The 535610-nt window shown below is 40.1% G+C and overlaps 24 protein-coding genes, 3 long non-coding RNA genes and 28 other non-coding genes across 76 annotated transcripts; 33 read left to right on the top strand and 22 right to left on the bottom strand.

Moving 5' to 3' along the window:
• Nucleotides 1-1797: 1797 nt before the first annotated feature.
• Nucleotides 1798-20882, top strand: LOC116329797 (integrin beta-3). The gene is made up of 15 exons (XM_031751886.2): nt 1798-2017; nt 2989-3074; nt 3745-3949; nt 4088-4340; nt 6807-6969; nt 7202-7363; nt 7465-7560; nt 9191-9280; nt 9723-9857; nt 12652-13096; nt 16691-16913; nt 16993-17093; nt 17239-17358; nt 19826-19992; nt 20533-20882. The coding sequence occupies exons 1-15, from the start codon at nt 1945-1947 to the stop codon at nt 20599-20601; spliced, it is 2388 nt and encodes a 795-aa protein (XP_031607746.1). The 5' UTR covers nt 1798-1944; the 3' UTR covers nt 20602-20882.
• On the bottom strand, nt 18398-28230 carry LOC120441422. Its single transcript, XR_005614067.1, has 2 exons — nt 27982-28230; nt 18398-19556 (listed from the first exon to the last, which is right to left on the bottom strand). It is a non-coding gene; the product is annotated as an uncharacterized LOC120441422 (long non-coding RNA).
• On the top strand, nt 25111-37522 carry LOC116329807 (serine/threonine-protein kinase tousled-like 2). 2 transcript variants are annotated; one of them, XM_039616336.1, is made up of 21 exons: nt 25111-25615; nt 26704-26798; nt 29049-29120; nt 29912-29981; nt 30202-30239; nt 30434-30526; nt 31324-31431; nt 31890-31982; nt 32346-32456; nt 32695-32831; nt 32931-33083; nt 33427-33493; nt 33613-33710; nt 33801-33882; nt 34090-34181; nt 34314-34403; nt 34949-35118; nt 35259-35397; nt 35992-36103; nt 36195-36302; nt 36491-37522. In XM_039616336.1, exons 2-21 carry the CDS (start codon nt 26706-26708, stop codon nt 36668-36670), a joined length of 2106 nt encoding a protein of 701 aa, XP_039472270.1. In that variant the 5' UTR covers nt 25111-25615; nt 26704-26705; the 3' UTR covers nt 36671-37522. The 2 variants fall into 2 exon arrangements, with proteins under 2 accessions (XP_039472270.1, XP_031607759.1); XM_031751899.2 differs by having other exon boundaries at nt 25113-25649.
• Nucleotides 37523-37630: 108 nt separating this feature from the next.
• On the bottom strand, nt 37631-42894 carry becn1 (beclin 1, autophagy related). Its single transcript, XM_031751930.2, has 12 exons — nt 42789-42894; nt 42388-42520; nt 42240-42304; nt 41454-41512; nt 41275-41365; nt 40965-41101; nt 40670-40864; nt 40436-40582; nt 40137-40286; nt 39113-39173; nt 38876-39018; nt 37631-38396 (listed from the first exon to the last, which is right to left on the bottom strand). Exons 2-12 carry the CDS (start codon nt 42512-42514, stop codon nt 38228-38230), a joined length of 1344 nt encoding a protein of 447 aa, XP_031607790.1. The 5' UTR covers nt 42515-42520; nt 42789-42894; the 3' UTR covers nt 37631-38227.
• A 2128-nt stretch (nt 42895-45022) lies between these two features.
• On the top strand, nt 45023-69968 carry LOC116329847 (breast cancer type 1 susceptibility protein homolog). Of its 4 annotated transcripts, XM_031751952.2 has the most exons (22): nt 45023-45097; nt 46467-46555; nt 46681-46734; nt 46817-46897; nt 46975-47063; nt 47153-47189; nt 47281-47405; nt 47674-48009; nt 48136-50232; nt 50407-50483; nt 51797-51932; nt 52333-52390; nt 55140-55243; nt 55511-55713; nt 55804-55891; nt 58134-58211; nt 58390-58430; nt 58970-59053; nt 62808-62865; nt 64766-64839; nt 65645-65705; nt 69730-69968. In XM_031751952.2, exons 2-22 carry the CDS (start codon nt 46482-46484, stop codon nt 69822-69824), a joined length of 4050 nt encoding a protein of 1349 aa, XP_031607812.1. In that variant the 5' UTR covers nt 45023-45097; nt 46467-46481; the 3' UTR covers nt 69825-69968. The 4 variants fall into 4 exon arrangements, with proteins under 4 accessions (XP_031607812.1, XP_031607811.1, XP_031607810.1 ...); XM_031751951.2 differs by having other exon boundaries at nt 47674-50232; nt 50410-50483; XM_031751950.2 differs by having other exon boundaries at nt 47674-50232.
• A 12348-nt stretch (nt 69969-82316) lies between these two features.
• On the bottom strand, nt 82317-117049 carry LOC116329814 (rho-related GTP-binding protein RhoN-like). Its single transcript, XM_031751909.2, has 5 exons — nt 116616-117049; nt 115215-115302; nt 92471-92580; nt 88501-88635; nt 82317-83371 (listed from the first exon to the last, which is right to left on the bottom strand). The coding sequence occupies exons 1-5, from the start codon at nt 116718-116720 to the stop codon at nt 83117-83119; spliced, it is 693 nt and encodes a 230-aa protein (XP_031607769.1). The 5' UTR covers nt 116721-117049; the 3' UTR covers nt 82317-83116.
• A 3643-nt stretch (nt 117050-120692) lies between these two features.
• LOC116329811 (synaptic vesicle membrane protein VAT-1 homolog) lies at nt 120693-138996 on the top strand. The gene is made up of 6 exons (XM_031751904.2): nt 120693-121398; nt 126755-126962; nt 130487-130657; nt 130795-130884; nt 133167-133405; nt 135258-138996. The coding sequence occupies exons 1-6, from the start codon at nt 120916-120918 to the stop codon at nt 135438-135440; spliced, it is 1374 nt and encodes a 457-aa protein (XP_031607764.1). The 5' UTR covers nt 120693-120915; the 3' UTR covers nt 135441-138996.
• Nucleotides 138997-139311: 315 nt separating this feature from the next.
• Nucleotides 139312-147120, bottom strand: LOC120441477. The gene is made up of 3 exons (XR_005614135.1): nt 147000-147120; nt 142607-142712; nt 139312-139498 (listed from the first exon to the last, which is right to left on the bottom strand). It is a non-coding gene; the product is annotated as an uncharacterized LOC120441477 (long non-coding RNA).
• On the top strand, nt 145209-149989 carry LOC116329803 (probable phosphatase phospho1). Its single transcript, XM_039616713.1, has 2 exons — nt 145209-145359; nt 146985-149989. The coding sequence occupies exons 1-2, from the start codon at nt 145347-145349 to the stop codon at nt 147770-147772; spliced, it is 801 nt and encodes a 266-aa protein (XP_039472647.1). The 5' UTR covers nt 145209-145346; the 3' UTR covers nt 147773-149989.
• Nucleotides 149990-157030: 7041 nt separating this feature from the next.
• Nucleotides 157031-168304, top strand: LOC116329827 (gap junction gamma-1 protein-like). Of its 4 annotated transcripts, none has more exons than XM_031751924.2 (4): nt 157031-157149; nt 157249-157311; nt 158072-158152; nt 165747-168304. In XM_031751924.2, the coding sequence occupies exon 4, from the start codon at nt 165799-165801 to the stop codon at nt 167176-167178; it is 1380 nt and encodes a 459-aa protein (XP_031607784.2). In that variant the 5' UTR covers nt 157031-157149; nt 157249-157311; nt 158072-158152; nt 165747-165798; the 3' UTR covers nt 167179-168304. The 4 variants fall into 4 exon arrangements, with proteins under 4 accessions (XP_031607784.2, XP_039472644.1, XP_039472643.1 ...); XM_039616709.1 differs by having other exon boundaries at nt 157080-157149; nt 157228-157311; XM_039616710.1 differs by lacking the exon at nt 158072-158152.
• Nucleotides 168305-169172: 868 nt separating this feature from the next.
• dbf4b (DBF4 zinc finger B) lies at nt 169173-178249 on the top strand. Its single transcript, XM_031751947.2, has 12 exons — nt 169173-169313; nt 172322-172516; nt 172967-173146; nt 173374-173424; nt 173523-173592; nt 173980-174044; nt 174231-174270; nt 174366-174411; nt 175258-175389; nt 175580-175721; nt 175855-175982; nt 176068-178249. The coding sequence occupies exons 2-12, from the start codon at nt 172361-172363 to the stop codon at nt 177506-177508; spliced, it is 2451 nt and encodes an 816-aa protein (XP_031607807.1). The 5' UTR covers nt 169173-169313; nt 172322-172360; the 3' UTR covers nt 177509-178249.
• A 546-nt stretch (nt 178250-178795) lies between these two features.
• On the top strand, nt 178796-204859 carry adam11 (ADAM metallopeptidase domain 11). 3 transcript variants are annotated; one of them, XR_005614014.1, is made up of 27 exons: nt 178796-179168; nt 179317-179468; nt 183940-184016; nt 184437-184503; nt 191340-191422; nt 191778-191835; nt 194562-194625; nt 195263-195402; nt 196452-196526; nt 196636-196707; nt 198880-199046; nt 199124-199208; nt 199301-199391; nt 199723-199774; nt 199905-200004; nt 200164-200235; nt 200370-200462; nt 200857-200937; nt 201022-201072; nt 201165-201228; nt 201407-201512; nt 201625-201744; nt 201941-202109; nt 202226-202340; nt 202862-202952; nt 203031-203142; nt 203788-204859. XR_005614014.1 is itself a non-coding variant. In XM_031751936.2 (26 exons), the coding sequence occupies exons 1-26, from the start codon at nt 179111-179113 to the stop codon at nt 203828-203830; spliced, it is 2346 nt and encodes a 781-aa protein (XP_031607796.1). In that variant the 5' UTR covers nt 178796-179110; the 3' UTR covers nt 203831-204859. The 3 variants fall into 3 exon arrangements, 2 of the variants coding, with proteins under 2 accessions (XP_031607796.1, XP_039471932.1); XM_031751936.2 differs by lacking the exon at nt 203031-203142; XM_039615998.1 differs by having other exon boundaries at nt 203031-204859.
• Nucleotides 204860-204947: 88 nt separating this feature from the next.
• LOC116329829 (cartilage-associated protein-like) lies at nt 204948-210475 on the bottom strand. Its single transcript, XM_031751927.2, has 7 exons — nt 209642-210475; nt 209074-209223; nt 208335-208506; nt 208003-208131; nt 207761-207906; nt 207591-207674; nt 204948-207384 (listed from the first exon to the last, which is right to left on the bottom strand). Exons 1-7 carry the CDS (start codon nt 210098-210100, stop codon nt 207238-207240), a joined length of 1287 nt encoding a protein of 428 aa, XP_031607787.2. The 5' UTR covers nt 210101-210475; the 3' UTR covers nt 204948-207237.
• A 1582-nt stretch (nt 210476-212057) lies between these two features.
• fkbp10b (FKBP prolyl isomerase 10b) lies at nt 212058-217612 on the top strand. Its single transcript, XM_031751910.2, has 10 exons — nt 212058-212254; nt 212513-212658; nt 213702-213891; nt 214095-214240; nt 214603-214792; nt 214930-215075; nt 215392-215581; nt 215692-215834; nt 215942-216105; nt 217149-217612. The coding sequence occupies exons 1-10, from the start codon at nt 212058-212060 to the stop codon at nt 217341-217343; spliced, it is 1707 nt and encodes a 568-aa protein (XP_031607770.1). The 3' UTR covers nt 217344-217612.
• A 153-nt stretch (nt 217613-217765) lies between these two features.
• On the bottom strand, nt 217766-227753 carry LOC116329816 (7-methylguanosine phosphate-specific 5'-nucleotidase-like). Its single transcript, XM_031751911.2, has 10 exons — nt 227566-227753; nt 224383-224457; nt 224055-224153; nt 223395-223464; nt 223232-223278; nt 222997-223082; nt 222762-222851; nt 222231-222393; nt 219463-219663; nt 217766-219377 (listed from the first exon to the last, which is right to left on the bottom strand). The coding sequence occupies exons 1-10, from the start codon at nt 227566-227568 to the stop codon at nt 219258-219260; spliced, it is 954 nt and encodes a 317-aa protein (XP_031607771.1). The 5' UTR covers nt 227569-227753; the 3' UTR covers nt 217766-219257.
• A 1058-nt stretch (nt 227754-228811) lies between these two features.
• klhl11 (kelch-like family member 11) lies at nt 228812-233899 on the bottom strand. The gene is made up of 2 exons (XM_031751888.2): nt 233211-233899; nt 228812-231506 (listed from the first exon to the last, which is right to left on the bottom strand). Exons 1-2 carry the CDS (start codon nt 233768-233770, stop codon nt 229922-229924), a joined length of 2145 nt encoding a protein of 714 aa, XP_031607748.1. The 5' UTR covers nt 233771-233899; the 3' UTR covers nt 228812-229921.
• On the top strand, nt 231944-232026 carry trnal-cag. The gene has a single exon. It is a non-coding gene; the product is annotated as a tRNA-Leu (tRNA).
• A 2157-nt stretch (nt 233900-236056) lies between the features above and the next one.
• aclyb (ATP citrate lyase b) lies at nt 236057-253043 on the bottom strand. Of its 4 annotated transcripts, XM_031751896.2 has the most exons (30): nt 252888-253043; nt 251128-251309; nt 250450-250572; nt 249582-249644; nt 247968-248158; nt 247320-247399; nt 247041-247171; nt 246729-246847; nt 246404-246540; nt 246050-246111; nt 245477-245594; nt 245211-245365; nt 244652-244745; nt 244370-244426; nt 243717-243746; nt 242621-242762; nt 241703-241871; nt 241518-241622; nt 241133-241329; nt 240922-241003; nt 240721-240831; nt 240498-240625; nt 240315-240408; nt 240014-240168; nt 239775-239925; nt 239459-239602; nt 239189-239302; nt 238339-238421; nt 237381-237457; nt 236057-237297 (listed from the first exon to the last, which is right to left on the bottom strand). In XM_031751896.2, the coding sequence occupies exons 2-30, from the start codon at nt 251284-251286 to the stop codon at nt 237203-237205; spliced, it is 3366 nt and encodes a 1121-aa protein (XP_031607756.1). In that variant the 5' UTR covers nt 251287-251309; nt 252888-253043; the 3' UTR covers nt 236057-237202. The 4 variants fall into 4 exon arrangements, with proteins under 4 accessions (XP_031607756.1, XP_039472417.1, XP_031607757.1 ...); XM_039616483.1 differs by lacking the exon at nt 243717-243746; XM_031751897.2 differs by lacking the exon at nt 244370-244426.
• Nucleotides 253044-254329: 1286 nt separating this feature from the next.
• On the bottom strand, nt 254330-264793 carry LOC116329812 (dnaJ homolog subfamily C member 7-like). Its single transcript, XM_031751906.2, has 14 exons — nt 264693-264793; nt 261631-261719; nt 261099-261223; nt 260876-260989; nt 260675-260749; nt 259451-259569; nt 259217-259370; nt 258387-258551; nt 258158-258249; nt 257990-258063; nt 257752-257898; nt 257306-257461; nt 255075-255149; nt 254330-254983 (listed from the first exon to the last, which is right to left on the bottom strand). The coding sequence occupies exons 1-14, from the start codon at nt 264761-264763 to the stop codon at nt 254946-254948; spliced, it is 1494 nt and encodes a 497-aa protein (XP_031607766.1). The 5' UTR covers nt 264764-264793; the 3' UTR covers nt 254330-254945.
• A 1244-nt stretch (nt 264794-266037) lies between these two features.
• Nucleotides 266038-346117, bottom strand: LOC116329830 (zinc finger protein 385B-like). Of its 2 annotated transcripts, XM_031751928.2 has the most exons (9): nt 346007-346117; nt 307294-307569; nt 277973-278127; nt 275806-275913; nt 271806-271989; nt 268741-269112; nt 268426-268634; nt 268143-268241; nt 266038-267894 (listed from the first exon to the last, which is right to left on the bottom strand). In XM_031751928.2, exons 1-9 carry the CDS (start codon nt 346047-346049, stop codon nt 267664-267666), a joined length of 1677 nt encoding a protein of 558 aa, XP_031607788.2. In that variant the 5' UTR covers nt 346050-346117; the 3' UTR covers nt 266038-267663. The 2 variants fall into 2 exon arrangements, with proteins under 2 accessions (XP_031607788.2, XP_039471948.1); XM_039616014.1 differs by lacking the exons at nt 307294-307569; nt 346007-346117 and adding an exon at nt 297618-297958.
• Nucleotides 346118-358284: 12167 nt separating this feature from the next.
• Nucleotides 358285-365460, bottom strand: LOC116329813 (ras-related protein Rab-5C-like). Of its 2 annotated transcripts, none has more exons than XM_031751908.2 (6): nt 365314-365460; nt 364175-364474; nt 363210-363361; nt 360083-360205; nt 359885-359978; nt 358285-359713 (listed from the first exon to the last, which is right to left on the bottom strand). In XM_031751908.2, exons 2-6 carry the CDS (start codon nt 364344-364346, stop codon nt 359586-359588), a joined length of 669 nt encoding a protein of 222 aa, XP_031607768.1. In that variant the 5' UTR covers nt 364347-364474; nt 365314-365460; the 3' UTR covers nt 358285-359585. The 2 variants fall into 2 exon arrangements, with proteins under 2 accessions (XP_031607768.1, XP_031607767.1); XM_031751907.2 differs by having other exon boundaries at nt 365286-365459.
• Nucleotides 365461-367902: 2442 nt separating this feature from the next.
• Nucleotides 367903-367974, bottom strand: trnaq-uug. Its single transcript has one exon. It is a non-coding gene; the product is annotated as a tRNA-Gln (tRNA).
• A 3747-nt stretch (nt 367975-371721) lies between these two features.
• On the bottom strand, nt 371722-371793 carry trnaq-uug. The gene has a single exon. It is a non-coding gene; the product is annotated as a tRNA-Gln (tRNA).
• A 2241-nt stretch (nt 371794-374034) lies between these two features.
• Nucleotides 374035-374862, bottom strand: LOC116329817 (short neurotoxin 3-like). The gene is made up of 4 exons (XM_031751913.2): nt 374766-374862; nt 374596-374678; nt 374324-374434; nt 374035-374213 (listed from the first exon to the last, which is right to left on the bottom strand). Exons 2-4 carry the CDS (start codon nt 374642-374644, stop codon nt 374107-374109), a joined length of 267 nt encoding a protein of 88 aa, XP_031607773.1. The 5' UTR covers nt 374645-374678; nt 374766-374862; the 3' UTR covers nt 374035-374106.
• An 829-nt stretch (nt 374863-375691) lies between these two features.
• trnaq-uug lies at nt 375692-375763 on the bottom strand. Its single transcript has one exon. It is a non-coding gene; the product is annotated as a tRNA-Gln (tRNA).
• Nucleotides 375764-377972: 2209 nt separating this feature from the next.
• LOC120441378 lies at nt 377973-378671 on the bottom strand. Of its 2 annotated transcripts, XR_005614034.1 has the most exons (4): nt 378575-378671; nt 378405-378487; nt 378072-378198; nt 377973-377984 (listed from the first exon to the last, which is right to left on the bottom strand). It is a non-coding gene; the product is annotated as an uncharacterized LOC120441378 (long non-coding RNA). The 2 variants fall into 2 exon arrangements; XR_005614033.1 differs by lacking the exon at nt 377973-377984 and having other exon boundaries at nt 378135-378242; nt 378575-378635.
• Nucleotides 378672-380029: 1358 nt separating this feature from the next.
• Nucleotides 380030-428191, bottom strand: kcnh4b (potassium voltage-gated channel, subfamily H (eag-related), member 4b). The gene is given in 17 exon segments (XM_039616756.1): nt 380030-382250; nt 383120-383196; nt 392136-392230; nt 392875-393257; nt 394614-394652; nt 397953-398167; nt 398276-398525; nt 398815-399014; nt 399869-400063; nt 400735-400936; nt 401187-401344; nt 402740-402980; nt 412163-412171; nt 414222-414334; nt 414763-414894; nt 417203-417436; nt 428078-428191. Coding segments are annotated over 17 exon segments (3657 nt in total). The 5' UTR covers nt 428154-428191; the 3' UTR covers nt 380030-381212.
• Nucleotides 428192-432264: 4073 nt separating this feature from the next.
• On the bottom strand, nt 432265-441493 carry ghdc (GH3 domain containing). Of its 4 annotated transcripts, XM_039616757.1 has the most exons (13): nt 441202-441493; nt 440903-440951; nt 439902-440136; nt 438732-439007; nt 436915-437111; nt 436636-436830; nt 436442-436561; nt 435753-436050; nt 435443-435632; nt 433383-433454; nt 433152-433285; nt 432952-433040; nt 432265-432843 (listed from the first exon to the last, which is right to left on the bottom strand). In XM_039616757.1, the coding sequence occupies exons 3-13, from the start codon at nt 439990-439992 to the stop codon at nt 432622-432624; spliced, it is 1884 nt and encodes a 627-aa protein (XP_039472691.1). In that variant the 5' UTR covers nt 439993-440136; nt 440903-440951; nt 441202-441493; the 3' UTR covers nt 432265-432621. The 4 variants fall into 4 exon arrangements, with proteins under 4 accessions (XP_039472691.1, XP_031607809.2, XP_039472692.1 ...); XM_031751949.2 differs by lacking the exon at nt 440903-440951; XM_039616758.1 differs by lacking the exon at nt 441202-441493 and having other exon boundaries at nt 440903-441089.
• A 4220-nt stretch (nt 441494-445713) lies between these two features.
• trnal-cag lies at nt 445714-445796 on the top strand. The gene has a single exon. It is a non-coding gene; the product is annotated as a tRNA-Leu (tRNA).
• Nucleotides 445797-448701: 2905 nt separating this feature from the next.
• Nucleotides 448702-448783, top strand: trnal-cag. Its single transcript has one exon. It is a non-coding gene; the product is annotated as a tRNA-Leu (tRNA).
• Nucleotides 448784-449886: 1103 nt separating this feature from the next.
• Nucleotides 449887-449968, top strand: trnal-cag. The gene has a single exon. It is a non-coding gene; the product is annotated as a tRNA-Leu (tRNA).
• A 2901-nt stretch (nt 449969-452869) lies between these two features.
• Nucleotides 452870-452952, top strand: trnal-cag. The gene has a single exon. It is a non-coding gene; the product is annotated as a tRNA-Leu (tRNA).
• A 1102-nt stretch (nt 452953-454054) lies between these two features.
• On the top strand, nt 454055-454137 carry trnal-cag. The gene has a single exon. It is a non-coding gene; the product is annotated as a tRNA-Leu (tRNA).
• A 1105-nt stretch (nt 454138-455242) lies between these two features.
• trnal-cag lies at nt 455243-455325 on the top strand. The gene has a single exon. It is a non-coding gene; the product is annotated as a tRNA-Leu (tRNA).
• A 4093-nt stretch (nt 455326-459418) lies between these two features.
• On the top strand, nt 459419-459502 carry trnal-cag. Its single transcript has one exon. It is a non-coding gene; the product is annotated as a tRNA-Leu (tRNA).
• A 2902-nt stretch (nt 459503-462404) lies between these two features.
• Nucleotides 462405-462486, top strand: trnal-cag. The gene has a single exon. It is a non-coding gene; the product is annotated as a tRNA-Leu (tRNA).
• A 1104-nt stretch (nt 462487-463590) lies between these two features.
• trnal-cag lies at nt 463591-463671 on the top strand. The gene has a single exon. It is a non-coding gene; the product is annotated as a tRNA-Leu (tRNA).
• Nucleotides 463672-466577: 2906 nt separating this feature from the next.
• Nucleotides 466578-466658, top strand: trnac-gca. Its single transcript is given in 2 exon segments — nt 466578-466620; nt 466624-466658. It is a non-coding gene; the product is annotated as a tRNA-Cys (tRNA).
• A 2899-nt stretch (nt 466659-469557) lies between these two features.
• On the top strand, nt 469558-469642 carry trnal-cag. Its single transcript has one exon. It is a non-coding gene; the product is annotated as a tRNA-Leu (tRNA).
• A 1102-nt stretch (nt 469643-470744) lies between these two features.
• trnal-cag lies at nt 470745-470827 on the top strand. Its single transcript has one exon. It is a non-coding gene; the product is annotated as a tRNA-Leu (tRNA).
• A 4092-nt stretch (nt 470828-474919) lies between these two features.
• trnal-cag lies at nt 474920-475004 on the top strand. The gene has a single exon. It is a non-coding gene; the product is annotated as a tRNA-Leu (tRNA).
• Nucleotides 475005-476108: 1104 nt separating this feature from the next.
• trnal-cag lies at nt 476109-476191 on the top strand. Its single transcript has one exon. It is a non-coding gene; the product is annotated as a tRNA-Leu (tRNA).
• Nucleotides 476192-477293: 1102 nt separating this feature from the next.
• trnal-cag lies at nt 477294-477376 on the top strand. Its single transcript has one exon. It is a non-coding gene; the product is annotated as a tRNA-Leu (tRNA).
• Nucleotides 477377-480274: 2898 nt separating this feature from the next.
• On the top strand, nt 480275-480359 carry trnal-cag. The gene has a single exon. It is a non-coding gene; the product is annotated as a tRNA-Leu (tRNA).
• A 1104-nt stretch (nt 480360-481463) lies between these two features.
• On the top strand, nt 481464-481545 carry trnal-cag. Its single transcript has one exon. It is a non-coding gene; the product is annotated as a tRNA-Leu (tRNA).
• A 1105-nt stretch (nt 481546-482650) lies between these two features.
• Nucleotides 482651-482733, top strand: trnal-cag. The gene is given in 2 exon segments: nt 482651-482688; nt 482699-482733. It is a non-coding gene; the product is annotated as a tRNA-Leu (tRNA).
• A 1104-nt stretch (nt 482734-483837) lies between these two features.
• Nucleotides 483838-483919, top strand: trnal-cag. Its single transcript has one exon. It is a non-coding gene; the product is annotated as a tRNA-Leu (tRNA).
• Nucleotides 483920-485021: 1102 nt separating this feature from the next.
• Nucleotides 485022-485104, top strand: trnal-cag. Its single transcript is given in 2 exon segments — nt 485022-485059; nt 485070-485104. It is a non-coding gene; the product is annotated as a tRNA-Leu (tRNA).
• A 5114-nt stretch (nt 485105-490218) lies between these two features.
• Nucleotides 490219-490299, top strand: trnac-gca. Its single transcript is given in 2 exon segments — nt 490219-490261; nt 490265-490299. It is a non-coding gene; the product is annotated as a tRNA-Cys (tRNA).
• A 1104-nt stretch (nt 490300-491403) lies between these two features.
• Nucleotides 491404-491486, top strand: trnal-cag. Its single transcript has one exon. It is a non-coding gene; the product is annotated as a tRNA-Leu (tRNA).
• A 1640-nt stretch (nt 491487-493126) lies between these two features.
• trnaq-uug lies at nt 493127-493198 on the bottom strand. Its single transcript has one exon. It is a non-coding gene; the product is annotated as a tRNA-Gln (tRNA).
• Nucleotides 493199-493840: 642 nt separating this feature from the next.
• Nucleotides 493841-493912, bottom strand: trnaq-uug. The gene has a single exon. It is a non-coding gene; the product is annotated as a tRNA-Gln (tRNA).
• A 1267-nt stretch (nt 493913-495179) lies between these two features.
• LOC116327513 (FERM domain-containing protein 6-like) lies at nt 495180-499685 on the bottom strand. 3 transcript variants are annotated; one of them, XM_039616651.1, is made up of 13 exons: nt 499575-499685; nt 499231-499321; nt 498489-498568; nt 497914-497972; nt 497533-497758; nt 497292-497447; nt 496986-497051; nt 496812-496880; nt 496514-496688; nt 496178-496330; nt 495750-495881; nt 495634-495656; nt 495180-495550 (listed from the first exon to the last, which is right to left on the bottom strand). In XM_039616651.1, the coding sequence occupies exons 1-13, from the start codon at nt 499662-499664 to the stop codon at nt 495509-495511; spliced, it is 1362 nt and encodes a 453-aa protein (XP_039472585.1). In that variant the 5' UTR covers nt 499665-499685; the 3' UTR covers nt 495180-495508. The 3 variants fall into 3 exon arrangements, with proteins under 3 accessions (XP_039472585.1, XP_039472584.1, XP_039472586.1); XM_039616650.1 differs by lacking the exon at nt 495634-495656 and having other exon boundaries at nt 495180-495594; XM_039616652.1 differs by lacking the exon at nt 495634-495656.
• Nucleotides 499686-500372: 687 nt separating this feature from the next.
• On the bottom strand, nt 500373-518622 carry gpam (glycerol-3-phosphate acyltransferase, mitochondrial). 2 transcript variants are annotated; one of them, XM_031749055.2, is made up of 21 exons: nt 518349-518622; nt 515371-515508; nt 515092-515211; nt 514491-514564; nt 513590-513703; nt 513268-513417; nt 513071-513170; nt 511664-511800; nt 511216-511315; nt 509725-509937; nt 509382-509495; nt 509196-509281; nt 506867-506979; nt 505842-505912; nt 505105-505372; nt 504742-504899; nt 504251-504328; nt 503965-504102; nt 503646-503835; nt 503310-503368; nt 500373-503223 (listed from the first exon to the last, which is right to left on the bottom strand). In XM_031749055.2, exons 2-21 carry the CDS (start codon nt 515452-515454, stop codon nt 503107-503109), a joined length of 2484 nt encoding a protein of 827 aa, XP_031604915.1. In that variant the 5' UTR covers nt 515455-515508; nt 518349-518622; the 3' UTR covers nt 500373-503106. The 2 variants fall into 2 exon arrangements, with proteins under 2 accessions (XP_031604915.1, XP_039472284.1); XM_039616350.1 differs by lacking the exon at nt 518349-518622 and adding an exon at nt 518059-518300.
• Nucleotides 518623-518973: 351 nt separating this feature from the next.
• On the top strand, nt 518974-521238 carry LOC116327471 (60S ribosomal protein L19). Its single transcript, XM_031749066.2, has 6 exons — nt 518974-519063; nt 520061-520167; nt 520253-520375; nt 520576-520696; nt 520792-520902; nt 520992-521238. Exons 1-6 carry the CDS (start codon nt 519059-519061, stop codon nt 521116-521118), a joined length of 594 nt encoding a protein of 197 aa, XP_031604926.1. The 5' UTR covers nt 518974-519058; the 3' UTR covers nt 521119-521238.
• Nucleotides 521239-535610: the final 14372 nt, after the last annotated feature.

Here is a 535610-nt window from a genome sequence, read left to right as displayed (position 1 = left end):
TGGAGAAAAAAGGGAGCTTTTTCCTCCCAGAATGTTGTGCAACTGCTTGTAGAAGCTTGAAAAAAAATTGAGAGGGAAAAGCAAACGTGAGGCCAAGAGAAGAAGTAGCATATGGAAAATTGAGCAACAGGAGGCTCGGGAGGAGGAAGGAAAAAGGTAACAAAGACAAAGAGAGGAAGAACCCGATAAGGATGGAGGGAAAAGCAGGAGAGAAAAAGATGTGGCTGAGTGACGGTGTGAATGGACAAAAGTGGATGAAGGCAAAATGTGCTTTTCTGTTTAAGGCTTTTACATTTGCATGTGGCAGCAGTGGCTTTCTAATAAACAAGCTCAAGTGAATGAGACCAGTCCTCACTGTCTCTGCCAGCGATTGTATTTCTGCGGCTCCACTGTTTACATATGTTATGCCTCAAAGCTCTGATCCCGCTCGCCAGTCTCGTTCACATCACCCTGCCAGACCAAGTGTGCTCAGCTGTAACTTTCATTTGAGTCAAACAATCCAGCAAAAATCATCCCTCATCTAACCAGACACATCTGTCATTGCCACTTTTTATAACATCAGGAAAACAAAATCTCAGTTTTTCAGTCCAGAAGTCAAAACATCCATAAAGTCATCGAAGTCAAGCGTGAAGTTTTACCTTGAGTGATTTTATAAACAACTGGGAATAGATAGGACTATTTGGGTTTTCTGATTTTAACAAAACCCGCAAACAGTCCCAGTTTTCCTTTCCTAAAGATCTTTGCATCCCAACAAATTCAGTTCAGTGTTCATAACCAGTCTTACTGCTAAAAGCCCAAATCTGACACTGCAGCTGCAAAATTGCATTTGTCTGACACAGCGCATAGATGCATCATTGACTCATTCAGACGCTTTCGGTGGCTCTAAAAAACACATATTGCAAGACTGACATCTGCTGGACATAGCTGGTACTACACAGGGTACCGTTATAGTATTTCAACATCAGACTAAAAATTGTAAGCTCCAGTTAAGTTTAAAATACCTTAGTTGAAGGAGCCGGCTGACGCATTAATACCAGCAAACCTGGCATGTGCATAAAGATCTGTCTTTCCTCATAAAAGCCTTTAAGAGCATACATGAGGGAGAACTCTTCAGTTCATTCAAAATTAGTGCTTCTTAGGACTTTAAAGGGAGAAGCAGAAAATAAATAATTTCGCTATGTGCCCATCAGTCAGTGTTTAGCTTCATTAGTTTTAAATGAATGGCTATTTTTTTTTCCAGAACAAACTAAATTCTTCTAATTTTGTTGTCTTTAAGTCGCCAAAAAACATTTGTATTACTCACTTATGAAACAGTGGATATTTCTTTCAGTCCTGCACCCTGCAGCGCAATTGTTCAGACCTGCCAAAAAGGAGCACTGTTTTATATACTGACACGACTTTTCAGTCCTTACAGCTATTGTCCACTAGTGGGCAGCGTGCACTCGGTGTCCCTGACGTTCACGGGCATTACTCGGTAAATCCTAATTAAAAACTTATGTTTAATATTTCCCACTGTGTTAAAAAAAAACAAAAACAAACAAACTTCATTTAAGCAGAAACCGATTTTTTTTTTACGTTAAATAATAACATTTAGGCTTTAGATATATTTAATTTATTGGGTTTTTTCTACGAAACTTAATTTATTAACAGTGTTTCAAAAACGTACTCCATTAATCTGACATATCAGATGACGAAACCTGCCCTCCGCCAACAGAAAACTTCCTAAAGTCGCAATTTTGGATGCTGCGCTTTCCCCGCCCACTATATTTAGTAGTATAATAATGAGAGCTCAGCATGGGGAGTAGAGGGGTGGCTTTGAGACATTTGACTCTATTTGGAGTTGTCTGGATTACAGAGGGTTGTATTTTTTTCTTGCTCGTTTCTCCTCATACACACACCTCAGCTGACTGGCGCGCTGTGTCCTCTCAGAGAGCCCTCAGCACCATGAGCGCTCTCCAGACGCAGAGGATGTTGTGCGTGTGGGTTTTGTTCTTTGCGGGAATAGCAGCAGTTTGTGGTGAGTTTAGCTGTTTTCTGTCTCTTCCTTCCTTTAAGGAATTCTGCTAAGACTTTAAAAAGTGATCATCTGCCAAAAAGTGATTGCCGGTATTTGCCAGAAATGATTACTGGTATTTAAACTGCTGCAATCCATCAAACGTGCCTCTTGTGAATGATATCAAGTTATTTGAGCCGGAAAGGTAGAAGCTGCAATCAGTTTTTGGCAAATTCTTTATTTATCCGGATAAAAGCCTCATTTTTCAAGAGAGACCTGACCAAGAGGGCAGCAGAAAATATAACAGCTATAACATAACAGTTCTATTAAGGTATTTTAAGTGGCACAAACGACTGGATTGAACATAACGTATAACACAGAGTGGGTACATACATGCAGTCTCATGAGCATGCTTAAAAAACAGATCTTCATAAACCCTCTTGGTCACTGTTTCCTAGCATGTAGGAATGCAGAAGTTTACAGTTTACATTTTTTTGAGTTGATCTTTAAAATTGTTTTCTTCATATGTTGGTGCAGTATTGAAGACTATATCAGTGAAATATAGTCCTATATTCAAGACAACACAGATGCCTGTGCTAGCTTTAGTGAAAACAAAGTTCTTGCCACATGCAGCTGATAATTTACCAAACTTATCTTAAACCACAATTCACCTTGTAGCTGCAGTTTGCGGTTCAATGCCTTGTTTTATCACTGCATAGCACATGAACATGTCTGAGACTGGTTTTACTTGGTAATATATTGCTAGTTTAAGAGTGTTCTTAACCCTCTGTTTGATTGACACGTTTTCTTTGAGCTTCATCTTTCTGATGAAAAATGACCCAAAATTCTGTTCTCAAACCAAAAAGTTGAAATCTCTCATAAAAAACAAGAGAATTCACACCCACGTAAAGCAGATGATCCCAAATGTTCCTCTTAGTGAAAGGAACCAATCAGTATCAGTTAAATCAATCTAGTGCTTCTTCTCCTGGTTCCAGGTTCAAATGTCTGCACCTCCAGAGGAGCCAGCACATGCAAGCAGTGTCTGGATGTGCACCCCAGCTGTGCGTGGTGCTCCAAAGAGGTGGGGTCCCTTTTTTTTCCCCCCACTTCACTTCATTTACAAGCTGAGCTTTCTGCCAACCAGACTGGTACACGGTGGTACAGATCTCTTCATCAGCCAGCTATAATCTGGTTTGGAAGAACACTCTCAGTGGTCTCTGTGGTGAAGCCACTTCTAGTCTTTGACTCCATGCACATTCTAAAATATTTGGGTTTGGATTTGTGAACAAGACAACATGTCTCTTTCAAAGTTAGAAGGACAGAAAATGAAGGGTTTTAACTGCTTCACTGACTCTGAGTGGGATGCTTATGTGAGTCTAGGGACTCAGAACTCAGTGACTGACATCTTGTTAGTGTACGAGGATGCAGTCATATTTTCTGGTTCAAACCAATGGGTGCAGTGATTTAATATAGTGAAATTAAGTATAGGAGTCAACATACTTTTTCAGGATGACTTCAGCCTCTACAAGAGAGGAACTGGCTGAACTTCTTTAGGGTACAAGTTTATTAAAGTACTAAAAGGAAACCTAAGATTAGGCCATTGTAGACTCCCGGTCCTCCCTGTTGCACTTTAGCCTTTAAATCAGTCAGATATGCTCTGCTTTCTTGAATTTAATTACAACTAGAAATTAATCTACATTCAGATCAACGAGTCTGTTTTTCTCTTTAAAATGTCCTACGTCTTTTTTCAGGACTTTGGCCAAGGAGTTGCTGGCCTGTCCCGCTGTGATTTGAAAAGTAATCTGTTGGCAGCGGGCTGTACCACATCAGCTCTGGAGTTTCCAACCAGCAAACTGCAGGTGATCGAGGACCGGCCCCTCAGCAACAAGGCAGCGGGAGCGACACAAGACGTCACCCAGATAAAGCCTCAGAAAATACACATCACCCTCAGGCCGAGTGAGCACCTACATATAAGGATATATGGTTTTTTACACAGTTTCACAGGAAATGAGTGAAACTGTTCTCTCTGAGGGAATGAGAAGAACAGTCAAATCAGGAAGCAGTGTTTAACTATTTCTAAATCTCATTTTCTAGATGATGCTAAGCGTTTCACAGTGAAGGTGCGGCAGGTGGAGGACTACCCCGTAGATCTCTACTACTTAATGGATCTCTCCTACTCCATGAATGATGATCTCACCCGCCTGAGGACGCTCGGCAAAGGCCTGGCGGAGGCCATGAACCGCACCACCAGCAACCTGCGCATGGGCTTTGGAGCTTTTGTGGACAAGCCGCTCTCGCCTTACATGTATATTTCACCAAAAGAGGCTGTAAAGAACCCCTGCTACAGGTAAATCTAAGATATAATCCTAGGTTTAAACCAGATCAGTCTGCAGTTTATTATGCTGGTGTTGTTTCTCCATAATGTGTTTTCACGCTTCATATGTCACCACCGGTGTTGATTTCAGTGGTTTCAGTATTTACGTCTGCGTGTGTTAAGTACCTGCATTACGCAGATGATGTCAGTCTTGTGAAGACATATTTAAACACAGCGTTGCTCAGCAATAACGCGAGCAGTCTCGGAGTCTCAGCACTTGTTAAAGGCTCACAGTGGCTCCTAAGTGCTTGGTCAGCTCCTGTGAATCAGCCACAGGTAATCTACTCAGGGAGGAAGAGCATCCCAGTGCTATAACTGCAGCCAGAGGCTCCTGTGACGTTGATTTGATGGTTCCAGGGTCATTTGCTTTCCCGCTCATGTAAAGTGAGACCCAGACTGTAGGAATGTTTTGATAAAAGATAAGAAAAGTGAAGAATTTGTAGTAGGCTGCAGCAGAAAGAGAGAGCGAGAGGAGGGTACGTTCACAGTAAAGAGTTTTTTATATGAATTATGAACAAGGAGAAATCTCTTAAAGGTTTTTTTGTTTTTCCTTTTGCCTATGCCATTTGATGGCTTTCGGATGACATTGTAGAATAGAATAGAATTCAACTTTATTGTCATTGCACATGTCACAAGTACAAGGCAACGAAATGCATCCATCCAGAAGTGCTTTAGCCATAATATAGATATATTACTCTGTACTCTGGTTGTTGGTCAAAAACTGACATGCATGAGACCAACAGTGCCCAGACTTTACCGCTCACAACTCTAGACTTATATGTTTCACCTAACAACTAAAAGATTACCAGTTTAGCATCCACAGTTTTCAAGATATCATTTTCAAATTTTGTGTGATGGTAGATATCAATAAAAGCTGAAGATGATTTAATTTTGGTGAAAATCTTGTCAAGGTCACAGCAAATGTCAAAATCAATAAAAAAAATACTGAGAACTGTACAACACACATTTTGTTGTTTCAATTACGACGCCCTACAACGTCACAATGATCATACACTGCATGACTGCACATGCATCTTAAAATCTCAAGTTTTTGGAGCTTATAGATGCCAGCAAATTCTGCTCCTATTGTATGGGTAAAGATAAATACACCATTTTAGTATGTAATGGTTCAAGGTCATAGCTCATAGGTCAAAGGTCAGGGTCACACAGATTAGGAAAAAGCTTTAGTTTCCACTGGATCGTCTCCAGACTATTAGTCATTGTAGCACATAAGCAGTCTCTATATCTGAGCTCTTTAAAGCATTTTTTTCAATGCAACATTATAGGACTTCACAATGACAGAAAACGATTTCCATATTAACAATGCTGACATCAGCATATAGCATCAAAGTTTTAGTGTAGGCCTTGCCCTTCGGGGGGACTTGAACTCTTAACCGCTCTTGTTTATGTATATATTACTTAACATTAAAATACCAGTGATGTCGAAAATTTGAAAATATAGTTAGCTGGTTTGTAAAGGATAACTAACCAAGAAGACATTTGCAGGTGTGGAATTGAAGAAATTATGTTACAGCTATAATATAACCTGCATCATTAACTTTGCATTAACAATCTAACTTACAGCATTGATGCTGCATTAAGATGTTCATTAAAACCTGTTGGTCTCACATTAACCTTTTATTACAGGAGCAGCCATAATAATGTTGTGTGTACACACAACATTAAGGTTAAAACAGCATACACGCTTACAAAACACATATAATACATATAATCTAGGAACAGGCCTGAGCAGAGGCCCGAACGCATTCAGCTTCTTGTTGTAACCTGTTACATAGGAGTTTGCTTAGTAACAGATGACTGAAGATGTATCAGAGAGGATGTCATGTCCACGGGGACCTGGAGGGCCTGAAATCATCGTCGTATTTGGAAAGAAGATGCTAGAAAGAGGAACGTCTGTGTCTGACTTTAGTTCTAAAAATTGATTATTGTCTGTACAAGATGCAAATGATGTTCTTAGAAATACAAAAATATGTTATAGAACGCAAGAGGGGGCGTCAAACCCCGACGTTATAAAAACCTTTCTCTGTGTATTTTGGGAGAAGAACCCCCCAGATGTGATGCTGTGTGCTTCTTCCCACGCGTGTGTTCAATAAACTCATCTGTTTGATTGCATCCTTCTGGGCCTCTGGTATTTTGGTTTGGTTCTCAATATCTCGAATCAGGACACAGGTCAACTGCACTTTGTAAAGATTTTGCATTCAATTTCATAACAAAATTGTAGTTGTTCTAATTGAATGACCTCTGGACATGTTTGCTTACTAAGCATGCTTCTTGCATACATATTATATTGTACATAAACATTGTTCTTGAGGGTGGTGATGGGTGGAGATGTCATCAGTTATTGGAGTTGACACCACTTTTGGATGAACCCTGATGCTCTCTGTCAAAGTAAACATTTAATTTCTCTTTACTTGGCAGCATTAATACCACCTGTCTGCCACAGTTTGGCTACAAACATGTCTTGTCTCTGACGGAGGAAGTGGGCCGCTTCACGGAGGAGGTGAAGAAGCAGATGGTGTCCAGAAACCGAGATGCCCCGGAGGGAGGCTTTGATGCCATCATCCAGGCTGCTGTGTGCAAGGTGGAGAGGCAGACTGCACGAGCACACACGTTTCCCCATCTCACAGACATAACTTGAGATTTGGTTTGGGATTCTTTTACTCCTCCGTCACGCACACCTAAGCTCAGAAATATTTAAAGGCTGGGCGGTAAAATTAAGTTAATCAGAAGGAGATTTGCTGTTTGAAAAGAACTGAAAAATTCTTTATTGTTTACTTTCCTCCTTTTCTGTTACCTGGTTTGATGGGAACCAGGAGCAGATCGGCTGGCGTCCAGATGCTTCCCACCTTCTGATCTTCACCTCAGACGCAAAGACTCACGTGGCTCTGGATGGTCGTCTGGCTGGAATCGTGCAGCCCAACGATGGACGATGCCACCTGAACTCTGATAATATGTACAGCAAGTCTACGACCATGGTTAGCGCATATTAAAGCCGGGTATTTGTGTGCACAGACGGCAATGAAGGGAAACCACGGAAGCAGCATGTGCTAACTTCATTGTCCTTTTGTTACCACAGGATTATCCATCTCTTGCTCTGATCACGGAGAAGATGTCAGAGAACAACATCAACCTCATCTTTGCAGTCACCAACCCTGTGGTTACCCTTTACCAGGTGAGGAGCTCTGCAGTGGACACGGTTCCCTTCTGTTACAACATAATTGCTCAAAAAACTAAAAATGCAAACATAAACTAAGCATTTTTTAAAAATGAAAACAAATATGAAAGAGTGTTTTCAGAGAGGTCCACTGAACCTCATTGGTTTGTTAAAAAAAAAAGAAAAATTCTTGGATGCTGCATTGGAAATCACTGTTTGCACACTACTCAGACACCGAAGGAGACAAAGTCAGTTTTTCCAAAACTGGAAACACTACTACATCCAACTGTTGTCAAACAGTATTTTATACATAGTTTTGGCTACTGGATGGAAACTATTGCATGTTGAGCCAAGTAGCTTTTATGAATACAGCACATTTAAAAACAACATGAGCTGACCCACAGAACTTCCCAGTAAAGTTAGTATTAGCAGGAAATTACAGGTGAAGACATGGAATCAGTCATAGAGGCTAAAAACAGAACTAAAAAATAAAACAACAAAATATCATAATTACATAAAATTATTCCAAACTGATAAATGAAAGAAAAATGTGACTGTAAAGTCACAAAAAGAAGACTGGGTACATGCGACTTTCATGCACTAATAGCACACGTCACATTTATATCATGCATTTTGGATGTTTCAGTTTTCACACATTTGATGTAACTCGTAACTGTAAACGTCTCTAAAATGATTGTGAGAAACCACGGAAGCTAGCGGAAACAGTGGCTTAATCTCTCTAAATAAACACTATTGGTTTTTCTTTTTGTACTTGCTCTGCCATTTACTGTCTCAGAAAACAACAGAAAAAACATACAAATATTTTAGTATTAGTTTTACTTGCGATATAAATTACTGTTTATAATTTTCAGTAGCATGGTAGCACGGTGGTTAGCACTGTTGTCTCACATGAAGAAGGTCCACCATCTGGCTGGAGCCTTTCTGTGTGGAGTCTGTGGGTCTTCTTTGGATACTCTGGCTTCCTCCCACAGCTCAAAGACATAGGCTGGCTGTAGCTTAGTAGGTAAAGCAACCTATTATTACTACTACGACCAAATATTGGGAAGGTCGGTGGTTTGATCCCTGGCTACTCTAGTCTACATGCCACAGGGTCAGGGTTTAGTATCTTGGGCAAAATACTGAACCTTGAGTTGTTTTCTGATGGGTTCATCAGAGTTTGAATGGGTGTAAATGTTAGATAGAAAGCACTTAGGCACTTACCATTTATGTGCAGTTGGTGGGGTTTGGTTAAATGGTGATTCTAAAATTGCCCAAAGGTGTGAATGTGAATGTGAATAGTTGTCTGTCTCTTTGTGTTATCCCTGCGACAGACTGTGCAGGGTTTACCCCACCTATAGCACCCTGTGGTAAGCCTACCACAACCATGAATGGGACAACAAGATGGATGGATAATATAACAGCGATCCATTGGAAGAAATTAACTAATGAAAATGTAGTAAAATATCATCTTGACAGTAATGATTTAATATCAAATAATTAGCTATCTTTATTCGGTGGGTATTGGATGGTTGCATTCTATGTTTGCAACTAATGAGATGCAGATGACATTAGCAGCAATCGATAAATGATTAAAAGACTCCCTGATGATGCAGGATTAGAACAGTCTCTCTGTCTGTGTGCGTTGTAGAACTACAGTGAGCTGATTCCTGGCACCACAGTGGGAACTCTGTCCAATGACTCGGGAAATGTTATTCAGCTCATATTAAAGGCGTACAAAGTGAGTACAACACACACGCACATGCAGACACACACGTTCACACATCCTTGGCGAGACAGTCTTTGAGGGGATGACATGTGCTTGTTGACACACACCCACAGCATGTGAGTCATACGCAGCGTAGAGCCAGAGTCTCAGGAGAAATTCCCCCGTGGCTGAAGTGTGAAGCTGACCAAATGTAGGAGGTTCTTGGCTGGGTTTCATTATTTATGTTGAACGTGAGTTTATTACGCAGGACGGCAGGTGAATGAGCTGAAAAGTAATTCTAGCTGTTTGCACTGCAATATACACTCAAGTCGTTAGAGAAGTCAGTAAGATGTCGTGTATAATTTGCTATGAGTTAATTGTTTGACTCATATTTAAGCGAAGGAAATGACCCGTCTTGAAAACCACCTCCTATGTGTGCGTGTTTGTGTTTCCTGCTTTTTTCTGTTGTCGTCAGAAAATTCGTTCCAAGGTGGAACTGGAGCTGCAAGGCGTCCCAGAGGAACTGTCTCTTTCCTTCAACGCCACCTGCCTGAATGGAGAGGTCATTCCTGGCCTCAAATCCTGCTCTGGGCTCAAAATAGGAGATACGGTTAGTTCTTCTAGACTTTGCACTGCAACTACAAGGTTTGGCTTCATATTACAGAGACGTGGCTGTACATCTATCTGTGGTCAGTATAGCAAAATCACCACAGTGTGAGTTGGAGTGGAGTTCCCACTTTCATATTTTTACTTTTGGACTCTTATAAGGCAGCTCTGGTCTTTACCACGTTCTAAATCATTAGATGAACAGCAACACATGATTAATGAACAAAAACAGAAGTTGTGTGTAAAAAACTAAGCACGCCCTATGATTCATTAGTTTGTATCATCATGACCACCTCCTTAACTGAGATTTTCAAGCCTTCATTCATGTAGAGCTTTGTTAAGGTCCCCCCCCCCACAGCATTTCTAAGCCATACTGCCATGTTCTGTTTAGAGAGGCCTGGAGAAAGAGGTTTTTTCCTGGAAAAAGTTCCAAACACGTCATACTTGGTCAGTCTTTTTCTAATTTTACTGTCACAAACTTTAACATTTAACATGCTAACAGAGGCCTGTAGAGTCTGAGTTGGGTTTTTTACAGTGTCTCTGAGTACTGGACGTTCCAACGGTCCATTCCTGGGGAGATTGGTAAATACTTGAATGTTTGCTATTTATAAATCATCTTTCTCATTGTAGAATAATGGATTATACATTTTTTGGACATCACACACAACTGAATGTGCCAGACCAACAAACTACACAAACCACTGATGATCAATATATTAAATTCAATTCAGTTTTACTTATATGGCACCAAATTACAACAACAGTCACCTCAAGACACCTTATACTGTAAGGCTCTGCGATAATACAAAAAAAAATCAGAGCTCCCAACAATCATATGACCCCCTATGAGCGAGAGCTTTGGCGACAGTGGGAAGGAAAAACTCCCTTTTAACAGGAAGAAACCTCCAGTACAGGCAGCGCGGCCATCTGCCAAAATCAAAATGAATTTGACCTGGCTGTTATTTACCCTCTTGCTATGGAAACAGTAAGGGCGTACATGTCTGTGATGGTTCTCCAGCTCATTGTAGTCTAAGGAGCTTGGAAAGAAAAGCGTCTGGACTTCTTTAAGTTGCTTGAAGACGTTTCACCTCTCATCCGAGAAGCTTCTTCAGTTCTAAGGTCAAATGGTGGAGGGTCCCAGATTTAAGCCCTATGGGAGTGTCCCCCATGGGGCGCCCTAATGATTCTCTACCTAATGACACAAGCCAAGGTGTGAAAACAGGTATAGGTCACAATCAGCCAAGGTTTCAGGTGAACTCATTGTGAAACCTAGCCCCACCCTAACATGTGATTTCCTGAGGTCAGAAGGCCGAGGATGTGAGTGGGCGTCAGCCCGCACATGGGCGTACATGGTTTTGCATACACTGCTTCTCCATTTTGGTTTAGTTTTTGCCACATAACTAATAACACAGTGTTATATTTCATGTGTTGCTGTTCATCCGAACTTGTATTCAAATCATTTTAGGACCTGCTAAGGACTTTATATTGTGTTCTCATATGTAAAATCTTAGAATTGAAAGAGGGTGAACTTTTTCACATTACTGTAAACAGTAATACTCATGATCTACTAATAATACTATAACACTTATGATGTTTATCAACAGTTATATAAAATAGTTAAAATAAATGCAACTGGGTGGACCTTGTTTAGGTGGTCAGCATGACTTAGTAATGGCTGGCCCCTGCTTGTTAAGTGATATTTTGACTAAATGGAGTATTACATATAAAGCTAGTTATATATTCAGATCAATAGTGCACTTTTTCTACAATGTAGTCACAACATGAGTAACCAAAGACAGGTGGCCCAAAAAAGTTACCCACATAAAAGAAGATTTAGGATTAATAAGGTAGATTCTGAATTACCACAGAAAGGGGAGAAAGGCAGTAATCTGACTGTGATCTTTATCTACAATCATAACCTCTGTCACACCCAGTTGACTGTACATGGTTGTTTCCTTGCTTTATTTGTTTCAGATAAGGAGGTACAGTGATCGTGATTGTTTACATACTGTACTGGCCACACTCAGGAAAACATCCTTCATGACACTAATTAACTTACTCTCAGTGTGGGGGTTTTTTTGTTACCGTAATGTTTTTTTATAGGAGGACACAGTCGCCTAAACGCATTTAGTTTTTTCAAGGAATATTCTAACAATTCATGTTTAAAAGATTCTGCTTATACTCAAAATATAACCCATCTCGAGAGACCATTGTTCCCTATAAACAAAAATAACACATTAGTTCCATATGGGTCTTTTTTTGGTATGTTTCCATTTCCCTTATTTCTGCTATCTGAGTCGGATTTTCCCTTTTTCTCATAGTGTCAAGGAGTAAACGATGGAAAAATGGATGACAGAGTCTCTAACTTTATTTTTTATTCTTCGTGTTTTTTTGTCTTAAGATCCTTTTTTTAATAGTTCTCTTTGTTAGTTTTTGCATTTTTCTTTATCTAAGCATCTATGGCTATTTTTCTTTGTCTTTCCTCACTCCAGGTGACATTTTCTGGCCTCTACACATTTCTTTCTCTTTACCTCAGCTCCTATTATTATTTCCATATATGGCCATCTCTCCAGATGTAGTAACTCCCCACATTTACCAGATCTGGCATGCAGTGCTGAACAATTACTTTGACTAAATACATTTGGAGGCATTCCTTGTGTTACATCTGCTTTGTGCTGTTTTCTCTGACAGTGATTAGATAATGCTGAGTCTGGATGCCATTAAAAAAAAAAGAAGAAACGAGTAAAAATGAGTATAAGCGTCTCCTTTTTTCTTTTCACTTCTGCGCTCTTTGGCAGGTCTCTTTCAGTGTGGAGGCTCGTGCTCGTGGTTGCCCACCCAAAAAAAAGAAAACCTTTATCATCAAACCTGTGGGCTTCAAGGACGCCCTCTCCATCACCGTCACCTTTGAGTGCGACTGCAAGTGCCAGGCCAAAGCCCAGCCTGATAGCCCCAAATGTACCAACGGCAATGGCACTTTTGAGTGTGGCATGTGCCTGTGCCACCAAGGTCGCTTAGGACCACATTGCGAATGTGCCGAAGGTGATTACAACCCCATGGCGCAGGATCGCTGCAGTGGACCTGCAGGATCCGGAGGACCTCAGTCTGCTATCTGCAGTGGCCGTGGAGACTGCGTGTGTGGCCAGTGTGTGTGCCACAGCAGTGACTTTGGGAAAGTGTGGGGAAAGCTGTGTGAGTGCGATGACTTCAACTGCCTGCGCTACAAGGGAGAACTCTGCTCGGGTAAGGCCTCATGAGTTACAGTAAGAAAGACATGCAGGATTCTTGTGTATTTACTTTGCTTTAGGATTTTAAATGAATGAGTATTAATCAGTGATGTGCTTAATGGTCAACAGTTTAGTCAACAGCTCAGGAGGTAGAGCAGGTCATCTACTGATTGGAAGGTTGGTGGTTCGATCCCTGGCTCCTCCAGTCTGCATGTCAAGTATCCTTGGGCAAGATACTAACCCCAAGTTGCTCTCTGATGCATCCATTGGAGTATGAATGTGTGTGAATGTACTTAGAAAGCACTATGTATAGAGGAATGAGTGTGATTGGGTGAATGTGGCATGTTGTATAGAGCGCTTTGAGTGCTCCGGGAGAGTAGAAAAGCAATACATAAGAATCAGACCATTTACAAAAAAATATTAGGACAGTCTAATATAGTCTGTTATTCCCAATAAATATTGAATTTCCTGCTGTAGATACCTTTAGTTATCTTTAATTATTAACCAGTATTTGCTTTTTAAAGGAAGACTAAAAATGGGAGTAGCTCTGTTCAAGGATTAACTTTAAAATGGTACACTGGGGTTTAGTGAGGGCAGCAACTAGTGCAGGAGAGATTGTATGTGCTGTACTTTTTTTCTATTATTATTTTTGGCCGGCCATAGTGGTCTGTGAAGTTGCTGGCAAACAACTGAGATATACCCAGCCAAGAGATAGCCCAACCTTAGCTGTTCCCCCCCCACCCCGAAAGCTGTAGTAGGTCAAAATGACCCACTGACTTCTATCTTGATTTTTCTGTATGCTTGTGGTAGTTTCGTAGAATGCGCGCAGTTTTGTAGCTGAGGTCGTTTGTCCCTTTCACCACACTGACTTGCCACCCACCTCATCTGGGAAGAATTATATACAGTAAAAACTCTCCCCTCTGGATATGGGCTACATTCACAATAAACATCTGGTTTGGTGTATGTGCACTACGTGTGAGTGTTAGCTCAGGTTATATGTTTGTGTCATCCAAACCTTTTGTACTAAAGAATTTGAAGGGATTCATGAACACACAACAAAACATCCTGATGGTGATTTTCTTCTACACGAGAGACTTTGTGTCTTTGTTGTGGTTGAGATTTTCAAGCAGTGGAGTGAGTTTATCACTTTACTTTTTATTACTTTCAATGTTTTAGTGTTTTTAAATAAAAACCATGCTGCTGAGTCAAAACCATGAAAGTATCAGAATGACATCACATGCTGTCATGTAAAAAAATACCTACATGTTCAAGGAAAACTATTATGCATATGAGATCAGTGGGGGTGCTGGCAAGACATGTTGGCTCATGTTAGAATTGAGTTAATGGTTAAAAAAAAAGTTTATTGCTTTCTTAGAAGTTTGATGAAATGATCAATCTCATGTCATTAATGCGGTGCTTGCATTTTGTTAATTCCAAACCCCATTTATGAGAACCCAATTAATAAAAATCCAAAATGTAATCAAGTTTAGCCACTTTTCCTTAAACTGAACCCAACATTTAATTGTCATTAATGTCTTTAATATTTAATTTGAATGCTTTGATAGAAGCTGTAAGCTGTTTTTATGACTGTCTGTTGCAGTCTTGTAACAGAAACAAAGTAAGAATAAAGTTTTCTTTGTTTTTTTTTTAACTTTCTTGCTATATTGTTCGCAGCTAGCTTAGCATAAACACTGAACGCAGGGGGAAATGTTAGCCAATTGCAGAGATCACAAATACTCCTTCCAACACTTCTAAAACTTACCTAATAAAATGTTTTATTTTTCCCATTTTCAATTTGTGCCAAAAGAAAATTAAAAACAACAGCTGCAAGGATAACCAGGCTAGCTGTATTTCTTTGCTTTTTGCTAACGAGCAAGCTAAGCTAAGTAAGCTAATTGACCCTGAACTCTATACTTGGTGAACAGCGTTCACAGTGTTACTGTTCTTCACAGAGTTTTAAATTTGTTACATTACATTTTTATACATTCAGTTTAGTTTAATTTAGTTTCCAGTGTGGGTTTGATCAGTTTCCTTTTAGTTTAGTTCATTGTTTGTTTGTTTGTTTTTGTTTTGTTTTTAATGATATGACAGCTATTTTGATACAAATGCAGCTTTTCATATCACGTAGACATAGTGTCATTAAACTTATGCACTAGTACCTCCTGATGCTATTTAGGTTGAATTTATTTGCTAAGCAGCTTGTATTAGGTAGTTTTTAGGTAGAGCTCATATGCCACTAAACTATCCATCCCCATCTCGGCCGGTCTCACAAAGAAATGTTTTCCTGTGCACCCCAAAGTCCATAGAGTAACATGAAAATACCTTTATTCTTACTCATTGGCTGGTGTGGTGTAATGATGCTAAATATAAACTCATGTTTGGCCAAGAGGGAGAGTACTGGAAATGTTCAGAGACTATGTGTGTGCAGAACGTAGTCTTCTGTTGTCTTGAAATATCTTATTCAGTGTGTGGACCATTATTTTTTCTTCCACAGAATGATCTAATTAAAAGCTAGCAGTCCTGTGGCCATGTGATAATGACAGTTTATCCATGGATCATCCTTTATCCAGTTAGACTGTGCCAAGCAGCTTCCTGTGTCATTGTTTATCTGGGCATTGTTTTTTGTGGTGGAAAGCCACAATGTTTTTGCCCCGTCACTCTTACTGGCATGTACACTCACATTCACACAGAGTTTCGTGGAATAACAACAAGACAATGTGTACAAATTTGCTCAGATATGCGCTTCATCACGCAGCCAAAAATAAAAGCAATGCAGTCACCACAGACAAACAGTGAAATAGGTTTTTAACCTCTAGCAGTTTAATAGTCCGCTTCTGGTTTCCAGTGTTTATAGTGTAAAGTCATGAACTTACAGGACCACTGAATGTCTGCAAGAAATAATTCTTATTTTGAACTAGCTACAATTAAAAAGTCTTCTAATTGTTGGGGTTTTGCTGGATTATTGTGGCATCTTTGCCTGTTGTTGTGATTTAGTGCTAATTAAATAAAATGTAATTGATTTAAACCTTTAAATTTAATTTAAGTTAGATTTCTGGCTGTTATTATTGCCATGAAATGCTAGCTTGACTTCAGCATGGCTGTTATGGATGCTGTGTTTGAAGTGTTTGAAGGCAAAGCAACATGGTACATTTTTTCAGGGTACAGAGAAGAGCCCATAAATGGGGAAAAAAAGAATTGTATGACACAGGTTTGTGGTCAATTCAGTCATAACCACTTAACAAGCAGTGGCCAGCCATTACTAACTCATGCTGACCACCTAAACAAGGTCCACCCAATTGCATTTATTTTACATTTGTGAGTTTGTAAAGGTACCTTTTGCCCAGCAGATTATAAGATGGTGCGTAATATTTATTTCTTTAATAATAAAGCCATGAAAATAATGAGCATGCGTATAAGCTTTTGTCAAAACTTGGAACAAAATAAATAAGTTTGTGTAAGACAGTGTGTAAACTATATGATGCCAAATGATTGAAGTTACAACCATTCCAGATGCCAAAAGCGTCCTTCTTCCCCAACTCGTGCCGCGCCCTCTTTTTCACATAAAATTTCTTGTCACATTGTCCTCCTCTTGTTTTTTGTTTATTCTCAGGGCACGGTGTCTGTAACTGTGGCTTCTGCCAGTGCGCACCAGACTGGCAGGGTGAGAACTGTAACTGCTCCAGACGTACAGACACTTGTATGTCCAGCGTGGGCCTCCTGTGCAGCGGGAGGGGTCAGTGCGTGTGCGGAGCCTGCGAGTGCACGCAACCAGGTGCCTACGGAGCCACGTGTGACAAGTGTCCCACCTGCCCCGACGCCTGCACCATGAAGAAGTGAGTTTACATACAGAGATATTCAATTTAGCTCCTTAAAATCAGCTGATGGCCCAGTTGATATTTTACATTTTAACAGGGAGTGTGTGGAGTGTAAGCACTTCAAGAGGGGCAAACTGATTGAGGACAAAACCTGCTCTCGAATCTGCAAGGATGAGATTGTTCTTGTGGATGAATTAGGTGAGATGTTTGTGGATTACAAAACTTGTATTTTGGCACTGCTGGTTAATGTTAATAATAATTCCATAAATGCACAAGGTGGAACAATCCATTAAAGGGGTCATTTTGTGTAACTTGTAATGTAACGTCAACATTTTTCACACAGAGCTCCATGACACAAATGCGGTGAATTGCACTTACAAAGATGAGAACGACTGCGTGGAGCGTTTTCAGTATTATGAAGATGCCAGTGGCAAATCCATCCTCTTCATTGTCAAAGAGCCAGGTAAGAAACCTCAACAATGATAAGAGATACAAAGATTGATGTTTATTTGGCCCATGCTGTTTTCTGATTGTTTGTAAAGTTGAAACTTTACAATGTTACCCACACTGTAGTAAATTACACGATCTTCTCTTATTAAAACAACTGAAAATAAAGTGCTCTGCTGCTGGATGTACGAATAATTAAATAAAATGAACTGCTGCACACCCACCTTTATCTGACACATATGACTTTACAAAACTAAAGCAGCAAGAGATTTAGAGAACATCACATCACTTTCCAGCATGTTTATAACTTCACCAAATAACAGGACATTCACCTTTTTCTCCTTTGCTCTTTTGCTCATACCGAGGCTGCTGGCTTGTGGCTGGCCTGTGATTGGCTCTGAGCTCTGGCCAGGCCTAGCCTGCGCCACTGTGTACGTGTTGTGCGTGCATGAAAGAGAAGAGTAATCCGATTCCATTCCCTAGCTTGTCAATAGATTCATCTCTACTGTTAATTGCTAATTTAATGTCATTTAATATTAGGGGTTAGAAATATGAATCTGTTGCCTTTTGTGTGCTGAATTTGCTACCAGATGTAATCAACACAAATGCTGAATAGATGAGGATAAACCTACAACAACAAACTTTCACCATCATCTGCTTTTTCTTCACCCAAGTACAAGCTGTCACTTCCCCGATGCCTGCTCTCTCACTTGTTAAGTGGCCAAATAGAAAAAGTGTGGGGCAGTAAAATAGCTTTCTGCCCTCAGAGAAAATCTGTACTTGGGTCTACCTTTAATGAATGTGTGTGTTTAATTTAAGCACAACTGGGTATCAGAGAAATACACCACAACTTGCCTTGAACACGGGGCACCCTGCCGTGTCAAAGAGGGCTGTAAATAGCTGCCCAGCTCCTCCGGGAACATGCTGACTATACATATCTTAGAGAGAATGCCCTCTCGTGCTCTCCTCTTGAGGATATGGAAGAAAATAAGTAAGCAAAAGAGCAGCGAAGGAAATGTGAAGCTGTATCACTCACCCTTCAGAGCTGACTAAGCTTTTTTTTTTTTTTTTTTTTTTAAATTCAAGACATAAGAAAAAGTCGGTAAATCACATTAATCAATAATGTCAGCCAAGACATTTCCATGTAGACTTTGATGGGCTATGAGCATTAAAGGGTCAGCTGAAGAGCAGGAAGTAAAGCTAATTTAGAATGATAGAAGGAGGAAGATGAGAGCAGCTTTGATGTTGGCCGTAAAAGTTCACTATCGTTGCTTCGGTTGCACAACACTGCTTTTCACATGCATGTAACCAGATGCTACACAGATATACCGACATTATGAGGAACCCATAGAGCATTACAGCTCTAGGAGCATTCTTCCTGTTAAACACCTTGGCATCTTTCGCCTCATCATTTGGTTGTCCGATGTATACAAGCGTACCACATTTATTCACTGCAGCACCATAACACTTTTTTAATGACAAAAGCTTAAGAAAAAACTTTAAATATGTCATTTTTTTATGCCGAGAACTCTAAATTTAGAATCGTATGGGGGTGGTTGAATAATATTTTGATTACCTCATATCTGTCATCACATTTTGGCTCGAATATTTTTCAGTTCATCAGCTTTTTTGATTGCGTCACATCCACTTTAATTGACCAAGTAGACCGCAGTGGAAAAATAAAGATCTAGAAGTTTCTCATGTGAAATAACTCATACTGCAGGCCTTTTGCAGACCTTTTTTGGAGCAACAATGCACTCTGGGGACTAATTAAGCCTCAAAACTTGTAGCCAAAACATTAGTGAACTACTGTAAGAGATATTGAGAGATATAAAAGACACGTTTGCTCCTCAAATTCCCAAACCTTACAAGCAACTTAAATTTTCACAGTCCCTCTAGTTGACTGTAAAACATACTTGGGGGAATTATTGAAGAGAAATTAGTCATGGGGACAAGGCTAGCAAATGTGATGAGTTGTTCCACTTTTGGAGTGGTTCATGTCCGTGACTCTTTGAAGGAGCGTAATGCCCGTCATTGTGCAAATGAGAGTACTGGAGAGTTTTGCCAGACCACAGTGAGGGAGGAGAGGATTGTGGCCTTGCTGTAAGAGGTTACCGTTTTCCCCTTTGGCCCATCTTCCACTCTTCTCTCTGGTCTTTAACAGCCTGTCCAGCACTGTTATGCTTCCCTTGTTCTCTTCCAGCACTTGAAAACCTGATGGCAATTAGAAAACTGTCAGTCATGCTAAAAAGAACCATGCTATTAAGCTTAAAGCTGTACATCTGCCTATATAACAGGTGTTATTACTCCTGACTCTGAAAACTCACTGCAGTTAGTAGAGGACTGCGTTGCGATATTAGCGAGATTAAATCAATAAGAGTGAAAACAAGAAACAGAGATGAAACACGGTTATAAAATCATTTCCTCTGGCCTGACCTCTGGCTTATCTGCTCATTCCTTTATCACTTCCTCCTTCTGTTTAGACTGCCCCAAGGGTCCAGACATTTTGGTGGTGCTTCTGTCAGTGGCAGGAGCCATTTTATTCCTGGGCTTGGCCGCTCTGCTTATCTGGAAGCTGCTGGTTACCATCCACGACAGACGGGAGTTTGCCAAATTTGAGGAAGAACGCGCTCGTGCCAAGTGGGAAACAGTGAGTGAACGGACTCTGAAGTAGTGAATTTGGAAACTGCAAGTGCAGCATTTGTTTAATATTATCATAGAAAGCACTGAGGATTCAATGCAGTCTTTGCACACACACAAGTATGCAAACATGCCTGCACCTTCCTATACACACACACTCACACACACAAAAAAAGCCCACACACGCAGTGTCTTGCTCCCGTTTTCTGAAGATGTTTTTTATTATTTCTGTTACACGCTGTTACTACCAGCAGAACAAAAAAGCAGCCAACGGAAGGGCTGGGTTTAAATTAGCCAGCGCTAATCAGCCTTTACTGGTAATAAGCCTGTTTGTGGCCTAAAGAACACAGCTAAATCCCACAGGCCTCAAACCACAAGGAATCACAGTAGGTTTAAGTTGCTCACAAGTAACACAAAACCACACACTCAAGTTAGCATGTCTGCTTAAATGGTGACATGAAATAGCTGTTTTAAATGTGGACTTTTCTATTGTGTCATTACCATAAACCGCCCCTTGACTCGTATCTCCTTGTGTGTGTTTGACTAACAGGGGCACAATCCTCTTTACAAGGGAGCGACATCAACCTTTACGAACATCACATACAGAGGAAAAGACTGACGCTACTGAACAAAGATGGAGAATAAAGGATGGAAATAATGCACTTCGACAATCCTCTCTGAGAAGGCAGCGAATCATGTGCAGGCCTCTACTGTCACGCAATAACTAATAATTATTTGCTTGTAAATATGTAGAAATCATTCCGTGGAGACATTTTATCAGGGATTTGACACGAAACACCCGCCTGTACTACGATGTTAGATAAGGTGTTTGTTGTTTTGTTTTGAATGAGAATTGTTTTGTTGTGCAGCCCATAATAAAGGTTTAGTTCTCCAACAGTAGCTTTTTGTCCATCTGTTGAGAGCGAGAGTGGAATCAAGAGCACAAAATTTAACGAGAAGCACGAAGAGAGCGCAAACTTTCACCGAGGCACTCGTAAGAGAAGTTTTGTGTTTTGTACAAATTAATTTTGTTATCTTTGTTCTTTTTAATCCTACTTTAAGTAGTTTGCAGTTTATAACACATTTTGGGGTCAATATGACAACGTCAAATGTCAAATGTAAAAGTGAGGTCAGATGTGACAGGATATTTGGACGCAGATGTTAATGTGATATTTAGAAACCCCATATACCAGGATTGTCTCCTAAATGTTGCCAATGTAAAAAAAAGACAGCAGAATTTTAAGTAAATTCATTTTATGAAAGTCTCGTCTTATTTGACCTTGAAGAAGTCAAATAAGATCAGAAATCCTGATATATCATCATATGTCATTTCCTATATACCTATATGTTGTCAATACAGGCAACGGCAGTAAGAAACGTAGTTTTAAATAGCTCTATATAGCATTATTACCATGTCAGAAGTCAAAAAGAGGTTTAAGTCTTTAGATATGGTACTCTCTATATGTTGACAATAAACACCACACTTGTAAGAATCATAGTTTCTAAGTTATAAAACATTTTGTCAATTTTCGACCATCAAATCATTACGTTGACAAATTTTAATGGACTGTTAACTTGACCCAACCCTACACCCCTACAAAGCTTTATCAGAATTCATTCATAACTTTTCTAGCCATTGTCTTTACAGAAAAAAAGATGTGAACGCAAGCGCTACCAACAACATAACCTTTTTGGCAGAGGCAAAAAGTATATATTTAAGATTTGATAAGTGCTATATACTTCCCAGTGTAATAGTAGTCAGGCATCCAAAGATAACATCAACATTAACATTGAATAAAAAAAAAACTTGGCAGCAAAGGAAATGTTGTGCTTATTAAAATAAAACCAAAAGGATCCACATGACTGCATATGTGGCAAAATGGTAAAAATTATATTTTAAAAAAGTAATATGGGTGAACTCAGTTCATATAAGCCAGTGTAGGACATAACTATTCACAGAATTTCCTGTTTGTGACACCCAGTGGGAAACCACAAAGATAAACTGCCATCATGTGGTTTGGACTAAAGTGAACATTTCTAGTGCGTACAGTGTTAATATAATTTTCTTTTAAGATATGAAACATGATTTTTAGTCATTCTTTGTAATGCACTGGATGTTATAAACACATAATTTGAGACATTAAAGTTAAAGCATGGCGTTTAAAGAAAACGGAAGTCGTCAACTATAGGTCAGTGGGGCTTGTGTGCTCACAGCACTCGTGATTATTGTATTTACGATATCCATTCTCATTAATATTGTAATATTGATTCAAAAGTAGAAAAAACTGTCTGAAACCACGCTTTGAGAACAAGTAAAGGTAGAACACTGACTAATTCCTGCTGTGTTTATGTTGTAAATGTTAAAAATGTGATGAACGAAACTGAGAAAAACACATAAAACAGACAATCAGAGATCTGCTTTTCTGCAAAATACATTTGATTTACAGTCGATCGTGTAAGCCTTTAATTAGTCTTTATTAAAATATTGTCCATAAGCCCATTTTGCTGTACACTCAGTCTGTGCATGCATCAGCTTAAAAGGATATTTTCTTTTTTTCATGATAATAATTATGATAAACCTATTATCATAATTATTAGTGTAACTAAGTCATCCTCAACTGTCTCTTGACTGTGCAGGGTTTTTGGAATGCAGCGCACTACTCGCATCTCCTGGACTTAAACTGCAGGTTTAATTTGCTCGTTTGTGTGCACAGTGCACTTCATCTGCTCAACAGAACACAATATGGAGACAGAGAGAAAGAGAATAGGTAAAAACATGTCCCAGCTGACTGGCTCTGACAAAGCCTGTAAAGCTATTTAGCTCCACCAAGTGGAAGAAAGAGGAAACAACCTGTGAGGTGGTTTAAAAAAGATTAATTGAACGAAACTAATTCACATGTACAGATATGACGTCAAGCTGGCCTTTTTAACTTTAAGCCTCCATTAGAGTACATCCTACAGCACAGACTGTAGATAAAAGATGGATGTATACACCACCATGTCACCTGTTGTCTTTGGACTATGCATTTAAGGAAACACTGGTTTAAATCAAACCACAAGTTTGGTTTAAACTGCAACTTAAAATAGAGTAAAGCTAATGAAAAAACAAAAGCCCCTCAGTGTTCACATTAGTGTTTATATCTTTTTCTTGGGAGTGTCTGGACCCACTGCATGTGGATTCCTGACCCTGGGGTGACATAAACAGCCATCAATATAATTCTCTTTTGATTGGTGAGATGTTTCCAAAAAGTCTGCACAACTCAGCACTAACTGACTTATACCTACTGACAAAATACACAATTCAAAGGTGGTCATTGACCAATTACACAACTGAAATGGATCAATGACATTGGTCATTCCGAAGAATTATTTTGAAAATCTTCTGAAGCAGCAGAGATTTACAGGAAAAAAGGAAGTAAAACTACCTTCACCCTTTGTGCTTCAATGGGAATTAAGAACGTAGCAGTACCAATAGTAGAAGTAGTAGTATTAGCAAATATGATCACCGCTATAAAATAAGAGGTTTGTGGAGTTTAAAGGTATGTTAGCACAATGGTAAATGCCCTGTATTTGTTCGCTTTACTAGTCCCTAAGGACCCCAAAGCGCTTTACACATCCAGTCATCCACCCATTCACACACAGGTGATGGCAAGCTACATTGTAGCCACAGCCACCCTGGGGCGCACTGACAGAGGCAAGGCTGCCGGACACTGGCGCCACCAGACCCTCTGACCACCACCAGTAGGCAACGGGTGAAGTGTCTTGCCCAAGAACACAATGACCGAGACTGTCCAAGCCGGGGCTCGAACCGGCAACCTTCCGATTATAAGGTGAACTCCCAACTCTTGAGCCACGATCACAATTTTCTCAGGAGTGGATATCCAACCAAAGGTTAGACCATGCCATGCTCAGTGACATTACCAAAAACCCAAGAGATACACCTCGGACTCTACAGGCTTAAATGTTAAAGTTCATGAAAGCGGGAAAAAAACGTTCTTGAAAGCACAATTAGAAAAAGACTCATCAAGTATTGCTCTTTTGGAAGTGCTGTTAGGGAAAAGTATCTTCTATCTAAAAAGATCATGCCAGCACAGCTTAGGTTTGCAAAGTAGCATCTGAACAAACCACCAGACTTCTGGAACAATGTCCACAAGACCATAATGGAAATGTTTGGTCATGATGCACAGCACCACATTTGGTGAAAACCAAACACAACATATCAGCACAAACACTTCATACCATGTGGGAGCACAGTGATGGAAGGGTGATGATTTGGGATTGTTTTGCAGTAGAAGGGTCTGGATACTTTAGAATCATTGAGTCAACCATTAACTCTTCCATAAACCAATCTATTCTAGAGTCAAATGTGAGGCCATCTGTCAAACAGTTAAAACCTTGTTGAAATTGGACAATGATCAATTGCACAGCTGCAAATCTGCAACAGAATGACAGAAAAAGAAAAGAATGAAGGTGTTGCAATGAACCAAAGTCCAGACCTCAACCTGACTAAATGCTGTGGTGGGTTGTGTAAACAGAAGTCCAGAAACCTGAAGGAATTGAAGCAACATTGCAAAAGAAAACATTTACTTCTGCTAAATTCTACAAGCTATAAACTACAAGCAATCATAGGGTGTACTTCATTTGTTCAACTGATTGTAAAGCTTCACGAGAAAACTCGTTTTCACACCGCTGTTTTATGTGAAAAGTAAAAAAATAATTAGCTGAGCATAAAATATTTGAATACATAAGGTAAGTTCATGGAAGTAGCTTACATAGCAGTGATGATAAGGAATTAAGCTCACACAAATACAGTGTTAAACATTTACTAACATTTTTTTTTTTTAAAATACAGATTTCTTTGGTGTCATTTAATTTGTGGTGATTTGATGCATCTGTTTATTCTAAGAATCCATGCACAGTTCAGGCAAACGACTAAATGCATTAAATTATTCTGTAAGCTAACAAAAATATGTTGTACATGCAGGACCTAGTTTGACTTTATTGGTTGAAATCCAGATTTAAAAAGCAGCTCTCAGGGAAGCTTTTTAGGGCCCCCTGTGGTGTGGAGACCTGGGAAGTTAACGATTTCACCCGGTTGTAATCCAACCTTGACTACAGTACTGAGTCCGTTTTGGGGGAGCGTACATTATGTGGTAAACCGGCGCACTGGAAGCATCACTGTAAAAGGTCTCCTGGGAGCTCACTGCGGCCTTGCTGCGGGAGGTTATGATCTTTTCTTAAGCATTAAAATAATGGACTGTAACGAGATGACTCCTCCCGGTGCAAGCATCGCTCTGTAACGATAAAAGGAAGACCGAGTGAAGCAGAAATGTGACAGCACTTGTCAGGAGACTTCAGAGCACTGACAGCTCCCGGTTTGCCCGTGCAGGGGCACCAACACGGACGAGGAAACCCCGAGGATCACGGCCCTCCTGTCCGGATGACACCGACAGGAGCCAGCCACACTGGTCTTTATAGCTAGCATTAGCTAAGCTAACAAATGTCTTCCCTGATTTCTTAATAATTGTAAATGGATAACTTAATACAGACAACTTTATTTGAGATGCGGGGAGCTCGGGGGTGTTAAGGAGTTTGCTGTCGCCGGTTGGACGGATAACATCCTTTCTGGGGTGGTGAGTGCTGTGAAAACTGCAAAAGGTTCTCCAGGTGAGACTTCTACTGTAGCTGGCGTTTGCTCGATTCATCACTTGACCCTAGCTAGTCAAATTGAGCTGTGTAGTAGGTAGGTTCAAATCCTACATTTTATCGGCAACGATTGAGTCGTTCAGCCGATTGGCATATGATAAGCTGACAGTTGATGGGAGCGTATCGCTTTTGTGTTGTTGTTACCAGGATTTTGATTAGCACCGTTAGCTTTAGCTAAGTTTGGCATTCCTCGTCCACTCGATCGGTCAACAGTATCGAAACGGTTTTTTCACCAACTTTTATCAAGGTTTTGCTGAAAGGCTGCTCGAATTGGAGAGCTATGAGCCCATGGGATTGCTTTTGGTGTTGAGATTGAGCTAGATAGTATTTCTGTTTAGGTAACTTATGCTTTCTAGGATTGTTTTGATATACAAGTGAACGGGCTTGCTGGGCTGCCTGCTCAGAAATGAATATCATTATTTTATTATTATATTCTTTGGTGGTTTTTGAGCTATGACACGTCCCATATGTGCTCTCAGATTTAATTTTCTTTTTCTATTTTTTTGTTTTTGTTTTTTTAAAAACCTGTTTCTTGAAATTAATTTCAGAGTGTCACTTTAAGCAAATTTGCCCTGGTGTTTGTGTTTTGAGGAAAGGTTCTCTTTGAACAGCAGGCTGTCACGTTTACTGATCAAATAAATGCCTAGGTTACCATGCAAATGTGACAAAAGGTGTTACATTTTCCCAGTCAGACCTCAAGCTTGTTGGATCACTTCCCCAAATCAGAAGGAATGATATACATTGAATTGTGTGACACTAACTCAAACCAGGTCTTCCACATAAGTTAAATATTTGTGGCTCAGGAGGTAGAGCAGGTCGTCCACCAATCAGGAGGTTAGTAGTTCAATTCCTGGTTCGTCCAACGTGAAATGTGGAATGTTAGATTAAAAGTGCCTAGTTAAAAACAACTTGTGTGAATGAGACTTGTAATAAGAGAGTGCTTTGAGTGCCCAAATTAACTAGAAAATTGCTATACAAGTACCAGTCCATTTACTGTTTATGTCTTACTTTCTAGGCATGATGGAAGGACTTCATAGCCAGGCTATCAGCCTGGATCCACGAAGGCAGGAGCTACTTGAGGCTCGGTTCACTGGAGTCGGTGTGGCCAAGGTTGGAACATTTTAACATTGTAATGGTTGTTTTGTTGCTTAAAATGACAACAGTTGCAGGTACAGGTCATTTCTGCAGATGCTGGACTTGATGCATGTTGTTTTTGCTAAATTTTGCAATTCTTGCTGAATTAATTCCTGGAATTCATCCCACAACCCCACTGTGAGTGCAATTGGTTAGCACTCCTGTGTTAGTCTTTCAGATGAGGAATGCTTAGAAGTCCTCTCTGTTTACAGTGTGCCCTGTGTTCAGGAGGTTTCTTCAGTGCTGTGATCTGTTTTCATGAGCTAAAGGTACAACAAGACAAGCTCTGTTTTGGCTGACACAGGAGCTGGTCGGCAGCTCTTTGTTTCAGTGGAGGATAGTGACGCTTAAATGGCACAGCAGCTGAAGCTCACAGTGTTGGCTGTGCTTTGCTGTATCCTGCTGTTGAACTGGGTATTAATAAGCGAGGGTGCACATCTGAGAAAATGGCAGCTCCTAAGAAAGCAGCCTTTTTCTTTTTTTCTTTTTTTCTTTTTTTTTTGACCTATATTTTGCTCTTAAATTTATTCTCAGGACTGCTTGCTGTGGTATAGGAGGATAAATGATGTAAGGCTGTGGGTATGATACCAGTGGTATACAGTGGATATAAAAAGTTTAGACATCCCTGTTAAAATGCCAGGTTTTTGTGTTGTTAAAAGTGATACCACCACCCACCTTTACCTTACTTAACTCAACTGAAAAACAAACATTACGGGAAAAATATATAAAACGTCATATACTAAGTGTGTATATATGCTTCGGGTGATTTTCGTGTTGAAAGGGGAAATTCGTCTTCATGTACAGCTTTCTGGCAGATGCCTTAAGGTTTTAAAAGCATGATACTGCCGCCACCATGCTTCAACATGGATATGGCATTATGCCACTTATTTATTTGTGTTGTTGGTTTTTAGGTTTGTTTTGTTGTTTTTCTTTCCTCTTTTTTGGTTTGGGGCTTTCAGTATGTATGTGTGGCCAGTCTCCTCAGATCAATGTCAATTTTCCACCCTTCTTAATTTTAAACTTGATGATTTAGCAAATTGTAGCTGGTCTTGGATATTTTTCTTTGTCAGAAATGGCTTCCGTCTTGCAACCCTACCCCATAGTCCCGACATATGGAGAATACGGGATATTGTTGTCACATGCAGTACACAACCTGTACCGTCAGAATTTCCTGCAGCTCCTTCAGTGTTGCTGTAGGGCTCTTGGCAGCCTCCCGGACCAGTTTCCATCTTGTCTTTTCATCACTGTTGTCCCATATTTCTGCCTTTTTTGATGACTGGCTTCACTGTGTTCCATGCTATATCCAATGCTGTGGACATTTATTTTTTTTTTTATCTTATTTTTATAAACCTTTCTCTTGACGGATGCCTTTCAGTGATAACATCTCTTTGATGCTTGGCTTTTGCTCTATTTTGCAACGGAGTAAATGTTGGGAAAATCCTACTAGGGCAGCTGAACTTTATTTGGGGTTAATCAGGGTTTCTTTAATCAATGGCAGCTGTGTACCCAAGAAGATTGATTGCTGTGATTAAATCAAAAGGTGCTTTAAAAAAGTATTAATTTAAGAGTGTGGACACTAATTCTGGTTATTGTGCTTTTGTTTTTTGCTTTGTTTTTTCAATTAAATTTCACAGGTTATAGGTCACATTAAAGTTTGGAAATGAATGGATGGATATATTTTAACATTATAGATATCCACTGTATGTCTTTGCGTGCTATTTAGGACGTTGCAGTCAAACTGTAGATGTTAATATAAAGGAATGAGAGGAGTCGTCTGCTATAGTTGTGACCTTGAAAAGCATTAAGCTAGCAGGCCTTAAAAAGCATTAGCCTCCTGCCCCAGAAAGCCTGCTGTTTCTTCTTAGTCTCATCAGGCTGTGCAGAGTCTGGCCTTTAATGACCCCAACCAATTCAGCCAACTGGAAGTCAAGTGAAGATTAACAGGGTGATGTGTGTAATGCGCACTCACAAGGGTCATAGTGTGACAGTTGTGAGTTCTGCCATAGTGGTTGGTGTTTTATTTTTTGATAATACTGCATTGTAGAAATCTGCAATGAAATGAATTGGGGAGTAATGCTGACAGACTCTAAACAGGCCACAGGCGTCTTTTGCTGTATCTCATGCATGCAGATCATTTAAATATCCCGTATAACACATTTTCAGTTCTGTCCATAAGAGTAGTTAATGATTAACCAATCGGGTCTTTGTCTCTCTTCTTTGCTGTAGAGTTCGGCCAACAGCGAATCATCCAACCAGTCTTTGTGCAGTGCAGGATCACTCAGTGACAAGGAACTGGAGGTTGGTTTTTGATGTTTGTGTGTGCAGCTCGCAGGTTTTCAGTATTAGCTGTTTCAGATTAGTTATGTATTTTGTGTAGTACATGCAGTAGTGTATGGAAACACTGTGTGTGTGTGTGTGTGTGTGTGTGTGTGTGTGTGTGTGTGTGTGTGTGTGTGTGTGTGTGTGTGTGTGTGTGTGTGTGTGTGTGTGTGTGTGTGTGTGTGTGTGTGTGTGTGTGTGTGTGTGTGTGTGTGAGAATAATTTATCAATCTTTTTTTTGTTTTTACACTTTAATTAAATAGTAACAGAATTTAATATTTAAAGTGTTTAAAAGAAATTGAGAGAAAACCAATAATTAACCCAGAGAAAGAGGAAAAATGCTTTTGTAAATTTTAGTTTATGCTTATGGATAAATGGGGAACCTAGCTGGCTTAAAGAAGCCCACACAAACATGGGAAAACATGTAAAGCCCTCAGAGAAAGACTCATTATCCAGACTTAATCCTGAACCTTCTTGCTGTGACGCAATGAGGCATAGCAATAAGCCAGCATACCACCTCATAGGCAAATTTTAAAACCTGGTATGACTATAATATGACTGGAAGTGCTACATCAAAGTTTACTAAATACTAAACTCGGATAAAAAAAAAAAAAAAAACTGCTGTTAATGTTATTACATTTTTTTTTTTTCAAAAGTTTATTTTAACTAAGAGACTCAAACTTAAAGCTCCAAGACTTACATTTATACAGTTTCTTTGCTGTTAATGTGGTTAATTAATAAATTCTAAGCTACTTTTCTGTGTTTGTCAGACACCAGAGAAGAAGCCCAATGACAGAAGCAGGAAGAGGAAAGGAGACACCTATGACAACAACAGCCAAGGCAAGTCCACATACATGCTTATGTGTTTAAAGCAGAAATGCCTCTCGGTATTCAGAAATGATCAGCTGCTCAACTTTAAAGTGTTGCACCACTTAAATAATTAGTGTAATTAGTAGTGTTAAATAATTGTTTAAAAAAAAAAAACTGGAGTCTTAAAATACAAAGTTATAAGAGTCACATTTATGTTTCCTTTACTATAAAAGGCTGTTTTTGTTTACAGGAAAGGGAAGAGGGCAAAAAATGAGCGATTATTGCGATGTGAGTACAAACTGAGAGGACCTAAGATGCTTTAGATTTATTGAATGCATTGTTTCATTGATGCTCATTGTTTTCAGTTCTGAAGCTTTCCTCTTTCATACTCTTGTCCTGGTTATATCAGTACTGCCCTTCATTGATCCTTTGGTAAATAACCACTCTGTCCTCTTTGTTTCTTCTCTTTTCCCTGTGGTCAGTTTGCTGGTAGCAGCGGCTCTGGCACCAGTCCTGCTCGGAGCATCCCTATGCTGGTGCGCTCGTCTCCTCAACATTCACTGTCTAATCCTATGGTGAGCACAGCATTCGTCTCTGTTGTCAAAGTCAGTCGATAGTTGTGAGTTTTCTTCTTTTCTGAGAGGACTAACTGGCATGTCTTTGGTTTGTCTGCATCATTACAGCCAGTGGAAACACCAAAGGGTGATTTCTAGTGAAATGGGAGCTAACTTTTCTAGTGCTGGTGTCATGCCTTCAGATGTTGTTCAGTTTTGGGCTCAACTGGCTGGGATGTAAAGCAGGGAACAGTCCTGAAGATCAGTGTTTACATTATATGAAACATTTGCTTGCACTAAATGTGTAAGCTTCTTTGATGGCTGCATTATATATTTGATAACTTGATTACATGCCGTAACTTTCCCCCAGCAACTAGCAGCTCCGTAAGCAGTAATTTATGGCGTTGGGGCTCTAAATGAACAGGAGCGATAATTGACTTCCTGTGGCATCCTAGTCAGATGCCTGAACCACCTCGAATGGCTCCTTTCAATGTGGATTAGCAGCGTGTCTGCTCCACGGCCACAATCTGCCAGAGTAGAGCTTTTCTGGATCAGGAGCATATCCAAATGCATGCTTCGCTAGCATTTAGTCCCATTATATCTCCAAGGAAAGTTGTAATAAAACTACTATGGACTGTCAAAATATTTCTTTCTCATTCAGAACTATCCTTCTTTTTTCTTTCTTTTTTTTTTTTTTTTTTAATGAAATTCTCTCCACATTATATTTTCCTTTTAATGCCTTTGAGCTTCTTTATAAACTGTTTATGCTGTCTATGAATCCAAGTCTGATATTTTCTTTCTTTCACTGTGAAATACAGCTTCAGCACAACAGTCCTTCGTCCACAGGATCAGCCCACACAGACTCTTCATCTTGCAGCTCTGTTAAAACAGCCCCCACACACTCCTATTCCCACAAAGCCATCCAGGTAACTGAGACTGACCCAAATCACTGCTTGACACCTTGACTTTTCTTCTTCTTCTTTTTTTTTTTTTTTTTTTTTTTTTCCCTTCATTATAGTCTCAGTCATGTTGAAGCATCTCCCTGGTTTAAGTGTTTTGTAAAGTCTGACAAAATTTGTAAGGTTGCAACACTGCACATCTTGTTATGCCATAAGAAAAAAAAAGTACAGTACAGTTGGGATGTGGATGCTAGAATTAAAAGGGCATTAAAGGTCTCACACTGCTGGTTTTCTGACATAATAGTTGCAACACATCCGGCTGTTCTTGTAAATTACACTAATTGGCCTGATTTAAAGGTCAGCACTTAGAAGTCACTTCTAATATTTGCGATACCAGTGGCTGATTTTGATTTAAATTTAAAGTGATGGACTCCTTTGTTAGTGAGGGGTGTGTGTGCTTGCTACCTTTTGATCTCCTTCCTCAGTCGGACCTGACAATCCTGAAACTGACAGCATTGGAGAAGAGCAAGAACTCTGACCTGGAGAAGAAGGAAGGGAGGATAGATGACCTGTTGAGGGTAAAATCAGCAGTTACTCAAATGTTTCTCTTAACAGATAGCTTGGACCATTGAAAATACAACTGTGAGACAAGTCATTATTGTCCAAATCGGTTTCTTTGAAGAGGCACAGACATGCATAGATGTTTTATTTGGCTAACAATGACAAATCTCTCAGTAATTAACCTTCCCCAGCCCGCTTATAGCTCATCACGCTCGTTAGCTTTTAAATGCCACTGGTTTGCTGACATTTACACCACTTTCATTCAAGCTACAAACTGAAATGCTGGCAGTTTTTCCCCATCATGTCAGTTTAATAAAGCGGCCTTGAATCCTTGCTGTAATGAGAATTGGTTGTCAGAGTGATGATGCGTGTTTTGGCAGGCGAACTGTGACTTGAGGCGGCAGGTGGACGAGCAGCAGAAGATGCTGGAGCGCTACAAGGAGAGACTAAACAAGTGTGTGACCATGAGCAAGAAGCTGCTAATTGAGAGGGTCGGTGTGAATATGAATTTGCACAAGTATGTTTGCCTGATTTGGGACACCTCTGTAGTACAATGTGAAAACCAAAGAAGTCAGTTTATGCATGTAAGCATTGCCGTCATGTAACTTTTGAAAGACTTCATGGTGATTTAAGGTGGAACTGAATAGTAATATTTGATACTTTATATCTAGGTTGTTTTTTTTGTGCCTGCACTGTTTTACTCATTTATTTCTTTATTTGTGTTTGAAGTCAAGACAGGAGAAGATGGCATGCAGAGACAAGAGCATGCAGGACCGTCTACGCCTGGGCCACTTCACCACCGTACGCCACGGAGCTTCCTTCACCGAGCAGTGGACAGATGGATATGCCTTCCAGAATCTCATCAAGTCAGAACGCAAATGGGCACAAGCGTACATTTAAATTGTTATTTTTTTTCTATTCTGCATACAGAAATGCTTACGCCAGATTGTCCCTGCATGTTGTAGGCAGCAAGAGCGAATCAACTCTCAGCGGGAGGACATTGAGAGGCAGAGGAAGCTGCTGGGGAAGAGGAAACCTCCCTCCATGGCCCAAACGCCTCCACCCAACCTGGAGCACAACAAACGAAAAAGCAGAAGCAACGGCCAAGAGAATGAAACGTACGGTTACACGGAGCAAATCACTTTATTGTTTAACAATTAGTGGATTAATAAGCTTCTAGCCTGAATATAATGAGGTTTACCGGTCTGTGGGGGGCCAGTCATGCAGTTTTGTGGTGAGTGGTATTGATGGCTGTCAGTAAGCCGTTAACCTCGACCAGCATTGGGTGAAAAAAATTTAGTAAGAGGTCAAATGCTGCATATTTAACTCTGTAGATCACAATTACTTAGACATTTAACATATTTTCTTCAGTAAAATCTCACATTTTCTTTGCTTTCTGTTTTTAATATCTTGTTTATTTCTTATTTAATTATGCATTTCTGGCTCTCTGATCTCTCACAGGTTGTCACTGGCAGAGTATCGCGAGCAAGAGGAGATCTTCAAACTTCGAATCGGTCATCTTAAAAAGGTGCCAATGTTTCTTTTCACTTTTCTTGTTGTTTTTCCCACTTTTTTTTTTTTTTTCCTCCTTTGGAGTCACCCTTTCAAACGATGAGGTAGGTGATAAATCTCTGCACTTGTATGCAGGAAGAAGCAGAGATCCATGCAGAGCTGGACCAGTTGGAGCGTGTGAGAAATCTGCACATTCGGGAGCTTAAGAGAATCCATAATGAGGACAACTCACAGTGCGTATCATCCCAGTTTAACATGCCCTACTCAAGCTCTGTGGTGTCTTTTTAAAGCAACAAATACTTTAACGACGTGTTACTTTGTAGATTTAAAGACCACCCCACACTGAATGACCGATATCTGCTGTTACAACTACTTGGAAGAGGTGGCTTTAGTGAAGTTTTTAAGGTAAGCCGGTGCTATTTACTTGGTTTCCATTCCTCGTGAATACCTTTTTTGTTCCTCCTTTGTTTTCTAAACTTTGAGTGACGTACAGGAAGATAAGACTTGCAACACTTCTGTATGCAGTAAACAGCTACTGTAGAGAATTCAATGGGAAATTCAGGCCAGTAGTAAACTGCTTTGTATTGATGTGAAATGTACCTTTTTTTACAGGCTTTTGATTTCACAGAGCAGAGGTACGTGGCCATTAAAATCCATCAACTCAACAAGAACTGGAGGGAAGAGAAGAAGGAAAACTACCACAAGTGAGTCTGCCGCTCTGTAAATGTGCTCTCTACGTGTTATTGTGTGATCGAAAATATTTCTGATTTATTTTTTTTAAATTTATACTCAAGTGATTAATTCGGACTCATTCATTTTTTTTTTTTCCATTGCAGACACGCCTGTAGAGAATACAGAATCCACAAAGAACTCGATCATCCTAGAATAGTGAAACTTTACGACTATTTCTCGCTCAACACAGACTCGTAAGTGCTTCATTTCACATAAAGCTCACGATGTGGCACTAATGCGATGATTATCTGTAAGTGTTCGTTATTCGGTAGTGTTCAGTGGCAAAAACTTCAATTTTAATTTTCTCATCTGTAGTTATTATGGACGTTTAGGAGCTTGGGTTTCAGTTGGAAGTTTGTTCTGTGTAGTTTTTAGTCTGTGGCAGTGGCTATGGAGGTGATGAGAGCCTTAGGTGACAACATTTAAGAATTACTTATTATTTTTAACAATGTTACTAATTTTTTTTCATAGTAAATGCTAGAAAATGTTAAAACTGCTATGTTTGATGAAAAGAAATGGAAAGCAGAAGCTTTGAATATTTGAAAGCTTCTATAGATTTCCAGTAATAATAATGTGGCTGATGCACATGATCTTTTTTTGTTCATGTTTTTTGTAAATTTGGTAAGTGTTGCTGATATTATCAGTTTTTATCACATCAGGCATCTTAGGATGTGTTTGAACGTGTAGGTGATCATTGACGCCTTCGCAGTTAACCCATGTGTTATCTAATCTGGTGCAGGTTCTGCACAGTACTCGAGTACTGTGAAGGCAATGACCTGGATTTCTACTTGAAGCAGAACAAATCGATGACGGAGAAGGAGGGCCGCTCCATCGTCATGCAGCTCGTCAATGCCCTCAAGTACCTCAATCAGATTCGGCCACCCATCATACACTACGACCTCAAGCCTGGTAGTCTCACTGAGTTTTATGGGCAACACACAAATGTGTTTTCTATTCTAATTCAGTTAAACATAAAACATCTCTGGCTATGTTTACAGTGTAGGACTCGTGATGCTTGTGAACCCTCATTTTATGTGTTCTGTCACCAGGGAACATCCTGTTGGTCAACGGCACAGCTTGCGGGGAGATAAAGATCACCGATTTTGGTCTGTCTAAGATCATGGACGATGACAGCTACAACTCTGCAGATGGCATGGAGCTGACCTCGCAGGGAGCAGGGACCTACTGGTACACACAGACACTTTGCACTGCATTTAGTCACCAAGCAACCAGTATGACTACGCAAGCAGATGTGTAACGGTTTCACAGTAATGCTGCTAACTCAATTTTAATTCTTTATTCAGCAGCACGGTGGTTAGCACTGTTGCCGCACAGCAAGAAGGTCTTGAGTTCAATTTCACCATCATGCCGGGGTCTTTCCGTGTGGAGTTTGCATGTTCTCCCCGTGTTTGCGTGGGTTCCCTCCGGGTACTCCGGCTTCCTCCCACCGTCCAAAGACATGCAGCTTGTGGGGATAGGTTAATTGGATAATCCAAATTGCCACTAGGTGTAAATGTGTGGGTGAATGTGAGTGCGAATGGTTGTCTGTCCCTGTGTGTTAGCCCTGTGACAGACTGGCGACCTGTCCAGGGTGTACCCCGCCTCTCACCCTATGACAGCTGGGATAGGTTCCAGCGCCCCCCGCGACCCTGAAAAGGATAAGCGGAAGCGAATGGATGGATGGATGGATATTCAGCAAGCAGTTTGAGAATAAAGAGAGATCAGAGAAAAAAAAATTTTTTTTTCTCCATGATTTGTTATTTTTGTTTGTCTTGCTTGCAGGTATCTACCACCTGAGTGCTTTGTAGTGGGCAAGGAGCCCCCTAAAATATCCAACAAAGTGGACGTTTGGTCAGTAGGGGTCATCTTCTACCAGAGCTTGTATGGACGCAAGGTAACCACTGACCTATATTACAATAGTTTTCAGGATTGTTTTCTTTTTGAATAAATGAACTCAACAAGTGTGTAACTTGATCTTTTTCAAGCCGTTTGGTCATAACCAGTCGCAGCAGGATATCCTACAAGAAAACACGATACTAAAAGCCACCGAGGTGCAGTTTCCCCCCAAACCTGCGGTCACCACAGAAGCAAAGGTCTGGTATTCATTTCTTTTAAACTGCAACAAATTGACCTGTTGGCATAACTATTTCTAAAGTGTATTACACATGGTGCTTTAACAGAACAGCAGTTAGCTTAAGGATTTTTTTTTTTTTTTTTTTTTTTTTTATTAAAGTGTGTTCAGCTATAATGAGTCACTTTTTGTCACGGTTTCCCTTCACAGGCCTTCATTCGACGGTGCCTGGCTTACCACAAAGAGGACAGGGTGGATGTGCTGCAGTTGGCCAGTGACCCCTTCCTCATGCCCCACATCCGAAAAGCCCTGGGCAGCAGCACACCTCCAGCACCTCCCATTCCTTCCACCTCCAGCTGCTACAGCAGCAGTGCCTCCAATTCAAGCTAGCTGAAAGAAACTGGAGCAAAACCCCAAAGCCACGTGGAGACGTTACACCCTTGATGGAGCTTCTCCTTTGCTCTCGTCATGGCGAGAAAGCAGAGCGCATGATGGGAATGAGGCATCTTAAAAGAGTGAATGGAACCAAAATAATCTATGGTGTGGCGTTGTAGTAGAATATGTGCCCACCACTGTTTTTCAAGTGGTGTAAATGTGCCAGCCTCTGGCTGTGGGCTCAGTAGAACCCAAAGAATTGCCCATATGCATGCACTAACAAAACTTTGGCTCATTTCAAGAGGCTTTTTTACATGACGAATATATGAAGCACCTGAAAAATTGCACAACTGTGACAGGCTCAGAGGTATGCTATGTGTGGAAAATCTCTTGCCTATACTCGTAAAAGGTTTTGAAGAGGAAGCATAAATTAAGTGTCACCCCATACTGCTTGAAATACATCGTCTATCAAAGTATTTTCAGATTAATAGTTGTCCGTTTTAAATGTGTTCTGATAGAATTGAACCTGGAACTTTTTTTTAGGAAGGGCTCCGAGTGACTGATGACCAAAGTTCGAGGCCTGTTGTGATGACACGGCTTCTTTAAAAGGTCATAAATGACTTGACACAGAAGAGGGCTGACTCTAGAAGACTGACTTGTTTGACCAATTTGAAATATTTTACTTGATAACTGGAATTCAGCTTATTTTAATTGTTAAGTCCATATTTTTCCATGAGATTCACCCCCACCTCTAACGCTGTTAAACTTGAATGGTGTGTGGGTGGTGACTGAGTGATTGTTGTGATGCGAGGTAAGATTAAACTGAACTGATGAAACCATTAAAAAAACAAAAGAATATTTGGTTAACTGTGTGGTGTCTCGCTTCATTTTGGGAAATTGTGTGTAACCTTTTTTTAGATTAAGTTCAAACATGAATGCGATTTAATATATGCAATCTAAAAAAAGCTCCAGATATTTTCTTCCAAACCGAGTTTTATTAAGTCAATTCCATTATTAAACATTTGGTACAGAGTATGAACACAAGGCTGAAGCATCAGTGCACCTCCAGCAGTTATGTGTATGATAAATCTGGTAATTGCATTCAATGTTAATGAAATACTGACTTGTTGAATAATCAAATACTAAAATCTACTCCAACTATTACACATAGCCTTTAAATTTTAAAAGGTGAGGGGCAACAGGAAGTGGACAATACATCAAACTTGGAAATATTGAAAGCATATCCTAGTATTAATAAAGCAGGCAAGAACTAAATGAAACATCGTCCTGCTTTATTTGAGGGGGATATCTACAACTGTATTAATTTTTTTTTTTTTTTTTTTTTTTTTAAGTGAACCAACAATTTTAAATCTCCCTGTTGCAGCAAAATAGACTTTAATGGATTCTCTGTAACTTGTAAAAAAAGGGTTCGATATCACTCAAAGCTTTTTGCTGTATAGTGCAGACTTAACCATTCTTTTCCTTTGGCTAAAGTATCCAAATATATATCGCATGATATTCCTTCAACAGATGTAAATGTGACTAATCAAATATTGACACTGTCTAGCTGTTTTATCTGTTGTAGAACTGTGAGGTAACCCAAGCCAGTCCCCACTTCAGATTGGTTAACATAAACTTGAGCGCTTTCGTCCACTGCTCCTCAGAGTTAAACTGAGTTTTGATGGAGTAGGAGCCTCCGCTGCCACCCGTGTCTTCGATCTTGCCCTTCTCCACATCCATTCTGAGGTATGAGGGAGAAAAAAAAGTTAAAGTCAGACTAGTTTCTAAGTTTATAAATATAACACTGAATCTGAAATTAAATCAAAAACCTGAAAAGTGTAACATTCCTGATCCACAAATTTAATATGTTCACAGAGGCTAAAATGCTTATTGCACCGGAGCATCCAAAGTTTTCCTGATTTGCTTACATTGAACCAAAGGCCACATGTCTGTATTCACAGTACAGAGTTTAAATTTATGAAGGATCAGTCTGTTAAAGAATGAATATGATTTGGGATATTCCAACCTTGATGTGCTCGCAGGGAACAACTAAAGTGTAGATTTTCACGTTGGTTCTGACTGTGGGGTCGAGGCTTACCTAAACTTGCTTACTTGACTCAGATGCTAATAATAAAGGTTCACTTGCGTAGAATAGGGCTGACATTGGACCAGAATTTACATTCAAACTGTAACAATACACGCATAATGCTGATATCTGACCTGTAGGGGAGGCAGAAGCCAGTGTCTCCTTTTTCCACCTCCTCTTTGAACTGTTGGACACAGTCCAGGAAGGCCACCATGGCATGATCGAACTTATTGTCCCAGAAGAACCTCAGTCCACCTGAGCAGTACAGTGGGAGCTCCTGAAAACACAATGGTAGACAAAGAAAGGGCAGAATAAGAACCTGGACAACTGTTTAAATAAGCACAGGAGAGCTGGGTGTGAGAATGCACTACCTTTGACTTATCCGTCAGTGACTCCAAGTATGAGTGGTTTCCATATGGGACAAGACGATATCTGAGGGGACAAAGAAGAGTTTGAGCTAGTTTATTGCACTTCAGACTAACAGAAGATTAACTGGAAACAGCACTAAATTTTAGTGATTCGAGGCTAGGATTCATTAAGGTTACAGAACTAAGACATTTAAACAGACAATGAGAACAGCAAATTACAGGAAAATCAGTATCATTCCAGGACAAAATAATAGCGAATAATTTAATCTTGTCAACTAAAACATGATTTGCAAACATTATTGAGATAATGTTAATCTGTAAGAAATCAAGTAAATGATGTAATAAAGCTATGTAGGCATGTAGATATGGTAAAGAAAACCTGGTGAAGTTCAAGCTGAGCATCAGAATTAGAAAGAAAAGTGATTTAAGAGACTTTAAACATGATGTGCTTCTTGGTGTCAGACAGCCTAGTCTGACTATTTCAGAAACTGCTGATCTACTGAGATTTTTCCCAGACAACCATGTCTATGGTTGGTTTTAAAAAGACAAAATTAAAAATTCATCCCATCCCTCCGTCTCCCTCTCTCTCTGAAGCTGCTGCTGCACTGTCCTTGAGGTGTTTGGTATATCCTTTTCAACAGTCCACTGTTGCTGACTATGTCCACAGTCTACCCAGTTACTGACAGCTGCTTCCATCAGCATAAAGCTCCACGTCAAAACCTCAAATCATCTTAAACATAACAATGAGTTCACTGTACACAAATGACCTCCACAGTCACCAGATCGTAATCCAAGATCATCTAAGAAGACTTCCATCATGTAGCCTACAAGCAACAGCAACCGTGTGACGCTGTCATGTCAATATGGAGCAAAATATCCAATGAATGTTACCGGTACCTTGTTGAATCTATGCCACAAAAATTCTGAAGGCAAAGGAGGCTCCAACATTATACTGACAATGTGTACCTAATAAAGGGGCTGGCTCAACAGCAAATGGTGAAGAAAGCAAGTTAAATTAAGCGTGTACCTCTGAAAGCGCAGCCCCATTTTGTTGGCGAGAGCGTGCAGCAGAAGCACCGTCTGTCCCCAGGCTGCATTGATCTCGTTCCACTCCACCGGGACACTGGGGAGTCGGCCCAGGCGGAAGTTGTTGATGGTACCAAACTGGCCGCTGTGCCTGGAAAAAGAGGAGAAACGAGTCGGATTCTCAGCCAACACGCTCATCTCATAGTCTGTGTTAAAGATTTGAAAGTCAACAATGATTTAGGGACCTAAATTATTTCTTAGCATACACAACAATGTGTTTGCCACCGTGTGTTTGTGTACCAAATGTGAAATGTAGCATTGAAAACGTTGGTCTTTTTCAGGCGGTCTAGCTGAATCTGGCAGTAGCGCATCTGGTTATCAACACTCTTGAGCTCATCATCCAGCTCTAGCTGCTGCCGTTTAAACTCGCTGTACTCCTTCTGGTATCTTTAGAAACAGGAAGACAGAGGCGTTAGGTACTGTATCATTTAAAATACACCCATCACCTGTCTACACCACTGCTAGCTCACTCACTGTAGCTCCTCTGTGTCGAGCTGCTGAGCTTGGATCCTGCTCTGGGCCATGTCCTGGGCCACAGTAGCCCTCTGCTCCTCCACAGCCTCCAGCTCCTGAACCAGTTTTTCCTCCTCCTCTTTGAGCTGCTGTAGCTCTGCCAACAGGGTCTCCTCATCCTCCACCTGCAGGTGCGATAGCAGCTCCAGACACTGCCTAGAAATACATTCACAAACATTTGGAATCAGCACTTTAAGTGGTTCTCAGAACTGGGCAGCTGCTTAGACTGGATCCTCATTCTTGTGCACCAGCTCACTTGTAATTCTGGCATTCGTTCTCTGTGATGTTGAGCTGCGTGTCTAGCTGGTCCAGCAGAGTGTCGGTACATTCCTCGCACAGTGGATGGTCCACATCTGTCTGGCCCGACATGATGTCAAACAGGTCACTAGTTACCTTGGTGGGATATATTCAGAGGCAAAGCTTATTTGGTTTTGTCACACAGATAACACACCGTGAAATCAATGCATGAACATAAATCACGGCACCCACACGCTGTGGGGATGTCTCCAAGTAGCCTGACATAACTGAACTTAAATTTCTTTACTCTCTGACAGTAAAAGTATCACCTTCAGTCTACGACTAAGGTTTTCCATGGTGCCGCCATCAGATGCGTCTCCAATGAGTGTGAAGCTGTTGGCGCTCTCTGTTGACATCATTCTGAGGAAAAGCACGCCATTCAAGGTTAAGCAATTCTGTCAGCTTTGTTGGACATGCAAGTTAAAAAAAAAAAGAGTTGGGTGCTCACCGTGCAGGAGGGATGTATTTTCTCGAAACTCCATCCTGCTTGTTTTCAACAAACGTTTCCTGTGAAGAGATTCCAAGTCTAAGAGTCAAACGCATTTTCCAACAGCATATTTTCACATAAAACTGAAATAATTATTTGTTTTTCGTCTTTGAAAACCAAGAGTGACAGGGCCAGAATAGCACTTAATACTGTTATAACAAACAGCACCACCAGATACATCTGTATCTGTAACTGAGGGAATACAGATGAGGGAACACAATACTAAAAGCAATCACACTATTCAATAGTATATCCTCTACACACAGTAAACAGCTATGAGACTCTCAAGTGCATTTATAAGTTATTCCAGGAGAGACAGAGAGCTAATACAGCCTTTATACACTGCGCAAAAAAAAAATTAAAGGAAAACTTTGAAAACACATCAGATTTCAATGGAGGAAAATAACTGGATATAATCATGCCACATCTTTTTATGGAAATGAAAATTATGTGGTATCCTTCAGAGGCCTGATTTCAAAGACACATGAACATCAAACTGAAAAAAAGTAGCATGAGCTAGTCCATTTTGCTTAAATTTATTTGCAGCAACTCTTAATGGTACTCAGTTTATATAGTCCCCATCTGCTCTTATGTATGCCTGACGAAGTTGGACCGTGCTCCTCCCACAAATAGATCAGAAAGTCTGAAGATTCATTGGCTTGATGCTATACTTTGATTAAAAATCATTTACTTTTTCTTTTTGATAATGTATTACAAAGAGCAGTTTCCAGCTCGGCATTAACCTACCTCTGGCGCCGTCTCCCCTCCGCTGTTGTCAGACTGTTTGCTGGGGGTCACTGAGACTATTGGAGCTGACGAGGAAGAGGAGGAAAGAGGTCATACATAGGGCAACAAATGGAGCAGGTTCAACATCAAATCCGGCGGTTAAACATACCAATGAGCTCCTGGATGGTGACCCGATCGAGAACATTGAAGGATGTGTCCAGTTTCAGCGGCTGGGAGCAGCGCTGACACACAAAGCTCACCTGCATGGTCGTGCTCGACGTTTTGGAGCCCTCCATCGCTGGCTAAAAAACAAAACAAAAAACACGTTAATAAGTAACACAACGTTTTATTTTAAATGAACGACTATCTACTCATGTAGGAACACTTCGACTAGTGACGAAGGTTAATAGCAGCGCATAAACACTTGTCTAGTCACCGTTTACTTGCTAGCTAGTTAGCTGTTTGGCTAAACTCTTGCTAACAGCAGGTTGGGTACAGCCAAACCGTAAGCTTGGCAGGTAGCTTTTGTGTAGCATACAACCAGGGTGTATAAGCACAAAAGAGACTCACTGTCGTGTGTGATAATTAAACGCTACAGCATTATAATCCCAATGCTGCGTCCTAAAGGGACTCCATCCCGCCTCCACTTCCTTATTGTTGTTTACGGCGGTTTTTGACGTCATGTTAAAAGTTAGTCACGTGAGAAAGCAAGAGCCCTTGTGTTACTGTGATTTATTATTAGTAAACGTATTAATACTAAGATAAGATATACTGTATAAGTCCCGTCGTTGCTATATTCACATTATTACAGCTGTAATGTTTTATTGTTTATTATTTCGCATTTATTGCTGGACAGAGTAGAATAAATAGATATAGATAGATAAAAAATGATAATAGATAGATGCAGCTTGAGCAATCCCAAGAATACTATACAACAACAGAAAAATGTACACTATACAAAACAGAAGTACAATTTTAACCACAAACACATACACATAGAGAGAGGGGGGGGGAGTTGAATATTACTGATTGAATACCATTGCACATTTATTTATCAGTCCCCAATGTGTGTATGTGTGTATTAACATATGCAAGTATACATGTGGTCTAACGGTGGCTGGGAGGAAAGATCTTTACACACTGTGGATGCAGGAGCCTGTCACTGGTTTACTCCAAAGATAGTTCATAATTAATACATAATTCTGTAATTCTTGATATAATATATCATTCTTATATTGCAGTTTTATTACATCTCTGATCTGATGCTTTGTGGTCACAAACTAATATCTGATTAAGACATTTCATTGCCACTGCAAATGTTTGATTTGATTGCTGCCTTCTGCCAAAAAAATGGGATCCTATATATGCAGATAAAAGGAGGCAGACCCCCGCTGTAACCAATTTTCATCAAGGTTGTATAGATACACCAAAGCAAATCTACTTTATTAACATTGCGTGTGCATGGTAATTTCATTAACACTATCAATTGTTATTTAACATAACGTGTGCTTTTAGCATTACTAAAAAATTTACATGTCAATACTGGTAAATTTAAAAAAAGCAAATCAAATTATATCACCCAGTGAAAATACATGAATGAGGGATAAAAAGCTGCTGCTTTTAGCCACCTGCTGAGAAACAATTCTGCTCAGGTAATTTAACTGATTGTCATCTACCCCTCTTTTACACAACAATATATTATATAGCATTTAAGAGACTGTTTTTCAAAGCCAAAGCATGCAAGTTACAAACACTTTGTTTTTCAATGGAAACTTCTTTTGGCCACAATAGATAACCTGACTCCTGATTCCTCATCCTGTCCCTAGCATTCTCTAATTTTCATCCAACATCTGTCCAGAGCGTACCTTCTCCTCTCTAGACTCTCTTCCACCTGCTCCCTGCTCTCAATACAGATCACAATGTAAAGTGATCCCCCATCTTTAATCCATCTGTCACTCTTCATCACTGTCTCGCTGTCCTCACACACGTCCTGCATCACACACACATACTTCTCAGCTACTCCCGGCTTCCTCGTGCAGTATCAGTTTTTTACTTGGCAAACTATCATATGCCTTCTTTAGGTACACAAATCCTCAGTGCAGCTCCTTCTGACCTTTAGGTACTTGTCCATCAGTACTCTCAAAATAAACATTGCATCTGTAGTGCTCTTTCTCAGCATGAAGCCATACCGCTGCTCACTGATCGTCAGCTGTCCTCTTAACCTAGCTTCAACAATTCTTTCCCAGAGCTTCAGTGTATGGATCATCAGCTACAACTCTGCACACCATTCTTGTTCTTGAAAATTGGGATTAGTACGTAACTCCAGACACTTCCCATTCTCTTAGATAGCTCCATACTTCTACAGCTATGCCATCAGGACAAATGCCTTTCTACTCATCATGCCGCCCTTACTTCTACTTACTAATACTCTTCGCTTCATAATTCATTAGCTGTCCTTGACCTATCCTCCCTTTTCTTTTTCTTTCTCTTATCATCTCTTCAAAGTACACCTTCCATCTTCTCAGCACGCTCTCTTCACTGGTTAGCACATGTCCATCTCTATCTTCAATCACTTAACCTGCTGCACATCCTTTCCAGCTCTTTGTCTAGCCAACCGATATAAGGCCTTTTTTCCTTCCTTAGTGACCAGCCTCACATTTATTTGCCTTGAATACTGTCCCAACAGTCCAGGAGTCTGGAAAACTGTGAAACACAGCTGTGTGCGTGTGTGTTTGTGTGGTTTACTCCCCAATCAAATAGGGGGCGCTGTTACATTAAATGCAAAACATCTTTTCAATCAAAGCAGAAGAAGACGGTAGTTGCGGGAAAACTGAAGCGGGTGATTCTCACGTTGGAGGCTCCAAACTGTAAGAAAACAGGTAGTTTGAGGAATATTTATGAATATGTACAGTTATTTACCTGCACGATCTGTTTCTTCTCATCAGATGTTAGTCTGTCGGGGTGTTTTCGTCGATTGTCTGAGTCTCAGAAGTTTCAGAACAGAGCTAGTTATGTAAGTTACGCCCCCAAAACAAAGACAGCTAGCCAGCCTGATGTTGAGATTTAACTACTTTAAGCGGCCGTTTCCGTGTACGAACATTAAACGGTGTTTTATAAAGTTGCCAATATATGTAATAAGTGTTGACACCCAGGGCTTTTGACTGACTTCACAATGCCGCTTCATTGCGTGGTCGCTGTTTTCAACGTAATGATGCTTAAATACCAGCTGAAGTTGTAATTTCAGCAAGCAGGCTACTTAAAAGGTCTCCCTTTTTGTGTATAATTGAAGCACTTATGCCATTTATATAATAACTTATTCAAATAATAAGAAAATAGTTGTGCGGTTTCCACTGAGCCCAGTACAAATAAAACATCGCGTCTCAGACAACATGATTTTCTGCAACATAACCGAATCTATCATCCTATTGTCCAGATATCTGCCAAGCTAACAGTGCATGCTGTGTGTACAGTGAGCAAAGTACACGCAATGAATAGTTAAACATTCAGTCAACAATAGGTTGTAAAGGTAGGCTCCATGCATTCATGCCAAGCAGGTTGGACTTTATTTGCAGGACCATCCGAGTCATCAGTGGAACTCTTTGGACTTCATCTCATTCAGAATGACTCAGACAAATTCCTTGCACATGCATAGAAGCTTGAACGTGCTACCCCAGTACTGAAGCCACTTCACTGGCTCCCAGTTGAATACAGCATTACCTCCCAGTACATCTCTGACTTGCTCATTGTCTGTAACCCTCTGGTAAACAGGTGCATATCTTTTAACTGTTCCCAGAATTAGATCTAAGTGTGCTGAAGGTGCATTCAGTTACTGTTTTCCTGTTCTTGGAACAAGCTGCCTGCTGATCTCAGGTCATTTACAAGTGAGGTCGAAATCTTTAAATTTTCACAGCCCTACAGTTAATAATTGTGTGTGTTCATTTGTATTTTATTTCTTTTTTCAAAGTTTTGTTTTGCTTTTTATTGTATGAAGACATCGTAGAGCTACATAGAAACGTTTATGGTAAGCACATTGATTTACGTGTGATGAAATGTGCCATCCATCAATTCGCGGCGGGGGCTGGGCCCCATCCCAGCTGCCACAGGGCGAGCGGCAGGGTACACCCTGCATGAGAATGCCCCTGACACAGGGATAAATGCTATATAAATACAACTGACACTGACCTTGATATTAATGTGTTATAGATGCTGATCACAGTAATGCATACACAGTTTTTTTTAATCTTTTAGTCTTTTAGAATCACCATGAAAACCCCAACAGCCTCAGATGTCAAGAAAGGGATTTCAGCGCTTTGGGAGACTCTGCAGTGTCCCATTTGGTGAGCATTAGTTAGAATAAGAGCCTGTGTTAATGATATAAAATCATTCTTCTTCTTTTGTAATATTTATTTATTTTTTACAAGATTTAGATTGTTATTTCACTTAGGTGTTCTTTTGCCTATAGCTTGGATTTAATGACTGCTCCGGTATCTACTAAGTGTGACCATCAATTCTGCAAGTAAGTGTCTTCTTAACTGAAAACCTTCTGTTAAATATGCACAGGCTTCATGCTTATGACTTTAGCTCTCTTTTTCTACCAGATTTTGCATGATGAAACTTTTGGACAAATCCAAACAAAACAAAGCCAACTGTCCCGTGTGTAAAAGCACAGTCACCAAAAGGTTGGAAAGAATATATATGATGATGGTTTAACATGTATTATAATACGTGAAAGCTGTAATTGGTTTTCTGCTTGCAGGAGCTTACAGGAGAGCCCCGGGTTTCAGAAACTTGTAGCTGGTTTGCAGGACATGATCCAAGCATATGAGCATGACACCGGCACAAACTGTAAGGTTATATGACAGACTTTATAAAATGATGTTATGGAATTGGCTTGCATTACGTCACCTGTTAACATTACATCTATACATTTTCAGACTTCACTGGAACATCCCAGCAAGGGCGACATGCAGGGTAGGAACAATTAAGATTTATTTTTCATAGTAACGCTCATTTATTGACTCAGTCTGCTCAGATACAGCGTTGTGTATTTTCTTCTATCCAGTGTCACAGGTGCAGAAACTACTAAAGGAACTCTGACATCTGGAGATGCATGTGGCACTGACATTGACAATGTACAAAATGCAGACTGTAGTGATCTTTCAGAATCCCACTCCTCAACCATTGCAGGTGAAATCTTCCTCAAATCAACTGTCATATTACTCACGTTACTGGCAGTGCTTTGGTATAGAATACACTACTGAGGTGTATATTTGCTGCCCACAGTGTGAAATCAGCATTTCCACCACCTTTTTCCTTGGGTTGGGAACAAAATATGTGCAAAGTCTTTACAGAGGACAGAGTAGAGTAAAGGGATGGATGTGAAGTGAATATGACTTAATCAAAGCTTGCCAATGCACGTGATTTTCTTATACTATTTTTTTTTTTTCTGTAACAGCCCAGAATGGATTTGCAAGACTCATGGGGCTTGACGATTCTGCTCCTTTGACGACAGAAAATGAAGCTCTGGATAGCGGGCTCGGTGATGCTCCACTAACTTCTGACAAGAAAATGTCCAGCCCCACAGACAACGGGGAACCAGTGCAAGCTGAAATGTCAGATGTTGTGGAGAATACTTCAAAAACGCGTAAGAATAGAGGCAAAAGGAGCCGGGAGAATGCCTCCCTTTATTCATCATTCATTCCAGATGAAAACGAAGACCAACCCCTAAGAAAGTCCTCGAGGAAGAAGCAGAAAAAAGATGTGGAGCCCGACAAGATCCTTGACCATAAACGTAAGAAAAGTTTAGAGAAAGTTGCAGAGTGGCTCATGAAAGTTCCAGCTGAAGGAAGTCTTGAGTTAGAAAAACCAGACGAAAACTCTGATGACTCTGACAGCTGTTCCTCCTCTTCGACAATAGATATCAGGCAATGCAACAGTGAGCTGAATCCAAAGAAAGAAGATCGGGCCAAAGCCCTCGAAGAGCAGGTGTTTGGGGCTGTCTACAGACGAAGGGTGAACAGGAACATCTCTCCTCTGCTTAAGGTTTTTACAGAGCCATCAATAGCTGAAGAAATATTGACCTGTGAAGATGCTTCCAGTGTTAGAGAGGAAAACAGTTTTGCTTCTTTTGTAAAAACAAACGAAAGTAACGTGGAGGATGAGCAGCAAATGACAGAAGAAATAAATGACGGCAGTGGCATTTGTAAATCAGCAGAACAGATGGAGATCGGGACAGAAATTGATACGGGCATGCATGTGGACGAGTTAAACAACTTTGCAGAAAGTCACCAAAACAAAGGTGGAGATGACGTTTCCAGTGTTGTGCCTGATAATGTAGAACAACAACTGGGGAGGAAGACGAGGAAAAGGACGTGCAACGTTCTGCAACAGGTAGACAGCGACTTAAAAGAGCAAGCTCGGGCAAAATCAGAGGGTGGTGAGCAAAAGAAAACTGACAAAAGGAAAGGTAAAAACACAAGATCTGTAAAAGGCAAGCCCTCCAGAGTGGCGAAACCCCTCGTCCTGGTTGGAGTTCAAAATGGAGAAACCAGCCCTGTTATTAGAGCGAGAGCAGAAGAAGTTCAGGTTCAAATTGAGAATTACCCTAGCAGCGAGGACCAAGTAACTCCTGTCATTAAGAGCAGTAGGAGAAGCAGAAGACTTCAGCTGTTTGCTGAGGAAGTCCAGGAGGGACACAAGCAAGCGAGCGAGAAAGCGAAGGCAACTGAAAGAAACAGCAGCATGGCAAAGCAGCCGGAACATGCTAATGGTGAAGCGCTTGATGATGTAAATAAGGTGGCAAAGTCAGCTAAAAGAAATGGATGTGTTTATAATGAAGACATAGGAGAGATTGAAAACATGGAGTCTGCTGAGAGAACATCGAATCTGAGGCCAAGAGAAGCTGTTAAAGAGTTAAATGCTGCCTCAGGCTCTGCTCAGCTAGATGATGCAGCTGTGGTAGGGCCAACGCTTGAAAGTGACAATCAAAACAGTATTCAGTCACAGGCCTCGGTTCACAAAACTAAATGTATCGAAACAGAAAACGAGGAGGACAGGAACGACAGTGAGCTCGACACGGAGCAACTTCTCAAGAGCTTCAAAGCAACTAAAAGGAAATCTTTCTATCTTGGAAGTCCAGACGTGAAAAGCAGCCCCGGTTCAGACAAAGACGCCATCAAAGAACCAGAGAAGAAGCATGAAGGTTGTTCTGGTGTTGAAACTGCAGAAAAGGCTTTAGGAGACTCCGGCAAGTCCTCTTATGACTTCATCTCTCCTTCCAACTCACCGGTCCAGCCGAGTATAACTGTTTCTGAGAAACCGGATCCGGCAGCAGTGGAAGCCTCGATCTCTGAACAAAACTGTTCAGGTCGCTTCAGGAGTAGTCCTAGCAGTGGACTGAGTCCTAACAAAGAGTCAAAACGTGATGCAGAAAGTCCTCCTCTTTCTGTGGTCCCTCAGGTCGTAGATTCTGGTCTCCGCTTCACAGCCGTTGAACGTGAGGAGCTAAAGGATGCCTCTCAAAACACAGAGAGTCGGGCTGACTGTGAGGATGTGAGGGGGATAGAACATGACGCACCTGCCACTTTAAAGTGTTCCTCAGTCAACACAGCTGAACATAGGGCAGTTCCAGAGTCTTCTTTGACCCCTGATGACCTTATAGCTTCACCGGTCCAAACTATCCACAAAGCAGAGATTAACAGCAACGACAGTGGAGAGGTCAGCGTCAACTCCTCCATCAATAGGAAGCCGAGGACGAAGAGAAAGGCTCAGAGACTGGAGCCTTCATCCGAGTCCGATAGCAGTGGATCCAAAGAAGAATTACCCACTCTGACACAAATCTTTGGAACATCAGCTCGTCCCTCTGCTCGGAATCAGAATCAGAGCGACTCCGGTGAAGACGACAGATGTGAGGGAACAGCTGATGCAGCAGATCGGTTACCACCTGCATGCCCCAGCCCCGACTGCGTTGATTCCAGTCAAGCATCTGTGGACTTGTTCGGCACGCCAGAAGAATGTAAGACGATTCTCTTTAACTGAAATCGTTTTTTTAAGTTTTAATTTCTTTTAGGCTTGTATCAAAGTAGCCTTTAAGCCAGTGCACATGTGTGTGTGCTTGCTGTGTGGTTTCCTGCTTCAAGAATTTAAACATCTTTCCATTATAAGTGAAAAAGCTCCTATTCTCTCCCAGCAGGTGACGTTCCGGTAAATGACACCAGTGTTACCATGGAATCGTCACAGTTTTCAAGCGAAGTCCTTGTTACACAGGTAAACAAACAGGCCCAGAATATCTTAAAATTCTCTCCACAGCATGCACGAAGGAGATCTGGATCTCGATTATGTTCTGATAGTTTTTTCTCTTTTAAGACATCAAAAACACTTTGTGAAGATCTGGTTAAAAAAAGCAGTTTTGCTGTGTGTCACAATGGAAATTAAAAGAAAGTCCTCCCAAAAAGTGGAGATTTAGATCTGGATCTACATCAGCTCTACACGTAGACTTCTAAGTTGAGCCACGCTCCACCTCTGGTAGAAATTTCTTGCCAGTCAGTTCATTTTTTTGACTAACAACCAAACAAACACGAAAACCAAACCGATCGCATAAACTCTTTGTCAGAGGTACATATACAATATTTACATTGCATTCCTTTCACTGGTTTCATATATATCTGCATGAACGTGCCAGATGTTAAAAAGAAAGGATGTAAAATTAAAGTATATGAAACTTGTGATTCTGATCAAAGTGAGATTTGACATTATTTTAAACACTCTGATCTCTTCCGCTTGTTCAGCATTTACCTGGCTTCGTTGTGCTTTCAGCGATGCACCGTCACGTTACGTCCCATAGAGGGCAGCCACCACATTTTCCCCGCACCAAACTGTCAGCCGCCTGGATGACAGACTACCTCGCTCAGTGAAAAATGTCCCCCTCAGCAGCTTTCTAAATTGCATTTCATTTACGTTAGAGGAAATGCCGCCTAGAAGATGATTCTTGTTTTCTACCCCATCCATCTTCCAGCGCTCTCACTTTTATCTGTCGACTGGATTTGACTGGGGAGTTCAAGTTTGACGCCCTGGGGTTTAGAAGGGGGGGGGCCTCAGGATTACGCACATCAGAGAATACAGAGCTTTGCTGTTGTTTAGCAGTGCGTCTTTTTTACATAATCAATGCACTTGCTGTGTAAACTCACAGGAGGAAATTAAAATAACAAAAGCACAGCGTAGTGAAGCAAAGCACCCGCTTTTAGAAACGGGGCCTGGTGGTAAAAGCTTTCACCACCTGCTTTCTCCTTCATGAAAACATTTTACAGTCATCAATAGATTCTCACTGGCTCAAAAGCCACCAATGCCCTTTAATTGATGTGAATGACTGCGCGTGGGTCCCTCGTCTCTGACTGACAGTTGTCACTTATTTTCATACATCAGTGCAATACATCAAATATGCCGCCAGCGTGTGTCCCTTTATTTCATGCAGTAAAATGCTGCATTGCAGATTTCTGTTTTCTTCTTATTACCCCTCTGTGCGTCACTTAATTGTAATTATGAGCTGATATGCTTTACCTCCCCCCCTTTTTCTTTTTTAGCAAAAGATAGAAATGCAGAAGGAGCTGGTGAGGCTGGAGAAGCTGATGGCCCTGGTCTCAGAGGTGCTTCAGGAGAAAGAGAGCAGTCCTTCCAAAGAAATCCCCCCACAAACCCATCAGAGCACCAGAGACATGGGTAAGAAGATAATAAGCATCTGCTTATTTTCAGAGATGAAAAGATTAGTTCATAAAAAAGATGAGTAGATAATTATGTGTTTACAGCATCTGAAGGAAAAATATCCAAAACTGATTAATTCCAGACTCTCAAAAGGCAAATACATATGAAGACTGAGTGAGTTTCCCCTGGTAGTAAACTAAATATATTTGAGGTTTGGTGAGATGAAGATGGGCATTTTTCACAATTTTTCTGACGTTTATTGGCCAAAACATGCTGGACAATTTGTGAAGGAAATATTCTGTAGATAAATTGAAACTGAATGAACACAAAAATCTGAAGTATGCCCGAAATAAAGTCTTTTTTCTGTCTTTTGAAGTATTGAAAGTCATAAAATGTAATATCAATATTGTGTTTGCAGGCCCAGACGCTCACAGACAGCTTCCTCGTGACCAGGACGCAGGGCACGCTGCAGACAGGCAAGTAAAGGATTGTAAAGATAGACTTGCTCAGTGCTGCTGCATAGAAATATCTAAACCCACAATCAGTTTTACTCCCTCCTCACAAGATCTCCTTGATCTAAACAAACAGATGGGCAAAAAGTTGTAACATAAGTCACAATAGCATTGAAAAAAGTCAGTGTTTCTGATTTATTTTGCTCAGTTTCTTTTACCTATGGAAAAAAAAAACTTAAACTTATTCCTTGAAACAATAGACATGATGCAAAAACCACAAATAAACACTATTTTAACCCCTGTCCACCATGACCTCATGAAAGCTGAAAGACATTAAGTCTGTCTTTACAGGAAATACAGGAAATGATTAGAGGAACAGATAATATCACAGCTAAATGACTTTTAGAAAGTTAGAAACCAGTTCCACATGTTAACTGTTTGTTTTCCTGAGTTCCTGGTTTCTTAATCCGTTGTATTCACCTGGTAATTAAAAACAGCCGAGGCTTTAGACTGTCTGATTTTATACCAGTCATTTGTGTGAGTGTAAGTACCTTTGTGTTATAAGTTAATGTCAAAGCAACATTTTGACGTGTCTTTGTGTCTGAGCAGCTCCTGCAACTTTTTGCTGGCAAGTGAAAAAGGATAACTGCATAAATAAATAAAAAATAAAACACTGTCTGTGAAAGACACAGGAGGAGTTATGAGTCATAGCATCAGAAGGTTTTCTTTGCTTGCTCAGCAGCCTAATTAACCAATCATCTCGCCTAATGTTGGCCTCCAGTCATGTGACAATCTTCGAACTCAAACCTGACTTCAGTAATTAGTGTAATTAAATACATCCGCCTCACCGCGCTGCAGTCTTTCCTTAGAGGGTTCTACATATTGTTTATAGATTTTAAAAGGAGCCATATTTCAATACATCTATATTAGCCAGTACAATAACTGGAGTAAGTAGCATGTAATTGGTCTCTTTCAGTCTGTAACTGAAGGAGAAATTGGCAAGTGTGTGTGTGTGTGCGGGCACGTGTACGTGTGTGTTGGTGGTTCTCAGAGGGTGATGCATCTCAAGAGGACAGGCAGATAATCTCACTAATGAACCCAGAATCTGCTTATGCTGTGGAGAATAAAAAAGTCATTACTGACTGCATCTTATATGTCATTTAGAGCACTTAGCGGGAAACTTGCATTGCCACAGTAATTTATCTCTTGCGCCTGATTGCGCACACAAACACAGACACACACACACACACATACACACATACAACCTCTCGACTCCCAGAGTTCTACGTGCTGTCCTTTGGGCGAGAGAGTGGGAGAAATGGCGGATGAGAGCACGGAGGGGTTTGGTTATACAAGTTCTAAATTAAAAAGCACATATTCCAGAACTGCAGTAGTGAAATTGGAAAGATTAGTTGGCACTGCAGTCTAAGTTTTCAGTGAGCTGCTACAGGTAATTTAAACGCAGGCACTCTGCCAGAGACTTTGAGTGAAGAAATAAACCCAAAAGAAAACAAAGGAAGGAAACTTTACCAGCTTTATTCATTTTGGAGAATAAAAGCATAGCTCTGCTGAAAACTATATAAGAATGCGTCACTGATATCAACTTTCTTTCCTTGTGAAGTCCTGGATCAACATTTACGCTGTAGCGTGCAGTTGAGTTGGGAATCCTGGGGTAACTGATGATATTATAATACATCATCCATGATATAGTGATACTGTCTGCTCAATACATTGCAAGGCAGCCATCTATGAAATATCACAATATCTGTGTAACTGAAGGAGAAGAGTTCAGTTTTAATGATATGTCAGTTCTGTTACTTAGCTCTGCCCCGCTTCTCACCATTTCCCTCCCATTAGCTCTTTTATTTATTAAATTTTTTCTTAACTGCATGTTTTTTTTAACTTTACGTCATGTCATCCTGATTCATTTGGTAAGATTCACCATCAGCAGACATGAATAGTGACTCTGCTCATTTAAACGGGCTTGGGTATCCATTTAGAGCGCCTGCATGCTTTAATAAAAATACCGATATTTGCTGCCATCATAGTCTCATCACATGAGGAAAATATTGATATTTTGTCCCAGCCCTGCTCTGCAAACTTAAAGTGCTGCTAGAAATTAGAACTGGAGTGTTATTCGAAGGGGAACAGGCACTCGAGACGTGTGGTACTAATTCAGTTTTGTGCAAAAGTCTTGAGCTGCTTCAGATTTCTTTATGTGTATATGTAGTATGTGTATTATATTATAGGAGATGGGGAAAAAGTGAAGTGATTTATAGAAACATATGAAAACACACAGGGAAATACAGTATTATCGGGGAACAACTGTACAAATTCAGAAGGTGATTGTGCAGCAATTTGTTATCTGTTACATTTGAATTTGTAACAATTTCAAATGTAGCGATTTGTTACACCTTCTGTGATGCACCGATTGAAATCAAAACTTTGACGATCGGTGCATCCTAAATATGCAGTGATCCACAGATCCAACAGTGTGTAACAATCATCTTCTGGATACGAAACTGGATACAAAAACTAAATGCAAAATGAATGGAAAAAGTAGCAACCAGGGTCCAAAGAAAAATGTTCATAGACTTTTACAAAGTCTGGAAAAGTACTGCTTAAGACCACTTAAAATATTACAATGAAATTGGCTCTCTGGAAGCGAAATACAAAGAACCTTTGCACAGTACTGTACATGCAGGTCAAAAATCCAGGAAATGTAAAGTTAAAACCAATGCATTCCAAGCTTACAGACATGACTGTTTTGCAGGAAAGATGTTCCAGAAGCGGGACCGTACCTAAACCCAGAACCATCTGATTCCAAAGGTGTTCCCGAACCCAACCCGTCAGAGCCTGTAGGTGATACACAGATGGGTAAGGCTGCTTGTAGTGTTGGATCGATATGAAGTGAGCTGTAGAAACATGTTTTTTCAGATAGCTTCATTCTTCTACTTTCTCATGAAATATCACATGAACATAAAGGAGCAATTTGACATTACTGCACTTTTTTTTATGAGTCAGTTTGATTTAGCCTGACTGTGGTTGATAAGGTTAATCTCTGATGAAGGATAACCAAAAGTGGTGAAAGAGGAATGGGTCAGGTCAGGTGACTGTGTGTCCTGTGTTTTTTCTCTCCATTAGCGCAGAAGTCTGCACATAAAGGGGTCGGTGTCAAAGGCACTGGAGTCTCCAAAACACCTTCTTCAACTTCAGCAGCTAAGACTCAGAAGGACAGCAGTTCACTGTCCGACGGGCAAGAAGACAAAGAAAATAACAGCCCTCCAAAAGACGCATGCAGAGCTAAGCTGGTGCTTGTGTCATCCGGATTGGGCCCAAATGAGCAGGTGACCTTTCAGACAATCAGTCAGTGTGTTTGTTTTTTAAACTGAGTCAGTTTTAGAATAAATAAACTGATATGACGCTATTGCCAACAGATTATGGTGAAAAAGTTTGCCAAGAGAGTTGGTGCCCGTGTGGTTTCCCAGGTAACACCAGAAGTGACTCATGTCATTATGCGTACAGGTAAGTACAGTCACATGCTCTCCTTTTAGAGTCAAAGGGAGCCACTGGACAAATTGGCTTGATAGGCAACAGAGCAATTAAATCCTCATTACTTTAGTTGTTTCTAGCTCTTGTGTTTGTTTTTTTTCTCTAAAAGAACATTTGCAATTTGAAAAGTACATTTTCTTTCTACGTGTAGTTACAGCTTGTTTCATGCGTCTTTTAAAGCGCTCCTCGGAGATAAGCTCTCTGTTTCTCTCCACCCCACACGCTCTCTCCTCCATTTAGCCGCTTGTTGCTAATTACCCTCTCTGATAGATTATTTTTAATTTCAAAGCTCGCTGTCTCCAAAGCACCATATTAACTGTCACATTTTAAGAAGTCCTTTTTTTTTTTTTTCTTTTAATGGCAGCGGTTTCCTGGGCAACTAAAAATAGGAATCGTAGGCCTCTTGATCTTTATGGTTAAATTTTGGGAAAGGAGCAGGAGGTCTCATATTACTGCCATTAGCAGAAAATAAGTTTAAAGTCTTTAAAATGCATTTCTCAGAAGAACTGGCAGAAATGGGCATTTTTGACTCTTACCTGGATTAAAAAGTTTTTGTCTGCCTCTTTCACGGGTTTGAAAAGAGAAGAAAAAATGCAGATTGATTTCCTTTAAATCATCAGATTGAGCCAGAGTGGGACATTTTTTCCTGTGCATGCACTGACACGAATGTATTGACTTATAAATCACCTGTTAGACCCTCTGACTTCTGATCAGTCTTGGCTTCCTCTTGTTGTTAGGTCTCATGATTTATGCCATTTAATAGCAATTATGTAACCGTATTCTCTACTGAGAAAAGTGTGTTTAAGTCATTTTGCACACATCAAGTTGGGCATTTCAGTTGTGCTGTGTGTGCAGTCTACTGTGAATCTGCCTCTGAGTACACCGACTTTACCTCGTTCCCAGTTCAGACTGGGAACATCTCGTCTCGCCACTTAACCAGACTCCGCTGAACTAAAACCTAACTGTTGATGTTTTGGAGCTGTTGTGAAGGTACACTTAGCTTGAAAGTGCTACTTCAAACTTGAAGTGAGCTCTTTGTGTGCCTGAAAGACACTTATTATCACCCAGACGCAATTTGAATTTCACTGTGATGTTGTTCTTGTCCTTTTCACTCGTAAATCTGAAATATTAGAAGAAATGGCTCCTTGCAATCTCGTGAGCGGAGCCACATGGGCACTGACACTAGTTGGAGAGCAGCTGGATTGCATCAGGCTTTATCCTTTTTGTGGCAACAGAAAGAACAGAGGAAAGGAGAGAAATGTTAGAATTAACTGATTGCTTATTAAAAAGTAGTTAAATAACTCATAACTTGAAACGCAAAGTATTGTAAGTCTATTGAGTTGCACTGCAACACTGCTACTGATTACATTTGCTTTGAGGTAAAAACTCTTGTGTGATTGCATCTATAGGGCATCAGTTAATCTTATTTTTTAATGAAAAAGAATGACTATACTTTGTTTACAACACTTTACCAGGATTTCCATATTAAATTTAAATGTAATAATGATAATACTGCAAATGATAACATATTAAAAAAGTAATTTCTGGCAAGAGTGAGCAGAAGTTATAACCATATATTGTCCTTTGTTTTGCAACAGAAACCTTTTAGCGTTGCGTCCAAGAGCACAGACGGTTTTTCATCCACATATAATAACCTTTATACTCACTGGTCAATTTATTAGGTACAACCCGCTGGTTCTTGAGTCAACCTCCTTCTGTCTTCTTAACTGCCTTAACTCTTCATGGGATAGATTGGTTGGCAGCACATGTATGATGTGAATCTCCCGTTTCATCACATGCCATATTGCTTTATTTGATTACAATCTAGTTAGTGTGGGGGGCCTTTTGATCACAGTGAACTGCCATGTTCAAGGAACCACTGTGAGATTATTTAAGCTTTGATACATGGCACATTATACAGCTAGAAACAGCCATCAGAAGATGGATAGACCGTGGTCATAAAGATATGGACATGTCAGCAAGGCTCAGCCAGTGTTCAAATGATGCTCAGTTGGTAGTAAGGAGCCAGCTGAGCATCTCTAGCCCCTCGTATAGCCCCCTGGATTCATACGTACCAAGTTTGTGACTTGTAGGCCTCAAAAGAATCTTGGTCAATTTTACAGTGTATGAGGTGTGTTTGTACAATCACCTCATGAAAGAGCTCTCGTATTTTGCATCTCTTTTCATGTGTCTGCTCTTTTTCTCTCTCTGCCAGATGAACAGCTGGTATGTGAGCGCACACTGAAATACTTCCTGGGAATTGCAGGCAGGAAGTGGGTGTTGAGTTTCCAGTGTAAGTATAACTTAACTTTACTAATAAGTTAAGAATAATTAGTCTAAATTTTAATTAAAAAAAACAGCATGGCATGAAAAGGTAGGCTGGAATAAAAGGGTGTTTTACACAGTAAAGTTTTTGTGTGTCAGATAATAAGCTCGCAATTTTTTGCTCTTTTTTTTTTTTCTCTCTGCAGGGATTTCTGAGTGCTTCAAACAAAAGAAAGTCTTAGATGAGGTACGCTCGCCCGCATGTTCGTTGAATCAGCGCAGCGGTGGCTTACAGTCACATCTGTGTTTGTCCCGATGTTGAATTAAGGCCACATGATGAATCTCTGGCTGTGGCTTGTTGTGATATACCACCATAAATGATTAGCCATCCATTTGTTTTAGCAAGCCCTATGTCTGCTTCTTTGATAGGCCAGTGTAATCCAGCCAGGCTACATTTAGTATCGGTATTTCAAGTTACTTTATCCATCACTGGGGCAGTTTAAGGAAAAAAAAGCATTATATCATGAACACAGAAATGCACTCTTTACGATTAAAAGTTGATTGCTGTCACATTGAAGAATGCTCAGTGTACTCATAAGAGCATACCTGACTCTGGGAAGAAATTAATTACTCTTAACAGACTCTGTGCTTAAATTTAGTCCTGAGATTGAATAATCACTTGGCTGATTTAAAATGAAAATAAAAAATAATCAAGGCGAAAAGTTTGAGGCTAACTGTGAGCTTCATGTATGCCTGATGGAGTCTTTTTGCTTTCTTCTTAACCAGAGTCCGTTTGAGGTGAGAGGGGATGTGGTGAACGGGCCCAACCACCAGGGCCCCTCAAGAGCTCGGACCACTGAAGACAGTAATGTGAGTGCTTTATTAACTGAAGGGGACTGATAAATATACTCATATAGTAAAAATATAAATTGATCATAAACCTTCATAGATCAAGTGTGGCATGTATTGTCAACAAACAATAATAACTCATGTCCAGTTATTTACAATTCAATACAAAAGACAACAATATGAATATTCATACATTTGTTATACTGTTTGGTGCGTTTTTCAGGAGGTTGAGTCAGTGAGTTGTGCTCCTTTGCAGTGCAAGCACCCTCGTCCAGCAGTCTTTGCATATTATTTGTCACTTGTTGTGTTGTTTGGAGTGTTTCCACACAATGGATGATGATCTGCTTTGAGGGACAAGCTCTTCGTTTCAGCTGTGCCAGACATCCAAATTTGTTTTTAATGGACTATTATGTGTTGTAAAGCAGTCTTTTAATGTAGTGCTACTTTCTATCCAGAAAACCTTCGTCTCCAGGGGAACAGCTGTGATTGGCATATACAGGCACATCATCAGGCAGTGATCTGGCGGTGCTTTGCATTCGATTGATGGAGCAATATCAGTTGATCGTCTTGATTTAGTTGTGGAAAGCTAAAATTGTGATCAAGATTAAAATTCAATTAATTGTGCAGCCCTATGCCACATAAAATTAATATTATAGCTTTAAAACAGATGTTTTAGCTTGAGGCTTAAAACAAATCTAAAAATGCTCCTAACGAAACTTTGGTAAGAGCGGTACGGCTACAAAAGGTACAGTTAAAGAGGTGCATAACAAAGATTTCTGGAAGATTTCACAAAATCACCTCAAGTCGCTTTATATTCTAAGGTAAAGAACCTACAAGAATAGAGCAATAAACCCAACAATCAGATGATTCCCTGTGAATCCCACTTGGAAACAGTGGGAAGAAAAAACTCAATTTTAACAGGAAAAAATATCCAGCAGAACCAGGCTCTGGGAGGAGCAGCCACCTGCTGTGATCCAGTTAGGGTGAGGGGAGGGAGACACACTATGGAAGAGAACCAGATTGAAGTCCCCCAGCAGCTTAGACTTGCAGTTTAACTAAGGGTCACCTGATCCAGCACTAACTGTAATCTTTATTAAAAATCCAAGTTTTAAGGCTAATCTTAAAAGTGGAGAGGCCGTCTGTCTCTCAAATCCAAACTAGGAGCTGGTTCCACAGAAGAGGGGCCTGAAACCTTAAAGCTCTGCCTCCCATTCTACTTTTTAATATCCTAGGACCCACAAGTAAACCAGCAGCCTGAGAGCGAAGTGCTGTCTTGGGGTAATACAGTACTATGAGGTCTGCAAGATAAGATGGGGCCTGATTAGTTAAGCCCATGTACATGAGGGGAAGGATTTTAAATTTGATTCTGGATTTAACAGGGAGCCAGTAAAGAGGCGAAATGCGCGCTGTCTTTCTAGTCCCTGTTAGTCTCTCTGTTAGTCTCTAGCTGATGCATTTTGGAACAACTAAAGAGTCTTTGGGGAGCTTTTAGGGCAGCCCGATTATAATGAGTTACAGTAGTTCAGCCTAGAAGTAATAAATACATGAATGAAGTCTTTCAGCATCACACTGGGACACGATTTTCTTTTTTTGTATACTTTATTAATCCCCTGTAGGGAAATTTCTCTCTGCATTTAACCCATTCACTCAGTGAAGCAATGGGCAGCCTCCAATCCAGCGCCTGGGGAGCAGTGTGTAGGGACAGTACCTTGCCAGGGGTACCTCAGGGGAGCTATTCAGTGGATTTGAACCCCCAACCTTCCGATCATGGGGCAAACACTCTACCTACTGAGTTATCTCCTCCCCTATTTCTATTTTCTAATGTTTGCACAAATGCAAGTAACCAGTTCTGCATATTTGTTTAATGTGCACACTGAAGGACATATCATTGTTAAAAATGACTCTGAGATTCCTCACAGTGTTACTGGAGGTCAAAGTAATGCCGTCTAGAAAAGGTATATGGCTAGATACCAGATTACTACAATTGTTAGGGACGATGTACAATAACCTCAGTTTTATCTGAATTTGAAAGCACAAACTTAGAGGTCATCCAGGCTTTTATGTCTTTAAGACACACACTGCAGTCTGGCTTCATGGTTAAATAAAGCTGGGTATCATCTACATAGCATTGAAAATCTAAGCTATACCTTCTAATGTACCGCCTAACTATATAAATGCACTTTTTCCCGTCATGGACTTTTTTTCTTTTTTTTTTTCATTGCCACGCACCACAGGATTCGTGGCTCTGCCACATTTATATTGGTCCTCCCTAAATCTGCCTATAAAATACTCAAAGCTTCATTAGTTATACACCCACTAAGATGCACATCTTCTTCATGTGTTCAGTTCATTGGCCCACCAATGCCTTTCCATTCTATCAGTCTGTTTTACTGTAGCTTAGAGATTTTGGAGCATGTCAACATGTTGACTGGATGAAGCAAATTTGTTTTAGAACGCAACAATTATTTAGAAAAACAAAGCAAAAACAGCAAATCAGCGCATTAACTGCTGCTGTTATCGGCAGTTACCACTGCCATCGTATTTTTGTAAAAGCACAGTGTTAGTCCACAAAGAATAGTCTGTGATTCAGAGAGGAAAATCAAATAAAATGTCCCAATTACAAGCGGCACTTGAACTTGTTTCCTCGTGTTGCACCAGCCTCTTAGCTCAGACCCTGTTGTGAGGAGCTAATTGTAATTTTCCCCTTGGTGTAAGGCCAGCAGGACCACTACTGTTGCCACTGAGGGGGAAAATTAGAAATGGCTAGATGTCATGTTGGCCGTATCACTGCCTTTGAAGAACCTCTGCTAATTGAATTAGCTAGTAATTTCAGGCTTATTTAAGTGGCTTGTGCGCCGTGCCGGCAATTTGATGGAGCCAGGCAGATTGTCCTGTTCATATTCACTTTCTGTCACCTGCACTAGTGTGACAAACGGACTAACAGATGAAATGGAGAGTCGGGGAGTCTGTCACCAGAACGCTCTGGAAATCAGTCAAAGAAACAGTGTGTGTGTCTGTGTGTGCTTGTTATCACACTCTAATACCTCCTGAAGGACATTAGCTGTTGTCTAAATTAAAAATCTGTAACAGAAACACTTTTTCATCTCACCGAGCACCTCTGGCTAATGATGATTATGGACGTACAGGGAAGCATGAGAAATTAGTATTTCTCTCCCCTGTCGCTCGGACATTTATCTTTCAAACACTTCCATCCTGCCAAACGCTGTAGATGAGGCCGTGCCATGAGTTTCCTTTCAGTGGTTATCATAGTTCAAGGAAACAAGTTTACATTCCCGTTTCAACCAAGCGTATTGACCCTGAGTGTGATAAAACGGTGTCCCTGGCGTCGAGCCTCTCGTTTTTCTTTGCCTCCTTTAAGTGTGATATTACCTCGGTGAAGGTAGCTTTATTTGCACTGTTCTCTTTTACTCATCACTTCATTTACTGTATTACAGTGAGGGCAAAAAATCAACGAGGTCTCAAGGCTTTATTTTACCCAGTAAGTGAGAAATAGATGTTGTAAATTGCAGGATATGCTTGGAGAGGTGTTTCAGCTCTACCACTGTAACCCTTTACACAGGTGAAGAGTTCAGAAACGCACTCAGCTGTAATGGTAATAGCAGTGTTGGCTGCTCTCATCCAGTGTTGTTGAGCATTGTTTGAAGGTTAAATCCACTGGGTAAATGTCCTCTTTACTTGCTTCACTCTACATATTTATGAAAACATTTTAAAGTAGCTTTTTTATTCTAACTTTAAGTCTGCCTTTTGTTTTCAGCTGCTCATGAAGGGCTTCAGCATCTGCTTCCAGGGGCCTTTTACAGACATGACTACAGGTAAGAAACATGATGTGGCACGAGATCTCCAGAAAGAATGCTTACTGTGTACTGCAGTTAAGTTAGGGCTAAAATGGAACATGCAAACCAGACGTTGTTATAATATTTATCTCTAACCCTGTTAGAGATGCGCCAGAGTGGCCAAAACGTACAATACTGTGCAGAAGTGTCAAACTACCCCTCATTAGTTGCTGCCAAAGAGCACGGTGGAGGCTTTGTCATGGTTTGGGTCCACCGGTGTTGAAAATCTTGTCAAAACTGATGGAGCTACGAATTCTGGCAGCTTTTGATCCGTCATGCAATACCATCTGGAAAACATCTGATTAGGAACTACTTTATTTTTCAGTATTACAGTGATCTTAAACACACTTCCAATGAAGTAAAAAACACACAATATAACACTGACTCATGGATTTTACGTGCTTTGCAGAGAAGTTGAATTTTCATTGTGCATTGAACCTGCATTTTTTTTCTTTTGCACATTAAAATTTATGCAAACTTTAACTTTGCATAAACTTAACATCTCCACTTTTCTATTTCTATTTTCTGTTTCCGGTTGATTCAGGAACAAAGCTCTAAAACACCACAGGGCGTGCAACACCCACATGGTGTTTCAAATTACTGGCTGCAAAAACAAAGATTTTAAAACTTTCTTTTTTTATAGTTGACTGAAAACCTCAGGTGGTGTTTTATTGCATTGTTTCCATCTTGCTGTTTGCACTGTTGTTTTCTCAATCAAGAAATACTGTTCTCGACCACCCTTATTCCATCTTATTGATGCCTGCAAGACTCTGATAGACACACGGGAGAAAGAAGACAATAAGGAGAGGGACAGTTAAAGTAGCTCACACAGCTTTTGACTGACACTGAGAATAGCTTGAAACCTGTGCTGTTTTTAACCTCTGTCATTTCAGCACTGGAGAACAATGACAAGTGATTCCAGCGTGTGGGTGGGTTGAATACGTACTTAGGAGTCGTGTGCGATGTTTTTGGTGTGGTTTTGTCACATTGCACAGCAGTTGCTATGGAGTCTGGAAATTATTTCTGAACAGAAAGTGGAAATAAGCTTTCAACCATGGACAAAGGCGTCTGCAAGACTCCTTTTCCAGAATGGTCTTGCAGTTTCTGTAAGAGGTTTGTAACTTTGGTGCCAAGGATTTAAACTGTTTATGACCTCCCAACAAAAGGTTATAAGCAGTTTGGTTGCCCTTCATACAACATAATTCTTGGCTCTTCCCTTTCAACATGGTTGGATGGAGAGAGATCATGGGTGAAGGTCTCAGGGGGGTCCTCGTTACTTAAAACCCCTGAAGGCAGCATTCTTCACTTTCCTTCTTCCTGGGGCTCTAAAAGTGCTCCTGCCGCATCCTCCCCGCTGCTTGCTGGATCGATGAAGCTTTGCTAATGGGTTGACATCTGCTAGCTAGCGTGAGTCGTTTAAAAGACTTTCTTTTTTCTTTTTTAACATGGCACAAACACGGAGCTGGAGCTGTTTTCTTCTGGGATTTCATGCATTATTTAACCACTCGGGTTGATACATATTGATGTTATCTAGAGCTCGCAGAAGACGCTCATCAGTGTTTTCCTGACATGAATGAACGTACCCAGGAAGAGAAGCTGTTGATTTATCTTTTTGATGGCACTTGTGGTATTTCCTGTGAGCTGCTGGAATATAAACACAGTTTTCTGAATGAAGTTAAATGTGTGTTGACCGAGTGAACTGCACAAATGAATCTGGAGCAGCGAGTGAACCGCTGACCTGTATTTGTCCATCTGATCAAAGTAAAGCTTAGCTTGAAATGGGTCTGCTGTGTGTCTCCTTGGGGTTAGAGGCAGTAAAAGTAGATCTGATCATCTTTCATTTTCCTGAAATACAGACATTTTTGTGTGTTTCCGATAGATGACATGGAGTGGATGGTGGAGCTCTGTGGAGCTGCTGTAGTGAAAGATCCACTTCTACTCGATGGTAAACAGGTAAGAGTGTCTAGCCGCTCCCACTTGAAAAAATAATAAACTTCACAAAGATCCACTGCTGTTCTACATTCATGCTTTTCTCTCTTATTTCAAAATGTATCTTAAGATTGGTTTAAAACTAGATCTAGGATGACTTACACTTTATATTGTAAGGTAAGATGCTACAATAATAAAGAAACAAACCCCAACAACCAGACGACCCCCTATGAGCAACCACTTGGCAAAAGTGGGAAGGATAAACTCCCTTTTAACAGGAAGAAAGCTCCAACAGAACCAGGCTCGGGAAAGGGGCAGCCATCTGCCACAACTGGTTCGGGGTGAGGGGAGGGAGAAGGCAAAAAATTCCTGTATATGAAATTTCAGCTTTAATGCCTCTGTTTCACTTACGATCCCCGTGATGCGCTCCATTACGGGTACAAGTTAGGCAGCATTCAGTAAAGTGGATGCCTCCCAGAGCAACTCTTTGTCTCACAAAGCTGCATTAGTGCCTCTTATTTGTCTCCTGGGTTTAATTTCATTTTTGAAAATGACACATTAATGTTGAATTGTTCAGCAGAAGTGACACTAATTATGGTTAAAAAGGCAACATTTATTATTACTGACAGTCAGAGATGCAGTAATCACAGTCACTGCTTAATCAGCCGTGAGTCATTTAGAAAGTTTCAGACAAGATCGATCGACAGGCAAGGATAAAAATACTGCGCTTTTCCATTTTGACTGATTGTAAGTACTAAACTGTTTGTTCTATTTGTGCTTCGTTTTATGATGAGAAATGGTTATTTTTTCTACTCCTTTTGTTCCACAGAAGTCCCGGCAGCTCGTCATTGTACAGCCTAAACCAGAGTCATCATCTTCAACTTACAGCAGTGAGTCTTGGCTGAAAATAACATTTAATTTTCACCTTTTTATTAATTTATTTTTTTAATATCTGATCACAAACAAACTGATAACCCACTTTATTTTAACCTAATTGGCTTCTCTCTGTCTCTCTCACAAGCACATAGTCTATTACATGCTTCCACACGCAGAGCTCGTGAAGACAGAGATTAGACTGACCCCCGTAGCAGGGGTTACATATTCATGCACAGCCTCACCGAGGGGTTCGGGCTACCACAGAGACAGACAAGAATTGTGTGTGACACACAGTGTACTAATATAGTTTTGTGTTATTATATAAGATGAGATTTCATAAGTCTTGATATGGTGCAACAAAGAAGTGACACCAAGTGATGACACATTTTGTAGGCAAATAATGGATGGAAAAGATTTTCACGTTACAAGATGAGTTTGTGCCAAGGAGTCAGTTGTTGTTGTTTTTTTAATATTATGCTCAAGTGCTAAAAAGAAAAAGAGAGAAACACTTTTCTTAATGAAAAGAACAAAACCTTTTGAATTAATCATTATTATCACAAAGTTTTATTTATTGATTTATTGAAAGTTGGCTTTTCTTTGTAACTAGTATTTAGCATTCCAGTTAATTTAGCTGATGATTTAGTCTCTGCAGTGTATTACAACAGTGTGCAAAGAGCTTGTTGGGTTTGAAATGGTTGTGAAACGGCTATCGTAAGTTCACAATACCTTCTTACATTCACAGTCCACCTGCGTAACTTCGTAGATTTGAAACAGAAATTAGTGACAAATTGCGACGTAGTTGCAGCCGGACAGATGGAAACCAGTGGATCAAAGTCCCATTCCAGACATATCACAAATCATCAGGGCAAATTGACTCTGATTGATTACAACATGATGGCAATCTAGCTGCATTTTTTAAAAAAGAAAAAAAGAAATAGCAGTTGTTTGCAAACCTTCATCAATCAATCCGCAGTTGTAGGAGACAGATTTCCTTGCACTAAACGACCTATATAATTGGCTTGTGATCGAAAACGGTCAACCAGTTGGTTGCCGCTACTCGAAATCGGCTGCGGATGTGAAAAAGTGTAATGCAGTCATTTGGGAACCAGCTGTTTGTTGATTACTTATAATCTATTGTGACCAAGTTACTGTAGATTTTACCAGTGAACTTTTGTTTGTTTCAAAATAAAAGTATTTTATTCAGTTAACCGAACATTAACTAAAGATTTAATCTGATTGTAGAGACACAAAGGACGATGATGTCTAGTTAGCCAGTGCTAGCCAGTACACATTACTAAGGTCTATTCATTATCTTGTATTTGGCTGTGCTGAAAATACAAAAAACAAAAATAAAAAAACGTGTTACTATGATTGAACTATGATAAAGTTAGGCATAATTCATCTTTTCTTAAGTAATTTGTATGTTTTAAAATTGTCTGCAATGACCACTTCCTTTTAAATTTTTATTATTGCTGTTACATTACTGATGATTGCCAAAAGGGTTAGGCTTTAAAAATAACCCATGAAAGCACCACAGAGACAGAGCGTAAACGACACCCACTACAGGAGGAAATAGTTGGTGTCGTCACAAGCATAAAAACATTAGCTCTCTGAATGATGTACGTTACACTGTAATACAAGTTTCATACTTTCAAAAAGCTTTAATTTAATTTATGTGGATATAGTACCCTAATACTAACTAACACTATTAGTCTCTCACACTGTTCCGGTCTTAAGCATCCTCATGCCCTGCTGAAAAGCTCAGTTTGGGGGAATTTTGCAGCTTTTAAAAACTTTTTTTGTTTACCCGCATGGTGGTGGATCTTACTGCAGGTTTGCCATCCCCAAAATATCTTCAATTTAACAGCGATGCTATCCTATTCAGTCTTCCAAAGAAATTTAGAAGTTAAATCAATTTATTACATTGGTGACTGGGTATGAGATTATCTAAGGGTGAGGTTTTGTATATAAACTCACTGTAATGAACGAATATTCCCCACAAGCACAGACATCTGGGGCTGCTGTGCATGTCAGTGCACCTGTCTGTCCATCAGTGCGTGGTTTCGAATGCATTTTTCCCGTAAGGACCAATTGGAGAGCGACAGAACGGTGAAAATGGCAGATGCTGCCAACCAAAATGAGACAGGTCCCCAACAAGAGCGAGGAGAGTGACTTTTCAGGGAAGCATGTGTGAAGGGAGTTGAGCAGCAGAGAAATGGCCAAGAGTAAATGTCAGATTGCAGCGTGGGGAATGTCAAAACAAGTTGGCCACAGAACAGAGGGGCTGATGTTGCATGAGGAGAGCTGACAGTTTGAAAGAGAAGGGGAGCAAGTAACACCCCGTCTCCCTCCTCATGGCATCCTAATTTGCACTGCTACATATTTAATGTAGCTTTTTCTCTTCCATGTCCTCTGGCACCTATAGAGCAGGTAAACGAGCAGTTCCTCCACTCGTTCCCCGCTATGTATCGTCCTCTATCCTCTGCTTGGGCACCACTGATTGAAATCACAGCCTTTCTCAGTCGCCCATCCTCTATAATTCATGGGTGTAAAGGCAGCATTTATAGACATGTGTTATAAAAGACCTTATCTGGGGATGTAAGTACAGAACATTGACTTAAGGACTGTTATTTTGTTTTGTCAGATTTCTGAGAATCAGATTTGGGGAGGGGGGCGGGGGTTATTTTAAGGGATTTTGAATGCGGCAGAGTTGTTAGTCCCAGGTCGGTTAGTGCGAGTGTTTCGGTATTTCAGTCGCTGCTGATCTACTGGAAGTTTCCCACACGCCATTTCTAGGAATTACAGAGAATGGTTAAAAAAACAGAAAATGTCCAGTCTTTGGAGAAAAATCCCCTGTTGATATCAGATCATAGGAGAATGGCCAAACTGGTTATAATCAAAGTGTGCAGAAGAGCATCTCTCATCGTGTAAAACTTTGAAGCAGATAGTCTACAGAAGCAGAAGACCGCACCAGGTGCAATTCCTGTCAGCCAAGAGCAAAAAACTGAGGCTATATTTTACACTAACTCACCAGAATTACGTAATAGTAGACTAGAAAAACGCTACCTCGCATAATACCAACCGAGCATCATTTAAGCCCAAATAATCTCAAACTGGTTTCTTGAACATAAGTGAGTTCACTGTACTCAGATGGCCACAGTCACCAGATCTCAGTCCGAAGGAGCAGCACTGGAATCTGGGAGAATGGGAGATTCACATCACGGACATGCAGTTCATAAATCAGCGGCAACTGTGTGATGCTGTCATGTCAATTTGGACCAACATTTCTGAGGAATGTTTCCAGCACCTTGTTGAATCTTTGCTATGAAGAATTTAGGCAGTTATGAAGGTAACCCAGTACTAGCAAGATGTATCTAATAAAGTGGTCACTAAGTGTATGTTTTCACTAAAGGACTACAGCTGTTAGGGTTTGTGTGCTGGAACCTAACCCCTTACATATTGTGGATACAATTTAAAAACTTGAGCTACACACAGATAAGTGCATCATCATCCTCTCATAAATGCTTAACAATTATTCCCCAGCTGAAAATAGTCCCAGATAAATGCAGTGTTATTTTTTCCTAATAGTGAATGTGGCATCTTTCAACAAATGAAATTATATATTCATGTTTGATTTTTTTTTTTTTTTCTAGATCCATATTTTCAGTAGTAGCAGCTGGTTTGGGACTTAGCCACTGAAAGGCTAGGGTAGTCAGAAAGGACTGGGAGCTGGACTATTACACTGCAGGAAGATCTTTTCATGGCGTTTGCTGAAAATGGAGACAATGTAGAGTAATACAAGCCTCATGCATTAAAATATGAATACTGATTCTCCTTCAGCTGTTAGCTCTTACTGTTATTAGAGCATTAACCATACAGATGTAAAAGTTGGAGACATTATAAGCTCTCAAAGGCTTTTTGTTGGAATTTCACCTGCTCTAACCCTACACCTACACCACACTCATGTCCTGTTTCATATCATGTTCACACTTTCAATACTTTATCTTTAGAAGGCATTAACATCTGTCCTCTCTGCAGGTCTTTCCAAACAAGCTACTGTTGTAACCCGTGGTTGGTTGTTGGATACAGTTGCAACCTACACCCTTCAAAATTACAGCAACTACAGAACATAACCCAAGGAACCCAGAGATCTTCCCACGGCTTCACAATGACCTCTTATGGGGAATTTTACTGTTCCATTTTTTGTTTTTCCAAAATATCCACCTGTTATACATATTTCTGTGTGTCTCATTATATGATGTATATAAAGTACTCAACTAAAGAGGCCTGAATTGTGTTTTTCTTCTGGTTTTAAAGCACAAATGTCAGTGCTGTCTATGAGGACTATACAATGCCTGTTCAGTTTTCCTGAACATGGTTTGCAAACTGCAACATGTTCTGCATTATTGAACAGCCACTGTGTGGGAATAAAATGGCACAAAAGATTTACTGTACCGGGTCAGATAAGGGCAGGAAATATTTTGTTTCATTTTCCTTTTTAAATCTTATCAACAGTCTAAAATATTTAGTAACATAAAAAAGACTAAAGTTCTAATATTTGCCACGATACAGTAATCTGAAGAAGCACTTAAAGAAAATAGATGCCTGCTTTGTGTAACTGAGTTTCAAACTTGTAGTGTCAGCGTTTTGTGAAGGAATATAGACGCCCCAACTTGGCTTGTTAACTTTAATTAAATTTTATTGCTTATAAAAAAGGATAAACCAAACATTTTACAGATGACTTCATGAGCCTACTTTCTTCTCTATTTCTTTTTTTCTTTCTTTTGTTTAGGATTTGGCCTCTGGATACCACACGGTAGATTTTGAAAACTTTAAGAGGTCTTACAAAAATGTGGTGTTTTTATACACGGTACCCTGTTTTTTGAGGATTTTTATTTGGATTGACAAGCAGTTTATGACCTGGTGAGGCCTGCTTCCTTGTTATTTCATGAACAAATGAAGCATACAGAATACCTGAAGTTGTTGGACTTTGAACGATGTAGTTTTTAAAAACTTTTCACTGTAATTTTACACGGAAAGCCCAGAGGAATGTCACTGCAAGTGATGGAGGGCATCACTGGGGTGAAAAGATGACGTAACGCCACCACAGAGAGGCAAAAACTTCAGGAGTGCCAAACCAATAATCTGGTACATTCTTAAAAGAATTAATACACTGACCAACTCTGCAACAACAAGAAGCCTGAAAAACCACAGAAGATAACTCAAGTGCATTATTGTAGAGTTCTTTCTTTGGCAATTTCTAACCAAGTCAAGAACACTTTGAACAAGTAGGCGTGTTGTTGTGAAAGTCTACAATCAAGAGAGACCTTCGTGAATGTTAATAGAAAGGGTTTACAACAAGGAGCAAACCACTCATTACACTCAAGAACAGGAAGGAGAGATTTGACAGAAAACATCTTAAAAAAAACCCTACACGCTTCAGATTAATGACAAAAATGAACTTGTACAGAATGAACAAAGTATGAGGGGAAAAGAGGAAGATGATGAGTCGAAGCGTACCAGATCATCTGTCAAACATGATGGAGCCAAGGTGATGGCATGTGCATATATAGCTGCCAGCAGAACTGGGTCACTGGTGTTTATTGATCATGTGAGTGCTATTGGGAGTAGCAGGATGAATTATAAAGTGCACAGGGCTCTACTCTCTGCTCAGATTCAGCCAAACGCTGCAAAACTGATCAGCCTGCACCTCACAGAGCGAATGTCTAACGATCCAAAGCATGCTGCAAAAAGAACCCAAGAGGTTGTGAAGGGAAAGAAATGGGAAATTCTTTATTGGTCATGTCAGCCACCTGAACTCAACCCAAAACAGAGCTTTACAGTTATTAAATACAAAACTGAAGGCAGAGAGGCCCACAAACAAGCAACAAGTGAAGGTGGCTGCTGTAAAGGCCCGACGGAGCTCAGAAAATATTCATCCCGTTATTAAAAACAGTTCTGATATTCATGTAACTAGTTTGTTCATTAGTTCTGAGCCTCTGAAAACAGGGACTGTAATGTAACAGTCAATGCTACACTTTTGTTAAAGCCCTTGAATTAAAGTTGAAGGTCCCGACTTTAATCACATCTTAATTGCTCGATTTAAAATCCCCTCTGGTGGTGTACAGAGGCAAACATCTTATGGACCAGTATGTCTATGCTTTAACAAGGACGTGTGAGGAAAGTAATAAGTGACAGGGGACACAAGTTACATATGCTTGCGCTTTTAAAATATTAGTAAAAAATCTCGGGCTGCCTGGGATGTGAGAGAAATACCAAGAGAAGTAGTAAACATAATAGAAGGTGAATGAAATTAAATACAGGCATGTTGATGTAGTTTATATAATTTCAGCTCTGTAGGCCACCAAATTAGACTTAAACATTCAGGATGAAATTCAAAAGCAAACTTTCAGCTTTAATTCAAGGAGTTGAATAGCTGCATAAACTGTTGAGGAATTTACTGGCTAATTAATTCCCATTATATATAGATATATGCAGTCCGTGTGAAAAGCATAGCACCCTAATATTGCACTTGTACCACTAGCTCACAGTTAATCAGGATGCGTTGGTGGTCTTAACTGTGGCAACTGTAATCGATGTAACAACAAACCAGAGCTCATGCCTGATGAAAAATGTAATCAACGTGAAAATAGGCATGCGAGTTTAAAGGTCAGAGATATAACAAATAACCCATTCAGCTCCTGCAGCCACACTCAACTTTTTGAGCTGGAAACAATTATGCCTCAAGGACATGAGTCTGCTTGAACGGCTACACAATATAACAAGCCCGTATAGATGTTTGCTTAAAGGTCAAAGTGGTGGTGATTGTACCTTCCTATGTTTTCTTAATAATAGGTGTTTTTGGGCTCAAAAGTCTGTAATAACATGAACTTCACAGGTCTGAAATGCATATCCACATCCACAGCCCACATCATTTTCAGCACTGCGTTCTTTAACTTGAATTGAATTTATATTCCATTAATAACAAATGATCCGAGAAAAGGATATTTATGTCAACGTCTGCATTGCGAATTTGTGACTTTCGTTTGGTTGCAGAATGAATAAAAATACTGAATTCCTTGACATTCATCGCTATGACAACAACAGATATCAAAAACCAGGTGGCTGAAAATAGAAAAGGAGCCTGCGTGAAACAATAATGTCAGCTTGTTTGCTCTGAGGCCTTTTAAATGCCAGATGTGTGGTGCCAGACGCCAGCGTGCCAGGACGCTGCTTTCCTCCAGTCAGCTGATTTTTCAGTGCAGAGCTGCAGCCGAGCGTACATTCAGCTCAGTTTCCCTGTGTGGGACCTGGGGTTACAGCACGGCACACGGCAGACGCTCACACAATGCGACACTGTTTACCTCCATTGTGTGTACAGCTGGCTGAATAACTGCAGCATTAGTGTCTTGTCAGTTTAATAGACAGACAAAGGGGCAGTGGCACTTAGAAAAGCTAATCCTCTTTATCGACTGCCAGGTGACAAAAAGTAGATTTTCCAGTATCATGTCAGCAGTAAACTGAACCCATGACTAACTGAAAATGTAAATGAGACTTCTGTACAGTCTAGTTTAGTTTTTTGCTTTAATTCAAGCCTCTAGCATTTTTAAAAACAATACTAAGAATGTACAGTCATGCTTACGTCTCTGTGAGGCCGCATGAGGACATAGAAGTGTACGGAGCATAAAACTGTCTGCAAATTAAATTTAGACCTGCTATTAAAATTCATTTTGAAAGGAGCATAAATACCTTCTCCCAACTTAATAGTACATTTTCTGATAAAATTATAAAGTGCTTCACATTTTACTTAAAAACCAGCACACGTCTCCCAACATATTGTACATGTGTCCATGGAACAAAGCAGGAAGAACAGGGGCCAAGCATGCTGCGCAAGACTGAATAATACATTTAAAAAGGAGGTAACAAGAGTGGAAATATTAGATTTTTGCACATTTTTGTAAGTTATTGGCTGATTTTATACAGTGATGGTATTAAAAAGAAAGGACACCCTCTTTATATTCTAAGGATGTCACGGTTCGTGTCCCCTCTGTTCAGTCTAGTCTGTGTCTGTTGTGTGCTTCCTGTTTTATTTTGATAGTCCCTGTCCTGTTTGCAGTGTGTCTGGTTTTGCTTCCCCTTGTCTTGTTAGTTCTGATTTCTCCCACCTGTGTTTCCCTCATGTCTCCTATTCCCTGATTGCTCCAGTGTGTATTTAAGCCCTGTGTTTTCCTTGCTCTGTGTCATGTTGTACCCTCACCATGCTGTCTTCACCTCTGTGTCATGATAGGTTTCCAGTTCTTTGTTTATAGTTTAGTTTTCTAGTTTCCCCAGTTTCTTAGGTAGTGCTTTGAGTTTCTTGTTTTGTTTCCTTGCATTAATGAAGAGTTTTTCCAGCAAGAAAACCTGCGCTTTAAGTTTAACTTTTCATTTCTGAGTCCTGCATTTGGGTCCCTCATCCTGCCTGCTGCACAGCACCCGACATGACAAAGGATATAATAATAATTAGGTCTTGAAATGATTGAAATACAACCTTAGATGAATTACACAACAGGACAGTTATTCTGTGACATTATTTATTTAAGAAAACTAAACTAAGATGTGGAAGCAGTGTGCGAGTACACCTTTACTGGTTACATAGGAATTAAGAAGTAAGTGGCAGTTAATTACTGCTAATTAAATGCAATTGATTAACTGTTCATCAGCAAGTATGAGCACATCTATAAAAGTGTGCGTTAACACAAAAATAAGAAGTTTATGTTTTGTTTTTTATCAGGAATCTAGATTAGATTAAAAAAAAAAATATTCTAGATTGAAAGAAACAAACTAAATGAGCTTGTGAGATTCAAAATGCAAATTCTGGTTAAAAACATTACCAAAATCTTAGTGGTGGACTTTACCCTTCTGGCGAGTGGGCCACCATCCAATCATAAAGGCCACGGTGTTCCCAGCGTTGAGATGGATAAAATTTTGAGGCATCATTAGTGACAGAAACATTCATGGTGTTTGGCAAAGACTGATTGCACTCCGACTGCAGTCACCATGTCAGGCCAGAGATTTAAATCAAGGCCCCAATAGTGGCCCAACAGACAAGAAGGCATCGAAGTGCAAGACTTAAAAAAAAAAAAAAAAGCAAAACCTTTAGTTGAACATTAGCATAATTTGAAAAATTCTAAACTTTTGAATAAGAACTGGACGAGCAGGTGCTGAGGTTACTATAGTACAGGAATTAAATAGTATGTAGTAGCATGCAGTTCTGTGCTCAAGCCTCTTTAACAGTGAATTATGGATGCATGGGTGAATAGGTGTTTGTGTAAAAAGTAGGTTGCTTTACGGATGCATCCAGTTGTCGAGTCTTAATGCATCACTGTAGTTCAGGGTATCCCGCTGTGAAAGATATTCCTATTTCACAGGGGAAATTAGCACGAAACAATCTGCCTGACCATCTGGAATATTTCTGTGTGCTTATTTGTTTGTGAAACTGCACATCTGTGTGCATGTGTGCAAACATGTACAAGCTGACTTCCATTTGCTTCCAACACCTGAGGGCAATAACTTACCTCCCAGCCAATTTGGCATAAGCGCAGACATCGTTCCTGCTTTTTGTATTGTTATTTTTTATCTATTTATGTTTTTTTAAAGTGGCAAGAGATCATGTGGTCGCGTGAGATTGTTCTGTTCACGAACACTGTCATGAAAGAAACAACAGCAGAACCACCACAACAACTTAGATTAACGCTCTCCGATGTTACACTCACCCACCAATAGCATATTAGCTGATTTTAACAAGAAAAATCAAATTAAGAAGATTTACTCAAGCTTTTATTCAAATGAGCCAATACACTAAAATTAACCTCTGACACAGACGTTGTTTCCCCGAGTAAAAAGACGGCGATCTCTAATGTGAATGTAACGCACCCAGTCATGCTTCCCTGTCAGGATCGACTTTAATTCACCTGCTTTAGTAATTCAGATGTTCATGTGCACATTACATGCGCTCCCATGTCAGTCAAGCTGCTGTGAATAACGAGCGCACTTGTCCGTGATGGTCCTGTCTGCTTTTGCACTTTGCCGCTGTGATCCTCATTAACCTCTTGGCCCAAAGGCTCCGAGAGCATTTAAACAGTATTTTGGTCCGACCCCCTTGGCTGCAGCACAAACACTGTCTCCTTAAAGCTGGGTCACAAACTGGAAGTCAATAAAGCTTCATAGTAATCATCAATGAAATTTTTTATTACTATAAATTTAAGGAATATTTATAGCATATTTATTTAAACAGTAGTAAATAATTATTTTATAGTTAACTGTGAAATAACTTACTGGAAATAAGGTTGGACCCTCTTTTGCCTGCAGCACTGTCTTAATTCTTAATGCCATGGATTCATTAAGGTGCTGTAAACATTCCTCAGAGATTTTGTTCCAGTCTGTGGTCATGAAGGTATAGAGATGGTCAGCGTAGTACTGACGTAGGATGTGGTGTTCACATGATCCTCAGTTGGAATTAAGGAGCCCAAAGTGTGCCAAGCAAATATCCCTCATATCACTATATCACCACAACTGCCTCAAACCATTGATGCAAGGCAGGATGGATCCATGCTTTAATGTGCTTTACATTAAATTCTTGTTTTTCTCTTCTGTTGTCCAATTTTGGTGAGCCCATGTGACCTGTACCCTCAGTTCTTATCTAAAAGGAGTGCCATCGAGTGCGGTCTTCTGCTGCTGTTACCCATGTGGTTCAATGCGTTGCATGTTCAGAGATGCTCTTCTGCATATCTTGGTTGTAACAAATCGTTGTTTGAATGTCTGTTGCAGGTCAAAGGAGTCTGGCCATCCTCTGACTTCTGACAAGATGACGTTGTCATACAGAAAAGTGACAGTTTTTCTTTTGCAAACCATTCTCTGTAAATCCTAGAAATGGTTGTTTGGGAAATCACAGTAGATCTGAAACACTCAGACCAGCCCGTCTGTCACCGATCACTTTTATTGCTCATCCAGTTTAATTTTAATGATCTATGTCTACATGACTTTTGTATTAACTGGCCACCATGTGATTGGCTCATTTGATATTTGCATATTTTCATAATGAACAGCTGAACAGGTATACCTAATGCTCTGGTCAGTGAGTTTAGTAATATTCATGATAGCATAGCTGATAAGAGCAAAGAACATTTCCATGCTGGTGACACTGGCGCACAACTTGCTATACATTAATGATTAAGAAAGGTTATTGTTGTTTTGCAATAAAGCCTTTTATTATTTACCAGTGAGACGATCCTCCTTCCTGCACAAGCTGTCCTTTGGCAATGGTCCCTGGCAGGTCTCCTTCATTACTTGTCCAAATAGAAATCTCTCCTCTTTGCTTTGGGTTAAAAGGATATTTTTGGTATCTAAATCTAACCAGACAGCTTGTAAAAGTTATGATAATCAAGCAGCAAAAACAAAAGTAAATATCTTAACAGGCTCTGTGAACATTATTTGGATTCTTTTTACAAACCAAGTGTGTATAATTTTATTGACATACCTAAAATGTAATTAACTACCAATTAACCATTTATTAATGATGCCTTTGTGAGTCTGTACTGTAATCCTGCTCCCTGCATGTATTGCGTTGCATGTCTGTGTGCTTTTACAAAGTCGTCGCCTTCATTGTTACTCAGAGCCAGAGACGCAAAGATGCAGCCTTTCCGCTCGTGGACACGGGGCACATATATTTTTAATCTGCTCAATTTTACATACTGTTTAAATGACTCCTGCATTTTTAATGAATCCGGCTGACACGACAGTCATTACCCTGGTGTTGTTATTGCTTTGCCTTATATTAGGTAGCTGATGCTTGTTGCCAGCCTTGTGGTCTTAAAAGCAGAGATTTGAGTAAAACTCAACTTATAATAGAGCAGCCCTGTCGGCCACATCCCACCCTCGGAGCATTAGGGTGCAGTTTTATGGCTACTGACACTGTGCAGGCAGGAAGGACATTAAAGATGCAAAAGGGTTGAGCCTCGGTGGTCAGTGATCAGTGCTACTTTATAGCAGAATTAAAATGAAAAATGGACCCCCTGCAGAGTGTGTTTGTATCAAGATAATGGTGCATATAATAATAAAGCAGGAGAAGCAATTCACCCGACCAGTTTCCCGTCTCGCTCAAAAGTGTACGAAAAAACTTTCCCATGAAACCATAATGGATTTTACATGTCACAGTTTTCATAACTGTATAAAAACATTTCCCATGACCGCGTGGGACTTCTTTTATATGTGGCTAATTTACTCCACAAGGGACTTGTGTAATGCAAGCCGTCTCAAAACCTAGAGGCTGTTGGTAGAGTTCATTTTTACCTCAGTGTAACACTTTCAGTTGATAAATGCCTTTTGATTAGGCGGTTAGATTGGAAACAGCAGGGCTCTGAATACTGAGGACTGAGAACCACTTGTCTAATTGTAATCATCCTCCTACCTGAGAGCTGTAATTCAATCACACTGACGCCAGAACCCCTAAACATAATTGAGAAAGTTACTTTTTATCTTGCATGCAACAGGGCGAGTGCCTACTAGCTCAGCCGTCACTAGAACAACAGGCTAAAAGAGAATTTTCTCCTTGGGGAAGAAGACATAAATGAATAATTTCTGTTATTCTGAAGATGATTCTGCACATTTCATGCATGAGCTACAGATTTGTAAAGCATGAGCTTCTCGTATACAGACTTTAACCACTGGGATGCTGTTTTATTGAATGTGCTGTTTCATCAAAAACAGTGCATGCAGTGGTGGGATACACATTTAGGTCTCATAAGCAGGCCACTCTTGTTCTCTTATCACACAGCTTCCATTTGTATCGCCTTAGATTAGAAGAAAATGCTGCTTTTTGTCCTTTTCCATTCAGGTTGGGGTGCAGAACAGATGCTTGCTTAGCTGATATTTTCACCCGAGTCAGGAATCTTTAGCCAGGTTAGCAGCGTGGTTTCCCAGCGGATAAAGCATGCTGACCTTAGTGATCTCATGACTTTTTCTGTTTTGTCTAATGGCAAAAAGAGTTTTTTTTTTTATTTCTGTTTTTTTAGTAAAATATCAGAGAGTGTTTTGCAGCTATTTGGATGTAAGCCGAAGCATTACACAAATTAAAATCTTCAGCTGATAATGGTCTTACATAAAAACACTGCATAAGCATGTACTCCATTGTAATAGGTTGTATAAACCCTAGATTCAAGTTCAAGTATGGTTGAAGTATCTTGGGATTTCATTTAAAAGTGATGGGAAGGTGTTCTGTGAGTTTAACCTGTGGACTGGCATCAACGATAATGCAGGAGTTGGACCAGATGAAGCTTTTGATTTATCATCTACATTCCAACCTGTAGTCATGAGATCCAGGTAATGACTGAAAGAATGAGAATACATGCAGCTGAACTAGGGTGGGCCTCATAGACAGAGGAGATAGAGGAGTTCTGACATCCGGAGGGATCTTGAAGTAGAGCCATTCCTCTTTCTTTTGGAAAAAAAAGGAGCAGCATGAGGTGATTCGGACATCTGGTTCAGATGCCTCCTGTGCTCCTCCCTTTGGAGGCTTTCTGGGCAGCGTCAAAGGGGAGGAGACCCCCAAGGCACAACCAAAACCCTCTGGAGAGATGTTGTATTTTGTCTGGCCTGGAAATGCCTTGAGATTCCCCAGGAGGAACTGGAAAGTATCTCCAGGAAGTAGTGGTACACCGAAAGGATTTAAAGGAACAAGGTGTTTAAAAAAAATGAGTAGAAAATATTTATTCTTAAATCTAGGAAGTTAAAAAAAAATTCTGAAAAATAAATAGCCAAGTAAAGATAGTTGAAAATTCGCTTAAGCATAGTAACAAAGTATTTGCATTTTGTTATTTCCCACCTCTGGGAATGTTACAGAGCCAGGTGAGGCTGCAAGGACAAGAGAGATGACTGTTTGCTAAATATGTTTACTCACTTCAGCCAAGAGGTTGGAAAGCCTATTACGTGACGTCTTTCACACTGAGTGCAGCATCAAAGAAACAGCAGCAAAGGCTGACACAGTGCCTGAGGCTGCAGGCGGCTCTAACCTGCAGGTTTGGTCTCTTAACTTGATTTTACTGACCCTTGAGGGGTGCTTTCGCTGGCGTAGTCGAAATTATAATCTAATTAGTTCCTGTTTTCTCATGGTCCTTCTATTATAAAAGAAACGACTCGCTTTTTACGCTATTATTCTAACAAGCCTTCCATCCGAGTCTCGGTCATAGCGGCAGCACTAACCAGACGCCGCTAGCTCTTCTGCAAGGACACTGAAGCATTCCCAAGCCAGTCAAGAGACATAATCTTCCCAGCATGTCCTGGGATTGCCTCAGGGTCTTCTCCTGGTATGCTCATACACATCACCTGTGAGATGTCCAGGAGGAAATCTAATCAGATTACTAGAATCACCGTAATTGGGCCCTTTTTAATTTGGAGGAGCAGCATGTTCAGCTCTCTTCACGACACAAAAGCTGGTAAAACATCAATATCATTGCAGGTACTGCTCCAACCTCCCCTCACTCATGAATAGGACCTCAAGACGTTTGAACTCCAACATGTGATGGTGAACTCCTCACTAACCTGGAGAAAGAGCTCCACCCTTTTCAGGCTGAAACCCATGGCCTCATTTTTGGAAGTGCTAATTCTGATGTCAGCCACTTTGCACTCCCAGCACGAGCTGATCAGCATTTGCTGAAGCCAGCAAGCTTTCATCCTCCACACAAAGCAAAGAAGTAATACAGAGGCCACCAAACTGGGAACTCAATGCTGCCTTTTTGCTATCCCTAGAAAATCTGTCCATATAAGTTATGTAAAGAGTCAGTGATAAAGGGCAGCCCTGGCAGAGTCCAGCCACCACAGGACAATACTGCATGAAACTACTACTACTATAACTATACCAGTATTGTAACTATATTTACATATGTACTCTATTTAGAATTACATCGTATTAGTGAGAATCATTATACAAGAGTTTACTGAGCAGATTTTCTTCTCTCCATTTGTTGGTGTGGACATCGTCTCCCCCCGACTGGGTGTTTGCCCCGGCCTGGCCTCTAGCATGTGGAGTGACCTAACGCTCCCTGCGTGGCAACATGGCAGTGATGCCGCAAAATGTCACTTTGCTGTACTCACACAGGCAGAGAGTTGCTGTGGGGCCTTATCCATGGTGGCGGGAAACAAAATGGAACAAAAGTAACAGTTAAAGGTCAGACTACAAGGCTCATAAAAGCAGCAAAACCAACTGCATTATTTTTTCTCTCTTTACATCCAGGAAATACAGTGTATTCATGTTACATATATATTTCAACTTTTTGTATAAGCGTGTGCAAAATAGCCACTGAATTTCAGACTAATGTAGGTTTCTAATACCTGCTGCCATTAAGGAGCCAGCAATTAGACTACTGATATTTTATTTAGTGTACAAACACCAAGATTTTCATTATTAATGCCTCTTTTAGTCAAGACCTTCTTAAAACCACTCCAGTAACTGTTTCAAATGAAACGTGTTTGAGAAAACACACGTGGTTATTCACTGATCTGCACTCACAAGTCACAAACATGGACAAACATTGATGAGACCATGTTTTTTTCTCTATACCTTGGAGTGAGAAGGTGACTTTTATCTAAATGTGGAGGTCAGAGCCATTGCTTTAACATGATTTAACAATATGCAATTGGAAATGTGAGTTGTCCGTTTCTGTTAGCTCTGCAAACTGGATGATTGGTCCACTAGTTTGATCCAGACTGCAATATCTCACAAGTACCTTTCGGTAGCTTGCTGGGACCCGGAGAGGAGGTAGTAGAAAGTAGCAGAGCACGCAACAGACTGGTTAGGAGAGACCGGAGTGAAAAAGGATCATAAGGAGCGTTTGAGTTGCACGTGTGTGATAAAAGTGTGCAAAGGGCTGGGACAACCCACGACCGAGTCGCCCACACCATTTGAACGGTTACCCAAGAAATTTCCTGCTGACATCAAAAAGTCATAGGTGGTCTTTCTGTAGATGTGCAGCACTACTGTACAGCTGTGGCTCAGGTGGCAGAGGTTCAGCTACCATTCGGAAAATCCACATGCTGAAGTATCCTTGAACCCAGAGTTGCCCCCGATACATCCTTCAGAGCGCGAGTGCATGTGAAGCGCTTAAGCATAAATAAAAGAATGAATCTATTTGTGATTGTGTGGGAATGAGACCTGCAGTAGAAAAAGCTTTGAATTCTTAACAGAGTCGAAAGGAGCTAGTCCATTTACATGACAGGTCACCGACATACAGGTGAGTCAGCATGTTCACATTTAACTGAAAGCACTGCTGTGCTGAAGTACAGCTTCCCAGAGCTGCTGCAACGATCACAGACTCATGATCACAGAAATGTAGGATTTGCAGGTTTTGTGGGTCTGCGCTGCTCCGAAGCATTGTGTGTACTTTTTGTCTCATTTATTATTTTCACCTTTTTCAAATCTAAAGCCACATCTTTGCAGGCAGAATGAGACATATTTTCTTGTCTGGACAAGAAAATGTCTTGAAACTGAAGTGCAAACAGAGAATAAATTAGAATAAGTTAAAGATTTCCTACTTATTACTTTTGACGAGCATCCAGGAGATAAATATGTCACATTAAAGATCTTCCAACACTTAGCAGAGACGATTTTTTTTTATTTCATTATCACATGTACAACATAATATTCATCTCAACGCCCTCTGTGACGTTCCTTTCCAGTGTTGATTATTTGAACAATAGTAATTACACAGCACAACAATATTATGTGGTGAGTGATTATTTCGTTTTTCAATATTAAAAGCACTTGTGGTTTAAGAAAATTAGTGTCATCTCAGCCCACGAGTCCAGATTTTCATTTTTAATTTGTTATGCGCAGCGGGGAGAGCAGAGTTCATTCCCTGACATTTACAGACTTCTCAGAACGGTTTGCGTGCATCGTATTGTGCTTCATTTGCTTAAACACTTGAAGACAGAGGAGCATTTCAAAACAGGAAACAACAATAATAGAGGTCAACACCAGCACGGTTACCGCTGCTTCCTGCAAGACGATCTTTCGAATATATATTTTTTTCCTTTTCATCTCCCTATGCACTATTTTCTGTCTTATTTTTAATTTATCTGTTTTTTTTGTCCACTTGTTCAGGTGCAAGCGTTAAAGAAAATTGCTTTTGCTGCTACAATGTCCTCCCCTGATGAGCGCACAGCCACAAAGAAAAGTAAGAAGCAGAGCTTTGCTAAAAATGGACAAACAACCCTTCAAAGACCTCCTCAGGATAGCGTTCGCTCTCGTTTTTATCACATCGTCCTTTATGCAGTGCAAAGAATCTGACAACAATTCACCAATAAGTTAAGTTCATGTGTGGCATGGTCCGTCAGCACACACACGCACACTCTCACACACACACACAGATCAGGCAGCAGGTAGGTTCTGGTCCTACATGAGCACACAGCTTTTGGCTCGGTCCTTTCTAATGGCAGGCGGACGCTCGTGAATCTCAGTCCGAGGTGGCTGCTGGGAAACCCGCTTGAGGCCGTGACGTGATCCGGCGTGTTTGAGCTGAGGCCGATGAATGTTAGACACAGATGCCACGGTGGTGACGTGAAATACATCGCGGACGCTGTTCTCCGAATACTTTGAGGTGCACTCTGCATAGGCCACGGCGCCAATCTGCCTCGCCAAAGTGGTTCCCTAAAAACACAGAATGTGAGTTAGTCAGGATTAAAAATGAAAAGCCAAGACTTAAAATTTCTGTTTTGACCACTTGAACGTTGCAAAACAAGATGTAAACACACAACTGACATATTATTACTTCTTAATGAGCTGTAGTGTTACCACATATTAAGTTCCATCTAATATTCAGCCTCCTTCTCGTTTGATTTTAGTCTCTAGAGGGAAATTCGTGGCTATAGCAGCTCTATACTACAGCGCCTTCAATAGTTAGTTCCTAGCTCTCTATCTGCCTTTAAAAAAAATTGTATGCAGTTGTTTTTATTTTTTTCACTGAAAACATTTTCTGCCTCCTGCTGCTTTTCCAAAAAAGGTTCATAAGAGTGCTAAAAGCTAAACCAAGCTGTGGGTCAGAAAACCAGAACAATGAGTTAATAGTATAACACTTCACCCTGCAGAGGCGAGCTGTAGCCGGCTAATCATTCTTACTGGGTTCGTGTCTGAGTGGCTCCAACCTGAGTGCAATCACACATGAAGTATTTACTACATATGACTGACAATATTGCACCATCACAAGGAACAACACAGCAATTGCTTCATGTCACTTTTTCTAGTAAATAAAACTAAGATGAGGTTTTAGTTTTAATCTAGAATCCTTTTGAGTCTTTTAAGTCTGCATCTCTGTTAATACGTCTCTGTTAGTTTTATTCTGATGAGCTTTTGCAGGTTGTGTCTTGTATTTCGTTTTACTTCCTTTATTACTTTCAGCTGTCTTTTTACCCTGTGTGTCCACTCAACCCAGTTACCTTCTGTATCTATTTAAAGCCTCAGTTTGTCTTAAGTTCCTTGTTGTGCCATACTGCGTTCTAGCTTTGTTTGTGCCTTGTGTGTTTCCTTGCAGTGTTATCTTGTGTTTATTTTATAAAGGCTTGCTTTTTGTGTTTACTTCCATCTGTCTACGAGCATGCCTTTTGGTCCCTTCTGCATACATTTCATGATAACATTTCAATGTGAGACACACAGTTTGCAAATGGTATAAAGTAAACCTATGGATATATACACAGCAGGATGGCAAGTACAGGTTTATGATTTGTCATTTTAGATGTGTGGGGCTGTTTTCGCTCATTCTGCATTTACTTAATGTCAGTCAGTCACAGCAGAGGGAAAATAGCACGGTGGTTTCGAGATGATTGTACTGATTTCCCCACCCCACACACACACACACACACACACACACACACACACACACACACACACACACACACACACACACACACACACACACACACACACACACACACACACACACACACTTTGAGACCAAGTGCCAAACTGCGGCAGACCACAGTCACCAAACAACTGCAGTTCGACTTGGACTGACAGCATTCATTCTCCAACAGATTGCAAATCTTCGCCAAATAACTGCCATCTAATTTATAACATCCTACAAACAGTTCGAGTCAGTTCGCGACAATCTGCAACGCGTCTCTTTGAAATATGGGGCTCAACTCAACTGGCTGCCAACTGGTTATATTCCTTTATAACAGTAATATTGCTTATGGCACTTTACAGTTAAATCACCATCCTGCAGGAACTACATCACCATTTATTATAAACTTTTACTCTGATTGTAAGTAATTTATTTAAATTTCTGCTTAATGTGACTTCCCGTGCCTACATCAGGTTTGGAATTTTTAAAGCAGATTGATTTGTGTCAAGTTGCAGACTGATAGCAGGCTGAGTCAGTCTTATTGCAGTTTTTCTGTCACCTTAATGCACTAAAGACTGCAAGTGTTTGTTGATGTTATTCCCATCTTCTTAAGAAACCATCTTAAAGGCAACAGCTGCAGTAATTTTATTCGTGCTACCATTTCCAACCACTCTTTGCCCTAGTGTGACTCTAACACTAAGCATTTTTATATATGGCCTTCAAACCTGAACATGCACAGATGCTACCAGGCAGACATATATGCGAGACATATTAAACAGACCCACCAATAAACAGGCTTTACCCTTTAAGCTCCCCGAGAGCAACATTTTTTAAATTGTCCTGAGAATTCACAGCGAGCGAGTGTGCATCATGTGACTACCACGCGCAATCTCAACTCAATCACCATCCCTCACCTAAACCGAATTGAGTTTTTTGAGTACTGCGTAAAGATCTGACCTTAACAGTGGCCTGCTGTGTTCGCATGCGTCTCAACTTCATTCTCTGAATATCATACAGAGTTCCTGTGGGACAATGGCTTGAGAGAAGAATAGTTTGCAAGCAGATTCTAAGGTTTGGTGCACACGCTTCAAGGCAAAAAACAGCCTTCACAATACATCCAGTCACTTGTTTCTGTTACTATAAAAATGTTGTGTAGTGTAGCTTTAAAATACAGCTTAGTTTGTGTTTGTTTGTCATCCAAAAGCAACTGACTCACCTAAAGAGCTGCTGAGAGCTAGTACTTAGAGCTAAAAACATACAGAACTTTGTGTGTGGATGAGAAAGGGGTCATGTAGTGGAAATTATGCTTTATTTTATTTATTTATTCTTAGATGTCCTTAAACCACATTGAACCACTAGAATTCTGTGGAAAGCCTTGTGTAACCCAGTGAAATAAAATAAAGCACAACATTTTTAAAAGCCACTCATTACTCTGAGTGCAAACACAGTGGACATTTTTAAAAGCGTTCTCTAAATATTTGTTATTGTAAGCATTTGTCACATGCTGCTAGACAATCCCTTCCCTGCTTCTGTGGATGGCAGAACACTGCACTTGGTCGTGCGCACTAACACCTCCCTCTTAATAAAAGCCTGCAACCTCTGAGGTCTGATAGCTGATTGCTAGCCAGGGCATACGGAGAATATCATCCACACTATGAAATATTCAAAGCCTTTCTTTGCAGTTGCAAAAACATTATTCCCTATAAGGTTTAGCCCCATTTCACATCTGGACAGCTTCGGCTTCATATGTAGTACTATTTTGCTCACCTGTTTTCCAGCAGTGCTTTCTAGTGATTTAGGTAGCAAAACAAAACATTTTCATTCTGTCATCCTGAGTTTGAGTCACATTATTTCTTTATTTTTTGATCATGCAACTTCCTTGGAAAATGTACAACAAATGAAAGCGTAGGTGTTCAGCCTTTGGTGCTACTGATAAACCATATTGAAGCAGTATCTAGCTGCCATATGGGGCAACATTACTTCTACTCGTGTGAAAAATATTAAAGGCTCGAGCTGTATTATTTTGGAATACTAGAAACGCTCCAGCACTTCAAGTGTTTATTTTGACACCCTTAAGCCAATTGCAGCAACAGTGACACAGTTGGTTTGCAGTTTGTTCTGCTGACTGCGCTCTCCCCTGGGGTTCACATCAGCTGGTCAAGTGGGTGAAACGTAAAGTTCCCGGCTTGTTTCAGTCTGTTTACAGTGCAGCTCTTTGAATAGGGCTCATTAAGAAACCGCACTTTCACGAATTACTTAGGCAACCAAAAACCTGTCCCCTACACCTGTCGGACCACATTTTTTATCAGTTGTTTCACTCTAGAAGTTGTCAGCACAGATATAAAATCAGCAACATTAAGGACCATCATAAGGCCTTTAATTATAGGACCATATCAAATGTAATGTTTATTACAACCAATAAATATGGATTAACCATACTTGATCCATCCCTTCATCCTTTTTCTACCACTTATCCAGGTCTGGGTCCTGGCTGCAGACTAATCTTGGCCCACTGTACCATCATCCTCTAGGTCTGCACTAGAGTCCCCTCCCAAGTCAGACCCAGAGACCTAGGACATGCATGAAACGCTTCATCTGTGTGGGATCTACAGTAGGATTGTCCTTTCCAATGTGGAAGAAAGCTTAAATGAGAGCACCGACCCTGACGGTGAACCTGGACACCCTGCAGACGAAGCTCTTTCTGCCCCTTTGTTTTATTCCTTCAGCCACTAGAAACGGTTCAGGGCCATAGCAATAAGGGCAGGAACATAAAATAAATGGTAAATGAATAGCTTCAATCACAAAAATCACTAATTTATAGCAGTGGATGGGGCTTGCATGCCCAACTCAGCCCATGAGCAATATTGTCTGGGGCAACGTGCCTCCAACAGGTTCTCCTGAGGCAAATGGGATCTGGTTGAGGGGCTGTTGTCCAAACCCCCCCCCCCCCAAAACATCAGAATGTCCTATAGTGAGTGTCTAAAGGCAAGCAACAGATGGCTGGGCCACATTGAACTGCCCTCTTGAGTGCCCACCACTTGAATCCAGTGTTTTGTGCAGCAGGCATCACTTGGAGGCCTTGAAAAACCAATCCTCATTTGGCGTACAATCACATTACTCAGCCTTTGTTTTTCCACTGTTATCTGGTTACTCTGTATTAACACTTGTGGTCAAATGATTACGTATGGATGTAAATAATTCAATGTAAATGTATTAAAAGACATGTTAAATGAGCTGCATAGCTGCAGTAACGTCTTAAAAAAATATGTAGATGTTTCGGTCCAATAAGAAGCTTCTATGAATTTTGAGCCAAAGCAAAATATATATAACAAGAAACGAATCTGAGATTGTGATGAACCAATTTTGATGTCATTATTGACAGGACAATACAGGTCGTTACCTTTGCTTTGTCAGAGATGAGGGAAAATATTAATTTGTTGACAAAAGGCTGCCAAGGAGAGCAAATTCACATTTACATGAAAATAAGCTATTAAAATTCATGCGTGCCGCTGCTCATTGCTCCAAGACACAAACAAAACAATCGTATTATCGCACATCCTGCTGTTTGTCTTCTTCTTCCTTCAGTTCCAGCTCCTTTATAGTCGTTGTGCTTTCACATTTTTGGAAGTTATGATCTGACGCAAGTCTCATTCTTCAAATGCACTTTCAAAAATGTTTGCCCGTGTGCACAAGGGAGGAAAGTAATAGGTGCCGTTTGTCTGTACGGATACCATAGAATTTCTACTACGGGCGAATAAATGTCACTGCAGCTGAAAACTGCAATGTATACGTCATGCATATTCTTAAAGTTATAATTTTCTTAAAAAAGCAACTGTTCACGGGCAGCATTTCTGCAGCACTGCCAGGGTACAGAAAAAGGCAAGCAGCTAATTTCCATTCAAATTTTAGAGGCGAGCGGTGGTTTCTGTGAACTCCTCACCTGCTCATGTGTGACAGGAATGAGTCTGTGTTTGGAAAGCTCTCTCATGACGTTGAGGTCCGTCCTCATGTCCAACTTGCAGCCGACAAGCACCACTTTGGCATTGGGGCAGAACTCCTGTGTTTCACCTTGCCACTGTGTATCAGAGAGACAAACATATATCAGTGCACATGACCTTAATTATGCTACAGTACGAAAGTATCTGAATACTTGAGCACTATGTTCATAGTTGCATCTCATTTGAAAACCTTGGACATTAACTTCTTACTAATATGTTCCTCTGGGAAGCCTTTCATAAGATTTTAGGACCTGGTTGAAGCGAGCACATTGTTGATGTCAGTAAATAAGGTTTGGAAATAAGGCTGGGTGAGTTTCAGGTAAGATTTATTTGCAGGCTTGTCAAGTCCTTTCCGTCTGAACTGGAGAAAAGGAGAAAAAAAATCTTCCTCAAACTATTTCCAAAGCACATTTTTCTCTAAATTACCATTTTTAAATTGTAGCTTTAAGAGCTCCATAATTGGAATGAAGGGGCCTAGTTCACAGCTTAAAAAATGCCCGTGTATGCAGACATGTGGGAACAGTCTACAATTATTAAAATCCTCATAAATGAGGCACTGAATTGAGATTTATTTGACTTGGGAGCAGTTCCTTTCCATCAGGTCATAAATTCTTATCTCCTGCCTTGAGAGGGCCTTAATCCCACCTGCAAATCTGCTGTCCAGCAGTTTAACTTCTCACTGTGCTGCAGTGATATTCAATTAGTTTATCTGTGCAGTCTCTTTGCAGATTAACAGACTGCAGATTAATGGCATTCAAAATGTGGAACTGACAGGCTGATCATATAAAAACTGTAAAAGACATTAACACTAAAATCTAAAATAAAATAATAATAATAATAAAATGAATTTCTAAAAATAACTTAATAATAGAGATAAACTATCTCAATTAGTTTGTTTCTATTCCGGGTTATTTACCTGATACCTTTCTTCATATTTGATGGAAAGTACAAATATTTGTTAGTTTTAAGATTCTGGTTCTGACTTTTAGAGCTCTTCATGGAAAAGCACCAGCTCGTACCATTTGTTTGTAACGTTTGGATTCCTGGATTTTTGGTATGACCAAATAATATTTTGAGGATTATATGTATTCTCTCTTCTTGAAGGACATTCAAAGCTTTACAAAGCCAACACAGGGGCCATAGACACTCAATATTTACCTCCTCTGTACATATTGACAAACAAATATTTCAAAATTGGATTCATCATGTAGGCCTGATGCTACTGACTTTCAGTCCAGTGTAATGTAGCATACCTCTAACTTTCTAAGTTTCCCTTCCTTAATAATGGCTTCTTTACAGCCACCCTTCCACTGAGACCATTTCTGATGAGGCTTCAGTGAACAGTAGACGGATCATCTGAAGGTGTAGAAGCATCTCTCATGCCATACTGCAACATGCCACGTTTTTGGCTAAATCAAACTTATTGGTGCAAATATGTTATTTTATGCCTGACAAAACGTTTTGTAGATTCAATGAATAAAACAGGAACAAATTATGTGTTTTTGTGACAGGCCACTAGTAAAGTGCCTAAAGATATCATTTAAAATTGGTTCTTTGCTTTTCTGCGGTATGTAGATACAACACTGTGGTTCACCCTTTGAGTTTTTATAGCTTTAAAATAAAATCCTCTGAAAAAGTTTCGTTACACGGCCTGAACTGAAAATGAATAAAAAAGCAGGCAAAGTCCAAAGAAAAACTTTGAAAGCCCAGAGAACTACAACTCACAATCACTTTAAACATTTCAAGAAAGTTTGGCTCACTGGAAGCAAAATATTAAGAAATGAGGAGTCCAGACTTTTGCACATTACTTTATAACACTACATCATCAAAAATGTGTAAATCTTAAAGTTGAAGGCTGGAGCAACACCCACACAATCACCAGCATTTTCTGGCTTACCGTACCATCAAAATGAAACACTGGCACTGTTGTTCATTGCTCTGAAACTGGAATTTATATCACTCCATGTCTTAAATGTTCCATCGTTTATTTGAAAACTGCCCTCAACAAATCAAAGGATAGAAGAGGGGGAATAAAAAGGGAAATGCTCATGGACATAAATGCTGTATAAAGACCGAGACAGACAATACTCATTACAGGCCAAAAACATGACTCAAGCTATTAAACTCTCTCTCTGTCTATCGCTCTCTTTCTCTCCGAGACTCCTTTCATTATCTCCTCACACCATGGCAGAGGCGACCGCTTTGAGCACTGTTGCTCCATTTGTTCTCCCTTACAAAGAGATCTTTTCTCCTGGATGCCTGCGTCGCTGCTGTTACGGGCTCTAGCGCGCCGTTGTGCAGAGTGAGCTGTTGCCTTTCAATAGGACCCTGTGCCAAACCGCATGCAACTGGTGAACAGCAGCAATTTAGATGAGTCACAAAGGGCCCATGGGAAGAGCGGCTTATTGTCTGTGTTAATGTTAAGAATTGGTAAGCAGCACAAAGAGGCAGAATGCGAGCTGTTGGAGCCGAGGCGCTGGTTTATCAAAAAAGAAATACGGAGGTTGTTTTTCTACTTTCCTCACTGTGTGCAAACCAAGAACGTGCACATACCACAGCAGTCAGGCAGAGGTGAACCCATTATGCTCATTTTTGCCTGTTTGATCCACAGTTCAAATTAATTATCTCTTCATCATGTCTTATAGTGGACCTAGGTGCATCTGAGTTCATGCGTTTTCTAACACAAGCTGTTTTAGCTACGTTCTCTTAAGCCAACTTCTTTTTTTTGTTGTTGTTGGAGCTTCTGTGCTCACAGATGGAGCTGTGTGCCTCAGATAGAAGAAGTATTAAAAAAAACAATTTCTTCACCATCAATAAAGCAGGAAAAATGAATCCCCTGAAAGCCGGAATCTTCTTAAAACACGAGAAAAAGGGTTTAATTGATTCTGTTTGGAAGACACATTCCTCTCGTCCGTGCCATTATTCATAATGACTTCATCAATACCAGACGAAAACGCATATCTGCCAATGCCGAGCGAATTCTCACGTCTACAGGGGGTCCACTTGAGAACCAACTTCAACTTTGACCTTATCAAATGACCTTAGTAATCGCGGTGAATGTGCCGCTCTTACAATGCATGCACGGGATGCCAAAGTGACATGTCGAGCGGTCACTCTATCCAAAGTTTAGAAACAAAGCTTATCCTCTGCCACGATCTTATGCACCTAATTAAATTTGTATGGCAGTCTGCCGCCATGTCTTGTTTCTGTGCAGTTTGCTTTGCTTTAAGTGTATTTTCCATTTGCAAGCTTTCAGTCTCAAATAAGTGCACAGCACTTTTTGTTCTGCCATCTCTGAGAACCTTCCGCCTAAGCAATTTTTGCAACCTCTAATTTTCCTTTTACAACGACTATTCTCTCAAAGTAATGCTCTGCTACATGAACACTACTTGACTCTTTATCGCTTCCCCCTTTTCCCTTCTGTACCATTTGTTCGTGCTCTCTCTCTCTTTTTTTCCTTCAGAATCTCACGTCATTCCCAATATCCCCATTAATCTCTGTATCTCATGTGTTGGCTTGTCCGTGTATGCCTCTCACCAAGCATTACCCAACCTTAAATGTTATCCCAGTCTCCACCTCTACAGCTGGCAATGTTTTCTCATCGTTTCCTTTCATTCCCCTGTCGTAGATCGAAGGATCAGGTTATCAGTGAACGAACACATGGTGGCCTTAACTTGAACACAGACGTGATGGTGAAAGCTGGAAGCTGTATATCTCTGGATGATGACGTAGATCTAGTCACTCTATAAAGGAATCGATTTCCAGTATAAAGAGAAGAGATGACTCCTTCAACCTGCATATTTAATGTGAGATGGCTGCTTTACCTACACTGGCCGAATTAGAGACAAAATGCACTTAAAATTAAAAAAAAAAAAGAGGACAAATTCACACATCTAACAATGTGACACTGACCTTTTTCAGTACGCTGTCCAGCGTCTCCGGTCGACTGATGTCAAAACAGATGAGCACAGCATCTGAGTCAGGATAAGCTAACGGCCGCACATTGTCATAGTAAGCTGAACCTGCGGGGAGAAAATATACACAGACATGAACGGCACTTCCAGATGGATTATATGTAATTTAGTTACTTTCCGAAGAGTTTACTTTTTTTTTTTTTTTATCATCACAAGGAGAGTCATTACGGAGCACATTTAGTGGTAATCACTATGATTAAATGTAATTACCATGAGCTTACCCACTCTGCAGATGACTACAAGTGGGTGTGATTCATTGCTTTCGCAACACAGGGGCCACAGGTCTGCCTCTGACCATCTTGAATAAGTCAAAGGGATCGACGTGTGACAGCGATATAATGAACGACTCGAACAAAGCGTCACCTGGTATGTTTTTATGGAGTGGCGTGCGTTTTTTTGGGGTGGGGCCCAGACTGAACTGAGCGTTGTGACCTGGGCAAGGGGACACATTCCTATCCAGAGAGAAAGGCACGGTCTCCCTCGCCGTCATTGTCTTCAGCACTCGGTGCTTTTGTCACCGTGCACAGAGCTTTGGCAACGTAACAAAAAAACGCATTGACAGAAAATTCCCACAGAACCCGACAGAATCCTCTGCAACACAAGTGTCAAAGCACAGAAATCAATTTGGCTTGTTTTAAGTTATTTTTAAAAATAGCCCAACTTTTAAATTGAAAAGTAATGAAGCTTGTGGGATTTAATTCATGTTACAAGTTTACAACTTGAGGTCTTTGGTTAATTTTTAAATTCTCTCTTGGTGATGGAAATAATTTTCTTTTACTTTGAATAATTAAATGTGTGTTATGACTCATTCTGTACTCAAATGACTGAAAAATATTGGCCTGTTAGCCAACTATACGCAGTACTGGGAAAGAAATATATTTCACTTATGAAGGAGGTGGTCAGTAAAACAAGACAAACTTTAACCAATCAAATCAAACATTTATCAAGCCTTAGACGCGGTAAAAACTGTACATTTCATTTAACAACCTGCCTCACATTGCTCTGTATTCTTATCTATATCGCAAGCAACAACATCACACTGCAGTGGATTAGTGAAAGATTTAATATTACCCACCCAACACACACATATGACAAAAGGAATTAAAAAATAAGTCAAGTATATGGAGGGCTGGAGCAGGCAGCTAGCAAGACAACTAAAGGATAATAACCAGACGAGAGAAGACATCACAGGTAAAAAAATGCCTTAAAAAAATGATTTTTTAAAATAAACACCTGATGCCATTCCTGACACAACCCCCCAACTGGATTTGTGTGTCCTTTAGTGATCAAACTTTGGTGATGTTTTGCTTATCAGGCTAATGTGTAAACCACCACGCTAGAAATGAAGATCCAAAGGTCTCTTGATGATCTAAGGCTGTGAGCGTGCTCTTATTGGAAAAAATGGTTCTTCTATGTACCTTGGGGCCAGATCCAGACGAGCTTTGAAAGTGATCATTAAAATTTGAAAATCAATTGTAAAAATGCACAGGAAGTGGAGCTAAGCCAGCGTAGGGGAGATGTGATGCAGTCTGCAGAAACCAGTAAGAAGCAGAGCTGCTGAATTCTGAACCAGCTGGAAACAAGAGAGTAGCTTCTCATTAATGCCAGAGAGGCAACGGTCCAGTCTTGAGAAAATAAATGCTGGCAGTGAGTGCTGTTTGATTTAGTGCTATTAGAATACCTTACCTGCATAAAAAACTCAAAGTCAGAAGAATTTTAAAAAGTTTGGGGACCCTGTTTGAACTATTTATAACCTACCGTTGCTCATTATAATTTTAGGTGAGCAGATGTGCTCCGTTTGTGGGTTGTTTATTGAAAATTTTACAATGGATCCAACCTTTTACTTGTTAGAAATAAATCCTTGGGGCGGGGGCAGCCTCATGTTAGCTTACGGATTTTAGTAATTCAATTATAGGATTAAAATCTTATCATAATAGCTGATAAAACATAAAACTAAGACATTTCAAATTCTGATTACACAGCATCTTCACACCTGGAGGCACAGGACTGCAAAAAAAGAAAAAAGTAGACACATTTACCCTCATTAGTGTTGCGCCGTCAGAATTTGGCCCCAAAGCAAAAATGTGTTCGCGCACGTGTGTTGCTGTGGTCAAAAATGTCAAACTAAAGGGCACAACCATTTTCTCCCTTGTCTCTTTGACTAATTCCTGCCCCCAGCTTTCACACATACCACACACACCCACTTTCGCCTTTTGTGCTTTAGCATTTTGCAGGTGCAGGATACGTCTTTAACGTCCACAGAAAATGAGGATGATTAATGGAAGCAGGGCTGAAGAAAGAGAGGGAGCATGGAAGTGCATCTGACAGTTCCCATAAACCACCGAACGGCCTCCTCAGACTCCCTTCGCACGCGTAGTAGCTGAGATGGCTGTTCTTCAGCTGCATCAGATGGCAGTCATAAAGTTCAAAAGTTTGAGTCTTTCTCTCTGCAGTTGGTCCTCTGCATTTTTACATATTTCTTATTTGATTATGACACAGTTTTCTCCTTTAGGTTTGTGGCAGAAATATAGGTCACAGAGAAAACTGAAGAGAAGCAAAAAAAAACACAGGCATGCAAGTTTAAACTTTCTATATGAAATATTGCTCGCTCATTCTGGGCAGTAGGATGAGATGTTGTAAAAGAAGTCATTTGCAGAGATGCACAGTAAGCACTTCCTCTTACACCAGGTCTATATAGGCTACAACTGTGCAGAGTAATGTGTTTTGTTCAGGTACCATCATTGAGACTCATGCCGACTTGCAAAATGCCAAAGGATGTACAATTCTGACTCCAAAGTAGTTGGGATGTTAATGAAAATAAAACAAAATGCAGTGAACCTCCTGCGAATCAGGGCTTCTGAAAGTTCAGACAAGCAAGTGCCAGTTTAGAGGGGGGAAAAGTGTGTATTTAGAAATGTGTTCAAACGGTGGTGGTTTATGTTTTACACTTTAAACTGTTTTATTTACTTAAATCATATTCAAGGCATTTGTTTTTTAACACTGTAATATCGGTCTTTGTACAGGCAAGCAGTCGGGCCTTTATATATATCATTTGTCTCTAAGTTTTCCTGTTAAAGTTTCTGTTTCTGTCTAGTTTTCTCATCAGAACTTAGCTTAATGTAGTTTTAATTCGATTTTATTGGTCACTTTTCTGCTGCACTGCAACATGTGAGCATCACATTAGAGCTAATATAGTTTTTTATTTTTATTTCATTTTGGCTTTTGACTTTTTGTTCATTTTTTTAAGGTGGTTCCCAGAGTGGATTTTCTTGTTTTAGTTTATTTTTTATTAGTTTACGTGTTATTTTGTTTTTTTAATCATTATACGATAAAAAACACACAGCGTTTTAAAAACAGTTAAATCACAGTCATGTAGACACCCAGAGCCTCAATAAACATGTCCATCAGTGCTTCATCAGACAAAACTAAATACATTTTTTTCACATCTAGTTTTAGTTTGTAGTTAGTTTTAATTAACTGCAATAACCTTGCATCACATACTTGTTATAGCAGTCAGTCCTTTGTGATTCCTGATTAGGAGTGTCATTTCTGCATTAAAACTTCTAAAAACATCCTGTCCAGTTCTACATATTTCATTACCTTGTGCATTCGCATCCTGCCAAATATTTCCAACAAACGTTCAAACTCAGAGAAATCATTTTTGTCGGTGTAATGATCTGTTTCATTTCAGTCGCCTGGAGTCACATCCTGTCAGTTCAACTCTGTACAACAAAACTGAACACAGCTACACAAGTATTACATGCCGCCGGGCTTATCAAATCCTTATATTATTTTCTGGCTCTGATTTTTTTAACAGCTGCAAAACCATTACAACAAATTCATAGACGCTGACCTTTTGCAAACCTGAAACGCATCCAACTTGCTTCTCTACTCCGTTTCTACACCGTGCTCTGACTCAGAGATAATAAAACTGTTGCGTTGCTGAAAATCTGTGTACGTTTTAATCTCCCATAGAAAGAAAATTGAATTGGAATTATTAAGCAAATCGAGAAAGATTGCTACTGGCATCATTAAAATCCTTTCAATCCATAATAGTAGGATAAACTAATGGTAAGGCAGCAGTAAGCATGATATTTGTGGCCATTTCTTGTATATGAAATAACATAATATGACTACATTTATCATGGCTGAACATTATTTGCAGTTTAAATTTGGAAGCCTCAAACCATTCCTGAACCTTTTTTGCTTTGTGGCCATGAAGGGATGTCCAATGTCTGCAATAATGTTTAGGTAGGCGGTACACAACAATTAACATACACATGGATGGCAGGACTTAAGGTTTCCAAACAGAACATTGTGCGTAGCATCAGACTGCCTCCACTGGCTTGCCTCCTTCCCATGTTTCTCAGGTAAGCAACTAACATGCACCCGGCCATCCATGTGTAAAAGAAAACAAAACTCATCACACCAGGCCACCGTTTTCCATTGCTCCATTGTCCAATTCTGATGCTCACGTGCCCACTGTTGGTGTTTTCTGCAGTGGACAGGGATCAGCATGGGCACCTATGTCTGGTTTGCAGCTATGCAGCCCCATGTGCAACAAACTGCAATAGACTCTGCATTCTGACACCTTTTTATCAGAGCGAGCATGAACTGTTTTGTCAGTCTGAGCCACAGTAGCTGGTCTGTTGGATCGGAACGCCCTGATGCTAGTTCCACTGTTCTTTCCTTTCTTGGAGATGGTCTGACCCACTCGTCTAGCCATCACAATCTGGCCCTTCTCAGACCTGCACAAAACCTTCCACTTGCCCATTTTACCTCCTTCTAACACATCAACTCCAAGGACATGATGTTGACTTGCTCCCTAATATATCCCACTCACTAACGGGTGCCATGATGAAGAGATAATCAGCGTTATTCATATCACCTGTCAGTGTTATACCGGATCGGTTTATATTTCTCATAGTTTTTATGATATTTATAATATACTTTAAATCAGGAAATCTTTCACACTTTCTCTGTCCCTCATAAATCTTGCACTGGCATAATCTAGGATAATGGCAGCGCTTACTTGACTCATCATCAAAAGAACAAGTCCACGCTGACACACACACACACACACACACACACACACACACACACACACACACACACACACACACACACACACACACACACACACACAGGAAGCTTCAAGGTTCCATGAAGTCAGCTAATCCATGTTCAGCACTCGAGCAGAGGCTAATGTGTATTGATCTGAGCTTTTCTGACGCTCTCTGGGACTTGTAGTATGATGCCCCTCATGGGGAGTTTCCTGCTGTTGTAGCAAGATCAGTCCATCTGTCTCTGAGTAAAACCCTCTGATCAAACTCATAAAAGACACATGCGACGCCTCAGGGGTATTGCATGAATTTAGCGATCTCAAAGAAATGATGTTACTGTCATTTAGAGCATTCAGAGTACACTGACTTCAGCCATCACGCAGAACAAGATTTGGATGCTTAATTGCATTTACAGCTAAGTAGAGTTTGCAGATGTAGCTTGGAACTGAAATGTGCTACCAGACGCACTTTCCACAAATGGAAAACTCTGGGATGTAAACAATCTACAGAAAATAAATGTCAGTACATTTCAGATGTTTGGCTGATGTATAATGTTTGGTACAGTGATGCAAAGCAGTCTGGGAAACAGCAGCACCATGCTGTGACTCCACATGAGGTTTTCATGCTTTGATGTTTGGTGCTTACAAAAATCTGCATTTCCTTTTTTCCTCTTTGTTTGTAACTCATGCGCATTTACTCTCCAAGCACTCGTGTAATTTTATGTAATCCACTTGTGTTCCACCTTTGGCTGTTCTCTCCGTTTCGAGATGTTTGTCCTTCAAAAAAAATCTTCTGATGCTGCTTGAATTTTACATTTTAGGAAGGTTTCTCAGTCAAACTCTACAAAACGCTTTGAAAAAGTGCGCACAAGCTGCCATAGGGTCTAGTGGTCACTACACAGAGCTGTGAGACTCTTTAAAACAAGATTCTTTATTTGCGTCACACCCTGATGTTTAATAAATATTGAAACATTGGCTATTAATTGATGATGGGAACTCCAACGAGATGCATCACACTGGCCTGGGAAGGTGATGTAGGGCTACAGCTGCATATATGTTTTTCCAATTTTGAAGAACTGAAAGTGACATATTAAAATAACTAATCACTAATGTCTTCTGATCCAGTTCAACTCCATACAGGACACACTCACCAGCCAACAGATTAGTTACACCTGCAAATAATTAGCCAGCTAATCATATACATGATCAAGAGAACCTGCTGAAGTTCAAACCCAGCATCAGAAGCCCACGCGGTCTGGTCTGACTGTTTCAGAAACTGCTGATCTGCTAGAGTTTTCTCACACTAAGGGTTTACAAAGAATACAGGTTGATGCCAGAGGTTGGAAGAGACTGGCGAGGCTGCTTTAAGCTGATGGGAAAGCAACTGGAACTACAATTACCACTTGTTACAACCAAAAAGTTTGCAGAAGAGCATCTCTGAACACATAACAAATAAACCTTGAAACAGATGGGATACAGCGTCATACAGTTCACATGGGCTCACCAAAACTGGACAACAGAAGATTCAAAAAACATTGCCTGGTCTCATTTGAATGGTAGGGTTAGAATTTGATGTAAAGCACATGAAAGCATGGATCCATCCTGCCTTGCATCAGTGGCTCACGCTAGTGGTGGTGGAGTAGATGGGAGCTATATAGGGGGATGCTCCATGTAAAAACCTCAGATAATCTCAAAAAAAGATCTGAATTCAGAGGTGCAGCCACCAAATCTGCAGCAGCTGAGCGATGCTGTCATGTCAAAACAAGCCAAAATCTCAGAGGAATGTTTCCACGTTGTCGATTGAAGAATTAAGTCAGTTCTAAAGGCAAAAGCAGAGACCAGCCCAGTACTAGCAAACTGTACCTAATAAAGTGGCTGTTGAGTATAAATCAATAAAAAAAAAAAGCTCACACTACAAAAGCTGCAAGGAGAAGAGTTTTGTGTGGAAAAAGCTTTTCCATCATTTCAACACTTCTTCCTAACTAATTGTTTCACATCGCTGTAAACTGATGAGGGAAGCGCGTAGTAAACAAGAACGTTTGTCATACGCACGGTGCCAGTGTGCTGCTCTAAAGAAAAATGGTAGAAAAGAAAATCTTTACCTCACCGAAAATGTTTCTCACCAACAGTTCCAGTGCAGCACCCCATCCTCTGAATGGCCTTATCGGTAAAATCCTCCCTGATATTTGATCAGTCCTTGTAATCTTTCTCAATTATTCCGTTTGTTTTTTGTTTAATTCATCAGCCACCTGCACGTTTTAGAGAAGTTCACTTTTTATGAAGCAGAATTCCTCGATGAGCAGCCTTAAACGATCCCCGACGGGCAGGTTTCTTAATTAAGAAAATAAGGAAGGAATATTATCTATTTTATGTTTAATATGGCAAATCTTGTTAGTGATTTTTTATATATGTGCTCCAGAGATATCTCCTTTTTTATATTTTGTCTGAACTTGTAAAAACTCATTATTAAACCTCCTGTGCTGTTTTGGGTAATGTCTTGGGTTAGTCAAGCTCAAAGCTGTAAAGCGGCTGATAAGAGACAATCAGACTCGTCGTAGCCTTTTGTATGCATAGCGCTGCATGATTCAGAAGAAACAGACACACATACATACACACACACCTTTTGAGATGTTAGCACAGAAAATCATTATTAATCCCCTCTTATGGCACTTTTTCCTGCCAACTTTCATCACAGCGCAGAAATGTTCATTAATATTAAAATCCTGTTTGTCCTAGTCATGCCCTTCTGAAGAAATAGTTTGGGTTTTCATTCCTGAAATACATCCAGACGGAAAACAGCACAAGAAATGAATGCTATTGATTAATGCATTCATCTGCTGCGCCTCGAACATATAAATAATGCCCCCTGCAGTGGCTGAGCATTAGTGCTACGTACTCATGCTGTGTGAAATATGCAGACAATATGGAATCAGCCTGTAAGTTCGGTTGAGCACCAGGCAGCGATAGAGTCCACTCTGTATGCATGCTCCATGAGGCTGATCACTCGGCGTACATTCGTAAACACTCTGAGACACCGTGCGGAGCAGACAGTCTGCTGCTTTGTCTGCTGCTCTGTAAAAAACAAAAGCATCATCATTTTAACATAAAAGTTTTATTCATTTTCCTCTGTGATCCCTCTCTGTCTGCCACTTAAACAAAGCGAGTTACAAAGCTATTGAGCTACAAAGACTTTTCTAGACACATTAGAGCGTTTTAATGTTTCTAATCTAAGGGCAGTGGAGCAAACAAAGCCAAAATCAAAACAAATGCTTGATGTCTAACATCATCTCCGAGCACCCTAATGATGTCATCAGGGTTATCTAGACTTGGAGATAACAGTATCCTTGTGCTAAAGTCACACTAAGGAAAACAGCGGTTGGAGACTGCAGCACTAACAAAATTATTGCGACTGTGGCAAATGGAACCGTGAACTCGTTGCCTTTGAACTGGTTGCTTTGAAGACGGGAACCACGGGGCATCAAGACGACGATAAAACAGCAATAAGACGGATTCGCTGAACAGTTTGCATTTCAACAGGGTCAAGGTGACAATTACTTGCAATCTGTTTGTGATAATATGGCGATTAACTGCTAAATGGTGAAAACTCCAAATCTGTTGCTGTTTGCATACACAGAAATTTACATTCACAATTTAACTACTTACATTTAAAGTCCTGTGAGATCTGAAACAAAGTCAGAAACTGCTCTACAAATACTGACGTAGTTACTGCAGGATTGCAATTTCGCTGCAAAACTTCAAAGGCTCTCAGCAATCTTGCTTTTACATAGGAATAAAACCAGAATATAACAGGTGGCAACCAGTTGACTCCCCTTTGCAGATGTGTTGCCTGTGCGCTCATCAGCGCAGACTGACAGACTTGTACGCATTTATCAAGGAGATGGTGATTATTTGCAAACCTTTACATTCGCCAATCACTGCAGTCAGTCTGAGTTAAACTGCAACTGTTTGGGGACAAGTTGCTACCCAATCAGGAGACCTGTGTAACTATCTTGCAATCAAAAGTGACTGAAAGATCTATTCTCCAGCAGGTTGTGTACCTTTTTATTCCTAATGTGACTGAGCCATTAAAGCTTGTGTTATAAATTCATCACATAAGGGATTGAGGGAAAGGCCTATGCTCCATCCATCAAGTATTCTGAACTTGTTAAGTGATGATATATCGTATCAGTCTTCTAAGCCCTTGGACTCTGCTTGTTTGTGTTTGGGAAGTGAAGCACCTGAAAATGTCTAATTACATCATACTCAATCGCACATCCCCTGACCTATTAGGTCAAAGTCAAGTACCGTTTATAAACAGATGGAATTTTCTCAGTTGCTATGGAGACAGCACAGGGGTCATCATACTACCTTTGTATGGAACTTTGATCACGCGATAACAGATGGTCATGTATGGGCAGGATGATGGCAGCTGAGCCATGACAAGTGTAAATCCATCGACTGATGGCTGCCATTAGAGAATTAAAAATTTCATGTTACAGAGTTTTTCTATTTATTCTTAATAGCTGATATAAATCAATTAAAGCCTTGACCTCGTCACGCACCACATTTAAGATAACTGGAACTCTTATTTTGATAGGAAAAAACGAGGAGAAGGCTAGAACTGCTCCTAAGGTAAGCCGTTCTCTTCTGTACTGAGAATAATCCATTTTAGGTGTACATGAATCAGAGATTCATGTAACCAGAGTACACCGTGCTTGTTGTTATGCATACCTCTCTGCTTGAATACTGAACAATAATAGCCTGAGAAGCAGCGTGGAGGACTGAGTGAAGCTGGTCCTGGCAGTCGCAGGCACAGACAGACACATTTTGCACAATGTGGTTGTCAGCAATGTGACAACAGATTTGGATTTTCTTTACCACACTCATGCTGGAGTATTTGATCTGTCTGTTATTTTGCTGAACGCTGAAGTGGGACCAGCTCTATTGGAAAATCTTCAGATTATGAGCCATCAGGAACAAGATTACATTGTCTCTGTTTATACCCTTTACCCAAGCCTAGCTAAAGTTTTTCATTTAGAGCGTTGCCAAGTAGCAGCTGTAACCTGGCTGGATTTCGCTGAAAACTTGTATGTGGTGTTATTTTTCTAACTCAACAGGCATAGAGGGAGAGCGCTGCCACTGAGCGTACTTTGCCTGAAATCAGCAGTAATCCAGCAGGAGTCTTTTAAATTAATGACAGAGGGAACAGACTGGCATCTGGGCCTCAACCAGCCCAACTGTATGTGACTCCATGCACCGCATTCTACATTTAAACTTAAAGTATAAAAACCTCCGTTATTCACCGCTTGTCTGGACCAGACCTTTTGAATGTAGTTTAAATATCACAAATTTGCATGATCTAGTAAAGTGGGTAAAACACATTTGCTTAAGCTCTTAAAGTGTTTCGCCTAAATTTGAGTTAATTAAAAAACAGAAGCACAGTTTTCTTCTGTGCAGAGCTGAAATGTCATCAAGTGGTAACTAAACGCAGCGTTTACACGACTACACATTTTTGTGCTTGTCGGTAATTATTTTTAATGTGCCATGACATTTAAGAAGTTGGAGGTACGACAACCAATCATTTAATCAACCGACAGAAAATGATTTTGATCATTAATTATTATTTGGGTCAAAAAGTAAATCTTTTCAAATGTAAATCTTATGTTATAGCAAATAACAATTAAAGGTAAATTTGGCATTTGAGTTGGTACATTTATAGTCTTCTGACGTGATCTACTGAGAATGAACCGATTGTGTGCGCCTAATTGTTGGTTGCAGCTCGGCTAAAAGTTATTGCCGGCACAATTTCCACTATAAAGATTGTCATGAACTTAATTACCCAATCAGGAGCACCAATTTGCAATAGTTGGGCCAAGAGTGTATTTGTTAGAAGCAATGAAAAGTAGCTGAAACAGCAAGCCCCTTCTAGTCTGAGGGACACAGTGTGAATGCAAACCTGAGCTCAGTAAGAGAAAGCTGAACCATCAACATTTTCAGGATCACTCTTCCTACCCTGACACCGTCCCTCTGTGTAGGTTATGTGCGTTTTAAATCTGATTAATTAACAGTTCATTTCATTTTTCTGTGGCGCATCTCCATCAGCTGCTCCATCGTTCTCATTGATTTAGCCCTGTCTTCTGTGTGGACGCATTCACTTCATTACTTTGTATTTCAGGGATTTTACTTTACCTTAACGTGAATACAGAAAACAGAAAACCAGGCTCACTCATGCTTGTACTTTAATTATGGTGAATCACATGCAGTAGAAACAAGGTCAAAACCATCCACCACCTCCTGCTGCAGGAGTAATGGCTGAGGTGCTGGGGGGCTGAAGTGAGTGGTCAAAGCTGCATCGTGCATTATAGATAAGGGATAGAGAGGGTCTTAAGTGGATATACCCCTTGAGTGGCCTGTGTGTCTAAACAAAGTGTGTAATAAAATCTTTTCAGTGAGTAGTGAAGGATCCAAGATGCAGACACAGAGGCAGGTGGAGGGTTAAGTAAAGGCGAGCCCTTTATTGAGCTGATATATTTAACAACATGATTCAAACGCAGAACTTAAGGGAAAACTGTAAACTATAAACTCGTTAAGGAACTGAGATTCTAGGAGCCGAAGACCAGGAACCAGACTAACACCGGGAAACTGAACAATTCACTCTGACAAAGGACAAGAGGAGACTGAGACATCACACACACACACACACACATACACACACACACACACACACACACACACACACACACACACACACACACACACACACACACACACACACACACACACACACACACACACACACACACACACACACACACACACACACACACACACACACAGAGGAGGGTGATTAGGGGGAGTGGAGACACATGGGAAACAAAGTAGGAGCAAATCATTAATAAAAAGGGAACACTGGACAACACACTATCACAATAAAACAGGAAACATAACCAATACTGAGCCTGTGACTAGATACGAGGACTTGACACTGCGACAGAAGCTACACAAAGACCAGACAGATACTGGGGCCTGACTGGGGGAACAAAGGGATCACAAAAGATAATAACTAAATATTACAAAATCAAGAAAAGGAACCAGAATATAACAGAGAATACGAAAGATAACATAAATGCTAAAGGAAGTTAGCAATAGAGCTACAGTCACAGATAATTTTCTTCTCATGGTTTAACTTTTTGCTATGTTGGAGCACGTTTAACCAGTTCCAAGGACTTCTATTTTACTCTGACCTTTTATTATCATTCTACTTATCTGGATTAACCAGTAAATTTTGCTTTTCTTTTGCAGTCTCCCACACAATGTCACGTGAAAAGGCCTGTGCTGCTGGAATGTGTTATATCAGGTTAAAAGCAAATATTTTAAACACACTGTCAGACAAGGTGCTACATGAGTGATATGCCCAGTTGCCATGACATTGCCATGATGTTGCCATGGTAGTTACATTAGCTAAAACTGATGCAACTCATGTATTGAAGTGACCAGCAGTACTTCACTCCATTTATATCAACGACACAGGCTAACACCTGTTAGCTTCCAGACCCGTGATAAGCAAAAATAATGAATTGTAAACAAAAATGAAAATGTATCATGAAAAACAAAAAGAAACAAACAGTCCCTTCATAGATTATTCATAAAAAGGAAATACTGAGAGAATATATAACTAGATCAAGCAGCTTCTGCTCTACAAAAAAAAATAAAAAATTAAATTCTCTTCCACCAATGCCCTATTGTGCAATTTTATAAAAGGTGAACCATAGAAGAAACAAAAATGAAAGGCTTCCTTCTTTTCTCAGCTCTCCAACAAATATCATGATATAAAGATTGGTAGTTTTTGCACAGTCTCGCTAACACAGACAAACAAACCTCTGCCTCAGTTCCTGTTTTGGCAGAGGAGTCATGGCGAAGGTTTAAAAAGAAAAAAAAAGAAAAGAGAGATGACAACCAATTATTAGAAAGTACATCTGCACTGCATAATTTCCCATTTTAAGCACAAATTGCTGGCAGAGGAATAAAGCCATATAATTAAAAATGAGAAAGAGCTGCTGTAACAGGCATGCAGTATATTCTATATGCCACTTGCCATATGCAGTAGTGCGTGAAAAATGTCTCCGTAAGTCTTCACATTGTGCTGGGTGGTAAATGTCATGTTGTGTTACCTGATGTTTTAAATGAATGATGATGTCTGCTGTGCTCAAGTTCATTCAAAAGTCTTAGACAGACTGCTGAGTTACACACTACCGGTACTAGCTGAGAAACAGACTCCGTGTCCCTGGGGAATGGGAGTAGAGACGCATCTAGGCCACTCATTTTCAATGCACCCTTGGTCTTCTAATGGGCTGCATGAGCAGAGGAGAATGAGACCAGGTTGGCTGGAGCACAAGCTCACACCATGAAAACCTACTGACACTCTTTAGTCCTCACTCAGCATATACCGTCTCCCATCCACGACTCCGAGCACTTAGCCCTCCACCGGGACTCTACATTCCTCCATCCCTTCACTGTCCCTATTTATATATTTTCCCACTTGTGTAATCTCTTTCAGCACTTACTCATACCCTTACTCACACACATCACCATACACACCCCTGCACATGTTCAGTAGGAAAGAAAAAAACAACAGCACTTGGACTAAAAACCCAGTTCCCTGCTATCCACACTTCTATCCAAAAAGCCTCTGAAATGCTTCGACACATCAGACCATTTTCTCTGCTCCGTCCTGTCATGGAGCCAGTGCCACTCGTTTGCTCAGACGCTCGCTTAAAGCACATCTGGGTGCCGCTTTCAAGGAGCCAACATGTAATTGGGGTCATAAAAGGAGCTTATAAATGATGGATTGTTGAGGAAATCTCTGCCACAGACTCTGCTGACCTGGGATAGATTGGAAGGTTGGATTCAACGGGGCAAACAGTATTTTCACTGCATGTGTGTTTAAGTATCTGTGTGTGTTTTAACATGTCGGGGCATGTCCCTGTTGGCTCGAGGAAGTTAGGAAAGTTCCAGTGAGCAGGAAGCTAACTTGAAATAGAATTCAAAACAGTGCATTCCTTCACTGTTCACTCGCTATAGGTGTGATAATGCAGGTTGAGCCGGTTGTTTTATTAACTCATACCTCACATGTTCACACAGTCACCTGTAAAACCCAGGTGATCTGAACACCTTTGTTGTTGTGGCAGGTGCATCATGCAGAGTTGAGTCATTTCAGCGTCATGTAGCCCCGGGGGGGATAAGGTAGGAATTCAGCTACACGTCATTTCTTTGCATCGACAGAAACACGCACAAGCCAAACAGTCACATTTCATTATGTGACCACACTCTGCGTGTGTGAAATATGTTGCTGAAACAAAGCACTCTGCCATTTTTTTTAGCTACTCGATAGGAGCAGGAACCAAAACAGCTGCGCATTTATACTTCAGGTTGACATTAAAGTAACATTTTCATTTATTTAGAGTCATGTTTCTGAATGTAACGCCACGATCCACTTTCCTTTGAGCTATGTCGGGCTCCTCATTTCCTGAGGAAAACACTTGGCTCCATTATGTTTACCAGCTTGTTGCCCAGTGCCATTTTGTTCTGAGCAAGTAATTTAAGGTGCGTTTTAAAGATATTTTTTTATTTATATCTTAAAAGAGCAACACGTTGCAACAGGAAATGCTGCTGATGACAGCGATCAGATCTAAAGGTAACTTTTAGGGCTGAAAAATGAAACATTGGCTGTTTGTTCCGCTCATTTTCAGTCCAGTCAATGAACCCGACTTTTTGAGAGGATTGTTTAACACTCACCTATGAATCATTCAGGGATGAACGAGTGTGTGCACATAACAAACAACCTAGAAAAAAACTGTTTTAAATGAATGTTTATGCACTTTGTTACTAGCTGACTGATCCATTTCACTGAAGCCTCATCAGAATTGGTCTCAGAGGACTGGTGGCTGTCAGGAGGTTACGACAAGGACAAAAGCTTGAGGTATGTCAAACTATATTAGAACTTGACCAAAAATCAATGAATCATAATTTAAAACCATCAAGTTCAGGAGGGAGGTCCAACAGTGAGTGTCTACAGCCATCTTTAATTGACGTTGGGAGATCCGTCAAGGTTTGGAGCTGCATTTCAGACAACGGTGTTGGAGATCTTTTCAAAATTGGTGGAATTACGAACACAGAAAAGTGCCATCAGATTTTGATCCACCGTGCATTACCATCTGGAAAGCATTTGATTGGCAAAATCTTCATTTTTCATCTCAAACACACTGTCATTGCTGAAAAAAGCATATTTGTATAGCAAAAAACACAAAGTGGAACACTATCTGTCATCTTAACAGAGAACAGCCAACATCCAAAGAAGAGCTTTGGGTGTCTTTCTTGAAGTCTGGAGAACTATTCCTGAAGACTACTTTGAGTGGAGAGATGGTGGCAGATGGCTGCCCCTCCCTGAGCTTTGTTCTGCCAGAGGTTTCCTTCGTTAAAAGGGAGTTTTTCCTCCCTTCTGTCGCCAAAGCGCTTGCTCACAGGCAGTTATCTGATTGTCTGGGTTTTCTCTACATTATTGTAGCAGCTGTTGCAGTGATTTGGAGTGAGTCATTAAAATTAAATTGAACTGAACTGAAATTACAAAAAGAGATTTCAATTTGTTGAGAAGAACAAAGGTGGTCATACCAAATTTTTACTTTCGGTACTTGACTTTCAAGCTTTAGATTACTCCATGTTTTCACATTTTTTCAACACATTGCTGCACCTATTTTCTTATTTTCCAACAAAATATAAAGAAAGACTTTATCACAAAACTTTAGCTCTAGTTGGTAACTTAGCCTTCCACCCTCTGATCTAAATATGGTCAGTTTTGGGGTTAAAAAACAAGACAGCTACAGCCAAAATCCTAAAATCAAGGCTTCAGAGGAAGACTTCTGTAACTGACAGATGCCGAGATTAAAAGTAGAATCTAATGTGTCTTTGTCACTGGGAGTAAACCTGCTCACATACATGTAGTTATGTTAGCTTTTCCTAATATCATACTCTCCCAAATACAATAGTTAAAAAAATAATGTTAGAAGGTGAACCAGGACAAAGTTCCATTTAATGTGAAGTTTAATATAATAAAACCATGATTTATTTTTACCTAAGTATCCAGGGAAAAGTCATTTTAGGGCATATTCATAATTAATACCATACAATTAGCTAAGAATGTAAATGCCATCCCTGGAGTCTATGTATTAATCTGATTTATGACCTTTTTAAGCCTCGCACTCAAAGATCGGTTGATATCTGAGTAAAACAGATGCTCGTGAAATCTGAATTCCTTTCGGCTCAAGTTAGAAAAATGTTTGACTTGAACAAAGCCACACAGGACAATCAGTGCAGCAAAATAAAATCACGCTGGGAGCCAGTGGAAAACATTTAATTAGCTCCCACATACAGTTAGGTCCACAAGTATTTTAGGCAATGATGCACTTTTTGTAATTTTGCCTCTGCGCACCATTACAGTGGGTTTCAAAGCAATCAGTCACGACTGAAGTACAGACTTTTAGCTTCAGTTCAAGCTGTTTAAAAAAATATTGTGATATCTGTTCAGGGATTACAGCCATTTTTATATTCAGAGGCTCAAAGGTAATGGACTGACAAGCAGTTTCATGGTCAGGTGAGGCCTGCTCCCTTCTTATTCCATGGCATATGAAGCAAATAAAATATCTGTGGTTAATTTTGCTTTTGTACGCTGTTCACTGGAACTTTCAATACAAGGTCCAAAGAGATTTTAATGCAAATCGAGGAGACCATCATCATTGATTTTCCATCATTTCAATCATTATGGGGTACTTCTGTGTGGACATTGTGTTCAACAGCAGTGCAAAATCTGATTCTTCTGATCTGTTGGACATCTCTCAAACATCTTCCACGCCGCTTGTGATGCTAGTTTGATTTTGTTTAAGCAGTTCACATCTTCAAATGCATCCAATATAATTAAGTTGTTGTTCATAACAGACTTCATTAATAGGAGGGGTCGTTATCTCACTCAGTCGAGCGCTACTCATTCCGCAGCTCTAATTTGCCTCTGCTTCACCTTTGCCCTTTTTTATAGCGACATTTTTCCATGTCAATCTTCTTTCACCATCTCGCAAAAAATCCATACCATGTCACTTCAGCCTTCTTTGTTTCAGTTGCAGACAGCTGCCAAGTCTGCACATTTGCAGTAAGTGCAAATGTGCACATGCTGTGAGAGGTTTGACTCTCATTTGTAAATGAATACAATGTTCCATAAGCACATTTGAGATCATTCCATATCTGAAAGACAGAACCAAGCCCAGTGCAGGTTGTTGCTGGAATTCACGACAGTATCCAACATCCAAACTGAAGACATTCCTGAGCTCATTGTTGGCAAGCCATCCTTGGCGCTACAGGATTTTTTGGTTTTTTGTTTTCTTGCTCTTTTACTTCCTCATCCCTGTAAAAACCATTGTCTTGGTTTTACAGTAGGACATTTGTATTCCAAAGCAGCTATAGCTTTCATTGTTTCAGGCTAAAAAATACTATATATATGTACAAAGTATAAAACCCGTCAGAGAGACAGCAAAAATATCAGGATTGGTCAAATCAGCAATCTGCTACTTTTCTTTAAAAAAAAAAAAAAAGACACTGCACCTGCTCAGCCTGAAAGAACTCAGAAGAACACTAAAGTGGAGGATTACAGAATGTATACAGATGGATACAGATGATGCATGTATGGGGCCCGTGTAGCTACTGCTTATTGATGATGTGACTACTGATAGTAGTAGCAGGTTGAATTCTGTAGTGTACAGGGCTATTGAGCAAAATGCAGGGTTTGAGACTTCATACAGTCACTGACTGCAAAGGATTTTCATCCAGGTATAAAAAAACAATCCTTATATTTAGAATTGTCTTAGTCTGTAATTTTGAGCCTTAATAATGACCCTAAATTTAAAAAAAATCATCAAGAAATTAAAATCAAAAATGCCCATCCACTGTTTGGGTTTATTGTGATAAAGATTATGCCATTGTCCATATATCTATGGACCTAACTGTGCATTCTGACTAGGGGTTATTTGTTGCTGCTTCCAGGATGCTTAGCTTCAGTACAGTATAGAACCAAATCTTTTCTTTGTGTTGCTGCGTATAAAGACAGATTACAGTGAGCCATATGCCGGAATCTGGAAGAAAGGAGTATGGGAAATGAGAAAAGGAGTGAGTGAAAAGTGAGGAAGAGATAAAGATGGATAGAGAGACAGACAAAGAAAACGCAAGGTAAGCTAATCAAGTGCAAGAGTGCTGAGAGGGCACTGCCCCAATACAGTGGGACTCCTGACCTTGACTTGTTGGAAACAGAGAAAGAGAAGGAGCCGGGTGGGAGGCTGGCAGCCTGAGGGGATATTAGGAAGAATCGATGAAATTAAAGAGAGGAGGAGAAAACTGCAGAGAAGGGCAAATCTAGACATATAAACTGTTATGGCAAAATTAGGTCAGCTGGGATCAGATTTTTAAGGACTTTTATTTGTTTTTTATTTGAAGAGTAACAAGTTCTTGCTACACAACTGCTGTGTCATCATAATCAATAATGCTTGCAATTTTAGACTACTTTTATTTTCTAGGGTTTTTTTTTTTTTTTTTTTTTTTTAATTGTGATCTGATGACTCCATGGGATTCATTGTCCATTAAACATTGCAGAGGCTTTTTATGAAGATGAATTAGAATGAAAGCCCATACCAATCACCCAAAGCATTAAAAATACCTACCTAATATTGGGTAGCCACGCCTGCTGCTAACAAAAACATCTCCGATCTATCATGGTATGGGCACAAAACCTTTGGGGGTAATCTTATGTTGTCTGGCAAAGGGGCAGCAAATCCTTTGGGTAATGTATGTAATGGGTGGGGGCCTCTGAGAATTAAGTTTATTCTGTAGAGGCTCAATCTGTGATTGACTTTGACAGAGCTGGACAGCTTATTTGCATTCATCCCATGTTGCATAAACTAGACAGCATTGCTGTGGGAGTCACTGTTGATTGGTTAGATAAATACTAAAGTATCCTAACCAGTTCAAAACAGGTTTATTTATAAATCACATTCACAACAACAGTCAATCCAAGCCTCTACTGTAAGGTAAAGATCCTACAGTATTAGGCATAAAGCACAAACAATCAATCGATCCCCAATATGAGCAATCACTTTGGAATGGTGGGAAGGAAAAACTCCCTCTTAACAGGAAGAGCCCTCCGGCAGAATGAGACTCGGGGAGAGGCAGCCATCTGCCACAACTGGTTTTAGTAGGTGGTAGGGGTGGGGTGGGGGCGAGGGTTGAAAGAGCAAAGGGAGACAGGATAAAACACAGACTAAGGAAGAGAGAAGACAAAAATTTAATGAAATATATGGGGAGTAAAAAGAGGTGAGTGGAGAGGAAGTGCTCAGTGTATTGCATGAAGTCCCACAGCAGTCTGAGCCTGTAGCAGCATAACTAATAGATGGTTCCTGGTCACCTGATCAAGCCCCAGCTATAAGCCTTATCAAAGAGTATGCTTTATTCTGATCTTAAACGTAGATAGGGTGTCTGTCTCTTGAGTTGGTTCCACAGGAGCTGAAATCTGCTTTTAGAAATTCTAGAAACCACAAGTAAGCCTGCAGTCGGCGAGCAAAGTGCTCTGTTGGGATAATATAATACTATGGCATCATTAAGATATGATGGGGCTCAATAAGCGGAGTTTGGAGGCCCAGTCTTGAATCGCGATTGTGATGAAAATAGTCAGTGTTATTTATTTAATGCATGGCCAATGGAAGTCTCATTGCACCGTTTTGGATTAACTGGAGATTTTTTTTTCAACATCTTTATGATAATGAGTTACAATAGTCCAGCCAACAGGACTACAGGACAATGAATGAGTTTCTGTGTCATGATGAGCAGACATAGCAGGTATAGTGTATTCTAACCACAATACACTCAATGCACTTCTTTTTCATTGATTTAGTTTTGTGATGGCATACCAACTCCAGCCTTTGGCACTGACACTCTTGTTTTGATGGAAATGGTGCAGGACCATTTAGAAAATAGTCTCTTTTTTTACTGGAACGGCATTGCCATTTATCTGAGCTTGATCTCAACTTGGTCTCACCTGCAGCGCCACATGACTGAAGACAGAAACAGAGCAACATGACAATGACTGAAAGACTGAGGAAGCGTAAGGAGCCAGTGGGCAATAAATTCAGAGTAAAGTTTAAATTGGCAGAAAAAAAAAAAGGAGTTTAACCTACAAGGAAGGGAGTTTAAACTACAAGCATGTTTGGATGTAGCAGAGGGAAGCAGGAGGTGGGTTGTGTGGCAAGATGAAGAATGAAAGAGACAGGGGGCAAGTGTTCGGTCACACAGCAAGTGCCTGATTAATTAAATCCACTGTTTGTTTCTGCACAATAAGCGGGCAGCTCAGAGACCGCTTCTGGCACCTTGCCTAATACACTCTCCTATCTGTGAGGCTCTACAACAACTCAACATGATCCTTCTCTTCTTATCTCCTCCCCTGTTTTCCACGCTGGAGTTCAAGCTTCATAGCTTAAAATGTGTGATGAGTTTGTGCTCTTATATATTTGAAACGTCTGGTGCTCTGAAGCTTGGGAGGTTTTTTATATTTAGTGTTTCATCCACAACTTCAATTTCATTGAGTCAGTTCACCTGCAGTTAAACAAACTGCACACACTGCCATGCCACATGTCACAAACACACATATCAGCTAAAGCATGTTCTTTATCAAATCACAAAAATCTGTGATTGCATAAAGTAAGCAGGAGCAAAAGTTTAAAAGTCAAGGGTATTGCAGCAGTGTATATACAGAAACTTCCATGTAAGCACACCAGGTTTAGTAACCCCCCGTTCAGCTATTAGTAAAACACAGCAGGTACCAGAGGGAATTGTGGTGTTACTGATGTAGTTGCCAATGCACCTGTCTCCTGACACAAACCCAGAATAGCTGGCAGGGATGCTGCAAGGCAACACACATGTCTCCTCCTCACTTAAAGAGAGCTGGAAGAAGCCACCTAAGGTCAGAGTTGGATCAGCTACCGTAAACCCCTACTGCTCAATATGGGTGCCATTTCTTTGTATAATAAAAGTTCTCTCGTCTGATTCTTATCAAGGCATCTAATGAGCACACAGAATATTCCTGTAACCACTGGTGCTTGCAGAATTGGCTCCTTTTTATAGCTTTTAGTACCATTTATCAGTTATAATAAAGCTTTGTTTAAAAACTTCTACTAAAATCAGATAGTATTGCTTTATAAATCCATTTCAGTTAGACATGCAACATTTTGGGGTGCACGAATATAAAGAAAAATCCCTCTGACTTGAGTAAATCCTTCTGTAAACCCTCCTAAAGTGATCCACATTAAAATCTAATTCCTCTTTTTCTTTCACAGTAGCACAAATAAGCAGATTTTTTTGTATTGTATATGTTTATGGAGTTTTTTGACAAAAGCTGAACATGTGGCCCTTCTTTCACCTCACACCTCATAAACTCATTCACAACTGGGAGCGTCATGTCCGCTCAGATTCCAATAATGTGTCACAATAACAATTCTGAACGGCACCTGCTTCGCACAAAAAGGTGAATTACATTTCTTTCCGAGGCGGAGTAAATTACTGTTTAAGTGTTTCAGTGAGGGAAAGGTGTGTGCGTGAACCAGCCGGTAATTTCTCAGGGTGTTGTTTAAACACCGCAGAGCGGCCTCACCCACCGCAAAGCAGACTCGGCAGCTGCAGCAGCTCTTAATCTCCAGCTTGCCTAGCTGGTCTCCCTGTCTGCACGGGTGGAGGTTAATGGAGCACTTTGCAGTAAAGCTGCTCTCACGCTGTGTGAGAACAAGTTTTGGGGAGTTTTGTAAGTAGAAATGAAACATGAAGGGGTCTAAAGGATAAAAAGGGACAGAGTTAATGCACATCTGGAGACCCATAGAGGCCCTCCATCTGATCATCTCTCCAAAGTGAAGTCTTGAAAAGATATAATGACTTTGGAAATCAAAAAATGTTCAGTGAACACATTTAAGAGTTTGTGCAACAGCTTCGCAAGCTCTCAGCGCTACAAGTGGACAGAGAACACTTGTTATCTCAAATAAACTGGTGCCATGTTGCATGAATTCAGTGAAGATGCCAAAATCCTCATCAAAATCACGTATGCAGGCAATTAATTTGCATTTTCATGTGTTGATTAGCTGTGGTTGTTACTCAGAGTAGGTATGTGTTGAATAACAAGCTGTTCAGAGGCCCCGCATAACACTTAGGCTGCTGCTGAAAGTGTCAGATTAGCTCTGAAGTAGGACTGAAGTTATATAAATACACACACGTTATGTTTCTGCATCCCAGGCTAGATTAATTCATTTTGAAATTAAAAAAAAAAACAGTCAGTACTCTCAACAGATTATCCTGACACATTGTGGTTGCTCATGTTTTTGGCCCACAGCCTGGAAGTTGCGGAACACTCCAAGGAGTCAGCTGTCTGCCGATCTGGAGCTCCTCGCTCAGTAACCTCATCACGGCTTGATGATGCGGCACACCTTTCATCACTCTGGTGTGATAATCTTGAGTTGAAAGGAGAACATAAAGAGATGATTGGGAATCTCACCTGATGTGTCCCACATGTTGAGCTCGATCCTCTGCTTCTCAATCTCGAAGCTAGCCGTGTAATTCTCAAACACCGTGGGAACGTAATTCTGAAACGAGAGGCGTGTGGTGGCTAAAATTAGATCAAAGCTTGGAGGAGATGATATGCCCACTGTAAAAAAGAAAGATGGTGTGATTTTCATGACACAAAACAGTCAGATTCCTAATTAATTCAAATAGCTGCTGTGGGGATGGTAAGTGCAGTTGTGAATGTCAAGAGGCGAGAGATGTGTGTGTGTGTGTGTGTGTGTGTGTGTGTGTGTGTGTGTGTGTGTGTGTGTGTGTGTGTGTGGAAAGTAGATGAGTCCAATGCTTTGCTTTGACCTATTTGCAAGTTCTGAACTTTAGTTCAAAAAGCTTTGATAAATCCCAACAGTTCAAGAGTTTGACAGAATGCATTTCTTACATCACATAAAAATTCTCTTCCTTTGGAGCACAAGTTCTTTCTTCCTCACTAAACACATTTCCTGTTGTTGTTAGTGTGTTAAGTCTGCATTCCTTTCTAGTTTTGCTGAAAATATATGCTTCGGGGTTTATCCATCCACAATCTGTAAGTTTTTTGTCATAAACTGAGTTCTTAAAAAGCTTTTTTATATATATATATATATATAACTTTTTTACTTACTTCAGATGTCGTAGCCTATTGGTTACATGATTTTAATTACACAAAGTATAGAAGACAGAGTACTACTTCTAAGAGATAAACTATTACTTGTGCTAACTTATTGCCTCTATTCGGTTTTCGGTCACCACTATAAAACATTACACACTCCTGGGTTTAATATCTCGTGTCTCACAACGTATAAACGCACAATCTAGCTCCCAGGCGGTTATTCAGCGGGTTGTTGGTCGGCTGCTGTTCTGGTCAAACCTGCAAAGTCCCACATCAACAGACGGACACGGTGCGCAAAAGCGCACGTAGGCCAAAGATTCAGTGATAACTGGCCACTGAATTCTAATTATGTTATTAATTTACATGGTGCTGTTGCATCCCTTTAAATAAGGCTTAACACAAACCCCGGTAAAATCCTGACATGATGAAATGATACACAACGAGAACACCATAATGTTTCTTTAAAAAAAAAAAAAAAAAAAAGAACATCCATTTACAGTTTCGAGTTTTAACTTCCATGATATTTTTCAAAGAGAGCGGCACAAATACATTATAATAAATGTTTACAGGCCACACATTTAACTCGGTATCAATCAGCTCCCACAATGATCCACAATGTCAAGCCTTCTTGAAGCGATCTCACTCTACGTGAAAACACTGCCGCGTGGTTTCAGGGACTTTACGCACCTGTGCCGTCGCACCATTCAGGGCTGCTGTGCGTATTTCTATTTCTAATAAATGCTGACTTACCTCTGGGTACGAGTCTTTGGCAAAAACGTGAAGGAGAGCCGTCTTGCCACACTTGCTGTCCCCGACAACCACAATCTTACAGCGAAGTAATCCCTTGCTCTCCATGGTTTCCCCTCTTTAAATCACTGAGTGCTTCTGTGTCGCTACCTCCTTGTCATTTAGCTCCCAGCAAATAATAATGTCGAAGAGCAGCTTTAAATGTTTATTTTTTTCCCACAGATGGAATAAAACACTCCGGATAAAGAAAAAAAAACAAAACAAAACAAAAGAAAACTTCAACTCCACAGTCTGGTGTAGTTTCGGCTACATGCTCTGCGCGCTGCTGCGCTCCACTGCTTCTTCCAGTCAAGTGAGGCGCACAGCTGATGCTTTCGGTCAAAGTCACGTCCTTAAAATGCAGATTCCTGTTTGGCTTTTCAAATTTAAAGCCTACGTGGTGTCGGCTATGTAAACAACAATAACGCTCAGTCTATTCCATCCGCGTCATGCTAGAAAAGTAGCTGCTTAGCAGAGCAGCAGCTTAACCCTGCGAGCAGCTGCTGTTATTGCGCTAATACAGCCGGGCTAACAGTCTATTATTTTGAATGAAAACTTGCAGCTGTTCACATCTTTCTATAACAGACTCTGCCCAGCTTGACATAGCCCCCCCCCGACCCCCCCCTATATCCACCCAGGTGGGTTTATATATCTCTGTTCAAAACAACTGAATATCTGCTGAATTTTTAAAAAGCCAGTTTAGTGACGTCTACTTTATATATATGATTACAGGCAGAATAAGCGTGGCCCATTTCTCAGATTTACTTTACAAGTCTTCACAGTTTAGTGACAGTTTTTAACACTGCTGCTGATAGAAGGATTCTGGTGTGACTCCCCCGCATGACTAATCTGCGCTTTTGTATATAAACACAGGATGCCAGCTTCATTCTGAACTTTGTTACCAGGGATAAGATCTGTGTGATCTGCCTCAGCGCGTTAGACCTTCTAAAGAACATTTGCAGCCTGTTAGCTCCATCTTCTGGCCAAAAAAGAGAGAAGAGAAAGAGAAAAAATAGCTTGTTTTCCAGTATTTTACTAAATCCCACAGCCAATGTGCGCTTGCCTGCTTTTGCTAAAACAACAGAAAGAAAGTAAACTGTCAAATTGTCCTTGGAAAACTAAAAATGTTGCCTCGTCAAGAGTTTAATGTGACATGTAAAAGGAAACCATATCTTCTGAATTTATTAACAGTATGTTTGATAGTCTCAGCAGATACAAGTTTATTTTGTGCAAAGACAATGTGAAGAGAGTAAAAAGACACTTAAAGCGGCCGTCCTAATTTTCGATTTTGAGGAAAAAGATATGCATGAGCTCTTCTTTTAAATTGTCTGTCTTCACAAAAATGATCAAATGGACATGTAAACATGATCAAAAGGTGAATGACGGGGGAAAGAAAGAAAACATTAAATCTCCAAAAGTTGATTCTGTTCATCTGGACGTAGCTACGTCCAGATGAACAGAATCAACTTTTACCTGGATGATGGAGCATGCATCAAGACAAAAATATTAAGTTGTTATGGGGATCTGACTTGTTTTATGCAGGTACTCATGATGGGTTTTGGACTCACTACAGAACAGTGAACTGTTAACTGAGATGGTTTGGACATGTGCAGAGGAGAGATGGTGGATATACTGGACAAAGCATGCTGATCATGGAGATCCCAGGCTGGCGGAAAAGAGAAAGACCTCAGAGAAGATTCATGGATCTTGTGAAAGAGGACATGCAGAGGATTGGTGTGACAGAGAGGATGCTCCGGATAGGATGAGATGGATGCAAATGATCTGCTGTGACAACCCCTAAAGGGAGCAGCTGGAAGATGAAGAAGAAGAAGAGACTGATTACTTTAGCTTCAGCAAAGCTGAAAAGGCAGTTAAACTATAGTAGTTAACAGCTTTTTAAGCAGTGGGGGGGGTAAAACCGAAGCACAGAACATCTGAGAGCATCTGAGAGTGCTAACTTCCCCTCACATCAAAGTTAGCAACCACAGTTCTTTGTGTTTTCAGTTAACATCATATTTGCACCAGCCGTGTGGTGTGAGGCTATGTACAAGGCCAGAGGTCTCAGCTAGAAAAGACCCAGTGTGAAAGCTGCAGTGAAGTCATTAAATACTTGCTTTTCACAAAATGCACAATAACACACAGCCTGCTGATGCCAGTATTAACCTTGTGCACAGGAGTGTAAATAGTGAGGCGTTGAGATAAAGTTGAGATAAAATACTTTCACTGTTTTGTTAAAGAAACTGTACATGTGAGGGTTTTATTTACAGATTTTATTTAATCTGTAAACCGTAAAAACCAGCATGCCCAGAGAGATTAAGGGTTGTAATTTTAATCACTTTCTTCAAGTCATCTCATCTGTTTTCATCTATTGCTTTAAGAAGCTGCTCAAAAATACTTTAACAAGAACATGTCCCTGAACTTGATAAAGAGTTGAGAAAATTGATGCTTTTTATTTGTCTGACCCACTGGAGATCAAACTGTGAAAAAAGTGAAAAAAGTGAGAAGTGAAATGAATCAAAAAGTGAAATGAATCTGACTCAGCCCCCTCCCCCAGATTTTATTTACCAGATGTCTATAGTATGTGGTGTGAAGGCTGTACCCTACCTTATGTCTATATAGATATATAATGCAAAGTGTTCGGTTTGACTTTTCTGCCTCTTTAAAAGGCAACTCTAATCTTTCTCACCATGCCCTCACTTCCTGTCTGAACCAACTGCAGCATGCAGGAGTGTGTGTGTGAGTGTGCACAAAGTATGTGTGTCTGTGTGTGTGTGTCTGGAGAGGGGGGATACATGTCAGGTGACTGAGATAAGTCACTGCAATATCGCAAATAAGAGGATCGGACCTTTAAATTCACTTGAGTATATCCTACAATTATCTAACAAAGGGGAGAGCTGTGGCTTTAAATACATTACAATGATATTTATTCTACAGTAAGGCTTTTTTTCATGTATAACTTCAAATGTTACCAGCTTACGGGGCATATAGGTTCCTATAGCTTTCAAATTCAGCTAAATAATGAATTTAAAAGTAATTTGTACTGCCAAAACATTTGACTTATATTTGAGAACATAATTTATTCACATTTATTAAGTCCTGACTATTACGTGATCTTAATAATCCCACTTCTCTTTCTAGGGCTCCAGTGTCCGGGCTTTGACGCTCTCCACGGCTCTCTGGCTCTCATCTCTAAGCTTTTTGCCAACAACACATATTGGTCACTTTTTAAGCTCTGTCAAGTAAGCCACCTGGAGGCAGAAGTGAACCGGAAGTTACTTTGATGATGTACTATAAAAAATAAACTCCAGAGAGAAGAAAAGAAAAAAGAAAAACACCTCATGATCATGTCCACAGCGAATATTTAGCACATCTGAAATTAGACACATTGCAGAAACATGATTATAAAGATCACTTTTATACTTAGGCTTGTAGCTGGTTATGCAGATTTTTAAAAGTGAAGCGATCTCTGCCAAATTTGGGTTTACGTTAAGAAATATAAAAATGCTTAAATGTGGAGCTCAGTGGATGTAAAGAGCAGCTGTCTTTTATATGTTATAGCTTTGTCTATTAACGCCTCTGAGTACCCGAAAAAGTGTTGTGTACATCCAATGTTGTTATGCCTTTTGTGTTTAAAGTCCTCATGCAGGAAAACGCGGATATTATTAGAAATGAATTGTTTATTTTTATGTTACTTAGTCGGAAAATCTTCATGTTCAGCATTTTCATCCCATGAAAAATACTGGACATGAATGCATTGCCTGATGAAGTTGTTTTATTTAGACTTTTTAAAATCAGACTTTAGACTTTTTAAAATCAGTTCTCGGCAGGTCTTCATGGGTGCCATCATTTTTCTCCTTTTTTTAACCTGCACAACCTGAAACAAACTAATCTAAATCTTTCTGGATTGCTGAATTCAATTTTATCTGCCACATCAAAAACGAGAAAAGAACAGAAAAGAAAAAGAAAACGTTTTGGTAAATTGGCATCCGTATTTTATTGTGAAAATCACTCCGGGAACTTGTATAAAATACGCCACTCTTGACTCTGGGCACTTGTTGATCTAGGCGCATACACAGGAAACCGCGCACATCTTACTGAGGACTTGACTCTGCAGGAAACAGCCGCTCGTTTCACATTTTTATACTAGAAAATTTGCACTAAACCGATTTTTTTTTTTCGTTCTTGGAGTGTTTGGAAAGAAACGCTCAAACAGGCGCAACTGTCGAACTGAAAAGCTTTAAAGCGCACTTAGAAAGTGGTTATCATGTCTGGCGAAGAGGATCCAACTCAGCAGCAGCAGCCTGAGCAGGAGAAAAAGCCCGATGAGCCTCCCTCAGCTGCTTCGGATGCACCTCAGCAGGAGTCAGGCAGCAGCAGCCCTGCAGCAGAACCACCAGCAGCTGCAGCAGAACCACCACCACCAGCTGCAGCAGAACCAGCAGCTGCAGCAGAACCACCAGCAGCTGCAGCAGAACCAGCCGCTGAGGAGAAGCCGCTCTCCTTCCGCGCTCTGGTTCTCACGGGACATGGGGGCTACGACAAAGTCAAGCTGCAGGTGAAGACGATGGCCAAGCCGAAACTGAAGGCAGGAGAGGTCCTGGTGCGCGTCAAGGCATGCGGGCTGAACTTCGCCGAGCTGCTGGGCAGGCAGGGGCTGTACGAGCTGCTGCCTTCCCCGCCCGTCACGATGGGAATGGAGGGCTCCGGGGTCATTGAAGCAGTCGGGGAGGATGTGAATGACAGGAAAGTGAGTAAAGGCCTGCTAAATGCTTTCCCCACACCCACAAAATTCCACTGTGGTCATGAAAGAGCGTCAGATCAGCGGCTGCGCAGCTGCCAAGCAAACTATCCAAGCCTTTAATTTTTCTGCATTTCTTGCCAGTGCGTGACGCGCGTAATCTTTTCCAAACGCCAACCCAGAGCGCTGCTGTCATCAGTTTCCACGTTTCTTTAGTGAAAGCCGTGAACTGAAATTTCTTTTAATAGCTGTTAATTTAAGTTCCTCTCAAATCTCAGAAGGCTCAATCAGATTTATAGCTGACGTGAGTTTAGACTGGCTGTTTCCTTTCTCAAGCAGCGACAATTGAATAAACAACCTTAATCGTAGTGTGTTTGTCTGAGCAGCTGCTGGAAAGTGTGACACTTATGAAAACTGACCGTGTTTGATTGACAGTCTGTCCTTGACGCGTTTTTAACATTTCCTCCCCTGCACAAAAGAAGCTACGTGTATTTTTCTTCTCTGATGAAAAGGCGCATTTCTAAACCAAGTGTGTGTGTGTGCCTGCTTTTAAATTCTTGAAACTGATGGAAACTCGTCAGCTGTAACACCTGATGTTGGCAATTATACTCGATTATATTTAGAGAGCTGCTGATTTTAGCCTCTTTGAACCTTGCACGCGCCTCACAGCTACATTATGGCACAGTTTAAACACATACTCGAGTAAAAAAGATCTTTCAGTGGCCAAAGGTCGTTGCTTTTATGCACTGCGTTTGGTTTTACAGTGGTATGTGTAAGATAAAGCCAAAGTGACTCATAGCAAGTAACATTCATGGATTTATATGCCACAGCCTTTTGCAGAAGTTCTGTAATTTTTCACTTGTTGGCTCAGATTTGTTTGCACAGAAATTAAAAGAGGAAGGTTTTTTTTTTCCATCTAACAGGAGTTTCTTGTGTTCTGTGTGCACTAATAGAAGGTGGAAAGCACTGCACATGACTGACGGCACTTTTTAGCCAGCCTACTGGGTTCAGTAGGTGCATTATTTGGTTTGTATGCAAGTCTTGGCAATGGATGACTTCCAGGCAGAAGTTGGGGATGAATGTTGATCTTGACCTTCAATTTTTTTTTTTGAATGTTGACATCAAAAACAAAGAAACTGCTTGTTGTAAGATCTGCATGAGTTGAAGTGAAATGAGACCTTCCTGGGAGTTTTGCACAGTAAATCAGTGCCCCAGTTTATGCTTGTTATGTATTGACATCATGTTGAAGTCATAAAGCTTGTGTCATACAGGGAGGTCTCATAACTCGGATTGTTGTCTAACAAGAATTATCACTGCATTTGCAGGCTCTTTGAACACCAAGTAAGATGGTAGATTAGGTTTTCTATGGATTCCAGCACCATCATCGAGTCTGTTTAAAGGTCAGATGCCTTATTGATTCTATTATTCGAGCCCGATACCTGTTCAGTGACAGAAAAAGCAGCTCTGCACATGTTTTTATCTTCAGATCTGTGTAGAAAGAGTCTTGCATGTATCTGGCTCAGGTGCACAAAAGATTTACTGCTGTGTGTTTGACTTGATTGTTTTGCAGAAAAAACACGACAGTGCCAATAAAAGGTAATCATAGACTTGGATGAAATCTATTCCAGTGGTTTAAACAATTTGGAACTCATCCCTGTAAATTAGTAGCGCAATATTGCAAAGGGACCTTATTATGTAAAATCCACTTTCATTATTGTTTCTGTATCTGGGGCGTTAAAGATCATCTTCATTTGAATAAAATGGTAAGATATGAGTGTTAAGATGTATGCTGTAGTCTAAAGAAGGCCTAACAGTGAGGTTACTTCTGTTTGTGTACAAAGAACTTGAATATTCTTCCCACCAGATCCAGCTTTTCTTTCTTTATTCGTGCAGTTAATTGCATGATGGCTTCATTAAATGTGTGTTTTCTAAGAAACACTGAAGCTCCTCCCAATCCTGAAGTGTCGGCATGGAATTTCCCCCCTCCTCCTCCTTCTCCCCCTTCTTCTTCACCACTTACTGCTCTCCTCCTCTCTTTCCATTCCCTCCATTTTTGTGGATCATATAGAGGGAGAGGTTCATTCCAACACTTCCTTTTTGGAAGGAAACGTCAAAACACAAGACACCACAAAGCACCAGGCGCAGCAGTGCAGGAAGCAGTGAGAAATCCCAACAGGAATTTAAAGGTTAACATGTGAGATAGTTGGTTAAGGTTAATGTAAGGGTGTGGGTGGGACTGCAGTGCAGACAATAACAAAAAGGGGTGCCAGAGTGTTTTCAGAGACTGATACTGAGAAAGGCTGGAGCGAGGCTCCTCCAGATGAGAGCGCTTCAGGGTGTGGCTGTTTCATAAGAAGACAGACTAGATTTGTTATGCAGCCTCTCTTGTCTTTCCAGTTTCCATTTGTTAGTGATGCTAAAATAAAAGCACAATATATACAATTGTGCCCCACACCTTTACTGCTATTTCAGGAAGATGGGAGCGACAGTTTTTGTTACAGTGTTCCAGCTGACTGCCTGGGAAAGGATGCAAGATGCCACCTGTTTGACAAATATGGGCTTTAATTGACTTGATGTGCGAGGCCATGATGTGTAGCAGAAAGCTATGTGTTTAGGTCGGCACAGTGCATGCTTTCTGGTCTGGTGCATGTGGTGCAAATGTTAAGCTATCGATGCACTTAACTGCATTTTCTTTCCAAGGCATTTAATCAGTCCTAGGAGTATTTGCATGCTATACTACTGTAAACTTTTAGATTACGTAAATACTGGAGGGAGTTAGGAACCATTTCACTAAACTTTCTTAGTGTAAGGCACACATTTTCCATTTTCAAGTAGATTTTGCAGAATTTTTTTTTAATTTAGTTTTTGGTTTAGAGCACGTGTTAGTCTTGAACTTAAAAAAACAAAACAATCTGTATGATTGGCTGCTGTAAAATGCACACAAACAGTCAGAATAGTATGCAGTCGTTTGAAAGACTAACTACTGCTTCCATAAGATTTACAGGCTCAGCAGCAGCCAGGTGCTGCTAATCAAATTCACTTCATTAACTGAGCTCTGCATGTTTAAAAATATACAAAAACAGTTTTTGGCAATTTGCTGGTCTGAGCATTCAGGTGCATGTTAGCACAATGCCACAATTCTTTTCAAAAGTGGAGGTCCCAGCAAACTCACCAAGGTCACGTTTACCATGCTTGAAAAACTGGGAGTGGGCTGCATCTCAGACTCTACCAGCCTCAGTTAGCACGGTAATTGTTAAACTTGATGACAGTATAATTATGAAAAAGACTGAGCAAGTGTGGCTTGTTCAGCACAGCTGAGATTTGCAAAGACTTCTGGGGTAATGCCTTTTGTACAGACAAGACCAAGGGGTTTTGGGTGTAATCCACAGCGACACATTTAGTGACCAACAATCACAGCATATCACCATAAACACCTCATACAACTGTCAAGCATCGTGGTAGAGGTGATGATTTGGGCTTGTTGCTTGCAGTCATTTAGACAACCACAAATTTCTCTGTATACCAAAATATTCTAGTCAAATGTGAAGCTATGAGAGTCAAAGCTTGGCCCAAATCGAGTCGTGCAACATGACGATCTCAAGAATTGCAGCAAATCTGCAACAAACTGGCTGAAAGAGGAAAAGAGTCGAGGTTTTACAATGACTGCAACCTGACTGAAAGTCATACAGCAAATGACCACGTCAAGCTACGGCTGATAGCTGTGGTTCTACAAGCTACTGAGTCAGTGGGGTTTGCTTACTTCTCCCCTGATATGAAAAGTTTTGAATTAAGAGGATGTACTTTTGTCTTCACACGACTCTGAATTATGGATGAAGATCTGTTCTTTCTCTGGGCTACTGAGATGCTTTAGTGGCAAAGACAGATTTTGATGCACTATTATTGAGCTGCAGAAAACCAGGCGTGGCGCTAGTTTTTGTCAAGACTGACTCAAATGAGCAGCAGGTTTTCACTGTCCCATTTCCACTCTGTAGTCTCTGCAGTGACTTCACTTTATGTCAACCTTCCAAGAAATGAACTCAGCCCTTTAAGAAAAGGAAAAAAATTTGAGTTGATCCTGCAAGTTTTTAATGTTTCACAAGTCCAGGGGTTGAGAAATCGAGCGTGTCATCTGAGGTGGAAGTTAAGGTTCTTACAATAACTCGCCAAAAATTGAGGCACACACATACCAAATGTGGACGTGTATGCATATGTGTGTGTTTACTGCGTTTGCGAGCGTAAATATTTGTGTGTGTCATCTGTCTATTGTAATGGGCTGTGTGCAGCAGGAAGTGGGTGTGACTCAGAGCTCTTGAAGCTGTTTTAGCAGGAAACTGTGCAGCATTCATGATCAGATCAGGCTGCTTTCCTGCACCCCTCACATTTTTGGAATGTTTCGCAACGTTGGTCATATGCCTCTTTGAATTTAGGAACGCCATTAAATATGAACAGCATTTCCCATAAGCCCCCATTTCTGATGTCCCCATGACCAGAGAATGAATGTGAAAATGTCGTTTTGTTTAATGGTTTTAGTTTGTTTGAGAGGGTGCTGTGAGTTTCACTGAGGCACAGAAGTTTGTGGACTCAAAGACAATAATGTAGTGAGAATGTGTTTTGGAAAGGATGCATGAAATATAAATCTCTAATAATCACAAGACTGACTTGGGGTTTTTTTCCATTAGAAGTGGAGAGGGGGAAAAAAAGCCAATGTCCAAAGAAAAACTTGGAAAGACCTTCAGAAACCCTGGAGAACTATTGCTCGAGACCACAAAATGACAAAGTCCTCGAGAGAAAAATGAAAAGAAATAAAGGGTGGCTCAAGATTTTTGCACAGCACTGTATGAGAAACGGAGCAAATACGATTCTTTTCCCAGTCTGTTTTTCTTTTCAGAAACGATGCCTATTCAAGTTACAGGCGCTCTGTTTCCCTACTTTTGGTCCTACAGACTTTGTCTGTTATTGTTCAGCCTTTGAGATATTAGTCTGAGGTTTCTTCCCCCACAGTGGAAATATGCAGTTGTTTTCTACTTTCTACAAAGATCAATAGAACACCAGGTTTCAAAATGTGGGGCACTGAGCTGCTGAAAGTGGGGCATAGATGACCACAGGAGGAAAACTAATCAGAGTGAAACTAAGCTGAATGACAGGAAAGTTTAAAAAGCACGCATTTAACTTCCCCACTTTTGTTTTTTAAGATTAGCGTCAGGTGTAATTGGAGTTTACTGCATTATAATTTTGCTAAATCAAACTTTTAAGCTTCCTGTATTAAGTTGATATGAAGAAATGCATCATTCCACAGCTGTGAACGTCTGTGTTTTAGTTTGACCTCACACCACCTTCTCCCTGTCCCCCTCCTTCCTTCCCTCAGGTTGGCGATCGTGTCATCGCATTGGCCCGCAGCGGCATGTGGCAGGAAGTAGTTGTCGTGAGCGCTGACCGCACCTTCCTTATGCCCGAGGAGATGAGTTTTGAGGAAGGTGCTGCTTTAACTATTAACTACATGACCGCCTACATGATGCTGTTTGAGATGGCCAATCTTAGGCCCGGCAAAAGTGTTCTTATACACATGGCAGCAGGTAAGACTCATGGAGACACCTGAAAATAATTTCCAAATAAACTAAGTTTTTTTTTCTTCTTCGTTTCTGTGAGATTGCACAGCAACAGAGACACTATAAATGAGTATAAATGCTGAGAATCGTGATGTCCACTCGTGCAGGCGACACCATAGGGTCCACACGGTGCAGAAGTATAAATTGCACATTACGTGGCGAGGAGCTGAAACAGCGGTTGCACCCTGGTATAAGATGATAAACACTGTTTTGATGTGTATCCTAAAATTATCAAATGACCCAGTTTTTGTGTCATATCAAATCATTACTCAGTTAATTGAAGAGGTTAACTGATTATTTTTATAATCGTACGTGTAGCCTTAGTGTGAAAATTAGTTTGAGGAATAGATAATGAAGGATCTCCTCAGACTAGCTCAGTGGCATCCCCAATGTTGTGCGACACTCTCGTCATCAGCTAATTAGAAGGTGTAACAAACCTTCTGTCAGTCTCCTGGGCAACGTGTAAAGAGTCGCACAGCACGCTCCCTCCAGGCTGCTAATCAGCTCTTTGAATGCAGCTGCATTTCTGTGCTGAAAGATTATCAGCTAAAAGACTTAAAGTCAGAGGTGACGAAGTGTGTTATGTCAAAACATCTTCATACAAAACTGGATTATTATCACAAATGGTTGCTTGGGCAACACTTCTCAAATGCAAATTTTTTACACAAAACCATCTTTAATGAGTGTGCATGTCCAGGAGTAGTAAACAAAGGCCTTTCTTAGCTGTATGTCAGTTATAGGGTCAGCTGGTGTGACATTTCACTTCTGCCTTTGATCAAATAGAGATCACCACACTCTTATTAGGAAAACTAAAAGTTTGCAGTGCATGTGCAGTTGACACCTTCAGCTATGAGGCTGTGATGACTGCACATTTTTCACATCGTTACTGAAAATATCTTGAACTTGTGAAACAGCTGCACTTGACAATATAACTGTGATAGTTATGAGCATATGGTATAATCCAGTTAGAGCTGAGAGGTTTGAGGAAGTGTTTGTTTAACTTTGCACTTTAGTCAGTTTGAATTCAAAGATTTAACGTTGTATTGTCACAGCAGCACAAATATCTCAGTGTTTGACCCCCCCTACACTCGGAGTCTAAGAATACAGGACAGTTACTGTGATGCTCGGTTGCTCTTCTGCTCCTCTGCATCCTCCCTCTCAAAGCCTGCTCATCACTGTTGAGTGGGTGGATGGGTGTCAGCTGACCTGTATGAATCATGAGGCCAGGGTAAAGATGAGGGCAGAAAGGATTACTGGTGAACCTGCAGGCCCAGGTGGTCATCATCTTCAAAAGCCTTTCACTGTTAAGTGGAAATGGGCCACAGAGATCAGAAAGCACTGCTTTTGTTCACCTGTCTTCTGAGGTTTCCCCCCTCTAAGTCGCATCTCTAAATTACAGTCTCTGTGGAATTGGGTGTGATGTGGAGAGCGAGAGGACATTTGAGGAAAAGGGTGAGGTGATGACTCAGTAATAGTCTGACCAGCTCCGATTTAATACCGGCCCATGCTGGTGTATTTCCTACCAAATCATAAATAATGTTGCTCCTAAACAATCACTGACCAATCAGTGTTGTGATGGCTTAGCTTTATCATACCGTACAGGACATGGATTGTTTATAAATGTCACTGCCATCTTTTAAAGCTGGAATTAAATAAGCATAGAGTGGGTTTGACTGTGAAATCAATGAAGGGTGAATACTCATGAGGTTGTCAGTCACATGATGACTCCACCTTAAAGCATTGCCTTTATTGCCAATTTAAATCTAATGAGGATCATAATTTAATTAAGAAGTAAATCAGTGATAATATTTTGATAAGACACATAAACTCAACTATAAAATATTTACTTGGGTAATTTTCCCACCTATTTGTTTCTCATCACCTCTTCGCTCAAGAGTTGTCCTCAGTATGATGTGAATCAACCACCAGTTACTAGGGGAAAAAATGTGTATTTCCCAACTGGTTGAAAACCAGTCTGAGGGGTCACTGACCAGTCTGTAGGCCTGTGGAACTGGGGTTTTAATAATCATTTTCCCATTAACTTCATCAACCTCTAGCAACCACTTGGGAAATGCTTTTTCACTGAAGCAGTGATTTTACTTTAGAAACGTGAACCGGTAGAAATGCACGCTGCAGCCTGACTGCTTGGTGAAGTTCAGGGTCTGGCTGCCGGGCTGGGGTCAGCATTCGGTCAACCCAACTTCACTCTGGGTTCTTGGCTAGCTTAGCGTTAGCATGCTCGCATTGAGCTGAAGTTGTTGTCATAATGGCATAATACAGTCGTTTCACAAGTTATATCCATATCCACGCTGCAGACTGCGTCACTATTTTCCTCCTCTACGAACTGAAATCAGCTGATTGTAGTGCAAGCAAAGGTCTGTAGGCCTTTATTCCCTTGACCCTACAATGTCGCAGATTTTTCATAGGCCCAAAATGGTGCACAAGTTAACATTAAGGTCACGTCTCTGGCTGCAAAGAGTGAGACGGTACTGAGATTTTGCAGTGTATCTCTCCCTCCTGACCATTTAAAAGAATGCCTATTTAAAGCACTTGTGCTTTGACTTCAGACTCGGAAGCTCCGTTCAACATTTGTTTACAGTCAGGTAAAAATACTAAAGCTCTTCTGGTAGAGAGAAGTCTTATGAAGAGGATCAAGGCCTGGAAAAGGTTGTGATGAATGAGAGGGCCTAATGCAAAACAGACACCCAGGAGATTCTGGTTGGTGTCCTGTGTGAGACAAAGTCTGTAATTTTTGAAGTGTAACTTTTTTCTTTTCTTCTTTTTCAAATATATTTTTTTTTTTTTAGTTACACTTTGGTTAGTTTAAGGACAACCTAATTGAGTCAAAATGGACGCAAAACATTAAACAGGTGTCAGAAACGCTCCCATGTGTGACCTTTACCCTTAGATTGCAAAGCCATGACATCATTTATCAGCTCCAGTCATGGTCCTGGAGCAGCATTACTTATGCTGCTGTAGAAACGACACCTACATATTGATGTCAGATCTGGCTCTTAACCACTTAGCATTTTATTTACAGTGCGTACATGACATTTAAGCCAAAACGTGTAAAAGGTCAAAACACGTTATACAACAGATGCAGAACTTTGCACATGTGACGAATGAAATGCACCTGTCTTCTCATGGTTGTATCTTTTTATCAAATGCAAATATTAACTGATTACACAAATTCAGATGGGCAAAGTTGATATCTCGTAAAATGTTTTGTCTCAATCATTAGTCATTATATTTTTAAAAAGCTCACTACAGTTGCTTGGTAACAGTATCGTCATTGTAATTTCCCCTTAAAATGTATTTACTAGGAGCCCGGTTGAGTGCTAACTCAACATTCAAAGCAAGCATAGTTTGAATGTTTGAGAAAATCGCTGAGTGGTTCAGAGAGAGACCGCACACAACCTCTTGTGCTGAAAGTGAAACACCTGCTGCTCCTGTTCTCATGCCTGTCTTTGCTGCTGTCTGCACATCTGTAGGTGGTGTGGGTATTGCTGCTACCCAGCTGTGTCAAACTGTGCAGGATGTGACTGTTTTTGGCACGGCATCAGCTTCCAAACATGAGACTATTACCCAAGGCGGGGTAACTCACCCCATCGACTACCGCACCAAAGACTACGTGGAGGAAATCCGCAAAATCAGCCCGAAGGGTAAAACAAATATACTCTTGTTCTACTACTGCACAAATGAAAAACCTTGCCTCTCATATTTTCGTTGTGTTGAACATTGTAAGTGTCTAGATAACAGAAGATGACAAAGCTTTTCCCTTTTATTTCTGTCTCTGCAGGTGTGGACATCGTCCTCGACCCCCTTGGTGGCTCTGACACCCAAAAAGGCTATAGTTTGTTGAAGCCCCTGGGCATGATTATAGTCTTTGGTAAGACGCACAAACAAAAAATGCATTGTGTAGACATCCTTTGGGGGGTCTTTGGTTTATTTCACTTGGTTTATTTAAACTGTCATGGTGTTTTAAGTAATTTATTTATTTTTAAAATGAGACCTGATTAGTTTAGCGAAGTAGCTTAGGTTTCATTTTGTATTTTAAATGAGTGTATAATTTGTTTTTCCTCCTACACGCGCTGTCATTGTAATGTCGGCTTCATTTTTAATTTTTTTTTCCTTTTACACAATGAATACCAAGCTGTTCAAGGCTGAAGGCTAAAGCTGTATCCAAGTTCCATAACATGCAGCAGCTTCAAAAGCAGGAAAATGAAAACTGTTGCACCTCGATACAGTGCTTAAAGGCAATGGATCATCTCTCTAAAAGATCTTTAAGATGCAGTATGATGGGGCATGATCATACAGGACTTTATAAATAAATTTCAGATTTAATAGGGAGCCAGTGAAGAGAAGCTAATATCTTAAAAGGCATTCATACATGTCCTTCCTGAGCCAGGTTATGCTGGAGGTCTTTTCCTGTTTAAAAAGGAACTCTTCCTCCTCACTGTTGCCAAGTGCCTCCTCATAGGAGATCATCTGATTGTTGGGGTTTTCTCTCTAATATTGTACTTTCCTTACACTGTAAACTGAGTCTTGTGAATTAGTGCAGTATAAATAAAATTGAGGTGAACAGCCTTGTTGGTAGTAGAGTCTAAAATGCAGCAACACCTGTGGTTTCTCTGACATGGGATCAGCAGGTTTGGAGCCAGCTCTGAGTTGATGCTCAGCAGATGTAAACATTAATTAAGGTAGCAGACCCCATAGGCGTGGGGTGAGTCCACCGTTGTGAAAACATGAGGATGTTTTTCACATGTAATCTGCTCCTCTAACTGCCGGAATAAATGGCTCAATCTTGAAAGGTCGCTGTGCCGCTTTTCTCCTTATGAATGGAACATCAGAGGTTCAGGATTTGGTCAGATGAGAGCATTTCAACCTAGGACTGTAATCCCATGTTTTCAAAGCAAGTCTGTGGTGATTCACCACTGTTGCTTAGCAAGATGGTAGCTTTGCACAGCAGAATTCCCTGTACTTACCATGATTCAGTGTTAATTGACCCATCTGTTGAATGCATAGACAATTATAACATGATAAAGGTTTTAAATTATGACTTTAAGATTTGTTTTGTTTTAATTAAACTGAACTGAAAAGCTTTGCTTTGACATGTATTCGAGATATGACCGAACTGGGGACAAGATGAAGCTGGGTTCAAACTCACAAAGACACGGGCATTAAACTGTTTGCCTTCTCTTGTGGGGTAGTTTGTTCCTGATGCATCTTCTCCACTGACATCATGCACGTGATTAATGGCGAGTCTGTCTCATGCAACTTACAAGAAAAATTCAAGAATTCTATTTCTCCTGTATTGGCTTCCCTTCATTGGCTCCCTGTTAAATCCAGAATTCAAAATCCTGCTCCTCACATAAGGTCTTATATAATCATGCCCCATCTTATCTGAATGACCTTATAGTACCATATCACCCCATTAGATCACTTCGCTCTCACACTGCAGGCCTACTTGTTGTTCCTAGAGTATTTAAAAGTAGAATGGGAGGCAGAGCCTTCAGTTTTCAGGCCGCTCATCTGTGGAACCAGCTTCCAGTTTGGATTCAGGAGACAGACACTATCTCTACTTTTAAGATTAGGCTTAAAACTTTTCTTTTTGCTAAAGCACATAGTTAGGGCTGGATCAGGTGACCCTGAATCCTCCCTTAGTTATGCTGCAATAGGTGTAAGCTGCTGGGGGATTCCCATGATGCATTGAATATTTCTTCTTCTTCTTCTTGTCCTGTCTTCCTCCTCTCACTGCAACCAGTTGCAGCAGATGGCCCCGCCCCTCCCTGAGCCTGGTTCTGCCGGAGGTTTCTTCCTGTTAAAAGGGAGTTTTTCCTTCCCAGTGTCGCCAAAGTGCTTGCTCATAGGGGGTCGTATGATTGTTGAGTTTTTCCTCTGTATGTATTATTGTACGACCTACCCTTCAATATGAAGTGCCTTGAGGCGACTGTTGTTGTGATTTGGCGCTGCATAAATAAAACTTAATTGAAATCAGAGTTGATGCTCAAACATTTATTTGCAACGCGCTAAAGTTAAATGAGGTCATGATAAGGTTGTGAGACGACTATTGTGAAGTTTTGTTTTGTTTTTTTTTTGTTGTTTGTTTTTTTTGTTTGTTTTTTGTCTGCCTGTTTTTAATGTGCCCTTTATCACTGTTCGACATTGCAGGTGCAGCCAATTGTGTGACGGGCCAGAGGAAGAACCTGCTGGCCATGGCAAAGACCTGGTATAACCAGCTCTCTCTGAACACCATGAAACTGATGCAGTCCAACAAAGCTGTCAGCGGCTTCCACCTGGGATACATCACTGATGAGCAGCTCTTCGGCAGGACTATGTCTACGCTGCTTGAGCTCTACAAGCAGGGAAAGATCAAGCCCCGCATCGACTCCAGCTATCACTTTGAGGAGGTAAGTCTGATCGGGTTTGCGGTCTAAAACAATTGTCTAATAAAACAGTTCCTAGATTTTGAAGATGCTTGTTGGAACTGTTTCTGTATTTACTTCACTGCATATTGATGAAGTATACATTGACATTTATCTTGCTCTCGAATGAGCAAGAGCCTTCCACTGGATAATTATCGTAGTGATTGATGCATTTCAGCTGGTAGTAAGTTATTTATTAAGTGATCCCATGCGCAGCTTCTCATTTCTTAAAGAATCAGGGCCAAGTTTTAGACTAATCCTCGGCATTGCTCCAGTTTTAGACGGGTCAAATTATTGCCCTGCATCAAACAAAGAAAACATCTGGAGTTTGCTGAAACTCCAGATGGCTTAAGGGATAACAAAAACATTATTAAAATCTAGAAGAGTAGTGAGAAATTATCTTTGAGGAAGAAATGTTGGCAGGGATGGGTGGAGTGCAGGCAAAGAATCTTGAATGGTTGTGATCAGAGATTTCAACAGGAAAGCTCACAGCTGTGTTTGCTAGTCAAGAGAAGAGCACCTTCCACATGCACAAGACAGTTCAAGGGATTGGGACTAAGCATGTAGCCTTAAGAAAAATCAGGTAGGCTAGCTGGGGGATAGAAGCTTTAGTTTGCTAGAGAGGACACTGGAACAACTGAAAGGGTTTGTGGTCTGATTCTGATTCACCCTGTTCCCCAGTGATGGGTGTGTCAGGGTAAGAAGATGGGTGAATAAAGTGATGCTTAGTGCCTACCATATGAGCATGCAGGGTCAGTCTTGTGAACTGGTGGTACTTCAGTTAGTCTGGTCTGCATTCAGTGCTCTCAGTTATTTTTTTTATTTTTTTTTTTATTTTTTTTTTATTTTTTTTTTTAAAAGGTTGTCTGACTGCTTGAATTCACTGAATGGCCAGGTTTTCCCATCAGTCCCATCTTTTTCTCCCTTGATGATACAGACATGTTCCGAGATGACAATGAGAGAGCAGTTTGGGGAACATTACATGTCAATTTCACCCCACTGGGAATCTTTGGGATGTGTTGGCGAAGACTCTGCTGCATCATCAAATCAAGATCTTGGCAACAAATGAATGCCACCCTGGATAGAAATAAATGTGACTTTGAATAGCCTCATCGAAACCTCATCAAACCCTAAAGGCGGGTGAATTAAATATTAGCCTGTGACTTATTTGGCTGGGCAGTGGCTAATCCAGCAAGGGGCAGACTTTGTTCACCTTTCAATTAAAGCTGCTCAAATCAAGTGGGGGACTTAAATCTTCCACAGTGATCAGTCTTTTGTTGCTATGTATAGTGTCAATTTCTTTTGCTTTTTATTGCCTTTTCACTCATCAGCTGCACTTCCTGACCCACCATAGCTTCAGTTCTCTAATATGTAGGTTAGTTTTCCAGTACCAAATTTAGCAAGCAGGAAATGAATGTAGGGAAGCAGATAGTTGTAAAAGGTGAAAGTTTCCTTCTAGAAATAGTGGACACAAAACATGGCAGAAGCAAAGCAACCTGTACATGTTAGTGTGTGGGGGGGGCTCCGTGTCTCCTTGTCTCCTTGATGTGTAAATATGCATCCATTAGCTGAAAATGATAAGATTTTTGTAAGGTAACTGCAAGTCATTGTTGTGCCATATGTGGCCAAGTTGGTATGAGTCTGTCTTTTTTTTTTTCTCATCCCGTTAAACATTCAAACAAGAACTTTCTGTTGTTGCCCAGAGAGAAACTTAACAGCAGATTGTGTTTATCAGGGTTTTAGTGACTCGCGAATAGTTTTTGGATGCATTTAAATGACTGATGCACTCAGTTTACTGCCCAATGTGAACATCTGTTCTTCTCCTGTCTCTTCTCAGGTGACTGAAGCCATGAAGCGCATGCACGAACGCCAAAATATTGGGAAAGTCATCCTTCTTCCTGAACCCAAGAAGGAGGAAGAGAAGCCAAAGTCCAATGCTGAGGCTGGGGAAAATGTGGAAAAAAATGATGCTGCCATCAGCGAGAAGAAAGAAGAGGAAGTTAAAGCAGAAAAGGATTGAGTAAGAGTGTTTATTTCGAGGGTTTCCTTTTTTGTTCGGTTGTTTAAGGAAAAAAAGAAAGGCGGGGTGGAGGAAAAAAGCAAGATGTCATGAATTCTTTGTCAGTATTTTTGGAAATGTTGATGGATTTTTGTTGTGCAATATGGTTATACTGTGGTGTCTTTGTCTGGAACACTTGTTTGTAACTTTTAAATAAAATGTCACTGCATTCTGATACATCACCTGAAGAAAAATGTGTTCTGATTACGGACTGTTGTTAAAATTCACAGTTGGCAAAAGAAGACAGCATTTATTTGTGTTTGTGTTTTTTGGTTTCCTATGACAACAGCTCAGTCCCAGCTCTAACATAACACTGGTGATAACAACATACCAGGGCTGGTGCTTATAAAACTGAACACTGACTAATCACTTTGAAAAGTAGGACTGAGGAGCTTTGCTTAAAAACAAAAAATTGCATTTTTAGCAGTGTTTAAATGTGACTGCGCTGCCTTCAGACTACAATCGTGTCTACCCCAGCATCCAATCTGCCCATGGCGCCTTTTCAAAATTGGCACACCAATGAACCAACATCACAACTTGCATTATAAAGATTGTCCAGCTTTGTACTGCATATACAGTTAAGGTCATTTGGGCAAGATGTTAATTTTTTATTTTTTTTTCTGTACATCACCATGGTGGATTTTAAATCAAACAATCAACACTTGACTGAAGTGCAGACTTGCAGCATAAATTTAAGGGGTTTAACAAAAATTTGCATTAACATTTTAGGACTTATAGGGTTTGGTTTGGTTTTTAAATAGACACTAGTGGGCTGGGTCCAGTGGGACAAAGTTGTCTCATGTTTGACAGAATTTTTTTTTTTTTTTTTTTTTAAATCATTGAAAAAATTCTGTGATCATGGACTTCAGCTGTCTTCTGTGGCCTTTTGGGGCTTTTGGTGTTCTTGACCTGATCAGCACGTAGTTTTAGAAATGATCATATTGTTGATCTGACCATTCCTAAAGGTTTTGCTACCTCACTGATGGGTTTTATGTTTTTCTAGCCTAATCTTTCTGAGGTTCATATTTAACATTACAATGAAAAGCTATACGTTACAAATTCAACACTTCAGATATTCTGTCTACTTCATTTGTCGTTAATGACAAGTGAACCGCTCTCACCTCGCCATGTTGTCAAATTAATTTTGAGGCTCTGAAAAGGTCTAATTTCTAAACAATTCATCTAAAATATTTGTCAAATCCCTTTAATCAAAGCTGAAAGTCTGCACCTCAATTGTTTGGTTTTTACACTCTCCTGTCTCTACACAGGCAAAAATTAAGTGTCTAGCTCCGCACAGGCTGGATTATGCATGAAAATGATCTTCAATCATACATACAGTGTCGGCGTGTGTCATTTTGGGTATTATTCAGGGTGAAAACTGAGTTAAATAAGGATAGTGTTTCCATTCAAAGTAAGTGGTGTGCTTGCATGTTCTGAGAATTTTGTGATCACCCTAAAAGAATTTCCATTAAAAGATTGGCAAGTTTATTAAAAAAAAAAAAAAATTTGTAATTCATGATTTTGATCATTCACTTTTACACTGTCCTCCAAATTTCCCACATTTCTTATTAATTTTGAAGCTGGTGCAGGGAAAAATGACCAAAATTATGTTATGATGCATTTGAGGCTTCATGTGTCATGCAGAAAGACCTTCCACCTAAATATAGTTTTTTTTTTTTTTTTTTAAGTATATTAATCCTGATCATTAATTATGTGAATTAATAACAATAATCAATTATTTCCTGCTTAATACGAATAACACTTGTGATTATTGCCCTACTAATGTGTGTAATGATGAGATGCCATCTCTTTTTTGTTTGTTTTTTTTCACTTACTCTCCAGTGACAAATGTTGTTACACGGATCTTTGTTTAAGGAAGGCATGTGTCGGTGTGTTATTGTGTCGCTTTTGCAGTTTCCTCACTTATTTGTGCCAAATCTGAAACCAGCTTTCACCACTGCTGTCAAGCCAACTGTGAATAACAATTAGAGGGACTTCCCTGCCTTGGCAGTCACTCGTGTTTTCTTCCAAAGAATGTCCCACTGAAACGGTTCGCCAAACCGTTTCAAGGCAGGTTTCTTTCCTCCGTTTTCTCCTGTGCTTTAGCTGCGTTCTTAAATCCTTCACTGCCATCGTTAAAATTAAAGTTTACAGGATTACAGCGTGTGTTACTTAGCAATTCCTTGTCTCTGCAGGGGTTTTGCACTCTAAAGTTTACTTTTATTTTCCTCGCAGTGATGCATTTTACTTTTTCTCGTTTTTGGTCATCGCTTGCATATCTGCTCCTTTGAATGGATGACCTAAGTGGCGTTGGGGCTCAGTAGTGCAGATGTTTTGTCCAGATGTGGGTGTAATTCAATGCTCGAAGCAGAGGATGCAAAAGTGGAGCACAAGAGGAAGAGTTTTCCCTCCGTCCACACCATCCCAGCGCCTCACATTCCTCTCTCCACCCTCTCAGTGCTGCTTTGTGTCTTTCTGTCTCTAGAGCTTAACTCTCAAACTGCACCTCCCTTTCCAGCAGAGCCTGTTTCGGTTTCTGAAGAGCACTTGTAACAAAGTTTCACAGATAGTGTTTTATGTTATTTACATTTGTGACATTTCTTTAGGCGACTTGGACTAGTATTGTTGAGTTTGGCCAGCTTTCCTTCTCTTAGTTTGAAATAAGATGTGATGTGGATTTTTGAGTGGGATCTGGAGTCTTTGTGATTCTGTGACGTTTCCAGCGGGAGTTCACGTAGAAGTCTTTTAGGCTTTGTTCATTTGAATCATTTGTGAACCCACAAGCCCAGTGTTTCCCTACATGACAGATGAATGTTAACGACCTGGCGATATACCAACATTGAATAAACAAATGTTAGTCAGGTGATTTATTTTAGCCCTCTAATTCCTCTCTGCAAGCCGCTTTACTAAAATGAATGTGATTGGAGACATGAACGGGTTTGAGCCAGTGTATAGTGGCCGTCCTGTCATGTTCTCTGTAATTGTTGGTTATGCGTAAACTTATGCAGAATTAATGTGTGCAGTGAACGACACCTAGTGGTCACTGAGTTGCAGCTCTCCACAATGTTGCCTACTAAGAAGCTGTACTATATTATCAAATGTGTCATATTAATATCAAAGAAATAAACAGGGATTCATCCACAAAAATGCTCATTTTCACAGACAGCTCCAATTAAAGTGGATTTGCGTTAGTTTGACAGATGGTTCATACATCAACATCCAAAGAGGTACTGTCTGTTTAAAAATAAATAAAAGCTCATGTAAATTCTGGCTGCATTAAAAATTTCAGTTCAACCATTGAAAGTCATTCTTATTATTATCCTAAACCATGTGTAATATCTATCAGCATCTAATCTGCAGTGTAATTATTTCCATTGCTTGTGTGCCAGTGTTGTTCCAAAACTATTTAATGTGTTACTGTTTCCTTTTTCCCCTTTTTATACACATTTCAAACACACTTCTTCTGTGTTCATATGGCACTAACATGTCTGTATTATTAAAGCATTATCACATCTTGTGACTGAGTTGACTCTATAATCATATGACTTCTACCTGTAGACTGATGTTGAATCACTAGGTTTGACGATGAAATCGCCCTGCACGACAGCTGATCACAGCTTCCGTACTGTGCTGCTGTTTTTATTTTTTATTTCCATCCGTTGCCCGCAAAGTTGAATTGTGAATTTTGATTTTTAAGCATATATGGCAACCAGCAGGGGTCCCTGTATGTACATGTTTAAGAGGCTGATCGCTGTTTCCAGCTCGCTAATGGAAGGGATCATTGTGTTGTTTTTACAGATCATTGCTCATTTATGACACATCACACATTAATACAGAGCAGAAAGAAATTTATTTGCAGTAATGTTTTGATCTCTGGTAAGTTTAGAATGAAACTGAAGGGCAGTGTATGAAGAAACATATTTGCTTTTCTTTATCCTGAATACTTTTGTAACCTTTGATTTAGCTTCATTTACTCACCAAGAAGCCAGTGTGTGGATATCCCTCATCCGCCATGGATTCTGTAAAGCAGCAGTGATAATTATGAGCTAAACATACAAGTTGTAAATGTCTTAATTATCAGAAACACTCAGAGAATGTGTTTTATTTTATTTTATTATGGCACTGAAAGATTATTTATTGGCAACTTTATTTTTGGTTTGTTTAGCTGTTGCTGACTTGTTGTGGACTACTGGCCAGAAAAAATCTATCCAAAGAGCTCCCTTCTTTGGGCATCAGCCTACATGACACTTACGGGAAACCCACTTATTCTTATGGAAATTTGCATAAATTAAAACATTAGACTATTACTGCTTACTTCAGGGTTTTTTTTTATTTGATAAACCTATGAAAATTAATAAAATGATTTCACAGAAAAAGAAATTTCTCAGGTATAAATGGTACTTACAGTGGCTTGCAAAAGTATTCGGCCCCCTTGAACTTTTCCACATTTTGTCACATTACAGCCACAAACATGAATCAATGTTATTGGAATTCCACGTGAAAGACCAATACAAAGTGGTGTACACGTGAGAAGTGGAACGAAAATCATACATGATTCCAAACAATTTTTGCAAATAAATAACTGAAAAGTGGGGTGTGCGTAATTATTCAGCCCCCTGATTCAATACTTTGTAGAACCACCTTTTGCTGCAATTCCAGCTGCCAGTCTTTTAGGGTATGTCTCTACCAGCTTTGCACATCTACAGACTGAAATCCTTGCCCGTTCTTCTTTGCAAAACAGCTCCAGCTCAGTCAGATTAGATGGACAGCGTTTGTGAACAGCAGTTTTCAGATCTTGCCTTGCCTTGACTTTGACTGGGCCATTCTAACACATGGATATGTTTTGTTTTAAACCATTGCATTGTTGCCCTGGCTTTATGTTTAGGGTCGTTGTCCTGCTGGAAGGTGAACCTCCGCCCCAGTCTCAAGTCTTTTGCAGACTCCAAGAGGTTTTCTTCCAAGATTGCCCTGTATTTGGCTCCATCCATCTTCCCATCAACTCTGACCAGCTTCCCTGTCCCTGCTGAAGAGAAGCACCCCCAGAGCATGATGCTGCCACCACCATATTTGACAGTGGGGATGGTGTGTTCAGAGTGATGTGCAGTGTTAGTTTTCCGCCACACATAGCGTTTTGCATTTTGGCCAAAAAGTTCCATTTAGGTCTAATCTGACCAGAGCACCTTCTTCCACATGTTTGCTGTGTCCCCCACATGGCTTGTGGCAAACTGCAAACGGGACTTCTTATGGTTTTCTGTTAACAATGGCTTTCTTCTTGCCACTCTTCCATAAAGGCCAACTTTGTGCAGTGTGCGACTAATAGTTGTCCTATGGACAGATTCCCCACCTGAGCTGTAGATCTCTGCAGCTCGTCCAGAGTCACCATGGGCCTCTTGGCTGCATTTCTGATCAGCGCTCTCCTTGTTCGGCCTGTGAGTTTAGGTGGACGGCCTTGTCTTGGTAGGTTTACAGTTGTGCCATACTCCTTCCATTTCTGAATGATGGCTTGAACAGTGCTCCGTGGGATGTTCAAGGCTTGGGAAATCTTTTTGTAGCCTAAGCCTGCTTTAAATTTCTCAATAACGTTATCCCTGACCTGTCTGGTGTCTAAATCCAATCGAGAATCTGTGGCAAGATCTGAAACCTGCTGTTCACAAACGCTGTCCATCTAATCTGACTGAGCTGGAGCTGTTTTGCAAAGAAGAATGGGCAAGAATTTCAGTCACTATGTGCAAAGCTGGTAGAGACATACCCTAAAAGACTGGCAGCTGGAATTGCAGCAAAAGGTGGTTCTACAAAGTATTGACTCAGGGGGCTGAATAATTACGCACACCCCACTTTGCAGTTATTTATTTGTAAAAAATGTTTGGAATCATGTATGATTTTCGATCCACTTTTCAAGTGTACACCACTTTATTGGTCTTTCATGTGGAATTCCAATAAAATTGATTCATGTTTGTGGTTGTAATGTGACAAAATGTGGAAAAGTTCAAGGGGGGCGAATACTTTTGCAAGCCACTGTATATAAACCCAAAATACTAAAATTACATTAATGATATTCTACAGTAGGACAGAAAATAACATCAACAGGATTGAGAAAGTAAGTAGCAGCCAGCGCTGCTATTCAAATGAACTTTAATTAACCGATCGCCACCTTGTCTGTAAAAGCAGACGTTTTGACAGTTTGTCGTTCTGCAGCATTCAGGTGTCTTAACACAACAAAAATGTCACAGCTTTCCCAGGAGTGGGTGTTCCAGCAAATTTACCCCAAGGTCAAACAATGGAATACTTAGAAAACTTTCAAGAACTGTATTTAAAACCATTCAGGGATGGGGTGACATGTCAAAGTTAGACAAACAGTCAAATTAAGAAAAAGTCTGAACAGGTATGGCTTGTTTGGAGCAATTACTCTTCGAAACATGGTTTAGATTCGTATAGTTGTGTCTGCACAAAACACGAGACCTGGAACAATGTCACATGGACATGTTAGTCTCTGCAAAACCATATTTGGTAAAAACCATACCTCCAACACCTCATACCAACTGTCAAGCACGGGGGTGGAGGGGTAATGATCTGGGCTTGTTTTGCAGCTACGGGACCCGAACGCCTAATCTAGAGTAATCTAGAGTCAAATGTGAGGCCGTTTCACAGCTAAAGCGTGGCCCGAAATAGGCCATGCAACATATCAAAGAGCACAGAAGCAAATTTGCAACGGAATGGCCCATTAAAGTCTAGATCTCAGCCCAACTGAAATCTTGTGAAGGGTCGTTAAAAGACCCTTCACAAGTGTGTGAAAACCTCAATGACCTAAAGCTATGCTGTAAAATGGGCCAAAAGTCATATAGAAAATGTTTATAACAAGCTACTGCTGCCAAAGACACAAGTTAACCTTTTTTTTTCATGAAGTCCTATTAAAACCTTCTTTTTCATGTGACTGTACATACAAAGCTTTAAACTACAAGTTATTCCAGTAGCCATTCGAAAAATTGGATGTAGGCAAAATTTATCTAGGCTTATAGAAGAAGCATTCACACACATGCAGAGGAATGAAATGAAGATGTATGTTTTAGGATTTATGAATGTCAAACCTCTTAACCTTTAGCTGTTAGCTGTGTATAACAATCTCATACTTGTGACTGCTGCTGATACAGGAATGCCTCTGTATATTTTTAGAGGGATATTTCCACCATCAGGCAAAGGGACAGCTTGAGTTTTTTCCGACCTGCAACACATCGCCTGCGAAGTAAAAGGGAAAAAAGGTGTTCATTTATCCGACTTGTAGGTCAGCTAATATTACTGTTGATAAACTGAAATGTACTTTAAACCCGGTAGGCCGTATACAGCTCTGTAAATTATGACACTGAACTATGGAGTCCAGTTACAGGGTGTGCCAAGGCCAGACCCAGAAACAGCATGGGGACAGCTGCTATAAACACACAGCACATTACAGAACAAAAGATCACTGTTAAGTAAACCGTGACAGGGGACGTAGTTCAGCATTCCCCTGACACTATTTTCAATGACAAGGTGGAGAAAAAAAATATTTTTGTACAATGAAATGTTGTAAAAAGTTTTCTGTGTGCAAAAGCAAGTTCAGTAAAACTTCTCTTGCTACTTTCAATTACTCACATTTATAGAAACGCAAGTGTGAGTGGTGGCCTGTCTCTCTGTCTCTTGAGAGATGGACAGCTGGGACAGGCCCAGCCCAAGTGCTGCTCTGAACTGGATCAGCAGAAGTGAGTGAATGGATGGATGCTTTAGCAAAGTTTAAGGACAATGACTGAAAGTATTATCTGGTAAATATCTTTGTCAGCTTGATCAGAAATTACTTGATCAGTGGTGCAGGACATGTTAACCAAGTTGGTAATTAATTATATATATTAAATATCTTTTTTTCTTTCTTTAAAAAAAAATTAAACTAAAATCATTTTAAAAATGTTTCAAAATTGAGCACAGTCACTGTAAAAACACAAATTATAAAATTAAGCATATGTTGCCTTTATATGCATTTTCCCATGGGAAACTGTATTAAGTGCATTTTAAAAGCTTCTTAAGCTCCGATAACTCCATGTGCTGAACTTAACATGTCATTAACCCACGTGTGTTGCCACATAAGCCAAGGTGTGAAAAATGGTCATTAACAACATCACACCTGAGGGGTGAAACCTCTGAGACATTGTTCTATCCCATCATATGTTTTAAGAGCATTCTTTACATGTGTATTCCTTTTTTTGTCCCTTCAGCCTCATAGGGAACGTTTATGCTCTCGTGGGTGGTCTACCACCTACTCTCTGACCTACTCTTTGGCCTACTCTTTAACCTACAATACCCACTCCAATGGGAATCAAATAAGTATCTATTTTTCTTGGTGAACGTGATGTTTTCATCCACTCAGCTCATGTGTTCATGTGTTCATGAAACCTCTACCTCTTGCGTTTTGATTTTTAACCAAGTGTCATCTTGAATAAACCAGTAGGTGTTTCTTCATTTGAGCTTTACTTTGTGTCACTCAAAGGTCAACATCTTTGAGTGACACAACCTTTGTTGTATTTCAAATATGTGGTGGTAAGGCAGAAGTCTAACAGTAAATCGGATTGGGGTGAAACTCTTACAACTACCATGACCTGGATTACTGAGAAGCTACGCAGACATTTCACATTTTTTTTTATAATTTCCTGTCTATTTAAAGGTTGCGTTTCATGCTTTAACCTCCTAGGACCTGGCGTCCACATATGTGGACATCACATTTTGTGTTATTTAGACCAAAATACTCAATTTTGCTCTACAAGGGCCTGATATCCACTTACAATGACATTATACTGCTACTGTTCTATCAAAATTTTAAACGAATATCCTCATATGTGGCTCTCATTTTTCTTAAAAACAAAAATAAGGTAAAAAAAAAAATAAAAAATCTGGTAATTCTTTGTTTTTACATTAATCGGGCCGCAATCAGCCCAAATATCAAAGAGAAATTAAAAATGCCCTGGAAGTGTTCAGGTCTTAGGAGGTTAAAGTAAGAATGTATTATGAAGTACTTGGATGAGATAAAATGGGATGATTTTCAGTAGATTCACCACACATGAGATTTAAGCTACTACTAAATTTACAATAACTGTTGTATTTGCAAAAATGTACAATTTTAGTTCAACTTTGTAGAGGACAAAAAAGTAATACCTGGGCACATTCGGCATGGTATCAGCTCACTACTTTAACAGAGTACTAAGAATGTTTTAAGTTATGAAAACACACTGTCCTTCATGATAATAATTAATAATATATGAGGTATTTGCCAGTTAGTTAGTTAGTGAGCAATTAAGTACCCATGAGAAACTGAGACTCATGTAAGGAGGCACAACAATAAGCTGAAGTCAGTTCTGTCTGTTCTCTTCTTATATCCTCCTATAAGTCTATGAGAAACAATCCTAGTTTCCCCTGTGGTTCTGAGGGAAAATTACTTTCCCACCCCTGCTCTAAAATTTATTTTATAAGAAGAAGAAAAAATCTATCATAGAAATGGTGTCACTGGACTACTTTATTTTTGCCAGTATTTTATTTTTGCCATATTTTTTGCCATTATTTACCAGCTACTTTGAATCATCTTATTATTATTGTTGTATTTGTTTACATAACCGTAACAGCGTACTATACATTTAATATAGGTTCACCAAGTACACTTATGCTACTCGCTGAAGCTTTTACTTTGGAAGGTCATTGCGGAAATCACGTGTTTACATCGGCTCGCTTGACGTAACGGCTTTAAACGGGAATACCCTCGATCCGCTGTGGAGTCTCCTTTAAAAAATCTTACCGCGTCACTGGGATGCGGTTCCTGGAGCCGGACACCTAGCCGACCATCCCCGCTTATATATGCCCTCCACCGGTAGGCCGTTTTCCTCTCTGTGTTATTTTTCTTCTTCTTTCATTTTTAACGTGTGTCACATTTAAATGGTTACATTAGCCTTTTATTCTGCTCCGTTCATGCAATGACCGGCTAATGACTTTCAGAGGTACCTCTCATACAGAAATAGTTCGCCGGGGTTAAAATTAAATAGCTTAGTGTGTAAATGCGTGCTATTAATAACGCAGTGGCTGCTGGGGAGATCAGGCTTGTGCTCACTTGGCACATGTGTGCACCAAAGCTGCAGGTTGCATATCATTTTTGGTTCCTGGAGCCAGCTGGTTTGTTGTACTTACATGTTATGCAAATATTATGAATCGATCAAGTCAGGTCTTGTTGTTTTACTTTCTGTATGCACCCAATGCCCTCTGTCACAGTCACAGGTACGGCTAGATTGCAGTACTGGTTTAATAACATGCTTATAAAATCAGCCTGGCCTCTAGGGCGTATTCGTTAGCCATCACACTGTTATTAAGTTGTTGCTTTGAATTTGTAGTAATTGTTTTTTTAAATTATTACTTAAATATATAGTCCAATATTTTTCAGTAAGCATGCTTAATTGTCAGTCGGAGTTGGCATGTATGAAGCATTTATATGTTGTAGCAATAGCTGAATTAAGCCAGTATGTCTTTATTAAACAATATCAAATCATTTCTTTTCTCTGATCTCCCACTTTTAATGTTTCCTACCTTGGCGGGAAAATGCTCACGTGAATTTAATAATGGCTCATTTTCACACACACGCACACCCGACAAGTGGAATGCAGCCCACTGTTAACACCTTTGCTTTTCGTTTCTGCTATGAGGCGTCTAAAGATTAATTGCCATATCAGCAAATATGACATATTTATGTCAAGTTTTAAAACTTGGCATGCAAACTAAGAGGAGATTACAGAAAAAATTGTTATAGCTTTACATTTTTCAAAATATACACTCCTGTTCATCTTCAATTCAGAGGAATCATCGCTCTTTTTATAAAAACGTCTACATTTTACAGTAACTACTCCAGTAGATTTAACATCCCAACAAACGTCTGTGACATAATCAGCCCTCTCTTCGCTGGAGTTACAACAGGCCTGTAAAAGGGGAAGTCTTGTGCTATATATCAGCTATGTAAACAAGAGACTGGCACTGCTGGAAGCTGTGGCCTCTAAGTTTAAATAAATGATTTTAAAAGGACTGAAGGAATGTCTGTGTGGAAAGCGATTTAGATAAAGAGTTTAACAATTTGCCCTTCTTTGGGGTTGTTGTTTTTTTCATTTCTTTCATTAATTGTAATGAACATCCTGTTTATGAGGTACTTTTGTTTCATTTAAACTCCCTTCCTTTACTCCTGTAAACACACATTTCCCCTTCAGCTCATAGCCTCATTAAGAGTCTTAATGCATGTTGTTGTTTTCCTCGCCTGGTCTGGTGCTTCAGTTGAATTTAACCCTGAACTCTCTGTGATTTAAACTCTGATTGATGGCTTTTTTGGCTTCTTGCCATTAAAGTTTTACACCAGGATGCTATAAAACAGTGTGCTTCAGAATCTGCTGTCCTTGACGGTGAGAAAAAAGGGCTCTCTGTTTCATTCCTTCCACCTCTGCTTTTTTTCCCCCCCCCCAGAAAGAAATCACTCACCAAAGATGACAGCTCCGTTAACGCCTGCCGCACCACAGGATCAACGCTTTTTGGTGTTGTTTGACTTCGACGAGACCATCATTTGCGAAAGCAGCGACGATGCTGTGGTGCGTACTCTGCCAGACAAAGAGCTCCCTGCCTGGCTGAAAAACAGTTACAGGGAGGGGCACTACAATGAACACTCGCAGAAGATTTTGGCCTACATGGCTGAGCAGGGCGTGTCTAAAGACTCCATTCATTCAGCAGTGGAGAAGATCCCACCAAATCAAGGCCTCATGAATCTCTTCCAGTATCTGCAGAGCCACCAGCAGGACTTTGAGCTTGTGGTGGTCTCCGATGCTAACATGTATTTTATTGAAACCTGGCTTAGGCATGCTGGGGTGCGTGACCTTTTCAGAAAGATTTTCACAAACCCGTCCAGTTTTAATGAGGCTGGTCAGCTTGTGCTCCTCCCTTTCCACTCGCACTCATGCCCCCGTTGTCCTGATAACATGTGCAAGCAAGTGATCCTTCGGGAGTATTTGGCGGAGCGGCAAAAGGAGCGTGGCGGCGTTCCCTTTCAGAGGGTCTTCTATATTGGAGATGGGGCCAATGACACCTGCCCTTCTCTGGCTTTGGGGCCCCGGGACACGGCTTTCCCCAGGAGAGACTTTCCAATGCACAGGCTGCTAAAGGAGTTTCAGCAGTCTGCCAAGGTCAAAGCAAACATTGTACCTTGGGTCAGTGGCGAAGACATAGTAGACTGCCTGAAGAAAATAGTGGAGGAGAGATGAGAACTGCATGTCTATACTTGTGGAAGAAGGTCTGTGAGAGGGGAACGAGTGCAATAAAGGTGCACCAACACTAGTCCACCTGGCAGGCAGGTTATGCATGATTTTAGCCGAGCAACAACCAGACCATCCTACAGATGTACTTAAACAACACGCACATAATTTAAAAAAAAAAAAAAATATATTTTTTAAAAACAACTTTATTTTATTTTTATTCTTTAACTTTGTGCACTCCTAATTGAAAATGATCAAATGTGGGAGTAAGAGGTTCTAAATAGCAAATTCCTTTTTGTACCAGGCCAGGTGTTTCCCCTTGTTTCCACTCTCTATGCTACGATAAGCTAACCAGCAAATGGTTAACTCATAATGCTAACGGTTTTTAAATATAATGTTTGACAAAACACAGTTAAACTGCTTTAATTCTAGCCTCATGCAAAAGGCTATTTCGTCCCAATTACTCTGGTATTAATCATGTATGCCGCATTCTAACTCGCGTGGTAGTCAAATTCAATTAGAAAGCAATAGCAAGGCTATTTGATCAATAATAGATATGCAGTATTCATTATGCACTTTGTTCTCCTTATCAAGTCTGATAAATGGGAGAGAACATCGTAACCAAAGTGTTGTGCGTGCTCTGAAGTTGCCGTTTATGAAGCAACCATCCCCTTCAGTATAGGTGTAGTTTACATTTTTGAGCAATGCTAACTCTGACAGTTTGTTTCTCATCTTAACTGTATGAGATTTCATTCATGTGGAGATTTAAACTGTTTCTCTGTTGTCACGCTTTCTTTAAAAACACTCCATCCACGTCCACGTAAGTAGGGCCAGGCGTTATGAAACTATCTGGGACATAAGACCATGTTGTGTAGCCAAGAACAAGGTTAGAGAAGAGATAAGAGATAAGAGATAAGATGACATACGCCAGTACCTGTGCACTCCACACCTCCCATTACTGATACTTAATCTGGGCTTGATTGCACAACAGTAATTTACACCAGGCATGCCGTAGACACACGGCTGCCGGTCGGCCTAACGTTATTCCCTGTCCCTCTGAAACAATGGAAGAAAGCCTAATGCACAGTACCAATTTTAGCACGGTTAATGGAATGGAATCATACCATATTAAAAACGTCCAGTGATTATTTTTACTGATAAGATGTTTTCATTTTGGGTCAGGATAAAGAAGTTCTTCTTTACATTTGAATGCTTTCCCAGTTGATGATGATTTTCAGTATATCTGCATAATTACCTCAGCATGCAAATTCATTTCTGCCTCACTAAACTTGCAACAGGGGAAAAATATATACTTAGTATTGTTTGGTATTGACTATGAAGAGTTAATTAATGCATTGAAGGGTATTCTTTTCTTCTTTTTTTGTTTACAGCAATACTTTACATCTGTTGAGTCTTGAATCCCTTGTAAGACTGGTTTCAGCGTTAGCAAAGCTAATATTGAACTATGTGAGGTTAATGCTGTCTGTCTTTACCGAGAAGAATCTGATACTCAAGAGTTCTGTTTCCTGGTTGAATAAAGTCCATGTTTATCAAGGGAAATGTGGGTGCTAATGAAAAGAAGTAAAATAATAAAGTAGTGTGTGTAACTGGTGACATTTTTTTTAGCCTTAAAAAATGATAAATTGTTGTGTAAGTGCTGGAAATTTACTTTAAGGGGTGTTTTTTAATTTCTCAGGGAAGGGAGACTTAAACAAGCAACATCATATAGCAGGATTTGTTTCTTTTGTACTGTTATATTTCAACTGAACATGTTGTACTTGTAAACTTTTGTAGATGTTCATGAGATTCACTGAGCTCTAAACCTAATTCTTATCCATTGCTGTGTTACAAATACGCTGTTGGAGTTCCTCTGTATCGTACTGTAATTGTAGAGATCACGGTTTAAGACTGTAAAAATGTTAGTTTACTTTAAATCTGTGTACCTGTAAAACTAAAATAGACTTTTGTGCAATAACTAAATGCTCTATACAGAGAGGTTGTAATGAAAGAAAAACTTGACGTATGATATTTTCATGTGCTTAACCAACCACAGATCACTTCAGTTGTTTTTTAGACAACCATGCTTATATTACAACAACGAGGGGAAAAAGAAAAGTACGTATTGCTAGGACTCGATTTTGCGGTTTGTTGAATATTTGTTATATCAAAAGTCCTATTATGCATGTAATGTGTCATATTAACAGGAATATAAAGCCATTATCTGATCATGTGTTTTGCTGTCTGCTTTATATCTGTGACACAAAATCAACACCCCGTAAAGATGAGTTCTAGTTTATAACAGCACATGTAAAAACACCACAGAGCTTGAGCACAGCAGATCTTTTTACAGTATAAAAAATATACTGGAGAAAATAACAGTTATAATTCATCTCAAGCTGAAATGGCCTTTGAGAAGAGGTATATTTTCAATTGTATACCAGTCAGCAACTGCAATCATGATATTAGTGTTAGTGTTTTTCATATTTCAACAAATTGCAGTTTTCTAGTCAGGATGTAATAAAACCATGAACGATCTCCTCAAGGTCATTGATAGAAACCCATGCTTTAAATGTAGGTAGAAGTCTAAACTGAAAAGATGACTTTAACAGCTGGTTTGATTTTTAAGTCAAGTTTAAGAAAAGAATCAAAAATAACCAAGCTGAGGTTTAAGGTTTTCAAGGAAAGGCAAACAAACCGGTTAGGGCTTAAAGTGAAACAGCACTAACCAATATTGTAAGACATAAAAACGTGACACACACAAAACCCATCAAGTCGACCTAAATTCTTTAGCAGAGAATGCACGCGGAATGTGTGTGTTATTATTGCGCAAAGTAGCATTATTTCTAAGAGGCGAGATCTTATCAGTAAAAAATTTTCAGAAGCTGTCACAAAGCACATATACTTGGAAAAACAGGAGTAGGGAGGTTAAGTACACAAGTGATTGTACTGAAGATGATTAGACTCCAGTTCCTCTAAAAAGCCATTCCTGTTTAATACATAGATGTAAAAATGATTTAAACATGATCATTTTTATGACAACTGAGCACTTATATTTAAAAATAATTACTAAAATATGAATTAAATTCTAAACTAAAATCTAAACCTAAAAGTTTATTTTATAGCTGCTAATAGTTGTAGCAGTCCCTGAAGCCTCTTCCAGTTAAAAGGGAGTTTTTCCTCCCCACTGTCACCAACTGCTTGCTTATAGAGGATGATCAGATTCGTGTTTATCTCTAATCATGTAGGATCTTTACATTACAGTTTACAAAGGGGCAACGTTTGTGACTTGGCACTATACAAATTTAAAGGAATTGAACTAATTTGTGTTTTATGGAAGCCTATTTCTGCCACAGATTAAAAAAGGAATGTTTTGTTGCCACCTGTAAGTCAAAATTTCTGATTATATAGAGCATCTCCAAAGCCAAAACTTTTGTGTGTTTTTCCCGGCCTGCATTGATGAGTATCTGTTAAAAGTGGTCCAATTCAACAGACAGGAACACCAGAATGCACTATGGGAAGAAGGCAAGATGCTTTGTTGGGAAGCCTTGGATCCTGCCATCCATGTGGATGTTACTTTGACACGTACCACCTACCTAACCTCTGTGTTGCAGACCATATACACCCTTTCATGGAAATGGTATTCTCTGATGGCTGTGGCCTCTTTTAAACAGGGTAATGCAAAGTTGGGCACGTGGTCAAAATGTTGTGCCTGATCGGTTGAACTTGGACTTTATAATTTGGATCCTCATTGGAAGAGAGCATCAAGCCAAGAAAAATACTTTAATAAAAGACTGTTTTGTCCATAGCTGTTCCCAAATGACGATAAATTCAAAAATTAAATTATGTTGTGAGAAAAACTCAGTTTCTTGAAAACAGTGAATTTAGATTAAGTCAAGATTGCATTTACAAAGAGAAGAAGCATTAAATTTTCTTTTCTTTATGTTTTTTAGCAACCAGACCAGTAAAGTCTGGGTTTAGTTTGGGATGGTACGAGTCTGTAATTGTTACTTGTTGATGTTGTTGGTTGGAAGTTTATGTTTAGGGAGAGATGACGTCAAGGCTGTGTTGACGAAGTTAAAAGATGAGGGAGTGACGTGGGGGAGAGAGCAGTGAGCATCTCAGAGGCACAGAACATCTAATCTTCCTTCTCAAAGGAGATGATATGTTTATTTATCATGAGGCGCAAGAGGAGGAAAGAATAATACCACTTTTGTAGCAGAAGCACAAGAGGCAGAGATGAAATGTTAAAAAATTAATCGATTCATTATTGTGTGTGAAAATGAGAAAAAGGGTTAAACCGTAAAGTTTCTGGGACATCTTTATAATAAAAGCACTATTTGGATAACATGTTTATCCAGTTTAAAGGCTGTTGGGTTAATTAGTGTTTAGAAACTTAGACTGAGAAACTTCTCAGTAGATCTCCAGTAAATCCAAGTGTGTGTCTTTGTGACACACTCACTGAGCATTTTACAGACAACATCAAACAATGCTGTTGTATTGGATTTAACTCGTAGCACGTTAAATCCTTACAGAGGTTGATCATGCTACTGTATGCTACTGTACCATGAACTACACATCTTTTACAGTCAATTTGAGAAATACTGTACAGGCAATGAAAATCTGTGAGTGACTTTTTTCTGCAAAACTAAAAGAAATCATTAAGAATGTCTGAAGTTAAACTTGTACTAAACTAAACTTTTAGAGATTTAAATTGTATAATTTAAATGGTGTGTCCCAGCCTAGGGAATTTTGACTTCTTCAGAGGTGATTGGACTATTTCTTGTCAAGGGCAGGTTCCCAGGATCACATATGAAAAGGCACCTTTTCACCAGAAGATGGCGCCAAGTTATTGTATCGCTATTAAATCAGCTCAAGAGTGCCCTCCAGTGTGAATGTGACTTTGGCAAGTCCTTACATTATCCCAATTATTTAAGCCAACACAGATTAATAAGAAAACAAAGTGACATCAATGGAAGCAGGGTTCCTCTGGCGCAAACAGCAGTGCTGATGTGAATTCGTGAAACATGGCTCACAGGATATGACAGTAAAGGCTCTAGGCTGCAGTGATGGAGATGGCGTATGAGGCGCTCCATGTCACCATGTTAGTTTAAGATGATGCTGAAGTCTGCCAAGTAATTCGTTGATTCAGCTTTCTTGCTTGTATGGCCTGTTTTGTTCATATTTAATCTGCTGTAACCTTGTTGCTGCCTTTTAACCAATGCTTCTTCTCTTGTCTCTCTACGCTCCATTCTTCTTCTGTGGATTGACTTCTGTCAGATTAGATAAAGACGAGTCTGTGTGATCAATCTTTTTATCCACTCTCTTGGACATTGTTCTCCCCACATCTGATTTCTTCTCTCTGATTTATCCTGTCACTGCGTCCCTCGGGTGATTCCGTGTCATTGTTGTTGTCTACCATCATATTTTCTGTTGTCAGTCCAGGACCCCAATGATAATGACACAACAAAAAGATGACTGTACAGAACACTTGTAGCCCTCACTATCGCTGCCTATATGTTGTTCTGCAGTTCCTTTTTCTGTATGATCTATCCATCACACTTTGAAAAACATGTCTGCCAGCTCTGGGATTTCCAACTCTCAGCACAAATGATCCTACCAGAATTGATTCTTCAATTGAGGTCATATTGAGCCGGTATTAAGGAGAGAGGACATGTATTGTCTGTACAGTCAAATAAACAAAAGACAGCCTGTAGTCCAACCCCATTTTCGATGACCTCCAGAGGTAAATAAATGGATAGAAAACACAATTAGCATCAGTTTGAGGAGAATGATGACAAATCGTATTTGAGGATCTCAAACTGGTCAATGACAGCCTCCTGTTGTAGCACCATACATCAGCCCTTCCTCCCACCACTAAGAGATGACACTCAACTGTTGAAGTGCTTTAAACGGCCAGTGCTGCCAGATGATTGCGTTTATGAATAACCTCATTGATTGTTCTCCATTCAATTACTCCCTCAGAGGTGAGAGATAACTCAGTTAAGGGGCTCCGGCCTTGTAAGAGGTCACTCTGAATTAGGATGTGAGCTTTCTATGCCAAAGTGCTATCAGGCTGATTTGGCTTGTAAGCATTTTGACTGCTCTGCGTTTGATTCTTCTAGTGATAGTTTAAGAGAACACTGGGAGCCAAAAAGTCATGCTAATAGCATTAGGCAGTGGCCCTCCCTAAAAAGAAAGTTAGCAACAGAAAGAAATGAAAAGGAGTGGGAACTGTGGGCCGTCTAAGCTGACGTTTATCTAACATCCTTGAGATGAGCTGTAGAGATAAAAACAAGAGTCCTTCATTGTAGACCGTCAGCCACAGAGAAAACAATGCCTGAATTGTGTCTGCATGTCCTTGAAGATCCTAAAAATCACAAAATAATCTTCCCTGCACTGAGAAGATTTCATTTCTGAGTTATCTGCTGAATGTGTGCCAGTGTGAGAGGAGCTGACAAGAAGCCAGGCAGTGTTTGCGATATTATAAGTGTACTTTCATAGCAGCAATTGAAATATCCTATTTTGTAATCTATAGTTTCCACCCTGGACTCCCTCACTGCAACTTCACAGCACCCCTAATTACAGCTTAACCGTCCCCCATCTTTCAAACCTCCTCTTACTTTGTAATCTGATCATAGTGTCACCTTACCAAAGGTATAGATGCCATTACACACCTATTTTTCAAGTATGGGTGGTCTTCTCTTCCAGAAGTGCAGCAAACAGACCTTTATGTGTGAAATACATTCAGTGGCTCTTTAAGGAAGCTTTTATCCTGTGTAACCAAAGCCCAACGGACGAAGTTGAAACAAACAGTGGGTGTCTGTTCAGTCTCAGGCTGCACCATATACAGCATGTGTCTGAAAACACTTGCCTTTGCCCTTTTCATGAAGCCCTGGCTCATGACTTCATTTGTGCAGCAAGAAGAGAAGGATGAACCTTCTCCACATATCGGTGGAGGTTACAGATATGTTAACAGCACATTTTTCACATTCATTCCCATTCATTGTTGAACTGAATATTTCGCTCCTAATCCATCAAGCGCATTAAAAACGAGTAAAGTCCTTCATCGCTGCATGATCTTCTATGAGAAGAAAAAGACAAAGATGAGCGAAAAATACTTATAACCCTATAAAAACATGACAAAAACAAAGGACTGAGACTGTGATGTTTATAATGTCAGCAGAACTTGCAGTTGTTCCTTTAGTACTTGTAAGATATAAAAGGTAACATAAGTATGGTTGAGCAGGGTTACCAGATTCCTACAAACAACAAGTAAGAAATCCAAGGTGGGATGGTCTCAGATTTTGATATTTAGTAGTTAAATACATCCAAACTGTGGGCAAGGGTCTGGCACTGATCATGTCTTGTATTTGCATTTTCAGACTTGAAGCTAAAAATGTGTTTTTGTAGTCTTATGTTATAGTCTTTGCACACTTGCTTATTCCCTTTTCCATTCTGATTACTGTTAAAACTATTATTTCAACTGCTGATCTGTCTGATCATCACCTGTGGGTTTCAACTGATGCATTCAAATATCAGCACGTCTTTTTTTCTAGCTGCATGTTTCTTACATTTACTTTTATAAACATGGGACAGATGGGACAAGGGATAGAAAATGGTTTGCAGCACGTCACCATGGCTTTTGAGTGCTGAGTATTTGCCTCCTTCATGATTTCTTAGATTTAGCAAATAAACAAATTTTAATACTACACAAAGATAACCAGAGTAAATACTAAATACAGTTTTTAAATAATAATTTAAATTGTTAAGATAAAATTAAAAAAAACCCCGATCCAAACTCGCCCCTATGTGAAAGAGTAATTACCCTCCAAACCTAACAACTAGTCATGCTATCCTTGGCAGTAAGAACTGCCATCAATAACTGGCAATGAGTCTTTCACATCGCTGTAAAGGAATTTTGGCCTACTCGTCTTTGCAGAAATGTAAATTCAGCCAGACTGGAGGGTTTTCCAGCATACACAGCCTGTCTAAGGTCATAATCAAAGTACAGACTTTGACTAAATCACTCCAAAACTTTCATTCTGTTTTTTGAATCATTCAGATCATTGTCCTGTTGCGTATCCTGAGTGCTCTTGAGCTTCAGGGCACAAACTAATGGCCAGAGATTATCCTTCCGGATATCCTGGAGGAGAGTAGAATTCATGGCTCTATCAATTACATCACGCATTCCAAAAAATGTAGTTAATTACAGCTAATTTGTAATTTAACAAGGGATTAATTCTTCACTTTACATCTTCATTTACTCAGTTTTTTTCTCTTCTTCTGCTTTTTTCAGCTGCTCCTAATAAAAGAGTGGCCACAACAGATCATCCGCCTCCATCTCCCCCTATCCCTAGCATCCTATTCTGTCACACCAATCCTCTGCATGTCCTTCTTAACTACATTCATGAACGTCCTCTGTGGGCTTCCTCTTTTCCTCCTGCCTGGCACCTCGGTCTACAATATCCTTTGTCTAATATAGCCACTATCCTTCCTCTGCCCATGTCCTCCCACATCTTAACCTCTGTTCCTCTAATGTATTCATTTCTAATCTTGTCCATCCTGGTCACTCCTAGTGAAAATGTTAACACCTTCAGCTGCCTCTTGCCCTTTTGTCAGTGCCACTGTCTCCACACCATACATTGTAGCAGGTCTCTCCACCATTTTGAAAGCTTTTCCTGTCACTAATCAACCCTTGCATTCATCTCCACCCACTCCCTGCACTCACTTCTTCACTTCTCTTGTTCATTATATAGCTGACCCTAGATATTTGACCTCATCCACCTTCACTACATTTACGCCTCACATCTTCATCTTTCCACTTATCTCCCTCTCATTCACACACACGTATTCTGTCTTCCCTCTACTGACTCCCATTCTCCTTCTCTCCCCTGCATATCTGTCCTGGTACACATACATCTAATTCCGATTCTCACTTCCGATCTTCCTGTTTGATTTGGCCGAGATCTGACATCAGATGCCCATCCTGACTGGGGGAAAATAAAAGGCTACACAATACAGCACTTAAAATCAGAGCCAGTGATCATCCAGCTAATTTATGTAGACAGAAAAAGGCAATGTGTCCCTATACTTGGGCAGAAACGTGTAAATAAAAATGGTAATGACACTGTCAGGCTTTAAAGGCAGATAAACCAGAACCCTGGCATTTAACTGTCATCTTTTTGATTTTTACAGAAGAATCAAGAAGGAAAATTGCCTTATGATGCATCACATACTCTCTCTCTCTCTTACACACACACACACACACACACACACATGCCCAGAAACCCCTCCTTCCCGCTTTAGCCAGTTTGCCTTCCTCTGCTACAACCAAGCTCCCTCCGTCTTTGGTTCAGCCTGCTGGAGCTACTTTTACATTTAAAACAGTAAGAGCTAAACTCACCCTCAGCTTTTATGTGAATGGAGATGATTATTAACCACTGTGGTCTAATTTTGTGGTGAAGACTGTATTTCTCTACATACAGGGAGTACCACATCTTGCTGGTTGATGATTCAAATGCTCATCCAGCAAAAGTCCGCCAGAAAAGGTGAGGTGGCTACAATAAATGATGAGTAACTGTGAAAATTGTTTTGAGGGAAATATTGCTAAAAGATTGGACTGAATCAGTAGGGCACTAGAAAGACCATGAGACTTGACTTTCTCATGTTTTTTCTTACAATTTTGTTGTGTTTTGATTAAGAAGCTATAATGTTAGATTAGCCTGTTTAGCAAGTTACTCAGGTTTGCTAGCAAGTTCGGTTACCTGGTTGCAGAGTCAGTTAGCCGATTATTTTGCAGGTTATTACACTACTGTAATTTCACAAATGTTGTTTATAATAATTCATATATTTAAAAAGTGTGTACAATATATTTGGTCAACACTGCCCCCCCCAAAAAAAGAAAACTCTATGTGAAATTTTGACATCTTATTTTAGCATTAGCATAAAGTTAGCATAAATCCCTTAAACTCCTGTTAGGAATATTTTATTTTAGTCTGTATGCAGCAAAAATGTTTTATTTTTCCTGAATAACTTTTTTTTTTCTAACATGTGGATCTTCTGCAGCAACTAAGAACCAAATTAGTAGTTGGAAGAGGAGAGCTGTGTGGGTCTAAATATTACTATTTTAATTTTAATTCTTTTGTTTAATGAAAGACAGTTTCGTTCTCTGGCTAGGCAAGGCACAGTTATAGGAGCTAAAAACTAAACAGATATGTGAAAATATTTTTTAAAAAGACTAAAAACCTGTCAGGTTTCCTTTAACTACATAGTTTTAAAAATATATATATATTTCTATTTATTTTACAGGCACATGGGGTTTGAAGTCTCTCTGAGTTCTGGTTGGGATAACAGGAAGGATCGAAAGGAATCAAAGCACAAAGCAAGAGGGTAATAAGATTCATCACAATACCGAGAATGGCTTTTTTAATTAATTTGATCCTGTGCTCTAAGGCTGTTTAAATTACTCAACCAAGTAAAATACTAAAATCCTAGATCATACTTTGGATGATATGACGGCTGAGTGATATGACATAAAGATCATTCATAAGTCGAAGCAAACATTTGAGACACTACAAGCTTTTTTATTTTATTTTATTTTTTTAAACCGACTGATCCTAATGCTCCATGTGGTTTCTCAGCTTAGCGGCATTTTAGTTTTTAAGAAACTAACAAAAACATTTTAGAGTTTTTTTCATCTTTTAAAATTAAAACAATTTTACTGTTCAAGCTGTTTTTTACTCAGACTCGTAACAAAATGTGCAAAACGGCAGCTGCTGCTGCTTCAGGAATTTCTTAATCATCTGTTCACATGAACTAATGCCACATACACAGTTGTAACCTTAATGTAACATCTGAGTGAATGTGGCCAGGCTTTTGAGCACTGCAGGTACACAAGCATGAGTTTATGAATGAAATTAATTATGTATGCAATGTTACACAATATCAACATAAGAGATATACTTTTATTCTTTATCTTTTTTGAAAATATACAACCCTACGTTGTCCCCTCACAGTTAATTATGTGAATAGGCAAATGTGAGTATAACCACAAATGCTCAGCATATATTTAAGACAGAGGGTCTGTGTTACCTTATTTATATAAGGTATTTTATATATTTCTCCATTAATTTTCATCAGTTTATCCAATTTTGGGACTTTTCCCACTCGTAAAAAAAACAGTTAAAATATCTTTTTTATCACAGTCCTGCTCATTTTCCTTGGTGGAAGTCCAAACCTCTTTACTCGGCCTCAAAATTTTTAATAAGTATGAGAACGCCTGCATAGATAATAACATGTCGTAAATTTTGAATGTTAAGAGAAATATTGCTACGCCTATTACACAAGGTATTTCCAGCTGCATTGCAGGAATATATAACCATAATGTACCTGTCTTGACTTTTTCCAGGTAGGCAAAAAAACTCTTTAAGCTAGAGGCTCGTGTCCACATCAAACTGTGCTCCTCATGTTGCGTCATAGTGAGTGTTTTGACATCTTTGAGTGGATGGCTCATAAAGTGACCCTGAAAATACCCTGTGGGCTTTGCATCTTAAATGCAAGGTACAGAGATAAGAGATGCTGAGGGTTTAATTTAGTTTAACTACACCGCTGTTGTTTTCCTTGGGACAGCTACGTGTTCATTATTTTATTTATGTACGTTAGCTCAGACATGTTGTCACAGTTTTCTTCTTTTTTATTCCATCCTCATTAGCGTTGGTGTAGTGCCCCGACAAACCTGCCTCTTGCTTCTTTGATCTTATGATTTCTTGTTTGTTGTTGACTTATTCGCTCTGGGACACAGCGTGGAAGCAATTCCCATTCTTCTGTCTAAATGCCAGGGCAAGGGGTTGTTAGTTACATTTAAGATAATGCCTGGTTTGAGTCCAGGCAGGGAGCATGGGATGCATGCTTTCCCTCCTTTAATTCAGCTTTCTACTGTGTATATAACGTGTATCTCATCAAGAAGAAACGTGCTCCAAAAATAAGAGCAGTCTCAGCAATCTACAAACTTTTAACAGTTCCCTTTTAAGTTAATAGCTGTTGACTGTTTCATGCTCAGCGTTAGATTTTGGGTTGAGCATCACTTTTACAGCTTTGAAGGAAACCACTAACCTTCACATCCACAGCTTGAAGCCTTCTTAGATAGGCATGTACAACCCCAGTTCTTTTACTAGCTGTGTAGGAAGCAGGAGGCGGCGGGTCTGGGTCTGGGAGACATCTGGGGAAAGCTTTCAGTGTGGCACTATAAGTAACAAGGGGCGTGGAGCTGTACATTTAGGGACTAGGTGGCTTTACATGAAGACATAACTGTGAGGTTTATTTTCTTGTCCTCCCACCATAGAATTAAGAGATTTTATGGAAGCAAAAAAGTGTTGACAGCAGGCTCTGGTCTGGTGCATATGTGTTTAACAAATGTGGATGGCGTGTTTATCACAAAATCTGGCCATAATCACAGAAAGGTAATTATCTAAACAGATGTTCATTCACACCTTTCTTTAAGTGTGAAAATGCGCCTCTGTTTTTTATTTTGAAATAAATATTTTAGGATTGGAGGATTGCTGATCATCAGACCCAAATATGCTCCTTAAAAATCTTTTGCTGAGGAAATTTTTATCAAGACTAGTGGGAATAAAGCTTAAATATAAAGACCCAGGTTCTCTGTTCAGAGTAGGGCTGTGCTGAGTTTGTATTACTCTGTTTGACGAGAATCTACAGTTTCCTTATGATTTTGATCATGTAATATACTGAAATGTCTATTGTGCTTGAGTGTTTGATTTAGTGCAGAAAAACACATGGATTTGATGCAAAATGCAAATAATATTGGGAACTTCTCATCAAAACTGAACTCTCAAGCTTAAAATATTCAGAATATTTGGAGTTATTTTTGCTTCATTCTTTGCCTTGATTAAAGAGGATCAGTCAAAACTATTGTATATGTACCTTGCTATGCTTAAGTGAGACGTGTGCCTACATTAATTACATTAGGTTGTTGTTTTTATGTTTAAATTTGCTGTACACTGCATGCGTATCCTGGCTGATGATGAGTTAAAAAACGAGCAACGTGAAGGATTGTCCCAGTTTCAGGCCGTCGGTAAGGTTCGTGTTTGGGTAGTGGTGATACTGTGCTACTGGGCCTCCAAATGGTACATTACACAACATGGCCAGATGTGCAGGTTTGGAGGGCACGTGACTCTTAATGAGACATTCAGAACTTCTTTTCTTCACGGAGTGAGACATTAGGAAGGAAGAATATTGAGTCTTGTGTTTGCAGCGGGACGTTTTTTTAATGTGTCATACTTACTGAATGTGACAGTGTGTCACTATGTTTATTATTACTTAGCGTTAGTGGGAAAATTCTTCTGGCATGGAATCAGTATGTGTGTGTGTGTATAGAGCCCTGCATTTGTATAATATGTGGTGTATATTATGTCACATTTTATCTGGGCTGTTGAAGTGACACATTCTGAAAATAAGGAAAACCTCTAGTGGCCATTACATGTTTAATTGTTTCAGTTATCAGCATATTTGTGAGTGAATTGCTGTGTCATTCAGTGTACAATGATATAAAACAGCCAAAAGCTTTGGCAGCTTTCTAAAAAAAATAGTCTTAATTAATAATCTTTTCTGAGAACTACCTGTAACAAATACCATGTCAGAATCCGTTTCTAAGATTATATTAACATCAAACCTAAAAGCTGATTAAAAATTTGAAGAACTATGTACAGTTGAAATTGACATGGCTCGTCATAATAAATTCTTGGAAGTTTTTACCCCTCAGTTGAGGCTGCTGGGGTATTGTTTATATTCAGTTACACACATGCAAAATACACTGACATTCAGAGATTCAAAGGATTATAGCATAATCAATCAATTATTACATATTCAAATTGTAACATGTAATAGTCACTTGCAACGTGGTGTCCAGAAGATTAGAGATTAACGATGTAGTTGATTTAATTCTCCTTGCCTGTTTATTTTTTGTATTAAGGTTACGTGAATATAAGCTGTAGCGTAACCCTTTCGATTTGTCACTTGATTTATTTATTTTTTTTATAATTTATTTTCTTGTGATATAAATGAACCAAATAAAGATAAAGCTTTAAAGAATTGCTTTTTTGATGAATGCTCTATTCAGTGTGGCAAAATAATTTATTCCGTATAGGCAGTTCCAGCACAACCTCAGTCATGTTCCTGTGTCACGTCAGTCTCTGTCTCCTCTTGTCATGTACAGTTACAAGTAGTAGTGAAGGAGCTAGATTGTTTGAATACAAACTATTCTTAGGAAGCCTCTAAAGTCAGGCACATCACATGCACAGATTGCCCCACAGAAGTCTAGACCTTTAAAACTTTACTTACTTTAGACGTCTGCAGCCCTAGGTTTTAGCAGATGGGTGTCTTCGGCGTAGAGGTTTTTTGGGGTTAGGTAGAGTATTTAGTAGTAGTGCACAAGAGAATTCAAGTGTTCTTCTCCTTTTCTTCTCTTTACCACATGTCCTGGAGTTAGATGGCGTCCCCGAGCCTGGTTTAATCAGACATGTCTTCCTGTAACAGGAAGCTCTTCCTCACTGTTGTCACCAGGTGCTTACTCACAGGGGACTGTCTGATCTATTGTGTTTTCTCTCTAATATTGTAGGCTCTTTACTTCACGATAGAAACCACTTTGAGACAAAGTTTGTATTGCTGGCATTATATAAACAAAACTGAAATTAATTTAATTGAAAATACAATTTTATATTTATATTAAAACCTTTTAAAAAAACTGCCTTTGGTATTTACGAGTTGCACTGTCAGTTTTGTGACTGAAAGGCGTGGACACAGGTATTTTTGTGGCTGGCTTTATTGCAGCCTTCCAGAAATTTTAGGAGGAAAATATTTAAATGACTCACACAAACAGGATTTACTAAGGTTTGCGGCACACAGTTTACTATAAATTGCACCAACTTTAACACAAAAAAAGGCCTGTCTTAGTTTTTTTGCCTTATGTGGTTGTGATAGTTGCCGGTGGGGGTTTTGAAAGTGGAGATGTTATCAGAACTAGCGGGTAATTGGCAATTGTGGATGACTCAAAGCTGTGAGCACGGCGCCAAAATTTTGGCTCTCTGCTGTAGCTCTTCACTGAGTTTAGAGCCGAGTCCCACATATTTCTGGTCTTCAGTAATACTGGTATATTAATGTAGCAGAACTGAACTGAACTGAACTTGACGTGGGGTATTGGAGGGAGGGACGAGAAAAATCTCAATAAAAGATGCATACAAGGATATAACTTGCATCTTCATAGGCAGCCGGGTTACAAGTGACCAAGTCACCGTGAGCACAGATGTTTTTTTCAGGCTGTTAGTCTCACTTCTACACAGAGATCAGTGCACATGTCTGTGTATTTTATCTCTGCAGTGCGCACACAAAGAATAACTTTGTTGTAGTCATTTTTCTTGCCTTCCTTTTTTCCCCCCCTTCCCTTTAGAGCTTCTCTTTAGATCTTGGAATTCAGTTGCCTCTCATTGACTGAAATCTCATGAAATGTCATGCTACTTCCAAACTTCTTATCTAAATCCCATGCAACAGGTCTGCCTGTTTTTGACTCACTAATTTGCACTACTCTCATTCAATTGCCAATCACCATTGAAATGAACTGACTGTGTTCTTTTTCTGTACCCATCAACACATTTTTTTAATTGCAATATCATGCTGATATGTACTGCTTAGTACATTTGGGCCTCAACAGCTTACATTAATATGATAAAATGGTGCCATTATTGAACATCAGTGAATGGCTTTACTTTGGCTAAACTTAAATGTAAATTATCATTGGATTAGGGATAAAAGGTTAATGCACATATACTTGATTTTCAGCACTTACGCCAACATTAATTTCTAGCAATTAGATTTAAGAAAATGATAAGTCAGTGTTTTTATCCATTTCTAGCACCATATTTAAAAAACTTCTTTGCTTACTTTGAATGCTTGCTTGACTAAGCAGCACTTACTGCTCTGTGATCCACACAGTGCTGTCATGATTTGTCTGGCCGGACTCAAATGCAGGACTCAGGAATGAAAGTGCGGTGAGTTTATTTACAGTGCTGGTGTAGATAGTGCTATATACAAAGTCTTTTTGAAGTGCTCGGTTTAAGAGTCCAATATGTACAAAATCTAATGGAAGGAAGGTTCTGTGAATCAAAGTCCCCGAACAGAATCTCCTAACTCCACCAAGTAACAAACACTCTCGGAACTCCGCTGGGACGTCCTAAGCACATAAAGAAGCACATTAGAGGTCTTCGGCCAGTTCACAGAGCCTTACAAAGAGACAAGATGAAGACTACAACAGTTAGATAACACTCAGGTGAATACTGAAGGTCAGGTCCTACCTTAAATAGCAAACAGATGAATGGCAGTTTTCTGTGTGAGAACAGCATTTTTATATGAACGCAAGCATCTTTTTCTGCATTGTGTTATATATTTCATGCAGCTAGTAATATCAGATAGCCAATATATCAATCAGACTTTAATGTGGAGTGCATCCATTACCATATTAGGGAAATAAATATATTGTATATTGTTGTAAATTAACAAATCAACGTTGAATGGCTTTTAGTTTTTAAGGTGTAATTTAAAGTATGATGGCAATTACAGTTAGGCGTTCCATCTGCTTCATTACTCTTCCCTTTGTGTACTAATACTGAGGATGTGTTTGGACATGAGCTACAAGGCACAGCTATCATTGAAGGATGAAAGTGTTGTTATTGTGAAGAAATACACTATTTGATTACCATGTATAGGAAAGACAAAGTACTTCCCTGTGATTTATTTCGAATCAGGAGGTAGGTGTGCATTCTGCAGAACAGCTAAGTGCTCATACCCATCTGTGCAAACAAATGGAGCTAAACAAAACACATAGTGAGTACAGTACAAGAGTGTGTGGCGTCTTTATTTGTAGAATAAAAGCTGAGCTATTCATTCTGTGTGTCAGGAAAAAGAGAGACAAATTGAAAGATATACAAAAATGGAAAGAGTAAGAAATCATTTTTTTTCCTACTCTGTTTTATCAGATTCTGGCAAGAAGAGCTCTGTGCTGAACTTTTGTTTGTCTTCAAATGGAAAATAATATGTCAAAGGAAGGAAAAAGTGTGTTAGTTGTGTACATTTGTAAGCCTGGAGGGCATGTCAAGAGCAATGTGTCAAGTCCCGTTTCTCAGAGTATCATTTTCTCCTTCAGGTGGATGTACAGCAATGAGTTAAACAAATTTGCTTGCAGTATACAAAGTTTTGGAACTTTTTGTTGCTGTCACTTTTTGTTTGTTGTTGGAGCTTTTTTTGTTTCAGGAAGCTCATTTTATCTTTAATGCACATATTGTGGTTGTATTATGTCAGCAGCACCGTGGTTGACTATATGTTTTCACATAGAAGGAAAAAGCTAAATTGCAGTAAAGATTATAAGGAATGTGTAATAAACCTTTGTGGCCTTATTCAGGCCAAAGTGTAATATATATATATATATATATGGCATGCACCAGTGTTTAATTTTCTTAGCAATTCCACCTCCCTTTAGAAGATCCCTGTAATGGCTTTTCATGTGACTTGCAGCACTAATGAAAAATGCCATGTTAACTAACTGATAAATCTTTAAGACATGTGAGAAGACAGTGTGCCATCACTCCCTAAACCATGTTTGATAGAAGTAGAAGTAATGATGCTCCTTTTTAGTTTAAGACATAGAAAAGACAGGGAGAAGGATTAAAAAGGGAGCAAACGAGACACACTGGAGCACAGGCCAGCAGGGGAATGGGGGCAGCCATACTCGGTTATGGTAGAAGCAGCGATTCCTGGAGGGAGTAAACCTTTAGTTTCTTCTTTTGTCTCTGACTTCATTTGTTACCCTTGGCAGCTCGAAAAGAGATGACATAACCACCTCAGTGTTCAATGAATCAATGTAGATATTTGCCTTTTAAGTTTGCATGCATGACCCAAAGTTTTCCTTCTCTCTCCACAGGGAGTAAGAGGACGTGTATGTTGCCTCTTGCTGTAGTTTCTCCACCACTACCATGAGCTGGAGTTTTCTGACTCGCCTGCTGGAAGAAATCCACAACCATTCTACATTTGTGGGCAAGATCTGGCTCACTGCTCTCATTGTTTTCCGCATTGTGCTAACAGCCGTAGGAGGAGAGTCAATCTACTACGATGAGCAAAGCAAGTTTGTCTGCAACTCAGCCCAGCCAGGCTGTGAGAACGTATGCTACGACGCCTTCGCTCCACTCTCACACGTCCGCTTCTGGGTCTTTCAAATTATCCTGGTGGCCACCCCTTCAGTTATGTACCTGGGCTACGCTGTCAACAAAATTGCTCGGGCAGAGGAGAAGGCAGAAAGTGGGGGAGTGAATGGATTTTCCCAGAAGAAACCCAAGAAGCACTATCTTGCAGGCAGAAAGCAGCACAGGGGCATTGAAGAGGCTGAGGATGACAATGAGGAAGACCCGATGATCTATGAAGTGGCGGAGGTGGAGAACGATGATGGTGAAGCAGAAAAGGGAAGCAGCTGTGATAGAAAAGTAAAAGCCAAAGTGCGCCATGATGGGCGTCATCGTATCAAAGAGGATGGATTGATGCGCGTTTACGTCTTCCAACTCCTGCTGCGCTCCTTGCTGGAGGTTGCTTTCCTCTGTGGTCAGTACGCCCTTTATGGCTTTTCCGTTCCTGCCACCTACGTATGCAAAGACCAGCCCTGTCCTCATAAGGTGGACTGCTTTGTGTCGCGACCAACTGAGAAGACAATCTTTCTCCTCATCATGTACACAGTCTCCCTGCTCTGTCTAGCACTCAATATATGGGAGATGCTTCACCTGGGCATAGGTACCATGTATGAGATAATACACTCCCGCAAGACAGAGCTCTCCAATGAGGAGCTCTACGGGCTGGCAAGAGGACAAGGCCCTCTTAACGAGGTGAGATTGAGTGAGGAAGACTACAGCTCTTACCCATTTTCTTGGAATGCACCAGCGCCTCCACCTGGGTACAACATCGCCATCAAACCTCCTCTAGTAGGTACAGGGAACCACAACCAACCACTACCCATCACTGTTCTCACTAATGCCAAGCTGGCATGTCAGCAGAATCACGTGAACATTCCCCAAGAGGAGCGTCAACAGAACGGCATTAATGATGAAAACAAGTGCAGAGCTGGGAAGGGAGATGCACCCAGGGCTGTTCATAAGGACAGCGGTAGACCTCAGAAAATCCTGGAGGGTGATAATCAGACCTACATCCAGCTGCAGAGCCACACTAACAACCGCAGCAAGCCCCACCGTGAACGTAAACACCGGCAGACCAACAGACATGCCTCCAGCAGGGCAGATACAGACAGAGGTAGCAGCGGCACCAGCAGTAGCAGCAAATATGGAGTCATTAAGGGTTCAGAGTGGATTTGAAACACGACTATGTAAAACAGCGTAGCTATTTAGCTCAGTTCAGTAAAGAAGCTTTGTATAGCAGGAAAATAGAGTGGGGGAAAGTATCAGAAATAATATCTTGAATACCTTTCGCGCTAAGATTCTGGTGCCCTGTTTTTATTTACCTTGATTAAGCAGAGACTTTAATGCTGCAATTGAAAGTGCCTTACTTAAACCATCTAAAAGCAGCTTCATTCAAACTGAGCAACCCTTTATGTTACAGAATTAAAGTTTTTTTTTTCATTGCCATCTACAGTTAAATATTTGAATGGTTTTGCTAATGAATATTCAAAATTGTTCTTCTTTTTCAGTTTCTTTTTGATGTAGATTGTTTTCCCACAAGCAAGAAAAAGGCTGTTTTCACATATGCACTGCAGCCCTAAACCGTATGAATCATTAGACATCGTCTTTAACATGCCAGTTCTCTAGTACAAAATGCATGATGTTTAATTGTGCAAAATCAAGAATAGAGAAGCTAATATCCTGCTGAGTTCACAGCTAATGAGTGGCCATCCTGTTTTCTGTCTCCTGCACGCTATAGTCAGGCAGTGCCCTCCTCACCACCACAGGGAGTATTTCCGGTAGTCTAAATGCAGCTGACTGGAATGTCCTGCTGTCTGTTTTATGTGCGTTAAAACAACAATGTCCTGGTCTAATTCTGCTGAATTTTTTTAGAAGTTGTGTTTGAAAACAGCTGACAAAAAAAATAACAGACAGCATGTTTCAGCTGGTAATTTCACCATATTTTCTTTTGGTAATTTAAAAGCATTCCCACTATTTTTTGAGAAAGAAAAGAGAAGTTTTCATTATTGTTTCGAGAGGCAAACTAAAAAAAAAGTCATAAATAATATAGTACAGGTAGTACCTTTTTTTAACATACTTTATTTTCTCAACCATTCATCCAGTAGTATACATAAAAAAGAACGAGTGTATCAAGCCTTTTATATGCTTCATTCTTTTCTTTCTTTTATCAATCTTTTACTTTGATTTCCATATTTTCAGTCTGAAAGGCCATTTGTCATTTGTTGTTACAGTGTTTAGTTTTGTTAAAAAATATTTTTAGGAACAAAAAGTGCATGTTTTGAATAAAGAGTTTGTATTTGTCTCATAATCTTTGTCTTGTTTTCAATGATTTGATTGTCAGGCTAGAATGAAAATTATATTATTAATTTAATTCTGAATATTTGAGCATGTGGGTAATTTACACTGGTAGTCAGCTTAAGCTTACATTGCCCTCTGCTGGGCACAAAGAGGGAATAATTTAATAGATCTATGTCTCTTTCAGTGGGATCCCTGTAGATAAAACTTACCAAAATTTTTCTGTCTGTATTTTAAATTTGTCAAATATTGGAAGTTTTATTGAAAGAAAAGCTTATCACTGAGAAACCTAATATATTTTTTGGTGAAATTCTTAATTTATGGCTCCTTTAAACTAGCATGACAAGTAACATAGTCAAAAAATGAATCTTGGGGATTTTCTCTGGAAATGTGTTTGACCAAAGACTGTAGTTTTCTGCAGTCATTGTGTTTGACCCGCTGAATTAAAAGTATAGGGAGGGTAAAATTAACAATGCTGATAATCAGTTGCAATACGTGTCAGATGAAGCATCAACTAAACAGCTAAGATGCTTTTTATGAGTTTTTATTTTCTGTTTTCTTGAATTTCATAAGTTATTTGTCTTATTTTCCTTTTCAAATGCTAAAATTGATAACCAGGGTGTTTTTGTGTTGGGTTCAGGATACTGTCGGAACCGGTGACTGCAAGAACCTTACCATTAACTCATAATATATTTAATAGATATTAAAAGGCATATTTGAAAATGAAAGCCAAGGCTCACGTTTGAGACAACAGGTTATGTGGAGGGCAGCGTCAGGAGCAAACAGTCTTTTCTTTTTTGACGTCAGTGCTAAGTTAAAATGGGATGGCGTTTTAACTTTTGATTTCACACTGAACAGCACCTGAAGGCAACGTCAGACCGGATGTTACGCCGAGTTCATGTCCGCACGTCCTCCAGTGTTTTTGAAAAAGCGGCGGTTACAGCTTCGCCAGCTTGTTGAAGTGATAGCAGCTTTTTTTGTTTATCGCTTCTCTCCAGAACAGGAACAAAACACAAGTAAGCCGTGTTTCTTTTGTTTATTCGTCACAAAGAAGCAGAAGATAGGTTAAATTTAGCCGACATTGAATGGTTTCTCTCTGTTGTTAGAGAAAGCTAGCCTCGCTCAAGACGGCTAAAGCTAACTAGCAGAGTAGCTAGGCTGAAACTTGAACTGCGCAGTTGCGTTTTGGTGGTAATCTTACGTGACCGAAATTCAAATTGCTGCACTTTAACCCTCTGGTCTCTATCCTGGCCATTTGTGGCCACTTCACTTTTCTTTTTTCAACCATTTTTGTTCTGTTAATGCAAATAGAATGAAACTTCCCAAAGGTGTGTATTTTTTTCAGATTTTTTAATTTTCAACATCAGCTCCTTAATAATGTCAATAATATTCACTATACACTAAATTGCTCCTCTTGGTTCTATCGTGGCCATTTGTGGCCAATTGAAACCCATTATAACCACCTTTTTTGATTCCTTGTTATTGACAGTACTATTTCATGCTTTTTAGGTAAAATTGCTTTCATTCTAAACTCAACACATGAAAATTGTAGTTTTTAATGTTTTTTACCAAATTACATCATTTACCCATTTTTGGCCAAGCAAGCAATTTCATGTAATATTCTGAGTTTCTAGTAGCGGCCTTTGCTGGCCTACCACACTCCTATGCCAAAATAATGAAACAATTTTGACATAGGTTTGATCTTAAGGATCTAATAGTTTGTGTTTGTGCATGACATTGCAGTACAAACATGTATTTGCAAGATAGACTGGAATAAATTCAAACATTACATAGGCTGCAGTGAATTTCTGTGGATGCAGGATATTGAGCTTTGAGGTTCCCAGTCAAACTTAGCTTTGAAGCACATGTTAAAAGCACTTTTACTCTTGTATTTTTCATCAAAAGATACCATACCCAAAATATCAACTCTAGAAACAAAAAAAACCCCAATCACAGGACATTTTGCAGAGTTCAAACCTGCAGCTGCAGCGCAAACAACAACAAACACTATTTGTAAACGTGTCCTGGAGTTTATGCAGGTGCAGACACAGCTACTGCTGTAAGTAAGTCTAACAGCTTCCAGATCATTTATTCTGGCAATATGGCAATTAGATCATCACTGCTTCAAGCACTGCCTATATGATCTGGTCAGAGAGCAAGGACAGCAAGCAGTCCTCTGCCCTTGAAGAAAATACATCTGCCCAAGATGAAGAAACCTCCTCTCCAGAAGATGAGGGGACAATCTCCAAAGAGGCTGACTGCATCACCACTGATGTTGAGTTCTAGCCAGTGCCCGAATCCTCTTCTTTGGGGAGGATTGGGGTTGGGGGCATGGAGGAGGAGCCCCCCAAAAAAAAAAAGAACATAGGAGCATTTTCTGAGACAGAGGAGCCGGCGACTCAGTGGATCCGCCATGAAAGGAAAACCATGTGGCTCCCACTACTGAAGAGAGACTGCACCACAATCCAGTACCCACTAGGGGTCACCCTAGTCCTGCATTAGCAGCCTGAGATCTACTTTTGACTTTTTTATAACAAAGGAGATCTTTTAGCTGCTGTGCACCCTTACAAACCTGCACGGGAGGCCAAGGTGTGAGGATTGGAGGATTATAGATGAAGTGGAGATAAAACCTACACCAGAATAAAGCAATACATAGCACGTTGGATGAAAACACTGGAAGTTCTCAGGAAGTAAAAGGCATGGGGTTCAGACTTTGGTCATTAAATTGCCTTTCTGGCCACTAACACACCATGTGTGACATTGCTTTTGGCCATTCATTCCCCCACCACCCCCCCCCCAAAAAAAGAAAGAATAAATAAATAAATAAATGAAGTAGAAATAAATCATTGTAACGGTTACTGTTACTGACCTGCAATGATGATAAAAAACATATTAGGTTTCACCATTTATATGCTAAAAGATGTACTTTATGAACTTTATTACTATTTTTACTATAATAATACATAATCTGACTGGTATTCAAAGGGTATAATATCAGAATTTGAATTATATTTTGGTTTTTATGACTAGAAGCGGTGCTAATTTAAAAAATCAAGTCAATGAAAGTAGAAAAATGCTTTAATATATATGAATTTTATAGCATTTTGTAAATGTAAACAGGGGGTGGCCATTTTTGGCCACGAACAAGCTGAGAGGGAGTTTTTTGGTTTTTCTGTCACTGCACAAAAAAACAAAGATGCATAAATGTCATTGATGCTGTTAATTATTGCTATGCATCTAACCTTCATCATGGTTAGCAAATAAATCAGATGGCATGTATTATTTAGAAAAAAAACTGGGATTTTATGATTTTGTCTATTTATGAGTTGTTATGATTATATGCTCTAACTGGTATTTAAAGGGTTAAATTTCAGAATTTTAATGAAATTTTGATTTTCATGAACAGCCCTGATGCTAATCTAAAAAATCATGTAAAAAAAACTGGACATTTTTATTAATATATATGAATTTTATAGCATTTTGTAAATGTAAACAGGGGGTGGCCATTTTTGGCCACGAACAAGCTGAGAGGGAGTTTTTATGTTTTTGTTCTCCCAGCACAAAAATAACAATGCATTATAATCAATGTTGATGTGAATCAATTATATGCCCCAGACTCTACTATTAATAATACAAGAAATTTCAGTAGCAATGCAATTATATAAAATTGTGAGATTTGAGGTTGTCGTCCAGCTGGTGCAGTGGACAAACAAACTGGTGTTTAAAGGGTTAAAAAATAAAAAAGTAATAATTATTTTATATTTATGGAAAGAACTGAAGTTACTTAAAAGCTTTATGCAGAAAAAAATGGCAAAAAACCAAAAATAATAAAAATTACAGACCTAATCTGTAGGTGGCCACTTTTGGCCACGAACAAGCTGAAAGTGTGGTGATTTTGAACAAGACCTGAGGGTTAACCATTGTTTTGTAAACATAGTTGCTAGAAAGCGAATTTATACGCTTGCCGGTTATGTAACTTAAAAGCTTATTTGGATCTTGACAGATGTTCCTTTAATTTTTGTAGGGTCCTGGTGCTTGTGACAGCCTTTACTGCACCAGGATCATGCAACCGCAGCAGTATTCAAAAGAACGTGGATATGGGCTTCTGGGGAAGCTGTGTCTTGGGGCGAAAAAGCTGGAGGGAAAGACCTTCTACCTGGACAATGTGAAGAAACAGCCAACAGTCCTGCTTTTGGAATCCATATCTCTTTTTGGAGGGGTAAGCATATGTTAAGATAGCCTGCCAGTGGAACCTTCTTTTACTTAAAAGGCTGTTGTTTAAAGGCTTTCGCATTGTATTTAAATTATATCTTCAAAAGTGTCTGTAAGAAGTGAGAAACTGCATTTTTGACATAGATGACAAAAGCACCAATCTTGAGACTTTTAAACCTTTGAATAATGGATTTAGTCTTGAAATCTGTACCATACAACCCTAATAACGATTATATTGATCTTCCTCGCTGACCTGAACTTTTCTTTTTTATCTCATTGGCTGTACTCGTGTGTCTGTTTTCTTTAGAAAACAAAGTCTTCTTACTGTTGATAAACACTTGATAAGTTCAAATGGCCAGTGAACACTTACAGTACATCCACTGGACTGAAGTTAGATTTTGGATTCAGCAGAAACTCACATGGATATTGTTTTAATTTTTTTTTTTTTCTTTTGAAGAGGGTTGAGAGTTTTCTACACAAGGATGTAAACTTTGTTGTGACTGGAAACAAAGAAGGCCTGGACGAGAAGAGTATTGTTTCCAAGGGTGGGACAAGCCAATCAGCCCAACAACTGATTAAGCAGCGGGACAATGGCCTCATCAACGATAAGCAGCGACCTGGAACTCCCAGGCCAATGGTACTGTAGCTCCTTTTATCACTTTCTGTCAGGCTTTTGATTAATTATCAAATACCACAAATGCATTTTGGCACATGTTTAACTGCCCATTACTGCCCTGAAACCTGGAAAGCTACTCTGACAAGATTGTGACTAACACAAGATCACTAAAAAGATCAAACTCATTAGGCATTAGTGTAAGTTAAAATGAACTATACTGTATAACTGCACTGCATTTGTGTCTATAGGCTTGCGGCAGTCGAGGGAAAGCGCTGCTCGAAAAAGCCATTCGCAACAATGTAAGTCAATGAAGACAAAATTCTCTTTATAAGTACTGATGATGTATTTTCATATCTTAATTCTTCACTGTCTCTTTTCTGATGAATCTGCCTTGTAGGAACGACTGAAGGGAATCAGTGTTTTGTCCAGTGCTCGATCATGGGGAGTCAAGATTTTGCATGTGGATGGTATCCTTTTGACTAAATTTAGTGGAATTTCACAACAAGCCATGATTAACATGCAGTGTGCCTATGCTCACAGCAGATGGCATTGTGTGATGCTCATGTTTTCTTGTATGCTGCTATTTAAATGCGGCTTTTAATTGAAGTTGTCTGCTGTGTACCAGTTCGTGGCTATTTATCTTGTCCAGGGAACAATCAGAAACTTGGCAAAGCGCTAAAAAAAATCCAGACTGTTCCTAAAGTGGCTGGACTTGAACTGCTGTGTTATTTTCAGTACTCAAAAGTATCTTTTTAGGAGAGATATCTTTGTACTTTGTTTTAAACTCAGTGCCCAGATTAAAAGACATTATTTGTGTTTTGCACATTGAAAGTTGTTCCTTAACGTGTTATCAGATGTCCTCCGTTATCTGAAACATTTAACTCGAGAGAGCTTCAGTACTAAACACAAGAGGGCAGAGGTAAGGTGTTTGAGCTGTTTATCTTTTCACATCATTTGACAGATTTCCTGTTGTAGCGGTTTTTAGATTTTAGGCTGGAAAATGGTAACGATAATGAGCAAACACATGATGGAGACCAATTCAAACTGAATGAAGTAAAAGATGTTGATGTTGGTTTCATATTGATGACTTTTATTTTTACTGCAGAAGACTGGCACTAAAAATCAATGCTCTCCTGCTGTCAAGGGTAAGTCTGTGGTTATGTTTTGATTCTATTTCCTCACAACATTTTTACTTTGGCTAATTTATTTGTCCTTTCCTTCTCAAATCTGCTCTCAACAGCTTTGGCCTTGAGATCCCCTTATCTTAAAATTGAGGACTTGAGCAGGTGAGTTCCCTCTTTTGTGCAGTTCATTTTATATTTAAGGAAGAGAAAGTTTCTCTTTCCTTTAGAAATCAGTCACACCTTGTTTTAGAATAGCTTAAAATAACAAGATACTGCTTTAAGTTAATTTTTTTTTTCTTCCCCAAATTAAATCCTAGTCAGTAAAGACAGACAAGTTGGGATTTAGCAAGGCAAAGGAAGAAGGTTTTTCTTTTCCCCCCCCAAGGCCTGCAAAGCCTCATTTAATGGTTCGGTGTCAGATTCAAGCCTTTTTTAGAGGGTTAAGCATAATGACAGTGAAGCAGCAGTGGGGGGCAGTGATCCATCCCATTGTTTCTGCCCGTCTTGCCCCAGTGGGTGCTGGTTCTGGAGGTGTGCATTTCAGCCCAGATGAATTTCTTAATTGAAATTGTAAAGTCTCATCATGTAATGTGACGAGCTCCCTTCCCACTGAGGCAGCTCCCCAGGAGGCCAGAGCTCAATTGGATACGATTTCTATTTGATGAGGCTTTGCAAGCTCCACTGCCCCTTCCTGCAGGGGATCTCTGTGTGCTAACAGAGCCCATCATTTGCGCTCTCATTTCAGTTAATTGATGTGATCTGGCTAATGTGTATGGGCCATTGCTATGACATTGAACTCATGGCATCTGGACTGCTAGATACAGTCGATCGCAAATAAATTTTTGTGGTTAATATAGCTTCAGAATGCTTCAGCTATAAAATTACTGTATTACTGAGTCAGTCTTCAGATTCTCAGTATTGTAATGTTGAAACATTGATACAGACATTTTTATTTGTTTTTTCATTTTTTCTATTGGTCCTCCCTCTGTTATTCTGCCATGTAAACAGGAAATACAAGCCTTTGCACATGCAGTCTATGACCTTCCCAGATCTGTACTACGCTGGTCGATTCAGTCCCTTTGAATGTCCTCCTCCTCCTCGGTTTGAAAGGAAGACAGACATGGAGGAAACCAAAACAAGGTTTGTTCACATGTGGTTGGCTAACAGTTTGACTAATACTGATTATTATGTCTTACAAACTGCTTGATTATTTTTCATTTTTGAATAAATGGTTGAAATGATGGTGGAAATAAATTGCACTCCATGAAGAAAGTGTTATTCTGTAAAAAGTATTTTGAGGATTCATAATATTTGTATTTCTCTTATTTAGGGTCAAGAAAGTTGAAAGTAACATTCAAGAAAAATCCCAAAGTAAATCCCCACTCAGTTGTAACCCTTCACCTTGGCGACCACGCAAAAAGGACAATTCTTACTGTGAATGCTGCCAACAACCATTCACAAATCTGGAAGAGGTAGGAATTTTTTTTATTTTTATTTTTTTTTTAATAATTATTATTTAAATCAAATAGAAGTTGGTTCCTTTGGGTGATTTTGTTAATTTTCATGCTGTGGGCTTTTTGTTTTTTGTTTTTTTTGTCCTTGAAGCACTTGCAGTCCGATCAGCACCGCACATTTGTGCTGAATCCTTCGAATTACAGCTTGGTGGATCAGCTTGTGGTTGAAATGCTTCCAGAATTTGATCCCAGTCCACCCCAGCAAGAAGAACTGAGCAGGTCAGCTTGGATTATGATATATTTTGATATAGATTATATATTTTGTTTTCTGTTTTCAACTGTGATCGTCTGTGTCCTTTACTAGACCTCCAGCTCCTCTGCCTATCCATGATGTCTGTGAACTGGAGCCTCTTTCTGATGCCGAGACGGAGCATGCTGTTCAGGCCCTGCGGAGACGAGGTTCATCATTAAATACTCACCTTTCCAGCCCTACCAGGGGTCCTCTTTCCTGCCCAGGCCCTGCCAGTCCATCACCAGGAGTTCAGTTTACCGTCCCAAATCCAGGCACTCAGCCTGCTGACGCTCAGTCTTTCAATCATGTGACAGACTGCCAGCTGCCTGATATGCATCCTCAGGCTTTGAGTCCAGTCATGCCTGTATTAAAACCTGAAGTAGAAGCCCAGGATTCAGTCACTCAACTGCCTGAAATTCAACGTCTCTCTCCGTGTCCCCTCTCTGACCCTTTCTCCCTGCCTCCAGTCCTCAGCCCCCAAGTCCCCTATTCCTACATTATAAATCCTCAGAGTCCTTACTCAGACCCCCCTGTTCTCAGTCCTCAACCATACATCACAGAGGAGCCTGTGGAAGGACAAACTGAGGATGATGTGTTTACATTTGACTCAGCATTCACAGATGTTCTCCCCACCCCACCACTTACCTCTGGGGCTGTGACCACTGCAGGAAGAGCAAAAACGGACAACCTTGTTGAGTTCGCTGGACTTGTGTGTTCTAACAGAGATTTGGAGTGCACCACGCGATCTTCAGGTAGATCTCGTTCCCTTCCTCGTCAGTCAGAAATCGCAGTAAACCTCAAAAAGCGCTGTCGATCTGCCAGCCCTGAATGTAGCAACAGTAAAAGGATGAGGACAACAAAGACTGGTAACGGTGATAGCTGGACAGGACAAAATATTAAACCAGCAAAACTACAAAGTGACAATACAGCAAAGACTGAATGCGCTTTACTCTTGGACAAGCTCTGTTATGAAATCTCTCAGTCTTGTCTCAGTTCTACTGTCTCTTCAACATTTACTACTGTGGATATGTTTGGTTTAAAACAGACTTGTAGTACGTTTTGTTGTCCGAGTGCACAGAATTTAACCCGATCCTCTGTCAAAATTGACCCAGCTGCCACTCAACCAGTCGACTTCCACACTGATAAATGTCACAGTGGGTTTTCCAGTCAAGAATCTCAGCGTTCAGTATCTCACTCTACCTCAATCTGTATCGAGCCAGGCCTCATCCCAGACCTGGCGAAGCTCTCTCCATCATCCTCAGAGTCAGACTGGGACTGTGACCTGCTGTCTCAGCTGGGCCTGACCTCAGCTACACCTCTGGCATCCACTGAGCAGAACTGTGAACTCGACAAGGAACTACTCCACAGGCCGTGTCCCTGGATGCACGACACGAGCTACGAGTCACACCTGCATGCTGTCCTTAAGCCATCAACCCCATCTGCCTCAATGTGTGGGGAAGAAAGAGACCCTTTTAGCAGGACTGTGGTACAGATTGTAGAGGTTCAGCACTGACAGTTATTTTCTTGACTTTTTTTTGTGAAAGATGGGAAGCACAAAAGCCCTTTGTACACTGAATAAATATTTAAAATTAGGGCTTAATTTCAGATTTAATTGTCTTCTGCATTAGATGCTGGTTAATTTATCCTATATCTTCCCAAGAATTTGAATCCTGTTGATGATCATGTTCCTCTTGAACCCTCATTGTGCATAGTCCCCTTAATAGTATTGTGTGTTGTGCTGACTGCAGTCGCTCAGGCAGCTCTGTTCGGGAACTCGTGGCGATACTGAGAATTTAATGAGGCCTTTCTGAAAGGGGGCATTATTCAATTACTGTGAGTGCTGCGCCTGGATCAGGTCCCACATATGCTGGTGTTGATGGTCAAACAGACGAGGCGTTCACAGGGTGGAGGACTGACGAACTGTGAGCCAAACCACCTGATTAATGTCAAAAAGCTCTTTCTGCATTTTGAAGGTGGGCCAGAGGACTGACTTTGTCAAGGAGAAACAAGTTAGGTTTATTAGATATATAGTATGAGGTCATCTACCAATAAATACCATTTTTGGACATCTTTGATATGATCAAATGGTCTATGAAGTCCAGAACTCACTGCTGCTTCTAAACATGAAAAAAAGGTCACAATGTGACAAAGGGAATGCCACATGATTTTTGCATATGGAAGTCTGTCAGTTGTCTCTGGGAATGTGAATTGAAACCTTGTACAGTGTTTTTGAATAAATGTTTTTATTCATAAATATCCCCCCTCTGTGTGCTTTAAAAAACGTTTTTTTTTCCAAGTGTGGTGAAGACTTTATAAATGCTGACTGTATGTAAAACTTAAATAAGAAGTGAAGGATGAAGCAAGGGCAGCAGCAGGTCGATGTGTCCTGTGTGACTCATCAGACCAGCTGACATGAACAATATTTGATATGTTCTCCTCATCCCAGTTTTCACCCAACCGATAAGTGAATCATATTATTGCGTATATATAATTCAAATATATTCATTTACATAATTCTTTCGGGATAATAGCTTTAATTCAATATTAATTATAAGAAAATGTATTTATTCTAATCGACAGGGCAAAGAAAATACACTTAGCTTATCTGCATTATAAATAATAAACCACTGTTTGAAATGCATTAGATGGATGGCATGCATTTGAAGTCCTTAAAATAATGCCTGAGTCTGGAGGATGATATCAGGTGTTTCCCCTCGGGCTCCCGGGCCCGAGTGTTGGATCCATTAAAGAGTGTGGGTGGTCCCGTCACGCCCCACGTGCTGCTTGTTTCCTCGCGCAGCCTCACTCAGTAACGAAGCCGGCAGACAGGTGTGTGAAGCCGAGCAACTCAGGGCGACACGGACACACAAACACCATGTTACCCCAGCCTAGAGGAGGAGCCCCTTCAAGGTGTCTGTAACTCGCCGCAGGCGGACAGGGAGTGAGAAATGCGGGCGTACAGTGTGAAGGCACCAAGCTGCTGTGTTTGTCTTCACTGTCAACAACAACAACAACAACAACAACAACAAGAGTCCTGCTGCAGCTCCGCTCACGGCTGGTGTCGGTTCATTTAACGGCGCTGCGCGGAGGAAATCACTGGGACTATGTGAGCATCATGCTCGCGGTGAGATGCCTGCTGTTCGCTGCAGTCTACGCACGGTACGCCGAGACAGGTAAGAGGCTCCCACGCTTCAAACACAGAGCCAAATACTCGCGATTTAATAAATAAGTGGGGACAACAAGAAGCTCACGGCCAGTTGTTGATTCTGGTAAGTAAAACATAAATGACCTTTTCGCCCCGCCTGTGCGTGTCCTCTGCAGCTCTGAGAGAATGGGGGAGTCCGGAGGGAAGGCTGCCGCCCGCGGAGGAGGTCGTTCAGCCCAAGCGACTCCTGCAGCAGATCCACACTGAGGAGGAGCTCCTGCACAGCCGGCTGGACACCCGGGTCAAGAACCACCCAGCCGGTGAGCAGGTGAGCTTTGCCTGCTTTTGTTACCGCCTTTTTTTTTCTTTTTTTTTTTGTGGTTTTTACACCTGTTGTCCAAACCATCAGATCTGAACACATCATTTATCGTCATTAGATTTCCATAAATATCGGTTTCTACATTTTTCCCCACACGGAGATCAGATTAAGACAAGACTGACATCAAGAGTAGACCTTGTAGACCCCCGACCAAGATGTTTTCTAACACTGTGTTTAGTCAGACATGCAGCAGGAACAATTTCATCAGTGATGCAGAAAATCGTAAAAGTGTAGAGTAGAAAGTTTGTCTGTTCACTGCTCTTAGCAGACTGAAACCATTTTCATTTGAATTTTTCAGAGGTTTAGTGTTAGTTTTGCTGATGTGGGTCATCTTCATGATATGTAACCAGGTTGTATTGATTTCAGATTAGTTTACTGTGCATAAAGCTGGACACTGAAAGTGTAAATGAACCTTTGCTTGCTGTTTGCTACAGAGAAAAGATGGAAACTGTGTAATAAATCTGCTCTCTGTCAAGCTTGTTTTTCCCCTCTATGCCTTCTCTCCTGAAGTCATCTGTCTGTCACATTTACACCATTCTTTAACACCCCCCAACCCACACACACACACACCACACACCAGACCATAAAAAGGCAGATAAAACACATCCCACCCCCTCAACTTCAGCCTTTTGCTCCTTTCGGCCTCATCAGATTATATTTCACACCTCTACCTGTCCTCTTTTGTTACCTTTGCTATAAATGCTGTCAGTCAGCGGCTGGCAGGTCAGTGGATATGACACGGGTTTGACCTTGATGTGCCCCCTGTGGTCAGCGTGTTGTCTCGTGATCTCTTTCTGCTGATACCGGAGGTGCCCTTAGACTTGAATTTAGATATGAGATGCGATCAGCAGGCTTATTTTACACTGTGCTAGCTGCTGATCGCTGCACGGTGATTGTTTTATGTGATTTTTGCATCACAAGGATTTAAAGTTGGCCTGTTACCTGTTACCAGCTTCATATTTTCAGTCTTGGGCTCTACCAAAGTAGCTTCGCATGATTCTCAGTTCAAAATAATCTTTATTTAACTTATACCAGGCAGTTGTGCAGCCCTTTAGTTCATCAACTGTCTGAATCGTGCAGGTGTAGCTCCACACTTTGAGCTGGTTGCCCTTCTCAAATAGAAGGTTTGAACACCAGGTGGATGGGGCTGCTATGTTTAGAGCAGTGTGAAGTCTGACCTTTTGTCTCTTACCTGCACACACATTGATGTGAGTATTTAAAGTTTTGGTCATATACACAGCATAAAAAAAACAAAAACAAGGAAAAGCTTTGCAGGCTCCCCTTAATGTTGCTGTAAAATTGCCCTCAGCTTTAAATTTGTAATTATGGACTGGAAAAAAGATTTGAGTCAGGGATTTCTCCCAGTTTAGAAAAACGCCTTGAAGTTAATGCTGGCGTTCAGATCAAGTGGCTGGTTTAAAACTTACGATAGGGTGGTTTTCAATTGTGGATACAAAATTTAGCTACAATTGCTGTATGTTATTTCCTCTGCTTCCCTGTCTGCTACTGTCCTACCAATAAAAGCCAAAAATAAGTCTTAAAAGTGCTGATCGCACTTGTGACCTGATGCTCTGAGTTTGACTTTGGACAATGTGGGCCTTACTAATGAAAAACTCTTATTTGATCTGTGAGTCATAGCTATGAAATCCAGTTCTCATATCCAGTGAAAGTATGAGAATATTTTTAATGGGTAAAGCTCCACTTAAAGTAACAGTACACAGTCATGATAATGTCAGTTCTAAGGACATATTATAACCATAATATAACCAGTTCTTAAAGCTTTTAGAATACAGCTTGAGGTCAGTACCGACACGACATAGTATTTATGTAAAAAAGACTAAGCCAAAATGGAGAAGCGGTGTGTGGAAAGACAAGGTGCACCTCAGGATTCAGTGACTGTAGAAGCACCTTTACATGCAATAACTTGACTGACCTAACTTTACAATGGTAGGTCAGCCCATTGAAGTTCAGGCATTCATTTAAGGTCGTGCTTGAGGTCTGGATCTCTGTAACACCTTCAGTGTTGGTATCTTTCACCATTCTATTGTAGATTTGTTGCTGTGCTTGGGGTCATTGTCATTTGATGCAATTTCAGTCAAGTTTTAGCTGCCAGACTGATGACCTCATATTTGACTCCAGAATATTTTGGTATATGGAGGAGTTGACGGTCGAATCATTGCCTCGCGTCCAAGCTCAAATCATCACCCCTCCACCACTGTGCTTATGGTATGTGGTGTTAGTGTTGATATGCTGTGATGGGTTTTGTGCATTACGGCCAAACGTCTCCACTCTGGTCTAATCTCTGCAAAGGAGAGTCTTCCAGAAGTTTTTTGGTTTGTTCAGATGCAGCTGTAAATAATAATAAATAAATACATGGTGTTATATGCTTTTTTTTGTGTAGTTCATCTGAGGTTGTAGCTACTGAATTTTTAGACCTGCTAAGTTATTTTTGTTATTTTTTTGTTATTCCCTTGTACGTAAAACCTTTTTAGCGTGACTGTATAGTCTGGTGCAAGTTTTTTAAAACTGTGGGTCCATTTGTATCTGTGGACAACAATGTAACGTGTGGAACTAAATTGCAGTGTGGGCTGAATTATGATCAAAATTTAAATAAGAAAAATATAATAGTGAGAGTGCTAATGGAGCATTTGTATTGCTGCTCACAACCCCCGTTGTGGTCTTTTATTGTATGGTATATGGACCCAGTGGAGGTTTAGATTGATACTAAGTGGTTTGCTGAGAGTGCAGGGTATTACTAATGAGACCTGCCTTGCCGCTGGCCAGTGAGTACTGACGGGAGCTACCACAGAACTCTCTTTTAATATGGATTGGGCTCACCTTGGAGCAAGGTTAGACGGAGACAATGAGCCCTCAGCACAGAATTTTATCCAAAAGCCGCTGGGTGGATAAGATGTCTCTCCTCTGGGGAAACATTCCTAAAAAAGGATATTCGTATTGTAATTTTGCTGCTTATATTTTTTCTGCCACCTATAGCTTCTGCTGCATATCCGCTCTACTTAGAAGGATAATCCTTTTATTGTAAGCAAGTTTTAGTCTCTATCCAGGGTCTAAGAAATAAGGTATCATCTTTCGTTTGAAATGTAAAACCCTCCGAGGTGAATTTGTGAAACAGCAAAAAGTGTCTGCGTTAGATTTTTGACCATCTTTTTAAAGTTAAAAAGAAGAAAAAGGCCCATACTGCACACTAAATTTGACATCAGCACACGTTACAAAAAGATCAGCAAATGTAGCGGTCAGCTAATTAGTTTCTTGTAATTATACAATACAGTGGGGGTTTGTTTTTTTTTCTTTTTTTCCCCAGAATAATGTGGCAGTGACAGTGTCCACTGACGTAGTGATGAAACCACAGGGAAGATGGCTTCAGCATCTTTTAGCTTGACTTTTGTGTTTTGGTTCATTTCCCCTGCTTGCTTGGCCTCATTTTCAGTCGACTCTTTAAAAGTCAGACAAAGTTAGCAACTAAGTGGTGAATAAAACAAGCCTTAATATCTACAGAGACAAGTGTTTTGCTGCGGGCTTGGTAAAAGCTGGATTTGCTCAAAGGAAGGGAGCATGTAATCTGTTCTGTTTGTCTGACTTGTCTGTTTGTTAGCAGTCTAGCGTCCACAGTTTTCAAGATGTCGTTCAAAATTTTATGTGACGGTAAATACAAAACAGCTGATTTAATTTTGGTGAAAATTGGGTCTAGGTCACACCGAATGTGAAAATCAGTAAAAACTTTATATTAACTATCCCAAAGAGTTGATTCTGTTCATCTGGACGTAATATTTTCAGTGGGAGAAACTCACTGAAAAATGTTTCGTCACTCATCCAAGTGACTTATTCAGTCTTATCTGACTGCAGGTTTCCCCAGCCTTAGAAAGAGTATATTTGCTTAATGAATGAAACTAGCAACACTGGTGAACAGTGGTTTGTGAGGTCAGTTTCTTGTTCATTAATATGCAAATTGTCATGACCATTGATTACAACAACCCCTCAAAGAGCATTGATCAATGGCCATGAGTATTGTGGCCACTGTGTTAGAACATCACAGTGGAACTATAACAGACTGATGTTGTTACATTGTAATAAAACCAGGCTGACGTTAGCGTGTTGTTCTAAAATCATCATAAAATATCAGTTTTATTATGTTAGTATCTGTTGATATAAAATTAAAGGGGGGGGGGGGTATACAGGGCAGCACAAATTGTGTACAGAGTATTATGTGTGTATGTTGAGAGTGATGAAATTAAGATCAAATGTTTGCAGCGTTTCAGACTGTTTCTCTTTAAGGCACCATAAATGAGAAATGATTTTAAATTCAGTTATTAACTGCAGCCGTTATTTTCTTTACAGTATTTATGCCTTCTATGGTGCTCACACACTCCTTCCTTCTTCCCCTTCCCTCACTCTCTTTTAGCCCATCCATTTGGCCCAGAGCAGCTTCTTGGTGAAAGCCTTTGGTACATCCTTCATACTCGACCTGGAGCTCAACCAGTAAGTCACCGCACACCTGCAAAGCTTACCTCAGGTCCATTAAACATCACTTTAAGTGGTTCACCACAATTACTGACATAACTATGTTCTCGCACATCATATTACACGAACTGGGTGCTGGCTAAACATTGATAAATAACAGATGATGTGGCCATATTCAGACCCAGACGAGCAATACACTGAAGTAAAGTGTCCTAATATTATATTGAGGTTTAAGTCACAACAAGTCACATCACACCCCTTTTAATACTTTTGTCTTTTTCATGACGCTGATTTTATTTATTTCTATGAAAGGACCAGTAAGCAAAAGTCGAAACCCTTGTAAAAGAGATTAATTACTTTAGTACTAGGTGCTTTTTTTAGTATTTCTATTTACTTTTTGTTTTTGCTCCTAATATTTTTCCAATCTTCACATTCCAGCAATCTGCTGTCTACAGACTATGTCGAGCGTCACTTTGAGGAAGACGGCCAGCTGTCACAGAATATGGTAGGTTTACAGAAACAGTTTTAACACTGTGGCAAGTGTTCCTAATTAATCTAATAATAGTCATGGTTAACACCTGCCCTGAAGGGAAAAAAAAAAAAAAAGGACAGTCCAAGGACTTCGAGGTGGGGTTATTTGATGGCTCCAAAATGGCACTAGGTGAGAATGTGAGCATGAATCTTTTCTGTCTTTGTGTTGGCCATGTGACTGACTGCCTAGTGTCAGCTGCGACTGACTTCAACCTCCTGCAACCTAGCAAACTAACATCCTGCTGACAGTGGCTTTGACAGTAAACGCTCTCACATCAAACGATTGAGGCTGAAAATGATTTTTGTGTGGCTGTTTGTAGAAACATTATGGTTCTCCATCCCAGTTTGGAGTATTCCACCTGAATTAAACCAAGCAGAATCAGTAATTGAGTGAAACAAAAACGTTATTTTTGTGTCCTGTCCAGAAATGCCTAAAAAGCATGTTTTTGAACGTCTAGAAATAGGTGTAAATGACTGCAAAATATGTGCTAGCCCAGATGTGTTGCTCCATAACAACTCTTCAGGTTATCAGGTCCACACATTATCCTGGACCTGTGGAAAGGTGTCCAAAAACACCTTTCTGGCTACAGCTGCATGAGCCCTGATGGTTAGATTGTTGACATGGCCCTCTCTGTCATGAATTATAAATTTGAGCAAAATGGCCTTTAATGAATCCAAGATGGGCAGACAGCTTGACTCTCGACAGCCTCTGCGAGACGGTGTCTCTCTGTCTGTATCCTCTCTGCCAAAGAACCACCTGACCAATCGTAGACGGTTGCCATGGAAACCAGCAGACAGCAGCAGTACCAGTGTGGGCCTACTTTGTGTCATGAGGGGAATTCAAATCATGTGCATTTCCAGAAAGGACTAAATCAGATTTTACAGCCACCTTCTGCCCTGACCTTTGGATAATCCGGGCACAGACATTACATTTGAAGATTATTTCAACCGGTTAAAATCAAAGAAATAAAAAGGCCAAATAATTAAATAGTGCAGGAAGGAGGCATAAAGATTTATCAATGGTCTCAATATGAAACACTATTCACCAATCAAAATGAATCAAGATCATTAAATTAACCACAAAGGCAGACCAATGTCTCTCTTACTTTGATGTCATTTATCAGCTTTTAAATGACTCAATATTCAATAACTAAATTTATGTCATATTCTAAGTGTTTGGGTTTTTTTAAGATTCAATTTATAATTTTGATTTTGAATTCATTAAAAATAATAATATTAATAACTGAGTTTTGGTAATGTGGCTGACCCCAAAGATATAAAGTCTGACAGACCCTACATATTTAGAAAGGATACTTTTTACCATTTTTTTCCCTACTAACTATGTTAAAATTACAACCCTTATAATAATAATAATAATAATAATAAGCCAATTTGAGCACGGAATGAGAGAAATGGAGAATTACTGCACTAATTTGATTAAAAGTGGCCCGATAATAGATCCCTGGGGAACACCGTAAAATAATCACATTAGAATGGCAGTGTTTGAATGTTGTGCTAATTTAATCTAGAAATACACTTTGATTAAAAACAGGTTTAATGCCATTTATTGTTATTGAAAAGCCCATAAAAGAGTTATGAATATGGTAAAAAAAATTATTAGTTATTATTTTTTTATATTTTTTCTTATTTTGTCCAGCGGCTCCACCATTTTTTTGCTACCCTTTATAAATTATAATACACAAGGCAGGATTATTATTATTATTATTATTAGTAGTAGTAGTATAGTAGTAGTAGTAGTAGTAGTAGTAGTAGTAGTCGTCTGGTCTGTAGTAATAAATGCAGTAGAAGTGAAATGTTAAAAAAAAATCTAAAATGTTAATTTAATTAGTACTCTGGTAAGATTAATTTGTTCACTAGATTTCTATGTCTTAACTGCTTCATTTTCTTGCCTACAAGCTGCACTAAGAACATTCATGCAGGCCCCTCCCCTTTCCATCTGCTCTATACTGATTTATATAGTTTTATAGGGAAGCCAGTAAATTGCCTGTCTTTGTGTGTCGCCTTTTTCTCATTGGCCCCTGTGGATCCTGGTTATTCTGCTGAGCTGGTGACGGTCCATTCAGATGTAATCTCAGTGACACACAGCTAACAGAGAAATTAAATTGTGAATAACGATGGTTGGAATTGACATGAGCTGCATTTTTGAGTTATAACATTGCCAGCAGATTTTTTTTTAAATAAAACTTATTATCAACCATTACAAAAGGTTTTTTTCCTTGTGTTGGGTTAGTGTGTTCACCTGAAAACAAATGGGTTGTCAATGGGAAATTTCATTTAACTTCACTATGATATGTGCTGTTTTACTCTAATTGTCGTAATGAAACGGTGATATAATTGCCAGACTGATTAATGCACAATGGGTTACGGCAGACTATCAGCTAGCAACACTGCATGTGAAATGAACCCTGAAGACTGATGAATTAGCTTCTCTGAAACACAGAGAAATGGGGAGTCTTTTAGATTGATTTACATTCCTTCTTCTTAAGTCTGTTTAATGTTTCTCCTAATACTGTAAAATTGTCTCTTCTTGCCAGCACCAGATGCTTATCGCATCTGGAGGAAATAGTTTTTCCTCATTATTTTAAATACTCTAAAACGTAATGCTTCTGTTCTTTCCAGTCCTCTTTTCCACTTTACATTAGTACCTATTATTTCATACCCCGCCACCCACCCACTGCTCTCAGACTCTGAACAATGCTGAGTCCAGACATCAAGCACTCCAGCTTTTCTAATTCTGTTACAGCTGATTATGTCAAGTTCAGTATGGCTGTTTCTGCAGGACGTGACTGTCTCAATTTGTGAGTGCAAGCAGTTTTTTTTTTTTCCTTTTCTTTTTTCATTCATACAATTTCTCCGTTTTAATGTCATACTTCACTTGTCGCTGTCCTTCCAGCACTAATGAAATTTCAGCATGGTTTAAATGGAAGAGTGAGTGGACATCATGTGAAGTGCAACTCTGAAAAGCATACTCAGTCCCTGACAGTCAGTGTGTGCCTGCTGTGTCAGGCAATTTGATTTCCTCCATTTAGTCTCGTAATCCTACCTTTTATTTATTTATTAACTTGCTAAGTGCTGTGAGTTGCCTCACTATTCGGTATGAATGATGAATGTTCTTTCAGTCCTCGACAGACTAGAACTGGTGCTGCATGTAAATAAGCTTCATAAAAATAACGGGACTTACTCTAATGTCTGGAAGGAAGCACTATGTTTAATTTATTGTTGTTAGCTTTGAGCTGATCTCTGAAATTATATATCAGTGTAAAAGTTTAATGTTGATTTTCACAGCCTTAATTTTGGATATAAATCTATATAGCAAGCTGCTGTTCCTTATTAGCCTATTATTGCCAGTCGGCATTTCTCATGTTTCCTTTTAGCCCTACCATGATGTTTACATGTGAGTGAAATGCCCAAGGTGCACTCAGTACGTGCCCATGCTAGTATTATTTGGCCTCTTCGTGCTGTTGGCTTACAAATGAAAATGATTCAATGATTTTTATGGTGTTGTAAATATGGGAGGAGTTAGGCCACATGAGAAACTGTGGCTGTTGTGAAGGCCCTCTCTAATAAGCTGGATTCACTTTTGCTCAATATTAAAATTAATTATTTGCCTTTTTTAAGCTTATTGGTGCAGTCCCAGTCTTTCATGGGGCAGTTGTAGTGATCTGCATGAGGAACTGTGACTGTTGTGGAGGGCTGCATCAATAATCTGAACTCAATCTGAATAAGAGTCCCAGCAATGTAGAATCACCTGCTGACTATACCCTATTAAATGCATTGTGGACCCACCCTAGACATGTTCTTTCCTTTAAATTTTATTTATATATAGTGTTTCTATGCTTTCATGAAGACGACGCTGAGATAGTTTAGTTACGTTGCAGAACTTTTCTAAGCTAATTAATGTCTTTTCTGAATCCTTGAATAAATCGGGTCAGAACACTGTGAGATTACAACTTTTTACATGGAGACATCATCTTAGTTTAATCACACATAACTGTTGGGCTTTAAGAGTTAGCAGTTTCCATTGCTTCTTTAGTTTAATTGAATCAGAATAAAATACCAGCACAGACTAAATGGCCCCTGCCAGACAGCATTCTGCTCCAAGAGAGCGAGCCTCATATAAAGCTGTCATCAACAGTAGCCTGACTGTGTGTGCAGATGTACCTGTGAAGATTTAATCCACCTTCGAGAAGATCAGCTGAAATGACCTTGCAGTGAAAGTAATACTCAGTGTCAGTTAAAATACATTACACATTGCCCTTTGTCTTTGAAAAGTAACAAGGATGTCATGTGTCTGAGAGATAACTTGGACGCGACAGGATCTCTCTGAGCTTTCAGCTTTGAGCTGGAGCTCAGAATAAAGGTCGGCCAAGCATAAAGAACAGCAGCTCCAAGTTGCCCCTTTTCTTTTTGATCTGTCGGCCGTGCTGGATGACAGCAGGATCGGGTAGCAGACATGACTTATTGGGGTTCATTACAAACACCTGAAACTGACTCTCTCGCAGTCACACACATGCATACGCGCGCACACACACACACACCTGAGTTCCAAGTATTTGCAAACAAGACACCAAACTTTAATTTCCATTGTGTCTGTTAAAGCATGCATGATTATTATTAGAGAAATTCTTTGCTCCTTCAACTTTTAGCTCGCACATTTAAAAGCATGCACGTGTCACTTGACTGACAGTAGCCAGTCTCCTCTCAGATTGTCGTAATCCGATCATTCGTGTACAGCGAGACGCAGATTACAAACACTACGTTCAAAACATGATCGTTCAGTTGGAGCCTTTTAGGTGATTATGAATAATCAGGTGGAGTTATCTGGCAGTGAGGTGTACAGGTTGCTCCTTCCAGTGGTTCTGCCAACTTGGCTGTGGATTGAGACAGTCACTCATTATCAGAGCTAATTTTATCCTTTAGTAGAGGGGCATACAAGCAGTTCATCAGCCTTTAGAACCTTTTTTATTTTGTAGCTCTTGTAAATTCTGTCTGTAGTTTTTTGGGGGATTTTTCCAGATGAATCAAGAAAATTAAGTGGTGTCAGCTGACTGATAGATGGTGTGTAATGTATAGGTCTATCAGGCAGACTGTCTGGAGAAACACTTTAAAGTTGCATGTTTAAATATGTAGGATCCAGTGACTGAAAGTCAGATATCTCTGCTTCTGTTGTGTTAATATAACCTTTTTTTTTCCATCTCTCTTGCAAGCTCCAAATTGGTTAGTTTATTAAATCATTGCATTCTTTACAATGGGGGGAAAAAAGGTTTTTAGGGTCAATCCAAAATAGCTTTTTTATAATTATTTTTAGCAGAAAAAATGTATACACATGATTTAAAATGACAAGTTCATTAATTATCTTTCCAGAGTTGCCTTTCAAAGCAGCTCCATGAAGGGACTGCTTTTCTCCTCATTAAAATACCCTCAGCTGTATCCCCTGCTACTGTCCCTTCCTTTAAACTTTCTTCTCATTGGCTGCCCCTTGCAAACAGAAGGTTTGGAGGTGGGGCTGCTGTGCTCACAACCACAGCACATGTCCAGGACCTCTGCAATCACTGACATTATACGGAGCCAAAAAGAGAAAAAAATACTTTCATAGTTAAATTTGACTCGGCTAGCTTAGCACAAAGTCAGCTTAAAACTTAAATAATCAGTAATAAAAGCATGTTTTCACAGCGTAACCTTTATTAAGACTTGTGCCTGATGTACTGAACAATATTCACTTCCATATTCATGGCGGCTGTGGCTCAGGTGGTGCAGCGGGTTGTTTGACAATCAGCGAATTGATCCCCAGCTCCTCCGGTCTATGTGTCAAACTATCCTTGGGCAGGATACTGAACCCCGAGTTGCCCCTGATGCATCCATGAAGAGTGAATGTGAGATAAAGTGCTTAAGCATTCATATAAGCACTGTATGAATATATGTGTGCTTGGTGTGAATAAGACTTGTAGTAGGAAGTGCTTTGAGTGCTTAAATTGAGTACAAAGGTGCTATATAAGTACCAGTCCATTTACCATTAGCAAAGTGCTAAGTCATGATACTCCTGAACAGAAGGACTTCATCATTTTGTGATCAACAAGATTAATTTGTTCTGGATAGGATGGCTTGTATGTCTTAAGTCTTCTTGGTGGATTTTAATTCTCATTATTTTCTACATTACAGCCACAAAATGACAGAAAAACATATCACTTTCTTTCTGTATTTTACACATTACAGTAATCTGTGAAATGTAATGGATCAAGAGGCATGTGAACTAGTACATCATTGATGTTGTGCCTGTCTAATATGCCCATGTCAGGTGTCTGTGTGAGTGATGGATACAGTTTGAGTTTCTGTGTACTTCCCAGCTGATGGACCTGAGCAGTTCCTTGAAAATGAACAGATGTGTTTTATAACTTCAATGGGTTCATCCTTGACTTTAATGAATTTTGTGCTTCAGAAAGCTGTAGTTGTTGCTATCTTCCAGTGAATTAGGAAATTCTGATGCATACCCACTCACTCGCACACTGCCCTTCCCTTGCTGAAACTCTACTCAGCTGTAGCTGCTGCAGCAGGTGTAGGTTTTCCCAGACACCAAATCATACAGTAGTCACTGATCTCCTTCAGACGACCCTCCTGGTTGATCATAGGCCTCACGCTGACAGAAAATACCTATGTATATATGGGCCAAAAGATCAGTAGCATTGAGGGCTTTGCAGACAGTGTTGGTTTCATTTTCTGAAATTTGACATGTACATGTTACTGGATGATGACAGTATCGGTGTCTCACTGTTACCTCTTGTTTGGTTTCAGGGAGGGGAGCACTGCTTCTACCACGGGCGAATACGAGGGGTGCCAGGGTCCTGGGCTGCTTTGTCCACCTGCCACGGCCTGCAGTGAGTCCAACACTGTGGGGCTACATTAATGAGAACCCAAGCATTGTTTTTAATTGCTCAAAATAAAACCCTATTGCACACAGACCAGTATACTGTGCAAAAGTCTTGAGCCACATTTCTTTATATTTGCTTCCAATGAGCCAGACTTTCTATGCCAAATTATGCACGAAACACCCTGAAAATCAGTGGAAATTAATCTAATTAAAGACTAAAGGATCATTTATGTTTAAAATAAAATAAATAATTCTCACCTTCCCCCGATCCACCTTTCTATTTGTTTTCTAATAAATAGAAACACATTTTAGAAAAGAAGTGGTGAAGCAATTATCATACATGATAATTTTGTTTTATTTAGGGGGATGTTTTCTGACGGGAACTTCTCTTACGGGATCGAACCTCTTGGCACTGGAGCGGTAAGTAACTTCCGGCGGCACCATGAGCAGGCAGCGGCTGATAGCGCTCCGGCAAATTCAGTGGGGTTTTTTTTGTTTTGTTTTGTTTTGGGTTTGTTTTTTTTGTTTTTTTTACAGTGTTTTGTGTATTGTTGTGTTTCGCACCTTAATTTTAAAGCATATATTTATTCCTTTTACCTTTACCTTAGTCTTAAAGTGTATATTTATTTCTTACTCTTCTTATATTTATTGCTGTCTTTTGCATTGAATGGAAATAGAGCCTCATCGTCTCATCTCTCTATTTACTGTACTGTATATAGCAGAGATGACAATAAAGTTTACTTTGACTTTTACTTGACTTGAAGTGAAGAGTTAATGATGAGTAGTTGGACTTGTTAACCACGCGTTCATTTGTTTCGTTCATGACCCCCATTTCTTAAGATAGGGAGCCGTTCCTCTGATTTTGTTGTGTTCGTGTGCTTTAAGTCACAACGTGACAACAAAATGAGCGCTGCAAAGATCTGTGTTGTATTTTATTGCACAGTGTTTCCACCTGACTTGGTATGCAGATTTCTGCACTACTAGTCAGATTTTTATTACCTGTCATCTAAATATTTATTTTCATCTGCCATATTTTTATGTATGACACGTATAACTTTCCAAATTGTTGTTCCAGATTTTCCACTCTGAGACAGTTTTTTCAGATTACTCTGACACCATGTGAAAATACAATGAGTTCATATTTTTCTTTCACTTTTATTTATTTATTTAAGCAGGCCACATGTAATAGACTCTGTTTCAGTAGTAGGTCTTTGAATCATGTTTGGGAGCTGCTTTGTCAGGTCTCCCTTTCTCACAGTATCTCCACTCTCCATAACTTACCGTCAGTGTTACTCTATCTCTGAGTTTCTGTGTGGAAAGTATTGAATATACACACAATCCACCACCACGGAAGCATTTCCAGTGTCTGAAAAGAGGCAGGTGAGCGAAGGAAAAGTTGACAAAAAGAAAGTTTTGGCCCTTTACAAATATTCAGATTTTGATCTTAAAAGAGTTGCATTTAAAATAAATGGAGATTCAACAGAGTGACTGACGTAAGTGGGATAAAAGTGTTTAGAGAGGAAGAGGCTGAGCCTTTTTTTTTTTTTTTTTTTTTTTCCATTAAGGCTCACAGTGATCGCAGTACAGCTCAATTACATAGACTGGAGAGATGAATCAATAGCCTCTCAGCTCATCTTCAAACTCCCTCACTCTCTTCCTCTCTCCTCAGCTCTCTCTCAGATGGGTCATTTTCATAAAGTATTTATCCCCAGCTCAAGTGTACCACTGTGTCCAGTGGAGTTGCTGCCATTATGACAGCCCCGTGATTGATTAAATATGCATCAGCACTTTCTACTTTTTTTCTCCACACAGAAGCTTTAAGTTCACAATGAGAAGTCCATTCAGGTTTTGTATGATTTAAGCATATGTTTTTCTAAACTATATTTAATACTTCAGCAGCATTAAGATCCATTAAATGAATGCTTTCTGCAGTTTCACGTCTATCGATCAAATCCCAGTACAGGTTTTCAAGGCTCAGATTTCCACTTAACCTGCTGCTGGTTCACTTTGAATTTTTTTTTTAAACATTTTTTTTTTAACATTAAAAATTATGACATATAAATCCCAAGATAAGTGACATATACACATAAGCACAGGTCCTCTGAGTACCTGATTGAAGGCCAGTTACTCCCTGGTCATAAAAGACCATGTTTACTTCTGTGCAGCATCCCATAAACATCTGGAAACTGAGGAGAGCAGTTGCTGGAGTTTTGGAAGAGTAATGAGATGAAGTTTTTGCCTGACATGGGATTCTAGCTGCTCAGCAGTTAGGCCTTGTACTGCAAAGCCATGCTGTTTTAATGGAGAATGTGATTTAGTATTGTCTTACTGAAATATGCAAGACAGTCACTGAAACAGACGTCATTTGGATGGGAGCATATGTTGCTCTAAACCCTGTATATATCTTTTTAGGTGTACAAGCTGCCAAATCCATAGGCACTAATGCACTCCTATAGCATCAGAGATGCAGGCTTTTGAACTGAGCACTAATAACAACTAGCTCCTCTTTAGTCCTGAGGACTGTGTTAATATGCATTTGTGGATGGCACAATGAACTGTGCTCACAATTATTTCTGGAAGAGTTCCTGAGCCCATGCAGTGATTTCTTTAACTGACTCATTCCTGTTTTTAATGCAGTGCTGGTTGAGGGTATGAAGATCACAGGCATCCAGGACTAATTTTGGGGTGGGAAACTTCCCCACAGAGATTTCTCCAGATTTTTAGAATCATTTAATGATTTAGTATCATTTACTTCTGCACCTTTTGTTTCTATGTCTCCTCTTTTTTGAGACCAGTTGGCTCTGCAAAGAAGATTCAGGCAGTTTTTCAGCCCTCAATAATATTTCTTAAAAAAATGGATTTTGCTGATTAGTGAAAAAAGTAAACTAGACAAAATAAGAAAAAGACTGGCTGCTTGTGTGTGGTCATAAAAATCAATATCGTGTTAAACCACCGGTTTAATCTTTCAATCTAAGTTTATTCTAAGTTTTTTTTTAAATGTAAAATCTTGATCTATAAAGTGTAATCGTGGAATAACAGTCATTTATTGGCTTCCCTTGCTGCATTTCAGCTACAGAAAAAAATTGACATCCATTAAATTGTTTCCATCTTCCTCTCCCTCTGTGTTCTTCCCTGTCGCCCTCCAGGAGCACAATGACCACGTTGTGTTTCGAATGCCTAACACTGACATTTTTCCACCTCCCTGTCCAGGTAAGTCCACTCGTTTTTTTTCTCGTACAATAATTTCCAAATGTCAGTATTCTTCATATAAGCTCTCATTGGTTTAATGATACAGAATTTCACCAGAAATTCACTATGAGGAGCTGTTAGTGGTGTGAAAAAGATACATTTAAAAATCTGGATCTTATTTTGATGAAACCCTGATAGGATGCAGTTTGTTACTAAAACTCAAAGGCTGGTGCTATTCCTTGTTTGGAGATGACACTTTTGTCCTTGACAGTTATCTAATGCAGTCAAATGTTCTGTAATGCAAACCCCTGTTTGGTTCTGCTTCTTCACTCCCTTCACGTTCAGAGTCCTCAGGTTGTCCATCTGTCCTCCACGCCCTTCCTAAACATCTCATTTGGCTGCGTTCCTTCTCCACCTCTCCCATTTGTCCCTTACTCTTCCTCTCTGGAGTCACCTCCCCACTCATTCCTGTTCCTCTGTGCCTCTTCACCCCTAACTCTCTCCATTTGTGCTCATGCGCTCCCCTTTTTTCTCCCTACCACGGGCTCTGATATTGATTCCTCCTGCAGATCACTGAACTAAAATACATGGTTGCATCCATCACTGGAATGATAACAGCCACTTTTCCCTCTCAGTGGTGTCTGCTTGTGTGTTGCAGGATGCTCCATGAACAGCACAGAGGCTAAGATGCAGTCACGCAGGCAAAGCGAAGAGGATGGCGAGCTAAGCGATGAAGTCAGCTGGTCTACCGAAGAAAAGCCGATACTCACAGAAGGTCTTCGACGCTCAAGAAGACAAGTCAGTTTTCCTTCAAGCTCTGATTCTTTCTCTGCACACACACCTCCAAACACACAGTTGGCCTGCTGGGATCATGTTGGCAGCAGCAATGCTGAGAGAGTGACCAACAAAGAATCATCAGTGAGGAGAAATTAATATTTTACAAATAAGTCAGATGATGATATGACTCATTTTTAATTCTGATTAAAAACAGTCCTAGAAAATAGGAAAAAAATTTCTCAGGCAACACCTCTGGAATAAATTTGAACTCTGTTTAGACTCTACTTGTATAAAGAAGTGAAGGTGTGAAGTTGAAGAGATGTCTGTCTGGGCAACAGCCTTTATGGTTCCTCATTAATTTTACCTTCACAGGGTGAATGTTTGACTTTGCACAGATGTCTGTATGCATCCTTCAGGCTAGCACAGAGCAGACTTAAAAACAAGTATAATAATGCGTTTTTTGCCTGTAACTTTTCATCTTTCAACATTATCCAAAGTACTACAAATTAAAAAATGACCTTCAGTGGCAGCAAACCCCATTTTTACCTGTGATCAATGGGCTCTTTCATGAGTGCAAAGCTGGTTTCAGTTGAGATAAGTCAGTCTCGTGCTCTCTGGACTAATCACAGTATAATAAAGTTAGAATCAAAATGTGATGACAGTTGTTCGATCAACATACTGTACTTAGGTCTGAGTATTTTAAAAAAAACAAAAAACTAAGAAAACCCACCTGAGCACATTTATTTTTCAGAGCCATTTTTTTCTTTCTATCAAACATCTAAAGCAACCACATGCTCAAGCTGCAGTCGATCTTTTCAGGCACAAGTAACTAAAATCTGCTTATGAATGAATGATCTCCACGTTGTTTTGCCTTCTCAAGGACAAACTCTAGAGTTTCATCAGTGTCAGCATGTGTGCACGCATGCAGTGTGAGTAATAGTTCCACCTGCTGGTTTTGTGGTGTGTGTGTGTGTGTGTTGTGGTGTTCTGTCTGTTTATCTTGTATCAAGGTTATAGTGACAGCATGCTCAAACGTCTGGCTCTGTGGATTTTATTTTGCCTTCTTCCAGGTGAGGCGAGGCCAACGCACCGTCCAGACTGAGACCAAGTACATCGAGCTGATGGTGGTCAACGATTATGAACTGGTATCTGTGAACCCGGCAGCTCCCACAAGTTCTCTTTTACCTTGTTTGAGTAACAGGAGTGATGATAATTGATTGTGAGTCTCGCAGTAACATGGTCTTATCTTTTTAGTTTGTGCAGTTACGCCGGTCGACCACGCAGACGAAGATTTTTTCTAAATCGGTGGTGAACATGGCAGATTTGGTGAGGAGTTTATTTTTATATTTTTAATAAGAATAGTTTTAAGCCCTGCAGCAGATAACACCCTTGATGTTCAGTGCTTAAAGGACGGGCATAGATGGTATAAATGTAACAAGACTCTGTAAGATTTTAAATGTGTTTAAGTTCTTTATGTTTTGATTGTTTTCTCTTTAAGCATGGCTCCCCTCATATTGAATCAGGGGCTCTCAAGCTTTCTTTATGGCTGCTGCCACATTTCAGAGGCTTTTCTGGCAGATGAAACATTTCTAAGTTGGACAGCTGCCCTTTTGTATTTGGGAAAGTCCTACAAGCCATTTTACTGTGACTTTGTTTTTAAGCCATCTCCATTATTATTATTTTTATTATTTTCTCAAATGCAATAGGTTTTCTTTGTATCTGACCTTTTTGAGAGGAATGTTTAACACTCACCCATAAATCATTCAAGCATAAAAAATAGCACCTTAATCAAGGGATGAACCAGTGTTGTGTCTACACACATGACAGCTTGGCAAACAACCAAAGAGGTGTCTTAAATGGTGTCTTTAGGCATGTTGTTACTAGCAGTCTGTTGCAAAAGCACATAATTTGTTCCAATTTCTTTAGTTTAATCTATTAAAAATGTCAAAAATAACAGTTTGACAAACATAAAATAGTATTTTTGCACCAACAAGGTGATTCTCAAAGAGCTGTCAACTGAAAACTTTGATTGACAGTGGCCTAAATTCTTAGGATAACAATGATCCCAAACACACTGTCAGTGCAGTAAAAGCATACCTGGATAGAAAAAGCACACAACCGAGCACCATCAGTCATGGACTGACCTCCACAGAGCCGGGCCTCAACATTATTTAAGCAATATGGGAATTTTTTTGACAGAATAGAACAAAAAGCAGCCAACATCCAAAGAGGAGCTTTTTTTTTTCCTCAATGAGCCTGGTGAACTATTTCTGAAGGCTACTTAAAGAAATCACAGGAAAGGTTGACTAGTAGAGTTCAACCTGTGTTGAAGAGTTAAGATAACCATATTCACTCTCAAACTTTATTTTTACCTTTTATACTATTTTTGCATGTATGTTTGCACATGTTTCAATAAATGGCCCATTTATTTCCCGTTTTCCTGTCAAAATATGAAGAAATGAGGGCTGAGCCAAGACTTTTGCAGAGTATTGCACATCAAACAGAAGTGAAAATGTTGCATGTTTAGATTTTAAGTAAGACAAATGGTGCTTACAGTGGAGGATGAATTATTTTGGAGATGTTTATTATGAACAGAGTAAAGCGATGAATCTTTACAGTCAGAAACCTCACTCTGAGCCTTTTGTATCATTTATATAATAACCTTTTTTCTGCAGTGTGTGGAATGGAGCTGATTGCATATGATTATCCTCTAAAACAGCCAAATGAAGAGCAAAAAAATCCCTCCATGCTTTTGTCCTCAGCATGTGAAACCCTTCACTGGCTGGGGACAGTGATGGTTTCTGTGGCAACCAGCTGTTGCCTTCCTTCTCCATCACTGAAGTAGATGGATACAACTGTCTCCGTTATATGCAATATTGCACAATTTAAATCATTGTTATTCATAAATATGAATTAATATATCACATTTAAGCTTAACAGATTGTGTCCAAAGATTTGAGATGGAATTATCTGGAGTTTACCAGCTCTGACAGGGATTTTTAGGTAGGCAGCAAAAGGTTACATTGGAAACGTTGCCAGGATGAGTGAAAGATGCTCAGGTTTACATGTTACGGTCTAGCTGAAGCATCTTTAACCAGCTGCACTGGGAATATTAGTGATTTGCATATTCCTCCAATATGTATGAATACTCCTACTTAAACCATGAAAAATTTGGCTTTGACAAAAGATTTTATATGGAAATTTAATTTACACTGCTTCATGAAGCTGTCATTAAAAAAAATAGACAGAACCATCTAAGACGAGCTATTTTTCTTCAATCTGAGTTTTCTGTTGTAGCTTTTTAGTCTTTCTTGTTTTAACGCTGTAGACTGAGCCGTTGTATTCTATTATAAAAGAAGGAACTAGTCCAGTCTTATCCCACAGCACCCTCTTCCTTTCAGAGGGGTCTACTGCAACTATTCACAGAAATTGGGCACTTAAATGATTGATTACACACCAGGTGAAGATGCGCAATCATGTGCTGATTATCTCTTTTAGATCTACAAGGAGCAGCTCAACACTCGCATCGTCCTGGTAGCTATGGAAACCTGGTCATCTGAAAACAGGGTGGCTGTCGGCGATGACCCGTTGCTCACCCTGCGTGACTTCATGAAGTACAGGAAGGAGAGCATCAAGGAGCGCGTTGATGCTGTGCATCTCTTCTCGTGAGTCTTCGTTTTCTCCTCCTCATCCTCCTCCGGCTTGCTCTCCTTCTTTCCTAACAGTCTTGTCTTTACCACAGAGGGAGGACGTTCATGAGCAGCCGCAGCGAGGCAGCCTACATTGGGGGCATCTGCTCGCTGACTCGGGGTGGAGGGATCAATGAGGTGACATCTGTGCTCTCTACTGTCTACTAAACTTCTAAATATTGATATTTGTGAGGATAATTATTGGTGTGTTTGATTGTGTGTTTCTTCAGTTTGGCAGTGTGGGTCCTATGGCCATCACATTGTCTCAGAGTCTTGGTCAGAACATCGGCATGCTAAGGAACAAGGAGCGAACAGCTGCTGGTAAAACTCGGTGTAGAGATGAACTAAAGCCTTGCACAAGACTTAAAGGGAGACCAAGACTCACATTTGAGATTAGAATACTTTGGCATACAGAGGAGATCATGTTAGACTTAGAGACTGCAAGATAATCAGATCCTGTGGCTTTAAAACGAGCCCAAATCATCATCCCTCCACCACCACAAGAAATCTAAACTAATAAACAGCACTCATTTCATTTGCCCGCTGAGCCTATTCTTATACATTTATCCCTGAGCAAACACATCATCTCACTGTTTCAGGTATAACAAGCACATCCTCAGTTTCAGCACAGGCTTGTTTTGCTTTTCTCCAGGTGACTGCAGGTGTCCAGATCCGTGGCTGGGCTGTATCATGGAGGATACAGGGTAACAATAAATTAACCTTTCTGTACATTTAGTAAGAATTCTGAGCTAAAACAGATGTTTTATGATTTTCAAGAGATGTTTCAGTTAATCGATGAATTGCTAAATATTTTCTGTTTCTTGTGTTAATCAGCTACTACCTGCCAAGGAAGTTCTCTCGCTGCAGTATAGATGAGTATCTGCGTTTCCTCCAGCAGGGAGGAGGCAGCTGCCTCTTCAACAAGCCCACAAAGGTGAGAGACAGTCAGTTACTATCAGAGGCTCTTAAGGTCAGAATTAATCTCTTTTATAGGGATACAAATATAAGAAAAACTCTCATTTCTTGCTATAGACTGAATGGATTCACAGTGTGCCTTTTAGAAATGTGTTTTTACCGCCTGTTTCCCGCGTAGCTCCTAGACCCATCAGAGTGTGGCAATGGGTATGTAGAGCTTGGAGAGGAATGTGACTGTGGATCACTGGTGGTGAGCATAAACTAATTAATTCAATGATGGTTTAACTAGTTTTGTCTTTATACTGTGTTAGATTGTAAGTGTAGATATTAGTTGTATGAGTTTGGGATGTGAGGACCTAAAAGAAAACCCTCTCTGCCCTGCAGGAGTGCGCCCTGAGTGGAGCTAACTGCTGCAAGAAGTGCACTCTTACCCATAATGCCATGTGCAGCAATGGGCTCTGTTGCAGGGACTGTAAGGTAAGCTGTTTTAATGCATCAAACCATAATTCTTTCCATCTCCGAGATCCCTGTGCTGATACCTTAGACTCTGAGAATATAAGGTTGCATTTCCGTCAGACTGATTGGAAAGGCTCCGATGATGCAAACTGATATAAAATCTTGGTAGAGGTGCAGCCAATGTTGCTGGTTCATTAACAGAGGACCGTTATTTCCTCCATAACTGAGGCAAAATTAAACATTTAAATGGAGCTCGACTTCTGTGGGGTGAGGGCTGACAGAGCTCAAAGCCGTAGACCAGCCTTGGACTTGGAGGAGCTAACTGGATAGCATAGATTGACTGTGTCCATCTCATTTTCCATGCACCATTCCTCCACATGTCTCACATTTGTGTTCTCCTCTGCTCCTGATGCAGTATGAGCTGAGAGGGGTGACGTGCCGCAGTGCTGTGAATGACTGTGACATTCCTGAGACCTGCACAGGAGACTCGAGCCAGGTGAAAAAGAGCACCCTGCAGTGAAATTCAGAGATCTAACACAACAGTGACGATAAAAGGCAGATGATGTTATTTCTCTTCCAGTGTCCCCATAATGTCCACAAACTGGATGGCTACACGTGTGAAGATGGCCAAGTAAAGTTCAATTACAGTTATATTTAATAGCACATTCTTCCCTCCTTCTCTTATCTGCTCTGCATCTTTAATTCCTCTCTTTTCCCTGCCAGGGTCGCTGTTATGGAGGTCGCTGCAAGACCAGAGATAGCCAGTGCAAGACTCTGTGGGGCTTCAGTAGGTTTGGATTTGATATTGAGCTTTATTTCTTGATTTATTTTTTTTATTGCCTTTTAATGGCTATTCATGCTAACGCTTTTCTTTGGCCATAACCTCTGTCTTTACATCTTCTAAATAAGTTAATTGTAACACTCACTGTAAGGTTTTTTAATAAATGTTTGTTCTCTTTTCCCAGACTCAGCTGACAGATTTTGCTATGAAAAGCTGAACTCTGAGGGCACGGAGAGAGGAAACTGTGGTCCACACTCCAGTGGCCAGGGATGGGTGCCGTGCAATAAACAGTCAGTGAATATAACTTTCTGTGTATAACAAAAGAACTGTCATCTATAATTAGATTATCTGGAATATTTTTAAACTTTTATTGTTCCATCTTCTCTCGGTTTCCTGCATCAGGGACGTTCTGTGTGGTTTGCTGCTTTGCACCAATCTGACAGACAGACCGAGATTTGGCGAGCTGCAGGGAAAGGTCACCAGCCTGACCATCCACCATCAGAGCAGATACCTGGACTGCAGGTGAGGCAGCCTGATGAAATTCAAACCCTCGGCATGAAAAAGTGTCAGTTTCATCTATTTGTTTTTCCTATTTTAGTTCTTTGTCTTGTCAGTAGTGGATGAATGCACTCAGAAAGTTAGCCTTTTGGAAAAGATTGCACATGAAGACATTATTGTATTAGGTAAGCATGATTTGACATAACTGTCTGACCCACAGGGGTGGTCACGCAGTGCTGGATGATGGCTTGGATCTGGGCTATGTGGAAGATGGGACACCATGTGGGCCGAACATGATGTGTTTGGAGCGTCGCTGCCTCCCCGTTACCACCTTCAACCTCAGCACCTGCCCTGGATCCTCATCCTTGCATATCTGCTCCCACCACGGGGTGAGTCCACAACCGCCATCTGTCCCACCTTGGAGCTTCCTTTGTTTCAAATTTGGACTTTAGAACTTTATCTCATTTATAAAGCTTTGACTGTCTTCGTCCTCTGTGTCCTGCAGACGTGCAGTAACGAGGTGAAGTGTATCTGTGATCCAGACTACACCGGGAAGGACTGCAGCGTGTTTGACCCGATCCCAACCCCCACCTCGCCAGATGGCCCAGAGAAGTATAAAGGTAACCTCACAGAGCAGTTTAGTCCTTTCGTCAGACAGACTCTGTACCGCCAGCTCTGCTAAAGTAACGGAGCTCATTTGCTTTTTGATCATCTAATCATTTGCAAAAGTCGGTTTCGTATCTGAAGTCCCCCCTTAAGTTCATACCTATTTGTACTGTTTAATATGATGTGCTTTTTGTAATATTTAGTTGTTTAATAATTTATTGAAAAGATGCGACAATTAATTAAAAAAACATTATTAATAAATAATTACAGTGCATTTGCTTTCTCTTCAACAACAAACTGCAGCTACAGTGAATCCAGCAGAGCTTAACAACATGTGGTGGCAAATAAGGAGACAGAACAAAGAAAAAAAAATCAAAATTAGACTTTTATTTAACTTTTTTAAAATAAACAAACATAAAAATTAAACTTTGGTTGTTGTTGTACTATGATTTTCTAAAGTTTAATTTTTGATCTACCCAAAAAGTCACTTATTGGTTCTCAGCACTCCTACATGCCTCTTCCGTCACTCCCACAGGTCCCAGTGGTACCAATATCATCATAGGCTCGGTTGCTGGGGCTATTCTGCTGGCGGCGATAATCCTGGGGGGAACTGGTTGGGGATTCAAGTAAGAGCTCTGGCATGCCTCCGTCTGTGTGTGCCTGCCCTATTCCTTCTGTCAGCTGACATAGATGCCTGCCTGCAGCTCGCTGCTGAACGCTCCTCTGCTTACTGCCTGATCCATACTCGCCACAAGAGAGCATGTGGGTTTCTTCTTAAAGCGGGTGGATGTGCAGTAGATGGTTCACCATCTGCGGGTATGTCGAGGAATTTGGCACGAATGAAAGCATTTCAGTAGCTTGCTGGCTTGTTTTGTTTACATAAAATCTTCCCTGAAACTTGCATCATGGCATGAGATGATGATGATGATTAGAATTTGACTCCTCTTTGAAGAAGAGTAACAAAATTAGGGTTGGGATTGTTATGTATTGTAATGACTCTAGTGATGTTAGGAGTGCTTTGCTGGATTGGTGAGGCTCTCCTTGAAGTTTTCTCTAGCATACTGGTGCACATATTAGAATCCCTTCTTAGAAAGCACGTCTCTCCATAGTTCAGTGTGCACAGCTGGATTTGACTCCCGGTCGTCTTTCTTCTGCCTGCTTTATCCGCTTTGTCTTGTCTCATGCTAGCTTTGCCGTGGCACGCTGCAGTATGCTGAGGAACGGATGCGTTCGTCATAATCTTTTGCCTTCATCTCATAACTATAGCTTGTATCTACCCGGACAGATCCTGCACCGGCAGGCAGTAGAGTTTACTTTGTTGATAGCAAAAGATGAAGATGTGAGATTTCAAGTAAATGCCAGTTTTTCTGCACTGCATGTTTTTTTTATCACACTGCTGCTTGAACACCAAAGTTGATAATATTGCTGTCCCTGTTTATCTTTTTCCTGCATAACTTCCAGAAATATCCGGAAAGGAAGGTACGATCCCACCTTTCAGAGCTGATCCCAAAGCTGGGACATCATTAAATCACTGATGATTATATCACTGTATTGCCACGTGTTTTGTAACAATCATCTGATCTTTTTCTAAGGACTCTCACTTGTATCTGTTACTTGCTTCTTTAAGCTTATTTTTCCTCATTTTTGATCTTTTTTTTTTTAATTAATGTGTATTTGTATAGAGACAATGGCATAAAGCAATGCCACATACTACAGTCTTTATATAGCCTGTGCATACTGCAGTACCCATTCATAAAATATACAAACTCCTATTCACTGTGTTATCCTAGTTTGCTTCATTTTTATTTGTGCTGCGTGCCGCTTCAGAGTTGGTTGCCATTCCTAGAATATAGCTTCTGTGTTGATTTGTATCATTTCATTAATAAAAAAGTTCACTTTTTATTAATGAAGTTTTTTTAAATTATTTTGATCTTCTGTCTGCTTTAGTGATTAGTAAACAGAAAATTAATTGGCAGCTGTTTTTAAACTAGTCATTAAAGCAGTTTTTCAAGCAGATAAACATTTGCTGATTGCTTCTCCTCAGTTTTTGCCTTTGTGTCATTTACATTGTAGAAAACTGAAAGGCTCGTCTTTGGCTTTTCAGTTTGGGACTCAATCTTTCTTCTTCTCCCACCTCTTTATCTTCCTTATCCTCTCCTCTTGTTTTTTTTTTCTCCACCCCATTCTTCTTCTCTTTCCAGATCTAAGGGAGTTTGAGTCATATCTCTCTGCTGTCCTATCTTCCTTACACTGTGTGCAGTCCACTCTGAGGAGACAAAACAAAGATGTCTTCCATTACTGGCCCTCAGATTTTTCCTGTTTCCTATGTTGTTACTCAAGCCACCTGGAAAAATAAATCAGGAGTGTGGAAGCTCTGAGGGCACTCCTACAGACCATAAAGTCTGGCTGTAGCTGTCTGAGTCACTTTTGCTGCCGTCACCTCCTCCTGTTTCATTTTGCCACATCTTTGTTTCTTTATGTCTGGGACACACACAGAAGCTTTTTTTTCCTTTTTTTTTTTTTTTCGCTTCGACAGGTCACAGCAGGTCTTCTGCTGTACTGACTGTTAAAACGCTTCACCCCTTTAAATGATTTCACAGAAGGTAGGCCATGCACCTCGCTCAGTCTTGACTTGTTTAATGAAGTCTTGTATTAGAGAACAGTTACATATTTAACCTCGTGGAGAGCACAACCACCTCCTCTCAGAAGTGTGACTTTAGCTGTAATAGAAGTGTAAAAACATCAGGCTGCTGACATTTTGTCGTCTAGATGAGGGTTTTGTTTTGTAGACCTTTACATTCCAGAGTAATAGCCATAATTTCTCCCCTTATGCTGCTTTCCTAATCCTAAATCAATGCTTTTACATAATAATTGCTATTGTATGAACATGTAGTTCCAACCTGCGAGGGATGGTGTTGGATGGCCAGCTGCACATGTATGCACCCAATGTTTCATCCCGCTGTATGATCCTGTAATCTGCATACAAACTATACTGTATGCATACATGTATGCTGAACATGGGTGCTGTTTGTATATAATGTACCGACCCCTTTAGACAGCAGTGACTCACTGCCGCTCTGAATGGAAGCACAAGCCTGAAGAGAGAAGACTCTTCCCTCCTGAAACTGCTTGTTTTTGATGATGTAATCAGCGAGAAGAGATGCAAATCTTTGCATGTTAGGGGAAATCTGCTCAGAAATGTCACTGGCTGTCACTCAGGCTATGGCCGTGTGTTTTATACATGCCGGTATTAGATTTTCACGCTGAAAAATGATAACGAGACAACACAGATTTCTCGCAGGATCTCCCTCAAGTCCAGAAATGTACAGGAATTATTAATTTGGCTTCTGAGGGTTGGCTGATTAAGCTTTATCTCTAAATGGTTACAGGTTCTATACTTCTGACTGAACAGATCCACATAATCACCAGTATATAAGTGATTAAAAAATGGAGTATCAGAAATTTGACTTGCCAGTGTTTTTAAAAATGCAGCTTTTATGTGCATCGCATTCTCCGTTTATCCTCTCTGGACATCAGAGTGTGTCGATCAGGTTTAGAGGCTCATACTCCTGTGATTGTCACACAAAGCTGTATTTTATCAATAATAGCATTAAGAGTTGTTGGCACAGGTGCCAGAAGAAATTATCCGAGTTACACTGCCAGCCAACCTACAGGAGCGTTAAAGGAGTGTTGATACGTTGAATTGAAGTCCATCATACAAGGATCTCTAGTGAAGGTTCCTGCCTCCTGAAAATAACTTTAATAAATTGTTGTATAAATTGTTTTGTAGACAAGAAAAAGACTTTTAACAGTATGTAACGTCACATGTGCTCAATCTTTGTCACCACAGGCTTCATTTAAAGGGTTAACATATCTGTTTAATTACAGTTGGACTCTTTCACCCGTAAACACTGTAAAAACATGAAAAAATCTCTAGGACAAGTCTGTCCTTGAGAGTGTGCTGGAAGCTCAGGTCACACCATGTTTACTGTAGCTGTGATCGCACGCTGTAGTTTGACTTATTAAAAGGACTTTGGCACTACTCACTATTAAAAGCCAACATTGTCTAGTTTTAGGTAACCTGTCTTTCAGTGTAAATACTCGTATTACTGTATATTACAATCCATAATAAAACCTACCTGTACTCGAGTGACTCTGATCCACTGCATGAGTGTCTGCTGCTATAAATCCAGATATAATTAAACTTTTTTGTTTCTGATTGTTTGTGTTACATTAATGGCAGATTACGTTTACAGCTAAACAATTTTAATACAATGTTACTGACTTGCTTAATATACTGTATTATACTGTACTGAATCTGGCTTGAAAGTATTTGATCATTTGTAAATATTTGGTTGGCGATCTGTGCAACGCTGGCTAACTTGCTACTTCAGTTTCATGTTCATAATTCATAATGACACGGCTTGTTGTGACACCTGCAATATTACTAGTTTTAAAGTCTAATTACAGTGAGCAGCCACTTTATTAGGTACTGCTAGCACAGGGTTGGGTCTCTTTTTACCTTCAGGACTGCTTATGCTTAATTCTTTGTGGCTCCATGCTTTTACGTTGTTCATGACAAATTATGACCCCACTGTCTGAATGTCACAGCAGGAACCCGGACTGTGGGAATCATCAGACTACAATAGTTTTCCAGTCTAGCTTCTGTAGTCCAATTCTGGTGATCCTGTGTGAACTGTAGCCTCAGTTTCCTGTTCTTAGATGACAGGAGTGGCAGTGTGTTGCACATTCAGAGACACTCTTCTGCATACCTTGGTTGTAACAAGTGGTTATTTATAGTCCTAAGACCTTGTTCATGCCTGAGGCCAGAGCAGAATGACCAGAAAACGACCTCTCTCTGGATTTCCTTTTTTCTTGTTCAGACTATTCTCTGTAAACTCCAGAAAATCTTCAGATGTCTGACTCGCCAGCATCCCCTTTGCCCTTCAGTTGCTTCCAGTTTGCGTAAATTGACTCCTCATAATCTCCAATACCTTCAAACTCAGCATCAGGAGAGTCTGGGGCCGAGCGTGCAGCCTCCTCTGATCCTAGAAAGTCCTGGAAGAACGATCCAGATCGCAATTACATTACACAGTGCTAAAACATGTGGCCATAAAACTTCTCCCTGAGTGTTCAATAAACATCAAATTGATTATACTGGATTATATTGGATAATCAATGTTTTTAAGGGATTTCATTCAGCATTTCAGGCAATCTAAGCTCTTATGTGGCCAAAGAATGAGCTGTTTTTGTATAAAACTCACCTCATCAGACAGACCTAAGTATGTTTCTGCAAATGCCAACATCTTTTTTTGCATTATTGTCTGGTTGAAGTGTTTGAAAGCTTCCTGTTAAGACAAAGATTGGTGGCATGATTATTATAGAGCGATATTCAACTTTATTCTGCAACAAACTTTCCCAGTTTTCATCTTACCATCCTGGGGGTAAAGTGGTTGGACTGAAGCCCCCACTGTTGACTGTAGGCTTTATAATATAGCAGGTTCTGCTTCATGACTGGGTCCTCGGGCTCGAACAGGAAGTAGCTGTACGCACAGGGCACGGCACTGCGGCCATCGTTCACTGTGCAGAAAATACACAGACCACAAACACTCAGAGGTTCAACAGCAGAAAGTGTTGAGAAAGAATATTCAGAATCTGTGATGATGCTGGACTTACACTTATAATAGGCATACTGGAGGTAGTGGTAAACAGTGGGCACAAATTTCACTACAAAATAACCCCCAATATTCGGTGTCAGGTTTTCTTCACACCTCAGTTTGCACCTTAATGTGTCAATGTAGGCATCTGTTAACAAGCAGAAAGTATTCAGATTACATGAAACCAGAAGTGTGCAGAAAAACGGAAGAAACACTGGATCCAGAATCATTTCTGATTCTAAAATCACAACTTTTACATTTAGATTTATTTTTAAAGAAGATTTTAGTGTCATTTAGATGCTCATTAGAGTATATTGATAATCTGGACATTTTTAAATATGACACACCAACCTGCTATGACTGCATAGAAGTCTCTGTCTGGTAAGAGTTGAGTGATCCCTTCACATTCGGCCTGACACAGGTCATATTCCTGGAAGTAGAGCCACAGAGCTTCCTCCAACTCTTGAACACTGCTGCTGTAGTCGCCCAAACCCACAAGTTTCACTCCTCTCAGAAACGACGTCTGGAAAGAAAATTAGAAACCATTAGCTGGCAAATCGTAAATACGGCGCCTTTTACACTTTGAGCAGTTCAGTCTCATTTAAGTATTTCATTGTTTTCTGATTTGTATGTGGTAGCCCCAATAACGCATGAATGCATAAGTCTAGGAAGCTTTATACAAACTTTCCACCCACTCGTTCTTGCAGATAACTTGTGAGGTAGTTTCTTGCAGGATAGCATGTTTAAGATCTCATGTTTGGGTCAGGAGTCTGTGTGAGCCACCACAAAAGCTTTGGCTTGCGTTTCTGTTTTTCTTTCCAAGTGGAGTTTGGATCTGCTTTGGGGCATTGAAACTGAAAACATAATGACTTTTCCATCAGGACAGTTTTTGGACTGACTCAATCAATGTAGTAAATACAGTCGGTGTTTAGTAGAATCCATTTTTTGCTTTATCTAAACAATTTCCAAACTGATTTTGACTTAAGCAGATGTTGCTTTGCAGACTTCATACTTTTTTTCTTTTTCTTTTTTTAAAGATTGCAGGTGAGGCTTTTCCAGACGTAAAAAACAATGGCTGAGCGCCTCTCACCTCGTAGGGTCGTTCTTCGTGGTCGATGAGGTAGCCGCTCAGGTCATACTTGCTCTTGTATTCCTCCATCAGCTGCTGCATTTGCTGGTCCTCAGGGTTCCTCTGGAGGAAGGTGTGGGCGCATGGTACCGCCCTCTGCAGGTCATTCAGCTGTGCACACAAATTACTTTGGATGTTGTGAAATAGCGCACGGAGGTGTGTGTTTTGTTTGTTTGTTTGTTTTTTCTATCGCACAAACTAAAAATCACCGCAAAAATCGCTGCTGGAGTGAGAATTACTTATTTTTGTCCGACATTTGAAAGTCAAGAGAGTTTATTTGGAGGTATATTACACATGGTCCAAGATAACATGACAGATGTTGCAGGCCTACGTTTAAAGTTTTCTGCTCTATTGCGCGTCCAAGTGAAATCAACCTATTATTTTTCTTTAATTTGTCATTAGTCTACACGGAGAATGTATATATTGATCCAAACCAATCTGAAGTATTAAAAAAAACATAGTAGTTTAACACATTGCAAATACCTTTAACGAAATGGGTGTGGTGAATTTATTGGAGGTTGTGTCTGACCTGTGAGTGAGCAAAGTGCAGGTATCTGTAGGGAGATCTTCTGCTGAAATCCTCCAGGATCTCTCGGCCGGGAGGAGGCAGCTGGAACGCGGGGAAAAGCGCCCTGCACTTCTTCTGACAGGTCGCCTTCATCATAAAGTTCCAGTAGACGCGGAGATCCGGGTATCCAGCAAAAGACTCGTCGTCATGCTTGCTCGTGTTACAGTGGCTCGCGCAGTGTCTCACGCTGTCCTTCAGAAGCCGGTGCAAACGCAGGCTTAATTCCAAGTACTGGATCGATTCCGTCCAGTTTCCCGCTGCGTAATAATCCAGCGCCTTCCCGTACGCAGCGGTGAGAGACATGAGGTCCTCTCTGGAAAACTTTCTGAAATTGTAGTTTTCAAATTGTGCCTCTGTCATAAAAACAAAGGTCACACAAAGCAGTGTTACCAGCGAGTCTACTTTTGTAGATGTCACCATGGTGAGATTACATCCCTGTCCTTCGTCTTCTGTCTTCTCCTGCTTTACCGTTTGCTGTGTGGTGGTGGTCTGCTGAACCGCTTAGGGGTGTGTGGGAATTCTTGGATTGGGCCTTTCAGCCGCGGCTGTCTCAAGTTTCTCAGTGTAGGCCCACAGCTGTCCCTTTAGTAGCCGCGATTCTTTATTTGGCACAAAACCGTGCGTAAAAGGGATTTCCAGTGTGCACTCGGCGCCTGTCATACCCAAAAGCGTTCGTCTGCCAAAAAATCCCTTCCAGGATTGATTGTCAGTATTTAAACTGTTGTAAATGACTTATTGGCCTATAATCTGTCAAACATGTCTCTTAAGAACGATATCGAGCCATTTTCAGTCGGAAAGATCATTCCGATCACGATGTAGAAGCTGCAATCGGTTTTTGGCGCAGTGACGTTTATATAGCCTTTATTTATCCAGGTAAAAATTGTCTTTGATGTTAAAAACGATCTTTTCCAAGAGAGGTCTGGCCAAGAGGGCAGAAGAAATTGCAACAAATACAACATCACAGTTCTAGAAAATAATTTTAGGTAGCCGAAAAGGACTTAATTGATTATAATGTAGGTACGGATGCGTCATAGATCCTGTTGACAACAATCTATTTAACAACACAAGTCAAGATATAATACAGACAAAAAACCACAGAAACACCTAAATCATTTCCATCGATCACTCTGTGTCGTACCAAGGTGACTTTATTCATCAGTCATTCATTTTAGTTCCATTTAATAAATTCAAATTTAAGTAATATCACGCAATAAGCACTACATATAATCTCTAACAGATTTATACAAATAACAGAGCTCTTCATATCCAAATGTTAGCAATCGGCACTCGGTGACTGATCTACAGAATCTGATTGGTCGGCTTTGTAACAGCTCGTGGATGATTTGCTCTCAGGAGCTGAACGTTGCAGAAGTTAATCTCGTTGTTGGGGATCATGTGACTGTTTTATTTTTGTTCCAAATCTTCTCAAACTGGCTTATTCGGTTAAAACTGAGAATATAGCTCGTTTTCATTTGTACAGATAACTACACGTGGCATCTTTTTTGTTTTCAAAACACAAATGCTATATTGTTTGTGTTTCTTTGAGATTTTTTGACAACGTAAAGGAAGTGAGCACCACATGAGTTGGACCGATCCAGAACTTCACGGCATTAATGAAAAGCTGAAACATTTGAGGCTCTCGGGCTACTTTACGGCTCAGAGAGGCGGTTCGGTCTGCCCGCATCTGTGTGCAGCGGTGCTGAGGAGTCAAGGCACACTAGAAGAACAGGCGCCGGTAATTTCAAAATAAAAAGCAAACGTTACATTTTCAGGTATCCAGACGCACTGACAGACTTCAAAGTGGTTATATGCTGAAAAGATGACATTTTGTGCATTAGAAACAATTTTTAAGCAAAGGCCAGAATGAGGACGTTTAGAACAATTTTCAAAGCCAGTATTTGGTTAAACTAAAAACCAATGTGAGGAAAAAACATTCAGTGGGTAGCGATTGAAGTGATTTGTATTTTAAAAAGCACGTGATGACCGGGGACTTATGCACTCTTATGTTTATCATTACTGCTTCTTACTTTGTGTTTTTCCCAGTAAAACCTCTATTATAAGGCTATATCTTATTTTGAAGGAGTTCATGCTTTTTTTTTCTTTTCTTATTGTGGTAAGTTTGACGGAGGGGCTTGCCTCTCCCAGCTCGCACATTCCTTCCACTATGGTAAGAAAAAAAGTTTGTACAGCGACCTGGAGGTTGTCCACGTTTACAGCATTCAGACACCGCTGCCCAGCTCCACATCTGCAGCCCGGCCCCTCTGCGCTGTGAAGAGCGCACTCGAACGCAGGGCTTAAACTGATTTAATTTTTATGCTTTTAATTTTTATTTTTTGGTATTTTTATTTGAAATCCATTTTAAGTTATTCTGCAAACAATGTTTTCCTTTTGCATTGCCTTTTTTCTTCTCATCTCCGGCTCTTTCGTGGAGTGTAACCCCAGTCCTGTGCTTGGAGATGTAGTCGTGGACAGATACTTCATCCCCAAAGACTGCGCCAGAGAAGTGAAAAGCGGAGATTACGTGCGCTATCACTATAACGCAACATTTGTCGATGGAAAAACTTTTGATTCGAGGTGAGTGGGTCCACATTACGTTATAATTTACGTTTTTACTTCATTGTCGGCTGCAGAGGCCCTAAAAAATCCCCAAAATGCAAAGGCTGGCTGTAGCAGCAAAATGATATTTAGAAATGTCAAAAATACCGAGATAATGATTTACAAGTTCAAGCAAGTTTGCAGATTCCGTTAATGTGGCTCTACGTGCACATTCCGCAGAGGCAGCCCTCTCTGAGTTCTTGACCCACTTATGACGTTCCTTTGTTTCCTTCACAGCCATCAGAAAGGAGCAGCTAAAGTCGGCCTGATCGGGGAGGGTCGGCTCATTGCTGGGATGGACAAAGGTCTGCAGGGCATGTGTGTGAATGAGCGCAGGAAAATCACAGTCCCGCCACAGCTGGCCTATGGAAACACCGGTGCAGGTGAGTGCAGAGGTCATGTGTGAACATTATTAGGCACTAATTTGCAAAGGACGTTTTTATCAATAGATTATTGATACCCATTGACTTGTACAGCGCAAAAACGCCCCAACTCAAGAAGAAGACAGCAACCCACAGCAGACAGGGGTAGACACGTACAACAATTTGGACTGCAATATGGTTGTGTGATGATTAAAGAGTTTGCAGCTCTGAATCTAGAGAAAACAATGTACTGCATAGATGATAATGATTTGGGCTTGTTTAGTTAGATCTTTTTTAAATGTTTTTATAGCACACAAGAGTTTCCACTCTAACCAACAGCTCATATCCAGGATTTCAACTTGGCTCCGTAGCAGCTACTTTGTGGCTCTTCTGTTTTAGAGTGTGCATAAATAGCCTATAGTTTTCCTGGCTACCCTTAGTGGGCTGTTTGTATTTCAGATGCCATGCATGTGTGATTCAAATCTACAAACAAACTTTTGTAATCACGTTTTCACAAACTGGCAGTTGTCCAGCATAGAAATGCTTTCGGGTTTCTGCAGACAGGCCTGTTGCTTGTTTAGCAGGCTTACGAACTTTTTCCTCCTTAAAGAAGACATTTTGCAACCCATTATACTATTATAATAGTTTCTGTGTATTGTTTTTTAGTTTTTTAAGGGTAGCTGCATAGGCAGAGACCACCCTACAAACATTTTGAGCTAGAGCTAGGAGAGGATTATTCCTGGTAGGCTTTCAAAGGGTAAAGAGTTGAAGTGACCTAATACCATCATCAAGTGTTGAAATGCAAACTTAATGGCACTCAAAATGTATCTAAACAAGAGTTATTCTTCTGTATTTGTAGTCGTTAAAAAGTGCCGGAAACTAAATTACCAACATCCCATTTCATCTGTAATGTATCACTTATGGAAATGCATGTAAAATCAATGCTTGTGTGGATTTTGGAGCACAGTGTGAAAGCCTTAGTGACCATAAGTTATTTGTTTGTTTTGCTTCCATCCATATCTGTCTGCGGCTTCCACCTAACTGTCATCAAACCTTATTTTCAGGTGACGTTGTTCCTCCAGACGCCACCCTCGTGTTTGACATCCACCTGCTGGATCTGTGGAACAAGGCCGACCTGGTTGTAACTACAACCATCACCACTCCGAAAGACTGCAAGCGCTCCGTGATGCGTACTGACTTTGTGCGTTACCATTTCAACGGCACTCTGCTCGACGGCACCATCTTTGACTCCAGGTGAATTCTGATTGTGGTGACTGTTTTCTGGAGAAGATAAGATGTTTATTAACTCTTTCTTCAAACCAGCATGAGTTGAATGGGACCAATATTTTTAGGCAATTTTATCCCTAAGTCTAAGTCATGTCTGTACTGTGTCATCCAGGTATGTTGTCTGTGTGAAGTTGTGTGTTTGACTTTGCGCTTGTATGAGCCCCACGCAGCTACACCAGGAAACAGACACACAACACCCTAGTAGGTGAGGGTTGGATGATCAAGGGCATGGACGAGGGCCTGCTGGGCATGTGTGTGGGAGAGATCAGAAAAATCGTCGTCCCGCCATTCAAAGCCTACGGAGAAAAGGGATCAGGTGAGGAACTCCGAATTTTATAAAGAGATTGAAATGTTGATTCAAGAAGGGTCCAACCTGTGGCTGATCAATGTATTTGTGAAAGGAAATCATTTTTACAAACTCAATAAGTCAAATAATTGAGACGGTAACATTAAAGCCGAGGTAGGCAACGTGATTTTGGTGCTTAAGGACGCTTCAAAACACTCTGTGAAACCAGAAGTTTGTATCACAAACCTTTTTCTTCTTTCTGGGTGGTTTGCAGCTTTGAATCAATCAATTAAAAAGTTTCACCTAAATGAAACTCTTCTCTATATCCAACCACTTGCATGTTGCAATCAGTAGATGTGACATCCAAAATTCTCCACTTTTCTGTTTGCCAGGTAACGAGATTCCCCCTCAGGCGACTCTGGTGTTCGACGTCCTGCTGGTGGACATCCACAACCCGAAGGATAACATCACTGTTGAGAACCAGTTGGTGCCGGAGTCATGCGCTCGCAGGTCCGTGGTCGGGGATTACATTCGGTACCACTATAACGGCACCTTCCTGAACGGAGTCACCTTTGATACCAGGTCAGCTCATGCTCTGCTGATTTGGCTGGAGCTTAGTTTTCATTTTATATGTGAAATAATACTGCTGTCCCATCCCTGCCAATACAGCTTAAGGCTTAAACATAAACTTGCATTTTTGGCCTTTTTATTGTCCCCAGCTACCAGAGGAACAGCACTTACAACACCTACATCGGGATGGGGTACGTAATAATGGGGATGGATCAGGGCCTGCTGGGAATCTGCATTGGGGAGAAGAGGAGGATCACTATTCCTCCACACCTGGCATATGGAGAGAACGGAGCAGGTGAGTCAGTGTAAAGTGTCCCAGCTTCAGGGAAGTTCTCTCCTCCAGAAAATAAAACCAACTCAGACTGACAGAAATCTTATTATGTCTTAAGGGTGTCAATGCAGTGCATAATAAAAATGTAAAATGGCAGTGTTAAGCTACTACGTAATACCTAATAAATCCTATCCTGGCTTATATATAGATTATAGTATGACACAAAAACTAGAAAACCATAACAAATCACATCATTGGCTAATGGGCCGTCATAGTTGATGTGCATTTTTCATTAAATGAAACTAAATAAATAAATAAAACCTCTGTATGGTCTAACCAGGTGATGTGATCCCTCCTTCTGCTGTGCTCGTCTTTGACGTCCACGTCATCGACTTCCACAACCCCAACGACACGGTGGCTATCCAGGTCATCCACAGACCCGAAGTGTGTAACGAGACCACAGAAGCGAACGACCTCGTCCGCTACCACTACAACTGCTCCCTCATGGACGGCACGCTGCTCTTTTCCTCGTGGGTCACACAAATACGCACATCCTCATCTCTTTTAACACTGATTCAAATTTGAAATCAGCATAATTCATCATCTTTTTGTTTTGTCTCCTAACTGACCTCGTCCTCAGACACGACTATGGCAGCCTTCAGGACGTGGAACTGGGCTCAGACAAAGTGATCGACGGGCTGGATCAGGGCCTGCAGGGCATGTGTGTGGGAGAGAGGAGGGTGATAACGGTGCCACCTCACCTCGGCCACGGGGAAAGGGGAGGTGAGATTTCTGCTGTATGGCTGACGCTTGTTTATGGCCATAGCACCAATAAAAGTTGCCATCTTACAGAAGTAATGTTGACAGTTGTGTTTTTAACTTTCTGCCAGCTGCTGGTGTGCCGAGCAGCGCCGTGTTGGTCTTTGACATAGAGCTGCTGAGCTTTGAGAAGGGCGTGCCGCCTGGTTACCTGTTTGTGTGGCTGGAGGACACTCCTGCAGACCTGTTTGAAGCCTTGGACATGAACAAGAATGCAGAGGTGCCACAGGAGGAGGTACGTAGACAACTGTCATTTCACATAGTAGGATTTAAAAAAAGGCAGTGAGGAAAAGCAACATAAGTAGTCCAAGTAACCGATGGATTTTTTAATATGTCTACTGACATCATGTCTGTGTTCCTCCTTTATAATCACACTATTATTTAACATTAGCTTAATTCATGCTTGTCAACTCTGTTCTATGTTTTTTTTAGTCTGCAGGCTCACTGAACACGATATGATAAGTATTTACTGAATTTTGTTTACGCAAACTACAGTGTTGTGAAAAATTATTCGACCCCCTTATTGATTTCTTAGTTTTTTGCATAGTTGTCACACTAACATGTTTGAGATCTATCAAACAAATTTTAGCATTAGACAAAGACGCCCCAAGTAAATAGAAAATGCCGTTTTTAAAAGTTGAACTTATTTATTAGGGGGGAAAAAATGTCCAAATCTACCTGATCCTAGTGAAAAAGCAATTTCCTAAACCTAATAACTGGTTTTGCCGCCCCCGACTGCAAGAACTGCAGTTTATCAGCTGGTGATAACCTCTGTATATGGCAAGACGCAAGCAAGCCAGTTTAGCCTGCACTTACTAGCCTGTATAAGCCTGCATTTCTGTTTCCCACACTATACAATTAGCTACTGTTAATGTTTTATGTATCAAAATACTGATTCTTTCACTTTGTAAGACTTATTTTACTTTTTTCCCCTTTGAGTTCATAATTTTTCTTAATGATGAGTGACAACACACAAAAATCCAAGAGGAAAAAGTAGCATATCTCACTGAAATGTACCTAACTTGCTTTACTTTAGTGCCATCTGGAGGTGAGACTAAGAACAACACTGATCTTTTTTTTTTTTTTTGTACAGTACCTATCATATTAATTTTAAATAATTATTATTTATGTTTGATACTCCATTTTTGAAGTTGATATGAATTAAAAAAGCACGTATGGCGACTCTTAATGAAACACAGGGTTTTTCTTTGGCGTTAGAACAGGCGAGTGAACACTGACTAATTCGTGACTGATGGTTCTCGATCTCTTTAACTTTAGTTTGCGGAGTTCATCAAGCTGCAGGTGACAGAGGGCAAAGGTCGCATAAAGCCCGGGCTGACCATGGAGCAGGTCGTCACCGACATGTTCCAAAACCAGGACCGAAATAAAGACGGCGTGATCACAGCCAACGAGCTGAAACTTAAAGTGGACGAGGACAAAGAGCGGGAACAGGCAAGGCACGAGGAGTTGTGATGAGGACAAAAGTGTTTGGTTCTCTCTCAGGGATAAACCTCCAACAAAAACACAACAACCAAGAATCGGGCAACAAGAGACTTTTTTCCCCACACAGAGTCATGGTTTAGTGGTTTCAAGTTTTGAAATGACAAAAAAGAAGTGCAGAAGATCTTTTTCGCTATCATTTTTTGTGTGTGTTACAATTGTCTGTTTGATTGCTGTAAACAAACAAGCACCTTTATTTGTCCCTGAACACCACATTCATTAAAATGTTTGTAGAAAAACCATTTTCTTTTTTCTTACAATCTGTGTGTTTCTTTCCTCTCTGTGATCTCGCATCTCTGCATTCTGCACCAGATAATAGATACAACTATAATGAGAATCTTTGAAACAGACAAGAAAACAGTAAAAACATTGTTTGAAAAGCACCAGCATATGTGTTAAGACTAAAATGCACTGATTTAGTTTCAATTTCTTGCAAACTATTGTTAACAATTTAAAAATATTAGTTATTAGACACCTCTAATAGAAAGAAATGCTACAGCAGGACTGATTCACAACATAAAACTGCATTTGTTATCATTGTTATTATTAGACTTACAGGGTCTTATTATTGCTTTAGTTAATAAGCATAGAAAATCAAGAGGAAATCTTTTTTTCTTTGGATTTAAGAAAAAAAATATACAGTACATTTAAATATAAACGCTTGCTAGTCCATGTACATCTTCATATCTTTGAGCACGATGCGTTTGGGAAAGCTCAACAAACTAACTCCATTTAACATACAGTAACAGCCCGTTGTGAAGTACTACCATAGAATAGCAGGATTAATGTGTCTGCATCCACTGTCACAGATCCAAAACGTTTAAAACAAAAAGAGGTAAAAGGCTGATCGCTGCACTGTCATAGCGGCATGCTATGAAGAAACTCATGTGCACAGTATGTTTAGAACTTCAAGTACTCACAGCGTACACAAAGGTAACACACAGTACACATAAAACACAGCTTCTTCCTAAAAAAACAAATAAATCACAGGGTAATTATTAGGATTGAAAAACTTGTTATCACCAAAGTATCACACAGGCCGCCTGGACTTATTTTGTAACTTCAGGTGTAAAATTTAAAAAAAAAAAAGTCTCATCTTTCAGGAATCATTTGAATTTTCTATATCCCAGTTTTCTATACCCCAACATGACTGAGGAATTGCGGTAATGTGAAGTGCTGTCTGCGTTCAGACAGCAGTACCTTGTGAATGTGTTGTGCTACCATGACATACCAAATATCCCAGTGAAATCCGTCTTCTTTCTGGAACAGTCTGAATTTTGTCTCTAGCACAAATGGTTACAAAGTTACTGTCATTTAAAGAACACTTGTAAAACGGGCCGGCAGGCTAATGGTTCAGACTGATTTTTTTTTTCTTTTTGTTGTTGTTTTTACCCGCAGGGCAGCCTGCAAATAAAAACAGGATGTGCCGATAAAGCGGATCGTTTGGGTCCTGTGGGTTATGGAGTTAGCACCTCAGTGGATTGGGATCTTGGGTGTTTGTAGGCTTGTTTCTTGAGAGGAGTGTGTAGTGGAGTGCATAGTCCTGCTCTGAGAATGGGGAGTGCTGTGTTATTAATTTCACCTGTCTGTGGTTTTACTGTTCTGGCAGCTCGGTGAGTTATGCTGAGGTAACAAGTGGCCAGTTAGATGCAACACTAGAAACAGTTTGAAACAAAGCCCAGCCCGTGCCTGTGAAACAGAATAGTACGTTTTTAAACATCTGCACCGCATTACAGTGAACTCAGGTCCAGAGTGTGATTTGATGTTCAAATATCCAGTCATGAGGTCAGTGAGGCTGTGAGATTGTCCAGCATGCGACAGCGTGAATGCAGTAAATGAGGTAATCTGTGCATTTTTGACATTAAGTCTGGCTCCTCCTTGTGCATCTTACTTGTTGTCTCTCGATGAGGTAATGTACCTGAGGATGGCGTTTGGGACGTCCATCGTCTCGTCCTTCACCAGGACGATGTCAAAAGAGTTGATGTAAGACTCCTTCCTCTCCTCCACCTGAAACACCAAACAGAGAAGTGAGCTTTTAAAACTGATCCATGTCGAAGTAACAAATCCCAGGACAGCACTACACCAGTCTGACCTGGTCGTTGAGGAACCCAACGGTGAGGACGTTCTGGGGCTCAGAGACTCCGTCGGCCATGGTCAGATCTCCCAGTGAGTCTCCCAGCAGCAGCACGTTGGGTCGACCCTGCAGCTCTCTGAGTCCGGCTGCATGTGACAGAGCGCCTTCTCTCTTGTTAAAGGTGTGAATCAGTTGACCTTTGAAGGCTTGCAGCATCCCCTTAATAGGAAGAAATGCTGCGTTACAATAAGGTAAGTAAGCTATCACACATCTATTCAAAAGGCCAATACAACGAAGATGCATGACAGCTCATGACAAGAGTTACAGAGCTCTAGCTAGATCCCACTTCAGCAAGCATTTAGCAAAAGGCAGAGCGAAACCTGAACATGCTGGACACATACAGATAACCATTCACATATTCATACCTCCTAGTATTCAAAACACCCTATGACCTAACATGAAACAACAGCACTCTGACAGAACATGCCAAACTATAATAAATAAATACAATAAATAGATTTACCCCCCATTTCTGGACTAAATGTATTGATTACATGTAACAGTTCAGAAATATGACACATTTTTCAGTAAAAAGTAAGAAACAGTAGAAAGGATCCTTTCTAAAAAGCTGTAACAGTTTCTTTCCTTGTAAGGAAAATTTGTACAAAAAACAAAAGAAAAACTGACAATTCCTTTCAAAAAACTACGTGGCAGGTGGTTCAACTAACCAGGTGTGTATTGTCACACCTCTCAAACATATCCAACTGCAAACTTACTTGCCAGTAATTCCTCGTGGGATGCTGGTTAGTCTAAACTGACTGGTTTGGCTGGAAGCTTAAAGCTTTTAAACCTGGCAAAATGATTATTTTTTTTAAGATTGTGATCCAGGCTTTTACATCCATTGTGCTGAACCAGTCAATCAAACTGCATGCAGTTCAAGGTGTTTCACAGACGACTGACAAACTGATGATGAGACTTTACAAGATGATGAGACTTTACAAGATGTGACAGAACTCAGCTAATGTGCAATAATAAGCAATTATAAGAGCATAGATTTAAGAAAATAATTCTTCTCTTGCTCTCGGCGAAGGCGGTCGCACTTTTTTTCCTCCTCCTCTACTCTCCCTTAGCTTCCCTGCTTAGCCTCTTGTGTCCTTGTCTAGTCTCGTGTTTTTTTGTATTACTTTTCCCTGGAACACTCTCTCACAGTCTGTTCTCTAAAACCTAAAAGAGGAATTATGGATTTGATCAATTGGTCCCTGAATGCAATTGACACCCCTTTCTCAACGAGAAGTCTGGGCTCGGGTGAGCCTGACTGCTGAAGATATCTACCTATTCGGAACCATGATAACAGGGTTCTTGCTGATCGGAGCTGGCTTGGCCCTGGCTTATCGAAGAATTAAGGAAGCGGAACCGGCTGTTCAAACCCCCACAAGGCTGCCCGCTGGGATTGAAACGATGGGACGAGGCGTGAGTTTCTCAAAATGGGCTCATTGAGTGCAGCACGGATAAGATCTTGGAGAACCGCACGGCTGCCGTGAATACTCAGAACAAGACCTCTGAGTGCAAACTGGATTACATCTGGAGGGGCTCGCTCGGAATAACACCTCTGAGCGCAAATTGGATCACATCTTGGAGAAGCTCACTGCGGTCGTGAGTTCTCAGAATCGGCTCTTTGAGCACAAGAATGACAACATCACGGAGCGTAAGTTTGATAACATCATGGAGAAGCTCACGGCTCTCCAACGGGAGTTTGAGTGACCAGTGTTGGACTGTTAGAACAGCTTTGAAATTCATATGAGTTGTTCGCAGTAAAGTTAAAACCACCATCACTTCATGCGGATACCCCTTCAGCGCCAGCTGCGGTCTCAAGGCTGGAGCTGAACAACAACACCCTGATAACAACTGTGTTGTGACTGTTCTTCCCATTCTATGCAAGGCCACCTGGGTTGGCTGGAAGACTGTTTACTTAGCCTGGCAGGGCGAAGGACACTGTCTCAGCTGAACTCTGGACACATACACACACACACACACACAGACATATATACACATGCAGATATACACTCATCCCCCCTCCCCCCTCCAAACGCCTTCGACGCTTATTCCCTTCCGATGCTGACGGTGGATCATGGAGACCAGCGCATAGGCTGCAGGCCCGGATGTACTGCCCACATTGGCTGTCTCTCACCCTTTACCCACCCCTGCTGCTTGTCATGTGTTTCTTTGGTGTATTAAGAGTTTTTTTCATGTGCTATGTGCAGAGGTGTTTTTTTCTGTTCTCAAACTGATCTCCTGTTGGAGCTCAGTCTGGGGAGTTATTTTTTCTCCTTATCTTTCCTCATGTTGTGCTTTTCCATGTTATACCCCTCTGACCTGTCTTCCCCATGTGATGTTTGTGTAATGTATGTATGGTCGGATGGGTAAGATGGCGCTGGCACGGCTGGCAGCCTTAACCCAATTTCCCTCGGGATGAATAAAGTATGATCAATCAATCAATCAATCAATAATAAATCTTATATTTCCTGCATGCCTATTAGTGCATGGTTATTAATGTTTATTAGAGAAGTTAAAAGGAAAACAATGTGCATGAAAGTTTTTGTTAAATATAAAGACAAGTTTGTTCTTCTCAGTTAGCCGTGAATCATGTTTTGTGTTAAAAAAAAAACATGGACTTGTGCACTAGTATGTATGTAATATATTAGTAATTATGTGACGTAAAATTACAAATTTGCACAGTCATGTCCATCACATGAAACGTGTGTGAGGCTGAGTGTGGTTAAACTCACAGTGTGGTCAAAGTCCATGTAGTTGGAGATGATGTGGACATTTGGATGGAAGACATGGTTCTGTCGAATCACCTCCTCCAAGACATCACCGACCCCGGCGGAGAGGATCAGCAGAGGGACCTGGTGCTCAGCCAGATGGTCAAAAAATACTTTGTACCCTTCCCTTAAGACAGAAACACACCAAACATGACTAAATTAGACCATGAAACATGAAGAAACACCACAGAGGTTAAATAGAAATGGTTCATATAATCTTTACAGTGTTAAACATTGCTTTTGAAAGTATCTGAAACCCAAACACGGCTGATGTTACTGGTTCCCACCTCCTTTTTAATAAGTATTTTGGCCTCTAAATGAATGTTTTCATTGCAGAGCAGCTGTAATTTATCAGCTTTGTTGTGACAGTGTAATAAATTGATTTATATAGACATCATCTGCCTCGAAGATTATTTTAAATAACAAAACACTTCATAACTGTAAACAGATTCTTCTCTGTAGAAACCAGCTCTGTGTAATTTGAGCTGTGCGTACCTGAGCATGGCGCTGGATTCCTTCACAGCCCGGGCCAGCATGTCTTTTCTGATCTTCTGCTGAATCAGCAGCTCGTGGACTTTTGTCCACCTTTAGAGAGCAGAATAAATACAAGATATCAACCATTTAACAACATACGTCAGTGTGTATATAAATTACAGTTCACTATTCTTCAGTATGCTCTGAAGATCCACTGGAATCAAATGAGTTAATATCTGACGCATTTATTTCTTACCACTCGACCATGAGAGGAAGTTTCTCCTCAGCACTCCGGCTAGCATCGATCTCTATGGGATAATAAGTGTTTAACAGCTCCCTCATCTACAGCAGAACAGCAACAGAACACTCATTAATATTATATACAATCCACATGGCAACAAACACACTGTTCGTCTTAAAGTTAACTGAAATCATGGATGAACAACACTGACAAAAGTGTAATTAACCCCATGTGTTTGTAAAGCTCTTACCTTTTTAGTGCATTCTTCATTAATCAGCAGCCGGTTATCCAAGATGTCTAAAAAGAAGACACAAACAAAAACCACACAGGTATAACTTGCATTATCCATCCAGTAATTTGTATATACATCCTGGAATACATCATGGGAACACTTTAAGTGTCTTTGTGCTCACTGTGAGTGGTGGGAACTCGCTTGCCGTTGTGAGCGAATCTGGTCAGTGTCATGTCAAAGTCTGAGATTACCTGTGAAAACAGCAGACACATGAATGTACAGTTACAGTAGCTCCATATGCTTTTAGGGAATCACTGTAATTTTGCCTCTGTACACCATTATACAGGATTTTAAAATCAAACAATTAAGATGTGATTGAAGTGCAGACCTTCAGCTTTGAGGTATTGCATTAACTGTTTAAGATTTACAGCCATTTTCAGACATAATTCCCCATTTTCAGAGGATCAGTAGTAATTAATTAGTAGTAAGACAATTGGCAGGCAAGCAGCTTCGTGGCCAGGTGAGACCTGTTCCCTCATTATTAAAGGATCTCGAGTTGATTCCAAGTGTTGAACCAAAATAAACCTATGAGTGGGATAGCAAAAGCTTTAGAAGTCTACAATCTGGTACGTTCACTTTTTAAGAAAAACTTCATAACATCTCGTAAAGTCAAGAATGCCTACAGCATAGTGCAAAAGTCTATGATTTTAGCAGTGAAGGCTTTTTGATTCTGTAAGACTCTTGTAGTGAGTTTGCAATCTTCACATAAGAAATCAAAACTCTTCAAATGAGCATCTACAAATGTGTGTTTGTGTGTATAACCTGCACTCAGCACACTTACCTGCAGGTTCCCTGCACCTGCTCGCTGCATGCAGTGGATTGTTTCCTCCACTCTGCTGCGTTCCCTCATCAGCACCGAGCACTTGGCCAGCTCCGGGATCTGAACAGAAAAGACTCTGGACTTACAATATATGCTGATTATAAATTAACCTTTTTTTTTCCTGCAATGCGGACCCATTTGTGAGGCATTACTGTTTAGTTCAGTGAAAACTCAACACCCACACACAGGAGGTTATTTATGATAAAAACAAAAACAAAAGAAAACTCTATTTACTGTGCTCCGTATAATTTCAGCCATCACATGGTAATTTTCAGAGAAGCTTCCTCACCTCGGTTTTTGTCAGCTGGTGCCAAATTGCCAGAACGGTCCGCACTGGCGTATAGATCCAGGGAACGTGATATATCTGCAAGCAGAGCCATAAGAGGTTAATTTTATCTAAAACACCTAGTGAGTTACTTTGTTTACGGTTTTGGATAAGACACAGTGTTTAATTTCTGGAAAAGTCAATCAGTTTATAGTGAACCCAACATAGCAACTGGGTAGCGTAGTAGTAAGACTACATGCCTTTGGAGCAGGAGTTGCAAGTTTGATTTCCGCCTGGGGTGTCTGTATCCAGTAAGACCCCACAGACATGAGTGAAAGATAAACATGATAGATATTGATGAGGTACAACACACATGCTATGGCAAGGGGGAGCCAGGATGACAGGTCAGGGGGGAGAGAAAACTCTACAATTTAAAAGTTTTTTTTTTTTTTTTTTTTTTTTTAAAGGCCCAACTTCATAGATAGTATATAAGATACAACAACTTCAAGCCAATAGGATCGCTTCACTCCACCAGGATATATGGAATGTCATTCGGAGAAGTGTAGTAGGATGATAATGAAGAGTTACAAGTATCTGGGGATCTCACAGACGATAGCTGCAACCACTAAGTACCTGCAGAGGGTTATCAGGTACCCTGCTGGGATAATAAGCTGGCCAAAGGAGGAGAGTAGAAGCCAGTGAAATCATGACCCGGAAGTGCCCCCAAGTTGAGCACAGTGGACAGTGTATATATCTCACACAATTAAGAGTAATGAAAAAGGTATTAGTAATTTGCTCCATGGGAGTACCCTTGCAAGGTTAAGTTGTTTTGCCCACATGGTACCTCTTTCAATATTTTATTCTTGGACATGAATTATCAGACACCTTCAGGGCTACAGGGTCCCAAAAACTGACTCCTAAAAATTGAATGACTCTTTTATCATTAATTGTGAGATGTTCAAGATTAGGCATGGCCTCAGATTTAAATAAATAAACAAACATGCTGAAAGTCAGTCCAAGGTAAAGTGTTTGATATGTGAAGCTAAAATTTCACAGCAGTCCAAACTTTGGACCGTGCAACCTTTAGACAACACTGAGATGATCGAGGAGGAAATGTGAGGTGGAAACACCCCTTCGTTCTTAGTCATGCTTCCCACCATCATAGCGCTATTTACTAAACAAACTTGTATTGGAAAGTTGTCATTCAGGCATATTCATAACAAGTGAACAGTGGCTGCAAGCTGATTTAACTGAGCAGCCCTCAGTTTTAGTAGTCGATAAAACTCCTGTTTCCCTTTCAAGCAGCTCATACACACTTACAGTGGCTTGCAAAAGTATTCGGCCCCCTTGAACTTTCCCACATTTTGTCACATTACAGCCACAAACATGAATCAATTTTATTGGAATTCCACGTGAAAGGCCAATACAAAGTGGTGCACACGTGAGAAGAGGAACGAAAATCATACATGATTCCAAACATTTTTTACAAATAAATAACTGCAAAGTGGGGTGTGCGTAATTATTCAGCCCCCTGAGTCAATACTTTGTAGAACCACCTTTTGTTGCAATTACAGCTGCCAGTCTTTTAGGGTATGTCTCTACCAGCTTTGCACATCTAGAGACTGAAATCCTTGCCCATTCTTCTTTGCAAAACAGCTCCACAACTGCCCTGTGACGGCCTCAGAGGTTGTCTAAGAGAATATTGGGAGCAACAACACCATGAAGTCCAAAGAACACACCAGACAGGTCAGGGATAAAGTTATTGAGAAATTTAAAGCAGGCTTAGGCTACAAAAAGATTTCCCAAGCCTTGAACATCCCACGGAGCACTGTTCAAACGATCATTCAGAAATGGAAGGAGTATGGCACAACTGTAAACCTACCAAGACAAGGCCGTCCACCTAAACTCACAGGCCGAACAAGGAGAGCGCTGATCAGAAATGCAGCCAAGAGGCCCATGGTGACTCTGGACGAGCTGCAGAGATCTACAGCTCAGGTGGGGAATCTGTCCATAGGACAACTATTAGTCGTGCACTGCACAAAGTTGGCCTTTATGGAAGAGTGGCAAGAAGAAAGCCATTGTTAACAGAAAACCATAAGAAGTCCGTTTGCAGTTTGCCACAAGCCATGTGGGGACACAGCAAACATGTGGAAGAAGGTGCTCTGGTCAGATGAGACCAAAATGGAACTTTTTGGCCAAAATGCAAAACACTATGTGTGGCGGAAAACTAACACTGCACATCACTCTGAACACACCATCCCCACTGTCAAATATGGTGGTGGCAGCATCATGCTCTGGGGGTGCTTCTCTTCAGCAGGGACCGGGAAGCTGGTCAGAGTTGATGGGAAGATGGATGGAGCCAAATACAGGGCAATCTTGGAAGAAAACCTCTTGGATCTGCAAAAGACTTGAGACTGGGGAGGAGGTTCACCTTCCAGCAGGACAACGACCCTAAACATAAAGCCAGGGCAACAATGGAATGGTTTAAAACAAAACTTATCCATGTGTTAGAATGGCCCAGTCAAAGTCCAGATCTAAATCCAATCGAGAATCTGTGGCAAGATCTGAAAACTGCTGTTCACAAACGCTGTCCATCTAATCTGACTGAGCTGGAGCTGTTTTGCAAAGAAGAATGGGCAAGGATTTCAGTCTCTAGATGTGCAAAGCTGGTAGAGACATACCCTAAAAGACTGGCAGCTGGAATTGCAACAAAAGGTGGTTCTACAAAGTATTGACTCAGGGGGCTGAATAATTACGCACACCCCACTTTTCAGTTATTTATTTGTAAAAAATGTTTGGAATCATGTATGATTTTTGTTCCACTTCTCACGTGTACATCACTTTGTATTGGTCTTTCATGTGGAATTCCAATAACATTGATTCATGTTTGTGGCTGTAATGTGACAAAATGTGGAAAAGTTCAAGGGGGCCGAATACTTTTGCAAGCCACTGTATGTACCTATTTTCTTTCAAAATAAAAGCATAAATTGGGCCTAAGTACTGGTTTTCAAACTGCACTTCAGTCTGTTGTTACAGCTCATAAACAGCCTGCTGACAATGCCGTACAAATATGAGCTGCATCTGAATGAATAGACTTCTTTTATGCTGCCAGCAAAAACATGTTATCCTAACACAACCGGTTAAACTTTAACAGCCGATTCAGCGACTACCGACGCGATTACGTAACCGCGGACAGTTACAACTTACCATCTTCTCACGGAGAGCTCGGGCGTCAGCGACGTTTTAACGACTGTTCAGAGGGACCGTTAAGAGCACATTGTGTTAAAAACGTCTGAATATCTATGTGCAAACATTTCATAATCAAATTATATGCAGTTTACACTCCGCTGCTGCTTTCAATTGTTTACATTTCTGCTTGTCACAGACATAGAGCTCCCCCGCGTCTACACCACACTAACCAAGGTTCCGACATACATTTGTTCCTACTTGATGGTGAGGAAATACTGAGGGGAGCTGTCACAGTACTAGAATTTCACTAGACGAATATCGAGGCCAAGTTATTAATGGTAGAGATACTGTGATGATAGAAGAAAAAATCTTTATATTTTGCTAGGAAAATGGGAAACATGTTAGCGATTTATTTATTGAACCATCTGCTAACACTCATGGAAATGCAGTATATAAGGCAAAAAAAAGTAAGAAAATAAAATAAATACAATGGTATGACCGCCTTTATTCTTCTACACAGCCTGAACTGTCTTAGTCAAGCTTTTCCGTAATTTCTTTAAGCAGACATCTGTTGTTTGCTAAGTTATCTGCTATGTGCAGACACATCATTGTTTCATCCACTGACTTAGGAACGTTTTTCATAGATCACAGGTTCATAGATCAATACTAAACAAATAAAGCATTCCTCTGGAAATGGTCAGGTTCAAGAGCTGGACTGAAAACGAGTAAATAAAATAAAAATAAAAAATCAGCCACCAGCCAGAGAAAAGATCTTCTGAAAGACCTGAGAAGCAAAATATAAAAAAATGAGGGGTGCCTCAAGACTTTTGCTTTACATTTTAAAAAGGTGCAAAATTCTACAATCAAAGAACTCACATTTGATCGCAGGGACTGGATATTAAGAGTTCCTGAAGTGTAAATATAGTTCACTTATAAGAAAAAAAGACTTGAAAGTACATGACAAGTATTTGAGCACTGATCCGTATTTAGAACATTTGGAGATCTTCAGAGTAAAAGTGTGCCGTTTTTAGACATTTTACACATGGCTGCATGAAAGCTAAATGTGTCACATTTGATCTAAAATTTACCAAACTGGTACAAAAATCTGAACAGCTTCAAAAATACTGAATGAGTTTCTCTTTATTCACTACACTCAGCATGGTATGTTTGAGGGGGTCGCTAAGCTCAAAGGAACGCTCTTCAGCGGTAAAGCTAACATTCAAGGTCCTTTAATGCAGTAAGAACAATGAATCAAGGGCGTCACTAAGGAACAGGTCTTATTTTTATTGGCACAGTGAGGAAATGATAACCATTCACAAAAACGACACATCGTCTTGCTGGTTTAGTGTATTAAGCACATTTAAAAATCTTTCCACAGTGCAATGTCCATACGTGCTTTCATTCACCGAGACAAAAACACTAAACAGATTCTGCCAGAAGCGCAAATGCAGAGCAAACACCAAACAAGTCCATTAAAACCCACAAACCAAACATTTTCACAAAGTTACTGCTTTCAATGGCTGATTCTGTTAGCGGTTGTCCTTGCGATGTGAAATGGGAAAGCGTCTTATTTAAAAACAAAAACAAATACTTGGATTATCATTGTGGTATTTAGACCATCTTTCCAGAAATTGTGTATATGAAATACAGGGTTTTGTTCTTTTGACCAGCTTAAAATAAATCACACACACACATCCAAAGTCAAGCTGTCGCACAGCGTGTGCTTTTTGTCAACATTCAGTCCTTACTACGAAATTGTGATTGTCTGTTTAGGCACAGAGTATACGATCATCACTATTCCAATGCATACTGTACAAAAAAACCCCTCAATGATGACAACGGAAAGGAAAGCAAACAGTTAAAGCAGCGGATACTTCTTTTCTAAGTTAGCTATTGAAATAGTTTTTGTAATTGATGATTTCCTCCTAACATACATCACAATAAATAGACATCGTTTACTTTGCCAAGTATGCTTCCTGACACAAAGTTTTCTCACGACATAGTTTTGTTTTTCTTTTGCACACACAGGAAACATTGACATCCTTTATCTAAGATGCTAACAAAGGCCGCGGTTTAAAAAGCTGAGCTGTGATTTTTTTTTCGCAAACAAAACCAACAGCAGTCACAGTCTTATTTGCTGGCATGATAAAAAGTAAGGCATAAGCTAAAGAAACATGTAAGGCCAAAAATGTTTAGCTTCCTTCACTGCAATACCGCTTCAGGTAAAAGTGGCGCAGACATTTCACCTCAATTAAGGCAAAAAAAAAATAAAAAAAATAAAATAAAATAAAAAATTGAAACAAAGTCTTGAGATAACAGCAAGGCATTTATCAGCAGATGAAGTGCTAATGACTTAAAGCAGAATATCTGATTCTTAACATTCAATCTGAGACTGCATTTGCCTCCGCAGGCTGAGGGTGCGCCGATGGAGCTGCTGCATCTGTTGCATGCGGTCTCGCTGGCGAGCCAGGTTGTGGGGGACGGGGTAACGCTGGGAGCCATAGAGGTACTGGTACGGGATGCGAACGTGGCAGGCCGCCGCTCGGCAGCGTGGCTGGGGCAAGGGCGGCAGCAGCATCCAGCGCTTCCTCTTGGCGCAGTAACGGTAGGCCTCCTTGCGGTACTGCTTTTCTACGTGGTTGCTGTTCTTCCACCCGCCGATGATGAAGATGTCTTCACCCAGGTAGCAAATGGCAGCGCCCTCCAGGCTGAGGACCTCTGACGGGAGGCTGTCGAGGATATCCTCTGAGATGTTTCTGCTTATTTTCTGCTGGGCGGCCTCATGTGTTACCGTGTAGTTCTTTGGGCAACAGGAAGCTGTGTGATAGAAGTTGCTGGATGCAACAGCCATTTGAAAACTACAATAGGTATCAATAAGTGGTAACGAGTCTACTTCCTGCCACTTGCAGCTTTCTGTATCGTAGCAGGTGGTCACCGTGCTCAGCCCATCATCGCTGTCTATATCTACGGGGGTCCTGGCCATCACGTACACATAGCGATCCTCCACGCTCACTGTTTTTACATCTCGCAGGATCTTTGGCGCTGGCTCCAGATTGAGCCACATGTCCTGCTCGGGTTCATAAATGGAGACATCTTTGAAACCTGGACTGAAGTTGCCATGGCCGCCGATGACGTAGAGTGTGTCTCTGATGCACGTGAGGCCAAACGAGTGCTTGCGTGTGGTCAGGCTGCTCACCGACTCCCAGCAGTTGAGGTTGGGATTGTAGCGCTCCACCGTCTTGGCGAAGCTGGGCTCCATGGAGCCCGCCACATAAAGGTGATTCTCGGTGACAGCGATAGCATGTCCATCGAGGTGGTTGTGGATGTGCGGCAAACTGACCCAGCGATCCTCAGCAACAAAGTAGCCCACACACTCGCTCAAATAATCTCCTCCTTCCGAAACACCACCCACTACCATGATCACATCCATGTTCTGACCGTATCGAGGCTGGATCGTCGCCTCGTAGGAGTCACCGAGATCTGAATCGGCCTTCTTGGGGCTCTCGTAACGAACAGCGTGGACCTCGAGCGCACTGGACACCAGCTCCAGACAAGCTGCACTGTTTGCCACTAAGGGCTCCTTCCTCACGACACGCGTCAGGTAAGTAGGAGCAATCTGTGCCAGCCTTAAAAGTCTGAACAGGTCCTCAAAATGCTTCTCTCGCTCCTCTGGGTTGTGGTGGATCCATTTCACGATTGCCTCAAACAACTCCTGCTCAGACTCCACGGTGATTTCTGCATCACACAGCCAGTCTCGCACCAAGTGAAAGGGCAGTGTGAAGAATTCCTCGTTGTGGATGACTTTGTGAAAGTTTCTCCTGATCGTCTCGGCGGCTCTCTGAGCGAGCTGGTTCAGCGTGTACATGTGTGCAAGGCTGTGAACGGCTACGCAGTTGGACATGCTCAACTTCCTCATCAGGAACTCTCCGCAGAAGGTCTTCAGCTGGCCCAGCAGAAACCTGACAGAGTGAGATATCAAAGTTACAGCATATGAAAAATGTTATATTTCCTTGCCACATTAACTTATTATTAATCTCTGGCTCTCTTCCACAATGTGTCTTTTATCCCGTCTTCCTCCCACCACCCCCAACCGGTCGTAGCAGATAGTTGCCCGTTCCTGAGCCTGGTTCTGCTGGAGGTTTCCAGTGCTTACTTAAAGAGGATCCTTTGATTGTTGTGGTTTTCTCTGTATTATTTTAGGCTCTTTACCTTACAATACAAAGTGCCTCGAGGCGATTGTTGTTTGGATTTGGTATATAAATAAAACTGAATTGAATTTCATTGAATTAATTAAAAAATACTGACTCTCTATGTAAAGTATTTTATGACGGTATAAAAATTTGCACAGGCAATAAAATCTGCGGGTAAAAGCACTGAAGGAGAACAACTCTTGTGTGTCAGGATGGCCGAGCGGTCTAAGGCGCTGCGTTCAGGTCGCAGTCTCCTCTGGAGGCGTGGGTTCAAATCCCACTCCTGGCAAGCAACTGTAACAATCAAAGATTAATGGTTTAAGTCCTGACTTGTGCTGGAAGCACTTTAAGTAGAAAGGTGTAGTCTAATTACTCTACGCACTAATGGATCAAACCACACCTGCAACTTTAAACTCAATCTTCATGCGTGTGCAGTTTTGTGAATGTATCTTCAATTGTTTTTGTTAGACAGCAATATGACAACCTGCTCAAACAGCCTCACTGAGACAGACTCCCAGGATGAAATCAATACCACGATACACTGTTCTATTCAGCTGTCCAGTAAGCTATAACACAGTGCCAAGAAACCACTATAAACCACATCAGGACCTTGAAACTGAAGCAGATAACAAAATTAAGCCAATAGTTCTTTTACAATGATGATTTTTGTAATCTGAATGTTAAAAATTGTTGTTGTTTTTTTTTTTACATTATTCGTGGATATAATAGCTCTAATGAATAGTAAACAATAATATCAAAGATGTAACCATGCAAGCTGTCACACCCTTACAGGTCCAACGACATAGGAGTTGTCAACCATGCAACTTCTAAACACTTAACCCTGATAATAACAGTAATAATATGTCCACACCCGAAGGCCAAAAAACAGTGCAAGAGGTGGTTGTGTGGACCACATCTACTATAAAGAGATAAGCGGGTTTCATGCTTTTCCTCTTAATGAAACAGAATTTAATTTGGCATTTATTACTGAGCAAAATGCCAAAAACACATCCAGCTTTACGACAATGATTGTTACTAATTTGCTTGACCCTCTGTTATAACAAACTGCTGTATATATCCGCTTATTGGTTGTACAAAACAAATTTAAATATATCAGTTTGATCCTTGTTTTGTTTTTTTATTTTTTAGGGAAAATTTCAAATCAATCCATCCATCCATTAATCCATTTTCTTCCGCTTTTCTAATCCAGGGTCGCAGTTTGTGGAGCCTATTAAAAGGGAAATAATCCTCAGATACTCCCCTGTTGATGAGAACTGGGTCGTTGTTTGCCCCCTCGCTGGACGTCTGTTTTTAATATGACCCAGCTAACTGCACTTTGCTGACTAATTCTTGTAATGACAACATACAAAGTCACGCCACCTGGTGTGACTTACATACTTCCGCATATAAGCAAAGTGAAATCCACAATTTGAATCACCTGCGGAATAATTTCAAAATAAATGAATAAATCACCTGTCTGCAAGTTCCAACACTTCATGCACATTGGCAGTGGTCACCCTGACTTCTCCCGTGTACATGAACTGTACCACACTTTCCACAGTGTCTGGGTCGGGTCTCGTACCCGAGCTCCACTCCTTTAGCTCCACTTGCCCGGATAGGGACTCTGAAAACTGTCCCGACAGCAGCAGCATGAAGTACTGCGACGCCGCGGATAAAACGGAGCGGTGCGCGGATACCGTCTGGACCCCGGGCACGACTCCCGAGCTGAAGATCAGGGTCACGTCGCAGAACAGCCCGGCTTTCCTCTGCTCGTTCTGCCGCCGGGAGAGCTCCGAGCAGTAGGCCGAACAGGTGAACTCCTCGGCCTCCTCAGGTTCGCCGTCACCTGTTAGCGCTCCCTGCACCGCCCCGCCGCCGGTGCTGCCGCTGCGGCCACGCTCCTCCGTATCCTCCATTGCCGCTGCCATACCGCACGGGGTGAAACTCAGAGGCAAATGACAGCTCCGAACTATCTTCGGGAATAATTCACAGGTGTACCCAACACATGTAAACAAGCATTCGGAGACTGACATGCATGCGCTGCGTTCAGAGGCTTGGTGAGAAAACAGGAGCGCTCACTTCCGTCTTCAGGAATATTCCAAAGGTGCGGTGATTTTTAGCTGGCTGTCAGGGAGAGGTCCTCAGATTCAAGCTAACATATCCACATCTCTGACGCAAACAGTGCAATATGTGACGTATTTAATTGATGTGGCGTTATAACGTATTGAAGGGTCTTTATTTATTTTTATTTTTTAAGAGAAGTTTACCTTTGTTTAAGGCTGTTGCGCGCATGCGTGTTGCCCGTTATCCGTCTGCCGGTGATGTGCACTTTGGCATCTTGTGATGAGGTAACATCAGGTTCGTAACTGTATAACGCTTTAAACTGGCAATAATAATTCATAACACCTGAGTTAGGCTATACATGGATGATAAAATAATTAAACTGAGTGTTTCAACGTGAGCAACAACAAAACCAGGTTATTATAGTTAACGAGATGGTGGAAAAACATCGTGGTTAACTAAAAGTAAAACTAGTCTTTGGGGTTGGGGATAACTGAATCGTTTCTGTGAAGCTGGAAAGCTAAGTAAAGTCAAATAAAAATACAGAGGAAATTTCCTCAGTTTTAGTATCTGTTAGATTGATTCTAAATTGTAGCACAACCTGCCTGATGGAAGTGTTTGAGATTTTGCAAAATCTTGCCTCTGACATATGCATATACACTAATAATTAAAAGGTCTAAAACTAACACTGAAACTAATAAAAACTGAACATTTTCAAACAACGAAAACTAAACTAAAATATGAAAATACACTCTGGAAACTAACTGACACTAAACTGAAATTAAATCTAAAAAGTCCAAATGAAAAAACAAACAAACAAACCTACAGTCACTGCAGAAAAAACAAGTGTCTGTGTACACAAAAGTAAAATTGTCTCTTTTTTTTCATTTAGTTGACCTAAGTCATAAAGACAAACATATCTAATTAAACTAATAGAGTGAATTCTGTATGTGCCCCTCCCTTCAAAATAAAAGCCCACACAGTCTGCTTACTGAGAAAGTGTTATTGCCTCAAGGAAAAATTAACTGGTGCAAATTATTCCTGGGTCTTAGAAACAAATTATTTACAAAAGGATGGAAATTCCGGATTATTTCCATCACTTTCCCTCAGAGAGATCATAACATGCAGCAGTGACAGAAGTGAAAAAGAATCCAAGGGTAACGGCAAAAACACACCTTTGCAGTGACCATGGCAAAAATGAGAGGAACACAAATCATTAATCAACTGTGAATTTATAAAATATATATATTTTCCCCTCTTGCCTTGTGAAAGGTCTTTATCCTGGTGGGTGGATTGTCTGAGGGGTGTCTCTGCACCTGGGGTCTCATCTGGTGTGATAGACCCCAGCCTCTATGGATCTTATGCTCAGAGCTTGTTCATGCTCTGCCATGATTAGTGCCTCTGTGCTGTCTTTCAGTCCAGCCACTTCCACTATCTGCCGGTGGTACATAAGGTGCAGGGGCCTGTCCTTCCATGATGGTTTCTCTTCCTGGACTTCTTTCTTGGGTTTCTGCCGCCTGAGGTATTCACTAAGCACATGGTTGCTTGTGGCCATCTTCTTGATGTATTCATGGATGTTCGTTGTCTCATCCTGGACAGTGGTTCTGACACTCACTAGTCCCTGGCTTCCTTCTTTCCACTTACTGTACAGTCTCAGGGTGCTGGATTTGGGGTGAAACCCTCCATGCATGGTCAGTACATTTCCTGTCTTGATGTCCGTGGCTTCCATTTCCTCCTTTGGCCAGCTTATCCAATCACCATATAAGCTGGCCAAAGGAGCTGACTCCTCAGGACTTGCCTTACTCTTTGCAGGTATTTGGAGCTTCATGATTTCCAGTTGCCTGTGGGATTCCCAGGTACCTGTAGCCATCCTCAATGTCTGTAATGCTGCCCTCTCGTTAGCATTCGACTACACTTCGAGTCTGAATGCCATCCCAATATATCCATCTTTCTCTATATATCTATATGTGAATACACATTTACATCCAAGTTACCTTTTTATTGATATACTGTGGTATGACCTGAAGAATGAAGTTTTAAAATCCAGAACAGCAAACAATTCCTCATCAGTAGCTCAGGATACAGCTGATGGACAGTGATGCTGGTAAAGGCGGGTGTTTAGTTTTTTGCTATGTATTTAAATGTAACTACAGTCCATGTTAGAGAAATGTTCAGAATTACGTTTAAGGATTTTCCATTCAAGAGGAAAGTAAACTTACAGACTCGTGATGCTGTTAAAGACATCAAAGACGACAAAATAAAAGAAAAACAATAAGTTCTTTATTTTACTACTTTATGACAGCATATTACAAAACAAAAAAAGCTTTTTTCACATTTAAATAAAAACAGATTAAGCACAGCAGACATTACAGTGGGCTGTTACAGAGTGTTTTGAGTTTTTACTGGAAGTTGGAGAACATCCGGATTATGTGCTGTAAGTTTCCAAAGTAAAGCAAACTACTTTCATGGTCCCTCACCAAAAGATGCTTTCCAGACTCACAGGGCTCATTCATGAAGCATTTGTTCGCCTCTTTTTGATGCGTCTACAGCTTCCTTTTTTCTACAGTTATTAGAATACTAACAAACTGATGAACTCAACTATAACCCGGGCTGGTTTCATGAAAGGCAAATGGTGGAGAGACTCCTAACTCGTGTCTAATTCCTCTCATTTCCATGATGATGCATCCTTTTCATTACATTTGTAACATCTACCACTGCATCTTGCTTTTTTTAAATTAAATAAACAAAAACAATAAATTCCCTAAAATAACTTTGGTTTAATTTTGTGGTGAGATTGACTTTTTTTTTTTGTTAGGAGTGAATCATGGTGAAGGAGTTTAAAAGGGATCTAGTGTTTAAACTAAGATGCAGTACTCAGAAAACCAGAAAGCACATTTAAGCACCCTTTTCTTGTGGTCTAAACCAGGCAGATTAAGTATTTTAAAAAATGCTTAGCAGCCATTAACAGAGGTTACTATGCAGACTATGCATTGCAGGATTAAGGACTGAAATTTTGCTTGAATCTTGCTCCTGTACCCACTAAGCATAACCATCTCTCAATTTTGACTCCGTACCAAGTGATTTTGTGCTCCTGCAGCCAGGATTTGCATTGGTGTGGCTCTTTGTTAAAAACTAAACAAGTTACATCTCAGACTTTTGAAATTAGTTCTCAAAAACTAAGCCTAGAAATATACTTCCCCTTTTTCCTCCATAAAAACTAGATTGAAAACTTCTACCCAGGTCCCTCAGACAAACAGTACTTCCCACTTTCCAAAGTAACCCCGCCCAGTTCCACCCCCTCAGCAGCTGCTATCATAACTAGAGAGGAGATACAAGTTACATGAGATGTGTAATACCGCCTGACATCATCATCTGGAAGTGATTTCCATTCTGTGACGAGGGAATTACATGGACATGTGTTCAGGGAGCACGTAGGAGATGTCATCCCACGGGTGGCGGTACAGACCCTGTTTCAGCCTCTTCTGATCCAGGTAATGGCCTAACAAAGCAAACTCAGGTTAGAGACTCTGTTTTAAAGGTTGTCACAGTGAATATCATGGCTCCATTTTAAAGGGAACTCACCAATGAAGCCCATGCTACGGCCGAGGACAAAGATCCCATTTAGTGCACCGATCTCCACAAACTCGTCAGCCTCGTCTCTGGAGACAGTTCAACATTCATGTGAGAAACAATACTGGACAGTGTCCCCTCGACACACAGCAACAGTGCAGACACTGCATCTCAGCCATCCGAATTCTCCACAAGCCATCGAACATGCACTTTTGGTTAAATCTAAATAATGTAGCTGTAATCATACCAAAGTGTTTATTATGGTTTCTGTTAACAACTACAGGCTTCCTGGTAACACCCAGTGATAATATTGACACAATATTTCGTAGTATTCTTCACTTTTTACTCATTACATTTCGTTTATACTACCTTAGAGTGCTAATCTAAAAGAGCAGGAATACTAACATCAGGTGGCCCCTGTAGTGGTGTCTCTATTTATTCATCCATTTGTCTGATTTTCCTACTGTTCTGTTTCTCCCACTGCATATTCATTTTGACAAATTTAACAAGTGTAATACTTGAATCATCCCTGGCCATGTGTTTACATGCTCAGATAACACTTTTGCATAATTCCATCTAAGGAAGGGAAAGATGGCAAGAGGGAGGGAATGAAAGGAGGAGGAGGAGAGGGAGATAAGAAAAGAGAGGAACAAAAGGGAAATGAAGGGGAAGAGGAAGAAAGAAGGGAAAGGAAATTTTTTTTTTTTAAAAAGTGCATATTCATGCACATTTTGTCTGCCCCTTTTATTATTGGCTTCTGTTTATTTATACAGTATTTCTCTTTTTTGTTATGCTGTAATTTAAAAAACAAACAAACAAACAAAAAAAAAAAAAAAAAAAAAAAAAAAAAACAGCAACAGGAAATATTTATTTATATTTAAGAGATATTGGTGATAAGATCCATCCAATCAAAGCACATGCACCAAAGCTTACTGAAGTAACAGCTCACGATGCAATCTCATATTCTTACCGTGTGAAGCCTCCACAAGTCCTAAGCATGTCCACGAAGGCAACACCAATAAATCCATCTACATTTAGGATCAGGTTGGGTTTCTGGGGAAAAAAATAAATCAAAATCAAAATGCTTGCATGTTATTTTAACATGAAATTGAGGAAAGGACTTACTGTCCAAAGCTGCAGAGAGCACGCAGCCTATTCTAGATATTATCAATCTTTTTATTGGATCTAATAGTGGCTCGGAGGTTATCCCTATTGCCTCACAAAGAAGGTTCAGGACCTTCTGCTATGGCGTTTGTATGTCACAGGTTTTCTCTGGTAGCTGCAGCTTCACCCACAAAATATAAAAAAAAAAAAAAAAAAAAGTTATTTCTCTCCATCTTGGCAGAGTTGAAAAGCTCAACAGTTGAATTTCCTGTTTAAATTGAGTTAAAAAATATAACAAAGTTTTCATTGGGTGTGGGTTCTGACACACATCCCTGAATAAAAGCACAAATTAGAAGAAAAAGTGTTAAATGAGATTAAAAAAAACCTGATTAATGTTTAATATTATTTATAGGACTATAAAATCCAGGTCTTCGTTCCGGTTACATTCCACTGTCAATCATGGAATCTGCAGGTGTGGTCAGAAAACTGAGAATAATTGCTTGCCTGCTGTAAAAATAAATAAAAATCTTCTGTTCAAAGTGTTTAACCAAATTATTTGACAACGAAGCCCCATCTCTGAATCCTGAAGGTCAATGCAGTCATCAGGTTGTTTAGATGTAGCAGCTTTCTGTTGCCATTTCATTTTCATTTCATCATTTCACTGTTTTGCTTGTACACACAAGTTTCCATCGTCTACTTCACTCTGTGTAAAATACCTTAGAGGTGGTGATCTTTTCTACATCGAGGGCGTAGTCAAGCAGCTGGGTGGAAGGGAAATTCTGCTTCACAAAGTCCTTCAGAATCTGCACTCGCATGTCTGGGTTGTTGATCTGAAACCGAAACCCCACTTAAAACAATGGCTGCGTGTCTATCTTAATCAAACTCAGAAGAAGCAGTTAATGAATATGAGTCAAAACACTGATAAATAAGAGGCCTCATTTACAGATTAGAGCGCTGTTTACTGTATAAAGTCGAGTGTTGCTTACCGATTTCACCCTGTGGCCGATACCCATAATCAGCTTGCCATCCTTCTTCATCTTGTTGACAAACTCCATGGGGATCATGCCGCTGTCAAATGCCTTGCTGAACTGCTTTGCAGCCGCATCCAGAGCACCTCCGAAACGGTCCCCCTGAATTTTAGGAATAAATTGCGTTTCAATTCCAAAACATTATGGCCGGTTTGTCAGAAATCATGCTGTTAGCTGAGCAGCTCATAAAATACAAGATAGATTTGGGGAAAAAAAAAAAAAACAACAAAAGATGACATGATCAATGACTGATCAATATGTGAGCAGTACTGACGATGGTGAGCAGGCCGGATGTGAGGCTTGAGATAAGGTCTTTGCCCGCACGAGCACAGACAATCGTGTTGTGAGCGCCGGAGACTGCAGGCCCATGATCGGCAGTCACCATCAGGCACATTTCAATGAACTGGCAGGCGTAGCGTGGTAACCTAAACAAAAAAAAAAAACAAAAAAAAAAAAGTGTGAAATTGATCCTACATTCTTAAAAACTAACAGTGTTCTTGACGTCATACTGACCTGCGCTGGAACCAGAGCAGTCCTAGCACTCCTCCTATACCAATCTCTTCTCTGAAGACCTCAGTGATGGACATGCCAGCATAGATGAGCTCCTGGCCTCGCTCATCACAGATGCTTGTCATGAATGAGGCTGGCTTACGAATCAGGCCCAACTCCTGGAAAAAGCCCCAAAATTCCACAAATAACCATTATATCCAATGTTTCTTTGCTTCTACTGTTCGCTTATAATAAAAATGTATTGCTATACATGATTTACATTATTAGCTGTAAGTTTACAAAAGGACTATTATAAAGTTCTCACCCGGGCCCAGGAATAATCCATAGGTACTGTTGGGGGAGGAACCTCCTGGGCAGGAACGATGGTACCATTGGCCACCAATTCATCATACACAGTCCTGTTTCACCACAAACACAATAACAGTGAGGAACAGACAAGCCTGGCAGTTCCAAACTTTGGGAAATTAGCATGAAAAGTATTTCTCACTTGATGACGTCACCCAGCTCATCAAAGCTCTTCGGTACATAAGCTCCAGCATCCCTCAGAGCCTGGTTCTTGGCCACAGCTGTCTCTGAAGCCTGGTTGGCACAAGCTCCTGCATGGCCGAACTGAACCTGAAGATGGCAGTAAAACATATTACTGGAAAAATTGAACTTCCAGGTAAGAGCAGCAATAAAATCCAAAGCCAGCATTTCCAGAGCCAACTGACCTCTGAGGCAAACATGGTGGCGCAGGTTCCAATGCACCAGCAGACCACAGGTTTTGTTATCCTGCCTTCCTTGATGCCCTGACAGATCTTGTACTCCTCTGTTCCACCAATCTGTGTCAAAGTAAAGGACATATTTAAAACAGGATTCTATTTGATACAAGTAGCACAGACCAAACAATTTAGATATTAAATGCTTCCCACCTCTCCCAGTACAACAATCATCTTAATTCCTGGAGTGTCCTGATAACGTAGGACGTGGTCCATGAAGGTCGAGCCTGGATATCTGGACAGAGAGAAGTAAGCATTCATTTCTGGAACTAGAATTTTTTTTTGTCAAGTATTTATTTATGTATTTTTTTTTTAAATGAAAAAAATTCTCTCAAGTAAATGATCTGCAATTAAGTTTTTGTACCTGTCTCCTCCGATGGCCACCCCTTCATAGACACCGTCTGTAGTGCGTGAGATGATGTTGTTCAGCTCATTGGACATGCCCCCAGAGCGCGACACATACGCCACACTTCCGGGACGGTAAAGTTTAGAAGCCAGGATGTTGTCCAGCATGCCGCCTGTGTTGCCAATCTTAAAACAGCCCGGCTTGATGCCACCAACCTAATTGACAAGAATAATCGGCATTTAATTCCACCATGTTTACCTGAAAGATTTAATAGCTCTTTTAGCTAGGCTATTAAATACCACACTACACTGTAGTCATCATCACAGTCTATAAATTTATAGCTGTGTTAATAATGAGTGTAAATGTTTTCAACAAAGATGTTCAGGGGGATGAAGCTCTGTACCGTGGCAGGGCCGATGATGGTGACTCCTTTCTCGTCGGCCATCTTTATCATCTTCCTAGTCAGAGCTTCAGGGATGCCCTCGGCTATGATGGCGATGGTGTGAATCTGAAAACAATTAAATAAACTGTGCTCACTTTGAAAAAGTTAAGTGGAAGCTCAACACACTGTACAGTCGATCTTCATACCTGTGGGTACTGCATGGCTTCCACTGTGCTGTCAAAGGCAGAGCGCAGCGAAGCAAAGCTGATCAGGACGTCTACCTCGGGGTGCTTCTTCATGGCATCGGCCATGTTCTTATAGACCGGCAGCAGGATCTCTTTGTGGCCCCAGTAGAACTTCTGCTTGTGATCTCCGCTGAGCAACAAAAAGAAACATATCGGCAAAGTATGAAGAACTTTTTTCGAAACACAGCAGTAACTCCATTCAGTACAACTAATGAATACTTTGCAACTGCAAAATGAATTCCTGTCAGTTCCTTAAACCCTGTCCATTAAAGGCTTATAATCATTTGTGTTTGGGGTTTCCGATTGAAAACAGAAGTTTAACTCAAATTCAGCTCAATTGATAAGTCTGGTTTTTGGTTGCTGCATCACTGTGAATCACTTACTATATGGACACCCCTAAAGGTGAGGAAAGGCGAAGCCCATACAGCACAGATCAGACAATGCCGACAGACAAAACTGACGAAGTCTGACAGATCAGAAGGAAGAGCTGGGTTGAAAGTGGGTTGCAAAGTGGCTTACAGATAGAGGAACACTGGGCAGAATTAAGCAGCTTAAGATGTTCTACAGGAATTTGCGACTTGGAAAAGGTTATAAGCCTTTATTGTATGTGTACACGACTTACAATCTGCCTAAGCTGACAATATGCTTTTAGAAAAAGGCTCATATTTTACAAATATGACAAAGATAAAAACAGAAACAACTAAACACCAGCAAGAGTAGATTTAGAGATTTCGAGCAGAGAGAGAGAAAAAAAATAAAATAAATAAAATCACTTGATTTGTGCAGTTAACTCTATTTAGGACAGTTTTTTTTCAGTATTCTACAGTCACACTCTTCTAATTTAATTCAGACGGAAATATGGGAAATAGCGCAACCTACGTGAAGGGGTAGACCATGGCTGCCACAGAGGGTGCTTCCCGGGAGCATACGTAGTCAAAGTCCAGCATGCCTTGCACGGCACGTGTCTGCATGCCCCAAACAATGGTCTTGGTGTTTTTTCTGAAGAGTGTGGTTGCTTTAGCTGAGAGGAAAAAAAAAAAATACACAGAGACGAGTCAGAAGTGGAAACTGAACTAAAACCCATTCACAGTTGAAGAGGGAATTCTGGCTCAGGGAAACAGCAGGAATGGGAATGGTAAGAATCAGAATAAAGACAGGATTCACTGAGGACAGATGGACCAGGAAGAGAAAAATACCACCCCACACAGGATCTGCACGATTTATTTTGTCCGCTTTCTCCAAGCCACAGTGTTAAAAACATTAATTTGCAATGTCACATCATTAAAAATTAAGACATTTGTATGAAAAGAATATGAGAATATGGACACCACATGTGCAGCTGCCATTTTTACCCCCGGATAAGAAAAATCAACCTTCGCTTCCTCCATTGCTGGGAGTATACAGCCATCATTTTTAAAGTGAAGTATTTGACAAAAGACTTTTTCTGAGTGCCATCTGTGGTATGTCTTATATTTCCATGTGGCAACAAACTGTCTGACAGATCCTTGACTGCCGATAAAGATCAAATTTTTTGTAATGATAACATTACATAGAAAGGTTCAGAGCATCTGAAAAATTTGAAAAAGAAAAATCTTAAAAGCAGAGATCACATTAGTGCATGTGCTTTAAAACTCTTACTGTTTAGTAAAAATACATTCTCACAAGCTTATTCCAGTCCTCCCAAGTCTCTCTTTCTCTCTGCCTTCTGTCGTTACATCTCCGAGCTGTGCAGAATATTTTAAATACAGAACTGATTCTTGTGCCTGCATCTTGAACTGAAGAATTTCTACTAACAGTTATAGCTCAAGATTTTTTCCTTCAGGTGTTGTTATACGTTTTTTAAAATAATGATTATGAGGCAGTGTCAAACGAGTAAGCCATAAGAGTGTAAAGAAGAAGATAAACATTAGAGGGGAAAGCAGAGGGACAAAGGACGGAGAGGGCAGGAAAACAGGTTTTTCACACCCTTCCATACCTCCGCTGCAGCCTGAAGAGGCTTGAGCTTCTGTGACACCCACAGGACGGAAACACAAAATACAACAAAAAACAGGCACAAACACAAGAAGAGAACAAAAATTGAGTCCGACTTTGCTGCAAGTTATTCACTCAACACACTTCACCGCATTTTTGCAACCATGTGTCGTCACTGAAAACACTGCATTAGAAGCACAGCAGAGGAAGAGACCATGCAGAGCTCAGCTGCTATGGAGCATGCCTTTACTGTACTGCTGTAAAAGGCAATATAAACAGTTTAGTTAAGTAATCAAAACTTCATGTTTGCATGGCTGCTTTTGACTTTAACACTACTAATCCTAAAGAACACAAAATCCAGTGTGAAGAGAAGAGGCCTTAGAAAAAAACAATAATATGCTTAATTTAAACTTAATTTATATAGTATTTATTACAAACCATACTTATTCATTATAAAAAGATAAAAAAGCATATTCAAAAGTATGCACAGCATTCATAAGAATATGATGCCCCGATGTGATGTGAACATACGCACTTCATATACACCAAGATTAGAAAGGTGAGCAGTAAACAAGGGGGGGGGAAAAAAAAGTTCAAACCAGTGATGAATGTGTAGGAAGCCCAGAGCAGTGAGGCCATGGCACACCTATCACTTACCTTTCCAATCGCCTGTGACCACATTCTTCAGAGGCCACAGTATAGAATGGAGCGAGTCTTAGAGAAACAAGCATGAAAAGGGCGGATGTAAGTTTGTGCGAAATAAGAAAAGGAGGAAAAGAGAAGGAAGATACATTGCAGAATATTGGTCATGGTATTTCAGCAGGAAAGGAGAAGCCAGGATGAGAGGGAAAAAAAATAAAATAAAAAGCAGAAGTGCATGAGTAAATATGGGATCTTGCTGATAAGAAGCAGTTCAGCATGAATGACTGTGTTTGTTACCTGTTGGAAGCCCTGCTTTAGACTTCTTGGCTGGGCAGGTATCAGTGGGCGACTTGGGCTCAGAGAATGAAGCCGTCCTTGTTGTAGCTGGAGTCTGGCAAAGAAAAGAGAAACATTTACGTGACAGGCTGACAGAGGTTACCAAAGAGCATGCATAGCATAGTTAGAAACAGTGGCTTCACCCCCAACGACAACATAAGTTCATACAGCTAACAAAGACACACGCACACTATGAAACTATAGAGGCGCTAAACGAGCTTAAACTGTGTTTAAACAAGTCACACTCAATTGTATAAAAAGTAAATAAATCCGATTTAGGTTACACCCTTTTGCTAGTCATGACCCTGCATTATGGAGACACCTACAGTATAAATGCATGTCATTTTAAGCAATAACCCTTTTCTTCTCCTTTCTCAAACACTGAAATGTACTTGTGTGAACCACTTACTGTTTAGCTAACTTATAACAAAACCCCATCTAACATCTAATTTGTTTAAGAGAGTGGGCACTGACTGACACACCATCCTATATTGACCCAAGAGTAAGTGAATAATTATACCACTGCACTGTTGCTAGCATTGAGGAGAAAGTTGGCTGTATGGGCGTCCATCGGGGGCTGGTTAGGGATTGGTCGGTGGCCCAGTGCCATCCCAACAATTGCAGTCATATGGGTTTCAGTTCCAAACACATGAATGGGGATCCCTGTGGTCTTCCCTGCATAGAAGAAAACGCTCCTTAGTATAGATCCAAGGAGTCGACTTTGATGTATACTTTAAGTCATTTATTTCACGAGTTAGCCCCGATTATTAGTCCAGTCTTACTCACCTACTTCCCCCATCACCCTGAGTCCCTCTTGGTAGTTCGGACCGCCACGTCGAACAAAAATGGTGACCTCGTGTTCCTTCAGAGGGCCTTGGTAATCTTTAATGGCCCTGACAATGCCCTGAGGAGAGACAAGCAGATCAGCTTTGTGATGCACAAAAAGTACAAGTATATCAACCAGTAAGAGTGCAATTTTATTGAGACCATTTAATAATTAATAATTAATAATAAAGCCTTAGTATGGCTCTCTACTCTGACCTGCCTTCAGATTTTGAAGTAATGGGAGAAAACATGTTAAGGCAGGTTAGGCTAACACTGCCTTAACATGTTTTCTGGACATAAATTAGGAACCAATCTAGTTGGTGTATTGCATGTATGAGCAGCTATGGGTATAAATGTTTTGATATTAAACATAACACGCATCTCTGCTAATTCAGGACTTGCTGAAAATACAGTGACATCTTTCAAAGTTTAAGAAATTAAATATTGTGTATAAGCTGTTTTTTCTCTTTAAACGTTACAGTGATTCTTTATTACTGTGCAGAAGATTTTCAGGTAAATATCAGTGCGTTTCACCTTGAATGTGGCTGCTACGTTGGTGAAGTTCGCAATGCTTCCTCCAATGATCAGCACTTTCCCTGTAGGATAAGGAAACGTGTTACGAAATGCTCATGACTGAAATTCAACACCCGAGTAACATACATGAAGTCTATTGCCAGCAACTCCCCACATAGTGAACAGTGTGTCACACTGAAGCTGCACAATTAGCTCACACAGCAGAGGAAGGATCCACCAAGTATTCCTACACTTCAAGGACACAGCAAACAAACGCAGGCTTTATCTGACAGTTGTAGCCTCCTCCTCCCACCAGCCTTTCACACCGTCCAGGAAAATAAGCAAAAAATGTAATCAAGTCCAGGCTTCACCCACCTAGAGGATGTTTTTCACGTGTCATGAGAGACAAGATGGTTTTTGCGTAGTCGTAGGTCTGCTGTTCACTGGGTGCGCCTGAGTACTCGCCATAATTAGCCAGCTCGTCCACCCCACCCAGATCGCAGATGGTGTCGCTGAAGAAGAGAAATGATGCGATTCTATCAGCTGTAATTAACCTTAAAAGATATTAAGCTGGCAACAGAAAAGTCAAGCTGGGGTTTCGTAGAAAGCAAAACTTCAGTCTAATCAGCTTTGAAATTTCAAGCCATAAAGGCAAAGAAGTGGTATAGAGTTCAAATTTATGCTGTATGTGATGGACTACCTGTAGACAACAGAGGCACCTCCTCCGGCCACCATGGTCCAGATCCTGCCTCGGGGGTTCAGCAGAGTCAGCTTCAGACTGGCACCACTCTTTGCATCCAGATCAGCTATGTAGGCCTCCTACAAGTAACAAGACAGAGTGGTGAAAACTGTGGTCAGTAAGTGCACAAGGATGGAGAAATGGACTGACCAATCATTGTACGCATGAGTAGATCTAACTTAAGGTCACATTTTAAATCAAATCAGTGAAAATTAAAGGATCCAGAGAACTATAAACAAACAGCTTGTCCAATTACAGCTCTTCAAATCTCACCTCAGGGTACGCCTCTCTGCCGAAGGGTGGAGGAAACTCAAGGTCCCCCCATTTAGCCTTGCAGATATAATCCGCTGTGGCATCAATCTTGGCTGCCATGTCAAGGACATATACTCCATCTTGAGTGACGACTGTGAAAAGGCAGAATTTTTGAGCTAATTTGTACATTTTCCACCAATGAATTACTAACATAGCATGGTAGCAATCTAAATTTTTCTATTTAATCAGCATTTTTGTTTCTGCAATTCATAATGAGCTGAGTGAAAATAAGAGTTTTACCCAGAGGGTTGATTTCAAGGTAGGTAAAGTAGAGGTCCTCATACAAGTTGAAGAGGCCGACTATAAAACTGGCCAAAACACTGAGGAGGGAAACAAAATTAGACTTAATCAGCACATAAGAGAACTTTTGTGAAGCTTTGTGTCTCACTAGGCAAGAACAAAATGGTAGTAGAGTATCGCTAAACAGCCACACTGAATACTGAGAGCGTATCTTTGTTTCTTTCTAGTTTGTATTGTTTAAAAGAGATAAGAGTATTTACACTGCTAAGTTTACATAAAAGAAGCTAAACATTAGTCAAGGTCAAAACAGCAAAGGATAAAAGATTTTGTGAATACAGAGAGCCTCTTTGGTTAAGAAAGAAATTAAAAAGCAACAAGAAGGTGCAAAACTAAATATACACACAGTTATTCCTGTATTATTTTTCATTCAGTCTCTGGCTAATCACATCTCTGCTCAAATGTCTCTCTACTGTGTTTTAACAGAGTGCCTGATCACTAACTACTACTACTGTGAACTGCTAAGAGACCCAATTAGGTTCAAAGCACAAAATGACTCAGATTCAAATGTCACCATTTGTTTTATATTTAAATAATGAAATATAAAGGTCTTTAAATAATAAAGACAATTTTAGAAAAAGGTTTCCGTACTCCTTCTTGTCGTCGGGAACTTGTGTGAGCAGCTGCTCTTTGACTTGGTCCTCCGTGAGCTTGCCATCCACTGGAACCATCAGCTTCTGGGCCTTGGCGTCCACGTCACCCACCTCCACTCCTCCCTCGTGGTGGAAAAGCACGTGGTCGCCCTCACGTGTGGCATAGATGCATACGTAAAACTCTTCCTCCTGAGTGAGTAAACAGCGAGTTCAGCCACATGCAAGGACACGCAAATACGTCTTTACTGATTTTGTTTGGAAATGCTGCGCAATATTTACATAAGGCCAACAAGCGGTTTCAACATTCAGTTCTCTGCGAGAAATTATTAAGAAAATCAACAAACTAATCAAATGCACACTGACCTACAGACAGAACACACATAACCTGGAGCTTGTTCTCACTTATAAGGTCCTAGATCGACTGGGTCAACCAGGAAGTACTGATCCTGGTTAAGTCATTCTACTCCTTTTAATTTTTCTAAGAGGATTTGATGAGAATGGCAGAGTTTGAGGAACTAATTCTTGTAGATTGGTTTATTATTTATTACCAATTACCAACAACAACAACAACTTGACTTTCCACTGCACTAAAGTTTTATCAGACTTGGGTTTTATCAATTATTACTAAATATTTAAAGAAGCACAGCACACCAAGGAAAATCAAATAATACTCTCTAAAGTAGGTATGGAGGGTTTTCTTACAGACCAATTTTTTAAAAGGCCACAAGGTAATTTAATTAATCCTCTGGGGGGAGGATGATCCGGGTCAGACATGACCCCAGCTGATGATCTGCCAACGTCGTCAGCAGCAGCTCATCAGCTGATTTGTATAAGAATTTGATTCCCCTCTTTCAGTCCGACAGGATGCAGCAGTGTGCTTCATTTAAAGTAAAGGAAGCTCATTTTCACAAATTCTTCTCACATCAGAGGTCCTGTGATGCAATACTTTCATTCTGTTCAGAATTCTTTGAGGGCAGCTGCAGGAAATATCACATTGGCTCTTAATAAAAGGTGCAAAGTATACGTGTACTTTAGGCGACTGTTTTTTGGTTCATAGCCTATGACAGAAGTTTAAGGCTACCTCTACGAAAGTGTAAAGGGATACTAAAAGTTACCATTACGCAATAATTTAAACTAAAAATAACGGTATAAATCAACATGCTGATCACAACAAGCTCCTCTTTTAAAAATGAAGCAATCGCTGATGGACTGATAGGCTGTGTATGAGTGTCTGTATTTAGTAAATTACGACTTACTTTTGAGCTCAACTATATATTGCTGTGACAACCTGGTTTGAACAGGGAAATTCAGAATGACACCAAATCTTAATTAAAAATAAAACATTTATGTAAATACAGGATCTGTCCTGCTGACAACACACAAGACAAGACGAGAAGGGACTAGCTGTGAAGCTGAGACCATAGAAACCATAGACCATTGAGCAAATTCAAGTTACAAGAGGAGAAATAACCACTGATGACACAAATTGAACTGTTCGACAAAACTTCTCTAAGCTCCTCAGAGCTTAGAGAGTGTTAGCAGTGCATTGTGAATTTTGAATCGAAATCTTTAAAAATCTCAAGATGAAAGACAGATTACTGGCATACATTACCTGTGTGTGTGGGACAAATGGCTCAATGAGGAAGTTCTTCAGCACACCCTTTGCCTTTCCCACCTATTCAAGAAAAACACCTGGTCACAAACCACTACACACCACACTGAGAGGAAAACTACATGTATTATATATTCAAGTGAAAGTGAAACTTTAAGAATAACATAAAAATGTAAATTGACCTGTCATTTACTAGGTCTTGTCATCGTTACAAACTACCTTCAAAGTTCTAGTTCATCCATTTCACATTCAAATAGCTTATTAAGAGTACACAGAAGGGCAAATAATATCAAATAAAAACAGGCAGCAGTAGGGCAACTGAGGCAAAATCCTCCACGTGCTTCTCATATCAAAATGAGGCTCCTTTGTGGTGTTTAAGAGGCCAAATATAGTATTAATACTGCAGTTTCTGTGGGGATTACTTTTTTAAATGTTGATTTATTTAAAGACTTGCCAGCTCTGGCTGTTCAAGACGGATAAATAACATCTAGGTTCAGAGTAACTTTACTGTATGACGACAATGCAGCAAGTTTATTTAGACACACAGAGCAGAAAAAAAAACAAAAAAAACAAGGATGCTTGATCACCTCACAAAAATGTTGAGCTAACTTTTGCTCAACGACAGCCCTGTATTTGTCAAGCAAATTCATCCTCACACATGGTTCTAGTTGATGATGTTTTAAACATGAACAACACATCAGTCATGTTTTACTTGGCAACAGTCACTGCATTCGAATGAAATTCCTCCTAAGAAAATGATGCAATGTGTTTCTCGTGGTTCTAACTACTGCAGCATGTGTGCTTTATTGCCACAAAGACAGTCATGGCTGTGTTTTATGCTCACTAAGATAGAATACAGTTAACTCACAGTGGTCTCCTTCATTAGGTGGTCTTTGAGCCACTCCTGGACACCCTGCAGGTCCATGTTGATGCCTACTAGGCCGAGCTTCCCGCGCCGCTTTATCAGTTGATCTGGCTTCACCACCAGCCTCTTTTGGGATGAGCAAATAGAAGAAACAGGACACACATGGTCTTTTTTTGGTATGATAGTATGGTATGACTATGGTAGAAACAATAAAGATGGGTGGGGTTTCCCAGCCCTGCTGTGAGAGAGCCAATCAACTGCCGAAACAGGAAACACGTGAGCCAGACATGTTGTTGCACTGACACATGGGCACAGCAAAGGTTCAGAGACATTTCAGATCTGTCCAGTCTGTCACCACAGATACTATAAAAGATTGATGTGGCATAACCCACTGGTTGGGGTGGAAGTCCTGTTTTGAAACACTGAGGACTAAGGTTAGTACTTTAAATCTTTTGTAATCTGTGATAGCAAAATGTCTAAAACCTGCATTGTTTTTAATGTGTCCCTGGTGACAATTAAAGGCAGTGCAAAATGGCTTCACCTTTCAGACCTGTAAGCTGTGTGCATCTTTTATACAGTCTATGCAAATCACTCTGATTGTTATAGTACAGAACATGTAGGTAAATGAACTTTTGAAGGTTGTAATCAGGCTTCACGAGCTGGACAAACAAACAGTCTTACCTCTGTCAGCAGCCATGAATGGTCCTGTGTGAGGCGGGCCCAGTCAGTCTCAGCTGTTACACTAGCATAACGGAAACGGTTCTGCACGGCCGCCGAGGTGCAGATGTTCTTATACAACAGCTCTTTCCCTGTCTGCTCTGAGATGGCCTTCGCCGACATGGCAGCGCTGGATAGAGCAGGACCTTGGGGAAGGACGAAAACTGATAAGTTTGGACTCCATTCCCAGTAAAGTTAAAAATTAAAACAATGCACAGGTGCATTTTGATGGATACCAAAAGTGCATTGTTTAGGTAAAACTCGCAAAGGGACATTTAACCAAATATTGGTAGGGGTGTATGTCGATAAAGTCAATAAAGATGTATACTGTGCAACAATTCCACTGTGGAAAAAGAGCAGTTAAAATAAACCATTAAAAGCCCATGACACCATGACCTTCATGCCCATGATGAGTGTCAAATTCTGTATGTACACATCTAAAAAGACTTATTTTGCAGATTAAGTGCAGCTTAACACAAAAGTAGAGAACCAAGTTATTAGAAAACCAAAAACATAAATAAACCAAATACTAAACAAGCTCTCAGTCAAACTTGTTTCTCAATCTTACAGTAAATACGTGACGGATTATCACAACAGCCTGCACTGATGGCCTTGTCATTCCTGTTTTAAACATCCCAAGAAGTTGTTGGGCGTGCTCAACCAACTTTGCCTCACCACAAACATACACAATCATGAATATTTAGGCGACTGTTTTTTTGGTTCATAGCCTAAAGTTCAGTATAATAAGATGCAGCACACTATGGTGTGTAAAAAAGAAATGCATTAAAAAGGCTAAAAATTGTACATTTACCAAGTCAACCACCAACCAAGCAAAGTTGTAATGAGCAGTAATGAGCCTTGATTACGTGGATCTTATCGCCTCTACCTCCGTGTCACTGATAACATTTTATGGTGGTTTATATTTGAGCTTCTGGTAACCTAAGGAGGGGCAGCGCTTAGAGAAATCAAGAAATCTAACAGCTTCATCACAGCAGGCTATCCTTCCACTTTTAGAGACAGATGTCCAGAATTTACCCAGATTAATTCACGGGTCTGTTGTATTATATGAAGCTACCTTGCCGTGCAATTAGTTGTGCTGTCCAAGCTTGTGGGATGAAGAAGCTGGACCTAATGGCAGCTGTTAGAGTGGCAACCAAGGGGGGTTGGGTGCTGCTTCAGACACAGCTGTTGTCAGACGAATTCAGGGGTTAGCATCACTTATCCTATGAATGAAGCTCCTATAGCAGCCACCACACCCACTCCTGAACCAGCCAGCCAGGCAAGTCTGACAACAACTTTAGCTATCTCACTCTGGGTAAATAGAGAAACAACTTCCGGGAGAGAAGAAATAAATACAGCACGAAAACCTTCACGATAAGGAATAAAACTGGAGGATGCTCCCTCTCTGCGGATGATGCAAGGATAAGCTAGCTTGCTTTTATCACTGAAAAAGTAAAGTACATCACTTCAGATATGCTGTTTTCAAGAATAAAATTGGGCAAAACAATTTCAATAAAGACCATACTTGTTCTTGCTCTGCCGAGCTAGCACTTGGCTGCAGTTTTGGCAGACAGCCCTCACATCATCTCACATCCGCTACCCTGAAGACTAACACTACAGCTAACTGCTGTAGCCTCGCATTGGTGCGGACACTTGCCAGTTAAAGGCTACAGAGAAAAGCTGGCTAACGCTGGAGTAGAAAGTAGCTGAGTGAAAGCTGTTACCTTGTCAGTGACAATCACACCTTCTAGAAGGATCGTGTCCAGGCCAAAAAATGACAAAGCTAAACAGCCAGCTCTTATTATACCGGAGTCAACTGCTGCCAGTCCCTGCCACCTCACTCCGCTCCTGTCGAACCATAATCTGGCGACCGATTACACGCCTGTACGAGTGCCTGATTGGCTTAAAACAGGTCACGTGGTGACGTCAGTCACGACCACGGCATTGTTAAAAAAAAAAAAAATTAAAAAAAATTGGCCAACCTAGAAAATTTTATTGACCCCCCCCCCCCTTTTTTAAACACAACTCTTATTTTAGGTCCTGCACTACAAATAATTATAGTAAAAAAAAAAACAACTGAATTTGCCAAAGTTTATAAATATTGATTTTAAAGGGAAGTCTGAAATCAATAAAGGTGAAAAGCACGTTGGTTAAAATTTACAAAGAAAACCCAAAAGGGGGTTTTATTCAAGTCATTCTATAGCTGGTTATTTGATTTAAAATGTGCCGAGGAGCTTTCAACGAGCTTGAATGTCTCAATTTTTATAGATCATTATAAAAAGAAGTCACTGTGAAACCTATAAAAGGAAGAGGAACTTTCTTAACACCCCTCCTTTTTTCAGAGCTTCACTTCAGCACTCAGTAAAACCAGAGTTGTAAACAAAGTCATTTTCCCAGTGAAATATTATTCATATGCAGTGTGATATGAATCTGTAAGTGATCAAAGAGATTACTTAAACCTGCTGGACAAGTTAAAGTCCTGCATGCACCCAGATATCCTGTCTTTTAAAAGTAATCATCAGGAACAAAGTCAAAGACAACTCATTACAGTAAAAGACAAGCCTTTATTTTATCAGTTACAAAAAAAAAAAAAAAAAAAAAAAAAAAAAAAAAGGAAGAAAAAAAAAAAAAGGTCTTGTTAATACCGTAGCAAGTTTTTAAACGTAATGTACACATCAGTGACAGAACAGTTAACAGTGGAAGCTATCAGTGCCCCTTTAAACAGGTGGAACAAGTAGGGGAAGGGTTGTACTGATGAATGGATGAATGACAGCAAGGTGTGACTGATGACATGGGTCCAAGATGAAAAGATTTTCCTCCAGATTATCATAAAACCAAAAAATTGCTATACAAGTGTAACCTCTGCCTTTTTTTAAACTAGAATGTGGATTTCTTTAGGACGCTTCACTGATTCTGGTAAGGCACCACTTGAATTTGAATGGGGCAGTGTAACATGTGGATGACGTTTGTGAAGTTGCTTTGAAAACAAAAACAAAGTGTGGATGTATTCCTATGTGGGTCCATTTCAGACAGGTGAAAAATGAGTGAAAAGGATGGGGTCGAAAACATTTACAAACAAAGGAAGACAAACATCACTGGGATTTTGCTGCATACACTTTAGGATATACAGTACAATAAATATAAATAGACTCGGGGAAGACTGAAGGACAATGTGTGGACACATGTTTTACATTCGAGTCAAATATACAATGAAGAATGGAGAGGAAATAAAAACCCTGCAACTGGATTCTGTATTTGGCAAGAGAGCCGGTAAAATCTGGACGCACACTCATAAGAGAACGGCGTTGTCATTAACAGGCTGTCCTGAGGTCAGATTTGTCACTGAACTTCCACAGAACATCAGCTCTTCCACTAGAGATGTGCAGTCCAAGGAGAACTTTAAACATGTATGCATCGTTACAGCTTCTCAAAATAATCAAGACATGATGGCCAGTATGTCCTCACTGTTGATCCCCTTCATAGAGACTGAGGCAGTTTAACAACATGAAATTTCATAGAACATAAATATCAATTTTGGCAATAGAGACAAGCTCTGCCCAGCTGATGCAAGCTGCATCTAAAAGACTTTTTAAAGACTTCATCAATGTTTGAATCCTTCTCAAAGGCTGAGCATCAATGCAAGGGAGTTAATTTAGGAATGTATGCGGTATTTAAAAAGAAGATTTTTTTAAAATGAGATTTTAGCAAGACACTCAGAAGTATGAGCATCATGAGGTGACTGTGGGTCCGACTTGACTTTGTCCAGTGTATGCTCCACTGCTTTAGCCAAACTGGAAAAAGAAATTTCCAGGTCCAGAGTCTGTAATAAATCACAAAACAAATATTCAGTTAGTGTTAAATAAACCTATATTATGTATATATAAAAACCATGGAGTGAAGAGGAAACGTACCTGGGCTGGAATCGAAAGTGAATCCTCCACTGTGGCCGCCAAAGAAAGCCCTGAAGATGTTGTTTGCATCAAAATCTGTAGAAACAGGAAGTAGAGCAAGGTTAACACGGAGGATAAAAGGAAGCCAAAGATGGGAAAAGAATGGAAATACAGGAAGGAGAACAATTTATGTGATATATTGCACATATAATTTAAAGAGAAACAGGAACTACAAGCATTTGTTTTATTTGTTTTTTTTAAGTACAGGTCCCATCTGTAACAGATGACTGGACTTAAATGTACGGCTTCATACTGGCAAACCAGTATTAGAACAGTACAGATATTTGTCGATTTAAAAATCAGATATATCAGCCAATATTTTTCCTTTTCAGACACACAATGCAAAAAAAAAAAAAATTCCCAAACATCTACTTGTTTAGTTCTACTTTGATCAGCTGGTTGTTGCTCTTGTGAAGTTGCAAAGCGCCCTCTGGTGAACAAACTGTGCAACATCAACACTCGTAACCTGGTCAAAGGGTTTCTTCCATCCCAGCTGTTATACATGTGATACCAGCTGATCAGCAATTAGCCAGTATCAGCCGGTAATTTCAGCCTGCTGATAAATCGGGTGAGCTCTAACTGGTGTACGTCACAGTATGGAAATCTTCTGAAACTTTACAGCCAACTTTTCTGGACAAAACGCAATGCAACATTGTTGCCTCCTATGTTAGTTTTGTTTTATGTCCATATATTGAAAACAACTTTTGAATCAAATTAGTAGCTTTAAAAATGTGTCCTTTCTAAAGGCAGATTTTGCACATCGTTTTTACTGGACTTTGTCTCCACAGCAGTATATAGACACCAACATGCATCGCAAATTTTATTTCCTGCAGGCAGACAGGTGACTTCAGAAGATTTTACCTCTAAAGCATGATCAATTACAATTAAAACCACAGGGTGACACTGAAAAGACCAAAACATGCTGCCACTAATCACATAAAGTGATGTTCTAAGATGAGACTTAGAAACAGCGGAACCTATTAGAAGTAGAAGATATATATAATAACTGTGTTTGTAAAATTTGATTCATAATTTCTATGTGGATTAGCACGTACATGTTGCATTTGTCTGCATTTTGGCTATAAATGTATCTTATTTCCTGTTCTGGAGGAGAAAAGGTTGAAAATTTTTGCGTGAGTCGGACCAATCAGCTTTACTGCTGCTTTGCAGCTGATTTCAGTGACTTAATCACTGCTGACAGCTGCGGCTTCTTATAAACTGGCGATGGAGAGTATGTCATTCACTTCCAATAACAACGGCCAACAAAGCCAAAGTGACGCCTCCGCCAGCACTCCACCGTCTCCACACATCTTCTCACACATTTTACACCATTTTTTAAATTATTTAAATATTTTGTTTATTTTAGTAGAGAAACAAGGTTTTTATGATAAAAATTAGTAGTAAAACTTTAACAATAAACTTAACAATTTTATTTTGTAGCCTATATCGTAGTTTCTCTTAGGCACACAGATATTAGTTTTGAGATACAAAGTTTTTGTTCTTTTTAGCCATATCACTCAGTCCCATTTCCTAAAGGCAGACTGACACTTAATTTTGTAGGGACTGTCATGCGATGCCACATTATAAAAGGCCTTTTTACACAGCAGACATTTTAGCTGACATTGCAGAAAATGGTTAGTAATGTATGAAAATTTGTCCATGTTCTGTTAAAGTGTCCCATTAGGTCTTGACAGTTTGACAGCAAGTCAGGGACACGAATGGGGTAATGGACAGGGGTTTCTAGAAACTAAATTATGGAAATTAAATTGCACTTTGTACTTTTTTTTTTGTGTTGACATGTCTCAGTGTTTAATTTAAATGAGACCCCCAAAAAGTCTTGGAACTTTCTCATGTAAAACTGGGTAATAATCATATGTGAAGTCTATAGAAAAGCCAAAACCCTTAAAAAGGTTTTTGCCCTTTTTCAAATGTACACACGACCGTTGTTCAGACAATCATGATCTCCCGGGTTTCCTACTAGGTCTAAAAGGTCTATTGGTCTTATTAATTACCCAAGTACAAACAAATGCCCTATAATAAATGACAAAGCCATTGCTATTTCCCACTATGACAGGTCAAAATGTCTTCTGGGTTACTCTTTTCTTTAGAAGCACCCGTTTCCCAACTCAGTGGCGAACTCTTTGAGAGAAATGTGAAAAGCTGATAGGAGCACAGAGGGAATATAAATGTACCTCCGCCATCAAAACAGCCGTCATCCTCCAGGTCGTGCCCGTTGTCATAGCGGACCTTCTTCTTCGGGTCGGAGAGGACAGTGAAGGCCTCACCCACTTCTTTGAATTTCTTTTCCTCCTCCTTTTGCACCTCTGGTGTTGCTGAACTGTGACGGTCTGCAAGACAATTTCAATAGTTGTCTACAATAAAGCCTCGAGATAAGTGAGACTCAACTGTTAAGTGATGTTGTAGCTCAGCTGGCTCATGATCCCAACACAATTCATGGTCATTGTAATGTGTAAAGTACAGAGAAAAAGTGATGCGTTGTCTTGTCATTGGTTGGCCTTGACCTACTGTGTCAGATTTAAGTGCACACTGCACTTAAATCTGACCAATACTCTAGGCAGAGCCCTGATTACTGTGAGCTGTACTAGTGTGAACTGTGTGGAAAGACTAGGACAGCTACCTGGGTGATGCATGAGGGCTCGTTTGCGGTACGCTTTCTTGATCTCGTCCTCAGTGGCATTCTTCCCGACCCCGAGCACCTTGTAGTAATCTTTCCTTTTGCTCTTCTTCAGCTCCATCTGTGCCTTCTTCAGCATTTGCTTGTGATCTGGAGGGAAAGAGAAATGCAAGCCATGTGAGAAAAACTGAACATTAAATTCAATTAATCAGAGCTTACGAAAACAAGAAAAGCAGCTCACCTGAGGTTTTCTCTGTCTGATAAACCTTTTCATAGTCCCGTACAGCCTCTTCATATTGCTCTGTGTCCATGTAACTACAGGTAACGCAAGGTCAGACACAAACTTCACAATGCTGAACAGCGAAACACACAAAGCATGGAGAACTGACTCAGAATGCCTGCAACATACCACTGAGCTCTTCTTAAATACGCCTTGATGTAAGTGTCATCTAGTTTGATTGCACTGGTACAGTCTTCAATGGCTTGATCAACTTTCTTCAGCTGTTGACGAAGAGATAATGACAGTGAGCTGACAGGATACAAAGAACCAGAAGACCCAGAATACTACGATTACTAATATTAAGCAAATTATGGCTAACAATGAGAGGAAACTGTGGTATAATGAAACAAGCTTTTACCTTTGCTCCTGCTGTGGCTCTGTTGCAGTAGAGTTTAGCGTTGGTCTTAATGTTGTTGGGGTCTATCGCGAGTGCCTCGGTGTAGAGCTGATAGGCAGCTTCATAGTTGTTGTTCTTAAATGCCTGGTTTCCTTCCTCCTTCTTAGCTTTTAATGCTTTGGCATTCTGGTGAGCAAACAAGGCACCGATACTTTTCAGTCCTTTTATTTTAAAGGATTTTTAAGAATGCTAATCTATTTGTACTTTCAATGTTTTTTTCAAAACATATTGTGTGCAAACTTGAAGTCTAAAAACATCTCAGATCATTTTTCATCCTTTAAAAGCTGATACTTTACTGTGTACCCTTGGTCTTCTGCCGTGCCAAGGTTGCTTATCTTTTCACAAATCACTGCAAAATAATCACCTGAAGTATCTGTTGTGTCAACAACATATGTGCTTGTACACATACACAAAGAAATACGGGGACCCATTTAGAAGGACCTTGAAAAAGGTCACAAGGTGTTTTACCTTAAAGCAAAGCTCCTTGAATTTAATCATTCATCTTCTTTTGATCATCTGCCTCCATCTCACCCTATGACTAGCATCCTACTCTGTCACATCAACCATCTGGTTGTCCCCCTTAACTACAATCACGAGCCTCCACTGAGGTCTTCCCTTTTTCCTCCTGCCTGGCAACATCCTTTATCCGATATACCTCCTCTGCACAAGTCCAGACCCTCTCAGCTTGCCTCTCTAACTTTGTCTTGTATTCTTAGTTTGCAACTGTGGAACTTCAATACAAAAAGAACTTGCAAACATTATTAATAATGCCACCTGTAGCTTGATCTTACCCTGCAGGCCAGTCGGGCTTTTTCATGGTCAGGTGCCATTCTCAGAGCCTGGACAAAGAACTGCACCGCTTTATCGATGCAGTCCTCATAATAAAGACACAGGCCTCGAACATACAGCGCGTCTGCATTTGTGGAATCCATTCGCAGGATGTCACTGTAAAGAAAAGGCTGGCTTTAAAGAATGGCATAAAGAAGTGGAATAAAAAATTATGACTGTCCATCAGCTGCTCTTACCTTGCTACAGACTGAGCTTCTGGATAGCGTCCAAGCAGAGCGAGACATTCTGCTTTGAGGATTTTGAAGCGGTGGCAGGCAGAAGCCAAAGCTAAGGCCCGGTCCATGCAGAACACCACCTGAATCAGGGCCACAACCAAATACTACACAGTTATACCCTCATATTACATTCAGAAACTGGAAAAAAATGAAATATTTGGAGCTTTGTGAACTAACTAACAATCCATGCATCCATTGGATAGGTCACCATCCATCACAGCACGCAGTGACTGTTGTCTTTGTAATAAGGCTGCCCGATTATAGCAAATTTAAAAAAAAAAAAAAAAAACAACAAAAAAAAAAAAAACACGCAATTTCTTTTGTTCCATATCTGATTTAATTACCTGAAGACACAAGTTATTCAACTTTAAGACTGAGGGATTTTCTCTAACTTTAAAATTTAGATGAAAAAAAAAAATCAAATACATGAATAAAAACAAAGCGATGTGGAGGTGGTGGAGGACGCAGGTTCATCCGGTCGGAGTTAGGCTCTGACTCTGAGATTGGGCACTATAGCACATCTCGCAAGCGCAACTGCCGGTCCCTGCCGGCTTGCCACCACCGCGGGATTTCTGCAGTGGAGATGGGAACGTAGAGAGGGGCCAGGCGGCAGCAGACTTGCATGCCTCAGTGACCAGCAAGGTAGCTAGCCGGAGCCGCCAGCCAATTGTCGCATTCCACCGATATCGGTCCGCATGTGACACTGAGTAATCTAGAGACAGAGGCAACTGTTAATACTTCCACAGGTTCACCTCAGAAACTGTGACAATTGTGTTTCTTCTACAAAGATTTTGTTGCTTGAAGGCTCTCTGTTAGCCATATTGTACTCAACAGCGAGTGAGTTTGAGCATTTAGGGAGAGCTGAAAGCTTACTGCTGAAAAGGAAAGCATTTACACAAGCGCGCACACACACACAGAAACAAACAAACAAAGGCTTTGCGATGAAAGCCCATTTTCTTGTTTTCATAATCATTTAATGTCAAAATTGTACTTTTGATTAAAATATGAGTAATAGCAAAGTCCAACATGTAAACACTAAAATTTAATCTAATCAAACAGACTTGACAAAATCCTTTTCCAGTATATTTATGCATTGGTGACAACCACACACTCATACAGTGGCAAACAAAACCCAATTTATACTTTACAAGAATGCTAAAAAACAAGAGGAAGTGCATAAATTACCTTTCTGAAATCCCGCTTTTCAAAGCCAAAATCTGCCATCCGCTGATATTCCAACAGTGCTGCTGCGTTCTTTTTCTAAAATTAATAAAAACAACAATAATTACTAACAGATGGATTCACTCAAATATTTAGCTCAGCATGTGATCCTAGTCAATGCTTGTTTTTATATAGTAATTAAATAAAATGATAAAAGCTTCCCACCTCCTGCTGAGCCTCTCTATTGCTCGGCTCCAGTTCCAAAACCTTCTGAAAGCAGCGATTGGCCGCCATTGCATTTCCCAAAGACAGGTGGCACTTGCCCTCACGTAGATGCCCCTACGAGATGGAACAGACATTTCTCAGAACATCATTACCGTGCACTGTATCATGTGCAAAGCAGACAATACATGTGATGTTCTATATGTGAGAAGCAGTTCAAACTCACCTTCATGAAACAGTCATCCAGACGCACAGCCTGCTGGGAATCTTCCAGAGCCTCCCGAAAGCGGCAGAGCATCATGAGGGTGGCCGCCCTGTTCCCATAATAACTGGCATTTTTAGGGCATGCATCTTCAGATTTAAAAAAAAAAAAAAAAAAAAAATCATTTATGTGACAAAAATAAAATGATACAGCTGCATATCAGAGACCAACATCTGGGCTTGCCAACACTGACAACTGTAGTGTTTCAGCGTCATCAGAAAATAAAAATAAGAAGGTAAACTCTGACTTCCCTATTTTTTGTTTTTCTTTTGTCCCAACTTAGATGATTACAGGCTGGTGTGCAGCTGAATCAGCCACTGCCAAACTAAAATCATGTGCCAACAATCAGTGCATGACTGTACCGCAGGCCTTTATTGGGACTGTTCACTGGCAGCATTTCTCAACAGCAAAGTATGAAGAAATGTCGAGTGGGCGTCGTTGGGTGTTTAGAATCAACAATGTGACAACTTAAAATCAAGCTACAGAGTATACTCACCAATGGCCTTGGTGTAATAGTTGAAAGCCTGAGAGTAATCCTTCTTGCTGTAGTATGCATTGCCTTGTTCTTTGAAACTTTCAGCCAGACTAGAGAGTGGAGAAAAAGACAAAATTAATTAAAACTACTCAATAAACCACTTAATTTCCCCCTGAAGGTGGCATACAGGAAACATTTAAACTACTGTCCCCCCCGAACCCCCCTATAAACCTTTTTATGTTGTAGTTTCCACTGATGGCTGAAATTCCTGACTGTAACTGAATGAATGACCTTGACTGTAAAACAGTGATACTTCTTCTAGTACCAGTTCTCACTTTTCAGGGAATTTCCAGCCTGCGAAGTGTCCACAAGGACTCGACTGTGCTTCACCTAGAACTAGGACAGCAGAGCTGGGTACATACAGTCCTGACTACTGATAGCTCAAGTACTAAACATAGCCATGAAATTCACCTGCTGCAGTCTTTTCATAAGTGCCAAGTGTTAAAGGAGAACTCATCACTGATTCCCATGTATGATTTCATGTAGCAGTTTTTATGTAGCCCAAAATGCACCCAGGTACAATAAAAGTACTTTTATGATACAGTAAATGTGGGTGCTGTTGCGACATTTGTTAGCCACGCCTAAGAAACGCAGACACAAAAAAACCCAACAAGCAACAAACTCAAGCAAACATTAAACCACTTTAACTGAGATGAAACAAGTCCAGGTGACTCACCAGTGGATCAACCACAAATCACACATAGCTGAATGAACTAGGTTTGATGAGAAATCAGGAACTAATAATTACTTTCAAACAGCCTGCTATAGTTATTATATTATTTTTAAGTTAGGGGTTAGGGTTTAGTCTTTTTTTTAAGTGATAGACTCTGCAGTTTGTTGTTTCACTTAAAGTGAACAAACACAAATGAGAATTCTTATTTGGTGTAAATTCAAAATAAAATCAATTATCTGTATTCTATTCTTCATTTAGAAAAAGGAAATCATTATATTTTTAAAAAGTAATGCAAAGCCATTAAATGTCTTCATGAAATATAAAAAATTCTATAGAGGCATGTGATGTGTTAATGCCAGGATCCCACCAAACCAGAGTTATGTTTAAGTTCTACCTGTGGTGTTTCTGTCTTTTTGTGAAAACCTGCATGCCTTAACTGTGAACAACAGTCCAACATAGGGATGGATACTAATAAAACCATATAGATGTTTATAGAACCTACGTTTTAAATGGATTTCCCGATTTATTCCTGGACAATGGTCTGTATACAAAGAAAACATAAAAGTTGTATTATGTCTGAGTCTACACAGTGTAGAAAAAGCTTGAATTCTCTCTGTGAGTTTGATGTCACAGTTTTGCAATTGTGAGAAAAAAAGCTTGGAGGCATACAACAACAATGGAATAATTTGATCCATTTCAAATGAGTTATGGATTTTTGCAGTTTAAGAGTGAAAATGGAATCAACTCAAAATTTTAAATTAAGTGAATAAATCTGGTGTCCAACTCCAAATCGCTCAACCTAAACTGTCCCTGCGATGTACTCATTTCGATTCCTGTACATTCGCATCATTCTCAGTGAAAATCTTGCCATCTTTAAGTCTGCCTCCTTTCGTTTTGTTAGTGCCACCGCCTCCAAACCACACATCATCACAGTCTCACTACCATCTTCCAAACCTTGCCTTACTGCCAGTCTTGCTATTTTGTTGCCACTGCTCCACCCCTCCAGCACTCTCTTTTTCACCGCTCCAAAATATTTTGGTTACTTTGATCCCTGATTTTGAAATTCCAAATAATTAATTATAGATTTCTGAAAAAGACACGATGCACAACATTTTTTTAGTTATTTTTTTTGTTTAACTTTTTTAGCCACAAGAGTCATAAATGATTTTCCAAGGATTACTTGCCCAATCAGTTTGCTTCCTATCAAACTTTAACATTAGGATAATTCTACTAAAGCAAAATTAGGCTTTGGGGAGTGACTCTGCTCATTAATAAGCCTGCAAATCATTAAGGCAATCAGGTGGCATTACTATGTTCGATATAAAGTCCACGGAGCTTCCTGTTGCGACCATTTAATAACAATAATGCGTTACATGTTTTATTTAAAGAAACCCAACTTAAAAATAGGTCAAAAATATTTCTATTACAATCCTGAAAATAAGTGAAGTCACATTTTACATTTACGGTACGATTAATCCAGGTCTCACTCAATCCTACATTTTAATCTTTCAAGTCCATCGTTATGTAAGCCTGACAAGGTATAACACCTAACAGTCCTTTTATTATCCCACGCAGGTGCGTTACGGTGTATTTAAGATGAAGTGTAACAAAGGCCGCATGCACGAAAGGAGACCAATAAAAAAAAATGTTTGCGTGCAAAGCGCGCGTTGATGACTCGTTTCCGATGCGATTCACCCGGGTGAGCTGAAGGTGCGAGGCGCTCATGCTCGATTCCCTTTAGGTGCAGAACCTTCGGCATAGTCTCGTTACTGTTTGAATACAGTAAAATGGCATGAAACCTCTCGGGAAAGTATTGAAAACAAGTAATCACTTCATATTTAGGTTATGAAGGCTTTTGCTGATCATACCTTACAGTCTCTTATGGAAGTTTCTCGAACATGAAAGCTGGAACTGGTAGTGTGCAATAAATAAGATGCTTTCTTAAGGATGAGACTTAAACACATGTTGACATACAGCTCAATGACGCCCAAAGGGGTTAAGCACACGTGAATTATCGGATACCTCATATTGACCATGGCAAAGCACGCCAGTTCAACTGGTTTTGTTTGTTCTCTTAACGAACAATATGGCGAGCTGCCCGGCTGGCTAATTTGAGTTCATAATTTTATTTTTAATGTAAATTCCCCAAACAATAACAAAGCAAATCCCCGAGATTTCTAAAAAGCAAAATTTAAGAACGCTGTCGAGTTAAGCTAGCACGGTTAGCTTTGCTCCGGGGTGACCGCACTGATGTTTCCGAGCTCTGTCAGCTAAACGGCTAATATCACTCGGGTTATTTTCACTCCACACACGCATCACAGTGAAACCCGACGAGTAGGTATACTTTTACCGTTCAAGGTCCTCCTGGTTGCAGATTTGCGGCTCTGTTTCTACCGGCACGTCGATGTCAACAGCTGCCATTTTTTCTGGAAAATACTGCTGTGAATTGACGTAATTTCCGGAAACGGCTATTTGTGTCAAGAAAAAAAATAGGTCACCATAAAAAGAAAAGAAAACAGTAAAATGTACAACGCGCAAGTTTTATTAGTTCCTATAGCGGGATATGTGTCTGTAGTAGTAGTACAATGCTGTCCATTTATTTCATGAACAAAATGTTATAGATTTATGAGAATTCGGTGCGATTGGTGGTTTGGACTTTTATTTTGAAGGATGTATATAGGCACGTCCTATTCTAGGTTTCATAACTTCATTATTTGCTTCCCTGCTGTTATCAGTGTTATTTCTCTTATTTGTGTTTACAGTATATACACATCACTACACACTTTCCAGGAGTAGGCTCGTTAATATTGCTAGGAAGTGCGGAAAAAACATTCATACATATCAGTGTGTCTAAATTTAAGTTATTTTCTGGCAATACTAAAAGTAAAATCTTCTTTTTATGTTACTAAAAGTTAAAAAAAGGAATTAACCAGTAATATGATGCTGTTAGCTTTAAACCTTCAAATCATCTATATACCTTCATTTGTATTTTACTTTATTTATTCATTTATTTCTTTGTGTTCACCTGGGAGCATGCCACTCCTCCTGCTCCTACTCAGAATGCTTTCCAGGATTTTCCAGATAAAATAACCAACAACTGTACATGTGGATATGGATATGGATTTTGCTATCTAATACATTTACTTATGAAAGTGCTCAATATGCAAACAATAGCATTTACTCCAGACTATAAGGTCTAGGTAACAAGAATGACTGTAAGTACCGCACCAGTAATCACATGTCGTTTCTGAATATTATATGCCATATTATAAAAATCCCGATATCCAGAGTTCTTTATAATCATTTTTAAACCAATCTCTGTACTTTCAAAAAAAGGTACCAACATCTGTGCACTCTTAGGTTACACTATTTTACACTTTTTTGCCAACCACTAGAGGGCACTAAGCTATTAAAATACAGGCACAAGGACAGATCAACTCCGACTTAATCTGGTAAAAATATTTCAAATCCTCAGTCGTCAATAATTCACCACGTGTAATTTCTTCTATAACCTGTAGACTCATGTCATATGATGGATTCATTTTGTTTGATTATAAATACAATAATTCTGAACCCCGTTTTGTATCAATCAACTGTGTTATTTTATAACATGCATCCAATATGAAATATGAAGAAGAAAAAGACACTTGTTTCCCTGTAAAGAAAACACAAACACAATGGTGTAAAAACCAGGGCTGTTTATAAGTTCATATAGAATACAGTATCAACATTTTTTTTTACCACATCATAATTTACATTATTGCAATTGATGCACAGTTACACTAGTCATTAATTGTACTGGGTGACACTTAAAAATACATATTGCTTAGGGTGATTCAGCACAGCCATGTAGGATAGAGATTTCTATAATGAGAGGACACCGTTTTTCTTTTTTAAATACACTCTACAAATAATAATTATAATATAATGTTAAAGACACTTTAAAAACTTGTGGATAAAGCCTTTTGATATGATGAATAACACACATCCATCCATCTGTTCATATTGCACAAACAGCATCAAGCTGTTACAGTTTTTTAATTCACTGGGAATACTTGAAGTCCCCTTCTTTAGCTTTTTTTAAGGCAGCATAAAAAAACAGATAAGTTGCTAGATATAAGGAGTGTGTTGTTCAATGGATTGTATTTATCAAGATTTCTAATTTTGATTTTTGATTATTACAAATACACTGCACTATTGTTAAAACAAAACACTCTTATATCTTAATACAACTACATTATAGTGTGTTTTAAACCATTTATGTTTAAATAGTGCTTATACCTGCTACCGTAATTCTGGGGACTTTAATGCCTATGAATCCATCTAAAATTCTCCTAAAAACACATACAGAGTTTTTGATTACCGAGTTCCAATTTAGGGAGCCAACCTATGATTGAGGGTCGCACAGTAAAGACGGACGTGTCAAACACTTGTAACACTTATGTGTATATTCAGAGGATGGTGGTTAACTGGTTTAGAACTTTTAAACCATTGGTATTTGTCAGTGTTATGAAGATTTATTCTTCTATATTCCCTTGATCCTTTGCTCTGATGTATAATGGTAAGACATGGATGGTATAGTAGTGCACACTTTCCATGTAAAATGCTTTCAAGCACAGCACTCTTACAACCTTCAGTATCAAATAAATTATAAAAAAAAAAAGGCATTTTGTATTTGTTGATGGCTGTAAAAATGTAACATTTGTCGGGATTCGTTGTCGTCATTGTCGTCGTCTCAGCCTGACAAAGTTACAGATCTGCACTTTTGTTGTAATATGTTGGCATATGGAAATCACCAGTTTTCCTGGGAGTTTCAGATTTAGTTATGAAAACTTAAGCAAAGATAAAGTGTTTTTCTTGTTCTCCCAGAGTACAACTTCCCAAAATGAAAGAATTTTTTTGGCAACAAACACTGTGTAACACTTAAACACCCTAGTGTAGTTAGTAGTTTCTTATTATTTTATAAATAAAACTAGAGGATGCTTATTCTTATGGCTTCCAGAGGGGTCCAGACCCCGGGGAACATGCACTCAACAGTTTGCTGACAGGAGACAGCTGAGCTATGGTCCTTCCATTTTTAAGTATGAGACGCTGGTCAGTCAGCGCCGAAATCTCAATCCACACCAGGGGATTGTGCCTTTTGCTCTTATGACTTGCCAAACTTGACATAATATGTTGTCCCCACTTTATCTGTGTAGTGTCCTTGTCATTCAGAGGGGGCTGTGATTTGTTCTCAGAAGACCAGTTAATCTCTTCTGCCAGTTCAGTTTTGGCTAGGTTAGGTCAGCTCTGCTGTTGGTCCTTCAGCATCATGCTCCCTGCTAGTAAGGAGAGAAGATGATAGGAGCATGTGTGGCCCTCAGCGGTCCTGGGGCAGGCCTGAAGAGTGTGGGGCTGATCAGCGGACCCTGGATTATGGCTGTAGGGCCCGGCGGCAGCCGTAGTGCCAATGGTCCAGACGCCATGGTGCACAGGGCAGCTGGATTAAGGGGGCTGGTCAGGAAGCCCGGTGGCAGGGCCTTGGATAGCTGCTTCTGTAGGGCCAGTTTAGTCTGAAATCAAAGACAAGAAAAAGTGTTCAGTCTGAACAAGCATCTGTAAGGCTGTACTTACACACAGTGATGCTCAGAGTTAAATGCACATGTCAGCATTGTTGCAACTTAATTTGCATCTGACAAGTTTGTGTATGTTTTGTTTGTGCTGTAAGTGATCTTGAATGGCCATCTGTGATTTAGACAAAAATAAAAGTGGACAAGTGTGTGTGTGTGTGTGTGTGTCTGTGTGAGAGACAAATTCTCACCGCTAAGACAGCACTGGGCTGTAGTTTATTATAGGGGGTGAATTTCGCCTTGACAGGCTTCCCAGCCAAACGCTCTTTGTGTCTCCTGCTGTTCATGTGCTAAAAAAAGGACAGAAAGGAAGGAATAAAGTCATTTTGTCAAGACAGCTCACACAAACTCCCAAAGATTTACCTTGTAGACTAGAAAGAGTAGTCATCCTGCATTTTTAGCTTTTGTACATTGACAGGTGCTTTATGCAGCAGTAAAATTAGCAAAGTAAAATAGTAGGATAAGTATTCGTACCTGTTTCAGCTGTGACTCTGAGTTGACAGACACTTGGCACAGTTCACAGTGAAAAGGCTGATTGTTTACACCAACTGGTCTTGCTGGTCTGGCTTTGCTGCCCATTCGCTGCTTAAGTCGACAGGCTGGTCTGGATGATGATGTCATCTTGACCCTACGTTGTGGCTGGCTGGTGTTCTGACCATCCAGCATCTGCTTGTGCTTAGAGCCTGATTCAATCAGTCCAATCAGACCGGAAGAACAGATGTTAAATAATAATATTAATAAAGAATAAAAAGATTGAAAGGGCAAAAAACAAATTGATAAACTACCTACCGCTACAATGAGCCTCCAGCTGGGAGCTGGAATTGACCGTCACTTTGCATGTAGGGCAGTGGAGATGTTTTTTGTTGCTCTTGGACTCTTTAACCTCTTCCACCTTCACTGCTTCCTCCTCGCCTCCTGTGGAGCTTCCCTGAGGCTCAGACTGTGGTGCTGAACTGGTGGCCGGGCTGCACCCTTCCACGTGTGGACTGTTTGAGGGTAGGTCAGAAGACTGAGAGCCAGAGGAGACTTGGGGGGACAGGTGAGGAGAGGCTAGCAACGAGCAGTCCGTGGATGAAGATTGTGAAGAGGGAGTGGCAGCCAGTGAGCTCCCTTTGCTGATTTCGGTTTGCTGCTGTTCAGAAGTGGACGACGTGACTGGGCCTGTTAACACATCAAGTCGTGTCAAGGCTTATTTTTATAGCACATTTTAAACAACTTTAGTTCACCAAAGTGCTGCACAGGTTATACAAAATGAACATAAACATAAGAAGAAAACCTTTCATCATGGGTATACTGACCAAACTAGCATTTTCAAGGAAATACTAGAATCTAATTTGCTTTCCAGTGGAGAGTCATTAATTACGAGGCTACAGCTGCCTAATGTGGCAAAAACAATCCGTTGAGAGCAGTCAAGGTACCACGATAAGGTGACTGAAGGGGAAGTTAAGAATGGCAAAGGGGTGAATATTATTATGTAGATTCACCCCTTCATTTTGCATTAATGATGCAGATGGAAGTATAGTAGCATTTTGACTAAATATAATTCCCTGACTTATGTCACATTATCAAAATTAATATTTGGCCAAACTGCCAGGCGACAACCACTGATCTTGTTATGAGAATACAAATGTGAGCTCTGCAACTATCCAGCAAACTGCTGTAGGACTACCGTAGATTTTGTACACCCCAAAATTCAGTATACAAACATGAAAAACTAGAAATACTGGGACTGATTCTTATATTCAAGTCCTTTTCAGTGAAAGCATCACATAAGTGTTCCCAAAGGCCTTAAGGTTGCATGCAAATGAAAATAATACTGGTTTAGACTGCAAGCATAATGTATTTTATAGAGAAAAATGTAATACAAGGTTCTTCATTACTCTGCAGCACATCTTTTGTTGTTTGGCACTAATACTTTCCTATAGAGTCCATAAAGCTGTAAACTGAGATGTAGAAAGGATAAATGAGGGGTCAATCCCCTTTTTGATCCCTGAAGTCAAAATGTTTCAAAGAGCTGCACTGCTATCACGCAGGGTCAGGTGATCACTCTCTCATCTCTGTTGGTTTCTCATTATGACCATCAATTTTACATAGAAGTAGCAAAATAATTATAAGATAATAACACGTATTATAATGTTAAATTAAACTTGATGTTAATTTAATGTTAATCTGATTTTAAACAGACAGTTAACAGAAAGTCCAGACTTTTTTCTGGGGGTATGAAAAATACTGTATATTAACCACTAATTACAAAGAATGCAAATGCTAAGACATATTTTTATTGTAACATAAGGGACTGAATGCAGCAGATTAAGCCACAGACTGAGACCAGTCTGTAAATGTATCACTAAAATCCTATTTTTATGAGTGTTTCATGCTAAGACTCACTGTTTTTAAATTTCAAATACATTTTAGATGTTTTGTAAATTTATTTATGCATTTATGGCCACACCTCGTGTAATTTTTAAACTTACAGAATTATTTGAGTTACATGAAACATGATTTCTTCACAGTCAAAGTATGAATAATGCATTTTCTTGACTTAAGTTATTTCTTTAGAAAAGAACCAGGCCCTGACCTCCCTGTGCAACTTTTTCTTTGTTCTCATCCTTTCATATAATCCTGCTATTATACTTATATTACACTCATCTCTCTTTAATTTTCATATCTTTTCTGCTTTTTTTCCCTGCCATCTCAATCATTCTTTCTTTGTCCCCGCGTCTCGCTGTCATTCGTTCGCTCTCTCTGCCGAAGCTCCCTCTGTCACCATCAATCAACAACCATGGCAACCACCGAATGTAACAAGCTTATCATTATGTGGTTAGAGGGAAATTGATAGGCGCTGGAAGAAAATGGAAGAGAGAGGATCAGTAATGAAAAGGAAAACCAGACAGAGGAGAGAAAAGAAGATGGTGAGTTTTTAGTCGGGAAGAATGAGAAGTTGAGTGACTAATGACTAGAAAGAAGTAAAAAAGCAAATAGCAAAGTCATTACTCTTTGCTGTTAATGCAACTATACAGCCAATAGCTATAAAATTAACAGTATGGAAAGGACATGGTTCAGTAACAGTAAGCACTAATGTCCCCATATTTTTTCTGGGGATTTGTGGTCTGTGGATTTCATTGAAGAAATAATTGAAAAATTAACAGGGAAAAAAAAAGATTAATTGGTAATGATTTCTGCTGCCCTTCTCATTGAAGAACTCCAAGCTCTACTGAAGCACAAATAAGTTAATTAATCAGATCAGAACCCATTTTCAGTGCAAAAATATGAAAATTTTAAAAAACTATTTTCTAAAACACACATTTCAATTCTACCATCTATGCAGTAAATCTTAAAAAAAAAAAAAAGCAGCTGGAAAGAATGAAACCCCTGCTATGCTGTTCTTTGCTACATCCATTAGCCAACACTGCTTGCTACATCTAGACCATTGTTTGATTTTGAAAAGAATACTCGTGGGCAAATATTACCCGTACTTCTGACCGATTTTCCATAATTTCACTGTTTGACATGTCCAAAGTGACAGCACCTCATTAAATAACAGGAATAAGGAACTTGGATGTGGGACTCGTATCACTGTTGAATAAAACCCAAAATCTGACAGTAACACTACCACATCTCTCTGTAGATGGAATCTCTGCTGAGGTGCTTTAAGGCTCCTCATCTTGCCGAATGTCTTAGCTTGATGGGAGTAATTACCTGTCTGACGGATCCAATGATAGTAGGACAGGTAATAGCTGGTAATTAACCAGCTGAGTGGCAGCTACCAAGCCTTAGTGCTTACGTCTCCCCAATTACATCTAATTACTCAGAGGGTGGCAAGAGGACTGGCTTTAAAAAAGAAAAATGTATACCTGTTTTGTCTTTCGATTGCGAGTCTGTTGGCCCAGTTACTCCTCCCATCACGCCCTTGTCCCTATCTCTGTCTTTGCCTGATATTGATTGACTCTGTCCGTTCTTCTGCCGATTCCTCTGGGTCTCCAAGGCCTTTAGCTTGCGAGCATGCTTGTGACCTTTGTAGTGGGCCTCTGCCTGGGTCTAGCAATCACACATACACACACACAGACGCGCACAAACACACAGAGGAATGTGCACACAAGGGCAAAACAAGCAAAAGGGAAAGTCAGCGTACAGTATATGCACAGAATGACTGATTAAATTAGTGAAGGACAGCACGAAATCAGTAAACTGTAATATTTCCATCTGTTCCACTGCTTCGACTTCACATGCTCCCATAAATTTAGGGGAAAAAATATGCGTTTAAGCATTTGACTCGGAGGGAGAATCACATCACCATTTTGATAATCATCATTGTCATGATGATGCACAAATGAGCATCAGTTGGACTAATGGCATCTCATGAGCATCCTCGAAGCTCACTGGCTCATCTTTCCACTGATTCGTTCTGACACAAAATGGCCCGTGTCCGTTACACTGTGACACAAAATGACCTCTGTGCCTCCCTCTGTAAGAGAAAACACATTTGTGGCAACGAGACAGCAGACGCATGCAGATACGTGCGATCCCCATATGACTCTGGATATCTGTAGACAAAGCTCTACGGAAGAAGATCTGCTTCCAGCTTCATGTCAGAGTATACCAACAGTGAAAACAGTCGAAGCAGGATTAAAAAAAACTTGTATGTCCAAACAACATTAAATTTTAGTATTTAATATACAGGAATTATCTTTAGCATTATCTTTAGAAACAAAATAAAGGGAAAAAAAAAACATTTTGCTTATGATTTAATTAATAAATACACAAAATGTTATATAGGTGTCCTGCTGAATATTTACGTGACATCTTTTATAACCAAACCATCTCCATGACAACTGATTTGCAAACTTTATTTTTTTGAACAAAGAGACAAAAGGAATTACTTCTATCTTATTTATTTATGAATATAACTGTGAGTCATTTACATAGATTGTGAAATACATACAGTATATGACGGTAAATTACCAAAGATTAGTTGGCAAAAAGTTCAAATATAGCTTCAGGTGCTTAACTAAACAATCTAACACATCAAGAATACAGAACAAGCAGAACTCAAAGGATAAGTTGGTGACAGCCGATACTTTTCTTGACATGTCAAATTAAAAACATGTAATTTAATTTAGCCCTTTGATAGATTGGGACGTGTCTAGGGTGTACCTGCCTTTGGTCACATGACAGGTGGGACAGGCTCACCCCTTCATCCCCCCGGCCAACAACCTTGAACTGAATAAGTGGAGGAAAATGAATGGAATAATTATGTGATTTAATTATTACCTCTTCCCCCGATAAAGATGGCATTTGACGACCTCCCATTTTCCCATGTGTTGACACTTGAGTATATATCAATAAAGACATAGTTTGACCACAGTTAGAATAGTTTCTTGGGTTTTTCCAAGGGTAGCTGCATAGGCAGGGACCACCCTCACTAACTTCTGATGCAAACGGAGTCATTTTGTTCCTTAAGCAGGCCTGAAATATAACAGAAACCTCTCAGTTCAGAGAAGAGCTTCAAGGGTTACTTCTAGTAGGCTTTCAAGAGGTTAAATGTCTCCATTTGCCATTTTCCTCATGCAGCATAATAGTTACATGATTCATACTTAATTCTTATAATTATACTGCATAAGAATAAACTAAAAGTTGGTATTTAGATGAGTAAATGATAGTATGAGACATAAAATCCTTTTTTCTCTCTGTATGTATGCATTCCATGTATGCTAAACACAACATACCTAATACAACAAATAAAAATAGGCTCTATAAAATAAAAGCTGTTTAAGTAACCTTTTCTAAAAAGGACAGATCTATTTTTAAAGGGTCTAAATCAAATTGCATGGATCAGTGCAAAGGTATTGGAGTTAAATAACCTGTAATGGTTTTGTTCTTTTCATGGCATTGATTTATATAACAATAAGAAAAATATGATGACATAACCACACTTATCCTTTAAGAGCACATATTTTTTTGCAACCCCGGTGCCTTTCTGTATATGAAAGACACAAGTGCACTTCCTAAAGAACGGAGAATCAGTGAGACAAGACTTCAAGTATCTGGCTTCACACAAGGCTGTTAGATAATTTGTAATTGCTCAAATTATCCATACCAGGTTTCCAGGCACACACTGTAAATCCCTTGCTAATGCACATTCAAATTCATAGTGTGCAGACATGATCTTTAGGTGAGCACAGACTGTGCATAGAGTGGCGGGGTAGAGGTCTCCCTGTCAACACTTTGCATAAAGCTTGGACTCCTACACAAACAGAGAGGGTGGCACCATGGGTCAAAGTGTGTGGTTGGGAATGGAGGGCTGAGCAAAGGGTATACAAGCCCTTTGGCTACGTTGAATGTCAGTGCACACCAACCATTCAGCGTGATTTTCCACTGAGTCAGGCGGACGACTCTGCTGTCATCTGCATACTGCCATACTATCTGGCATGCCAGTGTAGTATGAGTTCACCATGTTCCACCATAGCATCATTGAAAGAAAAACGCATGGAATAAGAATCCCAGGACTGCAAGACCAAGATCCTCAGTTACAGACACCTGAAGGAGACCGATGACCTTCATTCAAGCTGCTTTATGCATTTGTCACATCAGTGAAGCTCTTTACACACAACAAGGAACTGTCCACGGAGCAGAAAAATTAGGTCATATCATATATGATCTGCTGATCTGTCAGACCTTCATGCTTTTTAGTGACTTCAGCAGCTTTAAAGGAATAATCTGGAATTTTTACACCAATCCCAAGGTTTTACTTTCACAGTCATCCTTATTTGACTTCATACTGGACAAACTGCTTGAGCTTCCCATTAGGGATACATTCACATCCTCATTAGTGCTAAAAAGCTACTCTACTAGCAAGATGTTACCATGAAATGTGTGGAAAAGAAGAAAATAGCAACCATAAGACACTGAATTCTCTCCACAAACTTCCGGGAAAGCTCTCTAGCATTTGAATACAACGCCATGTCCACAAGCCACCTTTAAGCCTCTTTGTTAACTAAAAAAGGTCATTGTATGAAAAAAACAATATGAAACCAAAACAATGGGCTAAAAGATGCTAAGATGCATACAGGTAATGAAAAGCAACAAAGCTTAGCAGATGTTATCAATTTACTGCAACATCTAATCAGTAAAACAATAGAAATTCAACTGCAAGTAAAAATAATATTTAAACCAGCATAACTGGGTGTGGCTAAATCCCATTTTCCGATGGCAAGTTGAAGCTGTGTGTCCAGCATGAAAAGTAGGATGTAAAACTGCAAAAATTTATTCAACTATAACTTGTTTATGCACTGCACAAACAATGAGCATAAAAAGTGCGACACAGCTATTCTGGACTTTCTCTTTAATCGTGAAATGCAAATTCCTGCTGGACTGTGCTGCCCCCTGTTGGGACCCGGTACCTGCCTGCAACCTGGCATCCAACTCCTGGGTCAACCAGCACTCTCAGCACAGCTGCAGGTAACACAAAGGGAGGAGAGAGCCTGTTAGCTAGAAAACAGACTCCATCACTGTGCACCCAAAAGTAAAGAGCAGAGACAGAAAAAGGAGATTAGGAAGCAAGAGTAGTAGGATAATCAGCCTGGACCAGTGTCCTGCTTCTTTAAGTTTCACAAAGAAAGCAGAGTCATTCTTATTCTCCCAGTTACCTCTTAACAATATAAATGCAAATATGTACAAATGAACTCCATAGGCATTGGAGTCAAATGAATATGAATAAAATGTGATAAGGAATAAAAGGCAATAGAACTAGCAGACTGGTTTCCTTTAAATGATGATTACAGGTTAAGGTTGCATTCTAGATGCTAACAAACTTTCCTTTGTGACATCGAGGAAAAGTAGAGTTACAGCACTTACAGTAGAGTTGAAGCGCAGGTGGCAGATGTTACAGGAGATGATGGGTTTTTTCTTGGGTGGAGTCATGCCAAAAGTGTGGTTGATCACTGCCTTCTGCACTGGGTCCATCTATAAGGTGAAACATACACATATACACCAAAGTATTGAATTTTATAATCCAGGACCTGAGATGTTGTTTTGTATGTGCAATAATTAAATATAAATAAATATGCTTTAGCATATTTTCTTCAAAAGGTGCCGTTCCTAATGACCTTGTTTGCAAAATGGAGCATTTTTATTTGTTAAAATGTGTTGCTTTAACAAGGATTTGAATCTGCACAGATGTACAAAATAACTACCCACATTTCTTCCTTTGTATTTCAGATTAATTATGAATCAGTGCTGATTTTGCTGATTACTTTGATTAAATAAGATTGTAAATTTTTGCTTAGAGTCCTCCTGTGATTGAAAAAGTTACTGTGCCGCGTGTGATAAACGTAGATTTCTGCGACAAAGAGCTGTAAGTCTGTTTTTAACATTCTGTGTAAATTTATCTAAAGACAGCAAACTGTGTATATTTTTCTAAATACGAGCTGAATATAAGCATGTTTTTAATCCCCACAGTAAAGCTGTGATATTCCGGCCATATTTTTAGCGTTAGTTGTCAGAGATGCATATTTATCCAGCCTCCCACCTGCCTGATACATTTAGCACTTTCCTCAGACTTTACTCATTACAGGTTTAAGCTGTGACTATAAAAGCCGCCCAAAAAAACATGTGTTTTATGTGCCAGACAGAGGTGTTATATTTGGAATTTCTAATGTATGTTTATGATTGCAAGTAATTAAAAATGAAGTATAATGTGGCTATGCAGTTAGAATTCTGAGTTATGCTTGATGATTTGACCTAATGATGACATGAGCTTTCATATAACTGTTTAAACTGTTAAAACATGTTAAGTATTTCACATAAAAATGATAACATATGTAAATTAAAAATCATTCAAATGTATTTGTTCATCTTAATTTTGGTGCTTTTCCCCTGTATGCTGACATCACAAGTGGTTGTCCTGAGTTTCTAAATTTTTGCAGACTTTTACTTAAAGTATAAAAGTCATATTCAGACCTTTTGGAAAATACACTTTTTCACTTTCTTGTGAATAATTAGATAAAAAGTTCATCCTTTTTATTTGTCTACAGCAAAGACCACCTAAAGCTAGATCCAAAAAAGAAAAAACATTTGCTGTAGTGGCTCTGTACACATGATTTCAGTGTGGCTGAAGTGCAGACTCGAACCTTTATTTCAAGGGGGTTTTACAAAAATTTAGCATTAACTTTTTATAAATAGTCCAACATTTTCAGAACCTTAAAAATAATCTTACAATTGCCCATCAAGCAGTTTCATACTCAGGTGAGGGCTGTCCCCTTGTTATTTAGTAACAAATAAAACAAACAGAATATCTGAAGTTGACTCAAATTTGTATTTTATAGCTTTAAATAATCATTTTTAATATAAGGCTCAAATTGATATCAGTGTAAATAAGGGAGGCCATCATCATCATTAGGCTGAAGAACCAAAATCAGAAAGACCACAGAAGACAGCAAAAATGCAAGAATGGAAATACAGAGAATTTACAGCAAGGTGCAGAGCACTGGTCGGATTAGACTTATTCCAAAATTCTCTAAAAGAGCCTGCACAGTTGTGAAAATGATTTTTTCGGTCATATAAAATCAAAATTAACTTGCACCTTGTAGAAACTCACAGTGATGAGAAGAGAAAAGCATTTGATGATGTCCAGGGGTTCTAGACTTCATGCAGTCATTAACTGCAGGGATTATCATTTAAGTATTACAAATAATCTTTATATTTAAATATTAGTTTATTGAGTCGATTCCTAAAAATGATTTAAATTTTTTTTGTTAAGCTCCTTGAGCTAAAGCTTAAAGCCTGCACTTCAGTGGCATCTTGATTTAAAATCCACTGTGGTGGTGTGCAGGCACCTTTAGGCAAGATAAGCATATGTCCAACACAGTCTACAACATCATAAAATATAATGTGCAAACTGTGACTGATGACTGTTTCTATAACAAATGCATGGTAAATGATAAACCTAAAGATGTAAACGGTTAAGGAGCCAAAGTTACAGTACATGATACATGTACGAGAGAAAAGCAGAATGGGTTCTTACCGTGTTAAAATTGGGGAAGAGGCTAAGCGGCGAGGAGCCGTTGACCCTGAGCGGCAAGAAGTGCTCCAGCTGGGCATGAGTCTGCTGCTGAAGGGATCGACCTGGCATGGGCAGGGAGCCCAGGAGAGGGTGGACTTGGTTCTGGGATAGTGCTCCTAAAGCAGGGATGATTAAATCAGAATAAATTCTGAAAAGACACAAATTTCTATTTCAGCCTTTTTCATTTTAGGCCCCCAAAGCTGGACATATTTCTACACAAACTAGGACAAAGAGTGATTTTAGCACATATCTGAGACCGAGACGCTTATCCACAGTGAACGATTCACTCGGTAAAGCTTTAACGACTTTAGTAATAGTGGGGGACAAATGACGAGATGCTTTGTGTGGCCTTTTCCTGCTTTACAAGTCTATAGTTTATCCTGACAAATGTCTTTGCCCTTTAGTATCTGTGATTGTCTCGGTTCTTCGTCTGAACCAGAAAACAGCTCAGTCAACATACAGAGAAAAAGAATCGCAATGAGGTTTGATGTACATGTTCACCATTTTTCTATCTTATGCATACATTACTTTACATCTCACTGGAATTTCACCAGCACATTCAGCTTTAAAATCTCCTTCCACATGACCTCTTGTCTCAACACACTTAACTGTAGTTGGCCTAAATGCTTTAAGACTGCTCATGCTTTAAAGAGCAACATGGCAGTGACCTTTGTCTAGCCCCAGAGTAACATTAGTGTGTTCGCATTAAAAGCCACAGTTTCTTACATAAGCATGGTGATTACAGATCGTTTGTAGTGGCTGTGTATGGAAAGTCCTGAGGTTGTTCAGCTAAAAAGGTCATGTGTAAAATATTAGAATGTAATATAAAACTGGCTTCAGAACTTTGTTACACAAACTTTACCCTGTGATGAAAATAAAGCATCTTATTGACAAAGAGGTTTAAAAAAGACAAAATAAAAACACAATATTTTTATATATAGCGTAAGAAAAAAGGTGAGCTTTGCCTCTGCAGGACTGAAAATGATCAACCTGCATGACTGAGGATGGAGGATTAAGAGAAATTACTAATTATGGATTTAGAGAAGATAAAGTAAAATATAATGTACATTAGGCTTATCTCCAGCACATGATGATAACGCATATTAAGCATTACTTTCTTGAATGACAGAGAATCTGGAAGAAAAGAATTAAATAGATGGCAATTATATAAAATGTAATGTAAGTGACTGTTGTGACATAACGCCAAAACAAACTTCCTTAAAACTTCTTATTCATAAACACCTAAACATTTTCTCTAAATAGATGCAATCATAACGTTGGAGTTTAATGATGTTATATTTCAGTAAAAGCTTAGCAACCAGAAGGCAATTTTCCTCAATTTTCTGCTTCTTTTAACTCTGGATTTCAGGATTTATCTCTGGGGATGAGGCGGTTTGAAAGTCCTTGAGCATTAGCATGCTTTTACTAATCTGGTCCTATTTTCTAAAGTATTTGAGAAGAGCAGAGAAACCAAAGGGGAGACTGGAAAGAGACGAGAAAAAAACAAACTGGAGAATGATATGTGAAAAGAAATGATATGACCAATACTGCAGAAGGAAGCTTTTAGTGGGCATGTAAAGAGAGTATAGGGAGTGATTTATTGTTCTGCACAGGTGCCCGAGTGTTTAATGAAGACGGCAGAAAATAAAGAAGCAGTGGACACCACAGCCTATCTTATTTTATCATTGCCTGCCACTGCAAAAGCCTCAGGGCACCTTCTTCTTACTGTGAAAATGTTAAAGTAAAGAAACCTGCCAGAATTTGTTTGGACATAATTAGATACTTTATAGGAAAGTAATGAAGGCTATAAACATGTGAAAGAGTGAAGTTCATGCTTGCACATACACTGCATGCTGCAGGGAGGTCTCATGAACCAATCCTTGAGGCCCAAGATGATACTATAATTCTAATAATGCATTGAACTTGTTCTGTGGTACCGTGGAAGCAGTAGTTTCTATGAAGACTGGACAGTAACAGAAGCATGACAACATGGGCCAGCTAGTGTTGCACACAATAGGATCTGCAAATGTAAAAAAAATATTAAGACTTCATGGAAATCTTTTGTGCGCTGGATAATCGGTGCCTAGTTAAAGACGGCCCAATCTCAACTAAATCGTTCTCAGATCATGTCAATTTGGCAATCCCTGTTTTGCTCACCATACAGACTTTTGACCTTTTTCAGCCAAAGCCAGCTCAAACACGACTGTCCACTCAAACTCAGACTTCAAACAGATCACAGAAACCACAAAGTTTCCAGTCCCCAAACAAACCAAACAAAACTATCAGAATATTTGTTTGCAAATTTCGATGGCTGGTGGGTGTTGCAACAATGCAACAATACTCCAATAATGACAATAATTCTTGCTTATGTCGGTGCGTTGTACCACCTATCAAATTAAAAAGTCAGCTGCTCACAGTGACAATGTGAACACTGTCTTTGTTCATGATCTTAGCAGAGCATGAAATGATGCGCATATTTGTACCCATTTGATAAACTGCGTTCACACAGAAGGCAATCCAGTCATCACATCCTGCTTTGAAGGTGATGGTTGGCTGCTAGTGAAGAATCATATGGCTCATTAAATAATACTAATGTATTTACTGCCCTGTCACATGTCAATCAATATTGTCCTTCATTCTCATTGGTAGTTGCTTCAATTGTTTGCCTTAAAATTGAGAAAATCTCAACTTTTTCCCCCTCTTGAAGCATCGAACTGATATTATTATCATAATAACAAATAAATTTAAAAATGGGGCAGCACCGTCGCCTTACAGCATAAATATCCTGGGTTTGAATCCACCATCTGGCCAGTTACTCTGACTTCCACAGTCCAAAGACACACAGTTAGATAAATTTATGATTAATCTGAAAATTGCCCATAGGTGTAAATGTGAATGGCTTCGCTGTGTTAGCCCTGTGTTAGGCTGGCGACTGACTAGGGTGGACCCCGCCTGGATGAAGTTGAAATGAAAATGATAACTACATCGGTTAAAGACTAAATTCCCACATCTTATCAGCAACTGACCGGCGCTACTGAGGTACTCAGATGCTTATGCAATATCAAGCTGGACAGAAACACAACTAAACAAACTGAAACTGATAAACATAAAGAGAAGTGAACACAATAAACTCAGTAAAGATGCAGAGAATAGCAAGTCTTGGCTACCAAATGACTTCACGTCTTGAGACAAATATAGAGGTGCAGCACAAATTAGCACTAAATTAGCAATAAATAAGAAAATCAACAATAAGCCAACCAATGAACATACTACTGGACAACAACCACCAACCACACCCTCTGTTTATTTGATGCTTTGCAGCTACTCCACTGCGCCAGGTACTTATTTGAATTAGAATTTGAAATGAAGAGTGATTAGAGCTGATTGTCACTATTTATTTGATCCTGCATTTTCAATGTGCTAATCTCCCTGAATATCATGCATGCATAAAACACACATGCTTTTGTTTTCTAATTCCAAATTCATTTACATGCTCCACCAGGACTCTTTGTGTCACTGGTGTCAATAAAGTGATTTGAACTGAATTAACACCGTATTGAGAGTGAATGACAAAGTAGCAACAAATGAGAGAGCGAAAGAAGAACAGAAACAGGCAATCACAGGCAGAGGACAGACCCTTTTCCCCCCCTCCAGTAGGCTGATGTGCTTAATCTCCCTGTCAGTATGACTTTTGGGGACAACGATTCCCTCTCCTACACAAATCTGTAATTGATCTTATTAATCTCCTATGCATATATTCACAAAACACATCAGGGCGAGACGTTTAATTAACTGCGTTTGGTGCTGAAGAAGCTAGAAACTGCCATCAGCTGTGAGAATCTGTACAACATCTGCCGACAAGAAGAACTTGCTTTTGACGGGACCTGTCTTTTTCAAAATTACCCATCTCATTTACGTCCAGAGAGCATCTCAAAAGATTCACTCTGGCAGACTGGACAAAACAAACTAATGCCATGGTCACATTGTTTCATCCAGTCATAATGGGAATGTGTTAACCAGCATGACTCTGTAAGCGTTAAGGAATAAAACGCTGTAACTTTAAAATTACAACCCTAAACTCGTGAACCCAATTACTGTGTAATTAGGTCGGGCAGAGAAGAATTTAGTTTATGAACCATTTCTAATAACTACAGTAAAAGCATCATTACCAGTGACTATGTTTACATTGGCACTAATATGCTATTAATATTCATATAACCCATACTTGATACAGAATAAGTCTTTTGATATGTAATCAGCATTTCTTCCAGTTTGCTTTTTTTTTTTTTTTTTTTTTTTTTTTTAACCCTATCAGCTCTGTGTTGTACATAAACCAGGTAGCCAGACATGAGATCGACCCCAAAGCCTGCACTTCTGGTATGAAGAACATTCAACTTATTAACAGATTTTAAGATGTGCAGTTATTGCACTGATGACCTTGCTGCATAACTCAGTTCTGCTCACACAATGCAACAATCTGGAGCTTAATCTGAAAGAGACAAAGGAACTGGTTGTGAGGATGAGGTGGACCAGAACACCAGTAACACCTATTTCCATTCATGGGGTCTGTGTGGAGACAGTAGAGGATTACAAATACCTCAGTGTTCACATGGGCAATAAACTGGACTTCATAAAAATGACAGAAGCCCTGTACAAGCAGGGGCAGAGTGGTCTCTACTTTCTGAGGCTGCTGAGATGCTTTATAATCTGCCAGCTCCTGAGGATCTGCGGGAGTCTCTGGTGGCCAGTATTTCAATGCTGTGGTGTGCTGGAGCAGCAGACTAAGGGCAGCAGACACCAACAGACTCGACAAACTCAACAAAAGGCCAGTGACATACTGGGGGTGGAGCGTGCAGACAATATTGGAAAACCCTTCACAACATCTCCATGCTGTGCTGTGATCAGCCACAAGAGCACATACAGCATGAAGCCACAGGATACCTGTAGCTGTCAAACTCTAAAAGTCCTCCAGTCATGATTACAGACTCACACCTGAATTATTTACATTATCTTGTATGTGTTGCATATAAAATTGTTTAACTGTATTGAATTTTTGAGTTTTTATTTCAAAACATTACAGTTGATATTTTTCTCTCTTTCATATTTATATTACAGTTTCTAACATATTTTTTTCTATCTGTCATATTTAAATTTTTGGGGTGAGGCTGTAATGTAGCAATTTCTCCTTGGGATTAACAAAATATTCAGATTTTAACATATTCTGATTTGCAGGAATCTTTCTTTTCACTGTTTCTGTGTTCATACACCACTTTGCTTTAAATCATTTGTTATTATTAAATTCTGGCTCCACAGTGTGTCCTTCGTCCCGCCTCCACCTCTTCACCTTCAACGGGTCATAGCAGATAGCCGCCCCCTCCCTGAGCCTGGTTCTCCTGGAGGTCTCTTCCTGTTAAAAAGGGAGTTTTTCCTTCCCACTGTCACCTAGTGCTTGCTCATTGGGGGGTCGTCTGATTGTTGAGGTTTTCTCTCTATTACTATTACAAAATACTGTTACTGTTACAATATAAATCTTGATATGACTGATTTGGTCCTATATAAATAAATTAAATTGAATTGTTTGATAGAATGGAAGAGGGTGGTACTGTCTGCCTGGACAAACACCAAAGGAAAGCTTTTAAAAGATTTTACATAAGCCAAAAAATGTTGTTCACGCCAACACATGATTAAATTATTTTATCACACCTATGAGTAAGGGGAATACACTCTTATACTTGATCATGGATGTACTGAGTAAAATTGAATTCATTCAAATGAAAGCTGATCAGCAGCATGTATGCAGACAAGCTTTATGAGCTTCCCCTGTGTATTTTCCTCATGCTTTTGCAATTCCAGGCATAAAGAGGACCATAGAGGATTGGCATCTTATTGGCCATGAGCATCGGGAACATGCAAAGCAGAAAACAAATGAGCCGTCTTCGTGTTTACACATGAATGGGGTGAAATAAAGTGACGAAATTGCTCTTCTCAGCTTTTCAAATGTTACTGGAACATTTGGGTCAAATTTGATAACTAACTTGCTTCATTTGCAACACTCAAAAAAACATTTTCCCTCATTTAAACCCTTTTCTTATAATTGTGGTTAGTTAAAATGCTTCTTGGGTGAGTGCATATCATCTAATGACAGCAGCAGTTGTTGCATCAAACAGCCCAGCACTGTTCTTGGGAGTCGGGCAGCATCTTGGTATGCATTTCTCCTTTCCCTAAATTAAATCCTTAAATGAAGGGCCTCACTCCTATAGCCTTGCACACACATACACTGCAGCATGTGGAGAAATTCAAAGCTCAACACTGACACAAGTATTGTTCACTCCTTTCTTGATACTATAAATGTAAATCCACCTTTCAAAATGAACCAATCCCTGCTCGCTAATCAGCATTCATGTTCTTTTTCTATGCAGGAAAGCTAAAAGTGTAGGTCACAGCAGCTAACCAACCCATACTGAGACAGGATAAAAGATTATGAGCTGAAGAAATTACAGCATGGTAAGAAAGAAAATGAGGAAAAGCTTAATCTCTATTATTTCCAAGATTAGTCTCTGGGTGACTCAATATCACAGCAATCACAGAGGGGGGGAAATGGCATCTTTTCATGAAGGGTGGAGGAAAAGGGGGGAGGGGGTGAGAGACTTCCATAGCGGCAAATCACAGTAAAAGCATCAGAGGAAAGGCTTCTTTTGCTCTTTTCATGGCAAACGCATTTCCTGGGATTATCTGTCTGAGCCAGACTCTCTGTGTTCACTCTGAACCAACATGGTGGAGTGCAGGCACGCTCTCATTCCTGACACCAAAAAAACATCCCTTCTCTGCATGCCATTAATGGTTTGTGACATTAACGACTGAATTAGGGCTGTTTCCTAATTTAGCAACATTTAATTCAAAAAGCACAGATTTCTTTTTTTTACCACTCTCAAACTACATTTAATGGATTATGGAGGCTTGTAGACTGTTTTCATCTGATTTGGTTTGGGAGACCAGAGTCATTGTTGTGAGCTGAATCTAAAGAGGTATGAAAACTGGAATAAACTGATGAAAATTTGGTCCCTGTTAATAAACTTGAACTGTCCTGACGTCAACTTGCAGGTATGAGCTTAAAGTCATCTTCACCCCTTAAATTAATGGGGTCACGATGAATCAGATTAGCTTTCTTGGTGATCTTTATTATTTCTAAGTTGGATAAATGTGGTTTATAGTAAGCAGCTGTGGTATTTAAACAATTATCAAGTACTATGCATGTCAAAAATGTAAACATTTTAAAAGCTAAACAGAACAGTCGTTTTTCTTAGCTCTTAAAATCTCACTCAATCCTTTCATTTATCTGAAAATTCATTTGGAGATATTTTTGAACTGAGCAGTGTCGTGGTTTTTAGGAATTTGTTGTTGTTCTCATTTTTATTCTTATTATTGTAAGATCTCCTCCCTCCTAATTTCTTTGAGTTTCCTTTGTCCATTTTCCCCTCGGTGTTTGTGTCTCTGCTGGATCATTTTGTGTTTTCTTGCAGTAAACACTTTCTTTGTGTAGCTTTATTCTTTGTATGTCCTGTCCTAGTATTGGAATAGTCTTTTTTGTTTGAAGAGTATGGCCAACTACCTAAGTCTATAGGAAAATGAACCCACTGCTCTTTCAATCTATGTTTGAATTTAAGGTCTCAGTTGCTAGTTTTTACAAATTATAGAGTTATAGATTATTGAATAAAACACAATATTATTTTTGTTAATTATGACCCCAATTAGAGCCAAAATGGAGGAAAACTGAAATTTAGAGTGGGGCTTCCTAGAATTCACTACCATATGAGAGTGCAGTCTCACTTAGTTTCTCAGATAAATCCACCTCTTGGTTTGCACTTCCAGTTTTCAAAACACCAAAATTTTGAAAACAAATTGTTGTTTTTTTCACTAGTTTTGCATTTAGGGTCAGGGTCACTACAGGTAGCATGAAGTGACCTCTACAGGCTAAGCAACAGCACCCTGACTGCATTAGGAATTGGTATGAAATTGTTGGGCCCATTGTCGAACCTTCCCCTGGTGCAGTGTGTCCCATGCTCGCCTGACCTAAATCCACCTAAATCCACCTAAATCAACCTCTGGGACTTTATGTTTCGCTTTGTCCAACACCAGCAGGTTGCATCTCAGGCTTTTCAGGCATACATACAAGCACGTGGGGGCCATACAAACTAATAAGTACCATTGTGAGTAGCCTGGCACATCATTTTTTCACTATGGTTTTTGGGGTGTCTTTGAATTCAGCCCGCTGTAGGATGATAATTTTTATTTCTGTTATCTTTTTGTTCCTAACACATCATCCATATTAACATAGTTGTGTCTGTAAACAGAAAAAAATAGAGAGAATTTTTTTTAAAAAGGTGAGCTTGAAATTTTATCTCATCTTTATTCTCTTTAAAAAAAAAAAGAAAAAAATGGCTACACATTTCTGACTCATATTCCTTTATTAATGAGTTAGTGTGTTTTAAAAAAATACATGTTTTGAACGCCTAGGCTGAGGCGCGTTCAGGTCCACTTTCTAAAATGGGACAAGCAGCCAGTTTCTGCTGAACATCTGTTATTTGTCTGTTTTAAATTGTTACATCTGTGTCTTTTGGCCTAATCTCGCCTGCAATTTACACGTTTCCTCATTTTTTTCCAAAAGCTGTTCCAGACATCGGTACCTCGCCACATCATAAATCTGAATTATCCGAGTTAAATTTTAACACGCTGTTGAGCAGGATGACAGGCGCACTACTTAATGTGCTTCAGTTAATAATTTTAAATAATATAAAATTTTATTATTTAGGACATTAAGCATTTTAAAACACTTTGTACGTTGTTATGCAGAGTGTTTGATATCATAACTTGAGCATCTGCAAACATAATAAATTAAAATGAATGTAGTTAAAATACTTTTATGGTGACCACCATCTCCTGTATAACACAATATAATTGAGCATAATTAACTATCTCACTCTGGCCCCGTTTATACATCTAATCTAACATTACAGTCACGGCTGTGCAGTATATTCTATATGGTGGGATCTTAAAATCAGACTCTTCCTATATCTAACATTAATCTTTGAGTTAACTCTGTCATTACATTAGTTTAATCAAAAAGGCAGGATTAGGAATGTGTAGCTAAAAAGGAGAAAAAAAGTATCCTCTGTTGATAGATTTGCTGTTAAGCCTGCAAAACATATTGTCAAATAATGAAAATTGAATGGTATGTTTTCCAGTCCATAATGGCACGAAGCACACAGCTTTTCTGAGTCATAAAACAGAAGTGGTTAGTGCACTGCGCTTTTGCAGTAATGATGATGCCATTCGTTGCTTACACAACGGGGAGAGAGCTCGGTATTTATGATGAGCTCTGGAGGATGAATTAGCATCCATTAGGACTGCCATTGACAGCTCCGTTAAGCTCTCGCCGCTGGAAACAAAAAGTGGAAAGTGAAGGCCTAATTTCCATGATGGCTTGAAATACTGCCCCCGCCATGCTCTGTGTGGTTTTTAAATAAATCATCTTTATTGTGACAAAGTACATTTAGGCCACAACTGGCAGCCAACAGGCAAGTTCTCCTGCTGGCTGTCGACGTCTATTTAAAGTCATACAGACGCAGCTGGCAGAGCCAGCGGCTTCATGTGAGTTTCTACCTGCAGGGCACCATCCAACCCAGATCAGGCTCCCCGTGGTAATCTGTCCTACTTTCACCTAAACCACTGTGGGCCCATTTTCACCCCAGGGTCCATAAACTCTTATTGAATTTGTTCAAGGTGAAATCCAGGACTAGTGTCCTCTGGTCAAAGGAAAATCACAGGATACCGTTGTGGACACAAGCTTCAACAGCATGTAAAATCCACATGTGGAAAAGAAAAAAGAAAAAGAAATCTCTCATGTCTCCATAACCTTTTTATTCTTTTTAATCCACAAAGCAGCAAATCAGCAAGCAAATTTCATCAAATACAACTTAACAGAAGCTGATTCACTTCTTGAGTTTTTTTTGCATCTTATCTGGTCTAATGTTAATACTACAGCAACATATTAGAAATCAGGGTCTCTGGTGAATTATGGGTAATATTTTGAGTATTACAGGTTTGATTTTTGGTGACAGATTATTTGAATTGCTATCTTTACGTCACAGACTTTGTTTAAATGATGTATTCTCCAAAATAACCACAAAAGATAAACAGGCACCAGGAGATAAAGCTAATCTACAGGGAAATTAACGTGATTGCACTATCAGGGCTGCTCAGTGTGTTTTGTTTCCTTCACTGACCCTCTGCCCTTTACAATGCATTCTGCACATCATTATCAAATAAACTGCCACCATCTGCTTGAATTGAGATAAGCTTCCGTCCAATCACACCAGCTGAACAGCAGTTAGCAAATGTGTAGCACATACTTATTGATATTTAAAGCCTGTGCGCAGCTTTATCCGCCTCATGAACTTAGTAATTAGCAGCTTTCTATCTCGATGCTCCTCTCTGAGCTGCAGTAAATGTGGGTGTCTGCCTGATGGAGTGAGTCTGAAGGCTGGTGCCTTAGTGGCTTCAGAGAGGACAATCTAACCTCGAGAGATCTTCATCAAGGTTGCATTAAAGACGGCAGCTGAATTTATTACAGATCTATTGTAATACTTTTTACGGTTTTGCTGTTTACTTTAGTTAAAAGGAAATAGGTTTACAACAATGCTGCAAAGTTAACAGTCACAGAAAATGAATCCCTGCACCTTAACAGTCTTTGTCTAGTCACAGCTTGATAACTGCAGCAGACACGATTTGGCTTTCTTCAGTTGGCAACCTAAAGGTTGATGTATTTTCTTTAGCCTTTCCAAAACACAAAAGCAAAAGCAAATCTGCTTACTTGAAAATCTGGCTAACAAGCTAAAAACAAATGCTCATAACACACATTTACAGCACTTCTTTAGTATTTCACCACTTTGCGAAAGACTGATCCATATGTAATGCTACACATAAGAACAGCTGAAAAATGAGAGAGATGTGAAAACTACCTGCCAAAGGTTTTACAAAGCCACCATTTTATGATTTTTACTGAAATTTAATTAGCTCAGGTCCAGTGAATAAATGGACTGGTTCTTATATAGCACTTTTCTACTCTATTTGAGCTCTCAAAGCACTTCATACAACACGCCTCATTCACCCATTCATACAGCACTTTTTCTATCTAACATTCACATCAGGGGGAATCTATGATTCAGCATGTTGTCCAAAGATACTTGGTCAACAGACTAGACTAGAGGAACCAGAGATTGAGCCGACAACCTTCTGAACAGTAGATGACCTTCTCTACCTCCTGAGCTAAAGCCCAGTAACACTAAACAACACACATGTACAGTGGCTAAGGTAAAAAATATAAACATTTTATGAAGTTTAGCTTAAGAAACTGGTCACCTGACAGCTTTCTTGCAGCAGTCAAGCATAGAATTAGTTCATTGTCGTGGTCCATGAGATCAGTTAATACCCTTTAAACAAATCTCATATGGGGTCCACTATTCATATTGCTTTGACTTGCAGACAGCTTTGCTACCCGTCTCCAATCCAGCCCCTCCTTTTATGTTGTACCCAACTTTATTAATAGGATATCTATGAAGGGGAGTTGCGGCCTATCCCTATGGAGGTTGCATGGCTGCTTCTCAGCTCAACTTCAAGCTTCAAAACAATGTGATGCATATTTTTGTGTACACTTCACTGCAGTTGACCTAATCATGCACAAATTGTACCAGTTTATGACATGAATTCAGATAGAGAGCATCTTAATTTGCAGTCAACCTTTTTTTGTGGGCAATGTCATTTCTCCTGGCAGCTGCATATTTTAGCAGGTTTTGCATTTCGCTGCTTGATTTCCAAGGCACGTTGTCAGAACTGGAGACACAATATTTTCATTCCTGTCAGCATTTCAGCAAAATACCAAAACGTTAATCCATTTTGCTGACAAAATGCCTGGAGTGTGTGTGTGTATGTGTGTTCACTTGCTACTGTGCGCTCATGTGTGCTGTATCTTTAAATGAAGTGTTTAAAAAAAACCCCAATCATTTGACAGACAAACAGAAAATGTCTTCAGACAGCAACCAGACATGAGCAGTAGCCAGTGGGTGGTAGAAAAGGTTGTTCTAGTTTCACACCCAAGCAGTAGTTTAAAAACAATTAAAATATCTTTCCTTAGAGTTTATGTAGGTCTCAGACAAAGGCATAGCCACATGATACCAACTGCTGTGTTGAGGGCACGGAAGGTGCATTAATGCAAATGTCCTTAAGAGTCACGGACAGCAGAGAAGAAAACAGAGTGCATTATTATTTAGCTTCAGAGTGCTGGATAACTCTGAGACCAACTGTCTGCATTTCAGACTTTGCCAGTAAATGAAAACCAAACAGTTGTGATACAGTACCACTAATCAACTGTCCTTGTTGGAGCATGAATATCCACCACAAATTAAATTTAAAAAGGCCTTAAATTTTAAATATTGCATTCAGAATTTCATTAATATTTCCAAGCTATAGCAAATATCAAATTATGCAAATCAGCTACAAAATTAGACCCATCACTTGGTGAAGTGAATAACCCAATGTTCTGCTGGGAAATAAATTGGGTCCATGGGAACATACCACCCACGTAAACATGAATGTAGACCAATAGGACCAGCACACGGCCTGAGCAAAAACTGCTCAGGACTAGGACCGCTATTGCTCAACAATTTGAGTAGGAAACCAACAGGCAACGGCAGCGGTCCCCAACCTTTTTTGCGCCACAGACTGGTTTAATGTCAGACAGTATTTTCATTGACCAGCCTTTAAGGTGTTGTGGATAAATACAACAAAATAAAATGACACAACCAAGACAAAAACTGTGGTATTTTGTAAATATAATAATAAACGTGAATACACTGTGTAATTGTGTAACTTTATTAGCAGCGTCCTCCTGAAATGCACCAACAACATTGAGAGTAGCATCCTCCTCTCTGCCCCTTAATGCTCTCTGGTTGCTATAGTAACGCTTAAATATTTCTTTCAAAATAAGATACACAACTACAACACTACAAAAGACCAGGGAAACCAAGTTAACGATAAAACCAACCACCCTGAAAAGCATAAATTTCACACCCGAGCCTCAACTCTCGCGGCCCAATACCGGTCCGTGGCCCAGTGGTTGGGGACCACTGGGCTACGGCAGGGGGGCCTCAGTTTGAGCCCCATTGAGACCATTTCTGGTGTTGGAGTAGGCCCAGCTGTTACACTACCAATCATGTCATGTCAGACAGTACCAGGCACCCTCAGATAACCTGTGTCTGTTCATCAGGGCAGTATAACCAAAATGTAGAACTCATGAAATTTCACTCATTATTGATCACAAAAAAAATCTACATTTTGTAAATACTTCTATTGAAATATTTAAATATAACCCAATAAATGCAGATAAAAATAAAAGAGTAAACCCAGGAAAACAGATGTTTTGTCAACAGATGTTTTGTCTGTTGACTGTCTGAAGACGGGCATTAAGCAGTAATCTGTGGTTGGTGTAGTTCCAATAAAAATTACGTAGGTAAGCAGTAATCGGTTCCAGTGAATTTTCAATAAAGCTGACAGCAATAAAAAATGTTCCTTAGATTACACAAGAATAGGCTCAAATCAAAAGAACACGATTAATCACTCTCAAACCTCTCTGATGTATTGGTAGCCAACGGTTAGAAAACAGTTCCTGCGTCACTCTCATGCTATTTCTGATGACACACACACACTATGGGATTTAAATGTCACTTTTAATCTAAGTGTAATTATTTGAAAAAATTAAAAAAAAATATGATTTTACTTGAATCACAGGAGTCACGCAGCAGGTGATGTAATGCAGTAGAAGAGGCCTTCAGGAGTCCTGTGATGTGTGTCACACACGTCCCCTTCTCACAGCCTGGTCGCAGAAGCAGATATCCTGAGGGTGCATGACTTTTTGGCAAATCCAGAATATGACAGAAATCCGTGGCATGTGCCTAAGCCATTAAAATGCCTTAATGCAGTTGGTCTTGGCATGCAGCTCCATTCCCAGGATACATCTGGAAAAAATTGCCCTCCTGATGATGCAGGATGTGAGTCACCCTAAGCTTCTTCATGTACAGCTACAAGTCTAATATGATATGAAGGAGGAAATTAATGTGTAATTCATCATCATTTAAAAGCTTTTCCCCAATGCTTCTATAATAATTGTGCTATTATCAAGATGCTTAATACAGATTTGTACATATAGCCTATCAAATTAACATTAATCAGCCCTCATAGATAATCATTCAAACATAAAGTGCCTCACTCAGAAAAACCACAAATCACATTTTATCGATGTGATCAGTTACAAAATTATATATACAGGGAGACCTACAATTTAAAATCAGCCATCATTCAACCTCTCAACATGCCTTTTACAACACCTCACCGACTGCACAATAGGTCTCGGAGACTGAATGCTCCAAGAATCAAGAACTATACTTAAAAAAAAGGTCCTCACAAGACTTAATATAAAGTTAAATAAATCTTTTGATTTACATTAGATTTGGTGAAGGAAACAGTGCAATGCTTTCACAAGTGAACATGTGAGTGTCTGCAATCCTGCAATCATTACCAGTCTGGCTAATCAAACTCACACTGTCAGCAAACCACAATGACTGATTGGGGCTGTCAGTCACTTTGATGCGTGCCAGTTTTTTACTGCACCAGCCTGTGATTTAGCTAACCCAGTATCACGACAAAGCGTGTAATAAACATGCCGATCCACCGTGTCCGTTTCATGCTTTGCCTCTCCAAAATGTGGAATGTACATGCATGCAGAAGTTGACATACACTTAGAAAACATTTAATCTGTGCAACACACAGATTCCAATTTAACCCTGAAAAAATTAGGATGAATACTATGCTGTATTCCTCTTGAACCAAATTTAACCGACTCAAACAAGGTCAGGCAACAGAAAACGAAGAAGATTAGTGACAGGTGTCCTAATGAAAATATCCTCCACATCATCACACCACCACCGCCCTGAACTGTTGATACAAAGCAGGAATGATCAAATCCTTTCTTGTTAATGCCCAATTGTGACACTACCATCTGAATAACGCAACAGAAATCAACACTCAGACAAGGCAGTGTTTCTCAAATCTTCTATTTTCCAATTTTGGTGAGCCCATGTGAATTATAGCCTCCGTTTACTGTTCTCAGCTGACAGGAGTGGCACAGACGTGCTTTTCTTCTGTTGCTGTAGCTCATCTGATTCAATGTTCAACGTGTTGTGCATTCAGAGATGCTCTTCTGCACACCTCGCTTGTAACGAGCGGTTCTTCGAGTTAAGGCTGCCCTTTTATCAGCTCAAGTAGTCTAGCCATTGTCCTCTGACCTCTGGCATTGAGAAGGCATTTTTACCCAGAGAACCGCAGCTCAATGGATATTTCCTCTTGCAGCAGTCTCCATAAACCCGAGAGAGGTTTGTGTAGGAACATCCCAGTAGATCAACAGATACTGAGACACTCAAACCAACAACCATGCCAAATTCCAAACTCCATGCCAAACCATGCCAGTTTGAACTTTCATGTGCTTTATATGATTTGGCAGAGTTTTTTCACACACATAAAAGTAAAATCAAAGAAATCAAAATATAAAAATCAAGCTTTTATGCTCTAAACAGTGCTTCAAATACTGCTGTGAATCAGCTACAGCAAATTAAAATGCTCTCGATGGCAAAAGGTATCAAGTCAGTACAGTAGACTAATGAAATTTGTTCTCTAAGACCATCTATACTGCAGTTAAAACCTTACTGTTCCATACTCATTACCCTTCGATTATAATAATAGGTCATTATCACTGCTGGATTCTGAATATGTCCCCCAACAGGAAAATTAATGATCCCTTTAAACTGACTCATGAACGCAGAGCTTTGCAAACATACCGAGAAACTTTTTCCTGTAACATAAAGAAACACTGACTAGCTTATTTTGAATCTCGCCACCCACACAGAACACAGATTAATGTCTCGTAGCTAATATGATGCGCCGTAAAATCACGCTTAATTTGCATGAATGGGAATTTCTCTGTTCCAGTGATTAAAAGGAAAAGTGAAGTGAGAAACTTCTTAGCTGTGCAGACGTAGAGCAGTCCAATTTGCATCGTGGTAGCTTGTAGCCAAACTACTCTACACATAAAAAACGTTATTAATAAACATATTTAACCACTTTAAATGAGATGATAATAAAATATCAGAGCTAACCGGGCTTAAAGAATGTCTAACCTATCTCTCCACCCTCTATGACTACAAGGCTATGGCTGAACCCCTGCGGTTTGCATCATTCACCATCTGAATGTGGCAGGCAATATTGCGAGTGTCAAATTATGCAACTTCTACAATACTTCAAATACCGTCTGACTTCTTATAAAGCTCAGACATGAAGGTGGGTGCTACACTTTTAGCCTTGATTCCAAATTTCCTTGAGGGTAGAGCACAGTACGTCCGGCTGCAGAGGTGCCCTTCTGACAGCACAGTGAGCAGCACCGCAGGGGCCTGCTTTAACGCCCTTCCTTTTCACTGTGTGTGTGTCGAGCATCAAGGAATGATCACAGTTGTTATATTTGCAGTAATTCTGTGAAGACACAGCAATTGTGGGCTATATAAAGTTAAGCTGGGAGGAGACGTACTTGGAGACAGACACTGCTTCAAAAAGAAGCAGAATCGACTCCATTTACTGATAAAGTTAAAGGTCCTTCAACAGCCTGTGGCACAGTGGGGTTGTGAGCATGGTCTTTTTGTCTTGCATCAGCAGGGTAAAGATAGCTAACCCCAGACTTAAACTGATTAGGATCCCAAGTTCTGTTCTGGGAGCTGGTGGAGGTGAGTCTAATGGGAAGATGCTCGAGAAACTTTTCAGCACATGCAGCAAAACAGTCATTGCTCTCAGGTGCAGACTAAACACCACAGGGACTCTTTTCTCACTTTGATTATTGTGTTCCTCCACTTTATGTAGGGGACAAACCTAATAATACAATAGCTTCACTGTCACAGGACTACTTTCTGGCAGTGCAATAGTATAAACTGGTATGTGCACCCCTAATTCCACCAAAGATTTATCAGCATTTTTATTGCATGACCTGAGTAGCTCATTAGTTGATTGTCTTATGTTTTCTACTATAAGAAGTATGTGAACAACTGCATTATATGGTATGACACAAGGACCAGTGTTATTGCACTGGATTGTTGCAGAGTGATACCATAAGTAGACTATATAGGCCATAACTTACCCTTTTAATTCAGGTGTTTTCAGCCACATTACCACAGTTGTATAAAATAAAGAAGCTAGCCATGAAACCTGCCTTTGCAAACACTTCTGTAAAGATCTCACTGAAGTTGAGTGCGGTACTGTAATAGATGCCACAGCTGCAACAAGTGAGATCATGACATTTCTTCCCTCTTAGATATTCCACAGTCAACTTTAAGTGGTATTATGACTAAACTATTGTTTAGAACCACAGGAAACCCACTCTGGTATTTACATCAGCACAAAACTTGTGCACCTGGACTTCCATGGCTCAACAGTTCCTGCAGTTGTAATCTGTAAGTGGCCCAGTACTTTTGTCCATATAGTGTATGTCAATCCTGCCTAAGAGATATCAATAAAATCTGATTGTGTGAAAATATTACTCAGTTTAGCATTTATGATATGATGTGCACTAAATAACCAAATATTGAATTGTACATATTAGCTATAGAGCTCACACTATGTTTTTTTCCATGAACGTTTTAAACATGAGGTTGTATCAGTCAGATGGTGGATCTTCTAAATTCATAACCATAGTCAGGGTGAATCTTGCTGGATGTATCAATACAATCGTCTTTATTTAAAAGGTAAAAAGTTTAATTCTTTTTTACTCATTGCATTTGTATATTTATTACATAAGTTATATTGCAATGATAAAATGATTATTCTATATTCTATATATATTCTAATACTCTCAGAGAAAAGTAATAATCATGAAATTGAAAGCTGAGAAAAATTCAAAAATTTTATTCTAGGATTTTGTATCAGACTGTGACGTAATGGTGCACAGAGATCAGATTTACACATACAGGATGTCACTGCGAGCTCAAATCTGAGCTTTTGACAAGTGGTGGAGAGGCAAGGACAGATGCAGTATGGCCACCAGGCAAAACTCTTATAGTTATCGTCTCTTCAGCTGTTTCCCTTTGATCTCTTTAATCTGCTGTTTAAAGGAGAAAGAGCCTAAAGCAGCCACATAGACATGCTCTGCATTTTCATCCACGCAGCTGTGTGTATCCATAAGCTGCAGAAATTCCAAAATACGTGGATACACATAATTTTAAATGTAGCCTTCCTGGTAATTCTATTGGCTAAAGAATTATGTCTCATCCTGATAAGAAAGCTATTATAAACACAAAAAAGCAGGAAATGAGTTATGTGCTACTTGTGAGAAAATAGTGCAAACTCCCTCAAACTGCCCCAAAATAACCCAGAGAAAAGTAGTAAGGGGTACAGATGGAGGAGGTGGAGCTGGATGGCTCAGAGGGCATTGTCAATTGGGGTGAATGGTGCACCTGTTGTGCATGGGCTAATCACTTCCTCTCTCTTTATTTTAGCAGAATGCTGGGGTATGAAGGGACAGTAACAGGAGTGCACAACACGGCGGAGGGAGAATTCGGCGTGGAGAAAGGGGACTGCTAAGAAAGCTTGTGCAGAGCTGGGCTTGTAAAGTGGCAGCTTTGTGAATGTGCTGCAAGTGTGTGCGTTAAAATAAACTGTTTGTGAAGGACTGTGTTGGCATTCTGTGCTGCAGGGAAACCCACCAATGAGTGAGCCTCGTGTCGCAGACAGACTTGCAAATCAATTTAGTTTTAACTGAAATAATAAACTCTAAGGTAGATTAAAAAATAAACACATTTATTTAGAGGTCAAATAAAACATGAGTTCCTCTGTCTACTTAAAAATCAGATGGTAAATCAGCTGGACTTTAACGTCATACCAAACTAATCCTGAATTCAAATACTTTAAATGCAATAAATTTGATGCCTTATCTAAAAAGAACATACAAAAAAAAAAAAAAAAACCCAAACACAAATGACTAAAAATCCCCACACTGCCTTTATCTTTAACAGGCTCCAATTATGCAAGCTAATCTGGGCATATTTCCCTGGGGACGCAAAGACATAATTGCCAGCAATCTGCACCGTGATATCAGCAATGTTCTTGTGTGGCTTTAAAATGACTTGACACATCTGGGAACGGCAGGTTTGTATTGGTCTGAACTCCACACTTGGCTCCATCAAAAGGGGTCAATTATGAAAACAAACAGGCCGGGGACTCATTTTGGATGCAGAGGAACTGAATGAGGGCAGATGGTAGGCAGGAGACCGAGCCTGCCCTTGAGCTGTGATGTGAAGTCATTGTTGTAAAACACACATTGACAGCGGAGCGCTCGCATGCATTTAGGCAAATGGAGGCACAAAAAAACATCACATTAAAAAAAAAAAAAAAAAGATAAGTCCTCAGCTACTTTCCCACAAATTAGCAGTATTGGCACGAATATTAAAAGTAACAGCCTTACCTAACAGCATCTCCACGTGTTTTAAGCTTCCTCTGTTTGCCACTCTCTTCTGCTCTTGACTCAGGCTTCTCCTGCTGGCTGATCTTCCATCACAGAAGTTGTCCAAAGAAACCCAACAAAGTCGCAGATAATTTTCTCCGTCTCTTTACTGTATCTTTATTCTCTCCACTTTGATTGTGACGGTCCTTTCTCAGTCAGTGACACGTCTTGGCTATGATCCAAAGTGCCGCAGCGAAAGCACGGCACATGTGTGCTTCAATTAAAAGTGTCATGCTCTGCTGATCGTGCTGCCCTTTATGAGACGAAAGGAGAGACAGCGCGAGGCAGATTGAGGAGCGGAGGAGAAAGAAAGGAGGCTGAGAGTGTCTGAAGAGCAAGTGTGTATTCTTCTATTAGTATGAGTATGTAAGGGAGAGCGAAAGAGGGGAGAGAGAGAGAGAGAGAGAGAGAGAGAGAGAGATGGGGGAGCTGGGAGAGGACTGGCTGTTAACAACATGAACTTCCCACATCTCCCCCCTTTCCCCGCTTCTTCTTCTTCTTCTCAGCAGCATTTTCTATTCAAGGTTCACACCTGCATGCTCCCTTAAGGACACTCAAAGACAGTTTCCTTCCTGGCATTACTTGACAACAATAGGCGTCATTTATCATTGGTCCTTTTCAGTCTGCTTAAAATGCAGCCCTGCTATGTTGTTCTTAAGTTACCATTGTGGGTAAAATATTTAAAAAATGTGCATCCATATCCAGATGATACAATGTTTATGTGCAGAGTGCAGTCCTGTTTATCAGAGTAAATTAGTCCTCCACTCTAGCTTTACATTTCCAAGAGGTTGTATGTGGAGAGGATTCAATTAAACACAGAGTCACTCACGCAGCACCAACTCATTATTTTTTCACCGCTACTAAGGCATGACTGATATGATCACAATCATAATTAAACAGCCAAGCTCAAACATGCTTCAGAAGTATTCAAACCACCTTGTGTTACAATTTTCTACTTTTTAAAAAAAGTGTTTTTAATCAGCTTTTACACATGTATCTACTGCATCTGATACTATAACGTTGCGCCAGAGCAGGGTTGTCAAACATAAGGCCTGAGGACCACAATTGAGCCAGCAAAGACGCCAATCTGGGCCGTTGGACTCCTTTGAAAAATATGAAGGACGGCATATATTTTGGACTTTCAACTGCATTTGAACAAGTTTGCAGCTTTTCCTAATGATACAGACCTCCCCCATAGCCACTCATACTAAACCAATGTAATTAAGTGATGACGGAAAAGTTGCTGTTGTTTTATTTTCACTGTTGAATAGATAGTAGATTTACATTTATTTCAGAGCAAAAGAAAAAAAGGGAGGTTTCTGTGAATTAACAAAAAGTTTCTGTTTTATAATAACAGAGCACTAAGGGCAACCACAAGCCAGAGCTTTTTCTGTAATTTTACGCATTTATTTCTTACAACTTCAGCCCAAAGAGTCATGCTAACAGGTTTCTTTAATTTACTACAGCAGCATTTGTTTTTATAATGTACAAAAACTGTGACGTCCTGCTGAAATTACACTTCTTTTCTTACATAATATCTCATGGAGTAAATGTGAAGTTAATTTTTTTACACTGACAGAAAGGGGAGTTTTATTGGTTGATCACACTTAAGATAAAGGTGGGCTGACAGGACGCTGATTCACAACACTACACAAACAGCTACGAAGCTAAATCTAAAAATCGAATCTAATCTAAAATTGACACATCAACATTTGCTAACATTAGCCACCACATGCTACTTCGTTTGACTTACCATAACAAATACTATTGCAGCGAACACCCTGGCGAACTGAGATAAGCCATGTTTAACTGCTTTACAAATAAAGTTATTAATTTGAAAGAGAGAAAAAAAATTAAGCATGAGTTTCTGCAAATTTCTTCAGAAAATTGAGACGGGGTAAAAGAAGATATGAGGGTTAATAAATTGTGGCCATGCAAATATACTGTATTTCAATATAATTATGCAAAGGTATAATTCATTTGCATATTTTGATCCATTACAAAAAACACCCCAGTTTTCCAAAACGACTTAAAACTCTGCTTCAGAAGTCGAGATGCTCACTTAGCATATTGATGGTGCAGCTCTTTCCCCACTCAGCGCTGATTTAAACTATTTGAGATTCAGTGTTTATTTTAATGAGCAGGTGGGATAGATTATTGCTCAACGAATAGCTGGCTAATTTTCCTGCCTAATCTTCTGATGATTACTCTATTGACACACTGTGGAGCAGAGCTGAATCCAGCGCTGCTCTGTCATGCTCCACTGCGATTCTTATAGCTTGAATAAAGCACTTTATATGCTTTCTTTGCGATATTTACCTCAAATGGTTCTTTTGAGTTGCACTGTATCAGCCACAGCCCAATCTTGGCGTTACCACTGTCGACACTGAATAGTGGTTTTCGTTCTCCGGTTAAATCTGCCTTTCGTCTAGCTGAGCTTATTTTTATCTCCTATTCTATTTCACACTTCTAAAGTCTGTTTATGTCTGCATAATACGTCCTGTCTCTACTTGAACTTGTCCTCAAGTGCCTTTTCTTTCATTACATCTCTTAATGATATTGCAACTTTTACTACACCAACCTATATAGTACCTCTGCAGCAATAAATGAAAAAATACTTGTAACAGCACCTTTGAATATGGCACAGCAAATTCCATCCCACTCTAGGTACCTATAACAGCTTTCAATAGGCTGTAAGAACTATCCATGTTGCTGGGATGTCTTACTGTGTTTTTAGATATTAATCCCTCTTTAGAGAGTATGCATTAGCCTTAAGTTTGGCCGCTGAGTGATTTAAGTTGGACAGAGGGACGTCGTTTCAGTGAAAATCTGACTCCACTGAATGTTTGCAGAAGCAACACAATGGCTTGTACACACTGCATTGTTATTCATTCAGCAGTCACTACAATCACTTCAGATAAACACGATTATTCTCACAGTCTCTAGCCTGAAACTGTGGCCTCCAGTGTTACACAAGTGTTAACACACACACATTTCCATCACCTCAGTGACTTGCATTCATTTCCTATAGACTTACTCTAAACCTGACCATAACCACTACCTGTCTACCCACAACTATATCTAGCCTTGAATCAAATCTTCAGCCTTAAGGTTAATGAAAACATTACGATGTCCTGCTTTTTGTCTCTGGGCCATCACAATGTGAGTGTGTGAACAGATCTATGTCCCCACAACATGAGTATTACAACCACACACACAGAGCTTGTGTCTGCCCCGTGTGCTCCTTGCTGGCTCCTTGTCCACTCAAATAAGTGCGGCGTGGAAGCACAACACTGACAAATCCTGACAGTTTTACACTTGATTTCAGGCTGCAGCATTCAAATGAAAGTGCAGGGAGAGGCCCTCGAGCACAATGATCGTATGTCGGCTACGCGCATTATGCTTTCAGCTCGCCATGGACCTACTGAACATTGGCTGTGCATGCCTCTATTTATGGTCTCAGTGTGTGTGACTGACGTGCCATGTTACTTATGGAAATCATAGACTTGGAAAGGGTTTTGGGGGAAGCAGGAGAGAGAAACAAAAGGTTTAGGAAACATCAAAGCTCACCACATACACAGTTGTAATTTCTATAATACCATTTAATTACTAGCTTATATTTATTTATCAATCCAAGCTATCTGAAATAGTGACAGTTGTTGAAATAACACAAATTCAGCATGCCTTATATTGATTTTCATTTATTCAGATATATTCACTGACTATTCAACACATGCATAAAAATGACTCATGCATTTGCAAATACACCAATCTACTACCATCTAGAATATCAAACAGGAAACTACTCACTTGTTTTATTCGGGTTTGGAACCTCAAAGCTATTGGGAATACTGTAAAACAGGTGTCTCCTCTAACACTATCAGTCCCTGAGGGTTGTGATGCTTCATCTGCCAGACACCGAGTCAAAAACCAAGCCAAAATGCCCCCTTCCCCTGCTGCCTGTCCAGGCTTTCACAGCGTGGCGAATAGTAGCTTATGACAGATCAAGTGACATCTGAAAAAAATGGCTGCATTTGCTCAACAGCCTCTTTTGTAAGAAATGAGGTCAAACAGCGAAAAACTGCAGGTGATAAATGTCCTAATTCAAAGCTTGTTTCAGCAGACTGTGTGTAGTAAATGTAGACGACACTCCCTGTATTTATTGTGACGGTGTGTCTAACGTATGTTGGTATACAATAACCGGAATAATTCAACCTTCAGAAAAGCATTAAGCCAAGTCAATCCCCAGTGGAGCCCCGTCTGAGAAAATTAGAGATTTTCCATTAGTGAGGGGAAATTTTGCTCAAGGAAGACAAAAAGCTTCATCTTTCCTTTCACTGGCTAAATTGTTATAAACGGTGCAGGAAATGTTGGAGGTCACGTCTCTGAAAAACTCTGAAAATCATTTTTTTTCTTTGCTTTAAACAAATATACTTAAAAAGCTTTTTAATAAAGAAGACTAGACATCCATGTACAGTTTGAGAAGTTAACTTTTTAGCAAAAGGTGTAATTTGGCTTACACACAGACATTTATATACAGGTAATATATGTGCCAGTGCACATACATTTTTTTTATGTGTTTTTCTTTTAGATTTCTGACTTAGAGTGTCTTTGGGGTTTGTTTTCAGGACTAGAGTTCATTTAATCCAGCCCAAATCAGTTGTTGATATTGTAAACTTGTAGCTTCTTCCTGTGATTTGGTTTCTTTTAACAGAGAAAACTCCAAACAGCAGAACCAAAATGCATCATTGTAAATCATGTCTCTGAGGTGGGACAACAAAAGTAAATACAAGAAGAAGGTGCTGTGCTCCAGTCTAGTGGATAAGATGGAGTGTTTACTCCTAACAGCTGCTAGTGGCTACAGTTTGATACGCTACAATATTCCAGAAACACCACATAGTTGATTCAGATCAGGGTTGGATCAAGTTGTCATCATAAACAAAGTCAAAGGTTCTCAGTGTGGTTGTTTTGGTCTGTACCTGACTGTTCCTCCCTATATCTACAACTATAAATATGAGGCAGATAAACTGAACATGGTTTGAATTCTTTTATTCTTGTTTTTCTCAACAAAAATAAAATGACAAAAAATGACAATGGGGACAAAATGGGAGAAACTTTTTGAACAACCAAAGTGATCAAGCACCAAACTCTGTGAGCTGTGTGTGAAAGCAATAAAGCAGAATAATTCATGTCGAAATTTTAAAGAGCAGTTTAAACGCTGTTTTGTACCATTTACCTCTAAACACAGACAAACCTTTGTAGCAGAAATGCTTCCTTCCACATCTTAAATGCACAAATCAATTTTCTATTCAATTTCAGGATGTTCTGTCTATGCTGCATGGTTTTTTTCTTTAAATATCCAACAGTGCACAATCCCTGGATGACAGGATGTAAAGTCAGGACTCACATGCTGCATCTAAAGTGTTTTGGGGAACCTTTGCTGATTCGTCCCCACAGCTGGCTTGAAAATATGCAAACAGAAACTGAACGCCCTTGGTCCTTTATGGCAACATCGTGGTGGGGGACAGACAGATCTGATATAACAAGATCAATGCTCTGCAGTGCCTTTCCTCAGTTTTGTTGGTGTATTTAACAGATATGATGCATAAGTAGTAATAACTAATAGCACAAGATTTACAGTTTTCTCTTCTTTCACATTTAACCTGACCTGGTAAGACTGTCACGTCATCTCGAATTGACCATTGTGCACATTTTTGCTTGAGGCCGACATGTAAATTGCTGTCAGATTAACATAATGAGCTTGTCTGAAGGGACTTATATCTCACACAGCACACACGTTATATCGGAAATCCTAAAACGATAACCTTGAATTGAGTCCACTGTTGTCCTGTAGTTCAGTGTGGAGTGTAGCAATTGGAAAGTGCTTTGCTCTGTTCCCTTTTCAAACGGCCCCCAGTGAGAAACACCCTATTAAAATCTCTTTTCATTTGAGCAAATCGCTTCATGAAGCTAAATAAAGGCAAAGACAGTTCAGCTGCGGGAAGGGAACGCGTATTATTAGGTTGGTTTCATTGCAGTGCAGACCGAATTATAGTAACAGTCACCTTAATTGACTCAGATCGTCCTCTTTTTCTCCTCTTTTCTGCGGGAAAGGCAACAGAGAGAATGGCTTCCTGACACAGGTGTGTGAGAGAGATCATACAAATCCCTTTATGGGGTTGAATTTTTAACTGGTTCACTAATTTTTCACTATTCTTTTTTGCTATTATTTTTAAGGTATGTGCATGTGCCATGCTTATTTTATAGTTATTCTGATGCAAGTAAAACTCAAATTATCAGTTGTTTCATCCACAAAATATCAACTATTCTTATGATGGATTTTTGTGTTTGTTATTGTTCATATATTTTGCTTTTAGCATTTTAAATACAAACATTTTTAGCTCTTCCTTGTCTTCTGAGAATACATTAAATATAACTTGGTTCACTGGACATTGCAAAGCAGTTGGAGACGTTGCCTTTTGAATACAGATTGCATTTTTTAATGGTTTTCAGACATTTTATTGACCATACAATATCAATTATCTGAGGGAAAATTGGCAATGGAACACGTTAATTGCTATATTTTTAATCTGCAGGATCTTTTAATGGTTTAAGTTGAAACTTTGTCCTATATAAACAGTTTCATAAATAATTTTAGGTGGAGAAACTGTTCGCTGTTTACTGCTCAATTCACAGCAGCTCAAACAAAATGAGGTCAGATGCTGTAGGGTTCGTTTAAGTCGTTCAAACATGGCAGGTGTGAAATCAGCCTGTGCCCCTTTTGAAAAATCGAGAGGGCCTCTACCCGGAGGGACTGATGAGTGACTCTCATCTTATCCATCAATTAGTGGATGAGATGGCGGATGGTTGTGACAAAACGACAAACCACATCTAATAGTGCACCGCAAACAAGCCTCTTGTTCACGTTTTAAAATAGTTGATTTATCGTTACAGGAAAAGCACAAAACATTTACCAATAATGACTCAGCATTCATCACCTGTCCTAGTAAACCATATCAGTGAGTCAGCACCAAAGTTAAACGTATCTTTAATCTGCAAATCCCAAAAATTCTACACTGTGCAAAACTATCCACTGGGCCAAATTTGAATCCTTCATAAGTTTTGGCCAGACAGACATCCCTGTTTGATAATCCAACAAAGCAACCACTTCACCAGATACATGTTGTGTAGCTAAACCTTAGCAAGTAAGATGATGTTGAATGAATGAGTTGAGTTGCAGTTCTTCAGTGTTAGCAGGAGGGTGAGCATTAGGCAACATTAGCCAGACGAAAGAGAGCTCAGAATCAGATCTGATTCCAAAAAATGAACTGAACACCCTGCTGATGTTAAGTCCATTTTCCCCTGATAGCTGCTTGGCCAGTTGGGCTTCTTTAGGCCTCAGTCACAAATGCATACTATGACTGGCAATATCCTGGCAACCTCTGGTTGTCTGGAAAAAGTGTCACATAAACTCGAAATGGGAAATATTCGCCTTCCAAGTAAAAGTTGTGCCTTCCCATTGTAACCAACATGCCCAACTTTTACTTTGAAAGTTAACAGTCTCTGTTGCTGGTTTGCATCGCACTCTTCACACTTTCACTGCCACCTTGTGAGTCGTTTGCAAGTGTTGCAAACAAACTGATATTTTCCATCAGAAAACATAGCAAACAACTGCAAGGTTTTTAGCTTAGCACCTTTGTGACCAATATCACCCAGCAACCTCCAAAAATGACTTGCAGGCCAGTCCTGGAATAAACACTTTTACCTACCAACCAGTGTTTGGCGGATGATCACTAACCAGTCTCTAGGTCTGTGAGACTGGGGCCTTTAATAAAACTGACTTTGCTAGTAATGAATTTTTGCTAGATAAGATGCTTGATACCCAGCTTAGCAGCAAGCTGGCTAACCTTAGTTTACGTTCTTACTGCAGTTGTCCCTACAAAAGATATACCTAAAGTCACAACATTTCATTGTTTATTGTCCTTATGTGCAGCCTGTGTGTTCTGAACCAGTCATTTGTTGACAATAATGATTAGTGCACTCAGTTTTTAAGCTAATATTACACAGTGTTGGTCAACTCTGGGAGCAGAAGACAAACACTGAGGAAAGGCACTTGTCCCAAGTCCTTATCATACGAGTCACGTCAGAGGCTGTTAGGCAACCAAGTTGGAGGTTTAACTGATTCCTGAGTGAATCAGGAAATAAAAGTTTGTTTCTGGACACTGGAAAGTAAAGAAAAAGAAACTACAGAAAATAGAAGAGGCCAAGAAATGTTTCATAATCACCTTTTGCACTGGATCAGTCACACACTCTTAAGTATGAATGATGACCTGCAGAGGCTATTATCCGATATAGAAAAAGTCAATAGCGTTCTGATGGAACAATGGATATAATTTTTTTAAATTTAATATTCTGTATTAGACTGGTACAGCTAAATGTGTGTGACATGCCACCAGCCAGAACGAGTCTCATAAATCAACATATAAAAGCGTCATTTTATTGGCCAGTTGTTCATTAGAGGCTGGGTGCTGATTGATCAAGCTGGTCAGCGCAGCAGAGTGACACAGGTGTTGGTGAGTGAAAGTGATTAATGGCCCTTCATCAAAACAGGTGTGGAGAAAATACTTGGAAACGGTGGGGAGCTCCACTGGAATAAGAAAATATATTTCTCAATGCAAAGCACCTCCTCATGGTTTGCAGATGTGAACATTAACCACAAAGCACCAAACAGAGCAACCCTTATGGGAAAGATGCTGAACATCCAAGTAGCTCGAAACCTCATAATTAGCAATGAACTGCAAAAGAAAGAAAACTATATCAAACTTATTATGCCAGGAGATGCAACAGTATCGTGTTAGCAGATACTTTCAAAGAAAAACAATGCATAAGACTCAGAAACTAAGCCGCATCTTATTTCCTGTTAGTCAAACACACTACACTGGGAGATCTGATTGAAAGAAAAGAATCACTGGAAATACAACAGCCTCGCAGTAAAAATTGATTAAAAACACGATTTATTTTAGTGTTTTTGTTTAACAGTTGGTGATTAAAGTGTAATAAATTTGAGATAGTTTGTCATGCAGGTGGATAAACATGAAGATATGAGATTTTCACTCAGTTATTCACAGTTTTGGCAGAGTCTACATACTAGTCCTCTTTAATCAAAATTTTAAATAAAGCACATTTCAACCTGTCATTGAAAAAAAAGCTCAAGTGTAACTGAAACTGTTGATGGCTCTGTCCTATTTAGGTGCTCCAGTTCCAGGGCTGTGGTTTTCTGCATGATGTCCCACTGGCATGGCTTGCTGGGACCATTAAACGTAATAAAGTCATCATTCATTTCATTAGCCGAACCTGTGCCTTCTCTTCTATGACAAAGTTAGAATCTCTGTTGTGGTCTATTGCTGTGGAGACAACCTGCGTGAGCTGCATGAGCCCATTTTGAAGCTAAACACTGAAATGCTGATGTATAAAAGTCTGAGCTAACTTTTAAACTGAAAGGGCTGGGCCCTTACAATTTACCATTCAAATACTCAGCTGGGTAGACATTTGCTTTTCAAATGTGAAATTTAAATATTCTGTAATGGCCTCAAAAAGGACATATCAGTGTTTTCTTGGAGTCTTGGATCTTTCCTACCTGCACTGACAGCTTTTGCCAGTCGGCGGAGTCTTCTCTGATGAGTCTTCCCTCTGTAGTGGATCTGTGCCTGGGCACTGGAGTTCAGCTGTATGTTGCACACCTGACACACAGTGGCACTGCCGCTGCCCTGTCGCCGCTCCCGTTTGGCCTTGAGCCCAGCCCCCACCCTCCTCTCTTCTTCCTCTTCCTCCTCTTCTTCCTCCTCCTGTCCCTCCTGGCTCTTCAGAGGAGGGCTGCTCTCCATCCAGTCACTGGTTTTTGGACGCTTCATATCTGGCCATAGAATAAATATTTGAGGTAATTAATCAAAAGAGGTAATGACTTATATAAATTAGAACCAATTGTCTGAATGTGAAATGCTTAAATACATTGTTTTTTTATGTGTATGTTGTACAAGCCTCCACAGGGGGGCAACAGAGCAGCGTGACTTCATCAGAGGAGATGACTACTGATCTTTTTCAGTTTTATGCAATTTTATGTGCACTGCTATTGTACTGGTTGATTCTTAAATGCACAAAGAGATTTTTCCAGCTTACAAAGGACACTTTTCACGTGGACTTATCTACATCTTTTGTACAATTTGTCAATATGAACAGATGCATGTGTTAAAAATCTTTGACATCCCATTAAAGGACTCAAAACACTCTGTAGATAAGTATCTTGTTCCAACATCTCTCTATTTATCAGATAATAAAAGCAGATTCCCAGGGGAAACACAAAGCGACATGCTGCTTTGTGAGAGCACGCAGCCCTAATACCTGTAATGGCTGAGCGATTATGACAGACTGACAGCATAAATCAAGCTGCAGCTAAACATAAGCCGTGCTATGAATGTGGAAATGTCACCCAAAGCCTGAGTGAATTCTTTGTTTTGCCTCTGTTCATATGTTAATGGCATCAATTAAGCCCTCGTGATGTCAGGCATTTTATCCCCCGCCTTGCCTGAATCTACCCCACCCCCCAAGGCCGCTACCATTTGTAATAAAAATGGTAGCAGCCCCTCTAAAAATTCAACTTGACAACATGAAAGTGGAATGGAAATGCGTTGAGTGGAAGTCATCAGTTTCCAACCAGCAACATGGACTTCAAAGCTGCAGCCCATCACCGCAATTATTTGAATAAAAGTGTGACAACGGGCTGGTGCACGAGTAACTGGTGAAGACGGTGACTAGAATAAAGTGTCTCAAAACACGATTAAAACATAGAAAGCGTTACACTCCGTGCCATTACAATCGCTAAACGGCACGCACAGACTGATTTAAAAAAAGGGAACATGTAGAACAGGAATGCTGTGTGATTTCTGGTCGGGCTGTTAAAGTGTTTTATTTCACTCCTCACAACAAAATATGCATTTATATGTATATTTTACACAGTTTGTTATGCAAAACTGTTTCAAACACTCTGACCCTCTGAAGTCAGTCTGAATCTTGATTTAGACTTCTGAGGGAAATTTTCATCCTAACTGACGTGGTAATCGGAAACAGCTCTATTCATCATAGGGTTGATGAAGGACATACATATATAACAAACTATAGAATAAATCTATCTGCTCTTGTCTGCTGGTGATGTAATGGAGAAATTAATCAGAGAAATGCTTCCTTTCTTCTTAATGTCTGCTTTTATGATACAGTATCTACTTACAGTGACTATAACGTAGCCAAACGTAGTTTTTTTGCTCTTGTTTATACAGCAGCAGCACTTTGCATAGGTTAAGTATATACCTCCCAACTCTGCAACTCTGGTGGAGGACTTAAGTTATTCCAAAAAAAAAGAGCATAAAACATGAATATAAACTAAACGAAGATTATTTTTTAGTAAAAATGATGAACTATTCTGTTCTGAGTGCTGCTGGATAAGTGCTCAGACTCTTGTTTTCACCTTGAAAGTCAGCACTGATATGACGACAATAGGCAGAGTCATTCAGAGGGAGGGTTGCACCAGCTAACTCACTGTAAGGGCCTTTTATTTACCAAACCAGGAATTAAAAGGAAAGTAAAAGCACCGGAAGTCAGTTTACTACTTCTTTAGGCTCAACTAACCACAGTGCTTAGATTACTTCAAAAAAAGATCATAGCATAAACAATACAGAGGTAATATTTTTAATAATAAAGAACGAAAACATGATAATGATTATTCTTATTCTTGCTGCTTTCATATTTTAAGTGTTAAACTATGTATTTCAAAATAAGTCCTGGCTTTGCTGAATCATTCAGTAATTGTGTTTTACGCTGGTTTTACTCTACTCGCCTGCAAAAGGGAAGGACATTTCAAATTGAAAAAGGTATGTGCATAAATTAAAACAGAGGGACTGAGAACAACCCCTTCATAGTATTTTTAGAGCAATTTGAATAATAATTCACCAGTGTGCTGACAGGACCAGACTCCTGCCAAAAAGCAGCAGGCCAATCAGACCTCCTGCTGCTGCTTGATGGGCTAAAAAGCCATAAAATACAGAGATGCAAAGAAAAAAAAACATCCTGCATAATTGGCACAGCCAAATATTTAAATTTCGCACTTTCAGTCCTTTAATTTTATATCCAGAAATTTAGGTGGGGACTAAAATTGAACTGTACAAAGTGAGACACTAGAATGACTCTTCCCCCAAAAAAGTGGTTTTTAAAATGGAAACTCTACATATATATTTTATTTAATTATTCTTAATCAGCTATTTAAATGGCTATTTGTTTATAACACTAAATGCATCACTTTAAAAATGTCATGATGTGGTACTTGTTGTTTGCTTTCACCTAACCTCAGGTACATAGGTGCTGTTCTCTGCCTGTCTGAGGTACAACATGTCTCTACTCTGTTCTGAGTGCTGCTGGATAAGCGCTCAGACTTTTGTTTCACCTTGAAAGTCAGTACTGATATGACGACAATTGCTGCACCAGCTAAGTCACTTTAATGGTTTTGCTTTGACAAATACAGGAATTAAAAGGAAAAGGCAAGCGCCAGAAGTCAGTTTGCTACTTCTTTAGGCTGCTGAGCTAACCACAGCACATTTACAATGGCACACTTAGTGTCAGTAATGATTAATCCATCCATCCATCCATCCTCATCCGCTTTATCCGAAGTCGGGTCGCGGGGGCAGCAGCCTAAGCAGAGAAGCCCAGACCTCCCTCTCCCCAGCCACCTCCTCCAGCTCATCCGGGGAACACCAAAGGCGTTCCCAGCCAGCCAGCCGAGATATAATCTCTCCAGCGCGTCCTGGGTCTGCCCCTGGGCCTCCTCCCGGTGGGACATGCCCGAACACCTCACCCAGGAGGCGCCCAGGGGCATCCTTGTCAGATGCCCGAACCACCTCAACTGGCTCCTTTCGATGTGGAGGAGCAGCGGCTCTACTCTGAGCCCCTCCCGGATGGCCGAACTTCTCACCCTATCTCTAAGGAGAGGCCAGCCACCCCGGAGGAAGCTCATTTCTGCCGCTTGTATCCGCGATCTCGTTCTTTTCGGTCACTACCCACAGCTCGTGGCCATAGGTGAGGGTCGGGGACGTAGATCGACCGGTAAATTGAGAGCTTCGCTTTTACACTCAGCTCCCTCTTCACCACGACGGACCGGTGCAGCGTCCGCATCACTGCAGCCGCAGCACCAATCCGTCTGTCGATCTCCGGCTCCCTTCTCCCATCACTCGCGAACAAGACCCCGAGATACTTAAACTCCTCCACTTGGGGCAGGAACTCATCCCCGACCGGAGTGGGCATTCCACCCTTTTCCGGCTGAGAACCATGGCCTCAGATTTGGAGGTGCTGATCCTCATTCCCGCTGCTTCACACTCGGCTGCGAACCGTTCCAGTGCGAGCTGGAGGCCCCCACCTGATGAAGCCATCAGAACCACATCATCCATAAAAAGCAGAGGCGAGATTCTGAGGCCACCAAGTGAAAGCCCTCCGCCACTTGGCTGCGCCTAGAAATCCTGTCCATAAAAATTATGAACAGAATCGGTGATAAAGGGCAGCCCTGGCGGAGCCCATCACCCACCGGAAGCGAGTCCGACTTATTGCCGGCAATGCGAACCAAACTCTTACAACGGTTGTATAGGGATCGAATGGCCCGTAGCAGTGGGCCAGACACCCCATACTCCCGCAACACCTCCCACAGGACACCCGAGGGACACGGTCGAATGCCTTCTCCAAGTCCACAAAACACATGTAGACTGGTTGGGCAAACTCCCATGCACCCTCAAGTATCCTCGAGAGGATAAAGAGCTGGTCCAGTGTTCCGCGACCAGGACGAAAACCGCATTGTTCCTCCTGTATCCGAGGTTCGACTAACGGACGAACTCTCCTTTCCAGCACCCTGGCATAGACTTTCCCAGGAGGCTGAGGAGTGTGATCCCCTGTAGTTGGAACACACCCTCCGGTCTCCCCTCTTAAAGATGGGGACCACCACCCGGTCTGCCAGTCCAGGGTACTGCCCCTGATCTCCACGCAAAATTGTAGAGGCGTGTCAACCAGGACAGCCCTACAACGTCCAGAGCCTTCAGGAACTCGGGCGGACCTCATCAACACCAGGGGCTCTGCCACCGAGGAGTTGTTTAACTGCCTCAGTGACCTCGACCCCAGAAATTGGCGGGTCATTCCCTCATCCCCAGACTCTGCTTCCTCCTCGGAAGGCGTGTCAGTGGGATTAAGGAGGTCCTCAGTATTCCTTCCACCGTCTGACAATTTTCTCAGTCGGCGTCAGCAGCGCACCGCCAGCACTATACACAGTGCAGGTAGAGCACCGCTTTCCCCTCCTGAGACGCCTGACGGTTTGCCAGAATCTCTTCGAGGCAGTCCGAAAGTCTTTTTCCATGGCCTCTCCGAACTCCTCCCACACCCGAGTTTTTGCTTCAGCCACTGCCCGAGCCGCATTCCGTTTGGCCTGTCGATACCTGTCAGCTGCCTCTGGAGTCCCACAGGCTAACCAAGCCCGATAGGACTCCTTCTTCAGCCTGGTGGCTCCCTTCACCTCTGGTGATTAATTAATTAATGAGTCGTCTAAAAACAAACGACATTTAAGGTGGACTTTTGTCTCAAACATTTTTCATACTCCTTCCTAATTAATACAAAATACAAAAAGTCATACAAAAGATTAATAAATTACAGTCCCCTAGAGGTTCATTTACCAAAAAGCTGAATAGGAATGCTATTCAAACTGCCGGTTTAAAGTACTGACACATATTTATTCCAAGTTGAGCACTGCTCAGATGCTCGTGTTTGCTAATGTCTAATAGTGTACACTGATGCCACTAGTCTGTGTTTTTACCCTCCAGGACCCTGGAACTACATTAGCAGTTCCACTTACTCAACTTGATGTGGTCAGCTGGACTTAGCACCAACAGCCCCATTAAAACAAACAACTTTGAGCAGGTTGCCTGCCGGCCAGCAGCTGCTGGTTCCTGCTGGCACTTGAGTTTGGGCTGCTCTGCCTGTCTGGCACCAGAGATGGCAGCTACAAACAGCCCAGTCTTCTGCTGGGGACTAAATGGCTGAAGTGACCAGTGCTCCACAGCAAAAGCTGTGGCACCTGCAGCTGAAAGTGGCAACCCAACACAAGAACTTTGAGCTGCTATTTACCATAAAATACTAATTTCTGGCAATGTGGTTAAGCTCTACCACAGATGTAACTTGGAATGGGACAATCGGGACAAAATCCCAGAGTATCAGATGACCCCCTCATACAGAATGTACGTCTGATGTGTTACATTAAATCGGAGAAGTCCAACTTTATTTTCCTTATGAATTGAGTGTTAAGTGCAAAAATTGGTGCAAAAAAAGGCACCTCTTGAAAAGTTGTGATTGCAAAAGGCATGTTTCCATACATTACTTGTACTTTCTGACGGTCAACAGTGCAACAGTTAATTTATCAGAAAGTATCGGTGAATGACATTTTAAATTATTTTTAGAAAACATAGCAAGGAGAGAAAAGATGCAGTGCTGTCAGTGAAATTGCAGAGTGCACGAAAGATGACGTTCTGTAGTAGCAGGACTGAAACATTGTTACAGCTTCTATACTGTAAATATGACTACTGCCATATATGTGTGTGTGACACATATAGAAGCTGGTTGGAAATGAGTGTTGGAAGAAGAATTCTGTAAATTGTTCATTCAACAGTGTGGTTGTTTGTTTTTATACAGTTTCATCCAGTCAATCTTTGAGCACCTGTGGTTAGCGGGCTCCTTTAGCCAGGATTAATCTGTTTTAGCCCTTTGACTGCCTGCTCAACCATTTGGTTTAGCATATTTTGAGAGACTATATATAATGAACTGGAGCACTTAGCTTAACTCAACCTTATTGAGCCATCTCTACCACTTGGTTGAGTTATGTTATCCTAAAAAAAAACACTAGATGGCACTGTGTCAGGATATAGCAGGCCTCATCTGCCACCCTCCAACCAGGAAATCAGAAAGCAAAAAATCACTCTGGACACATGGACTGTTTTGGCTAAAAGTTTTGAAGGTAAGTACATTTTTCTGCAGTATAAACATGTCAGAGTCTTTACTGAACATGATTATGTCATTTGATACCAGAAAATAGCTGTAATAAATCCATAATATTTTTTTAAAAACATGCTCAACCAAACGGTTGATTTGTCAATTGATGGTAAGAGTAGCAAAACTTATCTAATGTTTAGAACTGTTGTTTTAACATATGAAATTGACTATTTACTATTGAATATAAATAATTTAATGAAGTTTAATGAATGCTTGAAGTTCTAAAACATTAGAGATTCGATATAAGGCTTGCAGGGTTTTCACTGGCTCTGAAAAAGAAGATGCAATTCTTCTAGGAAGGCTTAAACAGTCTTTACGGGGTCCAAGTAATCCTCAAGGAGGTCTGACAAGTTGTGACAGTTTTTGAGAAGGGACCACAGGTTTTGAGAAGATTTAGGGAGTCCTGTGGCAGGTCCTTGAGGAGGTTCTGTATGTTAGAAGGAGGCCCTTGATGAGAAATCTTGATAAGAGAAAACAGGAACCACCAAGGAGTACCGGAACGATAAAGAGACCATCCTGATTCTTGAGGTGCTTCTGCTGGTCCTTGATATGAACCTGAAGAAGCTTGGTAGTTCTTACTGGGGTCCCAGAAGTTCTTGGTAGGTAGTGGTCCTTGACCACGCAGGCGACATCTGTGGCAGCTTCAGTGGGTCATTGCTAATGTTCCAGTGATTCAAGCTGCTCTTGTATGTTGAGGGCATAATAAATGTCCAGCACCTAGACACCTCATTGGGTGTCAAGTGCATTGGCACTGTTCGACCAAATCGCACAGGTGGAGCCACTTTGATGACAGACAAAGAGCTGATGAAGAGAGGGCGTGGAGCTTTTGACTACAGGTCTGCTGAAGGTGTGATCGCAGTTAAATGGTTTGACAACAAATGTGTGAACCTGCTAAGTAATGCTTCTGGGATCATGCCACCTTCAACTGTCAAACGCTGGAGCAAAGAGTCCAAAGCGAAAGTTATGATCCCATGCCCATCACTCATCCCTGCATACAATGAGCATATGGGAGGGATAGATCTCTCTGACATGCTGGTACACCTGTACAAGACCCCAGTCAAGTCTACAAGATGGTACCTGTTACTCTTTGGTTACATGCTTGATCTGTCCATTGCAAATTCCTGGCTGGTCTACAAGAGGGAATGTGGACAACTAAACCAGAAACCAATCACACTCAAAAGATTGAAACAAGTCAACAAGCCAGCATCCAAAGTTGGCCGACCATCATCCAGCTCTCCACCACCACCAAAGAAACGATACACCCCAAGACCCTCACAACCACAGCCAGATGTGCGATATGACTGCTTTGGGCATTGGCCACTTCACTGTGACAAGCGAGGCCGATGCAATTACTGTCCAAAGGGCGTCTCAAGATGGAAATGCCAAAAATGCAATGTTTTCTTGTGCTTGAATGCCAGTCAGGAATGCTTTGCAGTGTACCACCAGAAGATCTAATCATCAAGGGGTATTGGTGAAGTTGCATGAACGGCAAAAGAAAAGAGCCAGAACTGTTTCAGTGTGTTCTCAAATTTTTCCAGTGCAAAATGGTAATGGTATATAATATACCACCAGAATTTCCTGGAAAATAAAATAAAAAATGTTAGTGCTGTTCCAACACTACAGTGAAAAGTTTATGTTAACAACAGGTCAAAAGTGAATATGTATGTTTATGAATTTTCGGTAATTGCAGATCAAGTTTTTGATCAAATTTACAATATTTTTGTGTTTTATACATTTTGTGGTTTGTTATTATAACGGCCACTGTTGAAATGGAATCCAACAATGTTTGATGTTTTACTACCACAATAAAGTGGGTCAAATACAAAATTGGGTAGTTATTGTTTTGCAAAATGAGTATAACCTTTACTTTTTTCTACTAGTTATGTCTGTAGAACTTTATGTAGTTGTACCATAGTAAGACATCTCAACCGTTTGGTAGAGGGTAATATTTAAAAAACTATAAGGTGTGTATGATTTTTTTTTTTTGATTGTGATCATTATTGACCTAAAGGAATAGAAAATATAGACAAATAATTTTTTCATTGCATTTTTCTTGGTGAGGCAGTCAAAGGGTTAGGCTTGTGGTAGTTATGCTAGCTAAAGATGAAGACGAGCGTTTATAGCATAACGTCAAATAAATATGTATCTTCCCCCAACCTCTGACCGCAATTGTTGTCTGTAGTTCTGGTCAAAAGCTGGGATGATGATATTGGTATTGATTATTGTTATATGATATTATCTCTTCCACTTGTCTGTGTGTTAGAGAGAGACAGAGAAAAAGAGAGAATCTTAGATGGTAAACCCAAAAAAATTTCTGCCTCGGGTTCTGTCACAGAGTTGTTACACCTGTGGGCCCTACAGTGTATTTCAGTCACTAAATGGCCTGATTAGATACATGTGGTAGCTATTATTACAACATCATGTATAAATGATTCATTTTACATTTGAATCACCTTTCACTTTAAGTCCTTCATGATTCATGACAGAATAAATAATTGGGACAACTGATTTAAAAATCTATTGTATAGAAAATTTACAAACTCAGCAGACTACCTTTAAAAATTCTTATCTGATTAGTGAATTAATAAAGACTTTAATAGTTGGTCTTAGAATAGAAAGCAGAATAGCTTGCCTCCAACAGGGATACGATTGTTGCATTCATTTCTATGACATTACAACATTAATTAATGTCAGAGCACACTGTAAAAAAAAATCCTAATATAAAAGTATTTTACTGTGTATTTTACAGTTTTGTTCTGTTCTTCTAGAATATCATTAAATTTACATAAAAAGACTGTGATTTCACATTTCAAATGTAAATTAACGTAAAATCACTGTAATGTAATAAAACATAATTTTCTTGTTTTTTAAATGTATTTGTCTGTGCATATGCATATTTAGATTGTTAAAATACATGCACAAATGTATCATGATTTCACAAATATGCGTCCGTTATTTGAAAGATTGAACTGGTAAATTCAAATGTAATGCTATGGAAAAATATATAAAATGATTCTCATAAACTTTTTTTACATCAAATAATAATAATTATTATTGCTATTTAGGGCGATCGTGGCTCAAGAGTTGGCAGTTTGCCTTGTAATCAGAAGGTTGCCGGTTTGAGCCCCGGCTCGGACACTCTCGGTTGTTGTGTCCTTGGTCAAGACTCTTCACCTACTGGTGATGGCCAGAGCGGCCGATGGTGCGATATGGCAGCCTCGCCTCTGTCAGTCTGTCCCAGGGCATGCAATCCATTATTATTTAAACCAACTGTTAACTGTATATTTCTGTACATTTAAGTATTATTATTCATATTGCCACATTCATTGACCTTGTTTATAGGTAATTTCATTGTTTAATCACATTAACATGTTCCTAATTTAATGTTTAAAAGCACTTGAAAAAGGCAAAATCCCATGTAAAATTAGGGCAACAAACTGAATTGTCATTACTGAAAATAGTTGTATTTTTATGAGAAAGTTATTTTCTGTTATTTTATGGTATTATTTTGGCGCCCCAGCTGCCGGAATATTACTGTTTTACTAGGATTTTTTTTTTTTAACAGTGCACTAAACAACATTGCATCACATCACTTTCCATAGTATTTACTCTAAAAAGAATAAAAGACATTTATGATGTGCTATGATATGATTTAGCGAAACTCCACTACTGCTAAAAGATTAAAACTTCTGAGCCAAAACAAGTTGGATATCCTGCCCTTTCATGATGGAGCTGTAAAAAGGATGCAAAGTTCACTGTCCTGTAGATGTTCATTTGGATCCACTACATACTTTCTAATAGACACAATACATATAATCTAAGTTATGTTGACATTTACTTAAAAAAAACCACACTATGGCTGAGACCCTGTGATTTAAGAACAGACTTAAATGAGTGGGAGGTGTGATGATAAAAGTCAACGTAACATTGTAAATAGAACTCCTAAAGAAATTTCTTTTCCATAGGCCATATTCATTAGGCTTCTTAACATATTTTTAAGCACTTGGACAGTTGGAGCTGACTTCCCGGTAGTATTATCCTTACAGGAGAAGCTACTGATAAGTCCCAGGGAGCCAATAGCATCATCTTAGAGTATCACTATACCCTGAGAGGAGTTTAAGCACCCGAAACTTAGTCCTTTTATCTATGATCATAGTATCTGTTATCCTTTTAGCAGTGTAAACTATCTCCCCCAGCAGCTCTTTACATACCAGCACTCATCAGCTTGCTTGGTTGTTGTTCCAGGATGAGGATTTAATAGAAGCCAAGAATACACACCGATCAGCCACACCATTAAAAACGAAACAATAAAACGGCTATCGGACCTGCCAGGGCGTGGATACAGGACCTCTGGGGGTGTCCTGTGGTGTCTGGCACCAGGATATTGGCAGCAGGTCCAGAGGGTTTCCAGTGGTCTCTGTGAAATGTGGGGTCAGATCTCATGGCTGCTTGGTCAGGTTGGAGTCTGGGAAGTTTGGAGGTCAGGTCAGTGGTTTGTGCACTTTGTTCCCTGAACCACTCCCAAGTACTTTTTGACGCATGGAAGGGAGCACCATCCTCTTTGGGGGGAACACTGCATTATAATGGGATGTTAAATGTTATCCATCTCACCTGTCAGTGGTTTTAATGTTGTGGCTGATCATAAGAGCCATTTTATACTCTTAAGTTGATGCTAAATAGCTGCAAGCTGCAGTTTGAGGTTATTAGGACCTCAAATGTCCCTGAGGTTAAAAAAAGGGCCTTCATTTTTTTTGTCTGTTCTAACCATTTGAAATAGCCTGAAAGAGGGAAATAAATGAAGTAACTGTTGGTAACCAAGGCTATTGTATTTTCTCTTAGACTGTATTCTCCTGATTTTTAATTTTAGCTTTCTCAATACTGAGAGTAAATATTTCCATTTATCATCACCTGTTTCACCATCTGTGTCTTCATTTTTTCAGATCCACAAAAGTACATACACAGGCTCACATATATACATATATACAGTTAAGCCCATAATTATTCATACCCCTGCCAAATATTGACTTAAAGTTACTTTTGTTCAACAAGCTAGTTCTTTTTTGAGCAGAAATGACACAGGTGTCTCCCCAAAGATAATAAGACGATGTACAAGAGGCATCATTGTGGAAAAAAATATTTCTCAGGTTTTATTTATATTTTAGCAAAAAGTATCATGTCCAGAATTATTCATACCCTTCTCAATAATCAATAGAAAAAAGCCTTTATTGGCTATTACAGCAATCAAACGCTTCCTATAATTGCAGACCAGCTTTCTGCATGTCTCCACAGGCATTTTTGCCCATTCATCTTTAGCAATGAGCTCCAAATCTTTCAGGTTGGAGGGTCTTCTTGCCATCACCCTGATCTTTAGCTCCCTCCACAGATTCTCAATTGGATTCAAGTCAGGACTCTGGCTAGGCCACTGCAAAACGTTACTGGTGTTGTCTGCTAACCATTTCTTCACCATGTTTGCTGTATGTTTTGGGTTATTGTCATGCTAAAATGTCCACTGGTTCCCAAGGCCAAGTTTTTCTGCAGACTGCCTGATGTTGTTGTTGAGAATCTTCATGTATTGCTCTTTTTCATGGTGCTGTTTACTGTGATTAGGTTCCCTGGTCCATTGGCTAAAAAAACACCCCCAAAGCATTAGGTTCCCACCACCATGTTTGACAGTGGGGATGGTGTTCTTTGGGTTGAAGGCTTCTCCATTTTTATGCCAAATGATCACAATGATGCCAACATCATTGTGACCAAATAATTCAATTTTGTTTCATCTGACCATAACACTGAAGACCAGAAACCTTCTTCTTTGTCCAGATGAGCATTTGCAAAGGCCAAATGAGCTTTTGCATGCCTTAGAAGTGACTGGAGAAGTGGCGTTTTCCTTGGTCTGCATCCGTGGAACCCAACAGTGTCCATTGGACTGTCTGGCTTGAGACATTGCCACCAGCAGAGCCCAGATTCACCAGAATGGCCTTGGTGGTGATCCTTGGATTCTTTTTCACCTCTCTCACTATTCTCCTGGCCAGCACAGGTGTCACTTTTGGCTTCCGACAACGTCCTCTGAGATTTTCCACAGTGCGGAACATCTTGTATTTTTTAATAATACTTTGCACTGTGGCCACTGGAACTTGAAAACATTTGGATATGGCCTTGTAGCCCATTCCTCACTTGTGAGCAGCCACAATGCACAGCTGCAGGTCCTCACTGAGTTCCTTTGTCTTAGCCATGAATGTCCACAGACCACCTGCAGAGAGCTGCTGTTTTTCACCTGTTGAGTTGATTAAAACAGCTATTTCCAATTAATCAGGGTAATTAGGATGCTTTAGAACAGCTTTGACTATTTGGAATGGTATGGAACTTTGGATTTTCCCAGAGACTGTGACAGTTTGTAAAGGGTATGAATAATTCTGGACATGATACTTTTTGCTCAAATGTAAATAAAAGCTGAGAAATATTTTTTTTCCACAATGATGCGTCTTGTACATCATCTTATTATCTTTTGTGAGACGCCTGTGTCATTTCCAGTCAAAAAATAACTTGCTAGTTGAATAAAAGTAACTTTAAGTCAAAATTTGCCAGGGGTATGAATAATTTTGGGCTTAACTGTACATCCACACTAATATTTGGTTACATGTCCCTTCTTGGTAGACACCATCAACTTTCTGGGACAATTATAGCTGAATATTTGACCACTCTTCTTGTCACAAGGTCATTTTAATTGGCTGGTTTTCTGGCAAGGGCGAATAGTCCACAGATTTCAAAAGGGCTGAGATGAGGGCTTTGGCAAGGTTATTCCAGAAGCTTAATGGGCTATTTCTAAACATCTGTTCAAATAACGTTATGAAAATACAAGTTATTTGGATGTGGCACCATTTTGCTAAGCTATGAAAGAAGACACAAACTGTCACCCTCAGATGAGAGGAACCTGGTTAGGATGTTCAGAAACAACCCAGGAACCACCAAAGCTCAAGATGGTGATAAACTGGAAACTGCTGGAACACCAGCGTTACTGTTCACAGTAAAATGCGTTATACTTTGCCATGGACCAAGAGGATGCTGACCAATAAAAAAGCCTCAGCTCCAAAATCGACACCTTCAAGCTCGACTGAAATTTACACCTGCCCACATGGACAAGCCAAACACCTTTTGGATAAAAGTTTTATTGTCAGACAAGACAAACTTTGAGATGCTGTTGCCACAATGGGATGAGCTATGTTTGAGTTAAGCTGAGGCTTTCAAACCTGAGAGTAGTGTGCCAGCTGTCAATCATGGTGGTGGTACCATCATGCTCTGAGACTGTTTTGTTGCCAATGACACTGGTACACTGCACAAATCTGATGGAATAATGAAGGAGGAGGACTACCTCTACATTCTTCACCTTTACCTAAAATCAAAAGCTAAATGGTTAAAAATTGGACACAGCTGGGTGTTTTAACAGGACAATGGGTGACGCATGGGTGTATGTAAACCTCTGACTGAATAAGCAGTTAAGAATATTAATGGATGAATGTTTTATTCGTTTGACCCTGACTTAATGTGGCCATCCGGAACAACTTTGCTTGGCTAACTTATTTAAATAAAGGATTAAAAACATAATCTCAAATATTAAATACTACACTGCTGTCATGCCTGACTGTTGTTAAAGAATTCCACCTAATGACTTCTGTCACCACTCAATCAATAGACCACATATAAAAAATAGTTCCCCTGCATCCCTTTGTGTAACACTCGTGCTTAGTGTCTTTGTTTTATGGCCTGAGACAGCTGCATGGAAATGACCTGTCAGGTTCATAAACTACTCCATCAAGGGACTCACTTGTAGCTGCAATGTAATGTTCTCCACATGGGTGCCTACATAAACGAGGAATCATTCATTTCAACCTGACATGTAAATGGCTCTCTACAAGTCCCTGGTTGAAGCTCTTATTTGTGACACATCCAAAAGAGTCCTAAAAGTATATGTAACACCCAATTTTAGTGTATTTGACTTATTTTTTATGGAAAATGACCTGTTGTTTTCTTCCTAAAGATGGGATCTATGTGGGATATTAAAGGCTTTAGGGTAACTGAGTCTGAGAGTCTGAGAAGTTTAAAACATTATTTCCATCTCTAAAAGAAGGCCAAGTGTTTGCTTTGAAATCACAGGCAGTTTAGTATCAATGCTTCTGAAAGGTTAAAGGGACTTTGTGGGGTGTTACACAGAGCCTAAAAGCTAACAGCAGCATTTGTACAAACTCCGGCCAGGTGGATCCCGAGCTGACAGACTGCTATAAAACTGGCAACCTGTTAAGCCTGTTTCCCTCAAGCTGCTCTCTGCATCTGTATGATGTGCTGTCTTGCCTTGATGTGCTGTTGTTTCACACCAGGGGTGAACATGTTTATCACTGAGCTCTGACAAATGAGGGCTTTTCAGTTAGCTTGCAGAGAACAATTTTTCATTTTGACTAATGTTTAATTTTTTTAATTTTTCAGTTGTGTGCATCAGCTTGTGGGTTATAACAGCATGTTTTCCCAGTGGGTCATTGTATAGCGTGGCAATTCTCTCCATAAAGCTGCACTTAATTCCCTGCAATTATGCTGTATATCTATTACATTATAAAGGCTATGTGGTGATATGCTTTTATTCCTCGACTGTATCCTCCACATATCTGTCTATATACAGTTAAATCTATAATAATCACATAGAACTACAAGGTGGCCTAGGAATATCTTCCAGGGAACTAAGTCCCCTATTTAGACTGGCCTTTAAACATTAAGACAGAACAAATGCAACACCCCTCCAGGCAGCTAATCCTCCTGAACTTCTGAACTTCTGGGCACTCTTTCTAGTCTGCGATCAAGGAAACTTCTTGGAATAAGCAACCTAACCCAGATGTGTTGAGAGGTGGACAAAGGCCTTTAGCTATTTTACGCAAGGCAGCTGTGAAAGGGATGTTTTGGCGCACGCATATGCTCTTTAAAAATGGCATTAAACCAGACACTGATGCCAAGATGACTTCTCTCACTGCAGCACCTGTCACTGTTCCATTACATCAACAGCAGACGACAGCAGACCAAGCACTTGGCCTGCAATGGAAAAATTGGACCGTGGCGGAATATGATGTTTCTAATAATCACTACATACGATATATCTGATGAGAGAATCATTTTCAGGGGTGTGTACTGTACCATGTAAAACCTCCAGAGGCTATAGTACACATCTTTCACATAACTTACTTCTACCATCAGACACATTTTTTCAGTCCTGACACTCAGAATAAATATTAAGCAAATGAATAACAGAGGGACTACAATTACAGTTGTGTCGCTAGGCAACCATGCTCATCCTGTGTGAATATGACTTTGAACCGTTTCCACACAAAGTGCAGGTCAATTATGCTGTAATTTGTGCTGAAAAGGCCAAAAAAAAAAAATTGGTAAAAACCCACATTCTGCAGAAAAGCACATGAAAAAGCAACACAGTAAATTCTTCAGAGAGCTGGAGGTAGGAATGGGATTTGGACGCATTTTCGTGAATCTGAATCCAGTTTGGAACTGGTATCAGCTGGACTGAATCAAGAGGTCATAACAAAATGAATAAGAATCAAAAACAAATGCAACCACGAACACCAAAGTGTTGGAAAGCAGCAGGATTTTCCTGTTGAATGTATTTAAATAAATTGGTAGAAATGTTCATGTAACATACGCTTAAATAGCATGGATAATACAACATTGTGAGGCTGTCAATTATTTATTCTTGCAAACCACAGACACATCTATTAACAGAAGTCTGGTTTTTATTTGCTCAAAGAGGTATGTAGTGATTTTACTTTGCTATGATAGCTCTAGTGAGCTACACTTAAGGATGACTGAGCTACCATATCTTTGCATACCTTACAGCAAAATGTACCTTTGAGACTGAGGATGAAAGATTTAGAGAGGACTTTGTGAACAAGGAGTGAGGAACCAAATGTAACCCACACTCAGAATCCAGCTGGAGTCAGAGGGGAGCTGTTGATGGCATGTAATCTATTGATCACTGTGCTGAATCTGGATACATCAGATTACAAAACAACATTACCTCAGCTTTGGTACAATGGGAACATTTTATGATTGGTCACCACTTTCAGCCAGTTTTCCCTTACATCTTACAACTCTGACACTGACACTGAAAGTCCATCTTCTGGTTCCAGTTTGTGTCCCAAGAGGTAAAGAGAAAACTGAGATACTGAGTCAAAATAGGGGATCAGTATTTTAATCCAATGCTGTTGAAGTCTGTGGAAGGAAGCTGTCAACTGTTTTTTTTAAGCTGAACCTCAAAACCTAAATTCAGGAACCAGTGCAGTCTCTTCAGAATTGCATTTATATAATACTAACTGTTTAACAGAGGAATGAAACTGTTAACTGTATTGTGGTCCTTGTGTGGTAATAGCTTTGGACTATGGGCATTAAAGGTGCGTTAAAGGACATGATGCTGAGGACCAGGATTTGCTTACTGTCTAGACAGACTAAAGGGAAGTTATCATGCTGATTTTCAGCTCTGTGTATTCATTGTAGGATTCTAATAGAGTACCTTTCAATGACTGATGGTTCAAACTACTTATTTTACTTACGTTGTCCCTTAGTTCACCTGCCTGAAGCGAGTAGTTTTAGCTCGATTACCCCTCCCTCTAAGTCAATATTTGTATTTATTTTTAAATATTAAACCAATTCCCCCAATCTAATCTTAACCAACTGCTGTGAGACCAAGGTAGGGAGAGTAAGTTTAAAAAAAAAAGGTATTTTAAATTTTGTTTATGGTAAGTAGATGAAGACTAAGGCTGAACTTACTGACCTCAGTATGATGGTAAAGTAAGGGATCTAATAAAGTATAACTACTTGTAGTCAGTATATCAGTTTATGTCAAAGCTGAACCAATTACAAGTCAACTAACAAATTAGTTAAGGTTTGCAATTAGCTTAATAAGTAGAATAAAAGTTAAAAAGGTTAATAAAATGATACATTTATCATAAAATATAACAAACCTTGACAATGAGGTCTTTATTAAGAAAGGAGTCTAAAGATATACATGACTCACCTGCGAGACTCAATAAAGTTTAAACGCAGTGAAGTTACACAAACACAGACACACCACTGAAAAAACCCACTGTGGGCATCGCACACACAGAAACACCAGCACAGTGTACACACCATTTACCATATGTATGTATGTATGTATGTATGTATGTATGTATGTATGTATGTATGTATGTATGTATGTATGTATGCATGCCATACAGACACAACTGTGTTGGCTTACATAATCCCAGAGCATGAGTGGTATGTGTCAGATCTCTGTGACAAGGTCATTTGCAAATGTTCCACTCATATAATGCAATGATTCACTCTGTTAGGTAAGTGAGTGGGAGCTGTTAGTAGGATGCATATTTTTAGTCTCTACATTTCCCTTTAGACTCAGCTGGTACTGGGAACTTGGGACGCTGATGATGAGCACGTGCATATTGCTGTACGCAACATTAAAACTGTAAAATATAATGTTCTACTGGGGACAACTATGATGTAATAAAACTGGAACAGATCTGTTGTCACACTTAAACCAAAATGAAGCAATAATACAGGAAGATACTTACTAAGACTCAGGTTAAGTGTAATTGACAGTTTTGTTCCCCCAAAATTTTGATGCAACACAAAATATTTTAGTGTACCGCATGTGAAGTCTGATTATTAACAAAACATATAAAAATGTTTCAAAGTTTTTTGGTTTCTAATCCTGGCTGGTACCTTTCTATGTTTCTGTATCTTCACATGCTTTCCCTGCGCATGTGGGTTCTCAGCTATGGTTTTCCCACAGTCCAAAGACATGAATTTTAGGTTAATGGGTGATTCTAAATTGGCCATAGATGTGAATGCTAACGCAACAGAACTGCAGCCTGTCCGACATAGGGTTGCGCAAAAAAACAAAACAAAAAAAATATTGGATACTTATTTAAAATTTAATTGATACCAACAGTGGTATCTTTGCTTCCAACAACTTCACACAGTACTGCTGCAGATAGACAGGTACACTGCCCCTCCCCTCTCTGTTAAGCTGGGCATACACTGTGCGATTTTTGGCCCATTTTGAGCCGATTTTTCAGTCGTGCGACCGTTTTGGGGATCGGCCCGAGTTTCGCCTTAATCTATGTCGTGCATCGTGTAGTATACATGAGGTAACGAGAAGCGATTAACACCTCACGACCAGCTCCCGATCATCAATCGTATGGTCGCAAGAAAATCAAACTTGTTTGAAATCCTCTCGGCCCTCGTGAGGGTGTCAACGCAGCCTCTCACACTGTGCATGCGCAAACAGAAATGGAAGTAGAAAGACGGAGTGGCATGGCTGTGCAGCGTGTGATCTGGACACAAGTGATGGAGGCACAACTTGTAGAACTTTGGCAAGCTCATCCGAGCCTTTTCGATGTGGCCTCACAAAATTATCACGACCACAACAACTGTGAGAAGAGTTGGATGGACATTGCTGCTCAATTGCAGCCGCCTGGTCAATGTTTTTCATTAGCAATTTAGCAAAGTTGTTGTTGGTGGTGTGTGTGTCTGTGTCAGTTAAAGACAGAGAGGGAGAGACAGATTATGTGTTATAAGCTTCATGCAGCTTCAGCAGAAAGCCAGCATCATCATTAAAGACCCCTCACACCCTGGACACTCACTTTTTTCCCCCCTTCCCTCTGGTAAACGCTACAGGTCCATCAGGTCGAAGACAAACAGACTCAACAGAAGTTTTTACCCACAGGCTGTCAAACATGCCCTACCTCCACCCTGATTGGAGGATAACTGCACTGCCAACACTCATGGACATTACACCTTATTTATAAATCGTATTTCTGTTTATACTTCAATGCAAACAACACCCCTACCTCTTTAAACTGTATTTATTATAACATTATTTAGTATAGTTCCAACAGCACCCCCCCACTCAATGTGCAATATCACTGATCACACTGCACCTCTCAATGCACCTGCTAGTTAGATGGCATGTATGTGTATGTATATAGATGTAAGTGTGTATGTGGAAATATGTGTGTGTATGCATGTACGGATGCAAATATGTATATATACATATATGTATGTATGTGCGTGTATGTTTGCAGGTGTATGTATAACTTGTACATATCTTTCTTGTGTAAATGTAAATTTGTCATTGTGTAAATACTTACGCTATTGTGTACTTCACACACATGGAGAGATGCCAAACTGCCTTTCACTGTTCTTGTAACAGTGACAATAAAAAGCTATTCTATTCTATTCTATTCTATGTTATGGACGCACAGTGTGAGCACTCAGGTCGCATCAGAGCATCGGGCTGTATAGTGTGAGACCCTGGATCGTGACTTATGAACTTCTCACCCCTGCGATTCAATCGTACAGTTTGAGCAGGAGCTGAATAAGGCCACTAAAAAAAATTGCACAGCTTTAGCTGAACACAGCCCCTCCCCTCACTAGCAGCTAAACACAGCCGCGCACCCCCACTACCAGCTGAACAGCAGAATAACAAACTTGCCCAAGCGTCTAAAGGACTGACGCTCCACTCTTAAGAGCAATTATGAGCAGTCAGTAAAGCTCCCGTTTCAACATTTTAGTATTAAAAAGGTTATCATAAGTGCTGTAATGTGGCTTGCACACACATTATTATTAGTTATTTAACTATTAGCAATTATCTGATAATCACATTAGCCATATGCTGTTATGAAGGTAGTGGGCAGCAGCTAATAATGAAATTATAATGTCAGTGCAGAAGCTAAGCAGCATACACTGCCATCAGTCTTGCTCATCTGTAATGTTAGACAATGTTTAACAGTATGACATTTTTCCCCCCCTCATAGTCCCAGATTGAAACTGAGAACAGTCTATCAGCACCATTTTCCACTGCGATATCAAAATAGCATTAAGTATTTTTCTGGGTATCAATAGAGTGTGAAATAATAGTAATGGAATAAAGCCTGGACCACCGTTTACACTGTCTGTTGCCCTGTGACAGCTGGTATAGGTGCTAGCCACTCCATGACCCTGAATTGGATAAGGGGAAGAAATCTGATGGATGGGTAAGTATTTTTGAAGTGTGAAGTATTAATGAATATAACAGCATCATTAGATGTAGTGAAACTATAAAGTCAGAGAGAATTAAATTAAAACAAATAAAAACACGTGCTTCTCTAAGGCTGCTTTGCCAGATTCCCAACAAATGTACGTGTTTGGCATCGATCTTGTACACACCTCACAGCAAGGACCACACACACATACACACGCGCGCACAAGCTACTGTCTGTGGTGCGAGATTAGGTTCAATGTTAAACAAAGAGGCAGAGCAGGTTTCTGACATGCCAGCTCTTTAATTAGACCACTGGTATCTGAGGATATACTCACACACTCACACACACACACACACACACACACAGACACACACAAACTTGCACTCAGCCATGTTTGCATAATTTTAGAGGACATTACACTGACTTACAAAAGGTTCACCAAAAACCAATCCACAATGCACCATTTACCTTATTCTAACCTTTGTTGCAAGTCTGCAAAAAAACTTAATGATTAATGATGACTTCCTTCAAGGAAGGTGGGTCCCCACAGTGTAAATATAAATGGATTTATTTCCCCACAAGATAAGAATCATACACACACACACACTCTCACACACACACACAGACACACACAGATACACTTGTTATGTGCTAAATGTAATCAGAGTTGTCTGTCTGTCTAGTGTTTCTCACAGTGAAACAGTGCCATGAAGAGATATGAGCCAATCAGCTGTCACCTTCACTGATGTGTTCAGAGGCTCCAAGTGACTAGACAGCCCGGCATGCCATCTCTTTAGCCAAGTATTGCACCGCATTTGAAAACATGGCCAATTCAACTAACCCAACAGATTTAATACATCTCAAATTCATAAGATGGTCACACAACAAAAATGTATAAACTTTAAATCATTATCATCCACATACTGTAATATATTACATTTCATCTCAGCATTGCACACTGTTACTGGTTTAATAACACAAAGCCAACAGATCAGGAGATATTTCTTCATGGAGAATTTAAAAAACACAAGCTTTTTTCTTTAAAAACCCCCGAAACAAAACATGATTTTATACAAACAGAACTAATGCTGGGCAGAAAATGTTGAAAATTGTACTTCATTTATTTTTATCAACAAAATTATAGCAGTGTGTTATGGTCCCAGGCCTTGTTGCAGGGTTTGCTGTGTGTGGGAGTACTTTGTGTTGTGGTTTCCTGTCTATACAGGAAATTGTAGGAAATGCAGAAGACCGGCCAGTGTTCTCCAGAGCCATTTAAATCGTGCCTTTTGATGCTTCATCTCTGTGTCACAGCATCCCCATTTGTTTTTGTTTTTTAGTTATCATAATTTGTTTCTGACATACCCTTGCCAACTCATCCATGCACCACTTTACACCACTGATACAGATTTACAAAAATAACTTACTATAAAAATAATATTTGGTAATCTTTATTGAGTCGGTGGCGTGACTCTATGATCAATGATCATTGGTCTTTGATCAGTGGGGTTTGATCAGTGGTTGTTGATCAATGGTCATGTCAATTTGCATATTAATGATCAAGGAGGTGACCTCACAGCCCATTGTTCATTCAGTGGGCTAGTTTCAGTCATTATGCAAATGTATCGTTTAGAAAGCTGGGGCAACCTGCAGTCAGCTGAGACTGAAGAAGTCACTTGGATGAGTGACAAAACGTTTCTGCCACTGAAAACGCTACATCCAGATGAACACAATCAACCCTTTGGGCGTGACTCTATTGTTTCTTGAAATCTACGAATCGGTCGTATCACCCAGTATATTGCAGTAGCATCTAGAGAACACTAAAAAGTGTTTAGATCTGGGGTCAGTACTTATTTTTCCACTGTTGAAATGTTCTCCTTGAGTGGACTCTGACTCATGAAATTTACTAAAATGTTTACGGTTAGTGAAAGTAATAAGTCACTGATAAACTGGGGCATAAAGGACAGATAGAGACTTGGTATAAAAAAAGTTTCGAAGCCTCGAGCTGAATATTTTTATCATCTCCATTCTGGCATTTTGAAACTGGACAGGATGAGTTACATATGTATCTGACTGAGGAACACGGCACACCATATGGTATTGGCCGCCCCAAAGCATACCCTATTTTAAGCACTTTTCTTTAAAAAAACAAAAACAAAAAAAAACAACAAGATTTGAAACTAACAATCAACACCACAAAATCTTCAGGGAAATAGTTATTGGGTCACACATCAACTGAGCTGTGAGGTCATTTTCTATACAGTCACAATAGGAGCTGCCCCCTGCTCGTCCTTAGAAAGCATGCAGATTTGCAAAGAACATAAATGACTAGGACTACAAAAGTAGAGTCATCAGGCCTTCAGTCTCCTCTCCTAATTCAAAGTAACTCACAAGCTGTGGCAAATCCTTGATCGTGCAGCTCTTTTAAAAAAAAATCTGTTTGGATTGAATATCTGCAATAGTAGCAGATATAGCAATGGTATCCACATTCTCTGTAAAAATGCTGCTGATATAAAAACCCTTTTGGATCTTTTGCACAGAGCTGTTGAAGACAAACCATACAGGTTCCAGAGCATAACTGTGAAAAAAAAGAAGAAAAGAAATAGCTGTAGTAGCTTGGAAATGTCTTTAGCTTTTTCTGTGCCGTAAACCATTAAATTAAGATAATATGGTATGGTTTTAGTATTGGATTACAAAGTGAAATTGCGGTTTTGGGTATGTGAGAAGTTATGCAATAGGCAATACAAAATGCATCCAGTGGTGTAATGGACCGATGAGGAATTTGCAAAACAGGATAAATGCCTTCTAATCATTTTTTTTTCTTTTCTCACAAGATGTAACCAATCTCTACACTTATTGGTTACTTGTTCAGTCAGAAGGACGACACACATCCTCATCTGTAGCCAATTTAGCTTCTCAATCACCTAAATCGTGCATTATTTACCCACCAGAAAAGTGGATGGACACCCCACATGCTTAGCCTAATCATATCATACTTCTGCCTGTTTTAACTTCCATACAGGACGGATTTGATTGATGAGGTGTAGGCAGCTGTCTATGCAGTGACATAGACACTATGTGCTGTCTATGCAGCACATAGTGCATGTCAACACTTTACTAAAGAATAGTGCGAGGTAGCAGGTGTCCCTCTGTGACCTGTGAACTTTAGAGAAGTAGCTCACTGGAAAGCAAAGATCCTGTTCTCAGTATGGTAGAACAAGATTTGGAAGTCTGTTATTACTGACTTTTTGGTTATTTGATATATAACATATCCATCATAAAAATGTAACTGTTTTAAACATTAATAATTTTTGAATAATGCACTGTTTAAATTTTCAGCATTTTGCCAATTTTCTTAAATATGTTTACCTTGTGGGAGGGAAACAGAAGCAATGTAAATATAATCCACATCTTGGCACAAACTCTTAAAGATTTTCATAATCGGAGGGACCCAGTGCCCATGCCTATTACAATAAATCCCCGTCCTTGCACTTAATCTTCCTTCAGCCTTGACACATCCACACAAAGATCATTTGTGCTCTGTGCAAATACTGCTGAGGCAGGCCACAGCCAGGAATGACAAAATGTAATCTCTGTCGCCCAGGTGGAGTCTCTCAAACTGAAGTGCTTACCAGTACGTGGCCAGGCAGTCAGTGTGTGTGTGTGTGTGTGTGTGTGTGTGTGTGTGTGTGTGTGTGTGTGTATTTCCTGTCATATGGAGAAAAGGTGACGGGCCAGAGAACCCAATTAGCACAGAAAATGTTGTATTCTTTTCCATGTGCCCTACTATATTTCACAGTTACAGTGTTTTGTCCTCAAGGTAGTACACAAGTTTATTGCATCTTTCAATACATTTACTATTAACTTGAATGCAGACTCTACATCTTTCTTCAATCACCACCTACAAGATATCTGCCCTTTGAACAGATCAACAGGTTATAAAGATGTGTCATAAAGACATGACAGTAGCTATCTTAGGCCCCAGTGGCACGACCCATGAGGCCAGTTGCCAACCACTTGGCAACCACTGGCCAAACGACCAGTAAAGTAACAACTGTGCCTTTTGCAGCATGTTGGTTTCAGCATTAAGGGATGAATTTTACTTTCAAGGCAAATATTGTACATTTCTATCCACCTTTTCAAGTGTCAACACTCAGCCAGTAGTTGGCAAGTGTTTGCAGACAAGTCAGGATCTTTCATGCAAACTCCAGGCGAGTGTGCCAATCTGCTAACAAACAAATCAATGACAGTGTAGTACCATCTTTGCAACTAACTGCACATCTCCAGGCATCAACCACTTGCAAACTGGTTGGGTTTGCACATTCCTAGTGACCACAGGTTGCCATGCTGTCCCCAACTTGGGTCTAGGCCTGTGTGACCGAGGCCTAAGCTAATTAGTCGAGCTTGTAAAGGGAAAACAGGTCAAGGTGTTCATTGAAAAAAAGACAGTGGAGAGGCATCGGCTGTGGGTACCACTGAGTTTTTCCTTTATTCTTCTCTCCTTTTAGTCTGTTCATCTTAGATTTTAGACAGAGTTAATGTCAACACTAGTAATACTTCCAGGAAACATAATTGACACAGTGATGATGTGTTCCTGGCCAAATATGGATAAGAGAACAAATGGGATGCTGTTCCCATCAATAGTGATCCAGCACATGTACATTTATTTTATGATTTTACTAGTTAAATTCCTGATAGCAGCAAAGTGTTAAACTATTGCGAGTCATTTTCCTACTTTATTGTTGCCTTTTTGGTGCATTCAGACCCCAAATGTGTTCAGTGTTTTGTGTATTATTTTGTTTTATCCATTAATGGCTTTTGAAGTTACATTTGAGTATATGGATCTGACTAAAAACTAACTAGAAATATATATGTAAAGCAAAATGTTACAGCTTAACCATATAATGCAACCCAGTGTATAAAGCATTAGTATTACTTTGTTGCAGGGATTTAACAGGTCATTTATTGCCACATCTGCATGAAAGGTTAAAAATGTTTTTGGTACATACATAATCATGAGTGGGCATAATGGATATAAAAATCTCATTGACATGTTTCGTAAGCATTCAGGTATTCTATGAAAAAGCAGCAGAGGACATGGGATTAAGTTAAGGACAAAGAATGGTGCAGTGAGAGGAGAGGAGAGGAGAGGAGAGGAGAGGAGAGGAGAGGAGAGGAGAGGACATGTGAAACCCTAAATGGGAGGTCAAACAAACAGAGCTATTTAAATAAAAATAAGGGCAGCAGACAGTAAATGACACAGACTATAATGGGAAGTAAATCATGAGTAAAAGCAGGGTAAGCCAAATGGGAAAACCGTGATGTTGTGGGAACTTATGAATAACTTTTTTTTTTAAATCTGGGGGAGGGACCGCTCTTCAACCAAGGGCAACAGCAATTGTGGGCATCTGTCATCGGCCATCTGGGAGAGCCCTAAGGCTACTGTAGGCACCAAAGCAAATGTGACCTGAGCACGAAGGCAGAGTACAGAAAACGCAGTCGCACTGCAAACAGGGATTTTTTTATAAAAAGTACAAAATTACAACTTGGTAACAATCCAATGAGTCAAAACATTTGATGCAAAAATATGTTGCAGCATTCAAATCATGATGAAAACGTACTAAGTAAATTAAACAATTCAAGAGGTGTTTTTAAAATACTGTTTATGGTTGTTTAGTTTCTGAGAGGAACAGCTTTCATGAAGAGAGTTGGATGTAAGACTTGATAACACGCTCTTTACTTTGGACAGGGAACAGAAGAAACATGAAGTCCTTTTTATCTTATAAAGTGTAAGAATTAAAATTCTATATCTCAGTTTTGACTGAAAAAGTTAAACGCAGACCTAATAATAATTACATTTAATGTATAGGGTAATAAGTGTACAGGTGAGACGATGTTATTGTTCTTCTCATTCTCAATAGAAACAATATAGAATATTCCTGTAACCCTTTAAAGCCAAATGCGTCATATTTGATGATATTTGTATCCCATTTTGTGAGTTTTTGAGACTTCTGCACCTGAAAAAGCAAAATGATTTGAATAATACATTTTTAAAGAACACACCAGATGTAGCAAATATAGTACAAATTCACATTAATTGCAGGTTCACTAAACACAGCATTTTCTAACAATTATAATTTTCTGGGAATTATTTCATGGTTCCGACTTTAAAGGGTTAAACTATTTTGTTTGTTTGGCCCAGATATAATAAATAATAAGCATCTTTTTCTAAGACTGGATGAACTCAAAAAGAATCTTTAAAATGCTTCAAGTTAAAATTTGATGCTAAATTAAAATAATTTTGATGAGTTGACATTTACTAACTAACATGTCACCATATATTTAACCACTTATTTTTGGCAGATTGAGAGGCATCCAGTAAAATGTGGAGAGGAACTGCTGATTATAAAGAGATAGATTAGTTTGGACAACTGTGTTAGATGTGGGCTGTTGGAAGGGATTGGCCTGCAGTCAACTGTAAATCCGCCTCTTCCTTCCCTTCACACTCAAAACAAGACTTGACCTAAATTCTCGTTAACAGTTTTAGATATGTTTAACCATGGGCACCTACTGCACGATGCCAACAAAGTGGGAATTTATAAAGAATTGTTGGAAGATATTAATGGAATGCCGACATCACTGTGTTTTTTTCTGCATAACACTTGGCTAACTTGCTTAGCAGTGCAGCCAAGACGAATGTATCTCCGATATAAAAAAACTGCACGCTTACTTACTGCAAGTGAATCCAAAAAATTTTATGAGCTCTTATTTTATATGAAATGTGTGAGATCAGCATCATAAGTACTGTACTTGACTAAAGATGCTGTGGATGTTTTATAATATACATGTTAAAAATCCTGCAGATCAGGACTGACGGGCGACACTTTGCCTCAACGTATCTTTTACCTTCGTTATTAAGCTCAGGATACACAGAGGGATGTTTCAGATCCCAGTTGCTGAGTTTTGGAGCAGCCAATGGCAAGCTGCTGCAGTTCTGCCTGATTTAAGGGAGTTATTCGGGAGGCTCAGAGAATAAAATGTCTGTGGCCAGTTTCAGCTGGTAGCCTTTTTGTTTTTTCTGACTCCAGCAAATGTTTTTGGAGTCTAAAATTAAAAGCATTTTCTATAACCTGTGCAGTCTTCATGGAGGAGGAGGAAATGTCTTCAATCATTTAAAGGTTTCGGTGTCTGATACGCTGTCTTCAAAGATTCAATCTGCCTTCAGGCTTTACAACACTCTGTCCTACAAGTGTATCTAGTCTTTAAGTAACCGTTTCACCTTTAACTTAGATTTCCAACTTAGCTCAACTCCTCCAGGAATCGGTTTGGCATGCCAAATGTGTGTTTTGATCTGTAGGTTGAGGCTGGCTGGATTATTACTTTCACAATTTAAATTCTGAAAATAAACTAGGATAGAGGCGTAGGATTAAAAGTAACAAAAACCGACTTGGGGAAAAGCGAAATGAAATTAACTTTTCACAAGTTTACATTTGGAAAAGACCCCTGAACAGTTTTCACTTTGTGTTCCAGGCAGTTCTCACAACAATGGTAATGCAGGCCAAAGCTCCGACTAAGAACATTTAAAATCATAGACACATGCACCTTATTTCTATCTTTTTATCTTTGGCTCCAAGTTACACACTCAGTGCTTTTAGAACTTGAGCAAACACTAAAAAAATGCTTATGCTAACTGATCGCCTGCCAAGCAAATAAAATACTTCCATTCGTAGGAGTGACATATGCTTTCCATGTGGAGTGAGAGCAGAGGGTGGGAGGAGGGATGTATGGATGACTAATGAGGATGACTAAGAGCTGTTTTCAGGGTGGTTTTCCATTTCATTTGTCTAGCCCATGTCTGGCCCATAAGTTGATAAATATATATTGCGTGGAGTTGATCGTGAGACCCCTGTGTAACAACTCCTGATTCAAAATATACAGGAGATATTTAAAATGCACACATAAGCACTTATGGTTCACAAGGAATTGTCTCTACAATCATCTCATATTGTAAATTCAAACTATTATTAAATAGCATGTATGTTATAACTTACAAAAAAATGAACATAAAATAAGATGAAAAATCCAAGTGCTAATCAAATGTGCAGCAGTTGGCACAGAAGTAGCAAATTAGAGCTTATAATATAAATAATTTGGAATATCAGAGATTCTATAAGACAAAGCAAAGATGGTGGTTGAAAATACTTTTTAAAACCTTCTTTTAGGGTAAAAATCACCAAACGTTTCAAGTGGCTTTTATCAGATTTGACTGGTGAATCCATAACCACCATCAAAATAAATGAACAAAATAGCTACCTGCATAAATAACTATCCAGCCACACTTTAGGTTAAATACCTTGAGTCATTAGCTAGAATGGATGATGTAAATCTAAACGCAGCAGGCAGGAATTGAGCGGTGTTTAATTTCTAGAGCCCACTGTCCAATGTTGACAGATGACTGCAGATAAGATCACTGTTCCCTTTCTGCTCTAACCATCCATCCTTACTATCTGTGTTGACTCATGCTGGAAGCCTGACAGACCAAATTGGATTGACTTTTAATTAGAAGCACTCCCTAGGTAAAATGGGTTTGATTCGCTGAATGATCCTGTTATCCCATTAATGCTGTCTGGTTAGGAAACCCATCTAGACTTGTTCATTCTGACAAATAAACCAGCTAGTTAAATCTAGTTTTAATCACATTCGCTTAATAGGTTGATACAATATAGCAAACACAATGTCATTCGTGGCTTTCATTGCTGAATAAGTCAATAATTGTGCTTACCAGAGAATTATGATTACTAGAATAATCTAGATTTAAAACTGTGGCAGTTCCGCCCCAGGGCTTAGCCCTGAATGTTCTGATATCATCCGCAGATTTCACCTGCTGACAAAAAGTATTGGATCACACCTCTTAATATTTGAATTCACGTGTTTTGATCCCAGCTACCTAGCCATGCAGTCTGTCTTAACAAACATGGGTGGACCTAAAGAGCTCAATGAATACGAGTGGGGTAGCGTAGGATGTGACTGTTGCAACATAGGAAAAAATAATACCTTATGATCAACTGTAAATGGTATTATTACAGAACTGAAGAGTTTAAGACACAAAGCAATGCAGCTAAGTGGGAGACCACATAAAGCTACAGCTTGCCAAGTGCTGAGAGGCATCGTGCGTGAAAGTCACCAGCTCTCTGCTGACTCAGTAACTGCAGCACCTCCTCTGGCATTAACATCAGCATAAAAACTGTGCCAAGAACTTCATGGCATGTGTTTCCATGGCATATAGCAGCTCCTGTAGTTGTTATCTGCACCCGGCTTAGTATTTTGTTCATATAATGTGATGAGCCCAGTAGGGGAAATCTACTCAAAGCGAAACAAACCATACAGAAAAACAAAAAGAATACATAGGAGCTAAGAACAAGTCACTGTTTTGGATTTACATGTAATTGTAATGCCATCATTCCAGATGACAGTTATGTGCAGAACCCTTTGCACCATTAGATCTCACTTTTCTCACTTTATAGCACTTTAAAAGTCTCACAAGATTTGGTCTAAAAAAATGATGTTTACGAAAAGTCTAAGAGGCATAACCCAGTGGAGGTACAGGTGTTACCTACTTCTAAAACCACATGAAATAATGCTGAAGTATTTATGAAACATTGCATTTTTGCTCAGTCCTAACTAGGAGACCACACTGAGTAGGTTTGCTTGATGTTATTTTCATTAATGTAACAAAAGAAAAAACACCACAGTTGCATTGTCAAGCGTACACTCTTAAATCTACTCATTTGGCTAACTTTTTCAGGCGTATATGTGTCACTGAAAAGGCAGGTAATTTTGGTGGTTTAATGCATCCAGTCTGTGTCTCCTTCAGAGTATGCTGTTTGTGTTGTATTTGTTAAGACTGAGCACCCAACACGCTACCTATTAGTTGCTACTTTATTAATTATAGGGGATAATTCAAGCCAAATTACAGATTTTTTTCATAAATGACTCTGAACTGATCACTGGAACCAAATAATTTTTAAAAAACTGCCTTGACCATGTAACTGTGACCACTTACATTATGAAACATGTTCATCAGCTGTTACTCTGAAATATTCATCTGTCACCTGAGCTAAATTCTCCACATGAGATGGAGCAGTAGAGTGCAAAGCATTCTTCCTCTACTATTCACTCCATAAAACCTGTAAACAAGAGTAATTTATCATCATGAAATTGAGTCACATGAGCCTAATGATCATAACTTAGTAGACATAACAGCCCAAGAGCTTCGCTATCAACTCTCTATGATTCAGTCATGATTGAAACCAGACAGCCCGAGCAGCAGAGCCATGCCATAATGGCTCTTTCAATTAACGGCCATTTAATTTTGGCTGCTTGAGTGGTCTTTTGTGCACAGTAGCAATAGCCGTTGGAGAGAATATAACACGGCATTTAATAGAGGAACAAAGAGCAAAATTATTTCAGTATAAGAAGCTGCATGACAAGTCAGGTGAGAAGCAAAAGCCCTTTGATCTCAGGAGAAACAGCAAAGACCGAAAATGTTTCAAATGGATGAGGTGCTACCTCCTTGGCAAAAAATGTAGAAAATTTCATCAGCTTTATTTTCTGACTGAATCTACTACAACTACAAGAGTTTTAAGGTTGGGGCATTTTCTCATTAACACGATTATTCAAAGCCTATATTTTGTCAGGCTGTATAGAGCAGAGGTTGTCCTCGTGCATTCCTATAGAAAGGATAAATGTACCAACTAGATTAAAACACGTCAAGATGGACTGCGTTGAGGATCTGGACAGGCCAAAGCTCAAACAACGGTGGCAGTTTTCCATATCTGCTTTTTTTCTTTATTGTGTTTTGCTTAGTTTAGTCATTCAATACAAATAGATTGAGAGATACAACATGGTTTAAACCCTGACTTGTATAGTCCACATATAGATATAGCTAGATAAAGCCTTCATAAATGTGTTGGTATGAGTGAAGGTGGTTTGTATTGTAAAAGCACTCTAAGTAATTAGTAAGACTAGAAAAGCACCATAAAAAACGATTCAATTTACCATAAAATTGAGTCTGATTGAGTGCTACAAGGTTGTACAGAGTGTTTACTCTTGCATCTAAGCCTACCAATATTGGCCTTGTAATGCCAAGAGGAGTGTTGGATCAAGTCATGTCCCCCTGTGCATGTAAGAGGGGGGCTGTAACATTATCAGCAGGAGGGCTCCAAGTGCTCTGGCCAGGACTAGCTTCCCTACTATCAGCAGCTTTAATTGCACTTACAGTAACATAACGATTCGTTGTCAGCTCATCTAACATTGTCTTCACTCTGTCCATTCACTGCCACATACAAACACACACAGTGTAAAACAGCACCGGGGGAGTGCAGAGAACGTATGACAGCAAAAATGTAGTCGATTCTGAGCTGAACTGTAAAGAATCTTAGGCATGACAATACCTAAAATCAAGCTGTTTGGTCAGATGGTGCCTTTAGTAATTATCCCAGCTTACAGTGCAGTGACAAAAACACAGACACACATAAAGTGTGATGTAAGTAAGAAACACAAAAGGAGAAAAATGCATTTCCTGCTTATTCTTTAAGTTCAATTTCCCACACTGGTAACTGGGGTTTAGTTATGAGAACTACAGTATAGGAAGACAAGGCAACGACATTGCTCTGCATGTAGGAATAGTCAGTAACATTTGTGCTTCATCAACAAATGTGCTCCCCCACAAGGACACACACCAACACATAAACTCAAGGTTTGTTTCATGTTGTCATTCAATTCAGACCAGAACTTGGGAACATTGGGAACATTGGGAATTAGCTCTGCAAAAAACAACACATGTGAATGATTTGTGTGGCACAGGCCAACTGTGCCACAGCTAATTCCAGTAAACCTGAAAACTACCCAATCAATACACTGTCTGAAACTTCAAATCTCAGGTCTAACCTGCAACTGCAACATAACACAGCTAGCTGCAGTTAGATTAAATATACATTTTTGTCATTTACTGTTAATTCAACAGATTATTAATTCTGAATTAGACCATGACACTAAAAACTGGACTATACCAATATCGGTACTGAAAACGAAAAATCTGACTTTTGTTGTGATTTAGCTTTATATAAATAAAATGTAACCAAAATCCACACAGTTTTAGTAAAAAAGTCAACTGAAGGCCATATCCTGACGAATTTTATGTGACGATCGGCAACATGACCAAGCGAAACCTTTTTATGGATTAAACGGTGCAAAATTATTCAAACACGGAGACCAGTCTTTCTCGCGAATGACCTTCAGCCCATTATGAAGAATAATTTCTCTGTCATCACACACATATATGGGCGTAAACACCCACATATACACAAAGCACACACACACACACAAAGAAAAGCGTTTTCGCACAGCTTCCTGCTGTGCTGAATCTGTACCTGCAATGCAGCCACAGGGGAATGGAGAGGTAATGGGCCGTGCGAAAATCCAACTTCCCACACAGCCCTTAATATGTCTGTGCATCCCTCTGTCCAGATGAAGGGGGACTCGAGGAGCTACTATCCATCTGAGCTGGTGTAACATTTGGCTCCGTTTGCGTCTAGAAACACATGTTTGTGTTTTTAAATGGAAATAAAAGGTGCATGTGGAGGCAAAATTGCTCAAAGAACATTTTTCAAGCACTGCGGCAGCAGCGTGCTTGCTTTCAAAAACAAGGAGGGGACGCTAAGAAATCACTATTCACACTTTCTGTATACATCTTGCCCTGTGATTACATGACACGATGACAGGAGGCATTTTTGTTAAAAACTAGCTTGCTCCATGTGAGCAAGAGGAAAGTTTGCACCTTGTTTTTCAGTGAATGTTTCTGACAGCGTTTAAATTTTTTTAAACACCAGGGAAGCAGATGATCCAGCCACAGGCAAGAAAATGCATACCATAGTATACATGTGGTAATGCTCTATATGAGCTGCAAACAATTTAAGATGTAACCAACCAACCATTTGACTTCATCGTAAGCACAGGGTTTATCTTTTTTCAGCTTTCAGTTTATCACAAGAGTATTGACCACCTTGTTGTCATAATGTACCTTCTATCGATCATTTGTGGGTGTTTTGACATTTTGTACAAGCTCTGAAGGACTGCATTTTCACTCAGATAGAAATTTGTTATTGGGGTTCGCTCGACAATCGGGGAGGTGGCTCTGCCCTGTCTTCACCTCTGAGCAGCCAAATAAAGATCACTGTTATCAGTCCAGGGGCAGGTTTAAGCTGCCAGCCTGTGAAGGAGACTGTCATCTGATTTGTAATGACACAGCCAAAGAGCCATTACGTCTTTGATGGGAGATTTAAGCAGAAATCCATTTCGGAGGGTCTGAGGAAAAGCAGGCTTGGATGGGAGGGGGGTTGGGGGTTGGGAAGAGCAATCTATTGTGAGTCTATTGTGATAAGGTGTAGACTGCACCTGCAATTTGCTAGTGGAAGCTTCGTTTTGACGATAACTGTGGTTAGTTATTTCGGCGACAGTCCATTTCAAATTATTACCGATGCTTTACAGAGGTTTTTTTTTCCATCCGATTAGTCACACCGAATGAAGACAGAAGTGTTTTGTTTAAACATTTGCAGTCCTTTTTCATGCTGCTATCGGACATCTGCAGGGAGAATGTGTGTTAACACCACAAGCAGCCGCTGCAACAATGAAATCAAGGGCAGAAAATGGCTGCCACACGGCTGAGAGACTTTGGCGATGTGGACTGCATACAGCTCTTTTCTCCACATTACTACTCCCCGTTTTAATTTTCTTACGCAATTCCAAACAAAAGCAGCAAAAACTATATGATGCTAATACAATACTAACCTTTCAATTTGATGTATACTCCCTTTAATTATAAACATCCTTAAGATGTAGTTCACAGAAAAAAACTGCTTTAAAAAAACAGTTGTTTAATTTAGTTATTATTAACAGTTTTTCATTTTTTCTTTTTTTTTCTTTTCTAAGCATTACTGAGAAAATTTGAAAAGATTATTAACAAAATCAATCATTATTTGCACCTCTTCTGAACAAAATCATAATGTAATGGTGACATTGCATTCTACTTTTTATTAATGACTTATTTAATTAGACTAATATTAAGGTTCTGTTTGTTTATTTAAATATTTTACAAGATTTGGACAATGTACAGAGTAGGCTTATCGAAAAAACTTGTTACTGTGATAGTAATTGGTAATAATTAGTAGTAATAAATAAAAATACTATCTCATTAGGTATTGACTTACAGCAGTATTGATACCAACAGTCCTGTCTTCTTGTCCTCCAGTTGACACACAGCTTCATACGACACCTCTCTGCATTGCACCCATGCAGTCAGTTATGACCGCAGCCTGCCAGCTACACTAGTTAGCAATAGCTGACAACTTAGCACGCCAACCTTTCATCCATTTGATGAAGCTTCTGTCTTGAAATAGTCAACATGCTAACACTGAGGCTTCAGAATGCTCACTCCACAATCAGTGAATGATGTCATCCATGTTTTATACTGTCTATGGCTGAAACGTGTTGAAATTAAAATTCTCTTCAGCACTGCCGATTTAACCTTTGTCTGTTTGTTATTATTTAGGTTTTTTTTTTTTTTATCTTAATGTTTATTGTCAAAATAAGAAAATGTGCTTGTTTCTTATTTATTTAGCCCTAATTATTTAGTTTCATTGGGGAAAAATTGTCAAAAGCACTAAAATAATTTAATATATATATAAAAAAAAATATGAGTCATATTCTTACCGCATTATCCTTACAAGGAGTATGGTGACATGTTAATAATATCAACACAATACTCCTAACTTTTTTTTCTCTGAAAAGCTCTTTTATATATATACTACACACTATATATTTACTTTATACTATAATTACAGTATTGGAAAATATTCTGTGTTGACTGTGATGTTTCTCAGTCCAGACTGTGGAATTACACATCACCCTATTCTGACAGTACCTCTGTTGTAGCTACTCACCAGTCATTTTTATATGCTTTAATGCATTTCATTAGAGTGGTCGAGGAACTGTTTCATGTTGATGCTAGTGTCTTCTCCTACTTTATTTGCATTTTAACTCTCAGGCTCCAGAGGCTCTTCAAATAAAGGCAGCGAGCTCTGCCTGTCAGTTGGCTGTCAAAGCCATTAGTCATAAAACACATTAGGAATGCCACACCCCATGGCAGCTGTATAGTATTCAGGAGTACCAATGGGATATCTCATCAATCTCTGTTTACAGCACAGGGAAAAACACTGTTCATTTTACCACCCTGACTCAAAAGACCCGAGAGTGGCGTCTCCCTGCATTAAAAAAATCTTCTGTCACACCAACGGGAAGAAAAAAGAAAAGCAATATTGCCAACATATCAACAAAGAATGATTTGTGGATGAGTGTTCAATCTTTGTTGGACTTTATCAGCAGGAGCCATGAGTCCATTGACAGCTAAGGGCTGGAGATCAAGCTGCTCCCATCCCAATCTCGTTCCACATGATTATTCTCAATTTCACAGCTGATGGTTTTTACTGAGACAGATGGCGCCGGCCAAATGCCAAAGTACAGAAGAGAAAGCTCCGAGGTAGGAGAAAAAGTTAAAGAAGGGGGTAGGGAGATAAGCTGGTCACTCAACTTCATCACCAATGTTTGGAATGGTAGTAATCTGTGAATGTGACCTTTCTCCACGGTGCAGGACGATGAGAGATGTGGTGTCTCGGTAGATGCTCTTGGGTTTGAATATACAGACAGGCTGCTAATCTGAACTTGAAGAAGCGAGGGGGAAACATGCACTAGTGATGAGGTGCCAGTGCAGGTAGAGGCCAAAGAAATGAAGATTCTGTGGGAATCTAAAAAATCTTTACCCCATCTATTAAATTCATAGAGCTGCATTTGTCCCTAGTTGCACATGTTTTTTGTTAAAATTAGCTTATAATGAGCTCAATTATTTATTAATAGCTCTTTATTATTATTTCAATTAAGCAATTAAGATCCAAAACTCCAAATTATTGAGTTTACCATCATATAAGACAAACAAAAGGTGAATTAAAGGGCAGCTCTTCTCTCCAAGCTTACCACATTTATTGTGAAAAACACTTTTCCCCTCTTCCACAAATAGCTTTTGCATTGGGAGGCCTTGCACCATAATATGTTGAATTGTCTTAAAAGCTGCTAACTTACCAAACCTCTCATTACCTTTGCTCCTCATTACTGAAATTACCTTTATGATGATTTCAGACGTTCTTCCTTTCTAAAAGAAATCGAATAACAATTACCCGTTTGCCTTTCTGTACTGTAAGTACTGCTTGTCGTTAGAAACTTCTGCCAGTCCATTTCCCACATGTATATTTAACATAATGTGCACTGAGTTTGTCTCTGGATGAACTAACCTATGTACAAATTTAGCTAAATGACTGCTTTCATGCTGAGACTGGAGAGAGTGAGTCTGGCCCAGCTGTATACACACCTAAGAACCCAACAGAATCACACTTGGTGTTAAAAAAAAAAAGTTAAAAAAGAAAAAATAAACTCCACCAGCCTCACACCGGAGGAGTGCTAGTGAAAATTACAGCATCACTCAGGGGAGCGGGCAGTTGAAGGTGTGGGATTTGATGAATCAAGGACCTTTTGTTCACAGCGAAAATGACTGGCTTCCATGCAGTTGGAAAGAGCATCTCCTCGCCAGAGCTTGGCAGGGAGGCAGCGTCATTTGGAGCCATTTATGTTTGAAGCTGACGCAGAGGGGGACGGAGGCGAGCAAGGTCACCGAAAGAGGATGCAGAACGTGATGATGTGGCCAGTGCTGGGTGTTTAAGTGTGTCTACTCTGCTTGAATTGAGCAGCAGCTGAGTAGCAGCTGAGTATGCCAGGGCCGCACTCACGGTAATGATGGAGTGAGACGCTCACATCTATAGGAAGACTGAAGTGAACCTCAAGCAGCACAGCTGAGGTTTCCTGACACTAAATGACACGATGAGCACACACACGTGTGAGTATAGAGCCAGCTACAAGTTTATCATTTGATTAGACCCTAAATTTGACAGGGATTACTCCCCAAAAAAATCACCTGTTTTTGGTGTCGGCTGCAGCTGAATATTCGCCACTTGTGATAATACTTTGAATTAAAAAAAATAGAAATGGCATTTTGAAAACTATTTTTTTTGTATTTCACACAACAAAAAATGAGTCCACTGATTGAGAAAACGACGAGTAATCAGTGAGTTCAATTTTCGTCTTGGGAATACAATACAACACATGTATTTTCCAGAACCTTTCATCCACAGTGATTTGCGTTTTTGCCCCCTCCACATATACTAACAGATGGAGATTTTAGATTTGGGGTTCAGTCTTATTCAAAGATGATTGAGCCAGGACCACCTGCACTACACCTGCTAGTACTAAAAGAAAAAAGTTTGAAAAGAGAAAGCATATTTGGGTTAGCTCCAAATATAGTATAGGCATAGGGCATAGGAAGAAGAGACACATATGGGGTTGACTCTTTTTTCTTTCATATATATCTTCATTAAATGTTAAAATTATTCCACAGAATAGTGGCCGACATCCTTAAGGGTCTGCACACACACAACTACAGTATGAAACACACACACAGGGATTCAGGGATGTGCACTGAGACACTCGAAATGCCTAAAAAAATCCCTGAGCTCCAGGGTTTAAATAACTTCATTCACAAACCCAGGTATGCCTCTGACCTCCATCAACACCACCAGATATGTGTCAGGATATTATTTCTTCTTAAATATGACTAAGGCAACTACTATAACCAACGACGATTAATACATGTGATATTTGTGCCTCCAAAACACTCAGATTTTAAAAGTTAGAACATTTTTTTTTTTGGTCAAATATTAGCACTTTTTCATACACACCGACAAACCAGACACAAAACTGGAACCCTTATCCACCAGGAAAAGAAATAAAATATCGACATGTTTTTTAAATTGATATACAATGTTTTAACTACTACTTCTTACTTACTTTAATTTAAAATAGAAAAAAATAGTAAATGCATTTCTATCAAACGCAAAAGAAAGACACTGTAGAAAGATTTAGTCGATCCGAAAGCGCAGTCCGCAGGTGTCCAAAGCGACGTTCACACACAAACAGCCTCGGAATACAACATTTAAAAAACATTCCTACCTTTGTAAGACGGTTGCACAGCTCCTGTGTCCCTACAGTCCATTTCCAGCTGTCACAGATTACAGCGCGAGCTCAGCTGCAGGCGTTTCAGTCCCGCGAGCGAGTCCAGAAAAGATAAAACCACGAGGGTAATGCGCGCGCGCTGTGGCACCGCCGCCTGCGCGACAGAGATACCGAATCACTGCGCGCGAGGATGTGAGGGAGAGGAAAAAAGGGCCAAATGAAATCAGTCGGTGTGAAAACAGGGTTGGAGCAGCAGTGGCAATGAACTGTTTGAAATGTAAAATGTTAATAAGAGCGGGCTACTCTTATTACTATATGAAGCAACCCAAAGAATTTCAATATAAGTGTAGAGCGTTTTTTTTTTCCAGAAATTTCTACTTATTCTACTCTGTGATTGATTAGCTTAACTGATTGACTGATAACTGATTTTATTTAATAGGGCCTTATTCAAACAAACTCAATATAGCCATCTTTTTTACACAACCACTACAAAAACTTTCCTCAAGTTGTCCTACAAGAGACAAAATCAAGAATAAATCAAATGTAAACATAAACATGAGCAAATACATGTGCACAACTGTAACTCTTACGTCAGACAGCCGTAAGAGAAGGTACACCATAGTAATACACTATACACTTGATGTTTAATGTGTCATCATAGGACAATTAGACAACCCTTACATTATAGCAGTATACAGCTACATAACAGAACTTGGGGCCAACAGCTGTATTTGTATTGTTTTATTATTTAACATAGCCTACAGAAGTCTGGCAACCTGTCCAGTGATTGTGATTAATAGTGTACTGAGAGAGAAGAGCTTATAGGGGGCATATCCTGAGCTTTTAGTTGGATTTATGAATCATATCAGAGTGGTAGAAATAGTTGGTTATGTTCATTAATTGTATTTACATGAATAAGCACCTTCTTTATATATAAAATGTAAATAAAATAGTCTCATACATGTGGCCTACATCATAGTGTGTAGTCAAAAATGTAACTTTTAAATCGTGACAGAGACTTTGCTCTATGAAAGTGGAAATAACAGCAGACAATAAAATTAATGAAATGTCTCATTATAGTATTTTATTTTCTGCATTGCAAATTGCTTTTTCAAGTTAATTTGTTTTATTTTCACAGAGGTGTGACTGTCATACAGAAGTGCACTCACCAGAGTAGAGGTTTCTGGCACAATTTCATCTACTTCCAATGTAGTATTTGGAGAAGAGTGAACGTCTAAAGGGGTTAAAGTTCCAGCAAGACTTATAGCGAGAGGAATAGCTTTATTGCTTGACCAATGCATTTTGGCCTGTAGCCTTCATCAGGATCATGAAGAAGCATCTATCAGCATTAGTCCATTCAAGACAGTGCTTGAAATGCAATAAATGCTGGAGTAAAAAGATAAATAAATAAAAAACAATCAAATATGTGCGGTGTAGATATTACCAAGCCACAGAAATTTCTAATTGGGTAGAAAATAATTTTCTATGAAAAGAATACAAAAATATCCATAGATATCCAAGAGTGGAGGACCAGCAAAAATGGGCTGGGCGGTCATATGATGTAAGGCTAACTGGGGAGTGATCAAGGTAAAACCTGAGTGGGGTCAAAAACATCTAACATTCTAACAATTAAAAACTAATTCATTAAAAATCTTTATACAAAGCAGATATTTATGTGTCATAAAGACGTTCAGCAAAATTGTTTAGTACTTACTGGACAACTTCATTTCCATGAGGATTTCCCTCATGAAACATGAAAACTGAAAGCAGCCATGCTTTATGTATAAATAAAAGATCTTATATCATCATTGAGGACATTGAAAAAAAAGATGCATTTTCAATACACAAAAAGATTTACCATATCCGAATATACTGCGCTCAAAAGCAGCACGTTAAAACACGACTATATCCTATTGTATTGCATTGGAATTTGCAACATGCAACCAAGCATGCTTTGGAGATCATGCTAACCCTCAATCCTGTGTCATCTATATGTAGAGCAGAAAAGAAGGTCAAAGTTCAAGGCTGCAATGAATGAGTATGTCTTACTCTCCAACCAGTCGTGACAGATGGCTGCACCTCCCTGAGTGCGGTTCCCCTGGGGTTTCTTCCTGTAAAAATGGAGTTTTTCCTTCCCACAGTTGCTAAGTGCTTGCTTATATGGGGTCTCCTGATTGTTGGGGTTTTCTTACCTTACAGTATAAAGTTAATGCCAGTAGAAACTACCATAAAGACTGCTTTTGTGATTTGGCACAACATAAATAAAAGACAAATCAATTAAATGTTGTGCATTTTACCTAAAGGCAGCTTCAGTATGATGAAATTAAAAGAGAAAAGTCATATTTTGCAACACTGAGACACCTGCTGGTGTTTTTACAGCCTTGAAACAACGATAATGTATTTCCATAAACACGTCTATTAAAAAACCTGCTACCACATAATGGCCACTTATAATAAGATTAAATGTTTGAGGGGTCAAAGGAAAAACTTGTAACACTCTGACATGTCAAATCATCACTACCTCTGTGTGCAGCAGGGCCTATCACCAGGCATCATCCCCCAATCTTACCCCCTGTAGACCCTTTCATTAACATAGTTGGGCTTTGTTCAAAAGCAGATGCCTGCAGATGAATTTGAGCATACAGTGACACAGGCACATGCCTGCGTGCGCTGTGGCCGTCCTCGTTGTGTGCGTTCGGATCAGCTGTCAGCTGGACGGTGATGGATACATGCTGGAAACATACTTGGAGTTCGAGGTATGTCCTTCTCACTGAAGTCCTTTGACGCCCTGCTTGACCCCAGCGCAAGTCAGCCGCTCTAAAAATAAAGGAGCACATGTGCTTGATGCACATAGAAGCAGAGACAAGGGTGTAAGATATCATGCTTCTCGTGTCTTCATATCTGCGTGCAAATACAAAGGAAAACAACACACAGCCTCCTGTTGGATTACAAGAAAGTTATATTCAGGTCCTCGATTTCCATGAAGCTCAAGCCCAATCAACATGCTCCCAGCATCAAAGTTAATGCCAGTGCTCAGCTCCATCATTATCTTGAGTGCTTTTATTAAAGGACATTTTTATTCTGCTGCGTCCAGAATCACCGAGAAAAACCGGTCACAAGTCGGAGCCACATGTTTTGGCTGAACCTGGTCACCATGGCAATGCGTTTAAAAAGAAAAACTCGACTTTGTCTTTTGACTTTAAAGTCTCATTGAAATATTGGAATTGACAGACGCGAGTAGTTGGTTTAAAAAAGATGGGAGGGAAAATGCGATTGAAAAGAATGGCATCATTGTGAAGGCTGGAGTCACATAAAGGCTGCAGTTCACAGTGTAACCCTCAGCGGTGAGGAGTATTTGAGCGTGACAACAATATCCACCCTCTGACTCAATTTGACACTCAGCAGGTCTAGTTATTAATCCAATACTGCAGCTGCAGCAAGTAGCATTTTGATCATTTTTCCAACCACGTAAGTGATTTTTTTGTCTTTGCATGTGACTTACTGAATGAGAAATGTTCACAAAGAGGTAAAATATGAATTCGTGTCAGTTGTTGGTCTGAAGCAAGCTATAAATTTAAACTAAAAAAGAACTATTCTTGCTTTTCGCTGTATGTGACAAATGTGAGACAAATGAAAAAGACATAAGTCTTCTTAAATGACTTTTTATGAGATCGTCACTGCTGATATTTTAGAAAAGTATGAAAGAATCCATCAAGCTTTCAAATAGATTAATGGCCTATTTGAATGTGTGTTTGGGGGGGGGGGAATAAAACTATGACCCACAAAAGTAAGGAGAGTGGGTATTGAGTTTACTTCGAGCTGCAGGGTAGCCAATATTATCCAAACTTAGAATTATTATGTACGATTCCCCCATGTGGTTTTTGCTCTCTTGATTTAAAATCTTATCTTAATCTTTTTATTTATTTATTTATTTTGTAGATTTATACTAAGCTGGTCATTTCAAACTTGGCTTCAGTGTAAAGCTACTTCAAATACAGTATATATTTACTTTTTTTTAAAAACTGTACATCAGAAGAAATTGATTTAATTCACTTGATTAGAAACATTTCTTTGACTTTGACTTACTGTATTTTGTTCTTTTACTTTGAAAACCTCCTATGCAGGCATTAAAGACATGTATGTCCCAGTGCTAATTTGATAGGCATGGCTTCACTCCTCTCCCACATCATACATAAACATTTTCAGGGAGAGGAGGGAGCATTTAAACTGAGAATGAAAGATGATGAAATCCTTTTAGAAAAGAGTCCAATGAAAATTAGATCAGGGTGCATTCTGGGTAAGATTTGCTCCTCAAGTGTACATCCTTGTACACACTGCCCTCGTCCCTGAAGTCCACTTGAGTCTCGATGGTGATGATTTACTGAAGGAGTACAAAAGAGAAGACAAGATATTCACTGCTGGAGTAATTCAAAAGTTAGTATGTTGATTTTCTGGTTAATAGAAGCACCACAGACAATGTTGTGAAGTTTCGAAGGTCTCAGTATAGAAATGTGAACCAAGAATATGTGCATCAATATGATTTTATACCTTTTTCCTTTGTCCTCGTGATCCTTGGAGAATTGTGAGGATGATCTCTCCTCCATCAGTTACATTGCTGTATTAAAAGGAAATAATTACTCTTAAGGCTATTTAGCCATGTATTACTAATTTAGATTAGTGATGTCATCCATTGATTTCAAGATTATTATTATTTTTTTAAGTAAGAATAAGAATAAGAATAACTTTATTTATCCCGAGGGAAATTCTTTTGTCATGTACATGCTCAAAGCAGCAGGAGAGACAGAGGAACAGATAAATAAGATGATATACAATATATACAATAAGAATAGTAGTATACAGTAATGTACAGTAGTAGGATAGTGCAAGACATGGTATCAAATAACTCTAATGAAGTAATATAAATGACTGTATCCTGGAGAATAAATAACTTAACTACCAGTGCAGGCGATTCTAGAAAGTGACATAGTATTGTGCAATAGAATAAAGGGAGTAGCAGCGTATGATGGGGGGATGAAACAAATATTCAATATTCAATAAGGTACAGTTGGATAATATTGCACGGTCTGAAAAGGAACAGAATAACATTGGTAATAGTCTCAGGAAAATCACCTACAGAGTGAGGAAGAGTTATACAGTCTTATTGCCACTGGCACAAAGGATTTACTGTGGCGGTCAGTTCTGCATATTGGGGCAATGAGTCTTTTGCTGCGTTTGCTCCGATGGTCCATCATGGGGGCGTGCATGGGGTGACAGGGGTTGTCCATGATAGAAAGAAGCTTTTTTAGCATTCTCCTCTCAGACACCTCCTCCAGGTTCTCAAGTCTGACACCCTGGACAGAACCAGCCTTTTTAATCAGTTTGTTCAGCCTGTTGGCATCAGCTGTCTTCACCCCACTTCCCCAGCACACAGCTGCAAAGAACACAACGCTCTCCAACACCGAGTGATAGAACATGGTCAGCATTTTCCTACCAACATTGAAGGACCTGAGTCGCCTCAGTAGGAAAAGCCGACTCTGCCCTTTTTTGAAGATAGCATTGGTGTTCTTGGTCCAGTCCAGTTTACAGTCCAAGTGTACCCCCAGGTACCGGTAGTCCTCAACTATCTCCACATCAGCCCCTCTGATGGTGACAGGGGTAGGAGGAGGAGCATGCTTCCTAAAGTCCATAATCAGTTCTTTTGTCTTTGTGATGTTAAGTTGTAGGTGGTTTAGCTCACACCACTCGATAAAGCTGTCCACCACACTCCTGTACTCCTCCTCCTGTCCATCCCTGATACAGCCCACAATGGCAGAGTCATCAGAGAATTTCTGCAGATGACATGACTGAGACTTGTACCTGAAGTCAGATGTGTAGAGGGTGAAGAGGAAGGGTGATAGTACCGTCCCCTGCGGCGCCCCTGTGCTGCTCAGGATGTTATCTGAGCGGCAGCTCTTCAGTTGGACATGCTGTGGTCGACTTGTTAAATAGTCCGTAATCCAACCTACCAGTGGGGCGTCCACCTGCATTTCCGTGAGCTTATTCCCCAGCAGTGATGGTCTGATCGTGTTAAAAGCACTAGAGAAGTCAAAGAACATGACCCTCACAGTGCTCCCAACAATGTCCAGATGAGAATAAGCCTGGTCCAGCAGGTAGATGATGGCATCCTCCACGCCGATACAAGGTTGATAAGCACACTGCAGGGGGTCCAGCCGGGGCTCCACGAGCAGACGCAGATGTTTCAGGATGAGCCTCTCTAGCGTCTTCATGACATGTGAGGTCAGAGCCACTGGCCTGTAGTCACCGAGGGTCAACGGGTTGATCTTTTTAGGGACAGGAACCAGGCAGGATGTCTTCCAGAGTGATGGGACTCTCTGCATTTCAAGACTCATGTTGAAGATCTGTTGTAGAATTCCAGACAGCTGGGAAGCACAGAACCTGAGGGCCCTGGGACTGACACCGTCAGGGCCAGCAGCTTTGCTGGAGTGGAGTCTGCCCAATTCTCTTTTGACGTCATCTGCTGAGAGGGACAGGGTTAGACAGTCTGAGGGGGCAGGTGAGGGGGGAGGAGAAAGGAGAAGATGGGAAGAGCTGGGTGTGGAGACAGGAGACGCAGGGCAGTCAAACCTATTGAAGTGCAGATTTAGGTTGTTAGCACTTCCGACGTCCCCATCCATCCCATCACCTCTCTTTTGTCTCAGGCCAGTGATAGCCCGCATTCCATTCCACACCTCCCTGGTGTTGTTTTCCTGCAGTTTGTTTTCCAGCCTCCTTCTGTAGGACTCTTTACCCTCTGCAATCTTGGCTTTCAGCTCCTTCTGCACCAGTTTCAGCTGATCTCTGTCACCGTTTCTGAAAGCTCTATTTTTCTTGTTCAGGGTTGCTTTGATGTCTTTGGTAACCCAGGGCTTATTGTTGGGGAAGCACAGAATGTTTTTTTTGGGAACCACAGTGTCAACACAGAAGTTGATATAGTCTGTAACACAGACTATATATGACCATAATGGAGGAAAAGGTAAAATCGACTAGCTGTTAGCTAATGCTATTACGCACTAGTCATGATTTACTGTTAACTTAAAAGGAAAGTAATCATTAATATTGATATTAATATTGTTACTATTGTTGGTTAAGATTTATATCAATATTGATTAATGTTAAGACTTTGTTTTTTGAGGCTAGCAGATGTTAATGTTAATATTAAACTATAAGGATACGCACTACTATCTTATTGTTGATTTTTTTTGTTTTGTTTTTTGCTGTTTTTTTTGGTATGGGTTTTGTATTTTTCGTATGGGTAAATTCATTTTCTTTGTAACATATTCATTTTTATATTATTGGGAGGGAGTGGGGGGTATTCAGGTACTCATCCCATTTATGGTTTTTTTGTATGCTATAAAAAAGAAAAAGGAAAAGATTATTACTTCTATATGTACTTATGTGTTTTATGACAGTTTGGTATTGAAAAATAAAAGAATCCAAAAGCTAAAAAAAACAAAAAACAAAAAAAAAAACAACTTAAAAGGAAAGTTGATTCTGGCTTGTCATAGTCAGAATCATTGAACCAAAGAGTCCCCTCATCTCCGTTCACTCCAACTGACCCTTTTTTTTCCTTTTTTGTAACCACAATGGCGGCTCAACATGCTAGCCACCAAAGATATACTAGCATTGAAGTTTGAGATGAATTTTTAAAAGCATGTACATTTATTTTTACTGTTTATTTATTTATTTAGGTAGTTAATTGCCCACTCCTGCTTTAAGCTGTTTTAGATTATATATATTAAATTTTACCCACGTGCCATGCAAACCTGAACTAACCACTATAAATTTAGGTCTCTTAAAGTCAATTTGAATGCTTGAGTAATATAAAAATTCCACACTGTTCCGAATTGTTTTAATTTTTATTTTATTCTTATTTTTTACATTATTAAAATTGCTGGGCATTTTAACACTGGACTCTATGAGGACTTACTCCATTTTGGAGCCAGCAGAGAAGTGGCCATTAGAGGAAGTTTCAGATTTTTCACTCCCACACTGGCTTCGTTTTTCAGCCCTGGAGGTCGTCCCTTGGCTGAAGCTACAGCCAGCATGCCATTAGCAAAGCTTAGCATAATGACTGCAACCAGGGTGAAACAGCTAACCTGGTTCTATCCACATGGAACAAAATCAATCTAAACCACCAGCCCGAACTCACAAAATAGCACTGTATATCTGGATTATTTTAGCCATACAAAGAAATAAAGCACTTTACATTTACAGTTTACTTTTTGATTGGGAACCATTGGGGAGACACAGCTCCTAGTTGATAAGGAATCAAACGCCCAACTGAAATTGGTGTAAGCAGTTCAGTAATCTGAAAATATATGGGTGTTACTGAGAAAATGTGAATGTTCAGCATGTTAAATAATGCAACATTAAGATCATTTAAAAATCATCCTATTATAGGACATTTTCTGTGCTTTCCTAAGTCATCTCCTCACTAGCATCCTTTCCAGTGGGAACACAGCTAGATGCTCCATTTTAGATAAGGCACAATTATTGTAGCACATCACACGCACAATCACTATCAGCTAAAATCTCAAACCTCACCACAGAATGCAGTCCAGATACCACATCCCCGTGCCCTTGGTATTTAATGACATTTCTTTCTGTCCACGGAGATAGAGGGGATCCATCAGAGTGAATCTTTTCTGTATTTTTTTTAAGCTGGGCTCTGCTATAGATTTGGGGCACTGTTTTTTTATTTAAAAAAATGGGGGAAAAAACCTACCAAAAAATGTTGTTATGACAACCACACCTTTTTGGACACATTACCTGTTTTCATTTGTTGTGCAAACATAACAGATATGGGGGGGGGATTTATTTTCAGGGCACATATCCTTTATTCTGTGAATCTCCTCCTATAAACACAGTCAATTTCAGCCCAGCTCTCACGCCATTATGATTCACAGAGGCCGAGCATGAAATTAGTTTCTTTTTTGACAGACACATCTTGACTGACAGCTCAACAAATGAGAAATCATTTACTGTGAACAGAGCAGACGCCTGCTTTTGGCAGAAATGCTGCCTGTCTCTGAGGCGAGTGCACGACTGCGTGTGTGTGTGTGTGTGTGCACATGAGCTGGAAAGTACATTTTATGTACTGTTCTCACTGGCATCAAAACCACAATAGCAGGTCAGGGAACAAAAAAGACACTTTACAATACAAATCTTTACATAGCTGTAGTTTAACGTTGTGTGAGAGGACAACAAAGATACCATCGTCACAATTTCTGTGCTGACAGGAGGATATTTAGAAGATAATTAGAAGTGAAAAGGTGACAGCAGAAAAAAGGCAGGAGTTATTAAAATACATTTTAATCATAGATAATTAGCTACTAAGCATACAGACCAACAAAGTCAACTGCTAGCCAGTGCCCTCAAAATATTTTCATGAGAAAGGATGCATTTTATTATCATTATACACCTATTCTGGCTTCACTTGTTGTTTTTAAATCCTGAAATGGTCTTGCCCCACCTTACCTCTGAGTTGCTTTACCCCTACGATCCTGTCCGAGTTACCTTTGCATGTTAGACAGTCACCTACATTGTCCATTTTAAAAAGTCATTTTAAAACTCAATTATACTGCCTTCGACCCAGCATGAGATATTGTTCTGACTTGCGTTTATTGCATTATAGTTGTTTTTTTTCTTTTTATTCCATTATACTTGTTTTTATTGGTGCTTTTACTTACCATTGTTTACAGTGTATTTACTGATTTTTGTGTACAGCACTTTTTTTTTTTATCTCCTTTAACTGTTTTTAAAGTGCTTCATAAAGAAAGTTGGTACGGTAAAGCTGAATTGGTAGACTGCTATTGTTTAATGGATTGAGCAGGTAACCCAAATGCTGAATTTGGGTTGGTTCAAATGTGTCCTGGACCATTTCCTGTGTGTCATTCCTCCTCACTCTCCCCCTACTTCCCTGCCCTCTTTCTAGTGTGCTATCAAAATAAAAGCTTTGAATTAAAGAATCCAAACTCTACAGCAAAACAAAAAAAAAAAAATGTGTTGTGCTCAGTTACCAGTAAGTGAACACATTATTTCAGTCAATGCTTTAGTATATACTGGCTCCTTGGCATAAAATAAAAATAAAAATGTAAAGATTTATTTTATCAGATATCATAGTGTCATATGTTCTGACCTGCTTGTTCCATTTACTGTATCTATATTTTGCTAATAGTTTTAAAACCTCAAAGAGCACTAGGCACCCCCTGTTAAAGGTCAGAAATCATAACAACAAAGTGAACTGCAGCATTAACCCAGAGCTTTGAAATGAGCTTTGGAGTAATGAGGTGAACACAGATAAAGCAGACCAATACTGTGCTCTTCCTCTGCAGGACAGACTTTTCCTCACTTTGCCATTAATGGCTCTTTGCATGGCCGATCTATATACTGTATAATATGCATACAAATGCACACAATGGCAAATTTCTCCACCTTGTGAACAGCAGGTAAGAGTTCATCCTTTCCTTCATGTAAACATAGTAGCTCTGCAAGAAATATTACTTTAATATTGAATGGATTTTAACAATAGTTCTTTAATCCTGACTGATTGTTTAAAGATAGTTGAGCTTTTTTTTAAGTGCAATGCTGCCATCTAGTGTTCAGAAATCTTTACTATGCCATGTCTGTGGTGAAGTTTTTAAAGGTGTATTTTTTAGACCTCTAATCATTTTTAAAACTCTCTTTGCATTGCAAAATGTGGCCCATGAGGGGGTTTATATATTTGTTTTGAAACCTGAAAAAGTATACTGCATATGCTTTTTTAAAACCTTATTCCAACCTGGATTAAATAAATGTTTCACCTCGAAATTCTACATACAGTAACCCATAATTACAAAACAGAAAAAGTTTGCTTGAGATTCTTGTAAATTTGTTAAAAAAAGCTCCTTTCTGTTGCTTGTATCTGCGATCTCGTTCTTTTGGTCACTACCCAAAGCTCGTGACCATTGGTGAGGGTAGGGATGTAGATTGACCGGTAAATTGAGAGCTTCACTTTTACGCTCAGCTCTGCATCTGCATCACTGCAGATGCAGCACCAATCTGTCTGTCAATCTCCTCCTCCCTTCTCGCTCACTCGTGAAGAAGACCTAGATACTTAAACTCTTCCACTTGGGTGAGTAACTGGTCTCTGACCCAGAGTGGGCACTCCACTCCACTCAAGGACATTGACAGAGTGGTCGCGAAGCCACTCCTTTGTTATCTTGGCTGCTTGCTTAGGGTCAGTGTCGTGTAGGAAGTTGAACAATCACCCTAGTTCGAGGTCCGGTCTGTGTGGCAAGTTATCATCAAGGATGTCTTTGTGCATTGCTGCATTTATCTTTCCCTCAACTCTGACTCATCTATCGCTTCCTGCTGGCAAAGAACATCCCACAAGATGATGCTTCCACCAACAGGCTTCACTGTAGGGAAAGTATTGGCCAATGGATGAGCTGTGCCTGGTTTCTTCGAGACATGACGCTTGGGATTCAGGTCAAAGAGTTCAGTCTTTCTTTCAACATACCAGAGAATTTTGTTTCTCATGGTCTGAGAGTCCTTCAGCTGCCTTTTGGCAAACCCCAGGTGCGCTCTTTCATCTCACTTGTTTACCATGCAGGCCTGATTGGTGGAGTGCTTCAGAACTGGTTGTACTTCTGGAAGGTCCTCCTGTCTTCATAGAGCAACACTTCTTCGATTTACAGATGATGGAGGCAACTGTGGTCTTTGGGACCTTCAGTTCTGCATAGGTTTTTCTGTACCCTTGCCCACCGAATCTGTTCCTTGATAAAATCCTCTCTTGGAGGTCTACTGACAATTCCTTGGACTTCATGTCTTGGTTTGTGCTCTGATATGCACTGTCTGCTATGGGAGGTCATATAGACAGGTATAGGCCTTTCCAAACTATGTCAAACCAACTTTATTTTTAATACATGTGCAAGAATCTCAATCAAACTTTTTTCACTTTGTTATATGGTATAATCTGTGTAGGAGTTTTGAGGTAAAAAAAATACATTTATTCCACTTTTGGAATAAGGATGTAACAAAAATTAAGGCAAATGTGGAACACGTGAAACGCTGTGAATACTTTTCACTGTAACTCCAGCACAATTGATCCATTTTATTAACCACTTGTGCTATTCAGGTCACACGGCACAAAGTATTGGGAGAAAAAAAACTAAACAAAAGACAAAAAAAACCAACAACTTACAGGCCGGTCTGTATGTGGGAAAAAAAAAAGTACACTCCAAAACAACTCAAAACAAAGTGAATCTTGTATGTTATTTATTTCATTTCAGATTTACAAGTTATTTCACATTTCTTTAAAAAAAGGCTAGCAACTCTCCGGTGTTACAGTTAGCAATAAAACAATGCAAGAAAACAACTGCATTTATGGTACAGCCTCTTCAGAAGTGTAGCCCCTCCAACCACGACCACCCTCAGCAAGCAAAGTCTTGAGCTTTTCTTATAACAGTCTTACCCAACTCCCTATTAAGAATAACCAAAGCCACCTCTACACCTGGCATTACAACGTGATCTGCAACTAGATAATTTAATGATGGTAAAGTATAAGGAATGCAGGTGTAATTTTATGCACTGTGATCGGTATGTAATCAGACAATCCAGGCCACATTTAGAGGTGCTTGGCTTGCACTCTGATTAGATCTGTTAGTGTAAATGCAGTCAGTGCAGCCTAACAACATTAAGTTAAAAACAAATCATCTACCCAACAAGTTCTGCCTCTTCCTGCTCGCATCATTAAACTGAAATGTTAAGCAGAACCTTCAAAGTCTTCTATCTCCTCTTTCCAGAAATGGATAATATTAATTTCTGGACACAGAGATGGCCAACTTGCAAAGATAAAAGATCCATCTTTTTTTTTTTTAACTTGTGAACTAACCAACCAACCCGACTAACCTGCATATAGAGACAACGTCAGGACACGGTCAAATGATTTTATACAAGGGCTAACTGCTAACTCCAAATGTCACCTGTCACTATCAAGATAACTTACACATGCTAATGTCAGGTGAAAATGGGACCTTATGCTGCATTAAGAAAAAAGATTAAATCGCTCTACCATTTGTAATTTAAGGATTAATATTTTTGGGTCCTTTTTTTTAAAATCCACTGAATATAGGCAAATGACAGGAGTAGAAAACGTGTGTGCATATATAAATATACATATTCTACACACACACAGACACACACACACACACAGATATACATTCACTCCAACAATTCCAACAACCTCAGCATCATGCTTCAAATTCATTTATAACAGCGTTCGATCATCAGAGAGATGCTAAAGATCAACAGGGAGGCGGACAGACACAGAAGGAAAAGACAGAGAAGTAGTGAGGGATCTTGGGAATTCCCTCTAGCTTATGATTTGCTTTACAAAAGTTCCTTTAATCAAACGGGATGCAGATAATCTCATCTGTAATCTCAGTGTGGAAGTGGCGAGTGGTTCTGCCCTCTCCTGCCTCTCTGGCTTTTTGCTACATGCTGTCCTTAAAATGATGTTCAGGGCTCGTTCACCAAGTTCGTTTTTTCTTGCTTCCTAGTTGCCGCCGCAGCACCGGCTGCTGCTGCTGCCCTGAGGGTTAGTTTGTTCTAGATCTACTCCTGTCCTTGTCCGCCCACCTTGTCCAGCTGTACCCTGGGGCTCGCTCTTCGGTAGCTTCTTTGCTACGGGGACAGGGGAACAGATATTTCAAAATAAAGCTACGAAACACCAAAACAGCACCAAAAGGTGACAATAAACCAACACACTTTTTTTTTTTAATCTATCACGTATGTTAGGTTAATTGGTGATTCCAAATTGGTCAACTGGAATATGTGACTAAATGCATTACTTACCTATAGCCATGAAAATTTCATTGACATTCATAGCAGTCTTGGCTGAGGTCTCCATAAAAAGCAGACTGTTGTCATCGGCATAGGCTTGTGCCTCCTGAGAACATGATTTAGATATAAAAGTTAATCAACAAATTCAAATGAAGCCTCTAAACATCAGATTCTTTGCTTATATGAAGTCCTCTATATGCATCTTTATACCTGAAACTCGACAGCTCTCTTGTTTGCGATGTCCGCTTTGTTGCCAGCCAGAGCGATCACTATGTTGGGACTGGCCTGCCTCTGAAGCTCCTTCACCCAATTTTTCGCACGATCAAAAGTGTCCTGAAAAACCAACAAACTTAATTTGCATTTCCCCAAAGTATTTAGCACTATAGCTATCTTTAATGTTGGTCAAACATGTTTTCTTTTTTTAAATTTCATACTAGCATAGCTGATGTGACCTCAAAAAGCCCACAAGCCCATGAACACACACGAACACACACACGCGTATGTTTAAAATTAACTTACACTGAGTCAAAGCACACCCTCTGTCATGTACGTTAAAATAATCTTAAATATTAGGTAAATACAACTGCAGGTGAGAAACAACACACAACATGTTACACAGAGTTATTATTTATTTAATGAAAATTTAACTAAAATGCAGAAGCAGTGTGTAAAAAAATTAAGCACACCTCATTTTCTGTATGATGCTATCAGTCTTTCACATCACTGTGGAGGAATTCTGGCCCACTCTTCATTGCTTTGTTTATGCAATGCTTTTTAAGCTCCTACCACAGCATTCAATGAGGTTGAAGTCTGGACTTTGACTGGGCCATCGAGGCATCTGAGTTCTTTTCTTTTTCCAGACATCACTATTATAGATCTGCTGTTGTGCTTGGAATCATTGTCCTGTTCCATGACCCAATTTTAGCTATTTTTTAACTGTCAGACAGATGGCCTCACATATGACTCTAGAATAATTTGGTATACAGATGAGATCATAGTTGAATAAAGAACCGCAAGGTGTCCAGCTCCTGTGGCTGCCAAAAGCCCAAATCACCACCCCTCCTCCCCTGTGCTCTCACTTGGTATGAGATGTTTCTGCTGATATGCTGTGTTTTGTTTTCACAAAAGTGGTGCTGTGCATTATGGACAAGCATCTCCACTTTGGTTTTATCTATTCAAAGGACGTTGTTCCACATATCTTGTGGTTTGTTCAGTGCATTGTGAATTTGCTGGAAGATTAGAAACTGTGTTTAATGTTTTCCACATGTGAGTATTAATTTTACTGAGAATAATAAATTTCATTTGTTTGCAAATGACATTATGACCCTTTAAAATCATCGCTGATGTCTTTCCTCCTTGGCATTGTAAACACACACCCGAATGCTCCAGACCAGAAAATTGAAAAGCATCTGCTTTTACAGACGTGCTCACAATTACTAATGATCAACTAAAGTGCTGCTATTTACACTCTTAATTCCTATGGAAACAGTGAGGATGTACTTAGTTTTTCACACATTGCTTTTTAATTTTGGCTTGGTTTTAGTCAAATGAATGTATCATGTTTTGCTCTTTATCTGAGGTTATATCTAAATCATTTTAGAACCTGCTGAGGACCAGATGATTTTTTTAAATTTGTAAAACCTTAGACTTGAAAGACAGTGTTGCTTTCTTTTTCATATGACTGCATAATTACAGGTTAATTGCAAAAAAACAAACAAAAATAAGTGAGAATCTTGAATCCTTCAGTAAAAGCCAAAACACACTTTAACAATTGTAACTGTTTTTTCAGTGATTGTTTCAAAATGATCACTGATTATCAGCATATTTTGCATTCTTCCACTTTTGGGAGAAACAAAACAATCAAACAAATGAAATAAACCTACACCCCTCACATTTTTGCAATTATTACCTAAACCACTGGCAACAAAAATGAGTAAACCCCTAAGTGAAAATGTCCAAACTGTGCCCAAAGTGTCAATATATTGTGTGGCCACCATTATTTTCCAACACTGCCTTAACTCTATTGAGCGTGGAGTTCACTAGAGCTTCACAGGTTGCCACGGGAATCCTCTTCCACTCCTTCATAATGAGATCATGGAGCAGAGACCTTGCGCTCCTCCACTTTCCATTAGAGGATGCCCCACAGATGCTCAATAGGGTTTAAATCTGGAGACATGCTTGGTCAGTCAAGCAGCTTTACCCTCAGTTTATTTAACAAGGCAGTGGTCTTTTTGGAGGTGTGTTTCGGTTTGTTATCATGTTGGAATACTGCCCTGTGGGACAGTTTCTGAAGGGAGGGGATCATGCTCTGCTTCAGTATGTCACAGGACATGTTGGCATTCAGGGTTCCCTCAATTATGCGTTCCTCAGTGCCAGCAGCACCGATGCAGCCCCAAACAATGACACTCCCACCACCATGCTTAACTGTAGGCAAGACAAACTTGTCTTTGTACTCCTCACCTGGTTGCCGCCACACCCCCTTGACACCATGAACCGAATAAGTTTATCTTGGTCTTATCCATGTCCTTAGTCTACTTGTCTTCAGCAAACTGTTTGCCGACTTTCTTATGCATTATCTTTAGAAGAAGAAGAAGCGTCCTTCTGGGAGGACATCCATTTGATGCAGCGTGAGGCGTATGGTCTAAGCACTGACAGGCCTCAATGCCTTCAACTTCTTCAGCAATTCTGGCAGCACTCATACATCTATTTTCAAAAGACCTCTGGGTATGACGTTGAGCACGTGCACTCAACTTCTTTGATCGACCATGACGAGGCTTGTTATGAGTGGAACCTGTCCTATTAAACTGATGTATGGTCTTGGGCACCGTGCTGCAGCTCAGTTTCAGGGTGTTGGCAATATTCTTATAGCCTAGGCCATCTTTATGTAGAGTAACAATTCTTTTTTCAGATGCCCAGACAGTTCTTTACCATGAGGTGCCTAATAAACTTTCAGTGACCAGTATGAGAGAGTGTGAGAGCAATAACACCAAATTCAACACACCTGTTTCCCATTTACACCTGAGACCTTGTGAAACTAATGAGTCACATGACACCAGGGAGGGAAAATGGCTAATTGGGCACAATTTGGACATTTTCACTTAGGGGTGTACTCACTTTTGTTGCCAGTGGTTTAGGCAATAATGGCTGTGTGTTGAGTCATTTAGAGGGGACAGCAAGTTTTCACTGTTGTATAAGCTGTACACTGACTACATTGTATCAAAGTGTCATATCTTCAGTGTTGTCCCATGAAAAGATATAACAAAATATTTACAAAAATTGGAGGGGTGTACTCAGTTTTCTGAGATACTGTAACTGTTACCCTGTGCGTGAAACCTACTGTGTTGGTAATGTCATAGACCACGATGGCTGCTTGAGCCCCTCTGTAGTACATTGGAGCCAGACTGTGGTAGCGCTCCTGACCTGCTGTGTCCCAGATCTCAAACTTCACAGTGGTGTCATCAAGACAGACCGTCTGAGTGAGGAAAGCGGCTGCAGAGAGAATGAAAACGAAAACAATAAATAAATGAAACACTCGATCTTCCTAGAAGACTATCCTGTTCACATCTGATCTGAAGATAAGTTAGGAGGCATTGCATCACTTCAGATTAGCTTAGGCACAAATTCATATAATTCTAAATGCCACATCTATAGATGTATGACCTCTGTGTAGGATAACACGCCACATCACAAGACTCGTATCATCTCAAACTGGTTTCTTCAACGATCAGTTCACTGTACTTAAATGGTCATCACAGTCACAAATCTGAATTCAACAGGGCACCTTCTGGATGTGGCTGAACAGGGGTTTGCATCATATATATGCAGCTGACAAATATGCATCACCTGTGTGATACGATCATGTCAATATGGACCAAAATCTCAGAGTAATGTTTTCGGCACTAGTAGAATTTATGTCATGAAGAACTAAGACAGTTCTGAAGGTAAAAGGAGGCCCAACTTGGTACTAGCAAGATGTGCCTAACATACTGACCAGTGAATGGATGTACTTTATGTGAACAGCTTTTATTTTGATGAAACATTTGCCAAATTTCAGCAATGTTATTTAAGGAAAGCTCTTCTACAAATGCTTGTTTTTAAATGACATTTAACATTTGGGAATACTTGAGAGGAATATGAAAGGCACATTTGCCCCTGTGAGTTATCAAACCTGATACAGCACTAAGATTCCTAAATTTCAAACAATATTCACTTAACATGCAAACAGCAATATAATCTACCTAGAGAAACACCTACAGCGTCCAAACAAAATCAGTTTCCTTCATTTAGAAACGTGTTTCTCACCTCCAATGGTGCTCTCCTGGAATTCGTGGAACTGCCCTTTGACAAAGCGCAGCACTAAGCTCGACTTCCCCACCGCTGACTCCCCCAGCAGGACCAGCTTGAACTGGCAGATTTTATTTGCTGCTGCAGCACCATTAGGCCTGTTCGGTCCTCCACCACCACGTCCAGCCATTGACAGAGACTGTTAGGGAACAAACTAAATACTCGGAGTTTGGGATGGGTTGGAAGTCCACGCGCCGATTGTGAGCGAGGTCAGAAATCACACTCCGGGTGGCAAAAACAGCGGTGATCCAGGCAAGCCTGAAACATTTTTTTAAAAATAAATTGAACCTTATTTGTGTGCAAATTTTAGGAATACATATCTATAAGTGACTGACTTTTACGTTAGCTTGTAGATAACACTTGTTTTCTCATACCTCTGCTCGACTAACGTTTGTTTATCCCCGATTATAGCGTAGAAACAACGCAGTATTCATCATATAAGTTATTATTAATTATGTTATAAAGCCTGTCAGTTCTTCTATCAGACAATACCGAACTGACACAAAAGATTCACATCAGTCGCTGTCATGATAAGTCCATAACCATAGATCTACATGCAGGCTGCTTCACTTTTTTAACTGCTAAAAGTACAGCTGAGCAGGTCTCCGCCACAGTTATCTGAAATTATTTGTTAGCAACAGCAAATGTTGTTTGGTTAAAAAAAAACAAAAAACACTTAAATGATAAAATGGAAAAGGACACCACATACAGCCTTGAACTCTCAAACACTGATATCGATATCGGCCTGAAAGACCAAGTCTGGGCATGTTAGTAACAGCTGACGAGTTAAGCTAAAACAACCTAGAAATAGCTGTTTTTAATGCTGTCTCACAAGCTGAAATGCTTCGGTAGTCAACAGGACACTAACAAATACTTTAAGTGTGCGTATTTGTAGTTACAAGTCCATAAGCACCGGGTGAACCCGCTGGTCGTTTAACTTTGACCGTCTAAACGGACAAAAACACCATCAGTCAGACAGTTAGCTCCGAAGCTAAAGCTCGTCTGTATTAACGACGATCAAATCAGTTCATAATGCTAATCGGCTAACAGGAAGTTTTGGGTTTCTTACCGACAACGAAAAACAAGATTCGCTGTACCGTGTGTAGAGTGACTTATAACGATGTTATTTCTCGTTAACAGCGTTTTCTCCCCTTCCACTAAAAGACTTCCAGCTTCTGTGGAATATATGCTTCCGCCTTCAGTAACAAAAACACTTCCTGGATTCGCTTGTCATGTGAAGAGATGTCACAGCCAATCAAATACGGGGATTGCAGAACGTCAGCAGGAGCTAGCTCAGTCCTGTACTATTTTTAAAATGATCAACGACAGAAACACTTGCAATGGCTTTTAGAGGAAGATTATTTCGCAATGATGGGTAATTTGCAACAAAGGTTTAAATTCAAAAACTCATAATCCGAAAAAGACTTGATCCAACTTTCCATGTCATAATTGACTTAAAAAAATAAAATAAAATTAGAAATAAAATTAGATTTTATGCGATTTAAAAGACACGTGTGTAGCCAAGGAATTCGTTAATTCTATTTATATTTTCAGAGATATTTACACAATTAACCAAGTATTTTCTTCTTTCCTAATAACTGGTTGTGCCACCCTTGGCAGCACAAATTGCAATCAAGCTTTTGCAATAACTGGCAATGATTCTTTCACAACTCCGTAGAGAAATTTTGTCCAACTCTGCTTTGCAGAATTGTTTTAATTCAGCCACACTGGCGGTTTCTTGAGCATGAATGGCCTTTAAAGTCATGCCAAATCATTTCAGTCGGATTCATGTCCAGACTTTGACTCAGTCACTCCAAAACCTTTCTCACATTTTGAGAAACAAAAACATTTTTCCTGTGACACTTTAGTAACAAAGATCATCTCTATGCAGAAAGAACACATGGTTAAATGCCACATGGTGGTGCAATTGGAAAGCAAATAACATTTGGAGGGATCTGGAACACACTCAAAGATACAACAGTATTTTGTTTTGCAGAAAATTTAAGTTATTGTCTGATTTTGCTTTCTTTTCTCTCCTGAATTATAGTTGTATTACAATAAAGTGAAGTAATCTATTCTAAGGAAGACCAGACTAACAAAGGATTTGCAGTTATTGAAAGTCATCAGAAAAATGAAAAAATGGCCATAACAGAGTGTAAATGTATAATTAGTTGATTTTATTGTGAAAATTCTATAACACAATATATGAGATTGGATTATTTATTCACTGGAAAATATTATGTATGATAGCTATTTATCTGTTGCACAGATCAGTTGAGCAGCAAGTGGCAGATGATACACCGGGCTGATTCATTATCCTGCAGTCATTTGACTTCATGCAACCTTTGAAATATCTGGGAGCTGTGGAAACAAGGAAAACAAGGTGGTATGAAATCATCTGTTGTAACTGACTTAAATTTTGTCCTTTTTTTCCTGCACACTAAACCAAATGAGGGTTTTGACTTACTAGATCCTGCATAAATGATGGCACTGGTGCAGACATTGTTAAAGCCATGGCAGGTCTCCATAGAGTTTGGGCAGTGCCGTAGACCTCCACAGTAACACTTCAGAGCTTCACCTGGAAAAAGAAACAAATCAGGTTTAATCACTGTAGCAAAGCATTTTCACAGCCAATAATTTAAATACAGTAAATAGAACAGTAGCAGAGTCTCCCAAATGTGCCTCATTGACAGATATGGAAAATGATGCATGTATAAAACAGACTGCAGCTTAACTCACTCTGGCTGATGACCAGCAAAACCAAAACAGCAACAATCACAGTCTTCATGTCTTAACGATGCCTCGCCTCACTGCACCAATCTCTGTATGAAAAAAGGGAATAAATGTGAGAAGATCAAACTCTTTAAGCTCCTCCATAATCCACATATCGAAGGACAAACACATCTCACCTGATGAATGATCCTTCTGGAGAGTGATTCCTGAAATGTGTGTCAGCTGGGTTTCCATCCTCCTTTTTTATTTGTTGTTGTTGTGCAATTGATGCAAATCTAGTGTATCATTAACTCAAAACTTCATGTGGGTTTTTGCACAAACACAGAGAAAAATATCAAGATCAGACTGTTATGCTGCAAAAACACACCGTGACACCACTTGACTCATCAAGAGAATGTGCAAATATATTTGCACACCAATTGTTCTGTTTGTATAAGCAACATATGCAGCGCAAAGTAAGAACATGATGTGAGGACACGTATAAAGCGCAATCAGCCAATTTGGACCAACACTACAAATGAATAAATAAATAAATAGGTGAGCAAATTGTAACAGGCTATAAAGAACATGATAAAACCTCTTCAAATACAAAGAATTGTTTAGTTTGAAGATTTGTTATTGATCTTGGAAATACCAGAGTGCAATCATAAGGGACATTTTCAGATCAGTGTGTCCCTGCAGTTTTCCAGTAAGCAATCAATTAGAGAAGCTGTTTTACAACATAAACAAACAGATGAAAAACGTCTGAAAAACAAATCTTTCAATCTTTGAATACTAATAAAATAACAAAAAAGTGTTTTAGCTACATAAACCAAAAGGGTCTCAGCATACATAAAGAGGTGTGCAAAAGTCTCAAGTCACATCTCTGTTTATGTTTTGTCAGGAAAATGTGAAATAAATGCAAACATACATGGAAATCCAGTACGCATTTACAAAGACATTAATTTGACATGAGGTTCCACTGAGATTTGAACTCAGATCACTGGATTCAAAGTCCAGAGTGCTAACCATTACACCATGGAACCACTTCTCAAATGATGGTGTCACTGAAAAACCAGAGCTTCTATTTACTGAGTATTGGCATAATATAAAATTAAAAATAGAAGAAATGTCAAGTCACCCCTCATTACTTTATGTTTTCTTGGAAAATTGGAATTTGGTGCAGCGATTTATTGAATCATCTTAAAAGATAAATTAAAATGTAGCATTTCAGGGAAAAACAGAGTTTGTACAATTCTAACAAGCTTGAAAATCAATATTTGGTATGATCACCTTTATTCTTTAACACATTCTGAACTCTTTTAGGCAAGCGTTCTTGTAATTTCTTTAAATAGTCTAGCTCTCCAGGCTTCTTGAAGGACATTCAAAGTTCTTCTTTGGATGTTGGCTGCCCTTTGTTCTTTTCTCTGTTAAAATGATCCCAAACTGCTTCAAAAATATTGAGCTGCAGACTCTGGGGAGCCCAATCAATGACTGACAGTGTTACACTGCTTGTTTGTTTTTTTAATTGATGCTTTTACTGCATTGGCAGTGTATTTGGGATCACTGTCATGCTGAAAATTGTCAATCAGATGTTTTCCAGATAGTAGTGCATGATAGAGTCACATCTGACAATACCGTTTCCAACACCACTGGCTGAATTGCAGCCACAAACCATGACAGAGTCTCGACTGAGTTTCAAAGGTTTAAAGATTGCTGTAGACACTCTCACTGCCACACCTCTCCCCTGACCTCCTCTGGACATAGTGATGATGATTTGAACCAAAAATTTCTAATTTGGATTCATCTGGATCTTTTGATTTTCAGTCCAGTTCTTATGTAACGTGGCACACCTCAACCTGTTCTTCCTGTTTGCCTTGGTTAAGAAAGGCTTTTTGACAGCCAACCATCCACTGGGACCAATTCTGACAAGGTCTCAGCAAACAGTAGATGGATCAACTGAAGGGCCAGATGTATGTGTCAGGTCTGCTGGATTCTTTCCTACTTCTTAATGTCCTTCAGATACTGTTCACTTGCTGTAGATATTTTTAGGCCTGCCACTTGTTCTTTCTTCTCCATTTGTCCAATTTCCCTCTATTTTAAGGACACATTGGACACCGTGCTGAGATATGTCACGTTTCCAGCTGATAGCTCTTTGGGATTTGCTTTGTTGATGGCAAAATTCTAGTTATCTCCAAAAGTTGAATCTGTTCATCTGGACGTAGCGTTTTGTGGGAGAAATGTTTCGTCACTCGTCACTCATTCTAGTTAGTTTGCATTAACTTTGACATTTTTCATTGATTCTACTAAAGAAATGGGAAGAAATTCTATGTTTGTGTGACCGGCTGCTGGTAACAACATGCATAAAGATACAATTTAAAATGGATTCTTTGGTAAGTTGTCTGTTAGGTATACTGCCTTTTTATGATTCATAGGTCAGCGTTAAGGACAAGCTTACTTCTGGTCTTGTCTGTTCTTTGCAATTTCTATCCCACTTAACTCATAATGTAATTTCTGTCAAGTAATGAAACCAATTTAAAAAATCCTCTAGTGTTGGCTAATTAAATACAGACCTGTGTCTTTACTTTTACCATATTTCTTACACATAAGACTAATTCAGGAATATAACATACTGTGCATGAGGTATAGTATTGGGGTCAGTACATCATACCAACTCATTTTGTTGCACTGTAAATATCAGATCCCATCTTTTACATCAGTGTTTTTTTTCTGTATGCATTTATTAAAAATATATATACAAACATCTGTAAACAGTCTCTTTGTGTTTGTGTCGTTTATTTCTGTTTTGATCATTTTCTTTGTTTAGTCATTTCAGCCTTTCAGAGGGCTGCAGATTATTTAATTTTCTAACACCCATGTAATAACGCTTTGATGCATTTTCCCAATGAATGAATAACAAAAGGATATTAATAATAATCTAAATATAGCTTCCCGTTTCTGGCTAAAGCACAACCTTTTGACTGACTGACAATTTTAATTCACATTTTAATGTCCTCAGTATTTCATTTTTTTTTTGGTTAGGTTCCTATAACAGCTTTTTGTATGTAAAATCTGAAATTATTACTTTAACAAACCACTGACAAACCATATTTCTTGATGAGCACCTCTGTAAATTGGCCATAACAAACCTAGTTAGTGTTCAGTAAATAACTAATAGTTCAAAAACATTAATGTAATGAAGTGATGTTGTCATTTAAGAAAACAACCCCAATTAATTCTCTAGAGAATAGAAAATTATTAAAATAAGAACTGATATAAAAGCCAAAGATGAAATAAACTGCTCTTTATTATGAGAACACCAGAATGCACACTACATGACAGTAAACGTGTTTACAGGCATTTATCTGTTGCACAGATCAGTTGAGCAGCAAGTGGCAGATGATACACCGGGCTGATTCATTATCCTGCAGTCATTTGACTTCATGCAACCTTTGAAATATCTGGGAGCTGTGGAAACAAGGAAAACAAGGTGGTATGAAATCATCTGTTGTAACTGATTTAATTTTGTTCTTTTTTTTTTTTCTGCACACTAAACCAAATGAGGGTTTTGACTTACTAGATCCTGCATAAATGATGGCACTGGTGCAGACATTGTTAAAGCCATGGCAGGTCTCCACAGAGTTTGGGCAGTGCCGCAGACCTCCACAGTAACACTTCAGAGCTTCACCTGGAAAAAGAAACAAATCAGGTTTAATCACTGTAGCAAAGCATTTTCACAGCCAATAATTTAAATACAGTAAATAGAACAGTAGCAGAGTCTCCCAAATGTGCCTCATTGACAGATATGGAAAATGATGCATGTATAAAACAGACTGCAGCTTAACTCACTCTGGCTGATGACCAGCAAAACCAAAACAGCAACAATCACAGTCTTCATGTCTTAACGATGCCTCGCCTCACTGCACCAATCTCTGTATGAAAAAAGGGAATAAATGTGAGAAGATCAAACTCTTTAAGCTCCTCCATAATCCACATATCGAAGGACAAACACATCTCACCTGATGAATGATCCTTCTGGAGAGTGATTCCTGAAATGTGTGTCAGCTGGGTTTCCATCCTCCTTTTTATTTGTTGTTGTTGTGCAATTGATGCAAATCTAGTGTATCATTAACTCAAAACTTCATGTGGGTTTTGCACAAACACAGAGAAAAATATCAAGATCAGACTGTTATGCTGCAAAAACACACCGTGACACCACTTGACTCATCAAGAGAATGTGCAAATATATTTGCACACCAATTGTTCTGTTTGTTTAAGCAACATATGCAGCGCAAAGTAACAACATGATGTGAGGACACGTATAAAGCGCAATCAGCCAATTTGGACCAACACTACAAATGAATAAATAAATAAATAGGTGAGCAAATTGTAACAGGCTATAAAGAACATGATAAAACCTCTTCAAATACAAAGAATTGTTTAGTTTGAAGATTTGTTATTGATCTTGGAAATACCAGAGTGCAATCATAAGGGACATTTTCAGATCAGTGTGTCCCTGCAGTTTTCAGTAAGCAATCAATTAGAGAAGCTGTTTTACAACATAAACAAACAGATGAAAAACGTCTGAAAAACAAATCTTTCAATCTTTGAATACTAATAAAATAACAAAAAAGTGTTTTAGCTACATAAACCAAAAGGGTCTCAGCATACATAAAGAGGTGTGCAAAAGTCTCAAGTCACATCTCTGTTTATGTTTTGTCAGGAAAATGTGAAATAAATGCAAACATACATGGAAATCCAGTACGCATTTACAAAGACATTAATTTGACATGAGGTTCCACTGAGATTTGAACTCAGATCACTGGATTCAAAGTCCAGAGTGCTAACCATTACACCATGGAACCACTTCTCAAAGGATGGGGTCACTGAAAAACCAGAGCTTCTATTTACTGAGTATTGGCATAATATAAAATTAAAAATAGAAGAAATGTCAAGTCACCCCTCATTATTTTATGTTTTCTTGGAAAATTGGAATAAGGTGCAGCGATTTATTGAATCATCTTAAAAGATAAATTAAAATGTAGCATTTCAGGGAAAAACAGAGTTTGTACAATTCTAACAAGCTTGAAAATCAATATTTGGTATGATCACCTTTATTCTTTAACACATTCTGAACTCTTTTAGGCAAGCGTTCTTGTAATTTCTTTAAATAGTCTAGCTCTCCAGGCTTCTTGAAGGACATTCAAAGTTCTTCTTTGGATGTTGGCTGCCCTTTGTTCTTTTCTCTGTTAAAATGATCCCAAACTGCTTCAAAAATATTGAGCTGCAGACTCTGGGGAGCCCAATCAATGACTGACAGTGTTACACTGCTTGTTTGTTTTTTTAATTGATGCTTTTACTGCATTGGCAGTGTATTTGGGATCACTGTCGTGCTGAAAATTGTCAATCCGATGTTTTCCAGATAGTAGTGCATGATAGAGTCACATCTGACAATACCGTTTTCAACACCACTGGCTGAATTGCAGCCACAAACCATGACAGAGTCTCGACTGAGTTTCAAAGGTTTAAAGATTGCTGTAGACACTCTCACTGCCACACCTCTCCCCTGACCTCCTCTGGACATAGTGATGATGATTTGAACCAAAAATTTCTAATTTGGATTCATCTGGATCTTTTGATTTTCAGTCCAGTTCTTATGTAACGTGGCACACCTCAACCTGTTCTTCCTGTTTGCCTTGGTTAAGAAAGGCTTTTGACAGCCAACCATCCACTGGGACCAATTCTGACAAGGTCTCAGCAAACAGTAGATGGATCAACTGAAGGGCCAGATGTATGTGTCAGGTCTGCTGGATTCTTTCCTACTTCTTAATGTCCTTCAGATACTGTTCACTTGCTGTAGATATTTTTTAGGCCTGCCACTTGTTCTTTCTTCTCCATTTGTCCAATTTCCCTCTATTTTAAGGACACATTGGACACCGTGCTGAGATATGTCACGTTTCCAGCTGATAGCTCTTTGGGATTTGCTTTGTTGATGGCAAAATTCTAGTTATCTCCAAAAGTTGAATCTGTTCATCTGGACGTAGCGTTTTGTGGGAGAAATGTTTCGTCACTCGTCACTCATTCTAGTTAGTTTGCATTAACTTTGACATTTTTCATTGATTCTACTAAAGAAATGGGAAGAAATTCTATGTTTGTGTGACCGGCTGCTGGTAACAACATGCATAAAGATACAATTTAAAATGGATTCTTTGGTAAGTTGTCTGTTAGGTATACTGCCTTTTTATGATTCATAGGTCAGCGTTAAGGACAAGCTTACTTCTGGTCTTGTCTGTTCTTTGCAATTTCTATCCCACTTAACTCATAATGTAATTTCTGTCAAGTAATGAAACCAATTTAAAAATCCTCTAGTGTTGGCTAATTAAATACAGACCTGTGTCTTTACTTTTACCATATTTCTTACACATAAGACTAATTCAGGAATATAACATACTGTGCATGAGGTATAGTATTGGGGTCAGTACATCATACCAACTCATTTTGTTGCACTGTAAATATCAGATCCCATCTTTTACATCAGTGTTTTTTTCTGTATGCATTTATTAAAATATATATACAAACATCTGTAAACAGTCTCTTTGTGTTTGTGTCGTTTATTTCTGTTTTGATCATTTTCTTTGTTTAGTCATTTCAGCCTTTCAGAGGGCTGCAGATTATTTAATTTTCTAACACCCATGTAATAACGCTTTGATGCATTTTCCCAATGAATGAATAACAAAAGGATATTAATAATAATCTAAATATAGCTTCCGTTTCTGGCTAAAGCACAACCTTTTGACTGACTGACAATTTTAATTCACATTTTAATGTCCTCAGTATTTCATTTTTTTTTTTTGGTTAGGTTCCTATAACAGCTTTTTGTATGTAAAATCTGAAATTATTACTTTAACAAACCACTGACAAACCATATTTCTTGATGAGCACCTCTGTAAATTGGCCATAACAAACCTAGTTAGTGTTCAGTAAATAACTAATAGTTCAAAAACATTAATGTAATGAAGTGATGTTGTCATTTAAGAAAACAACCCCAATTAATTCTCTAGAGAATAGAAAATTATTAAAATAAGAACTGATATAAAAGCCAAAGATGAAATAAACTGCTCTTTATTATGAGAACACCAGAATGCACACTACATGACAGTAAACGTGTTTACAGGCATTTATCTGTTGCACAGATCAGTTGAGCAGCAAGTGGCAGATGATACACCGGGCTGATTCATTATCCTGCAGTCATTTGACTTCATGCAACCTTTGAAATATCTGGGAGCTGTGGAAACAAGGAAAACAAGGTGGTATGAAATCATCTGTTGTAACTGATTTAATTTTTTGTTCTTTTTTTTTTTCTGCACACTAAACCAAATGAGGGTTTTGACTTACTAGATCCTGCATAAATGATGGCACTGGTGCAGACATTGTTAAAGCCATGGCAGGTCTCCACAGAGTTTGGGCAGTGCCGCAGACCTCCACAGTAACACTTCAGAGCTTCACCTGGAAAAAGAAACAAATCAGGTTTAATCACTGTAGCAAAGCATTTTCACAGCCAATAATTTAAATACAGTAAATAGAACAGTAGCAGAGTCTCCCAAATGTGCCTCATTGACAGATATGGAAAATGATGCATGTATAAAACAGACTGCAGCTTAACTCACTCTGGCTGATGACCAGCAAAACCAAAACAGCAACAATCACAGTCTTCATGTCTTCACGATGCCTCGCCTCACTGCACCAATCTCTGTATGAAAAAAGGGAATAAATGTGAGAAGATCAAACTCTTTAAGCTCCTCCATAATCCACATATCGAAGGACAAACACATCCCACCTGATGAATGATCCTTCTGGAGAGTGATTCCTGAAATGTGTGTCAGCTGGGTTTCCATCCTCCTTTTTTATTTGGTCTTGTTGTGCAATTGATGCAAATCTAGTGTATCATTAACTCAAAACTTCATGTGGGTTTTTGCACAAACACAGAGAAAAATATCAAGATCAGACTGTGATGCTGCAAAAACACACTGTGACACCACTTGACTCATCAAGAGAATGTGCAAATATATTTGCACACCAATTGTTCTGTTTGTATAAGCAACATATGCAGCGCAAAGTAAGAACATGATGTGAGGACACGTATAAAGCGCAATCAGCCAATTTGGACCAACACTACAAATGAATAAATAAATAAATAGGTGAGCAAATTGTAACAGGCTATAAAGAACATGATAAAACCTCTTCAAATACAGAGAATTGTTTAGTTTGAAGATTTGTTATTGATCTTGGAAATACCAGAGTGCAATCATAAGGGACATTTTCAGATCAGTGTGTCCCTGAAGATTTCCAGTAAGCAATCAATTAGAGAAGCTGTTTTACAACATAAACAAACAGATGAAAAACGTCTGAAAAATGAATCTTTCAATCTTTGAATACTAATTAAAAAAACTGAAAAATAACAAAAAAGTGTTTTAAAAATAATCATAAAGTGTTAATGTAGAACTTGGAAGAGGTGAAACAAAAAAACCATAACCTTTTAAAACACGATTTTGATTTTGGCAAAGTTGAAAACTGCCAAATAAGCCCATGGAGTCTTTGTAACAAGACAATCAGCATAAACCAAAAGGGTCTCAGCATGCATACAGAGCTGTGCAAAAGTCTCAAGTCACCCCTCTTTGTTTATGTTTTGTCAGGAAAATGTGAAATAAATGCAGACATATATGGAAACCCAGTATGCATTTACAAAGACATTAATTTGACATGAGGTTCCACTGAGATTTGAACTCAGATCACTGGATTCAAAGTCCAGAGTGCTAACCATTACACCATGGAACCACTTCTCAAAGGATGGTGTCACTGAAAAACCAGAGCTTCTATTTACTGAGTATTGGCATAATATAAAATTAAAAATAGAAGAAATGTCAAGTCACCCCTCATTACTTTATGTTTTCTTGGAAAATTGGAATTTGGTGCAACGATTTATTGAAACATCTTAAAAGATAAATTAAAATGTAGCATTTCAGGGAAAAACAGAGTTTGTACAATTCTAACAAGCTTGAAAATCAATATTTGGTATGATCACCTTTATTCTTTAACACATTCTGAACTCTTTTAGGCAAGCGTTCTTGTAATTTCTTTAAATAGTCTAGCTCTCCAGGCTTCTTGAAGGACATTCAAAGTTCTTCTTTGGATGTTGGCTGCCCTTTGTTCTTTTCTCTGTTAAAATGATCCCAAACTGCTTCAAAAATATTGAGCTGCAGACTCTGGGGAGCCCAATCAATGACTGACAGTGTTACACTGCTTGTTTGTTTTTTAATTGATGCTTTTACTGCATTGGCAGTGTATTTGGGATCACTGTCATGCTGAAAATTGTCAATCAGATGTTTTCCAGATAGTAGTGCATGATAGATTCACATCTGACAATACCGTTTCCAACACCACTGGCTGAATTGCAGCCACAAACCATGACAGAGTCTCGACTGAGTTTCAAAGGTTTAAAGATTGCTGTAGACACTCTCACTGCCACACCTCTCCCTGACCTCCTCTGGACATAGTGATGATGATTTGAACCAAAAATTTCTAATTTGAATTCATCTGGATCTTTTGATTTTCAGTCCAGTTCTTATGTAACGTGGCACACCTCAACCTGTTCTTCCTGTTTGCCTTGGTTAAGAAAGGCTTTTTGACAGCCAACCATCCACTGGGACCAATTCTGACAAGGTCTCAGCAAACAGTAGATGGATCAACTGAAGGGCCAGATGTATGTGTCAGGTCTGCTGGATTCTTTCCTACTTCTTAATGTCCTTCAGATACTGTTCACCTGCTGTAGATATTTTTTAGGCCTGCCACTTGTTCTTTCTTCTCCATTTGTCCAATTTCCCTCTATTTTAAGAACACACTGGACACCGTGCTGAGATATGTCCCGTTTTCAGCTGATAGCTCTTTGGGATTTGCTTTGTTGATGGCAAAATTCGAGTTAATTTGCATTAACTTTGACATTTTTTATGGATTCTACTAAATAAATGGGAACAATATATATGTTTGTGTGACAGGCTGCTGGTAACAACATGCAATTTTAATTCACATTTTAATGTCCTCAGTGTTTCAATTTTTTGGTTAGGTTCCTATAACAGCTTTTTGTATGTAAAATCTGAAATTATTACTTTAACAAACCACTGACAAACCATATTTCTTGATGAGCACCTCTGTAAATTGGCCATAACAAACCTAGTTTGTGTTCAGTAAATAACTAATAGTTCAAAAACATTAATGTAATGAAGTGAAGTTGTCATTTAAGAAAAAACCCCACAATTAATTCTCTAGAGAATAGAAAATTATTAAAATAAGAACTGATATAAAAGCCAAAGATGAAATAAACTGCTCTTTATTATGAGAACACCAGAATGCACACTACATGACAGTGAACGTGTTTACAGGCATTTATCTGTTGCACAGATCAGTTGAGCAGCAATGGATAGATAATACATCAGGCCGAGTCACTGTCCTGCAGACATTTGACTTCATGCAACTTTTGGAATATCTGGGAGCTGTGGAAACAAGGAAAACATGGTGGTATGAAATCATCTATTGTAACTTTTTAAACTTTTTTTCTGTATTTTTTCTGCACAGTAAACCAAATGAGGGTTTTGACTTACTAGATTCTGCATGAAGGAAGACAGTGCTGCAGACATTGTTAAAGCCATGGCAGAACTGCACAGAGCTTGGGCAGTGCCGCAGACCTCCACAGTAACACTTCAGGGCTTCACCTAAAAAAAAAAGAAACCAACTGGGTTTGATAGTAGAGCATTCACGAAGCTGCAATCTTATCTCTAAAATCTAAAAAAAACCAACCAAACCCCAAAACAATATCTAATTCAAAGCGAACAGTTGCAGAGCTTCTCAAGCCTCACTTGTTTCATGGGCAGATGTCTGATATAGAAAATAGCTTTTAAACAGGCTGCAGCTTAACTCACTCTGGCTGATGACCAGCAAAACCAAAACAGCAACAATCACAGTCTTCATGTCTTCATGATGCCTCGCCTCACTGCACCAATCTCTGTATGAAAAAAGGGAATAAATGTGAGAAGATCAAACTCTTTAAGCTCCTCCATAATCCACATATCGAAGGACAAACACATCCCACCTGATGAATGATCCTTCTGGAGAGTGATTCCTGAAATGTGTGTCAGCTGGGTTTCCATCCTCCTTTTTTATTTGTTGTTGTTGTGCAATTGATGCAAATCCAGTGTATCATTAACTCAAAACTTCATCTTTGCACAAACACAGAGAGAAAGATCAAGATCAGACTGTGATGCTAGAGAAAAGAAACAAATCAGGTTTAATCACTGTAGCAAAGCATTTTCACAGCCAATAATTTAAATACAGTAAATAGAACAGTAGCAGAGTCTCCCAAATATGCCTCATTGACAGATATGGAAAATAATGCATATATATAACAGGCTGCAGCTTAACTCACTCTGGCTGATGACCAGCAAAACCAAAACAGCAACAATCACAGTCTTCATGTCTTAACGATGCCTCGCCTCACTGCACCAATCTCTGTATGAAAAAAGGGAATAAATGTGAGAAGATCAAACTCTTTAAGCTCCTCCATAATCCACACAATGAAAGACAAACACATCCCACCTGATGAATGATCCTTCTGGAGAGTGATTCCTCAAATGTGTGTCAGCTGGGTTTCCATCCTCCTTTTTTATTTGGTCTTGTTGTGCAATTGATGCAAATCTAGTGTATCATTAACTCAAAACTTCATGTGGGTTTTTGCACAAACACAGAGAAAAATATCAAGATCAGACTGTGATGCTGCAAAAACACACCGTGACACCACTTGACTCATCAAGAGAATGTGCAAATATATTTGCACACCAATTGTTCTGTTTGTATAAGCAACATATGCAGCGCAAAGTAACAACATGATGTGAGGACACGTATAAAGCACAATCAACCAATTCTTCTGACCTGTTGTGTAATATTTGCATTGCTTTTGCATGGTCAGTGTAATATTACCTTGAACACCTGGAACACCCACATGGTGGGTCCTAGGAAAACACACACTGACACAACTTACAGGGAATGCACAATATCCTGTTGAAGGAATTGCATTATATTCTGATGTTTTCCAACAGATTTTCCAGTTAAACAACCTTTGCTTCTGTTAGAAAGTGTAAATAATGAGTTAATAATGAACCAAATTTACATAAAAATGTAGATATGAAGAGTTACTCTTCCAATCAGCAAAGAAGATCATTTTTTCGCTTATTTTCTTGTCTGGGAAGTTTCATCAACAGCTTCTTTTGAAAAACACAATTATTGTACATTCACTTATATAATCAGATTGAGTGGCGAGTAAGGACGAGGATAAATCAGCGCTCACCAAAAACCCGTTGCATTCAAAGGCCCTAATGAGACGCAGAGCAGCTGCAAATCCTCTTCTTTTAAGAAAGCACGGTGCTGACTTTGTGTTCTTCTGTGGTCATCTGAAATTTTATTCAACTTGTAGACACATTCATGTTTCTAAAAAAACAAGTTTTTTCCTCTTTAATCCTTTCTTCAAAGTTATCAAAAATGAAGCCGTTTATTTCAAAGCTGAATTGCTGCAGCCCTCTCGTTTCTCATTTTGTTAAACTCGAGGTTGCAAATTTAACTTAATTATTAAGAAATAATCAGACCAGACAATCATCAAATTTCCAGAGTAATAATAAAGTAAACTAAACAAATACAGTGATGTTTATTAATTGTGAGTTTTGGTCTTTTTCAGGCATCAGTACTAATCACCTAAAAACTAAACAGGAAACATTTGATGAAAACCGCAAAAACACGACCTGTCTTGGCATATAAAAGTCTTTATACTGATATATGTATGCAATACCATGAGATTTGAAAACCACAAATAACCTGTCAAATAACAGCAAAGCATCGTAATCCAAATCCAAGAAAATTCAGAGCTTTGCCTCAGTAAAAAATAATCCAGTTTCTGTCTTTTTCTTTTTTCTCAAGCTTTGACACAAATAACCGGTAACTGCATTTTCTCCTTAAATAATTCCAAAGCAATTTTCCTTCCAAAAGCCAAGCTTATGCCGGTCTCCTGACTGCTGATGGCTTATTGCAACTAAGCAGTCATATATAGCACACAGTATGCTGGTTATTCTGACATGTTTTCTGTCTCTGAAATATCATTTGCATAAACAGTGGTAAGTGTGACACAACAGCAAAGGACACAGTTGCACATTTTCTGCATATTTATTTTGTCAGCCAGAGAGAAATCATTCAAAAGTTCCTGAATACTCTGAATATTTTATAAGTGTCATAAGTTCATCTTTTTGTCCCTCGGAGGCATTTTTATTTCGTAAATTAAGACTAGTTTAAATATTTTATGGGACCCGCTTTATTTTTTTTCTTTGAAGCTAAATCTTTTTATTTATGTTTAAATTATGAGCAGCTATGGTGTGTTTATTGTAAATGCTTGAGGAAGATTTTCTTTTGCATTGTTTTGCTCTATTTAACGCTTTAGTGAGGAAAAATAGGAAATTTTGACGTTTTAAGACTGCTTTAAAAGGAGATACTAACATAATTATAACTGAAATCATAAGAAAGTACTGTGTACTGGTTGGTGGAGTTTAAATATTAGATACTTATTGTCCAAATATTCACAAAACAACCCAGAAGGCTGAACTGAGAAAGACATTCAATTAAAAACAATAAACAATCTACGCCGTGTGATGCACATACTCTACTTTCTACATGCAAAGTGAGGCATGTTTCATTTTTGTTCCTCTGTATTCTTAAAACAGCAAATCATCCTGACCTGTCTGCACGTAAATACAGCGCCTGTGTACACAATCAACTGGTTGTCATGTAGAATGCTTACACATTAATTTGGAAACCTTTTCCGTAGGAAAAAGAATAAATTACTTTACCATGCAAGGAGGTAACAGGTATTATCAACTGCAAGTTGCTCTGAAGATGTTGGAAAAAATATACAATATATATACTGGAACCCACTGTCGTGAGCTTTCTTCTTTTTTAGACACACTTCAGTAAAGCCAAAATGAAGCACAAAATACATGCTTTTGCATAGAAATAGTGTAAATTGCGTGGTGTTTGAGTAATAAGGGCGCATGGGAAGTAAAAGGTGGGGAAACAGAGCACACATCGACAGTCTCTGCCAGAGTCTCAGAAAACACTGTTGCATGAAGAAGTTGGATGTTAGAAATTTCATGTTGGGTTCTGCTTTGTTCCAGTCTGCTGCTGAGATGTGGAAATATTAATCCGTGAGGTCCAGGCACCACGACTGCTCTGTGCTCTGAGTCTGAACGCCGATGCTGGACCTTCGTGAAGATGCACTTCCACTGTCCCTGCTTTCCAAAGAGCCTGTGTTCCCCAGTAGGCATTCCAGACTGGTGTGCTCCACCGCAGATGGGTCACCTAGTGGGAGATGGGGCTCGATAACATCAGATTGTAATGATCCTGAATCCACAGAACTCCCAAAAGGCTGGCATGGTAATGTGGGTGGAGAGGAAGAGACAGGGTGGAGAGAGGAGTTTGAATCCTTAATTTGGAAGATTGAGGTATCCTGGATCAGAGGGTGAGACGGCGGGGTGGACATCAGGACACACATGGCCTCATTTGAGGCTTTTAAAGGATTAAGGTTGGCGTAAGAACTGGGCGATGTGTCCAGCAGGCTGTGTGTGGACATTCCTGTAGGGACACTGGACAAAAGGCGAGAGTATTCATCATTATCACTGGGAGGCTGCAGGCACAAAGTGGGCTGGGACTGACTGATGGTAGTTGAGCTAGCACCGAGGGGTCTGTTGTCTTCATGTCCAGCATGAGGTGGAAGGCCTGGACTTCCTCCATGGAAGCCTGGGCTGATGCTAAGAAGTGATGGGCTGGTCCACAGATGTGCAGTCATGCTCTCAGAGCTATGACACGGGACAGATTTAGGAGAAGATTTTGGAGAGAGTGTCGGACAGGGGTTAGCAGGCGGACTACAGGAGTGAGGCCGCTGATGGCTCTCTGTTGGGGTTTCAGCAGTTCCACTGCAGCTCCAGTGGCCAGCAGCTGGGGCACTTTGGTGGGAATAGTGGCTCCCGGGAACGTTATGGAGGTGGAAGGTTGAACCATGACTAAAAGGCATGCCGCTGTTGGAGGCTCTGGGAGAGTTGGACGCCATTTGGACACCACACGGATGGGAGGGGAAAGAGGCATTGTAGTGATGAAAAGATACGTGAGCCTGGAGGATGTGCATCATGTGGTGCAGGCTCTTGGTGAGCTCAGAGACTTCCTGGTTTAACGTGCCCATCTGTGTAGAGAGCACTTACAGTTTACATATGACATTTAAAGACTTGCAACATATTCAATGTAGGTAAATTTTCAAGGGAAACATTAAGGTAACAAATGATAAGGTTCTATCGCTGCTTAATTAATGAATTAATCAGCTTCTCTCTTTAAAGTTTACTCTCAGGCTGATGTCAAGCTATAACTTTCTGATGACCTTCCAAGGACTATAAAAAAGTTGAAATCTTCTCTTGAAGAGATGTCTTCTAAAGCACTTGTGAAATCAAGGAAGAAGAGCAGGTAAGTGACCCTAGCAGAGAATAAAGCAGACAGAAAGCTAAGGATGTACAAAATGGAGATGGGGGCCAGAAGGGCCACAAGTAGAGAGAGGTTGTCAACTATTTTTTAAATTGCCGAGTCAGCACTACCAGCCATCCTCTGCATTGCAGAAGTGCCCTGCTGATTAATTAATATTGACTTCAGACAGCACCCATCTGGATACTCCTGCTGCACCTGCTTTCGCTCCATTTACATTCAGATTAAGAGAGCAGGGGGAGACTGAGGTATAGGCCGGTATCAAGTCCGCTTCATCTCACTTTATATTTTTCCTTTACATACACCAAGCAGACCGATAGTAGATGAGATGCTACAAATTTATCTGTGTGACAAAAAAAGTAAAGCTTGTGATTCTATAATTTTTGCTTTTTACATACAACATAAAATAAGATGGATTTTGTTTCTTAATTATTCCTGTGTTTCATATTAAGTCACTACCAAAGACAGAATGAGCACTGAGCAAACTGCTCTGGATCTGGATCTGTGAGAATTCACACTCAGGGCTACATTATCCTCGGTGCTATCAATTTTAATTTGGGCTAAGGGGCTGTAGCTCACCTGAAGGTTGAGTTGACTGATGCTCTGCCTGACCTCCTCCGTCTCCAGGAGCAGAGCAGGATTATTTTGTGTGGTGTCTGGGGAAACGAGGAGAAGAAAAATAGGAGGAGTTTTAGCTCCCAGGAGGATTGATCAATTTTAATATAAAGCAAAATTATGTTGCATGACCCCAGTATGTGCCGATGGAAGTTACACATGCATATGTAATGTTTAAATTTCTCTATAAATAGAACATCATCCAAATTTCACTTAAAATCCCCAAAATAGAAATATATTTTTTTACGATGGACAAAAATAAGTGATCCTTCGCTTTGAGTGGCTGGTGTGACCCTCTGACTCCCAGGAGTCATTGCAATTCAATGCTTTTGGTAACTTTTGATGGAGGAAATTTAAGCTTCTCTTTCATCCACAAAACATAGTTTTAAATAGCTTTGTGGTGCAGACAGACAGTCCCGTTCTCTTTATTTGCAGTCCTGCATGCACACCGTTGTTGTTCACTGTTCTCTTGATAGTGGGCTCGTAAACATGAACATCATTATTAGAAGGGACTTCAGCTACTTAGATGTTACCCATGGTTTCTTTGTGAGCATTCTCTATCTGTACACACGACAAAGATCTCGACTCGACTGACCAGTCGCTCCTCGTTTTTCCCATGTCGAGACTGAAACACTGGGGAGGACACAGCTCTAAATCTCTTTTTAAAAAATACTAAAGGGGAGCCAAGTCATGATTGTCATCCTACTGACTGAAAGAACCTCACTCTAATTTCACGTGCAAATTTCCAATTATTCTTAGAGGTTCACACACTTTCCCGTTAGATACCAACAGGTATCTAACGCTTCCTTCTTCTTCCTAAAAAAAAGAGACCAAGTGATTTTTTTTCATTTAATTTAGTCCTTCTTTTCTTCTTTTATGACTTGCAAGAAAAAGGATGATATTTTAGGTTATAGTTTTACACTAATACAGAAAATTCACAAACTGTACATGCATTAAAATTCTGGTAACTGTCTGAGGTGAGTGGGATGTGTTAGTTGTAACAGCAGTTTTGTGAGGTGTATAGAGAGTTTAATGTGCTGTTCTGCTGGAGTGCATAATGCAACACATATTTGGAAAACCTTTTTATATTATGCAATCTAATACAGCTGCACATTGCATTGTGTTATATAGTGCTTAACTTTATCCTGGTTTTGCAGTCTTTGTAGAAAGTGCTTTGGCTTTTATCGAGAATAGAAATATTTTACTGCTATTATTTGTTGCTATTTTATAATCGTCATTACCATTTCATGTGATGTTGCATTCAGATGCATTCAGATGTTCAAATATATTGGTATTATATTAGTTTTTATTACAGGTTCAGTTATAATTTATATTACAGGGGTTATCATAATCAAATATTAACAGGTTTATTACAGGTTGTTCTAAAATTTAAAGGTTTTCGAATGTTTTATATTCTTACATATAGTCTTCCGTGGGTGAGAAAACTGAGTTGCAGGCTGACAGGAAACGGCGTGCTTTTTGCAAAAGTGAAACCAAAACCAGAGTCTGGGTTTGTATAATGAGTTTATACATTTTACATAGAAGTTAAGATCATCACAACACAGGATGGCCTTAGCCTGGTTGCCTACGTGAGGTCAACTAAGGTGCAGAGAGCAGATGCACACTCTGTGCACGCGCAGAGACATACACACACACACTGTTAGGGTGTAGGTGAAAGTTGACTGATGAAGCAGTAGATGCACGATGCGAGAGCTGAGCTGGCTTACGGAAACCACCGGGAGAAGATGGAAGCCAGTGTACTTTTAATTGTGCCTTAAGTTGTCAAATAGAACATTTGTGGTTTTGAAGCTGATGTATGTGATGACGCAATGAGGGGGCGTCACTAAATATACTCTGATGCATATAAAACTGTATTTTGATGTTAGGAGGATGAGATTGTGGGGCTGTCTGCTTACAGAGTCCGCTCATTCTCCCACGCGTGTCATTTCATTAAAATCATCGTCTTTACCCTTTGGACCAGTGTGGTTACTTGCATTCCTCCTGTGTGTCCTTCCCTATATTTTTGAACCTTAACATTGGGGGGCTTCGTCCGAGGGGGAAGTGAGACAGGATGGAGAAAGGTCCGAGGCGCCAGGCGCTCAGGCATTGGTCAGTGGTCAAAGTGAGTGACAAGCCGGCATATAACAAAAGGTAGGCACCACCTGTTGATCTTATGAACCAAAGTGTGTCGAATTGGGCTGTGTAAATTGAAAGTCTACTCACTGAAACTACTGGTAGATGTCTGCTTTGATTTTGGTGAAAAGTTGAAGGTTGAAGTAACGATAATGAAATGGAAGTTTATAAGTGACAGTACTGAGTAATGAGAATAAAGGAATGAAAAGAGAATTAAAGCAGTTGGACTGCGAAGTGAACTTTAGAAGGATAGGAATTTGGTCATTGTGTGGGTTCAAGTCCCATTGGTTATGCAACCCTTAAGAACTTTCTCGGAGGTGACGCTCCCTGCTGGATAGAGAAATCTATCCTTCACCTAGCGATGACTAGGGATAGTTTCGGGCAACATCCGAAGAGGACTGGGGAATCTCTAAAACTGTTGAGGGTTGTCCTCAATCTTAATCCTGTGTTGGGTGTAGATTGTTGTTTCAAATTATTCTAAATTTTTCTAGAACGACAGCGGCGTCTGTTAAGAAGCGCATAGCCCGGACGTTGCGATCCCTCCTCGATGCGGACGCGCATTGTTGACCTACCGGCGCAGTAGGGTTAGCTCGGTTTGGCTTGACCGTGGGGTACAGGGCATCCTGAGATAAGCTAGGGTTCAAGTCCCCTATTCTTGCGCTTTTTGGCTACGATAAATTTGGTTAGGGCATTAGCAATCGGGCCACCGTCAGGGACGGAATACTGGCTAAAATTGGTCGCAAAAAAGTCAGGGACTTTTATCGGTCGGACCGTTATGGATAAATTTGTCGAAATTTATAGGATTTAAGAGGCCTAAAAGAAATCTGTGCAGTTGTAATTAATAAGACGTCTGTAATATAAAATATGAGATCTATGAGTAGGATCAGTCTCTGTGTCAGTCATGCACAGCCGGATGTGCACTGATTGTGTGTGTAAATGCAAATGAGCAGCAGTGACGCGCAGAGAGGGTGGTTTCAGTTTTCGAGAGGACTGAGAGCTTTTTGCTAAATGCCTGTATATAAGAGGTTGGTTTTGCTTATTATGAGAGTATGAATACAGTTTGAATATATTAGTGTGGATGTATAGTAAATGACTGAATTTTGATAGATGTATATTTCGTGAGCCATAAATGTTGGTGTGTTTTATTTTTCAGTTATGTGTGTGTGGGAGAAGAAGGGTGTGAGACGATGAGAGGTTTCAGTTTTCTTTTTCTTTTTCTTTTGACTTGCTCTTTCTGATCATGGAAGGCATGTTTAAAATACTCGTATGAAAGCGTATTTTGTGTGATTTTAACCGTGTGAATGCTGTCAGTATTTGATTTGAGTGACTCTGCATGATTTGTCTGAGTGAGTGGAAAATGGCAGTTTGAGAGAGAAAAGGCAGTGTGTGAGACGATTACTGAATGACTAAAGAGGTTAGAACTTTTAAAGGTGTGTATGGAATAAAGGAGTGTGAAATATATTTCTTGTGTGAGGAAAAGTAGGATGTTTTAAAGTTTGAAAGTGCTTTTAATTCAAGAAATCCATGAGAGATGTTATGACAGGTTGAGTGTATTTTTTCCGATTGAAAATACATAAGTATATGTACTTGGGAAACCCAGTTAAGAGATTATTGGGTGACTGATGCTATAAAACTGACCTAAAGAATGGTCCTGTCCGTGGAGAAGTGTTAGTTGTCCTGATGTTTGGAAGAGCTCTATTTAAAAGTGTGTGTGAGAGGAAGGTGTGTGTGTGTGACTGATGATGTCAGGGGAGCACCCAGAGAAAGAGACAGAGTTAAATTCTAAGAAGATGAAGCGGATGCATGTTTTAAGAAAAAGTAATAAGGTAATAAAATTATATTAATTACAGGTTTTAGAAAAGAGACAGACTGAGAGAAATAAATACAGGAACTAACAATTACATTAATGAATTGAAAACGCACGTACACAAACTGTTACATGTGAAATTATTGTTGGAAAGTTTAATAAAGAAAGCAGTTTACACTCCTTTAATTTCCAGAACCAGTGTGTCCCCTAGATCTGATAACACCCTTGCCCAGTTGGCTCCTGTAGTAGGCGGGCATGGAAGGCTGGACAGCCCATGACGGGTAAGATCCCACCTCGAAACCCTGGGACAACCTAAGGCAAGGCGCAGTCACGATTGCTCGAACCTAAGTCCCGGAGTGACCTTGGAGTCACTGGAGGAGACGGGATTTAACAGGTAAGGCCACTGGGCACAGACGAAGGGGAAATGTCATTAACAAGGACCAGTGATGAGCCAAAGAGAGAAAACACACCCTGTCAAAGGAGTTTGAAACACTGCAAAAGAAACATTTACAAGATCACAAAGATCATAAAGAAACATTTATAGAAATCACACATACAAACAGAAAATGCACTAACCTTACACAGACAAGCTCATGAAGAGTAATGTATGGATAGTGATTAAAACTTGGCTAAGAACACAAACATATGTAATTAAATCAGCCTGGTAATTTCATGAGGGTTAAAATGGTGTGAATGTTGGAGAAAATACACTTAAAACACACTTGGATAAAATAGAGTTGTGGAATAACTCAAACGAAGCTGTATGACAAGGGAGTGAGTTATGGAAAAAAACAAAAACAAAAGAGGAGTGATTACTTAGGAGTGCTCTTGCACTGATTGATCAAAGTAAGTGATTAGTATAGAAAGAAAATGAAAATAATTCAATAATGTGATAAGGTTTAAACATGTATTCCTCTTGTTAAGTTGGCTGTTGAGCTGTGGGTTTATGCAAATTAGCTGGAGTGAGTGAGTGACAAAGACACTTCCTGTGTGCGTGTGTGTCGGAGGCTTTCTGTTCAGTTCAAGAGAGATCGGGGCTGTTGAAGAGTATTGGGAGAAATATATAATGGTAAAGTATCAGGATATTTGATTACGGTGGTCAGGTCTGTTCAGAGGGGCAGATTTGGACAGGAAATTTATAATTTAAGGATGATATGTGGTTGAAATTGGTTTTTATCTTGTGCTGAATGAAAACGGTCTTTGATCTTTTGACGAGGTTTTCGGTGTGTTGAACGGGTGAAATTTAAGATTGTTTCAGATTTTTGAGGCTGTTGTTTTATTTCCAGAGGGGGTGTTTAATTAAGACATGGATATGTCTGAGAGGGGCCCCAAAAATTTTTTTGTAGTAGTAAGTGCACTCAGGAAAAAACCTGTCAGGTGATTTTGTTTTGTACTTTGATGAGCTAATAATCAGCTCTCTTTTTCATTTTTGTTCTAAGCAGGCCTGGAAGAGAGTGAACGGACGGCGCTGACAAAGTTACCAAGTACGAAAATCAGGTGGGCAGTACGGATTATAATTGATTACAATCAGAGACTGATCGGCGGCGAGTCTCTGTCTAAAAATGGATTGATCGATTCAATCCAGTCAAAAGTATAGAGAACTATTTTCCTAAAAAGGAAAACGAAATAAAACAAATGATTGAACTGATTTTGCTGATGTGGAGCATCTGATGACGTGCGCGGAAGGCTGCAGATCAGCAAAAAATATCATGTGTGAATGCATGGGAGTGAATGTGAGTGGTTGGACCAAGGGGGGAAATAAATAAAAGGTTGACAAACAGGAGAAGTGGAAGACTTAAATCTGGGGATGCTGATGTTCCTTTGGGTGAATTTCTGCTTTGTTGATTTGGGTTAGACCATGTTATTACATTATAGAATGCTAAATGCTAAAAGGGAAACATTGTTTGGTGTAACTTAAGTTACCATGAACTGAGGTAACTCAGGATTAATAACTGTTTTGTTTAAGGTTATTTTTGTCATGACACAGACTGGATCATAGAGGGAGAGTATGAAATGTAAAGTACAGGTTTTGTTTCCAGGAAGTTCCAAGGATCCAGAGTTCGATGGAGCAACGAGTTGGAGAAGATTTGACATGATGATAAAATTGATTTTGTTCCTTAAACACAGGTTTTCAGGGCTGGAGCAAAATACCGGAGAGGACAATTGCTGAGCTGTTCTGAGAAATGAAATGACTAACCTTTTTTCCTTTTAATTGGTTAAGCTTGGGTGGAGCATTTTGAGTTTTTTGCCACATGAGATGTGTCAAAAAAGAGAGGGATGTAAGATTTAATTTGTTTAATTTGAAATGGGTTTTAGTATGATTTTATAACTAGGGGGGTTGTTTGATAATCTAGATATAGTAAAACTGAGGACTTGTTAAAAGAAAGGAGTAAAATGAACTGAATTCTGTTTAGAAGATAAATTGCTGGGGTTAATAAGAAGTTGTACACCAAACTTAAAGGGGAAACTGTGGGAATAAAGGATATGCTTTGGGGGAAAATAGTGAACATTTTATGAGTAGAAAATGTGGGATTTCTTTTTTATTTTTAGGGTAGAGGAGAGCTTTTTATGAGGATGTTAAGAGTGGTATGGACTCGAATGAATAATATTGGAGATTATATATGTAGAAATGATTTTTCATACACATTGCATTTTTGTGCCTTTGACGGAGTTGTGGCTCAGAGAGTCGTCTCTTGAGGGTCATAAACTTTTGGTTAACGTTATGATTAGCCAATCTACTGTGAGAATGACCTGAGTTATTGAAGGATTGCACACGCTTACAGACATATAGAGTTCATTAAGACCTGACAGTATTGATTCCAGGCAAAAGGCCTGAAGTCCATTTAGCATTTAACTGAATAGGAGTTTCGTTTGTAACTAAATTGGGTAACATGAAAATATGGAGATAACACATGCAGTTCTAAATTAGTCCTCTTATATAAAATGCAGTTACAGGATAACAAATACTTGTTGAAGGGATCAAGTTTTTGCTTTAAACCAGGTCCAAGGGGAAAAGCTTATGTATTTTGGTTAAAACTGATAAAATATAATGACTGATAAAATATAATTAGAATGTACCATTACATTAAAAGCAGCAAAATGAAATAAAATGATAGATTCAAACAGGTTATCACCTAGGAAATGGGAGTTCAAAATACAGTTAGAGTTCAGCTTTTTAGCTATGATGAAGTTTATTTAGGAGCAATTAACTATGTGTTTACATGTAATGATTAAAGTGGTTGTTTTTATCCTTTTAGTAGAATAAGCCGTTATAATGATTTTATGATGATTTTGCTTGTGAGAGGTGACTTTAGATGAAAGGTAGGCCCTTGCAGCAGTGGCAGTTTTGTGCACAGGATGTTGATGATCAGATAAGGAGCAAAGAGGAAGCATATGCAGAGACGTGCTTCCTTCGATTCTCTTGAAGGCAGTGCTTGAAGAGTTTTACAAATGCTGAGTACGGTTGACTAAGATTTGAAAATAAAAGTCAAAAACCAAATATGAAATTAGGTTCATGTTTTGAGAACAATCGAGGAACAGAGTAACTTAGAGCATAGTAGGGAGAAAGTGTTTTCTATCCTTTACAGGAGAAGATTTCCACGAGAGAGGGACCAAGGACAACCTGACTTTACCCATGGAGTGTTCTTAGGGGAGCTGGCATTTCTAGAGAGGGTCAGAGTAATGTTATAAGTGTATGGTGACCCTTTTTAAGGGTCACCAAGAGAGGGAGTATCGAGAATAGAAATATTTTACTGCTATTATTTGTTGCTATTTTATAATCGTCATTACCATTTCATGTGATGTTGCATTCAGATGCATTCAGATGTTCAAATATATTGGTATTATATTAGTTTTTATTACAGGTTCAGTTATAATTTATATTACAGGGGTTATCATAATCAAATATTAACAGGTTTATTACAGGTTGTTCTAAAATTTAAAGGTTTTCGAATGTTTTATATTCTTACATATAGTCTTCCGTGGGTGAGAAAACTGAGTTGCAGGCTGACAGGAAACGGCGTGCTTTTGCAAAAGTGAAACCAAAACCAGAGTCTGGGTTTGTATAATGAGTTTATACATTTTACATAGAAGTTAAGATCATCACAACACAGGATGGCCTTAGCCTGGTTGCCTACGTGAGGTCAACTAAGGTGCAGAGAGCAGATGCACACTCTGTGCACGCAAGAGACATACACACACACACTGTTGGGGTGTAGGTGAAAGTTGACTGATGAAGCAGTAGATGCACGATGCGAGAGCTGAGCTGGCTTACGGAAACCACCGGGAGAAGATGGAAGCCAGTGTACTTTTAATTGTGCCTTAAGTTGTCAAATAGAACATTTGTGGTTTTGAAGCTGATGTATGTGATGACGCAATGAGGGGGCGTCACTAAATATACTCTGATGCATATAAAACTGTATTTTGATGTTAGGAGGATGAGATTGTGGGGCTGTCTGCTTACAGAGTCCGCTCATTCTCCCACGCGTGTCATTTCATTAAAATCATCGTCTTTACCCTTTGGACCAGTGTGGTTACTTGCATTCCTCCTGTGTGTCCTTCCCTATATTTTTGAACCTTAACACTTTCTATTTAACCTTGGTCTAGTATGATAGTGTCCACATGCAAGCAGATGATGATAGGCAGACAGGAGTAACTGTCTGCAATCAAAACAGAAACTGGAGATCACCAGAGAGGAGCTAAAGAGATGCAAGTTGCAAGACTATGCTACCAAAGCACTCCCTTTAATAAGCAAATTAGCTGAATCTCTACTGAACTGAAACTGATAGTAATCCTAGGAGGAAAGCAACCATGCGTGGAGATTGAGGTCAGATGGCCAGAGCCCTGCTTTGACCTCAGTTGTCCTTTAACATGTTCTCTGACTCTGTGGACACCTGGCTGTCATTTCATTCTGCTGCGCTCTCATATTCCCCCTAAAGCAGGCAGACCTGCCTCGTGTTATCCACTATTTGAACTCCTGAGTTTACCTCCAGCCATCTGGCACCCAGGTGACCCTAGCAGCTCGTGGGTGGTTTGACTTACCTTGGGTGCTGCTGCTCTCTGAGCTGGCATTAGGCCCGCTGTGCTCCACGTTGAAATGGAACGTACTCCCGTTGTCTTCGATGCCATCTACAACCCTGGCGAGAGGGGAGAAGAGGAGGGAGACCGGAGTTAATGTAACAGTAGAGCTTTTTCAATTATCACTGGAGCCAAGAGACGACCGAGCGATGTGCCATGAGAGCTGCTGCTGGCAGACGCCCATGTGGGTTTGAACATGAAGACAGCAGCACAAGTCTGGAGGGGCGGACACCTGAGCTCTGTGAACCAGCACTTACCCATACCTAGAACTTACTGGGTGACTTAGGGATGCATTATGAATACAGATAGCTGGATCAGGAGTATAAGGTGTGATGGTTATGAAATGCGGTAACATCTGTTGAAATATGCAATGCAAATACACTCCATCTGCAGCTTTCTGCTCAGTCCATTACTGCAAAGCCTCATTCAGATGCTCTTGGAGATACTATGACTGTATTAAAATCAAGGTGACTATATAAACATTCAAGAAATCAGTGTGAAATTGTTTTGAAGTAGAAGAAAAAATTTATGCTCCTTATGTATCATCAAAACACACATAGAACAGTCATAAAGTACTTTAGTTAGTATTATAGTTACCGAGTAAATATTATTATTAAACTGCATTGAATTGTATGACATTAATATAGCCTTCGTGTTTTTACTTATTTTGTGCTTGAGGACTGAAATTAAATATGACTAATACCTGGGACTAAGATCCGGTGGCCCAAAACAAGTGACAGTTGGAATGAGCAGCTTTGTAGGCTTTTGCTCAGCTCCTGACTCTCCCTCAGCTGCGGTTGAGGCCGTGCTCGGGACTAAGACAGGAGTCGTGTGCTCTTTTTTCGAAGGTGGCTGAGGGGAGCTCTGTCCGAGGAAGCCGCGGCTAAGGTTTGGCGAACGGCAGCGTCGCAGGGCGTTGAACTGCCGCAACTCGTCCCCCAGCAGGTTCCCCAGGGAGGTGCGGCGAACGGGGCTGGTGAAGTTGGGCAGCAGGAGGTTGCGGCGGGAGCGGGTGGCTGGAGACAGGTGGAAGGAGTCGTCAGGATCATCAGTCTTGGTTTCCACAATAGAAGGAAGCCTGGATTCCTGCACAAAAAGTACAGTATGGAGAGTTAGCAACTGAACTGTACACTCTCAAAATAGTGAGATAAAAACAGTAAAGTGATGGTAGTTAGCTCTGCTTGTTAGCAAGATCAGTAAGAAGACCTATTTGCTTTTGGATGGTGTATTTGGATTTGCATTATAATTTTAACTGAAATGGGACTTTGTCTTGATTTAGTTAAATGGTTAACTCTTTGAGTCACATCTGGATCTGGATACATGAATTTTTTCGAAGGCTTCTTAACTAATGAAAGATTATAGGAGCTTACTTTTGCAACTGGAAAAAAAAAATCTGCTACTTGTGAGTCAAAATTTCAGTTTATTTTCTAAAATTTTTGAGTCAATAATTTGACCTTATAGGTAGGTTTAGGGGTTAGGGTAAGGGTCATGGTCTGGGCTACAGATGGTGTTAGAAAATAACTAAAAATTGACAAAAATCTTGAAATTTCAAATTACCAGATTTTGAGATAATAATTAGAAATTTTAACAGGCGAATGGGGAAAAAAAACTTTTTCAGTCCCATAAGAATTTTCTTTCTCAGTGAGAGGAAAAAAAGCTTCTACTGTATGTAATATAGATAAAAATGTGCATATCTTGGAAATTTCATCTTAAATTAAAGCAAGAATAAATTCAGATCCAGACTTAAGATTCAGCTCTTATATTTATCTATTTATGCATAACAAACACCAAAGAAGACTTTTTGTTTTATCTTTTTTAATGAAAAAATAAAAAAGAACTAAAACATATCTTAAAAACTGTTCTGTTCAAACTATCTGTCAACTTTAAAACATCTAATATGGTTTAAAGTTGCCGATGGGGACAATTATGTATTTACAGCTGATAGTATGTCCATCATTAATTTAATAAGGTTAGAAATGTGCCGTAGTCGACACACTTCTGCCAACAGAACTGTATTACACAGCCGTTTAAAACAGACAAAGTGAGCACTGTAAATAGTATTTTAATGATACAGCAATAAAGCAGACTGATAAGTTCAGTACACAGTAAGCAAAATAGCTCATAAGAGTTCCCATTAAAGGAGCTATTGACCCAGTTAGTGAGCCAGCTTGAGAGACTGAGCTGCTTTCATGTAGGGGAAGTCCTTACTCAAGTCCCCCTACAGTACTCACTAGCATTACAGTAAGTTCCAGAAAAAAAGGGTGGATGAAATCTCAAAAATACACAGCACAGGTAATGGCAACAGCTGTTCCAAGGCCCTGCCAGCTGTAGATTAAAATTCAATACCAATTGTTGTATATTTATTATAACTTACAGGTATGGTAAGGAAATCTGAAAATGTGAAACCTGACTAGAAGGATACTGAATTTGCACTGAACTCACGTGTGGAAGCCTCGGTGACTTTGAAAATCTTCGGAGGCCCTGCGTTGACAAAAAAGAAAGACACAAGAAAGAAAGAAAGGCATAATACATTAATTTATTCATTCAGCCTACTGTGTATCAAACCCTGAACATTTTAGATTAACTGTTGCAGTGAAATCCCAAAAAATGAATACATCTCACTGATTACTTTTCTGTAGCAAAAGTGTCTAAATTCAAATTTGTTAGTCTCTCTTTCATCCACTGGTGCCACTAATTAAATGAACTTGGCCAGCGATGCAGCCATTGCCACATGAGCTGAATTACACGCTCAATCTTCTTTCTACGCTCGATTGCGCCGGGATTCCAGGGGAAGTTTGTCTTTCCCTGGTGTGTGTGTGTGTGTGTGTGTGTGTGTGTGTGTGTGTGTGTGTCTATGGCTAGAAATTTTTAGCAACTTAGCAATCACCAGCTGGGTGGCAAATAAAGCTGTGGTAGCGTGAGTCCTTCCCTTGTGTGTGAAAAATGTGCTTCTGAAAACATGGCTAATGTGACAGCACAAGCCACAGCCTGCCACTCTAGCAACATCATGCCAGCAATGCACTTTGATGAGGGAAACCAGCGAGGATGTGAATTAAATTTAATCTTTCGTTGATGCACAATGCTGAGGTTAAAAAAAGAAAAAAAGTGGTGCTATGTGGGAGGCGAAGTGAAAACGTGCATGAATCTGTTGAAAACAGGGGCAAACACTCCTCATAAGGAAACTAACCCTGGAGCAACATGGGATGATTAACCAGCCAGTGAGAAACATTGGTTCCAACTTACATTAAATGAACATCCAAGTCAATTAAAGGAGCACTAATGCAACAAGTGTCCCACATAGCAAAGTAGGTTTGCAGGGACAGGGGATTCTGGGAATTTCATTCACAAGCATGCTATCTTGCACAAAAAGGGATGGAAGCAGCAAATTATCCCTGACTGACTTATAAAATTACACACCGTATCTGTTTGTCAAGTAAGTAGAGAGGGTTTTGCATAGTAGAGAGCTTTTCTTTTTACTTCTAGAGTCTAGAAAATCTAAAACTGAATCTACTGGGTCCAACAAGTTGAAACAGAGTTATCCAGAAAACCCAAATAGAGCTGTCTATGAGCTCTCACAGTGGAAGATTGCACTTCCAGAGACATTAATGTGGTCTGTGGACGGGTCATCTGAGATAGTAGTTGTCTCTGTGCTCTGCACTCTCCAGGTTGGTATTGTCATGCTAAAAACTCAAAGTTTGTGCCTAATAACTAATATTATTTTTGTATACTGTCATCACTGCTTAGCAGCGGGTACCTTTGTCAACTTTGTTAAACTGTTTTTGTCAATTTGAGGCTCCAAAGGGAGCCACATCCCCATAACTCAGACCGACCGGCTTGTTCTTCACACGCCATGACTACAGACTACTTAACCCTCCCTGTGGCGACATGGTCATTATAGCCCAACAAATTTTGACACTCTGCTGGATCCCCGGTGGTGGAGTGACCTTCCCACTCTGCCCAGGACAGCGCAGTCATCCCTGATCTTTCAAAGCTCACCTCCCTTAAGAAATAAGCATCACTCCTGGGTCTTAGACCCCAATTACAACAAACCATTTAACCTGACCTTAAACCCGACAACTCTGACACATCATTACTTTTACTGTTAATGTTTTGAAAGTAAGTCTGCCATTGGGTGTTGAGTCAGTAGACTGTGCAGCATTTTTAAGGCTTTTTTGCTATGAGGTGAAGCAAGATCCAGGCTGGACAAATAACTGATGAGCTTTAAGTAACTAAAGTAACTACGCAGTGTAATCCTCCATAAAGCCAGTGAGAGATGCAGGTTCACCACAAGTGCTTTGGAGTGATTTATGTAATAGCAAACTTATAATTATACCAGTATAGTGTTCTTTGCATAATTGGCTGATTATTACAATTTCAGTGTATCTGACTTGCAGTTGATGTTTTTAGTTTCTCCAGCTGAGACACTCAGCTTGGTTTGCTGAGTAAAAAACTGTTACATTTTCTCCCCAAAACTGCTAAAAATAATTTCACAGACAGCGCAGCAACAAAAGCTGAAATTAAATTATAGAATTGACAGAAAAAGAAAAGTCTTTTTCCATCTGGCATTCTGCTTTTTCTCCATTTACAGAAGATAAAGTAGTCCCTTGTGGATACCTTATATTGTAATAAGGATTCCTACAATCTGTTTCTTTGGCACTGTTTCACTGCAACTGACTGATTACTGTGCAGTCAGTATATAATACTGAAGTTACTCTCAGGAGTTAAAGGACTTCCCTTCCTAGAGGAATTCCCATCTTAAAAAGACCCACTGTGAGGATGCCGATGATACCAGTACAACTGTGAGTGTGTGTGTGTGTGTTTGTGTCTGTGTGTGTGTGTGTGTGTGTGTGTGTGGTCTGGCAATCAGGTAGCAAAATAATTCCTTCATCCTTGCAGGGGGGTGGCTGTCCCCTGGCTTTGTGTTTGAGCAAAAACCCTGAGCAGATGGCGTGAGAGAAGTGCTAGTACTCACGATCAGCCATGCTTCAGAGAAGCCTGTCTAATTTAGAAAAACATAACTTTACTAATGTTTAAACACATACACGGTTTCTGCATAACTAAACATTCATTCTTAGGTCACAGGTACTGCTGCTATATATATATATATACCTATATATGCAATGGTTACTTAAAGGTGGCCTTTTGCTCTTTGATGTCGCCTCATGGAACAAGTCTACCAAACACAATCAGTCTGCTTTGAAGTGCTCATTAATACAATTAAAGTTGTTTTCCCTGAGCTTGACTGACAAAAAGACATCCGCTAATTAACACAACCAGCACAGATGCCTATCGCGTCCCAAACTAAACAAATCAACCTAAGAAAAAAGAGAAAAAGAAATGATTAAAACCAACGAGAAAAGCCAGATTCGAAAAAGAGGAATGCTTGGAGCAAAAAACATAATGCTTGAGAGGGGGAGGTTGCGGATGTCCTTGGAGATCTTTGTCAGTTTTGTCAGTCACACATGAAAAACTAAATCAGTTTTGTTTGTAGAGTTCAACTAAATATCCAATGAAGCCAATTACTTTTTTCTCTAAGGTTAAAATCGTTCAATGCTTAAGTTTGGATTGTTAAAACGATTACAGAATAGCAGCTGAAGATATGGACCCATGTGGATTGGCAATGGCAGCATTTGCTACTTGCTAGTTCCAACTTGTAGCTGCTTTTATCTTCATTAATGTCATAATTCTTCATGGCATAGAATGACATAAGAATTTAGGCATGCTGGTTTTTCAGGTTTGAAGGCGCCGAATCAACACCAGTATTTTGTGTGTATTTGGTACCTCGTCCTGGCTGCCTTCACGGAGGTTATAGGTGAGGTTGTTGTGGATGTCGGAGGTAAACACGCTGCCATACTCGGGGTACAGTTCCAGCACCTCCTTCAGGCCACGCACACTGATGTACTGGAGATCGCAGTAGGTAAGCGCCTTCACATCAGCATTGGTTTTGATTACCTGGTCTGTTCCAGGCAGGTCCGAGCCAATCAAGTCTCCTTTCCCTAAAATCCAAAAGATGATAAATTCCCTGTTACACTTTAAAGTACAAAAAATATAAAATAAATACAAAAAACATGATGCCAAAAATGCAGTCTGACAACAATACAGACCTAATATAGCCAACACCATGCCATCCTTCAGCACCTCTAGAGAGCCAGAGCAGACGAAGTAGTTGGCATGCAGCGCATCACCCTGACGGATGAGGTACTCTCCCGGGACACAGAATGAGGTTTTTATATGAAGAGAGAGTGAGCGCAGGCAGCCGCGGCTGGCCCCCTTAAAGACCGGCAGCTGGAGGATGTCCTTATTCAGATGCATGGCGATATCGGCCCGCAGCTCATCAGGGAAGTCATGCAGGAGCTGGGGATTTGTGACAGATGTAATGAGGTGTGACACTGATAAGTAATTAGTGAATGGACTGTGTTGCCACCAGTCACCCTCTTTTGAATTTCAATAGGATATCAATTGATGGAGTACAGGGAACCATGTGCTGCGCACAAACAATTACAGCTTCAAAGGGCTGGCATTGAATTTTAGAGCAGAGTTCATTGTTCAATTGCCATCGAAAACGGTGCGGTGAAGTTCCTTGAAGGCAGATAACAGCATGTACAAAGATATTACATGACAGCAACAAGAAAGGGACTCCTACCTCGTTGGCATCTATACCATTGTTGACAGACCATGTGGTCTGGAAGTACTCCAGCATGCGCTGTTTAAGCTGCTGGGACAGACGGTGGACACGAATAAAGTCCTTCAGGTCCTTCATACGTGTGTGGTAGAGAGAGCGGCGCGAGTACATACGCTGGATGATGGCGGTAACATTACCAAAGACCAGTGCATGCATCAGTGCTGTAATAAGGACAGAAACAAAGGTGTAAATATAAAGGTGGGATGTGTAAATATGTAACATATTACAATTTCAAATCCTATTTTGAAGTGTGGGCCCAAAGATATTCTTAAATTCTTAAGTTTTACCTCCTGATTAAAAAAAAAAGGTTAACAATATTAAATAAATACCAAAGAAATGAAAGATTTAAGTCTATTGTTCCTTTATAAAATTTTTGTTTTTTAACATATTGAAATACATTAAGTGGATAAAAGTACTGGGCTACCTACACATTACACCTACAGGAGTTTCTTGGTCATGGACACCCATGCAATGAAGCTCCCGAGTCACAGTTTTGTGCTGATGTTAATGCCAGAGGAGGAGGTTTGCAGAGCATTGGTGACTTTTACACATCTAATATTCCATGATCCCCATTCTTTCACACACTTGTAAAGGCAGACTGCATGACTACATGCTTGATTTTATACACCTGTTGCAATGAGACTGAAAAAACTGAATTCAAGGATAAAAACATGTGGTTCAATACTTTGTTTTTTTCTCATAAAGTGTATATTATATGGCTCACTGCCCAGTCATGATCTACTTTTGATCCACAAAGAGGCCACAAGTTACAATTTGGCTTTCATCATCGATCAGAAGAGCAGTAAAACAAACACTTATCTATCTTCTGACATGCTGCACCAATAATTGCCATTTCAGCTGTTTCTGGGATATGAAGACGACAGCAAGCTGTGTCTTAAAGGCCAGCCAAACCATTCAACTCGATTCCTGCTGAATTTGTTGTACTCGCATGCCAAACAGAAGCAGCGTTATGCCAGGACGCCAGAGGGAGAATGTACCCCAGTGTCAGACGTACCGCCGATGAGCATGATGCAGATGGAGAAGATCTTCTCAGCATCGGTGTTGGCACAGACATTGCCAAAGCCCACACTGGTCAGGCTGCTGAGGGTAAAATAGAGGGCAGCGATGTAGGAGCTGTGCACTGTTGGGCCGCCCACTGTGCTGTTAACGTAGGGCGTCTCCAGACGTTTGCCCAGCTCATGGAGCCACCCTTGAAAGAGGAGGTTAGAGAGTAGCGTTGAGAGAGCAACGTCCAGAAGTTTAACCTCTTGTTATTTTTATATGGATGGTAGTGGCAAGATCGGAGTGCAATGTGAGAGAAATACAGAAATGTATGTTTGTGCCTGCATGTGGGTGTCTTTCTGTGTATTAGAAAGAGATGATCAGCAGCGTCAGGAGCCAGGTATGTTGGTTTGGAACAGGCTAGAATTAGACCTACTCCTCCAGGGATAAATAGTGCTAAGCCTTAATTAGCAGCTGTGACTTCACCTCCCTTCAGCCAAAATGTACATACAAAAGCATGCATCATTCATTGACACATCAGTGTGCTGCTTGCTACCAGCCATTTTTTTGTAAAAGCTTTTGATCTGGTTTCAGGCTGTTCTTATTAGAGCAGCAGAGTACTGTCTCACCACAGAGCAGAGCTAGACACCCAATAAGTAAGCAATTACTATTTATAGCATAGTAGGGACAAAACAAATGCCTACTCAGTTTTTGCAGGAAACAGCCGACTTACACACCTATTAAAACTGAATCAAATCAGAACAGGCTTTGCTTATGTTATGAGAAAATGGTGAAAAATGTCTTAATGTCTCGCCCTTGCTAGATGAAACACCAAAAATTCAAGAGATCGGACTTCAGCAAGGCCACAACTAGACTCACCTATGTCCCAATTCTCATTGGTCTCTAGTTCTTTGCGTCCAATCATGTACCAGATGCAGGCCATCCAGTGAGCCAGCAGGGCAAACACAGACATCAGTAAGGTCAGCACCATGGCGCTGTACTGGGAGTAGCGGTCAAGCTTCTGGAGCAGACGAAGGAGGCGCAGGAGACGTACCGTCTTAAGCAGGTGGACCAAGGAGGTCTGAGGCAAATATGGGAGGAGGGGTGACAGAGAAAAGGAGAGAAAGGAAAGAGAGTAGAAAGCTAAATATCAACACTCAAACACTTTCTATTGTTTGTGAAATGTAGTACATATGGTTTACTTGTCACAGAGGCAGCCATGCTGCAACAACAGGGCAGCAAGTTATCAGTTTGATGGTAATGCTGACAGCCACAGATGGATGCGGAGACAAAAAAGAAGGCTGGACATATGACTGTCCAGTAGTACTCACCACTGTGATATTGAATGCGTACAGCAGGTCAAAGGGCAGGGCAGCCACCAGATCCACAAAGAACCAGGTGGTGGCGTAGTGGATGCAAATAGAGCGTGGCTCATACACCACCTGGCCTGACTGGCTCACATAGGTGGTGCGAAAGTTCATGATGATGTCTGAAAATATGTAATTATATTAAAAATAAAAAATAAGCAGGCCTGAATATACACAGATACAATAACACACCATGTCTCAAAACGAATCATCACAAACTGATTTCTTGAACATGTGCTCAAATGGCCTCCACAGTCCTAAGATCTCAATCCAACAGAGCACCTTTTGAACCTGGTGGAACAAATATGCAGTAACTGTGTGATCCTATCGTGTCAATGTTGAGTGAAATCTCTCAGGAATATCTACAGTTCCTTGTTTAATCTATGCCACAAAGAATTAAGGCAGGTCTAAATGAAACGGTGGGAAAATTATTAAACATCTGGGATGCTTCATAGTTAATTTACAATTTCAGGGTCTGTTTGCAAGAAACATATAACCTTGACGTCACCACATGGCAAGCATGTAACATGCAAGCTATTTGAATTAGCAACACCTCAGTTGTCCTACAAACTATGTATTTTTACTGAGATGAAAGCTCATCGTTGGATGCACATTTTATTTTTCATTGAATATTTAGCATTTATGGAAACACAATAAATAATTAAAAAAACACATACATTAAAAAGCATTAAAAAGATGTTTCATTACACCGTGTTCCTGGAGCGAATTGAGCCCCTTTCATGCCCCTTTCAGCTTTAATGTGGAATTCATTAATTATTCATTTAACTAGAAACGGGTAGACTCTAAGTAAGTGAGCTTTCAGAAACAAGCAATCTCATGCCTGTTTGTGCCAAGTTGATGGCATCAGGAATCTGACATAAACTCCAAACCCATGCTCAGAGGAGCGTGTTGCAAGTCAGCCACCTTAATTTATCCCTTGGGTGCTTTATTGAACTAAGAGGAGTCCCTCAAAGAGACCAAGTACATCCTGATGGGACTCCTAAACCCAGGTAACCTGAATAAGAGGGGACATTTCTAAGAAAAGGCTGCTTGGATTGTTCTGGTTTCCATGGTGCCATAGACGGCACAAATGGATAGATGTTGGAGTAAAACCTTACGCCAGCATGTTGAAAAATGCTTTCAAAACAGCAAAATGTGACCATGTTTTATCTTGAGCAGAGATACGGGGACATATTTGGAATACTGATAAAGTCTATTTTTGACAAACCAGTGTTGTGGACCAATATTTGTTGTGTCACATCAATTTTGCATTGGGTAAATGTTGAAAAACAGTGTGAAGAATACCTGAAAGACTTTAAAACATGTTAGTTATTTTTAATAAAGAATATTTCTTTGTTTTCCTGGAACAAAAGGAGAGTAAATAATAACAAAACAACAAAAAGGACAAAAACCCATCAATACTGACATTAGATATTACACTGGAAGCTCTCTAGAGTTTCATAATTGATATGTTTTTAATCTAATCATCGTTCCCAATAACTTCTTTAAAAACTCACCTATAATAAAAAGCATTTCCACTGCAATGTCACTGACAATAGTGGAGCGTGCAGCTGTGATGGCATCATCGTGTGGCGTGAAGCTGACATTGTAGGGCACGGTGACAGCCACGTAGAAGGTAGCCAGCAGAATGAGCCAGTCCCACAGCGCTTTCGAAACACTGTAGTGGAGCAGGATGAAGCGTGACTTCTGCACCGCTGCCACCTTGTACTCCGGTATCGCAGGCTTGTCCATCATGCTCTGTAAACAAACAGGTGAATAAAGTTTCAAACTTTAAGCACAACCTTTAATATTCCAGCAAACATGTACGATAAAGGGAAACCACAGCCTCTTGAATTTGAAGCTTTACTTGATAAATAACCAAAACACACAAAGTGCACTTGAGGAGCTGCATAAATGAATAACTGGATAACCAGATGGTCACGAGGTGGAGTATTGTGATGGACACCATGGTGCCAAGATTTAGCAGAAACAGACAATATAAATGTCAACACCCTCTCTTGTGCGCTGACCGCTGATGATTCACTGTGGTAGGCAACTCAAGTGAAACAGATATGGTAATGCTGCTGGTTATCTCTTCTCCTGTACCCAGTGATAAGACCTCTACAATGTCTGGGCAGTAACAACACAGTGAGTGTCTATAATTTCACACGTGGCTCGGCTTCACTCTTCCAAATGTCATTCATGCTTCAAATCTCAGGTATCCAAGTGTCGTGGTAGTTATGTTGTTTTAAGGAAAAACGCGGCATACCACTAGATTGACCGTGCATTGCAGTTATCGTTGTGAAAATCCAGTGGTGAAAAGTATTGCAGATGAAATGGGAAGCCATTCAAAGCATAATGAGACTGCAACTCTCCAAATGGGGCCATGCACTTGCCACATAATAGCCTTAACCGTGTTTGGGAGACATGAGGAGAAGCTATTACCTATGACAGCAGTGAGAGGGAAAAGGAAAGGCGAGATAAATGAGCAGTAATCCCATCTAAAAACAGTGTGAGCACTTTGGGAACAGGTGAACCCAAAAACAAGAAGCTGGTTAATTAAGGCTTAACGTGAGATTTCGTGTATTGGCCCTGATGCTGCCTGGGCGCCTCAGAGGAAAATGACAGATTCTATTTGAGTAATTGGAAGACAACAGACAACCTTTACTTAAAAAAAAAGGAGAAACAGCAGAGAGATGACATACTCCAGTGTTTCCAAGGAAAAAAAGGATGATCCAAGTGTTCCCTCTGAAACCACGTATTAAACGATTGTACAAAAGATTGTATTATCACACTATCAGTGGGTTTTCTGGTCTCTGTCTAAATCCTTTTCTATCATCAACAGCTGTGTCCACGCTGATGACAGTTCAAGCAATGTCAGCGAAACCCTGACTGTTTCCTTTTTTTCTTTTTTTTTCATTTGCCTTACATCACAGAGGTCGCAAAGCCCACCAGACTTTTGGTTCTCGATGCAGGGAGTTGAGCCACATCGCAGTGATTAGGAAAGAAAAGCCTAGCACTTGCAGGCACGCATGGGAGTGCATGTCACACAGCTACAGCTGGTCTTCACACATCATTAACTCAAACTGTAGCCGTTGGGGCTACTGTTCCAACTACATCTCCCAGCAGTCTTTGGGCTTAGGAGATACACATGGCTTAATACGTGACCCCCCTCACCCTCAACCACAAACTACTACATAGCAAACTTAGTGTTGAAATGTCCACAAACATAATTCAAATGTCACAACAGGGCATTATACTGTCTAGATTATGCATTCTGATTGAGTCTGAACTTATTGTGCAAATCCTGGATAACTGCACGTAATGGACTTTGCAATATCATGTTCAGCTCGGCAAAATCAGCAATCAAGGTGTCGTCTGCTTAACTGTGTAACAACAAGAGACTGGAGATAAACATTCACAGTGAGTGAGTGAGTGTAGAGCAGAAATAATAAGTAAAAAAAGAAAGAGAGAAAGTAAGATGTGAAAGCTCAGGTCAACTTTTCTGTTTGCTTCACAACTTCATGAGCCTCCAGACGGCACTATTTTTCCAATTATGTGAAAAGCGGCAACATCTCTCCCCTGGGACGTGGAGCTGCCTGAAATTGAGTCTGATTTGCTTGTCAGTGTGCCTCAGTTTTATTACACACTACTTAGTACGTGGAAATGTGCTTCTAATATAACAGATTTGTAAACTTTCTGTTTCAAAATCATAAATCTTTAAGCATCAAGTTGCCACCTCTGCTTTGGTTTTCTGGCTGTGGTCCCATTTAAAGATTTGGAGTGTGTTTACATGTGTTTGAGCAAAGCTACGAATCCTTGCCTGACAGGTCGATGAGCTACAAATAGAGATCTAGTCAAAATAGATATGGCTGGCTTGATGTGGAGGCAGAGCACACCATTGTTAGCTAACAGCTACTAAGATACAGACAGTGAAGGAGGAAAAAAAAGAAAATATATTAATAGTCAGAGTAAAGCAGTGGAGGAAGGATATTGATTCTTTACTTAAGAAGAAACATCAATATCACAATAAGTAAGCCCTGCATTCAAAATATGAAAAGTATCAACATGCCTTAAGGATCAACAGTACCATACGCAGAAATACAGGACTGTGCAAAAGTCTTGACCCACTCCTCATTTCTTTACACTTTGTTTGGTGAAATGTGCAAACACACATGGAATTATTATTATTAGTTATTCTTCTACACAGACTCAACTCTCTTAGTCAAGCTTTCTTGTAATTCCTTTAAGTAGTCTTCAGGAATAGATCTCCAGGCTTCTTGAAGGACATTCAAAGCTCTTCTCTGGATGCTGGCGACCTTTTGTTCTGTTCTCTATCAAGATGATCTCACACTGCTTCAATAATATTGAGGACTGAACTCTGGGGAGGCCAATCCATGACCGATTGTGTTCCTGTGTGTGTGTTTTTCAATCCAGCTATGCTTTTACTGCATTGGCAGTGTGTTTGGGATGTGGGTTTTTTGCATTCATCATTTCATCAGTGTTGATAAGGTCCCACTGGCTGAAATGCAGACCCAAACCATGACAGAGTCTCAACTGTGTATTAAAGATGGTTCCTTTACTTTCCTGAAGTCCTTTGAACCAAAAATTTCACATTTGGATCCATTACTCTATAAGAGCTGTTGTTTACTTCTAGTATAATTTAGCACACCTCAGTCTTTTCTCCTCATTTCTCTTCCTTAAGAATGGCTTTTTTGATTAAGCCTTAGTGAATAGTAGATGGATTAACTGAAGTCCTGGCACTTGTCCGGTTTCCTCATGTATGCTGAAAAACGCCAACTCTTTTGGCTAATAGCTAATCTTGATAGAGCAGAAAAACTGTTTTATGCCTGTGCTACATTTGGTCCTTTTCTTTTTTTTTTTTTTTTTTTTTTTCTTCTTTTAACCTGTCCCGTTTGGTTCTTTTGCCATCAGAATTATTGTCTAAAGGCGAAGAAAGATGCCCAACGGATTTACTTTACCAAATGGACCATCCCAGCCTTGCCGTAATGGTCCATTTGATTCAGCTTTTATTGTTTATTTTATTTTCACTTGCTGAATACGGGACAGACTTGACTGGTGGAAAGAAAGGGGAGAAAGAAAGAGGGAAAGAAAAGAAAAAAAAAAAAAAAAAAACCTGAGAAGAGGGACGGGAAAAAGGGCAAAAACAAAACCAACAGAATAAGCAGACAAAAAATACATATATCGATCACCTGGATCACCTGTTGAGAAAGAAAGAAGAAAGCAAGCAGAAGAAAACGAGAGTAATAAACAAGATCACAATGATATATGGGAATATGACAGTAAATACTAAATATTAAACATTATTGTGCAGCACGTGAGATCGACAGCGCACAGTGTGCTTTGAGGTAGGAGCCAAAAAGGGTGTAGTTTGTGTGTGTGACCACCCGTGTGTGCACCTGTGAGCATGAACGCGCGCTTGTTTTAAAAGGTTCCTTCATGTAATGATCTGCTAGAGGGTGTGGGGGCCACTGCCCCGTCCTCCAGGGCATGAAGCAGGTATGGAGGAGATCAAAACTCCAGACATCCAGAGGCCCCCAGAACACAAGAGACCAAGGAAGACCAACAGAGGGGCAGCCGCGCCACTATACCAGAACTCTGGGGAGGCCAATCCATGACCGATTGTGTTCCTGTGTGTGTGTTTTTCAATCCAGCTATGCTTTTACTGCATTGGCAGTGTGTTTGGGATGTGGGTTTTTTGCATTCATCATTTCATCAGTGTTGATAAGATCCCACTGGCTGAAATGCAGACCCAAACCATGACAGAGTCTCAACTGTGTATTAAAGATGGTTCCTTTACTTTCCTGAAGTCCTTTGAACCAAAAATTTCACATTTGGATCCATTACTCTATAAGAGCTGTTGTTTACTTCTAGTATAATTTAGCACACCTCAGTCTTTTCTCCTCATTTCTCTTCCTTAAGAATGGCTTTTTTGATTAAGCCTTAGTGAATAGTAGATGGATTAACTGAAGTCCTGGCACTTGTCCGGTTTCCTCATGTATGCTGAAAAACGCCAACTCTTTTGGCTAATAGCTAATCTTGATAGAGCAGAAAAACTGTTTTATGCCTGTGCTACATTTGGTCCTTTTCATAGATTTGACTAAACAAATTAAAATGAAATTTTTTAAATGTGTTTTCTAATAAAGTGCCTAAGAATTCAATTTAAAATTGTTTGTTTGCTAAGTTGTTTGTTAGCTGTACTCACAACACTGGTGTATCCCTCGGTTTCGGTGCCTTTTTGATGCTTGAATGAGCTAAAGGTCAATGTTAACATTACTTTGAAAATGGTCCAGTACAAGAACTGGGCTGAAAATTAGTGAAAAAGGAGCCAATATTAAAAAAAATCTTATTATTATTAGACTTTATTAGTATTATAAATCACATTTTTCTGTTATTTCAGCTGTTGTATCATTCTAACACTGGACTATTGACCTTCAAACTGTTGCTAACCTCACAGAAAATGGAAGTGTTTGAGTTAAGTGTACATACTCAAAATGTAAGCATTACATATAAAAAACGTTTTAAAAGCACAGTTCAGTATGTAAGCTGCACTAGCAAAGAAGGGCGACACAATTTAAGTAGAAGAAAATGGGAGTATATGCAGAAAGACAGCAGGATCTAGAGGGATGAAGCCAAAACGAGATGAGGTTAGAGCATGGGTTAGACTGACAGATGGAGAGGAAGGGGAAATGCAGAGAACGGTGGTTAAAGCTAAAAAAGAAGGGGGAGTAGGATGGGTGATGGTTTGGGGTAAGACGTGAATAGACAGGCACTGTAATTTCCTCATAAACAGCAGTTTATGAATTTAACAGATAAACACAAAGCAATGTCTCACATGTTTGCTGTAGACATCAGGCTCGTGTAGCATTTGATCCACTTATTCAATATAAATGAATCGATGTAGTTCACACGGCTATGTTATGTTGACTTTTTCAAGAAAAACTGGTTTCAGTTTCTTCATTTTTTCAAATTTTTTCTTTTATAGTGAATTAACTGCCCTTATGTACAGTTGCACATATGTAGAGTTAATGTACTCATCAGTGGTTATCTTTCCCACCTTTTCCTTTTTTTCCCTTTTAGCACATATTCAAATGTAGCTGAGGCCAAAAACACCGCCTCCCAAAAATATATATAAAAACTATATTTAATATAGATAGATAGATAGATAGATAGATAGATAGATAGATAGATAGATAGATAGATAGATAGATAGATAGATAGATAGATAGGAAACAGGACTGTAAAAAAAAAATCCAGTATGTATTAAATAATCTTCTGTATTGTTTTTTTCATATATTTTTCTCTCATTCTCAAATGTACGTAAAAAAAAAAAAATAAGTACAAAATTACAAAAAGAAAAAAGAAACAAACAAAAAATTTGACAGCACTTGGGTTTTAAAATTAAGCATTGCCAAACACTAAAATAACTGCATGAACAAAACAGAAAGCAGCATCCAGAATATTCCATCCAATCACTTCTTAAGTTGTTATTTGTTCATTTTGCCATTCAGAGAAGCACATTCACTTATTAAAATGATAGTTAATGTGCAGCAGTGTTATGTAAATGTACAGGCGAGTGCATTAACAGGTCTCTAAAATGAACAGCAGTGCCTACAAAATTGTAGTTATAAAGTCTGTTTGTGCAACCAGTCAATTAATAAAACTTACATGCAAATACAATATGTGCCAAACAGCGCAAAACCCAAATAAAATTAACTGAACATGCACTCAATGCTGAGATGAAAAAAGTCTGCTCATGCAAATAAACAAGTGGACACATTTCATCTTGTCTGTTGCATACTGCTTTGAAAATAATCCCTTTACAAACCGCTTTTTTGCTTTGTTTTTGACACTGGTGATGTCTGCAAGATAAAAGTGACTGAAAGACTCGCACAGACACCATCCAATGAGCTGTCGGAGAAACACAAAACAATAGCCTAAAGAAATAAAATGTCGCTTTTATTCTAAACAGCAGATGTTTCTGCTTTGCATCAACACATGCTCGTTGCCTCCGCGTTTATAAGACTGCATCATCACATGTTGGCTCAGAAAGATATGATGCTGCTGGAAATTGCCTTTTTATGCAACTATCAGTCCCTAAGGTCACGAATAAATTAGGCAAGAGCACTGGCTTGTGTGGGATTTTATTGTGCACTGAAGTCACATTTTAACTCAAAAGTTTAAAAAAAGTAAACTAAAATTCACCCTCTGTCTTTGGCTTTGCTGTGGATTTTGATCGTGTTGCATTCACTGGTCTGCTGATGTGCTACTTTTCATACACACCTGTCTTCCCTTCGCTGCAATAGGAGTTACATATCAGATCGTGAGCTATCGATTGTTTCTCTGCAACTATTTTGTCCCTAGCGAAGATGCCCTTGGCTCGGTGTTCATAGGAAAAGAATAATCTAATCTCTCTGGGAATTTGCTCAACACTTTAAAACGATTATTCTGGTAGTAGAGGTGGAGTAGGGGAATAACGGAGGTTTGTAAAAAGTGTGTGCATGTGTGAGAAGGGGAGGACATGAGAGACAGAAATGTGTTGACTTTGTATTAATATTCCTGAGAAATGGTTTAAAAATACATCCTTGAGCGAGCGAGAGAGCTGGCATAGAATCTGAATGTTGATTTTATGGTCATATGTTCCTCTTTTCCTATGTTTGGATGTTTTTGTGAAATGTGTGTGCACTTTCAAATGTGTGTGTGTGTGTGATCAGTGCGCGTATGGTGTCAGCACTGGCATCTGTAAGTAGGTGGAAAAGGAGTGCGGCAGGAGGCTTGGCAGATGGCGGGAGGTGTAGCACACTGATTCCAATGAAGGCACCCGCAGGTCAGGTTTGAAAGCAGCAGTCGAGTTTTTGATTTTGGAAGTATTAACAAGATGCGGGTCAGCTGCATACAGCAGAGTGCTATCACTTCGTTTTTTCCTATTTTTCTTAAAGCCTGCAGTTTTGGTGCTGTTTCAACTGAGTGTAAACATGCTTGATTTCTCAATTAAATACCAATGTGACCCTTTCAAAGTGCTGGCATTGTCTTATCCACGCTCTGATTGGTCATAATGATTTAAAAGTCGACACTACTACCTGCAATGTGAAGTAAATGTCTCGTCTCCTGGGTTCTTAGTGACAGTTTATTTTATTTTCTAACATAAATGAGCTTAAAGTAGTGAGTTATTCTGACTTTTACTGTAACTTCTTATATTTGAGCAGTATATACCTGCAAAATTATGTGCAATGAAATTAAAAAAGGGCATTTCTGTGTGAGATTCTTGTTTTTTTTTAAAGTTGTCCGTGTGTCACTGCTGTGAGACCTTAAAATTCAGTGTCAGGTGAGCGACATAGTGTAAAAATGGCAGAAACACTTTAAAAATAATGATATTCAGCTGTAAAATTTTACTGGGCCACTCAATTTCTGGACTAAAATTAACAAGTGCTTTGGTTTCAGGCACTTAACAGCTAAATGATCCTCTAAAAACACACACCACTTTTTATTCAAAAAATGTATTTTGAATGTTTTCTGCCTGAACCAGTCGCAGATGTCTCACAGGTTCACTTGAAAAAAACACAAAACCTTTATCCCTGAAAAGTTTTGAATTGCTTTTAGTCCCTTGTGATCAAACACATATTTGAAGGACAGGTTTGAGTGCAGACTCGGTCAGTAACCGAACCTCTGCGGGGAATGAGTGGGATTATCTCAAAATGGTGCTCTGTCAGAAAAACTGCTCCCGTTTGGATCTGAGGGCAAAACAGAAGCTTGTTCTCATGAATATCACAGCGTGGAGCGAGGCATGACTTTTTATTCAAGCCTATAAAAGCCTTTTTTATGTAGAAATAATAACCACAGCTAAAGGTCTCTAAAGGCCCTTGAAACACACACACACACACACGGGAAAAAAAGATAGACAAAATAGTGGTATTCCTATCTAAAAAGGGCTGGCAAAACATTTGATATCCAAATTATCCAAAATATCCTAAAACAGAAAACAGGGAATTTATTTAGTTACATTAACATATCAGCCAGGTTACTCTTCTAAACCATTTACATTCTATTTAAATTTATAGATTACATTCATGGCCTAGTTGCAGTTTCAGTGAATGCATGGTGGTGTATAGCAGCCTCCACAGACTTGAAATAAAAAATGGATGTAGGCGCTGTGAAATCACTAAAAATTAAGCTAACGAAGCAAATTTAAGCGTCCTTTAATCCTTATTTGTTTAGACTGAGAATTGAACAAGTAATATATTTGGGATGTACATGCTTAATGAAAATCAGAGAACATTAATAATTTGTTGTTTTTTTAACTTTAAGTTACATATAAAAATTTGAATTCAACCTCTCACTGTTGTTGACATGGCCTGTTTTGTCATACAGAAAGATAGTGTTTGGCCCACATTTAGTTTATTGGGATCTGGCCAACCAAACTCTGACTGGGGGGATTTTTTTTATCCAGCTGAATTAGGCTGTGCCACATTGATTGACAGGTGTCATGAACAGGCAGCTGAAGCCCACAGCGATCTGCTGGGCCTTATTCTGGATCCTGTTGGAGCATTTTTAATGGACTATCTGATAATATTATGGCTTGTTGTCCAACAAATTTGTGCAATACGTAGCCCTCATTTGTGGGTATGTACAGTATGTCTGTGCAGTGCACCTGTATAGTTTGTGAATGCAGCTTTCTAACCTAGCTTGGCTGGCTAACTTGGTGAGCACACACCCATATTGAGGTTTTGCAGTCAAGGGACATTAACATGTTGACCATTTTGGACGTGACAATCATGGTGACAATGAAAGAATCAAGTGAATAAGGCCTCAGTCACACAGCCCTAGTGACCAGTCAGTGATCGCCATATTTCTAACCGCTAATGTTGGCAGATAATATTTCTAACTGTAGTTTCCTGGAAGTGATGGACTAATCTACAAACTACTGGCAGCTACTGTCAGTGTTGCCAACTCCTCACTAAGGGAAATCGCTATTGGCTGTCCTAAAAGTCGCTAGAAGTTGCTAAATGATGTCATCGCTTAATTTGGTCATGCCTCTGTAATTGTAACAGACGCTGTAGGAGAGAGAAATAACATTGTGGAAGTGACATAAAGTCACTAAAAAACACCCTAAACACATTTAGTATATATTTAGAACTACAAATTAAATTTCTTTTAGGGAGTATTGTTTTTTTTAATGTCACAATTCCAACCCTCCTCCTTTATCCGGACTTGTGACTGGCAAAAGTGACCCAAAATAGGCACTTTGGCAGAGTTACTTTTTTGTTTGTGTATGTGTGTCTTTTTAAGTAGTTTTAAACCTTGAGAGCCACAAAAAGTAGGCTAAAAGTAAAAGAAGAACATGTTAATGTTGTTAACAAATTACATTAACAATCAAAATGGACATAGCAAGCCTCACCAGACAGCTTCAGTCGAAATCGGATGCACAAGATGGAGTCAAGGGTCTGCAAGGACATCCGAATTCTAAGTTAGCAATGATTGGAATGATGTATGCTTGTAAGAGTGATACGTGCTTTCACGTCAAAAAATTGTCATAAGTCTCCAAAATCACCAGAAAAAGTCACCAGATTTGTCACTAGTCACTTTTTAGAAAATAAGTCACTAAGGGGGTCTGAAAACTCGCTAAATATAGTGACAAAATCACTAAGTTGGCAACACTGGCTACTGTAGGTGGAGTATAAGTGTGAAAAGTATGACACAAACTGGAACCAGGGAAATTAAAAGTTGTGGCTTTTGCTAAGCTTGTTAGCATCTTAGACATAATAGCTATCTTGCTAACCAGTGCTGTCTAACTGATAAACCATCAAAGATTTTCAACATGCAGATATTTTTTTGAATATTTTTAATTAATTATTTATTTCCAGTATTGTATAAAGCTGTCTAAATATATGAAGCTTATACTCTGTTGATTACTTAACCTTTATGTAATTGTTATGTAGATATTTTTAATTTTTTAAAGCTTTGAGGAACAGAGAAGATATAAAGTGCCTTTCCTGATGCTGCTTTCAACTGACAGATTATTTTGAATAAAGAAACCAAAGTTTTTTTTCAAAAAAAGGTGTAAATTCACATAGAATTGTTTAATTTTGTCCACTTGATATTATGAGAAATAAAAGGAAGGAAAAAAAACTGACATTTTTTCCAGTTTAATCATGACACTGAAAGTGATTTGTGGCAACGTGAAACCTTTCAAAGTGAATTATATCTGGTGACGTGAAGCAAAAATGAGTGTAAGTAACTGCTGGTGATGTGAAGAGGACGGGATGCGCAACAAACTTTCAGGTGAGCGACTAAAAAGACTACAGGTGAGAATACAATTGACTGTGCATTGCTAGAACCTGCTAATAAATAAATTAGAGGGTCAGCTACCCAACTTTAGGTAGTTAAATAAATCTGAAAATAACTTTCCCAGGACTCTGTATGATACTTTAGTGTTACACAGAGCAGCCTTATTTGAAGCTGAGAGTAGAGGTTATTTATGAGAACAGCCCTTTGCCATAATAACTTATAACCCAAAGGTTTGGGAGGTGTCGGCATGTTTTTTTTTAAAATGATTAGAAAGATGCATTCAGCTTACTCTATGACCAATAGCCCCTCACCAGCAGTGAGAGCCATCTTACAAGCAACCACAGTTGCCGCACTGACCTTGCTCTTTGTCCATTTAAATCCACCAAACAACAGCTTGCATACAAAAAAGTAGGATTAAAACAGCACCAAAAATAGCAAAGTCATAAGTTTAATTTTTAACAGAGCTAAGCCACACTCTTAGAATCTGGGCCAAGACTTCCCTTATAATGTCCTCTTAAAATCTCATGTTTTAGATATCAGAATTAATAATTTAAACTCAGGTGTGATGGTGCTGCATGTCTAAGCAACTTCTGTTTATCTTTATAGATGACATGCAGGGAAAAATAGAAAAAAACCCCGTCATATCCAGTCAAATATGAGTGATAGAGGTATACTCACTCCGCCCAGGTTGACCTCTCCTTTGCCTCCACTGGAGAATTGGCTGGTCAGCTGGTACAGCATGGTGTGTCCACGCTTCCTGGCCTCACTGAAGTGAGAATTGCTCTTCCTCCTGTGCATCTTGTCCTCTGAAACTGTCACACAGAGTCAGATAAGTCACAAGGCTGTAAACGTTGTTGTGAGATGGCGATATATGAGAAAAAAAACAGTAGCATCCAACTCAATACCTGAAGTTTTTTCTCTGGTGTAGCTACACAGCTAAGACACAAAAACACAAGCGCCACCAGGCATTGGTATTTGTGGCAGACTGTGTTCAGGTTCCACTTGAAGACACATTGCGGCCCGAATCAAACTCCCAATTGAAAACAACTCTCTGAGTTCAATGAACAACTGCCAGCCCAAACAAAACTGCTGTGTAGGATGTGACAGTGATGAACAGGAACATACAGAGAAAATGAAAGCTAGGGGCCCGAGCACGACCCACTCGTAAATCATGCTCTTAGTAAGCAAATAAAAGCAGTTTTTCCTCCCCATATAAACAAACCTTTCAACTTACATTCCTTCTTGCTGTTGAGGTGGCCCTTTTCGTAGGTGTCAGTGATGTCTTTGAATGAGAAGAGAAAGAGAACCATTTCGCCCTTTTCGTTTTTTATGGGCACAATGTCCAACAGACACCAGAAGGCCACACCTGCAACAGAAGCAGAAATGATCATTTAGTAATAGTTTTCCTTCCACTTTATTCGGAGAATGGAGACAAATGTTCATCCTGTGCTGTGCAGACCTTTAAAGAAAAGCTGATGTTGCATAAAAAAGGGCTTTGAATAATATGATGGCATATTAATTAAAAAAAAACCTGTTTGTACCTCCAAATAGCCTTAATGAAACAATGTGCCCACTGGAGAAAAGAGATGCAAGAGATGGAAGAGGTACACCTTTTAGTTGGAGAGTTTGTTTTGGCTGTTTGTCTTTTATTCCTCTTTCCTGCTTCCTTCTTTTTTCTGCTCCACCCTCTCTCCTTCCTTTACTCTCCAGCATCCTCGGGTCCCTGCTTCCCTTTTATTTATTTTTTGGGGGGATAGTTGTCCTGTTTATTGAAGCTTTGCTTGTTTAGTTTTCTTTCTCTTTATTGATTTAATGTCGTACAGCCTATTGTGTAGCTGACACAGACTCCTTCCACCTTTTGATGACTTTAATCCAGACCAGATATCAGTTTGAGTCCCATTGGTAAACTGAAAGGTGTTGGCATACTCTTCATATGTTGTATTCCCTGAGATTAGTTGAGCTGTTTTTTGCTGGTTGTCTTTAGTTTGTGGCATTTGTGTGGTTAGACTCTCTGTGGACTTTCTCTTTGTACTTGTTTTCAGTCTCAGTGAGGCTCACAACTGATTGTTTTCTGTGTATTTGGGGCCTTATTTTTTCACTGTGTCCTTGGTTTTTATTTATTTATTTTGGACCGTGTGCATTCTTCCTGTCTTTCTTTAAAATCTCTTTATGGCTCATCACAGTGGTATTTTTCTATATTTGTGATCCCTTTGTATCCTTTTGGTTGTTTTGTGGTGATTCTTTGGTTGATTTGAATTTAATTGAGCCAAACCTTTGTGGTCTAGAGGTCCTGATTGGCAATCAAATTCACGTGGGGTCTTGTGCACCCCATCGCCTCTGTTAATGTATCTCCTTAATGGCATCAGTTTCTCAAGCCAAGGTTGTGCAATTTCACACATCACGTCACCATCGCTGAACTGCGGCTACTTGTCATATCCTTGGCATATGGCATAGCCTTTCTATAAATATGCCCCAAATTAGATGTGGACAGTGATCTGCAGGATAGAACACAAAGTGAAAGAGAAAGTTAGAGGGTTGGATATAACAAGTAAGAGAGGGAAGGAACAGCACAGATCCAAGACCCCACCAGAAACCAGTATGCTCATTAGCAGACTCTGTAGAAATTGTGCTCTGCCACCAAACAGATGTTTCACATCTTCTTCAGTGTCTCTAGTGTGCTTGTTCATGTGTCAAGCACAGACAGGGAGGAAAGAAAGGGGAAGAAAACATTGTAGATGGTGGTGTTTTACTGCAAGCCTGTCGGTATAACTACAACAGGCAGCAAGCCATTTGTGAGTGTTCGTGCTTGCAAATTGTACAAACTAGAGTGTACGTGTAGTGAATTCCTTCGGTGACAGACTTCTTTATATACTCTACCAGTCGTGAACATTTGCCAAGTGAGATTCTAGCTTTAAAACTGCATTTTCCTTTTTAACTTTCACAGTCTTTGTTCTAGCTTTCTGCTTTTTTGGTGTCTATTTTTTATTAACTGTGGTGGATTAAAAATCAGTTTTAGCAGTATTGCCTTACTTTTACTAGCTTTACTCTAAAAAATAAGAGAATAAAAAGATTAAAAGCAGTCGTGTTTTTGTTAAAGTCCTGATTTGACAGTCCAACTGTATAATAAGCAGTTCACACACCCTGAGGAAGCAGGTTTGAGCCTCTGTCGAATGAGTATAATCCTGCTTGCCAATCAAGGAGGCTTAAACAGTGTTGTATGTTCTCTCCTAATGCATGACATCATATTCAGAGCCAGAAGGATTAGCCAGAAGTTAGAAGGAAGGAGGTAATTCAAGACACTACGTACAGTACCTTATCCTGCATTAGGAAAGCGCATTTAGCTGTGGAAATAGGGTACACTACTCCTCTCAGAACCTCTTACTCTCCCCTAATCTTATTGTTTTGTATTAATTATAATGAAAATTGAGGAACACCAACTCTCTAAAAAGCACGTAGGGCACTGCTTAACCGCTCTTTTAAATTCTGCATTCATAATTCAACCAGAACATTCAGCTCTCATCTAAAAATAAATCCACTCTTCATAATGTTGAGGGAAAAAAAACATTTTTCATTTTGATCAGGCTGCAGGTTGATCAAACCAAAATAATATAGTTAATAATATTGGAGCAGCTGGGATCTACTTTATCTCTACAGCCTCGGCGGTATGCACCCACCGTTCTTCTTGTAAAAGTGGACCTCAGCCTGGTACTCTTCTCGGCTCTCCAGGGCCTTCTCCATCTGTTGGGCCACTTGCTCGCTGGTGTCGGCCCCGTACAGGAAGTGGCAGCTGCAGTTCTTCTGCATCACCTCAGTTCTTGTAAAGCCCGTCAATTCGCAGAAGCCATCTGAGCAGTACACAATAGGGTACCCACGGTGACCCTGGGCATTACCCAGCAGGAAATTACTGTCTGTGATGGGGAACATGAGAAGGTAAAGATGTGTTAGAAGTATAGAAGCAGAGGCAGATTTTTTTTTTTTGACATGCGTTTGTGAAACGGAGAGGTTTTTGATATGAATGTCAGTAACAAGCAAGGTCGAGCTTCATGCATCATGTTTAGCCTGGTGTTTAATACATTATCTCTTCTTCACACTGGGAATCAAAGTCCAGTTAGTTCTTTGAATTTACGTCAAAGCTTTTCAAAGAAAACATGAATCAGAGTTTAGTGTGGATTCAATTTCAGCCGAAATTAATTTCCCCAGGCCTTCATCAGTGCATTTCGGATCTTTGATGGTGGTTATTAGGAATGTTGAATGATACTGAAAGAAACTGGCATTATGCACTGCAGACAGTATGACATAAAACAGTCGACTGGGGTTTATGAGCACCACAAAGGTTAGTGACCGATTTTCCCACTGGGCTTTAGGCTTACCGCTAATTTGAGGATATGAACCGAGAAGAGTCTTGACTCTTCAATTTAAAAATCGAGTGGATAATAGAGAGATGGAGGAAAATGGAAATGTGCCAGTGGAATATAAACATAAATATGAAGTATGACTGGAGAAAGAAAGCAAATGCTTTAAGAATGACCAATATAAAGCCACACTCAATTTCACCTTTTCAATTTCATCCCATAACGTGCCAGAGTGAATGACTCAGTTTAATTTGACTGAACAGGTTCATTCACCTGTTTGTTCTATGTTTGACTGATGTGAGGCCACATTTATGGAGCTGCAGATTAGAAAATACAGTGTACTTCAGTGAAAGCTGCAGAAAGTCTAAGCATGTAAATGCGACATTGACGTGGTGGAATATTTGCTTTAGTTTACATGTGGATTGCATGGTGTGGTTATTGCCTCTGCAGTTGTTTAATTCTGCAACAAAACAGCTTTGCTTTGGTTCCATTTCAGCACCACGGACAGCTCTTGTTTAGTTATGTCTGCAGGACATAAAGACACAAAACGCGTTTGCCGGTCTGAGATCTTATCCCAGTAACTCAAGGCTGTAGTATTCAAAGACTCTACCTTTGTTCTGCATATCTACATATGTTAATCATGATGACAGGATAGAGTTTGATGTCACATGTTCCCTCGCTTGCTACAAGCATGTGACCTTGCTGCAGTGAGGGTCCTTTGTTTGGCAAACATTGTGGCTATGTGTCTACCAGAATGACTTGTGCGAAGAATACTGTAATGCAACACAGTGTGAGAAATCCAGATTTTCCAAATGCAATACATAGAAGCATACTCATTGTTGTGAAGATAAAAAAAAAAGTAACCATATTATATAATGTTTATTTAATCTGGATAATGTTGGGTATTTTCAGTCACTGAGCTGATATTATCACTTTGTTTTCCTGATTTGTTTCCTCTTTAGGACACACAGTCAAACCCATATTTCAGTCTCTTTTCACAACTTCGCAACAAAGAGGAGAAAACAATCATCAGTCTCCAGTTTTTGTGTCCTTACAAATGCTCAGCGAGTGTCAAACAACCACCAGCTTACACTAGATTTGTGACTCCTCACCTACAGGCTTCCAGGCAGAATGTGGTGATTGAAACATAGTCTGGTAGAAAATGACTTTTGCAGACAAAATAAACAGCCTGAGGCTGGAAGCGTTAACAGATACTGTAGCTGAACCTGTCAGCACAAAAAGTATGGCTTTACTACTTTAGATTGCATTATGTTGTTCATAAGCAGTAGATACAGCATGGATCTCATAGAATAGATGCTTCAGATGTTAGAAAACACACTACTCTGATTTTAAGGGTATGGAAAAATATCTGTGGTTTGAAATCTGCTTTACTGAAAAGGTCATTCATCTTTATACTGAATTTGCTGTATTAATCTAGGAAGTATTTATGCATATTTGCTCATTATTTCTTTGAACAAGTCACTATTGAGGCCTCACCAAAGTAACTGACTTGTCTCTGCCGTCAAATTGAAAACATCAGACCACAGATTTTGTGCACAGAGAACAAGAGGCAGCACACAGACAGACAGACCAATAGACTGCTCTGTATGCTCACGATTTCACAGAGAGAAAGACTAAGAAGGAGTATTAAACAGCTGCTGCTGCACTTTCCACAATCTAGCACTTTAATTGGCCGGGCTGAACAGAAAGCAGTCCACAGGGGCTGTCTTTTCTGAGCGGTGACAACCTTTCTTGGGTGTGCAGCGAGCAGCAACTAAACTGTCACTGTGGAATTATAGAAGGAGACAGGCATTAGTCTGATCCATCAGGAGGCAGAGGAAGTTTTATGCCAGTCTATGCTATGGCTTGATGGTGTTCAGCAAGGAGAAACTGTACTATTTCTGTTCCATAGTCTGCTGCAGATCTTTGTGAACAAAGATTCACACCTGTTATTTTTTTATGATACTGTATATGAAGCTTTTTTTTGCAGGTAAAGTCACAACTGATTAGAAAGCGTCCTGAAACTGAGTTTTTCTCCCCGGTTTCACATCTAAAAAAACCCCTTCACCCTAGAAACAATGGTGGAACAAGATGTGATTGCCTATCCAGCTGGAAAAAAAAGAAACATGGCCTCTTTTTCATGTTCTATAAATTCCTAACACCCTAACTCAGTGAGCCAGCAAGTGTCAGAGAGCAACTGCATTCATCTCTGGTTTATGTAATGTTTACCTAAGAATAGGTACATCTCTACTCAGCATCCCTAAATCGGTCCTTTAAATAGGTCAAGGGCAGGGGTAGTCATTAATCACTTTGTAAGGAAACATTAGAACCAACGGGCCATGAAGGGAAAAACTTTTATGCTGTGTTTGGAGGTGTGCAAAGTTTTATGGATGGGCAAATAGAAAGGTTTTCTTAAAGTGTACTAAAACTTTCAAATGAGTTAGCATTTTACTTCAAATGCAATGCAATCAATCTTTCAGTCAACATTTAGGTTTTTGTATTCATTAACTAATTGATGATTAAGTCAAGCAATTGTTGTTGCTGGTGGCTGGTGGTGTGAGATAAGGGGTGTTGAACCTGTGGCTGTTGCCCATCTCTACTGACTCCCTGTGAACCTCAGTTAAGGTGGTATGCAGTGATATAGAACAAAAAAAAATACAGTATCTAGTTATGGATTTCAAAATTTTTAAAAATTAAAAACACAGAAGAAAATAGAGAATTTAACAGCGTGTGGACAGATTTGTTTGCTTTCACCACCAACGCTGCTGGCTTCCTGGTATGCTTGATCTGCTGCTGGACTTTTGTCAAAATCAAATTGAAACTTTCCTATTTTTTGTTTACTTTTACTGTATAAAGCTAATAGGCTGCTAATTATTTTATTTTATTATCAAAGTAAGTTCTGAGAGGTGCAGAGCTTCAAAGCTGCTTTGTTAAATAGGTGTATACTATACCTGCTATTGGATAGTTTTTCCTCCACTTCATAATAGTTCAATTTTGTTTGTAATTATAAAAATAGTTATAATATCCAAAGAATTTGAGATATTGATGTTCTTTCATTTCACGAATGCAAAAAAACCCCAAAACAAAATAAAAATATGGCGTTCTTGTCATTTAAAATGTCATGTGGTAAAAGATTTTAAATATTTACAGCTGTCAGAAATGTTTTAAATGATTTTTAAATAAGGTGCTGTCAACTTCATTAAGAAAACATATCCTTTATTTATCCTAAATTTGGGAAATTATTTGTTACTGCAGGTGAAAAAGACTAACTTGCTGAATAAAATGTGCAAGTCTCATAAACTTTTATTTCCCACAGAGATTATTTTATGCGAATTTATCCAAAATCCTACTGGCTTTTGGTCAATGATAACGTCTGGGTTGACTTTCAAAACACCAATTAAAGCAAAACAAACAAAAAAACCCTATATTTAAGTACTATTTTGAGAATTATGTTTATTTTCTTTAAAAAGAGATTGATTAAACGGTTGATACTTTTATACTGTTTTCCACAGTTGGTCTATGTATATTGGACATGATATAGTACTTTATATTATTGAGCTTTAGAGGTGTTGGATAACACCAGGCCAGCTTTGCCATACACTCACTTTATCAGGTGCATCTCTCTAATAAGGATTTGGAACCTGCTTTGCCTTCAGAACTGGTTTAATTGTTCCTGCACACAATCAGCAAGGTGCTGGAAACACTGAGGTGAATCTCCTGGTTCACCATATCTCAAAGCTGCTCAGTTGGCTTGAGAACTGGTGGCTAAGGAGGCTAAACCAGTTTGTGGTGAGTTGAGCTTTATGACATGGTGCATTATCTAAATAAATCCAATATTTGGATGTAGGTTCACTTTCACAGTAAATCATTTTATTTCGTGAATAAAAGCCTTTCACCTTATTTATTTCAGTTCTACAGTCGCATATTTATTTCTTCATTAATAAGTTTAGCTATCCAGCAACCACATGAACCGCACTGTAAACAGTTTTGTCTGTGCATGCGTTTGTGTGCATATATGTGTGTGTGGCTGTGACAATGCCTCAATTCTTAGTCTGTAATCCTCTGAGGGATATTGCTTCCAGTAGCCGCTCAGCTGCTCCGGCTTCCTTAATTACACATCTGTGCTGACTCGCTACAACTGTAATCTGACATGATAACACTACATGCTACTGCTAACATCAAGCAGCCGGCCTCGTGTCCATATAAGAGTTCTTCTGTGCATAAAAGACAGATGAAGCCCAAGAGGCCTGGCCACTTCCTCAGAAGCTAATTACCACTCAGTAGCATGTAATTACTTATTGGGGCAGATGGGTGAGAGCAAAAGAAGGAGTGGGCATGCAGGGGGAAAGGGTCACTGGTTTGACAAAGAGGCACGTGGGAAAATCAGTCACTTTGATGTCAACGATTAATAAAGATGTTTGAATTAAACGCAAAGACAGAAAAAAAGTATCTGTGCAGTCGTGATCTAACTCCTGTTAAAGGTAAAAAGACTGCAGCTACGTAGCGCCTTTATACCAAGAACAGTGCAAAGTGCTTTACAAAGCCTCACACCCACTCACACCTAAATTCACACACCGATGGAGGCGGAGCTGCAATGTAAGGTGCAGACCTGCACATTAGAAGCAGGTTTATTTTGGTGTCTTGCTTGAAAACACCGACATACATGGAGTAAGCCACCTGGGGACTCAACCACCAACCTGAACAATTACAGCAGAGCCTATTCCAAATGTACAGATCAAACTTTGCCACCTGTTACCACTGACTTTTAAAAAAACAAAACAAAAAGAGCAGCAAAGGATACAGCCACAAAAGAGTCTCAGCTATCATCTGGCTTCTATTTGGTGTTGGTTTCTGCAGCTGCCTATTAAGACCCGCTCATCAGCTGGGTAACAATGAGCTCCGTAAGCTTCAGCCTGACATTCTTTCCTGGCTCCTCTTTGGTTCTTTAGCTGCCTTTTATTAGAAAAGTGTTTGGGGGGAAAATAAACCCACTTCTTATCTTTGCCAGCAGCTGCCCCGTGGTTACGCTGCCCCACAGGGCGAGTACTGCTGTCAGTGTAAAAATGCTGCTGGGGAGGTCGTGTAAAAGAGCTCGGGGAGGTGGAGTTGGGTATAAAGGATGGGCATCTATACTCTAACACACAGGCAGAGCACAGTGCTTGTGCCACCAACATAATGGAAACTCTGGTTTTTAGCCAGTGTTGACAATCAGCATCCAGACTTCTGATGTGCAAAACAAATCTACAGCCAGAACTGTAATTGTAACTTCACCCTGACCTTTGATCCTTTATAAATGCCCTTCAGAAATAATAATAATAAAAAAGAAAGACAATTCAAACCAACAAAGAGAATTTTTTTTTTTTTTTTTTTTTTTTTTTTTTAAAGAGCGTGATGTGGTTTTGTTGCCTTGAGCACAGGCACTCACACAGGGAGACATCTCCTTTTGGGAAACATGGACGCTGACATTGCTGTGAGCCAAATACTGTGCTGTGTGTGTCAAAGGTTATCGACCTAACCTGCCCTGACATTTTGCTTACCGCAGGGCGGTTCAGCTGGGTAATTGTCTCAGACCAGGAACCGTTAAATTATAAGCAACTTAAAATTGCTTTCGCTTTAATAACTGTTATTCCTGAGGTCAAGCACAGCCACATCAATATTTATGAGGATAAACACACAAAAAAACCTCTCGGTGGAGAAATTACCCTGAAACACCCGGAAAATGCTCAACGTGAAGCTGCACAATAGATAATGACTGTAAGATTTGGGGCTTTTAAGATAATGTATTATTTGGTCCATCAGAGCAAACAGATGCACAAAAGCACAAGGCAGCCTTGTTTTGCATAGTGGAAATAATTACATGGACATGCAGGAACATAATGATGAAATAACTGTCTCAGATGCTGCTTTTATTATATATGGCAGTCAAGGCAGGGGCTTAGTTGGAGTGGCACATTAAATAAAATTTTTGGACAATGTTTGACTGCGAGGCTGCTCACTCAGCAGTGGAGCTTCTTTTGGTTCCGCTGATCTAAATACATTCTGTACTCAGACTGATGGACTTAGCCATTTTTGCTGTAAGAAACTTTTACCTCGTCATCAGTTTATGTTTTAAACTGCATTGCATATTGCTTGTAAAAATATTAGATTAGAGAAGAAACTGGTGTTCAGTGTACAATGATGTGATACTATTAACTTATTTAACATTACAGAAATTGTAAAAGTAAAAGGCTGCACAGGTTTCATATAGAAACCTACAAATAATTTTGTTTGCATAAATAATGCATAAATAACACATAATATAATCAGCCACTTCATTAGGCACATCTGTTCAGCTGCTGGTTAGGGAAAATATGTAGCCAGCCAATTCATTAGCAGCAACTCAAAGCATTTTGTGCAGACATGTTCAAGACAACCTGCTGAAGGTTAAACTGAGCATCAGAATAGGGAAGAAAGGGGATTTTTAAGTGACTTTGAATGTGACATGGTGCTGGTGAAAGATGGGCTGGTCTGAATTGTTCAGAATTTCATCTCTACAGGTTTACAGATAATGGTGTGAAAAAGAGAAAGTATCCATTGTGCAGTAGTTCTCAAAGGGAAATGAGAAGAATGGCCAGACTGGTTTGAGCTGATAGGAAGGCAACAGAAACTTAAATAACCACTCGCTGTAACCAGGGTATGCAGAAGAGCATCTCTAAATGAACCTCTAAGCAGATGAGCTGTAGCAGCAGAAGACCACACCAAGTGCCACCTCTGTCAGCTAAAAACAGGAAACTGAGGCTGCAATTTACACAGGGCCACAAAAACTGGACAACATAAGACTGGAAAAACACTGCCTGGTCTGATGAGTGCTGATTCTGCTGGAGCATTCAGATGGTAGAGTCAGACTTTGACGTAAACAACATGAAAATATGGATCCATCGTAAAGCGCTATACAAATACAGGCCATTTACCATTTGTATCAATGTTTCAGGCTGGCAGTGGTGATGTAATGGTGTGGGGGATTATTTTCTTGGCATAGTTTGGTCCATTAATACCAACTCAGGATAGTTTGACCTCCACAATCTACCTGATTATTGATGCTGACCATGTCTATTTCTTTATGACCACAGCGTACCCATCTTCTGACTTTCTTCTTTCAGAGGATAACGCACCATCTCACAACTCTCTAATTGGCTTCTTGAACATGACGATGAGTTCACTGTACTCAGATGGTCTCCACAGTCATCAGATCTCAGTCAAATGAGCACGTTTGGGACAACATAGAACGTTAGATTTTCATCATGGATGTGCAGCTGTCACATCTATATGGACCAAATATTCAAACAAGGTTTCCAGCAGCAGGGAGTCCAACCTGGAACTAGCAACATGTACCTAATGAAGTAGCTAAAGAGCTAATATAAACTGTAATTGGTGAGTCTAGCCAAGGGTTATGTTTTCATGAAGAGTATTTTTTTTCTGATCTAATTGAACTTCGTTGACTTTATTTTCAATATTGTACAGTTGTAAATGATGTAGCAGGCTTCATGGTTGATTGATGGTCTGTTGTCTTTGTGTAACTGCACATTTAGTGATGATGTGTTGCCTGATTTAAACTGAGACCTGCTACTTTTTACATGTTTCCTGTGTATGAAGATTCATTTTCAAATTTAACTGAATCTTGAGTTTGACTTGACTTACATTTTAAATTAATACAATTAATTTGGAGTAATTTGACATTAAAATAAGTCTTGTAAAAATAATAAAAAATCTTCTCCAGGCATATTTTAGGACTCCTAATAATGATTTCCAGCAAATCGAACTGGAGTATCACAAATCAGACTATTTTTTTCTTCCATCCTGAAAATATGAATCCAGGCGCCCTGTGTCTAAAATCTATCCAGTGAAGCTCAAACATCCAAGTGAAACCCACAAAAACAAACACTATAATGAATGCTGCATGCACCAGACCGACAGCAGTTGGGGGCGACACAGAAGAGAGACTACAGGTGCACGACCCACAATGCCACTTGTTTTAAGATGCTCTTTTCTGGAACAAGAGACCAGCTGCTTACAAGTCCTTAATTAGAAAGCAAGTTCAAGTGTTTTCTCTTTAGTCGACCATCTTTTTCTCCAAGTCCAAAGTGTTCGAGCATCATCCATGTCAAGTGGCAGGACCCTGTCACCCGGGCAACAGGAAGGAAGCTATTTTGAGCAGTGGGCACTCTGCCACTCCTGTAGGAGCCACAGCCTTATGGCAGGGATGAGAATGAGTTGGAAAAAAATGTAGATGCACGTCTCGCTAATGTCTACATGTTTTTACTGATTTATCTTTTATTCTGAATGAATGTTACACACTCAAAACAGGCACTACAGTATATATAAACAGATGAAAAATTAAAGGAAAACCTGAACACTTAACTAACAGCAAGGGCATCTGTGGGTTAGTTAACCCATGGGAGGTATCTTCTTTTGTGGTTTGGGATCACTTAGAGGAGAGGTGGTCAAAAATAAGGTCTGGGGGTTAGATTCGGCCCAACAAAGACTTCAATCTGGTCCACTGGACGGCTTTGGAAAATGTGAAGTGCGTAAAGTTTGGGCTTTTAACCATATTTTCATACGTTTCACAGCTCTGGCTACTGATAAATTCCTTTCCTATGGCTATTCATACTATTTTAAAGTAAATAATATAATTACAGAGTAGTCTGGGCAATGAGATATCATTACGTTTTCTGTAATGTTACATATTTATCTTGCTTCAAGCCTAAAGAGTCATGTTGACAGTTTTTCTTTATCTAAAACAGAGATGTGCTGTTGAAATTGCACTTATTTTTCTTATTTTTATATATCTCAGGGGTTAAAGTTGTAGTTAAACTCAGAAAGGGAAGTTTCACTGATCCACACCACTTAAGATCAAAATGAGCTGTATGTGGCTGCTGACTTAGAAGGAAGTGTCAAATCAATACAAAGTTGTTGTACTCTCAGCAAGTAAGGAAATATCTATTAAATGAGAAAAATCTATAGGGAGACTGTAAGACTTGTAGAATTAAAGCTAATGAACAATGAGGTTGATCTGAGGGCACTCAGTGGTCCACCATGTTACTGAGACAATATTTTTCCTTTATTTTGTCACCTTTTTACTGTCATTTGTATTTAATTCTGAAGTTTTAGAAGTGGGCTCAGCTCCAGATCTAATGGCTGCACGACCAAAATACAACAAGTAAATGTGGAAGAGTCCTGTGACACCCTGAAACACCCTAAAGAGCACTGAATGTTTCTCAACATTACTGTCAACAGTGAAATGATTAGCTCAAGGGCACATGGGGGCCTGTCTGACCTCCTGGCCCTCCAGCTGAACTGTGCAGTAGTCACATCATCTCTAGACTGAGTGTGAATCCTCTCAGCTCACAAAACTCCACTTTTGTATTTTCAGCTCCCTTAGCGCTCAGATACGAGAACAATTCCTGATGGGCCAAGTGTAAGTGCGCTTTAAGAAATTGAGAGATATCTCATTAGAATACCCGGCTCACAAATTGAAGCTATAATTGCATACCCTGCACATCACTTACACGGTAATGTCTCCCATTTCACTGTGTTTATATTTCCCCAAGTGGAACGGAGACTGAGCTCTAAGAATCACAGCGAGCCATCCGTTCAATCTGGCTGCTGAAACCAGCCGAGGGAGGACAGGCTGAATCGACAAACAAACAAAACACAGACGTCCCCGTGGCATTTATTTACAACGAGCCGCAACCTCCCCTGAGAGGGGCACAAGGTACAAAACAAGAGGCACGAGCTAAGCAAAAATGGCAGTGCTGCCTAATGGCTGCTCGGCTACTGTGAAGCTAAATGTGTGAAACAAATGTGAGCTGTCGAGTGCAAGCAAACTTTTTCTTTTTTTTTTTTATTCCAGTGGAACCAGCAGCAGATGCTATTTTAATCAGGAAGTTTGTTTAAAGCAGAGGATGAAGAGAAACACACTTTAATTCAGGCAGTGGGGTCTCTCACAGTGAAAACACAGCACAGGAGTCTGCATTTGATTTAATGCCAGCCACAAAACTTCTATTACTTTAGTTTATTAGCTGTTTTTTAAAAACTGACAAGAAAAGAGGAGACAAATGACCTCACAATAGATGAAGGCTAAGTCCAAGTCAGCAACCTGAACCACCAGGTCACAGAGTGAGCATTTATCAGAGAAGCTCAACCTCACAGGACACTTACGTGTGCCATCGAAGCGTGTGGCGATGGTGTCTAGAAAGGTGTTCTGTGGGGCCAGGAGGCCCTTCATCACCGGCATCTTGACCCCGATTTAGGAAGGTCACCTGCTGGCTTGAGGTCACACCATCCCAAAGGCACAGCAGGTAGCTTCCAGGGAGTCTCAGCAGGTGCGTGAGACTTTGAGGGTGACTCTCCGGCACCAGCCGCAAGGACGCACATTTACAGTAAATGCTGCCACCCTTCCCCGAGCGATGCCTTCTCAGTAAACCAACAGCGCGGCTTTGGGAGGACTAAAATAGCTCACTCCAACAATGCAGAGGTTCGGGTGCAGCCTCGAAAAGGAAAAATTAAGAGTCACGGTCACGAGCAGCTGACGAAGGGATCAAGTGCAACTGACTCTGAGATCCAAAGAGCTTCAAAACAGTGAGCCCAGCTGTTGCTTGTCTGCACCTTTCAGTCGGAGTGCCGATCCCGGCAGCAGTGTGGAGGAAGTTATCCTCCAAGTGCGTAGCGCTTTCCATTTAAAAGAGGACCACAAATCTGTGCGACGAAAAATAACAGCATGTGTCTACACCTCTTTTCAGTGATGCTCAGTGATGTGTCAGGATGCTGTGGGGGAGTAGTTGCATCTTCTTGAGCGTTCTCCCCTCCTCGCTACTCTCCCTCTCCCTCACTCCTGCTCCCATCCGCTCCGGTGATATATCAGCCAATGAGATACAGGCATCCTCTGTAGGGACCTGTTTTCATCTGTGGTGGGGGTATAGAGAGAGAGAGAGTAAGGGAAGAAAGGGAGAGGTAGAGGAAAGAGGGAGGGAGGAGGCTTTGGGAGCATCTGACAGCACCATCACACCCAGCAGTGGTACTATCAGCACATGGCTTTTGTGGGCATGTCTGCAAAGCAAGGAAAGATGGATTACCTGCACATCGGTTAACTAAGCCTTTTGTATTCTGTTGGACTGTGTGCTGTATTGTCAGAGGAGCCTGGTTAAAGGGTGACTGTCAAAGTCCTCTAATTTATTTATTTCATCCAAGTTGCAGAGTAAAGGAGCCACAGCTTCAAAACACCGTTCCTAGAGGGGTTTTTTTGTTTATTTCCATCTTGATTATTAAAAATGAGGCTGGTTGCCTTTGCCCTGTCACCCCCTGTGGAGTATCCATGAGCGAGTTAAGACTCTGGGATAAAAGCCGCTAAGAGCGGATTAAAAGGATAAGCCTGGAGATGTTTTTCGTGACAACGCGATGCCAAAAACCCCAAACCTAACTTACTTTGACCCAAGAAAGCAATACGGCTTAGCCAACGAGGGGAAATACCTCTAGACAGTGAACGTTCTCATCAGGAAGATAAATCATCTCCCCTCTGTGTTCGAAGAATCCTGTCAAAATCAATCTCATTAAAATTGTAGTAATCGGGGAAAGACGACCCATTGCTATTAATTAATGTGATCAATATTAAATGTTGAACCTGAAACCTAATATTAGGGGTTATTTGGGGGGTCATGCGGCTAATATTATAGGCCTGTATTATCGTATTTTGATCGGTATGTTATTAATTTAGAAGGAGGTTTTCAGCATTTTTACTTAACTAGCACATTCATCAGTACTTTTTAAATCACTGGTATGTGTATGAGGCGCCGAATGAAAACCTACAGTTGCTTTGTTTTGTCAAGAAGTAAGAGAAAGACCGAGAATAAATCCTACAATCCTCCATATTCCAATTAGAAGTCAATAGGCTTCAAGAATGTTTTGTTATGGCTGTTTTGTGGCTCAAAAGACTTACAACATACACGATAATACCCACTATTATAGCAAAATAAGATAAAAAGAATGAGATCTTCCCTACATATTTCCTACTCCATCCATCAAATGCGTCTCTATGCAGATTGGGAGTCAAGTAAACAAAAATGATGAGGAAAGAAATATAATAGAAATTTCTTGTGGGGGTTGGTAATCTTGGAAAGATTTAGCAGATTCAGCAGCAGTGTGGGTGTTTCCTCTCACCAGAAATTGCATTTTTAATCTTCACAGTGAAAAAAAGTGCATTTGTTTTTATCTTGACTAACATTTCTGAAAGCAGCTGCAGACTTCTGAGAATAGCCACATCAGAGAAGAGATGAAAGCTGTTACATCCACCGAAGGTGGGTATTTTAGGGGATAATTAAACAAAACCACAAACACATTAAATGTTAATTGCTGGGAGCAGAGGTGAGCTGGATTTGGAGGAGAAACAAAAAAGGTGGAGAAAAAAAAGACAGTGAAAGTAAAAGAGAAGCTTGGAGGCTTTTAAGAGAGTATTGTTTCCTCTCTCGGATCCTATTCAAGCCTGGCAGCCATTCACTGTTTTCTATTTTTAATGACATCTCATTGTCCCTTCTTCGTGTAGTTCATCCGTCGCTGCTTGTCACTAATAAAGAGGCTAATACATTAAACATGCTCACGATCATCTCCTCGGTCTAATGTGACAGAGTGACGCACAGAGGGTCAGGTGAAATATTATCCCCAACTACATTTCCCATAGTTCTCAGTTTTAAGGGAACTGCTGGTGTGCTTGTAAAATTCACTTTGGCCCCTTAATTATGCACATAATAACATCATTGAATATTCTGCTGACTGAACTAACTGTAATTTACTAAACTTGAATGAAAATCCACGACCCTAATCCTGATTTAAATTGCATGCCAGATAAACTCCGCAGCCAGGCCGATTCACACATCCCGCAGCATCCCTTCTCTCACTTCAACACACTTCCCCCCTGCAACCCATTGAGAAGTCAAGCCTGCCTTTCTCAAATCTGTCTGTTTACAATGAATTAACTTGTGAGAGAACAGATGTGCGATCGCGAGCTCTGAGCGTTTGTGTGTCTGTAAATCCTCTGGGCGTGTGAGGACGGCAGGCAGAGGAAGACACAAACCATCTAACTAAACAACCGAGAAGAGATAGAAGGCAATCTGGAATGAATAAACAGCAAAGGGAAGAATGAAAGTACCTGCCAAGAAATGGATTTTAATGTGAAACCACCCCAATAATGCTTCATATACACAACTGTGAAATACACACAAACTAACCTTTTTTTTTTTTAGGTGGATACTTAAGAAAAAGGCCTGAAATCAAACTAGTGCCATATTGTTTTAAGTTCTTCCATGCAGTGCTGTTTGCCAGCTATCTTAAGCCAAAATGTAATACTTGTATATACAGTTGAGGCATTATGAAGCCAAAATAAAGCGAGAACGGTGTCAAATCTCTGCTGAAATGGGGCGTTTCTAAAAATATTAGCCCACTTTGTGAACGAATCGACCTGCAGGAAAGAAACAGTTGGCTCAGACCGGGACTTATTCACACTCAGACTTTCTTTGAGGCTAAAGATGGCAAAAGAAAATCTCACAGAATGAAATAAGGATGTGAGGATTAGTCTACTCAACATACATATAAATATGTGCTTTCTCCGTCTTCTTTGTTTGCTCCCTTTTTACAAAATCTTGATTATTTATAAGAAGATAATATTAATTCAAATGAGACTCACAGTCAGAGCTATCAGCAAGAATTCACTGCTTCAGTTAAAGCTGACAAGCAGTTAAATGCTGGACCTGTGGGAGACAGCATTATGCTGCATGTCTTACATATTAGACTAGCTCCCTCTAGTGGTGACAACAAAGTCCTGACACTCCTATTGCACTGTTTATGATGTAACTGAAGAAATAAGCTGTACAGGTGGTGAACAATGCGAGCAGGCATATACTGAAGGCTTTCTTGCTTTCATAAGCATCATCAGTTACAGTCTAGAGGCCAAGGATGCTTACCAGTAACCAGCTCTTCTGGTCTGATGGATCCACTTGACTCTAAGATGAAACTAGAAGCTGGCCAAATCTGCACAATCTGAAAGAGAACCACCTAAAAAACATGACTTCCACCAATAACCATATGATGTCAGATAATTAACTAAGCTAAAAATAGCATAATTACCTTCATCAGCACAAAATTCAGCCACATAACAGTAGTGTACAAGATTTAAATCTTGCCAAATGTTGCTTTAGTCATCACAGGTAATTTCACAAAATGGGATCATTAGATGGTGCAACATTTAGTAACAGATGGTATAAAATGAAAGCTTAAGCAACTCCATTAAAAATACAAGATATTAACTGCATGTTATTTTGCTTTTCCTTTAACTGCCCAGAAAAAAAAAAAACATTGGAGAAAAGTGAAGTGAAATTTATTCAGGAATGGCAACTGAAGCTTACATTTAAACACAGCTCAAAGATTTCTGGTGCTGGTATGACCTGGTATGACAAGAAAATACTCGGGAAACTTCTAAATCGGGGCAAAAAAAAAAAGGGGGGGGAGGTTTGTACAGATGAGACTTCTGGGATATTTTGGCACTAGTTTAGAGATATAGTTGAGAAAATAAAAACAGTCAAAAGTGCATTTTTATTGTTTAAAAATCAGAGGTAATGCATCGTGGTTAACATCTCCCACTGGCACACTTCATTAAGTCAGTCATAAATAAGCTAAAACAGAAAAAAATCATCCAATCACAGAGTCTGTAAGTGATCTCAGGAAATCGTTTTGCCCAGAAGGAATTCAGCATATTCTTTCCTGCGCAGCACCCGCTGCATTTTGAACGTATTGGGTGAGGTGCTCGAGTACGCCATCATCTGCTTACGAAGTTTGTTAAATGCTCCCTCTGCCACCAGCTGCACTCTCATTGGCCCGATGCTGCCTTTGATACGGAAGGATTTGTAGACGGCCGAATCCTGCTGGAGAGAAATGTCCAGCTGGGAAGCAAGAGAGGAAACACCAAACAGAAAGACAAGGTAGAGTGATTTAATGACAGACTGTAAACATGCTGCCTGTTGGTGAAGCTTCATTAGGATTTCTCTTACCTTATGTCGTTGTTCCTCTGTAAGCCTCCTCACACCTTTCAGCTCTAAGAACACCTGGTAGTGAGGGTCCGAGCCACCAATTGTATCTCCTGCAATGCCACAATAAATAAAATAAAATATGGTGCAAAGGGTTCAATAGTTTTCGCATCATAATCAAACTTCTTCTATGATTTAAGGGTATAAACAAGAACAAATATTACCCAGGATGCCGCTCTCAGCACAGCAGTAGTCAACCAGCTGAGCTCCTGGCCACTGAGCGACGGCCTTCTTCAAAGCACTAAGGAACAACGCTTCTGACACTTTCTCTCCTCGAACATTCAGCATCTGACCTCGTCTAACAGAGCATGGAAGCAAGGAGAAAGTATCGTGTCATGCTTTATATATACACACACACAGCATAAGAAAAACTGTACGGCTGCCCAGTGCTGTACCTGTACTGAAACTCCACGATGGGACACTGGTTGTGAAATCCAACAACTTTTACAATGTCTCCGATGCGATATCTGTAACAAGGGAAATATACAGGTAAATATGAGAGTTTGTTATAGTTGTAATTAGAGATGGACCGATCCGATATTACGTATCGGTATCGGTCCGATACTGACCTAAATTACTGGATCGGATATCGGTGAGAAATAAAAAATGTAATCCGATCCATTAAATATCAAAAAAACACCTCACAAAACTTGCGACATGGCGTAACTCGGCTCATAACCGTAGCACGTTGCAGCAGTATGCCTCACGTGATAGAGCGGCTGTGTGTATTTGTAGCCTCGCTACCAAACCAGCATTTCATCTCCGAGGAAGTTATCCCAGAGAGAAGTAAAGCAAGTGTGTAAGTTCATCTCTGAATGTTTGTAAAGCATTCCCATGTTAAGCTTAACAACCGATATATGGAGCGACTGACTCTCTCTCTCCCTCACCTTCCTGCAGCTACTTCAATCGTGAAACTGCTTAATGATCAGCTGATCGGCTTTTCTGTCGCCGAGTCCGTCTCTCTTCTTTGTTTTTGGCCCACTTTGCACCAGAAAGAGGAAACCAGCGGCTGAACAACAGCAGCACGTTTAACCTTGATAAGCTGTTGTTAGAATTTATTTAATATTACTTTCTACACCAGGATCCTTTTCTACGTAGCTGACGGCTGGTAACTGTGCAGGGGCGGATCTAGCAAAGTGTAGCCAGGGGGGCCGATAGAGCATTAACAGGGAAAAGGGGGCACAAAGACATACTTTTCTTTCTTATTCTCATTTAAAATGTCTAGCTTTTAATAAATAATTATCTGAATCTTACACCCAAAGTTTGAATCTGATGTAAAATGTATAGAAGTCCATTACTGTATATAGTAACTATTAAGTCTAATATACCCTAGTAAGCTATACTACTTTTTTCTTTGAGAAGGTACCATCTGTGAATTCTGCAATTCTGTTGAAGAAAGATGTTGAATCTATTTAATTATTCTTGAAAAATAATTTATTTCTGTGCATTTTTTTCCCACCCTGCATCAAATTAAAGTTGATTACGTCGATTAAGCATCATCAGGTGGAGGGTGGGGGGTGGTTCCCTATTTTTTTTTGGTGGGAGTTTGCAACCCTATTAGTTAGGTTGCTTAATATTTCTGCTAAGTACTCTTTAAAATACCAGAATAGGGAGGATTAAGTTTATTAGATTGATCAGTGTTCCTGAACTATGAAATATTTTGGGCGCAGTGTATTTTTTACATACAGGTATAACAGAATAGCTTTAGTGTTATTGTTTATTTAAACTTGAGTATGAACTTATACAAAATGCAGCAAGATATTAAAAAAACAGTTTTATTGATTAAAAAACACACTATATCGGATTAATATCGGTATCGGCAGATATCCAAATTTATGATATCGGTATCGGTATCGGACATAAAAAAGTGGTATCGTGCCATCTCTAGTTGTAATATTACATTTTAATTGCAGTGACAGTTATACAGAGCCAGTGGACAAATCTGATTGTACACTCATCGGCAACTTTGTTAGGTACACCTGATCAACTGCTCATTAACACAAATATCTAATGAGCCACTCAGAAACTTAGTAACCATGTTACAAAGTTCAATCAAGTCTCAAAATGGTTTCTTGAACAATGGGTTCATTGTACTCAGATGGCCTCCATAGTCACAAAAGTCTCAGTCCAATAAAGCGTTTGTGGAATGGGAGATTCCCATCATGTCAACATTGACCAAATTCTCTGAGGAATGTTTCCAGTACCGTGTTGAATCTTTGCTGAATTAAGACAAAAGGGGGGCCAACCTAAAACTAGTAAAGTGTAACTAGTAAAGTGTACCTAATAAAGTGTCCGGTGAGTGTAAAGTGAAAACGTGACGTATCAAACACGGACACTTCCATTTTATCCTTAACCAGATTTAGAACATGTTAAAATGCAGTGTGACCCATCACAATCATGAGGACGGAAACATACAGCTGCAGTTATTTATATTTGTTTGTAGATGAAATCGAACCTGTAAAGTCCTGAAGCATTTGTGACAAGCAGCTCATAGTTTTCTCCCTCCTTCACCTCCTCCATCAGCAGAGTGTGAGGGGCCTCCTCATCCAGGCTGCTCTCTGGGAGGAACTCGCAGAACATTGAGCGAGGGCACAGCAAGTAACGTCTTTCTGACTCCTGAGGCCACAGGTTCACCCCAATTAAACCTGCAGGGGCACAGATAATGAGAGCAAATGCTGACCTCACCCACATATAGAAACCCTACAAATGCCCAACTGCAACGGTTTTTAATTAAACAGCTTAAAAATGTAAATGAAGGCTCTTACCTTCAGTAGCAGCATAGAAGGGCGAGTAGAAAGGCACTCCTTTGCAGTAACTCTCCCTCAACATTTCACCGTAGATCTGATTGGAGCCTGAGTCCACTGCCAGGACCAGGTTCAGTTGAGGCCACAGGCGCTTGGCAATCCCCCTGAAGCCATCCTGGAAGTGGGCCCGGAGCTGGGCAGCTCTCTGTGGGTCTGGCTTCATTAGCGCTTCAAGCTTGGCCCTCACTTTGGGCTCCAGAGACAGAGCAGTGCTGATTTTCCCCCGTTCAATGTCCTCCACAAGTTCCTGCCAACGCTCCTATGAGATCGAGAGCATATTAGGCAGAAACGACTTGCCTAAGCCTTTATTCATGAAAATAATTAACACAAATGTTTTAATCAGTCAGTGGGAGCTAAACACCTGACTCAAGATTTCATCTTGTTTTATTAGATGATGTCCCAGTGAGAGAGAAATGAGGCAAATATGACGGACAACAACAGCCTGCTACTGCTCAATGAAATGTTGTCTCTTAAAATAGACAAAAAATAAGATTACTAATGCTTTTCTTTAAAGGGTGGAATTCATGATTACGTTACATACTTTACGGTTTCCCATTAAGTCCTGTTTTTATGCCTCTACTCGCATAAAAAAGAAAAAAAAACACGTAAAAACAACAAAAGTAACTTATTCATGACAAACAACTGGGTACCTGTAAGGCACTGAAGGCATAGAAAACTGTGGAAGCGAAGTTGGACTCCAGAGTTCCCACATTAGGATCTTTCAGCGCAAAAAGAAGATGCAAATAGAGTGTGTCCTTCTCACTGGGAACCTGAAGAAACAGAAGATATTTTTACAGAAACGGTCACACAAAGGCTGACCACTTGTTAGGCTTGTTGATTGTACCTCGAAGGCAGGTGCTGGAGTCGTGTACAGGTTTAGGATGTGGCGTGAGGAGGCTGGTGTCGAGGAGTTTGGTCCGATGGGAATTCTGGCCTCAGACTGCCGAAAAGTAGGAGTGTAAAAGAACTTGGTGGTGCGTTGAAGGCTCTTGGTCTCAGGAAATGCCTGCTGCATGGCATCTAAGCACACAGTCACTCCCTGATGGAAACACACAGAGAGTATTATTAGTAAAATTTTCATGCGCAGCGCATGGGCTACACCATCATCAAGCAGTGACTTCACCTGCAGGAAGAACTCAGTGTTGGTGTCCTTAGTGCTGAGCAGCATGGCGCTGGATCCTGATGTCCCGGAGGTCATGGCCAGAATTAATGGCTTCTCTGCAATGATGAGCTTCTCTTCTCCAGCTGCGATGCGGTTGATTAGGTCTTGATAGTGCGTGTATGTAGTAATAGGATGGCATGCCTGAAATTCTTTAATATCTATAAAATAAACAGATTTCATGGTTTAAATCAAAACTGTATTGACACATCTCATTTATCTTTCATCATTTGAGCTTATTTTAAGCACAAGTATCAAACAGTCCCCAATTTCAGTATCACAATTCTCAGGACCTGCTGCATTGTGGGACTTTTCCCAGTATACTCAGGGTCAATTAATACACTGGCCTGCTGTGAATAGTTTAAACAGCAACATTACAACAAGCAGAAATGAGTTGGTGGACCTCTCAGAAACCACACTCACATCCACAGACTGTATGGTACTGCTTCTATATGTGCACAGGGCATAGACAGGTGAACCGTGGACACAAGTAAATGTACACTCCAGCAAGACACACAGCATGCAGCAGCTTCTCTATCAAAACTATTTTGAAGTGAAGCAATGAACTTATGGATGGGAAAGAAAAAGAGAAAGTCACAAGGAAGCATCTTAATTCTGTGGTAATCAGGATAATTTTCATCTCAGATGAGCATAGAAATAGGGTAGTACTCTTTACATCAATACTAAGGGTGTTGGAAAACAGGAATGAAAAGAGTCGGGGGATTCCCATGATGCATTGTGTTTTTCCTTTCCAGTCACCTTTCTCACTCAGTATGTGTTAATAGACCTCTCTGCATTGAATCATATCTGTTATTAACCTCTGTCTCTCTTCCACAGCATGGCTTTCATCCTGTTTTCCTTCTCTCACTCCAACCGGTAGCAGCAGATGGCCCCGCCCCTCCCTGAGCCTGGTTCTGCCGGAGGTTTCTTCCTGTTAAAAGGGAGTTTTTCCTTCCCACTGTCGCTAAAGTGCTTGCTCATAGGGGGTCATATGATTGTTGTGTTTTTCTCTGTACCTATGAAGCGCCTTGAGACGACTTTTGTTGTGATTTGGCGCTATATAAATAAAATTTAATTGATACTAAAAAAAAAATATGAATGTAACGTTAATAATACACATAGAAACATAAATGATGGTAGTTGTATTTGATTGCATCTGGCTACAGGTGTACAGGCTACATGTGTTTTCAGTGTCAATTATCTGACAAAAAATGAGAAAAATAAACTCATTTTGACTTACAGCATTATTATTCTTTCCTCCCATATTTCCTACAAATATTACAGTAATAACATAAAATTAATTCATTTGGAAACATGACCTTTTTTGGCACAACTAAATAACAAATCAGCACATAGAGTTAAGTCTACAAAACGAGCAAAATTCCACTGAATGCATGAAATGCTGTTTCAGTCACCTGTACGCTGAATATATCTCGGGGACATTTGTTCATTGAAAACAATAAATTTAATGACACAGGTTTAAAACTAAATTAAAAAAAAAAAAGAAGCTTGACTTGCTCACAAAAAACCAAAAATAGTGAACAGGTAGATGCAGCTTTAATTATTTTTGGATAGCAACACGTTTAAAATAGGAATCAAATCAATATGAAGTTTTGATTTGTTGTCGTTCTTTAAGGACTCTGGGGTCTGGTGGCAGCTGGTGGCACGAGTTTTTTCCTTTAATGTGTCACCCCGGTCTTCCCAAGCGTTAACATTGAATAAGCACAAATGTCTTCACACTACCTGCTTGCTAAACTAACGCCATCTACTTCACTGCTTACCTTTAATTGAGCTGAAGTCGTACTGTCTTCCATAATACGTATCTGCGTTTTTACGCAAGCGCTTCAGCAGCGTCTCCTGTTGGATTTCTTTCACTTTGAGTGTGTCGGCTTCAAGTTTCCTTCTCTGCCGCCTGCCCAGCCAGCCTACAACCTTTACCGCTACATGCTGGCTCAGAAGACTGCTTAACGTCCGGTTTTCAACCTTTATCTTCAAGATGAGTGCCATCCCGGCCACAGAGCACACACCGATGACAGCGGGGAGAGGGGGCGGCATGGCTGTTACAAAAGACACACAAAAACACAGGAGCCAGGTGGGGGCGCTGTTAGTCAGCATTATACCGTTACCTTTCTTCTCATCTACAAACAAGAGTACGCAGTCTACCGTGAAAGTGCACAATCCTGTCGAGACAGGATGATTTTTATTTCGCTATTTCACGCACTCATTCACCGCTTACCGGGAGTCTTTCCGCTGATGGCCAGGGCGACCGATAAAACCGCAAAACAAAGCGGAAGTGCAACGCGAAACCAAGAGGAAGACATCTGAAGCATTAAATAAGACGTGATGTTCCGTGGTTTTAATCATTCATATCTATAAAAAGCCTTTGGACTGCATTTCCACGCCCAAGAAAGCGTGTCAACTTTTACTTTCGCCACTATCTGTGCTGCTTCCGTATTTGGGTCAGAACTAGACGCTGATTGGTTTGACTAAATCATGACGTAATAAACCTGGAAATACCAACTAAAAAAAATTAAACTTGTATGTTATTTATCTGTTTTTGCTTTAAATTCAGTATCACTGCCTGGATAATGATATAGAGTCCGTGGTTGTGATTGCACAACAAAGAAAATCAGTCTGCAAGTTAGATTCTCATTAAATATTTCTTACATAAAACACGTGAGTGTGGAGGTTTGTGGTCACGTAAAAGGGTTCATATATACTACCAGTCAAAAGTTTGAACACACCTCATTTAATGTTTTTCTTTATTTTCATGGCTATTTACATTGTAGATTCTCACTTAAGGCATCAAACTATGAATGAACACATATAGAATTATGTAGTAAACAAAAAAGTGTTTTATATTTTAGATTCTTCCAAACAGCCACCCCTTCCTTTGATCACTGTTTTGCACACTCTTGGCATTCTCTCGATGAGCTTCATGAGGTAGTCACCTGAAATGGTTTTCCAACAGTCTTGAAGGTGTTTCCATAGATGCTGAGCACCTTTTGCCTTCACTCTGCGGTCCATCTCAACCCAAACCATCTCAGTTGGGTTTAGGTCAGGTGACTGGCGCAGCACTCCATCAATCTCCTTGTTGGTCAAACAGCACTTACACAGCCTGGAGGTGTGTTACCAGTGAGCCAACTTTTGGGACCGAAACAGTCACATGGGGGGCACACCTACACACTGTAAAATAGTTTCAGAAAACTGTGAAGAAGTCCATGATTTTCAAAAATGTCTTATCTGTGCTTCAGCATAAAACAGCATTTTCTGACTGTCAGAATTCTGCATCTTTCAGTCTAACGTACTTATGTATGTCAGATATGTTACACAAAAAATACACAAAAAAAGGACCCTGGGATGACACCCCGAAGTCAGGTGTCTGCCTCCTGCTGGTTCCAGTGCCCAACGTCGTTTCCAGGACACATACATGAAAGACTTTTGTTTTTCTTTTGGGAAAAATGACCAAAACAAATGACTCATCCGAGCAGATGTGAATGCACACAGAATCCCAGATGTGATTCTTTTAATTTTACTGGCTATGTTGCTAACCTGGTTTGTTAACTAAGCAATTTAAATTTAGGTTGCCCGTCTATAAACACCTAATTGGTTTGTTTTTAATTACTTGGAAATCTTAGATTCTCAAATAACTGGATAGCTATTGGATATCTGTTTTTTATCATTTCCTTGGCTGTCTCCAGGGTAATCGCCTCATCACAGCCCAAGCGATCCTTCACCTTCTATGTTAGTCCTTCAACATTGCCTTCAGCTTCCAAAAAGCGAATGATGACTGTTTTGTAAATGCTGAGCTTATCAATCACTATTTTGGCCATGTGCACCAACCTGTTAACAAATCTGATTATTAAAAACAACAACAAAAAAACAAAACACTCCACCTATGGTTGTAAAAAGATTCTACTAGTAAAGAAGGGTTGAATATTGAACAACTAACCTTTGGAAGGATCTTGCTGGGAACAGGCTGAGCTCATATGGTGAAGTCGCTTTTTAGAAAAAAAAAAGTCAATAAGGGGGTCTAAAAACTCGCTAGATGTAGTGACAAAGTCGCTGCCGTTAAGTCCTCCGTTATTTATTTAGCTAAACAAGTAAATTAACACTGGGTTACAGCACCATAGAAATATATACAAAAAATACAAGCCACCGTTATTTATTTAGCTAATATGCTAGTAGCCAATGTGCTTTAAGCTAACTTGGTTTCCCACAATCTTGTAAATAAAAACACAAAGAAGTTACCTTTAATACCAGTATAATTTCACTCCACGTTAACAGGATGGTTCTTTAGACAAGCGCTGCTGTTCAGTCCGAAGCTTTCTATGTGAGAGCAAGCCGTAAAACTTGAAAACAAAAAGTAAATAATTAAAAAAGGAGAGTGTGTTGTTTGTTAATCGTCGCGGGCCCGCTGGTGCCCGACGGTGAGACAGCGGGGCCGTAATCCCAAGGGCGGATGCACCCCGGGTTTTTTCCTGTCTGGGTTGCCATTCCCCGATAACAGCAGGTTAATATTAAGGTTAGCTTAATGGTTAATACTAGGGAGGTGAAGGTTCAACACGTTTATGACCGAATGAATTTCAAAGAGTAAGTGTACTGTGACGTCACAGCACGTGTGCTTTTGAAGTCTTAGAAAGCGAGCTCATAAATACCCCCAAGGTAAGGCACTCTACTGCACCTAGTGTTGAAAACACATTTTAACAAAATTAACGCTGAATCGATAGTCTTCTGCAAATATGTGGCGCTCAGTCTTCAGTCATACAAATTCTTCAGACACTGATGGCTTTGAGGAGCTTGACAGATATTATTTAGAGCCTGATGGGTTCTTCTTGCCGATATCTAATTCCAGAGATGAACAGTCTGAGGTTCCTAAAACCAGTGTTTCTGTAAACACCTATGAAAATGAACATGCAACCACCTCTGAAATAGATGAGGTTCCTAAAACCAGTGTTTATATAAACAACTTTGAACATGAAGAGCCTCCCACCAGTGAGAATTACAACACTGATTTATTCAATGGCGTCCTCCCCGAATCTTCAGATAGGAACAAATCTGAAGAGAATGTACAAAACGCTGACCAAGAAAGTTTTCAAAGAGAGGACAAAGAAACTTTTTTTTCCAGAGTTCAAACAAATCTTTCAGCTCTGTCTTCCATTATTACAGCTCCAGTTGAGTCTGTGGGGCGAGGAGTCATTTTTGTCACCAGCAACATTTTTAATATTGGTCGAGCACCATTTACCTCATTTACCTCACCCACTAGTGAAACGGAAAAGTCATCCACCTCTGAAACAACTGAGGTTCCTTCACCGAGTGTTTCTATAAACAACATTGAATATGAACAGTCACCCTCCAGTGAAACAACTAAGATTCCTACAGCCGGTGTTAATATGAACAACGCTAAAGATGAAAGGTCTTCAGCCAGTGAGAGTTACAACACTGATTTATTAAATGCCATTCTTCCTGAACCTTCAGATAACGGACCTGAAGATAATGAACAAAATGTTGTCCCAGGCAGTCTTCAAACAGAGGAAGAAGAAACTATTTCTTCCAAAGTTCAAACAAATGTTCCAAATCTCTATTCCTCTTGTAGAGTTCCAGATGTGCCTGTGGGCCTAAGGGAAGCTTTCATCACCAGGCACCTCCTTAATATTGGTCGAGAACAATTTACCTCAAATATTCCAAATCTCTATTCCTCTGGTAGAGTTCCAGATGTGCCTGTTGGCCTAAGAGAAGCTTTTATTACCAGGCACCTCCTTAATATTAGTCGAGCACCATTTACCTCAGTTACCACACCCACTAGTGAGACCTCTGAAACAGCAACTGTTTCTAAAAACAACTTTGGACATGAAGAGTCTCCCACCAATGAGAGTTACAGCACTGATTTATTCAATGTTGGTCTTCCTGAACCTTCAGATAACGGACCTGAAGATAATGAACAAAATGTTGTCCCAGGCAGTCTTCAAACAGAGGAAGAAGAAACTATTTCTTCCAGAGTTCAAACAAATGTTCCAAATCTTTATTCCTCTTGTAAAGTTCCAGATGTGCCTGTGGGCCTAAGGGAAGCTTTCATCACCAGGCACCTCCGTAATATTGGTCGAGAACCATTTACCTCAAATATTCCAAATCTCTATTCCTCTTGTAGAGTTCCAGATGTGCCTGTTGGCCTAAGAGAAGCTTTTATTACCAGGCACCTCCTTAATATTAGTCGAGCACCATTTACCTCAGTTACCACACCCACAAGTGAGACCTCGGAAACAGCAACTGTTTCTAAAAACAACTTTGGACATGAAGAGTCTCCCACCAATGAGAGTTACAGCATTGATCTATTCAATGTTGGTCTCCCTGAATCTTCAGATAACAGATCTGAAGAGAATGAACAAAATATTGTCCAAGGAACTCTTCAAAGAGAGGACGAAGACCCTGTTGTTTCCAGAGTTCACAGAAATCTTTCAGCTTTTTATTTCCTAATTACAGCTCCAGTTGTGTTTGCGGGCCAAGGAGTCATTTTTGTCGCCTGGCACATCCTTAATATTTGTGGAGCACCATTTACCTCATTGTTCAATCATTTTTCAGCAATTATTCAGCGTATGTTTCCCATTCCCCATGGAGCTAATTCAGGCCTGATTCCTACAATCCGAAGATGGTTAGATATAATTTCTTGGATGACTTCAGTAATCGGTGCACTTGCACTTTTAGTTTTACTTATAATCATACTTAAAATAGTCATCATGGTAACTCACTAATTCTAACATCACAATTATGCCCCCAGCCAGTCGCAGCAGAAGGCTGCCCCTCCCTGAGTCTGGTTCTGCTGGAGGTTTCTTCCTTTTAATAGGGAGTTTTTCCTTCCCACTGTCGTCTTAGTGCTTGCTCAAAGGGGATTGTTTGATTGCTGGGGTTTTCTCTCTAATACTGTAGGGTTTTAACCTTACAGTACAAAGAGCTTTAAAGTGCCTGTTGTAACATAGCATTATTAAATAGACTTTAATTGGCTTCAACTGAAAAAACATTACTAAATAAAAAAATAAATCAATAAATAATGGTGTGTGTTTGTTTCATTTTCCTATACCAGGTTAAGTGCTAAAACTTAGTGGGTTACAATTTATGTAGCTTTTAACAGATTATTGTTGTTTCAAATGTGACTGTGCTGAGTGGCCGTTGCACTGTGCGCAGGATAAAACCTGTTGATTTTAAGATTGCACTTAAGTAACATTGGTGATTAGAAGCCAGTGTTTTAGTCTTTTCCTTTTTTTCCTGATAAGTTTATTTTATAGTTTATTTTTAAGTCTTTGATCTAGTTTTATGGGTTGCTCTTGTTTTAAAAACTAATTTAAAGCTCTTACTCGTCATTAACACAAATGCAGCCTTTACCTGTACAGGGATTGACCACTAGAGGTCCTTTTGCTCAAGGTTTACATTCATCGGCAACTTTCTTGTCAAATGCTAAATGCTGATCCGATTAAATAGGATTATTAAGGGACAATACATTTTGTTCTTAATATCATATTATTTCATCTATCATGTCTTTTCTATGATTCATATTTTATTGATGAGACCGTTGATAGCAAAGTAGCAAATACTAAAAGATTAACTAGTCAGACTCAGGACATGTGATTTCTACATTTCTACAGGGTTCAAATCCCACTCCTGACATCACTTGCTTATTAAACATAAGACTGACATGTCATGTTATGGCTTCCTCCAATAAAGAAGTTGCCACTAGATGGCAACTGCTTTGATCAATTATGAACTTGAAATCTGGTTTAGTTAGTGTTGGGGGTGCTGTAGTGCAGGTCAGCTACCTGGTTGGTGATTATACGCTTTAATCTACATGCCAAATATCCTCAAGTACCTCTCTCATGCGTCTATCGGAGTCTGAATGTTCCGCAAAATCAATTGTTCCAGACAGCCAAATTCACTCCAGATACAGACTGCTCCGTTACATCTATGTCCACGGTGAATGACCATCTTTGAAAAGAGGTGGTGGCATAGGGCACCAACTGTCTGACATCTATAATCCAGTGTGGAGATACCTTCCCAGAAGCCTTAACGCCCACTCACATCCTGGGCCATTTGACCTCAGGAAATCACATGATAGGTTAGGGCTAGATTTCACAATGAGCTCACCCGAATCCTTGGCTGACTGTGACCTACACCCGTTTTCACACCTTGGCTCGTGTCATTAGAGAGAGGATCGTTAGGGGGTCCTCGTCCATCTTGGGCGGACGCTCCCATAGGCCTTAAATCTGGAACTCTCCACCATTTGACCCTAGAACTGAAGAAGCTTCTCGGATGAGAGCTGAAACGTCTTCAAGCAACTTAAAGAAGTTTCCAAGCTCCTTAGACTGCAATGACCTGGATGACTGAGAACCTTCACAGACATCCATTACAACTTCCTTCACCAAGTGGATCTCAGCCTGCAAAAATATATAGATCTAAACCTAAAATCTCACAAATGTGCTTTAGAAGTCAGTTCCTTTCCGTACTGCAACTTGGTCACATTCATTTATCAGATAGTTAATGTCTCATCACTCATCCAAGTGACTTCTTCAATCTCAGCTGAATGCAGGTTTCCTTATAAGCAGGACATTTGCATAAAGACCAACACTGTCATGTTTTTGTCTGTAGACACCCTCGTTGTTTTTAAAATATGTGTTGGTAAGGCAGAGGTGTAATAGTCTGCAAATATGATCAGTTGTAAAGGTGTCTTGATCTGCTAGCCTGTCATGTGGATTCTGTATGAACAAGCGCAAATGTGTCAGGATGGCCGAGCGGTCTAAGGCGCTGCGTTCAGGTCGCAGTCTCCCCTGGAGGCGTGGGTTCAAATCCCACTCCTGACATCACTTGCTTATTAAACATAAGACTGACATGTTATGTGATGTCTTCCTTCACTAAAGAAGTTGCCACTAGATAGCAACTGCTTTGATAAATTATGAACTTGAAATCTGGTTTAGTTAGTGTTGGGGTGCTGTAGTGCAGGTCACCTACCTGGTTGGTGATTGTAAGCTTTAATCTACATGCCAAATATCCTCAAGTACCTCTCTCATGCGTCTATCGGAGTCTGAATGTTCCATAAAATCAATTGTTCCAGACAGCCAAATTCACTCCAGATACAGACTGCTCCGTTACATCTATGTCCACGGTGAATGACCATCTTTGAAAAGAGGTGGTGGCATAGGGCACCAACTGTCTGACATCTATAATCCAGTGTGGAGATACCTTCCCAGAAGCCTTAACGCCCACTCACATCCTGGGCCATTTGACCTCAGGAAATCACATGATAGGTTAGGGCTAGGTTTCACAATGAGCTCACCCGAATCCTTGGCTGATTGTGACCTACACCCGTTTTCACACCTTGGCTCGTGTCATTAGAGAGAGGATCGTTAGGGGTCCCTCGTCCATCTTGGGCGGACGCTCCCATAGGCCTTAAATCTGGAACTCTCCACCATTTGACCCTAGAACTGAAGAAGCTTCTCGGATGAGAGCTGAAACGTCTTCAAGCAACTTAAAGAAGTTTCCAAGCTCCTTAGACTGCAATGACCTGGATGACTGAGAACCTTCACAGACATCCATTACAACTTCCTTCACCAAGTGGATCTCAGCCTGCAAAAATCCATAGATCTAAACCTAAAATCTCACAAATGTGCTTTAGAAGTCAGTTCCTTTCCGCACTGCAACTTGGTCACATTCATTTATCAGATAGTTAATGTCTCATCACCAGTGTTGGGTAAGTTACTTTAAATTAGTAACTTAGTTACATTACTAGTTACTTCTCTAAAAAGTAACTCAGTTACTTCAAGTTACTCGTTACTTTCAAAGTAACTAGTTACTAAGGAAAGTAACTTTGGTTTTACTCAGAATTCTCTTGTTAATGTGTTGCTTCCATAACTGGATACCCAGCCAGACTGCCAGTCTTCTATCTTGCTTACTTGCCACAAGTGCACTGTGCCACCTACCAATAGAAAGGAAAAATAATGTGCACATTTCCACGAGAGAAATCCCACGCCTGGACCGTCGTTGACCCCGCCATGATTCTAGCCTGCTTTTTACATCCAACACAAAAACTGCAGTCGTGGTGCTTTTGATTGTACTCAGAACTTGGAAATTCTGCCTTCTGAATAGGAAGATGTAGGTAACACCAGACTGCAGATGAGCTGCATACAGAGCTGGACTGGGCATTTTGACTAGAGACCGGCCCATCATTATAGGAAAAATCATAAAGCCTTTGAATGAAAATAAACACTGTTGTGACAGTGATGTACACTGTTCTGATGGTATATATGTATCAATCTATCAATTGTTTGTTGTAAGACTCAGATAATTATTTTTTTTAAAGCGAGACATTTTAAATGAGAATAATAAAGAAAAGTATTTCCTTGTCCCCCCTTTCCCTGTTAATGCCCTACCTGCCTCCCTGGCAAAACTTTGCTAGATCCGCCCCTGCACAGTTACCAGCTGTCAGCTACTTAGAAAAGGATCCTGCTGTTATTTGTCTCTCAGAAACAGTTCATAACTTCCTTCAACTCATCCATGTCACCTAAAAGGTAAACCTGTTTCCCCATCACCTGTTCAGCTCTGATGATTCAGTAAGGACATCTCCTGGTTTCATCTGCATGTTTCCCTCTCACCAGATAACCAAACCGATATCATGACCAGCAGCTTTACAGCTGTGGCTCCAGCAAACATCAGCTGATACTAGCAATTAATATTAAATAAATTCTAACAACAGCTGATCAAGCTTAAACGTGCTGCTGTTGTTTAACGCGACATCCGCTGGTTTCCTCTTTCTGGCGCAAAGTGGGCGATAAATAAACAAGAGAGAAAAGCCGATCAGCTGATCATTGATCAGTTTCGTGATTGAACTAGAAACGGGAGAGAATGAGAGAAGAAGAGGCAGCTGTGCAGCTTCAGCTTTGTGTCTTTTTTTCATTGTAGCTGAAGTCCGGGACAAACTGTGTTCCTTTTCACCTCAGTACTAAACGCATAATATTTTCTCTGAATACCAGACGATTCTGTTTTTTACGGGATGGTTGGCAACTCTAATAATTAACCGTATGAACAAAATAAAGTTCAACATCAGTAACATAGCACCCACACAGCTGTATAGAAACTCCGTCATGCTAGCTAGCACGCAGATACGAAAATGTCAGCATACCGAAAATAAACTCCACCTAAACTTGGTTTATATCTGACCCAGATAGACTGCAGGTCATAACTTCTTACCTGAAGTTCAGTTCACCTGACACGCGGACCGGCGGCCGCTCGGGTCTCTCCTTTTGCCTCCCTTTTCCTTCATCCACCTGCTGGCTTCCACCACTTGCTAATGTTATTGAATCTGTGGAAGCCCCGCGATATCCACCACACGAAGTAACGAGTAACGAGCCTATCTAAATCCCAGTAACGAGTAACGCGTTCCTGCTTTTGGCATAATAACTAGTTACCGTGCTCGTTACCACAATAATAACGTCGTTACTGTAACGCGTTACTTAATAACGCGTTAGTCCCAACACTGCTCATCACTCATCCAAGTGACTTCTTCAATCTCAGCTGAATGCAGGTTTCCTTATAAGCAGGACATTTGCATAAAGACCAACACTGTCATGTTTTTGTCTGTAGACACCCTCGTTGTTTTTAAAATATGTGTTGGTAAGGCAGAGGTGTAATAGTCTGCAAATATGATCAGTTGTAAAGGTGTCTTGATCTGCTAGCCTGTCATGTGGATTCTGTATGAACAAGCGCAAATGTGTCAGGATGGCCGAGCGGTCTAAGGCGCTGCGTTCAGGTCGCAGTCTCCCCTGGGGCGTGGGTTCAAATCCCACTCCTGACATCACTTGCTTATTAAACATAAGACTGACATGTTATATGATGTCTTCCTTCAATAAAGAAGTTGCCACTAGATGGCAACTGCTTTGATAAATTATGAACTTGAAATCTGGTTTAGCTAGTGTTGGGGTGCTGTAGTGCAGGTCACCTACCCGGTTGGTGATTGTAAGCTTTAATCTACATGCCAAATATCCTCAAGTACCTCTCTCATGCGTCTATCGGAGTCTGACTGTTCCGCAAAATCAATTGTTCCAGACAGCCAAATTCACTCCAGATACAGACTGCTCCGTTACATCTATGTCCACGGTGAATGACCATCTTTGAAAAGAGGTGGTGGCATAGGGCACCAACTGTCTGACATCTATAATCCAGTGTGGAGATACCTTCCCAGAAGCCTTAACGCCCACTCACATCCTGGGCCATTTGACCTCAGGAAATCACATGATAGGTTAGGGCTAGGTTTCACAATGAGCTCACCCGAATCCTTGGCTGATTGTGACCTACACCCGTTTTCACACCTTGGCTCGTGTCATTAGAGAGAGGATCGTTAGGGGTCCCTCGTCCATCTTGGGCGGACGCTCCCATAGGCCTTAAATCTGGAACTCTCCACCATTTGACCCTAGAACTGAAGAAGCTTCTCGGATGAGAGCTGAAACGTCTTCAAGCAACTTAAAGAAGTTTCCAAGCTCCTTAGACTGCAATGACCTGGATGACTGAGAACCTTCACAGACATCCATTACAACTTCCTTCACCAAGTGGATCTCAGCCTGCAAAAATCCATAGATCTAAACCTAAAATCTCACAAATGTGCTTTAGAAGTCAGTTCCTTTCCGTACTGCAACTTGGTCACATTCATTTATCAGATAGTTAATGTCTCATCACTCATCCAAGTGACTTCTTCAATCTCAGCTGAATGCAGGTTTCCTTATAAGCAGGACATTTGCATAAAGACCAACACTGTCATGTTTTTGTCTGTAGACACCCTCGTTGTTTTTAAAATATGTGTTGGTAAGGCAGAGGTGTAATAGTCTGCAAATATGATCAGTTGTAAAGGTGTCTTGATCTGCTAGCCTGTCATGTGGATTCTGTATGAACAAGCGCAAATGTGTCAGGATGGCCGAGCGGTCTAAGGCGCTGCGTTCAGGTCGCAGTCTCCCTGGAGGCGTGGGTTCAAATCCCACTCCTGACATCACTTGCTTATTAAACATAAGACTGACATGTTATGTGATGTCTTCCTTCACTAAAGAAGTTGCCACTAGATGGCAACTGCTTTGATAAATTATGAACTTGAAATCTGGTTTAGTTAGTGTTGGGGTGCTGTAGTGCAGGTCACCTACCTGGTTGGTGATTGTAAGCTTTAATCTACATGCCAAATATCCTCAAGTACCTCTCTCATGCGTCTATCGGAGTCTGAATGTTCCATAAAATCAATTGTTCCAGACAGCCAAATTCACTCCAGATACAGACTGCTCCGTTACATCTATGTCCACGGTGAATGACCATCTTTGAAAAGAGGTGGTGGCATAGGGCACCAACTGTCTGACATCTATAATCCAGTGTGGAGATACCTTCCCAGAAGCCTTAACGCCCACTCACATCCTGGGCCATTTGACCTCAGGAAATCACATGATAGGTTAGGGCTAGGTTTCACAATGAGCTCACCCGAATCCTTGGCTGACTGTGACCTACACCCGTTTTCACACCTTGGCTCGTGTCATTAGAGAGAGGATCGTTAGGGGTCCCTCGTCCATCTTGGGCGGACGCTCCCATAGGCCTTAAATCTGGAACTCTCCACCATTTGACCCTAGAACTGAAGAAGCTTCTCGGATGAGAGCTGAAACGTCTTCAAGCAACTTAAAGAAGTTTCCAAGCTCCTTAGACTGCAATGACCTGGATGACTGAGAACCTTCACAGACATCCATTACAACTTCCTTCACCAAGTGGATCTCAGCCTGCAAAATCCATAGATCTAAACCTAAAATCTCACAAATGTGCTTTAGAAGTCAGTTCCTTTCCGCACTGCAACTTGGTCACATTCATTTATCAGATAGTTAATGTCTCATCACCAGTGTTGGGTAAGTTACTTTAAATTAGTAACTTAGTTACATTACTAGTTACTTCTCTAAAAAGTAACTCAGTTACTTCAAGTTACTCGTTACTTTCAAAGTAACTAGTTACTAAGGAAAGTAACTTTGGTTTTACTCAGAATTCTCTTGTTAATGTGTCGCTTCCATAACTGGATACCCAGCCAGACTGCCAGTCTTCTATCTTGCTTACTTGCCACAAGTGCACTGTGCCACCTACCAATAGAAAGGAAAAAAATAATGTGCACATTTCCACGAGAGAAATCACGCCTGGACCGTCGTTGACCGCCGCCATGATTCTAGCCTGCTTTTTACATCCAACACAAAAACTGCAGTCGTGGTGCTTTTGATTGTACTCAGAACTTGGAAATTCTGCCTTCTGAATAGGAAGATGTAGGTAACACCAGACTGCAGATGAGCTGCATACAGAGCTGGACTGGGCATTTTGACTAGAGACCGCCCATCATTATAGGAAAAATCATAAAGCCTTTGAATGAAAATAAACACTGTTATGACAGTGATGTACACTGTTCTGATGGTATATATGTATCAATCTATCAATTGTTTGTTGTAAGACTCAGATAATTATTTTTTTTTTAAAGCGAGACATTTTAAATGAGAATAATAAAGAAAAGTATTTCCTTGTCCCCCCTTTCCCTGTTAATGCCCTACCTGCCTCCCTGGCAAAACTTTGCTAGATCCGCCCCTGCACAGTTACCAGCTGTCAGCTACTTAGAAAAGGATCCTGCTGTTATTTGTCTCTCAGAAACAGTTCATAACTTCCTTCAACTCATCCATGTCACCTAAAAGGTAAACCTGTTTCTCCATCACCTGTTCAGCTCTGATGATTCAGTAAGGACATCTCCTGGTTTCATCTGCATGTTTCCTCTCACCAGATAACCAAACCGATATCATGACCAGCAGCTTTACAGCTGTGGCTCCAGCAAACATCAGCTGATACTAGCAATTAATATTAAATAAATTCTAACAACAGCTGATCAAGCTTAAACGTGCTGCTGTTGTTTAACGCGACATCCGCTGGTTTCCTCTTTCTGGCGCAAAGTGGGCGATAAATAAACAAGAGAGAAAAGCCGATCAGCTGATCATTGATCAGTTTCGTGATTGAACTAGAAACGGAGAGAATGAGAGAAGAAGAGGCAGCTGTGCAGCTTCAGCTTTGTGTCTTTTTCATTGTAGCTGAAGTCCGGGACAAACTGTGTTCCTTTTCACCTCAGTACGAAACGCATAATATTTTCTCTGAATACCAGACGATTCTGTTTTTTACGGGATGGTTGGCAACTCTAATAATTAACCGTATGAACAAAATAAAGTTCAACATCAGTAACATAGCACCCACACAGCTGTATAGAAACTCCGTCATGCTAGCTAGCACGCAGTACGAAAATGTCAGCATACCGAAAATAAACTCCACCTAAACTTGGTTTATATCTGACCCAGATAGACTGCAGGTCATAACTTCTTACCTGAAGTTCAGTTCACCTGACACGCGGACGGCGGCCGCTTCGGGTCTCTCCTTTTGCCTCCCTTTTCCTTCATCCACCTGCTGGCTTCCACCACTTGCTAATGTTATTGAATCTGTGGAAGCCCCGCGATATCCACCACACGAAGTAACGAGTAACGAGCCTATCTAAATCCCAGTAACGAGTAACGCGTTCCTGCTTTTGGCATAATAACTAGTTACCGTGCTCGTTACCACAATAATAACGTCGTTACTGTAACGCGTTACTTAATAACGCGTTAGTCCCAACACTGCTCATCACTCATCCAAGTGACTTCTTCAATCTCAGCTGAATGCAGGTTTCCTTATAAGCAGGACATTTGCATAAAGACCAACACTGTCATGTTTTTGTCTGTAGACACCCTCGTTGTTTTTAAAATATGTGTTGGTAAGGCAGAGGTGTAATAGTCTGCAAATATGATCAGTTGTAAAGGTGTCTTGATCTGCTAGCCTGTCATGTGGATTCTGTATGAACAAGCGCAAATGTGTCAGGATGGCCGAGCGGTCTAAGGCGCTGCGTTCAGGTCGCAGTCTCCCCTCGAGGCGTGGGTTCAAATCCCACTCCTGACATCACTTGCTTATTAAACATAAGACTGACATGTTATATGATGTCTTCCTTCAATAAAGAAGTTGCCACTAGATGGCAACTGCTTTGATAAATTATGAACTTGAAATCTGGTTTAGCTAGTGTTGGGGTGCTGTAGTGCAGGTCACCTACCCGGTTGGTGATTGTAAGCTTTAATCTACATGCCAAATATCCTCAAGTACCTCTCTCATGCGTCTATCGGAGTCTGACTGTTCATAAAATCAATTGTTCCAGACAGCCAAATTCACTCCAGATACAGACTGCTCCGTTACATCTATGTCCACGGTGAATGACCATCTTTGAAAAGAGGTGGTGGCATAGGGCACCAACTGTCTGACATCTATAATCCAGTGTGGAGATACCTTCCCAGAAGCCTTAACGCCCACTCACATCCTGGGCCATTTGACCTCAGGAAATCACATGATAGGTTAGGGCTAGGTTTCACAATGAGCTCACCCGAATCCTTGGCTGATTGTGACCTACACCCGTTTTCACACCTTGGCTCGTGTCATTAGAGAGAGGATCGTTAGGGGTCCCTCGTCCATCTTGGGCGGACGCTCCCATAGGCCTTAAATCTGGAACTCTCCACCATTTGACCCTAGAACTGAAGAAGCTTCTCGGATGAGAGCTGAAACGTCTTCAAGCAACTTAAAGAAGTTTCCAAGCTCCTTAGACTGCAATGACCTGGATGACTGAGAACCTTCACAGACATCCATTACAACTTCCTTCACCAAGTGGATCTCAGCCTGCAAAAATCCATAGATCTAAACCTAAAATCTCACAAATGTGCTTTAGAAGTCAGTTCCTTTCCGTACTGCAACTTGGTCACATTCATTTATCAGATAGTTAATGTCTCATCACTCATCCAAGTGACTTCTTCAATCTCAGCTGAATGCAGGTTTCCTTATAAGCAGGACATTTGCATAAAGACCAACACTGTCATGTTTTTGTCTGTAGACACCCTCGTTGTTTTTAAAATATGTGTTGGTAAGGCAGAGGTGTAATAGTCTGCAAATATGATCAGTTGTAAAGGTGTCTTGATCTGCTAGCCTGTCATGTGGATTCTGTATGAACAAGCGCAAATGTGTCAGGATGGCCGAGCGGTCTAAGGCGCTGCGTTCAGGTCGCAGTCTCCCCTGGAGGCGTGGGTTCAAATCCCACTCCTGACATCACTTGCTTATTAAACATAAGACTGACATGTTATGTGATGTCTTCCTTCACTAAAGAAGTTGCCACTAGATGGCAACTGCTTTGATAAATTATGAACTTGAAATCTGGTTTAGTTAGTGTTGGGGGTGCTGTAGTGCAGGTCACCTACCTGGTTGGTGATTGTAAGCTTTAATCTACATGCCAAATATCCTCAAGTACCTCTCTCATGCGTCTATCGGAGTCTGAATGTTCCGCAAAATCAATTGTTCCAGACAGCCAAATTCACTCCAGATACAGACTGCTCCGTTACATCTATGTCCACGGTGAATGACCATCTTTGAAAAGAGGTGGTGGCATAGGGCACCAACTGTCTGACATCTATAATCCAGTGTGGAGATACCTTCCCAGAAGCCTTAACGCCCACTCACATCCTGGGCCATTTGACCTCAGGAAATCACATGATAGGTTAGGGCTAGGTTTCACAATGAGCTCACCCGAATCCTTGGCTGACTGTGACCTACACCCGCTTTTCACACCTTGGCTCGTGTCATTAGAGAGAGGATCGTTAGGGGGTCCCTCGTCCATCTTGGGCGGACGCTCCCATAGGCCTTAAATCTGGAACTCTCCACCATTTGACCCTAGAACTGAAGAAGCTTCTCGGATGAGAGCTGAAACGTCTTCAAGCAACTTAAAGAAGTTTCCAAGCTCCTTAGACTGCAATGACCTGGATGACTGAGAACCTTCACAGACATCCATTACAACTTCCTTCACCAAGTGGATCTCAGCCTGCAAAATCCATAGATCTAAACCTAAAATCTCACAAATGTGCTTTAGAAGTCAGTTCCTTTCCGTACTGCAACTTGGTCACATTCATTTATCAGATAGTTAATGTCTCATCACTCATCCAAGTGACTTCTTCAATCTCAGCTGAATGCAGGTTTCCTTATAAGCAGGACATTTGCATAAAGACCAACACTGTCATGTTTTTGTCTGTAGACACCCTCGTTGTTTTTAAAATATGTGTTGGTAAGGCAGAGGTGTAATAGTCTGCAAATATGATCAGTTGTAAAGGTGTCTTGATCTGCTAGCCTGTCATGTGGATTCTGTATGAACAAGCGCAAATGTGTCAGGATGGCCGAGCGGTCTAAGGCGCTGCGTTCAGGTCGCAGTCTCCCCTGGAGGCGTGGGTTCAAATCCCACTCCTGACATCACTTGCTTATTAAACATAAGACTGACATGTTATGTGATGTCTTCCTTCACTAAAGAAGTTGCCACTAGATGGCAACTGCTTTGATAAATTATGAACTTGAAATCTGGTTTAGTTAGTGTTGGGGTGCTGTAGTGCAGGTCACCTACCTGGTTGGTGATTGTAAGCTTTAATCTACATGCCAAATATCCTCAAGTACCTCTCTCATGCGTCTATCGGAGTCTGAATGTTCCATAAAATCAATTGTTCCAGACAGCCAAATTCACTCCAGATACAGACTGCTCCGTTACATCTATGTCCACGGTGAATGACCATCTTTGAAAAGAGGTGGTGGCATAGGGCACCAACTGTCTGACATCTATAATCCAGTGTGGAGATACCTTCCCAGAAGCCTTAACGCCCACTCACATCCTGGGCCATTTGACCTCAGGAAATCACATGATAGGTTAGGGCTAGGTTTCACAATGAGCTCACCCGAATCCTTGGCTGACTGTGACCTACACCCGTTTTTCACACCTTGGCTCGTGTCATTAGAGAGAGGATCGTTAGGGGGTCCCTCGTCCATCTTGGGCGGACGCTCCCATAGGCCTTAAATCTGGAACTCTCCACCATTTGACCCTAGAACTGAAGAAGCTTCTCGGATGAGAGCTGAAACGTCTTCAAGCAACTTAAAGAAGTTTCCAAGCTCCTTAGACTGCAATGACCTGGATGACTGAGAACCTTCACAGACATCCATTACAACTTCCTTCACCAAGTGGATCTCAGCCTGCAAAATCCATAGATCTAAACCTAAAATCTCACAAATGTGCTTTAGAAGTCAGTTCCTTTCCGTACTGCAACTTGGTCACATTCATTTATCAGATAGTTAATGTCTCATCACCAGTGTTGGGTAAGTTACTTTAAATTAGTAACTTAGTTACATTACTAGTTACTTCTCTAAAAAGTAACTCAGTTACTTCAAGTTACTCGTTACTTTCAAAGTAACTAGTTACTAAGGAAAGTAACTTTGGTTTTACTCAGAATTCTCTTGTTAATGTGTTGCTTCCATAACTGGATACCCAGCCAGACTGCCAGTCTTCTATCTTGCTTACTTGCCACAAGTGCACTGTGCCACCTACCAATAGAAAGGAAAAATAATGTGCACATTTCCACGAGAGAAATCCCACGCCTGGACCGTCGTTGACCGCCGCCATGATTCTAGCCTGCTTTTACATCCAACACAAAAACTGCAGTCGTGGTGCTTTTGATTGTACTCAGAACTTGGAAATTCTGCCTTCTGAATAGGAAGATGTAGGTAACACCAGACTGCAGATGAGCTGCATACAGAGCTGGACTGGGCATTTTGACTAGAGACCGGCCCATCATTATAGGAAAAATCATAAAGCCTTTGAATGAAAATAAACACTGTTATGACAGTGATGTACACTGTTCTGATGGTATATATGTATCAATCTATCAATTGTTTGTTGTAAGACTCAGATAATTATTTTTTTTTAAAGCGAGACATTTTAAATGAGAATAATAAAGAAAAGTATTTCCTTGTCCCCCCCTTTTCCCTGTTAATGCCCTACCTGCCTCCCTGGCAAAACTTTGCTAGATCCGCCCCTGCACAGTTACCAGCTGTCAGCTACTTAGAAAAGGATCCTGCTGTTATTTGTCTCTCAGAAACAGTTCATAACTTCCCTTCAACTCATCCATGTCACCTAAAAGGTAAACCTGTTTCTCCATCACCTGTTCAGCTCTGATGATTCAGTAAGGACATCTCCTGGTTTCATCTGCATGTTTCCCTCTCACCAGATAACCAAACCGATATCATGACCAGCAGCTTTACAGCTGTGGCTCCAGCAAACATCAGCTGATACTAGCAATTAATATTAAATAAATTCTAACAACAGCTGATCAAGCTTAAACGTGCTGCTGTTGTTTAACGCGACATCCGCTGGTTTCCTCTTTCTGGCGCAAAGTGGGCGATAAATAAACAAGAGAGAAAAGCCGATCAGCTGATCATTGATCAGTTTCGTGATTGAACTAGAAACGGAGAGAATGAGAGAAGAAGAGGCAGCTGTGCAGCTTCAGCTTTTGTGTCTTTTTCATTGTAGCTGAAGTCCGGGACAAACTGTGTTCCTTTTCACCTCAGTACTAAACGCATAATATTTTCTCTGAATACCAGACGATTCTGTTTTTTACGGGATGGTTGGCAACTCTAATAATTAACCGTATGAACAAAATAAAGTTCAACATCAGTAACATAGCACCCACACAGCTGTATAGAAACTCCGTCATGCTAGCTAGCATGAGTACGAAAATGTCAGCATACCGAAAATAAACTCCACCTAAACTTGGTTTATATCTGACCCAGATAGACTGCAGGTCATAACTTCTTACCTGAAGTTCAGTTCACCTGACACGCGGACCGGCGGCCGCCGGGTCTCTCCTTTTGCCTCCCTTTTCCTTCATCCACCTGCTGGCTTCCACCACTTGCTAATGTTATTGAATCTGTGGAAGCCCCGCGATATCCACCACACGTAAGTAACGAGTAACGAGCCTATCTAAATCCCAGTAACGAGTAACGCGTTCCTGCTTTTGGCATAATAACTAGTTACCGTGCTCGTTACCACAATAATAACGTCGTTACTGTAACGCTGTTACTTAATAACGCGTTAGTCCCAACACTGCTCATCACTCATCCAAGTGACTTCTTCAATCTCAGCTGAATGCAGGTTTCCTTATAAGCAGGACATTTGCATAAAGACCAACACTGTCATGTTTTTGTCTGTAGACACCCTCGTTGTTTTTTAAAATATGTGTTGGTAAGGCAGAGGTGTAATAGTCTGCAAATATGATCAGTTGTAAAGGTGTCTTGATCTGCTAGCCTGTCATGTGGATTCTGTATGAACAAGCGCAAATGTGTCAGGATGGCCGAGCGGTCTAAGGCGCCATGCTCAGGTCGCAGTCTCCCCTGAGGCGTGGGTTCAAATCCCACTCCTGACATCACTTGCTTATTAAACATAAGACTGACATGTTATATGATGTCTTCCTTCAATAAAGAAGTTGCCACTAGATGGCAACTGCTTTGATAAATTATGAACTTGAAATCTGGTTTAGCTAGTGTTGGGGTGCTGTAGTGCAGGTCACCCACCCGGTTGGTGATTGTAAGCTTTAATCTACATGCCAAATATCCTCAAGTACCTCTCTCATGCGTCTATCGGAGTCTGACTGTTCCATAAAATCAATTGTTCCAGACAGCCAAATTCACTCCAGATACAGACTGCTCCGTTACATCTATGTCCACGGTGAATGACCATCTTTGAAAAGAGGTGGTGGCATAGGGCACCAACTGTCTGACATCTATAATCCAGTGTGGAGATACCTTCCCAGAAGCCTTAACGCCCACTCACATCCTGGGCCATTTGACCTCAGGAAATCACATGATAGGTTAGGGCTAGGTTTCACAATGAGCTCACCCGAATCCTTGGCTGACTGTGACCTACACCCGTTTTCACACCTTGGCTCGTGTCATTAGAGAGAGGATCGTTAGGGGGTCCTCGTCCATCTTGGGCGGACGCTCCCATAGGCCTTAAATCTGGAACTCTCCACCATTTGACCCTAGAACTGAAGAAGCTTCTCGGATGAGAGCTGAAACGTCTTCAAGCAACTTAAAGAAGTTTCCAAGCTCCTTAGACTGCAATGACCTGGATGACTGAGAACCTTCACAGACATCCATTACAACTTCCTTCACCAAGTGGATCTCAGCCTGCAAAAATCCATAGATCTAAACCTAAAATCTCACAAATGTGCTTTAGAAGTCAGTTCCTTTCCGTACTGCAACTTGGTCACATTCATTTATCAGATAGTTAATGTCTCATCACTCATCCAAGTGACTTCTTCAATCTCAGCTGAATGCAGGTTTCCTTATAAGCAGGACATTTGCATAAAGACCAACACTGTCATGTTTTTGTCTGTAGACACCCTCGTTGTTTTTAAAATATGTGTTGGTAAGGCAGAGGTGTAATAGTCTGCAAATATGATCAGTTGTAAAGGTGTCTTGATCTGCTAGCCTGTCATGTGGATTCTGTATGAACAAGCGCAAATGTGTCAGGATGGCCGAGCGGTCAAGGCGCGCTGCGTTCAGGTCGCAGTCTCCCCTGGAGGCGTGGGTTCAAATCCCACTCCTGACATCACTTGCTTATTAAACATAAGACTGACATGTTATGTGATGTCTTCCTTCACTAAAGAAGTTGCCACTAGATGGCAACTGCTTTGATAAATTATGAACTTGAAATCTGGTTTAGTTAGTGTTGGGGGTGCTGTAGTGCAGGTCACCTACCTGGTTGGTGATTGTAAGCTTTAATCTACATGCCAAATATCCTCAAGTACCTCTCTCATGCGTCTATCGGAGTCTGAATGTTCCATAAAATCAATTGTTCCAGACAGCCAAATTCACTCCAGATACAGACTGCTCCGTTACATCTATGTCCACGGTGAATGACCATCTTTGAAAAGAGGTGGTGGCATAGGGCACCAACTGTCTGACATCTATAATCCAGTGTGGAGATACCTTCCCAGAAGCCTTAACGCCCACTCACATCCTGGGCCATTTGACCTCAGGAAATCACATGATAGGTTGGGGCTAGGTTTCACAATGAGCTCACCCGAATCCTTGGCTGACTGTGACCTACACCCGTTTTCACACCTTGGCTCGTGTCATTAGAGAGAGGATCGTTAGGGGGTCCCTCGTCCATCTTGGGCGGACGCTCCCATAGGCCTTAAATCTGGAACTCTCCACCATTTGACCCTAGAACTGAAGAAGCTTCTCGGATGAGAGCTGAAACGTCTTCAAGCAACTTAAAGAAGTTTCCAAGCTCCTTAGACTGCAATGACCTGGATGACTGAGAACCTTCACAGACATCCATTACAACTTCCTTCACCAAGTGGATCTCAGCCTGCAAAAATCCATAGATCTAAACCTAAAATCTCACAAATGTGCTTTAGAAGTCAGTTCCTTTCCGTACTGCAACTTGGTCACATTCATTTATCAGATAGTTAATGTCTCATCACCAGTGTTGGGTAAGTTACTTTAAATTAGTAACTTAGTTACATTACTAGTTACTTCTCTAAAAAGTAACTCAGTTACTTCAAGTTACTCGTTACTTTCAAAGTAACTAGTTACTAAGGAAAGTAACTTTGGTTTTACTCAGAATTCTCTTGTTAATGTGTTGCTTCCATAACTGGATACCCAGCCAGACTGCCAGTCTTCTATCTTGCTTACTTGCCACAAGTGCACTGTGCCACCTACCAATAGAAAGGAAAAAATAATGTGCACATTTCCACGAGAGAAATCCCACGCCTGGACCGTCGTTGACCGCCGCCATGATTCTAGCCTGCTTTTTACATCCAACACAAAAACTGCAGTCGTGGTGCTTTTGATTGTACTCAGAACTTGGAAATTCTGCCTTCTGAATAGGAAGATGTAGGTAACACCAGACTGCAGATGAGCTGCATACAGAGCTGGACTGGGCATTTTGACTAGAGACCGCCCATCATTATAGGAAAAATCATAAAGCCTTTGAATGAAAATAAACACTGTTATGACAGTGATGTACACTGTTCTGATGGTATATATGTATCAATCTATCAATTGTTTGTTGTAAGACTCAGATAATTATTTTTTTTTAAAGCGAGACATTTTAAATGAGAATAATAAAGAAAAGTATTTCCTTGTCCCCCCTTTCCCTGTTAATGCCCTACCTGCCTCCCTGGCAAAACTTTGCTAGATCCGCCCCTGCACAGTTACCAGCTGTCAGCTACTTAGAAAAGGATCCTGCTGTTATTTGTCTCTCAGAAACAGTTCATAACTTCCTTCAACTCATCCATGTCACCTAAAAAGGTAAACCTGTTTCTCCATCACCTGTTCAGCTCTGATGATTCAGTAAGGACATCTCCTGGTTTCATCTGCATGTTTCCTCTCACCAGATAACCAAACCGATATCATGACCAGCAGCTTTACAGCTGTGGCTCCAGCAAACATCAGCTGATACTAGCAATTAATATTAAATAAATTCTAACAACAGCTGATCAAGCTTAAACGTGCTGCTGTTGTTTAACGCGACATCCGCTGGTTTCCTCTTTCTGGCGCAAAGTGGGCGATAAATAAACAAGAGAGAAAAGCCGATCAGCTGATCATTGATCAGTTTCGTGATTGAACTAGAAACGGAGAGAATGAGAGAAGAAGAGGCAGCTGTGCAGCTTCAGCTTTGTGTCTTTTCATTGTAGCTGAAGTCCGGGACAAACTGTGTTCCTTTTCACCTCAGTACTAAACGCATAATATTTTCTCTGAATACCAGGCGATTCTGTTTTTTACGGGATGGTTGGCAACTCTAATAATTAACCGTATGAACAAAATAAAGTTCAACATCAGTAACATAGCACCCACACAGCTGTATAGAAACTCCGTCATGCTAGCTAGCACGCAGTACGAAAATGTCAGCATACCGAAAATAAACTCCACCTAAACTTGGTTTATATCTGACCCAGATAGACTGCAGGTCATAACTTCTTACCTGAAGTTCAGTTCACCTGACACGCGGACCGGCGGCCGCTTGGTCTCTCCTTTGCCTCCCTTTTCCTTCATCCACCTGCTGGCTTCCACCACTTGCTAATGTTATTGAATCTGTGGAAGCCCCGCGATATCCACCACACTAAGTAACGAGTAACGAGCCTATCTAAATCCCAGTAACGAGTAACGCGTTCCTGCTTTTGGCATAATAACTAGTTACCGTGCTCGTTACCACAATAATAACGTCGTTACTGTAACGCGTTACTTAATAACGCGTTAGTCCCAACACTGCTCATCACTCATCCAAGTGACTTCTTCAATCTCAGCTGAATGCAGGTTTCCTTATAAGCAGGACATTTGCATAAAGACCAACACTGTCATGTTTTTGTCTGTAGACACCCTCGTTGTTTTTAAAATATGTGTTGGTAAGGCAGAGGTGTAATAGTCTGCAAATATGATCAGTTGTAAAGGTGTCTTGATCTGCTAGCCTGTCATGTGGATTCTGTATGAACAAGCTTAAATGTGTCAGGATGGCCGAGCGGTCTAAGGCGCTGCGTTCAGGTCGCAGTCTCCCCTGAGGCGTGGGTTCAAATCCCACTCCTGACATCACTTGCTTATTAAACATAAGACTGACATGTTATATGATGTCTTCCTTCAATAAAGAAGTTGCCACTAGATGGCAACTGCTTTGATAAATTATGAACTTGAAATCTGGTTTAGCTAGTGTTGGGGGTGCTGTAGTGCAGGTCACCTACCCGGTTGGTGATTGTAAGCTTTAATCTACATGCCAAATATCCTCAAGTACCTCTCTCATGCGTCTATCGGAGTCTGACTGTTCCGCAAAATCAATTGTTCCAGACAGCCAAATTCACTCCAGATACAGACTCCTCCGTTACATCTATGTCCACGGTGAATGACCATCTTTGAAAAGAGGTGGTGGCATAGGGCACCAACTGTCTGACATCTATAATCCAGTGTGGAGATACCTTCCCAGAAGCCTTAACGCCCACTCACATCCTGGGCCATTTGACCTCAGGAAATCACATGATAGGTTAGGGCTAGGTTTCACAATGAGCTCACCCGAATCCTTGGCTGATTGTGACCTACACCCGTTTTCACACCTTGGCTCGTGTCATTAGAGAGAGGATCGTTAGGGGGTCCCTCGTCCATCTTGGGCGGACGCTCCCATAGGCCTTAAATCTGGAACTCTCCACCATTTGACCCTAGAACTGAAGAAGCTTCTCGGATGAGAGCTGAAACGTCTTCAAGCAACTTAAAGAAGTTTCCAAGCTCCTTAGACTGCAATGACCTGGATGACTGAGAACCTTCACAGACATCCATTACAACTTCCTTCACCAAGTGGATCTCAGCCTGCAAAATCCATAGATCTAAACCTAAAATCTCACAAATGTGCTTTAGAAGTCAGTTCCTTTCCGTACTGCAACTTGGTCACATTCATTTATCAGATAGTTAATGTCTCATCACTCATCCAAGTGACTTCTTCAATCTCAGCTGAATGCAGGTTTCCTTATAAGCAGGACATTTGCATAAAGACCAACACTGTCATGTTTTTGTCTGTAGACACCCTCGTTGTTTTTAAAATATGTGTTGGTAAGGCAGAGGTGTAATAGTCTGCAAATATGATCAGTTGTAAAGGTGTCTTGATCTGCTAGCCTGTCATGTGGATTCTGTATGAACAAGCGCAAATGTGTCAGGATGGCCGAGCGGTCAAGGCGCTGCGTTCAGGTCGCAGTCTCCCTGGAGGCGTGGGTTCAAATCCCACTCCTGACATCACTTGCTTATTAAACATAAGACTGACATGTTATGTGATGTCTTCCTTCACTAAAGAAGTTGCCACTAGATGGCAACTGCTTTGATAAATTATGAACTTGAAATCTGGTTTAGTTAGTGTTGGGGGTGCTGTAGTGCAGGTCACCTACCTGGTTGGTGATTGTAAGCTTTAATCTACATGCCAAATATCCTCAAGTACCTCTCTCATGCGTCTATCGGAGTCTGAATGTTCCATAAAATCAATTGTTCCAGACAGCCAAATTCACTCCAGATACAGACTGCTCCGTTACATCTATGTCCACGGTGAATGACCATCTTTGAAAAGAGGTGGTGGCATAGGGCACCAACTGTCTGACATCTATAATCCAGTGTGGAGATACCTTCCCAGAAGCCTTAACGCCCACTCACATCCTGGGCCATTTGACCTCAGGAAATCACATGATAGGTTAGGGCTAGGTTTCACAATGAGCTCACCCGAATCCTTGGCTGACTGTGACCTACACCCGTTTTCACACCTTGGCTCGTGTCATTAGAGAGAGGATCGTTAGGGGTCCCTCGTCCATCTTGGGCGGACGCTCCCATAGGCCTTAAATCTGGAACTCTCCACCATTTGACCCTAGAACTGAAGAAGCTTCTCGGATGAGAGCTGAAACGTCTTCAAGCAACTTAAAGAAGTTTCCAAGCTCCTTAGACTGCAATGACCTGGATGACTGAGAACCTTCACAGACATCCATTACAACTTCCTTCACCAAGTGGATCTCAGCCTGCAAAAATCCATAGATCTAAACCTAAAATCTCACAAATGTGCTTTAGAAGTCAGTTCCTTTCCGTACTGCAACTTGGTCACATTCATTTATCAGATAGTTAATGTCTCATCACCAGTGTTGGGTAAGTTACTTTAAATTAGTAACTTAGTTACATTACTAGTTACTTCTCTAAAAAGTAACTCAGTTACTTCAAGTTACTCGTTACTTTCAAAGTAACTAGTTACTAAGGAAAGTAACTTTGGTTTTACTCAGAATTCTCTTGTTAATGTGTTGCTTCCATAACTGGATACCCAGCCAGACTGCCAGTCTTCTATCTTGCTTACTTGCCACAAGTGCACTGTGCCACCTACCAATAGAAAGGAAAAATAATGTGCACATTTCCACGAGAGAAATCCCACGCCTGGACCGTCGTTGACCGCCGCCATGATTCTAGCCTGCTTTTTACATCCAACACAAAAACTGCAGTCGTGGTGCTTTTGATTGTACTCAGAACTTGGAAATTCTGCCTTCTGAATAGGAAGATGTAGGTAACACCAGACTGCAGATGAGCTGCATACAGAGCTGGACTGGGCATTTTGACTAGAGACCGCCCATCATTATAGGAAAAATCATAAAGCCTTTGAATGAAAACAAACACTGTTATGACAGTGATGTACACTGTTCTGATGGTATATATGTATCAATCTATCAATTGTTTGTTGTAAGACTCAGATAATTATTTTTTTTTTTAAAGCGAGACATTTTAAATGAGAATAATAAAGAAAAGTATTTCCTTGTCCCCCCTTTCCCTGTTAATGCCCTACCTGCCTCCCTGGCAAAACTTTGCTAGATCCGCCCCTGCACAGTTACCAGCTGTCAGCTACTTAGAAAAGGATCCTGCTGTTATTTGTCTCTCAGAAACAGTTCATAACTTCCCTTCAACTCATCCATGTCACCTAAAAGGTAAACCTGTTTCTCCATCACCTGTTCAGCTCTGATGATTCAGTAAGGACATCTCCTGGTTTCATCTGCATGTTTCCTCTCACCAGATAACCAAACCGATATCATGACCAGCAGCTTTACAGCTGTGGCTCCAGCAAACATCAGCTGATACTAGCAATTAATATTAAATAAATTCTAACAACAGCTGATCAAGCTTAAACGTGCTGCTGTTGTTTAACGCGACATCCGCTGGTTTCCTCTTTCTGGCGCAAAGTGGGCGATAAATAAACAAGAGAGAAAAGCCGATCAGCTGATCATTGATCAGTTTCGTGATTGAACTAGAAACGGAGAGAATGAGAGAAGAAGAGGCAGCTGTGCAGCTTCAGCTTTGTGTCTTTTTCATTGTAGCTGAAGTCCGGGACAAACTGTGTTCCTTTTCACCTCAGTACGAAACGCATAATATTTTCTCTGAATACCAGACGATTCTGTTTTTACGGGATGGTTGGCAACTCTAATAATTAACCGTATGAACAAAATAAAGTTCAACATCAGTAACATAGCACCCACACAGCTGTATAGAAACTCCGTCATGCTAGCTAGCACGCAGTACGAAAATGTCAGCATACCGAAAATAAACTCCACCTAAACTTGGTTTATATCTGACCCAGATAGACTGCAGGTCATAACTTCTTACCTGAAGTTCAGTTCACCTGACACGCGGACCGGCGGCCGCTTCGGGTCTCTCCTTTTGCCTCCCTTTTCCTTCATCCACCTGCTGGCTTCCACCACTTGCTAATGTTATTGAATCTGTGGAAGCCCCGCGATATCCACCACACGAAGTAACGAGTAACGAGCCTATCTAAATCCCAGTAACGAGTAGCGCGTTTCCTGCTTTTGGCATAATAACTAGTTACCGTGCTCGTTACCACAATAATAACGTCGTTACTGTAACGCGTTACTTAATAACGCGTTAGTCCCAACACTGCTCATCACTCATCCAAGTGACTTCTTCAATCTCAGCTGAATGCAGGTTTCCTTATAAGCAGGACATTTGCATAAAGACCAACACTGTCATGTTTTTGTCTGTAGACACCCTCGTTGTTTTTAAAATATGTGTTGGTAAGGCAGAGGTGTAATAGTCTGCAAATATGATCAGTTGTAAAGGTGTCTTGATCTGCTAGCCTGTCATGTGGATTCTGTATGAACAAGTTTAAATGTGTCAGGATGGCCGAGCGGTCTAAGGCGCATGTTCAGGTCGCAGTCTCCCTGGAGGCGTGGGTTCAAATCCCACTCCTGACATCACTTGCTTATTAAACATAAGACTGACATGTTATGTGATGTCTTCCTTCACTAAAGAAGTTGCCACTAGATGGCAACTGCTTTGATAAATTATGAACTTGAAATCTGGTTTAGTTAGTGTTGGGGTGCTGTAGTGCAGGTCACCTACCTGGTTGGTGATTGTAAGCTTTAATCTACATGCCAAATATCCTCAAGTACCTCTCTCATGCGTCTATCGGAGTCTGAATGTTCCAAAATCAATTGTTCCAGACAGCCAAATTCACTCCAGATACAGACTGCTCCGTTACATCTATGTCCACGGTGAATGACCATCTTTGAAAAGAGGTGGTGGCATAGGGCACCAACTGTCTGACATCTATAATCCAGTGTGGAGATACCTTCCCAGAAGCCTTAACGCCCACTCACATCCTGGGCCATTTGACCTCAGGAAATCACATGATAGGTTAGGGCTAGGGTTTCACAATGAGCTCACCCGAATCCTTGGCTGACTGTGACCTACACCCGTTTTCACACCTTGGCTCGTGTCATTAGAGAGAGGATCGTTAGGGGGTCCCTCGTCCATCTTGGGCGGACGCTCCCATAGGCCTTAAATCTGGAACTCTCCACCATTTGACCCTAGAACTGAAGAAGCTTCTCGGATGAGAGCTGAAACGTCTTCAAGCAACTTAAAGAAGTTTCCAAGCCCCTTAGACTGCAATGACCTGGATGACTGAGAACCTTCACAGACATCCATTACAACTTCCTTCACCAAGTGGATCTCAGCCTGCAAAAATCCATAGATCTAAACCTAAAATCTCACAAATGTGCTTTAGAAGTCAGTTCCTTTCCGTACTGCAACTTGGTCACATTCATTTATCAGATAGTTAATGTCTCATCACCAGTGTTGGGTAAGTTACTTTAAATTAGTAACTTAGTTACATTACTAGTTACTTCTCTAAAAAGTAACTCAGTTACTTCAAGTTACTCGTTACTTTCAAAGTAACTAGTTACTAAGGAAAGTAACTTTGGTTTTACTCAGAATTCTCTTGTTAATGTGTTGCTTCCATAACTGGATACCCAGCCAGACTGCCAGTCTTCTATCTTGCTTACTTGCCACAAGTGCACTGTGCCACCTACCAATAGAAAGGAAAAATAATGTGCACATTTCCACGAGAGAAATCACGCCTGGACCGTCGTTGACCGCCGCCATGATTCTAGCCTGCTTTTTACATCCAACACAAAACTGCAGTCGTGGTGCTTTTGATTGTACTCAGAACTTGGAAATTCTGCCTTCTGAATAGGAAGATGTAGGTAACACCAGACTGCAGATGAGCTGCATACAGAGCTGGACTGGGCATTTTGACTAGAGACCGCCCATCATTATAGGAAAAATCATAAAGCCTTTGAATGAAAATAAACACTGTTATGACAGTGATGTACACTGTTCTGATGGTATATATGTATCAATCTATCAATTGTTTGTTGTAAGACTCAGATAATTATTTTTTTAAAGCGAGACATTTTAAATGAGAATAATAAAGAAAAGTATTTCCTTGTCCCCCCCTTTCCCTGTTAATGCCCTACCTGCCTCCCTGGCAAAACTTTGCTAGATCCGCCCCTGCACAGTTACCAGCTGTCAGCTACTTAGAAAAGGATCCTGCTGTTATTTGTCTCTCAGAAACAGTTCATAACTTCCTTCAACTCATCCATGTCACCTAAAAGGTAAACCTGTTTCTCCATCACCTGTTCAGCTCTGATGATTCAGTAAGGACATCTCCTGGTTTCATCTGCATGTTTCCTCTCACCAGATAACCAAACCGATATCATGACCAGCAGCTTTACAGCTGTGGCTCCAGCAAACATCAGCTGATACTAGCAATTAATATTAAATAAATTCTAACAACAGCTGATCAAGCTTAAACATGCTGCTGTTGTTTAACGCGACATCCGCTGGTTTCCTCTTTCTGGCGCAAAGTGGGCGATAAATAAACAAGAGAGAAAAGCCGATCAGCTGATCATTGATCAGTTTCGTGATTGAACTAGAAACGGAGAGAATGAGAGAAGAAGAGGCAGCTGTGCAGCTTCAGCTTTGTGTCTTTTTCATTGTAGCTGAAGTCCGGGACAAACTGTGTTCCTTTTCACCTCAGTACGAAACGCATAATATTTTCTCTGAATACCAGACGATTCTGTTTTTTACGGGATGGTTGGCAACTCTAATAATTAACCGTATGAACAAAATAAAGTTCAACATCAGTAACATAGCACCCACACAGCTGTATAGAAACTCCGTCATGCTAGCTAGCACGCAGTACGAAAATGTCAGCATACCGAAAATAAACTCCACCTAAACTTGGTTTATATCTGACCCAGATAGACTGCAGGTCATAACTTCTTACCTGAAGTTCAGTTCACCTGACACGCGCGGACCGGCGGCCGCTCGGTCTCTCCTTTTGCCTCCCTTTTCCTTCATCCACCTGCTGGCTTCCACCACTTGCTAATGTTATTGAATCTGTGGAAGCCCCGCGATATCCACCACACTAAGTAACGAGTAACGAGCCTATCTAAATCCCAGTAACGAGTAACGCGTTCCTGCTTTTGGCATAATAACTAGTTACCGTGCTCGTTACCACAATAATAACGTCGTTACTGTAACGCGTTACTTAATAACGTTAGTCCCAACACTGCTCATCACTCATCCAAGTGACTTCTTCAATCTCAGCTGAATGCAGGTTTCCTTATAAGCAGGACATTTGCATAAAGACCAACACTGTCATGTTTTTGTCTGTAGACACCTCCCTCGTTGTTTTTAAAATATGTGTTGGTAAGGCAGAGGTGTAATAGTCTGCAAATATGATCAGTTGTAAAGGTGTCTTGATCTGCTAGCCTGTCATGTGGATTCTGTATGAACAAGCGCAAATGTGTCAGGATGGCCGAGCGGTCTAAGGCGCCATGCGTTCAGGTCGCAGTCTCCCCTGGAGGCGTGGGTTCAAATCCCACTCCTGACATCACTTGCTTATTAAACATAAGACTGACATGTTATATGATGTCTTCCTTCAACAAAGAAGTTGCCACTAGATGGCAACTGCTTTGATAAATTATGAACTTGAAATCTGGTTTAGCTAGTGTTGGGGTGCTGTAGTGCAGGTCACCTACCCGGTTGGTGATTGTAAGCTTTAATCTACATGCCAAATATCCTCAAGTACCTCTCTCATGCGTCTATCGAGTCTGACTGTTCCATAAAATCAATTGTTCCAGACAGCCAAATTCACTCCAGATACAGACTCCTCCGTTACATCTATGTCCACGGTGAATGACCATCTTTGAAAAGAGGTGGTGGCATAGGGCACCAACTGTCTGACATCTATAATCCAGTGTGGAGATACCTTCCCAGAAGCCTTAACGCCCACTCACATCCTGGGCCATTTGACCTCAGGAAATCACATGATAGGTTAGGGCTAGGTTTCACAATGAGCTCACCCGAATCCTTGGCTGATTGTGACCTACACCCGTTTTCACACCTTGGCTCGTGTCATTAGAGAGAGGATCGTTAGGGGGTCCCTCGTCCATCTTGGGCGGACGCTCCCATAGGCCTTAAATCTGGAACTCTCCACCATTTGACCCTAGAACTGAAGAAGCTTCTCGGATGAGAGCTGAAACGTCTTCAAGCAACTTAAAGAAGTTTCCAAGCTCCTTAGACTGCAATGACCTGGATGACTGAGAACCTTCACAGACATCCATTACAACTTCCTTCACCAAGTGGATCTCAGCCTGCAAAATCCATAGATCTAAACCTAAAATCTCACAAATGTGCTTTAGAAGTCAGTTCCTTTCCGTACTGCAACTTGGTCACATTCATTTATCAGATAGTTAATGTCTCATCACTCATCCAAGTGACTTCTTCAATCTCAGCTGAATGCAGGTTTCCTTATAAGCAGGACATTTGCATAAAGACCAACACTGTCATGTTTTTGTCTGTAGACACCCTCGTTGTTTTTAAAATATGTGTTGGTAAGGCAGAGGTGTAATAGTCTGCAAATATGATCAGTTGTAAAGGTGTCTTGATCTGCTAGCCTGTCATGTGGATTCTGTATGAACAAGCGCAAATGTGTCAGGATGGCCGAGCGGTCTAAGGCGCCTGCGCTCAGGTCGCAGTCTCCCTGGAGGCGTGGGTTCAAATCCCACTCCTGACATCACTTGCTTATTAAACATAAGACTGACATGTTATGTGATGTCTTCCTTCACTAAAGAAGTTGCCACTAGATGGCAACTGCTTTGATAAATTATGAACTTGAAATCTGGTTTAGTTAGTGTTGGGGTGCTGTAGTGCAGGTCACCTACCTGGTTGGTGATTGTAAGCTTTAATCTACATGCCAAATATCCTCAAGTACCTCTCTCATGCGTCTATCGGAGTCTGAATGTTCCATAAAATCAATTGTTCCAGACAGCCAAATTCACTCCAGATACAGACTCCTCCGTTACATCTATGTCCACGGTGAATGACCATCTTTGAAAAGAGGTGGTGGCATAGGGCACCAACTGTCTGACATCTATAATCCAGTGTGGAGATACCTTCCCAGAAGCCTTAACGCCCACTCACATCCTGGGCCATTTGACCTCAGGAAATCACATGATAGGTTAGGGCTAGGTTTCACAATGAGCTCACCCGAATCCTTGGCTGACTGTGACCTACACCCGTTTTCACACCTTGGCTCGTGTCATTAGAGAGAGGATCGTTAGGGGGTCCTCGTCCATCTTGGGCGGACGCTCCCATAGGCCTTAAATCTGGAACTCTCCACCATTTGACCCTAGAACTGAAGAAGCTTCTCGGATGAGAGCTGAAACGTCTTCAAGCAACTTAAAGAAGTTTCCAAGCTCCTTAGACTGCAATGACCTGGATGACTGAGAACCTTCACAGACATCCATTACAACTTCCTTCACCAAGTGGATCTCAGCCTGCAAAAATCCATAGATCTAAACCTAAAATCTCACAAATGTGCTTTAGAAGTCAGTTCCTTTCCGTACTGCAACTTGGTCACATTCATTTATCAGATAGTTAATGTCTCATCACCAGTGTTGGGTAAGTTACTTTAAATTAGTAACTTAGTTACATTACTAGTTACTTCTCTAAAAAAGTAACTCAGTTACTTCAAGTTACTCGTTACTTTCAAAGTAACTAGTTACTAAGGAAAGTAACTTTGGTTTTACTCAGAATTCTCTTGTTAATGTGTTGCTTCCATAACTGGATACCCAGCCAGACTGCCAGTCTTCTATCTTGCTTACTTGCCACAAGTGCACTGTGCCACCTACCAATAGAAAGGAAAAAATAATGTGCACATTTCCACGAGAGAAATCCCACGCCTGGACCGTCGTTGACCGCCGCCATGATTCTAGCCTGCTTTTTACATCCAACACAAAAACTGCAGTCGTGGTGCTTTTGATTGTACTCAGAACTTGGAAATTCTGCCTTCTGAATAGGAAGATGTAGGTAACACCAGACTGCAGATGAGCTGCATACAGAGCTGGACTGGGCATTTTGACTAGAGACCGGCCCATCATTATAGGAAAAATCATAAAGCCTTTGAATGAAAATAAACACTGTTATGACAGTGATGTACACTGTTCTGATGGTATATATGTATCAATCTATCAATTGTTTGTTGTAAGACTCAGATAATTATTTTTTTTTAAAGCGAGACATTTTAAATGAGAATAATAAAGAAAAGTATTTCCTTGTCCCCCCCTTTCCCTGTTAATGCCCTACCTGCCTCCCTGGCAAAACTTTGCTAGATCCGCCCCTGCACAGTTACCAGCTGTCAGCTACTTAGAAAAGGATCCTGCTGTTATTTGTCTCTCAGAAACAGTTCATAACTTCCTTCAACTCATCCATGTCACCTAAAAGGTAAACCTGTTTCTCCATCACCTGTTCAGCTCTGATGATTCAGTAAGGACATCTCCTGGTTTCATCTGCATGTTTCCCTCTCACCAGATAACCAAACCGATATCATGACCAGCAGCTTTACAGCTGTGGCTCCAGCAAACATCAGCTGATACTAGCAATTAATATTAAATAAATTCTAACAACAGCTGATCAAGCTTAAACGTGCTGCTGTTGTTTAACGCGACATCCGCTGGTTTCCTCTTTCTGGCGCAAAGTGGGCGATAAATAAACAAGAGAGAAAAGCCGATCAGCTGATCATTGATCAGTTTCGTGATTGAACTAGAAACGGGAGAGAATGAGAGAAGAAGAGGCAGCTGTGCAGCTTCAGCTTTGTGTCTTTTTCATTGTAGCTGAAGTCCGGGACAAACTGTGTTCCTTTTCACCTCAGTACGAAACGCATAATATTTTCTCTGAATACCAGACGATTCTGTTTTTTACGGGATGGTTGGCAACTCTAATAATTAACCGTATGAACAAAATAAAGTTCAACATCAGTAACATAGCACCCACACAGCTGTATAGAAACTCCGTCATGCTAGCTAGCACGCAGTACGAAAATGTCAGCATACCGAAAATAAACTCCACCTAAACTTGGTTTATATCTGACCCAGATAGACTGCAGGTCATAACTTCTTACCTGAAGTTCAGTTCACCTGACACGCCGGACCGGCGGCCGCTTCGGGTCTCTCCTTTGCCTCCTTTTTTTCCTTCATCCACCTGCTGGCTTCCACCACTTGCTAATGTTATTGAATCTGTGGAAGCCCCGCGATATCCACCACACGCAGTAACGAGTAACGAGCCTATCTAAATCCCAGTAACGAGTAACGCGTTCCTGCTTTTGGCATAATAACTAGTTACCGTGCTCGTTACCACAATAATAACGTCGTTACTGTAACGCTGTTACTTAATAACGTTAGTCCCAACACTGCTCATCACTCATCCAAGTGACTTCTTCAATCTCAGCTGAATGCAGGTTTCCTTATAAGCAGGACATTTGCATAAAGACCAACACTGTCATGTTTTTGTCTGTAGACACCCTCATTGTTTTTAAAATATGTGTTGGTAAGGCAGAGGTGTAATAGTCTGCAAATATGATCAGTTGTAAAGGTGTCTTGATCTGCTAGCCTGTCATGTGGATTCTGTATGAACAAGCGCAAATGTGTCAGGATGGCCGAGCGGTCTAAGCGCGCTGCTCAGGTCGCAGTCTCCCTCGAGGCGTGGGTTCAAATCCCACTCCTGACATCACTTGCTTATTAAACATAAGACTGACATGTTATATGATGTCTTCCTTCAATAAAGAAGTTGCCACTAGATGGCAACTGCTTTGATAAATTATGAACTTGAAATCTGGTTTAGCTAGTGTTGGGGTGCTGTAGTGCAGGTCACCTACCCGGTTGGTGATTGTAAGCTTTAATCTACATGCCAAATATCCTCAAGTACCTCTCTCATCGTCTATCGGAGTCTGACTGTTCCATAAAATCAATTGTTCCAGACAGCCAAATTCACTCCAGATACAGACTGCTCCGTTACATCTATGTCCACGGTGAATGACCATCTTTGAAAAGAGGTGGTGGCATAGGGCACCAACTGTCTGACATCTATAATCCAGTGTGGAGATACCTTCCCAGAAGCCTTAACGCCCACTCACATCCTGGGCCATTTGACCTCAGGAAATCACATGATAGGTTAGGGCTAGGTTTCACAATGAGCTCACCCGAATCCTTGGCTGATTGTGACCTACACCCGTTTTCACACCTTGGCTCGTGTCATTAGAGAGAGGATCGTTAGGGGTCCCTCGTCCATCTTGGGCGGACGCTCCCATAGGCCTTAAATCTGGAACTCTCCACCATTTGACCCTAGAACTGAAGAAGCTTCTCGGATGAGAGCTGAAACGTCTTCAAGCAACTTAAAGAAGTTTCCAAGCTCCTTAGACTGCAATGACCTGGATGACTGAGAACCTTCACAGACATCCATTACAACTTCCTTCACCAAGTGGATCTCAGCCTGCAAAAATCCATAGATCTAAACCTAAAATCTCACAAATGTGCTTTAGAAGTCAGTTCCTTTCCGTACTGCAACTTGGTCACATTCATTTATCAGATAGTTAATGTCTCATCACTCATCCAAGTGACTTCTTCAATCTCAGCTGAATGCAGGTTTCCTTATAAGCAGGACATTTGCATAAAGACCAACACTGTCATGTTTTTGTCTGTAGACACCCTCGTTGTTTTTAAAATATGTGTTGGTAAGGCAGAGGTGTAATAGTCTGCAAATATGATCAGTTGTAAAGGTGTCTTGATCTGCTAGCCTGTCATGTGGATTCTGTATGAACAAGTGCAAATGTGTCAGGATGGCCGAGCGGTCTAAGGCGCTGCATGCTCAGGTCGCAGTCTCCCCTGGAGGCGTGGGTTCAAATCCCACTCCTGACATCACTTGCTTATTAAACATAAGACTGACATGTTATGTGATGTCTTCCTTCACTAAAGAAGTTGCCACTAGATGGCAACTGCTTTGATAAATTATGAACTTGAAATCTGGTTTAGTTAGTGTTGGGGTGCTGTAGTGCAGGTCACCTACCTGGTTGGTGATTGTAAGCTTTAATCTACATGCCAAATATCCTCAAGTACCTCTCTCATGCGTCTATCGGAGTCTGAATGTTCCGCAAAATCAATTGTTCCAGACAGCCAAATTCACTCCAGATACAGACTGCTCCGTTACATCTATGTCCACGGTGAATGACCATCTTTGAAAAGAGGTGGTGGCATAGGGCACCAACTGTCTGACATCTATAATCCAGTGTGGAGATACCTTCCCAGAAGCCTTAACGCCCACTCACATCCTGGGCCATTTGACCTCAGGAAATCACATGATAGGTTAGGGCTAGGTTTCACAATGAGCTCACCCGAATCCTTGGCTGACTGTGACCTACACCCGTTTTCACACCTTGGCTCGTGTCATTAGAGAGAGGATCGTTAGGGGGTCCCTCGTCCATCTTGGGCGGACGCTCCCATAGGCCTTAAATCTGGAACTCTCCACCATTTGACCCTAGAACTGAAGAAGCTTCTCGGATGAGAGCTGAAACGTCTTCAAGCAACTTAAAGAAGTTTCCAAGCTCCTTAGACTGCAATGACCTGGATGACTGAGAACCTTCACAGACATCCATTACAACTTCCTTCACCAAGTGGATCTCAGCCTGCAAAAATCCATAGATCTAAACCTAAAATCTCACAAATGTGCTTTAGAAGTCAGTTCCTTTCCGTACTGCAACTTGGTCACATTCATTTATCAGATAGTTAATGTCTCATCACTCATCCAAGTGACTTCTTCAATCTCAGCTGAATGCAGGTTTCCTTATAAGCAGGACATTTGCATAAAGACCAACACTGTCATGTTTTTGTCTGTAGACACCCTCGTTGTTTTTAAAATATGTGTTGGTAAGGCAGAGGTGTAATAGTCTGCAAATATGATCAGTTGTAAAGGTGTCTTGATCTGCTAGCCTGTCATGTGGATTCTGTATGAACAAGCGCAAATGTGTCAGGATGGCCGAGCGGTCTAAGGCGCTGCGTTCAGGTCGCAGTCTCCCCTGGAGGCGTGGGTTCAAATCCCACTCCTGACATCACTTGCTTATTAAACATAAGACTGACATGTTATGTGATGTCTTCCTTCACTAAAGAAGTTGCCACTAGATGGCAACTGCTTTGATAAATTATGAACTTGAAATCTGGTTTAGTTAGTGTTGGGGTGCTGTAGTGCAGGTCACCTACCTGGTTGGTGATTGTAAGCTTTAATCTACATGCCAAATATCCTCAAGTACTCTCTCATGCGTCTATCGGAGTCTGAATGTTCCATAAAATCAATTGTTCCAGACAGCCAAATTCACTCCAGATACAGACTGCTCCGTTACATCTATGTCCACGGTGAATGACCATCTTTGAAAAGAGGTGGTGGCATAGGGCACCAACTGTCTGACATCTATAATCCAGTGTGGAGATACCTTCCCAGAAGCCTTAACGCCCACTCACATCCTGGGCCATTTGACCTCAGGAAATCACATGATAGGTTAGGGCTAGGTTTCACAATGAGCTCACCCGAATCCTTGGCTGACTGTGACCTACACCCGTTTTCACACCTTGGCTCGTGTCATTAGAGAGAGGATCGTTAGGGGGTCCCTCGTCCATCTTGGGCGGACGCTCCCATAGGCCTTAAATCTGGAACTCTCCACCATTTGACCCTAGAACTGAAGAAGCTTCTCGGATGAGAGCTGAAACGTCTTCAAGCAACTTAAAGAAGTTTCCAAGCTCCTTAGACTGCAATGACCTGGATGACTGAGAACCTTCACAGACATCCATTACAACTTCCTTCACCAAGTGGATCTCAGCCTGCAAAATCCATAGATCTAAACCTAAAATCTCACAAATGTGCTTTAGAAGTCAGTTCCTTTCCGTACTGCAACTTGGTCACATTCATTTATCAGATAGTTAATGTCTCATCACTCATCCAAGTGACTTCTTCAATCTCAGCTGAATGCAGGTTTCCTTATAAGCAGGACATTTGCATAAAGACCAACACTGTCATGTTTTTGTCTGTAGACACCCTCGTTGTTTTTAAAATATGTGTTGGTAAGGCAGAGGTGTAATAGTCTGCAAATATGATCAGTTGTAAAGGTGTCTTGATCTGCTAGCCTGTCATGTGGATTCTGTATGAACAAGCGCAAATGTGTCAGGATGGCCGAGCGGTCTAAGCGCGCTGCGTTCAGGTCGCAGTCTCCCTGGAGGCGTGGGTTCAAATCCCACTCCTGACATCACTTGCTTATTAAACATAAGACTGACATGTTATGTGATGTCTTCCTTCACTAAAGAAGTTGCCACTAGATGGCAACTGCTTTGATAAATTATGAACTTGAAATCTGGTTTAGTTAGTGTTGGGGGTGCTGTAGTGCAGGTCACCTACCTGGTTGGTGATTGTAAGCTTTAATCTACATGCCAAATATCCTCAAGTACCTCTCTCATGCGTCTATCGGAGTCTGAATGTTCCATAAAATCAATTGTTCCAGACAGCCAAATTCACTCCAGATACAGACTGCTCCGTTACATCTATGTCCACGGTGAATGACCATCTTTGAAAAGAGGTGGTGGCATAGGGCACCAACTGTCTGACATCTATAATCCAGTGTGGAGATACCTTCCCAGAAGCCTTAACGCCCACTCACATCCTGGGCCATTTGACCTCAGGAAATCACATGATAGGTTAGGGCTAGGTTTCACAATGAGCTCACCCGAATCCTTGGCTGACTGTGACCTACACCGTTTTCACACCTTGGCTCGTGTCATTAGAGAGAGGATCGTTAGGGGTCCCTCGTCCATCTTGGGCGGACGCTCCCATAGGCCTTAAATCTGGAACTCTCCACCATTTGACCCTAGAACTGAAGAAGCTTCTCGGATGAGAGCTGAAACGTCTTCAAGCAACTTAAAGAAGTTTCCAAGCTCCTTAGACTGCAATGACCTGGATGACTGAGAACCTTCACAGACATCCATTACAACTTCCTTCACCAAGTGGATCTCAGCCTGCAAAAATCCATAGATCTAAACCTAAAATCTCACAAATGTGCTTTAGAAGTCAGTTCCTTTCCGTACTGCAACTTGGTCACATTCATTTATCAGATAGTTAATGTCTCATCACCAGTGTTTGGTAAGTTACTTTAAATTAGTAACTTAGTTACATTACTAGTTACTTCTCTAAAAAAGTAACTCAGTTACTTCAAGTTACTCGTTACTTTCAAAGTAACTAGTTACTAAGGAAAGTAACTTTGGTTTTACTCAGAATTCTCTTGTTAATGTGTTGCTTCCATAACTGGATACCCAGCCAGACTGCCAGTCTTCTATCTTGCTTACTTGCCACAAGTGCACTGTGCCACCTACCAATAGAAAGGAAAAATAATGTGCACATTTCCACGAGAGAAATCCCACGCCTGGACCGTCGTTGACCGCCGCCATGATTCTAGCCTGCTTTTTACATCCAACACAAAAACTGCAGTCGTGGTGCTTTTGATTGTACTCAGAACTTGGAAATTCTGCCTTCTGAATAGGAAGATGTAGGTAACACCAGACTGCAGATGAGCTGCATACAGAGCTGGACTGGGCATTTTGACTAGAGACCGCCCATCATTATAGGAAAAATCATAAAGCCTTTGAATGAAAATAAACACTGTTATGACAGTGATGTACACTGTTCTGATGGTATATATGTATCAATCTATCAATTGTTTGTTGTAAGACTCAGATAATTATTTTTTTTTAAAGCGAGACATTTTAAATGAGAATAATAAAGAAAAGTATTTCCTTGTCCCCCCTTTCCCTGTTAATGCCCTACCTGCCTCCCTGGCAAAACTTTGCTAGATCCGCCCCTGCACAGTTACCAGCTGTCAGCTACTTAGAAAAGGATCCTGCTGTTATTTGTCTCTCAGAAACAGTTCATAACTTCCTTCAACTCATCCATGTCACCTAAAAGGTAAACCTGTTTCTCCATCACCTGTTCAGCTCTGATGATTCAGTAAGGACATCTCCTGGTTTCATCTGCATGTTTCCCTCTCACCAGATAACCAAACCGATATCATGACCAGCAGCTTTACAGCTGTGGCTCCAGCAAACATCAGCTGATACTAGCAATTAATATTAAATAAATTCTAACAACAGCTGATCAAGCTTAAACGTGCTGCTGTTGTTTAACGCGACATCCGCTGGTTTCCTCTTTCTGGCGCAAAGTGGGCGATAAATAAACAAGAGAGAAAAGCCGATCAGCTGATCATTGATCAGTTTCGTGATTGAACTAGAAACGGAGAGAATGAGAGAAGAAGAGGCAGCTGTGCAGCTTCAGCTTTGTGTCTTTTTCATTGTAGCTGAAGTCCGGGACAAACTGTGTTCCTTTTCACCTCAGTACGAAACGCATAATATTTTCTCTGAATACCAGACGATTCTGTTTTTACGGGATGGTTGGCAACTCTAATAATTAACCGTATGAACAAAATAAAGTTCAACATCAGTAACATAGCACCCACACAGCTGTATAGAAACTCCGTCATGCTAGCTAGCACGCAGTACGAAAATGTCAGCATACCGAAAATAAACTCCACCTAAACTTGGTTTATATCTGACCCAGATAGACTGCAGGTCATAACTTCTTACCTGAAGTTCAGTTCACCTGACACGCGGACCGGCGGCCGCTTCGGGTCTCTCCTTTTGCCTCCTTTTCCTTCATCCACCTGCTGGCTTCCACCACTTGCTAATGTTATTGAATCTGTGGAAGCCCCGCGATATCCACCACAGTAACGAGTAACGAGCCTATCTAAATCCCAGTAACGAGTAACGCGTTCCTGCTTTTGGCATAATAACTAGTTACCGTGCTCGTTACCACAATAATAACGTCGTTACTGTAACGCGTTACTTAATAACGCGTTAGTCCCAACACTGCTCATCACTCATCCAAGTGACTTCTTCAATCTCAGCTGAATGCAGGTTTCCTTATAAGCAGGACATTTGCATAAAGACCAACACTGTCATGTTTTTGTCTGTAGACACCCTCGTTGTTTTTAAAATATGTGTTGGTAAGGCAGAGGTGTAATAGTCTGCAAATATGATCAGTTGTAAAGGTGTCTTGATCTGCTAGCCTGTCATGTGGATTCTGTATGAACAAGCGCAAATGTGTCAGGATGGCCGAGCGGTCTAAGGCGCCATGCGTTCAGGTCGCAGTCTCCCCTGGAGGCGTGGGTTCAAATCCCACTCCTGACATCACTTGCTTATTAAACATAAGACTGACATGTTATGTGATGTCTTCCTTCACTAAAGAAGTTGCCACTAGATGGCAACTGCTTTGATAAATTATGAACTTGAAATCTGGTTTAGTTAGTGTTGGGGTGCTGTAGTGCAGGTCAGCTACCTGGTTGGTGATTGTAAGCTTTAATCTACATGCCAAATATCCTCAAGTACCTCTCTCATGCGTCTATCGGAGTCTGAATGTTCCGCAAAATCAATTGTTCCAGACAGCCAAATTCACTCCAGATACAGACTGCTCCATTACATCTATGTCCACGGTGAATGACCATCTTTGAAAAGAGGTGGTGGCATAGGGCACCAACTGTCTGACATCTATAATCCAGTGTGGAGATACCTTCCCAGAAGCCTTAACGCCCACTCACATCCTGGGCCATTTGACCTCAGGAAATCACATGATACGTTAGGGCTAGATTTCACAATGAGCTCACCCGAATCCTTGGCTGAGTGTGACCTACACCCGTTTTCACACTTTGGCTCGTGTCATTAGAGAGAGGATCGTTAGGGGGTCCCTCGTCCATCTTGGGCGGACGCTCCCATAGGCCTTAAATCTGGAACTCTCCACCATTTGACCCTAGAACTGAAGAAGCTTCTCGGATGAGAGCTGAAACGTCTTCAAGCAACTTAAAGAAGTTTCCAAGCTCCTTAGACTGCAATGACCTGGATGACTGAGAACCTTCACAGACATCCATTACAACTTCCTTCACCAAGTGGATCTCAGCCTGCAAAATCCATAGATCTAAACCTAAAATCTCACAAATGTGCTTTTAGAAGTCAGTTCCTTTCCGTACTGCAACTTGGTCACATTCATTTATCAGATAGTTAATGTCTCATCACTCATCCAAGTGACTTCTTCAATCTCAGCTGAATGCAGGTTTCCTTATAAGCAGGACATTTGCATAAAGACCAACACTGTCATGTTTTTGTCTGTAGACACCCTCGTTGTTTTTAAAATATGTGTTGGTAAGGCAGAGGTGTAATAGTCTGCAAATATGATCAGTTGTAAAGGTGTCTTGATCTGCTAGCCTGTCATGTGGATTCTGTATGAACAAGCGCAAATGTGTCAGGATGGCCGAGCGGTCTAAGGCGCTGCGTTCAGGTCGCAGTCTCCCCTGAGGCGTGGGTTCAAATCCCACTCCTGACATCACTTGCTTATTAAACATAAGACTGACATGTTATGTGATGTCTTCCTTCACTAAAGAAGTTGCCACTAGATGGCAACTGCTTTGATAAATTATGAACTTGAAATCTGGTTTAGTTAGTGTTGGGGTGCTGTAGTGCAGGTCACCTACCTGGTTGGTGATTGTAAGCTTTAATCTACATGCCAAATATCCTCAAGTACCTCTCTCATGCGTCTATCGGAGTCTGAATGTTCGCATAAAATCAGTTGTTCCAGACAGCCAAATTCACTCCAGATACAGACTGCTCCGTTACATCTATGTCCACGGTGAATGACCATCTTTGAAAAGAGGTGGAGGCATAGGGCACCAACTGTCTGACATCTATAATCCAGTGTGGAGATACCTTCCCAGAAGCCTTAACGCCCACTCACATCCTGGGCCATTTGACCTCAGGAAATCACATGATAGGTTAGGGCTAGGTTTCACAATGAGCTCACCCGAATCCTTGGCTGACTGTGACCTACACCCGTTTTCACACCTTGGCTCGTGTCATTAGAGAGAGGATCGTTAGGGGGTCCCTCGTCCATCTTGGGCGGACGCTCCCATAGGCCTTAAATCTGGAACTCTCCACCATTTGACCCTAGAACTGAAGAAGCTTCTCGGATGAGAGCTGAAACGTCTTCAAGCAACTTAAAGAAGTTTCCAAGCTCCTTAGACTGCAATGACCTGGATGACTGAGAACCTTCACAGACATCCATTACAACTTCCTTCACCAAGTGGATCTCAGCCTGCAAAAATCCATAGATCTAAACCTAAAATCTCACAAATGTGCTTTAGAAGTCAGTTCCTTTCCGTACTGCAACTTGGTCACATTCATTTATCAGATAGTTAATGTCTCATCACTCATCCAAGTGACTTCTTCAATCTCAGCTGAATGCAGGTTTCCTTATAAGCAGGACATTTGCATAAAGACCAACACTGTCATGTTTTTGTCTGTAGACACCCTCGTTGTTTTTAAAATATGTGTTGGTAAGGCAGAGGTGTAATAGTCTGCAAATATGATCAGTTGTAAAGGTGTCTTGATCTGCTAGCCTGTCATGTGGATTCTGTATGAACAAGTTTAAATGTGTCAGGATGGCCGAGCGGTCTAAGGCGCCATGCTCAGGTCGCAGTCTCCCCTGGAGGCGTGGGTTCAAATCCCACTCCTGACATCACTTGCTTATTAAACATAAGACTGACATGTTATGTGATGTCTTCCTTCACTAAAGAAGTTGCCACTAGATGGCAACTGCTTTGATAAATTATGAACTTGAAATCTGGTTTAGTTAGTGTTGGGGTGCTGTAGTGCAGGTCAGCTACCTGGTTGGTGATTGTAAGCTTTAATCTACATGCCAAATATCCTCAAGTACCTCTCTCATGCGTCTATCGGAGTCTGAATGTTCCGCAAAATCAATTGTTCCAGACAGCCAAATTCACTCCAGATACAGACTGCTCCGTTACATCTATGTCCACGGTGAATGACCATCTTTGAAAAGAGGTGGTGGCATAGGGCACCAACTGTCTGACATCTATAATCCAGTGTGGAGATACCTTCCCAGAAGCCTTAACGCCCACTCACATCCTGGGCCATTTGACCTCAGGAAATCACATGATAGGTTAGGGCTAGGTTTCACAATGAGCTCACCCGAATCCTTGGCTGATTGTGACCTACACCCATTTTCACACCTTGGCTCATGTCATTAGAGAGAGGATCGTTAGGGGGTCCCTCATCCATCTTGGGCGGACGCTCCCATAGGCCTTAAATCTGGAACTCTCCACCATTTGACCCTAGAACTGAAGAAGCTTCTCGGATGAGAGCTGAAACGTCTTCAAGCAACTTAAAGAAGTTTCCAAGCTCCTTAGACTGCAATGACCTGGATGACTGAGAACCTTCACAGACATCCATTACAACTTCCTTCACCAAGTGGATCTCAGCCTGCAAAAATCCATAGATCTAAACCTAAAATCTCACAAATGTGCTTTAGAAGTCAGTTCCTTTCCGTACTGCAACTTGGTCACATTCATTTATCAGATAGTTAATGTCTCATCACTCATCCAAGTGACTTCTTCAATCTCAGCTGAATGCAGGTTTCCTTATAAGCAGGACATTTGCATAAAGACCAACACTGTCATGTTTTTGTCTGTAGACACCCTCGTTGTTTTTAAAATATGTGTTGGTAAGGCAGAGGTGTAATAGTCTGCAAATATGATCAGTTGTAAAGGTGTCTTGATCTGCTAGCCTGTCATGTGGATTCTGTATGAACAAGCGCAAATGTGTCAGGATGGCCGAGCGGTCTAAGGCGCTGCGGTCAGGTCGCAGTCTCCCCTGAGGCGTGGGTTCAAATCCCACTCCTGACATCACTTGCTTATTAAACATAAGACTGACATGTTATGTGATGTCTTCCTTCACTAAAGAAGTTGCCACTAGATGGCAACTGCTTTGATAAATTATGAACTTGAAATCTGGTTTAGTTAGTGTTGGGGGTGCTGTAGTGCAGGTCACCTACCTGGTTGGTGATTGTAAGCTTTAATCTACATGCCAAATATCCTCAAGTACCTCTCTCATGCGTCTATCGGAGTCTGAATGTTCAGAAAATCAATTGTTCCAGACAGCCAAATTCACTCCAGATACAGACTCCTCCGTTACATCTATGTCCACGGTGAATGACCATCTTTGAAAAGAGGTGGTGGCATAGGGCACCAACTGTCTGACATCTATAATCCAGTGTGGAGATACCTTCCCAGAAGCCTTAACGCCCACTCACATCCTGGGCCATTTGACCTCAGGAAATCACATGATAGGTTAGGGCTAGGTTTCACAATGAGCTCACCCGAATCCTTGGCTGATTGTGACCTACACCCGTTTTCACACCTTGGCTCATGTCATTAGAGAGGAGGATTAGGGGGTCCCTCATCCATCTTGGGCGGACGCTCCCATAGGCCTTAAATCTGGAACTCTCCACCATTTGACCCTAGAACTGAAGAAGCTTCTCGGATGAGAGCTGAAACGTCTTCAAGCAACTTAAAGAAGTTTCCAAGCTCCTTAGACTGCAATGACCTGGATGACTGAGAACCTTCACAGACATCCATTACAACTTCCTTCACCAAGTGGATCTCAGCCTGCAAAAATCCATAGATCTAAACCTAAAATCTCACAAATGTGCTTTAGAAGTCAGTTCCTTTCCGTACTGCAACTTGGTCACATTCATTTATCAGATAGTTAATGTCTCATCACTCATCCAAGTGACTTCTTCAATCTCAGCTGAATGCAGGTTTCCTTATAAGCAGGACATTTGCATAAAGACCAACACTGTCATGTTTTTGTCTGTAGACACCCTCGTTGTTTTTAAAATATGTGTTGGTAAGGCAGAGGTGTAATAGTCTGCAAATATGATCAGTTGTAAAGGTGTCTTGATCTGCTAGCCTGTCATGTGGATTCTGTATGAACAAGCGCAAATGTGTCAGGATGGCCGAGCGGTCTAAGGCGCCATGCTCAGGTCGCAGTCTCCCCTGGAGGCGTGGGTTCAAATCCCACTCCTGACATCACTTGCTTATTAAACATAAGACTGACATGTTATGTGATGTCTTCCTTCACTAAAGAAGTTGCCACTAGATGGCAACTGCTTTGATAAATTATGAACTTGAAATCTGGTTTAGTTAGTGTTGGGGGTGCTGTAGTGCAGGTCACCTACCTGGTTGGTGATTGTAAGCTTTAATCTACATGCCAAATATCCTCAAGTACCTCTCTCATGCGTCTATCGGAGTCTGAATGTTCCATAAAATCAATTGTTCCAGACAGCCAAATTCACTCCAGATACAGACTGCTCCGTTACATCTATGTCCACGGTGAATGACCATCTTTGAAAAGAGGTGGTGGCATAGGGCACCAACTGTCTGACATCTATAATCCAGTGTGGAGATACCTTCCCAGAAGCCTTAACGCCCACTCACATCCTGGGCCATTTGACCTCAGGAAATCACATGATAGGTTAGGGCTAGGTTTCACAATGAGCTCACCCGAATCCTTGGCTGACTGTGACCTACACCCGTTTTCACACCTTGGCTCGTGTCATTAGAGAGAGGATCGTTAGGGGTCCTCGTCCATCTTGGGCGGACGCTCCCATAGGCCTTAAATCTGGAACTCTCCACCATTTGACCCTAGAACTGAAGAAGCTTCTCGGATGAGAGCTGAAACGTCTTCAAGCAACTTAAAGAAGTTTCCAAGCCCCTTAGACTGCAATGACCTGGATGACTGAGAACCTTCACAGACATCCATTACAACTTCCTTCACCAAGTGGATCTCAGCCTGCAAAATCCATAGATCTAAACCTAAAATCTCACAAATGTGCTTTAGAAGTCAGTTCCTTTCCGTACTGCAACTTGGTCACATTCATTTATCAGATAGTTAATGTCTCATCACCAGTGTTGGGTAAGTTACTTTAAATTAGTAACTTAGTTACATTACTAGTTACTTCTCTAAAAAGTAACTCAGTTACTTCAAGTTACTCGTTACTTTCAAAGTAACTAGTTACTAAGGAAAGTAACTTTGGTTTTACTCAGAATTCTCTTGTTAATGTGTTGCTTCCATAACTGGATACCCAGCCAGACTGCCAGTCTTCTATCTTGCTTACTTGCCACAAGTGCACTGTGCCACCTACCAATAGAAAGGAAAAATAATGTGCACATTTCCACGAGAGAAATCCCACGCCTGGACCGTCGTTGACCGCCGCCATGATTCTAGCCTGCTTTTTACATCCAACACAAAAACTGCAGTCGTGGTGCTTTTGATTGTACTCAGAACTTGGAAATTCTGCCTTCTGAATAGGAAGATGTAGGTAACACCAGACTGCAGATGAGCTGCATACAGAGCTGGACTGGGCATTTTGACTAGAGACCGCCCATCATTATAGGAAAAATCATAAAGCCTTTGAATGAAAATAAACACTGTTATGACAGTGATGTACACTGTTCTGATGGTATATATGTATCAATCTATCAATTGTTTGTTGTAAGACTCAGATAATTATTTTTTTTTTAAAGCGAGACATTTTAAATGAGAATAATAAAGAAAAGTATTTCCTTGTCCCCCCTTTCCCTGTTAATGCCCTACCTGCCTCCCTGGCAAAACTTTGCTAGATCCGCCCCTGCACAGTTACCAGCTGTCAGCTACTTAGAAAAGGATCCTGCTGTTATTTGTCTCTCAGAAACAGTTCATAACTTCCTTCAACTCATCCATGTCACCTAAAAGGTAAACCTGTTTCTCCATCACCTGTTCAGCTCTGATGATTCAGTAAGGACATCTCCTGGTTTCATCTGCATGTTTCCCTCTCACCAGATAACCAAACCGATATCATGACCAGCAGCTTTACAGCTGTGGCTCCAGCAAACATCAGCTGATACTAGCAATTAATATTAAATAAATTCTAACAACAGCTGATCAAGCTTAAACATGCTGCTGTTGTTTAACGCGACATCCGCTGGTTTCCTCTTTCTGGCGCAAAGTGGGCGATAAATAAACAAGAGAGAAAAAGCCGATCAGCTGATCATTGATCAGTTTCGTGATTGAACTAGAAACGGGAGAGAATGAGAGAAGAAGAGGCAGCTGTGCAGCTTCAGCTTTGTGTCTTTTTCATTGTAGCTGAAGTCCGGGACAAACTGTGTTCCTTTTCACCTCAGTACGAAACGCATAATATTTTCTCTGAATACCAGACGATTCTGTTTTTTACGGGATGGTTGGCAACTCTAATAATTAACCGTATGAACAAAATAAAGTTCAACATCAGTAACATAGCACCCACACAGCTGTATAGAAACTCCGTCATGCTAGCTAGCACGCAGTACGAAAATGTCAGCATACCGAAAATAAACTCCACCTAAACTTGGTTTATATCTGACCCAGATAGACTGCAGGTCATAACTTCTTACCTGAAGTTCAGTTCACCTGACACGCGCCGGACCGGCGGCCGCTCGGGTCTCTCCTTTGCCTCCCTTTTCCTTCATCCACCTGCTGGCTTCCACCACTTGCTAATGTTATTGAATCTGTGGAAGCCCCGCGATATCCACCACACGAAGTAACGAGTAACGAGCCTATCTAAATCCCAGTAACGAGCAGAGATGGGCAGTAACGCGTTACTTGTAACGCGTTACTGTAATCTGATTACTTTTTTCAAGTAACGAGTAATGTAAGGGATTACTATTGCAAAAACGGTAATTAGATTACCGTTACTTTCACGTAGGAACGCTGCGTTACTGCGTTACTAAAACCGTGATTTTTTTGCGAGACGCGCCTCATGACAGTGACGTAAGCGAGTGCGACGTTCGTGACAACAGCTGTCTGCAGATCATAATATATCGAAAAGGGACAGAGTGTAGCATGCAGCGTTTAAAGCGTGGAAGTACTGACCTTATTTTGAGTTTGATTCCATAAAAGTGACAAAACATTAGTGTCCGTTAGCGTGGAAGAAAACTTCTTTTACAGCGAAAAAACCCTAAACTTCCAAGCAAGCACCGAGTGTACTACGACGTAATGTGAAATTCACAGAGAAACTCGCGGATTCTTCCACTGACCGCTGCGGCACACCTGCACCAGGGTAAACCTCCTCCGCCTACCCCAGTCCTGCTTTACAGGTGAAAATAGAGCAACAGGACCGCTAGTCTTTGATTTTATTTATTTTCTGCTGTGTTTTACTTGCATCTATTTGAAAGAGTGAGTGTAAACACAAAAAAATATTTTATTTTATGTGCTGGAATGTGCAGAAAATAGGTTTAAATGTTAAACAAATTTCTTCCAGTCAGAGAATGTTGCATATAATTTAATTTTTGCTTGATGCATAAAGTTAAAAGATTAAAACTAATAAAACAAGTTTTAAAAAGAGACTTTTCCATTTGATTACATTTTGTATGATGAATTATGCAGAAAAAGTAGAATTGGGCTGAAAGATCTATCGCTTTATCACCTATTCAGGTTGTAAATCGTGTTTTTAAAAAGTAACTAAGTAACTAAGTAACTAAGTAATCGATTACTTTTGAAAATAAGTAATCAGTAAAGTAACGGGATTACTTTTTGGGGGAAGTAATCAGTAATTAGTAACTGATTACTTTTTTCAAGTAACTTGACCAACACTGGTAACGAGTAACGCGTTCCTGCTTTTGGCATAATAACTAGTTACCGTGCTCGTTACCACAATAATAACGTCGTTACTGTAACGCGTTACTTAATAACGCGTTAGTCCCAACACTGCTCATCACTCATCCAAGTGACTTCTTCAATCTCAGCTGAATGCAGGTTTCCTTATAAGCAGGACATTTGCATAAAGACCAACACTGTCATGTTTTTGTCTGTAGACACCCTCGTTGTTTTTAAAATATGTGTTGGTAAGGCAGAGGTGTAATAGTCTGCAAATATGATCAGTTGTAAAGGTGTCTTGATCTGCTAGCCTGTCATGTGGATTCTGTATGAACAAGCGCAAATGTGTCAGGATGGCCGAGCGGTCTAAGGCGCCATGTTCAGGTCGCAGTCTCCCCTGAGGCGTGGGTTCAAATCCCACTCCTGACATCACTTGCTTATTAAACATAAGACTGACATGTTATATGATGTCTTCCTTCAATAAAGAAGTTGCCACTAGATGGCAACTGCTTTGATAAATTATGAACTTGAAATCTGGTTTAGCTAGTGTTGGGGTGCTGTAGTGCAGGTCACCTACCCGGTTGGTGATTGTAAGCTTTAATCTACATGCCAAATATCCTCAAGTACCTCTCTCATGCGTCTATCGGAGTCTGACTGTTCCGCAAAATCAATTGTTCCAGACAGCCAAATTCACTCCAGATACAGACTCCTCCGTTACATCTATGTCCACGGTGAATGACCATCTTTGAAAAGAGGTGGTGGCATAGGGCACCAACTGTCTGACATCTATAATCCAGTGTGGAGATACCTTCCCAGAAGCCTTAACGCCCACTCACATCCTGGGCCATTTGACCTCAGGAAATCACATGATAGGTTAGGGCTAGGTTTCACAATGAGCTCACCGAATCCTTGGCTGATTGTGACCTACACCCGTTTTCACACCTTGGCTCGTGTCATTAGAGAGAGGATCGTTAGGGGTCCCTCGTCCATCTTGGGCGGACGCTCCCATAGGCCTTAAATCTGGAACTCTCCACCATTTGACCCTAGAACTGAAGAAGCTTCTCGGATGAGAGCTGAAACGTCTTCAAGCAACTTAAAGAAGTTTCCAAGCTCCTTAGACTGCAATGACCTGGATGACTGAGAACCTTCACAGACATCCATTACAACTTCCTTCACCAAGTGGATCTCAGCCTGCAAAATCCATAGATCTAAACCTAAAATCTCACAAATGTGCTTTTAGAAGTCAGTTCCTTTCCGTACTGCAACTTGGTCACATTCATTTATCAGATAGTTAATGTCTCATCACTCATCCAAGTGACTTCTTCAATCTCAGCTGAATGCAGGTTTCCTTATAAGCAGGACATTTGCATAAAGACCAACACTGTCATGTTTTTGTCTGTAGACACCCTCGTTGTTTTTAAAATATGTGTTGGTAAGGCAGAGGTGTAATAGTCTGCAAATATGATCAGTTGTAAAGGTGTCTTGATCTGCTAGCCTGTCATGTGGATTCTGTATGAACAAGCGCAAATGTGTCAGGATGGCCGAGCGGTCTAAGGCGCATGCTCAGGTCGCAGTCTCCCTGGAGGCGTGGGTTCAAATCCCACTCCTGACATCACTTGCTTATTAAACATAAGACTGACATGTTATGTGATGTCTTCCTTCACTAAAGAAGTTGCCACTAGATGGCAACTGCTTTGATAAATTATGAACTTGAAATCTGGTTTAGTTAGTGTTGGGGTGCTGTAGTGCAGGTCACCTACCTGGTTGGTGATTGTAAGCTTTAATCTACATGCCAAATATCCTCAAGTACCTCTCTCATGCGTCTATCGGAGTCTGAATGTTCCATAAAATCAATTGTTCCAGACAGCCAAATTCACTCCAGATACAGACTCCTCCGTTACATCTATGTCCACGGTGAATGACCATCTTTGAAAAGAGGTGGTGGCATAGGGCACCAACTGTCTGACATCTATAATCCAGTGTGGAGATACCTTCCCAGAAGCCTTAACGCCCACTCACATCCTGGGCCATTTGACCTCAGGAAATCACATGATAGGTTAGGGCTAGGTTTCACAATGAGCTCACCCGAATCCTTGGCTGACTGTGACCTACACCCGTTTTCACACCTTGGCTCGTGTCATTAGAGAGAGGATCGTTAGGGGGTCCCTCGTCCATCTTGGGCGGACGCTCCCATAGGCCTTAAATCTGGAACTCTCCACCATTTGACCCTAGAACTGAAGAAGCTTCTCGGATGAGAGCTGAAACGTCTTCAAGCAACTTAAAGAAGTTTCCAAGCTCCTTAGACTGCAATGACCTGGATGACTGAGAACCTTCACAGACATCCATTACAACTTCCTTCACCAAGTGGATCTCAGCCTGCAAAAATCCATAGATCTAAACCTAAAATCTCACAAATGTGCTTTAGAAGTCAGTTCCTTTCCGTACTGCAACTTGGTCACATTCATTTATCAGATAGTTAATGTCTCATCACTCATCCAAGTGACTTCTTCAATCTCAGCTGAATGCAGGTTTCCTTATAAGCAGGACATTTGCATAAAGACCAACACTGTCATGTTTTTGTCTGTAGACACCCTCGTTGTTTTTAAAATATGTGTTGGTAAGGCAGAGGTGTAATAGTCTGCAAATATGATCAGTTGTAAAGGTGTCTTGATCTGCTAGCCTGTCATGTGGATTCTGTATGAACAAGCGCAAATGTGTCAGGATGGCCGAGCGGTCTAAGGCGCTGCGTTCAGGTCGCAGTCTCCCCTGGAGGCGTGGGTTCAAATCCCACTCCTGACATCACTTGCTTATTAAACATAAGACTGACATGTTATGTGATGTCTTCCTTCACTAAAGAAGTTGCCACTAGATGGCAACTGCTTTGATAAATTATGAACTTGAAATCTGGTTTAGTTAGTGTTGGGGGTCACCTACCTGGTTGGTGATTGTAAGCTTTAATCTACATGCCAAATATCCTCAAGTACCTCTCTCATGCGTCTATCGGAGTCTGAATGTTCCGCAAAATCAATTGTTCCAGACAGCCAAATTCACTCCAGATACAGACTGCTCCGTTACATCTATGTCCACGGTGAATGACCATCTTTGAAAAGAGGTGGTGGCATAGGGCACCAACTGTCTGACATCTATAATCCAGTGTGGAGATACCAGATCTGGATGACTGAGATCCTTCACAGACATACAACTTCTTTCAGCAACTGGCTCTAAGCCCGCAAATATTCATAGATCTAAACCTAAAACCTCACAAATGTGCTTTAGATGTTAAGTAGGCATGGGTTCAAATCCCACTCCTGATATCACTTGCTTATTACACATAAGACTGAAATTTTACGTGATTTACATGCCAAATATCCTTGTGCAAGGTACTGACCTCATATATCTGTGTCATGCATCTGTCAGAGTTTTAATGTTTCACAAAATCAATTGTCCCAGGAGCCAAAATTTGGGAATGAAACAGTCACACGGGAAGCACACCTGCACATTTTTACATAGTAAAATAAAAGTGTCAGAAAACTGTGAAGAAGTCCATGAATTTTAAAAAAGTAAAGGAGAAGATTTCATTGTTATTATTCATTTTATGACAAGCAGTCATGCAACCCTATCACACAAGAGTGGTAATTTCAGTGGCAAATGCAAAAAAAACCCATCCAAGACAGTTAATTGTCACAAAAAGCTTTGACACAGCATCATTATTTAGAGTGAATTGCATAATCATGCAGTAGCCTCAGTTAGTACATCTGCAGGTGTATCCCAATACCGATACAACCAGTGTAGACACTGTCTTGTGAATATTCCGTGTGCTCATTTCAAATTTCAGTGGTCAAAAACATTTCCTGCAAGTTTTCTTTATATAGCGTAAAATTCCAACAGCAGGCACCTCATGGTGCTTTATATTGTCATTTAAAATCCTGTAATAAATGAATGAAATTCCCAACAACCAAAAGACCTTTGAGTAAGCACTTGGCAACCGTGGGGAGGAAAAACTTCCTTTTGTCAGGGAGAAATCTCCAGCAGAACCCCTACTGCATGGATTTACAGAGAGATTGTGGAAACTCTGAAAAAGTGCAAAGCTCATGTTGCGCATCACGGAACAATGATATTTGTTAAGTTCAGCTTTCTGTTGTTTCTTAGTGTTACTGTTCTTCAGTGGGTTTCCTCGGAGAACCCATTATTTCTAGTTTTGTACTTTGTTTCTTTGTGTTGAGCAATTGTCACTGCTGTATACCAGTCAGAAATCAGTTTTAGTGTTTAGTGTTAAACAGAATTTAATGTTTATATTATGTGTGCTTCCTGTGCGCTCAGGACAAGAAGACAACTGTTGTTAAAATTAGATGTTTTATGGAACTAACAAGTGGATCCTCTCACCACCTAAATTAATCAACAGCCACTGAACATGTAGCAGTTGACAAAGAACACGCATGAGGTCCCACCGAGATTTGAACTCGGATCACTGGATTCAAAGTCCAGAGTGCTAACCATTACACCATGGGACCCACAACGTAAAGGGTTTACAGACAGATTTTGCAAGCAGATTTGGACGAAAACCTTTATTGAAGATAAAATCCAACTGTCAGGAGTTGGATTGGAACTCTAATTTTTACACAGTGCCTTAGAACACTCGGCTATCCTAACTAAACAAACAAACAAAAAAAGCATTCGAATGATCTGACGCCTAACACTCAACCATTCACAAAACAGCTTTAGTCGAGAAGGTAACAGCCAACAGTTAGTGAAGATGTTACCTTTGTTCAAGATATTGTAGAGGAAACTGTTTTATTTTATGACAGTAAGTGTTTGAATGACATGTAATACTCATACTCATGCTAAAATACCTCTATACAACTGCTGTCAGTGAATACTAGCGTGTCCAGGAGTGTTGGGTACTGGAATCCAAGTTGGTTATGTAATGAACACATACTCTGTAGTATTATCCTTAGTTCTTTACAAATGCTGACAAACCTGCACCCCTGACAACATGTATGCTTTCTGTGCGCTCAGGACTAGAAGACAACTGTCATTGGATGTTTTATGGAACTAACAAGTGGATCCTCTCACCACCTAAATGAATCAACTGCTACTGAACATGTAGCAGGTGATGTGAAGAAGGAAAGGAAAACTTACAAAAAACATGCATGAGGTCCCACCAAGAGTTGAACTCAGATCACTGGATTCAAAGTCCAGAGTGCTAACCATTACACCATGGGACCCACAACATAAAAAGTTTACAGACAGATTTTGGAAGCCACACAATGTGATCTCGTCAAATGAAATTCTGCATAAAACTGTAAGATGCTTTGGATGAAAGCAAACTAAATCACAGTTTTAATAAGTGATTAAAATATATTTTAATGGTAAAATGCTGATATTGTATTTTTGTTGTCTATTTTTCAGTTTTTTCAGTGTAGCAATCAGGCAAAAGAAAACGCCCAACAGATTTCCCAAGTGGACCATTGCGGCTTTTGCTATACTGGTCCACTTTATAGTCATATTTTATTAGAATTTGATTAGGATTTTTTTTTTCTTTTGACTTAGTAGACTCAGAACAGACAATATGGGTGAAAGGGGAGAAGAAAGAAAGAGGGGAGTGGAGTTGGGGAGAAAGTTAACAGAAGAAGGGGGAGATAAAAATAGAGAAGAAGAGGGAGTGAAGAAAAAAAAAATGCTGAGCAGCACACAGTATTAATGATACATGTTTAGAGGCAGCAGCCGACCAAGATAGTGAGTACCTGTTTGTACACTTGTGTGAACACGCTTGTGTTCATAAGGTTACTCAATTCAACTATTTAACAGGTAGGTGTGGGGAGCCACAGCCTGCCCCCAAGGACATGAAGCAGGCATAGAGGAGACCTGGGCCCCAAACATCCAGAGGCCCCCCAGAGCACGAGAGCCTGGATCACCGCAGGGGCAATCGTTACACCCAACTAGAAGAGAGCCAAGGAGAGCCCTAGATGGGATTCACCCAGCAGTCAATGTGCAGAGCTGTCAATACTGACAGTGAAACAATCTTCTGAGTGCTTAGTATTAGGCAGGGTTTTATCATTGTGTTTTTGAGGGAGATGAGTCCTCAGCACTATACTTCCATATGTCCTACACAGTGCATTGCTCTCCTATTTTGCTACTAACCTTCTGATATTGTACACAGATCTTTACTTTTTTTTTTTTTTTCAGAAAAGCTCCTTTATATCTGTTTGGTTTAATGCAACAACAGGAGTGTGCCTTGAACCCACACCTCCAGAGGAGAGTGCACCCTTAACACAGCACCTTAGACCTCTCACATCATGGCATGGACTCTGATTGTTTGGAAATAATGCCACACTGTGGAAGCCTGACAACATAATTTGACCTGAATCATAAAACAGAATAAAATCTGACATATTAACTTAAACATTTTTTTAATTGTAAAATGCTTATAATGGCAAATGAACAGAAGTCAGCATTGATTTTAATAGCACTGTTCAAAGAATGACAAAAATGTCCCAAGTGTTGCATTTATTATGTTATTGATATATTAATACATTTAGTTTGTAAATATGTATTAAAACAATATTATACCTCTTTGTGGGCAAGATTTAGTCTGTATACATCGATCTCTGAAGTGTAATTACTGCAACTTTGGGCTGTACTCAGGTCACTATGTGGCTTCTGTTTTAGCACATATAATGAGGTTTCCTCTAAGCAAACAAAATATAACGCTCAGCTGTATCCTTTCAGCATTTTCGCTCCATAACAACAAACTCCAACAGGTGTCTCCTTGTCATGAGATGAAGAACGGGTGATGAATCCCTGCATCCTCTGACTCTAAATTAGTCCACAGACATCCCTTCATCAGTTTTCTTCCACAGAACCTGAAGATCACAGAGAAGGATGTTGGCTTTGATGCAGGATCGTGCTGGAAATGTTCAAACAGACAGACCTGCAGTTTGCTCACCTGTTTCATTTCCATGGTGACAGCTGATAAAACAGGACACAATATCACATGCTACACAGAACTAACACATGATTAAACTGTTATTTTAGAATGGTCATAGTGGTTTTTGGACTAACCTGCCCAGCAAAAAGAGGGTAACATCAAAGGAGCGTCGACAGACACACCATGGAGCAGCTCAGCCAGCCAGGACACCTCAGCTGGATCATCAACAAACAACTCCTCTGATTCGTCCAACCACAGCTCAGACTCTGGCATCCGTGTAAACAAACAACTGCTTTTGAGTTCAAGGCAAAAGTACGACAAGTAAGTTAAGAAAGTAGTTCTGCTTTCATTTGCCTAATGAGCTTTTAAACTTTCCCTCTCGGTCATTTCAGCAACATCAGCTGTTTTCTTCCTTCATTAGGTCTGCAGACCTACTGCTGTAAACCATTGCTGGGTAGAATTAAACGTGTTTTTACCAGTTTCAAAACATAAATGCACTCACAAGTTGTCTGAGTGGCAAATGTTGCACCATCTACACAAACATTTCCTCCCATTAGCAGACCTGTTGTAGAGCCTCCATCCTCCTCCTTTTCCTCTTTAAACCAGGCAGTAGCTGTTTCCAATGTATCACTGCAGTCAGACATTGAAGATGTGAGGTTGCCGCACTGGAGACTCTTTCTTAGGCACTCTGTGTCGCAGATGTAGGCTTCTTTGGCTGAAGATAGACAGAAAAGAGAGCACCTTTGGAGTGTGACTGTGTAAGAGACTGTGATCTCAAATCTTTTAAAATCACTTAAAAGACTTATTGTTATTATTATTACATGATATTGGTTTCAGACCAAGATAGCTGACTCAGTCGTGTCTTAGGTAAGTTGTAGTAAAGTAAAGCCTTACGTACTACCCATGTTTTCCAGCTGTTGGATGTAACTGACTGCATCTCTGGTGTTCATGTGGAGTTGGTGACTGTCACGGAGGTGCCTCAGGATGTGTTTAGAGTGGAAAGCCGATTTAGTGTAATAAACCAGTTTAGGAAGGCACAAAGAGCCCACAGCAGTGATTTCAAACCTGTTGCCCTGAAAAGTAAGAGGCATACATAAAGAGGATGAGCTTGTGTGGTACGGTTAAAGCTACATACAGGTCAATGTGACCTTTAATGTATGTATACTTTGATTATAGTGCAGTCTTTAGAACCTAACCTGAAAGGTGAAGCGATCAATACCTGTCCAGGAGAAATCATACAACAAAGATTGCTTCCCTTCCACCTCCTTAAAAAACACAAATTCAGATCAAGAATCTATATGTACATGTGAAAATAAGTTCATAAACTTTATTTAAAATTATGTGTGAGACTGTCATTGAAAACGACTCACCTGGCAAATATGGACTCCTTTCACTGTCACACCGAGGAGGATTAAACTCCTCGGCTGTTTTTCCTCCTGTGTGTAAAATAATAGTTGATAAAGCAGGTTTTTTTTAACAAAGCCATGGGCTCACTTAACAAACATGACTCACAAAGAGTTCTCTAAAATGACCAAGGCAGACAAATAATACTAGAGCATGCCAAAGGATTATTACCGGGGGTTTTTACAAGATCTGTAACAGTTTTCACACTGCAGGACATTTTTCTGAAGATTTTCTGAAATGTACGAGTTTATGGAGTGTCTGATATATGTGACCTCTCTCATCCTGTAGAATGTGACAGGTCCATCCTGCAGCCCGTTGGCTTCCTTTATAAAGTGCAGGATGGCTTGCCTGCGAGACACCCCCCTCAGCTCACCATGCAGCACTGGGCTGTGCTGAAGTAAATACTCTCTCCCTCTGCGCTTTATGAGCTGAGAAGATGAACACACAGAGATATATATATAATAGTATTTCTGTCAAGGTTAGACTACACTTCTTTTTCTTTCTTTTTTTTACCCATGAGGGGAAGTAATCTTCAGGGAGAAAGTAGCATCTGTGTTTTCTCTCCTGCTTCTTCTCTTCTCCGTCTTCCTCGGTCTCCTCTCCCTGTGCCAGATCGCCGACGTCAGCTTGGAGGGCAGAGGCTGCCAGCTGGAAGAACAAAGCCTCCTGATGGTGGCTCTGTGAACGCAGCACCTTCTGCCTCAGCTCAGTGTAGTAGAGCTGCTGCACTGTGGTGCTCCTGCAAGAAACAGGGAGGTTTTCTTTTCCTGTTATGAAGTCTGTCAGGTTGAGTCAGCTGTCTAGTTTTTCCACAAATATTTTCACAAACTTAAACAACACTTATAGTGGAAATTATTAATCTTAGAAAAAGAAGGTAATGGAAAACAAACTTACAAAATTAGCAGCCCACTTTCTACATAATACTGGACCCTTAGAAATAAGATAAATGGGACCTGGAAAGGTGGGATGAGTAAAGAGAGTACTCAGTTTATCGTTTCTGCTACTAGACAGTGTAGTTAATATTTGACCAATATGATAAATCATTAAAAAAAAAAAAAACCCCACAGACATAAAAGAACTTTTAAAATAAGCCAGATCTTTCTAATATGTTTGACATGTTAGTCCAATGGTGGACTTTATCTGGATGCAGTGTTTTCACTGGGAGAAACATCTTAGTACTCATACAGTCTTATCTGTCGCAGGTTTCCCCAGTCTTGTAAACAGCAAAGTTGCACAACTACTGAAACCAGCACCGGTGCATAACAATGAGCCACAAGATCTGCTTGAGATCATTGATATGCAAATCATCATGACTGCCAATAAAACCAGGAAAACCTGAAATTTGAAGTGACATCATTAAATTCAGCTTTCACAGTGTTGCCATTACAGCACAGAAGCCTTTTGTAAATCTGGTGATTTCTGTTTCAACAGTGCAAACACTACACCAAAAAAAGAAATGGAAAACTAACCATTAAAGATCCTTTGTTCCATCGTTTCCCAAAGTACTTGCTCAGCTTTTGGTCCAAATCAAGAAACAGATAATCATTATCTTAAAAAAAGGAAAAAAAAAAAGCACACATTCAATCAGAGATGTCAGGCTCAGTTTCACAGCATGTGGCCCAGAAAAGTAAAAATATTGACTAACAACCTATCAGTACAAAGGCCTTTTGTTTCCATTGCGTTTGTTCTGAAGAAGAACAAATACATTTTTAAAACATTCACACTTATGGGATCACAAACAAGCTGATGTGTCTTAAATAATGAGTGCAATTTTAACAATATGTCTCAGTTTTTCCACTGTCATTAAAAAGAAATGCAACTGTCTTAATCAAAGAACCGCATCTATGAACAGCTATGAAACTGACCATATTTCACACTTCTTGGTAGGGCGGCAAAATTAACAGTTGAGGCAGGTTAACTCCTGTCACAACACTTCATGCTGTACAGGAAAGAGTGAAAAAATAGGAAGAAAAAATTCGACATAACTTGCACGCTCAAGTAAAGTAACTCAGTTTTGGCCATATTTGTCCTGTAAACCATATGTTTGACGGCGCTCAGTAATGCTGTTTACAGCTGATAGGAGATGGCTTTCCATGTATTATATGTTACAGCAGGTTCACTCACTATCAGCAGCCTCCCAGAATCTCAGCGTTCCAAAGTTAATGAATAAAAAACATTTGCTCCTGAACTCCCGCAGAGAAACTAACTGACCTTTCATAACAGCCAGACCAAACACTTGGAGATCACTGACACCAAGATGCTTCAACACACTGTTCAACACCTCATGGCCTCTGGCTTTTACCTATAAACACACAGGAAGAAGAAAGAAAACATAAAACATATTGAGAGTCCATGCTTTCAGTGTTTTGGCTTTGTTGCTAATATGTATTTTTTTCTAATAAAATACTCTTCCACTGTTTTAAAAATAAATATACCCCACTGACAGATCAATGCAATCTTAACGAGTGTAATTTCGGTTTCTGTGTCCATGTGACGTGTCACAGTGAAATACCAAACAAGAAAATATGCTACAGAAAGGATCTGTGGTCACTCACCGTGACAGCACAATCCAGGTGCTGCTTGTTCGGTAGAAGAACGCACACCTTTCGTCTCTGTTTGGTCCTCATTGCCACTAGGCTTCGCATGGTCTCGGTCCACTATATATCCTCCTAGCATCCTCCCACAGGCCCAACAAAGCAAGCCTGCCTCCTCCTTCAGCCTGACACATAATGACGTCTATACAAACAGACAGATGCATCAAAAGTCCTCACATTACCAGATCTGCAACCAGAGAATTTAATGTATTTATTTAGCAGTTTGATCTCTTTAGACATAAATAAACAAAATTAGCTCTAATGTGCTAATAATGTGTTTGCATCATTTGATCGCCTTCTACTTATTTGGACATACTGTGAGTTATGTTCACTCCAAATACTACAGAAAACTGAAAGATATGAATGTTTTGCAGAGAGAAATTGGGATGTCAGAAGCAGCTGTTAGAAGTACAGTAATGAACAAAAACCTACCACCTACAGTTTGTTCTACAAGCTACAGAGTGATGGGATATACTTAGTGTTTCATACACAGTGTAATAAGTCACGCTGTTGTTCATCTGAGGTTGTATTTAAATAATTGACCTGTTGAACTTTGAAACTGAAATATGGTGTATTCTCTCTTTAACATGACTATAGTTTATTCTTATTTAATTTTTCATTGTAGTTACCATTCCTAACTCATTTTTATTTAAGCATTAGTTAACTATAACCTTTTACTCCTTTCACACACCAGAAAAATAATCCACTGATAAACTGCTTTTTAGATATAATAGAAGAAATAAAAAGGCAACACCATCATTAATCTATCATTAATTTATTTAAAAACAAAATCTAACAATGCCAATTGTGCTTTGCTTCGATAAAGCAAAAAGAAAAGTGACATATTTTTAGTAGCTGGTGATTCTAACATGTTCTCTCAACTTGTGTATTTTTTTTCCAAGTTACCATCTACAGTGTTCTTTTGGATTCCCAAAATTATTAACATGCACAAAAAAACAAGAAAAACAAACAACAAAAGAATACTACAGTGCATTAAAAAGGCACCTGCTTCCCAGATACAGGCATTTATCCTACATTATACAGAGTAGTGGGATGTGGTTAATGCAGCTTCAGTATCCCACAAGCAGTTCATTAAAAACTATAAATCTGTACCACATCCATCGAGTATTCGACAATATCACAATGACCTTTTTAGATAACATTCAAGAGGTAACACAATTAATCTTCTACACATACAGCTCGCTTTCATCAACACAACTTACACGACATACACAGCGGTAAGGCTGTAAAAGACCATTATTATCAGGTTGAGCAGAGTTCACATTGAAGTGCCGATGATTAAAGGCGACCAGAGGAAACATGCAGTACAGTACGTATAGTGGTTGGATCATGGCAGATGGGTCCCCTGATGAGGAGACTTGTACAGACCGAGGGCTCAGAAATGCTAGAAAGCTCGTGACACTCTCAGAGCACATTCTTGTTTCAGTAACATACTCTTCTGTTCTTCCACATGCTTTAGGTGTCTTTCACCAATATGTAACTTTTTTTTTTCATTTACAAGTTTAGAAAAATATGAAAAATAAACATTACAATGACCTGTAACAAGAAGTGTTGAGCTATCACACGTATTTCCCAATAGAAATATTTATTTAAAGGTCCCAATTCTTCTATTGCCCTGACACATCAACAATGTCCTCACGATCATTCAATAATGATGGCAATTCATTACACTTCCTCCCACGCTTTCAAACTTGCTGCTTCCTCTTTTTTCTGCCATCAAGAAGAGGAGCGGTTTACGTTTATATTCATATTCACTGCAAACTGAAACTGAAAGACACACTTAATATTGACTTAATATTAATGATCGACTTTGTGTTATCAAGTTACTTTACAACAGAATTAGAAACTCGCAGCCAAATGCACAATGCTGTTGTTTCACCATCGTACTTTAACTTCAGCCACTTTGCTTTTTGTTCATTTAAAATTTCACAGTCAGGCATATCTGACTTTTTGATTCCAACACTGAAACACTTAAATGTACTGCAACTATAACAATAATAATAGGAAGAAGAATAGGTAATATCTACTTACTGGTAGCCTAAACTCTATCATAATGTAAGTCAGTGTAAGATTGATTTTATTAAAGAATGTAACTAATGATGGAATTTAAAATTCCATTGCTATATCTAACATGAAAAAAGAATAATTTAACCTGGAAGTTTCGGATGACAGCATTTTTCCTGTTTCCTGTTTGTTTTTGACCTTACAGAGGTCTGTAAAGAGAACACTATACTGCACTCACAATTAGCCAACTGTTCAAAAGAACTGCACTATTTTACCACACTATGCAGCACTTTTATCTCACAAATGCCCAACTATTGCTCTTTCAGCAGCAATGCTATAAAGGCTATACAGCGTGTTAATGATACAAGAAAAAAAAAAAGAAAAAAAAAAAGGTGGTAATCCCAAATATCTGCTTTCCCTGAAAGGCATGCCACAGAGTGTCTGAGCGTGTTGTTATTAGAATAAAAGTGGGTGTGATGGCTGGTATTCATTACTTTAAGTGCTGTGCTGTGTAACATTCATCGAAAAGTGAGGTGTTCTGCAAAAAGAAAAGAGATCAAAGTCACTTTTCATATGAAAAGTGTAAGTGAATGCACTTAGATATTAGTGGTTTGAATGCACTTAACTGTGGGTGGACGTTATTTTAGGCCTCAACTATGGCAGACTTTCAACAGGTACGTATTGCATTCGCTAAGTAAATATTGTTCATGGGCCAAACTGCACACTGATTGTTTTTATCTAAAAAAAACAGCAACTAGAAATAACTGACCTTCGCTGTATGGAGATTTAAATTCATACATTTTGCCACTGAAACCTTGGATATGTACACATTTTGCAGGGGCACTGTATCTCTCGGAGAACAGCGAACTTTTATCTTTGATTACACCAGAGTGCAATAATTTCAGTGCACTATAAATGAAGTTGTTCTACGCTCTATGTACAGGAAACACATTTTAAACTGTAAGATATTAGAGTGCACTGGAGAGAATACGGCAACTTTTTAAACAAGCACAAAGAGTTAACATAAAAATGCCTCTGTTGTTGGTTATGTTTACAGTTATTTTATATGCATATTTTACTTGTTCACTTGTATAGACAAAAGGCAGCTTTGCTTTGTTCAGACTGCACGGTTAAATTTTTTTTTTTTCATATTAAAACCTTTTGACTTCTCCTGCAAAGTTCACATCGAACGATTCCTAGAGGGACCCCTTCAATACACGTGTTAAATCAGCTGTGCGGTTCTAACACAGGGAGTCAGAGACTAAAACACAAAGAAAAAAAAAAAGAAGAAAGGGAAGACTGGCTTCAAGTCTCTTCCGACTAACAGCTGATAGTTAGCTGCTTTTACGTGAAGGCACTTCCTGGTAAAGCTTTCCACAGAGTAGCACCTGGGACTGTTTAGAAGTAACCAGTAGAAGCCCTTTATTGGAAGGAGCCTGGGGTCCGAGCTGGGTGATGCACGACGCGGTCACAGCAGAGTGAAACCTAAGATGTACTGCAGGAGTTTGTTCCGATTTTCCTGAGGTAGAAAGGTGCTGCTTAGCTCCAGAGTCGTCACCTTGTTTTCTCTCCTCTCCTTTAGGACCTGGAGAATAAACAGAAAACAGGAGGTTCAGCTGGAGGACTCTGCACATACCCCAAATACACACAAACAAATGCACACATGCTTACCCCGAGCTCCTTGAATGTCCTCACGGTGTTCTTAACCAGATAATGAGTTGCACTTTCACCTGAATGAAATGAGAATAAGATTATGAAGTGCCTGAAATACATAAACCAGAGACAGGATCTTACTTTTAAAATTTGTCACTAGCTAAATCCTTCTTTAATCTGCTGATAATTTCTTATTTTTCATGTGAATACTACTTATACTTTTGGACTTTATTCCCAGCACCTAAAAAATCATGACTGGAATAACCATTTTCTCATTTTTTAGCAATTTTCTCAATTCCAAGTGGGACGTAACACACTACATTGTGGAGTATGTGGGTGATATTAGGATATTACCATAACCAGCCACTCCTCTTTCTGTGCGTGTGAGCAGGTATCTGAAGAGCCTCTGGGTGTAGTCGGACTCGACCATGGGCTGGCTCAGACTGTGGACGAAGATCGCGGCCCCGCTGTAGGCTTCCAGCACCGGGCTGAGCAGCCGCTGAAGGAAGACAAAGAACTCCTGGTGCTCTGCAGAAACACTCACCTGGAAGACAACACAAACAGACCAAAAGTCAAATAAAGTCATTTTTGATGGTGAACAGTGGATGTTTGGATGTGAATGCTGTGGCGATTGTGTTGGCTGTAAAATTCCAAATGGTGCACGTAAGTATACCTTAAGGTAGCGATCTCTCTGCTCCTCTCCAAAATCGCTGTCCTCATCCTCTTCGTCACTTCTCCAGGAAAGGGGCTCAGCAAACTTTTTGGGCCACGGCTCATCTGTGGGGCTTGGGCTCAGTTCCTCCTGGTCCTCCTGACACACAAAAACAGATCAGATGATCTGAAAGTTTCATTACCCAATAGCAACTATCGCTAAGAGTCCTTCCCAAAACATTCAACTTCTGACATTAGCCGCCATGATCTGTTATTTTTGTCCAGCGGCTGACGGCCTGTAAACTCACCTCTGCCACATAAAGAACTCCATACTGGATCAGCCTGGTTACTGTGTCATGGAAAACCTGGTAAATGGTCTGGCAGGGCTGTGGGACAGACAGGAGAGATGCAGAGACGCTAAAACATGAAACCACATAGGAGTTGAAAATGTACTTTTACAAACAACTACTTGTCAACAAACCTGTTCCATCAGTACTAGTGTAAACTAATATGCAAACCTTGTAAATAATCTTTATAAACAGCGTAGTTTACAGTTACTAATTACAGTGACAGGAATGTCTTATATTCAGATGAACAATGAACACACAGAGATAAAGTGAAGGTTAATTATCTTGTCACAATTGCACAAAACAATGTCTGGCATATATAAAAGGACTCTGTAAACATGTCCACTGCTGAAGAAATGAGGAAGTGGACATGAGGTGGATAACATCATGGATGCTTATGTAAAATGTGTGCAGACATTTGGAGTGATAAAGATGGAATATGCAGGACTTACTGGTGCTACAGCCACCTCATTGATAAGGAAGTGGGAGAGACCAGCGGCCTTGCGGATGAGTCTCTCTTGACTTAGAAGAAGATTACTGGGATTGCCAGGCTGGCGAGCAGACTCTGATTCGATGACCAGCTCTCGCTGCAGCGACAGGACACTACAGGCTGGGGAGGTAGAGGAAAACCTGTGTGTTTAGGACTGCTGAACATAGATTTACTGTCACATCACATTAACTTCAAACAGCAATTTAAACTAACTATTTAAAAAAATTAATTATTCAAGCTTTCTTTACACGTTCAGTATTTTTATCTTAAATAATAACCACAATGATGTACCAAAACAGCACATAATACTGTTGGCATAACTTACCAATGATTGCATCAGAAATGAATACATGGAAAAGGCCATTGCTGTAGAAGTTGAGCTCAAAAAGCGCCGGTACAGTTTGAGTAGGTGCGATGGTAAACTCTCCATTGCGATTAGAACTGCTGGTCACATTGAGGCAGTTCCCCAGGAGGTGGAGCGCACGCATGACCACGTCCTCTGAGTTCCCCGAAAAGCCCAAGTCAAAGTCTCGTGACAGGATCTCCTCCTTCATGTTGAAGAAGTCTTCCACTAGCTTGGACAACACCACACCCTGACACAAAACGAGTAGAAAAAACAAACAAACAACAACATCAGAAACTTTAAAAAAAAAAAAAAAAAAAAAAAGAATATTGGTGAATTATAATAAGCCCACTTCGAAATAATAAAAGTCAAGAAACGAACAAAAAAACTACAAAAGGGCTTTTGGGGTTGTACGCAGCACTGAGCAGATGTCATGACATTAGTGTGTCTGTAGAGGGCAGAGTCTCACAATTAGTGCAAGAGGCGATGAAAGAGAATGCAGGAAGAAATACGATTTTCTAACAGAGTTATCTATTCCTATATTTATGACTTAAGTGCCATGCCCAGGAAGGTGCATACCTGCTAAACGGAAGAGGAACAAGGGAAAAAAACATAGCAAAATACCAGAAGGGGTAGTAATAGCAGGATTTTAAAAAATGTGAGCTGGTGTATCTGGCAGTGACAGAACACGAGAGAGAGGAGGCAACAGCTATACGTACCTGTCTGTGTCTATACAGCAGTAGACAGGCCACAATGTGGGTCGACATGATTGCTGACGATTTATTGGCCGCTATGAGGAGGAGATACAAAAAGGGTATAATAAGCAACACACAACAGAAAGCAAGACTACAATGCTGTAAGCCCCAAACGAAGCTGTGTTCAGTTCCTTTTTATATATGTATGTATGTGTATATATGTATAGCATCCAATCATAGCAGATATCAAGTCAGGAAAGTTTACAGAGTATTACAGAGACAATTCAACCTTGAGCATGATTAAGTGTTGACATAAAAAAAAAGTCTTTTAACATAAAGAAACCTCAGACAGAACCCAACTCAAGGTGGGTGGCTGTCTGATTTAATAGGCTGGGGAGAAAGGATGTAAAAAAGCTATATACTTGTGTTTTTTTAAATATAATTTTAATTAATTCATCAGAGTTTGACTTACTAAAAATAAAATATTAAACAGGCCCAAAAGAGCTGATTATATTGATAGCACTCAAAGGCAGAAAGAAAGAATATGTGAGGGAGCGTGTGAAGACCAGGGTTACTACAGATCACCTCAAGTAGTAATCAAGCCTAGAGGTGCAGGACATTTATGAACAGCTAAGCTGGTACTGCATTCTTCCCCCTCCCCTGTGCTTCCATCCTCCCCTTCACCTTATTGGCTAAAAACAACATGCCATCCAGCTGGTGGCTCTGTGATAGGCTGTTGGTTTAAAAAAAAAAAAGGAAAAAAAAGCTAGTGTAGGAGAATGCAGCTGAATGAGCTGGGGAGAACCGGTTTCTGGAGTGCTATCCCAGGGCAAAACACCCAGAGTGATGTGAAGCGGATGGACTGATGCTGTGCTGTGCTGTATTTCATGAGTGCTGCCTTTGTGAGCAGGTGCACCTTTAGCACAGGATGAAAAGGAGACTTATGTGCTTATTAAAGGGGCAGGGGGGCTTACTGAAGACTTTAAATTATGATTCCTAGTCATCATGCATGTAGTAAACCCACCATCTGCGGGTTGTGATTTTCTTACTAAAGAGAACGTGCTTGGCCAGGTTGTTGATAAGCTGTCGTCTAGAGATGTCCTCAGGCAGCTCTCTGTTCACCTGCTCTTCCTCCTGTCCATCAAACAGCTGAGCATCAGGCCTGGAAGGATAATAACAACAAGCCAACATGTTTTTTACTGTGTCACATACAGTATACATAATTTAAGATGTCAGTTGACATCTTTCACTTCCATTTTTGGAAGCTTGCAGTGTACGTAACCCCCAATAATGTAAGAATTAGAGATGGCACGATACCACTTTTTTATGTCCGATACCGATACCGATATCATAAATTTGGATATCTGCCGATACCGATATGAATCCGATATAGTGTGTTTTTTAATCAATAAAACTGTTTTTTTAATATCTTGCTGCATTTTGTATAAGTTCATACTCAAGTTTAAATAAACAATAACACTAAAGCTATTCTGTTATACCTGCATGTAAAAAATACACTGCACCCAAAATATTTTATAGTTCAGCAACACTGATCAATCTAATAAACTTAAACCTACTCCATCCTCCCTATTCTGGTATTTTAAAGAGTACTTAGCAGAAATATTAAGCAACCTAACTAACAGGGTTGCAAACTCCCAGCAAAAAAAAATAGGGAACCACCCCCCACCCTCCACCTCATGATGCTTAATCGATGTAATCAACTTTAATGCAGGGTGAAAAAAAATGCACAGAATTAAATTATTTTTCAAGAATAATTAAATAGATTCAACATCTTTCTTCAACACAATTGCAGACTGCACAGATGGTACCTTCCCAAAGGAAAAAGTACTATAGCTTACTAGGGTATATTAGACTTAATAGTTACTATATACAGTAATGGACTTCTATACATTTTACATAAGATTAAAACTTTGGGTGTAAGATTCAGATAATTATTTATTAAAAGCTAGACATTTTAAATGAGAATAAGAAAGAAAAGTATTTCTTTGTGCCCCCTTTTCCCTGTTAATGCCCTATCGGCCCCCCTGGCTAAACTTTGCTAGATCCGCCCCTGCACAGTTACCAGCCGTCAGCTACGTAGAAAAGGATCCTGGTGTAGAAAGTAATATTAAATACATTCTAACAACAGCTTATCAAGCTTAAAGGTGCTGCTGTTGTTCCGCCGCTGGTTTCCTCTTTCTGGTGCAAAGTGGGCCAAAAACAAAGAAGAGAGACGGACTCCCGACAGAAAAGCCGATCAGCTGATCATTGATCAGTTTCACGATTGAAGTAGCCACAGGAAGGTGAGGGAGAGAGAGAGAGAGAGGCAGTCGCTCCATATATCGGTTGTTAAGCTTAACATGGGAACGCTTTACAAACATTCAGAGATGAACTTACACACTTGCTTTACTTCTCTCTGGGATAACTTCCTCGGAGATGAAATGCTGGTTTGGTAGCGAGGCTACAAATACACACAGCCGCTCTATCACCTGAGGCATACTGCTCCGACGTGCTACGGTTATGAGCCGAGTTACGCCATGTCGCAAGTTTTGTGAGGTGTTTTTTTTTTATATTTAATGTATCGGATTACATTTTTAATTTCTCACCGATATCCGATCCAGTAATTTATGTCAGTATCGGACCGATACCGATACGTAATATCGGATCGGTCCATCTCTAGTAAGAATATAATAATATTAGGTACTGTAAAATGTAATACACATTAGAATATACAGCCACTACACGGGGATACAGTATTTAAAACCCAAATAAACATAGATGAATGATAATAAACAGACAAAAGAGGAACAAAGTGGCGTGAGAGTGCCCTGTGTCCGACTTCTCTACAAACAATCTGCCCCTGCCGTTAAAAAAGTACTCATCTGATCTCAAGTTAATAGCTTACCAATTATTTGCCATCATTTATCTAACGTGACCTCGGGGTGGTTATCTTACTCTTTTACTTCCTGGCTTTTGCCAGAGTCATTGCATGTCTCATCCAACCGTGCCATTAGCAAAACGTGATATGCCACTATTTCACGTGAGTGTTGAAAAGAGTCTTCCATACAATCTGTCTCGAAAGAGTTGAGATGGTTGTTAATCACCACTATTGGCACAAGTTTTGAAACTGACTGTAGACCAGCTGGGGCAGACTGTAGTCATCCCAGCAACAGTGCTTTATCGCTCGTTTTTACTATGAAGAGACAGCTTTGAACTGATATGACCCCTGCCAGGGCTAACTAACGACCCGTTCTCGAATGTCACAGAGCCTGCCATGAAGTAGCAGGAGGGAGGTATAGAGCTTGGACATGAAGATTGTCCAGGAAGGTCATGACATGTGAGACTACGGAGTGAGCGTGTGTGTATATTTGTACTAACTCTGCAGAAATAATGGTGGGCATCAAAGCATGTTCCAGAGATACAGGTGGTGGACTATGACGGCTTCTCTGGGTGTCCAAGTACTCCTATAATTGACATAAATGTGACATATGTATTCATAAATATATATTCAATTTAAAAAACAAACATGGAAGATTTTCAGCTCTTTTTAGTGTGATTAATCACCTTCAGGGAAAAGGGCTGGTTGAAATCAACGCGGACACAACCGTAGTTCTTCCTCAGCATCCTGAACACACCACATGCTATTCCCCACCAGCTTTCGTTCTTCTTCGGCTTGCCCTAGAACAAGACAGACTTGAAAGTTTCCAAAAATATAGCTATAAGGACACAGCTGCAGCAGTTTGTGTCAAAACATGCTTGGCTCTACCACCAGAAATACATATATTTTCTTCAGTCACAAATTCAAAATCCAAGTAATTTATTTTTCTGTGTATTTTTTTGTTTGTTTTTTGGGGCATGATTTAAAAAAAAACACCTTTGTTGCCACCGACGTCATCCAGACACTCACCAGCTGCTCACTATTGTAGTTTCCCTCAATAATGCGGTCATAGGAGATGCCAACTGGCACCACCAGCACGTCTCCGATGGCCCCCGTGCACATTGTGTCAACCACGATGGACAGCATGCCTGCACGTGCTGGAGATGGCTTACCACTGCGCGACCGAGTCCCCTCCAGAAAGACCTCCAAAAACTGCTGCTGCCGCAACAATTCCTCTGTGTACTACGACAATGACGAAACAAGGAAATGATCAGGTGAATACAGAAAAGGTTTGTGTCAGACAAATGAGAAAAAAACTGCATGTAAAGGTCACAGTATTTTTGGTGAAAATATAATTTGCTGACATCCCGAAGCAGGAAATTCATTTAATAACAAGGTGACAGTTGAGTAAAGTCAAGGCCATGCCAGTACTGTGGTAAGCAGGTTAAACATGAATAGCAGCAACAACAATTTGACTCAAAGTGTAGGAAATCGGGTGCATGCTGAGGTAGCTTTGCTGTATAATGATATCCTCCTGAGTACAGTGTGTACACAGCTGTCTTAACTATGCAGACACTTTTGAGAATAGAAGCTTTGTCCTGAAATAAACTCCAGGCCGTGGCATTCAAAGTAAGCCGGGACGTCTAGGTTCAGTTTTCATGGGAGCAACTGGAGTTGGAGCAGCATGTGACCTTTTTCTACAGCTCGCCTGTGAAAGTTAATTCCATTCTGGTAAGTGACACGTGCGTGCCAGATTAAAATCTCACTTTTTAGCAAATTAAATTACTTTGACCACTTTGAATAATTACAGCTGCAACTTGTGCACTCTTTAGCAAGAAAAAGAGGTAAAATATTGTTTGTATAACAGGATTGAATTTCAGCTCATCATTTCTACTAGCTGCTCATGTCTTGAGCTGATAACTCTTATCTTAAGGACACAATACGAACCTATCTTACAAGCACAATACACTGTTAATTATTGCCAACCCCTTCTGAAGATACAAACTAAGAAAATCTGCCACTCAGATCAACCCATGCAATTAAATAAACCACCTAAGTTTCCTCGCAATTTTGTAGAAAACACACTGAAAATCTTCCAAGTAGTTTTTGATGGCGATGCACTAACAAAAACCTATGAATCTGCAACACAGGCCTGAACATCTACTCGTCATGTGATACAGAAAAACCTATAATCACTAACACTGGGTTACAACCTGTAAATAAAAGGTTAGATGATGTATAAGCCCACCCAATATGCTTAGAGAGCGAAACCGATGACACATGGGTCACTACAATGAAGGAAAGCAGGTTACTTTTACCCAAAAATTTAGTTTGGGCTTAGAAATGACAGGACTGTAGCAGAGTCAAAATAAGTTCTTTAGAAGATATAATGCTAATTACAAAGTAAAACTGGAAAAAAAGACAAGGCTTAAATAACAAAAACATTTCACTCTCTCATTACTCAATAGAAAAGAACACACAGAGGAGAAAACATGAAGAAAACCCTCTCTGCAGACTTACTGCGTGCAAAAGCGATCGGTACAAAATGTCTTTCTTTCCATCTGCAGACTCTTCCATTCTTCGTCGTATGAAGAAACCTCCAAGTTTACGGATCAGGGTGCTGAAAACAAAAAAGTTTTATCAAGTAGTTTCCAAGCTTTTGAATGGGCAGCAACAGCAAACACAAACTCCACAGCTGTCAGCAAATACAGTTTTAATCAGTAATTTCCTCAAGGTACTAATTTGGATTAAGGTGTGACTATGATGGAAAAGGAGGACAGTTTGATACCGAAGCACTTAAAATATAAGGATGACTCATCCTGACACTTCAGGGAACCCATGTTGTAAATACTCATGTAGTACAAAAGGATCAGTGCTGAACATATTTCCAGGGAATTCTTTATTGTTTGAGTTAAACATAAGTACACCTTATTTCCAGATCAATCTTCACACAAGGCCTCATGTTTACCTGAGGATGGGGATGCTTAAGTTGTTTCCAGCAGCGATGTGCGGGGCTTTGATGTTATGACAGAACAGAATCAACGTGATGAGCAGGTAGTCGATGTGGGATTTGTGAACTGGGAGGAAGACCATCGGCACATTTTGCTGCAAAGAAAAGAGAAATAAGCAATTTCTCCTAACACGTTTTTAAGAAGTCTGTATGCGATCAATGTTGAGCACTTTTATTATCTATGAGAAATGTGCAATGACAGAAAATACCTTGTAAATATCACAAGCAAGCAACTAAACACTCAGCTAAACAGCCAGTTTATTACTTGTTCAACTGCTTGTTAACTCACAAGTCTAATCAGCCAATCCCAATAACAGCCCAGGAACTGAATGCATTTAGGTGTGTAAACACAGCCATGATGAACTGCTGAGGTTTAAACCGAGCATCAGAATGGGGAAGAAAAGCCACATTCAAAATCACTTAAATGACCTAAGTGTTGGTGCCAGATGAGCTGATCTAAGTATTTCAGACACTGCTGATCTACTGGGATTTTCCTGTAAAGGAGAAAACATCCAGCAGTTCTTTGAGTGAGAATACCTTGGTGATGTCAGAGGCCAGAGAAAAATGAGCAGACTGCTTTGAGTTGAATTGAACACTTGATTACTGCTGCAAGATTTGGATGGTAAGGTCAAGATCCCGTAGTAGCAACTGAACATCATTTAAACACTAGAACCTAGCTCCGAGTATTGCTACTCATCATACCCATCCCTTTATGGCCACACTGTACCCATCTTCCAGTGTAAATATCACGCCATGTAACAAAGCTTAAATGATCTCAAACTGGTTTCCTGAACATGACAGCAAGTTCACTGTACTCAAATGGCCTCAACAGTCACCAGATCTCAATCAAATGAAGCACCTTTACAGAGTGGTGGAACGACAGATTTGTATCTCAGATGTGCAGCCAAAAAATCTGCTGCAACTGTGTGATGTTATCATGTCAATATTGTTCAAAATCTCTGAGGAATGTTCCTAGTACATTGCTGAATCTGTGCCACAGAGAATTAAAGCAGTACTGAAATCAAAAGGGGGTCCAACCTGGTACTAGCATGGTGTACCTAATAAAGTGGAGTGTATATATAGTGCTAGTTTATGTATATTTACAATTATCAATCATTTACATTCACAAAGCCTCTTCAGTGGTCAGAAATAAAGGCTGCTTCGCTAATTGATCGAGACACAGCAATCAGTGAAGAAGACTATGTACATGAAATACTACATCAGTTTTTGAGCTTTACTGGTTTAGCTGTTACCGTTTTCAGCAATCATAAACAAGTTTTCAATATTAATGGAAAACACAGTCCTACTCATTTTGTGTAGCAGATTGTGCTGAGACAGTTTCTCATGTGTGTATTTGCCCCTCACCTCTGTAGCAGCTTTCTTCACCATTTCCAGCTGTCCTTTGTGGATCTGGATGCTCCAGAAGAAGCCATTAAACAGCCTCAAAAGCACCCAACCAGTTAGCCTGATCCAAAAGAAAAATTAAGATGTAGAACAGAACAATACATAGAGGGAATACTTAAGGCGTTACAATATTGTCATAAACTAAAAAGTACAAATACCTAATGAAGGCTGGGGAAATGTTAGCAACCATCTCTTGGAGGAAGGCCCTGGCTTTCTGCTTTACTTTGCTGACAGCTTTGTGCTCCTGGCCAGGCTGGCTGGCTGCAGCATCCAAGTCTGTTGCTACTGTCACAATAGCATTCTCCACCCTGCAATCAACAAAAGAAGAACACAAACATAAAGCTGCCTCTTCTAACATTCAACGCATTGTCTCCATTTCTCTAAAAAAATGGTTTCTTTATGTCCACCATATCTCAAATTTAGCTACGATTAAAACATAAAGTTTGATGTGGGCTGCAGTTCCTGTATCCTGACTTTTACCTGCTGTTGTTGAGCACGTTATCCACCACGTTCCTGGTGAACATGTCCTTGTGGACATCTCTCTCCACAACGAAAAGCACATAACTCAGTCTGCGCGCCAGCCAGCCCCGCTGTCTGCATGAGCACGCACAGAAACACACTTGCATAAAACCACAAAAATGACACATATTTACATACGAGAAGAGATTCTCAGATATACTCTGATATATGCTGTAAGCTGTGTTATAAACATGAGCCTAGCCTTTAGCACAAAAACACATAAATTAAAGACATAAATCAACTTTCAGATAAGGGACAGTCAGGAAGACTTGCACGACTTTTCATGGTAATATCACATTTCCAGGAACTGCAGAACAATGCATAACCTGAATAACCCAAACACACAGCTTCATCATCAACAGCTGTGTTACAGGTTGGGTTTGCTATACCTTGATGAGCTTTTAAGTAACATAATACTGATTGTGTCAGGGCAAAGCAAACTATGCTAACCCAACCATGCTGAGTACGGTACATCACCATCTCTGTTTACATGCTAATAGAACTAGATATTAACTTATTTCTGCTTTCCCCATTCAGTTTGGAGCATGGTGGCATATATCTTACTGAGTATTGTCAACAAAAGCCAGCCACTGGGTGCATGTGTCTGGTGTCCACTGACAAACACCGTAAATTATTCATCTGTCGACCTTTCCACAATTCCAGAGAGTAATTCTTAAATCCAGTTATTTTACACTGGTTGTTAAGAATTTCACCCTCAATCTGAACTGCATTTAATGGGACTGATTGGAGATCAGAGGACTGACAAGGCAAGTAGAGACTTTCCTGTTCTGCCAAAGCACGACGTGAAGTTTCAGTTGAAGAATGTTCCTAAAGTGGAAGGGAAGCGATAAGCTCTGTTTACCTAGTGTGGGTCTCGTTTATGTAGATGACGTTCCGCAGACCCAGAGATGGAATACTGGGATTGAACAGTCTCTCCTGCAAGGAACAAAAAAGATAAACAATGAGAAAGCAACTTGAGTTAGTTTTGTTTTGCTTTACTTTATAGCTTGTTATGCTTTAATTCTTGTTAAGAAAATAAATTTAACTTCTTTTTCTAATAGCTAATTTTTTATACTATTGCACTAAACCCAATATTAGGTGTTTTAAGTATTGATTTATGTCTAAAAAAAACATTCTTAGAAAATGCCTTGTAACCACTTTTCAGATTTTCACCCGTATCATATAAACACAGGAAGACAACCTGAGATCCCACATATAATTTAATTAGCAAATTAAATAATCAAATTACATTTGAATGCATTATATGAATAATAATGACTTATCTAAAATTAATTTTAATCATGATTTTTTTTAAAGAGGATTGCTTGCTTTTTTGAACAGCCAGGATAGATCGAGTCTAGCAGGAACTGTCCACTCCACATGCTGGCCAATTTCTTTACAAAAAGACCAGAAATCAGCAAATGAACTCAAGTCACAGTTAATTAGCTGCGATGTAATTTTACCCAGCTCTGTGGTGTACAGGAGTGACAGCAGCGCCCCACAAAGGGCCTCTTTCTGTTCAGCAGACCCTCCTTCCACGTGCTGGCGACATTACGCAGGACTGAAGGGCTGGTGCTGCGGTCCTTGAAATGCATGAAAAAAAGATTGATTAGGATGAAGCAAAAGCATCACATGAAAGGACAGTGTGTGCTAAGATGGGATTTATCGCCTTTGATCTTGGGGGGATGCATGGATCTGTTCTGAATGTACAATAAAGAAAAAAAAACTTAATTGCTGCTTACCGACTCTTCATTGGGATGTTTCCAGCGGTTACACCACTGCTCTCCATTGTTGACCTGCAGCAGCAAGCCATCTGACAGCTCCATGCTCTCTGCTGTCTCCTTCCTCTCCCTCCTCGTCACACACCACTAGCTGGCAAGCTGACAGCACACACAAATACTATACAGTTACATTTTTTTAATTTAAGTGATCAATGAATATTAGAGAGTAGCACAAAGAAAATGCACAGCGTTTAAATCCAGCTGGTGGAAAAATACAACCCTCACTGCAGCAATGTATTAAGCTACAGTGGGCGACATAGCTTAGCTCGCCTTCACAAGCTGCCTCTGCTCAGCATTTTGACTGCATGAGCAATGATGGTGAACAACCAGATGTTAACAGCTTCCTTTCAACTTTAAAGCCAAAAGTCAGCACCTCCCACATGAGGCATCTCTGTGCTATTCAGGTTCAGTCAACGCTGGCGTGCTCCGGTTAGACCTGATTTTCTAAGAAAAGTTGGAAGTTATACTGGAAAAACCAACAAGATGCAGTGGGTAATAATGTACATTAATCACTCCAACATCTCAAATGCAGTCTGGTGGGACTAGTTAACAGAGAAGTCAAAGTTTTACTTCTTTAACTGATATGCGAGTAAGCCATTTTAAATAGCAGTGTGACCACAGATGGGGCAAAGACTTCCTCATTTTAGAAAACACACACATTTTCAAACACCAAACAATGCACTTCTAAAGATGTAAATTGAGATCATCATCTGCCCTCAAGACACAGCTGTCGTACTCAACTCCAGCTAACAAGAACCTTAAATTAAATGTACAAACTCAGATATATGCAGCCAAACTACGCTGCTCTTTTTTTGGTTTGGCTTAATGCACACATTAAATATCTGACAATGGAAAAAAACAAAAAAGGGAACCATATAAAGCCTTTAATTTGGGAAGCAGCAGGTTTATGGCACAGAAAAATTATCATTTTATCAAAGGCCTGCAGTTAGACTGAGTAACAACATCAACTACTATGTATGCACTGATTTATTGGCTGAACAGTGCTATCTGACAAGTCACCAGTTCACCATGATGTCTGACAGAGTCAAGTCAAGTCAAGTCAAGTCAAGTCAAGTCAAGCTTTATAGAGGCCCATTGGCAAACAAAAACAAAACAAACAAAAGTAAAACGCCAGTATTGCCCAAGCTGACATTTTAACATGAGTATCAGCTCACAGTTACACAACTGGAGCATCCCTATCAGTGACTATATAGAAATAGTCACTACACAAAATAGCAATCTAAAAATAACATAGTGGGAAGCTTTTCTTTGGCATTTTAAACATAATTTGTCTAATGTGTCTCAAATGACACTTTGCTTTTGTTACACACCAGTTGTCCTGCATAACACTGGTAAGCGTCCTGAAACAAAGTCAAAATTTACAGTAAACACACAATGCTGGAGGATTTTACAATGAACCAAACATAACATAAACACTGAACCTTCCTGAAGAAACAAGGTAAGGGGATAGCTAGACATCAGTAAGGAAAGAGAGAAGATGTGAAGAGATCGCACAAAGGTAATTAAGAGAATGTCTCCGATTAGCCTGGAAATGAGTCATTTTATGAATGAATGCTTACACAGACTGTACAGTATGTGTGTCAGTTAAGAACACTGTTGCTCCATCTTTCTCTGAATAATACGTCTGACTGTCAGCAGACTGGCCTCTTCACAAAAATGTCCCTGCCTAACAACCTTCAATGAATGAATGAACATTGTGACATTGTCCTCCTGTGGTGTCGTGGTTGTAGTAGGTGATGTGCACACAGATGAGGGAAGCAGGGATTTCAAAAGGGTCAATGGCCGAGAGTACTCCAGAAAAACAAAGACCTCCAAGAATGAGGAGCTTGAGGGATTAGATAACAGGTGAAGGTAGCCCTTACACTGCATTAAAGTTTAATGAGTACACGGATAATAACATTCAACGTATGCAAATCCTATAAACTAATTTGAATAATTTTTATGGGACATATCTACATTAGTTTGTATTAATTTCCACTATCTGTTATAACGTCGTCAAATATTTGATTCAATCAGTAATTTCAAAATGAAGTATCATCAAGAAATTATTTAAAAAAAACAACACGCTGAGGCGCTACTATCGAATTACACTGGCAAAGTATGGCCCGGGCCATCTGCCACACAATCACGTTTTATTTACCTTTAGCAAAATCATGCCTGTTCATGCACACTGAAAACCACTGGGTTAATCCGGCAGACAGGCTCAGACCTGCCTTGCAATAAGCAGGTCAAACAGGAGAGGTCTCTTTGTGACAGATGGTCAGTTCAGATAACTAGCTGATCAGACAACAATAGTACCAACCAGCCATGCTCATGTCTAGCTTGGCCGCGGTAACGCGGTACTGTTAAGCTACAGCCGACACCTCGTAGAAACACATTATTGAAAAGTCTCCAGTTTGTACATTTGAATGTTGTTGCGTAAAGTTATTAAAACGTGATGTGAGCAGCTTCCGTGACCGTCTGTGGCACGCTGCATGGCATGCTTCCGAGCTTCATGAGGCACATCTCATCTTACAGATTACGCCGGTATTCACGATGGTCTCCAAGACAGGAGTGACTTTAACCTGTCCTCCACTCAATGTCTTAATCTAGTCTGAATCTTAAATGATTAGCATTAGCCCGGTGTACCTCAGTGCGGGTGGGACATGGAAAAATGTCAAATCCCACATTGCCGGGGGTCGTCTCGAACTCAATGTCAGAGTAAAGTTGACCGACTATGTCGTGTTTTACTGTGAAAAACGGCTCTAAATGATAAGTAATTATCTCTCACAACCGTGTCAACAAGTCCATATTAACGACACAGTTACTGTTTCTATGACAGGACAGGACCGGCGTTACTAACTGTTACTAATAATGCAACGATGTAGCTGTTAGCATTAGCTCTCCAGCCACGCTCGCGAGAATGGACTCTCACTTACCTTGACAACAGTGTTACGCTGAGTCATATCTTAAATGTAAGCTTATCCACAAACAGCCGGCCGCTGAGTATTTCGGTGCGCTTCTTTTGTAACACACTAGCTCCACTGTCCTTGGTACACCGGACAGCACAGCTCTGACACACGGGGATGTGTGACAGGAGGGAGGACCACTTGCGGTGGTTTTGTTTTGGTACAAGCAGCGGTGCCGCTCTGCCACCAGCCAGAAGAGGGCAGCGCGACGCCACTTTGACCACTCTGCGTTGCAATTTGACAACATTAAACACTTAATATAAAGGTTCGTTAGTATTTTTATTTTTTTGTCCATTTTTTTTATTTGGTGTGGAAATGTGTCATCTTGGCAAAGCCTTTTAAAAAAGTTTTTAAAATGCAGTCTTTGAAACATTGGGTTAACGCGCCCTCCAGTGGGCGGATTGATACAAGCATTTTATCGGACCGTACCACTGTGCTACATCAATAGAGTTACGGTGGCTTATTTTAAGGCGCAGTATACCAAAGCCAAAATATTAAGATTATTAATTATTTGTTATTAATTATTAGTTAATTATTTAACTATTCTGTCACTTCATGAACAATTGCTGTATTTACATTTCTATATATTACAGCCACAGTTGTCTCACCCATGGCAATGGCTATAATGGTAGTGTCACAGACGTTCTATTTCCTTCGTTTCTATCAAGCTAGCGGCAGCCATGAGGTAAGCTGGATATTTGAAATTTAATTAAGCTTTTCATTTCTAAGCAGAGTGTAGGAAGTGTTAGAGATTTTTTTTTATTTAAAACAGCGGGGAGAACTGTCTAGCTGACTTTAAGTGAATTCGCTCATTTCTACCAGAATGCGTTTATGGCCTGTGTTGGTAAGCAAACCGTGCTAATATAATGAGACATGTCACAACATGTTAGAAGACAGCCCGTCTACTGAGCCAGGCATCAGCTGTAAAGACTGCAGTGTTTTGACTTTTTTTTTCCAACAAGCTGAGGAATGGATTGAGTGAAATAAAACAGATTTAATAATGAAAGTCAATTATCTCGGCAAGGTGGAGGTGTTACTTGTTGTCATGTGTTTTGGTACTTGGGCTACAATCTCCTTCTCCCAAGTGGAAAACCAACCAGTAAACAAACAAGTTTACTGCACATCTAAAAGTCAGCAAATGCTGTTTCAATCTTTTACAGCCTTTCATCAAAAAAAAAAAAACAAAAAAAAAAAATCTACTCAAATGGGAGTTCAGTAGCTGATTTGTCCATTTATGTAACAGTTTATGACACTCGAAGAAAATAATTTAAATGGTATTTAGCGTTAGGCGCTCGACTGGTCAAGGTCACACCTTCTTGTATAGGCATAAAAAATTAAGTATGAAGTAAAAATGGCTTATGAACACACTCGAGAGTGCTTCTTAGTTGAATGGTGATGGGTAGGCAAAGTTTATTCCATCTCAACAAATAAGATTGTACTACAGAAATGTAGAATGTGACATATTTTTTTCATGTATGTTTTCTGTCACTACCAGAGTGAATTAGTATTAGTAATAGAATAATAAATTCTATTACTAAATTATATCCACACTGGACTTAACTAGATTAAACCAAATCAAATGATAAACTTCTTGTTGCTGTAATATTGGGGTTTTTTGTTTGTTTTTTAGTTTAATAAAAACTATTTCCTACAGTACTTATATAATGATTTTGCTCTTCCAGCATGCTCAGGCTTCAGAAGCGCTTGGCCTCCAGTGTCTTGCGCTGTGGTAAAAAGAAGGTGTGGCTGGACCCCAACGAGACCAATGAGATTGCCAACGCAAACTCTCGTGAGTTGTTTCCTTTGTTTATGTAGCAGGCTCTGGGCTCCTTAAATTTACGCTTTAATTTAAATGAATTTTATTTGGGCTACAGGCCAGCAGATACGAAAACTGGTAAAGGATGGACTGATCATCAGAAAACCTGTGACTGTTCATTCCCGTGCACGCTGCCGCAAGAACACGCTGGCACGCCGCAAGGGACGTCACACGGGTTATGGTGAGTAGTTAGGTTATTGTTATCTTTCCCCAAATTTGCTTTCACTAATAATGTGGCTAATAATTGCTTATTTGGGAAAAGAAAATCAAGTGGTGTGTACATGTTGAGGACTGCTTATAGAAACTGCAAGTAGTGGTAGTTTCAGTATGAACTTGGAGTAAGATAAGAGTTTTATTTCAGTAATATAATTTTCTTTCCAGGTAAGAGAAAGGGCACGGCCAATGCTCGTATGCCAGAGAAGTTGTCATGGATGCGGCGCATGAGAATTCTGCGACGTCTTCTTCGTCGCTACAGGGAGTCCAAAAAAATTGACAGGCACATGTAAGAGTGAATGTCATCACTGATGTACTCACTGATCATGAATAAGGTGTTATGTCAGTTTCATTGATAGATGAGTAATGTTTTGTGTCCTCCAGGTACCACAGTCTCTACCTAAGAGCCAAGGGTAATGTCTTCAAAAACAAACGCATCCTGATGGAGCACATCCACAAATTAAAGGCTGACAAGGCTCGCAAGAAGCTCCTGGCGTATGTTTCCCCTTCTTCTTTTCTTGTATTATTTCAGTCCAAGCGCAGCAACATTTATACACTGAAATTAATTTGTTTCTGTCCTGCAGTGACCAGGCCGAGGCCCGGCGCACAAAGACAAGAGAAGCCCGCAAACGCAGAGAAGAGCGTCTCCAGGCTAAGAAAGAAGAGATCATCAAGAACTTATCAAAGGAGGAGGAAACTACAAAAAAGTGAATCTAAAATGTATTAAAATCTTGTGAGGATCAGATTTTTGTTGTGAATAAATTTGGATAAGATAAATATTATCAGTAATGTTCTTGCCTTGATATTAAAAATGATTTGACATGAAAAGAATACTTTGGAAAACATTTCATTTTGATTATGATTTATATATACCTGAATAAACAGAGGTGAGAGAAGCCCTCTTCTTCTTTTAACATGGCCATATACAGTGGCTTGCAAAAGTATTCGGCCCCCTTGAACTTTTCCACATTTTGTCACATTACAGCCACAAACATTAAGCAATTTTAATGGAATTCCACGTGAAAGACCAACACAAAGTGGTGTACACGTGAGAAGTGCAACGAAAGTCATACATGATTCCAAACATTTTTTACAAATAAATAACTGAAAAGTGGGGTGTGCGTAATTATTCAGCCCCCTGAGTCAATACTTTGTAGAACCACCTTTTGCTGCAATTACAGCTGCCAGTCTTTTAGGGTATGTCTCTACCAGCTTTGCACATAGTGACTGAAATTCTTGCCCATTCTTCTTTGCAAAACAGCTCCAGCTCAGTCAGATTAGATGGACAGCGTTTCTGAACAGCAGTTTTCAGATCTTGCCACAGATTCTCAATTGGATTTAGATCTGGACTTTGACTGGGCCATTCTAACACATGGATATGTTTTGTTTTAAACCATTCCATTGTTGCCCTGGCTTTATGTTTAGGGTCGTTGTCCTGCTGGAAGGTGAACCTCCGCCCCAGTCTCAAGTCTTTTGCAGACTCCAAGAGGTTTTCTTCCAAGATTGCCCTGTATTTGGCTCCATCCATCTTCCCATCAACTCTGACCAGCTTCCCTGTCCCTGCTGAAGAGAAGCACCCCAGAGCATGATGCTGCCACCACCATATTTGACAGTGGGGATGGTGTGTTCAGAGTGATGTGCAGTGTTAGTTTTCCGCCACACATAGCGTTTTGCATTTTGGCCAAAAAGTTCCATTTTGGTCTCATCTGACCAGAGCACCTTCTTCCACATGTTTGCTGTGTCCCCCACGTGGCTTGTGGCAAACTGCAAACGGGACTTCTTATGGTTTTCTGTTAACAATGGCTTTCTTCTTGCCACTCTTCCATAAAGGCCAACTTTGTGCAGTGCACGACTAATAGTTGTCCTATGGACAGATTCCCCCACCTGAGCTGTAGATCTCTGCAGCTCGTCCAGAGTCACCATGGGCCTCTTGGCTGCATTTCTGATCAGCGCTCTCCTTGTTCGGCCTGTGAGTTTAGGTGGACGGCCTTGTCTTGGTAGGTTTACAGTTGTGCCATACTCCTTCCATTTCTGAATGATGGCTTGAACAGTGCTCCGTGGGATGTTCAAGGCTTGGGAAATCTTTTTGTAGCCTAAGCCTGCTTTAAATTTCTCAATAACTTTATCCCTGACCTGTCTGGTGTCTAAATCCAATCTAGAATCTGTGGCAAGATCTGACAACTGCTGTTCACAAACGCTGTCCATCTAATCTGACTGAGCTGGAGCTGTTTTGCAAAGAAGAATGGGCAAGAATTTCAGTCTCTAGATGTGCAAAGCTGGTAGAGACATACCCTAAAAGACTGGCAGCTGTAATTGCAGCAAAAGGTGGTTCTACAAAGTATTGACTCAAGGGGCTGAATAATTACGCACACCCCACTTTTCAGTTATTTGTAAAAAATGTTTGGAATCATGTATGATTTTCGTTGCACTTCTCACGTGTACACCACTTTGTATTGGTCTTTCACGTGGAATTCCATTAAAATTGATTCATGTTTGTGGCTGTAATGTGACAAAATATGGAAAAGTTCAAGGGGGCCGAATACTTTTGCAAGCCACTGTATATTGTAATATGGCTATGAAAAGACAGCAGACTACTGAGGTAATGTTCTGAACACTACGACAGGTGGCAGCAGAGTACCAAATACATCCATGTGTATGCCTACTCATTCTAGCCAGAGGAAATTAAACTAGAAAGAGAACTGTTTGGTAAAAATAGTTGCTTTCAATCAGCAACTAGATCACGCAGCACAGTATTCCTAGCTGGTATTATTGAAAATGGTAGATAAGCAACTTAGTAACAACAAACACAAAGATCTTCCACTTTTTCCACATACAACTTACAGTTCAATTTGTTGTTCGTTCAGCAAAAGCACTGCAAGCCTGTGTGCATTTTTAGGAAGGTAGAAGTAGCAACAATTTAGCCGCTGTTGAATTTCATATTTTATAAGGCAACTCCTGAAACATCTATAAATATAATAGTAACTTCCTTGCTGAGGCAAACGTTCGCAAGTCATATTCATCCTTAGAGTATGGGCATCTGAAGTTTGGGTTGGATGTCATGCAGACTCGGCTGATAGTGAGGAGCAGTGTTACGTAACAGGAAGCCCTCACCATGTTGGATTTTTCTGAAGATGGCCTGTAAGGAATGTGTTCACATTAACTGGCTGTAATTCTATAACAAAGTCTATTAATTTTGTAAAGCAACTCGTGCACCTCATGCATTATTAAATACTCAATGGTCTGCTCCATAAAAGCTTCTTATTTTAAATTATTTTCCCTGCTTCCCTTTTCCTGAAAGCAGGCACCAAAGTACCAGAAGCTCAGACAACCACCGTTAGCCCCATTAAACCTGTGCTACTGACACTCCAGACATCCACTTATTTCTTGCTTGAGCCTTGAAGGATTTCATCTCTCCTGCATGCAGAAGAAGGTGTGACTGAAGTGTGCAGATGCATCCAGTGGTAACTGGGACAGACAGGCTGCTGCTGTGCTGTGCAAGTGTGTGTGCATGAGAGAAAGGGGAGTTTTTACTATCCAAAGCACATTCAGCATTTCAGATCATTGTAAATACAGGAATCTAGAAAATAAAAAATAATCCCTGTACACTTTATTGGAGTGTAAACTCGTCACTTAAAATTTTCTGCCACCTCCTCCTTATTCTTAAGCTGCTATGTTTGTGACTGACAGTCATGCATAAACAATGGGACACTCAAGCTTTTGAAGCTGGCAGTGAAGAGCCCTCACATCTACAGTCTGGGTTTCAAAGGCCTTGAGTAGCTGGAATAAAGGTTTACACAGCATAATTCACTTGCTTACCTTGATATCCTGATTTAATTTTCTCACAAAGCAGCGTTATGCACAACACTTTTGCTTAAAATGCACTTCGGCTGTATGCGGTCATTACCAAATTGCTCCGCACAGACAAAACGATCTTTATAAATAAACGGGAGCTCTGCAGGAATATGTCGCAGGGATTACTGAAGGAGAAAACAGCCTTTGTACAGCGAGGCCATTTTGCAGCTCCGTTAATGTATTTCTTCATTACCAGGAGGCACTCCTATTTCCTGAAGCGTGAGCCTTAATGGGATTAGATAAGGAGAGGAATATGAGCTGAAACCAAGCAGCACTCTTTATTACAGTTGGCCTTCAACCCAGGCAAAACAAATGGAGCACACTCAAGAGTTCAGGAGGGCTTTCATAACAAATGAAATGAAGAGATGAAAGTGATTAAAGGACGATTATTTTAAAATATAAAAACAGTTATCTAACGACTAAACAAATTATTTTGCTTTCGCCTGTTTGATTACCCTCTTTCCACTGTAGGACTGGTTCTCTTCTTTGCTGCATACTAAACTGTCGGTCAGCCTCTGTATCACATAGACAATGACTGTTAGTCCACACATTCACACGAGCACTGTCACATATAAAATGTTCACGTCATCGTCCTCTGTAAATCTTTTTAATCCTTTTCAACATTATTTTTTATTTTCTCTTCCCACATGTTCAGTGGACTCTATTACCTAATCACTCTTGCTTATAGACTGACAGAGACACAAAGCATGAGGGAAAAATTCAGGAGCTCTAATTCTCTCATTCTCGTTTGCTGATTGATAGGAGGGATTACTGTAACAGTGCTCACTGATACAGATCAATCAGACAGGCAGTCGCTCTGATCTTATACAGATACGCCTCAGGCCTGTCTTCTTAACACCAGGGGTTGCTCTTTTACGCTTTCACACTGCCGCACGCTCATTTAGTGACATCCAGACAAAGCTCAATATCAAAATCCACATGGAATCAAAGAAATTGCAGTATAATATGATGAGAGTGATTGCGCTGATGATCCACTGGGATCCTGTGTGCACAAATTAGCAGTACTACTAGAAAGCAATCAAACGCTGCTCCTGAAAAGAGCAGGTTAAAAAGTTCGACTTGAATTTTTTGGTGTGTGCCAACCGGCATCATGTCAAGTGTTCTGTTGTTTCGTTTACACCAGATATATGACAGTTCATCTCTCTTCTAAATTATTTCTGTGTGAAGACTGAAATCCATGACCGCTCTAATCAAACACTTCCAAATGCTGTCTTAGGCGCAATCAGACCAAGGGCAGACCTGCAAACAACGTAGACATCATGATTCATTTTCTTCAGTTTTCAGAAACAGGAACGCCAGGATGCTTACCTTTAAAATCAGAGGCTGTATTTAATTTGTGTGCAAGAAAAGTTTTACTAAAACTTTTATATAATTTTACTGCTCTGACATTGGACTCACCTTGAACACTGTAGTTGTTTTAACCTGAGAATGTCCTCTATTTGCCTTCTAACTAATCTATTGGTTTTCTTGCTCTGTGAACCACAGTGTGGGATTACATACGGAGACTGGGTTCTCAAGTGTCCAGTTAGAGGTCAGGGTACATCATATCAAGCAGACTGTAGGCTGCAGTCTGTAATTTGATAAGAAATTAGATTCAAATATGAGAGAGAAATCTCAGTGGTGCTAACTGACACCACTGCTGTTTTGACAAAACCATTAGCTGCCCTTTTCTTAGTTCTGTGTGCCACACTTACACTCTTCTTCTCTGTTTTTATTCCTTGTATGTTTCTTATCTTGTGGAAAACCTGGATTAAAGTAAAATGCTAGTCTACAAGAAAAACATATACATTATATTATACACTCACCGGCCACTTTTTAGGTACAGCTCCTCAAATGCTTGTTGATGCAAATATCTAATCAGCTAATCTTTTTGAAGCACAACCTGCTGAAGTTCAAACCAAGGATCAGGATGGCATTTTTTCAGAAACTGCTATTCTGCTGGGATTTCCCCCAAATAACCATATCTAGGGTTTACTGTGAATGGTCCAATAATGAGAAAATATCCAGTGAGCTGCACTTCTTTGGGGGGAAAAGCCTTGTTGAGGAGAATTAAGGCTAGACTGCATCAAACTGATAGGAAGGTGACAGTAACTTAAATAACCAGTGGTTATAATGAAGAGATGCAGAGGTGCATCTATGACTTTGAAGCTGATGGGTCACAGCAGCAGAGGACTGCACCGGTTATCACTCTTGTTAGCTAAGAACAGAAAACTGAGGCTACAATTCACACAAAGGCTTCAAGATCGGACAGCAGAAGAATGGAAAAATGTTTCCTGTTCAACGTGAAAGCATGGCTCCATCCTGCCTTATATCAACAGGTCAGGCTACTGTTGGTATAATGGTGCGAGGGGTATTTTCTTACTGCTATCATGTCAACATGAACCAAAATCTCTAAGGAATATTTGTAGCATCTTGTTAAATCTATTCCTTGGAGATTTAAGGCAATTCTGATAACAAAAAGGGGTCAAACCTTACACTAGCATAACAAAGTATACCCAATAAAGTGGTCACTGAGTGTATGCGTGTGTGTCATTTCGCTGCAGCTCCTCACTAGCTCTTAGGAGTCAGTCTCTTCTTAGGACTCAATCAGGCACAAATATAATTGTCAATTATAATCTGGAAAAAAAACAGGGACAGCTTAAGTGAAAACAGAGCTTAATAACAAAACTGAGGAAAATGAATCTGAGCTGCAGTAAACTAAAAGTTTCATTTGATGATAAATGAGTCAGATAAAGTCATTTATCAATAACTGATTAAAATGCAAAATGGAACTGTTTTCTGCTGAGTGTTCAGATGATTCATCTTCTCACATTTGGCAAGAAATCTGTGCAATTTAATGAATTCTGTGTTTAGTTAAAAACACAAAACTGTTAACAGGGATTTGTTGCTGCCCTAAACCCATTTAGAAATATGTACCTGGACCCCCCAGAGGAGAGAGATACATTATCTACAGAAGAAATTACATATTACACTTTAGAAATGAATGCAATTAAGGATGGGAAGAAAAGAAGTCTTTGAAGAGGGAACTGGTTAAAAGCTTGAGGTGAACAACAGGCCAGCGACAACACTGGCTCAGATGAGCGAATAAGGTTTGGAGCTGCAGAAAAGGTCAAATGATGAGAGTCACACAAAAAAAACACCTAAAGCATCAAAATAATTTTTGAGCAAATTTTTCCAAGCATGAAAATCATTTGTGATCATGAGCTGGAGGGCCAGATGGACTCATTAGAAGAAGAAGAAAAAAAAAAAAAGAACTCAAAACAAGCTGACTCAGAAAACGCCAGCCGGGTAACATTAGTAAAGTAAATTTTATAAATCTGAATGCTGGAGAAAATCAGTTTCATTCATTAGAGAACATGTCAACTCATGGAAGTGAGCACAGCTTAGTCATTCATTTGAAAGTGATGACTGCAGTTCAGGAAAGAGTTTGTTTGGAAGTGATGACTAATGAAAGTCAGAGAGTTCTGAGTCTTTTATGATTTGAATCTAGTTAGATTTTTTCCCCCAGCATTCATGCTTTCTCTCTCACTAGATCCTTATTTGTCACTCCTGTCCTCTTGTTTCTTAGAAGCTTTCCAAACACATACCAGGCAAGGCTAACCCTATCTCCAGCTCTTTCCCCGTATAGCTGATTCTTCAGCCTGCTGAATAGCTTCTCCTTTTTCATCTTTCTGTTTGTCATAACAGAGTTGTTGAGTTGGATAAGGAGAGGGAAAAAGCTGTAACAGATAGCAAGCAAAGCATCATTAACAAAACAGAGCAGTCCCACTTATCCTCTAATCCCTGCACTGTGAAGCCACACACCCCAAAGTCTGTGACACACATTAAACTGAATGGAATAAATTTTTCTATCCTATTTGTAGCAGGAACATTTAACAGCATCGTTTGTGGGAATAGCACTAAACTGAGGGTTTGACTGTAATAAGCCTATTGTAATGTAAACAATAGATGTTTCTGTGACGTTTGTCTGGGTCTATATTTTGATCTCAAAATATAGACCCAGACAAACGTCACAGAATGGAATATATATGTATAGGCACAGGAAAGCGCTGAGGCGGAGTAGATAAAAAATTTATATTTTCAGATGCACAAATGCACTGTGAGTGAGAGCATGGAGAGAGAAAGCACAAAGAAAACTCGTCCTGTGGATTTCAAATCCTTTTCTCAGCGACTTAATGGATTTTGAAGTATGCTTTTAAGATTTTAGAGCATGCTGGATTAGGAAAACATTTAAAGGCAGAGAGGGCTGAGGTTAGGACTTGAGGTATAAAGAGGACCTGTGGCAACGCACTCATGTTTGGCTGAGAGAAACATTACAGCTGTCCAGCTGAGACGACAAGACTGCAGGAAACATCTTAGATCAAAAGGCTCTTAAGTCTTAGTGCTGCAAGCAAAGCACAGCAACTAGTTAAAACCAAACTCTGCCATGTTTTATTACATAAAAGATTCATATGCTTTGGAAACCTTTAATAGAAGAGCATACAAAATTACAGAACACAAGTTCATTAATCAAAAAATAAATAAATAAAAGAAACAGTTTCTAATCTAATCCAGCCCTCGAAACCCACCACAGACAGCTTAGGCAGAAACTGTAAATCAGCAAAGTCAGTGCTTCACTTGGTGATATAACATAAATTTAGTAGTACCGAAATATAGACACAGTGAAGAGGAAGAAGTAGCACCTGGTAACCTAATACATCTCTCAACTCCCGACTCCAGTTTAGAGAGAAAGTGCAACCTGTCTGAGTAGATAGCGTGATCATTTTCTGGACGACTTTTTCAGTCTCCCACATTGTTGTGGAGGAATTTTGGCCACTTTTTGGTAACTTACTGTTACAACATTCCTTCAGGCCATTGAGGTTTGCTGGTGTTTGTTTATGCATTTCTGCTGTAGGTTTAAAGTTGTGACTGAGATGATTGTCCTGTTGCATGACTCAATTTTGACCAAGCTTTAACTGTCAGACAGATGGCCTCACATCTGACTCTAGGATATACAGAGGAATTCATGGTCATTTCAGTGACTGCAAGCTGCCCAGGTCTAAGGCTCCAGAACAAACCCAAATCATGACCCCTCCACCACCGTGCTTCACAGTTGGTGGAGGTGTTTGTGCTGATATGCTGTGTTTGGCTTACTCCAAACATGTTTCTATGCATTATGGACGAAAATCTCCACTTTGGAGAAAGTACTTAGCTTTTCACACACTGTTTCAGCATTTTGGATCACAATTTGTTAAATAAATAAATGAGACAGTGTAATATGACATGTCCTTGTTGTTTATTGGCAGCTCTTTTACTAATTTTAAGAGCTGTTAGGGACCAGGCTAATTTATTAAGTCTTGGCGTAAAACCTCACAGAAGCATCTCCAAACATTTTTTTTTAAATTTTTCTCTCTAAAAATGCAGAAACGCAGAAATTCAATGCATTGATTCTCCACAGAAGTGGTCGATCAACAAAGAACACTAAGAGTGAGTGGTATAACAGTCCAGGATGTCACAAAGGGACACGTAGAAACACCTGAGTTTCTTCCTCACATTGTTTAATGTTCATGTTTATGGGTCCACCATCACGGGAACACTAAACAACAACAGTGTTTGTGCAGGACTGTAAGGAGAAAGAACACAGCTTCCTGTCCAAGTTGTTGTTTTGTGAACAGATGAGACCAAAAGGGATGCTTTCAGCATTTGCTGCATCTGACCTGTTATAATTAAAGGAAAAATTCATTTTGAATTATATCAAGAAATTAAAAAACAAATTTTCAAGATTTTAAAAGTAGGCCATTTTTCTACTAATAACAAAAAAATTATTCAAAGCAGAATAAAATAAATTTTTTGAAATATTTTCCCACATAAATGAATGAAAGTACATTTTTTTGTCTGTCTGGTTTAACTGGTTTCTCTTTGTCTATCTATGTTAAAATCTAGTTTTGTTTTAGGTTATACAGTGAGGGTAATAATTATTTGATTCCCTGCTGAACTTGTGAGTCTCTATTTTTTTATGGTAGTTTCCTTTTAATGGACGATTAAATACTTATTTCACTCAATGACATACAAATCAATTTATAACTTTCATGAAATGTGTTTTTTCTAGATTTGTTGTTGATATTCTGTCTTTATTAAAATGTAAGTGACTAAACAAATTTGGCAGGAGATCAAATAATTGTTTCCTCCAATGTAGTTGTGCAGAAATATGTCTTTAAAAGGTTTTTATTTCAAGGCACCACTCTGTTGGTTTAAATGTCACACTTTCTAAATCTACTGAATAGCCTGCCTTTTTAGATTTGGATTAGACTGAGACACTTTTTGCTTTTTGATAGTTAGGACAGAATGTTAATGGTTAAATGAATGCACAATTTTGTAACTGATAGAAATAAGTAACTGGGAAAACAGGACACTTAAGTAACAAAAAGTGTGTTTACCCAGTGATTATGGAGGTGGAAACTCAATTTTAAATGAATGAGTAACTAATGCAGAGCTGCAGCTGTACTGTTGGGATTAAAAACAAAACAGGAAACTAACCCTTTTTAACCTTTTTGATCAAAAGAAATTGATAAATAAAAACACTGTCCTTCCAATCCACGTCCTCTTGTCCTGCTTGACCTCCCCAAATTTTCCTTTTCCAAGTCATGAAGCCACCAGTCATATCAAACCTACATTACAGCCCGAAGGCTAAACACAGAGAGGTAAGAGAGGGAGAAAAAAAGAGATTGTCATCACTGATTAAAGAGTGCATTGGGTGAAGTGCTGTGGAGTTTAATCCTCTTACACCATGCAGCTGTGGAGTGACAGTGTGGAGCAAGAGCTTGAGGGCAGGTGTGGAGGTGGGGTGGATCGGCAAGAGTGAAACACAGTGTTGTGTTTTCATTTGGTGTCATGGGCTTAATTCAGAGAAACATCTGTCATAAGCAAAGAAACAGCCATCTGGAATACAAACCGGCATCCGGCGTAGATATTTACCCCAGCTCACAGGACTGGGGGACATACGTAGCCACGCTACAACCAGAAAATATTTTTTCAACAGTAAATTCTGTTAGAGTTTAAACAGCTTATGGATTCCTTATTATCATTACATTTAAAAGATGTAACTATAAATACAATCATTCATGTAGTCTGGCTGTGAGGGGCTGGTAGGTGGCCATTTCGGGGTTATATGCCGTGGACCATTATGGAAACTGTTCACAGTGTGCTGGTTTAATGCTTAATGCTTAATCAATTCCTCATACATAACACTTGCTTGATCTCTTTTTTATTATGTACTTGAATAACGAGTAAATCACCCAGGGCCTCCCTGAAATAGTTCGTCAATAGAGGCAAAGGAGCATATGTGATTCCTTAAATCTACCATTCCCAGTGTAGCGTGCTTCAAAGACAGCTTTCATGTGTCACCCCCCCAGGCCTACGTTGTCTGTCCTGTTCAACCTCTGAGATCTACTCCGAGACTTTCCACTAGACTTAGAGCCCTTGAACTCATTGTGCCATCTTTTACCTCAGGACTTTGCCATGTGATGCTCATTCCTGTCACTAAAAGTGTGTTTGTGCAAGCAGCATCCCGAAAAAGCGGAGGTAGCCTCAGTTCCAGGAGATGAGACCATGCATTAAACATGCAGCCTCCGTGTACCTTCTCCATTTTTAATGGTGCAGTTGGCTGTGGGTCTGAATGTAAACACGATTTTAACAATGGGGTGTTGACTGCATGTGACAGAGAGGAGGAAAGAAACATAACAGACACGACAGACATGCCGTTATTACATTTTTAATGATTTGTAAGACTGCTATACATATTTTTTATTTTGTGTACTTCTTTGAGAACAGGAAGTTTTGCTACATGATAAAGGATGAGATGAGATTTAAGCACATGCTTAAACCAAGGCTACTTGTCCTCTTATTTAAAATTGCTATAATCTGCAGCCTATTTTGTTATTCACATAACTACAAGCACACTGCTTTTAGTGGCAAGCTATCAGAAAACATAGAGGTCACCAACTCTGCAGTTGCAGATGTTTTAAATGGAAATTTCTCAGAACTTGGTGCGCACTGTATTCCTAGCAAAGCCAAATACAAGAGATACCATTACTTGTAACCAAAGTGCATAATTTAGCAGCTACAGAGCCATAATGTGAGAATAAATAGGGATCACTGTTTGTGAAGGCGTTTTACACACTAATTTAAACGTTCATTCAGTAAGCTAACTCTTTTTGCTGTCTGTAAACTGCTAAAAAGGTTTATGTGAAGGAGGTTCCAATGTCTTCTAAAAGAATTTTCAAAAAACAAATGAATCCTACATCCTAGTCTACAGCTGATAACAGTCAAAAACAGGTTACTCCTACTAGTTGCCAACATAGATGTAGCGTTTGCTCAGTGGATACTTTGTAAATAGTCTAATGCAAAACTCTGTGCAGTTATATGAAACATTAAGTACACCTTTACTGCTTCCATAGGAATTAAGAGGGTAAGTAACAGCCAGGCCCTGCTAATCAAATGTATATGATCAACCGATCATCAGCAAGTGTCTTGCATCCTCTATAAAAGCAGAGGTTGTGGCAGTTTTCTGGTTTAAAGCATTCAGCTGTGTGTCAACTCAATGTCAAAATCATCCCAGGAGGGGAATTCCCAACAAATTCATCCCAAGGTCAAAGAGTACAATGCTCAGAAAAAAGGAGCTACGCCTCAGTCTCTACAGGCCTCAGTTAGCATGTTCAATATTAAAGTTCAAGACAGTATCAAGTTCAGGACAGAATTAGAAGACCAAAAAAGTATAGGTTATTTACAACTGCTTTCAGGAATAAGCTTCTTCTTTCTGAAAAACATGGGAGCATGGATCAGATTTGCAAAGTTGCATCTGAACAAACAGCAATACTTCAGGAACAATGTCCTTTGGACAAACGAGACCAAAGCGGAGATTTCTGGCCAATATCAACTGTCAAGTACGATGGTGGAGGGGTGATGATTTGGGTTTGTTTTCTAGCCACATGACCTGGGCACTTTGCGACCACTGGATTTCCTCTGTATACCAAAGTATTTACAGAGTCAAATGCGAAGCCATGTGTTGGACAACTGAAGCAAATCGGGTCACACAACGGGACAATGATCCCAAGCAAACAAGCAAATCTACAACAGAACCAAGGCAGTGCAATGGCCCAGTCAAAGTCCAGACATTAACCCAACTGAAATGCTGTGGTGCTGTGCACGAACACATCTCCATACATCTCAATGAACTGCAGCAATGCTGCAAAGAAGAGTGCGCCAAAATTCCTCTACAGCAAAGTGAGAGACTGATGAAGTCATACAGAAAACAATTACTTTACATTATTCCTGCTAAAGGTGGTTCTACAAGCTACTGAATCATGGATCATGGGGTGTACTTACTTTTTCACAGTTCTGTACATAGAGCTTTCCAGAAACTTTCTTTTTTAAGGGAATATAGGTGTGAGCACTTTGGCCAGTTTGTTTCTGTGCTACGCTGCCAGTGATGCTCAGCACTTCATGAACCTGATCCCCAGCTCAAGAAACCACACTGTGCAATTTTTACATAATATATGTGCACCATTTGAGCTGACTGAACTACATCCACAAAGTGGGCTGTTAAAATGTGTAATTCATAAACTGAAGTGATAATTTCATGATGCAAACCTTCCACAGATTCATATGTTAATATCCTCGCCTGTAGACTTAGTGGAAGTGAGGGATTGGAGATTATTTTTATTTTGTGTATTTGATGCAGGGGTTTGTAAGGTGTCAGCAAGCGCCAGAAAGCTTTATTTTCCACTGACAGTGCATTCCCTTTTCTCCTGCCTGCCTTTATTATCAATTGCTATTTTGAGCTTGGATTTTCTTCTAGAATTTGCATTGTTGTTATATTCCTTCTTCCTGTCATCACTCCTGCTGTGCATCTGCCCAGCTGCTGCTCATTTTTTAAAGATGCATAGAAGTAAGTGTGAAATCTACAGGATGAGACATGATTGTATAACCTATCACACATTTAATGAGCCATTTCATATCATTTTCTGGGGCTGGGAGCAGTCTCTTTTATGTACGTGGTGTAGAATTATGGCCGCCCGAACTGAACACTTCAGCGTTGATGTTGATGGATGTTGCGTGAAAGCAGAGTGAAAATGATTTGTTAAGGAAGACACAGCCACTAATCTGTGCATCCTTGGTTTGTTGTTGCTGCTCGAGCCACACAAAGAGAATTTAAAAAAAAAAAGGCTTCAACTTCCTCAGCTCATTATAGTGAAAGAGAGAGAGAGCAGAGCGGTACAGTAAGTGGAGAGCAGTGTCGGAGCACCACAGTCAGCAATTTTTATGAAATGTATGCGCTGCCTGATGTACTGCCAGTCGCACACTCTTCAGTCTCCTTCTCTGCAGAGATGAAAATCACATTTGATCCAGTTTGATAACAGAACTGGGTCATGGTTTGAGAAATGTTCCTGGCTCTACAGCAGGGACACACGCACAACCGTAACACATTCATAGACACACAACACTCTCTATGCCTGCTTAGTATATAGTTGGCCAGCAGCCCCTCCGTCACCAATTAATTTTATTGGGAGTTAATCACATTATTCATGGTCTTTAAGAACAAGCAGTTGTCACTTTAAATCAAAGCTCTCAATGTACTTCACTGATGTGGCCATGAATGGAGACACTCTATTTGGGTGAATAGTATCAATTTTATATGCAAGATTACTCAGTAAATGTAAAGTTACAGCAAATATTTTCAGCTTTAAATAAATGCTTTATATTACATAGCAACATATACATTTTTTCCTCTTTTTTAGCCATATTGTCTTTGTAGATGGCTTGAGTGAAATATCTCAGCAAGTACTTGGTCACCAGAGCATGAAAGCTAATCTAATGACTGTTAGGCTGCTTTTTCTAAAGTAGCATTCCTATTTTTTTTATGGGAGTGTTACTTAGAAAAAGGGATTTACTCCTGCCTTCAGTCGTAGCAGCTTCGTCAGGCAAAACTGTGTCCAGTTCTTGGATATTTTACAAAATTTCTCCAAAATTGGCAGCATTCCCATTGGCTTTAGCTTGGCGTTTTGTAGAAATTAGCTAATGTAGCATGCTAAGGCTATCCATTATAAACACAAGCTTGTTAGCATTTTCTTAAAATCGTTGCTCAAGGCCTCACAGAGCTGCTAGCAAAGACAATTACAGTTTACTATAAACCTTTAGCTAATAATCATTTGATTATTTATAAATTATTGAACAACACAGTCAGATGAGCTACACTTAAATTCTGGAAATTCAAGACAAGGAAGAGGACCAGTCCAACATGCCCGTAATGTTGATGCCTCTTTGCAACAGTGCTGAATCAATTTTTCATGTGC

This window comes from Oreochromis aureus, linkage group 8, assembly GCF_013358895.1.
Source record: "Oreochromis aureus strain Israel breed Guangdong linkage group 8, ZZ_aureus, whole genome shotgun sequence".
Lineage (NCBI taxonomy): Eukaryota > Metazoa > Chordata > Actinopteri > Cichliformes > Cichlidae > Oreochromis > Oreochromis aureus.
Note: the sequence above shows the minus strand (reverse complement) of the source record. Positions and strands in the feature narration are given on the sequence as shown.

Bases quoted from the DNA above. Each gene is read 5' to 3' on its own strand.
- LOC116329847 (XM_031751950.2), top strand. From the start codon at position 46,482: ATGAAAACCCCAACAGCCTCAGATGTCAAGAAAGGGATTTCAGCGCTT. The intron at 50,484-51,796 runs GTAAACAAACAG...TTTCTTTTTTAG, and splicing joins GCGAAGTCCTTGTTACACAG to CAAAAGATAGAAATGCAGAA. The intron at 55,244-55,510 runs GTAAGGCTGCTT...TCTCTCCATTAG, and splicing joins TGTAGGTGATACACAGATGG to CGCAGAAGTCTGCACATAAA.
- LOC116329817 (XM_031751913.2), bottom strand. From the start codon at position 374,644: ATGAAGACTGTGATTGTTGCTGTTTTGGTTTTGCTGGTCATCAGCCAG. The intron at 374,435-374,595 runs GTGAGTTAAGCT...TTCTTTTTCCAG, and splicing joins TTTGCTGGTCATCAGCCAGA to GTGAAGCTCTGAAGTGTTAC. The intron at 374,214-374,323 runs GTAAGTCAAAAC...TTGTTTCCACAG, and splicing joins CATCATTTATGCAGGATCTA to CTCCCAGATATTTCAAAGGT.
- LOC116329812 (XM_031751906.2), bottom strand. From the start codon at position 264,763: ATGGCAGCTGTTGACATCGACGTGCCGGTAGAAACAGAGCCGCAAATC. The intron at 260,990-261,098 runs GTGAGTTTGAAC...TCCATCTCGTAG, and splicing joins TGGATGACTGTTTCATGAAG to GGGCATCTACGTGAGGGCAA. The intron at 257,462-257,751 runs GTAGCTGTCCTA...ATTGTCTTGCAG, and splicing joins AGCCCTCATGCATCACCCAG to ACCGTCACAGTTCAGCAACA.
- LOC116327513 (XM_039616650.1), bottom strand. From the start codon at position 499,664: ATGCGAAGCCTAGTGGCAATGAGGACCAAACAGAGACGAAAGGTGTGC. The intron at 497,448-497,532 runs GTAAAAAAAAGA...TCATCTTCTCAG, and splicing joins AAGATTACTTCCCCTCATGG to CTCATAAAGCGCAGAGGGAG. The intron at 495,882-496,177 runs GTCTGCTAATGG...CACGGATGCCAG, and splicing joins GGATGGAGGCTCTACAACAG to AGTCTGAGCTGTGGTTGGAC.
- klhl11 (XM_031751888.2), bottom strand. From the start codon at position 233,770: ATGTCAGTCTCCGAATGCTTGTTTACATGTGTTGGGTACACCTGTGAA. The intron at 231,507-233,210 runs GTGATTTATTCA...TCACTCTGTCAG, and splicing joins GTGTTGGAACTTGCAGACAG to GTTTCTGCTGGGCCAGCTGA.
- adam11 (XM_031751936.2), top strand. From the start codon at position 179,111: ATGCTCGCGGTGAGATGCCTGCTGTTCGCTGCAGTCTACGCACGGTAC. The intron at 184,504-191,339 runs GTAGGTTTACAG...GTTTGGTTTCAG, and splicing joins GCCAGCTGTCACAGAATATG to GGAGGGGAGCACTGCTTCTA. The intron at 200,463-200,856 runs GTAAGCTGTTTT...CTCCTGATGCAG, and splicing joins TCTGTTGCAGGGACTGTAAG to TATGAGCTGAGAGGGGTGAC.
- LOC116329829 (XM_031751927.2), bottom strand. From the start codon at position 210,100: ATGGTGACATCTACAAAAGTAGACTCGCTGGTAACACTGCTTTGTGTG. The intron at 209,224-209,641 runs GTCAGACACAAC...TTGTGTGCACAG, and splicing joins TGCACTTTGCTCACTCACAG to CTGAATGACCTGCAGAGGGC. The intron at 208,507-209,073 runs GTGAGAGGCGCT...TTTTCTTTCCAG, and splicing joins ACGAAGAACGACCCTACGAG to ACGTCGTTTCTGAGAGGAGT.
- dbf4b (XM_031751947.2), top strand. From the start codon at position 172,361: ATGCAACCGCAGCAGTATTCAAAAGAACGTGGATATGGGCTTCTGGGG. The intron at 173,147-173,373 runs GTACTGTAGCTC...TTGTGTCTATAG, and splicing joins CTGGAACTCCCAGGCCAATG to GCTTGCGGCAGTCGAGGGAA. The intron at 173,593-173,979 runs GTATCCTTTTGA...ACGTGTTATCAG, and splicing joins CAAGATTTTGCATGTGGATG to ATGTCCTCCGTTATCTGAAA.
- LOC116329813 (XM_031751908.2), bottom strand. From the start codon at position 364,346: ATGGCTGGACGTGGTGGTGGAGGACCGAACAGGCCTAATGGTGCTGCA. The intron at 359,979-360,082 runs GTATAAAGATGC...TCATGTTCTCAG, and splicing joins AGAGAGCTGTCGAGTTTCAG to GAGGCACAAGCCTATGCCGA. The intron at 359,714-359,884 runs GTAAGTAATGCA...CTGTCCCCGTAG, and splicing joins TGAAATTTTCATGGCTATAG to CAAAGAAGCTACCGAAGAGC.
- LOC116329807 (XM_039616336.1), top strand. From the start codon at position 26,706: ATGATGGAAGGACTTCATAGCCAGGCTATCAGCCTGGATCCACGAAGG. The intron at 30,527-31,323 runs GTGAGCACAGCA...TGTGAAATACAG, and splicing joins ATTCACTGTCTAATCCTATG to CTTCAGCACAACAGTCCTTC. The intron at 33,084-33,426 runs GTACGGTTACAC...GATCTCTCACAG, and splicing joins AACGGCCAAGAGAATGAAAC to GTTGTCACTGGCAGAGTATC.
- LOC116329814 (XM_031751909.2), bottom strand. From the start codon at position 116,720: ATGGAGAGCAAGGGATTACTTCGCTGTAAGATTGTGGTTGTCGGGGAC. The intron at 92,581-115,214 runs GTGAGATTCCCA...TTCTCCCCGCAG, and splicing joins CAACATGTGGGACACATCAG to GTTCAGCTTACTATGACAAT. The intron at 83,372-88,500 runs GTGAGGAGTTCA...CTGTGTTTTTAG, and splicing joins TTCCTGTCACACATGAGCAG to GGAACCACTTTGGCGAGGCA.
- LOC116329816 (XM_031751911.2), bottom strand. The intron at 223,083-223,231 runs GTAAGAGCTTTA...GTTCTGCTGTAG, and splicing joins ATGAAGAATGCACTAAAAAG to ATGAGGGAGCTGTTAAACAC. The intron at 219,378-219,462 runs GTCAGACTGGTG...TTGGTGTTTCAG, and splicing joins TTGGGTTCCTCAACGACCAG to GTGGAGGAGAGGAAGGAGTC.
- ghdc (XM_031751948.2), bottom strand. From the start codon at position 439,280: ATGCTTCAGATGTCTTCCTCTTGGTTTCGCGTTGCACTTCCGCTTTGT. The intron at 437,112-438,731 runs GTAAGCAGTGAA...TTTATTTTATAG, and splicing joins CGACTTCAGCTCAATTAAAG to ATATTAAAGAATTTCAGGCA. The intron at 433,286-433,382 runs GTACAGCACTGG...ATGCTCTGTTAG, and splicing joins ATCGTGGAGTTTCAGTACAG to ACGAGGTCAGATGCTGAATG.
- LOC116329830 (XM_031751928.2), bottom strand. From the start codon at position 346,049: ATGGACTGTAGGGACACAGGAGCTGTGCAACCGTCTTACAAAG. The intron at 307,570-346,006 runs GTAGGAATGTTT...TTCTATGGCCAG, and splicing joins TGTGCAACCGTCTTACAAAG to ATATGAAGCGTCCAAAAACC. The intron at 271,990-275,805 runs GTAAGTGCTGTA...TGTGATTGCTAG, and splicing joins ACCTGCGCTTCAACTCTACT to ACCCAGGCAGAGGCCCACTA.
- LOC116329827 (XM_039616710.1), top strand. From the start codon at position 165,799: ATGAGCTGGAGTTTTCTGACTCGCCTGCTGGAAGAAATCCACAACCAT.
- fkbp10b (XM_031751910.2), top strand. From the start codon at position 212,058: ATGTTTTCCTTTTGCATTGCCTTTTTTCTTCTCATCTCCGGCTCTTTC. The intron at 214,793-214,929 runs GTCAGCTCATGC...TATTGTCCCCAG, and splicing joins GGAGTCACCTTTGATACCAG to CTACCAGAGGAACAGCACTT. The intron at 215,835-215,941 runs GTGAGATTTCTG...ACTTTCTGCCAG, and splicing joins CGGCCACGGGGAAAGGGGAG to CTGCTGGTGTGCCGAGCAGC.
- aclyb (XM_031751896.2), bottom strand. From the start codon at position 251,286: ATGTCGGCGAAGGCCATCTCAGAGCAGACAGGGAAAGAGCTGTTGTAT. The intron at 248,159-249,581 runs GTAATGTATGCC...TTACTCACTCAG, and splicing joins CATTTGTCCCACACACACAG to GAGGAAGAGTTTTACGTATG. The intron at 246,112-246,403 runs GTGGGTGAAGCC...CTTATCCTACAG, and splicing joins ACGTGAAAAACATCCTCTAG to GGAAAGTGCTGATCATTGGA.
- LOC116327471 (XM_031749066.2), top strand. The intron at 520,168-520,252 runs GTGAGTTGTTTC...TTTGGGCTACAG, and splicing joins GATTGCCAACGCAAACTCTC to GCCAGCAGATACGAAAACTG. The intron at 520,697-520,791 runs GTAAGAGTGAAT...TGTGTCCTCCAG, and splicing joins AAAAAAATTGACAGGCACAT to GTACCACAGTCTCTACCTAA.
- gpam (XM_031749055.2), bottom strand. From the start codon at position 515,454: ATGGAGCTGTCAGATGGCTTGCTGCTGCAGGTCAACAATGGAGAGCAG. The intron at 513,704-514,490 runs GTAAACAGAGCT...GTGCTCATGCAG, and splicing joins ATAAACGAGACCCACACTAG to ACAGCGGGGCTGGCTGGCGC. The intron at 503,369-503,645 runs GTAATATCCTAA...CATTTCATTCAG, and splicing joins AAGAGGAGTGGCTGGTTATG to GTGAAAGTGCAACTCATTAT.
- LOC116329811 (XM_031751904.2), top strand. From the start codon at position 120,916: ATGTCTGGCGAAGAGGATCCAACTCAGCAGCAGCAGCCTGAGCAGGAG. The intron at 121,399-126,754 runs GTGAGTAAAGGC...TCCTTCCCTCAG, and splicing joins AGGATGTGAATGACAGGAAA to GTTGGCGATCGTGTCATCGC. The intron at 130,885-133,166 runs GTAAGACGCACA...TCGACATTGCAG, and splicing joins GGGCATGATTATAGTCTTTG to GTGCAGCCAATTGTGTGACG.
- LOC116329797 (XM_031751886.2), top strand. From the start codon at position 1,945: ATGAGCGCTCTCCAGACGCAGAGGATGTTGTGCGTGTGGGTTTTGTTC. The intron at 9,281-9,722 runs GTGAGTACAACA...TGTTGTCGTCAG, and splicing joins TCATATTAAAGGCGTACAAA to AAAATTCGTTCCAAGGTGGA. The intron at 17,359-19,825 runs GTAAGAAACCTC...CCTTCTGTTTAG, and splicing joins CTTCATTGTCAAAGAGCCAG to ACTGCCCCAAGGGTCCAGAC.
- becn1 (XM_031751930.2), bottom strand. From the start codon at position 42,514: ATGGAGGGCTCCAAAACGTCGAGCACGACCATGCAGGTGAGCTTTGTG. The intron at 40,583-40,669 runs GTGAGTGAGCTA...CTGTTTCTAAAG, and splicing joins CTCGACACAGAGGAGCTACA to ATACCAGAAGGAGTACAGCG. The intron at 38,397-38,875 runs GTCAGATATCAG...CTCATACCTCAG, and splicing joins GGCTTCTGCCTCCCCTACAG to AATGGATGTGGAGAAGGGCA.